The 576,716-nt window shown below is 38.1% G+C and overlaps 1 long non-coding RNA gene and 1 other non-coding gene across 4 annotated transcripts; one reads left to right on the top strand and one right to left on the bottom strand.

Annotated features, from left to right (window-relative positions):
- Positions 1 to 93,588: 93,588 nt before the first annotated feature.
- LOC112861609 (uncharacterized) lies at positions 93,589 to 539,403 on the bottom strand. 3 transcript variants are annotated; one of them, XR_015250510.1, is made up of 8 exons: positions 276,867 to 278,441; positions 275,825 to 275,940; positions 265,613 to 265,769; positions 245,899 to 245,985; positions 244,329 to 244,451; positions 243,799 to 243,887; positions 139,356 to 139,419; positions 93,589 to 93,877 (listed from the first exon to the last, which is right to left on the bottom strand). It is a non-coding gene; the product is annotated as an uncharacterized LOC112861609 (long non-coding RNA). The 3 variants fall into 3 exon arrangements; XR_015250511.1 differs by lacking the exons at positions 275,825 to 275,940; positions 276,867 to 278,441 and adding an exon at positions 534,468 to 539,403; XR_015250512.1 differs by lacking the exon at positions 275,825 to 275,940 and having other exon boundaries at positions 276,867 to 278,440.
- LOC112861907 (U1 spliceosomal RNA) lies at positions 390,476 to 390,634 on the top strand. Its single transcript, XR_015241449.1, has one exon. It is a non-coding gene; the product is annotated as a U1 spliceosomal RNA (small nuclear RNA).
- Positions 539,404 to 576,716: the final 37,313 nt, after the last annotated feature.

Raw genomic sequence — 576,716 nt, 5'->3', positions numbered from 1 at the left:
CCAAAACTTATTTCTTAGAAAATCACTCATAGGATTTGCATAAAATACACTAGGTAAACAATCGTATCAACATTTATCTATTTGCAAAAAAACAAAAGCAAAAAACAAAAACAAACAAACAAAAAAACCAACCTGTTAACAGCAATCAGGGTCAGGAGCATGCTTACAACATGACAACAATTACAGGTAAGTTGGGTTAGACCTGAACTACTTCTCTCCAATATGCTCCTCTCCTGTCCAGAAATGTCAACCTTAACCTTGCACTTCCCTGTCTGCGTTTCCTCCTCTTGCTTTCAATTGGACACCAGCGATTTCTTCTGCCAGTAATGTTTGTACATTGATTGTGAAGCTCTAAATCTTGCAAAAAAAAATTATAATGTTTTTCCTCTGTTTCTTCATTTTTTGACCATTTTTTCTCAGGATTCATGAATAGGAAAAATATATACATTTCCTGATATATGCTGGGAAAGCATATATGCATGGGAAAAGTAAATCCAAATTACTCCTTTGCTTCCTACAGACCTATAATATGGTGGTGGTATAGGTGGTGGTACTGTGTTCATATTTTGTTATAAAAAATATAAAATATATAAAAATCAGGATGTGTAAAGAACTTCTGTGCATACATCACCCAGGCTACCAACATATGGTAACTACCATATATAGTGACTACGATAAAACTACCAACATACGGCCAATGTTATTTAACTTGTGTATCTATATCTACCCATTTCTATCACCCTCAACTCTTGGATTATTTACAAGTTAATCCTACACATTGTATTATTTTATTTATAATACACTCCAGTGTAAAACTGTAAAAGATAAAGACTTAAAAACATAACTAAAAAAGACAGAGTGGAAACTGGCATAAAGACAGACATACAGGTCAATGGACTAGAACTGAAAGTTTAGGGGACAATCCGCTTATACATGTATTGTCAAATGATTTTGAGCCTCTTTCAATAGAAAGAGAGAATAGGCTTTTCAACAAATGGGGCCAAACAATTGAATATCCACATGCAAGAAAATGAGGTCGGATCCCTACCTCATAACATATATGAAAATTTATTCAAAATGGATCAAAGATCTAAGTGTAAGAATTTAAACTAAAACTGCAAAACTTTTAGAAGATAATTTTGTGACCTTAGATTAGGTAATGATTTCTTAATTATGACACCTGAGGCACAAGCAGCCAAAGAAAAAAATAGCCAAACAGGACTTCATCGCAATTAAAACTCCTGTTCTTCAAAAGATCCACATAAGAAACTGACAAGTCAACCCACAGAATGGGGAAATATTTGCAAATCATTTATCTGGTAAGAATCTAGTATCCAGAATATATAAAGAACTTTTCCTATTCAACAATAAAGATGATGTAATTAAAAACACACACAGGAGGGGCGCCTGGGTGGCTCAATTGGTTGAGCGTCTGACTCTTGAGTCCAGCTCAGGTCGTGATCTCAGGGTCGCAGGATGAAGCCCTGCATGGGGCTCCATGCTGAGCATAAAGCCTGCTTAAGATTCTTTCTATCTCTCCTCCTGCCCCTCTCCCCGGCTTGCTCTCTCTGCCTAAAGAAAAAGAAAAGATTGACAAAGGAATGGGGATTTATCCAAAAAATACACAAATGACAAATAAGCCCATGAAAAGATGTTCAAATGACAAATAAGTCCATGAAAACATGCCCAAAATAGTTATTAGGTAACTACAAATCAAAGCCACAGTAAGATACCACTTCACACCCATTAGGACGACTATAATAAAAAACATGGACAATAACAAGTGTTGGTGAGGGTGCAGAGAAACTGACACCCTCATACATCGCTATTGGGAATATAAAATAGAGTAGCTGGCTTTGAAAAATATTTTGGCAGCTCTCCCAAAAATTAAAGTAGGGCTACCATAAGATCCAACAATTCTACTCCTAGATTTCTAGCTGAAAACATATGTTCACCCAAAAACTTGTACATGAATATTCACAGCAGCATTATTCATAAGAGCCAAAAGGTAGAAATAACCCAAATGTCCATGAACTAATGACTGGATAAACAAAATATGGCATAACTACACGATGGAATATTATTCATTTGTGACAATAAATGAAGCATTGACATATACTAGAATATAAACAAGTCTTCCAAACTTTACGCTTTGTGAAGAAAGCCACAATAAAAGGCCACATCCTGTGTGTTTCCATTTTTACGGACTATCCAGAATAAGTAAATCCACAGACAAACAAAAAGTAGGTCAGTGGTCACCGGTGGCTGGAAGGAAGGAGGAATTGGAACTGGAGAGTTATTTGAAAGCAAGAGGAGGACACAATGAGTCCATAACCATTTCTTCTTGGGTCTGTATGCCTCCAAGAGTAGAAGAGACTGGAAGGCTCTTCCAATTTCTCGTCCAATTCTCTTCTCAACCAGCTTCCAATTTCTCTTAGCGCTTGCAGCACGACCTGCCCCGTGCCTTCCAGCGGTCGGAGCACCAGCTGGGTCATGCATTTCAGTGATCGAAATACAAGCTGTGCTTCCTCCTACCCCCTGCCTGCCAAATACCAGCTGTGCCCTCACCTGCTATCTCCACCAGACTTGGCATTCCCGGCAAGGCATCATTTCAGAGGGGCACATCTGAGCTGTTGGGCACTTCCCTCAGCGGTCTGAGCAATAGCCATGGATGCACTCTCAGAGTTTCAAGTATTCGCCCACAAGGGCTTCTGCTTCAGTTTTCTACTTTCTAGTATCATCGCTTCTCCCACTTAGTTCCTCTAGACCGAAAGGTGCTGTCTTTCTACAACGTTGACCCCTTCCTATCCACTATCCCTCTTTGCTGTTTCAGACTTTGAACACCTATCTATCCTCTCTATCAAATGCCCTCTGTTTGTAGTACCTAGTGGGGTGTCTGACTTTCTGCTTGGTCTCTTACCTGTGTACCTATAGTACCTGTTTCAATAAACCTTAGTAGCAAATCTGATATGTTCACCGTGAATTATAAACCTAATTTTCCTTTGTACTTTTCCCTTGGTTCTGTATTTTAGGTAATATTTTGGAAAATGGAACACTTCTAGTTTATTGTTATAAATGTAATGAAAAACTTGGAAAGCATAGAAATCCTTTCTTTCCTTTTCTTCCAAAATTTTACTGATTCTTGATAGGATTATTTTAGCAGTATTATCAGGCCAAAAATTCAAATGGAAAACTTTTCGTTATTCAAAAATATTTTCCTAAATATGGAGTTAATTTTGTATCTTAGGGGTAAGATAACTATTCCTTCCTTAGATCATGGTTGGGTTTTTTTGTTCGTTTGTTTGTTTTGTTTGTTTTGATAGAGAGAGACAGAGCACAAGTGAGGGAGGGGCAGAGAGAGAAGGAGACACAGAATCCGAAGCAGGCTTCAGGCTCTGAGCTGTCAGCACAGAGCCGATGTGGGGCTCGAACTCACAAACTGTGAGATCATGACCTGAGCCGAAGTCAGATGCTCAACTGACTGAGCCACCCAGGCGCCCCACAGATCATGGTTTTAAAAGTTCTCTTTGGTTAGCGCCTACCAAGTAGACCAATTATATTTCTACTTATACATATGTATGAGGAATGCGCTTTGAAAGTAAGACAACAAGATATCTATCTGACTTAAATACTATTATGGGAAATTGCTTTAGGTTTAAATAAGAACAGATGGTAGATTCATGTGGTATTTTTGGACATTATTCTGGCACAAAGCAGGAATAGAGAAAGAGAAAACAGGCCAAAAATTGGACCAAAGCGTTAAAACAAAAAATCATGTGTACTTCACAAATTCTAGTAGTTCCACAGAGTTAAATGACTTGGCATTAAGAGATAGGTATTATAGGGGCGCCTGGGTGGCTCAGTTGGTTGAGCATCCGACTTCGGCTCAGGTCACGATCTCATGGTCCGTGAGTTCCAGCCCCGCGTCGGGCTCTGTGCTGATGGCTCAGAGGCCTGGAGCCTCTTTCAGATTCTGTGTCTCCCTCTCTCTCTGCCCCTCCCCCGTTCATGCTCTGTCTCTCTGTGTCTCAAAAATAAATAAACATTAAAAAAAAGTTTAAAAAAAAAAACAAAACAAAGAGATAGGTATTATCATATACTCTATTTTTATGTATTCCCTCTGTATCTTAACATATAGATATATGTCCAAACATGGGCTCAACAGATGCATTAGCATTTTTTGATGACTTATAGAAAACATTAAGAAGTAATTAGGAAGGCTCATCTGCATACTAATAGACCCAGAAAGTTCATATTGGATTTCCTTATATTTGCTATGTACTCTCATTTTCTGGGAACGGGTCAGCTCTTTCAGTAGTCACAAATCAGCTGAATGTGTAAAATAATCACACAGTGTCATGAATACATGAAAGAAAAAAAACAACAACACTGGCCTCACTCTTTCACTTACTTTTAGACTGTTTTAAGTATAGTCATTCTGTGCCATTTATTCTTCGCAAGTAGACACTTTCATAAATAGGTGATTAGTCCCCCATTAGTTGATTATTTTTTTTAGAGTCCCAGAGTCCAAAATGATGCATTAATGCCCAAATCTTTTCTTTGACAGCGAATGTAATAAAGGCTTGTGGCTTAAACCAACTGAGTTAACATTTTTTTTTCCTACTTTGAATGAAAAACATCATTTTCCCTGGGAAAATGTAGCTATTAATAGAATAACAGTAGACTCTTCATTACACATAATTTGTCCTTTCTCACAGCACAAAACATGATCTCAGATGATTCATGATATCGTCATGAAATAGAAGGTGCAGGACATGGGAGGACTTCTTGAAAATGATTAGTGTTTTGAAACCCTTGAGAGTGAAATGGAGCAACTCTCTGTCACTGCGATTGCTGTAAAGGCAGGACAACATTTTAAAATTGATTTACCATTTGGTTCTTTGAATTCCTGCTTAAAACCTCGACAAGGCAAAGTTCCAAAACAGGTGAAACAGATATGGGCAAAAATCCCCGTGCAAATCTCTGCTTTCTGTTGAGAATGTTAAAGTCAAAACCATATATTGATATTGAAGTCATGTAGAAGTTCATGTTAATTAGCATATTCTTTTTTTGAAAGTGAGTGGGGAGGGGCAGAGGGAGAGGGAGAGAGAATCTTAAGCAGGCTTCATGCTCAGTGTGGAAGCTGACGCAGGGCTCAATCTCAGGACCATGAGATCATGACCTGAGCCAAAGTAAGGAGTTGGATGCTTAACCGACTGAGCCACCCAGGTGCCCTATCATATTTTTATAAGACAAGTCAGAGAGTTCATTAAAATAATAATTATAATTCAGTTAAATTACACATTTTCTTGAGGTTTCCTACAATTGCCTTGCTTCTCAACTGGTACCAACTGTCGAGAAGGGTTATACTTTGAGAAAACTAGGGGTGCCTATCAATTGTTTACAACACTGAAGAGTGAGTGAACCATGGAACACAAGTGGCAGTGAGATTATCTGGCTGATGGTATCATTGTAGTTGCACACAGTATTTCAGAAGAGAAAAAAACCTTTAGGATTTAATATATTGAGTTTGTCTCTCTATTGATCAAATTAATTGGACGATTTCCAAATCTCCACTTTACTGAGTATTTTATTGACATAACCTTTGACCAAGAAGCCTATAGATTTCAAAATGTCTTTTCTTATAGACAGAAAATCAATTTGGTTATTTTAATAAATATAATTGTTTGAGCAAAATAGTTGGCTGAGCAATTAAAGGATATCTACTGTCATTACTTGGTAGTTGTGGGGAAGGGAAGTGGTATTGATTGTGAAGAACAAAAGAGGAAACAAATTTTCAACACTGAGAAATGAAAAAAGCTAAGAAGCAATGGAAAAACACTAGGAAGAAAGCTGTGAACAAATGGTATTAATGCAAAAGAACCAATATGATCATTTTCACCTTATGTGGTAGTGTTGCATTATAAAAACAGAGTAGACTTTGGACATGTCCTGTAAATTTTTTGTGCAGTTCAATAGCAGATAAGACAAACATGAATTTTATAATCTTTTTTTTCTTTTTTTCAAGTTTATTTATTTATTTATTTTGAGAGCAGGGAAAGGGCAGAGAGAGAGAGAGAGAGAGAGAGAGAGAGAGAATCCCAAGAAGGCTCCACACTATTAGTGCAGGCCGACACGGGGCTCAAACCCACAAACCATGAGATCATGACCTGAGCTGAAATCAAGAGTCAGACACTTAACCAACTGATCCACCCAGGCACCCCACATTTTATAATTCTCATCAAGAGAAACATTTTCTTCAAAATAGACTGGAAAAGCTGTCACTAAAAGATTGTTTCAACTTGGTGCTAACTTCTTGAAGATGGGATGTCAGCCCTCCAGAGCCAGAGACTTCCAGGGCTAGATCTCAGCTTTACCTTTTATTAGTCATTTAGCCTCTTGTGCCTCAGTTTCCTCTTCTCTGACATTTGGAAAATAATCTTACTTCTCTATGAAGTTGTTGTGAAGATGTGATGTTAACACAGCGGAGTATAGGAATACACAGAAACAAACACTTGAGAGTGGTAAATCCTCAAGAAATTTCAGTGATTTTTATGTTTTCATCTTGAAATAGCAAATATGTGCTCCATTTGTTTCCTAATGAAATATTATAATATCTTAAGAACAACATTCTAGGAAATTTTTATTTTTATTTTATTTTTTAAGGTTTATTTATTTATTTTGAGAGAGACAGAGATAGTGCAAGTGGGGGAGAGGCAGAGAGAGAGAGAGAGAGAGGAAGACACAGAATCCTAAGCAGGCTCTGCACTGTCAGCTTGGAGCCCGATGTGGGGCTCGAACTCACAAAACCGAGAGATCATCAACTGAGTAGAAACCAAGAGTCAGACGCTTAAATGACTAAGCCACCCAGGCGCCCCTCTAGGAAATAATTTTAAACTAAAAATGTCCATTTCATGGTTTTGATCTCTGTAGTGTTCATTTCTTTTCATTGATTAGAAGACTATAACAATGGCTGTCCCAATTAATGGTGTGATTACATCTGAGAAAAATATGTAGGTACATCTCCACATAAGGGCAGGAAAGTAAGTGAAAGAAAAAAAATTAAAACCACTCAAATTTAATTTACACGATCACAGCCCTTGAATTGACACTTTATACAGATGACAACCATAAACTATGAACTTACCCAAAAGTCCAACTTTAATTCACAGCTTTATTTTTAAAAAAATTTTTTTTCAACGTTTTTATTTATTTTTGGGACAGAGAGAGACAGAGCATGAATGGGGGAGGGGCAGAGAGAGAGGGAGACACAGAATCGGAAACAGGCTCCGGGCTCCGAGCCATCAGCCCAGAGCCTGACGCGGGGCTCGAACTCACGGAGCGCGAGATCGTGACCTGGCTGAAGTCGGACGCTTAACCGACTGCGCCACCCAGGTGCCCCTAATTCACAGCTTTAAAGGAGATCTAAAAAGATTTAATGAATTTTCTGATTACTTCCACTCTTTTGTCAAATGTGATTCAATGATATTCAATTGTAATAAAAAAGGATACTGTAAGAGTAGCAAAATCTGGAAATACTTGCTTCTGAGTGTAATTTGAGTGTTCCTAAAATCTATAATTTAAACATTCATATAAATAGGAACATTTATTTGAAAACTTAGTTGATTACAAGCAATAACACTAGAACTACATGGATATTTTAAAACTCCATGTCTCCTCAAAAATATTAAGCATATTTGTTCCGATGATACTTGTTCTGGGCACTGCTAGTTCGTATCATCATATAATTCTTTAAAAATGACCATATGGGGATATAATATAGACTGCTCGCTATTTAGTAAGGTTATTTTGCATAATTAAGTTTTCCTGACTTTAGCCTTTTAACAGAGTATTGAAAGCATACCTACACTTTAAAATAGATGACCTGGGGCGCCTGGGTGGCGCAGTCGGTTAAGCGTCCGACTTCAGCCAGGTCACGATCTCGCGGTCCGTGAGTTCGAGCCCCGCGTCAGGCTCTGGGCTGATGGCTCAGAGCCTGGAGCCTGTTTCCGATTCTGTGTCTCCCTCTCTCTCTGCCCCTCCCCCGTTCATGCTCTGTCTCTCTCTGTCCCAAAAATAAATAAACGTTGAAAAAAAAAAATTAAAATAGATGACCAAACTGCATCAAATTGTGTCTCCAAATAGAGACAGAAGCACTGGTACGTGTACATTTCTATTAGAGGAGAAGTGAATCCAAAATACAATCTCTTGAGTTCAATTATAAAACCCATATGCTTGAGTGAATGCATGGTAAAAATATGCAACTTCATTACACATTAGAGGCACTACAAATTTCAGCTTTGATTCAAAAAACGCTCAGATTGCTAATGTGGTGTAGACTGCTAAAAGGCTAATACCACTGCTGTGTGCAGTAACGGGCGAGTGAAAACATCTGTATTTTCTCTGCTTTAAGAACATGGCCTTTTAATCCCAGGGCTTATCTGTGTAGAGGATAAAGACTGTAATAACAAGGAATGTTTATATTATGGTACCTAGTTAAGGGTGATAGCAAAGAAAAAGGACACAGGGCCATTGAAATTAAACAAGTTATACTTTGCCATAATGCCAATGTAAACTTACTCTTAAAGTCATGGAGAAGGGTTCTTGCTCCCCTTTTTGGATAATTTAAAGATCGATGGGGAGCCTGGGTGGCTCGGTCAGTTAAGCATCTGACTCTTGGTTTTGGTTCATGAGATAAAGCCCTGCCTCGGGGTCTGTGCTGACAGACTGGAGCCTGCTTGGGACTCTGTCTCTCCCTCTCTCTTTGACCCTCCTCTGTTCTCTCTCTTAAAATAAATAAATAAACATTAAAAAAATGAAAATAGAGGTGAACATCTCCGTGTGAATTTTTATAAAATAAAGTGTGATCGGATAAGAATACCTTTGATTACCCGAAAAAGAAAAATAAAGCAAAGTTCACAAAATCTTTGGGTTTATAAATCTGAAGCCTTGGTGATATACCAAGATATGTCCAGAAGAATATGAATTTCAATGCATGCAAATGGAAACTATGGGCTTAATTAATTCTCAGTAACTTGTTTTTGCTTAAAAGATGTGTGCTGAGTGATTCTGGTACTTAAAAGCAATCTCAAAGAACCAAAATTTTAACTTCACAGTATTTCTAGAGGAAGTTACTATTACTGAAGGATCAGTTACATGTTGAGACTTGAGAGGTCTATGTTCGAGCTCGATTAGGGGGCTCTAAAATATGAAAAAGTTAAAATTCTCATTTGCCTATGTGGAAACCACACGTATTACCTCATAGAGATATTGGGACTTGATGATACATGCAAATTATGTTAAATTCATGAAAGTTTTATTCTATATAGTAAGCATCATTTTATATTTTCTCTTTATTCTTTTTTTAACATATATATTTTTATTTAATATAATATATTAATTTATATTATATACAAATATATTTATATATAATAATTTATATTTCAATATATAATTTATATTTTAATATATAATAATTTATATTTTAATATATAATAATATATACATATATTTACATATTTATATTATATGTTTAATATATACTGTATTCATATATAATTTATATTTTAATATATTATATATATTTAATATAGAATTTATATTATGTATAAATTTAATATAATCTGAGATATATATATATATATATATATATATATATATATATATATATATTTAATTTGAGAGAAACAGAGAGAGAGGAAAGGGCAGAGGGAGAGAGAGAATCCCAAGCAGAAGCCATGCTCAGGGCAGAGCCCTGACACAAGGCTCGATCCCAAGGCCTTGGGATCATGACCTGAGCAGAAATCAAGAATCAGATGCTCAACCAACTAAGCCACCCACACACCCCTCTTTATCTATTCCTTAAGACTGACTGTGGTAAGCAGACTTTAAGACGTGTGAGATAATAAACATGTGTTGTTTTATGCTGCGAAAGTTGTGCTCATTTGTTACACAACAATAGAAAAAACCCATAGAAATCGTATACCTTAATAGATTGGCATATAACACATTTATGTACTTATTTACTTTGAATTTAGTGGAATAAATTTAGATAGTTTCTAAACTCCTTTCTTGTTAAGTTTTGGCCAGTATGGGAATGGCCTCCAGGAATGCTCCAGATGCCCACTATGTGAACTCACTCATATAGTATGACCGAAATGGAAGAATCAGAGGGCTTGTCATGACACCTGGTGCCAGAAGCAGAGGAGAAATGAGGTTTGAAGTATATGGAGTCAAAGTTAATCTGTGGAAAATTCATCTTCATCGAAATCTTGTATCTCCCATTTGCCATAAATCTGACAAAAAATTCCCAAATTTGACAACTCTGACAATCATTGAGGAGTTGTAAAGTTGAAAGCAAATTCTCTAGACTAAAAATAATAAAAAAGAGGGCCACCTGGATGGCTCTAAGCATCTAACTCTTCATCTCAGCTCAGGTCATGATACAACGGGTTGTGGGCTAGAGACCCATGTGGGGCTCTGTGCTGGCAGCATGGAGCCTGCCTGGGATTCTCTCTCTCTCTCCCTCTCTCTCTCTGGCCCTCCCCTGCTTGTGTGCACCCTCTCTCTCCCAAAATAAATAAAAACATTTAAAAAAATCTTTAAAAAAATAATAAAAGATTTCTTGATCAACAAGTCTAAAAGAGAAGCTAAATTATCTTTCTATCGTGACTATAGAAAATAATACATCAAGATCATTACTATATAAAGAGGTAATAAAACAGTACGCAACCAAACCTACAAGGAAAAAAAAAATACATACAGTTGTCCTCCAAAATGACTCCCAGTGGTCCCACCTCTTGGTATTCACACCCTTGTGTAGACCCATCCTATTTGTGTTACATTTGGTCTATGTGACCAAGAGAAAAACAAAACAGAAGTAATGGGGTGGTCCCTTCCAAAATTATTTTATAATGGACTACAGCTTCTACTTGGTCTGTCTCTCTTTGTTTCTTGTATCACTTGCTCTGGGAGGAGCAAGCTGCCATATTGTGTGACGTTATATGGAGAGGCCCTAGTGGTGGGAAACTGAAGCCTCTAGCTAGTAACTGGTGAAAAACTAACCAGTGTCCACGTGAATGAGCTTAGAAGTGGATCCTGCAGCCCTAATTACGCAGTGTAATGACTGTGCTCCCAGAGAGCTTGACAGCAAAATTGTGAGAGACCTTGACCCAGATTTACCCAGCTAAGCTGCTCTTGAATTCTTGACCCTCAGAAACTATGAGCTAATAAACGTTTGCTGTTTTTAGCTGCTTTGTTTCAGAAGAATTTGTTATGCAACAATAGATAATGAAAACACCCCAGTTGCAAAGTCGTTGAAAAGACAAAATGGGAAGTGATAGTCAACATAAGTAGGGGCCTTGGCTATTCAAAGAAACAGGGATATGTCTATCTTTTTAACAGGAGAAAAGATAAAGCATATGGGTACAGATATGCAATGAACTTGTAGAAAGGTTTGGTAGACCACTAGGCAATTTTAATTTATTGGTCTTCTTTTCTCAAGTATTAGGCAAGACTAAATTTTAGGTAATGCAAAGGGAACATGGAAGGGATTAGAGGCTTACAAACTACTGAAAAGATTATGAAATAGTCACCTTGGTCAGTAAGAAAGAAAACTTAATAGCAAAATGAGACAGAATCAGGGTTGGTGTTGAATTCTTTTTGAGGTTCGCGTGTTGTATTTAAAATGACTTCAGCCAGGGGCGCCTGGGTGGCGCAGTCGGTTAAGCGTCCGACTTCAACCAGGTCACGATCTCGCGGTCCGGGAGTTCGAGCCCCGTGTCAGGCTCTGGGCTGATGGCTCAGAGCCTGGAGCCTGTTTCCGATTCTGTGTCTCCCTCTCTCTCTCTGCCCCTCCCCCGTTCATGCTCTGTCTCTCTCTGTCCCAAAAATAAATAAACGTTGAAAAAAAAAATTAAAAAAAAAAAGACTTCAGCCAAATTGTGTAGTTTTTCCTCAGCAATATTTAGTTGCTGGGGTTCAGCCATAGAGAGAACAGATGTCTGGGTTAACCAGAGTCAGTATCTGCTGAGTGAGTGCGATGGAGGGAGAGAGGCCAGGGATTTGAGGGTATTTGCAAAGGAAGTCTTTCAGTGAAGGCATTTGGAATCCTATCCAGGGAAGATGAGGGAAAACAAGAGGTTATCAGCAGTGAAAGACTGATGATGTAGTTAATAAATTAGAGCTCTTGCCTAAGAATGGTTGCATAAGATAGTACCTGAGTAAAAGAGGTACATGAGGTAAGCTAATAAAGAGACAGTTCACGTGAAGACGACATTTAGAATGTGTGTACCCAAGGTGAGACAGGTGGGGAAATGTATTGAGGTTGGCTTGGAAAGGTTGACTAGGGGAGTCAAATAAATAAGTACAAGAAAAGAAATATGTGCAAATTCTGGAACCGAGAATACTTGAAGAACACGTGGGATGATGGACATTATTCAACCCCACGAGTGAGGGAGCCAAGGCTATTTTAGTATTTCTGGGGAAGTAGACCTCAAGGTCTCAGTGGAGGCCAAATCATGTACAAGATGATTCTTGGTATCTTGGCAATGGAAACCAAACCTTATTTTAATGACCTTTTACTGAAGAGACCCATAAGCAAATTAAGCAGGGACTCACTTGAGGCTGGGCCACCCACGGCTTTCCTAGCTGCCCCTTCAGGGGCAGCGAAGAATGATGTCAGGAAGGGACAAACTCTGAATGACATATTCAAGGGTTATCTCAAGCCTGTGTACTTGAGAGTTCCAGGGACTGCAGTCCAAAGCTTTTTCTTTGATTTGGAGTAAGTCAGTGTTGTTCCTTGTCAGCAGCAGCCCTGAGCCCAGGCTAAATTTGGGGGTGGACCAATCCAGCCAGTTACACTGCTCTCCTGGCTTCTATGATTTCCCAGAAAGTTCTGGCTCCCTTAAAGTTCAGGGGGAAGGGACATGGTGGTCAAGTCCATAAAATGGTGCTTGGTTAAGCTCCTAGTTGGCACTTAAAATTATGCTGGACGTTTAACACTGCCAGAGCAATGATTCTCATTCTCACGGGGGACATATCAGTGCCTAGGAAGAAAAATGTGTGTAATTTGAAACCACATACTAAATTTCATGCTATTATTTTATTTTGTCTTTTCTTCCGCAAACTTCTATTTAAATTCTAGTTAGCTAGCATATAGTGTTAATACTGGGCTCAGGAGTAGAATTTAGCGATTCATCACTTACATATAACACCCAGTACTCAACACAGGTGTCCTCCTTAATACCCATCACCCATCAAGTTCAGCCCCCAACTACCTGCCCTCCAGCAACCCTCAGTTTGAGGTCTCCTATGGTTTGCTTTCCTCTCTCCCCCCACTACACTTCCTTATTTAGAAAATAAAATATATTACTTTATTAAAAATATTTAAGTCACACAGAAAGTATAAACATAACCTAACAAGTAACCATGGACACATTACCCTCTGGAGATCTAGGAGCAACAGACCAAATTGAAACTTTCTGCCGCACAAACTCAACTTGTAAATTTGGAATTCTATACCCATAAACCAAATATTCTGTTGTTTCACATGTTTTTAAAGCAGTTAAAGGATTCATTATGGTATGGAGCATTCTGCAACTTGTTCTTTTTGCCCTTATGATTACGTTTTCGGTTTTATGTTGTTACATGCAGAGCTGGTTCATTCATTTTGATCGATGTGTAATATTCCATTCCTCACCTATGTCACCATTTACCTATCTGCTCTTCTGATGATGAACACTTCTGTTATTCAGTTTTTCCATATTACTAGTGATGCTACAGTGAACTCTTTTAGAATGTATCTGGCTGCACATATAAGACAATGAAATTGCCAGGTCTGAGGACATGCATGTCCTACGGTTTCTCATATTTTGATAAATTGCTTTCTCAAGTGGTTGTACAAGCTTACCTTCCCCTCTGCCAAGCAATTCATGATAGTATCTGTTGCCTGAAATCCTCTGCGGTACTTTCAAAAATTTAGTCCGGTGGTTGTGAAATGGAACCTCATTTTTTTAAATTTGAAAATCCCTGACAATGTGATTAAAAAAAAAAAAAAAAAAAAAACCCTCCAAAAAGCGAAGCTCACTCAACAAACTGTTTTGGCTGTGGGCTAACTCACTAGGCTATCTCCGTGGTTCTTACAGGATGGGTGGAGACGTTATGCCCCACCCCCCCAACTGCCCCGGGGAGATGCGTCATATCTCTTGATGTGGGATTTGTGCTCATCTAAAAGTGGCTGGGTTTTAAAATGTGATGTGATAAAAAACTGAGTAGCGAAAGAAAACCAAACGGCATTGTATTGTTCACCACTACAAGATGAAAGAAAGGCGACGTTGGTACATTAAAATAAATAAACAAACAAACAAACAAACAAATAAATAAATAAATAAGATTCAGAATGAAAAAGAAGAAAATGAGAATTTTAAAAACTGCATGAAATGAAGGATATTAATACCCTCTGTTACTTTAGAATCTGCATACTTGGGTCACTCTCTTTTGCCTTTAAGTCACCAGGGTCTCTAAATACATCCTACTTAGAGTGGATGGCTTGTCGATAGGAATCACAGAAACAGAGAATTTGAAAGCGGATAGAAATCTTAGGTACTATTTCATTTTATGCATGGGAAAATGCAAGTTAAAAAAAAGTTAACACACTCGCAAGGAATAGGTATTAATGAAATGACTGAAGAAGGAGACAATTGGGGTCCTCTACTTACTTCTCTGTGTTTACTGGAGTATTAACATGATGACCGATAAAGATAAAACCTATCTCTTGTGCGCTCAATTGTTACATGGTGGTTGGGAGTAGAGGCTTGGGATCAGAGGTCTGGGCGTGACCTGAGCTCACCACATGTTGTATGTTGTCATCTTGATCGAGTGATTTGATTTCTCTAAGCTGTGCTCTTATTTATAAAATAAGGAAAGTTTTAATTCTTTACTTCTTGTTTTTTAAGTGTGTGATGAGATAGTATTTTTCTCTCTGGCTCATATCAAGCAATTCATAAATGGTAGATATTATGTTTCTATTTTACCACCTCAGTGCTGAAGATACAATTTAGTTGTTTAGAGTTCTGACTTGAACTGCCGGTGAAGCGCTGGAGAAGGCTTTGCTAGAGCCAAATAGATGAGCAACATTTAGGCTAGGTCTCTAGAACAGCACAACATGGGATGCCTCTGACTTTGTTTTTACGTAAAGTTAATATATATTTTTTTAACAATGCAATGCTTTAAAAGTTTTTTTGCTCAGTTATGTGTTTTTCTGCCGAGGAATCTATCTACATAATATTTTGGAGTTTGCACATGGAATGGGAATAGCTTATTTCTCTACTTTTCTAGATTATTTCTTTATGGCTTGATTGAAAACACCTAACTTACCTGTTCTCTTTCTATTCAAACCTTTCATTTCCAAATTCTAAAATATGTTCACCTCAAATTCTTCTGTTATTTTTGAAGGAAAAACAGTGACATTTAAAACATCCAATCTCAGGGCACTTGGGTGGCTCAGTTGGTTCAGCCTCTGGCTTCGGCTCAGGTCGTGATCTCGCTGTTTGTGAGTTTGAGCCCTGCGTCGGGCTCTGTGCTGACAGCTCAGAGCCTGGAGCCTGCTTTGGATTCTGTGTCTCCCTTTCTCTGTCCTTCCCCCAGTCATGTTCTGTCTCTCTCCCTCTCTCTCAAAAATAAATCTTAAAAAAAATTTTTTTAACTCCTATCTCATTTATGGATCTTTCCCTCATCCACCACATGCCTTAAATTCAAATAATTTATTTTACCATTACTTTTCTCTTATTTTTATGTCTGTCACCAGCTCCCACTTCATTTTCTCTCTCCTCAAATCCTACTGAGGGGAAAAAAGAAACTAAGACCCCAAAACAAAAAATAAGAAGAAATCTACAGCAATATAGAAAAAAAAATTAAGTTCCTTCAGTGATCAATAATATCGGAAAGCTTGTAAAATCTCTAACGTAATAGATGAGATTTTTTAATTTAACCCAACAAAGCCAAAAATGCTCACACAATATAGACATAATATAGACCTGTTGAAACAATAGGTTTTCCTAGAAGGGCTAAGTCAGAGACACGACTTGGGTGAGGTAAATGAGAAGTGAGGCACTTATCTTGTATAGAAAATTTGAAGAGGTGCTAAAAAATGTTGATAATTAAAGTAGATAATGCCTTAAAAATAAAAATGTATGCAAAACTTCCATGATTTAGAAAATAGCATTATTACTGATTTTGCCTTTTGCCAGTTTGGCTCAGCATGGTGCTGTTAGCAATTCTGTCTTTATTTAAAGTTTTGATATTTTATCCATTCTAGGTTTTCATATTACTTTTAATTCTTTTTATATTGCACTAAAATACCGTGTATCTTGATCATCGCTTAAATTTTGTGCCTGAGGCAAGAACCACACTCACCTTGAATGTTTCACCTTAATCTCATCTGTACCTAGAGTAACCTTCACAACAGGCAGCAGGAGTGGCCTCTGAGACAGTCTTTGGATATTATCTAACATGTTGTGACTTGCTCAGCCAGACCCTATACTTAATAGGCTAGCTCTGGTGTTCATCCTCAGAATGAAGTACAGAGATAAGTTCTTCAAATAATATGGCAACTTTTCCATGGGGAACTAGAGTGAACTTTGAGGTTAGAGACAGAAACAGAGCAAGAGTCTAAATGACTTCCACAATATATAAGAATCATCTGTATGCAGAAGATAAGCTCACAGGTACCTTAAAATAAAACCAATCGAACAAAATGTTTACTGCTCCCACACATCAGGCCCCTCCTAGTTATTTGACAGTGATTATCCATTATAGCCAGATGATCTGCAAACAGAACCCGCATTCCTTGCCTGGAAAACGCTGACATTTACTTGAACTACACACACAAATCAATCACCAGGAACCTGAGAAATGCCAACAAGTGATAAAGATACACCTAAACTCTTACTTGAGAAAGTAAAGTTGGCACCAGAAATAGGAGAAAACTTAAAAATAGGTGTTCCTATCCCCAGGGATTTGACAAGATACCAACTTTATACAGTAAGACTAAGCTGCTTTGCAAAAGGGGTTGTCAGACTTCGGAAAATTTAGCGCAAATCCCATACAATTTTAGTATAAAACCAGAAGAGGAGAAGGGTAGGAAAATCATGACCTGACATAAATTCCATCAAAACAAGGAGAGTTTTGTTTCTTACGGTATTTCTAGCACAGAGATGAGTTGGGTACATTTTGATAGTGTCTTAGAGCCACGGGTTAGAGCTAGTGTGGTAAACGTCACCCTCCCTTCCAGTTATTCACGATCTTTTCTGTTGCTATGTGACTTGTACCACCATATAGGAAGAGCATACATCTCAATCCCCTTGATATCAATGACATGTGATGTGCTTTGGCCAATGAAAAGTGAACAGACCCAAAATACACCGTATCCAAGCAGAAGTTCTGAGAGTTTTCAGGGTCTCAGTTCTTTTAATTTTTTCTGTTTGCCAAGAGGATGGCATATCCTAAAAAGGGACTGCTCCTTCGGCCTAGATTCTGGAATGAAGAAGATATATGTCATAGAGCCACGGGGCAACCTACAACTTCCACAGAAGACAAGAAATGAGCTTTTTGTGGTAAACCACCGAGCTCTGAAAGTTGTTCTCAAAGCAAAACTGACTGAGACAGTTAACTAATTGATTTTGATGTTGTTAGGAAAACTTATCCACAATGTTTTTACTACTAATCTATGATGATTACTGGTCAAATATTAATAAAGTTAGAATTTTCTCACTATTTGAAAAAAAAATTAGGTCAAATAAAATATGATCGACAAAACAATGAACAAGAAAGAAAATAATAAACACGGTAAATAGTAAGCAACAGAAAACAGAATGGAAGAAAAATGTAATAGAAGATGGCTATAAATAAGTACAAATATTTTAGTGATAACAATTATAATATTATACATTAAAATCCCTTATTAAAAAACAAATAATTTCTGGGGCGCCTGGGTGGTGCAGTCGGTTAAGCGTCCGACTTCAGCCATGTCACGATCTCGCGGTCCGTGAGTTCGAGCCCCGCGTCGGGCTCTGGGCTGACGGCTCAGAGCCTGGACCCTGTTTCTGATTCTGTGTCTCCCTCTCTCTCTGCCCCTCCCCCGTTCATGCTCTGTCTCTCTCTGTCCCAAAAAAATAAATAAACGTTAAAAAAAATAATTTAAAAAACAAATAATTTCAGATGGGGGAATTACTATTGAGACATTTAAAAAATCTGATAATGTAAGCACTGGATTATTTTGCATGTGATTGCAATTGTCAGTATTCCAAAGTTAATATTAAGAGCATGTAAAGATATTTATAGAACATTGGAGTATTTAAGAAAGTACTCAACAGAAACCGGAAAGGTGGCAGAGTAGGAAGACCCCAAGTTCACTTCGTCTCATAGATACAACTATCTAACACTTTTAACAGTGTAAATAACCCCAAAACGACCTGAAGACTGGCAGAACAAACGCCACAACGAAAGGTAGAGAAGAGGTCACATCAAAGAGGGTAGGAAGGGTAGACATGTACTGGGGAGCTAAACCCTGTGAGTCTGGCCACTGGAGGCCAGAGGTCTGGGCTTGGAGAGGAGAGAGAAATGGGACTATCACCTCTGGGAGTCTGCACAGGGAAGATGAAAGCCTATAAAATTTACCTTTGAAAAATAGAAGGGCCAAATTTCACGAGTTCTTACAACCAGCAGGACATAAAACTCGGAATGTTAAAAATCAGCAGGCTCCGTTCTGGGAAAGCCTGGAGAGCAATAAGAAACTGAGGCCCTGCCCTTAGAGAGACAGCAGGACAAACAGCCCTTGCAGATACAGCACAGAAGCAGCAGAAAAATACCTGGAGCATACAGGAGGGAGAGTTATTTGCTAATCTCAGAGCAGGTACTGCAGGGATAGAGATCCCTGGGGGATTCTGTCTGGAACAAAGGAGCTGGCAGGCACCATTTCCCTCCCCCACCTCCTAGCATGAACACCAAGCGACCTGTGGGAAACAGTGCACATTGCCAACACTCACTACCTAACTGGCACCCAGCCCCACCCACCCCGCTATTTGGCAGATCTGCCCTTTCCAGTCAGCTTGCCTCAGTCTGGAGCCCCCTCCTCCAGAGGATGAGCACAGACCTTGCCAACACTGGGACTCACACACTTTGAGGGGCCTCAGTTCCAGCAGCAGCAGTGGTGGTGAGGGCGGGCCCCCTCCCCCAAAGGACCGGTGCATACCTTGTTAAAAATGTGTACCCCACCCCTGAGAACCTGGTCTCAGCAGCAGCAAGTCCCCTCTTGCCAGCGTGAAAATTTTGAAAGCACTGCCTGTCCTGCCCCCTTCAATATGCTCTTGGCTGGACCCCATTCAAACCACAGCCACAAGCCCAGTAGTGTGCAAACAGTCAGAATGGGGGCCAGCAGCACTCTCCAGTAAATCCTGCCATGGGGAAGGAGGAAGACAGCTACACAATGCAGTGAGACTGCAGCCCCAGAAGTGGGGTGGGGGCAGACAACTGGTCTGACTGCAGGCCCCACCAACCAATGAAAGCTCAGGGCACAACAGAGGGAAAGTGCACTGTGGTTTGGTGCTACCTCATTTCTTGCAAATACCTACTCTGACAAAACTTAAGCCTAAGGCAGCCCCAGATTGGTCCACTAACACCACAGGGATAAAACACTGTCCACCATGGATCAGAACGCCACTGCCGATGATTGGAATGAAGGAAAAAGCAGCCCGTACATCACAGCAGGGTGCATGCAACACACGTAGGAGACATCCCCGAAGCACAGGTGAACAGGGGACACTATACTGGAGGGCACTACAGGACCTCTTCTTCATAAGGCTGTTACTATCAAGAGCAGGAGACGTAGCTGACTTTCCTGATGCATAGAAACAGACACAGAGAGTTAGACAAATGAAGAGACAGAGGAATAGGTTCCAAATGAAAGAAAAGCAGAAAACCACAGGAAGAGACCTAAGTGAAATAGGGGTTAGTAATATGTCTGATGGAGAATTTAAAGTAATAGTCATAAAGATACTCACCGGACTTGAGAAAAGAGTGGAAAACATCATGAGACCCTTAGCAAAGAGATAGAAAAGAACCAATCAGAGATGAAGAACGCAATAAATGAAATTAAAAATACATTCAAGAGAATAAATAGTAGACTAGAGGAAGCAGAGAAACTAAGTGGCAACCTGAGTAAGTAGCAAACAGAGTAATGGAAAATAATCAAACTGAGCCAGGGAGACAAAAAAAAAAATGCTAAATGAGAATAGACTTAGGGAACTCAGAAACTCGATGAAGCATAATAACATTCACATTATAGGGATCCTAGAAGCAGAAGAGAGAGAAAAGGGGACAGAAAATTTATTTGAAGAAATAACATCCGAAACGTTCCCTAATCTGAGGAAGAAAAAGGATATTCAGATTCAGGAGACACAGAGTGTCCCCAACAAAATCAACCCAAGCAGGTCCACAACAAGACATATTATAATTACAATTGCAAAAAGCAGAGATAAAGAGATAACTTTAAAAGCAGCAAGAGAAAAAGAATACAGTTACATAAAAGGAAAACCCCATAAGGCTATCAGTGGATTTTTCTTAAGTTTATTTATTTATTTTGAGAGAGAGACTGTGTGTGAGCAGGGGCGGGGAAGAGAGAGAGAGAGGGAAAGAGAGAAAATCCCAAGGGGGCTCTGCAATGTCAACACAGAGCCTGATTCGGAGCTTGAACTCACAAACTGTGAGATCATAACCTGAGACAAAATCAAGAGTCAGATACTTAACCAATTGAGCCACCCAACTGCCCCTATTAGTGGATTTTTCAGGAGAAAATCTGCAGGCCAGCAGGGAGTGGCATGATAAACTGAAAGTGTTGAAAGGAAAAAAATCTTCAGCTAAGAATATTCTATCCAGCAAGGCTATCATTCAGAATAGAAGGAGAGATTAAGATTTTCCCAAACAAAATCTAAAGGCGTGCATGACCACTATAAGCCAGCCCTATAAGAAATGTTAAAGGGAATTCTTTGAGTTGAAAGGAAAGACCATAACTAATAGTAAGAAAAGTAGGAAGCACAAAAGCAATAAAAATAATTACGTCTATAAAAATCAGTCAGAGGACTCACAAAATAAAATGATGTAAAGTATGACATCATATATGTAAACGGAGGGTAGGAGGGGAGCAAAGAATAGGTTCAAACTTAAGTGACCATCAACTGAATATAGACTTCCAATTAAAAGATACAGGGTATTGGACTGTATTAGAAAACAAGACTAAGGTAAGGGTCTCGGGGTGGCTCAGTCAGTTGAGCGTCAGACTCTTGAGTTTGGCTCAGGTTATTATCCCAGGGTTGTGCAATGAAGCCTCATGTTGAGGTCTGTGCTAAGCATGGAGCCTGCTTGAGAATCTCTGCCTCTCTCTCTCTCTCTCTTTCTCTTTCTCTCTCTTTCTCTCTCTCCCTCTGCCCCCTTCCCTACTTGTGCCTTGTGACCTCTCTCTCTCACTCTCTCTAAAACAACAACAATAAAATAAGGCTCATCTCTATGCTGCGCACAAGAGACTTATTTCAGACAGAAAGACACATGCAGATTGAAAGTGAAGGGATGGAGAAGTGCTTAGCATGCGGATGGATGTAAAAAGAAAGCTGGGTTAGCAACACTTACATGAGATAAAATAGACTGTAAACAAAGACTGTAACAAGAGACAAAGAAGGACAGTATATAATAATAAAAAGGGCAAGCCAACAAGCATATATAACAATTGTAAATATTTATGCACTCGAGATGGGAGCACCTAATACATAAAAGAGTTACTAACAGACATAAAGGAACTAATCACGACTTATACAATAATAATAGGAGACTTTAATACCAACTTACATCGATGGATAGATTATCCAAACAAAAAAACCAACACAGAAACAGTGGTTTTGAATGATACACTGTGGTTTTAAATGACCAGATGGATTTAACAGATATACGGTAACATTCCATCCTAATACAGCAGCATACACATTCTTTTCAAATGTACATGGAACATTCTCCAGAACAGATTACATATTAAGCCATAAAAAGAATCTCAACAAATTCAAAAAGATTGAAGTCATATTCTGCATCTTTTCTGACCACAATGCTATGAAGCCAGAAGTCAATCACAAGCAAAAGTATGGTACAAAACCTTTGGGGTGCAGCAGAAGCTACTGAAAGAGGCAAGTTTATAGCAATACAGGTCTACCTTATGAAGCAAGAAAAATAGCAAAAACCTAAGGTAACACTGAAAGGAGTTAGAGAAAGAAGAACAAACAAAAGCCAAAAACGGTAGAAGGAAGAAAAATAAAGATTAGAGCAGACATAAATGATATAGAAACAAAACAAAAGAAACAAAAAAAAAAAAAATGAAAAAACCAAAGCATCAACAACACCAAAAACAATAGAACAGATCAAGGAAACCAGGAGCTGGGTCTTTGAAAAGATCAACAAATTGATAAACCTCTAACCAGATTTATCAAAACAAAAACAAAAACAAAAACAAAAGAGAGGACTCAAAAAAAAAAAATCACAAATGAAAGAGAAGAAATAACAGTGGACACCACAGAAATACATTAAGACAATATTATTAAAAACTATGTGGCAATGAATTGGATAACCTGGAAGAAATAGATAAATTCCTAGAAACATACACCCTCCCAAAACTGAAGCAGTAAGAAGTAGAAAATTTTAACAAACAGTTTACCAGCAATAAAATTGAATCAGTAATAAAAACACTCCCAACAAACAAAAGTCCAGGACCAGAGTTTTACAGTCAAATTCTACCAAACATTTAAAGAAGAGTTCATAACTATTCCTCCCGAACTATTCCAAAAAATGGAAGAGAAAGGAAAACTTCCAAATTGATTCTACAAGGCCAACATTAACCTAACACCAAAACCAGATAAAAACACTACAAAAAAGGAGAACTACAGGTCTAGGTAGCTGCAAAAATCCTCAACAAAATATTAGCAAACTGAATCCAGCAATACATTAAAAAAATCATTCACCAACATCAAGTAGGATTTATTTCTGGGATGCAAGGGTAGCTCAATACTTGCAAATCAATCAACATGACATACCACATCAACAAGGGAAAAGATAACACTCATCTGATCATTTCAATAGACACAGAAAAAGCATTTGACAAGCTACAAAATCCATTTGTGATAAAAATCCTTAACAATCTAGACTTAGAGGGAACATACCTCAACATAATTAAAGCCTTAGATGAAAACCCACAACTAACATCATACACGATGGTGAAAAGCTGAGAGCTTTCACCCTGAGGTCAAATATTATTAAAATGCCTACACTACCGAAAGCCATCTATCCATTTAATGCAATCCTTATCAAAACACCAACAGCATCTTTAACAGAACTAGAGCAAAGAATCCTAAAATTTATATGGAACCACAAAAGACCCAGAATGGCAAAAGCAATCTGGAAAAAGAAAAACAAAACTGGAGGTATCATAATCCCTGACTTCAGGTTATATTACAAAGCTGTAGTGATCAAAACAGTATAATACTGGCACAAAAAACATACACACAGATCAATGAAACAGGATAGAAAATTTAGAAATACCCCCCAGTTATAAGGTTAATTAGTGTTCAACAAAGGAGGCAAGATGCAATGGGAAAAGAGTCTTTTCAACAAATGTTGTTAGGAAAATTAGATAGCTACATGCAAAAGAGTGAAACTGGACCACTTTCTTACACCATGCACAAAAATAAACTCAAAATGGATTAAGGACCTAAATGGGAGACCTGAAACCATAAAAATCTAGAAGACAGCACAGGCAGTAATTTCTCTGACATTAGCCTTAATAACATCTTTCTAGATATACCTCCCAAGGCAATTTAAGGGAAACAAAAGCAAAAATGAACTATTGGGACTACATCAAAATAAAGAGCTTCGCAGCAAGGAAGCAATCACCTAAACTAAAAGACAACCTACTGAATCGAGAAGATATTTGTAAACGACATATCCGATAAGGGTGCAGTATCCAAAATATATAAACAATTTATACCATTCAACAACCCCCAAAACAAATAATCCAATTTAAAAATGGGCAGAAGATATGAACAGACATTTCTTCAAAGAATAACTACAGAGGGCCAACATGAGAAGATGCTCAACATCAGTTACTATGAGGGAAATGCAAACCAAAACCACAGTGAGATATCACATCACACCTGTCAGAATGGCTAAAATAAAAAAAATAAATAGCAAGTCTTGGTGAGGATGTGGAGAAAAAGGAACCTTTGTGCTCGCTTGCAGGGAATGCAAATTGGTACAGCCACTGTGGGAGACAGTATGGGGTTCCTCAAATTAAAAACAGAACTACCCTACTATCCAGCAATAGCACTGCTGGGTATTTACTCAAAGAATATAAAAACACTACTTCAAAGGGATATATGCACCCCTATGTTTATTGAAACATTATTTATAAAAGCTAAATTATGGAAGCAGCCCAAATGTCCATCAATAGATGAATGCATAAAGAAGTGCTAAATATATATACAATGGACTATTATTTAGCCATTAAAATGAATGAAATCTTGCCATTTGTAACAACATGAATGGATTTGGAGAGTATAATGTTAAGCAAATTAAGCCAGTCAGAGAAAGGCAAATACCATATGATTTCACTCGCACGTGGGATTTAAGAAACAAATGAACAAAGGGGAAAAAGAGAGAGAGAGAGAGAGAGAGGGAGAGACAAAGTGAAACATGGACTCTTAACTGTAGAGAACAAACCAATGGTTGCCAGAGGGAAGTGGGCAGGAGAATGGGGGAAATAGGTGAAAGGGATTAAGAGTACACTTAACTTGATGAGCACAGAATAATGTATAGAATTGTTTAATCACTATATTGAACACCTGAAACTAAAACAACAGTGTATGTCAGCTACATTGGAGATAAAACTTACAAAATTAAAAATCACAAATTAAAAAAATGTACTATTCAGGGCGCCTGGGTGGCGCAGTCGGTTAAGCGGCCGACTTCAGCCAGGTCACGATCTCGCGGTCCGTGAGTTCGAGCCCCGCGTCGGGCTCTGGGCTGATGGCTTGGAGCCTGGAGCCTGTTTCCGATTCTGTGTCTCCCTCTCTCTCTGCCCCTCCCCCGTTTATGCTCTGTCTCTCTCTGTCCCAAAAATAAATAAAAACGTTGAAAAAAAAATTAAAAAAAAAATGTACTATTCAACATCAGTCATTTCCATTATTTCCACCTATCTCCTCAAGACAAGAAAAAATGTATGTGCAAATACATACATATACACACACATGCATGCACCCATCTTCTGGAAAACCTCTGAAGATAAAAAATTTTCCTTATACTTATTATTTTGTGTCACTGGCCTAAATATGTCTGACCTGCATAATATCCTCAGAGATAGTAAGAAGTAAAGAGGGAAAAAATGTCCCATCTGGGTTATGGGGAGAATTACTCTCCTCAACTATCTCTTACGCTAGCAAAAACAAACAAACAAACAAAAACAACAAACCAAAAACAACACACACACACACACACACACACACAAAGAAAGCAAGGAAACAAAACCACTCATAAGAAAAGGATTCACACGCTGCGGCCAAACAAAATATATAAAACTGAAAAAAGATATATATATAGATATATATATCTATATATATATCTATATATATATCTACATACAAATACTTTTTTGGTCAACAGTTTTCCATTCTGTACAGAAAAAAGATATATATATATATATATATATATATATATATATATATATATATATACACATATATATACATACAAATACTTTTTTGCTCAACAGTTTTCCATTCTGTACAGAAGGTCCCAGCATAATTAGTAGTACCATCCCCTTTCATTCCCAAAATCGCCTTGATTTGGTTGACAGAAATTTATACTACTCATGTCCCAGCCTCACTATGATTGACTACTGGATATAAAATAAACGGAAATATAACTACAAAGATTGCAGCCAGAGAACTGACTCTTCTTCATAATAGTGTGCAAAGGAATCCTGAGGGATTCAGAAAGGAAATAGTAGGTACACAAGATGAGTCATTAACTACCTTGTAATCTAGATTCATTACCATCATTAAGTGTCTATTTTACTTCAGTCACCTGTAAAGTAGAGATAACACATAATTTTAATAACTTCATAATATTCCTCTAAGACTTCGACAACACAGCATGGAACCATTCTGAATATTATATAGTGCTTTCAGCATTTTAAGTACTTTCTTATTGATAATCTAAACATTACCCATTTTGAGTATTTAAGATTGTCTTTTTTTTCCTTTTTTAAATGTTTATTTATTTATTTTGAGAGACATACAGAGTGCATGCATGCACACACGGGGAAAGGGGCAGAAAGAGACAGAAAAGAGAATCCAAAGCAGGCTCTGTCCTGCCAGCCCAGAGCCCGACGCAGGGCTCTATCTCACGAACCACGAGATTATGACCTGAGCCAAAAGAGTCCGACGCTCAACTGACTGAGCCACCAGGCACCCCTGTCTTTTTTCTCTTTAACTACTTACTGTGTATAGATTCATGAAGATCATAGTAACTTGAGGCAATGATGTAATATGCCATTTGAGTAGGTAATATCATATTTAAAACTAATTTTTGAGCTTAATGTTTGTAGTAGGGGGAATCCTGTGGTATTATTTTATTTTTTTTAATTTCCTTCTTCTGATACAACCTGAAGAAAAGTAAAAAAGTCCACTCTACTCCCTTGAAATCCATTTCTACCAACATAGAAACAGTCCCCAAACTGCTCAAAATTTAGTTGCAAAAAAAAAAAAAAAAAGACACCCAGAGAAATATCCCTCATTTTCCTGGAAATATATGGTGTATGTTACTCAGTGACTTCTTATAATGATGAAATATACCTTCTTTATCAATGACTTGATAAGTCTTTATCAATGACTTGATGACTTATCAATAAATAAGAAAGGACAAACCCAGAACATTCACATTTGAGGTGAGAGTTGATTGCACTTGGTTGTTTGGCAAGGCCATCTCTTGTCCTCTTTGAAGAGAACAATTCCTTTAGCTTTGTCTGACCCCAGATAGCACTAGAAGAAAGTGAACAGGCAATAAATATGCGGAGATGAGGCATGTTTATCTTGTTCTTGGTCCTGCATAAACCACAGGTTTTAGGAGTTCCAAAACACTATTTGTATTATATAAAGATGCTACTTTTCCAACATGATTCTGAAGACTCTGATACAATAGTACACTTTAAAAAATGTAGCAATTGCTGCCCTGGTGTGCAACCACAGGCGAGCTACTGGCACTGATAAAACTCTCCAGAAAGACTGAATTAACCTTCTTGATTGTTGAGGAACACAGAGAAAGAGAAAAATCTTTCCATGTGTCCTCAGTTCAAAGGAGCACAGAGCCAGATGGAAACATTGCTATCTTAAGACAGGCACTTACACCATAAGGAAGGTCAGAGAAAAGACAACAAGCCAGCCTCCACCAAGGAGGGATTTTTTCAAAAGGAGTTAGTCTCCAGGAAGAATGGTACTGAGCAAACTGTCGAGAAATCTCAAGTCCTTTCCTGGTAGCTCTCTGCCTGAGAATTGGATGTATGAACTCTGTCTGGTAACACCAGGGTTTCCTTTAAAACATGGCGACCTCCACAATGAAGGGTATGATTTCCTCATTATTGTTGCAGAGCATGTAATGAAAGGAAGGTAAAAGCTATTCCTGAAAGGGTTAATGCTGCACCTCTCCTTGCACCTCATTAATAGCCAGTAAGGCTTTAGGCAAAAGGGAAAATAGGACTCTTGGGATTAGCTAATCTCATCTCTGACTCTAAGCAAACCCAAGGAATACCTGTCAACCAGATAGAAGGCAGCAGCATTTAGGATTTGCAATCTGATTTTTAAGTCCTTCTGTGGCAAAAATAGATGTGAAGGCAAAAAAGGAATTTGCTTCAGTTAAGCTCCAGATTTCTAGAGGGCCATTAAATTAAATTCACAATCTTTGAGAAATCTCACAAGTATTTGCTTTTGCATCTAGTAAAACCTCACTAATTTGGGCGAAGGAAGAGAAAGATACATTTTGATGTGAACAATACCTTTGAAGAAATGGTGATACCTTGAAATTAGGTAAATAGAATGTGGCTTCAGGGGATTCAAATAATAATGACTTATAGTTGGAATATCAATTTATAGTCAATTTATTACCTGTTTATAAGGGCAAGAAATGACAGCTATCTATGTGAAGGGCTGTCACACAGAAAAAGGGGGCCTTACTTGTCTTCTAGCACTCCAGAAGGCAGAGTTAAGACTCGTGGGCCAAGTTTGCAGCAGGCTGAAGGTGGCTTTCTTCTGGATATAACTTTACTGTTTCCCAGAAGCGAGCCTCCCTCTCATCCATGCAACACGATCCATCTACCCATTGACCACCTCTAAGGGATGTGGGGTAAAGAACTGTGGCATTTGGTAAGAGTTTGAAATAGATCAATACTCTGAATTTTTTTTCAATAGAAAAATTTGAAAACTTGAAATTGTCAGAAGTTCAGTATATAAAACAGATGGAAGAGCTGAAATGATTCCTTGGTGAGTCAGAACTTTCACTACTTGGGAAAAACATACCATGGTTCATGCAACTACTCTAGTACTTTCTTGGGGCCCTTAGGCTTCACAGAGAACAGAGGGAAAGCTCACTCCAGGCAGTGGCTCTCAGATGGAGAATAATGGTTTCAAAGTACTAGAGATGATTATTTAATGGAGAACAAAGAAACCAAAAGCTCAGGACTGCCTGAGAATTTGTACCTTAAACTTAACAGATTCTTTAGCTAAAAGAGCTGTTGACGTCAACTTACGGGTGAACTCACGACTATGTCACAAATTAGATTCAGAGATGTGGAAGACTTAGGAAGTGCAGTAGCCAGTTTCCAACATAGGCCCACCGGGTATACCTCCTGGTATTCATTCCCTAGTGTGTGGTTCCTTTTCTCATTTAATTAAGGTTTGTTACTACAATACTGTAGATGCGATCATGTGTGTTATCTGAGGCTAGGTTATAAAAGGAATCAAAGCTTTTATTTTATTTTTATTATTAATTTTTGAGAGAGGAACAGAGTATGAGTGGGGAGGGGCAGAGAGAGAGGGAGACACAGAGTCCCAAGCAGGCTCCAGGCTCTGAGCTGTCAGCACAGAGCATGACGCGGGGCCTGAATGCACGGACCATGAGATGGTGATCTGAGCCCAAGTCCGACACTTAACCAACTAAGCCAACCAGGTGCCCCAGGAGTCAAAGCTTTTAATTTGACTTACTGGATCATTTGCTCTGGTGGAAACCAGTGCCATGCCTGGGGTCAGTCATGCCTCCTTGTGGAAAAGCCCAGTGGTGATGGGCTGAGGCCTCCCACCAACAGCCACATGTCTGAGAGACCCTGGAAGCAGAGCCTGCAGGCCAGCCTGACCTTCAGAAGACAGTGGCCCAGCCAACATCTGACTTCAACTTCTGAGAGACCTGGAGTCAGAACCCAGCAAAGCCGCTCTAACATTCCTGATCCAAAGACACTGTGAGATAGTAAATAAAGATTGTTGTTTTCAGGCACCAAGTTTTGTGATAATTTGTTGTATGGCAAAAAAAGAAAAGGAAAAAAGTAATACATTCGTACCCATCTCTGGGAGATTTACTTCTAGACCCACTCACTGTTGATGATTAAGATCATGGCCTCACACATCTACAAGCAACATGAGAACATGAGGCCCCATTGGTTTTCCACTCCTGCAGCCCCACTAGCTCTCATAGTTCTTAGAGATGGTTCATAGAGATTCCATACAATTTTGCTGAACAGATGAACAAATGACATTAAGTACCGTCAGAGTTAAAAATGAAGGCGACCACATTGAGCGAGCCACTTAATAGCTGTTTTATTATACATCCAAAATTACCATTTAAAAAAAATCAATACTTTTTTTAAGGAGGAGGTAGAGAATGTCCCTAAATTATTTTAAAAATTTTTAAATGTTTATTTATTTTTGAGAGGGGTGAGGGGCAGAGACAGGGACACAGAGGATCTGACACAGGTTCAGTGCTGGCAGTGCAGAGCCCAATGAGGGGCTTGAACTCGCAGATTGTTAATCATGACCTGAGCCGAAGTTGGATGCTCAATGGACTGAGACACCGAGGCACCCCTCCCTAAACTATTCATTAAGCTTTCACAAAATATAAACAACATTGTATTATAGTGAAGAATGGTGTTTCTAATCTAGTATGATTTAAACTAAAAGCTAAAGAATAACATATAGTCTTGCATCTGAAATGAACCTTGCTTTTGGTATCCAGGCTAAACCCCCTTATCCTTGAAGACTCTTGGCACAGCTGTAACATCAATCTGCAGGCAGCCTTTCCTGATGCCTTTTGTCCTGGTTTCCTGTCACACTGCATTTGAGAGAATGGCACATCTAGTTTTCTTTTTCAAAAAAGCTTTACTATTGTTACCAAAAGGAATACACACTTCTTTACACGCAATAATATAATACAGGACAATGACTACTAAATCATTCTCTTCCTGTTACTAAGGTATTTAAATGAGCGACTGTCAAATTATAAGTCCTCATACCAACATGTCTAAAAGCAGAAGAAGGTGCAGCTACATGTTCTCATACAGGTTTATGCAGAATATCATATTCTATGAACGTAATAGAAGCTCTTTTAAATGCCAAGATTCATTTCTTTATTTGTACCTTATAATCTTCCTCCCTCCCTTGGCATATTGCTTTAACTCAAATAGGTGTATTATTTCAATTATATTTTAGGGAAATCATTTTTTCTAGGTCGGAATGACTTCTTAGCCTCTGAACTTGTGTCTAGGCTCAAGCAAAATCACAAACAGAACATTCTGTATGCAGGAAAGAACATTTTCATATACATGTAAATTGTTTACACTGCCCATTATGTGACTTGTGCCTTCCACCTTCGAAGGAAGAACGAATATTCAGGATGCCGTAATTATTTAGGTCAACAAACACTTACTGAACACTTCCTAAATGTGAGCCATTGTGCTAGATCTCAGATTAGGAAGATGAGGCAGGTAAATTCTCTACCTTCTGAGGATTTAGAGTTTAAGTAATTGAAAAGAAACAGATCAATCAAGGCTGTGTGACCTTTATCTTAAACATCTTTTAAATAGCTAGACATCCTCTGAGATCCAGGTCACGTCAAGGGGGTTCCACCTGCTTAAAAAAATGGTACAGAATATTTTCCAACTAGATTAGTTTGGCTAATAGACAATAGAAAGGAAGTCTCAACTGAGGCATAGCTAGACTGCGTGTTAGAATATTTCCATTTCTAACACTCTTTCAGCATAGTGATGGGAAAACTTGCTTGAAATCTTGCAGGTGTTTTGTGACTGTTTATTGCAACAAACATGAAAGCTCGATAGAAACAATGAGACCAAGTCTGTCTTCCTCTAAACCGTCGTAGACGGTACAGACCAGAAACTTTTTTCCCTCCCCAATATGTTAATACGGCCACAGCGAGCTGGTCTACGCACAACTTCATTCAGCTCTGAATGGACTTTATTAATACTCTACATGTCTAGCCTTGAATAAGTGGTTCCTTCTTTGAGGCAGAATATTCCTAAACGCTACGTTATAAGGTGGGGAGGTGAAAAGTAAAATCATGTCAGCACAGCTGTCTGTTTGAACCGGGCCAGGAACGGGCAAAGAAAACAGGAAAGCAGTGAGTAGTCAAATACGTATTTTCTAGGAAGTACTGAATGTGTAGCAGTTGAGAAAGCCAATAAAAGGAGGCACTGTTAATAGCTCAATTGGGTCTAACATCTAAATTTTAAAACGAGCCAACTACTAAGACTCAAGATTAAGACTAAAACCTATACTTAAAACTTTCCTAAGGTTTTTTTTTTTTAACTCAGACATAGATAACTCAAACATATTTCTGTATATTCTCTGTATGTAACTGCACGTAGAACATATATAGTGGGGAGAAGAAATTTTGCGGGAGCTTGTCTGTTTCTTATCCAGAAAACTGTGTTTAGTCCAACAAGAAACCTGAATCAATCCTGTATTTGTCATCATAATAAAGCTGATGGTAATGGTTCTTAAATGGGCTTTTTGTACTCAAGAATTATAGTGCCGATTTTTCATGAGTGGTAACACAAACCAATATCTAGAGAAAAGGAAGTTTCAGATGGGGAAAGCTTTCTATCTTTATTTTCACCGGTATACATTGATGTGCACATTACTTTCTTTTTTTAAATGTTTTATTTATATTTGAGACAGAGAGAGACAGAGCATGAGCAGGGGAGGGGCAGAGAGAGAGGGAGACACAGACTCCGAAGCAGGCTCCAGGCTCTGAGCAGTCAGCACAGAGCCTGACGCGGGGCTCGAACTCACAGACCGCGAGATCGTGACCTGAGCTGAAGTCGGACGCCCAGCCAACTGAGCCACCCAGGCATCCCACACTACTTTCATTATTTCACCTACAATGACTTTAAAATGTAAAAGAGAATATCTGAATAAGTGATTAGGAAGAAAAAGGTAGTTTGAATACTGATCGCTAGAGGATGGAGTATATTTTAAAAAACTGGAAATAATACAATTACAAGCTATTTTAGATGGAAAACGCATGACTTATGTGGTCTACTCACATGACTTATGTGGTCTACTCACTGTTAACATAGTCAGTTGTGGCTGCAAAGAAGTCACTGAAAGAAGAAACAAGGAAAGTACGGATCTTCTTTTCAATACTCAATATGGAAATAAAGAGCCTCCTACGTTTATCTATCAAACATCCTGCATTTATTTACAAATCCCCAAAAGCGGCTAGAAGTATGTCCCACACACATCCTAGAATTTGAGTTTCAGAAGAACAATGGTGGTCCTACGGCCTCACCGTGTCATGTCACAGATAAGGCTCACAGAGATTAAGTGATCGTCTGGAGTCACTGAGTTAGTTAGGAACAAATCCAGAGCTAGAACCTGGGGAATCTTCCATTATCCTAGGCTTGATCTAAGGTCAGTGCTATCTAAGGCAACACACAGTTTCACAGTTTTATCAACAGAGTGAGATAAAGCTACACCATTTCTTCTGGTTCACACAAACAAGACTATCTGAGGTCAGAATATTTCTAGCTCCAAAGCTTTGCAGATCAGCACATGACAGAAGCTCCATTAAATGGCAAGGGGAGGGAAAACTCAAAAAACAACAAACAAACAACCCCCCCCCCCCCCATGACTGTTTAGGAAAAAAAGGAAGAAGACAAAGCTCTGAGTCAGCTGGAACTTTCAGCAGCATGGGGCGGACGCTGTGAAGGCAAGTCACGTGCCCAGTGAGAGCGCTACATCATTTTCTTTCCAAATTGTGCTTCCTTTGAGGGATACAGAATGTAAAACTGCTTTCTCCACACATGGGGCTGTTTGGCACTGGCAGGAGTTTTAAAAAGGGAGTTGGGAATTAGCTTCCTCACCAAGTAATCTGCCCTCCCATAACTGGATGCACGATATTTCCAGCCATTCCTGTGGCTTGAGCAAGGCAGTGGATTTTTGTCAATCCCCTTTAATTAATCTTGCCGTAAGTCCTATGGTGGGGTGGGCGAACTCTCGAACATTAAACAGTGGAATTACTCACCGGGTGGCTTTTCCCAAACACCCCCAACCCCAATTAAAGAGCCGTATTTGGTTTGGGTTTCCTCAAATGGCGCTCTTGTTAACACTCATCAAACACAGGAAAAATAAAACAGCAATTTAACTGCGTGCGCAGTGTGAAAGGCTTGTGCAAATAATCAGCACATTTCTAACTGGTTAGTAATAGGCAGAGTGCAAAAAACAAATGACCAGATTTATACCACTGGGCAGGTCTGAAAGCAACATTACGGCTGAAATATATTCATTTACAATTTAAAGCAAGCCTTTCAGTGAATAATTGTTTACATAATAGTGAAGAGCGCTTGTGTAGCACAACTGGGAACCATTTACAATGTGTTAACCAAATAATGCATGTTTACAAAAGATTCTGAGTTCGTTTTTGGAGAAAAGAATCGTGGTACTCATGCCAACAAAAGCAGAGCAGTATGTACAGTTAGTAAATCTTTTCTTAGCTGCAAAATTAGTGTCAAGATGTTTGAGCCCGTAAACTACGTCAGCATAAGTCACTCTCATTAAAGTGGTGTGTGAAGGTAGTCTTCTCGAACAGCAGGTTGTTCCATTCTCTCGCTCCTTTTTTAATCAGCCAAATAATGAGCTGGGGGTAAAGTTCTTTAACCAGACCAAGGAGAGAAGAAAGCGGAATCATCTTAAAACGGCCATCCTGGATTTAATAGCCTACAACAAAACCCTACGCAGGTCAACTTCATGGTTCAGCAATTCCTAAAAGTCTTGTCTACTTCTCCAAAGCTTATCGGTGACGGCTGGTATATAAGAGCTCCCAATGAGGACTGATTTATAGCACTGGAGGGCTTTGTGGTGACAAAGGAGGGCTAGGGTTCTTGAGAGCTTTCTGCATTTTTTTTTTTTAGATCCCAAAAGATGATGCGGTTCTGTGATAGGAATCTCGTACCCTTTACTGGTGACATAAACAGGTCACAGTGCCTGCAAAAGCTTATGCAGGAATCAGGAGAATCAATCTTTGTCTCTCTCTCTCTCTCTCTTTTTTTCTGGGTCAGAGTTAGATTTTTATCCAGTCAAACTATCTAATTGAACACAAACCATGTGATAGAACCCAAACAGTATGCATTAAAAATAAAGCCGAATGGGGCCGGGTTTGACTCAGGCTAATGCTGTTACAGGGTTCTGTTTCAGGCATCACCTGAATACAAATGAATTTTTTTCCCCTGCGTGGACTGAAGTCTTTCAGGGAGGGAAATAAAAAAGTTGAGAATAAAAAAGAGAACCCAAAACAAAACCACAAATCTAGTTTCATGCTGGATGTATCTGTTGTGAAGCAATATGTTGGCTAAATAGGAAAAGTCAGGTGAGTTAAAGTCTCGTGGCAGCTTGATTTAAACCATGGCTACGCAAACCAGAGCCCTGTCCAGATCTCAGGAAAGTGAATTATATATAATAACACTTACAGTTTCCTAGGACTATTAGATTTGCCTTCTTACATAAATGCTTAAGTTATGATAAAAAACAGGGCCATGTCAGTTTCTGTCAGCCTCAGCACATTTGCTATTAGCATAAGAAATGCTGCTTATGGTAGAGCTAGTCAGGCTTGAAATTTCTGAATTAATGGATTTGATTTCCTCTTGAGACAAACCATCAGCCTTGCAGTAATGGAAATAGATATAGTTGGTAAAACAAATAAAAAGCTGGCATGCAGATAAAATGGGTTTCAGTTTAAAATAGTAATGTTGTAATTGAAGTGAACAATTACAGGGTTGCTCCTAGGCACAAAAGAAATACCATGAAAATGAAGTAATGTTTTTGTTAAGTATAGTCATTTCATGAAAATGTAGAGCTGCAGATGTCATTGTCTGCCAAAGGGAAAACTATACTTATTCTTCTACACAAAGATCATTTAATAACATTTGGCGAATTTTAATAATAATTGCTAATATTAACCCTATATTTCACTGGGAGTTTGGAGACAAACACTCCCTGTCCCCGCCTGCTCTTCCCCTTCAGTTTGGTAGAGAGCCAACAAGAACAAGTCCCTGTAAAAAGCTATTGGCAATGAACTATCAGAAATCCCCACCCCGGCAGCCGCCTTCTCCTTTTTAATGTCTTATTTCTTTGTCAAGCATCTGTTATCAGAAATGAGTCTGTTAGCTGGCAGTTGTAGTTGCAAGAGGGACTAAGAATAAAGGGGGTGGTGGTGGAGACTGGGAACCCCGAGACAGGAAAGTAGGCTCTGGACTGTTCACATCTGATTGGTCCCCCTCCCTTGGCGTGCGCGCGCGCGCGCGCGCGCGCGTGTGTGTGTGTGTGTGTGTGTGTGCGCGCGCGCGCGTTTCAACTTGTCTGTGAACCATATGAAATTCGAAATAGAAAACTTCTATTTTTAGCACTTGAAATCCCTTCATGTTCATACACACACAAACTGAGGCAGCCAAGGCCACAGGATGTCACAAGAAACAGAAGTGTCTCGTTGAGTCTGAAAAGGCAGTGACACAAATTCACGCTAACAAAATGCTCAGCTGGGTCCCAGCCCATCCCTTGGCCCTCCCTCCCACTCCTTGGTTTTATTGCATTGCAGGAAGAGACACGCACTGTGTTTCCTCCTCAGGTTTTAGGAATTAAAACAATATTGTAGCTCTGTGAAATTTTATTTGGAAATACACTGCACTTTATTCCCTGCGACACTGACTGCCGCTGGCTCATTTGGCATCTTTTCATCCAAGGGAAGCACTTTTTCAGGGGTTGGGTTTTTGTTTTGTTTTGTTTTGTTTTAAAGCTACAGAGGAATGAGAAAATGAAAGCCCCCCACCCCCACCCCCCAACAAAGGATTAAGCTGTGACTTCTTAAGAGAAAAGGTTAAATTGTCCGGCTGTGTTTCTTGGAGTGAGACGGGAAGAAGGGCCGCTTCCCTTTTTGCTCAGTTAGAATAATTCATTTCCTGACGCAGCCTACCTGTGACAGTCACAGGTGACCTCCCAGCCTGCTAAGCTCGGATGATTTCCCCTTCCCATTGCCCAAGTACAACTCCTGGCAGAAGACAAATGTACTGCAAGCCGGAGACATATCTGTAGTGCAGAGGAAAAGCAGCCTGTCTACATATGTCATTTTAAAGCCTCGCGTGGAGATTTTACTGCTTTCTTCACACCCTCACACTTACATAAATACACCCACACAGTACAGGCAAGTCCCCGAGACTCCCAAGCGTTCCTCTTCCATTAGAAGACATTTTAAAACAAATTAGCACCCTCCCCAAAAGCCTAGTGGCCTAAATGTGTTTATTACTTTGTTTGCTGCTTGGAAAGCTCTTCCTACAGGCCCCCAGTAAGACTGGGGGGTTCCTGCAGAATGAAGCACGCCCTTCGTCCGCAGAGGAATATACACATCTGACAAAGACTTAAATCTTCTTCTTCTTTTTTTTTTTTTTCCTCTTGACACAGCGGCTGGTGACACATAAATGTACTTTTTTCTTTTGACAGAGTAATAAAAATCTCATTATCTCTGAATAGGCAGCAATTTCGTTATCTAATCTTTTTACCAAAAGGTTAGTTAATTAATCAGAAACAAATCCTGATTATTATTTCAATAGAATTAGAAAGACAAATCACCAGAGTACAGCTAAATAGGGCAGGCCTGCGGTTTCACCTGCCTCATTGCCATGCAGGCCCCGTGATTGTCAGGGCTCCACCAGGCAGACGGCCTTCGGAACAGCAGCCAGCAGATGGCTGTGCAAGCGGCCAGCCTGCCTCTGCTCTAATGCCTGTGATCCCATTACCTCACTGAATCCGTTACCAGGGTAACTGTTAAATTGCTGTGAAAGGCATGGTAATAAAGTAACCTGTCACATTGGCAATAAAAGGAGCAGAATTTTCCTGTTCACTGAACTTTGCAGCTCATCAATACTCACTTGATGGAGAAATTCACCACTACTCCAGGGTCAGCCGCAGGAATCTTTCCATAAGGCTTCTGAAATGCAAACTAAAGTTCATGTAAACACAAGAAAGATATAATTAAAAGCTGGATTCTTAGCTGCACAGAGCTCACGCTTCTCTTTTCCGTGGAAGGTTATGGAAGCCTGAAGAACATCAGATTCCTCTCTTTGTTGTTGTTTTTTTAATTTAAAGCATGCTAGACAAAAATAACCTTTGCTGGTGAAAGACAGCTGTGATTAATTCAAGACAGGGAAAACAAAGCACAAGGAAAAAAAAATCCCTTGTTCCTAAAATCTGTCTTTTTCAGATCCTATCTTATTGGCTGTTCTCATTAAAGGGTCACGGTACTTAAAAAATGATTTGGATTTGAGTGTATTAATAGTAAGAATGGAAAGCCTGGCTTTTAACAAGCATGAGGAGTTGAAAACAACAATCTCCCCACCTCCTCCCCAGCCCAACAGTTAGGGTCCTTGAGCTGTAACTGTGAAGAGATAAATGCAAGCTGGATGGATGCATATGACTGTGTCCCCACCCCCCACAGTCCCAGCCCCTGCCCCAACTGCTTCTGCAAATGCCCTTCAAGGGTTTCTGTGTCAAGGATTCCAGCAGTGACACTATCAGGTGTAAGATTTGCTACAATTAAGTGAGGTTCTTTAAGGGAAGAAAAGAGAAAACAGCAAACACTCAGCATTAAAGGAGAAGAAATAAGTAGAAACCCCCATTTATTTCAATTACATTCTGCAGCCGGCCCTATGAACATACATGGAAAGTGGGATATATCTATCTAGCCCTCATTATTAGCCATTTGCAGACTTCACGCTTTTGGCTCCATTTGGTGCTGTCATTAATTAGGCAGTATTAACCTTAGAATGCGTTAGAGCTTGCCTATTGAAATAACTTTGGGCACGCTTTTTTTTTCCCCCTCCCTCCCTCTGACTTGCAAGTGCTTACAGCTTGCTATTAAAAAGCTGACAGTATTTTTTTGACCAGCCGGCAGCAGACATGCACCGTTCTTCTGGTGGTAGCTGCAACCCACGAAAAGAAATGCCTCCAAGCAGGAGTTGTCCTCATTACAGAGTGCTCAGCATGGGATTAGAGCTGAGCATCTCTGGCTGGCCATGTCAGGGGGGCCTTGGATTGGTATCTTGGAAATGATGATGCTTTTCAGAACGAGGGAGCCATGCGCTGCACATGGAAAAGTGGGTGAGATTCCAGCCGGACTCAGGCAAGTGAAGGCTATGGCTTCATGATATCCTAATGGATGTAAAGAATGAAATGTGTTCTGTCCTGTTGAAAATAATTCTCAAACGTGGAGTCACAGCATACACGTATGCACACACACATACACACTCACACACATACATAACTTGTAAAATGTGTATTTACTGCCGATGCTAAAGAGGAGAGAAAGTGGAATTGCACAGGTAACTACTTGTGAACAGCCTCAAGCCGACAAATGGTGAGCTATCATGTAGGTTTTCCATGGGTGTCAGGACAGGAAAGGGCATATTTACTCCAAGGATTATCTAAGTTTGGGAGAATAAGAATATAAATAATTACCAACTCTGAATGAACGAGGCCTGTAGATCAGATTCCATAAATACCAATGGGGCCAGTGCACTGGAAGTCAGAAAATGAAAAATGGCGCCCTGTGGTCAACTGGATAATCTAGTCCCTCTCTGAAGATAATAGTATCTATTGCTCAGCTGCCTTCCATTGTTTCTATGTAGCTGAGGGGAGTTCACTGTTGTCAAATATTTTGACTTTCAAGAAAATCGCCAATCAGAAGTTTTATTAGAAAATTCTTATTTTTGGGGAGCCCGAGTGGCTCAGTGGATAAGCGGCCGACTCTTGATTTTGTCTCAGGTCATCATCTAATGGTTCCTGAGTTTGAGCCCCATGTCGGGTTCTGTGCTCACAGCCTCCGACCCTCTGTCTCCTCGGATCTCTTCCCCTTCCCCGGTCATGCTCTCTCTCTCTCTCTCTCTCTCAAAACTAATTAAACTTAAAAAAAAAAAAGAAAAAAAAAAAAGAAAATTCATACAGTTGCACAAAGTACCACAGACATTGCTGTTTTAAACAACAGGAATCTATTTTTTCACAGTTCTGAAGGCTACAAGTTCTAGCTCAAGGTGTCAGCAGAGTTGATTTCTTTTGAGGCCTCTCTCCTTGTTTTGCAAATGGCCACCTTCTGTGTTTTCTTCACATAGTTGTTCTGTGTCTGTGTACTAATGTCCTGTTCTTAAAGGATGCCAGTCACATTGGATTAAGGCCCTGATGACTGCATTTTAACTTAATTATCTCTTTAAGGACCCCATCTCCAAATATAGTCACATTTTGAGGTTCTGAGGGCTAGGACTTCTATATACGATTTTTGTGGAGGACACAATTCAGTCCAAAACACCAACGTAGGTCCAAACACAACTTCACTGCAAGATGAATCCCGGCAGTCGTAGTAATTATACAACGCTTACAATGTAAAAGGCACACCTGTGGGCCATTCACACTTAGGAACTTACTGGATTCTTACAGCATCCCTAGGAGGTAGGTAATACTGTGATCTCTTTTTCACAGAGGAGACAGGAAGGGAGAGAGATTAACTCACTAATGCAGGATCTGGTGGAACTAGGATTGAAATCCAAGCAGCCTCTGATGCTTCTAGATTGTAGTTTCTGCTTAGAGATGTCAGAGCTTTCATGGTGAGAAAATACCCTACCTGGACCCTGTACCTGTAGAGCAGAAACACTGTACTGATGAGAGTCAGAATCCTATTACCCCTAAACATGGCAATCATCCTCATAAGATCAGCCTTACAGAAATGTCCCACAGAGGCACACCTGTTCTCAGACCAATGGGTTTTGTTAGGCCTTTCTGCTGAACTTGCTGGAGTTGAAGTAACAAAACCGTCTTTATCATCTAGAGAAGGTCCAGGGACGGAAGGAAAGCAAAGTTTGATTAACTTCACGCTCCAGTGAAAAATATATCAGCGTGAGTCTCCGGGTATCTGAGATAATCACCGAGGCAAAGTTGGAAACTTTCTGGAAACACTGTAATTTGTGTTTGTTTTGGCCATTGTTGCTGCTTACCCCTTCCGCCACCATTAGCGGGAGAACCTGACCTGAAAAAAGAAAAGTCTCAGTCTGTTTGTTTTCCAGACCTCTAAAGAAAGGATAATGTGGAGATCACATCCTATTTGGAAGCTACTCTTAGGACACCAAGACCATAAGATTCGGTGGTAGCCCGAAGGAGTAAAAACGCCCAGGAGCTATCTGTAAAAATCAGAATTCTGTAAGGAAGAAGCTGGGATTTTACTATGGTAGCTGTGGCTCAACTGGGTGAAGAAACCTTTGGGCATCTTCCTACCTATTCTCTGTGTGTGGGTGTGTGTGATAGCTTTGTGGAAGGGTGAAGCAATAGAGCAAAATATAGTTAGTTTGTTTTTTTTTTTTTCCCTCACATTTTTTCTTCCTGTTCCAATGAAATGAAGCAGTTTCTCCACAGGGCCCATTATGCCTAGTTAATTGATTTTCCTAATCAGGCCTTTTGGAAAAACTATTGAGCTCTGTGAACTTTTGGATGTTTTTCTCACTGCAGACTTGAGAGGCACACACCCACTGATCTTTGTATTTTTAGACGATGTTATTTGAACACAGATTAAAGCAATTTTTTTTTCCTGCCTTCTATTTACATATCACTTTCTTCCCTGAGTAATTTTTCTTCCCTTCTCATGTACTTGCATTAAGACCTAGCAGAGGGGGCACCTGGATGGCTCAGTCAGTTAAGCGTCCGACTTTGGCTCAGGTCTTGAGGTTTGTGACTTTGAGCCCCACGTTGGGCTCTGTGCTGACAGCTCAGAGCCCGGATCCTGCTTCGGATTCTGTGTCTCCCTCTCTCTCCATGCCCCTCCCCTGCTTGTGCTCGTCTCTGTCTCTCTCTCTCTCTCAAAAATAAATAATAAACATTAAAAAAAAAAAAAAAAAAGACCTAACAGGAACTGCAATTCTGGGTAAAGCCTCTGAAACTTAACAGTGAGGCTCTCATGTCTGAAACTGTTATCACAGGTCCAAAAGGGAACACCCTAACAGTAATGCCTGTCAACCTAGAACAAGCTCTCTTCTCTGAGAAAAGACATTTCATTTGCCAAGCAGTTATTTGATCATCCAAATCTACATCTTCTTTAACTTGACTGCAATCATGTCAGAGACCGAAGAGGACGAAGATTACAGAAGACAATTTTGATTTGGCATATTAACCTAAGGTATAGGTTAATAGGTTAATGTGTTTTCTAAATGCATTTCTTCCCCTCAAATCCTCTTTGAAACAAGGTGCACTAAAACAAAAACAAAAACCCTTATTTACTAGCACTTAATATATATCGGAATGTGCATGGGTGTTCTCCTAGTCTATTATTTTTCCTTACCTCAATATGGTCACAAGGTAGTAAATTAACTCTAGGGCTTTGGAACAGTGATGATGCTAAAACATCTTAGCTGCCAGCTTACATGTTTTCAAAATGGAATAGTTACCCATGCAACTGAATGGCTGAAAAGCATATTCATGTATGCATACATGTGTAGTGAAAAGACATGTATTATTATATCATTATTTGGTTATTTCAGGATTATAAATAATTTTTCTTTTAATCTACATTTATTTCTTATTTTCAAGCAATAGATACAGATGTGAATGTAGATGACATCCACATCTGTATTTCCAGCCTCAAAATCTTTAAGCTTTCAGTTGTTTCCATCTCTCATCTAGCTATCCTAACCTGGAAAACTCTAAAGATTCCATGCTGAACTCATTACAGTGTCCAACTCATTACAGTGTCCTGTTTCCCCTATTTCTACTCATATAACCATATTCCTTTCAGCAGCCCAAATCTAAAGGATGGCAAATCTGGTCTCTTGCTTCTCCCAGGAGATCAGTCAAGTCTAATGGGTAGTGTCACCTCAGGATCTATATGTTACAGTCTTCCTTGTATTATCTGCAGGACTAATACCCCATTCTGTGTAATTTCTTATCCAAACTTCCACATGAGCCATCAATTAGCCAACTGGCTGTATATTTTTAAAACATATTTTCCCTCTCAAGTTATGATATCTGTAAAAGGTTTTATAAATAGTTCTGTCATAACCTCAATAGGGGTGATTAAACATTATATAAAGTATTTTTCTTAGCTGTGCTAAATAATGATGAATAGTGCCCTCAATCTGTAATTTTTTTTGAGAATTGTAGGCATTTTGAGCAGTAATCTTTATCTAGGATAATTAATTCTTTGTAAAATTTAATTCCATTTAGTGCTAGTTGGCTGTATCTGGTATTCTAAGATTTTTTTTTTTTTCGGATTTCACATTCTTCACTAGAACTTTCTATTAAGATATTTGAACAAAAGATTAAAGGAAGTTCATACATACAGTCAAACTTAGTAACCATAGTAATTGAAATTACTTTAATTTTCAGTGGGTTTGATACAGGAAGATAAATTTACTGAGAATCAACCATGGGCATAAAATGGATTATGACATGGCCAATATGGTCCACATGAATTCTTAGGGATATGTTGGTAGAAAAGTATCTGATAAGTCTAAGTTTTATTTATGAAAACCTAAATGAGTCAAATCTTAGATAGCCTTTTTTTTAACCTTTAAGCATTTAATAACAAGAGATTTAAAAAAAAATACTTTATATTTGCCACACTCATAATCTTTCTAAAAGAAAAATTTTTAATCATTGAATTATTCAGAGATTGAATGGTTATATAACAATCAAGTAACAGATATTCTGGTGACTTCCTGTGTCTCTAGGGGCTATTAGGCAGGCAAGATGAAATATATCCTCCCTGTGGGATGTGCTTCCAACTTTCCCAAGGAAAATATCAAAGGAACATGTATCTATTTTCCTGCCTAAGAATCTGCTGACATCATCTGAATACAATGAAACCACAAAAGGCAGATCTTCTTCCACACTGATTAAAACTTAGCTAAAAGGAGACTCTGTAATTATTGAATTCCATCCTACCTTAAATTTCCCACACTTTTCAAATTTAAACATAAATATTATTTACAAAACCACGGCACTGTTCGGATTCAACTTCTTTCCCCTCCTCTCTCTCTCAAACATCCAAACAAAAATCTTTAGATTCTTCAAAATTCAAGCTGGTAATGATTATTGGGTTAAAATCACATTTAGGACGTTTTTTTCATTACGAAATGCTTCCTATTTCTATTTGACAATCCAGAAATCCAGAACGGGTGAATAAAACAAGTTGGAGGGGGAAAAAAAAAGCGCAACTCCACAAAACATGCTTGAGGCTTTTGAGAAAATTGCCTTGGTGTCCTTATTTATTAAGAATGTTTTCTTGAAAGAAAAAGGTAGGAAGCCTTAAATGATAATTTGCTCTTCAGGCTATCAGTGAATTCTGCCCAGACTATCTTCCATTAACTTACATTTTAAGTTTCACCTCTCAGGGATGCTGATAACAAAGCTTTTTATTTTCAGAAATAATGTTCTCTCACAGCAACCTAACTTTAAAATTTATGGAGATCCTGGCTGTGTCCAAACAGTTATTTTGCTGCTAACGTCACAAGTTATTGCTTGGCAGCTATGTTTTTTACTGATTTTTTTTTAAGTTCATTTATTTATTTTTGAGAGAGGGAAAGAGAGGGAGCGTGAGAGAGCTCGTGTGGCGCACAAGTTGGAGAGGGGCAGAGAGAAGGAGAAACAGAATCCCAAGTCAACTCCACACCATCAGCGCAGAGCCCCATGCGCAGCCTGAACTCACGAACTGTGAGATCATGGCCTGAGCCGAGGTGAAGAGGTGGGACGCTTAACCAACTGCGCCATGCAGGCGCCTACTTTTGTCTTATTTACATGTAATAGAAGAAGTAGAAGTCCATGGACATGTAGGCATAGAGGGATCTCAACATTTTAAAGGCATCTCACATATCCCTCATATCTAAGGGCAACTGGTGTGGATTCTATATGCTAGTCAAGCTGTTGAAACTTTATTTTTCTACTTTTGCGTCTTATTCAAAAAGGTGCTGAAAATAATCAGGAGCAAGATCTTAGAAGGAACAAAAACGGATAAGGCTTCTAATGGTTTCAAACATAAGTGGTACCAATTTTGTGTGTGGAAACAGAAAATTTATATCTTTAAATCCTGTATATGGAAAAGTATCCATATTCTACATTCACTCTACGGTGTTAATTTATATTTGTATTTTGTGTTTTAGAAAGTCAAGTACGTACAGTGCCTCGGGCATGCAAGCATTTTGATTATTAGTGATTCTAAGGGTTGTTCAGCATATTCAACACGGAGCAGGAAGAAAAAAAAATCTCAGGTTTTTATTGGCTCTGCTGTTTTACATTCGTTTTTGAATATGAATTCAAGCTCCCTAAAGAAATGAGATGTGTCAAGTAGGACTTTAAACACAGCCTCTTAAAAACATAGGGAATGATTATTTCAGCAAGTTTTAGTTTTTAGCAGCAACATATGCAGTGGCAGCTGGGTACTGGAGCTTGGAGACCAGGGATCCTTTGGAACCCAAGAAGGAAACTGTGACTTGCATGCAAAGTGCAAAAGAATCGCTTTTCCCTCGTTCTGAATTATGCTGAGACTTCAGGGGGATAAAAAAGACAAAGAAACATATTGCAATTTCAGTCTGATGATCTTCTACCGAAAGCTAAACAAATTAAGATGAAATTAATTCTATGGAAAATATCCCCCACCCCCACTCCTGCAAGTCATAGTGAAAAATCTTTCTTTCCTACAGTAGGCAGTATAGTGTCTAGCGACATTTCTTTGCTCGTTAAATAGTCTCACTTTTATGGTGTCTTCTCAACATTTAAAAAAAAAAAAATTCAAGGCCGTGGTGAAAGATCAAGGAGAAAATTTATTCTTCAGGTGTTGACTCTGTTCCGAAGTCACTCAAGCATTGCTCCACAGCTCTGTGGCAGCCTCAGAACATTTTATTCAATTACAGGCTTCAGCCATGGGGGATCATGTTTTAATCTGTGTATAAACAAAGGGATAAAATAAAAACAGCACATTTACAAATTCTAAAGATGCTGCTTTTATAACCTGGTACCAGGAATTACTGCAATCACAGTACTCACTTCCCATAGTGAGAAGGAATAGGGCACATCTGCACGTGAAGCCAGGCGTCCCCATCACACGTGACACACAATTAATGCGAAAATCACTATCCTCTAGGAGCAAAAGGGAGAAATCTGTGAATAACATACAGTCATGTACTTAATGTTAACTTTCATGGATTAAAAGATGCGCCTTTGCATATTACTGCCTTTCCAAAGAACCCGATTCATTCTGTCGCCTGGAAAAAGAATCAGAAAAGCTGTGTTCCACTTCTTAGTCTAGTCCCATTTTAGGTAGGCTTCTGGAATCTAAATGAGAGGCCATAATTCTGCACGTTTTGTTTTTTTTTTTCAAAAATGAAAATTGCTTTGGGGAAGAGAGGTTGCCACAGTCAGTGTGCTAGTATCTAGATGCAAACTAGAGCCCATAAAATCCCCTCACAATCTAATGACTTGTGGTAACCCACCTGCCAGCTACCTGAGCCATTTAGCACACCTCAATAAAAACTGTATTACTTTAACATCAAACGTGATTAAGGCTTTATGCTGGCATTTAATTAAAGCTCTCTGCATTTTGTTGCCGTTGCCTCTCCTGGAGCATCAGCTTTGCATGTTTTGTTTTGTTTTGTTTTGTTTTTTAAAAAACAACATGCTAACTTAAAACATCCAGGAAAAAGATACTAGAAATGGTATAGCATAGCCTATCAATGATAGTTTTTAAGTGTGTAAGGTAAAGAAAAATCTTCTACTGGTTTCTATATCCCTGCAATAAACCAAATGAAGGAGAATTCTTCCTTCCGAAGACTATCAGTCTGCAGTGCTGGCATACGCGTGTTTGACCATAGAAGATTGAAGAGTCTGGTTTTTACATGACCTTTTTTTTCCCCCTCCACCAGGAGTGCTTTATTAATTTAAATTCTCATGAGAAAAAAAAAAGTCCATATTACAAGATGGATGCATGATTGGATGACCTTCCTCCCACTATTCCCCTGGACAGGTCAAAAGCTGTAGTAATTCCTGTTATTGTGAAATAATCAATCAACCAGTTCCTTTAGAGTAGGACCACTGTTACTGTGAACTCATATCTCTAACAAAGCAGGGAGAATGCCTTCATGTTTGACAGACAGCCCATCAATGCTTAAATCAGCAATTGGCTTATTGGAAGACATCAGCCACGCTGGAGACAATCTTCCTACCTTTAATAGCCATCCTTTTCGACTAGAACATAGGTGTGCTGGGTTTAGGTCTCACCTACGGTCAGTCAGACCAGTTGGGCAATATTTGCTAAAGTGTAACAGGCCAGAGAATGAGACCAATGCGTGTCAACAATCCACATGTGAAATGATCTCAACCGTTACTGAGACTTGCATCTGGTTCCTTCCCAACCGCAGGGAAATGGACTGCCTAGGGAGATTATCCAGAGATACATTTTGATATTTCATGGCCAAGAACTAAGGGGATGCCCTTCAAACAGCTGTGCTTAAGACAGGAGACAATTCAATTCTGTTCACAGTACACAAATGCTAAACATTTCATCTCAGTATCTATTTCTCTTATATATGTATGAGATACTGCTAATATCTATAGTTGATACATAACATGAATGACATAAATTAGTATAGGCATAAATGAATACTAATGTCTGTGCTGGATACAGAAAATGAATGATTTGACTTGCGTTATTGATTGGTTTACAAATTATGTTTACTGTCATATAGAAATTGTGACTGCCTTGAACACGGCTAGTTAATTTGCTACATTAATCTGATAGCAACAGAGCTTAATTTCTCTGAGCCCTATCTAAAGTAAATATGCCTGGATTCTCCACCACTGGGGTAGTCCTGAGATGTTCCCACTTTGGCAAAACTATTAATATCTGCTGGCCTAAAACATAATCATCGCAATAATGCCCAACCCAGATATTTAATTAGTATTTCCAGGTAGAGGAGGGTGTATGACTTGAGCTTTTCAGCATGGCTTCAAAAATCTCAGTAATCACTGGTTAAAGAAAACTTGTAATTCAAAAGCACCTATTCAACATCTTGCTATAAATAAATTTTCCATATCTGTCTTATCAGCAGATGGAGTTAGGGCAGAGGCATGTTGCTGTGGAAGTATGCGGTAAGAAACTGACTCAAGTATATAAAAGACCGCTTTTACGAGAAGTTGGATACGGCCTATGAAAATCTTTACTTATAAGTAATCTGAAACTTCTGCCCTCCGCATTGAAAACCTGTCGTACATGCACCACAAAAGATATATGGTCATCAAAAACCAAAACCCATGAACTTTGCTCAGTAAGTACAGAAAATGCAATCCAACTTCTTTTGGTTGACGTATGGATAAAAATCGGAAAGCAAACCTTCCGTGAACTTGTAATTAGTTTACCATGCAAAGTGTTGACGAAAGCTTTAGTTCAACACCCTGGATTTCCCCCATGCTTGGCTGAATGAGAATAGTTCCTAGTGGCAATCATGCTGGGTCATGAAACTAATTGTGCTTTGTGAGGGTGAAAATTCTCTGTTTCCGAGCAGGGGACACTGCCGCATGACGGATGAATGTTAGAAATGTGGTATGCTGTGCTCTTTCATCTCTGTCACTGGATATTTATTCTGACTCGGCTTCTAAATTATTCATTTTCTTTAAGCAATCAATATTAATAATCTGATTTGCTCCCTGGCATTTTTAGTCACACTACTGTTTAACTGACTGTAAATAAAGGTCACCTGGAGGCTTCCTGCTGCTGTTCGGAAGGTCCTTGCCTAATTAATTCCCAACACTTTTTTCCCTATGACTGTGATTAGCAGTTGCAATCAAGTTCGGCAATTAGCTGCCTCCTTGCGCCATGATTTGCTCAGTGCAGCCCCCAAGACGAGGCTCTATTTGGTCATTCAGTCATTACTCTCAAAAGAAACCTGAGTAGGGAGGATTTATTTTTCACTTCAAGGTTTACAAATTTGCAGATAATTATAGAGGAGATTATCAAGCCCATCTGCCAGCTGCTGTAGTAATCTCCTTGTTTAGGGTCCTTAAATCCTGAGCACCTTGGGAGCAACATAGCCCGCTGATACTCTGCAACCAGAAAGTGTGGGGTTTCAACCTAGGATCCGCCACTTAGGACTTAGGTCTTGAGCAAGTTATTTACTATGTCTGCCAGTGAACTGTCGTATTTCCTCAGGGTTTGTAGTGAAGACTGAAGAACACTAAATTCTAATGAATGGATTCTACGGCTATCTATTAGGAAATGGAAGAGTTCTAGGCGGACAGTCGTGAATAAAATGAGTATGTGGTGGGCAGACAGAATGAGTATATAAACAAACAAGCAAACCCATAAATGTTCATAAGGAAAAGGACGGGATACTATGAGAGAGAGGCTTTCCCTTTAGATTGGGTGGTCCAGGAAAGCCTTCCTGAGAAGGACATGAGATTCCATGTGTTCCAAGAGCAGAAAGTGAGTCTGAATGTCCATAGTACAGCTTGCTAGGTGGAAGGCATGGTAGGAGGTGAAGCTGAGGTGGTACCTTTGGCCAGTTAGCTCATTTGGTGAACAGGATAGCAGAGTGGTTAAGTGACTGGGTTCAAATCCCAAATGGGCCACTTATGAAATACATGACACTGATCAAAACATTTAACCTCTTGATGCCTCTTTTTCTAACTCATTGGACTGTTGAAGGCATTCAATATGCTAATCATACATAAAGCATTCAAACAAGGCTTGAAAACTGTAAGTACCCACTGATGTTGAATATTATCATTAGGTGCTGATAATGAGTCTGGATTTCATTAAGTACAGGAATAAGGCTCAGGGCTATTTTCAAATACTTTTAAAAGTCAGGAAGACTACAGTGTGAACAACAGGATTGTAAGGAAAAGAAGTAAAAACAAGGATTCTGATTGAAAAGCTACTTCAGACATTCAAATTCTTGACCAAAGTCGACAAAAGTAGACATGAAAAGATCTGTCTGTGAAAAGACAGAGGGCAAAGTGTCCCACATATGGTAAGAGCTCCATAAATATTATTTATCATGATTCTGATCATTTACTAGTCCACTGATCGCCCTTTCATGTACCTGCACCAGGTGGTGATGGGTACCTGCTTAACCCATAAGTATAAGCATTCATCTAAGTTATTACTTTCCAGTGATTTTCATGGTGTCAGATAGAGAAGAGCAAATGGGTTATAAGAGTATTCATTTCGGGTAGGTTTCTAAACTATACGGGGAGGCAGCCGAAAAGGAATATTCTGTGTGTTATACCAGGTTGCGGCTGGCAATGTTAGTAGACCAAAACAAGCAGAGTGGAGGTGGGCGAGGGCTTGAGAGGTTCAGGGCTTGACTCGTCAAATGTTAGGTCTAAAGTCATGAGACATGGTGATCCAGGTCAGGAATAAGGCAGTAACACCACGGTTAGGGGCAGAGAAGGCCCGGGAACCAGGGTGGGTAGCAAGATGAGCAGCAAGTCAAAGCACTCAAGCTGTAGAATTCATTAATTAACCTATCCATTCACTTACCAATTTATGTATCAAATGATTACTATATGTCTATTTGTTCTTCTTGGGCCTGGGGCTTTAAAGAAGGGACAAAAATCTGTGGTTGCATGCAGCCTACATTCCAGAATGGGAAAGCAGATAAATATATGGCAAATATGTCAAATAACTATTAAAAGATGATGAGGAAAACACAGAAAAATTAGATAGAAATGGAGTACTAGTAGCTTTTGATAGCTTTCATATCACATGGTGAAATAGAAGCTACTAGAAGGTTCTGGGCAGAGGATTGACATGATTTATCTTTTAAAAGGACCCTCTGGCTCACAATAAAATGTATGGGGCAAAGAAGATCAGTTAGGGGGCTACTGCAAAACTCCGGAGGAGAGAGCATGGGGACTTGAACATGAATGGCTCAGTTCAGGGGCAGAGAACAAGCTGGAGTCTGGGTATGGTTTGCAGGTAGAATCAATTGGATTTACATCAGAGCTAAATGTGAGATGTGAGAGAAAGAGGTTAAGTGCCCAGCTCAGAGCAGCTTAGGAGAGTGGACTGTGCCGTCACTTGTGAACTTGCAACGGTCATATCAAAACCAGCCATGATGAGAACATTTACACCGTGAAAATCGGAAAACTCAACAAATATAGAGAGCTACACACATACCCACATCTACGTTTATATACACACATTTATTTACACGAATACACACACATATATATGCACACACACACACACACACACACATTCTTTTTTTTCCCCTTACGAGTTGATTGTGAAACATTTACCAGCACCTCACTGGGTGATTCAAAATGACTAATGCTTTTGGCCTGAGCAAGGGGAGAGTGGAGTTGCTATCAACCGGGATGGGGCATGCTTTGGGTGGACCCACATTCTTGAGGGGGACATCTGGAGTTAAATTTCAGATATTGTATGGGGATGGAGATTTGAATTTATGAATCCGCAGCATGTACATGGGACTTAAGGTCACGGGCCTGGATGAGATCATCCAAAGGAGGCAATCACCTGGAGAAGTTCAAGGACTGGTCTGTGGAGTACTCAGACATTAGCAGACGGCAGATGAGGAGGGGCTGGTAAAAGAGAATGAGAAGGAGGTAACTATGAGGGACGTGTGATTTCCAAGGTGTCTGAATCTGATTATTCAGAAAAACATCATACGTTCCGCCATCATCTTTTACACCCTGCTGGGTGTGAGAAGGCAAGTGTACTTTGGGATTTGAGGGTGGTTTTGAAGGTAGTGGTCTTGGTCTGCAGAGAGCACGGGAGACAATCACATCCTGACAGAGACACACACATCCACAGGTTGGCCCAAGTAGGAAATGGGGCGTTTCCGGAGAGCACTTAACTTGTTTAGGAGGGTCTGCATATTATCAGAAGCAATTTCAAGACACAGCAAACTCTTTTTGGTGAAATACTCTCTCTGAAGTGTCTAAATGGGCCTGCCAAAGAAAACTGCACTTTTCTAAGAAAATCATATCATTAAGCAGCTGAAGGAGGAGCCCATTTTTACTGCTGGCACCGGAGCTCCCTCCTTCCTGACAGCTGCAAGCCAAAGCAAGTGTGCCCCTGCATGAACAGATTTCCTTTTGCCTTTCTGTTCTGTTGAGCTTGTTCATTTAATCTCACAGGGGATCTGACAGCTTTCTCCAGCTCCTAAAGCATTTCTTTAGCACTCATTGAAAAGCACGCTAAGAGAGTAGAAAGACTCTTCTGGGGGCTCACACGCAGAGACCTGCTATGGGCTACGCGAGCAAAGTCCGCCCGCTTCCCAAGTATCTAATGCTCAGAATTAGGACTAGAAGTAACAATTCCAGCACTCTGTCTTTATGACAGCTCAGCGAATGAATGCAAATGTTCAGTGTAACGCATTTACTGGACAGTGGATGATTCATATCATTGGGATGTGTTATAGAAAATGTCAAGTGCTTTTAATTTATGGACTGCATCTACAGTTCATGTGGCTATATTCGCTGCTTCTTGACATACAGAACAGGTGATAGGTATCTCCCCTAGTATATCCTTTGTGGATGGGAAAGACAACTTGACAATCTACACAATTTTGCCATCAGATAAGCTCATTTTTGTGCTCACCAGATAATCAAAAGATGCTCTTCACCCAAATGGACGTTTTCACGAGTGACAGTGCAAGGCAGAAGACTTGATAGAGAAGTTACTTCCACAGAGGACTCTGCAACTCAGGGAATTCATCACTGCTTCTTCACAAAGGCTGTCCACAGAGCTCATCTCCAGGGGGCTTCCCCTCTCCTGTCCTAATAGTCTCAGTTACTGACCGCTCAAGTCTGGCCCCTTCAGCTTCTCCTGCTGGCAGGGATGCACCAAGGACTCGCTCCTCCCTACCGACTCAGTTGGCCTCCTTCACGAAACCCAAAGCTGTCCCGATGACCATGGGGGAAACAAAAGGCTAACTGAGATTCTGGGTTTTAGGACTAACAGAAGTTCATTGTCCCAGAGAATTTTCTGTGAGGAAGAAAATGCTCTATTTGCACTGCCTAATGAGATAGACACTAGGAACATGCGGCTATTGGGCAAATGAAATGTGCATCGTCTATGTGAGGATCTGAAGTTTTTATTTTACTTTATTACAATTAATTTAAACTTTTAATGACCACATGTGCCTAGTGGTTATGCTACTGGGCAACCAAATAGATGCAAAGTCTCCTAAGCCTCTGTCCTGAGTCTGAAAAGTTGATTTCAATTTTCTTAAAATTGTTTTAATGTTTATTTTTGAGAGAGAGAGAGAGAGAGAGAGAGAGAGAGAGCAGGGGAAGGCAGACAGAGAGGGAGATACAGAATACAAAGCAGGCTCCAGGCTCTGAGCTGTCAGCACAGAGCCCGACGCGGGGCTCAAACCCATGAACCGCGAGATCATGACCCGGGCTGAAGTCAGACGCTAACCGACTGAGCCACCTGGGCACCCTGATTTCAATTTTTAAAAAAAATTTTTTAATGTTTATTTATTTTTGACACAGAGAGAGATAGAGCATGAGACGGGGAAGGGGCCGAGAGAGAGGGAGACACAGAATCCAAAGCAGGCTCCAGGATCTGAGCTGTCAGCACAGAGCCCGATACGGGGCTCGAACTCACAGATCGCGAAATCATGACCTGAGCCGAAGTCAGACACTCAACTGACTGAGCCACCCAGGCACCCCTCAATTTTTTTAAAAAAAATATAACTTATTGTCAAATTGACTTATATACAACGCCCAGTGCTCATCCCAACAAGTAACCTCCTCCTCAATGCCCATCACCCTGACTTCAATTCTTTAAAAAAAAAAAAAAAAATTTAATGTTTATTTACTTTTGAGAGAGAGAGAGAGAGAGAGAGAGAGAGAGAGACAGAGCATGAGTTGGAGAGGGCAGAGAGAAAAGGAGACACAGAATCTGAAGCAGGCTCCAGGCTCTGAGCTGTCAGCACAGAGCCCGATGCAGGGCTCAAACCCATGGACTGCGAGATCATGACCTGAGCTGAAGTCAGACACTTAACCAACTGAGTCACCCAGGCGCCCCTACCCTGATTTCAATTCTTAATGGAAGATCTCAGGATTGAGGTGTCCCCTAAAAATCTCCTTAGACAAGGCCAGGTTTGAAAGAGAAATCTGTGGTCCCATCAGCTGGGCTCTAAGGATTTGGTGTCCACTCCATCTCCAAGCTGCCACACCATTTACACATCATAGTTGTCTTAATATTAGGGCTTTAGGACTTGAGGTTACATGACTGCAGGAATCCTCATTCTTACCTTATTTTGAGTCAGTTTACCTCTTGGGGCACAATTCTATAAAAGGACGCCCTCTGGAATCACGCAACTTTGGTGTTACACAAAACATCTGGCAAAACTTTCCTGACTCAAGAGAAAGAACTCTCCTGCTTTTGGGGATTCTTCTGTTGTCTCATGTGGACATCAGTCAGGGAAGGGGAAATGGTGCTAGAGGCAGAATGAGGGTGTGGGATCCAACCTAGACTAGGTCCCCACTTCATTGGGGATGTCACTTTCTAGCCACCTTCTATGTACACATCCTGTCTCCCAAGAGAAGACCTAGAAGCCAGGTGGATCCTACTGTGTGACTCAGAGATAGCCTTGGTCCATGAGCTCCCAGAAAAGTATATCCCTTGTTCTCCAGTTCAGTCTTTTCCATTTATGACCTAGCTAAGCTTCTCTGGACTTCAAGTTGAGAGAACTAAATAAAATGATGAAATGTAATCATTAAGTACATTATTAGGAGCAGAAAAAATATCTTCTGGGGTCATAGACTGTCCTACTCTGTTGAGGAGCTGCAGTTGGCTTCACTAGGTCCATGACAGGAGAAGGATGCAGAGGGCAGGATGAAAAAACTGGAAGGGAGCCAGGGTGAACTACACAGCCCCTACTCTCTTCACCTGTTTTGGCCTAGAGACCAGCACTGGTTTATCAAGGGGCTTTTGTGTCTCGTTTTCCCTACAGCTTTCATGGGAACCTTTACACCCTTTCACCTCCTTTGCCTCCCTCTGTCAAACTCTTCAAAATCTTTCTCTGCAGCTGTTCCACTTGGTCCTGTTTCAACGCTTTGACCAGATGACATAAAAATGTTCAGGATGAGGACTCGGTTGCTGACATTGAATACTTAGGCTTCAATGGGCTGAGTAGAAGCTGAATCCTTGGTACAAGGTACAGGATTCATCTGTGGAGCATGAGTTGTAGGTGTCCCTGAAAGAGACGTGCTGCCCGGTCAATGAGATCACAAAATCGTACCCCACTCCAATGGCTAAACTATTTGTATTAAGGATAACATCTACACATTATTATCAAGCATGGCTGAATAGAAGTCACAAAAGTATTCTTCTCCAGGAAGGGCAATGCCATGCCTGAGGACATCCATGCAGATATTTTCTTTGTGCTCGAGGAAAAGTCCATGAACACTTTTGTCAAGATTGCATCACCATGCTCTACAGTGCCCTGATCACACACAAGGAGACAGGGTTTGCGTCAGGGTTTGTGTATGTCTACAGAGAAAAGAGGGATGATAATGGATGATGGGGCCATTTCTATTCCTTCCCACAACCCAGTCCATTCTTTTCTCTTCTCATTCTTTTGCTTCCTTTCCCACTTCCTCTACACCTAACCTCTTCATTATCGTTTGCCCTATTTTTCCTCCAGGAACTGTGCATCTTCACCATAAACATGTCCACTTTTGATGGCTGACAGAATCTTGTGCTCTGTAATGATGTCACCAAGGCAGGCCTAATGAAAAGACTCTGTGGAGAGGCTTCCCACTTCAAGGTACCCACCCAGTGGGAAGATATCATTGTCTCATTTAGCTATTTCCCAGAAACATTGATATAATGGATTTCTAAGCAGCACCTACCTTGTTCTTAGTCTCTGCCCTGGCTGGTTCAGTGTCCATCAAAGCAATGTGTTACTGCCCCTACCTCCAACATATATATACCCCAACCAATGTCTACCCTATTCTATGGCCTCTAGCCACTTACCTTATTATAAGTATATTTAAAAAAATACTGTTTTTAGGAGAATATATCTGTCCATAATCCCCTTCAGAGCTGCGATGTCATGGGATGAGAACTGGCCTTGGCCAAGGATGAATTATCATGGCCCTGGCTTTCAATCTAGTTGATGTCCAGGAGTCAGAGAATAACCTCCATACTGCTGGAAGAGGTGGTAAGCCAGTAAATAGCTTGTTCTCCTTCCCCTTCTATCATGCCCAAACCTCTTCTCTTCTCCTTTTTTCTCTTAGATTCTCCCCATGTGGAAAAGGAAAAGCAGAGAGAAGGCCTTCTTTTACCACCACCATCTTGGGTCCATAGTGTCCAACAGTCAGCCAAGGTACCGCATACATAATCGCACACAGGTACCACTCACAGAGCTGTCTGTATCTTTTCTGGGGGTGAGATAGAAGGGGAAAGATAATCTGTGATGAGGGCCATTGAGCATGAGTCACTTTTTTTTTAAATTTTTAAAAAATTTACTTATTATTGAGAGACAGAGAGAAACAGAGCATGAGCAGGGGAGGGGCAGAGAGAGAGGGAGACCCAGAATCCAAAGGAGGCTCCAGGCTCTGAGCTGGCAGCACAGAGCCCGACATGGGACTCCAACTCACGAATGGTGAGATCATGACCTGAGCCGAAGTCAGATGCTTAACTGACTGAGCCACCCAGGCGCCCCAAGCACGAGTCACTTTCCTTTGGTGTTCGGAAGTTGTTAACAGCCCCACAGAAACACAGCTGAGAGCTCTTCACCTATATACACGTACCCCTGGACATTCTGAGCTTTCTACTGCTCTAGCGTATGTATGGGGGTGGAAGACAAGTGGTAAACTATTACGTGTTTTTATTAAATGTAGGCTAAGAGGTGGGGAGCAGGGCCCATCTCTTAGCTTAGTGCGGAAGTGGGGTTCTTGGGAAGAAGAAGCTATTCCCCACCATGAGATCCGGAGTCACGGGGTTCTCTCTATCTTTCTGAATGCACGCCCAAACTTCTAGTTTCCATTTTTGTGATAGGTAAAGCTACTTGGTTTCTTACCCTCGCTAGAGTCTACATGGGGAATGTGTGGCCCCGTTATGTTCATCTAACCCCAGCTACCTTCTACAGCTGAACAAGAAGGAGGAAAAAGACTGTTGAGCCAGGTCTTGGGATTAGGTCTTTTATGATTTTCTCATTTGATAAGCCCCTAAATTCTTTTTATATTGAGCTTCCAAAATAGATTTTTGGGGGAGGGGATGACAGCATTATGAGAAAAAAAAATAAGTATTTAAGACATAGGATGTGATCGAGTGCAAACAATTCCACGAAGCACATGACTGGGAAGGAAAATTTACGAAACTGTATTGGAGAAGGTAAAGTTCCATATTAACGTAGAATTAAATGAATTGTGCATTGTCAGTGTCACTTTAATTTGTGCTGTTTGCATAAAATATTCAAATCGATACATCGTTACATCTGGGCATACAAAAACCATTCGCATTGAATCCACTGACACTGACTAGATCTGACTAGATCCGACTCAACTGGTGATGTATTTGTGTGTAAAAGCAGAAACAAGTCTGACACGCACACTGCGATACAACAAGAGCATCTGAAACGAAGCAAATGTTCAAGTGAAGTGTCTTCGCAATGATAAAGTTTCATGTAATAAAAATATATTTCATCTCTGCTTCATGTGCAAATTTATTAGACAAAATTTATTTCAATTCCTCAGCCATACTAGCCACATTTTAAGTGCTCAGTAGCCACATGTGGCTGGTGGTTAGCACATTGAACAGCATTAGATCTAGAAGAAAACAGGAAGTCTAGATTGCCTCACTGACGTGTCGGTGGTGGATATGGTGGTGAGATGGGACAGGAAAGATCTTGGAGTTATTCCCCATGTTTTCATTCATGATTTCTGATAAAGAGAAGGAAAAAAAAGCATCCTCTCTGGCATATACAGCAATGGATGGGCTAGTGTCTTATTCCTTGGGTTTCTTCCCTTCTAGGCACTTTCTCATGCCTGATGTGTTTCTGGACTATTCTCAAGGAGAGGAGTGCTATTATTATCATCATTTGATAGGACAACAAAACTAGCTTATCAACAGCGAATTGTTGTACAGCCTTAGGAGCTTACTTAAATTCTCTGAGTTTGTTTATATGTAAAAATACTACGTATTTGTCTTACCCACTTCCCAGGGCTGTGTCGTATGAGGGTAATGCTTTTGTGTGTTTGTTTATTTTGAGAGAGAGAACACAAGAGGGGTAGGGGCAGAGAGAGAGAGAGAGAATCCCAAGCAGCAGTGGGGTTCAAGCTCACAAACCGTGAGATCATGACCTGAGCTGAAATCAAGAGTTGAATGTTAACTGACTAAGCCACCCAAGACGCCCCCAGTAATAGTGCTTTTAAACATTCAAGTGTCTCTAATTATTTTGGTAATTATAACAGTATCATTGCACCAAGACGGTTTTTATTTCCTGGATATCTATCTTACCAGAAGAGATAAATTCCATTTATTTTTTTAAAAAATGTCAACTCATTGCATATTTTAAATAAACAGAAAATAGGGAAAATTACTCTGAGACACTCGAGTTAACACAAATTTTAATATCATGTCAAATTTGCTATAGGTATTTCTTCTTCTTTCGTTTTAAGAAATAATATGCTGTTCAAAGAATAAAAGTCCCACCAATAACAGTATGACATTGAACAGGACAGCCTCTGGAGCCAGCTCTGCCACTTGTTAACTGTATGACTTTGAACAAGTTATTAAACTTCTCCGTTTCCTCACTTGAAAAGTGAGCATAATAATAGAGTCTAACTCACATGGTTATTTTGAGAATAAAATGCATTTTAAGTATTTTTAAGGGCCCATGTTAAGTTCTGTATAGATATTAACGATCATTAGTAGCACAAAGGTTTGTAATATGTGTGTGGTCTCGATTTTTTTTTTTTTAACATTTACTTATTTTTGAGACAGAGAGAGACAGAGCATGAACGGGGGAAGGTCAGAGAGAGAGAGGGAGACACAGAATCAGAAACAGGCTCCAGGCTCTGAGCGGTCAGCCCAGAGCCCAACGCGGGGCTTGAACTCACAGACCACGAGATCATGACCTGAGCCGAAGTCGGACGCTTAACTGACTGAGCCACCCAGGCGCCCATGTGTGGTCTTAATTTATATAAAAGGTAACCATGTATTTCCCCCAGTCAGCATGTCTCTGTGATGCACCTATGTGAATACATTCAAACTGAATTAATTGATTTTCACTTATTTGTACCATTCCAACAAATGTTGATATTATAGATTATTCACTTTCTTAAAAATTTTTTTTAACGTTTATTTATTTTTGAGACAGAGAGAGACAGAGCATGAACGGGGGAGGGGCAGAGAGAGAGGGAGACACAGAATGGGAAGCAGGCTCCAGGCTCTGAGCCATCAGCCCAGAGCCCGACGCAGGGCTCAAACTCACGGACCGCGAGATCGTGACCTGAGCTGAAGTCGGACGCTTAACCGACTGAGCCACCCAGGCGCCCCTAGATTATTCACTTTCCACTGACAGTCATTTTTATGGTTTCTTTCTTTCTTTCTTTTTTTTTTTTTTTTTCTTATTACATCCAGGTAATTCTTGTACATCTTTCCTGGCATACATGTCCAAATCCTATTTATTTTTGTATCACAGAAATTAGTGCCATTCCAGACACAGCAGGTCTTAATGAGTCACTGTTAAAGTGAAATGGCTTTTCATGTGCTTAGATCTTGGCTCCATAACTTGATGGTGAGCTTCTTGAGCCAAGAGTGATGGGTACACTGCAGATTGTCAGGAAGTTACCATGGCCATGGTGGAATGAGGTCATGCCTGTGGCTAGTACAGCATATCTCCATTAGAGGTATTGACGATATCTCCATATCTAACACAGGAGGTTAACACAGTGAATGAGGGGCTTAGGCAGCTGTTCCGGGAGCACAGAGTAGACACTGCGAGGGAGTTTTTTTAAAAAGAGCCTGATAGTGAAACTCATGCTCATGTGCTATTTTTTTTTTTTTCAACGTTTATTTATTTTTGGGACAGAGAGAGACAGAGCATGAACGGGGGAAGGTCAGAGAGAGAGAGGGAGACACAGAATCAGAAACAGGCTCCAGGCTCTGAGCGGTCAGCCCAGAGCCCGACGCGGGGCTCGAACTCACAGACCGCGAGATCGTGACCTGGCTGAAGTCGGACGCTTAACCGACTGCGCCACCCAGGCGCCCCTCTCATGTGCTATTTATCTTCGCCTTCTTTAATGTAGACTTTGACTCTCCAACTCAAAGAAAGGGAAATTACTCAAGTTTTCAGGACAGCTTGGAATTGGCAAGCCTCAGTGTTCAGAAGAAAGAGGGAAGCAGGAAAGGAGAAACTCTCTGCTGTTGCCCAGTGACATCTTGTTATGCCACATCCTCACTGCTTTGCCTCATTCCACCTGCCTAAAATGCCCTTTCCCCTCCCTCTCTGGCAAACCTCTGAACATCTACAATGTTATCTCATACAAGAAACCTCCAAGCCTGGGTTCAGTTCTTTTCACGTCACACTGTACTTTTCATATTGAGTTAAATGGGAGAAGGAGTCAGCCTCTGGAATTGATGGAGTAGCTCACAAGGAGCCACTTGTCCTCTCCAGAATAACTAGAAGAGCTAGATTAAAACCAACCAGACGAAAGAAACTTCTGTTTGAAGGCACTGAGGAACTCCTGAGGCAGCAAGAACTTCAAGGGTAAAGGTCCTCAGGAGAAGGAAAACTCATTAAGGGGAACATGACATTTTGCACTGCTTTTTCCCTTTGGAACATTTGGAGCCTTTGCCAATTTACTGCATTGGTAATAAAACCATACAGAAAAGTAAGTAGATTATAAATACAAAACTCAGGCAACTGTTTACCCTAGAGGGGAAGGCAAGATGTGTTGGAATAGGGCACATGGGTTTGGTTTTGTTTGTTTTCTTTCTCTCTTTTCTTTTCTTTTTATTTTTTAAGAAACAAGCAGTATCCTATTTCTTAATAACCACTAGACTGTGGTTACGTAGCTAATAAGTTTGCTATGTTTCGTCAAATTTATATGCACATAAAGATAGGTAGATAGATAGATAGATATATAGATAGATAGATATAGATAGATATACACATATATATCACATTATTTTGCATGTGTATTTTTTTTTTAATTTTTTCAACGTTTTTTATTTATTTTTGGGACAGAGAGAGACAGAGCATGAACGGGGGAGGGGCAGAGAGAGAGGGAGACACAGAATCGGAAACAGGCTCCAGGCTCTGAGCCATCAGCCCAGAGCCCGACGCGGGGCTCGAACTCATGGACCGCGAGATCGTGACCTGGCTGAAGTCGGACGCTTAACCGACTGCGCCACCCAGGCGCCCCTTGCATGTGTATTTAACATGAAGGAAAAAAAAAAAGGAAAGAAACTCCTAACTAAAAGCTCTTATCCACAGAGAACATATTCCAGCCCCCAGCATGATTTTGTACTTCAGCAATTTCCTCAGAGCTGCTAGAAAACCTGCTCTTCTCATCTGTCTCTAGTAACTTCTGTTATTCCCAAGTGGTAATAAAAATCTCCAGGGCTGGAAGCTAAAAAGCTGTTATTCAGAAATAAGAGTGTTAAAGAAAGCTGGGTGTGTGGCCTCATTCTAGGAGAGATTAAAAAAGAATATGAAGGAGGCAATGTTTAGGTTAGGGGGATAGAAGAAAGTGTGAGAAATCAATTTGTCTGCAGACTCACCAGTATATAAAAATTCTTACACCTGTGTATCTTTGTACACATACACATATAAACATACAATAATGTGCACATCCGTACTGGAGCTGGGCTTTGAAGGTTGGAAAGAATGGATAAGAATAGGGCAAAATGAGATTAGGTAAAGGTGTGGAGATGGTGGCTGAGTTCATGAAGAGATAGAGTTTGTGAGTTCCTGACAGCAACAAGGTGGGGACGGGTGGGGAATAAAATGTAAGAGAAGGAAAGAACCAAGGAACCAGTCAAGTTAACATCGCTTTAGGCATAGAAAACCCACAAATAGATTTCTGTTGAAAATGAGAAGAGTGGCTGTGATCCGACACCCCAAGTTTCATGGGGCTTCCAGATTTTCAAATGGAGATTTTCCTTTCATGCCCTGCCTTACAACATTTGTAAAGAAAGGCCTGGAAGAAAAGTGTTACCACAAGGCAATTGCCTTTTAAGTGGGCGCACACCTTTGCAGCCTCCAAGCCTCCTTGAACACAAGATGCTTCACCTAAGACACAAGAAACTGTAAGTGCAAACGCGCAAGGCCGAGTTGTGGAAATCACCTTGAACAACTGTCAAGAAGGAAGATTGCTTGATCTTACACAAAGGCCTGGGAAAAAGCATACTATCTAATATTTCAGATATTTATCAGCAATCTATAGGCGACGCTTTTGACAAAATAGATATTCTTGGGGGAAATATGGTAATGGATCTAAGAAATATAAAAATCACCTGAACTGAATAATTTTCTTTTCCTTGAAAAAAAATGGGTGGAGTTGGGCTCCTTGAAATGAAAATATCCCTGAGGATATTATAAAACACGACACTAAAATTAATTGTATGAGGGGCAGACAGGGAAGCAATGAGACTTTCTGATCAGTAGTAAAAATACAAGTGCCTACAACGTATATGAAGTATCTACACGTAAGTGAATGAATACATGTAAACACATATGTGTGTCCAAAGAAGGAGTGTGACATCTAATTTCTAAATAAAGACAGGTCCACATCAGAAAAGCAGTCTCATTATATCTGCTCCATCACACCTTGATAGTATTTTCTACCTGTAGGATTTATTATTACACATTATCATATACACTTTCTCCTTTTTTTCCTTAGATACTTTTGGCAAGGTCAAAGATCTAGGTATTACCTACTATCGGCAAGGCCTTATTTTGTGAATGATTTCAAGAGGTGTTATAAAATTTCTTTAGCAATCCAAAACAAAATTAATTTACATTTGCTTTAATTTTTTAAAGCATTTAAAATATTTGCCATATTCCGTGGGCAAAAACAACAACAACTCATGGTGTTAAATTATTCCAACAAAGAGAGCCTGCTGCAATTCACTAAACCAGCCTCCCAACCCGCCCAGAAGCAATTCCAACAGCTACTTCCAAAATACATCTTGAATCCATGTGATCCCTTCACTTTTCTTTACAGAGATTGCCACAAGCCTAAGCCACACCACATTTTCTCTAGCCAGGGCTGGTCAAAACCTGCTAAAACCTGTCTTCCTGTTTTTGCCTCCTGTTCCCTCCAAAAATACAAATGTGAACACTTACTAGGTTTCATATAAATTATTTCTATTTCTTTTTTATTTTTTTAATTTTTTTTTCAACGTTTATTTATTTTTGGGACAGAGAGAGACAGAGCATGAACGGGGGAGGGGCAGAGAGAGAGGGAGACACAGAATCGGAAACAGGCTCCAGGCTCCGAGCCATCAGCCCAGAGCCCGACGCGGGGCTCGAACTCACGGACCGCGAGATCGTGACCTGGCTGAAGTCGGACGCTTAACCTACTGCGCCACCCAGGCGCCCCTATATTTCTTATATAAAGTAGTTTTAAAAATTCTTCATGTAGTACTGGATGATTGGCTTAAAGTACAAATCAGATCTTAATACTTGTCAGTTCTGAAACCTGGTAGTTATCGCCTGCATTTAAAGTTTATTGGATTTATTTTGAGAAAGAGAGAGAGAGAGAGAGCTCTCTTTATTTACAATCTATATTTACCTTGTTTTACTTTTAGCCTGTTTACTTGTTACTGCCATGCACACTGAAATGTAAATTCTGTATTGGAGGCTTTTTTTGTACCGTGCTCAGTATTGTATCGCAAGTAGCTAGCTTGATTTCTGGTATAAATATGCATTTAATAATTATTTGCAAAGTGAATGAATAAACAATTAAAACTGGTTTATTTCTCTTTCTCCTCAGTATGTTACTTATGCTTAAAACTCTTCAATGACATTTGTGGCGCCTGGGTGGCTCAGTCACTTGAGCATCCAACCCCTGATTTTGACTCAGGTCATGATTTCATGGTTCATGAGTTTGAGCCCTGCATTGGGCTCTGTGCCAGTGTGGAGCCTGCTTGGGATTTTCTCTCTCTTCTTCTGTCTCAGCCCCTCTCCTGTGCGCTCTCTCTCTCTCTCTCTCTCTCTCTCAAAATAAATAAATAAACTTAAAAACAATAAACTCTTCAATGACATTCAACTGAATTTATAATAAAATTTAAATCTTTACCATCTGCATTTCCTGTATAATCTACCCATAAACTCTTCTTCAAATTCATCTTCTATCACTCTGTTTTACTCACAGTGTTTCAACTATATTGGCCCTGCTTCTCCTTAAACCATATTGGTATATGTATCTGCCTAACGCATAATCCTCCCAAATAGTGGCTTAACAATAACACTTATTATATCACAACCTCTGTTGATCGGAAATTTGAGGTGGTTTATCTGGGTGTTCAGGCTTGAGATCTCTAATGGTGTTGCAATTAGGATGCTCACTGGGATCTCCATCACTCGAAGGCTTGACTGGGGCCGGAAGACCCACTAACACAGCTATTGGAAACAGGCCTCTCGGTCTTCACCGATTGTTGGTAGAAGGCCTATACCCTTACCACATGGCCTTCTTCATAGAGCATCTTGAGTACGCTCATGCTGTGGCAGGTGGCTTCCCTCAGAGCAAGTGAGGAAAAAGAACAAGACAGACGCTACGATGGCTTTTATAATCCAGCCTCAGTAATCAGACTCTGTCATTTCCAAAATATCCTGCTGATAATAAAAGTCAGTCCTTCTCAATGTAGGAAAGGTACTACCAGGAAGCAGAGATAATTGGGGGTCATCCTGGAGGCTGCATTGCAAAGCCTGCCCTTTGTCCTACAGTGATCCACATATTCTCTACCTGCAAAATATACTCACTGTGCCCCACCCCTACCCAATGTCCCACTCCATTACAGTACCAGCTCAAAATCCAGAATGGTGTGGGGCGGCTAGGGTGGCTCAGTCAGTTAAGTGTTGAAGTCTTTATTTCACATTAAGTCATAATCTCACAGTCATGAGATTGAGTCCCACACTGTGCTTTGCTTTGCACTGACAGTGTGGAGCCTGCTTGGGATTCTCTCTCTCTCTCCCTTTCTCTCTCCCCCTCTCCTTCTCTCTCTCGCTCAAAATAAATAAATAAACATTAAAAAAAAAAAAAAAAACACCAGAATTGTGTCATCTAAATAAAGGTTCCAGTGCAGATGAGGCTCCTCAGGTATAATTCCTTAAATGCAGCTCTTCTAGTACAGTTTCTTCTGATCTTAAGATCTATGAACTATAGCAATAAATTATCTGTCCCCTTATATGCCCAACATACAACGATGGGACACTTGGATAACCCTTTAAAAGGAAGGTAAATTGGAGACACATAGAAGTCTCTGAAATCCAGCCAAACCAATACTGGAAGTTCCCTTATTAGGGATCAGTCTTACTCCTGGTCAGGAATAACTTTGTATGGCTCCTACTTCTGACCTCTGATCTCCTGGTTCCTTTCTCTAACTCATATTTCCTTTCCTACAAAGGTAGTCTATGTTTGCAGCTGCAAAATTTTCTGAGCCTGCTTCCATCAATAGCACTTGGGGGGAGGTTTCTTTTCATTTTTATATTGTCTCTATCCTTTTCAGTCCAAGTTGTCAGTGTTTCTACCAATATAATAATTTTTAAAACTCTATGGTTTACTTGTGAATCACACTGGAATTCAAACCTTTAGCTAAAATCCACAACCATAAACTTCTTTAAGATAAACCTTTCTCTACCTTGTCCTTGCCCAGATACTGCTGAGAGACAATACATTAGGTTTCTTAGCAAACCTACTGTTTGACTGAAGGTTCTCTGAGGTGCAGTGTCAGCTCTTTATCTGGTCTTGGCAAATTATCTTTACTGCCACCCCCTTGACTTTATCCTTAGACCATGTTTCCCTAGTAGGACCTTGGGTTTTACCTTTGCCTGGAAACCATTTCTTAATTTTAGCATTGTTTGCCAAATGGAGAAGTTTAGGGTTTAAAAAAAATTTTTTTTTAATGTTTATTTATTTATGACAGAGAGAGACAGAGAGCACAATGTGGGGAGGGGCAGAAAGAGAGGGAGACATGGAATCTGAAGCAGGCTCCAAGCTGTCAACACACAGCTTGATGCGGGGCTCAGACTCATGAACTGTGAGATCATGACCTGAGCTGAAGTTGGACCGTCACCTGACTGAACCACCCAGATGCCCCCAGCGTTTTTAAATACATTTTAAAGTCCTGTCTCTTTTTGTTTAACAATTTTTCCTTTAGATTTTGCTGTAATCAGGAAAATGTCCACAAGTTTCCTTAGCTAGATCACTTGATTCATTAACCACATTTTCTGCTTTCCATGCAACTGCAGGTAACAGTTGCTAAACTCTCTACCAATATCCACCCAGGATCTTTTTTCCTTCATTCTGCTTTAAGCCCTCATGATCAACCTTTCGAAAGCCATCAGGCTACTACCTAAAGTCTGTTCAAGGTACGCGATTGCTTTTTTCTCTTCCCATCTTTTCACTGTCTGGTTCCAAAGCATACTCATGTATTTGTTATAGTACCACTACAACTCCATTACCAAACTCATTAGTTATACTAGTTATTGACGGCCATGTAACAAAGGATCCCAAACTTAGTGGTTTAAAACAACAAACACTTATTATTACCTCATGTGGCTCATGAATTTGGGAGTGACTCAGCTGGTAAGTTCTGGCTTGAGGTCGCTCGTGAAGTTGCTGTCATGATATTGGTCTGGGCTGCCAGTCCATCTGGAAGCTTACCTGGTGGTAGATGATTCACTTCCACTATGGCTAATGCATACGGCTGTTGGCAGACAGCTTCTGTTACTGACTGACTCTTAGCAGGAAACATTAGCTCCTCGCCACACGGACCCACCCACGTTTACATGAGTGTCCTCACAACTTGGCAACTGGCTTCCCCAAGAATGATTGCTCCAAGGGAGCGAGATGGAAGCCTCAGTATCTTTTTTTGACCTGGTTTCATAAGTCACACGCCGTTATTTCTGAATCGTTGTGTTGGTTACACAAGTTAGTGCTAGTCATTTTGCCAGGATGCCATACAAAGGCGTGAGAATCAAGAGAAAGGAATCATTGCAGGCTTGCTAGCACAAAGATACTGCCTTTTTCGCTTTTGATTTTATCGTTTTATCTTCTGCTTCTACCCGGGTCACTTTTGCTGTTTTCAGATCTTTGTATGGGTAACACGTAATCCTTTGAGTATCTGATCAAATGTCACCTCCTTAAACCATACCTCCTTTCCCACCATATCTTGCATGTCCCTATAGTTTCTTTTACATCATGCTATTTTCTTCACATATTTATTATTATTTGAAACAATCATTCAAATGTATTTGATTACTTATTTATCACTACTTTCTGTTTTCGACTACTGGAATGCGAACTTTCTGAGGACGGGAATCCCGTCTATTGTTTTTATTGCTCTATCATCAGTGCTTTGGGTGAGGCTGATACCTAAGATTTATCCAATAAATTTTGTTCAGTGAATAAACAAAGCTATTCCATAAGGGTTATAAATTATTTACTTTCTTTTTAGCATGGTCTATTTCAAGAAAGGATTTCAGTCAGTGTGAAAAAACTATGGAATTATGCAATACAGAAAGACATGTAATTAACCGGAAACAGGTTCTGAGCTGCTTGGGAGTGAAATGTACCATAGTGTTAGACAGATCCTCTGTTTTCAATGGAGATTCTCTGTTTTCAAAATGGAGCCACATAAGAAGGGATTATCTTAGGCAAGCAGGGTTTAAAAGTCCTTACTTTTTTCTAACATGAACACAGGACACATACTAGGGAGCTAAGGCACAGAATTCACAGACTACAAACTCACATAGAACTGCATGTGAAGAAGGACGCAGACATGGCAGAAAGCCAACGGTTTTCAGAAAATGCTAGAAGGCCACCTGAGAGAGTCTTATCGCTTAAGGTGAATGTTTAGCGATTGTAAATGCACAGGAAATCAAAACACTACACACTACCACACAGCTGTGTGATAAGATCGAGGGCCTACTGAAGAGGTACAATAGTAGTGAGCAATACAAGAAATTCAAAATTGTCTACTTATTATCCTCTGACTCTATATCAGGTAATTTCATCAAATAATGATATCAGATAATTTCATCAACCTAGAGGTGGAAGATTCTGTATGTTCTGAATATGAATCACAGAAGTACACTTAAAACTAGATTAAGCACACACAGATTTTTTTTGATTATTATAATCTGGAAAGACACTATGGTAGCTTCTCACTGAAAAACAAAAGGAAAAAGAAAAGAAAGGAGGGGTGCCCAGGTGGCTCAGTCAGCTAAGCTTCAGACTCTTGATCTCGGCTCAGGTCATGATCTCATGGTTTGTGGGACTGAGCCCCACATTGGGGTCTGTGCTGGTGGCGTGGAGCCTGCTTGGGATTTTCTTTCTCCTCTCTCTGCTCCAGCCCCTGCTCATATGCACAAACTCTCTCTCTCTCTCTCTCTCTCTCTCTCTTAAAATAAATAAATAAACTTAGTTTTTGTTTAAAAAAAGAAAAGAAAAAGAAGAAAAGACACCCTGAGAAAATGGGCCTTGGATTGTACAACTTGAGACTTCAGGCCACATATGTGGTACGTCTATTTGCCTTTCTTCTCTGATTCTGCTTCTTTTTATATTTTATTTTTTAAAATTTTTTAATGTCTATTTATTTTATTTTTTTTACTGTTTTTTATTTATTCTTGAGGCAGAGAGAGACAGAGCATGAGCGGGGGAGGGGCAGAGACAGAGGGAGACACAGAATCGGAGGCAGGCTCCAGGCTCTGAGCTGTCAGCACAGAGCCCGACGCGGGGCTCGAACTCATGGAGTGTGAGATCATGACCTGAGCTGAAGTCGGCCGCTCAACCGACTGAGACACCCAGGCACCCCATGATTCTGCTTCTTTTTAAGTAGTATTATACCCTTTTTCTGCTTCCTCAAAACCCACTACCACTTCTTAGGCATTTTTTTTTCAAATTCCCTATAATTTAGATAATAGGCCAAAGACCCCGCCTCCCCCCCCCCCCCCCCCACACACATACCAATGTCAGTGATAACACTCGACCAACTAAATTTCACCTTGGAAATTTGGAATTGACACAACAAGCTTCCTTCAGTTTTGAGTTTTGAACTTGTAAGTCACGAGGCTCCAGAGAAGCCATTATCAGCTGAAGTTGAGAAAAAGAGAAAATATTCACATACAGTGGAAGAGATAATGAAAGACAGGAGTTCTGATTCACCCAGTGATGGTGAATTAATTTGTAGCACGTCCATCTTGAAACAGAAATGACTGCAAAAAAATGGCCAAAATATAACAGTAATCTCTTTGAAATATGATTGAGATATTAAAAGAGCCAGTGCTTAATCGGTCAACATGTCTGGAAGAAGAGAAACTCACTGTAGTAAGCATGACATTCCATAATGCTTTTGCTTCAATCCATTTGCTGATTCATAAGCAGTGTTGCCTGACATACTAATAAATCAAGAGGAAAGTGATGACTGAAAGGTATGGAAGCTGAATGTAGCTGTCTAGTGTCTCATGGACCTGGGGAGTAAATTTTGATGTTTAGGGCTAACAAGGCAGCTCAACGTTGAGGAGGGGCCAATATTTTGAAGAGAAGGGAAGCTCAGAGAGGTAAACGTGACATTCTAAGTCGCTTTCCCCAGAAGCATTTGTCATTTGTAAATGAAACAGACTGAGAGTCTGGGGGACCAAGCAAAAAACAGTTGCTAACAGGCTGAAAACCTTAGTTACCAGTAGTCTCATTGGACTGAGAGATAAAAATTGGAGCTAAGAGTCTACCAAAGTCCAAAGATCCTGGTGAAGAGCTCAGCCTTCAGTTGAGACGTCTGAACAACTAGATAGATCAATCCTTAAAAAGGCTAAAATCCAGTCCCAAACCAATTCTAGGTAAGACTGGATAAAGCTGACCTACTCCATTCTAACATTCTGAAGAAGCTAAAGAAAATCTTCTCTTATTTCCAAAACCTCTCATTTTTTCTTAAAAATTCTAGCCTCCAGTCAAAATTTCCAAGGCATATCAAGAGATAGGACCAAGAGAAAGAGCCCACAATAGAAACATAGATACTCTAGACTTTGGGGTTATCTCATATGGACTTTAAAACAACTTATCATAGTTATTTATATGTTTATATATATTAAATAAATATTTATATATTTATAACTACGACAAGTTATTTTCAAGTCAAAAATAAACATGACTTCAAAAAACAGAGGACAAGATGGAAACTTCCCTCTGAGAAAAGGAATCTCTACCAAAGAAATTAAGTGACAATTTTGGACCTGAAAAATACTATAATTAATATACTCTTAATTTCATCTTGGGTATGTACTACTACAATACAGTGTAATTTTATAGTTTAATAACATATTATTGTGGTTCTAATTTGCATTTTTCTTACTGTGAGAATGTGGAGCAAGTAGAAAAGCCACACCTTGTTTGGATATCTACTTTGGAAATGTATCTAGCACGGCCTACTAGAGCAGAATGTGCATATAACCTATGTCCAAGGATTTCTACTCCAAAGCATACACCCAACAGAAATGCACAAATATGGGCACCAGAGACACGTTAAAGATTGTATACAGGAGCACATTTTTTGTGATAGTGAAAGATGAAAAACAAGCCAAATTTCCAACCACAGTAGAAAAAATAAACTGTGGCGTATCTGCCAACAGAATACCCCAATACTCTCTCTGCCAAGGAGAACCCCCACAAAAATACTATTGGGTGACAGAGGCCAGGAATAAAAGACTACATATAACGCAGTTCCACTTCTAGGACATTCACAATCAGGCAGAACTAATTTATGATAGTTCACCCCTGGGAAGGACAGCACTGATAAGCGGGAGAGGCAAAAGGAAGCTTCCAGCTACGGGTACTAGTCTTCTTATTAGTCTGGACGATGATTTCACTGGTGAGTTTATTTTGTGAAAACATAATGGACTGTACACTTAAGACTTTTATACATCAATAAAATAATTTATACAGAGAAGAAGAAAAGAGTGAAGAGAGAAGTAAAGATATAAGCCTATGCAAGACCAACATGATATCCAGAGGTCATCCCAGGTTCCTACTGACTCTCCTGTTCATGCTTTGGTTGCTCTGAAGCCTAGTGTTTTCTTGACCTTTGGTTTTATGAGATCCTTTCCAACAATTTCCCTCTCCTCCACCCCACATTTTTTTGTAATAAGCTTCCTAAACAAGCCGTGAAAGTATTCCCTTAACATGGGAACTTTTGGAAGGAACTATGGTAAACAAAGATTTGCTAAGAAAGACTGAACCCACACACTACAAAATAGAGCTAAATATATTTTAATTCCATCTACTTAATAACAAGAAGCTATAAACTCTTTGAGCAAGATTTTGACCTACAATCCCAGAATAACACAATTTTCAAGAAACTTTAATGGAAACAAGCATCAAAATGAAATTTGTGTAGAGCAATTTGCTTTTTAAGAGATTAAATAAATTTAGTAAAAAAAAAATTATACATACTCGGAGCCTTTTCCATTCAGAGACTATTTTAATTAATTCAAAATAAGCAACTGGTCTATTGCCCAACCTCTAGAAAGAACCTCTGGAAATTCATTTCGAAAAGAACATGATTGTGATTGGAAAAGAGATCAATTAGGTAGAGATTAAAGTGCATTAATATGAACATAGATTACTATGTTCATGACACAAGGTAATTAGCAATGACCATGAATGGTCCATAGTTCCTAAGAATGTTCAGAATCAAATGATCAACAACATTTGACTCTATTTGGTCCATATGTCTACTTGAAATAGTTTAATTCCAATGAAGTTTACAATTGATCATGTTTGTCTAAGGAGGTCTAACTTATATAGCTTTATATAGGTGACTTTGTTGGAAACCCCAGTTGATCCTTTTGGATGAGATAATTAGAGCAATGAAATAACTCCAGCAAGAAACAAAGGCACGTGGAAAACACTGGGAACTTGAAATTCTTGAACATCAGGTCTTTTACTTTGTAAAGGGATTAGACTGCTGAGTTGTAAGAGGCTTATTGCAGCTTGTTATTAATTTAACATTTCAAATTTAACATTTCAAAGCAACTATTCACAAGATTCTATTTAAATGAATATTAATGTGCAAATGTTTAAGGCACCTCCACATAAAATATCTCTATTAACCCTCAAAAAATTGCTGTAAAAAAGGAAGAATAAATGTCATGCTCATTTTTTTCAGATTACAGTTTGAGAGACTGACTCTTCATGTCAGCTCAGGGCGTGATCACCATCAAGAGATTGAGTCCTGCATCAGGCTCTGTGCTGAGTGTGGAACCGCATGTGATTCTCTCTCCTCCTCACTCTGCTCCTCCCCCACTCATGTGTGCTCCCTTTTTCTCTTTCTCTCTCTCTCAAAACATGTCGAAAAATTTAAAGTTTGGGTACTTTCCTCTAAGGGCAAGGTGTTTGTAATGGGTAGAGCTGGACCCAGACGACAGATTTCTTCCCTTCTAATGAAGTGTTCTTGTCACAACTTTGTGTTGATGGATATCAGCTAGATATTGTACAAATTCATTTAGATCCATTCTCTTTATAAGAATAGACTTTTCCCTGTGTAGCTTACATATATTATCACCATTGACAAAACAAAACAAAGTTTATATTAATACAAAAGCAAGGAAATTGTTTATTTACATTAACTCCTTTATTACTAGAACTTATAACTTCATGTCAGTAAACTTATGTTCTATATCTTTCCATCCAGAAGTAGGACAATTTAATATTTTTCATATCAATACCAAACAGATTTTCTGTTGGATTTATTTTGGTCCCAACTGTGAAACTTCTGTGGATATGCAGAATGACAGGACTCTAGGACACCTGTACACCGAGGATCATGGAGTGAAGGATATTAATTAGAAAGCGAGATGTTGGTCATTTTCTTCTGTTTTGTAAACCACTAGATCTCTACGCTAAGCTTCCATTTTCTTTTTTTTTTTTTTTAATGTTTATTTATTTTGAGAGAGAGAGAGAGTACAAGCAGGGGAGGGGCAGAGAGAGAGACGGGGGGGGGGAGAGAGAGAGAGAGAGAGAGAGAGAGAGAGAGAGAGAGAGAATATCCCAAGCAGGCTCCACACATTCAGCACAGAGCTTGACATGGGGCTCGGATTCGTGAACTGTGAGATGATGACCTGAGCCAAAATCAAGAGTTGGACACTTTTTAAAACAAAAAAATTTTTTAATGATTATTTATGTTTAAGAGACAGAGAGAGCCAAAGTGTGAGCAGGGGAGGGGCAGAGAGAGAGCAAGACAAAGAATCCAAAGTAGGCTCCAGTCTCTAAGCTGCCAACACAGAGCCCGAAGTGGGGCTCGAACTCACCAACCACGAGATCATGACCTGAGCTGAAGTCGGCAGCTTAACTGAAGAGTCAGACACTTAACTGACTGAAACACCCAGATGCCCCTAAGCTTCCATTTTCAACTGTTACTTTGTCATTGACTTTCTGAGTTTCTCTTCTCCCTGCTTCTCACTGAGCACTTCCTTCCCGGTCTGCACTACAGTAGGCACACAAGGACAGGGCACAAGGAACAAGATGTTAAACAACATCAATAATAAATTGAGGGGCGCCTGGGTGGCTCAGTCGGTTAAGTGTCCACCTTTGGCTCAGGTCATGATTTCAGGGTTGGTCAGTTCGAGCCCCGCTTCGGGCTCTGTGCTGACAGCTCAGAGCCTGGAGCCTGCTTGGGATTCTGTGTCTCCCCCTATCTCTACCCTTCCCCCGCTCACACTCTGTCTCTCTCTCTCTCAAAAATAAACATTAAAAAATTTTTTTAAAAATAATAAATTGAAACCTCCTCTTTAATGCAAAGAGACCAATTGTGAAACCAATGTCTTTCTAAAACTTGCTACCCGTTGGACTTCCCCCCCCCCCAAGAAGATTTCCCCAACACGAATAGTTCCATATTCTTTTGGCTAAACTTGGTCTATCGTATATTTCAGTTATTTATATCTGTCCCATCTCATTTACTTGATGGCACAGCCACTAATGGCAGAGTTTTGGTTTTGCTCATTTTTATATCTAGCGGAAGGCCTGAGAGAGGAGCTTTAGCACAAGCCCACCTTTAAGCCTACAGCTCAAGGCCTGATGAGGTAGATTTTGTCCTGTCCAAACATTTATTTGCCATCATTGCTCACTTTTTCTCATCTCTTTTTCAGGCATCTGGCTCAGTATTTCTTACTGGTCAATTAGAGTGGCTTGAACTCTTATTATTTAATCCTTCCCAGGCGAAGAGGCTTCTGGGAATTAGGGGTGGGGTTGGGGGTGGATGCTGGCAAGACATAAATCATGCATCCAGAAAATTTTAAAGGCTTGGCGTGACCAGGAAATTGTAAGTATGCCATATTCAAGTGGATTTTTTAACCTCCTAAATGTGTTTCTCCTGTTCCTAATCACAAAAGCCAGTGTAAACTATTTAATTCTGCAATTACAGGATGAAGGACTGAAAACAGCACAGCCTCAGGCAAGAACTGAGCACCCTCACACCATACCCTCATTAGTGAGGATGAATGTGCTATCTCTGGGCAACCCGTTATGTATCCTGTATTTGCGTATTAATTAAAAAGAAAGCTTGGTGGTACAGCATGAATCTATATGACAGGAAACCATACAATTCTGTAACTCCAAAAATTTTAAGGTCTAATTAAAAAGGCCTATATTTTCGTACCATACTACGCTGCACATATGTTCAAGGCTCTCAGGCTCCCATGCTGCCTCTGAAACATGTTTTGTTTCATTCCAGGAAGATTACTGCTGTTACAACACGGGTTTTGGATGGCGTTTGGAGAGCAGAGAGAGGAAGGGAGGTTTCTCAAGAAGAGAAGGGATTTCCATTGTTTCCAGAAAATTGTTAAAATGTGCGTGCGTACGTGTGTGTTTTCTACACATTTCTCACACATTTTCAAAACTCTGTTTCCCACCTCTGATCCCCCCCCCCTTTCTGCCTAGCCTGCTCACTGCTAACATAAACAGATGGGATCCCCCAAATGCTAGGAATGTGATCAGACAGTGACTCCACAGGAAAAATGGAGGGCTTCTTTGCAAATGGCAGATAAAAGTGTTCCTAAACTCAGTTCAGAAAGCAGAGGCAGAGCTTTTTGTTCTCTCTCTCACTCAATCTGTGTGTGTGTGTGTGTGTCCAAACGACAGAAGCTGACTTAAAATGTAAAACCTGGCAATGTTTGGTTCCTATGATGATGCATAAAAGATTAGGACTTCAAGACTTCTATGCTTGAAGGAGGCTTTGAGACTGTTTTCCACAGGACAATTGGAAAAAGATGGAAAGGTAGTGTGTTTAAAACAGTATATACTGAAGTCGCACTGACACAGAAAGGACCCCCACAATATTGCCTGTTGCCCACTGACTCTCCTTGTACGTTTTCAGCTCCTCATCATTAATTTGGAAAGGTTTTTATTTTCATATGGTGGCTAGGTGGGCTTTGCGACGTGCATGATTTGAGAGATAAAGGAAAAGGGGTCTTCTCTTCTCCAATTTTTATAAAAGAAACATTTCAAAATAAGACAAAGTGTGAAGTATGATCTCCTTATTCTTCCCAGACCCATTACCGCCTTCCGTCAGCACAGGCAATTTTGACTGTGTCAGGATATGAACCATTTTGGCAAAGGAGAGCTAAGTGCTTTTTAGGTTTAAATATTTAAATAAATGAATGGAAATCAGGAAAGCGTATTTTCCAAGTCGGTAAGACCATTTCTCAGAAAAGGTGATCTACTCAGAGCTATAGCCTCATCCATACACCTTAAGCGTTCTAGAGTTTATGGCATCTTGTGAGCAAACACAGGTTGCTTTAACGTGTGACTTGTGTAGGTAATGAGAAACTTACCAGTGAAGAGTGAAGAAATGGTGGTTTGCATCCATGACCTCCTATTTAGGGACGGCACGGTCCACTCTCCCCACACTGATTCCATCTACCTTCGGGGAGAAGCAAAACTGGCATGGCCAGCCATCCTTGAGGTCCACAGTTTCTGAGAACCAGCTTAGCTTTCCAGTTTACACATGCCCCGAGATGTTAGCTCATAAGAAAGGCATGGATAATTATGTGTTGCAATTTTTGAAGGCCATTCTTTTTTTTTTTTTTTATTTTTTTAATTTTTTAATTTTTTTTTAACGTTTTATTTATTTTTGAGACAGAGAGAGACAGAGCATGAACAGGGGAGGGGCAGAGAGAGGGGGAGACACAGAATGGAAGCAGGCTCCAGGCTCTGAGCCATCAGCCCAAAGCCTGACGCGGGGCTCGAACTCACGGACCGCGAGATCGTGACCTGAGCTGACGTTGGACGCTCAACCGACTGAGCCACCCAGGCGCCCCTGAAGGCCATTCTTCATGACATTTAATCTATACCCCTGGTCTCTTCAGTACAATACTGCTTTCAGACCAGTTACATGTGAGATCAGCAAACAGGGATCATTTAGGAGCAGGAATTTTTGGTTCAAAAATAAATATAAGGCTCAAAAGAAAGAGATTCCCCTCCCTCGCCACACACAAAATTATAGCTATTAGTGATCCTTAACCATGCTCAGCTCCAGCTCCTGCACCCCACCTCTGCCTAAGGTGCTTTAATTTGATCTTTGTTGTACACGCTGCTTGAAAGATGAAGCCCTCTGGTGATAGCAATAATCAAGATAAAAGGGAGAGAGAAAACCTGAAACCAGAGTGGGCTCTTATTGTCCCTGCACCTGTGCAAAGAAAAGAACCATGGTTCAAAGTGCACTATTAATCTTTCATATTTCCCTTTCTTTAAAACCCACCCTCCTTCCCTCTCTGGAATTTCTTTGTAAGGAAAACACCCATGTGTTCTCAGGTACTGTTTTTAGGTAAACTATTTTAAATCATAGTCACTAAAAAGAATTTTGCTCCCAGAGAAATGATATGCTGAATGTGAGTAGTCACGTGGGGCCCATTTATACAGAGCCTTCTTAGGATTCAAAACATACACAATTCTTTAAAAAAATATTAAAATTACTTGCTACAGATTCTATGTTATAAAATAAAAGGTAATCAATACCATAACCCCCTTCATTTCCAAGGCATGTGTTGCAATTCTGGAAAAAAAGAACTCTTAGTAAAAAGTAAAACAATGCAGGGGCGCCTGGGTGGCTCAGTCGGTTAAGTGTCCGACTTCAGCTCAGGTCACGATCTCACGGTCTGTGAGTTCGAGCCCCGCGTCGGGCTCTGGGCTGACGGCTCAGAGCCTGGAGCCTGCTTCCGATTCTGTGTCTCCCTCCCCTGTGTCTCTGCCCCTCCCCCATTCATGAACTGTCTCTCTCTGTCTCAAAAATAAATAGACGTTAAAAAAAAAAAAGTAAAACAATGCCACGCTGAAAAGCACGACAACTATTATTGTCTCGTGACAATTTATCTTCGCTCCTGAAGACTCCAAAGCAACAGGCAGGCCTGATTTGCTTCTGTATCTATTACCACATAACTATAGGGAAGGACTCAACTCAGCCACACAGTCTGTTCTTTTCCTTATGTAAGCTGTTTTATTGCCATCATAATCACGGAGAGTGACCCTCTCTTCCATCTGTTGATTTTTTTCCTTTGCTGAAACAGTGCTTAGGTTTCAAAAATACTGATCTCAAAATCATTAACCTAGAAAGAACCTGGCCTTCATCCACTCCATTTATGGGATGTTAAAGCAGTCTCAAGGGTTTGCTAAAATAAACTAACAGGCTGTAGAGGAAAGGAACACACCATCTGGCCAAGCCAGTGAGGCTGAGAATATACAGTCTAGGTAATTACTTCAGGTGAATCTATTACAACACATGGAAATGACAAAAAGTTTGGGTATTTCTTTTTCTTCACTCTAATCTTCGTATAGTCTGAACGATGGACTAGTCAGATGGAAGAAATAGGAATCCAGAGCTAATGTAAAGAAATGATATGTGAGCGGTGGGACCTTGGTGACGTATAATTCCTACAGACCTCTACCGTTCAGTGAAGATCGAAATTCTTGTGGTTTATGGACAGACTTGCCAGAGGGACTGTGCATACATACATTTTCATATACTGAATCAATCAGTATACTAAGAAGTCCATGAGTGTGAAAGGAAACCTGTGTGGAAATCTATTTATGCCCCATTCATTTACATTTCGTAAGCATGGATGGCTTACTCTCTCTCTCTCTCTCAGACTTAAGACAAAAGTTGCCCTGAGACCAAGATTTTATCAGTTAAGAAATACTCCTTGAGGGAAAACAGCTTACAAACAGCCACTTTATTTCCATCTTCCAGAATTAGGACAAATCTCTTCATATTGCCTCCATTTTCTCATCTCCCAGCTACTTATCAAGCCAAACTGCTAGGGTTCTGCACCTGTCATTCAACTGCAACAGTAGCTTCTTTTTGCCAAATATAAATTCACACAATTTCACATTAAATTATTTAACTTCTCAGGATCATCTAACGTCACTGTCTCCTCTTTCTCACAAAATTATCTTATCCTTGATTTCAAGGCACCACAATCCACTTGTTCCTTTCGGCCAGGTTTTTTTTTTTTTTCTTTCTATCCTCTTAATATCTATTTTCACAGGACCCAGGTTATGGATTTTCCAAAAGTTAATCATCTTTTTGATGACATTAGAAATCATCACTATGCAAGACAGAAGAGGTTAAGTAAAAGTCTAGTGATTAATCTATCTACCTTCCTCCTTCCTTTCCTCTCTCCTGCCCTCTCGTCCCATCCTTTCCTCTTTCTTTCTCTCTTTCTTTTCTTTTTCTCTTTCTTTTCCTCCCCTTCCTTCCTTCCTTCCTTCCTTCCTTCCTTCCTTCCTTCCCTTTCTTTCTCTTTCTTTCTTTCTTTCTTTCTTTCTTTCTTTCTTTCTTTCTTTCCTTCCTTCCTTCCTTCCTTCCTTCCTTCCTTCCTTCCTTCCTTCCTTCCTTCCTTCCTTCCTTCTTTCTTTCTGAGTATGCTTGACACACAATGTTACATTCAGGTATACAACATAGTGATTGAACAACTCCATGTTATGCTATATTCACCACAAGAGTAGCCGCCACCTAAAAGTCCAGTAATCCTGAATTTAAAAGGACAATATCAGTATGAATGTGGGATAGCTGTAATCACAGAGACCAACCCAGTAACAATGAGTACCCAACTTGCGTCCTCTAAAAATCAAGATTTTCAACTATAAAGAACTGGGTCTCCTAAGAGAAATGGTTGATTTCACATATAAAGCAGGAAATGTGTCCAAATTGCCCAGAAACCAAACTGAAGAGGCTTTTTGCAACATTAAATAAAATAATGGATCTATGTGGTAATCCCCTGTGATTGCTAATATCAAAAAAACAAGACAAACAGACATTTTGTGCCTCTTCATGGAAATATCTACAACCAAGGGTAAAATATTCTGGTGCCCCCACCCCCAAAATCAAATCTGAGTCTGGAAAAATCCTATAGATCCAACTCCTAACTTACAGGTAACAATGAGGAAAGAGAGAATAATGGGGTAAATGACACCATGGGGATGCAATCAGAAGAATACAGATTGTGAGACTCTCCCTAAGACCATGAATTTAGTTTATCAAGAAATAAATTTCAAGGGGTAAAAAGGAGAGGAGAGAGAAAGAAACACAAGAGAAAAATCAACTAATTATAATGTATGGACATTATTCAGAACTTGATTTGTAAGAAATTTACAGATAGGCAAGGAAATTGAAACACTGGCTCAAATTTTAGAAATTTCAGAGATTTCTACTGTTTGAGTTGTGATAATGGCATTGTGATTATATTTTTATAGAGTCCTGTCAACTTTTAAAAGTCTATACTGAACAATTAATGATGGAAATTATAGGTGATCTAGGATTTGCTCCAAAATAATCCAGTAGTGTTAGTGGTGGTGGCAGGGAGGAGGGAAGCAGGGAATGGAAGCATAGAGTTGAAACAAGACTGTCCAGGAACGAATGGTTGTGGAACCTGGGTTAAGAAATCATGGGACTCACTGTACTCATGTCTACTTCTGTGCACATTTTAACCCATAATAAAAAAAATTTTTTTTTAAACCCATATGCTGATGTTGACAGTATCTGTACTAGTCTTGCCTCTCATCTGCACACAGGAGGTATACATCACTATCCCTTGATACTTAAGGGCTTATAGGAAACTCAGACTTAACGTATATAAAATACAACTCAAATACCACAAGTCCCACTAAAATAATAAAATGACAAGGACAATAAAGGGCTGTTTTCTGTTAGTGTTTCCCGTCACAGTAATTTTTGCAGCATACACCCCAATAACTCAACCTCAGTGGAAGTCCTGATTCTTCCCTCTGCCAAACCTCTTCATCCAGACTATTCCCATGACTCGTTAGTTCTAACTCCAGCGATTATTAGAATGAATTCAAATTGATCTCCTCTGCCCCCTTCACAATCTAAGCTACCATCATCTTTTTAAAAATTTTTATTTATTTTTGAGAGGGGGAGAGAGAGTGGGGAGGGGTAGAGAGAGGGAGACAGCGGATCTGAAGCAGCCTCTGCACTGAGAGCAGAGAGCCCAATGTGGGGCTCAAACTCACATACTGTGAGATCATGACCTGAACTGAAGTCAGAGGTTTAATCGACTGAGCCATCCAGGCACCCGTAGGCTACCATCATCTTTCACAGAGACTAATGCCACCTAGATATTGGTTGTGGTGAAAGAGAAGTAGAGGAATACAAGTAACAAAAAAATGCTCTCATTCTCCATCCCTGGCTCTAAGATAGAACAAGCTCCTTATCTTGGCATTTTTCATGCTGGAGGTGGCAGGTGTTAGAGTCTATGATGTGACCTCCGTTAGCCTCTAATTTGTCCAGTGCTGGACCCATATCACTAATTGCTTGCTTTTCATAAGAGAAGACAAAGACACTGAATCAGACGTCAAATGTAATCCTAGCAAACAAGATGGACACGTTTGTGGTTCTACAATTTGTCTAGGGTCCAAGGTTCTTACACTGTCTCGTCCTTGTTCTCCATCAGAACAGACCCTCACCAGTCCCTTCCCCTAAGGCTTTATATTCTGAGAAGCAAAAATCCTAAGATTATGGTCCCAACTGCTTTATCTCACTTAAAGTTTCATTTAATTGACACTGGGTGTGGAAAATATTTATGGCCTGATTTTGTGAACCAGCAAAAAAGCACATCTAATTTCTTGGTTTAAAAGAGCATATTAACTACCCAAGCCTATGTGACATCACGATATTTACAATTAGTACGAATACGATTTTGCCTTTTTTTTTTCAAGACAATAATCATAACTATTCATTAGGCAATTTCTTGTATAAAGAATTAGGTAAAATTATGAGCCATTAATCCATAAAGGGTCATCGTGGGACAGTGGGAAGTCTTAGGACACAGGATTGAAATCTAACTTGAGCATCACTAGTCCCATGCATTTAGACAAGTTACAGAAATGCTCTGGGTCTCTAGTGCTAATTCGGAAAATGAAAATAATAATAAAACCACTCCACAGGTTTATAGTGAGGGTTAAACTAATTAGTAAAAGTAGAATGGTTACAACGGTGCCTGTCATCTAGTGAGCACTCAATAAGAGCAAGTTATTATTAGTTGCAGTACGACCCTAAAAGTATTTAAGACATTTATTAGAGAACAAACATGACAGTCCATAAACCATCTGTGTTACTGTCAAAGAGAAAATAATTGATTAGACCCGAGGTCTGGGCTGGTACAGTAACTCATGTGTTACTAAGTTTCCAGCCTGAAGGTTTTACATAATTGGAGCGGTCTGTGCTTCTTGTCAAAGCAGAACTTGGTGTCGTCTACCTCTCTCAACAGCAGATACAAAGGACCCCCTACTGGGAAGACACGATTTGGAGATTTCAGAGAGAGATAAAGATATCATAGTTTATATCCCTACAGGGATGTGAATTCCCCTTTTAGGCCACTCTGATCATAATAAAGTGATACTTGCAGAAGCTTCTGATATATAGCAGGTGTAGAATACAATGGGGCATCTTTATTTTCCCATACAGTTACATTTCTCAAAGCACAAATGCATAAGGAGCCTGAATAGCCACCTCCCAACAGTTTTCAAAACATGTTCTGGAGACCACTTCTCTAATGCTTCAACCCCCACTTCAACACTTACCCCTGCCAGCAAAGATTTCCAAGTTTATTTAGCTTGAGAAAAACTGTGTCTTTATGTGTAGGAAAGAGTCTACAGTGCTCAAAAGCATATTAAATGAAGTGGGGAAGAAAGTTGCTTCCATTTTAAGTTATCTGTGTATCTCTTGGCTCCCAGCTTTGTTCTACAGTGCTGGGAACCACATTTACAAGGCTTCCTTGCCTAAGGGCAGAGCTGTTGGAAATTGGAGGATACCAAGAGGGGAGAACCCAGTATGTTCTCACTCCCCTTCAGTCAGGTCTCCTTCCGGGGCTGTACCTCCACAGTGATTCCAGGCCCATTGGGAAAAAACTCTTCCCTTCATGATCCCAGCGCTAAAACACAGCCCCAGAACGGATCCAGCTCCTTCTAAGTGGCCTCGGATCTAGAAGTGCCACTTGGTGGTGATGGCACTTTCTGTTGTGGCTAATCTCTGCGATACTCCACAATCCAGGGATGTTTCCTCAGCTCTTCTACAACTTGTGTTAATAAATTCCTCTATTACGGTCCTGTTTTTTTTCTATTTTCCTATCACAACACTGATGATGCTACGAGTATTTCCCAATGTATATAAGTATGAAAAAGTTTTGTGTTATAAAGCTGTTACCACACTTAATGGGAACAGTCAGAGCTGTTGGGGAGTGTTCAACTCACTCAAAAGGCAAAGCAGATTTGGATAGGTCAGACATTTTGAAAAAAGAGATACATTTCACTTGGGCCCACACATGCGCGCGCACACACACACACACACACACAATCTTTATCTCCCTTGATGAAATTAAGAATTGCTCAGTGGAGTCCACCCCACTTTGTCCTATGTAGTCAGGACCTTTATCTCATTTCAAATAATGGCTTTTCCCAAAGGAAGTGTCTCCTTTCAGGATATCATAATAAGCTAATGGACTGAGTGATCAATGTTGTGTGCGGTGGAACATTAGAAATGTGCCATAAAATATGGAAAACAATTTAGCCACCCTCTAATGCAGGCAATTCTTGTAAAAACTATACACGAAAAACATGTACCCAACCATTTTTTTCATGCCTTATGACAAGATTAGATGCAATAAAAACCTTGTCTTAGCAAATCAGCACGTTAGAGGATGCTGTCAGCAATAACTTTGCAAAGACATGTCCATTACCAAAGAGGGGCATTATCCTAAATTTACTCTCATTGAAGATTGATGTCTGCTATAAGCCACCATCTGTCTCTAGATTCTGTGGTATTACAATGCTGTCACTCCGCACAGTGGGAGCAGTTTGCGGCTTCTTGTTTTCTTTCCACTTTTTTATCGTTTCAAATTGGAAGATAGACAGGCAATTGTCAGAACAAAACAACAAAGTATGACTGACCGTGTGAAGTGTAGGGATCAAGTCCAAAGTACTCTTTCTTCATAAGATGAACAATGAATAAAATGAATTGTTTGAATGTGATTACCTTACAGTGATTTATCCTAGTTATCATCAGCTATTTTATGACAAAAAACTCTATTTCAGCACATTTGGTCAATTTCACAAATTCCCCAAACTAAATACCTCAGTGACATTTTTACCAAGAAAATACGAATTTTCTTCATTCGAGTGTGTTTTGTTTTGTTTTGATTTTAGGGGTAAAAGAATAGATGTTCTTTGTCCCAATGCTGCTTATCTACTGAATAGCACAGGTCTCTCCAGTTTTTTGATTCCTTACCAGGAATAAATGTTTGACTATTCAGTTCCAATAAATATTTATAAAATATAAATTCCATACAACGTATACAATGTAAAATGACATAATATAAATAGAAAATAATGGGATAAAAAGAAATGCACATAGGACTTTGATTATTTTGACCCACATTCCTTGAATCATTTCTCCGGACCACTGGATGGAGAGCTCACAGCAGTCAGCCTATGTTGAGAATTCAGTTTTGATGCAGAAGTTCCGCTTAAATCTTGTCTACTGGAGATAGGCTTGCCAGATAAAATGCTGAACACCTAGTGAAATATTGATGGGATGTACTTATACTAGATAATTAGTCATTATGTATTGCAAGGCAAATTTAATTGGGCATCAGAGTTGTTTGTTTACTAAATCTACAAATTCATCTAATTGTCTAAGGATCTACCTAATACTTTCCCTGCCTCATCTTGTCTACCTCTCTCCCCAGCTTTGTCACCAGGTCTGTGGGTATTGTCTATTAGCAAAGAACTGATAGGTCTAAAGCCATGTACTCTGCTATGACTTCTTTAAATGATATGCAGTGAGTTCTATGTTTTCAGGGTTATCCTACACGGTACCTGTCTAAATAGGACACCACAAAGCCAGTCTTTGTATATCATTTAATTGGTTGTGTGTGTGTACATGTAGGGTTGACTGAGGAGGTTCATTCATTAATCATTTATTCAATGCCGGCATATTTTAGGCAACGGGCCCAGGACTTGTGGTATTAAGGAGCAAAAGACGCGATTCTGTTTCCCTCAGAGTAAATGCCAACACCCTAAAAACGATCCATGTGGCTTTACACTTCTGGCCCTGTGGCAGCCATGAAAATGCACCTCCCAGCTCTCAGGATATAACATTCTTCCCCAAATATCTCCATGGTCCATTCCCTCACTTCTTGTAGATCTTACTCTCAAATGCCTTTTGTGTGTGTGTGGCAGAGCAGAGTGGGAGAGCTTTCAATTGGCCAACTTTTAAAATTACACTTCTTCCTTATTATCTCTATTACTTTATTTTTCTCCTTAGCATTTACCATGAACATACTCTATGGTTCACTCACAGTCTACGCCTTTCTACCCTATAGATATACAAATTCCGCAAGGGTAGGATTTTTGTTTGGTTTGTTCATAGCTAAAGACCAGTGCCTGGAACAGAGTAAATGTCCAATAAAAACCTGTTGAATAAATGAATCTCTGCTCTCAAGAAGTTACAGGTCTCATGGAGGGGACATAAACCAGGGAGATACCTTACAGGGCCCTCTTGGAGATGGGAGGGTAGAGATATAAGGTAAGGCAATGCTTGTGCCGAATCACGATAATTCAGTTTGGCTCAGGTATCCCTATGCAGGCAGAACTGGGTGTCACGCTCAGCAAACAGAACACAAGGTAACCAAAGGCAGACAGGGACTGTCAAAAGCAGGAGAATGAAAAGGGGGAGGGGCAAGACTAGGGGAGAGTTTTTCAAAAGGGGAAACAAGAACAAATTGCCTACTAAATAAATTGATGTAGAACACTAGTGTTGGTGTTCTGAAAGTATTCACAGCTAAAATAATCATGATACACATTATCATTTACTTAATAACTACTATGTTCCAGGTTTACTGCTTATACACGTACCATGTAAGACAGAGAAATCATACAGAGAAATCCAAATTTATAGGTGAGGATATTGCAGCTTGGACAATCTCAAGAGGAAATCAGTGGCAAGGGACAGAAGTAGGAAGCAGATCCTGAAACAGCCTGGGAATTTTCCTTTACACTAAGCCTTTTTCCTAGATTCCTACAGCCACCTTATATGTATGTCCCTTGTTCACAGTACCAAGAACACTGTGTAACCTCTTTTTTGCTTGTCCTCTGGATATAAAATGATGAAGACTTGAATTTAGTTCTGTACAAAGCCAGCTGGTACAATTCACCACAGGTCACCAATCTGGATGAGAATAGCAAAGCATACTTCTGGCTTACCTCTAAAAACAAATTGACCTTCCAGGATCTGTACTGAGCAGTGTTTTGGCCACTTGCCTAAGATCCTTCCCTAAAACCATGAGTTTTAGATTTAAAAAAGAACTGTGGGCCTTAAACGTTTTTCTACATGTTCTTTTCTTAATCCTTTCTTCTTCCACCTCACCCCTTACCTTGAAACTTGGAAGCCATATATGTAGTATATCTTGGCTATGATGGCATTTCAGAAGGTCACAAACCACTCTCATATCTTACGTCTAAGATTTTTTCAATCTCCAGGCTAATCTGGAGGTGATATAGCCCTTGTTGGCAATGCATGGTCTAGGCAAATACATGTTTCTCATAGTTGGCTTTCTATACTTAAAGACATCTCAGGAATATAAAGTTGTCTTAGCAACTAATTGTTGGTATAGTGGACTAGGCTGAAATCAGGAATCCTGAGCTCTTGTCCTGGCTGTGCCTCCAAGAAGCTGTGTAATCTCAAGAAATTTACATTTTCTGGTCTTCAGTCAGCTTCATTCTAAAACAAGAGGCTATACTGAATTAATTCCAAAGTCCCTTCCACAGTCGAGAAACTTCATAAACGTTTGTAATGAATCCTGCTTGTTGGCTATTTTTCCCATTTGCTTTTGGAAACTATACAATTCATGGGGTTAAGACAGTATTTATGGTTTCATTTGCTGGTGAGAGATACAAAGTACTTTTCTCTTCTGTGTGACTGCACTTGCATTGTAGGACAGCAATAGTGGGCTTCCACCGATGGCTTGGTGAATATCCTGAACTTTTATTTCTTTGAGGGCTTCTGCAGTCTCATCAATGGAGGCCTGAATGATAAGGCAACATCAGAGAGACGGAGTTCCTTCACAGTTCTGTGTCAGAGGTACAAATATCCATGGGATCTTAGCTGTGGCACTACATGAATTAAAATGAAGTAATGAATTTGCAGTATGTTCCATGGCTTTAAGTTACACCTGACCTTCAAATCACATTTAACAGAGTGCAATCACAGATCACAAGTCACAGAGGTTTAAGTAATTTTCTCTTCCATCAAGGAAAACTGATTGAATCAAATTTAGCTTTATATGGTGCTCAGAATTTAGAGAACTCTAGAATGTCCCTGTGAGTTACAGAAATCCATTAAAATGTGAGAATGTTAGAGTTTGGAGTATTTCACAAAATTTTAATGTGCACCTATACATACGAGTTTTATTTGTAGATGATATATAACACATAGCTTTATTTACAGATATAGCTCATCTTAGGACATGAAAATCTCAAGAATTAAATGACTGGACAGTGAATCACTATGAAAGCACCAGGGTACCTCTTTGTTCAAGAGAACTGTTAGGACTTCCATTTAATGATGAAGTATTTTCGTATTATGAATAATTCTCTTTACTCCATTTATTGGCTTCAAAAATTAGTGTGCTATGGCATGTTTTTGAAGAGTGGGATTCATCTTCATATTTCTCCAGTGCTTTATAACTCTGTTCTCTTCTTCATTCCTTGCTTCAAGAGGAAAGGCCAGTAGCTTTTCACAGTATTCCTTGGAGTGTGTTAGGTTGCTTAGACTTCCCAGAGCAACATATCCACGCAACAAAGAAACCTTTATTTAAATACTTATTATTTAAAAAATACTATTACATAGTTTCATGGTAACAGCCTCTCTCTTTTTTCGTGTGTCTTACCAATGACCCCATCTCATCAAGAGTTAGAGAGGAGGGAGTAAAAGTGAAAAAGGCATCAGAACCTTCATTCTACAACAGGAATATAGAGTGATGCTCACAGGAAGACTGTAGTACTGGAGATTTAAATATATATATATATATAGTACATTATTAATATGCACTGCTCATCACAGAAAACTTAATAGATGACAACATCTTTTAATAATAGTATATTATTCCACTCCCATTCTGCATAGTTGAATTTGGGAAGGAGGGTTATGAGTTATTTAAATGTGACATAAGGACAAAAATTTTCCTAAAAGATTCTTCCTGAATGCAAAGAGATTAGACCAGATATATGCATTCATCCATTAGACAATATCAACTTTTTGTTCTAATTTCATATATTAGTTTCTATCAAATCTTAACCATTGCTACTTTTGGAAATCTGTTAACTACCAGGCTTATTTCAAATTCAAAAAACACTATGCTAAATAGCACCTTTGTAGCTTATAAAAATTAATGCAAAACATAGACCAATTATACAAATTTGGTAAAATAACTTGACAGAAAAAAGATGGCACCGGATTGTGTGGTTGTTTGGTAAGTAGCAGGGCTAAGAAGAGGCTTTATTTATTTTAATTTATGTGGTATAAGGTGAACCTGAGCAAATTCATAAAGGAATTGGTATAGTAGAGGAAAGGTAATTAGGGATTCAAGCAAGAAAACAAGTAATAGTTGGATCAGGTCTCTTTACTAACTGGGATGGAGATGAAATCACGGGTGAAGGTTGACGGCTGACATTGGAAACAAGATCCAGAGGGGGAAGGCTAGATAGTGAGGATAGGGATTTTCAATAAGTATTCCCAATAATGAGCTGATATTTGGGTTAAAGTCTCAAATTCTCCATAATCACCTAAGTGCTAAAGTAGGACCTACTGGCAGAAGCTACAGGACACAGACTAAAATGCATCCCAAGGAAGCTCTTGCTAGCAATAGGATCTGTACATGAACAGAAAGAGTGATCTCAGGAGGTACTGGATTCCAGTCCTTGCCACATGTCTAGGAAACCTACCTGGCAGATGGCTGCAGAGAAGACACAAGAATGGAATGAGGAAGGGACAAGCCAAGCTGCATGAATAAAAGCTTTCAATTACCAGTAGAGACACTCAGAAGGCCCAGTCAAGGGGAACCCAGTCTTCTTGGGATGACCTTCTTCAGTCACTTGGAAAAAGGAGTCAGAAAGTAAGTAGAATGAGGTATTTTAGCTACAGGAATGACAAAGTGGGTACAGTAGCAATTTGTAGGGAAAACACGGAACCTAGAAAGAAAGTGATGGCCTGGAAGAACTGCGTTGGAAGGGTTAGAAGACCAGACATCTCAAGGATGTCAAGATCAATGAGTATTATCTCTCTGAAGGATCTTTCTCCTCCCTGCAACTTGCAAGTCCTACTCCAACCAGTTACTTCCTAACCTATTTAATCAGGTGTTATTCAAGAACTTTAGGTGGTAAATTCATTGAAAACTAGCCTGAAATGACTCTGGTCATAAGCCAAGTCAGTTACATTTTATTTTTAGGAACAAGGCTTTAGGGACAATGATCTCCATAGTAATATCATTAATACTGTCAATTAGCTAAAAAGATATACTCCCTCCCATCAAAAAAAAAAAAAAGCTTTGCAACATTCATTTCTTGATAGGTTCTTTAATGCATTTTCTCATACTCTGTGAGTCAATAATTTCAAAAAAAGAAAAAAGAAAACTCAACAATCTCAAGTTATTGCTAAAATAAGGGGACAGTTTTTATAACACCTAAATTGTAAATACATTTTGAACCACTTCTGAGTTTAAGTTCCTTCCCAAATGTCCTGATACCTAATTTTTCCCTGTAAGACAAACTTATTAAATTGGAATTAGAAGAAATGGATAGAAATAAGCTTGTATTGATAAATTCTTTCATCACTGATAACCATTAAAAAGTATTTTGCATTTCAACTGAAGGCAAAAAACCATGAAACAATTGTGTTGAGGAGGTGGCTCCAAGAACACTTCACCAAAGCAGAAAGTGAATCAAAGACTTTCACTGGGAGACTATACTCCCCCAAATAGTTGCCTGCTGAGTTTGAGACGGTTTGTGGAAACAAAACTCAAGATAAAATAGACTCTTGTCCTGTTACATCCATCATTAGTGAGTATTTAGTTAGATATCCACCTAAGAGAGCTAGACTTTTACTCCTACGGAGATAAAATTTGATGTTATACAGAATCCAATCAGTCGAATTTTGCAAAATGCCATGGTCCATAAGACCCAATGCTGTAGATAAATCATGGGCCCTATAATAAATGACCCTTGCGTCCATAGGCTTATAGATATCAATTGTCACTTTTAAAACAAATGCTTTAGTGGCTGAATGAGATAAGAGGAAAACCGATTTCTGTAATAACAATGTGCTAGTGTGTCAGCACATACTCAACCCATGATTTATAAAAAGTGAAAGTAGGGAGGGGGAAAAGGTGCTAATATGTCTTGAAGAGCTACAGAGATAAGCATACATTTGAATCACAAGGTGCCAGGATTTTACCAAGACTACAACATCATGGTCTTTCCCTGAGAAAATATATATGTCCGCATAAGAAGATGAACATTTTGCAGAAAAAATGAACAGTTGATTCAGGGGCATTTAGTTGTCACCCTTGTTGAGCATCTTTGTTCCTTCTTTTCAAAGCCATTAATCCGGTAAAAATAAGAGCTGACTACATACCTGATCAACTCAATAACAGGAAACTTTCTCTTTCCCTATAGGTAACGGGGGAGTTGGGTGGAAGATGAAGACATGGAAATGAAACCGGGGAGCAGTGAATCTAGGTAGCTTTTGTCCTGACCACAATTATCAGATATCACAGAGTGTCCATTTTAGTAAATATTGTTTAAATCCAATCACTGCCACAGTTATTTAAAAGAAGGCCCTTCCTACAATAAGGGCCTTTAAAAGAAGGCCCTTCCTACTCTTATTGTAGGACAAATTATCTAATAATTTGTCCAGGGGAAGCACACTTTACTTCTTCAACTAGATTATAAACGCTTCAAGGTTCAACACCTAATTATGCATTTCCCCTCCTGGTCTAATAGTCTTGTTCATAAAAATAAAATTGCTTGAAAAACTCTTGTAAACAAGATTGGGAAGCCTGCCAAGGAAACCTCTTCCTCCAGATCACTGCTATTTCTTAGGTATCATGTTTTAGTGATAGTAAAAGCCAAGACTCAGCCTTTTATTTTGAATAATTCAGATGAATTCTTTAGTTTCTCAGAACAGATGCTTTACTAAACCCAGACGTAAACTATGAACCAAATTTTTAAATTCTAGGTATCTTGCTAGTATAGTCCCTTGCCTACTGGGTAGGGTCACAAGAGAAAAACACCATGAGGATCATTATCTCTGACAGTGTAGAGCTGCACCCTTCCTACTGAGAAGATTCTTTCTAGCTTCTCTTTATGCTATACTTTCAAGGCTGGCTCTTTGCGGTCCATTAGGAAATGTGGCTTCAGAAATTTTGGTGTTTACCCTGCAGGTACAAGACCTTGCAGGTATGTGCAGGGAGTCCACAGCACAGGTAAATCAGATTGATGTTTATTAATGAGAAAGTGTCTCCTCATCTGGATTTAGCACAGAAGCCACAGTTCTTTCTAACATGTGACATACTTTTGTGCACACATAGACTTACTCTTCTCCAGAATAGTCATTTTTAAGTCTCAGAATTTTTTCTGCATGAAGGGCAGGCTACACTGCAATCTTATTCCTGGATTAAGTCAACCACATTATCTGAATTCAGCACCCATGTGAGCACTTCAATGTGCTGTTTTTAAATGTATAATTTTTGTGTACATTCTTCCTATATTATGTACAGAATATCATTCTATGATTAACTTAGTTTAAGGTGATCCACATATAAAACCTTGACCACCTCTCTGAGACCAGGCTATTTTGGAGTAATGATATTGTTCTGAACTTGAAATCTGCTGAAGTCTAAACAATTTTTTAAAACTTTACTATACATCATTATACAATGTATTATATAATTTAAATGGTGAATTTAACGGTATGTAGAGTATATCTCAGTAAAGTTGTGTAAACAAATCACCTGGCATTATTTCCTCTTTGAGTTTGATATGAATGAGGTTTTCCCAGGTTTTACGCTGGGCTAAAATCCCTGTCTGTTGGTAGATATTCAGTAAGCGCCTCCCATAAATGAGTTTGCTTTTACATACTCCATCTCATCCAGTTTGGGGAATTCCACTGAACCACCTCCAGAAAAACCAAATAAATTTATGAGCTATCTGCAGCAACTCAGGTACCATGGAGAATAAATTAAAAGTTTTCAAATGAACCCCATTTGGCTTTAGTGGTGAGCAATCTTGCTCTATTTTAACTGAGAAACCCACAAAAGAAAATAAGGAAAAAAATTAGGGTTTTCAAGGAAAGACTATGGATCATGCTGTGTATTAAGATGTACAATCACCTATACAAGAGTAAACCTAGATTAACAGGGAGACAGCACGGAGTTGGTGGACCCAGCTATGGCCCACAGCGAAACATCTGGACAGTAGGAGGTCCTGGGTAGAGTATGCCAAAGGCATTAAGTGGTGAGTGTCAGGTAGGTCCCGAACTTGGGCTCACAGCAGTACTCTGGGAATTCCGGAAAGAATGGCTACTGACTAACAAGATAGGTTACTGACATAGAGATAAGAGCGCAGGAATAAAAAATGGGAAACCGTGCCAAGTGGATTAAATACCACTAAGAGGCTGACTACAAGGCACATCGACAGACTCCAGCTTCTAATACTGAGACAGAAGGTTCAAGTGAGCTAAGCCACAGGCTGACCTGAAGTTGATTTGCCTTACCTAGACTCCTTCAATTTTCCCTGATTTGTTCCAGAACCCTGGCTGGGGATTCAGGTAGGAGTAAGTGGCCCCAGCTGTAGGGAATAGAGAGACATACCCCCGGGGGCCCAACACATCATTACAGTGTCTGTAGCTGGGATGTGCAACCACTCATTCACAGACTCGGAAAATATTTAGGCTGATTGAGACCTGCTTGCTTCCCCACCCTCCTGGCAACTTGACTCTTATCTCCCCTCCCTTCTCACACATGCATTGTGGAGTCTGGGAGCGGACACTTTCTAAAGCTGATTTGCCTACAGTAAAATTTGGGTTGGGTCACACTTGTTTGTAACACCCAGATGAATGTGCTATGTTTCGATCACTGGAAAGGAACTTTCTATGACATGGTGTTCACACTTATATCTAAAACCCAAACTTTAAAGTTTACAAAGCCATAACATGGAGCAAATAGTTTGTCAATTTATAGACTAAATTTGAAAAGATCACCCGTCTCTCTCACTCGCTCTCCCCACTAATGTAGGCGAAATGCTGATAATGAACTTCAACCCAGTACTACTTTTAAATCAGCCCTCTTAATGCACATAAACCACAAAATCTCATGCTTGCAATCACATTAACAAGATGAATTCAAAAGTTTCCAATCTTACCAAAATAAGAAAAACACAGAGAAAACTAAAATCACCACAGAGTGAAAATGCTACTTATTTATAGCCTGTGAGTCCCCAAAACCAAAATGAAAATATGTAGGATGAGCTTCCAAAAACAATTCTGCAAGTCAATACAATAAATCAGGCCCAGATGTCACAAACACAATAAATCAATTGAAACTGCCAAACCACTTTTCTCAGCCTACTGGATTTAATTAAAAACACCACTCAGTGCATGAGAGGCCTTCTAATACAGACGATACTATCACTCAGGCTCAACCATCTGCCCAAGCCTGATGTAGGAGATGGAGTTTGTTAAATTTTCATCTACAGGCCTGTTGAACATGGCAGGGTTTAGTTCAATCTATGGCAATGCACTGCAGTCCCTTTTAATGTTTTTTAATGTTTTATTTAGTTTTGAGAGAGATACAGAGCGCAAGAGGGGGAAGAGCAGAGAGACAGGGAGACACAGAGTCCAAAGCAGGATCAGGGCTCTGTGCTGACAGCAAAGACATGAGACTTGAACCCACAAACTGTGAGATCATGGCCTGAAGTCGGAAACTTAACCAACCGAGCCACCCAGGCGCCCCTGCAGTCCCTTTTAGATACTTTTTCTCAGCCTCCCAACGTGCTCATTAAGAATGCTATCAATCAGCTTTTGCCATTGGAACACAGTAATGCCAGATAAACGCTGCAGAAATATTGACTCTCTGGTCCTCATTTTTGTGTCAAAAATACAGCACAGTCATTGAAAACAGACAAGCATATTTAATCAAATGTATAAGGTAAGTGGTGACTCGGTGCTTGGTGTTCAAGATTCTTCAGTGACTCTTCTGAAGACAACCCAACTGTAGCTCATTGTCTATAAATGTCTGTTCCCAAACAACCAGTAAATGCCACTCAGGAGAAAGAAAGAATGAGGGTGGGGGGTTGGGGGGAAATGAAGCACTTACAAGTGATTATGAATTCACGAGGCTGACAAAGGGCACCGGTTTCCAGGCATCTTCCAGGACTGGAGGTGAGGAATCTCACTGGCCCTTAAATAAAAAAGATCCCTTGAGTTTAGCACAGAAAAGACAGACACCCAACCAAGAGGCTGTTTTAACTTGAAGGATCACATTATTTATCACGAACAATCTCTAAACTCAGTCAGCAGAAGCCTTCCTGGCACTCTCCTTGTGTATACTTGGCTCTATTTTATAAAGACAGAACAGACTATGTTTGGCATTTTTGCCTTGAGTTATTGACATGTTTTAAATTATGCTGTTTTATGTCCATTCTTAATAGAACAGAAATCTGCTACAAACGATCTTTATTAACAGACCGCCTCAGGTGCTGAGACTCTCGATTTAACAATGTCTCCAAACAGACAGGCAGGGAGCTTGTTAATAGGCTTTTCCAACCCTTTGGCTTCTGTGAGACGTAAGTGGATTATGGAGGTTTGTTTGTCAGGCTATCTTTTTACATCACTGTCTGAATAATTGCCACAAAGGCCTATTGCTTTGGCCTAATTAACAAAATGTACAAAATCCTGAACATAGAACTTTTATTGATTAGCCATCTCCATGGGAAGCTTTTGAACCCCCATGACTTCTGGCCCCAGACAGATGCTACTCATGATGTTACACACTGGACCATAGTCTTTTAATATAACAAGGACTCTTCTTACCACTATGGACTATTCAAAAAGTGCCACAGGAAACCACATGTATTGGTAATAGTTTAAAAATCAGTGTCCTTGGGACGAGATAAATTTTTACGTAAATGTCACCATTTACTATAAAACAATCCTATCTGTTCCAATTTTTTTTTTTTTCATAGAAACTGATCCTTGAAGGGGTGGTTTGAATTATAAAAACTGTATGGTTAAGAAGCAAAGTCAGTTTTATCTGAATGAGGAAAAATATGTGGATAAAACATAACTTGAAGGGAAAGTCAAAAACATGGAGTAGGCATGCATTAATTTATTATTCAGTCAGTTTTCATTAACTGAATAATTATTTCAACAAATACTCCAGGGCTTGTGTTCCAGAGGACAGTTTTAGGCACTGGGACTCACCTCGAGGCAAGAAGACAGTATCCTTGCTCTTGTGGAACTTTTAATACCAAGGCTAACAGATGTTTTAAAAGCCCAGGTATGGAGGCTCAACAACTATTTACACCTTAGACTGCACTTAACTCTTCTTTAAAAAAAAGTAAAAAGCCCATGAGATAAAAAATTCTGTTTGATGACATAGCAAGTGAGATCAGCCATGGGAAATTAAGCCATGTGCATCATTTTATGTAATATTCAGAAGGCACATATGGAAAAAGGAGCTACAAACATTTTTGGGAGTTTGAGAAGACAAAGAACTCAGTCTGTTCGATTTAAATGGAAAGCAGGACCAATGAAAATTTCTTAATGAAGTTACACATACGGATAGGTTAGAAAGTTTTGACTAAATTTATGTTTTTTTGTTTTTTAAATCACCCAAGTAACTAGGTAATGACTGTGAAGCAACAGACATTAAATTCAAACATTTGAATGAGCTTTGGCTGGGAACTCAGCTAGAGAAACATACGTAGGGTTGAATTAATTTAGAAAGCTTCAAGACCCTAGGAGTCAATTACATGACAGCAGTAATCTCTCTCTCTCTTTTTTTTTTAAACTTGTAGATGATATCTTGTCTAATCTTGGGAATGCATGCTGAATTTCGGAGAAAAATTTACTGTGGACAAGTTTACATGTGAAGTTATAAGCATACACATGTGGGCATTTGTCAACATGAAGGTGAATTTAACAGAAATGAGATGTGCATCAGCCTCTCTGCTCAATGCTAAGTATATATATATACTATATATATATATATATATACTATATATATATATATATATATATAGTATATATATATATATATATATATAAAACCCAACATCACAGTAGAGGAGGACCAAAAGGTTAGGGAGGTCAAGATCAATGTGCTAAACAGAATATGACAGCTTCTTGACTATTCTTCAGGTGAGGATAGATAATGCCGGGAAAAGACAACCTCTACTGTATCGGCGGCTCCTTCCACAAGCCACTGGGAAATTGAAATAAAGGCAGAGATGTTCTTTTAGATCGACGGTAGTAATAATAGTGACATCGACAATTAATGGAAACCATACTTTATTAAGAACTTACCTTGTTCCCCATTTACTTTGTTCGTGGTTTACATTCATGAACGTCATTAATCTTAACACTACAAGAGTGGGTATTACTGTCAGCTCTATTTCACACGTGAGGACACAGAGCAGCAAGCTGCTGCAGATCACAGAGGGAAGGAGAGGCAGTGTCAGTATTCAAACCTAGGACCAACTCCGAAGCACCTTCCCTTATCCACCGCGCTCAGTCTGCCAGGGCCTTGCCTGATACACGGGCATTTTTTGGTGATTGTGGAGTGGGGGAGGCCGCGATGAATCACTCTGCCCAGCCAGTCGTTCTCCCTGTGTTTCGCAAGAGATCATGTTTAAGGTAAACTGGTTATCACGTGCCTAGACACCAGTGATTTACAATTACTTCTTTATTAAGAAAACGTTCACTGTGTGAGTGGTCTCTCTCTGAAAAAATGCCAACAAAGAGGCCTTGTCAGTTTTTTGGCAGAGGCACATCTAAACACATAAAAACAAGTTTAAACACTATCATTTATGCATAATTCTTTCTTGGCATCATCTCCCACTTGCCACAATTTGCAGCCAGAAAACACTTATTTCTACTTTTCTTACTCTAGAAATAATCCAGCCTTAAGTGGATCTAATTCCTCCCCAGAAAAGAAACAGCCCTGTCAGGACTTGGTTGTGTGTGCCGTTTGAGACTTCAAGGTTCCCATTTACCGCACAGCTGCACGGATTCTGAAAGCTGGTGCTAAGCCAGAGCTCTGTACCCACTGAGATCTGTAGTCTGGAATGATAAACACACAGCTGCCTGTGGTGAGGGCCACAGGCATAATAGATGGCCACGTCTCAACCAGAGCCAGGCAGCACCAACACAAATCATTAATCCGACTGCTTATACGTTAAATATCACAAAATGTGTACAAAATGGGGAGCTGTCTCCATTGCAGGCAGTGACAGGTGGGGGGAGAGGTGGAAGCAATTTAAGGGAACAGGAGAGAAAAAGTGGCTCTAAGTCTTCTGTAAAATCCCACTACAGAGCTGATTTACTGCCACGCAGCCCTCTTCCGGCAAATAGTTCATAAAGCCTATGACCTGAGTACTTGCCCACGGGACCACAATAACATTTATCTAGCATAAATTAATGTGTTTCAACCACTAATTCAATTTGGCCGTCTCATTCTTTGGGTTTTGGCAAAGCCTAGCCTTGCTATAAAGTCACTTGGTGACTCACACGAATGGCTGTGTTTGCTAAGGACTCACACACCACTAGGAACAAAGCGTGCTATTAGTCGAGCAGTCATAAAAATATACCTCCAGAGCACATTTGGAGCTGTGCTAATTGAAACTTCCTCTTTAGAGGAGCCTGATCAAAACCAGCTGTAGGAGTCAAGCAGCAGCAGATTTCAACATTGCATTCAAAGCCCAGCGGATTCAGAAGGAGCTGCGGGACTCAAAGAAGAGGGCATGACGGCCTGAACACGCGCTCTAATTGGCTCCTGACACGACACGCTGCAGAGCGAGCTTGTGACCGGAACCTGGCGAGCGCTGGAAAGAAACTTCTCCGCGAGCGAAACTTGGAAAGAGAGCCCCGTCGTGCAGTTCTCATAAAATCCCAGATCTGCCAACCTTCTCAAGGAACATGTGGGAAAACCCACAAAAGGCTAGTAAATTTAAGAAAGTGAAGTGGGATATTGTTCCGAAATGGGAAAAACAAGAGCTTAAGTATCTTCATTGGCAATGCAGCCTTTTAAGAACATCCCATTAGTATTAAAAACAAAAACAAAAAAAAGCCCAAACCATCCAACGCACAGAGGAGCAAACGGACAAAATCCAAATAAAAAACAAAAACCTGGATGAAACACAAAAACACAGACCCTACTGAAAGATGAGAATGAGAGCTCTGTCATCCTCTCTGGCTGTACGTGAGTTTCTCATTCCAAGAAATAAGGAGTGCATTCTACCGATGGGTGTAGAAGCAAAATCCCTCCGCAGGTTTGCGGCAGATGTGGAAAAATCACGCACTTTCTGTTAGCTTTACTTGACGGCAGGTGAGCCACTTGTAAAGGAAGCAGTTGCTGATACATAAATATAAATAGCATATTCCACCCATCAACTATGTGAATTTTATTTAATTTAGATGAGTGGAGTGCCCGGAAATATTAAAAGCAAGTTTTGTTTTATAACACCTTTAAGTAGCATATAAATTAGAAAGGACTGCTGGTCTCTTTAATTTATTTACTCATCAATTTAATGGAGTGTCTAGTCTGGGAGCTATGTCACAGTGATTTGCAAAGATAAAGGGTGGGGAGGTTTATTTATGTAGATGTGGGAAGGATCGTTATGTTTTATGCCACAGAAGGATGAGAGTTAACTCTATGTAATATATGAAATATAATGATTTTTCTAGGCAACATAATTACAGCCCCACCAGTAACAACCATGAAAGTTGAAAATTTGCTTATTTTCACCATCTTTTTGGAATAGATTAAGTGGCTAAGCTTTTTTTTTTTCCTTTTATCACATGTAAAACATATTACACTGACTCACTGGGTATAAAACCAAAATAAAAACAACCTCACAAAAGTAGAAATTAGTTATCTAAGTACGTCCCTGTTCCCTTTTCGTGCATAAAAATTTGTATCCAGCATTTAGCACTCACTGATGTAAAATGTGGCCTCTGGTATATGTGATATGGTATTCTGAGTTTGTGTAGATATGAGCAGAAGGTAGGTCTGGTGCTTTTTTATTATTCATATGACTTGTCAGATAGTGAATCATTCGCAATGCATAATGCAATTCACAGTTGGAATGCTGTACCCTTGATTTTATTTATCTTGTTTGTCCAAGTACTATAGACATTAGGGAGGCTTCAATTTAGTGCTCTTAAAGCTGATGAAGGAGGCTGAAGAATTTGGAAAATTTTCTAAAGATAAATCAAGATTAAGTGATGAAATAAAGAAAAAAAAAAACTGTAAATAAGCCAAACACAACAATATTCTGATTTAAAATAGGGTCTGAAAAGAAGTTATTGACCCAGCTTATCCCAATTTTCTCACTAAAATATTTTCTTTAAAAGTCAGAAAGGATAAATCCTCATATGTTATCACCACCCCTGAACTTGGAGTTAACTAATACCAGAATCAAGGAGTTTCCAATTACCTAAGAATTAAGACAACACACACACACACAAATGATTTACAGGTTCCATACAATTAGAAACAGTGGAAATAAGTCCCTCAAAAGTAATTTAAAGCCCCTCGTTTCTTTCCTATTTCTTCAGCCCTGGCTCAGAAAAATTGTCTACAGTAACGTCAAGCCAGGCAGCTGTTCTTGGGACCGAGGGTGCTACATTCTGAGGCAGCACTATGCTGTCCCTTCCCTGCACACAGGTCCCTTCCCTGACCACAAACAGAAAGAGACGGTCCACTGAAACTTGCAGAAATGCAGGCAGAAAGTGGGTGGGTTGTCTGGGAAGTGGTGTTACACATTCAGGAATTAAAATACAAATGCAGGGTCAGGACCAAGCAAAGAATTCATCTCAGATCAGTGGGACTATAGTAGACAAAAAGGTACTGAAGTCTGGGAATTAGGCTAGGAGTTGAACATGCTCTTCTCTCTGAGAGGAGGAACAGACCAGGAGCCATGAGAGTGTGCACGGGGTAAGCCCAGAGAATTCTCTCTTTACTCTAGGATAAATTTTAAAAATTTGTTATGAAGCGTATAAAAAAATATTACATGACAAGAAAAAAATTTAGCTTTCTGAACACTCAGAAGAAGAGCAGATCTCTGAGATGATGAGCTACAAGAATTAAAATGTTAACTTAGAATATTATTTGGTAGCCTCAGGTGGCAAAGGTGGTTGGTCCCTCATTCTTCCTGGGCTGCACAGCTACAACTGTATTTCTCAAACTCCCTTAGAGAGGTGTGGTCAAGACTAAGGTTTCCTCACTGGAAGGTGAGCACACATCCAATTTTTTTTTTTTCCTAGTGATTAGAAAGAGTGATAAATAAGAAGGACGAGAATAGAAGTCCAGGGACCAATGAGGTTTAGGAGACCCATGTATTTGTGCAAGGACCCCGAAAGCTACACTCCAGGAGTAAGACTGATTTGGATATAGACAAGCTGTTGCAGAGATGGACCCCAGCTTCAAGTCACTTTAATGCAATTTCAGTGATTGAAATGATCGCTAGTTCTAGTAATTGTCTATCTACTAAAACCAGATGTAAAAATTACATCATATTCAACCTTAACTGATTTTTCCCAAGTGAAGTTCATTGAGGTGAAATGTACATTCAGTTAAATTCTCTCTTTTTAGTTCTATGTTTTTTGATAAACACACTTGAGTAACTGCCTCCATGAGAAGGATATAAAAGTTCCCTCGTGTTCCTTTGTGATCAGTTCTGTCCACCAACCCCTTGCCCATAGCAACCCATTTGATTTCTGTCTTTGTGGTTTTGTTTTTTCTGCAATGTCATGTAAACGGAATCATGCAGTGTGTTGGCTTTTGAGTCTGGGTATTTTCACTTAGCATAATGCATTTGAAATTTATCTCTGTATTTACATAAGTCATTTTTTTTCAACTTATTGCTAAGTACTATTCCACTGTGTGGATGGAATAATAATTTATCATTCATCAGTTCATGGTCATTTTAATGGTTTCTAATTTCTGGCATTTTAAAATACAGCTAATATATATATCTTACATACCCATTTATACATATAAATATCTCAAATTTTTGTGTGCATATATATTTTTATTTCTCCTGGATAAATTCCCAGAAGTAGAATTCCATATGGTAAGTATACATTTACTTTTTTAAATTTATTTTTTACAGTTTATTTATTTATTTTGAGAGAGAGATAAAATGTGAACGGGGAAGGGGCAGAAAGGAGAGAGCGAGAATTCCAGCAGGCTCCACACTGCCAGCATGGAGCCCAACGAGGCTTGAACCCATAAACCACGAGATCATGACCTGAGCCCAAGTTCTACCCCAACCATCAGAGCCACCCCGGTGCCCTTGTATTTACTTTTCAAAGAAGCTAACTCAGTTTCCCACAGTGGCTGTAACCATTCTTTCCCTCCAACAATGAATGAGAATTCCAGTTACTTCAAGTACTCGCTGCAATTGGTGTGATCAAATTTTTTTGTTTTTGTTTTGTAATTAAAAAAAAATTAACCACTCTAAATGTACATTGGTATCTCTATGTGGTTTTAATTTTTTACTTCCTCATGACTAATGATGTTGACTTTCTTTTCATGAGCTTATTTCCCATTACTTTATCTTCTTTGGTGTTCAAATCTTTTGTCCATCTTTTTAATGGGTATTTTCCTATTGAGTTGCGAGAATTCTTCGTATGTTCTGGATACAAGTCCTTTATCAGATATACATTTTGTAATTATTTTACCTTATTTTACCTTATTCCATGGCTTGCCTTTTCAGCATGTTTCAAAGAGTACAGATGTTTAATTTTGATCAGGTCCAATCTGTCACTGTTCTCTTTCACAGTTTGTGCTTTTTGTGCCGTAAGACATCTTCATCTAACTCAAGGTCACTAAGACTTCCCTTATTTTTTTTTTTTTTAAGTGATATAGTCTTAAGTTTTATATTCAGGTCTATTCAATTGAAGTCAGCTTTTGTTTATGGTGTGAGGTATGGGTTGACATTCATTTATATGCATATGTCTCAGTTGTTCCAACAACAATTATTGAAAATAGTCATTTCTCCATCAGATTGACTTGCAAACTTTGTTAAAAATCAAGAGACCATATGCGTGTGAGCCTACCTGTAGACTGCTTAGTCTGTTTCATTGATCTGTATGTCTGTCCCTTCTTTTTCCCTCACTGTCATGAGTGCTCTAGGTTTTACAGTTAAGTACTCTCTGTCTTCCACCTGATTTTTTTTTCCGCCACTTCGGAGGCAGCTATTCTAGCTTCCTTGCTTTTTCCATGTAAGTCTTATAATCAGCTTTTTGTTTTTTTGACACACACACACAAAGTTTCTTGGTATTATTTTAATTGGATTCCACCGAATCTGAAGAACATTTTGGGGGAGAATTAACTACCGACCAGTTTGACTTTTCTTACCTATGACCACCATTTTGTGCTTCTTAACATACGAATCTTACACAAATTTGTTTGATTGCCACAAAATATTCAAATTTTGGTGTTATTGTAAAAGGCACTATTTTACTTAAGTTCAGTTTCTAACTTTTCATTGCTGGTATACTGATAATTGATATTTGTATACCGGGTTTGTCCCCAACGATCTTGCTAAATTCACCCATTAGTTCTAGTTGCTGTATTACAGAGGCTTTGTGATCATGTTACTTGTGAATAGAGACTCTTCTATTTCTTCCTTTCCAAACTAGATGACTTTTATTTCTTTCTCTTGCTTATTGTGCTAGCTACAATCTCCCGTGGACAGAAATGGTGAGAGTAGACATTCATGCCCTGTTACCAATCTTAAGGGAAAAGAATTCAGTCTTTCACCATTAAGTATGATGTTATCTGCGGGTTCTTTAGTGTTATTTGTTTGTTTTAATCAATGTCCTTTATGTGGTCGAAGAAAGTTCTGTCAATTTCCAGCTTATTGGGAGACTTTTTTAAAACATTAATTAATGAATGTCAAATTTTATTAAATACCTTTTGTGCATCTCATGAGAAGAACATGTAATTTTTTTCTTCTTCAGTCTGTTGATATAGTAAAATTCACTGATTATATTTTAATGTTGATCCAACTTTGCATTTCGGGGATAAATCCCTCTTGGTTATGATGTATTATTTTTTTCCATATTGCCAGGTTTGATTTGCCAATATTTTTTTGAGAAGTAAATGTTTAAAAATAGTTGCTCCTATGCAACATCTGATATTCAGAAAAAGGAACTATGCCCATAAAGAGATAATTCAACTTGGATGAAGACTAAGAAAAACGATAGACAATGGAAACAGACTCAAAAGGACTGGTGTAATTTTTAAAATCTATACATAATGTATTCATTGGAAATGAAAGGATTTGGGATGATGGAGAGAGCTGAAGGTGGTGAATCTGTAGGGTTTCTTTCTATCAGCTCTTTACCCAGTAGGACTTTTGTGCTATCCTGTTACTATCCCTCCAGGCAGACAGGGCTAGCCTGATTTACATGTGGATGCGGTGGCCAAAGACCATGCTAAGGCACCGTGGGAAAGAGGCAAGTGCATCTCTGGCAAATCTTCTACTTGTGGTTGACTTCTACTCTAGGCTGCTCACTTTATCACATCCTGTCCCCATTAACATAACCAACACACACAAACCAGGTGACAAACGGACGTCAGCCTCCCCAAGGGAGGGTCTCAAGGTTCTCAGATTTGGGGTACCATTTAGGTTCTGCTTTCTTTCCATTCAGAATTGGTTTTGGTGGAAGTAGATAGCTATCCCTATTAGTACATACCTTGTTAGAACTTGCGCCTTCTAGACATAGGGACTGGAATACTTTTTGTGTACTTTCTCTGAAAGATGATGGAAGATACTAGATGTTTTATTATTATAATGAATCCTCTTTGCCACCACCCCCAAATCAATATCTTTTATAGTTGCAAGTTATTTGCTGAGAGTTGCTTTTCCATTTAATGAGATTCAAATCGAATATCCTTGATTGTAAGAACTTTAGTTGAATGTTTATTTTTTTATTTCTTTTTACATCCTTGCAAACGAAAAGGAAAGGTCTACTATTTACTGGTGAGAAAAAGAATAGGTGTTGCATTCACAAAATTCCAGGAGATGTATGATAAATAAGGTACATTATTATCTACTCATGGTAGATAAAATAGAAGTAAAAACAGAAGGAAACAATAAGGAGAACGGTGTGCATAATAACCAAATGACACTTCACTAATCAAGTAGTCTGGATAATCAGTAAGCTAACAACCAAATAATCAGTAGTGGTGTTAAGAGCAGTCATAACACCAAGTATAATAGCAGGTATAGCACCTACAGTATCCTATGTGTTTACAGACGTGCCAGTACTAATAGTAGACAAAATGGAATTTAGGGTCTGTGACAGTCAAGGAACTGTGTCTCCCAGATTTCCTTTTAAGAAGACGTGCTGGGGGCGCCTGGGTGGCGCAGTCGGTTAAGCGTCCGACTTCAGCCAGGTCACGATAGGGCGGTCCGTGGGTTCGAGCCCCGCGTCAGGCTCTGGGCTGATGGCTCAGAGCCTGGAGCCTGTTTCCGATTCTGTGTCTCCCTCTCTCTCTGCCCCTCCCCCGTTCATGCTCTGTCTCTCTCTGTCCCAAAAATAAATAAACGTTGAAAAAAAAAAAGAAGAAGACGTGCTGCCAGGGCAAGGGGAGAGATAAATGAATGACACCCTGCAGCCACTGCAACTTGAGATCCCTAAGGGGGTTTGTTCTAAGGTCATGTGTCCTCTGAACGGCTCCCAGCAGCCTGAGTATCATAAAGGCAGTAGAGGAGGACTATTTCTGCCCAGGGTGGGACTTCTGGATCCCATGCAGAATGTCACATTAAGCTATTTCATCAATGACGTCATGCACATCAGGGAGGATGAGCTCAAGGTGGCTGGTCGACTTAAGGCTGACCGCAGACACAGGAGCTAGCTATAGTCCTCCTCCTTGGCTCTGAATTTCTCAGTCTCTTCACGGTTCTATTTTTACTTTGAGGCCCTGTGGCTTTATTACTAATTATCTAGATGATCTTCTAAGTGGATTATTTCTTTGCTTAGTTGGCAGGGCCTCCCTTTTGCATTTTTAATGTCTTGACTCTGTTAGCACAGGCTCTCTGAGAAGTAAGTAGCAAAACAAAATGAAACATGCAAGACAGTTACGGAGGGAAACCTTGTGAAGGAATAAAAGAGGGAAAAGAAGAAGAAGCATGGAATGACTTTCCTATACGATACTGGTCTATCTCCTGGGAAAGGGGATAGAGAAGGAAGGAGGTTTAATTAAGTAGGAAGAGACACTGACAACAGTAAAATTCTGAGCAAGTCTCAATCATGTCAAAAGGGAGTCCTTGACAAAAGGTTGACAGTTAGGATAATTCCATGCTGAGCAGAAATAACTTGTCTCTAGCACTCCCATCGTGCTGCATCACTGGCTAGTAGTAGTTTAGTTTAAGTGTATCCAAATGTAGCATCTGAAGGCTGCCAGTCAACTATGTTTTCCCTGGCAGCTTCTTTTGAAAGAAGATATGAGCCATATACTTCCTTGAGTGCCATAGTCTATCCTACCCCTTAGACCATACGGATCTATTTCATGAATGTTGAAAGAACAGCAACTCCACGGTTACTGGAGCATCCTTTTCTGAGAAGGAAATTCAGAAGGGGGAGTTAGTGAGACAAACGACAAACCTAAGCCCAGAGGATTTACACAATAATGTCAACAAACCATCAAGGGACATGTAATTTTTATCTTACACAAATTATTTCAGTGACCAGAATAAAAGGAATAAAAATGCTACAAGTACTAATAAGCATTAGGTCCAGATGTGTATAACTGAAAAATTTAAAACTATAGAAGCTTACAAAAGATAAAACTTCATCACACACAAACACTTTTTAATGGCTGACATGCCAAGACAACTTTATAGCATCTTCAAGAATCCAGGTTCTAATCTTTCCCCATCACCATCTTTAGTAAGTGAGTTTCCATTTTCAAGGTCATGTTATGTTTCAGTATGGCTGACAGAGCTCTAATGATCATGTCTGGTGTACCAAAAAGAAGAAAAGTAAAACAGTACGAGTGCCTTTTCCTTGAAGAACACTTCCTGCAAATCTTATAGCAACACTTCTGTTTAGATCTCCCTACCTAGAACCAGAGCCATCATATACAACTTCAATATTATGCATACATAATTCCAAGAGGACCGTTTCACAGAGTGATGTGGCAGCCCTACCAGAATTTATTACATGGTCACATCTAGATAAAAGTGAAAAAGAGATACGCCAGAATATCATCGGACATCTCTTACCAACAAGAAAAAAAAGGAAAATAAAATTGGAAGAGAGGTAATTAAGTCTCTGATGCACAAATAAAATCCTTTTCTAAAACTAGCATATCATTGATACAAAACCAAAACTGAACATAGAGGTATAAGAAAAGAAAATTACAGACACATTATCTAATGAAAATGCATACAAGGGTGCCTGGGTAGCTCAGTCAGTTAAGGATCTCACTCTTAATATCGGTTCAGGCTGAGATCTTGTGGTTTTGAGACAGAGTCCTGCATTAGCAACACATGCCCCCCCCCCCCCGAGATTCTCTCTCTCTTTCTCTCTCTCTCTGTGTGTGCCCCTCCCCTACCTACACATTCTCTCACGCTCAAAATAAATAAACATTAAAAAAATAAAATGCATACAAATATTAGAAAAATAATTCTGTCATAACATAAAAAGCAATAAATAATACAGTTTAACCAATCAAGATTTGTCCCAGCAATTCAAGTAAAATTCATGAAATTCATCATATTAAAAGACTAAAAGATGAAGTGATAATTTCAACAGATTTTTTTTGTTAAAAATAAAAATTGATGAATCTTTATAAATATTTACAAATTGTAAGTACAGGATTATCAAAAAGTATCTATTAAAAACCCACAAAACACATCACACTTAATGGTTAAACTTGAAAAACATTCTTATTAAAAGACAGACAAAAAAATATACGTCAACCGACACTATCCAACCAATCCTAGCCAATGCAAAAATATTTTTAAAATATTTTTAAAATATTTTTAAAAAGTATCACATTTTGTAAGAGAAAATGTCTGGTGATTTGTGGTTAATATGATTACTTTATTGGGGCTCCTGGGTGGCTCAGTCAGTTAAGCGTCTGACTTTGGCTCAGGTCATGATCTTGAGTTATGTAAGTTCAAGTCCCACGTCAGGTTCTGTGCTGACAGCTCAGACTCTGAAGCCTGTGTCTCCCTCTCGCTCTCTGCCCCTCCCCCACTCATGCTGTCTCTCTCTCTCAAAAACAAATGAAAACATTAAGAAAAATGATTACATATCAAATCCAAGAAGAAGAAGCTGTAGAGATGAACTGTTAGAACTAAAGATGAGAATTTAGTAATTCTGCTGGAATCTAAGACCAACATTCAAAAATCAAAACCATCCCTTTAGGGGTGCCTGGATGGCTCAGTTGGTTAAGTGTCTTGATTTTGGCTCAGTTCATGATCTCATGGGTTCATGAGTTTGAGCCCTGTTTTGGGCTCTGCACTGACAGCACGGAGCCTGCTTGCGATTTGGTCTCCCTCTCTCTCTGCCCCTCCCCCGCTTGCTCTCTACCTCTCTCTCAATGTAAATAAACTTAAAAAAAATCCCTTTATAACCTATTAATACCCAATCTAATAATGTAACAAAGACATGATGACCTTTATAACAGCAATAAATATATAAAGATAAAAATAAACACATCTAATTACAGATGAAACATTGTAAGGAAAGTTATAATATATTACTAAAAGAAATAATTTTTTGAAAGCCTGAATTAATGAGATATAACATGTTCATGATAGGAGGACAATGTTTAAAGATGAATACTTTTCCCCAAATTCATTTATAAGTTTAAAAAACATTTTCATTTTTAAAAATTTATTTTGAGAGTGAGAGAGAGAGTGTGAGTAGGGGAGGGAGAGGGACAGAGAGAGAGGGAGAGAGAATTCCAAGCAGGGCCCATGCTGTCAGCTCAGAGCCCAACATGGGGCTTAAAGCCACAAACCATGAGATCATGACCTGAGCTGAAATCAAGAGTAGGACGCTTAACCAAATGAGCCACCCAGATGCCCCAAAAGCATTTTCAAAGAAAATCCCATATATTTCTTTTTTAGTAACATGGCAAGCCAATTTCAAAAATTTAGGTGGAAGAGTAAAAAGCCAAGAAAACTGAGGCCATTTCGTAGAACATTAAGAAGTGCTATTTTCCCCAGAAGATATCAAGACTTCTCAAAAAATCATAGCAGTTATAATGTTACAACATAATGACTATTTGATAAGTAAGCTTCCCTGCATTTCCAGTTGCTCCTGGGATGGGCATCACATCCATTTGAGAACCTTGGCTATAAAGGATTCCTATCCCAGCACAGGCACACTAGGAAGCATGCACAAGATTTTTACTGCAGCCATAAAATGAACAAATATATACATCAGAATGGAAAAGTCATCTAAACCTAATGTAGAGTAAAAAAAATTAAGTTGCAACAACATAAGATAATCAGCATATTATCATTTATATGAGACTGAGATATGGAAAAATACTGTATGCGATGTAAATTTACAAATATCTGGCATAAGTATAAAAACCCAGATGAAGCATGCCTATACCAACTCCAGAATTTTGGTTACCTCTGGGGAGAGAGAGAGAGAGAGAGAGAGAGAGGGAGAGAGAGAGAGGTGAATGGGTGAGAGGGTTAGGAGGGCTAGAAAGGTGCCTAATACTGTTTCTTCAAAGTTTTATTGCTTTTAGAGAAAGTTACAGCGACTATGGCAAGGCAGTGATGTTTGTTCAACTGGAGTGGGAGATACTCAAGTATGTTAAATTATTGTATGTTTTAAGTTCTCCCTCCCCACCAAAAAAGAGAGTGGGGAGAGTAAGGTAATCCTATAGTTTATTATTATATGATAGAACAACCCAAATATAGGAGCACAGTTTCCTTCCCACCAAGGAATTCACTTTTTAATTATAGGCAATAGCTGGCAAATTCGGGGAGCTATTTGGAGGATACAATTTGTTGCATCTCCCTCATTTACTCCTTCCCCTTTGTATGGACTCCAGCTAATCCACAATTCATGTGCTTGCATTCTCTGCAGCTGTGTGCTAATTCTAGACTAAACCCCTCAAATTAGCCATGGATAATAATACACTAAATCAAACTGGAACACAAAGCAATTTTTCCAGAAGCAATGTGAAAAACCTCACTGATTATTACCTGTGTATATTATAACAATTTTAGAGGTTCGTTACTGAAGCTTAAAAGAAAATACACTAAGATAAACATACTCAAAGTTGCTTCTGGAGTAGTGTTGATTTTACTTCTCAGCTTTGGAATATGTACAGATATCACTGTTTCTGGATCTTCCTCTTCCTCTTCCCAAAGAAGTTCCATAACAAAGACATCAAAACAACCACCACCACCAAAGCCACATAAAATAACTAATATATTTAGAAAGAACTCTTATATTTGTACTACAAAATTACCTCCTCTGACTACTTTCTCTCTGTAAAGCTACTTGAAAATTGCATGATCCCAGGTAGATGAAAAAATATTGCCTTCTTTTTAAAATTAAGTAATTCTAAGTTGTATTACTCCTAAGTTATTGAACAATAAAGATAATTGAAAAGACACTGTTCTTCTTAGTCTTAACTAGTTGTATAACTCTGAAAGTCCTTCGATATTTAGAACATTTAGGGCTTATAACTTCATTAAACCAAAATAAAATGATACGTAATTTAGCAATATGTTAGAATTAACTAGCTAATCATTTTGACACAACAGGCTTAGAATTAACAGAGTTTATGCTAGAGATTATGTTTCATAGAATGGTTTCGAGATTCACTCAATTGCACATCAAGAAACCTACTGGTGTGTTCCCTAACTGCCCTTAAATAATGAGTACGCGAGACACTTTTTTATTCTCTGAGCTTGCATAATCTGCAAGATAAAAAAATGTTAATATGCCATCTCCACTCTTCTCTTTTCCTGTTTAAAAGCAGTTTAGGAAATTCTGACATTGTTCATTATAAAATGATATTCAGAGACTCTCTATTCTAGAAAGAAAGGAGAGGAGTAGGCAAGGGAGGGAGAAAAGGGTAGGTGGGACCACACAGGAGGCTACTGAAGGAGTCCAGGTTAAAAAAAAGACTATAGTTGGCCCCACAGTGTTAGCAATGAGTGGAGACAAGAGAAGGGAAAAGACTGAGGGATAGGATGCAGATACCCAACAGGTGTGTTTTACAGATGTGGTTGTGTGTGTTGGGAGGGCATAAAGAGAGGAAAAAGACAAGTATACAATTATTCCGGGGTTTGTTTGCCTACAGTGAGTGGGTAGTTATTTACCAAATGGAAATGATGAGAAAGAAAAGTCTGGGTAAACTGTAGAGAGTTCTGTTTTGGCTACATTCATTTGAGATGCCTTTTAAGCAGTCAGGTAGGAATGACAACTGAGCAGTTGGATATTTACATTTGGAGTTACAGGGACAGGTAGGATTTCAGCTCAAGTCATGATCTCATGTTCGTGGGTTCGAGCAGCACAGCCGGCTCTGTGCTGACAGCTCAGAGCCTGGATCCTGCTTCAGATTCTGTGTATCCCTCTCTCTCTGATCCTCCCCTGCTTGTATTCATTCATTCATTCATTCATTCATTCATTCTCTCTTTCTCTCTCAAAAATAAGCCCAAATACCTCTAGATTTGGACATCATGAGTAAAAGGTGGTATTTAAAGACATGACATTCATTAGGTGACCCCGAGAAACCCCATAGAGGGCCAAAAGCTCAATACCTTAGAGAACCATTATGTGACTCATGTATTGTCCACAAAAGAATTGCTAAACTGGAAAGGAATAAGGCACTATGGATACATGGTGTGGCTCATCCATTTAGCAAGAGTCAGTGTCTAAATATGCTAGCTTATTGTGAGTGATTAGAAAAGCATGAATTTTTCATACAATAATATTTATGGCTTCTCAATACAGCCGGATTTTTTTCCCAGTGGATTTTTAATTTTCCTGAATCCCATAAGACCAAAGATCAGTGGTCTCTCTTTTCAAATCAATTTTCAGCAATAATTTAGACAGATCTTGTACTATTCCTTTTTTTTAGCTTGCAGCAGACTCTGTTCCTTTTGAAGCTGGATGGTTATTATTCTTCTCTTGTCAAGTGTGCAATAGGTACCGCCACGCATTAGTGAACCACTAAACCTAACCCATTGTATCTTTTTGTCATATTGGCGTTAATGGCAAATGTGAGCAAGAACCATGAGGAGGACAGGCTGTGGGGACAATTTGGATTAATATGCTGAATTGTCTAAAATAAATAGAGACTCCATGTGTACTTTTCATTTCCTGAGCTATGCAACAATTATAGTTATTCCACTCAAATGTCTGTAGCAATGAGATCAGTGACAAAAATAGTGCTTGAAAAACAAGAGAAGAAATGGCAAACATGTTATTTATTTGCTTAAATCTATTATAATGGAGCTGACAGTGTTAGTCTCATTAACAGAGGGACCTTTCTTTCCACAAGCCAGCTGGAATAATAAAGGCAGCTATGTGACATTTAAAATGCAATTGCTCTGCTATCTGTAGATTCTGTTTCTGATGCTTACTGATCAAAGAGGAAAGTGATCTGAGTAGAATGCAAACCATCTTGTTCATCATCTGCATTCTCAACAAAGATAGCATTAGGGTTAAATGCTATAATATGGCAACAAGGATATGCAGAAAAATTATTCATGTCAAAGTGCTTGAACATTTATTTGAAGCATTTATTCAATTGTTCTTTTGCCATGTGACAGTCCAGGAGTTGGTAGAAATACATCTGTTATGTTTTTCTTAAATAGGCAAAAGGAAATTATAATTAGGGGGATACTGCCTTATGCATATAAATATATGACATCTTTTGAAACAAGTTGTTCCAAACAAGCGAGAAGCATGCAGATTTCTCCCTTTGAATGGTTAGTAAATGCAAGCTTGTTTTGGTGCCTTTGTTTTAATGACAAAATAATAATCTTGACTAGAAACATGCCTTTAGAGTTTAGGCATCATATGACAAAGTGAGTTTGAAGATAAATGCAAGAATCTGAGTAATGCAAAATTCTTTGCATTAAGGATTTGTTTGAAACCTCAGACAGGCAAATATTACTCAGTGATTTTCAATCTCTCCTTAAAAGTTCAAACATGGATTCCAAAATGAAGGGTTTCAGGAGAGAATCCTCAAGCCTTCCGTTTTCATGGTCAGATGAAAAATAGCAAATTCAGAAGCAAATAATGGGCTATATAATACATCACTTGGGTGGCCAAGCTTCTCTATACCTCAAAGGTTCAGGCTGGAATTTTAATGGGTTCCAATTTTACTTGACCCAATTCATCCATTTCCACTAGATATGCTTATACTTTACACACTAAAACCATAGAATGAACTGTAAATCATCAGATTATAAAATTTTATTCTGACATTTTTAGGAACTACATTTATTCCACTTTCTGCCTATGTAATGAGGTCTTGCTACTTCCTTTTTTTATTGTAGAGGTGAAGAGCTATGCAATTTTGGCTCATTTGCATAGCACCTAAGTGAAATACAAGTCTAGTTTTTTATTTGAAAATATTCAAGTCTAATACTGTTAGAGTGGTGAGGACTATATGGTTTTTCAGTCTCCCTCTCCCTCTCTCTCTCTCTCTCTCTCTCTCTCTCTCTCTCTCTCTCACACACACACACACACACACACACACACAAAACAGCAATTATAGTCAGTATGGCTGAAACACAGAGTTATATAAAATATCTCAAAAGTAGGGAAAAAAGAAATGAAAAATATTATGAAATGAGCAGAAAAAGACTACTTAAAAAAATAAAAGGTGGGGTGCTTGGGTAGCTCAGTTAAGTATCTGCCTTCAGGTCTAGTCATGATCTCACGGTTCATGGGTTCGAGCCCCACGTTGGGCTCTATGCTGACAGCTCAGAGCCTGGAACCTGCTTCAGACTCTGTGTCCTCTCTCTCTGCCCCTCCTCCACTTGTATTCTCTCTCTCTCTCTCTCTCTCTCGACTAAATAAACTTTAAAAAAATAAAAGAGAATATCTAAAAACACATGTCTGTCTTATCCTATTTCCATGTCAACAGTAAGTGTGACTATCAGATTATCTTTAGGAAGTGTGCCACATCTCATCACCCCCTATGGACCAATGCCATTAGTCCAGCAAAAGACCCACATTTTACATTCATAATAAAAAGGAGGAAATCCACAGTGCCAGACAGAAGCAGAAAGAGAACACCATTGGTGGATGGCATGATGAAGGAAGTCTATATGATGGAGGTGACATAGAACGGGGCTTGATTTTGGCAGACTAACTTAAGATAGAGTGTCTTCTAGACCTAGGGCTGTAGGAAAGTATGGTGTGTACCAGGGGACAGGGGGCAGTAATACCGCTCAGGGCTCATTTAGAATAATAGTAGATGTGAGAGAAGTCTAGAAAAGCAGTTTGATGGCAGTCAGATTGTGGCGAGGCCATAATGGTCTCAGGAGTATTAGCTAGACAGGGTGGATTTGGTGGAAGATGAGATTTTTGATCTCCACTGAGATCAATTTGAATACTGAATTTAAATACAGAGATTTATGACAACTCTGAAGAGCATTCTGAATATAAAGGAGATGGTTATACTATGTGTTAGCACATAATGCTGGTTCTTGCTGATTTTAAAGAACAAGCTGAGGAAAAGTTAGAATACTATTATTTTTCTATTCAGATTTAAATTGTAAGGCTGTGGATTAAATAACCTCTCGAGAATCTTTCCATCTCAATGATCTATGAATAGTTATCTTTCTGATCTGGTTCTTCTTGAGTATGTGAAATGTTTCTGATATAGCAGAGATTAAATCTCCTGTGAGCATTTCTCTATTAAAAATCTGCAAGTATAAAGAAAGGGATGCAATATAGAATTGCTACTACAACAAATGACCAGCTACGATTCCAGAGCTTTAGTTTTAAGAGCAATGAAGGGTTATATTATATTCTGTCTACTTTGTTTTAACTTTAGGAATGGATTGTTAATGCAGTGAATTCTTCCATTGCCTGAGTATAAAATTCAGTCATATTCAGGTCCTTCTGATTGTAAGGCAAAGATATAGGGGAAATGAAAAACAGAATAAAAACTTGATAAGAAAACAGAAACAAGGCCATTTTCATGAGTGAAGACACAGAGCAGTAGTTGACCAAACATGAAGTATAATAACTAACTTAGCTCAGCGTATCAAAACTGAGAGGTGATTAGACTAAACCATTACAAAACACAACGATACTTTTGCAAACAGGACATGAAAGTTATAAAATCACAGATTCATTTCTCAGATATTAGCACACATAAAGAAAGAAAAAAGCAGTTTGTGTTCCCCCCAAATGAATTTGTAATAATGTTATTAAAATAATACCTATCAATACAGGTCTAACTAAATGGCCAATAGTCTTTAGCTATTATGCAGCTTACTGCTGAGAAGTTGATTAGGTAATTGCTGAGTAGATCTAATTCCATTGTTGATTGAAATAATAAAACTGTTTCCTAAGCCGGTCATTGAGATCATCCCTTACCTAAATTGATTGCAGGATACATTAATTACAGAGTGGTTTGCATTCCAAATCTCCACCCCCACCACATACGCACAATAGAAACAGCTGATCTTATAGATATGTTTCTATGATTCATAGAAAACATGCCTTTACCTTGAAAGAAACTTTGTCATAATATTTGGGAATATGGGTGGGCTTTGGAGTCCTGCAAAACAACCACGGATGTGAAGTCAAGTGAGCTCGTGAACATTACACATTTAGCTCAGCACCCACTACAGATTAAGAGTAGTTGTTATTAGTTATTAGCCCTCATATTTTCCCTAAAGAAAGTTATGTGACAAACAGCTTTGTAAACAGAACTATTGGTTTATAGAAAATCTGATTTTAAGAAACTTTATGGTTAGTGGCCAAACTCTGGGAAACCTGGTTGGCTTTTTTACATTTATTTTCCTTCCAACTCCTTTGTAGGATACAAATAAGCAAAATCAACACAGGTCAAGGTCAAAGAATTTAGCTAACATATCTACCCAGTGCAACTACCTACACCCAGCAAATATTTCTTCTACCTCTTCATGCAATGAGCATTTGGTTAGTTGTTGTTGGCTTATTCGCAGTGAGGCACTAGTGAATAATGGGTTAAGGTGTGGGCGTTGGAATTAGTTTACTTGGACTTGAACCTTGTCTTGAACCAGAAAACCACCTAATGCTTCCGGGCTTTAATTTCTGTTTCTTTAAAATGGAGATAACAAGAAAACCTTAAAGGGTGGTTATGAGGATTAAATGAAATAATACAACTAGAACATTCACAACAGTGCCTTGTCCATAATAATCACTGATAAAATGTTAAGCAATTTTTACTATTACTATAATTTTTCTTCAGAAGGTATGTGTTTGGGGTGCCTGGGTGACTCAGTCAGCTAAGTGTCTGACTTCAGCTCAGGTCATGATCTTACAGTTCTTGAATTTGAGCCCTGCATCAGGCTCTGTGCTGACATCTCAGAGTCTGGACCCTGCTTCAGATTTTGTGTCTCCATCTCTCTCTCTGTGTCCCTCCCCCAGTTGTGTTCTCTCTCTCTCTCAAACGTAAATAAATAAGCATTAAAAAAATTTTAAAAAAGAAAATACATGTTTGTTTGGATATGATGAGATTATGAGTCCATAATATTCATGAACATTCTATTTGACCAAATATGGGCATTTCTTATCCACCAACTAGATTCTTATTAAGGCAAAGGAGAGCTGGGGGACAAGGAAATCTGTACAATTTTCATTCCTGTAACCCTTTAGAAGGGCTAATGTCAAAGAAATGTTTGAAAATTGGAGCATGAATTAAAAGTATTTTGAGAGGTCTTCGTGTGGTAATTTTGGAAGTCTCATGAAGGCTAGAAATAAATGACCAAACAAAAGATGTGAAATATGTGATCAAACATCCATAATTAAAAAATATTTTTCCGTGGCTAAATTAAAAAAACCTGGCCTTTATTCATATTTTAAGTATTAGAATAAATGTGTACTTCAAAACGTATTTTTTTCTAATTTTCCTTTGATTAATGTGAGTTTGTGGGCAGTTGCTTTGCTATATAGATGTCTATGACTATAAGGATGATGAGGAGTCCTCATGTACAGTCAAATGCTCTACCACTGAGCTATATCCCCTCTCTTCTTCACCTGTAATAGGATTTGTTTATTTCAAGTAGAATTTCAACACATTGTTCTTTTCCTCGAAAATATTTTGATGAGGACTTCTGGGGAAGAGAGCAGAGTAGAAGGATCCTTAGCTCTCCTTGTCTCAAGGATACAACCCCATAACAGCCACATGAGTGTAAATAACCCAGAAAATGACCTGAAGATTGGTAGAACAAACTGCATGACAGGGAGGGATGCTGTGGGCACAGAGATAGGAAAGAAACGGACTCTCACATCAGGCACCCCAACATGGGGAGCCTGCACGGAGAAGATGAATATCCCTAATGTTTGGCACTGAAAACCAGAAGGGCCCAATTTTAAGAGTTCTTACAATCGGTAGGGTTTAAATCCTGGAACATCATAAATCAGTAGGCTCGTGGGAGAACCAGGAGGGTGAGAAGAAATAGTCCTCAACCTTAAAAAGACACCATAACAAACAGCCCCGTGGAGATAGAACCATAGAAGCAGAAGTTTGAAAAACATCTGGGTGATATGGAAGGAAGATTTGTTTACCAAATTCAGAGCACGTACTTGAGGTGGCAGGTGCCATTTATCTCCCCTTCACCTGAGAATGAACACAGGGACAACTTCAGGAAAAATCACGGTGCCGACAATAGCTACTTAACTTACTAATAGTGCAAATAGTGCACCTGCCCATGAATTCTCCTGTGGATATGTTTCCTCCAAAAGATTGCCAGAAACCCTGCTAACACCAGAAAACACAACCCTGCATGCTTCTGTCGATCCACCCCCTCTAACCTGCCTGTGGTCCAGTGGCTGCCATTCTCCTCCCACCAGTGCAGACCTTGCTGGCACCGTGAGTCATGTCCTCCCGTTCTCCTGCAGTTCAGTACTTTACTTCTGGAAGATGCCTGGTCTGACTCAACTGAAGCCCAAGGTGGGACTATACTGGCCCACCAACACCACAGGAAGGAAATACTGCCCTCAAGAGTAAGAGACAGCCATTGCAGATGACTAGACTGAAGGCAAAAGCAGCTTGCCACAACAGCAGGTCATATTCAACACACAAGAGACAATATAAGGTGCCAGGTTCTGGTGAACAGGGGACATTGCACTGCAGGGAACTATAGGACCTTTCTTCATAAAGCCACTACTTCTGAGAGCAGGGGACATATCTGATGTTCCTAACACACAGAAACAGACACAGAGAGTTAGACAAAATGAGGTGACAGAGAAATATGTTTCAAATGAAAGAAAAAGACAAAATCACAGCAAGAGATCTAAACGAAATGCAGATAAGTAATATTCCTGATAGAGAATTTAAAGTAACGATCATAAAAATACTCAGTGGATTTGAGAAAAAAGTGGAAGACTTCAGTGAGACCCTTAACAAAGATATAGAAAACATAAAAAAGAACCAGTCAGAAACGAAGTATTCAATAAATGAAATTAAAAATACATTAGATGGAATAATGTAGACTAGACTAGACTAATCAGAGGAATGGATCAGTGACCCAGAGGACAGATTAACAGAAAGCAATCAAGCTGAAGAGGAGAGAGATAAATAACAATAAATGAGAATAGATGAGGGGGACTCAGCGACACCACGAGGTGTAATACTTGCATTATAGGGATCCCAGAAAGAGAAGAGAGAAAAGAGGGCAGAAAATTTACTTTAAAAAATAGCTGAAATTTTCCCTAACCTATAGAAGGAAAGAGAAATGCAGACCCAAGAGGCACAGAGAGACCCCAAGAAAATCAACCCAAGGAAATCCACACCAAAACATGTAGTAATTAAAATGGCAAAAAGAAGTGATAATAAGAGAATTTTTAAAGCAACAAAGGGCAATAGTTACATATAAGGGAAACTCTATAAGGCTATGAGAATATTTTTCAGTAGAAACTTTTCAGAAGGGAGTGGCATGATAGATTCAAAGTGCTGAAAGAAAAAAAAAAAAAAGCTGCAGCCAAAATACTCTATCCAGCAAAGCTATTGTTCTCAATAAAAGGAGAGAAAAAGAGCTTCCCAGAAGAACAAAAATTTAAAAAATTCACCCCTATAAGAAATGTAAAAGGGAACTCTTTGAGTGAAAAGTAAAGACCATAAGTAGGAGAAAGAAAAGTAAGAAACACAGAAGCAGTAAAAATAAGTGTATCTACAAAAATTAGTCAAGGGATTCATAAAATAAAAGGATGTAAAATATGAAACCATATACCTAAAACATGGTGGGGGGAGGCAGGAGTAAAGAATGGAGTCAAACTTAAATGCCTATCAATTTAATATAAACTGCTATATGCAGAAGATGTTATATACAAACCTAATGGTAACCACAAATCAAAAACCAGTAACAGATATGCAAAATAAAAAGGAGAAATGAATCCAAATATATCACTAAAGAAAGCCAAAAAACCATGAGAGAGGAAAACAAGCGAAGAAAGGAACAAAGAACAGCTTCAATAACAACCATAAAACAAGTAACAAAACAGCAATAGGCACATAGCTACCAATAACCATTTTGAACATAAATGGGCTAAATGCTCCAATCAAAAGACATAGGGTGATGGAAGAGATAAAAAAGCAAGACCCATCTATATGCTATCTACAAGAGACTCATTTCAGACCTGAAGACATGCAGATTGAAAGTGAAGAGAAGTAGAAGTATTTATCATGCAAATGGCAGTGAAAAGAAAGCCAAGGTAGCAAAACTTACATCAAACAAAACAGACTTTAAAACAGACTGCAGCAAGGCAGTGACACTATATAATCATAAAGAAAACAATCCAACAAGAAGATATAACAATTGCAAATATTTATGCACCTAAAATGGAGGCACCCAAATACATAAAGTAGGTAATAACAAACATAAAGGAAATAATTGATAGCAATGTAATAATAGTAGGGAACTTGAACCCCCCCACTTGAATCGATGAACAGATAATACAAACAAAAAATCAAAGAGGAAACAGTGGATTTGAATGACACATTGAACCAGATGGATCTAACAGAAAAATTGTAAACAATCCAACCAAAAACAGCATAATACACATTTGTCTTATGTGCACATGGAATAGTAACCAGAATAGATCACATATTATGTCACAAAACAAATCTTAACAAATTAAAAAAGATGTAAGTTATACCTAAAAGAGCTAGATAAAAGAATAACAAACAAAAGTAAAAAACACTAGAAGGAAGGAAATAACAAAGACTAGAGCAGAAATAAATGAAATGGAAACTAAAAAGCCAAGAGAACAAATCAATGAAGTCAGGAGCTGGTTCTTTGAAAAGATCAACAAAATTGATAAGCTTTTAGCCAAGCTCATAAAAAAAAAAAAAATAATTAAAAAAAAAGGAGAGAGAGAGGGAGAGGACTCAAACACAATCACAAATGAAAGGAAAACTAATAACCAACATGAAGAAATACAAAGGATTATAAAAGAATATTATGAAAAACTATATGCCAACAAATTGGAAAACCTAGAAGAAATGGACAAATTCCTAAAACTGAAGCAGGAAGAGATAGAAAATTTGAACACACAGATTACCAGCAATGACATTGAATCTGTAAGAAAAAAACTCCCAAAAAAACAAAAGTTAAAGACCAGACAACTTTACAGGCAAATTCTACCAAACATTTAAAAAAAGAATTAATACCTATTGTTCCCAAACTATTCTAAAAAATAGAAGAAGGAGGAAAGCTTCCCAATTCATTCTGTGAGGCCAGGATTACCCTGATACCAAAACCAGACAAAGACACTACAAACAAGGAGAAGTACAGGCCAGTATCTCTGATAAACACAGATGCAAAAATCCTCAACAAAGTATTACCAAAACCAAATCCAAAATACCTTAATAAATCATTCACCAAGATCAAGTGGGATTTATTCCTGGGATGCAAGTGTAGTTTAACATTTGCAAATCAAGCAACATGATATATCAACAAAAGACAGGATAAAAATCATATGATCATTTCAATAGATGCAGAAAAAGAATTTGACAAAGTACAACATACATTCATGATAAAAACCTTCAATAAAATAGAGCCGGAGGGAACATACCTATATATTCCAAGGCCATATATGAAAACCCACAGCTAAAACCATTCTCAATGGTGAAAAGATGAGAGCTTTTCCCGAAGATCAGGAACAAGATAAGGAAATCCATTCCCACCACTTTTATTCAACATAGTACTGAAAGTCCTAGTCATAGCATCAGACAAGAAAAATAAATAAAAAGCATCCAATTTGGTAAGAAAGAAGTAAAACATTCAGTATTTTCAGATGATACGACACTATATATATAGAAAACCCTAAAGATTCCACCAAAAAACAACTAGAACTGATAAATGAATTCAGTAAGGTCACAGGGTACAAAATCAACATACAGAAATCCATTGCATTTCTACACATTCATAATGATGTAGCAGAAACAGAAAATAGAAAACAATGCCACCCACAACTGCACAAAAAATTGTAGGAGTAAACCAAAGAAGCATAAGACCTATGCTACAAAAACTATAACATATTAATGAAAGATATTTTAGACAACACAAACGGAAAGATATTCCATGGTCATAGATTCTGAGAGTATTGTTAAAATGTCAATACCTCACAAAGCAATCTATAGATTTAATGCAATTTCTATCAAAATACCAACAGTGGTATTCACAAAACAAGAGCAAACAGTCCTAAAATTTGGTTGGAACCACAAAGACCCCAAATAGCTGAAACAATCTTAAAAAAGAACAATACCAGAGGCATCACAACCCTAGATTTCAAGATGTACTACAAAGCTATAGTAATCAAAACAGTAGGACGCTAGCATAAAAAGAGATACATAGATCAACAGAACAGAATAGAGATCACAGAAATAAGCCCATGACTATATCATCAGTCAGTCTTCAACAAAAGAGGCAAGAATATGCAATGGGAAAAATAGAGTCTCTTCAATAAATGGTATTGGGAAAAGTGGACAGCTACATGCAAAAGAATGAAACCGGACCCCTTTCTTACACCATACACAAAAATAAACTCAAAACGGACTCAGGACCTAAATGTGAGACCTCAAACCATAAAAATCCTAGAAGAGAGCACAGGCAGTGATTTCTCTGACACCAACCATTTTTTCTACCTGTCACCTGAGGCAAGGAAACTAAAAACAAAAATAAACTAATGAGACAAGATTAAAAAAAAAAATAAAGAAATAAAGCTTCTGCACAGCCAAGGGAGCAATCAGCAAAACTAAAAGACAACCTACTAAATGGGAGAAGATAATTGCAAATGACATATCCAATAAAAATGATTAATATCCAAAATATATCAAGAACTAGGCAACTCAACACTGAGAAAACAAATAATCCAATTTAAAAATAGGCAGAAACCATGAACAGACGTTCCTCCAAATAAGATATACAGAGGGCCAACAGACATATGAAGAGATGCTCAACAACAGTCATTATCAGGGAAATGCCAATCAAAACCAAAATGAGATACCATCTCACACCTGTCAGAATGGCCAAAGTAAAAAAACTCAAGAAACAACAGGTGTTGGCAAGGATGTGGAGAAAAAGGAATCTTCATACACTGATATTTGGAATGCTCGTTGGCATTACCACTGTGGAAAACAGTACGGAGGTTCCTAAAAAATTACAAATCGAACTATCCCATAGCCCAGTAAGCTCACTACTAGGTATTGACACAAAGAATATGAATATTTGAAGGGATATATGCACTCCTATATTTATTGCAGCATTATTTAAAATAGCCAAATTATGGAAGCCCAAGCATTCACCGGTAGACAAATGGATAAAGAAAAGGTGGCATACGCATACAATGGAATATTACTCAGACATAAAAAGGAATGAAATATTGCCTTTTGCAACATGGATAGATCTAGAGTGTACAATGCTCAGTGAAATAAGTCAGTCAGAAAAAGACAAATGCCATATGATTTCACTCGTGGATTTTAAGAAACAAACAAATGAACAAAGGAAAAAACAGACAAACCAAGAAACACTCTTTACCTCTAGGAAACAAACTGACAGTTACTTAAAGGGAGGTGGGAATGATGGGTAAAACCAGTGGAGGGGATGAAGAGTATGCTAATCACAATGACCAGTGAGTAATGTACAGAACAGTTGACTCACACTTGAAATTAATATAACACTATATGTGAACTGTATTCGAATTAGAATTAAAAAAATATAATACTTTGATGAAAATACAAGAAGTGTACAAGAATAAAATACTCCTCAGTAGCAGGCTTTAAAATTTCTCAAGTTATTTTCTGATTTGACAACTAAATCAAACAACCAATAGTCTCACTTTCCCCCATCTAAACAATTTTACAGAGACTACCTTGCAAATGTCCCAAGAGATAGGCCTACTCACAGTGAAAAATGTACTCAGCAGGAAATTCACTTAATGAAAATGATTATTCTTCTATGTAATGGACATTTCATTGTCAGTAAAGTGTAATATTATTCTGTTGAAAGCTTTACATATGCAGCCAGCTCCAAAGACACACTTAGCTTAACCTGCATATCTCACTTTCCAGTTTTATCATTTGTCTTTTTGCATATCAGTGAAATCATTTCATGCTTGGTATGTGGACTGCTTTATGCTAGTGTCATTTGCTTTTATTGGGGAGGAAAACCTCCATAGTCTGTATGGATACATGGATTCATGAATATATTTTACATAGTATCCTAGGATAGAAGGTGGTAGCTCTTCTTCCTCATGGAGAGTGTATAGCTAGAGATTATTTTTCTACTTTCAGTAAAGCAGAAGACTTGCTATATATCCACTTTTCACAATAGCAACACTTTAACTTGGTCAGGATCTGCAGTCAGCTGGGGTCAAAGACAAGACACCATAGTGTATTTGGATGGCTGACTGAAAGCTTTCCCTTAACACAAACAGAAAATCTCTGTGTAGGTTTCAGATTCTATAATGTCACAATCAGTCGTGGATTTAGCATTAGTGGCCTGTTTTCTCTTTAAAACATAAATACCTTTTGAACCTAAAATTATGTCACCTCCACTTTGAGATGATGTTCTTCCAAAGTAGGAATTTCTCACTTCATCAATGTCAGGGGCACTAAAATGCGGGAGGAGGCCAACAAAGGATGAAGATGTGTCAAAGACCCTGGAACTCTGAAAATAAACCTAGAACTCTTCCAAACTAAAGCATTAAGCAGATGATGTACTCTTAAAATCATATTAATGAATGGATCATTTGTTCCTGTATAAAAATAGACCAAGGAAATACAGGAAATATATTAATATGCAAATGATGCTACACAAATCAGTATTTTTATATCAACCCCATCTAATCTCATGGGAAGGTACTTATATGTTCAAAGCACAAATATGTTGTATGTCCTCAATAAGCACATATTCTGCTATAATCTAGATATACCTACATCTCATATTCATGTAATTACATTTAATATTTAGTGTGCCTATCATAATAGCTAGATACAACATAGATAAACAGATGGATAAATGATAGATAGGCAGATGGATGGATGGATGGATAGATAGACAGATAGACAGATGTAGATGACATATATATGGGCTATATAGGCCCAGATACAAAAAAAACCCAAGTTATTAAAAATGTAATATCTTTTGAAGAAATTGTATTATCAGCTGGACCCCAGGACCTAAGAAGAGGGTAGGTTTCATATGCAATTATTCCCAAGTTCATAGGCTACCATTTGGAACACTGAGTAATCCAGAAGATTTTACAACTTATTGAAGTTGTATATAGGAGACAGGTTCCATTTTCTAAGACAGAGCTACCCAAATGCATTTCACTACAGAATTACTTTAAACACATAATGCATTGCTAGAATGCTAAAGGAGTTGAGATATGATCTCCCTTTGGATTAAAACTGAGAGCAAAATAATGATCTGAGAGATAAATTTATTTCTGTGAGAAATGGCCCAAAGTATTTTTATTTTGATAACATCAAATAATATTACCAATATATGCTGATATAAGAGAGTTTACATAATAGAGGTCAGATCTAACCAACAAGATTAGAAAGTAAATGTTTCCTAAGTCATTAATATGTGATTGACCATCATCTGTCATGGGCTTTCTTGTCCAATTTCCTGGCATTTGGGGGCTCAATACTAACTGTGTAAAGGCATATTTTACTACAATATATAAAAATACAGTTAGTATTGTTCTTAAATTTATTCACAAATAGTAACTATTATTTTTTATGAAATGCTATACTATGGAAAATTCAACCAATACAATTAAAAAATAAATCCTCAGGGGCGCCCGGGTGGCTCAGTAAGTTAAGCACCCAACTTTCGGGCAGGTCATGATCTCACAGTTCATGAGTTCTAGATCTGTGTCAGGCTCTGTGCTGACATCTGAGAGCCTGGGGCCTGTTTCACATTCTGTGTCTCCCCCTCTCTGCCCCTCCTATCCTCATGCTCTGTCCCTCTCTGTCTCTCAATAATAAAAAACGTTAAAAAATTTTTTTAAATAAATGAAATAAATCCTCAAACTATGCCATCCAGTAGTAACTATTAGCCCTGAATAAACTTTATTTAGTTATCTCTACGCATTTAAACATGAAGTGCTGGGAAGATAGGGATAGGAAGACAAAAAGGGTTATATAAAAATGATACCACGCCAAAAATAATGTTACCATGCTTTACTTGGTAATTCTTATTAAGATGTAATTTATGTAAACAAAATGTTTTTTTTTTTAATTTATTTATTGTTTAATTTACATCCAACTTAGCATATGGTGCAATAATGATTTCAGGAGTAGATTCCTCAATGGCTCTTACCCATTTAGCCCATCCCCACTCCCACAACCCATCCAGCAACACTGTTTGTTCTATGAGTCTTTTATGTTTTGTTCCCCTCCCTGTTTTTATATTATTTTTGCTTCCCTTCCCTTCCCTTATGCTCATCTGTTTTGTATCTTAAAGTCCTCTTATGAGTGAAGTCATATGATATTTGTCATTCTCTGACTAATTTCACTTAGCATAATACCCTCTAGTTTCATCCACGTAGTTGCAAATGGCAAGATTTCATTCTTTTTGATTGCGGAGTAATAACTCTTAATTTTTGTCAAGCTTATTTATTTATTTTAAGGGAGTGAAAGCATGAGTGGGGGAGGGACAGAGAGTGCGGGACAGAGGATCTGAAGGACGCTCTGTGCTGACAGAAGCGAGTCCGACGTGGGGCTTGAACTCACGAACTGTGAAATCATGACCTGAGCCGAAGTCAGACGCTTAACCAACTGAGCCACCCAGGCACCCCAAGCCCTTAATTCTTTTTTGGTTTATCTATAAGTTTAACTTTACACCCATGCCATGTCGTCTTGTTTACTGTTGCTTTATAGTAAGTCTTTTTTTTTTTAAATCAAAATATATATTTTTTTCAGGGATTGAATTTAGTGATTTGTCACTCACATATAATATCCAGGGATCATCCCAACAAGTGTCCTTCTTAATATCCCTTATCCCATTAGCTTTTCCTCCTCACCCAACACCCCACCAGCAACACTCAGTTTGTTTTCTGTATTTAAGAGTCTCTTGTGGTTTGTCTCTCTCTCCATTTTTATATTCTTTTTGCTTTCCTTTCTTATGTTAATCTATTTAATCTTAAGTTCCACATAAGAGTGACATCATATAATTGTCTTATTCTAACTTATTTCACGTAGCATAATACACGTTGTTGTAGATGGCAAGATTTCATTCTTTTTGATCCCTGAGTAATATTCCATTGAATATATATACCATCTTTTCTTAATCCACTCATCAGTTGATGGACATTTGGGCTCTTTCCATACTTTGGCTATTGTCAATAGTGCTGCTATAAACATTGGGGTGCATGTGTCCCTTTGAAAAAGCATTTTTTGTATCCTTGGCATAAATACTTACTAGTGCAATTGCTGGGTCATAGGGTAGTTCTATTTTTAATTTTTTGAGGAACATCCATACTGTTTTCCATAGTGGCTGCACAAGTTTCTATTCCCACAAGCAGTGCAAAAGTGTTCCCCTTTCTCTGTGTCCTCACCAACTGTTGCTGCCTGAGGTGTTAATATTAGCTATTCTGACAGGTGTGAGGTGGTATTTCATTGTGGTTTTCATATGTATTTCCCGGAAGGTGAGTGATGTTGAGCATCTTTTCATGGGTCTGTTAGCCATCTTGATGTCTTCTTTCGAAAAGTGTTTATTCATGTCTATTTCCCATTTCTTCACTGTATTATTTGTTTTTTGGGTGTTGAGTTTGATGAGTTCTTTATAGATTTTGGATACTGACCCTTTATCTGATATGTCGTTTGCAAATATCTTGTTTCATTCTGTTGGTTGCCTTTTAGTTTTGATGATAGTTTCCTTCGCTGTGCAAAACCTTTTTTCTTGATGAGATCCCAATAGTTCATTTTTGCTTTTGTTTCCCTTGCTTCTGGAGACATCTCAAGTAAGAAGTTGCTGCGGCTGAGGTCAAAGGGGTTGATGCTCATTTTCTCCTCTAGGATTTTGATGGCTTCCTGCCTTACGTTTAGATCTTTCATCCACTTTGACTTTATTTTTGTGTATGGTGTAAGAAAGCGGTCCAGGTTCATTCTTCTGCATGTCGCTGTCCAGCTTTCCCAACCTCATATGCTGAAGGGAACTGTCTTTTTTCCATTGGATATTCTTTCCAGCTTGGTCAAAGATTAGTTTGCCATACGTTTGTGGGTCCATTTTGGGGTTCTCTGTTCTGTTCCATTGATCTATGTCTCTATTTTTGTGCCAGTACCATACTGTCTTGATGATTACAGTTTTGTAAAACAGCTCTAAGTCTGCAATTGTGATGCCTCCAGCTGTGGTTTTGTTTTTCAGGATTGCTTTGGCTACTTGGGGTCTTTCCAGGTGTCGTACAGATTTTAGGATTGTTTATTCTAGCTCTGTGAAGCATTCTGGTTATTTTGATAAGGATTATATTGAATATGTAGACTGCTTTGGGAAGTACTGACATTTTAACAGTTTTTGTTTTTCCAATCCAGTAGCATGGAATGTTTTACCATTTTTTTTTGTATCTTCTTCAATTTCTTTCATAAGCTTTCTATAGTTTTCAGTGTATAGACTTTTCACCTCTTCAGTTAGGTTTATTCCTAGATATTTTATGGGTTTTGGTGCAATTATGAATGGGATGGATTCCTTAATTAATCTTTCTGCTGCTTCATTATTGGTGTACAGATGCAACTGATTTTTGTACATTGATTTTATATCTTACTGCTTTGCTGAATTCATGTATGAGTTCTAGCAATATTTTGGTGGAGTCTTTTGGGTTTTCGACATAGAGTATCATGTCACCTGTGAAGAGTGAAAGTGTGACTTCCTCCTTGCCAATTTGGATGCCTTTTATTTGTGTTGTCTGCTGAGGCTAGGACTTCCAACACTGGTGAAAGAGAATAACAGTGGTGAGAGTGGACATCCTTGTCATGTTCCTGACCTTAGGGGGAAAGCCCTCAGTTTTTCCCCATTGAGGATGATATTAGCAGTGGGTCTTTTGTATATATATGACCTTTAATCTTGAGGTATGATCCTTCTATCCCTACCTTTTCGAGGGTTTTTATCAAGAAAGGATGCTGTATTTTGTCAAATGCTTTTTCTGCATGTATTAAGAGGATCAAATGGTTCTTATCCTTTCTTTCCTTAATGTGATTTATAACATTGATTGATTTGCAGATATTGAACCAGCCCTGCACTCCAGGAATAAATCCCATTTGATTGTAGTGGATAATTTTTTTAATGTATTGTTGCATCTGGTTGGCTAGTACCTTGTTGAGAATTTTTGCATCTGTGTTGCATTGGTATATAGTTCTACTTTTTAGTGGGGTCTTTCTCTGGTTTTGGAATCAAGGTAATTCTGGACTCACAGAATGAGTTTGTAAGTTTTCCTTCCATTTCTATTGTTTTTGGAACAGCTTCAAAAGAATAGGTGTTAACTCTTCTTTAAATGTTTGGTAGACATTTTCCCCTGGAAAGCCATTTGGCCCTGGACTCTTGTTTGTTGGGAGACTTTTGTTTACTGATTCAATTTATTTACGGCCTATGGGTCTGTTTGAATTTTCTATTTCTTCCTGTTTCAGTTTTGGTAGTTTATACTTTTCTAGGAATTTTTCCATTTCTTAAAGATTGCCCAATTTGTTGCAATGTAATTGCCCATAATATTCTCTTATTATTGTTTGTATTTGTGTAGTGTTGGCTGTGATCTCTTATCTTTCATTCATGATTTCATTTATTTGGGCCCTTTCCTTTTTCTTTTTGATCAATCTGGCTAGGAATTTATCAGTTTTCTTAATTCTTTCAAAGAATCAGCTCCTGGTTTCACTGATCTGTTCTACTGTTTTGTTTGGTTTTGGTTTTGGTTTTGGTTTTGGTTCTGTTTTTTCATTGATTTCTGCTCTAAGTTTTATTATTTCCCTTCTTCTCCTGGCTTAGGGCTTCAGTCTGCTGTTCTTTTTCCAGCTCTTTTAGGTGTAAGGTTAGGTTTTGTATTTGAGACTTCTTCCTTCTTTAGGAAGGACTGGATTGCTATATACTTCCCTCTTATGACTGCCTTTGGCGTGTCTCAGAAGTTTTGGGTTGTTGTGTTTTCATTTTCGTTGGCTTCCACGTACTTTTTAATTTCCTCCTAAATTCTTAATTAACCCATTCATTCTTTAGTAGGATATTCTTTTATCTCCAGGTATTCATGGTCTTTCCAAATTTTTTCTTGTGGTTGATTTCGAGCTTTATAGAGTTATGGTTTGAAAATATGAAAGGTATGATCTCCACCATTTTGTACTTGTTGAGGACTGATTTGTGATCCAGTATGTAATCTATTCTGGAGAATGTTCCATGTGCACTTGAGAAGAATGTGTATTCTGCTGCTTTAGGATGAAATGTTCTGGATATACCTGTTAAGTCCATCTGGTCTAGTGTGTCATTCAGAGCTATTGTTTGTTTGTTGATTTCTGCTTAGATGATCTGTCCATTATTGTAAGTAGGGTGTTGAAGTCCCCTACTATTATGGTATTATTATCAATGAGTTTCTTTATGTTTGTGATTAAGTGATTTATATATTTGGGTTCTATCATGTTGGGGGCATAAATATTTACAATGGTTAGATCTTCTTGGTGAATAGATCCCTTAATTATAAGACCCTTCTTCATCTCTTGTTACAGTCTTTATTTTAAAATCTAGTTTGTCTGATATAAGTATGGTTACACCAGCTTTATTTTGACAACCATTAGCATAATAGATGGTTCTCCATCCCCTTACTTTCAATCTATAAGTGTCTATAAGTCTAAAATGAGTCTATTGTGAGCAGTATATAGATGGGCCTTGTTTTCTAAAAAAACTTTTTTTTAACGTTTATTTTTGAGAGAGAGACAGATAGAGCATGAGTGGGGGAGGGGCAAAGAGAGAGAGGGAGACACAGAATCTGAAGTAGGCTCCAGGCTCTGAGCTGTCAGTACAGAGCCCAATGTGGTGCTTGAACTCCCAAGCTGCAAGATCATGACCTGAGCTGAAGTCCAAGGCTTAACTGACTGAGCCACCCAGGTGCCCTGAGGGGCCTTATTTTTGTATCCATTCTGATACTCTTTTGACTGGAGCATTTAGTCCACTGACATTTAGATTGAGTACTACAAGATATGAATTTACTGCCATTGTGTTGCCTGTTGAGTTGGTGTTTCTGATGATGTTCTCTAGCCCTTTCTAGTCTTTGTTGCTTTTGGTCTTTTTGTTTTCTCTTTTCTCCATTAAAAGGGTCCCCCATAAAATTCCTTGAACTCCTTTAATTTTTGTCTGGGAAACTCTTTATCTCTCCTTCTATTTTGAATGACAGCCTTGCTGGATAAAGAATTCTGAGCTGCATACTTTTCTGATTTAGCATGTTGAATATATATATCCTGCCACTTCTGTGGATAGGTCTGCTGTGAAACTGATCTGTTTTCTCTTACAGGTTAAGGACTTTTTTTCCTTTGCTGCTTTCACAATTCCTTCCTTGGCTGTGTACTTTGTGAATTTGGCTATGATTTGCCTTGGTGATGGTTGGTTTTTGTTGAATCTAAAGGCAGTTTTCTGTGCTTCTTGGATTTTGATGTCAGTATCCTTCCACAGATTAGGAAAGTTTTCTGCTACAATTTGCTCACATAAAACTTCTGACCCTTTTTCTCTCTCTTCATCTTCTTCTGGGACGCCTATGATTTGGATATTAAACCTCTTTAGTAAGTCATTCAGTCCATCTCCACTCATTTAGGTCTTCTCTAATTTCTTTCAGCATTATTTTGTAGCTGTCCATTACAGGTATTACATATATTTTGTTAAATTTGTCCCTTGGTATTTCAGTTTTGATGCTACTATAAACTTTATTGTTCTATAATTTTATTTTCCTTTACTACTGATATTAGTTTTCTATTGCTGATGTAACATATTACCATAACCCTGGTGACATGAGACAACATTTATTGTATCTTAAATCCATAGGTGGGAAGTCCAACACATGTCTCACAAGGTATAAGTTAGACTGCCTTCCTTTTTGGAAATTCTAGGGAAGAGTACATTTTATTGCCTTTTTCGGCTTTTGGAGGTTTCTTGCATTCTTTTCTTGTCTCTCCTCTTCATCATCAAAGACTGTAAGGTTGCATCTCTTTGACTTTTCTTTGATCCTCACATCTCTCTGACCATAATGAGAAAAGACTCCCTACTTTTAAGGATTTATATCTTAATCCAAGTTAGAGAGGGATTAGAGTGGGCTCACCCAGATAATCCAGGATAAACTTCCATCACTTCTGCAACTGTTGCTTTTGTCATATACGGTAACATATTCTCAAGTTCCAAGGATTAGGGTGTAGACATCATGGAGGCGGTATTATTCTGTCTACCACAGGTATAAGATGGAGATGTAATTGATTTTTGAGTTTTGAACTTGCACCCTAAGATGTTGCTAAACCCATCTCTTACTTCCATAGCTTTTTTTCTTTTATGGATTCCTTAGGATTTTCTACATAGACAATCATACTATCCTCAAATAAACAATTTTCCCTCTTACTTTCAAATATGTATAGCTTCTCTCTCGTTTTCTGGTCTTGTAGCACTGGCTAGGATTTCTAGTAATATGGTGAGTAGAAATGGTAAGAATAGACATCCGAGACTCATTTCCATTTTTCAGAATAAAGTGTTAAGTCCTTCAACATCAAGTATGATGGTAGCTCTAGGTCTATAGATTCCCTTAATCAGTTTAGAAAATCCTCTTCTATTTATAGTTTGTTGGTATTTATGCCCTGAATAGATGTTGACTTTTATGTACACTTCCTTTTTTACAAAATAAGGATATTTAAATTCACCTTAGAACAGAGATTATGGTAAGATAAAGTTATGTAAAAGAGTCTAACTTCTTTGTTAGGCAAATAAGGCATAGATGCGTATATTGTTCATGCCACATGATGTAAAGTAAAATCGTATTTGTTATAAAAAATGTAGACAGAGAGACAGCAAAACACACATATTTTCCTAGTTCTTATCCTAAATAAAGGATTGTTGCAGTGGGAAAAATATACTGGCCTTAACATGTGAAAGGCTCTAAGAGAGACACTCAACCTCTATTTATCATCTGCTTACAGAATAATAGAAGGGAAGTACAGTGTAGGGTATACCTAAATAACTGTGCAACAGTGGAGTATCCTGGGTAAGAAAATATCATTGTTCACAGGGAACATGCCCATACTTCAATGTTTGTTATCGTTTTCTTTTGATCTAACCCAGTAACTATGCCAGCCCCTTGCTAAGCTATTGAAAAAGGTGTAAAAAGTAAATATCTCCTCCCAGGACACCCCAATCTGTCTCTGACCTTTATAGTATGCGCTCCATATTAATCCCTTTTTAACCCTACTCCCAGAAGGTCAGAATCTCAAAGTCTACCAATCTCTCTTCATTTTTCCAGTACAATTGCAGGAACACATAGCCAAGAAGCAGTGAATATATGTATAATCACCTTGCTCATATTATTAGTGTAATGTCTACATAAAGCTGAGTAAACAGAGCCAACCTAAAAACCAAAGTTATTTGATTGGCACATTTTGTACAGTAACAAATGAATATGGCAATTCACAGCAATTAATGAAAACGACCTGGTTGCTATCCTTTTTTGGTAATGTTCCACACATGGAGCTCATTATTTCATTTTCCCAGTAAAAAGAATGGAGTAATGAAGGCCAAGATTTCATGGAGTTATTAACTTGAGTTTAAGTTAATTAGGCATTTGGTGTTTATCATTTGACAGATTTCCTTTATCCTTACTCCCTTAATTTGACCTCTTATAATTTCTTTTCACATGAAGCACTTCTTTCAAATGAAAACATCTCAGGCAGAGAAGAGATAAGTAGGGTGGGAAATGGAACACTATTTCAGAGTCTCTAGATGCCAACAGTCTAAGTTTGCAGCCGCTGTGACAGTGAAAGTTCATACAGGCTATGATGGTTAATTTTATGTGTCAACTTGACTGGCCTAAGGGCTACACAGACAACTGGTAAAACATTATTTCGGAGTGTGTCTATAAGGGTGATCCCAGAAGAAATTAGCAATTGAATCAGGGACTGTGTGAAGATTTTCCTCACCAATTTAGATGGGCATCATCCAATCCATTATGGGCCCCAAGACAACAAAAAGGTTGAGGAAGGGAGAATTTGTTCTCTGCATGAGCTGCAACATAGGTCTTCTGCCCTCGGACATTGATGCTTCTGGTTCTCAGCCTTCAGACTATGAGCAGCACTTATACCATTGGTCCTCCCAATCTCAGGCTTTTGGACTCAGGAAGTTACATCATTATTTCCCTGGTTCTCAGGCCTTCAAACTAGCACTGAAATAAATGACCAGCTTGCCTGGTTTATCAGCTTTCCTGCTTCTCCAGCTTGTAGAGGACAGACTGTGGGACTTTTTGGCCTTCCTAATTGTATGAGCCAATTCTTCATAAATATCCTCATATATTTATATATATATATACACACACACACACATATATACATATACATACACACACATATACACACACATTACACACTCACACACAGAAGAAGAGAGCGAGAGCAAGCACGCAAGAGAGATCCTACTGGTTGTGTTTCTCTGGAGAATCCTAATGAATACACAAGCAAAATGAACATTACTGTTTAGGAGATACCAATAAAACAAGAGAATCATCCCAAATTATAATTCTCTAGCTGTGTATCTCCTGAAAGCTTCTGGTGGGTGAAAAAAATTGTTTGTAAACAGATTGAATAACACTTTCTTTATGAATTCTGTTTGATCAAGGATTAGGGAAACATTGCAAAGTTCTTTCCTTCCTTTCTCCCTCCCTCCCTTGTTTCTTTCCTTCCTTCCTTCCTTCCTTCCTTCCTTCCTTCCTTCCTTCCTTCCTTCCTTCTTCCCTTTCCTTTCTTTCTTCCTTCCTTCAGCAGTTTATTATTTTGATATTAAGAAGGGTTTATATCGTTCTAGTAGCTGTCTTTATGCTAATGCCCTAGTATAATACCTCAGTACCCTCTATTAATTCTAACTAAAGCTGACAAATAGAGCATTAATAATTACCAAAGCATCAGTCGCAGAATTTTTAAAATTGTGATAACTGTTAAGTAGTCAAAAGTTTTTCTGAACAGAAGCCAACTTTGGAAATGTTTTTTTTTTTTTTTTACCATTTTCGAAGGTAATCACTGAGGAGCCATAATTACTATCTCTTGCTTTCATGATGGACTTTATGAGATGTTTATACATTGCAACAAACTATGTTAAAAATTATACCATCCTCCCTTTTTTACATGTAACTGCCTAAATGTATTTCTTTGTAAAAGAATAACCTAGGCACGCCCGGGTGGCTTACTCGGTTAAGTGTCTGCCTTCAGCTCAGGTCATCAATTCACAGTTTGTGAGTTCAAGCCCCACATCAGGCTTTCGGCTCTCAGCGTAGACCCTGCTTTGGATTCTCTGCCCCCCTCACTCTCTGCCCCTGCCCTGCTCGCAAGCTCTTTCTCCCTCAAAAATAAAACAAACCTAAAAACAAAAAGAAAGAGAACAACCTAATTTCAGGTATCCCTTCACACATCAAAAGAAATATTCCTACCTGCCAACATGCTTTTGTATGTGTGGCTCATGTGACAGTATTCACTGTGGTAGAGTCACTCCCTCAAACAGTATGTCATATTTGTTTCATACAGTAGTGTAAAATAATTTTCCACATTCAAAACACCACTTTCTATTGACTGTCTTGAGCCATCACTGTAAAACAGCATTTTGTGATCTTAATGAATTAAATCATAATTGAGAGCACAACAATTCTAATTTCACAATCCTTTTACGGTGAATCTAATTAATAGCATTTAAAGGTCCTTAGGCTTGTATTATGCTTTTATTATCGCAATACTCCCAGAGAGCAATAGTAAGCCCCAAAGCTTTCGAAATACGACAGAGGTTTCTACCGACCTCCAAGTGCCTTAACACTTGTAATTTCATATGCAAGGTAATTGCTTTAATGCTCTTTGCTGGTACCTTTGCTATCGTTTACATACTGTGGCCTCTTCTAGATATGTTTGTCCTACGACACCCACGAAATCAGACAGCCACAGTGCCATGTAAGAAAGAAGTCTGAAGGTCAAGTGCATGCCAATGTGAGACTGGTCATAGAGGGTGGAATTTCATGTGCCAGGCACTGAGATCTTAGGCTATAGAACTGTTTGGAGATGACGGGAAAGACAATGAGGAGAAAGGTCTTGCCCAACAAGGGCAGAAAATTCTGAATGTTACGTTTCTTTTCTGCTCTGCCACAGCACTGAACCTCCTCAGAGTGCCCCTGGCAGTGTAGCCACAATTGTGCCTGTTCATTGCAGTCCTGACCAGTCGTCAGAAGGGATTCAGGAGTAACTGGATGTGAAACTAAAAGTAACTAACTGAGGAAGATAACCAGGAAAATCCTCAATGACAGTCTCTCATACTGTGGTTTAAAGTAGCATTTTCCAAAATGGATATCACAGAATTTATTCCTCAGCGAAGTGTCAGGAAGGGAGCTGTTTCTGACCAAATGGTCAAACCTATTTGAGAACCATAACACATTGTGAAATAATAAGAAATGTATATACTGGTCTCTGTTCCTGGTTCCTGACACAGAGATCCCCAAACCCTTGGAAATAGGGACACTGGGAAAATCTTTTGATTTAATATTTAGCCGTTGATCTTGGTTACTGGCGCAGAGATCCTAAGACTTTTATAATTTCCTGAATAATGAGAGCATCTGACACTGAGCTCCTAAGTCCCTTGGAATTTCCTGAGGTGACTCTTCGATGAGGGCTGGTCACCAGCAAGACCAAAGCAGGATAAAAATCTTGGCACTTTTGGGGCGCCTGGGTGGCGCAGTTGGTTAAGCGTCCGACTTCAGCCAGGTCACGATCTCGCGGTCCGTGAGTTCGAGCCCCGCCTCAGGCTCTGGGCTGATGGCTCGGAGCCTGGAGCCTGTTTCCGATTCTGTGTCTCCCTCTCTCTCTGCCCCTCCCCCGTTCATGCTCTGTCTCTCTCTGTCCCAAAAATAAATAAAAACGTTGAAAAAAAAAATTAAAAAAAAAAAAATCTTGGCACTTTCAGACCCACCCCTATTCTTCAGAAGGGGGCTGGAAATGGAGATAATAATTCATCTTGCCCATATGTCGGGGCTTCCATAAAATCGCAATAGTAAGAAGTTAGGGGAGCTTCCAGGTTAGTGAACACACTCATGGGCCAGGAGGGTGGTGTACTCCAGCCTCATGGGAACAGAAGCTCCTGCACTCAGAGCCCTTCTAGACTTCAACCTGTGTATCCCTTCACCTAGCTGTTCATCTATACTCTTGATTCTATTCTTTATTAGGTAATAAAACGGTAAATGTAAGGAAGTGTTTCTCTAGTTGAATAATCTGTCCTGGCAAATATTCGAATCCAAGAAGGGGGGGGGGTGGTCATAGGAACCTCCAATTTGCAGCCAAGTTGGACACAAGTTGTCTGGATCTGTTACTTGTGATTGGCACCTAAAGTGGGGAGCATAATTCTGTGACTGAACCCTTAAGCCGTAGGGTTTGTGATAACTCTGGTTAGTTTCAGAATTAAATATCATTGCAGGACACCCAACTGACGCTGTGGAGAATTGCTTGGTGTAGGGGGATACCTCATACACATGGTGTTAAAACTATGTGTATGTGAGTAAATGAGAAAAGGGGAGTTTTTCCTAGACACATCACTCGCACATCGTGAATTCACAATGTAAATTTCTTCATGAATACTTATGCTGAAGAAATCAATATTGTCAATTAAACCTATTAACTAGTGTTCAATTTATTTAACCACACAAGGTATTTTTTTCCCTTTGTTACATTTTTAACCTCCAACAGGAACTAATATTATGCAGAACATACTCTGTAACAGGCTGGTCTGAACATCTTTCAAATTTATAACTTATTTTCGTTTTGTAGAAGCAACAGGTCCCTTTGGAGGTGTGGTGGGTATAAATTAAATCTATCAACCTTTCAGGCTGGTCATTGGAGTGCCTGAAGGAGTGTTTCTACAAGTACCGACCAAATTAAAAAAAACAGCAACAGAATTTTGATCCCTCTCAAGTCCACCTAGTAGATCTTAGGGGTACATATGGTTAAGCAGCAGTCTCGTACACCTTCCTTGAAAAGCATACTATGTATGTCAAAGTTAGCATCTGAGCTATGCTGGATTTTGACTACTGTGAAGGTTAAGATTTAATGATAACAATTAACAGATAGTGGGAATTATGACAAAAATTGTTTTCCTCAAATTATCTCAGAAAATCCTTTCGACAACTCAGTGAAGGGAACAGGACGGTGATATCATTCCATCTTTTTAAGAAACTGATATTCTATTTTCTGACCCTAAGGGCCCTGTGTCAGTTATATTTGTGCATGTTGAATATATGATGTATATAATAGAATAATCCTGTGTATAGAATAATTCTGTGCCACAAGAACCAAATAGAGGTCTCACTGTCTTTATCAGGCATGACCCTAACATTTCATGATGTAATGGATAATACTACCATTCGATGTCATTTTCTAAGACATAAAGTGGAAATTATATTGGCTTTCATTGTTTGCTCCTTTGGAAATACATATAATCCCATCCAAACATGTTATTGCCTTTCTCTGCCTTTTTTGGCCACTATCGATATTTAAGATAACTCATGTAATCTTGTCCTTTCAAAACAAAGTGTTAAAACTTTTGGGGTAAAATTGGTTTGTTGAGGTTTTTGGAGCTTTGTTTTGGTTTTGGTTTGTTTAGTGTTCTCTCCAGAAATCAGCATAGCACTGCATACAGGGGAGGTAGTCCATGAAAGCTATGATTTCATTAGGGTCCTTGGGCTCACGACTCTCTCTTAGGCATCATGCAGTTTGCAGAATTCTATCAAAAACCGCCAAAAGATTGAACAATTTTCATTTAATTCAGTGGCTCAACCTTTTCAATAAGGTTCTTATTGAAGTAAAACACAGATAAGAATACAAATATAAGCATGAAGCTCCATTCATTTTTATAACGTAGACATACAAGATAATCAACATCTAAAACTACAATATTATCAATATAAATCCCTTTATGCCCCCTACCAGTCACTGTCCCCACCAAGTAAACCACTATCCTGACTTCTAACACCGTAGATTTATATAAGGGAATCATAATTTATATTCTCCTTTATGTCTGGCTTCTTTCACTCAACACTGTTTTGTGTTTTTTTTTTAATTCATCTATGGTATACGTATCAGTAGTTTGTTTATTTTCAGTGCTGCGTCACAATTGTAATTTATGTATCCACTCCACTAGATATGAATATTCAAATTGCTTACACTTTTTGGCTTTTATAAACAGTGGTGCTATAAACAGTTTTGTACATTTCTTTTGGGTATCTACCCTCCAGTGAAATCCCCGGGTCTTAGGGTATACAGAAGGCTGTCTAAAGTAAATACCGTCAAATTCTTTTCCAGAGTGATTTTATCAATTTACTCACCAGCCATACAAGATACTTCAAATTGCTACACATGCTCATCAACACTTGATACTGTTACTTTACAAACTTTGGCCAATACGTTATGTGTCTGCTGGATTACTGTCATTTTACACTGAATTCTCACTTTTGAGATATACTTGAGATGCAATAAAATGTACCTATTTAAAATGATACCAAATTTGCTAAATGTGTCCATCTGTGTAATCTCCGTATCAATAAAAATAGCAACCATTTCCACATCACTCCCAGAACATTCCCTTGTGCCTTTTTTCAGTCAATTCCTTTACCACCAGCCCCCAGCAATTTCTGTCAGTATAGGATTTCTGTCAGGATAGGATAGTGTTGCTTGATGTTGGACATTCTGTAAATGCAACCATATGGTATGTACTATTTTGTGTATACTTCTTTTATTAAAACCAATGTTTTCTAGTTGATCTAGTTTTTTTTTATTTGTATCAGTAATTCATTTCTTTTTATTGCTGAGTTGTATTCCATTATATAGATATGTAATACAATTTGTTTATCCATTAACCTTTTGATGAATAAAGGTGCCTCACAGTGGTTTGTTAAGAATAATGCTGCTGTGAGCACTCACATACAAGCCATTGTGTGGTCATCTTCACTAAGTGTGTCAGAGGACAATTGAAACAACATAAGTGTCCATTAGTAGATGAATGGATAAAGAAGATATGGTATATGTATACAATGGAATATTACTTAGCCATAAAAAGAATGAAGTCTTGACATCTACAACACCATGGGTGGACTTAGAGGGTATGAGACTAAGTAAAGTAAGTCAGACAAAGAAAGACAAATACCGTACGATTTCATTTATATGTACAATCTAAAAAAACAACGCAAGTAACAAACACACAGACAAAAAGCAGAAACAGACCCATCAGTGCAGAGAACAATATGGTTGCCAGAAGACAGATGGATGGACGGATGAGCAAAAAGAATTGAAAGGAATTGGGAGGTATGGACTTCCACTTATGGAATCAATAAGTCATGGTGATAAAAGGTACATGATAGGGAAGATAGCCAATGGTATTGTAATAGTTTGTGTGGTGACAGATGGTAGCTACAACTTGTGATGGGCATAACATATAGAGTTATTGAATCACTATGTTGTATACCGGACACTAATGTAACATTCTGTGTCAACTATACTTCAAAAAATAAAAAATAAAATAAAATAAAATAAAATAAAATAAAATAAAATAAAATAAAATAAAACAAAATAAAACACCTATGAGTGAAAGGAAGTTTGGAAAGAAATATTCAGATATCTTTCTGTTTTCAATTATTCAATTCAATTATTCTCCTTTCAGTTATATATGATTAATTAAAAATACCACTATTCAACACTCCTTCCTACAAAAGGGATATAATAGTTTATTAATAATAAACTTACATATTACCATTTCATGGGTGAAATAGCTTCTTCTCCATTCTCACTTTCGTGTTTTCTGTGCAGATTGATTCCTAAATGGAAAATATTATCTATGAGTATTCATAGTGATAAGTTAGTTACAAAGAAGAAGGCAATATAAGTGAAAACGATAAAACCTCTATGATTGAGAAATGACATAATATTCATGTCATGCTATGTTATCTCTGAACAAATAGGCAATGTGAGATCTTCATTCATGCAATATATCCCAAAATCATAACCACATATTATGAGGTAAATTGTTACTTTTTATTAACTCATTGTATGAAAGTTAACATAAGAGTTCTTGAACGATAAATAAACATTAAAAATCTTAGTTTTAAATGAGGGGACAAAGGTTGTTTAAATATATCAAAGACCTTATTTATTATGGTAAGCAATAATGGAATGTAAGTTATAATTCTATAAATTTCAGATGACAAATGCTGTGGAAAAAACTGGCATTGTAAGAATATTCCAACACTTGTCTATAAATTAGGACCAGTAAAAATGTAGAATTTTTGAACATCTTTGCAGTGTGCATTATTTTTTATTTCATTTTAATTACTTTCCATTACTAGGGCAGGGAAGAAAACAATTACTGTCCACATCCTTACTCATTAAAGTGTTGGGTAGAAAAGAATCCAATAAACATCTGCTTTTTTTCAATTGTCTTAGTCGTGAGAGGTTTTTCCAATTTGTGCTGTGCCATCTTTGAATAATTACAAATTCTATTCAACTGGGGAGATAGGTGAATTAAAAGAGAAGTAAGGAAAAATTTTGACTTATCATAGTTAAAATTTTAATATTTTTTTCTTAGAACGGGATATTTATTAAACATCACTGAACTCCAAACAAAGGTAAAACAATAATAAATATTTCAAATGTGACTCACATCCTTCTATGAATATTTTGATTTTTCCTTGTACTCAGGAGAAAATAAATCTCTAAAGGTTACATTTGTTCAAACTCCCAAATATGTTACTAGATCTTGAGTCTATACTGCTTCATATCTTGCAGTTGTTATTAACTCTCTTTTTATGTTGTCTAAATTGTTCTCATAAAGAAGTGACATTCCTAAGTATTTTATTCCTTTGGTCTAGGCATACTACCCCTCAAATCTTTTGTCAAAAAAATATCATTTTGAAAACAAGAAGAAAGAAAAGAAAACCCAGTCAGAGAAAGACAGATATCATATGCTTTCATGCATATGTGGAATTAGAGAAACTTTACAGAAGACCACAGGGGAAGGGAAGGAAAAATCAGTTACAGACAGAGAGGGAGGCAAACCATAAGAGACTCTTAAATACAAAAAACAAACTGAGGGTAGATGGGGTGGAGGGATGGAGGGGATGGAAAAAATGGGTGATGGGCATTGAGGAGGACACACATTGGGAAGAGCACTGGGTGTTGTATGTAAGTGATGAATCATGGAAATCTACCGTGAAGCCAAGACTACAATGTTTGTTAGCTAACTTGACAATAAATTATAAAATAAAATAAAATAAAATAAAATAAAAATAATAAGTACAAAAATAAAAATAAAAATTGTTTGGGTAAAAAAAAAAAAAAGAAAATCCTGATACCCACATCTAATTAGGAAGTCACAATAAACTTCACTCAGAAATATCTCACATGAAAATCTCACACATGCAATTTCTAAAGAGTATTTTGGGAGACATGCACAATGTCCTGAAACTATTACAATCTGCAAAAAATAGAAAGAATAACTTGTTTTTTTTTTAAATTAAATGAAAGGAAATGTTTTGGCTGATATTAGGGAAATGAAAGAAGTATTTTGTCATTGCGACTCAGGTCTTTTTAGAAGTCAACATTACCTTTTTCTAGTGGAAGAAATAATGGGGGTTACATTTACCAAGAACTTAACTGTCCACTCTTATTACCATAAACCTAGTGTATCCATTTGAAAGGATATTCCTAAGAATGTCAAATTTACAAAGTTTAAACAAGTCTTAGTGATTTTTACTACACAGATGAAAATTTTAGTAGTTTAGTCAGGACAGAAATTAAATTCAGGGGTATAGAGTTAAGATAATTATATGTGATTTTAAAAATTTATAAAGGTATAAAAACAGCCTGTTATTTCTAGTTCTATGGCTGAAGAAAGTTCCCCTTTCCTCCGCTTCTTCAAATCTCACCACCAACAAAAACCAACTAATAGATAAAAGAAAACATTCCATCATAAGGGAAACAAGAAAACTGTCATGGCTCAAAGAAGACATTTGTGACATCACTTAAATACTGTTAAATGATAATCAAAATGAGAGATCAGGGACAATGTACAGATTTTACCATAGTTAAGATGGCATACAAAATTATGATGATTACGAGATCCAGAGTTGTCTAGAAAGTTGGAAAAAAAATCCCTGCAGAGATCCAGTTTGAGATCTCAAAAAGATGGATAAAGACCCAAAAAGAAAAAAAGAAAAAGAAAAAAAAAAAAAGAAGTGTATACGAAAAGGTCAAAAACAAAAGAGAGGCAGTAGATTCCTTTAGATTCCTCTCAATCTTCTAGCCACTACGTGCCAAGTTTGACCCCACATATTTCCATTAACAGCAATTCAATTCAAAGATAAGTAATATCATCCAAGAAGTTCACATACCATAGCATCACACGATCCCAATATAACATAGAATTTATTTAGGAAAATTTTATAAGCAGAGAAATAGTGGGGTGAGTATAGTCCTCCATACTTTCATTTTTCTGTAATATAGGACAAAAATGCTCCATATGCATCAAAGCCAAACTTCTAGGATACAGGTCTGGCTAGGTCAGCCTGTGGGATATGCAACTGAGAACTCCGAAGAGTGAGCCCAATACCATGTTGCCTATTTACAGGTAAGCCTAACCTGAGGAATTGGGAACACCTGGTTTCTCTAAACCAGGGAAACGTTCTCTGAAGGGGACCAGGTAGTATACATTTTATATAGAAATATGGGCCATATATTCTCTGTGTAGCTACTCTACTCTGCTACAGCAATACAAAAGCAGCCATGGATAGTATATTAAAAAAAAAAAAATGAGCACGGCTGTGTTACAATAAACTGTACTTATGGACACTGAAATTTGAATTGCATTTAACTGTCATGTTTCATAAATTATTCTTCTCTGGATTTTTCCATCCATATAAAAATGCAAAACAATTCTTAGCTCACATGCCATTCAAAAACAGGAAGCAGGCTGGATGTGGCCCTCAGGTTGTAGCACTTACTGATCCCTACACAAAGCAACAAGAAATATATCAAATGATGTGTAGGCCCTGGAACAATGCTAGGGAATACGAATACCAAAGTTTAGAATATGCAAACCAAGAGCTCTGGAAACAATCTTACATACCAGGAATACTGACATTAGCTAAATAAATACCTTGGCTCTCAGCAGAACAGTTCAGTCCACTGAACCAGCTCTCAGCTAAGCTACCCAAAGGGGGAAGGCCACGGGGGCCATGTAGTTGTGTCTTTCATTAAGTAACCACAAAAGCTCTAACAGAAAAGCCACACATTAAAGCATGCTTTTTATAGAAGATTGGAAGCATTAGAAAAGGCCAAGTGAAGAAAAGACATTATAAAAAGAATTACCCAAAGAAACACAGGTAATGTCAGAATCAGAAATGATAGGTAGTATAATCACTTTAAATTTTTAAAATGGCACAAGATTTACCAATGTTCAAATAAGGGAATACAAAAGACAGAAAGGGTTGGAAATTCCTAGTTCTTAGGGGAAACAAATGGAAATGAACAATAAAAATATGATGGTTCTGAAAGTCATGTTAAGACCATAATATAAAAATGAACATAACTGAAAACAAAGTCAAAAGTGCAGTGGATAGGCCGAAGTGAATCACATAAATACAACATCAGAAAACACAACATGAATATAACTATGGAGAAACATGGATACAACAGATGATACTAAAGTACAGATGCTCCCTGACTTCACAATGGTTTGACTTATAATTTTTCGAATTTACGATGGTGTGAAAGTGATATGCATTCAGTAGAAACTGTGCTTCAAATTTTGAGTTTTGATTGTTTCCCAGGCTAGCAATAACTGGTATGATATTCTCTTATGATGCGGGGCAGAGGGAGAGAGCCACAGCTTCCGGCCAGCCATGTGATCAAGAAGGTAAACAACAAATACCCTTATAGAGCCAACAAATACCCCATAGAGCCATTCTGTTTTTCTACCTTCAGCACAGTCTTTAACAAATTACGTGTGATATTCGAACTTTAATACAAAATAAGTTTATGTTAAATAATTCTGCTCCACTGTGGTCTATCCTAAGTGTTCTGAGCAAGTTTAAGGTAGAGTAGGCTAAGCTATGATGTTTGGTAGTTGTATTAAATGCATTTCCAATTTAACAGTATGTTCAACTCACAATGCGTTTATCAGTATGTAATCCTATCATAAGTCAAGGAAAATCTGTATATATAATTTGTGTTCCTGAGAACAGCAAACAGCACAAAAGTCAAGTAAGTACACAGTTAAACTGTACTGAAATATGGCAGGCTTAAATCTGAGTCCCACAGTGTTCCCAGGAAAAATGGATACAGAGGGATTGATATAAATGTATGAATTCTGGTAAATTCCTCAGTCTTTAAGGATAAAGAAGACGGGTGCCTAGGTGGCTTAGTCGATTAAATGTCTGACTTTGGCTCAAGGTTCATGAGTTCTAGCCCCACATTGGGCTCTCTGCTGACAGCTCAGAGCCTGGAGCTGGCTTCAGATTCTGTGTCTCCCTCCCTCTCTGCCTTACTCTCTCTCTCTCTCTCTCTCTCTTAAAAATAAATAAACATTAAAAAAAATTTTTAATCCCATAAAAATAAAGGAAGAATCACATAGGTACACATGAATGAATGAAAGAGTAAGTATCATTCAAAGGGGATGTCAGGTAGTCTTTAGAGGTCTCCAAAGAAATATTCAGTTCCAGAAAAAGTATACAAATATCATTTCTAAGAAACATTGTTTTCCCAAATTTATATGCAGGAAGTTATCCTTTATGTTTAAAATTAAAGACAGAGCTTCTCACTCTTGCATAGTAAAATTTAGCCAAACAAGAAATAACACAAAATAAAGAGCTGAGGAGAATAGAAACTAGAGAAAAAGAATGGTTAGTGAGAGTTGAATACATTTATGCCAACACTAAAGATTAAAAAACTAATTTTAATATATATAATCTAATGTGAATGTTATACTTGTTAGAAATGTTAAAATGATAATATAATTAAAAGTGGAAAAAAGAGAAGCTAAAAGGGCAAATGTGGGAGGAAGTATGAGTGATATTTTCCTCATATTTCTTAGCAGGGAGTCAAATATTTTTCAATCTTGAAATATATTGTTAAAAATAACTCTTTTTAGACATGCAAGTATCAAAATATTACTTATCAAGTACAATTTCTCAGTATTACTGAGTGTGTTCCATGAAAGGGAGGAAGTAAATAAGGAAAAAAAGAGATTACAAGACCACGAAACAAGAGATGTGGAATGGATAGCTGTCAGATGGGACCATTCCATCCTTCGAACTCCCATCTTCCTAGAGGCACAGCTGAGAACACTCGCTTCTGTAGCCAGGATCCAGCAGGCAGTAGCTTTCACAGGAAGCTTCACTTCCAAGGCAAGAAATGTAACAAACCCAGCTTTGTTTAATTTTGTTGCTGTCGTTTGTTTGTGGGGTTTGTTTTAGTTTTCTGCTGGAATGGGTGGTCAAATACGTTGAGATTGTCGTAATACTTGTCAAATAACATTTCCAACATCTCAGATAAGACTGACGGAAGTGGTGGCAGTGACATCTTAAGATCTTTGATATGGTTCTGCATATTACACGTTGAATGTGAGTCACAAACGTAGTCCTCCGGCTCTCCCACTTGCTGTGTAAGCTACACAATATTTTTTACTAAACTGGACATTTTCACTAAAAATAAGAGACCCTAGGGGCACCTAGGTGGCTCAGTCAGTTAAGCGACAGACTCTCGATCTCCACTCATGTCATGATCTCGCGGTTCGTGGGTTCAGGCCCCACATCGGGCACTGCATTGACGGTGTGGAGCCTGCTTGGGATTCCCAGGCTCCCTCTCTCTTTGCCCCTCACACGTTTACGCTTTCTCTCTCTCTCTCTCTCTCTCTCAAAAAATAAATTTAAAAAAACTAAAATTTTTTTAAATAAAAGTAATGGACCTAAATTTTGTTATTCTCAACTTAAAAGCTATCTATTTCTTCAGTTAAAGTCAAATAATATTAAGCTTAATTTTAAGTGATGATGCTATGACTCTGTCTTAAACTATTCCTATATTTTATACAGCTTGTGTGTGAACAAAGAGAGATGAAGTTGATGGTCACCAAGACTAATTGTTGAGTGATGGCTGGTGAGATCTGCAGTAATATTTGTTTTCTTGTCTGGACTTTGCATTTTGCTTCACTTTTTTTTCTTTTTCTTTTTCTTTTTTTTTTTTTAAACAGTGATTGGTGAAATTTTTTTAATGTTTACTTATTTTTGAGAGAGAGAGAGAGACAGAGTGTGAGCTGGGGAGGGGCAGAGAGAGAGGGAGACATAGAATCTGAAGCAGGCTCCAGGCTCTGAGCTGTCAGCAGAGAGCCCGACATGGGGCTCGAACCCATGAACCGTGAGATCATGACCTGAGCCGAAGTTGGACGCTTAACCAACTGAGCCACCCGGGCGCCCCCACTTTTTTTTCCTTTTAAATATATGAGTGGGTATTTTTTTTAAAGGCCATAAAATATTATACTAAAAACTGGTATAATAAGTGGCTTCATTCAAAATACTGCATATTTAAGGAAAATTTTCCCTGTGTAGGCAACTGATATGTAAGCGTACATTGGTGTGTTTATGAATGTGTTTGTGTGCATGTATTATTTAAGGATCGTTGGGAACTAGTCCAGAATTTAAATTCTTTTTCTATTCTTTATTAGGTATTCATACCTCATTTGTTACCTGAAAATAATTGAGAAATGTAGAGGCCAGAATTTCATAAAACTATTACTAATTACGACAAAAATTAATACCTCTGTATACATACATATTTGTATAGGACATAGATGGCATTTCAGAAAGAAAATAAGACAATTTAACATTCATTGTTAGAATGTGCCAAAGCCTTCCTCTTCACACGAAAAATGAGAAATAAGAGAAAATACATACACTTATTTTCTTTTCAGATCCACAAAGTCATGAATATCTACAGAAGCTGATCTCCTGTAGTAATATGCAATGCTAAGTGCTCCATAGCCGGGAACAACCTGAAAGAGATTGCACTCTACATAATTATGCAAATAGATTTTTTAAGAAAAAGAAAAAAGCAGAAATGACAATATGCTAATATGGCAGCAGCATTGAATACGATGAGGATTATTAAAATACGAAGTGTTTGTTCATGCCCATAGCCTTTTTTCACTTAATATTTTTTCCTGGCACACATATCTCCAAAGGAAATTTTCAAGAAAGAAAGCCCTCAGATCATAATTACCATAATTATACTTTTTCATCTTAAAATCCTCTCCACACCCCTAGAATAAATATTATATGTGGTATATAGTATCATAATTAAAGTAAATGTTCAAAGAAATGATGCTTTCATTGCTGTTTGCTACATATTCTATCTAATGAGCCAGAACTACATGGTGTATATGTGTGGTATGCGTCTATTTGTTATTATTATTAGCATGGTGGCTTTGACTAATCTTAATTAAAAATCTGCATAAAATGTTTCTATCCCATTGTATGGAATACACCAGAAATATACAACAAAAATTAATATTGGAAGCGGTGAATAATTTAGACTACTTGACAGAGAAATGTTTTAAAAGAAAGCTTTCAAATGGAGATAAGCCTTGTAAAAGAACATCAGAGATTAGCAGTAGCAGGCAAGCTCTTTGCTCAGCCCTGTGAATGTATTGTTTAATTATGGATCAAGTTTAGTCTTTAGCTCCTTGACCACTGTGGATTATTCCTTCCATTTTCTTCTATGGGATCATGCTGAGCCGGGTGATACATAGATAAAAACCTGATGTTATTCACTACACTATATTCTCTAAAGAACATCAGAAACGGGCGAGAGGTAGGGGAAGGGGGTGCAGAGAGGCCTTTTAAAAGGCTTTGATTTTGAGTAAAAAGAGAAATTCAATTCTTATTATTCTAAAACAAAATAAAACTCACTCAGAGCAAAAGGTTTACGAACCAAAGATAACATTCTTTTGTGGGGTTAAGTCTATTAAAAAAAAAAAAGTGATCAAAATACACAAATGAAATTGTTCTTTTGCTGCCAACATTCACGGTTCAAAAAAATAGCTGAATATGGTATCTGTATGATGGTAACTAAGCGGCAAATCACCCCTCCGTCTCTGAAATAGCGAGCGGTAATGAAAAGGGGAAGTGGGAAGTTATTTCTGTATTTTCGTCTTTTCGGAATGGCATGGCCAAAATAATAGCCAGCTTCTTCTTCGACAAAGCAAAAAATATTTTATTTCTGAACTTCAGAATCTGTTTTTAAATAATAATAAGTGAATGATGATGATCTACCCTTTTTCTTCTTCCAGAAGGAGGCAATCTTACATGACTGAAGGATATTTAACACGGGAGCGAGGAAATCTGGGGGTTACCTCCCACTTCGCCACTAACTAGCTATGTCTGGTGGTCAATTTCTTGGGGTTTCCATTCCACACCTATAAAATGAAGTGCTTAACTAAGGTACCGGGGAAACCAAAAATATCACAATTCTAAGATTGCCTGTACTTGTTTGCAATTCATTTCCCATTCTCTTAACCTTTAGGCCTCTCACTTCATTAAAAGTGCTCTTGAGAAAGACACACAATAACGTCCCCATTGCTAGATACAATAATCCATGCTCAGTCCTTGTCACCTGACATGTCTCTATTCTCTTTCCACCTGTAAAGCTGTAAATTCTATTTTCATTATAGCAGCCCGGATGATCTTTCTCCTCCTCCTTCCTCTTTCTTTTCTTCTTCCTGTACCTCTTTCACAATTTCTAACATTTTTTTTCCCCTAAACTTTTTGTATTATTTTCAACCAGCACTCCATAGATAGGGCCTTTCCCACTGAGGGAATCTGAGTCAGGTCAAATGGAGATGAATCCTTTCAAATGAGCATTTGTAGAGGGCTATCAGGTAAGTCAAAGATAACAATTCTGTAGTGATAGGGATTTCAGTGCAGCTCCACAGCAATTCTGTCCCTCCAGGGGCTGCTAGACCCTGGTTTTCACAGCTTTCACGGCTGCAAGGCTAATAATTTTCAAGGCTTCCATGCAGCTGGGAAGAAGGATACAAGGCATATCCATACGCACACCATTATCATCCTGTTCATACCAGGATTCACTCAACCATTTTTCTTGAATAAATGCTCCTTGACCGTTAACAGGATTTTGGTTCATTTGAAGAGCTCAGAAAAATGTTGATCTGGGCCATTTTGGACTATTGTTGGTGCTTTTATGGAGCAAAGGATTTTCAGAGGTTCTTAATTTGCCTTTTGGAAGTGCTTCCCTACAACTAATTTTTAGGGAGTTGGTCCCACCAAACCTGATTTTAGCTCAGGTTTTCCAGATTGCTGAAATGCTGCAGAGAACGCCAAGCAGGAAAAAAATAACAAAAGAAGCACACCTTGGTGCATCCTATTCAAGCAAGTGAAACATCAAAGATAAAGTCCTAAATGAAGCCAGAGAGAAAAAAAGAAACTTTACAAAAAGTAACATTTTTCATCAGAAACTACGGTTGACCCGTAAACAACATGGAGTAGGGGTGCCCACTCCCCCCAACATACAGTCACTGATCCACAGACAACTTCCGACTCCCCAAAAGCTTAACTACCAAAAGCCAAATGACTGAAAGCCTCAGTGATAACATAAACAGTGGATTAACACATATTTTGTATGTTACAGGTGTTATATACTGTATTCTTTTTTTTTATTTTTTTTAATGTTTATTTATTTTTGAAGGAGAGAGAGAGAGACAGAGTGTGAGCAGGGGAGGGGCAGAGAGAGAGAGAGACACAGAATCGGAAGCAGGCCCCAGGCTCACGGCCGTCAGCACAGAGCCCGACGCGGGGCTCGAACTCACAAACCGCGAGATCATGACCTGAGCCGAAGTCGTATGCTTAAATGACTGAGCCACCCAGGAGCCCCTATATACTGTATTCTTATAATAAAATAAGAGGGAAGAAAATGTTATTAAGAAAATCATAAGGGAGAGAAAATACATTTGTAGTACTTTGCATGTAAGTATTCACAGCTCAAACCCACATGGTTTAAGGGGCAGCTATATACTAGCCAGAAGATGACCCTGACCACATCTTTAAGGCAGGAAAAAAATCAAAAAGGTCATCTTTGCATTCTAGTTCCAGTGAAAATACTTGAAACACAAAGGTTAAATAAAAATGCCATCGAATATGCCATCACTTACGAATTTTTTCATAGCCTTTTTTTAACAAAGTAAGTTCTTTATTTTTAGATACATTCACCAAATAGTTGTAAAACAAAATACAGAGAAATCCTATGTACCCTTTAGCAAATTTCTCCGAATGGTAACATTCTGCCAAACTCTACTACCAGTGAGATACAGACATGATATAGTCAACATTTAAAAAGCTACATTTCCAAAAGGATTCCTTATAATTCTATTCATAGCCACAGCCACCTCCTCCCACCATCCCTAACTCCGACAACAATTTATTCTCCATTTCTATCATTTTGTCATTGCAAGAATGTTACATCAATGGAATCAAAACACCTTTCAAGATGGACTCTTTAAACTGAGCACAGGGGTGCCTGGGTGGCGCAGTCGGTTAAGCGTCCGACTTCAGCCAGGTCACGATCTCGCAGTCTGTGAGTTCGAGCCCCGCGTCAGGCTCTGGGCTGATGGCTCAGAGCCTGGAGCCTGTTTCCGTTTCTGTGTCTCCCTCTCTCTCTGCCCCTCCCCCATTCATGCTCTGTCTCTCTCTGTCCCAAAAATAAACAAAACAAAACAAAACAAAAAAAACATTAAACTGAGCACAATTACCTCAAAATTCATCCAAGTTGTTTCATATCAATAGCTTTTTCTTTTTCTTTTTTTTTTTTTAATTACCGGGTAACATTTCATGCTATAGATGCATCATAGTTAATTTAACCAATCATCTGTTGAAAGACATCTGGGCTGTTTTCAGTAGGGGCTATTTTGAATAAAGCTGTTAAGAGTATTTGTCTACAGGTTTTGGTGAGAGCACAGATTTCACTTCTCTGTGACAAATGCCCAAGAGAATGGCTGCTGCTGCATTGTATGGGAGTTCCAAGTATACTATTACAGGGAACATCAAACTGTTTTTCAGATGGATTACAATTTTACATTTCCATTAACATTGTACGACTGACCTAGTTTCTCTAAATTTTACCAACATTTAGGGTTGCCATTATATTTTATTTTTGCCATTGTCCTATTCTGTTTGGTCAAGTGGAGGGATGAGCTGGGTCAGTAGGTTAAGGGTTGGGATCTCCAGGATCTTCTTTTGTTGGGTGGGGAATGGGAGGTCATGAAACACCTTGCCATTATGCGTTTCCTCCAGTTCTGGAGTCTTTAATCAGTTCTCCCTCCTCTTGTCTATATGAGTTTCCTACTGAGGCTGTAACAAACTACTGGAAATATGGTGGACTACAGTAACACAAATCTATTTTCCTGTAGTTCTGCAGGTCAGACACCCAAAACTGTGTTTCATTTGGCTAAAATCCAAGTGCAGGCTGGGCTGGTTCCTTGTGGAAGCTCTCGGGGAGACTGCCTTTTCCAGTTTCCAGGGGCTGCCTGTATTCCTTGGCTTGTGGCCCCTTTCTCCATATTCAAAGCCAGTAGCACAGTATCTTCAAACTCTCTCTGCTTCCATCATGAGATAGCCGTCCTTTCCTAACTCTGACCCTCAGGCCTTACTCTTAGGAGGATCCTTGTAAGGGACCCTTCTAGATAATCCAGGACAATCTCCTCATCTCCGAATCTGTCATTTAATCCCATCTGTAAAATCCCTTTTGCCATGCAAGGTAACATTTGGATCCCAAGCATTAGGATGTAGACATCTTTGGGGGACATAATTCAGCCTACCATACTACTTTTCAGAGTTGTCTGGTTGTCTCTCATGTTCTTTCTAGGGTATGTTATTGATTTAGCGGGAAGGGAGGAGAAAGAGACAAGTGTTATTGGCTCAAGGTTTGTGTCTCTCTTAAATTCATATGCTGACATCCTAACCCCCAATTTGATGATATTAGGAGGTGGAGATTTTGAAGTGATTAATTTAAGTAATGAAGTTATCAGGGCTCTGTCCTCTTGAATGAGATTTACACTCTTATAAAAGAGACCCCAGAGAGCTCCCTCACCCCTTTTTACCATGTGAGGACACAGGAAGAAGATGGCCATCTGCCACCTGGAAGAGTGAGGGTCCTCACCAGAATGTGAATATGCTGGCACCCTGATCTCCAACTTGGAGCCTCCAGAACTGTGAGAAATAAATTTCTGTAGTTTACAAACCACCCAGTCTACTATGCTTCGTTACAGCCGTCTGAATTAAGACAACAAATATAGGTCATCTTGCTCGGACTAGCAGTATACTATTATTTTTGTCTCTAGCTTTGTGTCATATTCAAATTTTATAAGTGCCCTTTTCTGTTTGTTTTTAATTCAAATCATCGATCAAAATACTGAACAAGACAAGGCCAAAGACAAGGCTATAGAGTCCTATAGCACAGTTTAGGAATGTCTCATTTTGGTCCTATCAGAATATGGTTGGGATTATGAATCCATTGTTTGCATCATCACCAAGTTTACCCTCCTCCATCTTTCCTTTAAGTATATAAAAGAAATTTTGTAGGATGCTCTACTGAAATCACAACGATGATAACGTTGCTCTCACAAACAGATTAGGGAATCCTCTAAATAAATTGTGCTCGTTTTTAGTACACTTTCCTTATTTAGTAGACTCTAAACATCATTTTTTAATTGAAATCACTCCAGGTTCTCTACCTCATAAGATGTTATAGAATTATGGCAGAAATACTCGTATCACTGCTCTGATAAACTCCAAATCCATCTCTTTCCTTTTTTCAAACTTTGGATCAGAACACTCTGACTGCATCTTTGAAACCTCTATACTTGGATCCCGACCATTGTTAATGACAGTTCTAACATCAGATTTGCAGAGCCTTGCCTCTTGGGATATCATTCTTCTTGGTCTGTAGAGAGACGTTATTGAGAAATAAGCAAGTCCCTTAATTTGGCATTTCATGTTGGTATTGAAATCTCTCCTATAAAACTCCCATTTATTCTCTGACTTTTCCATGTTCAAAATCACCGTTACCACCAGAGCACTTCAGCCACCCATCTCCTCGCATGGGTGTTATACTCAATAGGTGACCGTCACTGCGCTCGGCGCAGGGCGTGCAAAGGCGAAAACATCAATTATCGAGTAACACTTCAGTCATCGGTTAGGAGTGTACCACTTCCAGCAGTGATCCTATCCCTTCTCTGTTCACAGGGTTCCTGGACATGGCTTCCACAGCCTTTTCTTATCCTTAGCAGTTCCTCAGGCTTCCATAACCCTGGCCTCTAACCTCCTGATCCTGCTCTTGTAAGTCTACGCAGCTCTTTTATTTTCATTCCTTGCTATGTGCGCCTCTTTCTACCTCTTCCACATGTTCTTTTATAGTCCCTGCTCTTGGGAAACCTTCTTGGGCAGCTCAATCAGTTCCCTGAGGAATATTTTCTTCTCCATTTGAATGGAGACTGTACAAACTGAGGTTCATTTTCCTTCCACACTCCTTGGACAACATTCCCTTTTCAGGCTCACACGAAAGACAAATCTGATTTTTTTTTTTTAAGTGCTTTTGAAATCTGTTTTTTAAATACCTTAGTCCCATGTCTGGTTACAGTCAGTGTTTATTTCCACTTAATCACTTCCCACCATGAATACTTTCTTGCTTTTTGATCAGAATTAGCTTCACAGAAGCAGCATCTTAATTTCTTCATTTGTCTTAAGAAATGTAAAAAGAATACTTTAGGTGCTCCTTCTTCAGCACAATTAGATTCCCAGATGGTTGAAACTTACGACTTTACCTTAACAGGTTTTCCCTTTCTTCTGCTGTTTATAGTAAAAATCATGTTTAAGGACAATCTTGATTATTTTCTCAAAATGTCTTTCCTAAACAAAGACATTGAAACCATTCTTCCACCAGTTCCTTCCCTAAATATTATAAAATTTCCACAAATACAAAGAGCCATGTCATTTTTTTTTTTTTTTGGCTCTACTTACAACAAACCAGCTGTCTACAGAGCTATCAGCAGGGTTTATTTTTCTTGGCCTACATGCAAACCTCTAGTTATTAATATGGGTGTGAGTTCTCCTTGCTGACAATTTAAGATAAAGTAAATTGGAAGTGACATAAAGGAGCGTGTGTGTGTTAATGTGCGTCACTGAGGTTCTTTCCTGACATCCTGAAAGGTCTCCTCTGGATGGCCCGCACCAGCAGCCACCGCAAGTAACCTCATGCAATTAAAGGGTGGGCATTCTCATTGATTTGTAAAAGTGACAGATGCAGCCTGTGATTGTAAATTAGCAATGTGAAGTTAGTCCCGAGAGATCCCCAGGCAGGCTCCCCCAACTTCCCACCTCCCAGCAATTATTTGGCTATTACTCAAGCTTTTTAACATTTCCTCCGACCTGCTGCAGTGAGTCCTTTGGGGTTTGGCTTATCTTTTTCTTCCCTTTTTCTCCTTACTTTATAGTCCTTCAAACCAAAATAGTTTAACCATGGAAAATTATCTCAACATTACAATTGTTCATATCTTCACCTTCTGGATCTCTGGATGATAATATTGTTTTTGGACACTGTCCATATCACAGTGCTTCACAAACTTCACTGTGCATAGAAATCACCTAGAGTGCTTATTAAAAATGCAGATTTCTAAGCCCCCTGCCCAGAGATTGTGATTCGGCAGGTCTGGCAGGCAGCCTGTGGTTGTCTATTTACTGTGCTCTCCAGGTGACCTTTATGCAGGTGGTCTGCGGACTGCCTTTGAGAAGCCTAAGATTTAATCCTTAATCTCTTCTCAAGCTGAAATTATGTGTTTCTTTCTATTTTTAACTAGTTTATATTTTCCGTAGGCAATGCTTTTACGAGCGAAGGCTGTGGTTCTGCAGGGTTGAAATGAACTCTTCCGAGACCTGAAGCATTCTACAGCGTCACAGGGAGGAGACAAGGGCGCAGGAGGCATGGGCGCTGGGCACAGGCTCTGCACTAAATGCTCTCTCATGTTATGTCTATGGGGGGCTTGTTTAGAAGGCACCTCAGCCCACCCTTGATAAGAGCAACATTTCACTCTTGAGAGATTCATCGTGGAGACATTTTATATCAAATTAGATACTACCTCTACGGAGCCACATTTTTTAAAAAAGAGCATGTTCGTATAAAATATTGAAACACCATTAAATTTATAAGGCAACTAATGCTATAGCACCTTAATCAAAAGCAAAATACCACATGACGAAATGTCATGACTTCAAAATGCGTAGGAACAAACTTTGGCCCAGACTAAATGTCAGCAGTAAAATACTTGGTAATGAAATGAGCAAGACCAAAGGTCAGGCTTCCATAAAAATCCCATTCTAGCTCCAGCTTCGTTTTAAATCATTGCAGATTATGTACGGTAAGCTGTCTATATTTCCAAGTGAGATGTCCTTCCCATGAACTTCAGGCTGGGTATTGCTCAGGAGAGTGGAAGGTTCCAGCCTAGGAAGCTGTACTTTGCAGTGCTTTTCCTCTTCCTCTGCTTTTCAAGTTGTAGAAGCCTGTCTTGGTGACTTCTTTATATTTATTTATTATATATTATATTATATTATATTATATTATATTATATTATATTATATTATATTATATTATATTAATTATATTTATTATATTATATTTACTTACTTATTTAAATTTATATATTTTATTTATTTTTCAAGATTTATTTATTTATTTTGAGAGAGAGGCCTGAGCAGGGGAAAGGCAGAGAAAGAATCCCAAGCAGGCTTCACGCTGTCAGCACAGAGCCCGACATGGAACTTGATCCCATGAACCGTGAGATCATGACCTCAGCCGAAATCAAGTCATATGCTTAACCGACTGAGCCACCCAGGTGTCCCCAGATCTCGTTTTAGATGAGCCTGTAATATTCTATAGAATAAATGAGTGATTTATGGCCTCCCACATCCTGGTTTGACCCAGAACATCTCACCTTATACTCTGTTGTAGATAAATTATAACTGTTTTTTAGTATTCTTTTTTACCCTCAAGAATGCCCAAATTATGGTCAATCAGTAAAAGTCTTAAGGTAAATGATCAAGTTAGATCATGATGTCGTTTTGCTTGGAATCATCCACTGCTGTGATTCTCCACCTGAACATGGATCGGAATCACTTAGAGTACTTATTAAAACAAAGTGAGGAGCCCCATCTCCAGAAATTTTGATGTGGGTGGGACCCGAGAATTCACATTTCTTATAATTCCCAGATGATGCTTGTGCTGCTGGTCCAGGGACCATACTGTAAGAACCAATGACCTACTGGCCTTTCATTTTACTCACAGTAAAAGCCAAAATCCTTAAAATGGCCTAAAAACTCAGATGATCTGGCTGACAGCTACCTTTTGGACATTCCACTTGCTAATCTGCTTTCTCCCTTCCAGCCACACCGTTATCCGTGCTGCAGCAGGAATAAGCAGGCAGTCCCTCCTGCCTGGAGGGGTCTACCAGCTCCTTCCATGGTCTATTTCCTCAATTCCAGTAAGTATTTATTCATGCTCTCAGTAAAGTTCCCGGGACCACCCTCATCAAAATTACAACCCAACCGCCCAGCTCTTTTAGCTTACTCAAATGTTCCTTTTTTTTTTATTAAAAAAAAATTTTTTTTTTTTAATTTTAAAGAGAGAGACAGAGCGTGCGCACGTGAGAGGCGGAGAAGGGCAAGAGGAGAGAGAGAGAGAGAGAGAGAGAGAGAGAGAGAGAATCTTAAGCAGGCTCTATATAGCACAGAATCCAACACAGGTCTCAATCCCATGACCCCGGGATCATGACCTGAGCCAAAATCAAGAGTAGGACGTTCAGGGGCACCTGGGTGACTCAGTCAGTTAAGTGTCTGACTTTGGCTCAGGTAATGATCTCATGGTTCGTGGGTTTGAGCCCCACGTCAGGCTCTGTGCTGACAGTTCACAGCCTGGAGCCTGCTTCAGATTCTGTGTCTCCCTCTCTCTCTGTCCTTCTCTCACTCGTACTGTCTTTCGCTCTCTCTCAAAAATAAATAAATGTTAAAAATAAATAAACATTTTTTAAAAATCTGAAAAAATAACAGTGGGACGTTCAACCGACTGAGCCACCCAGGCACCCTCAAGTGTTTTTTGTTTTTTGTTTTTTGTTTTTGTTCTTGTTTTTTCACAGAACGTAGAGATTTATAACATTTCACTCCATTAACTGTCTACAATGCCACCTCAATGTAAGCTCTGCGAAGGAACATCCTCTGCTTTGTGTAATGATCTGGAACACCTTGATGAGAGCCTGGCATATGATAGGCATTTTAATACAGGTTCACGAAAGAAGGAATGCATCATCAATTTTGGTTGTTCCTTTTTACATAAATTAGTAAAGCATGTGACGGCTAGCAGACTACCACGGAATCCTAAGGTACTGTAAACACATAGATAAATAGATGCATACAATTTTAGGATCAGAATTTAATGCTCAAACTTTGGACTTGTGACTGTCTCATGTCCAACCTTTTTACTCATCAAATTTGTGAAGCGTTATGAAATCTCTGTGCTGTAAAATCTTTGTGCTGTTCAATTAGCACATAAATGTCACGCATCCTTAACTTTATTTTAACACATCTGTGGGTCAGTCCTTCTCCAACTATCTTCCTGGCTCTTTCACCTCTTACCACCACAGTTTCAAAAGTCCAACATTATCTGTTTCTATGGAAACTATTAGAAATGTAACACGTGTGATACATAAGAAAAAGAGGTAATAGGAAGAATTGATCCAGAAGTGTCACCTGCATTATGCGCTGTTTCAAACCTCTGCAAGAAGTGATTTTGCAAACAATACTCTTTCTGAAGGGCAATGTTAGAAGGCTGGAAAGATCACTGTTTCATCTGAGTTAATGGTTCACAAGTTCATGATGAATTACACTCCATTCTCTTGCAAGACTCTTTGTCATCACTGTATTTTAAAAACCTGTCTTTTGATTGTCTTCTAAATACCGCTTCCTTTTAATCTCAAAGTCTGTGTGGTGGTGGACGCCCTCATTATCCCACCATCACACCCAACGTGCCCTCAGCCGAAAAGTTAACCCTCCATTTCTGTCGCTTTCCTGTTGTATACCTACTTGTACAGCAGAAATTATGGGCTGGATTTTTTGAAACCAGTCAGTTAATTTGGCAACCCCTTTAAAGCATATCATTTTTCTATCCCTTCCATCAAAAACATGTCACTGGAGCTCCTCTTCATGTTTCAGAGGAAAGAAAATATTCTTGCGAGAAACTGTATCCAATCAGAGAAAATAAGCTCAGTAATTACAGGCATATAGGCTTCCTAGAGGAAAGACACATTTTTTCTTTAATAGTTCAGCTGCTGTCATCAATTATTCAAAGCCCAATTTAGATGTTGTTGTTCTTTAAACTCTACTGGTTAACCGATTTGGGATTAATGTGTTAGCACTGGCCATAAGCTACCTCACCCTGCATTCACTTGTAAACTGCTCTCTGCTCTGTGGAACCCAGTTCCCCTGGCTCTTAATTAACTACTCTGACCATCCTGTAAGGCTAAGCAGACTGATTAGCCCCACAAGCAGAGCGGCCAACACATTGATGGCTCATTTTTATTTGACACGGAGTTTAGGGGTCTGGTTCAGGGGTCTCGGTGGTATTTTTTTTTCCTCCCAAACCCAGTTTGTAACAGAATGTTTTCTAAATGACTATTTCTCCTGGAAGAGTAGAAATACAAATATGTCAAAGCTGTCAAAACTGTTGACTCCTAAGATAATCACTCAATGGGAAGAAAGCACATTAAAAATAAAATGGAGAGAACCCAAGAAATTCAAGTGACCCATGGTCACTGCACTATTTTGTCACATTTCATGATTTCAGACCTGTAACGACCTATGCAGGATCTCTGAATTGTCCTGGGTGCCTATCTCTAAAAACTTCCTTATTGTTCCTTTTTTTTTTTTTTTTTGTCCTCAGCTTGGAAGCTGTCTGTTGTCTTACCTTAGCCATTCCCTACAGTCGCTTTGCTACATTCCCAAAGGACAAACAAATTATTTGACTATAGTAATACTTTCTAATTTTTCCATCCACCACTAAAAGGAATTATTTTAACACATTTTAGAGGCCAGAACAGTGCCTAACACTATATACTGCACAGTAAATTTTCAATGAGTGGATAAAGAGTTCTTTACATCTTTGTTCTCTCTTTGAAGTTCCTTGTGACAATGGAGCAAATTGAGTATGACTTTTGGGAATAAACCAGAAAAAATAATTAAGTTACTTCAATATCAATTATCGTGTGATTCTACATAATGCTGACTTGTTGTGGCGGTATAAAATTATTTATTTCAGTGATCCTTCTGATCAAAACAATCTTGTCAAAGAAATCATGAAGAAAACAAATTACAGGGAATTAAACCAAGTCCCTGCTGTCCAGATGTTTTCTGTAACATGTCCAGAGACATCACTCCATATTTTCCAGAGCAATTTGGGACTCACTGGCCTTCACTCTCTGAAAAGGTCAGCACGTCTATGGGTTTTCAGTCCCCTTTCATCCTCTGTCTGGCTTCATTTACCAACATTCTTCTTTGAGTCTTTCATGGTCTCATACGAGTCCTTGACTGTTTTGTTTTGGGGGGTGCTGGTAATAAAGAGGTATTCACTACGTGGGAAGATGTGGGTGATTTGTTAGAAATTAAAACATCTTTGAGAGTTTGAGGAGAAAAAAAATGATATGTCTCTTTCTCTCCCTTTATTTGCTCCCTCCACCAACCAGGGTGATATCCTGTCCTGGGAACAAAGGACTGCTTTGTGCTCATCTGATTATTTTTTGTTTCTTATCTCCATGTTTGAGATTCACCAAGTAATTGTAGGGTAGTTTTGTTCAGATGATTATCATTACTGTATCTTCAATTCAAGACTCCAAAATTTTCTTCAAAACATGACTAAGATCAACTTTAGTCTTACGATCAGTCTTTCTAAAGAACCATTAGAACATTAATGACATGTGGAGAAACACACATTTTCTGTTGATAAGCCTCCCAAAGAAGCACATGAGTATCCAAACTTCTGTGCTTATCACTTCTAAGACTTTTACTCTTTCCCTTGTTAAACCAATAAAAGGCATGAAAGCTAAGGTCTTTGGTTTTTGGATTTTTTTTAAATGACAGTTTGTCTAAGACAATAGATTCTGGTAAATCTATTGTCTTAGAATTAAAGAATTAGAGCCCAACACATGTAAGTATTAACAAACTTTATAGAATTCCTGGATGGGTATCTTACTTCACTTTGTAAGTTAGTGTTCAGGAGCCAAACAACTCCTATATAAGGAACTAAGCAGACATAGAGGGTAATCTTAACACAATGATAGACACAGAATCAAAATTGATAGGAAATTGAGAGATGTACCACATCTACAGATAAACTCTGATCACTAATTATTAGGTGGTTAATAAAATAAGAATTCTGTTCTTCTCGCTATTTTAAAAAATAAAATCCCCTTAATCTATGCACTGCTTAACTCTAGCTATTTTTAACTCAAATGGCTCAATATCGACTACATATGTTGTAGCATTATTCTTAGCTCTCCATATGAACTAATTAATTTGATCCTTAAAATACCGTATGAGATATACATGTAGCCTTTTAAAGATAAGAAAACTTAGTCACAAAGACTATAAATAAGTTGCCCAAGATCACACTGAACTGTGACCCAAACCCAGACAGCCCTGATCTAGAGTATGTGATCCTAACCCCTACACCTCCCTTAACCATCAGTAGTGAATATATTAGTCTCACATTATCATTATAACAAGTTACCCACAAGTTAGGTGGCTTAAACAATATTGATTAATTATCTTACAGTTCTAGAGATCAGAAGTTCAAAATGGCTTTCACTGGCTAAAATCATGATATTGGCAAGTCTGCGTTCCTTTGTGGCTCTAGAGGAGAAGCTGGTTCCTTGCCTTTTCCAGCTTCAAATGGTCATGTGCCTTCTTTGGGTTGTTGGCCCGTTCCTGTATCTTCAAAGTCCGCAGGGTAGCACCTTTAAGAATCTTTCTCTGTTTCAGTCATCATACCAGCTTCTTCTATAACTGATTCTCTTTCCTCCCTTAGAAGAGGGAGGACCCTTTTAACTACATTGGGCCCACTCAGAAAATCCAGAAAAATCTCCCCATTACAAAATATTTCATTTAATCACAACTGAGAAGTCCCTAGTACCCTGCAATGTAACATATTCACAGGTTCTGGGGATTAGGACATGGACATCTTTGAGGGGGTATTATTCACTCTACACTGTGCATCACAATTAATGTTAAAGAGGAGAACTTGAATTGTATGTGGGAATGAGAAGTGATTGTTGTGACTTTTGATCCCATTCTCCAATACTTTTTCACATCTCAGTTATGAATCATTTCTCAAATTAGACAAAATTAGTACTATCCCTTTGTTGTAAACAGGAAAAAAAATTGCTTTGAGACCTTCCTAGCATGTAGATACTTCATGTTTATGACTGTTGTTTTATTATTTTTTAATGTTTATTTATGAGAGACAGAGAGAGACAGAATGTGAGTGGGAGAGGGGCAGAGAGATAGGGAGACAGAATCTGAGGCAGGTTCCAGGCTCTGAGCTGTCAGCACAGAGCCCCACGTGGGTCCTGAACTCATGAGCTATGAGATCATGACCTGAGCTAAAGTCGGCCGCCCAACCAACTGAGCCACCCACACACCCCTATGACTGCTATTTTAAACAGACTATTCTTGTCTGATTGCTGAGGCTAGGACTTCTGACACAATGTTGAACAACAGTGGTGAGAGTGGACATCCCTGTTCTGTTCCTGACCTTATGGGGAAAGCTCTCAGTTTTTCCCCATGAAAGATGATATCAGCTGTGGATCTTTCATATATGGCCTTTATGATCTTGAGGTATGTTCCTTCTATACCTACTTCCTTGAGGGTTTTTATCAAGAAAGGGTGCTACATTTTGTCAAATGCTTTTTTAGCATCTATTGAAAGGATCATATGGTACTTATCCTTTCTTTTATTAATGTGATGTATCATGTTGGTTGAATGGTGGATAATGAACCAGCCAGGAATGCATCCCAGGAATAAATCCCACTTGATTGTGGTGAATAATTTTTTTAATGTATTGTTGGATTTGGTTTGCTAGTATCTTGTTGAGAATTTTTGCATCCACGTTCATCAGGGAGATTGGTCTGTAACTCTCCTTTTGAGTGAGGTCTTTGGTTTTTCAAATCAAGGTAATGCTGGCCTCATAGAATGAATTTGGAAGTTTTCCTTCCATTTCTATTTTTTTGGAACAGCTTCAAAAGAAAATGTATTAACTCTTCTTTAAATGTTTGGTAGAATTCCCCTGGGAAGCCATCTGGCCCTGGACTCTTGTTTGTTGGGAGATTTTTGATTACTGATTGGATTTCTTTATTGTATGAATCTGTTCAAATTTTCTACTTTTTCCTGTTTCAGTTTCAGTAGTTTGTATGTTTCCAGGAGTTTGTCCATGTCCATGGTATATAACTTCTCCTAACATTCTCTTATTGTTTGTATTTCTGTGGTGTTGGTTGTTATCTCTCCTCTTTCATTCATGATTTTATTTATTTGGGTCCCTTCCTTTTTCTTTTTGATAAACCTGGCAAGGGGTTTATCAATTTTGTTAATTCTTTCAAAGAACTAGCTCCTGGATTCATTGATCTGTTCTATTTATTTCGTATTTTTTTTTTTATTTTGATACCATTGATTTCTGCTCTAACCTTTATTATTTCCCTTCTTCTGCTGATTCTGGGCTTTATTTGCTGCTCTTTTTCCAGCTCCTTTAGGTGTAAGGCTAGGTTGTGTATCTGAGACCTTTCTTCCTTCTTTAGGAAGGCCTGGATTGCTATATACTTCCCTCTTATGACCACCTTTGCTGTATCCCAGAGGTTTTGGGTTGTCGTGTTTTCATTTTCATTGGCTTCCATGTACTTTGTAATTTCCTCTTCAATTGATTGGTTAACCCATTCATTCTTTAGTAGGATGTTTTAATTTCCAAGTGTTCTTGGTCTTTACACATTTTTTTCCTTTGGTTGATTTCAAGTATCATAGTGTTGTGGTCTGAAAATACACATAGTACTTGTTGAGGGCTGATTTGCGACCTAGTATGTGATCTGTTCCAGAGAATGTTCCCTGTGCACTCAAGAAGAAAATGTATTCTGCTGCTTTAGCATGAAATGTTCTGAAGGTATCTGTTAGGTCTATCCGGTCCAGTGTGTCATTCAAAGCCATTGTTTGTTGATTTTCTGCTTAGATGATCTGTCCATTGCTATAAACGGGGTGTTGAAGTCCCCTACTATTATGGTATTATTATCAATGAGTGTCTTTATGTTTGTGATTAATTGATTTATATATTTGGGTTCTATCATGTTGGGGGCATAAATATTTACAATGGTTAGATCTTCTTGGTGAATAGACCCCTTAATTATGATATAATACCCTTCTTCATCTCTTGTTACAGTCTTTGTTTTAAAGTCTAGTTTGTCTGATATAAGCATGGCTAATCCAGCTTTCTTTTGACATCCATGAGCATGATAGATGCTAAAAAATGAAAGATATCCAAATCAGCCAGGAAGAAGTCAAACTTTCATCCTTCACAGACAAGATACTCTACATGTAAAACCCAAAAGGTTCCACCAAAAAACTGCTAGAAATGATGCATGAATTCAGCAAAGTCACAAAATATAAAATCAATGTGTAGAAATCAGTTGCATTTCTATACACCAATAATGAAGCAGCAGAAAGAGAAATCAAGGAATAAATCCCATTCACAACTGCACCAAAACCCATAAAATACCTAGGAATAAATCTAACCAAAGGTGTGAAAAATCTATACACTGAAAACTATAGAAAACTTATCAAAGAAATTGAAGACAACACAAAAAATTGAAAAACATTCCATGCTCATGTATTGGAAGAACAAATATTGTTAAAATAATGACACTACCCAAAGCAATCTACATATTCAATGCAATCCCTATCAAAATAACATCAGCATTCTTCACAAACATAGAACAAACAATCCTAAAATTTGTATGGTATCAGAAAAAAAAAAAACCCAAATAGCCAAAGGAATCCTGCAAAAGAACACCAAAGCTGGAGGCATCAGAATTCTGGACCTCAAGCTGTATTACAAAGCTATAATCATCAAGACAGCATGGTAGTGGCACAAAAACAGACACACAGATCAACGGAACAGAATAGAGAATTCAGAAATGGACCCACAAACATATGGCCAACTAATCTTTGACAAAGCAGGAAAGAATATGAAATGGAAACAAGACAGTCTCTTCAGGAAATGGTGCTGGGAAAACTGGACAGCAACACACAGAAGAATGAACCTGGACCACTTTCTTACACCATACACAAAAAGAAACTCAAAATGGATGAAAAACTTAAATGTAAGCAGGAAACCATCAAAATCCTAGAAAACAGTCAACAGTCTCTTTGACCTTGACACAGCAAATTCTTTAAAATTCTTTTTTTAACGTTTATTTATTATTGAGAGACAGAGCATGAGCATGGGAGGGGCAGAGAGAGGAGGAGACACAGAATCTGAAGGAGGCTCCAGGTTCTGAGCTATTAGCACAGAGCCCGACGAGGGGCTCGAACTCACAAACCCAGCGAGATCATCACCTGAGCTGCAGTCGGACGCTTAACCGACTGAGCCACCCAGGGGCCCCTTGGCACAGCAACTTCTTACTAAACCTATCTCCGGAGGTAAGGGAAACAAAAGCAACAATGAACTATTGGGACTTATCGAGATAAGAGCTCTGTATGGCAAAGGAAAGAATCAACAAAACTAAAAGCTAAGGGTCAGAATGGGAGAAGAAATTTGCAAATGACATATCGGATAAAGGGCTAGTATCCAAAATCTATAAAGAACTTATCAAGCTCAACACCCAAAAAAACAAATAATCCAGTGAAAAAAATGGGCAAAAGACCTGAACAGAGACTTTTCCCAAGAAGGTATCTAGAGGGCTAACAGACAAATATCACCCATCATGAGGCAAGTATAAATCAAAATCATAATGAGATACATCCTCACACCTATCAGAATGGGTAAAATTAGTACCTCGGGAAACAACAGATGTTGGCAAGGATGTGGAAAAAGGGGAAACCTTTGGCACTGTTGGTGGTAATGTAAATAAACTGTTGCTGCCACTCTGGAAAACTGTATGGAGGATCCTCAAAAAATTAAAAAAAGAGCTACCCTATGACCCAGCAATTGCAGTACTAGGTATTTATCCAAGGGATACAGGTGTGCTTTTTAGAAGGGGCACATGCACCCCCATGTTTATAGCAGTGCTATCAACAATAGCCAAATCATGGAAAGAGCCCAAATGTCCAATGAGTGACAAATGGATAAAGAAGATGTGGTATATATACATACATATGTGTGTGTGTGTGTGTGTGTGTGTGTGTGTGTGTGTGTATAATGGAGCATTACTTAGTGATCAAAAAGAATGAAATATTGCCATTTGCAACATGGTGGATGGAGTTAGGATGTATTATGCTAAGCAAATAAGTCAGTCAAAGAAAAATACCATATGATTTCACTCATATGTGGAATTTAAGAAACAAAACAGATAACATAAGGGAAGGGAAGGGAAGGGAAGGAAAAATGAGATAAAAACAGAGTCAAACCATAAGAGACTCTTAAATACAAAGAACAGACTGATGGTTGCTGGAGAGGTGTTGAATGGATGGATGGGCTAACTAGGTGATGGGCACTGAGAAGGGCATTTGTTGGGATGGGCACTGTGTGTTATATTTAAGCGAAGAATCACAAAATTCTACTCCTGAAACCATTATTACACTATATGTTAACTAACTTGGACTTAAGTAATTTTTTTTTAAAAAAAGTAAAAATAGACTATGCTTTACTTGCTTCTAGATACACACAGAGCCTAAAAGGCATACAGCCAAAGGCCTGACTGTATGTGGAGTGTCTCCAATGTGAGAATAATCTATTACCAGACAAGACTGCATTGATGTAGACCCAGGTGACGCTGAACTTGTAAACAGCCATGATTACAGATGGCAGGCGGATGGCCTAAAACATAGCTCGAGACAGAAATTCCCTCTTTATCTCCTTACCATTTTCTTGTATTAGAGGTAGAAAATTTGAAAGATAAATTTAAGAGATGGAGTAGTGTGCCAAGTAGTTAGCAAACCCCCACTGGAGAAACAAACTAAATTCAAATCTAAACCCAATAGGTATTATTAGAAGTTTCCTCCCTCATATGTAAATTAAATATGGTAATTTCTTTCCTGCATGTTTCCCTCTGCAAAGGATGGAATTGTAACAATGATCCAAGCACGGGAAGTGGCAGGGGGTGATGGAGAGTCGCATTATGAGATACTGTCAGAAACATTTCATCTCTATGGATTCCTGCAAGCATCCTGGGCAAGAAGAACAAAAGAACCGTGGCCAGCTCAAAATCACCAGGTCCTTCTCTTGACAAACATCTAAAACTGTGTACTGTACTAAGAAAAGACTAACTTTATATATACATACTTACTGTAAGCACCCAGGTCTTTGTTGTGCTTCAAGAACATCTATCTGCTCTGCACACACTTAGCATTTCAAAACACTATTAAAAAAAAACAAACTGGGAGACCAGTCAATCAGATTAAGGAATGGACAATTTGAAGTTTCCCCTGATATTTTAACATTCCTCTTTGGAAAACTGTGCACAGGTGCAATCAGAGCAAACAAAGACAATTCGCTTTTACAATGAAGTAGCTTAATGCTTTCCTTAAAGGTGTAACTTGATTAATTTCTTTTATGAGGCTAAGCAGGATGATCCAAGAAGAAAAATGTCATATAGCTACAGAGTATTATGATTCATTATAATAAAGGCCAGGATAATAACAACCTAATAATAGAATATGAATAGACTTTAAAGCAACAATTCAACGGAATTTATAGAAAGCAGCAAGCAGCTTTAAAGAAAACAGGATGGGCACTTCTCATGGCAAAACACGCATCTTGTTTGTCCCAGGGAAGATGAAATACAAACTGGTGATCTTTAAGTCTCTATTGTAGCTTTCCATTTACGTTGGTAGGAGAAGCTCCGGGGTAGAGAACACCAGTGCTCCTTCCAAATGGATGCAGCAAGAAGTTACTCCTATCAGCTTTTGTTTAATGTTATAAATCTGACCTACTTGTCAGCATCATGATTCATGACAGCAAACAGAGTGTGAAGCCCGCATTTCTGTGGGTAGGGAATAGATTATAGAGTATTTAGACAGCTTTAACGCCCAGTCCCAGCCAGTCTTGCTGGACATAAAAGAAACTCCAGAAAATTCTGCAGTTCTACTACAGACTCTGAGTGAGATTCAGGGAGATGAATCATTTCTTGCTGAAGGTAAGTGTCTTGAATATAGCCTCAAAGCCTACACTGGCAACCTTAGGGAAAAATCTTTTTCTTGTGTATGAATAAAAAACTCCCATTAATCCTAAATAAATTAGAGATATGTGTTGAGGAGCTTCTCAATGTCTTTATCTTCATGGGCTGGTGGAAAACTACCTAAAGGAAGAAGCATTTGTATGTGTGCGTCTTATGCTTGCCGGTTGAGGTTGGTAGCGACTGGTCTGTTCAACAACAAATGGCTCCACTGGTGGTATGAATTCCACTCTTAGTGACCGCACATCATGACTTAGCCCTAAATTTGTTCTCTCTCTCGTTACTCAACACTTACTGGGCAACTACTGTATAGAAGGTACTGTGCTGGGTTTTAGAGATACAAATGTAAAAGACAACCCGAGTTCAAGAAAGCTGGGTCAAAAAAATGTAGATACTCTCCCCCCAAAATGTTATCACATGGTTTTGTAAACATGCTTAGGGAAAAAACACAGCATTTCTGAGGAGGTAAGAGTCAGAGGCTGCTTCCTAAAGAACAAAACATATGGATTTGATTTTGTGGGATAATCAAGTGCTTGACATTTTGTAGCAAAGGGGAAAGAAAAGAAGTATTTTGCTTAGAAAGAATAGCGTGAACAAAAAAAAAATCATGAAGCAAAAAACAAAAATGTTATGCTAGAACACTAGCTAGTAGAGTGTTGGAATAAGGGCTTCTTACTCAAGGAGGGGAAGAAGGGCAGATCAATCTAAAAGGGCTTGTTGGTGAAACTCACTAAAAAATATGCTACACAGACATTTTAAACTTCATTATGTATGTATTGTGTTTTCTGGTGTGTTTAAGTTTAGTTGTGGGTTAGAAACAGAATGTTGATGGAACGTGGCTTGAGGAGGTGATGACAGAGGCAGGAGGAATCCAACGGAATCCGGAAAAAGGGCAGGAAGAGAGTGCGTTGCAGAGGAAGGAATGAAATTGGGGAAAAGATTAGAGATGAAATTCAAAGTCTTTTGTCACACACATGCACACACACACACACACACACACGCACACACACACACACACACACACACACACACACAATGCCTTGTGTTTATCTCGAATCACTGTGTAAACTCAGTTTCTTTTAGGGAGGAACATAGTGGAGTAGCAGAAAGAAGATAAAGAACTTGAACAGGAGCAGACTGAAAGAGTAGGTCCGGGTAGAGATGTCTAGGACCAAGCTGAGCTTGGACTGAATGTAAACTCTGGGCAGAATGTAAGGGTTTTGGAGAGAGCATGGTGGGGCTGGCATTTCATACCACGGCTATAAAATAGACTCCCTAGAAGCACATGTTCACAGAGAGGAAAGTGGAACAGACACCAAGGCAATGCTAATGGGATATGTGTTCATTTTGCTTCACTCAGAAAGTTCACTTCCAGTGACTGTATCTGGAGGGATGGAGTGGATAGATTTGAACCAGAGATGATGCTGAGTCCTCCTAACACTCTTGGGCTCCCCATGTGTCTTCTCCACTTATCCATTATAAAAGTCATACATGTGTACCAGGCTTTCCTGAGGTGTCCAAAAGTGAGATCACAGTCTGTGAAAAAAAGATTTTGCATTTCTCATAACACAAGGGAAAAGCAGTATAGAAGCTAAATCCCTCATGACATGGGTTCCCATGATTGCCTCCAGTTCCTAAGTTGGTTTCTTATCCTTCCCAAAAATCCACCTCTAAATCTGGTGTATTAAATGACAACCATCTTTTAAGGATACAGTCCCCCCTTCCCAAAGGGCCTGATCTTCTAGGTTTCTTCCTTCCCCAGCAAAACAATTCTGTACATCTGGGTTATTTTGTCTACAATAACATGCCTCACAGAGCTTTAGATAAGGTAATTCAAGGTGGCTGTAAGGACTCCAGGTCTAGTCGCCTTAAGGTCTTCCTGTGAGGATATGAAAATACATGTGGGTTGTTTTTTGGTGATTTTTTTGAGTGTCCAGTGGATATGTGTTGGACTACTAGTGTAATTTATTCTCTACTCTTCATACTACACCTATGAGAAATTGGTGTTGGTTAAATAAACCTCATCCACATGGGGTGATTCAGGTTAGGCTACCTGATGCTGGATCTGGGAATTCAGTCAAGCTTCCAATAGCTCTAATATGACCCTCTCTCATCCACAGACATGATCATCAGCAACTGTGTTCTACACAACAGAAAGCCAGAGGATTGCCCTGTGTCTATCCCCACAAATGTTTCTGGTCTTGTCACGTACCCCAGTGGCACAGACTCCCTTCTGTTTCTGTAGAACAGATTTATCCACGTGGAGTCTGTGCCAGGCCTTTTCATCCATCCGAGTTTCTTGTTGACAATTGTTAATCCAGTGAAAGCCATACTATAATGGGGGTGAGGGGTCACTGAAACATGTCAAGGTGGAGATAGAAGTTGGCAGTCACGGGAAGGGAGTGAAGGCTACATTCAGGAAAAGAATTTTTAGGATGAGAAAGATTTGAGGACATCAATAGCCTGAGAGAAAATTCTAAGTGGGGAGGAAGAGAAGCAAGACACAGGAGAGATGCTATAAATGATGGCTCAGGAACCCAGAAAAGGCAGGAGAGTTTGGAATGAAAGACTGAAGTGGAAATATCTAAGATTGCTGGTTCCTCTTCCCCTCAAATGGAAGAAATGGATGAGCACAATGAAAACATTTTTATGTTTGTCTATCAGAGTTGTCAGACTAAAAGTCATTTAAGTACAGAAGCCTGCCTTATCCCTCGTAGGGTTGTCAGTCTGTCCCCTTGTTTACACAACTGCAAACTGAAAAAAGGTGAATTGCATGCCATCAAGAAGCCACGCTTCTGTTGGGAAGAGAGAACAGTAAGCGATTACGATAAATTAATATACACAATGTTATAAGTTATTATAGCAATTCTGTAATAATTTTCTAAATATGGTATCTTGCTCTTGTACTTAAATAGGAAGGGACTGAGAAGTCTCTTACAAACGTGACACCTTTTTACAAGAAAGAAAACGTTTAACATAAAGGGATAAGAACTAACTTAGAATTTGGCAGAGTGGAAAACCTATTTTGTAAGATTATAGAATTAGAAGTGTTTTGTTTCTGCTTTTATTTGGTTCACTGCATATCAACTTCATGAATTTAAGAGCTGTATGAACCAGAAAAAAAACAAAAACAAAAAAACACTGCTAGAATCATTTTGAACCAAACTAATCAGTTTCAGAAATGTAGGGGCACCTGGGTGGCGCAGTCGGTTAAGCGTCCGACTTCAGCCAGGTCACGATCTCGCGGTCCGTGGGTTCGAGCCCCGCGTCAAGCTCTGGGCTGATGGCTCAGAGCCTGGAGCCTGCTTCCGATTCTGTGTCTCCCTCTCTCTCTGCCCCTCCCCCGTTCATGCTCTGTCTCTCTCTGTCCCAAAAATAAATAAACGTTGAAAAAAAAATTAAAAAAAGAAATGTATAGCTGAAATTGATTCTAGCATTTAACACAATGCTAAATATGGCCGTTATACAAAAATCGCAATGTTGAATCCGTGCAATACCAACTGGTATTGGAGGGCACGAAGGAAGGAAAGAACTTTAGCTCTCACATTGAAACACATAGTTGAACCTTATTAATAGACATTATAAACGACCTATTTCTTCTCTCTCTCTCTCTCTCTCTCTCTGTCTCTTCCCCACCTAATGCATTCCACCCTCACACATACACAGAGAGCAAGAGGATTTCATACAATCGCTCCCACAGAAAGAGACTGTGAGATATCTCCCACAGAAGTCTGCATTCAGTTCTAACTGGCTGGAGAAACTGGATTCCATTCCTAGCTCTGACAGGACTTTGACTCCACATTACCACACTGAGGAGTTGCCACAATAAATATTATCTTTAAAACCCCTTAAAGCTCCATAGAGAAATATCTTATAATTACTCAGTGACATGTTACTTAAATTGGCAAACCAGGACAGCAGCAATGCCATAAGGTGTGTAACAAAATAATAAAATAACAAATGATGGCCAAGAATGACCCTGGAACATTTCTGGGCATGAATCCTTGTTGATCACAGAACTTACTTGATAGGCAACCACTTGACAGGTTTTGAGACAAAATAAAGATAACATTTCCTATTTTAACTAGAAAATATATGTTTCTCATCTGTTTCTCAGATAGAAACAACGTCTATTATTTCCCAAGAGAATTATGACTTTGTTCAGAGCAGAAATTGTCTAGCTGGGTGACCTTGTGACCTGCTTATAGCCAATAAGATCTGAACAGAATGTAGCTGAAAACAGTGGCATCACAGTAACCTTTCTTTGTAAAAGAGGCAGACCAGGCAGGTTGTGTTCTGCCCGGTTTCCTTCTGTCTCACTTTGCAGAGGTAATGGCTGGATCTGCGGCAGACATTTTGTGACCACGAGACAAGCATAGATAAGAAAATGAACATTCTGAGATGACAAAGCAGAAAGGAAAAAAGATCCTAATGGCATCCTTGAGCAAGGGAACCAACACTACCATCCAGGAACTCTGGATATCTTGTTGTATAAATAAAATACATCCCAGTGTTTAAGCGTTTTTTTATGAACATATTCTTTTTTGCAGCCAAATATATTCCTGATACACCACGGGTTTTCCCTGATTCGATTTTCCTTACCATCTGACCACACTCTTGCCTTGTTTTTCTCTGGCACTTGGTTTGACAGAGAAGTTCAACCTAACATCCTGAAAACAGCCTGCCCCAAATCTCTATCCGTTTCCTTGCCAATTGTAATTACTACATTCTTTTGCCTACTGCTCGCCTCCTGCTTCTGTCCTAGCAGCCAATCTCATCCCCCTTACCCTCTGCCTACTCCACAAGTTTGGGTATGCTTAAATGATCCCAGCTTCATATTATCTCCAGCTCCCACACAGCTCTCATCACAGAAGAAGGTACTCCTTTCCAATGTCTACCACCATAGCCCCACCTTGGAACCTAATTCAACCCTATACCATGACTTATCTCACTTCATCAATATTTACTGAGCCCATGCTGCACGTACATGTTGAGAACATAAAATGTACTCATTAAATGCGTGGACACTAAAGGTAGAGCAACTGGGTTCCAATCCTATGACACCAGACAGTTATTTAAACTCTCAAAGCATCGATTCCCCATCTGTAAAGTAGGGACAATAATATCAGATACATTCCTTAGGATTTTCTGAGAATTAAGTGAGTCCATCCATGTAAAAGTACTTAGCGCAGTGTGTGACTCATCACAAGAACTCAGCACACAATTTATGGACCATGGCATTTGCAAAGTTGTGTAACCTACACTTCTGCAATAAGGAACTTAATATCCATATGGGGGAAGTGCTGGGAAGCTAGTTAGCAAATCTCAATAATAATTACAATTTAAGATGGACTATTTGTGTTAGTAAAGGAAATAAAAGCAAAAAATATTTTTATTTTGGGTGATAAAGACCCCAGGAAAGGGAGATTATGAATGCAGTCTCGAAAGTAATGTATGTAGGCCTTCACTTTCCCTTCTCTCATGCAGCTTTCTTCAAGTATTCCTTGGCCACAAAACCCCCCTCAGCTGAATCTGACTCCCTTTACTTAGATAATGTGAGTGTCGCTCTAAATAGCATGGGGATGGAGAGACGATATGAGCCAATGGAGCCATCTATGAAGGTCAGACACAGAGCACTGAGGCAGAACTTTGTCTTCTGTTCTGGCTGGTTTCATGGGCCTCTGGATATCGCCAGCTCTCTGCAGCCCTTCAGGATAAGGCTCTTTCCTCTTCCAGTCACTACACGGAGGTCCAGCTGACATACTTGATCGTAGAGATGGGATATTTTGGTGTGAGTCATCAAGGGTATGAGGCACAGAAGAGCTGAGCTGCTCTAAACCTTCCAAGTGCTGCTCAAGTGCTACGTGACCAAGAGCTGGGCGGAAGCTGAGTCCGGGGGGGGATTCATGCTGCAGGGGGGCTCCACGAGGCTCCAGCTGATCCTGGAAGGCTGGAGCCACAGTGTAGTGCTCCCTCAGTCTAACCTGGTGCTCTGACTCAGCATGCATGTGACAGGGAGCCCTTCTCCGGTGTTATTTTGAGAGACGGAAATCCTTCTGTGTTATGTTTTAGTTTCATGCTTCAATGTTGTAGCTCAACCATTTTAATACATGGCCTCCAGCCAGGGAGCACAATAGATTAAGACTTGTTCCAGCACGCATTATAGGCTTCTTTCTTTTCTATCATTAATTCCCCCATTATGGATAAAGCTCTCTCTCTATGTATATACACACATTATATATACACACACAGTGTGTATGCATGCGTGTGTGTGTGTATACACATACACACACGTCATATGTATATACACATTGTTATATATACACACATACATTATATATGCACTCACACATTATATATACACACATTTATATATATACACATATACATACATTATATATATACAAATTATATATACATACATTATATACACATACACACATTATATGTATATATATACATGCATACATTATATAAACACACATATACATGCAATTATATATACAGAGACACATTATATATACACACATTACATATATACACACATGCATTTTATAAACACACATATATACATACATTATACGTATACACATACACTATGTACACACACATATATATACACACTATATATATACACACAGAACATTGTATACACACATACATACATATACATTATATGTATGTGTATAACATACACACACATTATATATATATACACATACATTATATGCACACAAATATATATATACATATTATCTATATACACACACACGCATTATATATATACCTACACATTATATATACACACATTTTATCTACATACACACATATTATCTATATACACATTATATATACACACACATTTTATTTGTATACACACATATTATATATATACACACATATTACGTATATACACACATTACATATGTATACACACATACATTATACATACACATGCATATATACACACATTAATATATATACATTTATATGTATATACACCTACATCATATATATTCACACACACTATAAACATACATACACATTATGTACATATACACACACATATATACACACTTTTTATATTTATACACATATACACACACATATTGTGTGTGTATGTGTGTATATATATATACACACACACTCACACTTTGTATATACATATACACACACACTCACGTTATATATATATATATATATATATATATATATATATATACAAACTTTATACACACATATACATGATATATGAACACACATTGTATAAATACACATGTTACATATATATACACAGACATTATATGTATGGATACACATTTTATCCACATCATATCCATATATACCCACAAACACACACATATTATATATATATACCCAAACAGTATGCGTGTATATACACATACATACACACATTTGATATGTGTATTGGCTAAATATTGGCAATATATACATATACATACTTTAATGTAAATACCCAAAATATACACATATGTTAGGGAATTGGCATAATGACCTTCCACATACTCGTTATCTAGCTTCACAATTATAATCAAATAAAGCAGTTTTTAAAAAGTTACCCAAAATACATGTATCTTATTAGGCTAGTAGCCAGGACAACTTTCTCTATATTTATATAACTATATAAATATCTATGTAAATAGTGCTTATGAATATTACAAATATTTATACAAATATATATTTACATTAATAAGTGCCCTAGTGGCACTTTACAGAAGTGAAACCTTTGTTTTAAGGTCATTTTCTGTCTTCTCCATCATCTAGGATCAGGTAGGAACTCTCTGGTTAGAGGCAACACACACACACACACACACACACACACACATTTCATCCTGGCAAGACAGCAGATTATGATTCCATTCTTTTTTTTTTTTTTTTTTTCAACGTTTTTATTTATTTTTGGGACAGAGAGAGACAGAGCATGAACGGGGGAGGGGCAGAGAGAGAGGGAGACACAGAATCGATAACAGGCTCCAGGCTCCGAGCCACCAGCCCAGAGCCCGACGCGGGGCTCGAACTCCCGGACCGCGAGATCGTGACCTGGCTGAAGTCGGACTCTTAACCGACTGCGCCACCCAGGCGCCCCATGATTCCATTCTTATTCGATTGCTCACATAGCTTAGTATCTGCCTGTATGCACTGGTTTATCCTACTCTTAAATCTCCTGACCTCTTCTATCGTGCTCCTTTCACCTCTTCCACCCACACTGTTGTTGGGACTCAAGAACTGAGAAACCATGTTTTCCCTGCATCAGAGCCTCAGGGCTGCACTGAGTAACTGTGAAGTCCGTTCCCTGCAGCCTTCACGTTCCCTCTGCTCTTTTCCCTGCTCTCTGCCACCTCCTTGGATTAGTTAACTCTGTACTCCCACCCCCACAAGACTGAATGCAGGGGCATGACCTATTCATTGACAAATCACCTAGAACAAAATGCACAGATATAGCAGCTAATCTGTGTGCTAAAACGCCTGGTTCAAAGATTGACGATCCCTGCTGCCCACATTCCTACAGCAAGAGCATCCTCTCTAGACACAAAATCATAATTGCTCCCTGTTACCTGGTGTATCAGATTGACATGCCTCAACTTGGTTATAGAGACCTTTTGTCCAAACTCTGGCCTTTCTCATGTATGGTATTACTTCTCTCACATAGAATCTACGATCAGCTAAAACTAAGCTATGCCCTGTTCCTCACCCAGAACATGCCCCTTCCTCTGGCCTTAGCACATCGTGTTCCTGCCCTCCTTGTCCCTACCAAGAGCCTTTGAGCTCCTTCCAAATACCGCCCCCCTCCCCCCGCAGAAACAAGTAACCGCTCACCCAACCCCCATTCTCTGCTCAGGAGGGGTTCTGGCCTCACACACTTCCTTCAACTCCCACTTCTCTTGCTTCAGCAAAGATTTTGCTCAGGAAGGACTCGCCTTCCTCACGTAGGTTGTTTACTTGCTTTACTGGACCCAGACCCTCGAAGGTTGTTGCTGTTCCATCGTGCCAGCTGAGACTAGTGCAACGTTCTTCGTCAGAAACACACTAGATAAATGTCAGTGATCAAAATGCAGCAATAAAGATTTTGTTTTTATGAGAGCAACTTCTCCCACAAAAGGAGGCTGGACGTCCTGACCTCCAACTTGTTGTTATTGTTGTTTTAAAACATACAGCACGGTAACATATTCCTAAGCTTGTTTTCCTCAGTGGTTCATACCACTTGGACTAATGGAAAAAAATTTCATCATTGAGGTGCTTGTGGCAATTGTGATCTATTAGCAAGTGCTAAAAGAAAACAAAAAAAAACCAATAATCAAAAACTCTATGGCTATAGGATGCTTCTTGAAATAAAAATATCTGCCCTTTCTTTATGATGGAAAAAAAAAAAAAAAAACAGAACAGAAAAATACCTCTGTGCTGGCAAGGGGCAAGTTCAGGCATCTAATGGATCTTTTTGTCAGCTGTCATTTGTTTCTACCGAGTGTTACATACCCTTTAGCGGAGATGAATACTGCTCATGTCTACAGAAAGACCCAGGGTGGCTTGGCGTGGGTTGTAGGCATTTCAAAGTCATTCTTCTTCTATATCTCTGCCTGTGTTGTTCAAGTGCCTATTTTCAATTTGCAGTTGTGCTGGGAAAACGTTTTGATTCTTGATTTAGAATGTGCACTCCCAGAAGGTTCCAAGAAGGTTTCAGGCAGAGAGATAAAGCCTGTCTCTTTATGCTTCTTTGCAGCATGTGCTCTGTGGCAATAATACATACCCCACACTGTGCTTAAATCCCTGGTTTTATGAAAGTCAGTCCAATTCCTATTTGGTGGGTCTTTTGACATGCAAGTACCGTTCCCTGAGGAAGCAAGCCAGTTGCTGTGCTTTCTCTCTTCCTTTCTTTGTTTCCCACACTACACACGATTCCTAGGAAACCTGTAGCGTGAAAGGCACAGGAAAAACTGAAACTGCCATGAAAAAGTCAGCTGTAAACATATATCCGACGCTGTGGTCTACAGTAAAAAGACCCCCCCCCTTTTTTTTATGAAGATAATAAAGCTGGGGTTCTGTGCTTTGAGCAAGGGTGATATCAACATGCAGGCACCAGCCATCTGAGTACCAAATTACCCAAGCCAACAAGGGCCCGCAAACTCCTCTTCCCAGGTAATATAATCTGCAAATAAATCAAGTCCAAGAAAGCTGAGTGAAAGTTCAAATACATTATAAGCTAAGACTGTTAAGCCAAGAACATACAATCAGACTCTGTCTGTAGCCAGAGGGGTTTGATCTCACCTCAGAAACAGCCTTCCATCTAACAAAATACTAAAAAGGCTTCCAAAAATTCTACCGCTCTTGCCAAAATGCGTCTTTCATCGCGTTAGCGAAGTGCTGTAAGCTCCTTGGAGAGGAGATTCTATATTTATGTAGAATGTTGTCATCTAGATGCTGGTATTTACTAGATTTTATTTCATAACATTTTTTTTTCCAATCAGACTAGCTGGATTGAATTTCAAAATTGAGCTTTCCTTTTGGTGGTGGTAGTAGGGAATGGGGAGGTTGAAGAGCATCAAATCAAAATCTAATGAAGTTTCTAATGATCAAATAAATAATCACTTGACATTTATTGCCATGCTTGGCAATCTGCAGAAATGGAATGGAGCAGAGATGCCTAAAGCCCCATTTCCCATAGATTTACATTATGCTACCACACAGAATTAAGCTGACATAAGCTCTTTAAGACCCACTAAAGCAGCAGATTTTACACAACTTGTTTAGATTTTTTTTTTCCTTCTCCACGATCCCATATTCCCTGAATAACTCTTTCTATCCATTTTCTATTCCTTGTTCTTTTGAGAGGCCTGCTGGAGCCTTCCCTTCATGTCATTTCAGGCTATAACCCTGCAGTTTGAGTTTATCTTAGCTGTAAAATGCAACAGTAATTTATATGCTCCCTTACTCCAGCCTCCTCTGAGGCAAGGGCTGCCAGCTGTCTACCCAGCAGTTTAAAGAAAGAGTGGTAATGAGCGAGAGTGCGGCAGGGGAGGGGGCAGCACCACATCAGAGTGCTTTATTTCTGCTTCCTTAGTGAGCACTGGGTCCACAGAAATGGCATTTTCTGGGGCTGACTGACAGCGGTGTAACCTCCTTCCTCCCCTCCAGCCCCACCTCCCCCCGCCTGCCTCACATCAGCCTTATGGGGACAAGTTTTCTTGTTTCTTCCTTTCGTTTCTGAGTCAAGGAGAACAGAGCCAAAAGATGAGACGAAGCCTGATGTGGCATGGGGTGTGAGCTTCGAGTACAAACCTTGCCCCTCTCTACCAAGAATATGCTCTTGGAGCTTTAAGACAAAGCTCCCCAGTAGCTTAATGCACTCCACACCGTTAGGTTTTAGCTGGATGTGGGTATATTTTTTTGATGTGATTCACTTGAGGTTTCTTTTTGAAAATATTCCAGCAGTAGGCTCATTTGCCTTGTATGTTTCACAAAAAATAGAGCAGAGACATTTTTGTCTCAAACTCAAAATCTACTCCCCCTACCCATTCTGTCTCTCCAATTTTCTGAGTGGGGGTGGGATTAAAACATGCCCCCTTTCCTGGATGGTAGCACACAACAGGTTCAGGGAGTGCAACTCAGCACGAAGCAGGCACAAAGGATTTTCCCCTTATACTGCTGAAATCATATGGTTCCCTTTTGCCAGTCCATTGAAAAAAAAAAAAAAATCCCACTCAACAAAAGAGAAAGAAAAGGTTTGAAACTCTCTGGATATATGTGCAGTATTAAAGCTGCCACTGTGCAGAAGACAGAGATATGCCCTGGCATATCTGATTCCTTTTCCATGATATTTCTGAATGTGTTGACTATTAACATCTCCAAGGAAGAGCCGGTCACTTTAGGGTTCACACCCCTCACAACTCGCTTTAACGTTGTGTAATCTCAGTTTTTGTCCAAAACTGATATATCTCAGCAGACACTGGCAAAGCAAAAGCTAGGAGCTGTGTTGAACAAGGCTGAGCTCCGGATCAGTGGAATGCAATATGAAGGAAGTCGTGAGGCAGCACTTAACTCTTGCAGGTGCTGGCCTCTTCTTGATTCAGACACCACAGAAGGTCTTTTTGTATTATTTGTCTTTCTTTAGTTAAGTCCACTGGCCACAATTGTACCTTCTGCTGAGAAATGATTCACCAGTCTGACAAAGGCTACAATATCTTTGTTGTGTGTGTGGCTCTCATTATTTATTCTTCAATAGCTGGAAAGTGTAGGAAAGATTTCCATGTTTAGAAAATAGAAATTTCCCTGAGGTTTCAAAGTGAGAATGGGAATAGCTTCTTTCTGACTGTTTCACATAATAGCTTTGTGATGTTTCATTATAACTACAATTTGGTGGGGGGGGGGGGGCGGAATTTAAAGAGAGAAAACAAGAGAAAGCTAACTGGAGGTTATTCTCTTTCTCTAAGAATCCTTCTATACTTTCAGCGAAAGATAAGTTGGGAGTCGTGCCAACCTTTCTTATTTCTCTTCCAGATGGTACTAGATTTGTGAAGAAGGAAAGTAGATCAGAAAGGCTGATGTATTTCTGGTGTTTTCTAAATACGTAACTCAACACCTATTTTACTATTAAGGAATCACAATTTGCATGTACTTACTTGTTCTCAGGCCTTTGAATTCTCAGAAGCTACCCTTACTAAGAAGTTCTCCAAGAAATAAACACTTTGGAAAGCCCAAAGGGATATGCCCTATCCTACTTGCATATTGGCCTGGAATCAGAGCAGCTTTCTAAATCCAAAGCAATATGAAATACAGCGACTAGAAAAAGTGTAGGGCAAAGAGAATGAAGACAGGCTAGATCCACCAGCTTTGTGAAAATTCTGAGCATAAGCCAGTAATCATAGAGCAATCACACCTCCTACTTCTTTTGATATTGGCAGAGGTTTGGAGGAGTAAAATGATAACAATGGTGGGGAATCCTTTCTCATTTAAACTAAGGAAGCAGATGAATCTTGAAATTTATGTACATGATGATATATTGCAAGGGGCATTTTAAGAATGCAGTGTTTTGAAACCTGGGATTGACTGTTGATCCTTCTAAGTCAGCATTTGCTTTCAGTGATATTCAAATAGGGCTGATTTACTTGAAAGAAATTATCTTTATACAGAATTAACTGTGCTTTCAGTGTGTAAAAAGTTTAATCCACTTTCATATAATACACTCGGATACACTATAGATTAAAGTATCCTAATTAAAGAAAGCCAAAACAAACATAAAATCTTCAACTCCCTATAAAGGTAGAGATAAGCACAATCACTACTTTCTAGCAGAAGGACCTTGTGATAAGAGGAGAAGTAAAAAAAAAAAAAAAAAAAAAAAGGAAAGGATGCAGGATAAAAGAGTAGAAATGATTTAAAAAGACGTCAGGAGCAGACTCTGCTGGAGAGTGACGAGCAGAAGGCATGAATTTATCGTCTCTGAAGCATATTCTCTCCTTTGGTTCTGAGCAGGATCCCTAGAGAAACTGAATAGATGAATCAAAGTAAATGGCATCAATCCTAGAAAATAATACATAAAGAATTATGGTGTAGAGGTTGGGCAATAATCAAGATGACTCATTCATACATCTTTTTTTTTTTTTTTTCAAATTTAACATCCTTTGCACTAACCGTGGTTTGCAATTAATTTTAGGGCTTCAGAAGAAACTCCACAAAAATGTATAACATGGTATGAGCCAAGTCTTTGTGCATTTCCAATAGAAAATACCTCTTTAGATTAACAAGTCACTTTTAGCACATTCTCGCTATATTTAGTAGGGAATTATCCATTGTGATTGCTGGCATAGTAAATGCTAGCATCTAGACCCAAATTTTACATCACTGGAGATGTTATCACCCTTCGTTAAGTCAGTTAAGTACTAATTTGACCTGATGAAGTGGCATTCATCGACAAGGTTCTTTAAAAAATTCTTTAATTTTAGTTTTCTAAACTAAATACATACGATCAGACTATTTACACACATACATACATACACAGACAGCCTCACTTCGACTGTAAGTGGTCTTCTCTAAGATGGAAATTTCATTTTGCACCTGAGCTAACTGAACAGCCACATGGATCAAGTGTTTTTCCTCCACACAGAAATGTAGCAGGTAATAAAGCTGTCTTTGTAGTAAACCCAAAATTCACCATGTAAAAAGCACTAATTTGGTGACTATGTTAAACACACATTTATATAAAATAGTTCCGGGCCTGGAGGAGCTTATAACTAGTGAGGAGGGGAAAAAAGCTTACAGAATTTGGAAAATTGCCAGCTACAGTCAGCAATAAGTGCCAAGTGAGTGGTACAGAGAATAAAGGCTCTCAGGTTTCAGAGAGGGAAGCATTGTTTTCTATTCAGGGTGGCCTGGGAAGCAGTTGTATAGCTGAAAAGTTATGGCTTTAAGCTTGGAGAAGGAAAGAGCTAGGTACACAAGAATAATAGGAAAGATTGCCAAGCAGGATATATGGGGATGAGAATAGAGAATGTTATAGATAAGAGCAGGGGTATGAACACGGGAGAAAACAATCCGTTAAAGCGAATGGATGAACAAATTTTTATTAAGATACTACAGGTACCAAGCACTGTCTTACGTACCGGGGATTTTAATGTGATGAACTTTTTGACACCAGGGATGCTTTATAACAAAGGCCGACCCTCTTGGGCAGCATGATGTAAGAGTCCTGTGTTCCACCCTGGCTGTGTATAAACTATAGCTGGTAATACAACTCATCATATTTCACAAAATAATAAAAACACAGCCACATAAATCATAGGGACCAAATAAATGCAATACAAATTCACTGAGCACCTATGCTGGGTAGCTACAGAACTGAGAACATAACTGGTGACTAGAATGAGAAGGCAGTCGAATAAGCAGGCTCAGAGCATGGGCTTTGAAAACTTTTGACCTGGCTTCTTGCTCTTTGGCTTACTAATTTGTAACCATGGATAATTTAACTTCTTTCAACCTCAATTTTCTCATCTTTAAGAGAGGAATAACAATAACACCTACCTCCTGGAGCTCTTGTGAGAAATTTAAAACAACATTCATGGAAAGAACACATAAGTGCTCAAAAAAATGCTAGCTGTTATTAACAAGGCTCCATGAACCTAAACTCATTCTTGGCAATCCACTCCCTCCTATTCTCTCTGTTTTATGGACTGGGCAGGCTGATTGCCATTTTGCTTTCCTGCTTAGAATGAGCAGGGGCTGGGAAGGTAGAGAAAATCAGGTTAATAGTAGCAAAATACAACAAGAGTGGCTAAAGTTACTTGACAACACAGTGTGACAGTCACTGATCTGAGCACCTTCCATGTATGAAATCATAATAATGAATACATTATTCAAGTAAAATATGTACTTGTACAAACTGTCAGTCTAATATGCTGCTATATGTCATTCTAAAAATTTTTAACCCAATACTGCCGCAGAAAAAGTTGGGCTGTGTGCAGAAAAAAAAGAGGGGGGGGGGCAAGGAAACAAGAGTGGAATATACCTGTTTTATAAAGCTATGTTCTTTCTTTCTGTGTGTGCCAGGTAAAAAAAAAGAAAACAAATTGAAACACACATCCTCATTGTAAGACAAATACTGTGTGCATGACAACCTCAGCCAGTAGTTTACATGCAACAGACACAGAGGACATATAAACCGACAGAGATACCCAGAGCCCTAGTTTAACACTGGGCATTCTCCGCATTGCAATATGTAATTAGCTCTGAATTAAACAAACATGAGCTGTTTCATTTTTGTAAGAAACTGTGTCATTCTTAAACTTTAAATGCTTGATGTATGTAATATTTACCTTCCTCAGCAAGTGATCGGAAATAAAAAAGCCTCATTAAGTGCATGACTGCTGATCAAAACTGCACAATTTTTTTTCCAAATTAAAGTTTTTGGCAAAATGGAAATTAACACATTGGAGAAAATATTTCATCCTATCAGTAAAGGTATGGTTTTTAGCAAGCGTTTTCTGGATTACCATAATAATTTTGCTTAGACATAATGTAGCATTTTAGAGGTTTGAAATTATTCTTTTTTTTTTTTTAACTTCATAAGTTTGGACTCAAAACCCATACTAGTATAACTATTGTGCAAAACTTCAGGACACAATTTCCTATCTCTTGAACTAGGACTAATGAAACCATCTGAAGTACCTCTAGACCTCAAATACTATTTACCAAACAACCATACAACAAGCTGAAAGCAAATGAATAGGAAATATATCATTAGTAATTTTTGTTTTGTTTTGTTTTTAAAGAATATAGAGAGCTTTAAAAACAAGAGCAAAATAACAAGGTTGGGTCAACACCAACACCCTAAATCACAAAAGCCTATTTTAGGGGCGCCTGGGCAGCTCAGTTGGTTAAGTGTCCAACTTTAGCTTAGGTGATGATCTCATGGTTCGTGGGTTCAAGGCCCGTGTTGGGCTCTGTGCTGACAGTTCAGAGTCTGGAGCCTGCTTCGGATTCTGTGTCTCCCTCTCTCTCTGACCCTCCCCTGCTCATGCTCTGTCTCTCCCTCTCTCAAAAATAAATAAATGTTTTAAAAAAATTGTTTTTAAAGCCTGTTTTGTGATAAGCGGAAGTTAGAGAGTAATTCTAATTCAATGGTTAGGTCATGTAAAGCGGCTTTGGAAAGTACACTTGCTGAATGATCTAAGCCTTACAGGCCCCAACACATTCTGTGTTGAACCATTTACTCCTGGCAGCAAAGAAATGCAGTCTCCATTTTCAACAGGGAATGTTCTTTCTTGGCCAGAACTTAAAGTCCAGGGTCCAAAGCAGAGATAAATCAATAAAACTCTCGGCACTAGAATTTTCTTGTTAGAGGAAAAAAAAAAAAAAGTGGAGAAAAATGAGGTTAGGGATTTTATTTCTTTTCTTCTTATAATTCTCTTTTGTCTTTTCTAGGCTATTCTTTGCTTTTCTTCTTGTTTCTGTTTTCTCAAATTTCCATGTTCAACACCATATCCACAGCCCCTCCAATTTCATTAATTTCTGCTTCATCATATTCTTCTTCAAATTCTCCTTTGAGTCCCCTCCCCTTCTAGATTCTCAGATCCATCTGGGGACCTAATGGATGTCTGTATGTGTGTATTCATTTACATACGCATATACAAATTTGCAATTAACAATAACTTTGAATGGCAGGAGTTGGGTCAGGATAACCAAGTGAGAGGGAGGTCATGTTTTTGGTGTCTCAAAGCCATAGTCTATTGATGAGGAACCAGAGATCCAGAGGTTTCCATCAGTTCTAAGTCATCTGGGGGCTAACGGCAAAGCCCTAAACTGATCCCAGGCCTCTTGACCGCAAGGGACCTGTCTGCTATTCGATGCTTCAGAACCTTTTCAAAAACATGAAGACACTTTAGTAGAAAGTACAAAATTAGTTTTCAATGCTGTACTTCTTCCAATACCAATTCACACGTACCATGAATGCCTAAAGATAACTGAATTTACAAAGTTTGATGCTTAGAAGAAAAACAAAGTAAAGGAAATGAATACTTCAGAAGGAGTCAGATTATATTGCCCTTGGATTCTTACTTAGCCTTAGGTTCAAGAAGTGAAGTCAGGCAAAGCAGAGGAACCACTTGGTTTAGAATTCCTCTGAATTCCTTTAGTCCCTCAGGCTAGTTAAAGGGAAATGATCTGACTGTTCTGCATCTGCTAGTGATTGAGGGCAAATGGGAAGCATTGTGCAAGTTCCCGGTCAAGAAATATAGCGCACATGGCTATTGTGAAAGCAAGCACTGCAAATCACAGCGGACCCAGTCTGACTAATGAATGCGAGACACCTCCAGCATATGGGGAACTACTGCCTGAGCAGAAACAGAAGGAATTACCAAAAATGTGCCAGAGAGAAAAAAACAAAAATAATTTATTGCCAAGATATGTGTGCGCTTGTTCCTATGTTATCCTCAATATTTAGTCTGCTCTAAAGTAGAGCAGAGTTGTATTCCCAATGAAATGCTCTTGAGAATTCCTCTCACCTTCCCCCTCCTGCCTCCCACCTCCCACCCCCACCCCCAGGTTTCAGTTCTCTAAACATTCTTCCCAGGCAGCCCATGTGATGACATAATAGAAGTCTGATTATCTAGGGAAACTTTACAGGCATTTAAACCCACATTACTGGCATGTAGTGCTGGAAAGGTTCCCATTTGGATTTGTAATGGGCTGTGATTAAGTAAAAATAAAATTTGTGTGTACCAAGGGGTGCAATGCATTACAAAAGGAGGTAAAGTAAGGCCAAGCTATTTGCACTTACCAGAGTAGATTAAAGTATAAATTACGGCAAAATGGTATTTACCCCTTCCTGGCATGCCCATTTTAATAATGCTTGCTCCTGACCTTTGTGAACTAGAAAGTCAGAGAACATAAGTATGTAGAAGGCAGTGGTATTTGTTTTGGTCCAGCAGGATTTCTTGGATCCAAAGGTTGAATGGGAATCTTCTTTCTTAGCCAAATTTGTCCTAAGCCAGAAATATCTCAGGCTCAACTCAAACTTAACTTCAAACTTAGGTTTGCCAGAAGAGTTAGAAAGAGCTGGAGCGAGCCAGAGAGAGAGACTGAGAGACAGACAAACAGACCTCCTTCAAGAAAAACATGTTTAATCTAAAAAGAATGAAAACAAAGATTGCAGCTTTTGCATTTTTCACATGCTAGATAAAAATAACATATTAACTTAAAATTTATTTTGGTATTCTCTCATTCACATGACTCTTCTCAAACCACCAAGTACCCAACATACCCATACTGCCCTCCTAATGTCCAAAGACAGACCAACTTCAATTTTTACTCTGTCAGTGTATCATTTTGTTCTCTGTGATTAACCCTAAAACAGGTTTTTGTTTGGGAAAAAAAAAAAATTGGCTCATCTTCACCTGTGAACCTAGGAACCTCGGAGACTTGACTTTCTTCGTATAATACTGTTGCCAGATTATATGTTAGATCATTTAATGAATAATGTTAAAATCACTTTTTTTTCTGGAAAAATGCTTACACTCTAATGTAAACCCAAGACAATAATAAATATTTGAATATTGACCATTCCGAAAATACTGTTTACAAAATGAACAAAATGGATTAACCTTAAAGAGGGGGCAGAACTCTAGAGTGTTCTGGAATGCTTTGCATTTTTTCCCTAAACAATTTGAAAAACTGTGTCAATTAAGTGAAGAAAGAGTAATAATACAGGGATTTGTTACATTCATGTTCATGTCACATTCAAGAGCCTGTGAAATTATTTTGCACGGAAATATAAAATGCTAGACTAATTCTTGGCATAACTCAAAAGCGAGCACTTACTTGTTCACACTCTTTGCTCTCTTCCAAATAAAATAAGAACAGCTTTGGAGATGCTTCTTCAAGCAAAATAGCTTTTGGAGAAAAAATATCTTCAATTTAGTTTAGCTGTAGTACTTAGATTAGTTTGTGGATATCTGGGTCTATTAATAAAAGTATATTCGGGGCGCCTGGGTGGCTCAGTTGGTTAAGCATCCGACTCTTGGTTTCAGCTGAGGTCATGATCTCAACGGTTCATGGGTTTGAGCCCTGCATTGGGATTTGCACTGACCAGGCAGAACCTGCTTGGGATTCTCTCTCTTTGCACCTCCCCCATTTGCACTGTCTTTGTCTCTCTCAAAATAAACAAACTTTAAAAAAAAAAAAAAAACAGTACATTCTTATGAAATAGATATTTCATTTTGGAAAAAAAGAAAAATGTGGCATAGATGTTTGTCTTGTTTTTAAGAGAATGTGTAACAGAACGACCCTCTTCCTTACAATTTACGATCTCCAGTATGTGAGTAGTGAAAAGAATCTCTCCGGCCCAGAAGAACCCAATTGTACTGTATCCAATAAGTTTCAAAACTAGTTAACCATTAATACTGAATAAGAGTTAACTTGTAGTTAATAGTAAGACTAATAGGGTTTTTGTCACAATGCCCAAGGAGGCTGGAAAGACAGTTCCCAGGCTTCAGACCTTGCTACTTTTAGGAAAGGAACATCGCCAAACATAGGAACGATAGTCAAATGGTTCACGCCAACCAGCAGACATACCAAATGTCAACTACAGTCTATGCTTTGGCTTCATCAACATTAATATATTCCATCTTAAACATCCCAATAACATGCTAGTGCTTAATACAAATATACTCTCTCTCCAGAGAGGAACAATCAAAATTTTCAGTGGCTAATGTATCCAGCACTCTTCCTCCAGTTCTATCACTATATAATGACAGACTCTCAACTGAGAGCTCAGTTGTGATATTAATCATCTCCAACTATCCTGCATAAAAGGGTAGGGAAATAAGAGAAGAGAAGGTAGGGGGTAAGTGGAGAGCGACAGGAGTAAAGACAAAAATCTATGTTTCTGAAATTTTCGGGGCCCTAATAAGTTCCCTCTTCCACTATTCATTCTGTACTCATTTTCCTTCAGTAGCACCTCAGCTAATTTGGAATTCTTTGCCTGGTGAGGTTGTTTAAAACTTCATTCATTCATAAGAAATCTGCCTGCATTGGATATTATTTAACTTCTATAGAAGAGGCAATCCCTGCCCAAGGGGATATTTCTCTGTTACCATTGCTTAGCTGTTATCCTATTTTTCTTGATAACTAGAAAAAAGAACCCCAAATATAGAACCCCCCCCCTCATTTTTGCTCATTTAGTCAGTGGCATGAGGCACCTATAATGGCCAGAAGCAGCCTCAGTTTCTAATCGGATGGAACCATTATTATGTCCTCTGGTGGAATCATTCAAACATTAAGTCCTAATACCTCCAAATCAGTAGAGTCTAGGGAAAAGATGATGCAGAACAAAAATTTGGGAAGGGTATCAATGACTGCTTCTTCTGTCTCTTTGTGGCCCAGACCCATGTTTTCTGGCTATGGGATAATGGTCACAAAATATCAGACACTGGTTTGCTATATACCAGATCCTATAGAACAGACGCCAATCTTACAAGGTCCTCCAGCAATTGCAAAAATTAAGGTTTCTAAAGATCTATCATCTTTTTATAAGGCCAGATACTTCATGTATTATGATAAAAAAGGTATTAATAAGTCCATAGGTGGGGTCATTGGTAGAAGCATGGTAGACAATGAAAGGGAATCGAAATACAGAGAGTAATCTATTCTAGAAGAAGGGGATATATCTGAACTATTGGCATATGGCTGACTGACTCATGTAAGGTATAGGACCATATCCAGTCGCAGGGTTGGTCACTCTTGCTAGTGAACTGGTTCCCTATGAGTGATGGTAATCAGATTAATCTCCATGGAAATAAATATCTGTTGGTGAGCTTATGTGAAATGTTATTCCTAACACCATGGCCCCATTGTTCACGACCCTTCAAGAAGGCACTGAGGTGACTTCTCTGCCATGGAAGGAAACCGACTGATAGAGTAGTGATGGTGATGTATGGATGTCACTATCTACCTGATTGTTGAAATTCTCTTCCACACCAGAGCTCATCATGATCACTCACATGGAAAATGTATTTTCAAACTCAGAAAATCAGGGTGATAAGTCTTATGCAATCTTCTTTTTCACAAAGCCATACATCTCCCACCCTAAATTCTTCTTCCATAATTACACAATTAGCTGCTACTTATCTCTCAGTGAAGTGATGTCTGTAGCTTCAGACATCTCTTTACCAAAAAAAATAGATAATGAGACTCACTACTTGGAATTATGGCCACGGGGAGAATGACCCTTCCCAGGGTTCTTTAGACTTCCATGGCTACAAAAGTCACAACAACCTGCCTCTGGCTGACAGCATGTAGTGCAACATTTTCTCTTATCCCCTTTAGGTCCTGGAAACTACCTATAAAGCAGAAGGTACTGACTGGAATAGGGATGGCAATCTTAGAGAAGTGTGCCCACTGGGAATGCTCACAAAACTAATCTGTGCTTTTAAGCTGGGTCTCTGTATGTCACTGCAATTTGTAATAAACTGTTGCCAGCCTTCTGACTTTACAGCTTCCTGGAAAGTTCAAAACGGATACCTCAGATTACAGGGGAAGCTGTTATCTGATGACCAGGCATCCAGTCTACACGTGTAACCAGGGCAAAACAAGGAGCAGTTTCTCAAAAGGAGAAGAGGTATAGGTGAAGAGACATGGCTTTGTTCTCAAATACTTGGGTGTCCATGGTAATTCTCCTGCTGTGTCTTTCCACCAGTTCAGACAGCTTCCTAATCTGCTATAAACACTTCTGTACCATCAAGTCACTGGTTTAAAAGAGACAGTGCCCTTGTTACTTGCCTTGTAGCCCAGACCAGCAGGAAGCCTTTCCCTGACTCTGTTCCTCTCTCAAGTATAAAGTGTTCCCAAACATCAAACAGGTCTACCAAACATTCTATTGTTTGCTTGTTTTGTTTGAAAGGCAGGGGGTGTAAGATATACCAACTAACTTTTACTTTAAAAAGGCAATTTTGACATAAACAGAGTCCAGAAACATCAATGAAGTCCCAGAGCTCTGTAGTTATTTTAATGGAATTTATTTTCTACTCTCTGGCAGTCATGTGATCTTTTATGGCCTCTAGAATACTCAGTACTTTCTAAGTCCTGTAGACATATCACTACAGCTGTTGCAGCCTTGATGCAGTTGATGAATCTAAATAGCTGTCTATCAGGTAAAAGCCACGGCTTCTGATGTTCTTTCCTTATTGGCATACATTTTAAAAAAGGAAGAAGGATTTTCCAGCTCAACAGCTGCATAACAGTTACCGGAGCCTGGGCTGATCTGCCCACATATACAATAGCAGCTGCAACAGAATATATCACTTAATTAAGCTCACAATATTCACCGTCATTGTCCCAGACCCATGTGTCTTCTGCACAGGTCCATCATGTGAGTTAAATAGACTTCTGATCAAAATTATCACTCAGGCATCTTTCAAGGAAACCACGCGCAACACTTAGGCCAAGACACAGCCTATTCCATGATGTATTTCACATGTACTTTCCAAATACTTTACCCTGATAGAAATCACAGTCCTCCTTCCCTCAGCCCACCCCTCAGCACCCCTTCTCAAACATATTTTCCAAAATTTTGCTGATATACAGAAGGGCAATCTCACAACTTTTTTACATTTTTTAAAATTTATTTTCTTATTATTTTTTAATGTAATTTATTGCCAAATTGGCTAACATACAGTGTGTAAGGTGTGCTCTTGTTTTGGGGGAGGTCACAGAGGCTAATCTGAACCGTGGGAGTGGTTCATCGCTTACATACAACACCCAGTGCTCATGCCAACAGGTGCCCTCCTCAATGCACATCACCCATCTTCCCCTCTCCCCTGCCCCCCCATCAACCCTCAGTTTGTTGTCTGTATTTAAGAGTCTTACGGTTTGCCTCACAACTGTTTTTTTAAGTGCTTATTTATGTTGAGAAATAGATAGAGAGCATGAGCAGTAGAGTGGCAGAGAGAGAGGGAAAGAAAATCCCAAGCAGGCTCCACGCCGTCAGCACAGAGCCTGACGTGGGGCTCCAACTCATGAGCCATGAGATTATGACCTGAGCCGAAAGCAAAAGTCAGACGTTTAACTAAAAGAGCCACCCGGGTGCCCCCTCACAATTGTTTTCCCGTGCAAGCTTTCTTCTCCCAAATGTGACACTCTAATTGGTGTCACAAATTTCAAACCCTCTAGAGCATTCTGTGTGATATGACTTTTGATATAGGTCTGGAGGCAATGAGGACAGGTGGAGACGGAGCTTGACAAGTCCTGGTTTCCACTTCAAAGGTGAGGACCTAGGTAAGGTCAATTCAAGGGCTTTAGGCACAAAAGGGACAGCTTGAGCAAGGTGAGGGGAGTAGCAGGGGAGAGTTACTGCTTCTTCTGACAAGGGATCATCAGTGGGATATGAGAGCTTGGGGTACCCAATATTCCCCTCATATACTTTTGTTTCATTATTTAGGTTATATCGCATCTCGTCATTCAATCAAAAGTAGCATTTCAGAGAGAAGAGAAGAGTTAGGCAATTTATCATTTATATCACTGAGGTAAAGGGTAAGGAAGAAACAGTACAAGTGATTAGTGTCAGAAAACTCAGTTCTACTGAATGGAAAATTATTCATCTACTCATCAGATAATTCTTCTAAAAACCTTTATGTAGTGGGAGAAAGCCTCCTTTACAGTTGTTTCTATTTATGTAGCAACTGTAGAAATATATAACATATTCACAACATGGAAGCTAAGTGCTGCTGACTTTTCCCCCCTTGTATGGCAAATTAAGTTGAAAAAGGATCCTAACTGTAAGAACTATTTCATGCGGTGGAAGAATGCAGAGTGTAAATTCATTGGAAAATAAGGTTTAAAAATAAAATTCCAAATTAAATAGCCATTTTATAATGACACTAGGTGACTCTAGGGCATGCTTTACTGGGCTATTAATACATGCCTCAAGCAGTTGAAGGCACCCAAGGCGTGCATTAATAGACACTAAAACACGCCCTGTCATGCTTTAATGCTAAATTAATTAAGCACTAACGTGACCTGTATGAAGGTCTTTCTTGGTCCAGCAATTACTGAATGGAAAGAGATAAAGGTATTTTCAGACACTGCTTGGCCAAACAATGGTTAGTTTGCATACATAAATAGAATAATGTTTTTATAAACTACAGTTTGGGTTTTTTTTTGTTCCCCAAATATTTTCAAAGTTATGTTGAGGACAAAAAAGGAAATTTTTAGCTCAGTTAGGCCATACTCCTATCTTTTGTTTAAAGTATTCCCTTTGAGCTTACAGATACAAATGCACATCTGATGACTTTGGTTTCATATATTTTTCATTTGAATCTCATTCGATCAGTGAGTCATAAAAATAAAAAGTCAACAAAAGCATATTCAAAAGACACATGTACTTGCTATAGGAAGCAAGTTTACAGTCAACAAAATTTCTCACTGAGCTTACAAATTCTATTCATTATTGCTTTTATTGAATTCCTTTAATGCTGACTTTTCCAAATTTAACTTCAGAATTACTACTAGTGAGAAAAAGCTCTTAAAACATTTAAATTATAATTGCTTTGTAAATACATATGCCACCCTTCCCGTGAAAAGAAGATAGAAAAATTATATATCAAGAAATACATTTAGCATATGATATGGTATAGTTCAGCTTTCCTCCAGATTTTGAACAAGGACTTTTGTCTATTTTATACACTGATGTATCTCAAGTGCACAGAAAAATATCTGGTACACAGTAGACAGATCTCAGTGGGCATTTGTTGTGTGAATGAATAAATGAAAGAATGCTTGCTCTACACCATAAAGTATATTAAGGAAACCAAAGCAAAACATGTGGTTCTTGCTCTCAAGTTGCTCACAACCTCTCAAGGAAAGAAAAGAATCCTTTTTTTTTTTTTTTTTTTTTTTGAGAGAGAGAGAGAGAGAGAGAGAGAGAGAGAGAGAGAGAGCATGAGCAGGAAAGACAGAGAGAATCTTAAGCAGGCTCCATGCCTAATGCAGAGCTTGATGTGGGGCTCAATCCCACCACCATGAAATCAAGACCTGAGCAGAAATCAGGAGTCGAACATTTAACTGATTGAGCCCCCCAGGCACCCTGAAAAGAACACTTTTGTAACTAGCAATGATGTCATATTGTTTTTTTACTTTTATTTTTAAAAAATCATTTTGAAGGCTATTTGGGAAGGGTTCACAGTGACCATTTTGAAACTACTACATCTGTTCACCAAGCTGGATGAGGAGCTGCTTCACGCACCGAAAAAATCACAAAGGAACAAATGAATGGACGTGCATTGTAACAGCAATGTCAGGACTGGAATGTGGGGGCAGGGGAGACAGGAAATGCAGAGGAAGACAGACTAGAAGCTTGGACGTGGATGGTCGAAGACCCTGAACACTTACAAAGAGTTTTTTTAAAAAGAAGAGAGCAGTCAACTTGTATTCAATGTTGTTTAGGAGTTCAATTAAGAAAATATAAGAAAACATCCATATTACCTATTAGGGGTTTCTTGATGATCATTGCAAACATGTGTTGAATCAAATGATGGCCGAAGAAGCCAGATGAGAGTGAATTAAGAATAAATGTAATGGCAAAGATAATTTTTAAGAAGGCAAAGGATGGAAGTCCATTCCTTCATAATTAAAATCACAAAACTATACCAGCCAACTCAGTGTGGTATGAGAATTAAAATAAAACCGGATTAAGTGCCAAGAAACAGACACACTTATATAACAAAAAATGTGATATGACGGAAATGGCATTCCAAATCACTTGGAAAGAATGGACAATTCAGTAAGTGATGCTGGAATAATATAAAGCCACAACCATAGCTCACTCTACAAACACAAACACATATACACACAGATCATAGAGCAATTAAAAGTCTAAGGCTAACAACTGAAACTTTTAGAGTAAAATATATTTATTATATCAGTAAATAAATGTATTCTCAAATAAGACACATAAAGTATAAGTCCATAGAAAAGACTGCTATTTTACATTACAAATTAAAATTCAAAAATCCCTCATGACAAAAGACACTATCAGCCAAGGTTAAAGAAAAGTCGTAGACTGGAAAAGTTACTTGACCAATAACTAATCATTTGACTAACTCTAACTGACTTAGAGCTAGTACTCAGAATATATAAATAAATTCTATAAATCAATATGAAGAATCCAGCAGAAAAGCAGGATTGACATGAAAAGGTAGTTTATATAAGAAGAACCCTGGATATGACAATGATCATAGTCACTCATCCTTGCTGATCCTCAGGACAAATTAAAACAAAGAAACACCATTTCATATTGATCCAACTGACAAAACTGAATGTGTCCGATTGCTGATGGGAATGTACAGCTACATCTGAGAGAAATCTGACAATACCCATTGAATTAAAGATGCACGAACCATAGTTCTCATCAATTATACTTCCACATATATTCATTGTGGAAAATCCAACACATGTACACAATGAATCATACGTAAGGAGGATAATTTTAGCACATATTTGAAGAAAAAAATTGGGGAGAATCATTTATTTACGGAGAAATGAAGAATAAGTAACTGCTGGTGCTTATGCAAAGGGGAATACTTTAAAGTAATTAAAATATATGAATATGGAGAAACCCAAAATGTAACAATGAATGAACAGAGTAACTCATCAAAGACTACGGACAGGATGAAAGTATTTATGGAAAATTATAAATGCAAACAAAACCCCTATACTTCTATGACTGCACATATGATAAAAGTATAGAATCATACTGGAGTATAAAACATTCTAAATTCCAACACTGTTATTGCAATAACACTGTATAAGCAATAACACTGTTATTGCTACAAGAGGCAAGAGTAACAGGAATGTAGAAATACAGCTGAGACTGCCATTTATGAATTAAACCTCTCAAAATGACAACATCTCTTAAATCTACAGAATGAGTACATGAGAGGTTGTCACAACATTTTTGGGTTAAATAATTCAGAAATATAAATTAAAAATTAAAATACATAATTAGAATTTAAAGTAATAAGTGGTATATTAGATGTCAGCAAAATATTTATAAGTCAACAATTTATGATGTATTTTACATTAGGGCTATTTTTAAGTTCCTTGAGGGAAAAGGCCACTCTCTTAGATTAGAGTAGATTGTACTTTTGGGCAGGTATGTGTGAATTCATGGCAGACCTGGCAAGACAAGTATACATGATCAATAGATAATTAGGGGAAAGATTCAATCACATTATTCACGCATTTAACAATCACTTATTGGGTATGCACCATGTTCTCAGCAATAATCTGGATGCCAAAGGTCTAAAGAGACAAAAATCCTTGTCTTCATGGAACTTACATATTAATAGGTGGAGAGAGAAAGTAAATATAAGAAATAAGTAAAAGAAAAAAGAATATGTACAAGCAGAAGAAAGAAGAGTTGGATAAGTGGTCAGGTCTACCAGTGTTAAGGAGTACTGGTGGAAGAAGGTGTGGTATTAAAGAAAGGGTGGCAAAGTTACACTTGCTAAGAAGCTGACTTTTGAGCAAAAACTTAAAAAGTTGAGTAGGGAAGACACAGGGAGGACAGGGAAGGGAAAACAGTCAGTGCCAAAGCCCTGAGGCACAAATGTATCTGGTAAATTCAAGGAACAGTAAGGAAGCCAATGTGGCCGAAGCAAAGTGGAATAGAGGGCAAAAACTAGGAGATGGTGTGAAAGAAAAACCAGGTCTAGCAAATGTAGGCCTTCACAGGCTGTTGTAGAGATTTAGGTTTAGTTTGGACGATTCTGAACAGAAGAATGATGACTTTCATTTAAAAAGACATACTGGCTGCTGTGTTGAGTAAAAAAAGTACGGAGAGGACAAAATCAGGGAAGTCAGTTAGGAGGCTAGTCTAACAATCCAGGCAAAAGATGATAATGTCTCAGATAAATAGACAAACTGTGAACATATTTTGAAGCTAGAATCAAGAAAATTTGCCGAGGAAATACATGTGGGAAGTAAAGCAAGATAAAAGTCATGAATGACTACAAGTTTTGTGGCCTGTGCAACAGAAAGAAGGGGCAAATTTATTCAGTTGGGGTTGAACAGGTGGAGCATTTTGTGAAAAAAGAAAAGCAGTTCAGAGTGTGGCACAAAAAAGTTTATAATTATACCAAGAAGAAGGAGCTGGTTGGGGGAAAGGGAATCCAAGAGTATGTGTTGCTTGGAAGCCAAAAGAAAGTCCGTCAAGATAGAAAAAATGATTCAGTGATCTCTGTTCCACAGATGTGGGTAAAAGCCTGATTGGACTGGATTTAAGAAGTTAAGGGGTAAAGAAGAATCGGAGAGGCTTCACATAGAGAACTATTTCAAAGAGTTGTCACTTTTTGTTGTTGTTTTAATTTTTAAAAAATGTTTACGAGGAGAAGCTGAGAAATGGAGTGATAGTTGCGGGGGAGGAGGTCTGGGAATCCACCCTCAAGTGGCCTCTACTTGCTGAAGTGGGCTCAGGAAAAGAAGATTTTAAAGATGAGGGACACTGGTTGAGGGAACATATTTGATAGGAAGGATGGGAGGAGAGAGACAGAGAGGAGGAGAAAGGGAAAGAGAAAAAGAGAGAGGAGAATTGGAACCCAAGTGAAGTGTCCAGCATTGGATAAGAGCAGGCTATCTGCTCTACCACAGTAGGAGGAAAGCAAAATGTGTAGGTGCAGATTCTGGTAAGAATCTGGTAGACGGAAGGACGGAACTTCGGCAAGTTCTTTTTCAAGTGCTTTAATTTTCTTAATGCAAAACGGTATGAAATCCTCAACTGTGAATAAGAACAGGAAAAAATGTTAAAGATTTGAAATGAGAGGCAATTATGTGAATTATTTGCTTAGGGGACTGTGTGCGTGAATGAACTATGGAAATGTAAGACTGCTGGGCATTTTTAGAGATCAATTTTTGAGTTCGTAATCATGAACTTAAAGTGAAACTGCCATTACGCCTTATCCTCCAGTCATGTTCAGCTGTACGGGTGATGTTTATTTATTTAGGGTTGGTTTTGATAGGAGGTTAAGATGAAACAAAATACCGGAAATAGAACTGTAGATGTTTTCAAGAAAGTAGTTAAAATGATTGTAGAATTTAAGTTGCCTAAGTAAGAAAGAGAAGATGAGACGAGTGTGGGATATTGAAAAGATAAGAGGATTGTAGGTCATAGGCAGTGGTAGTTGGTATTTCTCAAGTTGGAGGATTAGGCATAGAGAAAGAATGAACTGGAAAGATGGGAGGTGTCAATCAGGGAGTGGATACGTGAAATTATTAGCAATCATTTGAAGAGGAATTAGTTACTAGCAATAACATGGCTAAGATACCAATGTGAGAATCATTACCATGTAGACTGAATATGAAACTACGCCAATAAGGCACCCAAGAACAGCAGAGAGAAAAAAAGAAGTATAAAAAAATTTTGTTTCCTTTCACGTTGCCCTCTGAGGAAGAAAAAGCTCCTCCACCCCTCCAACACTGTTTCTAAGGTCTCTCTGTTCACATTTTCCTCTTGTTGATCAAGGCTGCAAGATAGAAGAAGAGGACGCTTCAATACCCAAGAGAAGGTAGAGGTACAAAGCTAAAAGACGAAAGTCAGAAGACTACTATTACCCTGTTTGTACTTTTTCCTTCCCGTCGCTTCACTTTCGATGCCACAATTATGCTTTCAGAATGCATCTTTAATTTTATAGCTACTGTAAAGGGCTGGCAAAATTGGGCTTGACCCATAAAATGTCCCTTTATAGGTGTCTTTTCAAGCACAAGTATGTTAAGGTGGCCATACAAAGAAAACTTTGGAATTTGTGTACTGGGAAGAGACAACTGCTGTATCCTTTGAAGAAACACGATTTTATTTGGGGGCCTTCAGACAAGCTCTTTTGAAATGACACAACATTTCATGCTAGCTGATGAATCCTCATTCTTTTCTACACAGATATTGGTACCCTGAAGCTTCTGAAAAGAAAGATTATAGTACTGTCTGATATGACCACTACATTGGTGCACAAGCTTTAACCTTCCAATTTAAACTTTAGTTATAACTCCACTTTCTACAAGCATAGAAATGTCGGGTGCTGGGTTTTTGTTCACCTCTCTAGCATGCTCATTGAAGAGGCACTTGGGTACATTTTGTTCAAAGTCAATGGGACTTCCATCAGTGAAAGATTTCAGCAGTGTCGACAAAATGAACATTTGGTCTGATGTAGCGTGCTGTGACCCACAGCTGTAACAACCAGCTGCGTCTGCTCAAACTTCAGCCATCAGCCAGCTCCATCGTGTAATGGAATCTTAGTCACAGAATGGCTACATAACAATGGGTTTCACAAGGTCATTTTAGAAAGGAAAACTATGGTTAGTATGAACTGTTGCTAAAAATACAAGGTGATAAGTATAACAAACACAAGAGATACCACTGATGTTTCACATAGTCTGAATGCATAAAGCATAAAAAAGTAACCTTGCCTTGCAGTTTAGTCAAATACTATTTTTAATACACAATATATAATTTTAATACATAAACTATGTACTAACAAACGGAATCACTAAGGAGCCAAGCAATAAAGATTAGGAATATAAAAAAATAATGATATTCATATAGACTCGGCTGGCTGGCATCTCAAAGTTTCACAAAGTGGATGAGATTTGGTACCTAAGGAAACTTCCAAGGATATCACCAAACAAGGCAAAATTTCGCTATATTCTGGAAGTGAAGATTTAATTCATGTTAGAAAATATGATTATGGAATCAGTGAACAGTAAACATATAGTATTTATATTTCTAACATAATAAATATAATAAAGGATGAAGTAACTAAATTAATAACAAAAAAATGTTCTGATGAATAATGGGTAACCCTGAAAGAGAAATGAATAGTACAAATTATTCAATACACAAAGGAAAGAGTGCTCTGATTCTAAATTACTAGTCTTGGTTTTTATGAAAAATATCTCAGAACCAGGGATACAATTCTCCACTGAAGGACCACACATGATCAACCTGGATAAACACAGCCTATTGAAAACTGACCACAGCCAATTTGTTCATTTTCCTTTTTTTTTCCAAATTTTTAAAAGTCTATTTATTTTTGAGAGAGAGAGAGAGAGAGAGAGAGAGAGAGCGAGCAGGGGAGGGGAAGAGAGAGAGATAGGGAGACACAGAATCTGAAGCAGGCTCCAGGCTCTGAGCTGTCAGCACAGAGCCCGAAGTGGGGCTCAAACTCATGAACTATGACATCAAGACCTGAGCCGAAGTCAGACTCTTAACTGACTAAGCCACCCAGCTGTCCTGTTCATTTTCCATTATTATGTCCTTTTTGGCAGACAGCAGATTCTATATTAGTAAGAGATAGGTAGGTGCTATAGGCCTCCTCCCCCACCACCTGGAGGCCAGGTGGAGGAACACTAGGAAAGCAAGCCTCAGTCCAAATTTGGAATTTATGCGAATACTTATTAGCGTAAACACACACACCAAAACCCAACAAACAGTGATGTGATGGCAAGTTCCAGAGGCTCAATAACATTTTTAGACTCTCGGATAGCAACTCTCAGGAAAGATTCACTGGAGGCAGATTTGTTATGCTTATTGCTGATGGAGTAGATCAATGTGTTCTGCAGGATATCCAGATGGTCCTGATCTCTTTGGATTATGTTATGGCAGAGGGCAGGAGAGTTAACAGCCCTAGAGCAAATCGACAATTGCATACTGTTTGCCTCCTCCATGTAAATACAAAGTGTAACTCTGCTTTGTGATTGGAATAGATAAAAGTATTCACCAAGTTATTATCCTCAGACCATGGACATGAGGTCATGTTGAATTGCTCTAGGAAAACAACACATCTGGAATAGCAGCTGCAACTACAGACACCATTTAAGCTGAGTTCTGTAGCTTACGTTCATCTTTCAGGACCCCGGAGGTTTTTTTAGTGGCCAAACCAGTGAATTAAATGGAAGTGACACCTCCATCCTTGATCCCTTAAATCTGTGCTGTTCCATAAGATGACCAGTAAGTATATGTAGCTATTTATATTTAATTAAATTGAAATTAAATAAAATTACAATTTCACTTCCATAGTCACACTAACCACATTTCAAGTGTTCAGTAACCATTTCCATCATTACAAAAAGTTCTGTTGGACAACACTGCCTTAAATCCTTAAAGATAGCACTACTTTAATTCATTCCTTCATTCTGGGATGTTTATTTTTTATTCACTATTTTGATAGGGGTAGGGGAGTAAAATTTCACAGGTTCCTATTTAGATTTCCCCAATATTAGGGGTCATATTATGTCATATGTCACAGTAGGCCAAGAACTCAATGTGAGTATTAAGCCAACTATATCATATGTCAATCTCAATTGAATATTTGCCACTGGATAGGGCAGCTGACCCAGTAGACCCACTGGAGGCCAGGCACTGGTCAGGAATGCTTTTATTACTTGGCTCCTAAATGCGTCCACTCTTACAAGTGAGCCGAGATACTCCGTTTTTCAGGGTCTTGATGTCAACTTGGACATCAGGCCCAACCCTCCTAGAAATATTTGGGTTTTTCCCTTTCCTCCATGTATCGCCACCAAAGTAAATGAATGAAGATTGCTTTAAGAAAGGATTGAGGGGATCACCACAGTATATATGTGTTACAGTGTTACAGCATCCTTTCATAGGTTCCCTGTCTGCAAACCTGTTTGATTCAGAAACTGAACAAGGGAACACAATTCCTTATTGAGACAAGAGCCCTCAGCCTCTGGGTCATCCATCTTTGCTTTCTTCTGATGGTTCAAGCTGAGTAGTACCCATGTTGGCTATGTATGTATCTTGTTTCTAGGGATGCTCTATGGCATCTCTGTATTCTCTACAAGTCAGGTCCCCTGGCTGTCACTCCCAACTCTGCAACTAATAATGATAATTTGCATCTACTTGGTTTCTGCATGTAAGAATTGTCCCTTGGCCTTTACTGTTTTAGGGTCCTATCTGTTCTGTAATGCCTGTTCCTACTATCAGTCTCAGCTAACAGAAGAGAGCCACTATTACACTTTTTACTGATATGTGTGCTCCTCTCATATGTGCATTCCTTATAGACTTTTCCTGAAACACAATCATCTGATAGATCTTTCAGCTTCGCATACCACATCTACTCTAGTACACCTACCTTCTGGAGTCTTTCATTTCCTTTCTCCACCATCTGTCAAGATAATTCTGGCATTTCAATGGCATTTAATATGGGCCATCACTTTCCCACACTTTTATGAACTATGCTAGTCACTAGTTTACCACCCATCTCCTGGGATCTTCCTCAGGATATTTAAATCCCACGTATCTCAGAAGAGTGGTCTCATGTGAAATCTCTGCTACCCAATCTTATGATCTTGCCTCCTTAACCAAAGACTTAAAAGTTAGTCTTTTCCATTATATGTTGGCTAATTATGAGAGTTCCTTCAGGGTACTGTCCCTTTCTTTCCTTATTAGACTCACATGACCCCAGCTGAAAGTGACTTAACCCAAGTTATAAGCCTATTAACCAAGAGGCAGTCAGGAGACAGATCCTGAGGCTGGTGTTATCCTCAAGGAAGGGGAAGAGTGCTGGGGATTGCTCTCACCCACAGAGAGGTTCCTTGCCCAAAGGACTGCCCTCATCCTGCACCAAAAATTGGTTAGATAAGGAATATCTACAAAAGGATCATCAGAGTTGCAGAGCTCCCTGTAGTTTTCTGAAGTCTCAGGGATAGTTGACTTGCAGTTAAACTTCTCTATACAATCCTCCCTCCCTTATGCTCTCACTGATGCTGTTCCCCAGAGCACTCTCCAATAACCTTCCTGCATGCATGTTTTTGTCTCAGAGTCTGGTTCCCAGGGAAACCTGAGCTAAGAAAGTGTATGATTTTGATTTGTACTCTTATCGTCCATTGGGTGCCCCTTTCATAAAATACCACCCAACTACAGGCAAAAAATGCTGAAACTCATTTGCAAGAAGTAACACTCGGGTGTGTAAAACAGTGAAAGTGAGAAAAAGAGTTATATGATGTTTCAGAGGAGACGGACACCAACAGCGTGTGTTTATTTGCAGAAGATGAAGGAGGGGGGTGTAGGCAGATAGTGCAGAAATTGAAGAGAAGAAGACGGGAAGAGATTGGGCATGAAAAGGTTTGTGTAAAAGAACAATAGTAAATCTGGTGAGAATGCCGTGGGAAGCATGATTAGAGGAGGAGCACCCTATGAGAGGTCACTCAGGTGGCAACACGGTAAGAGACTGACAGTCAGGAAAGCTTCTAGGTGTTGCACCACACCTAGATGAGAGCTGATGGAACACCTGGTGCTTTATACTCTTGGCTCAGTCACATCACACCTCATTAATGGTGTATCTATTCCCTTTCTTCCCTCAGAAAAACATTAAAAACTCGAGATGAAAGCATGTCATTCTAAAACATATTTGGCTCAAAGAAAAAGATGCTTCCCAGGACTACAAAAGATCTTTCTTTAATGAAACTTTAATTAAACTTTGCTTTAATTTGGATCACAATGAAGAAAATAAGGGATTTTTCATCTTGCCCCAAGTGGAAAGTGCCAGTGTCTCCCATGAATAAAACGCTGGCACGTAAATCTACTGCAATCTTTTAGCAATTTTAGCCCCACTGATAACTAACCATAACAACAAAACCAAATGTTTCCAATTTCATCTACAAATACATATATGTTTATGATGGATGCAAGTACCAGAACTGTATTTTTGCATGCCCTCTAACATCACAAGAGCAATGGTAATTAGAGAGACCAAAGGCAGGGAAATAAAATTTGGAGGAAGGTACAGCTCCATCATTTAGGGTTCATGAAATAATTGGCATCATTTAGCCACTCTCAAAAGCAGTAACCAAGTGGCAATATACAATTAGCATGAACTAGTACCATGCAGAACAGTTCTTAGGTGATAAATATTTTAAGTTATCTATGAAGAACATTTATTTTTAAAATGTCAACTTCAGAAATGACTCAAGCCCAGCATTTGAATGTGTCATGTATAGAATCTGGTCTGTTTCATACATAGTGTTCTAGCTGTCACCCCTGGTGTCTGTTACCTCTCCACTGAGAAGAATTCCGTATGTCTCAGATCTGCCCTTGACCACAGACACTTGCCAAGAAGAGGCAGGACATGTGCCCTCACTTGTACAGAGTTGAAGAAAGTTCATCATTTTTTCTGAAAAAGTACTTAAACGCTCAGCATTGTGCCCGGTGGGTGAATTACAAAGTGGAAAAAGAAACGAAGCCTGTCCTGAGAACTGAAAAGTGTTGTTAACGGGTTTTCCCCAAGCACACCATTCTTAATCATTTTGCTACAGCAGGACAAAAACTGGGAAAGGACTGCTTTCACAGCTAGGGCAGACATCTGCAAACCATAGTGACTGAGCCAATGCCAGCCCTCTGTTTTTGTAAATAAAGTTTTATGGGAACATAGTCATACTCATGTGTTGATGCATTACGGCTTCTTTCATGCTACAAAGGCAAAGTTGAGTGGTTGTGACAGAGATAGCCTGGCTTACAAAGCCCAAAATATTTACTGTCTGGGCTTTTACAAAACAAGTTTTCAAATCCTTGATCTAGACGAAGGAACACACATTTGAAAATAGATCCTCCCTCTCTGCCCAGTACCCCGTATAGGTAGCAAAGCCACATAATAGCCAAAGCGGTTACTAAAAGGCCTAGTGCATGTGGCTTATAATTTAGCTTGAATTTATGAATGCTTTTGCTCTAGAGTAATTCCTTTAAATGCATATCCCATTTCTTTGGTTTGGTTGTTACATATATATGCTGAATGTATAATTATAACTTGGAGTGAGATTAGTTCACAATCACCTTACTGTCACCATGCTATTAATTTTCTACACATTCTATTAACTCCCTAATGGTAGTCACATTGGTTCTCTCCTATGCCCTAAGTAATTTGTTGAGCTTCAATATAATGAGAATCTGGCTGAATGGGAGAAAAAGGAGTTTCTAATTTAAGAGCAGACTTAAGGCAAATTTTGAGTGTTTTCACTGAGTATTCAGGAGCCATTCTGTAAAGTGTAGACTAAGTTCCTAGAACATCCTAAGACAACTTCTTCACTTGGAATGTTTTCCACTCTTTCCCTAGTTAAGAGGTAGGATCAATGAATTCCTTGTCCACAGACCCAGAGCCGCTAGGTAAGGGAAAGAGAGGACACTGAAACATCAGATGTGCAGTCAAGACTGAAGGATCACTCCTCAGAAATGATGTATCTCAAGATGCCTACAGCTCATAAAGGAGTGACAGAGGATCTCATAGGACAAAGAGTCAAGTCCCAATGGCAAGTGAGTTTATCCATCAATGCCACTTTTTACCAGGATATTATTTTGAGGGATTAGTCAGGAAAATGTAGAATGTGTGGATGCCATACTTGAGTTGTAGGAATGACAGCAGAGGAATGAGGACCCAAAGAGATGAGTTCTATCTTATGGATGTCCAGGGACTTAGATGGCTACTAGAAGCAGTCCTGCCCTGGAAGCCATTATACACACACACACACACACACACACACACACACACACACACACATCTCTTCCCCTCTTCCCTATGAATTTAGACACCCCCACAGACAGAAGGAAGGGAGGGAGGAAATCATGCTGTTGATGAATACAATCCCTGAAAAGCTTTCTAAAATTCTGAATTGACTGGATTTAGATGTATGTTTAAATGAGTCTGAATGATCGTAAGCTTACCCTGAATTGACAAAATTATATTTTCCACCATCAACTAAAGTGACCTCAAGAGCTAAATTACAGTAGAGAAACTTTGAAAGGTATGCTATTGTACATATGTTTGTGACTGAAAAATTCATTCCAGCCCAGAGATAACATCCTTAAAGTTCTCTACTTTTTTCACTCTTGGCCCATTATGAGTGGCTCTAACACATGCTAAGTCTGACAGCAGATCTTGTAATGCTGCAGTGGGGAAGTGTTGGCTGAATCATGGTCACAGTACCCCTGCCCAACCTGCTAGGGTCCTGGGCTCCTGCAGTTAAGGGGCTCTTCACTGAACATGGGCAAGTAAATACACTCAAATGCGACCCAGCCTAATCCTTTTTTAAGCTACTAAGACCCCAAAGTCCCGGAACATCAAGAAAACTCAAAGTAGCTTGTTAAAGGTATGCAGTGGAATATATATTTTTTGACAAAGCAAATGTCAAGATGTCTTTTCTCCCATCCAACATTTTGTGCTTTCTTCTACAGTAGCCCTCATTGAGCTGCTTTTAAAAACTGTCCGTCTTCTGCCCATCCCACCTTCAGTAAAATACAAACTCCTTGAAGATATAAGGAGAAGCAGTTTCTTTCATTGATGTAGTCTCAGTATCAAGCCAACTCCTAGAATCATGCACAAAAAAACAAATAACTCTTTGTGACCCCCCCCAACCATGAATCTCCCAAAGCACAGTAAATATAGTTTCTTCTTCTCTCTCTCTCTCTCTCTCTCTCTTTCCCTTCCTCTCCCTCTTTTTCCTTCTGTCTCTCTCCCTCTTTGTGATTTTTCCCCCAAAGGACTGCATAGTCCCAACATGGAACCCACTATTTTAATCAGCATAGTGACATAAAAATATTGTCTTCCAGTGGGGAAAATAAGCAAATTCCTATTCCTACTTCCTGGGGTGAGTGACATAAAATGGTTTGACTGATAAAGCATACAATTCTGAGAAAGAAGGAGCAGCTTTTCTTCACAGGGTAAGAGCTATCACACCAAAGCACAGGAGGCAAAGCCTGAGAACAGGCTATAGCTTCCAAAGAAGTTAAGAAGCTAATACTTGGCAGATGGGCAATTCAAGGATTCTCGTGACCCTTGCAAGACTGGGCAAAGCGTGAGGTACCTGTAGCCTTTGGGTTGGTCTCCTCTGGCTAAGAGCAGCCTATGCTGTTCAGTGTGCATCCAGGTAGGTAGTTTATGTGACTTATCACATGAGCAAGGATAGGAAGCAACGAGAGGTGGCATACTTCCTACAACCTGTGAAGCTGTCACTACATGAGTTTTCATTGGCATCGGTGGCATGAGAAACTGAGCTCCCATTTCATTATAATAGTTAGGATAACAGACTCCAGCCTGAGCAGAAGCTGTGGTCCCATGGAACATACTTTCCATCTGTTTCTGTTTTTCTGTACAGGAAGGGATGTCCTTTGCTAATATGTGCTTCCAGCAAAGAGAGTTCTTGTTTGTTAAAGTGTCCTCTGATGCGCTCACAGCATGCTGTCAACTGGCTTATAAAAAGTGTCCTGTCAGTCTTAATACAACCTCATAGGTCCTTATAACCCAATGGCTCTGATATATAACAGCCTGTGCAGGAAAGGGTTAACTCAGCACGCTTTGGTTGCTTTACTCTGTCTATTCCTCCTCATGAAAGAGACCTGTTTTCAGGACTGGCCCTTGGCCAGCTTCTGGGAAATGCAGCGTGAGCCTTGGAACATTCTGCCTTATAACCGTGCTTTTAAGTTGTGTACCTGAGAGCGTGGGCCAGGCTGCACCAATTTGAAATTTGTGCTAACAGTGTGATTGCTGGTGAATACTTTGTCTTTGCTGAAGTTAGTCATGGAGATGTTGCACGCCTACGTGACCGACTTCCCAGGAAAATGCTAAACACCAAGGTGAGCCTTTCAAGTGAGCATCCTTGCTTGGCATCACTTTATTTTGCTACATTTTTACCTAAATTTAACACCCAACTTGACATTACTTGAATATTCTCCATCATCTCCGTTATTTACTTCAGCTTTGGAATTACAAATATAGTTTCCTAGATTTTTATTTTTAGTCCTTAGTTTAGGTTAAAATTTTCCCTCCAAAGCCACTGAATCCGACTGAGAGATCTCCTCTTCCTTTGGCTCTGCTCAGTTCCTCGTCATCAACCTTTTTTTTTTTTTTTTTTCCCCTTGGGACTTTCACCTGCTCTGGCCCTGCCAATGAGCCTGTGAGCCTTTGGAGATTAACTTGCCTGTGACCTGTTAATGTGCTCCTTCATCCCTGCAGCAAGTTTGACTGTCAAACCAGCACTCTAAATGTGTTCTTTTTCTATTTCTACTCACTGTATAGTTCACTTATTGTCAACGGGCTATAGTTTTTGTTTTCAAGACATCTGCTTTTCTACCATATAGAGACAAAGAGACAAACAAAAACTAACCACAACATTCTAAAAACCTAAATATATTTCAGAGTAAGGTTTCTGTATTTTTCCTGAGACTGTAGCTACTTCATACTCAAAATAAAATCCGGTGTATTTCCTTCCAATATCGCAATATTTTTGGGTCTCAAAACAATATTGTTTTCATCAAGGCGCTTTTGCTTGTAACAGTAAAAAAAAATCCTACTTAGTAACTGTGTTAGTTTTCTATTGCTGCTGTTAACACAATTCCACAAACTCAGCAGCTTAAACGAATGTGTTTATCACGCATCTCTGCATGTCAGAAGGTTGGGTTGTCTTGACTGGTTTTTCTGCTCTAGGGTCTCCATATGCCAGACTCAAAGTGTCAGCCACCTGGGCTCTAACTGGATGCCTCTGGAGGAGAATCACTTCAAGGCTGAGTCAGACTGTTGGCAGAATATTCCTTTTGGTTGTAGGACTGAGGTGCTTGGTGTGTGTGTGTGTGTGTGTGTGTGTGTGTGTGTGTGTGTGTGTGTGTCTGCGTGTGTCTGTGTGTGTGTGTGAGACATCTCAGCTGAGGGACATTCTTACCTCCTAGAGGCCTCTCGCTCTGGTTCTTACATCTGGGCATTTCAGCAACTGAATCCTTCTCACTTTTTAATCCTTCCGACTTTCCCCTTCTGCTACATGAATCTTCTAACTGCAGCTAAAGAAGTTTCTCTGCTTTTAGGAGCTCCTGTGATTAAATTAGGTTCACGTATAAAATTCAGGATAAGCTCCGTATTTTAAGGTCTGTACTCTCTCTTTTTTTTAAGTTTACTTTGAGAGATAAAGACGGAGACGGAGCTTGTGAGTACATGTGAGCAGTAGAGGGGCAGAGAGAGGGGGAAAGAGAGAGAATCCCAAGCAGGCTCTGCACTGTCAGTGCAGACCCTGACATGGAGCTTAAACTTACAAACCGTGAAATCATGACTTGAGACAAAATTAAGAGTCAAACACTTAACCTACTGAACCAACCAAGCACCCCTTAAGGTCTGTACTCTAAAAACATCTGCAAAGCCCTTCTGTCACATAATATGTTCATAGCTCAGGGAATCAGGATGTGGGCATCTTGAAGAGTCATTAGTTTACCTATGATGGTGAATATAACTCAACCCATGTAACTGAAAAAGTATACTGAGTAGAGTAACCTTTAGGGACAGCTAAATCTATCACCTCAAAAATATCCACAAGACTCTGTGACTCTCCATTGTGGTAACACTATTCTTTGATTTGGCCTCATTCCTAGGTCTTCCCCACGGAGTGGGGAAGTTGGCCACCATAAAATCTCAGCTTACACAAGTTTAGTTAAGAGGTACATGTGGTGAGTGTTTGTGAGATGAACATGGGCGTCTTGTTTTTAGAGGTACTCCCAGCAGGATGTGATTTCCTATCAAAGGAGTTTGAAACATCTAACTCATCACCATAGGCCTAGCAGCAACAGACCTGGATACCTGATATTAGAGCTATAATTCTCTACAAGGACAGGAGTTGGAAGAATATAGAAAGTGGTACACGTGTAGCTGGAAATAAAACAGAGCACAGGTATGATATTAAACATGATCCATCTTGTCATTTACCCTCCACACAACCTAGGAAGCGAATGCTTTTGACAAGCATGCAGTCTCAGTTCTTGCACTGATACCAAATGATCAAAGTAATAATATATTTCTTTCAAGTTCAAAGTTGGGTAGATTTCATCTTAGTCAGGGCATTCATTGTATTTTAAAATCTCAACTAACTTTAAGGAAAAGGATGTGACTTAGCATATATTTTGGCTCCACATAACAGAAAACATAACAAGCAAAGTCAACAGTAAGTGTAAGTTGTAGTATCTAATACAACAAAATGTATGGAAGCAGAGTAATTCCAGGGCTGGGTAAGTAAACGTATATTCAAAGACACAGGTTCTCCTATGTCTTATTTAATTCTCCAGAGTAGGAACTTGTCTTAGTTTTGTTCTCTTCAAGGTCCTCAGATGGTTACCTCAGTTCCAGGAATCACATGCAGGTAACAATGTCAAGACCAAATAATTTAAAAAAGGATATATCGCTCTCCTGTGGCTCTTTAACAAGTGAGAAAAATCTTTCCAGGATTACCCTAACATTTCATTGGCCGGAATTATGTCATATGACCATACCTCAATCAATCAATTGTCAAGAGAAAGTAGGCCAGTAATTGGCTACGACCAATCAAGATTCTCCCCCAGGCCAAAGCTGCTTTTCCAGAAGTCCACTGACACTCACAGAATGGTGAACAAAGCCTGCCGTTTGTCAACAAGGAAAAGTAAGGAAATGACCACTGGAGAGGTGACACGTGTGCCTCTTCCGAGTGTGAGAAATAGGGATGCTTTCAAATGTTCCAGGGATAATAAAATATTGAAAAGCATTAGATTGGCAACACAGAGCAGCCAGTATTAGCCTATCAACGATCACCCAGCATTTTTAAACGTATTGGAAGAATGAATGCCTTTCTTTGCAATCAGATGACAAAGACTTAGTTTAAACAAACTCAAAGAATGAAGCAGATCAAATGTGGCCTTGGAGGAATAATGGTCATCCTAACAAAACATGGCATGACGAAATGTGTGGCTACACAAGATCCCAACAGCAAAGATAGTATTGCCTCACATGTTCTGCCAAGATCCACAGGGAGAATGAACTGCATATCAGTGTCAGAATGCATGTGCTTGGGTCTTTATAAAAGGGAGAATAGTAAAATCCATGTATTCTTCTCATGGCAGAGTGTGGTTTAGTCTTCTAGGCTGAAATTTGTGTTCCACACATTTTTAGAGTCTGTATAAATTTTTTTGGTTCAAGAGCCCTTCCAAGTAATGCTCTCTACATGTATAAGCACGTTCTCTATTGCTAAATACTTAGGAACTACGAGACCATAAATTCCAGAAGCACAGAGGTGGCATTTGTGTCATTCAGTATCTTAATTCAGAGCCTCGATCAGTGCCTGACCCTTATTGAAGAGAGGGAGGGAGAGGAGGGAGGGAAAAAAGGAAGGAAGGAAGGAAGGAAGGAAGGAAGGAAGGAAGGAAGGAAGGAAGGGAAGAAGGACGGAGGAAAGGAAGGAAGAGAAGAATAAGGGGAGGGGAAAGAAGGGAAGGGGAGAAAAGAGAAGAGAAGAAAAGGGAAGAGGAGAAGGAAAGTAAAAGAAATTCTGTTGCTCAGAGTGGACAGAAAACAAGCATACCGATTTACAGATGATTTAACAAGCATATCTCTGATGGGGAATGTTTTAACTTGTCCTTTTAACAACCAGTGAGGAAGATATTCTCAAGACTAACATTCATTTGACCATAACTGATAAATGAGTTATCTGATTGCAGATAATTTCAGAAAATAGTTGAAGCTCTATTTTCATTACAATGGCACAATTCTTAGATTTGCATCTCTGCATATATCCCTGACTCAAGGTTTTTTAAGGTAAAAGTCATTGGGCATAAAAAAGAAAAATACCCTCAGTGTTATACTTTCTTCACTGTGAACCACCATTATTTTCCATGTGCTCTGCGTGAATTACATTCAATAAAAGTTGTGACTTAAAAAAAAAAAACCCATAAGGCATATGTAAGTTCCAACCAACATAATAAAATCAATGAAATTCCAAGCATGTCTGCGGCTGCATCCTGAATTCATCTCATCTCCCAAGTGATACAATACAAATGAAATGGAACACTTCACCCCATTCTACAAATTCCCTCTGCAGCCTTTAGAGCAGGATGAGTTATGGTGCAGCTGAAAGACTCACCAGCCCAGTGCTTTGTGCAGTGCTTGTTTTGTTACATGTGACACATTGGGTCTGGGAGAGTCTGGACTAAATTATGGTCTGCTCGAGGTTGGAAGCGGCAAGCGTTTTCCATAGATCAGTCCTTCTTTGGGATGGGGTGGGGGTGGGGGTGGGGCAGACTGTGAATCTTTTCAGGAGCAGAAGCATCCTACCAGGACTGAGGCTGAGACCACACTGTGCCTGTTGACACGCTGGGCACGTTGCCCGCATCCATTCCATAAATGTTCTCTTGGCCCCCTTCCTCACAAGCTGAATGCTGGGAAGTGACAGGTGCATGAGTAGACCAGGCTGGCTCAGTGTCTGACTGTTTGAACGGCTGGGACTTTCTGTCTGACAGGATTTACCCAGTCATGATGGATGGTGGCTGGAGCACAGGAAAGAGAAAGCGAAGTGGGAAAGGAAACTAACTGTATTACACCATGGGGGTCTGTAAAATGCCCACCTATGAAACGATCTGAGGAGCTCAATATCTGACAAGACTTGAGGGAATTAAGAGGAATTTGATTACAGGTGCTCAACTGGCATTCATTTTCCTCTTATTATCTGAGAACCCTCCCTCGAGAGAGAACACCAACCTTCAAAAGGAGCAGATGAATGGCTCTATTAAAAGCACTGTAGTTTGTTCACGGCTCTGTAGCATCTGACCATTTTATGAACCCAGTGGAATGGCAAGTAGGAAACAGAAGAGAGGAAATGTCTTCCTCAAACAGTGTACGGATGACTCTATCTGTCTTTAGCGATTTGTAACCCTGAAAGAGAGTTCGTACATGGAGAGAACGATGTAGGATAGTGATATCTGCTCCCACCCCCTCTAGCCCCTATCTTGAATACATCCCTCAAAGGTCAGACATTTCAAATATCATGTTTTGTCACACTGTGATGGTTTCTTATTAAAAATAAACAGATAAATTACCTAAGGTAGATGTGCTTGGTTTTAAATAATTTGTGCTGATATTTTATATATATACTTGGTTCATTTTAATTTCAGTTAAAAATTAACCCTTAGATTTTTTTATCCCTTCTTTCAAGTACAATTTCTGTAACAGTAACATTTATGAATGAAACATATTTTACCCAAATAATTCATAAGTACATAAACCCCACTGGTTTACCTCTTACGAACCCATACGGCAATACCAACTTTCCTTCCACTAGTAAAAAGCAAGATGAATAGAAGTGATCTAAAGCCATGTCTCCGATGTGAGTATTACTCTTGTCTCATTTAATCTTTACTTAGAAAAATAAACTAAATGGTTCACTGGTGTCATGACTTGTTTATTAGCTTACTTCCGGTTGTCACTGAAGAAGATAACACTAATATCTACATCTTGCCAATGGGACTAAGACCTTGGATACTAATCTGTAACATATATAGAAGAATTCTCAAAGATTCAGAAACTCAGGAACAATAATTCATGGGAGATATAAATAACTGTGTGAGCTCATTTATTCTTTTAAAGAAATCTGAGCTGGGGATAAAAATGAATGCATTAAAATCCTGATAATAGGAATCTCAAAGGAAAGTTTCTCTCTTTTGACAAAATATGTTAACTGAACATAAACTATAAAACATCATTTAAATATACAAATTACAAAATCTGCTGTCAAAGTGTATTTTACACACACCAAAAATATTAATACCAAAAGGTAGCAACTGTATCAAAAAAATTTCAGCTTGAGTCTATTTAGTAATTTTACTACTCTAAAAACAACTTTTGAAACTTCCTGGAACTTCTTAAGAGTTTGTAATATTTCCTTCAAAACATTATGGAAATATCCAAAAGCCATTTTTTCATGGGTTTCAGTACTGCCTCGGCCTCTGTGCTCAGAGTCTAGAGTCTAGACTCCAGACTCTGTGCAGCTCAGAGTGTAGAGTCTGCTTTGGATTCTGTGTCTCCCTCTCTCTCTGCCCCTCTCTACCTCGCACTCTGTCTCTCTCTCCTCTCGCTCTCTCTCTCTCAAAAATAAACATGAAAAAATTTTAAAAAATAATCTGTGTTCATAACATGAATTCCAAAAGTATTTTCATCATTTATTAAAATTGAAAACTGTGTAATAACTTTTAAATAATCATTACTTGTCCTATTTGTATGACATGCACATGAGTTTTCATGGTAACAAATATATACAGTTAGGTCTTTATGATTCATGCTAATATGAGATTATAAGTGGATAATTATTTAATTCAATAGGTCACATAATCTTAAAACTATAAATGTTAGATTATTTTTCCAAGCTACTTAAAAATTTACTGCCATAAAGTCTACCATAGCAATTTACTATGAACCACATGGTGGGATTAACAGTATGTTTTCTTTACTATAAATACTTCTAATAAAAGTTGACTAACATTTAGTGATTATGTACTGTTGTGTCCAGCACAAGAGAAAGGTTTTCACCTCATTATCATATTTACTTCTCATACTATACAATCATTGCCTTCATTTTACAGGAGAGAAAAGCAAGGCTTAAAGAGATTAAGAAACTTGCCCAAGGATTTAGGAGACTGTTTAACAACCATAAAGGCCTTTATCCTCACTGTACAACTGACCGTTCTCTGTTTCTCATGGGAAACAAATGAAATCAATGCATTGTGACTGGTCTTCTCTTCTAAAGAAAGTCACACAAAGATCTGCATCTTCCTTAGAAGAGTGAAAATTTTCATTTTCATGATTGTGAGTGGAACTTCTAAACCTTACAATTTTTTACAGAGGAAAAAAAAATCTCTGTTCAAAAAAAGTGAAGGTTTGTAGTTTAAGATTTTTACTAAAAATGAGAGTGACTTATCTACTAGACCTGCCTCAAATGAGGAAAAAGGAGTAATTTGTTGGCATTACTGACATTCAGTTCTGTCCCAGGCAAGGTTACAAAAGGGCCAGCATACCCTCTACCTTGAAAGCAAGTGACCTTCCACAGGCAATATTCTGCATGTCCCAACCCCTAATAGGCTGGCGACACGTATACAATTTAAATGACTTCTCATAAGTACGGAGCTGAACCTAGAGCAGAAATACTAGAATGTTGTGGCACCTGTGAGGCTCAGTAGGTTAAGCATCTGACTTCAGCTCAGGTCATGATCTCGTGGTTCAGGAGTTCGAGTCCTGCAACAGGCTCTGTGCTGACAGCTCAGAACTTGGAGCCTGCTTCAGATTTGTGTCTCCCTTGCTCTCTGTCCCTCCCCCACTCACTTGCACACATGTGCTCTCTCTCTCTCTCTCTCTCTCAAAAATAAATAAACATTAAAAAAATTATATATATATATAAAAGGAAAAACCTGCATCTTGAATCTTGTAGTGTTTTGGTGGGGGGGAGGGGATGGCAAATAAAGTCTTGGTATTCAAAAAATGTCTAACTTTTTTGCTCATTTAAAGGAAAGAAAGTTCAGTCTTGCCTCCCAAATGGAATCATTTCCACCTTTGTCCAGAACCTAAAAATCCAAGCTCATCAACAAGTTGAAGGGCATACCTGGAGGTGAACTTGTAGAATCTGACTCCAGGCTGACATTCTCCATGCCTGTGCTCCCACAACTTTTCTCTGACAGTACAGTCAGATAGCCATTATTGTTTCCATTTCTGAGTAACAGGTGACATTTAGAAACATCAAATAATTTGCTGTTTTTACCCACTTAGTAAATGAGGATACATGGATTCCAGCCCAGCTTTTCAGAGTCCAATCTACCACAGAGTCTCTGGTTAGCCAACTGGTAATAGAGAATTGACACTTCTTTGGTTTTTATTATATACCAAGCTCTGTGCTGTATGTTTTACATAGGTTATTGGTACCTGTTTAAAACGAACAAATAAACCTTGGGAATTATTATAAATCCATTTTACACAAAAGGAAACTGAAAATCAAACAAGACATTTTTCAAGGTCACCCAAATAAAGTCATGAGGCCACAATACAAAAACAATACAGAAGATAACATTGAGCATTGTCTGCTTACCCAAAATCTCAGCTTTGCTCTACAACTCACCACAGCTCCTGGCATATACTTGCAAAATGAAAAAACAAAATGAAACAAAATTTATATAAAAATGAAAGGCTAATATAAGAGTAAAGGCCCACAACAATAAAACGTTCAAGACGAAGGAAGTAAATTTTTTTTTAAATTATAAAGATCTACAGGATTTTCAAGAATAAGAAAATTCAAGGAAATGTAACAGTATCCCAAACAATGGATAAAATTATGACCACTCTGATATGTCCCTCGGAAAATTTCAGTCAGGCAAAACAACTTGAGTTTGGAAATTAATTTTATCTACATTTTAGTGCCTTGCTCTGAAAGGAAAGTCAATTGTTGAATATTATTCTGGGCTATTACACACACAGATACCAAGTAAATGTGCACTCAAATTCATGTATGCATTCCGTTATATTTTGTTTACTATTTACATGAAACATCTAAATTTATATGATCAGTGAATAATCGAAGAGTGCATATTGTGGCAGAGATATTTGCTGCTCACCAAATATCCATGAGCTCTTTAAGATTCCCTAGATCTCAAGCAGTATGTGGACTCATGTGACTAGATTCAGCCAAAGAACTCTGAATAGAATGGATGGGCGCCACTTGTAGGTCAAAGCATGGAAGAGAAGGTATGATTTCTTCATGTACTCTCTTTTCCTGCCACAGCCACTGGTAATGTTCCAGATGACAGACTTCTGGTAAAAGCCTGAAAAATTAGTTTGGACTCAGATTCTTTTTTTTTTTTTAATGTTTATTTGTTTACTTTGAGAGAGAGAGAAAGCACGAGCCAGGGAAGCACAGAGGGAGGGAGAGGGTGAGGGTGCAGGAGAGGGAGAGAGGGAGAGAGGGAGAGGGAGAGAGGGAGAGGGAGGGAGGGAGAGAGAGAGAGGGAGGGAGGGAGAGAGAGAGAGGGAGAGAGGGAGGGAGGGAGGGAGGGAGGGAGACAGAGAGAGAGAGAGAGAGAGAGAGAGAGAGAGAATCCCAAGCAGACTCCATGCTATCAGCACTGAGACTGACATGGGGCTCTGTCTCACAAACCATGAGATCAGGACCTGAGCCAAAATCAAGAGTTGGACACTTAACAGAATGAGGCACCCAGGCATCCCTTGACTTAGATTCTAATAGAAAATGCAAGCTCTGCTGAAAAGCACGAAGTTCTTCATACTATTTTTCCATATCCTTGAAGTGCCTCATTGACTATATAAGGTAATTCCATCCAGGTAGTCATTTTCACCAGTAGTTTTCTGTCAGAATTAACTACTTAAAAAGAGAGATGCTTAGGCTGACTTGAGATTTGGTGAATTGGTAAGGCCATGATTTCGGACTCATGGAGAAGGAAAGATAATCCTAGCATACCACTTGGCCATTCCATGAACAAAATTTACATAGTTATAATAATGTAAAACCTATCTGTTTTTTCCCTTTTTAGAACATATAGCCAAGGCATATGAGACATAATTATGATGACAGATGACCATGTGAATGTTGTCAACTTCGAAAATGTAGAAGATAGATATCTTAAGTAGAGACAGGAGGCAAAAGGGAAGGTAATATATTCATGTTACAGTGTGGAGAGTAAATAAATAAGTAATGCCTGAATTTGTACATCAAGAGGCAGAGTATACTGTACATAAAGATACAAATGGGACCAACAAAACATGTACCCATCACAGTAGGGTAAGTGGAGACATAGAGAACTTTAAGTCAGGTTGAAATTCACCCATTCCATTTTGGAAAGTCATTTTATTTTTTAACTAAGAAATTGCAGTTTGGGGCTCCTGGGTGGCTTAGTTGGTTAAGCGTTTGGCTTCGGCTCAGGTCATGATCTCACGGTTCGTGGGTTGGAGCCGGTTGAGTGTCTGGCTTCAGCTCAGGTCATGATCTCATGGTTCGTGAGTTCAAGCCCCATGTCAGGCTCTGTGCTAACAGCTCAGAGCCTGGAGCCTGCTTTGGATTCTGTGTCTCCTTCCCTCTCTGCCTTCCTCCGCTCATGCTCTCTTTCTCAAAAATAAATGAACATTAAAAAAAAAAAACAAAAAAAAACTTAAGTTGCATCTTGCATTTCATTTGAAATTCTGGAAGTAACCTGAAGCACTAAGTACAGAAGTGGTTTAGATTACTGATGGGAAAGAGACATGAGCTGAGGAATGACAAGACAGGGATTGTTATTTTTGATTCATGGTCCTTTCAAATAATTTGGGATTTTCCACATATAGCAAGTATATTTTGATTAAATGACACACAAAATTACAAATATAAACGCTACCATGTATGCTTCACATCTCAACAGGAGAATGAATCAGATACTGTGCAACAGATATGAGTAAATTAAACGGTTTTTCACGGGCTACCTCTGTGAGCGAGGTCCCCAGAGCTGTGAGAATGTAGCCCAGACAAGGTGACGCCAATAGTTAGAGAAACAGCAAAGACTATATAGTTCCTTAACTTCCCAAATCATCCTCTTGTTACACACAAATACACTTAAATCTCACAAATTCTTGGTTGTACGTATTAAGGAAGAAAACTACATTATTGAAAATTGCATAATTGCCTTGGTTTGGGCTCCCCAGGGTACAGAGCCTGAAACAGTTTATCCAGGAAGCAAGATTGTCAGGGGGTGGATGGGGGCGGGTACAGAAAGGAAGAAAGGCTGCCACTAACATGCACTACTGAGACAGCCCTAGAGGACGACAAGGGCTCAGTTCCAGCAGATCTTCCAAGGAAGTGAACCAAATGCTTTCCAGAATGGTCGGCCTCAAATTCAGGGAGCTGCAGAATTTGTCCTCAGCTGACCTTTCTGTTGATTGAGGGTTGTCGTGAGGCACTAACTTCCTCACACCTCAGGGATGAGCTTGCACACCCAGGGCTGTGCCTGCATGCTCAGGTAACTACAGAGAAAACCCTAGGTCAGAAATCATGAGGACAGATGCTGAATGTTTGGTGGGACTTTGTCAGGACATTGAAGGGTCCACCGTAGCTCTGGCTGAAATGAGAGGTTCAAGAGGGGATGCAATGTGACATAGGGTAACAGAGGCATCTACTAAAGCACCATAGTAAATAAAAGCACTTGCCTTTGGCATGATTTAGAATGATTTATAGCCAATTCTGCCACATCTCTATTCCAGAATACATGTCACAAAATAAATTGTCAGACATTTAAGTTGCTCTCATATTTAAGTAGTCCATTATAAAAAGGGGGTGGCATCACTTTTATGTTTGTCTACTAGTAATTGGAAATCTCTTGAGATATTACTTTTCTATGTATACTGTGAACTGAATTTCCCTTGCATGCCCATTACAGACATATGGCTATCCTGAAGATAAGCGCACAAATTTCACAAGCTCATATTTCTTTTGTGACACTCTACTCTTCCCACAGGCTATGTTAGTCTAGTAATAAAGCAAATAGTGCTTTACTAAATGTTATTCACACTGATTATGTAGTTATCCACTAACTGGCCTCTGACATACATTCTCATACCTTTTATACTCATTGCATAGAATGTCATACACACACACATCACATATTTTATGGGCCAGTTTAATATGCTCACATAAGTAGATGTTCATATGGAAGTTAAACCTATCTACAAACAGACCATAAAGCTATACTGCACTCATACAGGGTGTTGTTTTAAGCTTTTAGGAATTTTGTGTGTGTGTGAAGCCTGGGAGTGAATATGTTCTTCTTGACTAGAAATAAATTCCTATTATAGAAAATACAATTTCAAAGAATATTTCTATATTTAAAAAAAGTACTTTCCATGTACGTAGCAAGGGCAGGAGGGAGGCTATAATTACTGTGCTTTAGAAACGTAATTAACAAATAATGAAAGCCTGCTCTTCTGAATACATGAGACCATCAGTCATCAGAGTCTTTGCCATGATTTCTTTTTTTTCCTTCCTCACTAGGGCTGACAGAAGGGCCAGGTTTGTCCACCTCAGCTTCTTTTCCTATGACCAATAGCAAAGCCAGTGTCAGACGAGCTGGACCCTAAGCTCCTTTCCAGATTTAACATTCTGTCCTTCCATTCTTTATTGATGAGGTGGTTGGCTAGAGTCAGAGTCAAAAATCTATCCCGACCAAATACAGAAAAATCAGTAGCCTATCCAGTAACTGCATTTGCTGCCTCTGGATACAAAATGGAAACATCCAAAACTTACTTTTACTTATTTTTATTTGAAGTATTGTTGACATACAATGTTATAGGAGTTCCACGTGTACAACATAGTGATCTGACGATTCTATGCACACCACAATGTTCCCCAAGGTAAGCATAGTTAACGTCCATCACCCTATGATGTTATTACAATATTACTGACTATATTCCCTTGATAAGTCATTTGTTCTGGCACAGATCCATCAAGACTCTGTATCCAGTATCATTTTGGCAAATACAAGTTTCAAGCAGAGTAGTATCATATACTTATCTATCCTACTGAAATGTGACACTTTTGACTATGAAGTTTGAGCTTTCTTAGTGTTTTAAATTATCACTTATATTTTAAAAATATTTATGGGGCGCCTGGGTGGCTCAGTTGGTTGAGCGACGGACTTTGGCTCAGGTCATGATCTCACGGTGTGTGAGTTGGAGCCCCGCGTCGAGCTCTGTGCTGACAGCTCAGAGCCTGGAGCCTGCTTTGGATTCTGTGTCTCTCTCTCTCTCTGCCCCTCCCCCACTCATCCTCTGTCTCTCTCTGTCTCAGAAATAAATAAACATAAAAAAATAAAAAAATATTTATTAAATACTGTGTAATGTAAATTGCCACAGATTAACTGTGGACTAATGTGAAAATTAGGTAAGTAAATAAGAGAAAGAAATCTAGTGAGAAAGAAAGAAAGAAAGAAAGAAAGAAAGAAAGAAAGAAAGAAAGAAAAAGAAAACAGACTCATCAACCAAAATTTCACTGCAAATTGCCCAAGGGCTTAGGAAATACTACAATGTCCTACTAATGTGAGAAAAGATAAAGAGAGTCAGGAAAACAAGTGGATAAAAACCCAGGAAGGTGAACACTGAAGAGAGATTTCAGAACTACAAAAAGAAATACTTTCTGTTTCTGTAGATTACAACGATGGGTTCATTCTAGATAAAATATGCACACTGAATGAACTACACTTTACCAAACCATCATTTCTCTGTAAAGGCTATTATCATTAGAATTGACATATCTTACCAAAACTGACCTAGAGAAATGGTGCCCACATTTAAATTCAGTTTCTAGAAAGAGGACAAAGAACAGGCTAGGAGAAATGGACCAGGGAAAATTCTGCCATGTCATGGGAAATGGCCCCAAAGGGCACTATGATCTCCCAGAAACGGGCAATGTTTCATGTGGCCTTGGGGTTTCATCTGTCACTTCAGAGAACACACGTCACCAGTCTCTGCTGGGCACTCACCCGGACCCCAGCGGCCAGAACTGCCAGAAGCACAGGGAGGGGGTGTGCTGCCCACCTACTCCTGCTGCATCATGTGCAGGACAACATGGCCGCCGTTCGAGTCATCCACGCAGCCGCATACTCTTTACAAGTACTTTCCTACCTGCTGTCAGTGACTATAAACTTAATGATAGCACCTGCTGCCCTCGCGCTTAGTTAATTCAGAGTGATCTGCCTGAACAACAATAACAACAACAACAACAAAATCAGAAAAGCCTCTGTTCTTCAGTAATAAATTATCAGTCTTTACTTTGGCCTGAAGGGTCTTTGATTCATGTCATATTACACTTACACTAAGCACTGATGACAGTGGACACATTTAGTTTCTCTAAGTAGTGTTGGGGCTGGGGAAAAGGAAATGGCTACTAAGGTTAAATAAAATGAGAAGATCAATTGTCTGCCTGAATATTGACAGCTGGGGAACTAGTCATCCTAAGAGTTACTGGCAGAGTGAAAAAAAGGAAAAAAAAAAACCATCAGTTATTTTTAAAAAATAATTTAAAGAAATACAATAGAGCATAGGTAGTCTTTTCAACAAATTGTGCCGAAACAAGTGGACATCCACAAGCAAAAAAATGAACCTAGATATAGACCTTACATCCTTCACAAAGATGAACTCAAAGTGCATCATAGATTGAAATGTACTATGCAAAACCATAAAATTACCAGATGAAAACACACGAGAAAATCGAGATAACCTTAGGTTTAGCAATGATTTTTTACGTAAAACACTAAAAGCAAATTCCATGAAAAAATAACTGATAAGTGGAACTTAATGAAAATGAAAACTGTGGCTCCAAATTTTCTGACGCTGTCAAGAAAATGAAAAGACAAATGCCAGAGTAGGAGAAAATACTTTCAAGAGACGCTTGTAATAAACGGTAGCTATCCAAAAAAACACAACTCATAAAGCTCAACAATAAGAAAGTAAACAACCCGATTAAAGAATGGGTCAAAGACTTTTAACAGACCTCACCAAAGAAGATATAAAGATGGCAAATAAGCATATGAAAAGATGTTCCATGGGAATGCAACCTGGTGCAGCCACTCTGAAAAACAGTATGGAGGTTCCTCAAAAAACTAAAAATAGAACTACCCTACGACCCAGCAATTGCACTACTAGGCATTTATCCACGGGCTACAGGTGTGCTGTTTGGAAGGGACATATGCACCCCCATGTTTATAGCAGCACTATCAACAATAGTATGGGCAGAGCCCAAATGTCCACAGATGGATGAATAAAGAAGATGTGTATGTATATATAATGGACTATTATTCAGCAATCAAAAAGAATGAAATCTTGCCATATGCAGCTATGTGGATGGAACTGGAGGGTATAATGCTAAGTAAAATTAGTCAGAGAAAGACAAAAATCATATGACTTCACTCATATGAAGACTTTAAGAGACAAAACAGATGAACAGGGGCACCTGGGTGGCTCAGTTGGTTAAGTGTCCAACTTTGGCTCAGGTCATGATCTCATGGTTCACAAGTTCAAGCCCCCATGTCGGGCTTTGTGCTCACAGCTCAGAGCCTGGACCCTGCTTCAGTTTCTGTGTCTCCCTCTCTCCTGCCCCCCCCTACTCACAGTCTGTCTCTCTTTCAAAAGTAAATAAACATTAAAAAAAGATTAAAAAAAAAAAACAAAACAGATGAACATAAGGGAAGGGAAACAAAAATAATGTAAAAACAGGGAGGGGGTCAAAACAGAAGAGACTCATAAATATGGAGAACAAACTGAGGGATGCTGGAGGTGTTGTAGGAGGGGAGATGGGCTAAATGGGTAAGAGGCATTAAGGAATCTACTCCTGAAATCATTGTTTCACTATATGCTAACTAATTTGGATGTAAATTTTTAAAAATTTTTAAAATAAAATAAAAAAAAAAAGATGTTTCATGACATGTGTCATCAGGGAAGTGCAAATTAAAACAATGAGATACTGGGGCACCTGGGTGACTCAGTCGGTTAAGCATCTGACTTTGGCTCAGGTCATGATCTCATCGTCTATGAGTAGAAACCCTGTGTCGGGCTCTGTGCTGAGCCTGCTTCGGATTCTGTGCGTCTCCCTCTCCTTCTGCACCTTCCTCGTTTGTGCTATGTTTTTCTCTCTCTCTGTCTCTCAGTCTCTCTCTTAAAAATTAACATTAGAAAAAAAGTAAAATAAAAACAAAAAAACAATCAGATACCACCATACATCTATTAGAATAGCCCAAATGCAGAATACTGACAACACCAAATGCTGGAGAGAATGTGGAACAAGGAAAACTCTCACTTAGTTGTGTTGGGAATGCAAACTGATACAGCCACTTTGGAAGACAGTTTGGTGGTTTGTCATAAACTAAATTTACTCTTGCCATATAATCCAGCAATCATGCTTCTTGGTATTTATTCAAAGAGACTGAAAACTTAAGTCTACTCAAAAGGCTGTGCACTGATGTTTATAGCAGCTTTGGTCATAACTGTCAAAAGCAACCAAAATGTCCTTTAGTAGATCAATGGATTGATAAACTGTGGTTCATCTGGACAATGGAATATTTTTTAAAAAGAAGAGGAAGAAGAAGAGGAGGAGGAGGAGGAGGAGGAGGAGGAAAAATGAGCTATCAGGCCATGAAAAGACATAGAGGAAAATTAAATGCATATTCTAAATGAAAGACGCCAGTTTGAAAAGGCTACATATTATATGATATGTGATTCCAACTATATGATATTCTGGAAAAGGCAAACCCATGGCAACAGTAAAAATACCAGCAGTAGCAAAGGGTTGGAGGGTAATGTGGGAAAGGAGGAGTGAATAAGCATAGCATAGATTTTTAGAGCCGTGGAACTCTTTTGTATGAGATTATAATAGTGGACATATGTCATTATAAATCTGTCCAAACACAGAGAATATACACCTAGAGAGGACCTTCATGTAACCTATGGATTCTGGCTAATAATGATGTGTCAACGGAAGTTCACTGATATAAAAGTATACCAGTCTGGTGGAGGATTTTTTAAAAAATTATATGTTGTTTCAGATTTCGGCTACTTTCCAAATAACTTTCTATAAGCTAAATATATTTATTTGCAGTTACCATGCTATCTTATCTCAGTATATTTGGAGATAATAGGTACTATAGCAAGAATAATAAAAAATATATAAATAAACATAGGTACTATTTTCATTTCTGCCAAAATAATCACTGAATGGAATCTTCAGCAAAAGTTGCACTAGAACTATCAGATTGAATCCATGTGCTGGTCTCTGGTTTCAAATTTGAGTTGTTCTCATATAAAAAGGCCATTCATAAATTCACACTAGGCACATGATAGCCTTGCACAGGGTCTATAGATAGTGTGTAGTAGGATATTTCCCAGAATCCCTCTGCTCTCTTTTAACAGTGACTCATTACAAACTTTACGAAAACTCATCAGACAATAAGGAAAGGAGGTCCGACCCATTCTTTATTTTATCCTTTCTTACTCAATTTTATAGAGGTACAATTTGCATAAAACATAATTCAACCATTTATAGTGCATAGTTTGATGATCTTTTACCACCACAATCTTGAAAGAGAACATTTTATCCCTCCTGAAAGTTTCCTTTTGCCCTATCCCACCTAATCCGTCCCCACCCTCACCCCCAGCACCAGCTCCCAGGCAACCCACTGATCTCCTTTCTGCCAGTGCATTTTCATTTTGCCTATCCTAGGATTTCATTGAAATGGAATCATATAGCACATGTTCTTCATGCCTGGCTTCTTTTATTCATAATATTTCTGACATTTATCCATCTTGTTCCTTTACCAGTAGTTCATTCTTTTTTATTGCTCAATAGCATTCCACTATATGGATATATTATCTCATATTTATCCATTCACTTGTTGATAAATACTTGGACTCTTGATTGATTTTTGATATTATGAATAAAGTTACTATGAACATTTCCCATGGGTAAATACCTAGGATTGCAAATGTTAGGTCATATAGCTATGTCTTTTTAAAAAATAACTGGCAAATGACACAAAATGTTTATAACACAGGAGTGCATGACAGTTCCATTTGTTATACGATGTCTCAAATATTTAGTATTGTCAATCTTTTTATCGTTAGACATTTTAGTGAATTTATATAGTAATGTTTAACTGATTTTAATTTTGACTTCCTTGATGACTGATACTGTTAAAAATCTTTTTGGGTGCTTATTGGCCATTCTTATGTATTCTTTTGTGAATTATCAGTTCAAATTTTTTGCCTGTTTTTAAATTAGACTATTCTTATGATCTATTGCAATGGCTTTAAAAAATATGCTCTAGGTGCAAGTCTTTGTTAGATATATGTTTTAAGAATATATTCTTCCATTCTATGGCTTTTCTATGTATTTCTTTAATGATATCCTCTGATGAAGAGAAGTTTTTAATTTTGATGAAGTCTAATTTCTCCATTTTTTCTTTTATGATTTTTTTTTTTTGCCTTCTGCAATGACACAAAGATTTTGTTATAGGCTATCGTACAGATTTGGGTTCTGAGGTTATATCTAAAATCTATTTGAGTTTCTTTTTTTTTCCATAAGGAAATCAAACTGATTCAGCACAATTTGCTAAAAATGATCAAACTTTTACATTTGAATTACCTTGCTGGATATATTAAAAATTAGTTGACATACTGTTATAGTGAATTTCTAGACCTTATATAGTTGGGTATTGCTTTTATACCCAGTCTGATTATCAATGACTTTAAATAAGAGATTTTGGACATGTACATTTAATATAATTACTGACATGCTTGTGTTTAAGTCAACCATTTTGCTATTTATTAAAACATATTTTCCTTATTAGTTCTTTGATCCTTTTATTCCTCTTTTCCTGCCTTGTTTTAGAAAACTTGAGTCCTTTTTCCTTTTCTATTTTCTCTATACAATTGGCCTATTCGCTGTATCTCTAGCTTTTATTTAGTAAGTGGTTGTTCAACAGTTTACAGTGCACATCTTTAACTTATCACAGTACACTTTCTAAGAATATTATACTAATTCAGATATTATTTAAGAATCTTACATTATGCTTCCCTTTCCCTTCATCTGTAGTATAAAGTCATGCAATTAGCATATGCCAGTACAAGTCAATAACATCTTTATTTGCAAAAATTTAGAATCACTTTTCAAAATTGTCTTTGTCTCCCTCCATATAAAAAGGCCTCATCTCCAAAAGAAGAGGGAAGAACATATGTTAAAAAGATACATTATTTAAAACTCCATAGTAACTCGTCACATATTTTCTTACATTGGAAAATAATCTTTACTTACATCTCTGGACAAAAACTTATTTATTGATTTATACTAAATTTGTCCAAGATATTATGGAAGATACAAAGATAAATCAGATATAATCCCTGCTTTCAAATAACTTATATCCAATTGTGAATGGGAAAAGGTGTTATTTTTTAAAGGCTACAATATGATTCAGTATAATAAACTCATGAAAGGTACAAAATGCTGTGGTAGTTCAAGTAATGAACTAAAAAAAGGGAGATAAGGCTAGAAAGGACCACTGGGTACCCTCTGGGGAAACTATGAATCATTTTAATCACATACATACTATGATTAGAATTTTCTTTCAAATATAAAACTGATTAACACATTCAATGACTTAGACAAATTATGAGGCTTCGTCAATCTCGAGGAAAGAGTCAATGGAAAGCTGAACAAAGATAGTAAAGAAAAGAAGATAAAAATGTAAAAGATCAAACAACCGATTTGAAGAAAGAAATAACATAGAATGGCTACAAAATGATAGTACCCTAATATAAATGGAAGTAATAGAGAAGAAGGAAATTTTCACAGAAAGGTGATAGTGGGAACCATGGGGATGTAACGAGTTTAAGACGCCATTGAGGCACCTGTGTGAAAACTGGTTAGGCAGCAGTTGAATATCCAGGACTGAATTTGAGGGAAAGTTGGATTTTATATGTAATTTTACCTAGAGGTCTGAAGAGGGATGACAGCTGAAGTTGTCAGATGCGATGAGATATTTAATGGAGAAAATGTAAGAAGAGAGTAGGCCAAGACAAACTTTGATGACAGGAACAATAACTTCAGGATAGAAGAAAAGAAAGAGAAGCTTAAGAAGAAGACATATGAGAAATCATTAAAGAGCTAGGGAGACATCCAGAATAATGATTTTAAAGGAAGTAGCATGGGGGAGAGATCTAAACGAAGGAAAGGGGACCAGCAGTAATATGAAGTCAAAAGAATGAGAATTAAGAAAAACCCTTGATCTGGAGACTGAGAGCCCGCTTGTAAATGAGAGCAATTTGAGTGAAAGTGTTGCACAGTGTTAGAAAAATGAGACTATCTATAACCCCAGAAATAACTTTTTATAAACACAACCACCACCACCAACAAAAAGAAACAAAAAGAACTGTAAGCTTACCTGAATATTCAACCAGTCAAAGAGAAAAGAAATATCGGTTGGTGAAGGGATAGAGAGGGAAGTTGAGAGCCAAGGTTTCCAAAGGAAGAGAAGAGAAGTGGAAGGGAGGGTTTCGAACTGAAAACGCCATCTTTGTGCACTAAGAGGAAAGAATATAAGGAGTAAAGACAAAAGACAATTAAGTGTGACAAGAGAGAAAGCTTATACAGTTCTTGTCTGTTCTCCTTCTATCTTGTAAAACAGGAATGTGAAGAGTGGGGATAACAAAAATGACCTAAGAGGAGTAGAGTGGTTATCACAGCTGTGAGGAAAAGGACCCACAGCAGACTTGACTGTCAGGCAACGGTTAAGAGCATGTAAAGGTCAGAGAGCATAAAAATAATTAGAATTCCATTTGGAGTAAAAATTTTAGAGCTCTATCTTACAAATCTATCTACCTGGCTGAAGCTTTGCTAAAATGACGCTCTCACCCTGTAAATAAAGACACTCGAGGGGCGCCTGGGTGGCGCAGTCGGTTAAGCGTCCGACTTCAGCCAGGTCACGATCTCGCGGTCCGGGAGTTCGAGACCCGCGTCAGGCTCTGGGCGGATGGCTCAGAGCCTGGAGCCTGCTTCCGATTCTGTGTCTCCCTCTCTCTCTGCCCCTCCCCCGTTCATGCTCTGTCTCTCTCTGTCCCAAAAATAAATAAACGTTGAAAAAAAAAAAATTAAAAAAAAAAAAAAAAGACACTCGACCATCCTTTACCGGAGAAAACTAGATACCAAAGTGCTATTTTGCTAAAGTCATTCTAAAATTTCTTGCTTTTTAATCCTTACCTCATTCAAAATCAATATTTTCTTATATTTTAATTATTGTTTTCCCTCATGCAAATGAAATCATCTGGAATATAAAAAAGAAGTCACTATAATAAAAGAGTTAAATTGATACAGATAACATTATTTCTCTGTGTTTAAGAAAACCTCAATTTCGTGGGTTATACAAAGTCTTTGTCCTGTAAAAACGTAGAAGTTACTTCCCAGTAAAATTTATGTTTTACAAGAAATCAAAAAATATGTATTAAGCCTTCTGAATAAATGCTTCCCAGAGATAGTTAACCTACCGAACCTGTGAATAAACATTTCTTTGGTAGCACATGGCGGTATTCACACAACAATTGGGTTCCAAAATATGTTTCTTCAGTGTTATATAAAAACATCCAGTTTGTGTAATGAACAACAATAGTGCCAGTAATCAAAGAAAATCAGGATTGTCAACAATGAGAAATAATGTCTCCTAGCAACCAAGTTTCAATTACTCTTTGTTTGCTAACAAGCACGGAGATATTTTATGCTGGTAGCTTTATTCCAGAGAGTAAAGGATTATCAAAGACCGTAAGAGAGAGTTCCTATTTTAACCAGCTCTGGTTTCCAATCAAACATCTTGCAATTAATTTTATTAGTGTTTTAGACGTAATTTACTTTGAATAAGCCATAACTATGATTTGTTATTGTCATGTTCTAAAAGAAACTGTAATGTGGAATAATTATTTGTTTAAATAATGGAATCATTGGCATACAGATGATACTCCAACAAAGTAAAAATTTATTATCATTAATAATAAGATTAAACAAAATCATATTCCAGAATAGATCCCAGGAGGACCCTTTAGCTATTTTAGTTGAACTAGAAATAATACTACTAATTAAGATATAACACCGACTGTCATAGCAGTAGTCACAAAGACCATTTACTAGTGCCTAATAAAAACCTTCTACTGCAACACAGATACACTGTGAAAGTACACCCTTAAATGAAATCAATCTGCACTGTGAACATTACCTATCAAACTTTGAAAACAATTTTATTCAAGGCATCTGTACTAATCCCTTTATATTATTTAAATTGGGGAAATGACCACTGAAACTGACCTGTTTCAGCTGTACTCCCTCTGCATTTGGTGGGTGGGACTTTTACCTCTTACAGCTTTACATACAAGGCAGACCGAAGAGGGTAGTGTGTGAGAGGGACTACGGCTGCAGTGCTGGTACAACAATTATTTCTCTCACTATTGGATTTCTGCAATCCATTTTATCTGAACCTTTTAGAGGGGAGAGGCTCATGGAAAATACCTCCCCCTCCCCACCACACACACACACACACACACACACACACACACACACACACAAACTAGAGGCCAAGAAGATAAGTAGTCAAAATCCACATCAAAGCAGCCACAGCTATAGTTCTGTAAACTCAAAAAAATGTTTTCAGACTGGTCATTTGGGGATCTATTTCTGTTAAATAATATCTCACTTTTTACTGAGTGATATTGGTATTAGGTAGGAAAGGATACTCTATCTTTTCAATTTGTTTCTAGCGCCATTTAGTGCTTTTCAAATTAGCTTTTGTAAATGTTTTGAAATAATCTATTTGTCTATTATTTGTATTATTGTTTAACTAAAGGTGAAGAATGAGGGATCTGATTTAAACTTATCTTAATAGGGGTGCCAGGGTGGTTTAGTTAGTTGAGCAGGTGACTTCTGATTTCTGCTCAGGTCATGATCCAAGGGTCATGGGATAAGCCCCATATTGAACTTGAGATTCTCTCTCTCTCTCTCCCTTTGCCCTTCTCCCCTACTCATGCTCTGTCTCTCTAAAGTAAAAATAAATTAAACTTACCTCAATAAATAAAAGTATCTATACTTTTATAGATAATAAATAAAATTATCAAACTGAAATGCAATTATTTCTGCTTAAGTGTTTTTTTCAGTTTATCTTAATTATAAGAAATTTGTAAGCCTTTTTTTCTTTCTCTGATTGCTTCCTTTGGCTAAAATATCAAAACCTCTCCAAAATAGGAGACTTTCGAATATAAATACTTTCATTCATGTCTTAATATCTTTGGTTTTTAGCTTCTTATTACTTAGCAAACGAGCAACAAATCAGAGATCATACGACAGTATTTTAGCCTATGTTTAGCACCAAGTTGCACACATGCCAAGACAGAACTATTGCATATAGAGTCACATAAGTACACATATAAGTGAGATGACCTGTAGAAAACGATGAGAGATTATCTATGCACTCAGAAGTCAACTGTTTTTTTGTTAATTATTATTATGGACTATAATGAATAGTATCATGCAGCATAAATGATGTCGAACCAAACACATTTTCCGGCAAGCAAAATTATTTTCTACAGTCAGTAAACAAGATTTAATTAATCAGAAAACAAGGATTTCAGGAAAATGCTCTTTTCAGAAGAAAGTCATCATTTACCGTGTTTGTCCAAATGCTGCTGTTGCAGGGGTTACAGAAACAAGATCAGCTACAGTCTCTGCTTTTGAACAATGGGTTAGAGTGAGATCCTCAGCGTGCAAATGCATCATCTTTCAGAGGCACTTCCATAGCCACCATTTTTACGGTTTTAATATGAAGCTTTGCAAAAATATCTGCCAGCTGACCATGACCAATATAAAATGGTTTGTCTCCCTATCCTTGAAACAGTAAACAAATGTGAAAAGGAACTTTTTTTTTCAATACTTACATGCAACAGGAAAACACTACTCCTAAGAATAAGAATCAAGAGACTTGTATTTCAAACCCAGTGGAATTGAGTCTTAAGTAAATTGTGTAACTTTTTGGGGTCTCGATTTTCATACTGGTAAAGTGTGTGTGTGTGTGTGTGTGTGTGTGTGTGTGTGTACGCACGGGTGTTTATTTAGAACTAAATTTTCAAAGAATGCCTTTTAATTTCTCATGGAGATGGAAACAGTGTCTGAAGACAGGGGGACAGGGAGGGAAGCAACCGTGACAGTGAAGACTGAGTATCCTGCTGGCAGAAGTGGGGAGTTCATAAACATGTCCCTGAGGAAGACACAAGGGCCTTCATTCACAGACTTTTCTTTTCACAGGGGATTGTGGCAAACACGGAAGTCACTGGTGTAGATACTCCACTGGCCTGAAAATTTCTTTACTTTTTACTCTCAGTATACACTGAAAAGCTCCTACAGGCACAGATTTATACATGGATATGTGCATAGGCCAGAGTGTAAAACAAAGTTCTGCTGGGGAACAAGTACATAGTGGAGACTCAGCACATCAGGCTTCTTTCCAGAGCCCCACCGTTGTGCTTTTGAGCCATTACCAATGCCTTTCAGCAATGCTGTCGACAGAGCTCAGATAGGGTCCTGAACTCTAGAGAATGAATGAGATATGCCAAATGAAGCATAATTACTTGATTGACGTCATTCAGCTTTCAACTCACATTTAATGGGGGAGCTTCTACTGCTTGAAACAGTGGGCCGTTTGTAGCACATTATGCAAATGATAAGACTAATCTTTTGCATTATACATAAGAGCTGCTTATTGTGCATTAACTAATTTATCTGACTACGCAGGGGCTATGAATGCTGATTTTTATTGAGCTCTTCATTAAGTGAAAACGTAGGCATGGCAAGTGCATATATTAGCCTGTGCCTGCTTTGCGTGGATGAACAAGTACACACACACACACACACACACACACACACACACACACACATCTAGTTACCAAATGACATTCTTTTGGTGGTAGGAAACATCAAGCATGATATTTCTTTTCAGTCAAATCAGGAAGACGAGAAAGTGAAAATTAAAGAATCAGAAGGAAGACTCTAGTGTTGTTAATATTCATCACACTTACTTTTATCATGGTCAGGAAATTGCTTTTTAAAAAGACAGAATGTGTAGGTTGCAGTCAATAGTTTAAATCTTACCTAAGAACGCTTAGGATGCTAGTGACTATTATTGTGATTATCATAAAAAGCAAAGGAAGAACAAGTGAACCCAACGCGTAATTAGAGCAGTCACTTCAGTTTTAAGGTAAGCATATTCATTTGAGAACAGAAGGAAAAAGAGCAAAATAATATTTTATTAAGTAAACACGAACCCATTTGGTTACGATCTAGGCACAGGCGTGTGTAGACAGACACGTGAATAATGTCTTAGGTAATGCTCCGATAAGAAGCACATTTCATTCAGGCACACGTTTGAAACCAACGCAGACTCTCCACACAGAGCCTGCTCTTCTCAGTGAGAATTTGTAGAGTTTCACAAGAGATCCCCAAAACACCACACATTTGATTTTCTTGACTAAATTTAGAGAGATTTCATTTATTCTAATCGGCAATGTGTACTGGAAAAATTATTTGCAACTTATTACAAGTATTTTGAGTTTATTACTTTAAAAATATTTTAACAGTGCAGTTAACAGCTCACTAATGGGTGAGTTCCTGATTACATCTATAACTAATTTTCAAGGCAAAAAGGCTAGCAGAAATGAAATGAGCCTTAGTTTGAAGACACTAAATACCAACAATGACCAGTTCAACAGATGTAGAAGGGCAGAGAAGCCCAGTACACCCTTCTGACTTCAAAATTGAGTTCCCAGTTTTAGTTCATTAAAATTAATGACCGATCACTGTGTATCATGCATGAGAACAGCTCATTCCTTTATCAGCCAGGTAAACTAAAACACATATTACTAGACACGACACAAAACCAGCCCTGGGATTTGGCCATGAGCCCAACCTAACTGCAGAATGTTTATTAAATTATTAAAATTTATGGGTTGATAGCACTCTCAAGCAATTTATTATAGCTGTAAACCATTTTTAAGTTTTGAAAACACAATAAAGTTGATTTAATAATCCCCCTAATCTTATACACAACTTCCTCCAGAATTTTCTTCAATTACGGCTCATAAATTACAATTTATTGTGTATTAGAGAAACACTAAAAAACAAATACTTCATGAGAATTTCATCAGATTCATTTATTCTGAAACATTTGCCAGGAAGCATAACAAATTCACATGTGACCCCTGCACTCACAGAGCTGAAGTTCAAATCAAAGCCACAATAGAGAGTTCCTTTGCCAAAGATAATAACGAAAATCTTCCCTGAACTTGAGCCAGGAACTTGACTTTAATGAATGCAAGGGTGAAGGGGTCAGGAAAGGGAGAGAGAGGCAGTTCCAGGGAAATTCTCTCTACTCTAAAAACAGCTTGAATTGCAAAGCACAGATGGTCACATCACCTCTTTGTAGGACTTTGTTAGAGAACGAGCAAGTGAAAAGAGGGACCGCAAAGCGACAGTAATTAGGAGCACACATTGTGTTCTTCTCAGGGGCAGCAGGTCATCAGTGTAGGCAAATTCACTTAGATTTAATGACTTTTAAGTGAACATTTCATACTTTTAAAAAACCAGAAATGACAGTAGTTTAGGAAGAACAATCCCTAACAGTGGAATAATTGTGAATGTGTTTCACATTTCACAGTGACTTGAGTAGGGCAGAATTGTCTGCTGGATCCAGTTGGTCCTGTGGCTTCTATAAGTGTGTTTTCAAAACTGAAATGGAATTTTGGGGGAAGTCTTAGGGCCTCCGTTAATGGAACACAAGGAAAATATATGCATAAGAGTTTGCATGTATTGGGAAGGAGAGGCACTACTCTGTCCAGAGGACAAGCAACGTGATGTGAGAAGAACTACTGCATCTACATTCCTTAGAAGTTTCAGGTTTGGGCCCTTTGGCTGACTTTAGGAGGCTGGAGGATGAAACTCTTATTCAAGCAAGCCTATCACTGATATCAATTATAATAAATCTCCAGCGGGTTGTTTCCTTGACTTGTAGAACCAGACACTACACGGAGCTGGCTCTGGGAAAACCTCCAGAGACAGAGGATTTCTTCTAAAACGGTATTTCCTTCTACTTGGGAATTCCACAGAATCTATTTGCTTGAAATGAGCAAGATCCTTCATGGGACTCAAGGACAATGAGGAATGAGAGATGACACAATCAGTGACTTAGTCATACTAAAGAGGCCTTAACATGATGAAGACTGTAGTTGGCTCTCAGGGTCAGTTTAAAGGCAGAACTCCATGGAAGAATACGGTGGGCTTTCATTTCCCTCTTTTCCTCTTATTTATTCTGCCCTCGGGGCCTGGTACTCTAAACACTTGACTATGGTGAATGTCATTAGAAGCGCCTTCTCTGATCTCTCACAGGTGCACCTGGTTGTATTAAATGATTTTCCTCCCCATCTTGGCCACACATGTGCCAATCAAATTTCTGTCCCTGAAATACTGAGCCACTTAAGTCTACGGAACTGAGCTGAAAGATCCTGGAGACCAAAGATCGAAGGTACGATTTGTCTAGGGAACTTGATGTCTATGAGTAAAGGAAGATGATCCACAGGGGGAAAAGCACAGAATGGAGTTATGGAGACAAGCAGGGTAAGAAAATATGAGGCCATAGGGAGAGTTAAAAAGTAGTTGCCTTCATGTTCCCTATGACTTATATCACTTCTTATGAGGCCTACCTATATTTCTAACCCTTGAATCCTTTATATTCTCCTGCTCTATCAACCCCATTTACATTTGAGCTAGTGTACTAGGCTTCTGTTCTTTAAATATCAATGGCACTGGGTACACAAATGGGGAAATAAAGTACTCTGTCCTCACTCTACTTGCAACTTTGCCACAAGCACTGACACCAGAGCAAACTCTGTGCACAACCAACACGGGCAGGAAACACGCCGACCTCTCGCTTCTGTGTTCACTCGCCCAAGAGGTACCAGGTAACAATGCTGCACTCAGTATCAGTGACTTCCTGGACTCTCGATGGCTTATGTCCTGCCCACCTTTACCCCTGAGAGGAGAACACGAAGAACAGCTCCACAGTCCCCATCTCCAAGTTCTTCAGGTCATTTTTGCACGTGGAGCTGAGTCATAAGTTAGAAGTGGTCTACTTGGAAATATTGTGTCGTATGTATTTTATCCAAGAAGATCGTATGTAGGGATTGCCCATAAGTCAGGGCAATACGTTGTGGAGCATGTTCCAGAAGATTCTTAAGTGACCATGAAGTATTTTCAAATAGGTATAACGATATAAATGTGACAGTAATAATCACCAGTTTGAATTTGGGTCACTTCCTCTATGGCCAAAAGATCATACATGTACCAGCTATGATGGAGTAACAAAGGCCAGATATATCTTCTCACAGGAACAACTGAAAAACTAGAGCAAATATACCCATGAGTGGGTTTCAGACAGTGGATCCTAGGAAACAGAGGGCAAAAAAATCATTGAGGAAAGGGAAAGAGCGGATCCTTACAATGCTCCAGCTTGCTGCCTGAAGAAAGTGTCCCAGGTATGCAAAGGGACAGGACACCCAAACAGAGCTCTGTGGTCTCTGTGAATAGAGAAAAAGTTGAAAATATGGGAAGTATCTGTGGGATAGAATTTTCAGAGAAAGTACCAGAGTCAAGAGAACCGCAAAGAAAGTTCCAGACATTTGCACTAGTTTTATCTGCCGTCTTTTACGGAGGCCTAAAAACTGCATTAATATAAGAAAATACCTGAGGTTGGGGAAAGAAACACTAAAAAGGAGCAGGTGGAAAAGTCCCAGACATCACACAAGGCCAGGAGAAGGTCATGCTCCCAGGAGCCACAGAAGAAGTCCTCAGTAATACTTGGCACATCAGGGGGAACACCCAGAAGGTTACAGTCTCACTACTAGGGAAAATTAGCCCTAGCATAAAAGCCACCTAACAAAGCTTAAAAACAACTCCAGAAAGAATAGAACTGTTTCTCAGTAACCTAACTGCATCCCAGAACACAGTTCAAGAATATTTAAAGGAATTACCCAATACAGTAAAACTAAAACACCTGATATCCAATAAAAAAAAAAACTAAACATGTAAAAAAGGAAAGAATAGATAAAAATAAATCAATTCAAGTGATAGAATTATCAGACAAGGACATTAAAATAATTACAAACATATTCTATATGTTCAAAAATATAGAGCAAGAAATCATGTATACATTAAGGAGATCATAAAATATCATGATATAAATAAGAAATTATTTAAACCTCTTTAAAAAAACTTCCATATATAATATACAATATATTGTATATGATTAAGAACAGATTAGACACTGCATAAAAAATAGATCAGTGAATGTAAAACAGCAATAAAAACTTTAAAAATAAAACATAGAAAAAAATTGGAAAAAATGATCATAATGTCAGTGAGCTCTGAGAAAATTCAAGCAGCCTAATACTTGTACAAGTAGAATCCTGAAAAAGAGAGAAAACTGAGATAGAATAAAATATTTGGAATAATGGCTGAAGTTTTCCAAGTTTGTTAAAAATTATAAACCAAAGGTGGCTTGGGTGACTCAGTTGGTTCAGTGTCCAACTCTTTATTTTGGCTCAGGTCATGATCCCAGAGTCATGGGGTAGAGCCCCATGGAGGGCTCTGAGCTGAGCATGAAGCCTGCTTCACATTCTCTCAGGGTGCCTGGGTGGCTCAGTGGGTTAAGCATCTGACTCTTGGTTTCGGCTCAGATCATGATCTCACAGTTCATGAGTTTGAGCCTCATGTCGGGGCCTGAACTGTGAGCCTAGAGCCTGCTTGGGATTCTCTCTCTTTCCCTCTCTCTCTGGCCCTCCTCTGCTTGTACGCATACTCTCTCTCTAAATAAGTAAATAAATAAACTTAAAAAAAAAAAAGATTTGTCTCTCTACCTCTGTCCTTCTTCTACTCATGCTTGTGAATGCATGCACATACTCTGTGTCTTAAAAAAAAAAGTCTCTCTCTCTCTCTCCTCTCCCTCTTCCTTTTCCTCTCTCTCTCTCTCTCTCTCTCTCTCTCTAAACCAACAGATCCAGGAAACACAATAAAGAAGTACAAGATACATAAAGAAAACAGAAAACTACACTGGGGCAGAGCATCATTAATGTGCTTAAAACATACTAGTATAAAGGGAAAATCTTTAAAAGCCGCCTAAGAACCCATCACTTACATAGAAACAAAGATAAGAGTAACAGCCAGCTTCCATCAGAAACAACACAAGTCAGAAGATCATAGAGCAACATCCATAAGAGCAATGAAAGAAAAATTGGCAACATAAACTTCTATATCCAGTGATAATATCTCTCAAAAACAAAAGTGAAATAAGAATTTTTGCAGACATAAAAAAAACCTGATAAAACCAATCACACACAGACTTGTATTACAATAAATATTGAAGAAAATCTATCAGGCAGAAGGAACCATAACACCAAGTTGGAAATGTGGATTGATAGGGAGAGCACCAGACATGGTAAGTAAGTGGTTGTAAAAAAATATTTTTCTTAGTTTTAAAATATCTTTTATTTATTTATTTTTAAAGTTTATTGGGGGGGGGGGTGGACAGTGTGGGCATGCACACACACACATTTGCACACATGTCGAGGTGGGGCAAAGAGAGAGAGAAAGAGAGAGAATCCCAAGCAGGCACCATGCCTAGTGAGGAGCCATTCTCGGGGCTCAATTTCACAAACCATGAGATCATGAACTGAGCTGAAATCAAGGGTTGGACATTTAACCAACTGAGCCACTCAGGCATCCCTAAAATATCTTTTAAAAATAAAATATCTTTGGGGTGCCTGGGTGGCTCAGTCGGTTGAGCATCTGACTTCAGCTCAGGTCATGATCTCGTGGTTCATGAGTTAGAGCCCGGTGTGGGCTCTGGGCTGACAGCTCGGAGTCTGGAGCTGCTTCGAATTCCGTGTCTCCCTCTCTCTCTGCCCCTCGCCCGCTTGTGCTGTCTCTCTCTGCCTCTCAAAAATAAATAAATGCAAAAAAATTTTTTAAGAAATAAAATATCTTTTAAAAATTTCAAGTAAAAATTATAAAAATGTATGGTGGGGTTTAAAGCATATGTAGAAAGAAAATGAATAACAAAAGCATAAAGTCTGAGAGAGTAGAAAGACAATATACTGTTTTAATATTCTTACAGGGCAATTGAAGGGGGGTAATATTACTTGTAGACATGTGATAAATGTGTACACTAGAAAATTTAAAGCAAACATAGACATATACGCACACACAAGAGTTAGAGTTAATAAGTCAATAAGGAAAGAAAATGGAATCAGAAGAAAAATGCAGTCCAAAAGCAGGTGTGAAAAGCAAAAGAGAACAAAGAAGGCCTAGGACAAACAGAACACATATAGCAACATTACAGATTGAAAACCAACCATTTCGATGACCATATTAAATGTAAATAGTGTGAGTTCACCAGTGAAAAGGTAAAAACTGACAGATCAAATAAAAGCAAGATCCAACTAAATATCCTATAGATATTAAAATAATAATAAAGAAACATGCTAACGGTCTTTATGCCACTAAATTTGACAATTTACATAAATTGGGTATACTTTTCAAAAAAACAAGCTACTAAAACTCACTTAAGAAAAAATAGATAAACCTGAAAATCCCATATTTATTAAGGAAATTAAATTTGGAGCTGAAAATATTTCCCCAAAGACACCAGGTGAGTTAGGTGATGAGTTCTAAAAACACTTAAAGAAGGACTACGGACTCTTCACAAATCCTTCAAGACAATAAAAGAAAATGCTTCTCAGCTCACTCGATGAGTGATATTCTCATCTCATGAGTGATATTCTCATGTCATGAGTGATATTCTCATCTCATGAGTGATTATTCTGATACCCAGATCAGAAAGAAAAAAACATAAGAAGACTTTGGATCAACACTCTCATGAACACAGACAGGAGAAATCAAAACACACTTTTAGCACATATATTTCAACAATATATAAATAAGGGAATATATCAAGACCGTGATTTTTATCACAGCATGCAATGTTGGTTTAACATTGGCAAATTAGTCAAGGTAACACGCCATATTAACAGACTAAAAACAAACCCCACAACTAACTTCACATTTAATGTTAAATCAGAAACACGGCAAGGATTATCGGTCTCGTTATTTCTATTCAACACTGAACGGGAAGATTCTTAATCCGTGCATTAGGGCAAGAACAAGGGAAAATATAAGGCACATCCATTGGAAATATAGATGTATGCACACACATGTATACACACATACACATAAAACACATTTCACAAGTCAATAATAGGAACCGATATTTAATGATTACATTTACCTGATTGTTCAAAATAGGTAAAACGATAGACACTAATGATAGACGAGTGGCTGCCAGAGACTGGGAGAGGAAGGAATGTGCAGGAAGGAAAGGAGAGTGACAGTTAACAAGCACAGAATTTCTTTGGAGGTGACGAAATATTTTAAAGTGAGATCGTCACAGTGGTAGCACAACTTTCAAGTATACTGAAAGCACTGAAATGTACACTGAATTTTATGCTGTGTAAATTATATCTTAAGCTGGTATAAAAAAGAAGTTATACAAACTCACGATTAAATAAATTATATTAATAGCAAAGATAAAAATACTCAAAACGCATCACTTCCTTGTTATTTTGCCCGGTTTTTTTGAAATATTATTTATGATCTTGAGGCGATTCATACCTATTTTATCTGTAGGATAGGTAAGCAGTATAACAGTATTCTACTGCACACATTTTCTAAGCTCTGAATTCAGTCACCATGTTGGCAGATTGAAATTGGACACTGTCAAAAACCGACACCACAAAAATGGTCAACCGCTACAAATTTGAGCCTGCATCCTCCAGAGAGCTGGTTGTTAATCATTCACAAGTACCTCACTGCCTGTTTTACTCCATCCTCTCCAGACCAGTGCCACGTGGACCACAGAAGGTAGCCAGGAGTGACAAAATCCCGAGGAGAAATGCATGAGACAATACATTTGTTTGCCCTTGTAATGAGAAAATGATGTTCCTGGAAGGAAAGGAAGGAAGCTTGATAAATACCTGACTTGCACACGATTTGGGAAACATCTTGTCTCAGGCTGGAAGCTATAGTCCAAGCGTACATTGTTGGTAGATCATGTGGTAGATCTCTTAAGTGGTTTGCTCATAAAAAATACCAGGCAAATAAGAACTACAACTTTTCTACTTGTATAGATACGCACCTATGTACCTCACTACTTCCTCCTCTGTAGCAAACACACTAGGTAATTAGGGCTACCATTACCTTTTTTTCTTTACCTCAATGTTGCATTGGGTAAATGGTTGTATTTGTTAAGTTTGAGACTTTAATATAAATAACAACACTTACGAAAAGGTTTTCTGAGTCTGTAGGAAAAAAAAAATTAAGGTACTGACTTCTATTACTGGAAGAGTTTATTATAATAATCATAATATCTATTTGCGTATACTGGAAAGGATGAGGAAATTTAAAAATGAGTATAAAATATCTGGCTCCATCGGTTACTAACAGTGAAAACACTTAGTGTGCTAGCTATTTGTGCCTTCTGATTCTCATCTTCCCCATCGGTAAACTGGGGTGAATAATGGTTCCTGCCTTTTAGAACTGGAGATTAAATGAGATGATCTCTTGTAAAAAAAAAATTTGCAGTATACTTCCTGGCACTTAATAAGCACTTAATAAATGTTTGCTCTTTATATATTTTGCTGTCAGGATTTAAATAGGCAATCATAATATGTACTGTGGAAATTCTTGGTGGATTTCATTCCAGGAGTGCATATCATATTTATTTCCTAAGATTCATTATATTAGTTTTCCCCGTGCAATTTCTTTGCACGTCTTACGCATGTGTAGGCAGTATATTCAGACACAAGACCCTTGCATAACTAGGGGATTATTTGGACTTTAAGGCTGACTGAAAGAGACGGCTGTCCTATGAGGTGTATTTCCTCAAACACTGGAAAATGGCAAAGGAAGCAGCTCTTCCTCTAGCAGGGTTGCCTTTTATCTTCAGCTGCTTACAAGCCCTCAGAACTCTTCGGGGATAATTGCGATGTAATGCGTTACAGATGCTTGCTAGGTAATTTACTCAGCTGCCACCACCTGGGGAGATTAGACGGGATTTCCCCTCCTGACACTGGGCCCCGGGAATTTATAGTCTTTGCTCTTTCTCTTCTCTGGTGGTATCACTCTTCTCCCCCAGGCTTTACTAGGAAGTCAGCCATTTTAAAGTATACAAGTAGTTTGCCTGCATGAGGAAATACCAGCAAACAAACTCTATACAGGCTGGGTAAACTTTAAGGCATGGTCCCTATTTTACCAGCCCGGCTAAACCTGAAATATTATCAGGCTCTTCGGGACCCACCCAACTTTAAAGCAGTGCCCTTATCTTTTCGTGTGCCATAGACACTTTGGAAGTGTTAGGGGCTGAATTATGTCCCTGCAAAGATGTATGGTGAAGTCCTAAGCTCCAGGATATCAGAATGTGACCTTTTTTGGAGATACCATCTTTACAGAGGTGATGAAGACGAGGTCATTACAGCGGGTTCTAATCCAAAATGACTAGAGTATAAAAAGGGGAAATTTGGAGACAGACATGCACACAGGAAAAACACCACATGAGGATGAAGACAGAGATTGGAGAGGTTCATCTAGAAGTCAAAGAAGGCTAAAGATTGCCAGGGAACCAGGAGAAGCTAAGAGACAGGCATGGAACAATCTCCCTTACAGTCTGCAATAGAAATCAGCCTTTCCAACACCTTGATGTTGGACTTCTAGCTTCCAGAACGGAGATAATAAATTTCTGCTGTTTAAGCCACCAAGTTTGTGATACTTGGTTATAGCAGCCCTAGCAAACGACTTTGAAAGCCTATGAAAGGCTGTGGATCCCTTCTCGAAATACCTTTTTAAAATAATGTACATAGGATAACAAAGGAAATCAAACATTACAATATTGGTTTTAACTTTTTTTCAAAAACAACTCTGGGATGTACGCATATATGTATTGATCTATTAATGTGTTAAATACAAGATCTAGTGGTGGGTCAAAAAACAGTGCAATTCTGAAGCATGGTTAAGTGTAAATGGTATATTAAGGTCTGCAACAAACCTTATATGAAAATACCTGTGATTTCTATTGGTTATAGGGTGCTATTATTACTGTTGTTTACTGTCCATAGTCGTAATTGAAAGAAACGGTAAATTCCAATTAGGGATTAGTGAAAGTTAGGTCAAGTCCACTGACCACCTGAATTCCTTCCACAGACATCTCCAGGGTCATGGACTCCAGGGGAACAACTTCAGCTTTAGAGGCTTGGTCTCACTGAATCTTTCCTTATTTATAACATCTAGTCACTTTGTTCACTCTTACTTGTTCATTCATGTCTAGTTCCAGGCTATATCTTTCCTGGGTACTTCAGCGATAAGATTCTATTCTCTCTGAGGCCCTCTTTACTCCTCAATACCGCACAAAGCTCATTCTCTTGGACCTGACATTGATCTTAAAGTTGCTAGCAAAGACTGAGGGTTGCTGGAGCCATGTCGGGTGGGGTGATGGGCTAAACAGGTGATGGGCATTGAGGAGGGCACTTGTTGAGAGGAGCACTGGGTGTTGTATTTAAGTGATGAATCACTAAATTCTACTCCTGAAACCATTATTACACTATATGTTAACTTTGATTTATATTTAAAAAAATAAATAAAAAATATTTTACAACGGACGATTCACATTACAGCCCCACTCAGGGCAATCTCTGAAACAAGAAGAACGGAAATCTTCCCAGTGGACAGAGAATTACTATTATGATAAGTATCATTATTATGGTTATAATTTCCAGTTTGCCTCTGATGGCTAAATACCACCAGTTGGTCTATGCTATTCCAGAATCCTTTAGTATTTTATATGAATATTGGGGAGCCTCATTTCATAGCAACATCTCTTGCTATCATCTATGGCCTATAGAAGACATCTACCACTGAACTTCCCAACCATTCTGGTACCTATTTACTAGTGAATTCTTTAACACTTTACAGGTAACAGTGTCCTTGCAGCCTGCCTGGGGATTATAGGCAGCTGTCAGGTCATTGGACTTATGTAGTAAATCCAGCCGTGTATGTCCTGCTGTCCAAGCATTTTAGGTTCCTCTTTATTACTATGTCAAGACATTCGAGCAGTCCTACCTCTTTTACTCTAGGCCATCAGTGTTTTAAACACCACAGGGTCTTCTAGCAGGATATTATCACTGGCTCCAATGATCCTTCCATAATGTTAAATCCAGACAATGTTGCCACATCAGCAAACTCTACAGTTTGGTCTCATATCCCACCTTCCCTGCCCCAGCACTCTCAAGATTCTCCCCTGGCATTTTTAGCTGCTTCTGCCATTATAAATTATATATCCAGTTCTCTCAGGCTGAATAATCCCTTCCTTTGAGTATTCAGGACAGTTCTCCCGTGCTTGAACACTTTTGAAGCATGATTATTCTTATTGCTTTAAAAGCAAAGAGGAGAGATGGGGACATCTCTTGAGAAGACAAGTGCCATATTACAAAGTATTTGATTCAGGTGAGAGCTTTGCAAAATCACTAGGCAGTGGGGGACAGGTGTCCTCTATCAAGAAAAGGCCACTTTTACCAGCACAGAGGGTTTAGGGGAATCAGAAGATTTCATACTTTTTTAAATGCATCCTCTCTTCATGTCGCCAACTCCAGTCTCAGAATCTCAACACCTTCGTATTTGGTCCCTATCTTTTTTCACAAAAGCTGTAATATCAGCACCCTTTTTAAATCTAGAACTCTCACAATCAAATCTGAGTGCAGATTTTCAGCCTACCCTTTGGCTATAGTCAATAAAGGTCTTTGTAAATACTGCCATAGATCACTTTTAAGTTTTCACGTTGTAATCGGAGCTGATAGTTGGCTGATCTGTATTCTTCCATTAGAACATCTGTGTCCATTAACAAAAGCCATATTGTCAAGAATCAAGCTCTAGAGCTATTGCATACATCAGGGCACCCCCTTCACTTATACCCTATGTCACACCACTACAGAGATTCTCATGCTCCAGGACCACAGGCTCTCTCCTCCTACCACTTAATACTAGCAGTGTCCTGGCTTGCAATTAATTCAGTTCTAGAATCCTATTCTGTAAGACAGCTTTCTAGAATCAACTTTCCAAAGTTGGGACCCATGTCACTGACCCTCAGCCAAGGAGTTTAAAGCAAGTTATTTATCTGGAAGGTGATCTTATAATCCACCAGTAGGGAGATACAAAGTAAGACAAAGAAGCCAATCGGAGAGTCTTATTGAGCATGCTATCATCAGAGCCACTTGAGGCTCAGGTACACTCTAGTTTGTAGAATTCTGTATAGAAAGTGCCTCAAAGTTATCCCAGCGTAGGGGTGAGGAAGATGGGCTCTTTATGCATGCACACATGCGGTCATTGGATGAGAGCTACTGTCAGGAGTGTTAATGGTAACCCCGCAGCATTGTCTATCTACCTACATTTGGGCAAAGTCCCAGGTGTTTTCCATGACACTTTATTACCCATATGGAAGCAGTAGGCATAGGACACTGACAATGTATGCTCCAAGCAAGGGTATTGGTGAAGCAAGAATCACGAAGAGGTGAAAGAGAAAAGTCCTTCAGACCAAGATAAATGTATCCTCTTTACATGGGACAGTTGTTTCTCACATGACTTATCCCAGTAGACAGAGCTTTGAGCCACATACCTATTCAGTGACTTGATGTAGAGGGAGAACTGGTCTGAGGTGAAGATAGGCGTAGACGCAAAGACAGTGGCAAATCGCTCGGTCGGGGCCTGAAAGGAACAAGATTGTAAAGCTAAGGCAAGGAGTACGGGTAAGAAGAATATGAGTGCATCTATGGGAACAGAAGCTAAGTGCAGCCCTGTGTGTCCTGCCAAGTCTCTTCTCACCAGGGGACATCCACCCAAAGAAGGCTCTGTATAACGGAGGACTCCTCCAGTGGATATCAGCCACCCCAGCGTTGGCACAAGAGTTCTTGAAGACAAAAATCATAACGGCAGAGGTGGAGGCTATACACATATCCAGGATAGTGGGCACCACTCATCAATGCTGATGTAGCTGCTGCCACTGTCGAACGTCTTGCATATCAGCAGGAGACCAACACTGAACCTTTGATGTAGTTCCATCCCTTGAGGAGACTAACTAGCCTCTTGGTGGCAAATTGTTTAGAACAAACCTATTCCACCTAGGAGACAACAAGGATTCATATACACCTCTGATATGAGTTTTCCTTCTCTGCCCACAGTAGCCCAGCCGACAGAACTGTCCAAGAGGTCACAGAGTGTCTTGATTTAACAACATAGGATCCCACCTAACATCACTTTAGACATCCTAGACTATAAACACAGGTAAGAAAGGGATCAGTACAGCCAAGGACAATATTCCGCTCCCCACATCTTACAGAGTTTTACACAGTATTTAGGTAGTTGATTGATACTTATTAAAAGGGAAAAAAAAGCATTTTGAAAAAAATCTCTCACCAAGGATACTTAAAAGTATATTTCATGTCCTCTGTATGAAGTAACTATACATTAACGCCAGTGACAAACACACAAAATCTTTAGATAATATTTTCCAAGAATAAAAAGGATTAACGAATTCACTTTAAATTCTCAGATACGTGAATTAGAGCAACTGAGTTTTAACACAAAGGGAGAAGAAAGGAATTTATTTTGAAAATTTATGCCTTAAAGGACATGATGAGGACTTTAATATCACCTTCTTAATTTTGTATTAGCTGGATAATTCGTAAAAGTGTGAGCCAATGCTAAGTTCAAGCAGAGTCAAGTTTAGGTACGCCAAACTGGATTATATTATAAAGTCTTACTAGTTTTCAAATTTTTTTAAGAAAGCAATCAAGAAGACTTTGGAACTCCTAAGAATTGTACCTATTGAAGCAAAGTAATGTATAACTTCAAACCATTTTGCTACACATAGAAATTTAAGGAGTTCATGAAACACTAGATATTATGAGCTACATTTTTTTTAATGTTTATTTCTTTATTCTGAGAGAGAGACAGCATGAGCGGGGAGGGGGAAGAGAGAGAAAGAGAGAGAGACTGACCCCCAAGCAGGCTCCACGCTGTCAGTACAGAGCCCAATGTGAAGCTCTATCTCACAAATCATGAGATCATCATATGAGCCAAAATTGAGTCGGACACTTAACCAAATGAGCCACCCAGGCGTTCCTGAACTACATTTTATCAGAAGAAAGTTCTGTTATGTCAGTTTATAAAGGCAGTGCTTGTTGATGACCCTCAAAGACATTTACAAGAATCTGATCATATAAATTTATTAGAGCAATATAATTTCCATTATTTTAAATTCTATAATAAAACTGATTAGCTTTAGTAGTATGGCTGTAACAAGCATTTTTCTCGTAGGTTGGCCAACCTTCAACTGCTGCGTTGCTTCAGGGACACAAATGAGCATGTCTGCATGTCATGATCGCATGGCTAAAAATGGAAACACACATGGACAAAGGGGCAATGCAAATGCTAACTTTCTAAATGATCCAAAAGTCATTCGGTAAATTGATTATTTGCAGTTTGGTATGGACACATCTTAAAGCATGGCTCTATAAACAGAAGTACATGTGTAAGCAATAATATATAAACAATATACTAAAGATACTGCCAGTGAAAACAGTATAAATGCATACAGTTGGAACACTGCCAGGCAGTTAGTACTCTATGATTTCTAAATCTATATAATCCCTTCTGAGAGTCTTCCCTTATTTTTTTTTATCCAGCCTGGATCCCATGTCAGTTTACCCTTTCTTACCTCTCTGTCTCTTGGCTGGACCCAACTAGCCAAATCTCAGCCCGGGTGAATCCTTCAACTACATTCTCTGCACTGACACCAGGATTGCTGGAAAAAAGTATCACATGATCTGATAGATTACCATGAGTACAATTTGATGGCCTTTGACATCCAATTGGGTCTCACTGCTACCAGATTTCCTTCAGTTTCCACACTCAACTCTTTCTTTCCTCGTACTGGCTTTTTCAAACAGTCTCCATTCTCCTCAAATCCCTATGGCATCTCCTCCATCTCTACTGTAAGCACAAAGCTCTGCCTCTACTTTAGAGAAATTAGAAAGTATAGCAGTAGGGTGAAGGGAGGGTAAGAGGTGGACAGGACGGTCCCTCAGTTTTCTTTGCCCAATTTATAAAATCAGGTCTTCATTTACAGTCTCCTTTCATTCCCACCCACCCATTCCTTTGGAGGAAATCCTCCTGACTCATGTCCTAATGGTGAGAATAGAGATTAGACTTATTTATCAATGTGTTAACGAGAACTAACTTCTTGTTCTTTCACCCAGCTGTTATACTTTTAGAAAGGTATTCCAAGAAAAAAAAGGATCATACTGTAATACAATTATTATGTTTTTTAGTAGCAAATATTAAAACCTTTCTGCATGTCCTTTAATACACAATTAGTTAAATATAAAGTAAAATATAGACTTAAAATAAATAGAGTTAAATAAAATACAAAGTGAGTTAAACATAGAGTAAAATATGCTCGCTTGTTTTGCAAGTGTAATTTGTTCCAGAAGCATGCTTGTAATCCAAAGCACTTGTATACCAAAGTGAACTTCAAGAACCATTGGCTCAGTAGTGATCATGTGACATTTGGCATCACATACGACTCATATTGCAAGACACCGGTCATTGATCAAGTTAAAATTTATTAAAAATGTTTGCTTGTCTTGTGGAACACTCACAGAACAGGTTACTTGTAACCCAAAGTTTTATTGTATCTACTGTAGACTGAACGTTTGTGTCCACCCAAAATTTATTCATTGAGAAACCTCATCCCCATGGGGATGGTAAATGGAGATGAGGCCTTTGGGAGATGATTATGTCAAGAGGGTAGAGTCCTCATGGATGGTGTTGGAACGTTTAGGACAAGAGGCCAGAGAGAGCTCCCTTGTTTCTATTGCTATATAAGGAAACCAAGGAAACAACTGTCTGTGAGCCAGGAAGTGGCCATTCACCAGATGGCCGGCAACTTGTCCTTGGACTTCCAGCCCCCAGAACTGCAAGAAATAAATTTCTATCCTTTAAGCCTGGGTAGTCTACGATATTTTTGTTATAGCAGCCCAAATGAACGAACACAATATCCTACAATGGAGAACAATGAGTATTGTGAAGATTATTAATATTATAAAGACTTTAAAAGTCTGACACTGCTCTTTGGTCTTAACATGAAGAGAAGTCTGTCTGTGATACATCATTCAAAGGTGAAAAATCTTTTCATATACCAGTATTAACATTATAGTTCCATAGTTGTTGAAAATATAAACAACTTTCAAAGGCAGTTTTCCTGGGTTAAGGTTGGAAATTGAAGGGTACTTTATTTATTTATTTATTTATTTATTTATTTATTTATTTATTTATTTATTTATGAGAGAGTGAGAGAGTATGTGAGCAGGGGAGGGGCAGAGGGAGAGGGAGAGAGAGAGTCCCAAGCAGGCTCAGCACTGTCAGCATGGAGCCCAACGTGGGGCTCAATATCACCATCATGAGATCATGACCTCAGCTGAAATCAAGAGTCAGTTGTTCAACCTTCTAGCCACTCAGAGACACCCTGAGGGACACTTTTAGGTTCTAATTTCTACATGTTTGTATTTAAATTTTAAGAAGGCAGACTTACATTTATAACCGGAAAAAAAAATTGTTTTTTTCCCAATCGTAAAAGTCTATGGATAAAATTCTACTCCAGGGCTATGGTGGAATCCTTCAGCAACATTAGTTTATAAATTAGGCCATTTCTTTTCAAATTCACTGTTGGTTGCTTACTCTTTACCATTAACATCTAGACGTGCTCTAGTCTCTTTCATATTATCCTTCTCCCATATGCTACACCTAACAAGAACCCTTCATCTCACATCACCTTCACAGCCTGACATCTTGACTTAATTGTTTCTAGGTCCTCACTCTTTTATTTAACAGTTTACAGTGATGTGCTTCAGCTTCTAGCACACCACAGACTTCACTCCCACCAAAGTCAGCTAAGGCCTATTTGTGGACAAATCCAACAGATAATTTTCTGTTGTCTTATGTGAACTTCCTGTGGTGTTTGCCACTGTTAACTGTTTCCCTGAATTTCTTTTTTCTATTAAAGTCCACAACCCTACATTCTTTTGCTTTTTCTCTACCAGGAGAGCTGCTACTTATCATTAACTTTCAAGGATTACTTTCAGGTGCTTGCTCCTGGAATGAATTTTGTCTTCAACTCAACTACTTTTAGCCTTGAGGAGAGAAAAATGGATGGAGATTATATTCTAGAATTAAAGAAAATCTGTGTTTGCATCGTGGCTCCCTCACATGTTTATTAGGGGACCCACAGAAAGCAGCTCATCCTTTTGGCTCTTGCTTTCTCTGTAAAAAAAAAAAAGGGAAGTAGCTTTCTTGTAAGGTTGTTGTTAGCATTAAACACTCACAACTATGAACACCCCATGATAAATATTTAATAGCTGGTAGCTGCTATTACTCTGATTTTATAATCTCTCCAGGGAAATTTCTACTCTCCAACTATGACACATAAATGAATAACCACCACCTCTTTTCCCTCCATCCCAAACTCTCTCCTAAATTTCTAATCCAAACTGATGACTCAACAGTTCTACTAGATACCTCCTGTCATAAAAATCGACACCCAAATATGATCTCCACTAGCTCTCTGCCACTCCTCTTAAAACTCTGTGTTTCTCTTTTGGAACGCATGGTGTCACCGCCACTCAGTTCAAAACTGAAACCTGACAGCCATTGTTCCTATTCCCCGTTTCGTCTCTTTACATAACTGGTCACTAAATCTCAGTCGTCCTTCCTCCGAAATATTTTCTGAGTTCACCCTCACAGGCCTTTGCACCATCTTAGTTTATGACATCATCAACCCTTACAAATGGTGATAGCAAGAGGCTATTGATCTTTCTACGTCCAGGTTCACATTTTTCTTTCTCCTGGCCCTTTCCATCATCTCCTCACAGACTGTAGCTAGTAACTGTCCTTATGTGCTTAACATCTTCCCACAACCCTCCTACATTTTGACCTCATCTGTTACCACTGCTGTCATTCCAGCCTCCTCACGGCCAACCCCATCCAAGCCTCATCCATACCAAACATGGTTACATTTCTCTAATGAGTTGTATAGCTCCAACCGGTGATGAACTACTTCCTCTCTTCAGTCTTCTCGCTGGACTTTTTCCTTGGCTGAACTGTATCTGCCCTTGAGATCTTACCTCCTGAGGAAAAATCCATTCCCAAATCTTAGCTAGTTTCCCCTCAACATCATTTGCTCCCATAGTAACATATACACCTCTACGAAAGCACTTATTTCAGGAAATAAAATTTTGTTTTCATGCCTACTTTTTTCTCTGAGCCAGTGTTTCCCAATTCACATCTGTTTCTCCTCTGAAGCAATTTTTTTTTAAACAAGTGTGAAATGAGATCAGCTAGGAAGCTTATTAATAATTATCTATATTCCTGAATCCTACTTCTGGCTTAATGTTGCAAAGGAATCACATCCTTTCTTACCCCACAAAACCAAATAAGAGTAGCATAATAACTAAAAAATGGCATAACTACATTATAAGTTAACAAGGACAGAAAAATAATAGAGAGGAAAATGGAAGATGAGTTTATTTGAACCAATTTTTGGAAAATGGGAAGCAAATGGTGGAGTGATAACTATCTTAGCACAGTGGAAGAAATTAAAATTTTAGCGCCAGGAAAAGGAGAACATGGACTATAAATGACCCAATTTTCCCTAAATACTGCTGAAAAGTTTAGCACTTTGAACTCAGTCTAATGACTGAGCTGAAAACAGAATATTTGAAAACCTACATTAAAAGTAGTTGAGGGGCACCTGGGTGGCTTAGTCAGTGAGACATCTGACTTGATTTCAGCTCAGGTCATGATTTCATGGTCCATAGGCTGGAGCCCCATGAGATTATAGAATGTGAAAATGGGAAGCTTGAGATTCAGGCTGAGCATGTACCTTACAAAGAAGTTTTGGCATGTGGCTGAAAAATAAGAATTAAATAAATGTGTACATATTATTTTACAGAGAGAATTCTGAGAAAGTAGTAGGGTAGAAAATACCAGGAACCTGTCTCCCCACCTAGACAACAAGTGCACTGGCAGAATCTACCTAATGCAACTATTTTAGAACTCTGGAATCCATAGGAGCTTTACAACTGTGAAGGCAAAGCTTAAGGGACAAACTGCAGTTAATTTCAGCCTCAGCTCAGCAGTGGTTACCTATCCACCACCAGTCCTGTGGCAGGCAACTTGGCCTGTGTTCACTCCACTCCCCAAACCCTTGGGCTGAAGCAAGTTCTAGGAGATGTAAATTGGTGGCACCTCCCCCCACCCCTTCATTTTTCTTTTCCTCATCTTAGAAGCCAGATATTAATGACTAGGACATTGAAAAGCGATTGCATAAACTGGAAATCAAAAGATCACTGTGCATAGTCTGGGAAAGGCACAGTGTCAGAAAAAAAGAGAAGACCTGAAGTTTGCACCTCAGATGGATTCAAAACAAAGAGAAAAACAATCAACAAACAAAACCTCAAGACCCAGGGAAGGGGAGAATCTGATTATCAGAGATAACCACATGATTAGATGCAAATGTCCAGTTATTGACCAAAAGGCAAAATGAAAACAAACAAACAAAAGATATACAAAGAGATGGGAAAGTATGGCCCATTCAAAGGAAAAAAAATAAACCAAAGGAAATCATCCATACCAGAGAGAGGACCTGCTGTAAGAGGACTTTACAATAACTACTGTAAAGATCTTCAGAGAACTAAAGAAAGATGTGGGGAGAGCAAAGAAAATGATGAAGGAACAAAACTGAAGTATCAATAAAGAGTGAGAAAAAAAGAAACAGGAAATTCTAGAACTACAAAATACAATAACTGAAATAAAAATTTTACTAAAGGGATTCAAAGGCCGATTTAAGCAGGCAGAAGAAAGAATCAGTGAATGTGAAGATAGGAGAATTAAAATTATTGAATCTGAGGAAAAGAAAGGACAAGATTTAAGAAAAGTGAATAGAGCCTAAGGGACGTGTAGGATACTATCAAGGAGACCAACACAAGCACTGTGAGAGTCCCGGAAAGAGATGAGAGAAAGGGTCAGAGAAATTATTTAAAGAAATGATAACAAAAATTTTCCCAGGTTTGACAAAGACACAAATATAAATACCTTCCCCAAATTCAAGAGGTTCAACAAGTTTAATTTTCTTTTAAGCTATAATAAATGTCCTCAGAGAGTCAGAAGAAAATTGCATTAATAAAAAAGTAACAGCAAAAAAATACACAAAGAAAAGGGAGTCACGTTCTCAACAGCAACACCAAAGCTAGATGATAGTAGAGCTGTGCTTTCAAAATTTTGAGAGAAAATTCTTTTTGTGCTACGATTCTATGCCAAACTTTCAATCAAGTGTGAAGGTAGACTAAAGGTGCACTTAAACATACAAGGAATTCTTTGTCAGGACGTTGCTGAAAAATATACTTCAGTAAAATAAGTATACACACCAAGAAAGAGAAAAATCTCCCTCTTCAAAGCAAGAGTTTGGCTCAGCTTGAGTCAGGAACGCTCTACTCCCATCACCCACGAAAAATGGAGGCAGGGTCATGCATGGCACAGAATTTAGCGCAGAATCCATCACATGGATTTTGGGACTGAGCGTATAAAAGAAAAAGCAGTTCTTTATGGTCTCATCAGTCATGGCCACATCATTTTTTTTTTTAATTTTTTTTCAACGTTTTTATTTATTTATGGGACAGACAGAGACAGAGCATGAACGGGGGAGGGGCAGAGAGAGAGGGAGACACAGAATTAGAAACAGGCTCCAGGCTCCGAGCCATCAGCCCAGAGCCTGACGCGGGGCTCGAACTCACGGACCGTGAGATCGTGACCTGGCTGAAGTCGGACGCTTAACCGACTGCGCCACCCAGGCGCCCCATGGCCACATCATTTTTAAGCAAAGAATCTGAATCCCAAAATGGCAATTACCTTGCTCAAGGTGATACAATTTGATAGTGGTGAAACCAGGCCTGGAACTCAGATTCTTTAATTTCTTAATTCGGTCTTCGTTCACATTGCTAGTATTGGAACAAGAAACTCCGCCATGTTGGAATTTGCAGCTACCGGTTAACACTAGCCTCACCTGCTGCTAGGTGAGATATTAAGGAACTAAAAGAGTACAAATTCAGATACAACTAACATTTGCAGGGCTCCGTAGTTTGACTCTTTCACATACATGTCGCCTATAAGCTGATTATACCTTGGGTGACATCCAGGACCATATCAGGTATACACAAGAGATGATGTCATTAAAACTTCATGTTCACAGTGCTTACTTTACCATTAGAAGAATATAAAAGGAAAAACCACCAAGGACCAGAACAGTTTCACTGAGCTCCAGAGAGTAAGTCAAAATCTGATCTAAGTTGTGAAGTGTGGGTAAGTTTAATGTAGCGATAGAGGAGAGTGAGGGCATTTGAGGCAAGGAAATGTTCTTGAGCAACAGGACAAAGATGGGGATGAGTGTATTTTGGGGCTGGGGTGGGCGGAAATTTCGTGAATTATAATTGGATGAAGCAGAGAGATTCTGTTGTCAATTTCTGGCTTAAGAGGAACAATTTAAAGTTATAAAATGGGTTACACGCACACTTTAGAATTCTTGGTGTTTAGCTAAATCATACTGCATTCAAGTCAGGGTGATACATGGTTTTGCCAGCTCCTTGCGGTTTTTCTACAGTTTTGAACAGAAGAAAAGGTCAAAGTTTTCTAAAAGCTCCAAGATGTTATTGGAAACATACGGCAACATAAATGGCTGGAGCTACAAAGCATGTTGCCCTTTTCAACCTATTTATGGGTTAAAAATAGCAGAATCTGATTTTCAGATGAAGCAATAATCTTTACCATGAAAGTAAGGAGGAGTAAGCATATCCTTATATGCCAGCTGTGTAAATTATTTCTGTTAAGATAGACCTTCAGTCTTGGACAAGAGGGGAAAAAATCGATATTAATCCACTCATACTTGTAATGGAAGGATGTGGTCATATAAAGTAATACTGGCTAGTGCAGGACCACAGTCTGAATTTGAAGACAGATGCTATATGTTTGCTATGGAAACAATAGACCGTAACATTGTATTTGATATGGAAAAATCAATCACAGTGTTACCAGCTAGAAACTGCTCCGCTTCGAGGCAAGAATACAAAGGACTCCAAGCCGTTGTTAAACAGAAGAGGTTTCACGATTATTTAATCACCAGAGAGGCCAAACCAATTAAAATATCATCTGTCAATACTTTTTTCCTAGGATTTGATTTCAGGAATAATAAATGTTTTCTCAACATCATTGTCTTGACCTAAATGATGACATGGAGAAATAAAAACCATCAGGATCAGGTTCACATTTTCCAGCAGGAAGTGGTTTCAGATTTTATTTGGAAATAGAAAAGGCCAGTGTTGCTTAAGGCATTTTTTCTGGAATCTATCAGGTAAAACTCAGGCTTTACAAAGGTCTGGCAGTGTGAATCTGAATCATCAAATAACAACCAGAATGCACACAGCCTTCAGGCTTCAGGGATCTGGTATGAATTCATCTCCGGCTGTGACCACACACATGTGGTGAAACGGTACTCTTACTGGCAGGATTCAGACATTTAATTCCCAATTGCTCATGCAGAAGCAATTGCGTAGTTTCAGTGTGACTGGAAAATAGGTGCCTTACGCAGGGAGAGGTGGGAGCTGGGAAGATACATTGAGGCAGGGAATATCTTCCTGAGGAGTCTAACCTTAAAATCTAAGGAGGTTGGGGCGCCTGGGTGGCACAGTCGGTTAAGCGTCCGACTTCAGCCAGGTCACGATCTCGCGGTCCGAGAGTTCGAGCCCCGCGTCAGGCTCTGGGCTGATGGCTCGGAGCCTGGAGCCTGTTTCCGATTCTGTGTCTCCCTCTCTCTCTGCCCCTCCCCCGTTCGTGCTCTGTCTCTCTCTGTCCCAAAAATAAATAAAAACGTTGAAAAAGAAATTACAAAAAAAAAAAAAAAAATCTAAGGAGGCTAAATGGATCCTCCCAAAACTTTCAAGTAAGGAAATTATACAATCAAATCTATGTTTTAGAAAAATAGCCGTGGTGGCAATATGGATGATAAATTATAGTGGGAAGGTTCTGGATACAGGAACCGTGTTGGAGACTATAAAAAGTTCTACAGAATTTGACTTTAAGTAAGAGCAGTAAGTAAGAGAGGAAAAGGCCAAGTTGAGGGTATGGAAAAGAATAGATTAGAATGTCAGAGAGGAAGGAATTGAAAATGATGTTGAAGTTTTTTTTTTTCTGTGGGAGCCTGGTTAGATATTGAGATCTTTAAGAGATTTGGGGGAGACACAATGCATTTCAAGGCTAATACACTTTAGGGCTAATTCATTCTCTCTGTCCCTCTCATTCTCTTGATTCCGATTTTCCTCTTAACTTGAACATGGCTGAGAAGAAGTGTACTGTGCTCCACAAAACACTTCCAGCTCTGCAGAAAATAAGAGAATTGTCCAGGTCTAGAACTACCGCCTGATCCTCTCCTATACCAAAGATATATAAACCTCAAACCTTATATTTGAAATGAGAGTTCGCTCTAAATTCAATACTATTTGTCAGTCTCTTTCACATAATGTCTTCTCTTCAAACTTTTCACAAGACGCATTTCAAACATTTCCTACCATGGAATATAAGAAATTTCTGTGAGCACTTTAATGCTTTATCTTCTAAAACCTAATACACCTTATAAATAGAGTTTGCAAAAATTAATTGGGCCATCTTTAATCTCCCCAAATCCATCTAGAGTTGCACTAATACATATCACAGAGTAATTAATTACAGTGCATTGCCCATGCAGTGTTCCATGTCTTACACACAATAAGATGTAGATAGTCAATAAAAAGTATTGAAGGAAAAGTGAAATATTTTTATACAGTTGCATAATCTTAGGCAACTTACTTCACACCTCTTGCCTAAACTTCCTTGTCTACAGACAGGTAACAATATCGTCTATCTCAGTGGTAATTACAAGGTTACATGAGATAATACACATCAACTGTTTAACATAGCACATGTCATGTAGCAAATTCTTAATAAATAGTGAATTTTACTATCCCCCAAAATAATGCTTCCAATAGAAAGGCAATGTGAGACACACAGGTAATTTTAAATTTTCTAGTAGCTACATTGAAAAAAAATTCAATCATGTAAGACTATTTTAATAATATACTTCAGGGGCGCCTGGGTGTCTGAGTCGGTTAAGCGTCCGACTTCAGCCAGGTCACGATCTCACGGTCCGTGAGTTCGAGCCCCGCGTCGGGCTCTGGGCTGATGGCTCAGAGCCTGGAGCCTGTTTCTGATTCTGTGTCTCCCTCTCTCTCTTCCCCTCCCCCATTCATGCTCTGTCTCTCTCTGTCCCAAAAATAAATAAACGTTGAAAAAAAATTAAAAAAAAAAATATACTTCACCCAATATATCAAATAAATTATAAAAACATATAATCAATATAAAAAGTGATTGAGATATTTTATATTCTATTTTTCATAATACATCTATAAAATCCAGTGTGCATTTCACACTTACAGTGTATCTCAATTCAGACTGAGCACATTTCTTTTTTTTTCTTTTTTTTAAAATTTTTGTTAATGTTTATTTATTTCTGAGAGAGAGAGAAAAAGAGAGAGCATGAGCAGGGGAGGGGAGAGGAGGGGCAGAGAGAGGGAGACAGAGAATCTGAAGCAGTCTCTAGTCTCTGAGCTGTCACACAGAGCCCGACGTGGGGCTCAAACTCACAAACCATGAGATCCTGACCTGAGCTGAAGTCAAGTGTTTAACTGACTGAGCCACCTAGGCACCCCTACATTGAGCACATTTCAAGTCTTCAGTTACTACAGGTGGTTAATGGCCATTGATTTAGATGCTCATTATCTATGGATGCGAGTGATATGTAAGTGGCTGAATAACATCTTTACAAATGGGTTCAAAACCTCAAAAAAATGAGAAAAAGGGGGGAAAAAAACCTCTAGGGAATGGATCAGGATAGAGTACTGAAGATCTTACTATTTTATTATTAATTGGCCTTTAATAAATACTGTATTTCAAGTAAGCTAACAGTGAGATAAAACTATTTGAATTTAGAAAAAATGATCATCACCTCTTTTTAAAAAGTATGGGAAGTCTGCCCTTGCTTTAGATAAAAGCCTATTTTGAAACTGGTAAACTCACAGAGAATTCTACAGTAAGTGTGATTCTCAGAGAGGCAAAAAGACCCACACAGTGTTTAAAATGTTCTTAAAATATTTTAAAGAATGTTTCCATTCTCACTGTGCTAAAAGCACAAAAGCTCTCCTGGGGCCCACCCTAGGCTTGCCAGCTCAATGTACCATATTTGGCAGTTAAAAAAAAATAGAAGAGAAAATCCCTCCACCTTCACCTCTTTCTTACATGAGCTGATTTCACAAGATCTTTACATGCTTTATTTACTATTCATTTTCATCCTTGGGAAAGAAACTTGAAATATTTATTCACAAGGTATTATTCTTTTAAAATGTTTCCTAAGCCAAGGGCTTGGTAAATGGCAGAAAAAAGTGTCTGCAACAGTCAGCGTAAGTATTATCCCTGAAATTGCATTTTAAAATATTTTAATAATTAAAAGAGTTTTCTGCAAAACCAGGCAAAGAACTAAGAGAATAAAAAGGCTCAAAGATCCAGGGTAAGTAAGCCTGTCAGACTGTATGTGTGTGCATGTGCTTAATTCTTACGTAAAGCCCAACAACATTAATCATGTCTGTAAAATGATAACCAAAACGACAGCTCTCGCTCTGCAGTCAGCTGTACAAGGAAGCATTTTCTAGCCATAACCCACCACTCTGAGCAAACAACTGACGGGCAGCAGTCCTTTTGTCAGATTCTGACAAGTGAATCAATAAAAAGACACAGCAAAAGTTCAATCAGAACAGACACCACTAATACGGCCGGCCTTGTGGGACCCACATAAGCGTGGAACTGCTTTTCCATGTTAATTTCTCTTCACTACCCCTTGGGGTTATCACCTTCTCTGGCCCCTGTTAATTAAAAACTGCCTCCTTCTAAAGTTCCTTGGCAGGCATTTCCCTCATGTCAGCCTATTCTGCTGACTGCTAAAAGAAATGGGGGAAGGAGTTTCCAAAGCACAGAACACCAGCGTGCCAAACCTCTGCTCTGGTCCTCCCACAAGAATGTATATAATCAAATCCTTTGACTGAACGGAATTTCTTATAATTGTTAACAAAAAACACATATGAAAATTAACACACCACACACAAATTAAAAATAACACTGTATCAAACAGTGAACTAAGTAGCTGGATAGGCAAATTAATAATACATCAGGAGACAATCAGGTTATCATTGTTTGGATTAGCCTTGTTTTGAACTGGTTGATTTAAACATTTCAATTGTATACACATTTCTATTTGATTCCACTTAGCACTCGGTTCTTGCATTCTTTCTTTTCCTAGAAGAGAGACAAATTTATCTCTACCTGTTTACTAATCTTCAATAATACCAGGATTGACCCTAACAATTTTTGTGTTATTTTGTGTCTGTGCCAAAACCTCTAAGAAAAAAATGTTTAAATTTTAAAAATGGTAGCAAGGTCCTTTCAGCCATGTTAATGACAAACATAAATTACCTATGTGACTAGGCAGTCATATTATTCCAAATTGGTTTGATTAAACATGCTTTCATTGATTTTACACACACACAAAATATGGGCAATACATTCAAACAATACAGAAGCACATATAGTAAAAAGCGAAAATCTTTTGATTCACCAAGACATGCCCAATCACATTCCCATCATTAACTATTAGTATAATTTAGATTTTCCCATGCATTTACAAACACACATACAAATATGTGATATCATCTTGTTACTTATACAATACAGTCATAATGTATACCTTTTCTCTGCTTGCATTTTGACCTAATGATGTGTCCTGGAGCTGTTTGCATGTCAATTGATCTTTCTCTGTTAAGCTGCTAAACAGTATTTCACAATATGTATTCACTAAAATCCAAAACCATTCATGTAATGGATGTACAAGTTTCCTTTTATTTTTCATTTTAGAAAAAACATATGTTAATAAAATATTTATACATGTCTTTTTAGGTAAAATGCCAGGTAATTTTTACAAAAGTAGAAGTGCTGGGCAAAAATGTTCATATTTTAAAATTTGATGAATACTGCAAATTGTTCTCCAGAAAGACTTCAGCCACTCCACTTCCACTAACAGTGTATAAGGTCATCAGTTTCACTATACCTTCACTGGCACTGGATATTACCATTTGTTTTAATATTCTACTGGTTGTGATTTATAGGACTTTACTTAGGATCTATACTCTCACTTTTAAAAAGAATATATATATATATATACACACACACACACACACACATATATATACACACACACATATATATACACATATATACACACACATATATATACACACACATATATATACACACACACATATATATACACATATATATACACACACATATATATACACACACATATATATACACACACACATATATATATATATACACACACACATATATGTATATATATTATTGTTAAATAATCTCTAAACCCAACAAGGGCTCAAACTCACAACCCTGACAGCAAGACTCACATGTGGTACCAACTGAGCCAGGCAGGTGCCCAGGATCTGTGCATTTATTTATTTATTTATTTATTTATTTATTTATTTATTCAGAGCACGAGCAGGGAAAAGGGGCAAGAGAAAGGAAAAACCAGAATCTTTTTTTTAAGCTTATTTATTTATTTTTTGAGAGCAAGCATGAGTGAGAGAGGGGCACAGAGAGAGAGGGAGAGAGAGAGAGAATCCAAGCAGCCCCTGCATGCACTCTAAGCACAGAGCCCAGTGTAGTGCTTGAACCCACAAACCACCAGATTGTGACCGGAACTGAAACTAAGACTCAGATGCCCAACTCACTGAGCCACCCAGGCAACCCAGAAAAAGCAATTAGCCAGGCTCCACACTCAGCACAGAGTCCAGTTCAGGGCTCATCCCACTACCCTGGGATCATGACCTAAGCCAAAATCAAGAGTCAGACTGAGCCACTCAGTCACCCCATGGATCTGTGCTTTTAAACTCAGTTATACCATATCATCTCTGCCAGACACATAAGCTTTTGTTATCAAAACCTATAATAAATTGCATCCACCATCTGAACAGCACAAGAATATAACAAGCCATCACTTTTCTCTCTTGCTTCCGGTCTTCTTTGTAATCAACCACTGTTCTAGAATTTTTATCCTATATTGTTATTGCATTTTTTTATTACTTATCAATATTTTAAAAACAGAATCCTATGTTTTCTGTTTATTAATTTACCATTCTTTGATTTCTACTACCTGAATAATAGTAATAACAATACTAATATTTAAAATTACTATTAAGATTTTGCTGCAGTATTTTTGAATTTTTTATGCAGAAAGACATCATGACTGGTAAGCTCACTGAATCTCTGGATGCCCAAATGAGACTTTATTTTAATCTCACAATTAAATATACATCAGACCACATATAGAGTTAAGATACCTTTCGGGGGGTGGACATAAGGTGGCACACTAGGAAGCTTCAGGCTCTCATCCTCTCCTAGGAACATCAAATAAATAGTTCCAGACTAACTAAAATAGCTTTGTAGGAGGTCCGAAAAAAATAGTTAAAAATCTGCAGCAACCAAGCAAACAACCAATGAAGAAAAAGCCACACTCAAAATGGTAGGAAATTTCATGGTGCTTTTGCTTGCCCTTACTACTCTCCCTCCCTTCGGTGGCATGACAAAGTCAGGGGGAAATTGCCCAATTCCAAGCTCCTTCCCTTGGGATGGAAGGAAAAAAGCAGAACTTGTGTGCAACATTGTGGCCTTTCTGTGAGATCCAAGAAGGACTAGCTTCTAAACTGCGGGACTAAGAGCTCAGAGAGGAATGGCAGCATAGGACGGATGCCAGGTTGAAAGCCATGGGAGGCTGTGGCAGACACCATGGCACACGAAACTGCAGGGAGACTGAAGACCTGCAGATGCCTGGGGCAAGAAATTATGAGCAAAGAAATGCACTAGAACATTTAAGTCCCCAAGAAGATGGAATGAGACTCCTGGGGAACTTAAAACATTGAAAAGCAGACATTTGTATGGAATATTTTGAAGAATATACACACACAGGCCCAAAGAAGATGCAGGCTCAGAAAAGGTCTGAGAAGACCTTAAGTCTTCATGCTGGGCTGATTAGTGAGGCTTTTCCCCTGCACATAGCCAGTTTGCATACGCTCAAAGAGGTAGCTGTGGTTTCCAAGGTTTACTTTTCAACAATAGATTGCAAGGCATACAAACAAGGAAATATGGCCAATCCAAAGGAACAAAATTAATCTCTAAAAACAAAACTAAACAAACATAGACCTCTGACTAGACAAAAATTTAAAACAAATGTCTTAAGTATATTAATTAAACTAAAAGAGAATACAAGCAATAATTTATACAAAATCAGAATGATTTATGAACGAAAGGAAAATAGTAAGAAAAAGTTATGTGTGTATGTGTGTATAAGAATTACAAAATTTCTGGAGCCGAAAAATACAACTGAAGTGAAAAAATTCACTAGAGAGGTTCAGTAGTAGACTTAATCAGACTGAAGAATGAGTGAACATGAAGATGAGTCACTGGAAACGACTGAGTATGAGAAGCAAAAAAACCCCGACAAATTATAAAGAAAAATGGACAGCATGCAAGGGACTTTTGGGACACTAAAAAGTAGGCCAAGATAGCATAATTGGAGTCCCAGAAGGAGAAATGAGGGACAAAAGAGCAGAGAGCTTACTGGAAGAAATAATGGCTGAAAATTTCACAAATTTGGTGGGGGAGAGGGGTGCAGAGAATGGATATACAAACACAAGAAACTCAGTGAATTTCAAGTAGGATAAATTCAAAGTAACCTACACTGAGACACATAATCAAACTGTTGAAAGTCGAGGACAAAGAGAGAATCTTGAAAGCTGCAAGAGAAAGTCAATACAATAGAGTAACTTGAAGCCATATGAAAATATAAATTTCTCTAATAAAAGTAAATACATAAACAAACATAGTATTATCATTTTAGCTCATAACTCTATTTGTAATTTTCTATAGGATTTAAAAGATAAATGTTTAAAGTAACTATAAATCAATGTTAACAGACACACAATATGTAAAGATGTAATTTGTGACATTAATAATATAAAAAGGGGCCGAGGTGTAAAGGAGCTTTGGCATGAGATTGATATTAAATTTGTATCAGTTTAAAACAGATGATTATAACTCTAAGATAAATGTATGTGATACTCACAGTCAACACAAATAAAATATCTACAGAATACACAAAAGGAAATGAGAAGGGACTTAAAGAGTATCATCACAAAAAATCAGCTAAACACAAAGAAAGGCAGTAAGGGAGAAAATGAAGGACAAAAAAGCTGTAAGAAACACAAAAAACAATTTTCCAAACGCCAGTAGTACATCCTTCCCTTTCAGTAATTACATTAAATGTAAATGTAATTTTCGTTTAATCAAAAGACACATATTGGCTGAATAAATTAAAAAAACAACAGAATTCAACTATATACTGTGTATAAGAGACTCACTTTAGATCTAAGGACATGCATAGCTTGACAGTAAAAGGACAGGAACGTTATGCCTTGCAAATAGTAACTAAAACAGAGCCTAGGCTAGTTATCCTAATGACAGACAAAATAGACTTTAAGTCAAAAACTGTTACAAAACACAGAGAAGGACATTCCCTAATGATAAAAGGATCAATTCACCAAGATGTTACAAGTCTAAACACAAATGCTGTAAATGTATAAAGCAAATACTGACAGAACTGAATAAAGAAATAAAAAGATCTAGAGTAATAGTGGAATTTTCACTAGCCCACTTTCAATGATGCATAGAACACCAGACAGAAGATTAATATGGAAATAAAGGACTTAACATTATAAACCAATTAAGCCTAACAGACATATACAGAACATTATACCCATCAGCATCAGAATACACATTTTTTTCTCGAGTGGATATGGAACATTCTCCACGACAGACCATACGTTAGGTCACAAGTCTTAATAAATAGAAAGGGTTCAAATCATAAAATGTATATTTTCATAATAAAATTAAACTAGAAATCAATAGAAGGAAAACTACAAGATCCCCAACTATATGAAAATTATATGACACATTCTTAAACAACCAAAGGGTCAAAGAAGAAATCTCAAGGAAAACTACAAAATATTTTGGGACAAATGAAAATAAAACACAACATACTAAAATCTGTGTGATGCTATGAAAGTGCTAAGAGGGAAATTTACATCTCTAAATATTTATATTAAAAAAGAAGAAAGATGTCCAGTCAACAACCCAATTTTACAACTTAAAAATGTAGAGGAGGAAGAAAATAATCTAAACCCAAACCTCGAAAAGCAAAAACTAAACCCAAAGCTACCAGAAAGAGGCAAACAACACAGATTAGACTAGAAATAAACAATACCTTCTTGAACCTATTCTAGGATATGTGCCATTATTTTCTCTATATGGTATTTTATAAAAAGTATCTGATAACCATGTTGGTTTCTGTTTCTTTGAAAGTAAACTTAATTTCCCTTTCTTGTTTTCTGAAAGCATTTAGGATTTTTTATTTATTGATGGAGTTCTAAAAAGTTCCAGGATATGTTTGATTTTTTTTTTGTTATTGTACAAATTTTGCTAAACCACCCAGGGAGCCCTTTTAAGAGAAAGCTCCTAAGTTTTTTTTTTTTTTTGTTCTGTTTTTTATCTTTGAAAATGTTTCCTTTATTTTTACATTGGATTATGCTTCAAGGTACTGTTTATCCTTTTAAAACTACTGTTACAAGGAACCTGGCACTCACGGTTTCCATCATTTTGTCTTCTGGCTGGGTGTCTGGGGAGAATTCCTGGACTTCATCTTCTGCATTACTAATAGAGTCTTCAATAATATGAATTATTTTATTCAGCCCTTCTGTTGAATTATATTTGCATTCCTATGTTTGTTTTCCAACAAATATACTCATTGATTTTTTTTCTATTTTGCAAATTCCTGCTCTCGTTTTTAAATGGTATATTCTCTTGAATCTTTTTGAGTGTACTAATTAGAATGTTCAGTTTTTCTTTCCTGAATTTTGTCTGTTTGCTCTGCACTAATTTGATCTCCTTGTTTATCTTGGTGTTTTGATTCCATGTTGTTGATTTTCCTTAAATATCTGGGACATATTTTTATATATGGGAAAGATGTTTGAGGCTAATTGGTATAATACCTGGCGTGGATTTTCGCTGCAAATGTTTAAAGTTTTATTTCCCCAGTATGCCTCTGCTATGATCAGGACAGTATTCTGGTCTGGTCTGGTCTGCAAATGCTTTCAATGTGGTTTGACTTACTGATTGCTAACATTCACTGTAAAGTCAAGGGGCCTGTAACAAGCAGACAATTTTTCTCCCCTACATTCCCCACGCCCTGCCCCCGCCCAGCTGCCAAAATAAGGAGAAATTTCCTCTGACATTGAGGAAATTGAGTCTATTTTGCTTTTCAAAGGAAGTGCTTGGTTTTTGCTTGCTTGTTTTTTCCTATTTCAAGTCTTCATTGACAGTCTGGAGTTACCTCAAACTGTAACTACTTCTCTTGTAAAATTGAAGGCCAACACCAAGCATTCTTCCCAGCTAGGAAAGTCACACCCTAAAGTGTGTGGCTCTCAAATTTCATCCTGAAGTCAAATATTCGATGTAGGACTGCAGACATGGGCTGGGCATGGTTTTCCTCAATACCTTAAGACATTTAAATAATTATTCTGACAAGTGTCCTAGAGAAGCTTTTGCTCCCTGCATTTATTCTTTTACCTTGATCTTCCCCCAATCTCTCCTGTAGTTTTCTTTTGAGGATACTTTCAGCTGTAATTTTCTTATCATTCTGATCTCATTTGTTTAATGAGTCTGGTCCACTGACAGCCCTGCCTGGAAAATAAATTCCAGGGCTGAAGAGAATTTATTCCTTTTTTATTTGTCACTTGCAGGAATTTAGAAGTAATAATGGAGATAAATGCATAGGCTAGGTTCAAGATCCTGACAAACTGGCTTTTAAGGAAGATGCTATGAATCGGGAGAGAAAAACTAATGGATGCAAAAATCATGTATAGCTCCAAACATACATGTGTCTGGCCAAATGCCTTACAAACTTTATTGAATAGCAGAGTACTTTACTTGGTGTGGGTGTGTGATCATGATCTGGATAAAATATCTAGAATAACTGCTCTCTTGCCCAATAAAAAATATTTCCAAAAAATTTCTCTAATTAAACTACAGTTCTTTGATGAGATACAGATTGAAAGAGAAGAGCTTAGTTCAAATTAATACCTTATCAGCACTGGCAATAAAAACGTGGAAGACTTAAAATATATTATCGCAATTCAGACAGGAAGGAAAGCAACTTTGATACAATGTAGCTTGCATGTGAACCCCGATTTCTGGTCTGTGGAGGGAAGGCAGTAGTGTGTTTGCATGTCTGAATGTGGACGGACTATGAATCTCACCTGTTAAAAGCAACCCGCTCACTTCAGATTTATTAAGTCATTTCACGCTTGTGGTAAATATCCAGCCTATCAAGATTTCTACTCATTCTGCTCCTTCTCTTCCAGGTCATATCTTTGTGCAAGAATTCATGTATTCATTCATATAGCCACTCAACTAGTATCAATTGAAACCTGTTACATGCTAGGCGCTAGAGCTATAAACATGAAGGAGACCTGGTACATCCTTGCCCTCACAGTCTTACACTCTAGTGGAGACACATACACACACACATAATATGCACATAAGTCTATAACTTTAGATTATAATAAGCAATCTGGAAACAATAAAGCAGGATAAACGGATGGCACGGATGGTAGAGGAGGCTATTTTAGGAAAAATGATGTGGGTAGCATCTTTAAGAAGAGAACCTTGGAGCTCTGAGGAAAAATCTGAACGAAGATTGGAGATGTGAGTGAAAGAACAAAGCTGTGAAGATCTGAACAAAGAGCGTTTTCAGCAGAAAGAACAGCCTGCCAAGGTCTGAGTAGGAATAACCTTCTCCTGTCTGAAGAAGAGTAAGAAAAGCACAGGGCTAGAGTAGACTCAGGAGAGTAGTAGCAAATGGGGCTAGAGAACTTACCAGGAGCTAAATCATACAGAGCTGAAAGTAACATGAGCAGTGAAGGACAGCTTCAGGTTTCAAGCTGTCCCGACTTTTCTGTGTTCCAGGGATGCAGTTTATGCCAAGGCTCTTAGCTCCTCTCCCTCTGGAACAATGTCACACAGATTACACACGGTAACAGGCTCCCAACACCCCTTCTCACCTGCACTGCTCATCATCTGAAACTCAAACACGTCTGCCGTATCTTCACAGACTCCGTTCTGGGAAGACTTTACTCCAGCTCTTGGTGACCAGCTAGGGATTTCTTCCTCTTCCCTGATGACCATAAATAGTTTTTTCTTATCTCCTCTCTACTGGAGCTGGAACAAAGAAGATTTACTGGTCATCTTGGACCCTCTTGTTCTGAAGGCCATTTGCCCTCCTTTGAAGACTCCCTTAGTGTCATTGGGAGCCATACAATTTTGGGTCCTCAGATGGTTACAGTCAGGAAGCAGACCTTGATCCCTTTCTGCCTGAAAAGCTCAAAACCCCTTTTCCTCAAATCATCCCCTGCCCGACTGCCTGTGAGGATATCAACTCCAAGGAAAGGTAGAGTTGAGATCTCTCAAAGATCCTAAGCTCTGTCTGATCCTGATGACTCGCCTAACTTTTCCTCTTAGCATCTCATTCCAGAAAGGAAAAAAACACAAAGTGCTCTCATGTCATGTCCTGCTTCTTTAATACTGTATATTTAATTTTCATAAGCTCTATGTTCTTAGTATAGGAGACTTTGGTTCTTGATATCAAAGATGATTTTGATATTTTATTTTTGGAATGTAGAAAGTTCCAAATTCCTGATTCTTATGGCTGAGAAGTATGAATTTCAAGACTTCTTTTTGTTTGTTTGCATGTTTTACCTCCCATACTAAAAGAGGGAATAAGAAAAGAGTCCCCTGAAATTCAAAGCTGGGATAGAGAAATGACTGGCTTTTGTTTTCAACTGTGCCTGTTATTGTTTTGAGGACACTGTGTAGAGAAAGCTGTCACTGATCCATGAATGATGGGGGAGAAACACGTAATCTAAACATTAGTCAGGCACATGTCTAAACTTCCTAGTGGGTGTTTTTCTCTCAGTGGATAGAAAGATAAGACAGAAAGAGCCAGTCAGATAATAGCAGAAACAGCAAAAGGAAGGAGGGGGATAAAACTCCAATTTTTTAGCATTTTACCAACAAAGATCCTAGTGGATAGTTGTCACTATCTTTGTGTCTTTGTTGAAAACCGAGGCTCAAAGATGTGTAAACAACTTGCTCAAAGTCACACAGGAAATAAATGAGAAGGTTATGATCAAAGCCCTTTGTCTTTCTCTGTGTGCTGTATCACAGTATGCATCAAATTAAACCACTTTTGTTGCATACTTGGGACAGTATTGGAAACAGGTGGTAGCTTACTGTAAATATTTCAGGTTCGAAGGGGATTTCTTAAAATAATATAAGTACTGTTTTTATTTATAAAATTTATCAGTTGGAAGATATCTGTGAAAAATCGTAATATTTGCCTATTGGTAACAGCCAAAATTGGATAGCTCATCTTCACATACACAACCCTTTCTCATTGAATTTCGTATGCTTAAGTATACTGACTTCTCACTCTTACTGAATCAGAGAGCTCTCATGCAGCCTTGTCCTTAGCCCTAGATCTGATATCCAAGTGTTCCTTTACAGGATATCACTGTGGACTTGGCAGGTCTCAGCAGCCAAGCACAACGGTGCTGGGAATCACTGTCTTCCCCAGAACGTGTACAGTGCCTCAAGAAGCAAAGAAATTAGGAAGGGCGGGTCCTTTCAGGCAGAGTTTATGTTGACCAAACACAAAATCCAAATCCAAAGGGCATGAGAAATCTGGAAATAGGAATTAGGGTTAAGCTAGGAAATGGGCAGAAACTTGATTCAAAGCCAGCTTCATTATTCCCAAGGATGGGCTCTGACTAAGCTAACTACAGGTTCTGATTTCATATTTTTTCCTGTTACCCCAGTACGATTATTAAGGGTGCCCCTTTTGCTCTCAGTATGTTCTGGTTTAGGGAAATCTCAGTTGCATCTGGTTTATCAGAAAATTATATGGTCGCCGTACCCCTGTTGAGGGCCAGAAGCCATGCTGAAGCATCTGCAACTATCCTAATTGATCTGGTTACAGGTTAAATACGCAAACTCAATGAGATGATCTAAGGTGCATGACCATGTTGGACTCCCAGATAATATTATAACTGACTAGTTGGACAGAAGTAAAAACAGGCAAACAATAACACAATTATTTGTATCCATTATATAGAAGTTAGGTTATTCCCTACTCAGCCGTCACTCCGTTTCTCTCATTGATTCAATTATTTGTATGCGTAGCTGTCTCTACTACTAAATTAAATGGTTCTTGAGGTCAGTGCTGCTGCCTTACTCATCTTTGTCTCTCTTAATTCCTAGCATGAAAGTTTAAACATTGCAGGTATTCAATAACAATTACAAAAATGTATCATAATTATGATAAAATAGCTAGGGCTGGTCTTATCCCTTTGTATTCATACAGAAAAATAATGAGCAACTATACCTACTGTTTGAGAGATGCTATTATTGACTTTATTTTACAGATTAGGAAATTGAGACTCAAAGACATTATGTGATTTTGCTCACAACAACCCAGATGTTTACTAACAGGTCCATGATCCCCGAATATTCTGTTGGAGACTTAAACTTTTATCTAGTGCACTGCCAATAAACATCGAGATATTCATGATCTGACTTTTTCTTTCTGTTTTGGAAAATATTATGATTAATTTCATACATTCTCAACTTACTAGCTCAACAGTATCTATACCATCTCTATCCATGAAATTTCTGCCAGGCTGTCTTCATTAAAGCACTGTGTCTTCAAAGGCATTGTAGAATAAACACAACAATAAATCATTCATTCATGATTGTGTGCTACTTTACAAGGTAAAAAAGAACATTAGTTGATTTAAATATTTCACAGCAATATATGAGCCATGTAGTACTCTCCCTAGGTATTTCTACGAATATCAGTCTCTTGAAGTTGATACAGATACAACACTCACTTCTTACGGACTCTTTGATATCTGTGGGTTATTAAATCCTTATTACTGGATGATACACTTACTGAATCAATCATTTAACAAGAACAACAAAAACACAGTTTGGCTCATGAATAAAATAACACGGCGAAGGTGTACTTTTATAAAGAATTACACTAGCTATTTGATTCTAAAACATATGTGTATGCAGTGGATTTAAAAGAACAGTTATAACCACCACTGAATGTAGATTTTATTGAATCAGCTTAATCTTATCCTAATTTTTGGTCATGAAATAATAAATTAATGAATAAAAAAATAAAAAAAATAATATATAAATAAATCTTCAGTTGGCTAGGCTGTGGAAGTTTGAAAAATACATTGCTGTAACTACTGTCTCTTTGAAAATTATATCACACAATAAACAACCCTATTTCATAACAAAACCTTAGAGGCCTTGTGTTGTACGTAAACCTATGTAAGTATCTGGATGTCTAGTATGAATCACTCAATGACCCTTGTTGATTAACAGCATCTTTTTTTAAACATATATTCAATTAGATTTAAATAACATTGGATCAGTCAGCCAATTCATTGTATTTTCACAAGTGTACGGTCAATTTAGTAAAATTAAGTAATCAGTCAATGTCAAAAAATTCAGAGACTAGCTTATCTGGTAAATATTTTTCAAACTCTACCCAATTTCTGGGTCCCTCACAGACACAGTCACAACTCAGTCTGATTATTAATTTAGTTGGAAAATTTCTCAGGAAATCTACCTTTCTAGAAAACTCATTTTCAAGTGCATCTTGGATGCAATTTTATTTAACATTTCTAGACCAGCTGGCATTAAAATATAACATCACAATTTTATTAAAGAAATCATACCACAAATTTCTCTTTGTTTTAAATATGGATTTCTACTCCCTTAAATATTTAATGACAATCTAAAAAAATCAAAGATTAAAAGGAAACACTTTCAAAAACAAAATATCACAGAGATCAAGTCAAACCTTTGATGTTCTACTTTACATGTCTCTCCAAGAAGAGTAAATTATGTTTGACATGAAGAAATGTAGAAAAGACTATTTTCACCAAAAAAAAACCAAAAACAAAAAACCCTTTACCTATAGGAAAGTAAAGCATGTTTATTATCCTTTAGGTGTTTAGAATTATTACAATGCCAAATAGGAATGTGTTACCTTTGCTAAAGTTTCTTATTTTTAGGTGGAATGGGAAAACAGAATTCATTTGTCCTTCTGACAACTAGCTTCTTTGTCTCATTTCTGTTTATTTCTTTGGCAGCTAAAACACCTTGAAATTACCTTCTCTAGCATAGAAGAATTATATATATATATATTTTTTTTCTATTTCTAGCTGTCAGAGTGATTAGAATTTTAATTAGCAAAGGAGAGCTCAGAACGGAAAATGAATGAAAAAAAAAGCACACAAAAGATCCCAAATTGGTAGAGAAACAAAGGAGCAACCAAAGCTGCCTCACAGCTTAATTGTTACATCTGTGACTTGCCTCTTCCTGGATTCCCTGTGACTTAGGACAGTGCTGTCCTATAGCCCCACGCCAGCACAAGATGGCCCAGGCACTACTAAACGCTATCCCTAGCTGTCGCTAAAAGTAAAGCAAGGCTCTTAAGGCACAGGAACAGCTCTGTTTCACTGTCAATGTCCGCCTCTTTAATTTATTCTCAGAATCCTACTGAGGATCATAAGTCCAACCACAAAAGATGGAATCCACCAAGTATTCAAGGAATAAACACTCTTGGGTTGGTGAGAACACTCTCAAATTTCAGAGGAATTCATTCCTTCATAGGTAGTGTGATGCACAGCAGGCACCTTTCATCAAGAAGGCACTCAGGAAATATAGAAGATACATTAGTTGTTAAACATGCCATTAATTGGCTACGAGTCAGAATATTTCTGAAAACTCCAAAATAAACCAAAGTCGCCTAAATTTACATTACAGTAGTTATGTCTATCACCTACATTTACTATAGTAGTCCTGTGTGTATGTCTATGTAAGTATACGTATCACCCAATTATGGTATGAAAGTACCTACGGATTGCCATACAATATCAGGGTCCTGTGGCTTCAGAGTAACCTGATATAGCTTTGGTCCTGAATTGTTAGAGCTGGCTATGGGACCTTGGGAAGCTATTTAAATTCTCAGTCTCAGTCTATCACCTATTTAAAGTAGCGAACATTAAATATATGCCATGGAGATAGTGTGAAGAATGTGTGAGACAATGAACATGTAGCGGTGGTGGTGGTAGTAAATGTAAACAAATAACTCGTAGTAGATTATAAGTAATACGATTTAACTGTTAGGCAGGAAAATAGGGCTAAACACTTATACTGAGCTGTGAAATAAAGGAAAGATATCGGCGGGCAAAAAATGGGAGCTGGTGATTTCAGAAACAAGCAAAAACACAAAAGAGTAGCGCATACCTTGAGGGTAATGAATAATCTAAGAAATGCAAGAATCATGAGAATCAGTGGTTGGAAAAGAAATGGGATATACCAGGCTGGAGTGATGCCAGGATACTTGGGAGTGCAGGCTGTGGGAGAAAGAATGTTTTGAGAAAAGGGGATGACATGAATAGTCTTACGTCCCAGCAATAAAATCACATATCAATGTGTCTTATGGACCGAAGGCAGGAAAAACCCGTTAATAGTCAAAATAAGAGAAAATGAAGCTCTGCTGTTGGTGAGTGGCACTAAAAAGGTGACAACAGTGGGGGGAGCTACAACCAGAAAATAAGGACTTGACATCACACTGGGTAATGGACAAGGAGAAGAGGGAAGTTAATAATGGTAACATTTCAACTCCAGGAGAATTGAAAAACTGTGCTGTTGGGGTGCCTGAGTGGCTCAGTTGGAGGAGTGTCCAACTTCAGGTCAGGTCATGATCTCACGGTTTCTGAGTTCCAGCCCCGCTTCAGGCTCTGTGCTGACAGCTCAGAGCCTGAAGCCTGCTTCAGATTCTGTGTCTTCCTCTCTCTCTGCCCTTCCCCCACTTGCACTCTCTCTCTTTCTCTCAAAAATAAACGTTAAAAAAATTAAAAAGAAAACAAAAATGTGCTGTTATTTGTAGACATAGGGGTTATTGTGGTCTTTGAAAGAGAATGAGAAACATTTAAGGGAAGGACCAAAAGTCTTCAAGTTCACATTTGCAGAATGGAGAGACACCAAAATCATGTGATGAATACTGTTCCAAACAAGCTGCTGCCAGATAGGATATAGGTTCCTCTTTGAAACTTAATTAGCTCATTCGTGCCATTTAAAGCTCATCTTATTAGATTCATTTTTAATTGATTATAAGGACCACTGAAGGCACTGAGAGAATCTGCCTTAATTTTCAAGTTGCATCATGTGTAATATTTCGTTATTTTTAAGATAACAATAAGCTATTAGTATTCCTTTTACTAAACTTACAATTTAATATGATAAAATTAGTTTTTACTTTCACAGGATTAACTTGGAATTGATGTATTTGGGATGTTGCAAAATACCATGTATCTATCCCCCATCACAGAATATTGACTTAAAAATAAATGTGTTACACTCAAAAGTCAGTTCACAACTGCCTATTCAAAATTATGTAATCTTTTAACTATTATGGTAACAGTGATTTAAATTCCATTTTACATACAATTTGTGTTTCAGTTGAAACCCAAGCTAAAGAGTTAAAACCAGAAGGCTCTCAACAAACGGATCATTGTCCAGGCTCTAGTAAATGTGCTATTGGTGTAACAAATTGGTTTGCTGACCTTTTGTCTAGTAACATAACGCATGACATATTTGTAATTTATGGAAATCAATCCATAGAGAATTTTTGGTTTCATGTAATTATAGACCAGTGCAAGATCTAAATAAAGGTGAAGAAAAGGTCCATAGGAAAGTAATGGTACACTGTTGATAAAAACTAAAAAGCAAAGTTCAAAGCACTGATCCATGCAATGCATCTTTAAATACTGGTAAGAGGCCAATAATTACAGTTAAAGTCAGTTACCAGCTGTGTTTTACTGCATACACTTTAAGGCACCATTGAAACTGCAACCCTATACTCAAGAACATAGGGAGGAGGGGGGGATCACAAGACCAAATCTATCACCTAGTTACAAACTGTAATGGTGCTGGGCAATTTCCATCTGGTTTCTTAAGTGCTATTTTTAACAGGTAGTCACCAACCCATTTAGACTCTCCCTTTCTAGCAGTAAGCCCAACCTCCACCTGACTGAATAGGGCAAGCTCTGCTTTCAACAGATCTCAGCTCAAAGCCTGGCTCTGTCACATAATAAAAATGCCACATTGGGCAAACTACTCAAATTCTCTGTGTGTACATTAGGATTTTGAGGTGTTCTGAGGATTAAATGTGGTGGTAAGTTTAAAGTGCTTTGAATGGTACCTAATACATACTAGGCTCTCAAGAAACATTAGCATGTTTATCATCATCATCATCATCATCATCATCATCATCATCTGTTTTAGAGGGAGCAATAGAAAGGGAATTGATCTATTCATAACCCTCCTCTTTCCTGTCTCCCATTTGATAAAGTTTTCCTGCAGTGAGTCAACTCCCCTGCACTTCTAGGCCAATTCCCCAATGCCACAGGCACTCGCCTGTAGTATGGCTAAAAGAGCCTTGCTATACTTTTTCTACTTCCTAAGAAATGTCTGCCTCTCTCCACATATAGACCATCAACTTAGGTCTGGAAAACTCTTCCTTCTCTGTGCTTGGCTAACTCTTGTGACTCATTTCTCAGCCTAGACACTCATCCAGGAATCCTTCATTGATTCCACCAATCAAGATTAGACACCCTCTCTATATGCTCCCAGGGCATCTGCTCCTTCCTTTTCCTCCAGCCCTTAACCATTCTTTGGTGTCACTGCTTGCTGCCTTTCCTTCGTGTTCCCAGGTGAGTTCTCTGAGTGCAGGGACCTTGTTTATTTTCCTTACTGCTATCCCCTCAGCATCTAGTAAAAGGCCTAGCACACAGAAGGTGCTCCAGAGATACTTTTCGTGACTGTTCTTACAGGATTTCTGTGTCTCTTAAACATTATTAAAAGGTTTGCCACAGTTCAGCATATATTATGTGCCCAGCTTTTCTGTCCCAATACCAGAATGTAGTGTGGACTTAAGCACAAAGTATCCTCATGTTTTCTAATGCTCAGCATTCTTTCTGTCACCAATTTGGCAGCGATTTCTGCAACATATTCTGCATATAATTCCTCTATCTCAGTGGCCATAACTTTACCCTTTTTTCATTCTATTAAAAAAAGCATATGAAGATACAAATCAATAAAATTAATTCCATTATTAGGGATAATCTAATCTGAATGTGAATAAGGGATATCTTAGTACGTGGTATGGACTGAATGTTTGTATCCTCTCTTCTCAAATTCACATGTTGAAGCCCTAACCCCCAATGTAATGGTATTTGGAGGTGGGGCCTTTGGGAAATAGTTAGGTTTAGATGAAGTCATGAGAGTAGATCCCCATGCTAGAGACCTCTTCTTGTAAGAAGAGGAAGAGAGACGAGACCTCTCTCTCTTCCAACCACTGGGAGGACAGGTGGCCACCTACAAGCCTGGAAGGCAGTTTTCACTAGGAAGTTAAGCTGCCAGCACCTGGATTTCCAGCCTCCAGAACTACAAAAAAGAAAATATCTGTTGTTTAAGCCATCCAGTCTCGAGTATTTTGTTATAGCAGCCTGAGCTGGTTAATACAGCATATACTTAGGAGAGCTTGAAACAAAAAAATTCTCACTGCCACTACACGTAATCAAAGTTGTTCAAAACTCCATTCCGGGTCATCTTTATTCTGGGACTTGAGTTGATGGATCATGCACTACATGCAAATTTCTGATTATTGTTGTAAATGGAAAGAACTCTGAAGGATCCCCCACTGACAGTAAATGAGCCAGCCCCAAAGTGACATCATCAATTCCACTCACAAATTATTGACCATAAATAATTATCAGTCACATTACTTCTTCCAATCACATCAGAGTCAAGAAGTACAATCTTACTATATGCCTGCAAAGCTGATGGATTAATTTTGGTGCCAATCAAAACTAATGACTGCTATCTGATCAGACTTAAATATTTTAACTATTATAGTAAATATTTTATAACCATTCTTTGAAAAAAAAACCCAAAGATTTATCAATATGTTATGACCCTAAAAATGCTATATATTTTCCCTTCCTTAAATTTATAATTCTGGGTTAAAACTAACTGTGGATATCAAATTTTTCTGAGCAAAATAGCAAATTAAAGTAGGTGGCAGAGAAGAAGGATGGAAGGATGGAAGGAAGGAAAGGAAGGAAGGAAGGAGAGACAGGGAAGGAAGAAATACAAAGCCAGACTACTAGCCTCAAGAAGTAACCAACATTTCTACCTAGAGTTTAAGACGAGTGCTTCCCAGGAAAACTGTCAGGCACATCTAAGTTTAATAATGCTATCATACTTCAGATTGCTTCTACAATTGGAGCTCCATGTTCTTCCTACAATTATCTCTTAGAGATGGCACACTCAAACTGACAGTTTTACCAAAAGATGTAGGTAGGTTTGGGAGAAAACAAAGAATAGTGTAGATCCTTGGGGCAAGCAAAAGAGAAGTCATTTAACCCCCTTAGGCATGAATGGACAAGAGGAACGAACAGCTAAATTAGGGAGAACAGCTGCATAAAGAGTTCCACCTTATAAAAACCACAGGCCTTAGTAAAGAAATGCTTACAATTTCCACAGACTCCATAAAGAGGAAATTAGATGAATATCCTTACTTTATTTTCATCCCAAACCAAGCACCAGTCAATAATCCCATTGGCCAACTTACAGCCAGAGTACAAGGAAGCAGGCTTTTATAGTCTGTGTAGTTCAGCCTTCCAGAGCAAAATACAGAGTGGAAAAATAGTAGTAAGTAGATCAGGAGAGGCAACCAGACGTTATACACAGCTTATAAATCTTAGCTGTATCTCAGTTACCAAAGAGGAGGGTACCCCCTTCACCTTCACCAACTCCCAAAGATAATTCATTTGGCGTGAAAATGTGATGTCACATGGATCCCCCAAAATATTTTTCTTGAGAACAACAGGCTTCCTTTCAGGTAAAATCTATCCTGATTTCATAGCATTGCCTCTTGAGAGAGACTTCAGTTTTCTAGATACATGTGACACTTGATGCTGCCATTTTCAGTGATGGGGGTGATGTTTTGCCAGTAAACATTCTTACCAAAAAAGGCAAATGTGCTATTATTCCTCATCTTTGCCAATAACAGAGAAAAGGAAGTTTGCCAACTCCCACCTGAAAAATCTAGATCTGTATAAACTTACCTCACGGAGTTGGGCTTAAAGGCATGAGCCAACCGGGAGAGCCTAGGCAGTCATCAACTAACTCAATTGCAAATAAAGGTAACAATGGCTGGAAGGAATTCAGTACCAGGATGTTGCTGCAGAAACAGGTATCAAATAAGTGGTCATTGCACAGATACAAACCTAAGCCCCACCTCTAATGAAAGTGATTACAGACACTAGGGGCAGTCAGGCAGAGTTCTCTGAATGACAAGTCCTTTAAATTGTTGGGAAGAAGAGAGAAAATATTTTAAGACCAAGTGGTATCAACTTCGATTTTTAAAAATCTCCACTGCCTTCCATGTTGCTAGTTCTACCCCACGTTTCTTAGCTGGGGAAACAGATGCAGACAGATCTAACACACCCTCTAAGCATATCAATTAGGAGAAGTGGTGGGGTGATAAGCCCATGTGGAAGTACACAAAGATACCACCAGTTTGCTTTTCCAAGAAGATAGAAAATCTTTACAATTTTTTACTACAGTTGAGAAAGAAATGTGGAAAACTAGAACTTATGCATTTTATGTCAATACATAGCACAAGTTTTGAAACCTGGCCATATTGTAGAATCACCATGAAAATCTTCAAAAATGCCCATGTCCTGGCTCAGCTTCCAGAGATTCTGATGAAAATGGTGTCACGTACAATCAGCCACTGGTATTTTTTGAAAGCTTTCCAGGTGAAGCTAAGAACATTCAAGCTTGCAAATCACTACATGCAGGAATAGAATTCTATCAAGTTCATGAAACTGTTCTTTAGATATTTGCTAAGAAGGCAAAGAGGAAGACAAATCTGTTCAATAAGCAAGAGCCATGTCAAGGCTTGAAAAGATCTTTTATTTATTTTTTTAATGTTTGTTTATTTTTGAGAGAGAGAAACAGAATGTGAGCAGGGGAGGGGCAGAGAAAGAGGGAGACACAGAATCGGAAGCAGGCTCCAGGCTCTGAGCTGTCAGCACAGAGCCCAACGCGGGGCTCGAACCACGAACCGTAATAACATGACCTGAGCTGAAGTCGGACGCTTACTGACTGAGCCACCCAGGCACCGGAAAAGATCTTTTAAAGAGGTGAATTCTGAGAAAGTTTCACAATGATTTGTAGAAGGCAATAAAGGATAATGTTTTAGAGCATGTACTTTAGAATTAGAACAACTTGACTTTGCCTTTCATCTTTGCTATTCACTAGGTTGGTAATTTCAGAAACTGTCCACATCTGTGAAAATGAATATAATATTATCTACCTTGTGGAGTGTCTATGAGCTTGTGTGTGAGCATTAAACGCAGTCAAGTATGTAAATCGTCATCACACAGCCTCTGCTCAGTAACTGACATTTCCTTTTCACATCCAACCATATTCCAAGCCCAGCTCCTTTACAGAGACACCTGCATAATACTGACAGCCACCTACAATCAAAAACATAAAGTGCTAAAATAACCCAAGGGGCTTTATCACAAGAGCTAAGATATAAAATTTGTGATCTAAACAGAAAATTACAGCTGAAACCAAGCTATCATTTTCAAGATGCACTCATTAATTCAAAAGCAAGCTTAGTCATCAGCTTACATATTCCTAAAATCTATCACTTTGGTCTAGACTGAACTGTATATAAAGAAAAATTAAGAGAATTTACTGCAATCCTATAATGTTAAAATAAGGCCATCCTGAAAGAAACACAGGAGAAATACAAACCTCATATAACATATTGAAAGATTATCCCTGATCTCATTTTCACAACTTGAGTAGTTCAAAAAATTCTCAAGAGCAATCTCTTCCAAAGAAAAACATTCATGTTATAACCCTCCTTCCACACACGAAACCCAAAGAGGTGGGGTCAAACTTTATTAAAACTCTGAGCTGTGTGGAGATGGTTGCATATAACTTGAGCCCTGCATATCCAATGAACCGGTTTTGTTACGTCAATAAAAGATCTCCTTGGCCATCGTCTTTCCAAAGTTACAACCGGAATGGGAGGCATGCTATCCATGACTCCAGCCTCTAAAAATATTTCCTTACAGAACAGTCTCTCTGTAAGACAGATCAGTTTGCTTCAGTCCCCCCCTGCTCTATGCCTCACGTGGGAGTACTTGCAAATAGAGCGCCTGGAGGGATCAACACAGTTTTCTAAAGCAAACATAACACAAGTGCTATTCATGGGTTACACACTCCACAGCTGTAATATGAAATGTGTAGGAGCAGCCCCTAATGGCATTCAAATCATGTACTAACAGTTCTCAAGTGTCAGGTGTTTTTCATTTTCTAGCAAGGGGAAGAGATATTCACGTGCTGATTTCCTACACTGAACAGCTTTGTAACCCCCGCAGAGTGAAGGCGCACTGTGTTTCTGAGACTCTATTATGTCAGATGAATGCCACAGTTAGATCCCGGAAAGGACATGTGATCCGAGTTTAGATTCTTTTTTTTTTTTTTACCCCTGCCATCTCTCAGCACTTCAGTGGCACGGATTTTGTGTATATGCATGGAAGAAAACTTATAGAGCATGTATCAATGTTAAATTTCACATAAAAGAATGAGCACACAGATTTTTCTATCTGGGTATAATTTAATACTTCTGGATACACTTTGATCTTATTGAAGGTTTGCATTTTCAAAATGGCCTCTTGCAGTGCCCCAGATGGCTGCCTGTCAAACCCAAGCATCAAGCTCACTATAAATAGTGTGGGTTCTCATTGCAACAATGAAATTCACATTATACATGCAGAGGGAATTAAGATACATTTTATTTATTTAGCCTTTTTTTCCCCTTTACTTCAAATATGACTTGGTCATAGAAAATAACAAAGAATATTATAACATACTTTAAGAACACAAAAAGGCACATTTATTATACATGTTGGATCAAAAATTTCAACTTAGATGAGAATGTATGAGAGACTGGAGTATTTACCACTAGAATATTATCTAAATATGTGGAATTCACTGAAATGTGAAACATATTTTAGCAAACACTTCTTCCATTACATTTGAAGCTGCATATTTCAAAGTTATTCACTCCATTTGTTCCAAATTCATCTATATTAACCTCATTAGGACTGTGTTTTGTAAACAAAAATCTTGACGTGCAAGAAGACTTACAGTCTCTTTAAAGCCATTTATCTAGATTTCAGAAGGTGACTGGAACTTGAGGTTAAAACAGAGTTCCTTTTCATGCTAAATTGTACACATCTCCTTTAAGAGTAAATGAACACATCATTTCATTGTCTGAACACAACAAATGGATATATACGTACTAAAAACTACATACGAATACCTGGTATTCAATTAAACATATACGAAAGAAAGAATTTAACAGGATTTTTGAAAAATTGCTGAGGCAACCATGTGAAAAGTAGCTATAGAGAGATGCTAGGTCCATAATTTTAGTTAAAAAATATTTATTCAGGGGTGCCTGGGTGGCTCAGTTGGTTAAGCGTCCAGCTCTTGGTTTCGGCTCCGGTCATGATCTCACAGTTCATGAGTTCGAGCCCTGCGTCGGGCTCCGCACTGGTGGTATGGAGCCTGCTTGGGATTCCTTCTCTGTCCCTCTCTCTCTGCCCCTCCCCTGCTTGCGCTCTTTCTCTCAAAATAAATAAAATAAAACTTTTAAAAAAATATTTATTCGGATGGCATTAAGAACACACTTTCCAGGGTAAATGAAGAAAAAATGTGGGTTTTTTTCCCCTCTATAATCAATGTCACTGTCTTGCAGTCCTGTTTTCTAGGCCCAAGCAAGCTGGATTCCTGAGGAGTAGCCTGGGGACACATGTATTAAATAATCAACGACTCTATAAATGATAGCTACATAAATACCTGCATCTTGTAAACAGCTTTGGTCACAGAGGGAGTAAGAATCTAAACAAGAGGGAAAAATAATATCTAAGTGCATTTAGGTATCTTCATATAAGTAAAATCTAGAGTCTGTGAAGACAGAAACAGTGAATTTGGGGAGGACTGGCATAGAATATGCCTGACATTTAAGTAAGAACATGGATGCCAGTATGTGGAGACACAGTGGAGGGTCCTATTCACTGTTCTGTCCCCACTCCAGGAATATTCACCCCTGGCCCTCAGGAATGGAGAGGACACAGGATATGATAGAATCACCAAGCCCTGCCCTTTCGCAACTTTGGAATCTCGAGCAAGTTAACTAACCTCTCCAACTGTTTCTTGCCACGAAAAAGTAATTAAGATACATGCCTACATTTGCCACCTGATTGTGAAGACTGACATGGTGTATCCAATGTGTCTATCATGTAGGAGTTGAAAAAAAATACATAGATATTATTGTAAATTTAATAAATCTGCCTTCTGACAGTTACCTTACACATTAACACAGGATATATCAGAAAGGAGGTCATCGAAGGCACCATTAAGATAAATTTGCATGTAACATTATCAAAAAACAGTGACTTGTTGCACAAAATAACACATTAACACACGGGGGATCGGTCAGAAATGAACACTGTTCAAAGGGGATGAATTTTATTCAGCAGAAATTCCTCATGAGGAAATCTGGATATGGAAGCAGTAAGACCACCACATGCTTCCTTCTCTGAGAGCAACATGGACAGACAAGGGTGATTTAGCAGAGCTCTTAGGTCTGCAGACCATCACCAGGTTCTAGTCACGATCTGATCGCACTACGTACACTAATGTGCACACTGCCATGTATCATATTCTAGGACAATGTGCAATCATTTCCATCTGTACTGTGAGTCACTTCTATCCACCACCATCACCACCAAGATTCTCCAAGTGCTTTTCAAAGGGAACTGCTGAGTCGGCATGGCTTATTAGGACTAATGTCAATACAGAACTAGTTAATGTATTAGGGATAATCTAACTGGTTCCGAGAAAACACATGAAGGATTGCTGTGGGAATAAAAAGAAGTCAAAATCTTTGGGGCTTAAAGTCCTTAATTTCCTTATCCCACCCAACCAGAACCTATACTGGAATTTAAGTAGGAGTGTATTTGATAAATTCATTTTCTGTCAAAAAAAAAAAAAAAAAAAGAGAGAGAGAGTTTAAAAACCATCTGCCTGGTCCCACATTTCATGCTACAGATGCTGAAACTGACTCTGGTGGCTGGGTGGTATCCTCAAACTCGTGGGGACAGTAAGTGGCCAACATGATCCCATCCCGGTTTCACATACTGAATTCAATCATCCTTTATCTATACCACGCTGTGTTTCACCTATTCCCTCCATATCAAAGCAAATATGTACATTTCCCTTAATAGGCATTGACGTTGTCCTGACAGGCACCCAAGCTTAAAGACTGAACTTCAATTCACCAAAGTTTTCTAACATTTCTCAGTAGTTTATTTTTACCCTACATGTCAGACATGGATTAAACAAAAAGTAAATAAAGGCTAAGAATGGCAGCTTTCTAAGGGGCGTTACTGCTCCTTCCTCCTCTTTCCACCCCTCAGACTCAAAGAGATGAAAACAGTAGGAGTATTCAAGAAGCAAAATGGTAGCTGTTGGTTTTCTGCTGGCTTGCTTAATGCGAGTCAAGGAAGAAGGCCCTTTTGGAAGAGGGTTATGTCCAAGAAACTTCGGGCTCACAATTCAAAGATGACTTCACACAAAGAACTGCTTCATTATTTAGGAGGTTCATGGACGTGGTAAGACAGCCAGACGCTTGGACTGCTGGCCCCAGACAGGAGTCCTTCCACCCAGGCTCAGGGTCTTATTCCATAATATGCCTATTGAGTGCTTCCCACCTACTATCTCTTCTCTTTGATTTCCTTCCCTTAACAGATGGTTCTTATGTGCACTCTAAATTTTCTCTGCGTGCCATCTCAGTCTCTGGCTTATGTTTCAAACTTACAACACACGAAACTAAAGACCTAGCTGTCTGGCTTAAATATTTCAGACATAAACATATTTTCCTTTCCTATGCATGTGTGTTCTGAGCACTAGAGACAGCTTTCTACTTTCTCTCTTTTGCCCATTTCATTATCCGTACTACTAACAAATACAGTCACAGGGCCTGTCAAAGGATGATGACGGAGCAGTTCATAATATCACGCGTATTTGAAGCGGGGAGATGAAAGGGAACTCTGAAAGGAAAACACCTCTTCCCAAATGTGTCGCTACCTTTCTCTCCTTACCCGTATGTCTCCAGGCCCCGTGCGTCTCTGTGGCAGAGGCTCTCTCCACACATCCTTTTCTTTCTATGCCTGGACGACCCCTCAACCAAAACTTACCACAGTTTATCAGAACTAGTGCAACAGCTTCCTGCTTCCTCTGCTTTTCTTTTAACAGTCATTTCTAAATGGCTCCATCATCTCTGTGACGCTCAGTCTGACCTACCTTCCAGGCCAAACACAAATGGTGCCTTCTTCCCAATGGCTTCCTTTTACCTAAAAGTACTGCTCATTCTATTGGGTGCCCACAGCAATCTGTCTGTATTTCTACTCTGGCCAATTGTGGGAGGTGGAATGAAAGCCATTTCAGACTAACTGCCTAAAAAAAAAAGCCTCCCTGATAGGCAATGGCCACATCCCGGGTATAGTCTTTGTTATGGATTGAACTGTGCCCGCCCCACCCTCCAATCATGGTTTGAAGTTTTCATCCCCAGTAGCTCAGAATGTGACCTTACTTGGAAACAGGGTTTTTAAAGACATAATTAAGTACAGATGAGGTCATTAGAGTGGGCCCTAATGCAGTATGAGGGATGTACTTATGAGGGTAAATTGGAACACAGAGACAGAAATGCATAAAGGGAAAATAATGTGACAAAAGTTCAAGAAGAAAATTATCTGCATGCCAAGGACAGAAGTCTGGAACAGATGCTGGCCACAAGGCCCTCAGGATGAACCAACTGGCCTACACTCTGATTCCAGACTTCTAGCATCCAGAACTGTGAGACAATAAATTCCTATTTTTAAACCATCCGGTCTGTGATGCTTTGTTACTGCAGCCCTAGCAAACTAATACAGCCCTCACTCTTGCAGCCTCAGAAGCTACATTTTTTCAGGGTCTTTCACATATTCAGACTTAGGGATACCGACTCACATTAAAAACAAAACAAAACCAAGAGACTAATGTCTAAAGCCAAAATGTTAATTCACTCATTACACTAATAACTACAGTTGCTGACAGGATCACACACTTTCATCCTCTGGCCAGCACATACTCTTTGAGCAATCATACCACTTGGAACACCTAACCCTAATCACTGAATTGTACAGTGAACATAAACTGAGAGCGAGTGAAATTAGCAACAGGATTCCAGAGTTCAAGACATTAAGTTACCACGCTCACAGTATCTATTCAAATGACATGCGTGCTGGCAGGACCAATCAAATTAAATCCTTAAACTAGGTTATCTTTAACTTTACCCAGTGTTTCAAAGGGTGCAACAGCTAACAACGTAGGAAATACTACTGGCTTTCTTCCTAGCCCCCACTTCTCCTTTAGCCTTTTCTGATTTTGTTTTGGGGTCTAGGCAATCCCCTGCACCAGGATCATAACCATGCAATCTCACTCTTCAGTGACAGGCTCAATAATACAGACAGGTCAACCCTCACATGGTCCTTCCCAGGCTCCCTGGGAAAGTGAGCACCTACTGAAAGTGAGGTCCTCCAGATAAAGGGAAGGATTGGAAGCAATGTATTCTTTGCTCTCTCTCTCCTGAATGTGAACATGAAGCATGCCATCCTTGTTATTCATGGGAACCTGTTAAAATATACTAATACTGTGGGGCACCTGGGTGGTTCAGTCCCTTAAGTGTCTCTTATTTTTTTTAATGTTTATATTTATTTTTGAGACAGACAGAGACAGAGCATGAGTGCAGGAGGGGCGGCGAGAGAGGGAGACATGGAATCCAAAACAGGCTCCAGGCTCTGAGCTGTCAGCACAGAGCCTGACACGGGGCTCCAACTCCTCAACTGCGAGATCGTGACCTGAGCCGAAGTTGGAAGCTAAACCAGCTGAGCCACCCAGGCGCCCCTGAGTGTCGGTCTCGTGATTTCGGTTTGATCTCATGGTGCATGAGTTCGAGCTCCACGTCAGGCTATACACTAACAGAGTGGAGCCTGCTTGGGATTCTCTCTCTCTCCCCTGCTCACTCTCTGCCACTCCCCGTGCACTCCCTCTCGAAAATAAACTTTAAAAATAAATAAAATATACTGATATTACAATAGGCAAAGATTATAAATAGAAAGGATCTGAGTCCCTGATGTCATCAGGACTTTTTTTTTTTTACACTTTCTGTAACAATTGCAATTTATATTTTCTTTCTTTGGTTTGATAGCATAAGCGGCAGTTTTATAGGTCAGGAAACCATTCTTTTTATGGGTATTTTGCTGAACCTTGATCTCATCTGTTTTGTGGGGATTTGTAGTGGAAATCTCACTAGGGAAACTGCTATGTAGCAGAAAACCTAGTGGAGATTCAACAGAAAAAGGCAAGCAAGTTAAACTCAGGGAGTGTGCATCCTAATTGAGAAGATACATGAAAACACATGAACCTATAAACAAAATACTGGATTGCAATTTATGGTACGGAGAAAATAAACAGGGTGCTGCTATAAAGAATGAGGACAGATCTTCTCTAGGTAGGGTGGTCATGAAAGCCTCTTAGAAGAACTTTAAGCTGAAATCCTACATTTATAGAAACCACTGCATGGTGGCCCCCATGTGCCACTCACAGAGTTTTTGCTTTTTATTATGTATCATTTACAGAATGTAGTGGATATCTGTCATTAATGTAGACGACCTGAATTATGAAGTCATCTATTCATTTTAATGTTTGAGGAGCTCCTCTTTTTATGAAACCTAGTGGTGGCAGCCACGATCACAGAACCCCAAAACTTTACTTATTTACTTACTCATATACATTTATATCCAACTTAGTTACCATAGAGTGCAGTAATGATTTCAGGAGTGAAATCCAGTGATTCGTCCCCTGCAAATAACACCCAGTGCTCATCCCAGCAAGTGCCCTCCTTAATGGCCATCAACCATTTAGCCCATCCGCCCACCCAGAGCCCCTCCAGCAACACTGTTTGTTCTCTGTATTTAAGAGTCTCTTACGGTTTGTCCCCTTCCCTGTTTTTATATATATATTTTTGCTTCCCTTCCCTTATGTTCATCTGTTTTGTATCGTAAATTCCTCATGAGTGACATTATATGATATTTGTCTTTCTCTAACTGACTAATTTGACTTAGCATAATACACTCCAGTTCCATCCACGTTGTTGCAAACAGCAAAATTTCACTCTTTTTGAAGGCTGAGTAATACTCCATTGTGTGTGTGTGTGTGTGTGTGTGTGTGTGTGTGTGTGTGTGTGTACACACCACATCTTATTTATCCATTCATCAGTTGATGGACATTTGGGCTCTTCCCATACTTTGGCTCTTGTTGGTAGTGCTGCTATAAAATATAAACATTGAGGTGCACGTGTCCCTTCGAAACGGCACACCTGTATCCCGTGGATAAATGCCTAGTAGTGCAATTGCTGGGTCGTAGGGTAGTTCTATTTTTAGTTTTTTGAGGAAGGAACCTCCATACTGTTTTCCAGAGTGGCTACACCAGGCTGCATTCCCACCAGCAATGAAAAAGGGTTCCTCTTTCTCCGCATCCTTGCCAACATCTTTTACTGTCTGAGTTGTTAATTTTTGCCATTCTGATAGGTGTGTGGTGGCATCTCAGAGTGAACCCCAAAACTTTAGAAGACCACTTTCCCAAGTAGCCCTGCCAAGTGACTCAGAATCCACAAATCAGAGGCACACACTTTGGCGTAGAAGCTCATACATGAACAAGTTCTCTCTGGTAGTGGGAGCTTCTCCCATGTTGGGACAGAAAGAGGGGTGGTTCCTTGATGACAAGAACAAGGTGTTAAGGGAAATATCCAGTCCTATTTCACACCAGGCCACCTGTGTAGTGTTTGAGGCATTATTTCCAAATATTTCATCTCTATTCTGGTTCTTCAGTTCCACCAAGGTTTCTAAGAGCTCCATAACATCCTTTAAGAAGATTCCTTTCCTCTTTAAAAGCTGGTTTCCTGTGGCATGTGGGTGGCTCAGTCCATTTGGTGTCTGACTCTCGATTTTGGCTCAGGCCATGATCTCATGGTTCATTAGCGAGTACAAGCCCCACGTGGATTCTCCTGGGAGAATCTCCTCTCCTTCTCTATCTGTTCTGCTTGTGAGTTCTTTCTCTCTCTCTCTCAAAGTAAATAAATAAAATTTTTTTAAAAAGTTGGATTTTGCTTCTTGCATTTAAGAGCCCTGTTTGACACATACGTCTCATGTCATATACCCAAGGATATCCAAGGTCAAATTCATGAGGATACTTGATTTTTGTTATTATTTTTTATCAACTAGTCACACTGCCTGACATACTTGGGTTCTTCAGAGCTTATCGGATAAATGATTTCTTGTATTTCAGTTTCCCTTTTAACATGAGGGATAAAATATAAAGAGGGTTGGATACATATTCTTTACCTTCTAAATATGGTTTTAATTGCTTCACATGAACCTCACAGAGTTAAATAGAATTACCCTTCAATAAGCCTTTTTATTGTACCACAAAATCATATTTGGCAAAGTATCTTGGTCTCCTTGGAGAACACTATTGATATGTGTGTGTGTCTAAGAAAGAAATCTCTCCTGCATTCTTTGGTTCCCAGTGTGGAAAATTGTGAGCCACTGCTGTGCATTATCTGATGACCGTTCCTCTTTTCTTTAGCTTAGGCACAGAGAGCTACAAATAGCGCCCAAGGAATAGCAACCTACGGTATAAAAAAACAATAAGATAGCATCCCTGACTTGAGAGTTCAGAAGCTAAGTTTCAAGTGAGAATCATCAATGATATGAAATACATGACACTAACTTGCATCCAGCAATAGAATCTTCAAGTAATAAGTGCCAAGTTGGGGGCGCTCTACCTGTAAGCATTTGACATATATTATCTCAATTCTCACAACAGCCACACATAGGCATTAATATGGACATTTTACTATTGAATAGAGTTTCAGAGAAGCTGAGGATCTTGCCTAAGGTTATATTGTCAGAAGGTTGCTGAACAAGGATTTGAAAAATGGATTTATCGGAATCCGTTCTCCACTACCACACTGCTTCCTTCGAGGACGGTAGGTAAAACTGACACTTCTCTCACTAAAGCTCTCCCTTTCACAGACAGGGAAATAAAGCTGAGTGGGCCAGAGCCATATCCCTGTCTTAGAACAATGCCATATACACGGAAGAGAACATAATGAATGGCTTGCTGGAAGATGATTACTGTTTTTATCATTTTAGTGTTCAAATTAATTACATATGTTTACAGCTGCTATTCCTATTCAGTTGTTTCTCAAGCTCCAAGCACAGCCCTCAATCATAAGATCCTGATAAGAAAATAATTGAGTACCATAACATACCACAGTGCAAATATTACTATTTCGCAGCCATTAGACTAAACAAATTGTAAGGTAATAAATATCAGAATGATGCACAGAGTAAAATTAATTACTGGGCAAATGTGACAGAAGAGGCCATGGTATTCAAAGCCAAGTGAAAAGTAAAAGTAAACAAAAGCAAGTTACGTGTTTCATCCAATGATTTTGGGTTATGTTGACAGAAATGAAAATTTAAGAACTACAAAGTGGCAACTTGCACTCATTTACAGATCATGGCTCAAGATTCATTTATTATATCAGGATTATTTATTATATCAGGATTTAATTTATCTATGTCTGAAAGGATATAGAAAACTCAGAGTCCAGGGAATGAAACCAGAATGACCAAAAACTGAAAATATTCAGAGGAGGTGAAGTTGGCTATTCAGAGGGAAAGTCAGCTATGAAAGTGACTTCAAATACAAAAACCTTTACCAAGCGGCTAGCATTGGTCAATTCAGAGCAGTCAGTTCAGAGCATCCATCAAAGCAAAACCAACCTGAACAAGAGGAAGTGAGAGGCTGGCTGATGACAAAAGGAACCCCTCTTTCCAGATGTTTCCTTTATGCTTTTTACCACCCAGTCCCCCCAAAGGCAATCATTTTCAAATCTACAGATTTGGTTTGTCTGTTCTTAGACTTCACATAAATAATTACACATTATGAATACATAATGTGTTATTTTTATCAGATACAAAACAGACTGTATCCATCAGGCCTATCATGAGATGGATCTCACATTCTACAACTCAGAATTCCCAGAGCTTTTATGGTACTGGGAAAACCTGATTACAGCTTGACTTCCAGCTAATAGCATGACTATCAGGGTGCCACAGAGACCCCAAGAGCATTCTGTGTTGGAACCAGAGTGTCACGTTGTCTGCAGGAGATGGCCCCTCTGGGATTTAAGCAACTGGTGACAAAATCAGAACGTGGCTCCTCAAAACCTAACTGCTGGGTTCAAATTCCATCTTTCTCCTCTTAGCAGACTGACCCTGGGCAGCTGTTTTCACTTTTCTATTTGCCCCTCCAGTTCCAATCTCCATCCACTCTTCTTTACACTGAAAAAATTGATCTTCATGCAAATGTGTGCTCTGGGTTGACACTGGGTTCAGCCAGTAGGGACTGCAGGATTGCAGAAGATAGGAAGTAAGGTCCAGGTATTTATTCTTCTAGCTCCCTACAGTAGGGTTTGCCTTAGCTGACTGGCTCTGCTGAAATCACTCTCAAGACACCTCCTCTCCCTGGGCTTCTCTCCGGTAAGAGCCCCTCTTCAGTTATTCTAGGGCCAGGATACTGCACTATTCTTTGTGATTCCCCTACTCCCCTTTCACATTTTGCAAATACTTTAAAGCAAACAAAATTAAACTAACAGGAAATGAAAAAAAAAAAAAGAGTAAAAAAACCCCAAATGAATAAACTCAAATTATCCCGATTTGAGTGGTGCTCTCTGTGTCCAATTTCTTCATCTGAAACACTTTGGAATTCCTACTTCACTTATGAACGTCAAATGAGTACACATGGTGCTTAGAATAGCATCATCGGGTGGGAAGTACGTGCTCAGTGAGTGTTGAGGGGGAAGAAAACTGGAGAACGTCGCGCTGCTTGCACCTGCCTGACACTATTAAGGCAGACAGTCCTCCTGCTGGCACATTACCTCAGAAGCAGAGCCACACCTTCAGTGAATAGTTCCTCTCGATACGGTAGCAAAGGGAGAATAATCTTCTCCCCAATATGATGCTCAGTTTTGGCTACCTACGGCTAAGGTAGACCCTTACCTTCACTCTCAAGCACAGTGACTCCTTCCAAAGATACTCACTGTGCTGAATGTGACTGAGTCCGAGGACCTCACTAGGGTCAGCTGTACGACATGTCACCAAACAGTGCTATGTCCGGTCTGGCTAGCTGCATTGACTCCAGACCATTATTCAAGCTCTGTATTAGTTTGCTACGGCTGCCATAATGAACTACCCAGACTGGGTGGCTTAAATAGCAGAAATGTATTTTCTCACACCCAAGATCAAGGAGTTGACAGGTTTGGCTTCCCTGGAGGCCTCGCTCCTTGGCTTGCATATGGCTGCCTTCTCCTCATGCCTTCACTTGACCTTTTCTATCTGTATACAAACTTCCTCTTCTTATAAGGACACCAATCGCATTGGATTAGTCCCTAACCTAATGGACCTAGTTCTGACTTAATTACCTTTTTAAACACCCTATCTCCAAATAGGGCCATGCTCTAAGGTACTGAGGGTTTGGACTTCAACGTATGAATTTGAGGGGGGCACACACAACTCAGCCCATAAGCTCTCTCTCTGCCCATGGTAATTTCTACCATGTAGAAATTCTACCATGTAGTGTGGAGGGGCTATTTATTTTTGCCATCTGACCTTACTTGGGGGGATCTCAATCTATCAGGAATGTTCCAGTTATTGCTACTACTACAAAAAATAAAAGTGAAGAGAGGAAGCATGTGGTTCCCTTTTCAGCAAGTGGCTTCTCCATTCCCTACACACAGTTTTTTTGCCACCAAGCAACAAGGGCAATACGTAAAGGTCCAAGGACAACTGGTGCTTTATATTTACACAAGTAAAAGGATCACTCAAATTCTTCTTCTTGAGGGGGCACCTGGGTGGCTCAGTCAATTAAGCATCCACCTCCTGATTTTGGCTCAGATCACGATCTCACGGTTCATGAGATCAAGCCCCCTCTAGGGCTCTGCGCTGGGTGTCAACCTGCTTAAGATTCTCTGTCTCATGCTCCCTCTGCTCACTCTCTCTTACTCTCTCAAAATCTTCTGGATCCTGGGAGATCCTCCAAAACTGTGTGTGGTTGGGTGCCTCTAGGATGGAGGTAGACAGACTAGCAACTCCTGAAAAGCAGCTTTTCTGTCTTCTAACTAAAACAATGATAAATAAAAAAATAAATAAATAGTAACAAGAAAAATACAAACAAAAAAAACCCCACAAGAAACAAAACAAACAAAAAAGGATGTAATTTCCTTTACCAGTCATCCCAGGCCACCACAATTACAAGACTGATTAAACACTGAAGCTGACTACAAATTGTAGAATTACCAACCCACTAGCTATTTTTAAACATAACAGAAAACCATTCACCATCAGTAGTTAACTATTGGTATGCCTGGAAGCAGGAGCCTGAACCAGATGACCTCTTGAGATGACTTTGTTGTCCAATGATGTCATGAAATTAAATGGCTAGCAGCCTGGAGGAATACAAAGTAAGTCCAACTCTAATCCTTAGGATGACATGGCGAGAGCAGGTGCACCTGTATTAATCAGCATGTGGCAAAGATGCTTATGCCTGCTAATGAGATGACAGTGCTGTGTTGTGCAAACTGTCAGGGTGAAGGCATCCCTGCCTGGCACCTATGCCCTTGGGCACTTGTCCAATCACCATGCGAACAGCAGCCGCTGAGCAGGACAGGCTGTAGAGATAGAATTCATGTGCATAACTTCTCTCTCTAAGACCATTACTTCCACTCACTGACACACTAACTCTGCTAAACACACTAACAGGGAAAATTCTAGTTCACACTGAAATAACATTAAAAAATGGGGACTTGCTTCTGTAGCCACAGAAGGGCTTCACTATAATAGCCAAGAGAAAAAGAAATTGATGCTCATGCCATCTCTCCCCTGTGGTGTTCTATGACTTACAAAGCTTGGGCTGAGAGTTTTAAAATATTGCGTATTAAATCTTGCTGAACATTAGGAATAAAGTAATGGGAAGAGAATACTGTATTTTATATCTATGATTTCCTTTCATAGAACACTGTCTTACCATTTTAGGAAGAAAGGGCAGAATAATCCCATAATGAAACTATTTATTACACCATTCTATTTTCATAAGAACCTTGTTCTCATTGCTTCTTATACAACGAGAACTAAATAAAATGCTAGTTAAAATATATATTTTTGCTTCCATATATAAACAGATGAAACCATTCAATTCAATGAAGTAGGATGGAGCATTAACCTTAGGAGAACAAGGGTTCATGACTAAGGATTGATGGAATGATTCTGTGTTTTATCAAATCACTTAAGCCAAAATGGAGTGTAAGTTAATTGGCTATTTCAAAGCAGTGCAAAGACAGTTTCATGGTTTAAAAAGCATCCGTTTCCATTATCATCAATGTGATAAGTATAAAGCCATTTTACATTGTTTCTACATGCTTTTATTGTATAGAAAGGGAAATGCATTATATTATGTCAAGATAGGTGGATTTTTTTCAGCATTGCTTCTTTGTGAAAATACACAACTTAGGATAAATATTCCAAAAAATTAAAAAATTAAGCACTAGAGAATCATACAGATGGAATGATGTTGCTCTACTTTCAGTGTAGAAAAAAATGTCTTCCACAATATTTGTGTTCCATAATTCTTCTCTCTTTTTGCCCCATCCTCTCCAATGCTAGGCAGATATTATGCATTTATTCAAGAACAGATAGTGCCTGTTCTGTGCAAGGTTCCTGTTAGGTCATGGAGCTATTGAAGGGAATGATAGCAACAAAGTCCCTGATATTCTGGAGTTTACACATTCTTCATATTATATGAAAAAACAACTCAACAATTACTTTGATAAAATATTTTCAGGCACTACAAAGTGTAATAAAAATAAAACAGAATAGGAGAGTCAGGGTGAAGATCCTAACACAGTGGTCAAGGGAGGTCTAAGAAGGTGACATTGGAGCTGACGTTGAATGAAATAAGGAAACAAAAAGATTTAGAAACAGCCATAGATGGAGGGAAAGCATGGAGACAGGTCTAGAGATTCCTTGCTGGATATGTCCAAGGCAGAGGAAAAAGATCAGCGAGGTGAGAGCAGAGGGGAGGGCAGCTGCTTTTAAGAATATATACTAGTAGCTGAGACATGACACTTCTGCTTACATCTTATCAGTCAGAACTTGGTCACACAGCCAAATCCAGTTGTAAAAAAAACGATGGACAACAAGGCTTTGTGGGTAGCCATGTGCCCAGCTAAAATTTGGGATTCTATTACTAAAAAAGCAGGAACTCTGATAGTGGGCATAGGAAATACTGGTATCTGTTGTATACTTCTAATTTTGTCAGGATTAGAGGTACTTTTCTTTTCTCATTATTTTTTTTTGTTTAAAGTTATTAATTTTTACAAAGAACTAATTTCAGAGTGTTCATTAATTACAATCTGTTTCTGTTTTCCAAACCTATTCATTGCTGACCTTAGTACTGTTACTTTCTTCCTTTAAGTGTCCTTTGGTTTTGGTTTTATTTCAACCTGATACCTAGTCATTTCTTAATATGTTACACAGACACTTGAGTAACTTCCTATTATTCCTTTGGAGGCAATATTGTAAACAAATCAATGGTAACCAACTTCATTACGTTATTCTGTCCTGTGTATCCCTACTTATTTGATCTGATCAGTTGCTTTCAGTTACTTATATTTTTTGCTGCTTTTTATTTTTCCCAGAATTTAACCAATTTCCTCCTCATCTTCAGTTGTGGCATATCTTCTTTCAACCTATGTATCACTTACTTTATCATTTTTAGTTCGAGAGTTATTTTTTTTCAATTTCTTTCACTTCTTGGAAATTGTTCTGTTCCTATTTACTTGCATTAGGCATAATTGTGTTCTTACTCTGCCTTTTGAATGCCAAATTTTGATCCCCAATTTTTCTTATAACATCTTTGCTGGGTGTCCAATTATTTTTTGAGCTAAGCAAGAAGCCACTTTGAGTAGCAAGCAGTGGGAGTTTCTTGCCTTCAGCAATTTTCTCACCAACAAAGATATAAATTTCTTTCTGACTAAAGACAGATATTTAGCAAGATGCTTTGGGTTTGTGTATATGTGAGTGTCTTGATTTAGCCATTACTCATCCTTCAAGCTGACCAAGATCAGTAGCCTCAGGGATGCTTGTCACCACTTTTTCCTCCTTCTAACACCTGGGTCTCTGCTCAGCCCCAAGTTCCTTAACATTCCATATGGTTCCCCAGGTTTTAGGGAGCCTCGTACTTCTATTCCTCATACCTAAACATTGTTCTAAGCATGGGGTTGTAGGTTTAAGCTTTCAGGGTTTGCCCCCAATTTGAAGAACTCTTCCTTCTGCAGAAAATCTATATAGACAGCTATCCACCCCATGTTATCTATCATACTAGTCCAATTACTAAAGTATTTTCTTCATATATTGCTGTTTGGAGTTATAGGCCATTCTTATTTTCCTGGGAGATTGATTCACCTTTTCTATTTTTCAATCTCTCATAATTGGGTTTGGCTTCAGAAAGAAGGGTAATTGGATCAAAGATAATTGTACACTGACATCCCAGACTGGGAGCCCTAAATATTTTTTTCTTAATGGGGATGTGTTACACTGAGTGTAAAAATGGAGAAGCCATGATTATCTATGGCAGAGGACATCTATCACATCATAAGTAAAAACAGGGGCATGGTGTGCTGGAGTTTGAAGGCAAATCTTGATCTAATTTAACAAAATAATGACAAATAGTTCAACACGAAGAAAAGACAACTCTTTTTTTCATGGGAGGAAATTCTGTACAATTGAAAATAAGGAAATTTATCATTATTATATTCCAATACCCCAAAGATCATTTAGTGACCCAGCTATTAACATACAGTCCTGCGGCAAAAATTTCAGAGCTACTTAGGGCTTCCAATAAATTCAATTAAGGATAAGCAGCTGCCTTAAACTACATTTGCATTTCATTTACATAAATCTAATGCTTTAGACAGGTCATCTGATTTTGTTTTTACTCTGATATCATTGTTATCATTTGTGATAGTAGGTCTTACCAAGGGTGAAAAGGAATACATAATCATTTTTATCTGAGCACAGAGAGATCATTTATAAGCTTTGCCCCCCATTATCATCAATGAGAATTAAAGATTTAAATAGCCATGACTAAAGTACAGATTGTATCCCTCTGTTTCTGAACTCATTATGACCTATAGAAGTGTGTGTACTGACACGACATAATTATGAGGAACAACATCATTATAATACAAGGAACGCTAACTGGGGTGCTGCTTCTTTTATTCTTTAGCAACTCTCTCTCCAATTTCAAATGAAAAAGGTCTTGCTTCAACTAAATTATTAATGTTGTAATAATCTGTCATTAGAATCAATAACTGCTTTATTATTCATAGTGCATATAGTGCTAAAATGGACCCTCTCTGAAATAAATTTAGTGCCTTGTCACAATACAATATGATTTTACAATATTGCTAATGTGCACAAAGCATTCAAATATAGAATATCGACATGTCAGAGATTTATGACAAATGGGAGGAGAAGATGAATCTAGGTTAAGCTTTCATGTCACTTGACTGAGGTCAAAAAAATCAATACTATTCATAATGTATCTTTCAGGCACAGTTAAATGAAAAACCTTCAGAGCACAGACTTTTTCACTCCTTTACCTCAGCAATAGAAATATTCCAGAATTGGAATTAAAAGAGAAAATGAATGAAAACTAATTGGTAGGAAAGTAAGGCAATCACATTTTGGGAAAGTACGGTGACTCAGGAACAGGGAGCTGGATATATACCCAATGTGCTTTGCCCATTCTGTTCTTTACTTTTATCTGCAGGTATGTTTAATACTTATGAAATCTAAGAATGATGCAGGTAATACGCACACCTCTCTTCTCAACTTCAGCTTTTATGGATTTTATAACATGAAAATAGGCAGAAACTGCTTTTTTATTTTTTTAATTTACTGTTTCCTAATTCTGTCCAAGCAACATGACTTTTAGGCACACATTGACCACAGTGCTTGATACCGCTAATCATTTCCATCCCTAATAACTGGAGTAGATCAAATATCTACTTCCCCATGTCACTCAGAGGTTTAGAAACGGGCAAGTCTCCACGGCTTGCTTGATACACAAGGAAAAGTCAGTTGGGAATTTTGGGGAGAAGACTCTTCCTTCTTCGAAAGAAGACCCAGAAGAAACAATGTCATTCTTCCTCCTCTAAATTTTATCTAGTGACTTAGGGAACTGCTCCAAACATCTTGAAACTCTGAGGGAAGTCAGCTGATTTGCAAAGGATGCAGAGCAAGAGATAAAAGAACCTGATTACTTCATAAAGGGTCTTCAAATTAGTCGGATGATCACCTTACCTTTTTTTTTTTAATTTCTTTTTTTTTAATGTTTATTTATTTTGGGGACAGAGAGAGACAGAGCATGAATGGGGGAGGGGCAGAGAGAGAGGGAGACACAGAATCGGAAGCAGGCTCCAGGCTCTGAGCCATCAGCCCAGAGCCCGACGCGGGGCTCGAACTCTCGGACCGGGAGATCGTGACCTGAGCTGAAGTCGGACGCTCAACCGACTGAGCCACCCAGGCGCCCCTGATCACCTTACCTTTAAACTATTGTTATTTAAGATAAATATCCGATTTTAAGCCAGTTCGAAGCACAGTTCTATGTTATAGTCAAAAACTATTCTGATTGATGCTATCACTCATCATTAGACATTAAAGATTATTGTTCATATTTTCATATTTTTCTTTGGTGTGAAGAGACTATAGTCTGTAACTTTCTCACCCATGGAATTAACATGACTAATAAACCTGATCCCAAAAACACTGAATGCATTTTTGCTCAGAGAAATGATAGCAGTCCAGATTTATGGATTCAACATACACTTGGATATTTCTACAAAGCCTGTTTTTTTTTATTTCTGAAAGGTTTTCAAGTGTTGGGATAATTTCAAATAATTCTACTAATCGGTTGGTCCAAAGCAATGGTTCTCCTTATGTACTTTCAATAAACATTCACTCACTGCATAGTAAGAAAGGCAGACACAAAATTTGACAAGTGCAGTGAAAGACATTATCCCCAGGATATTCTGGGAACATGAAAGACAGGTACTACCTAATCTAGCCTGAAAAAAAAAAAAAGGGAAGTATCAGAAAAGGTTTTCTGGAAAACATTAGCCTGAGCTCAATCTGGAACAATGATCAGGGGCTTGCTAGATGAAAGAAAGATATAATGTGAGGGTATAAAGAACAGAAAAGCAAACAGACCAATAAAATGGAAAGGCCTGTGTGTTAGAATTATGAGTCCAGGGACCGAGGCAAGGAGTGACAAAAGATGAGGCTAAAGAAAACAGCATAATATTGTGGTTAAAATCAAGGGTTTAAGAATCACAAGTTTCTGAATGTCAATCACTCAATCAATAACTACCAAGTTCCAATTATATATCCAGCTCTGTGATAGACATTAGTAATACAATAACAACCTTTATTTTCATAGAGGGTACATTCTAGAGAATTAGAGTGACAAAATAAAACAAAGAGATAAAAATCTTTCTAAATAGGATGGTCAGGGTGGATCTCCTGGGGAAGGTGACAGGTTGAACTTACCAGCTCAAAAGAACACAGCTTTGTTAAGAAACGAGAAAGGCCATCTCAGAAGGCCTTGCATGTATACCATCCAGTCACAAACCCTTCTTTCCACCAAAGGAAAACTATCTTCCAACAAGAAGGGAAATCATTTCCTTGCTTTTCTTTATAATTGTATCACCCAAGTATGGAACACAAGTACTATAGTTTAATTTTGCCCGTATTTTCTTTTCAGTTTACATAACTCAAGTTTCTTCTCAGTTATTGGTTCACCCTCCATCCAATACTTTTTCTTGCATGTATCTATCAAATAATCTTGGTCATTTAATCTATGAAGTCACCCACCAGGAGAGAAAACGAAATTTTTATCAATCTCCTTTTGGACAGCTCTTCAGGGCATGTTATCTCCTCTTTTAGAGATTTCAGAAATAATATTCTTAGAGGACCCACTCTTAACTTCCACAAGGAAAGGTTTTCCTTTAGCTTATTACCTTTTTCAGGGTGGAATGCCTTATGTGACTTACAAACTGGGTAAGAAAAATTTGCAAGAGTTGACTCAACTTCTTTCTTCCCTCTTAAGAGCAACTGGTCAGGGAGAGTGTCATTTTCTATTTCTTCTGGGCATCTCTTCCAATAAGCAGGGGGTAGACAGTGGAGTTGGTAGAGATGTCTGCCCTCGTCCAGCCTAACTCTGACTAGAAGTTCCCGTAAATCCACATGGCTAACTTCTAGCCTGGTCCTCCATTGGGCCTCGCCTACTAACAAGAGTGGAATTTGGACTCACTGCAATCATTAGCTTCATTTCTAAAATTGTTCAAAGCTCTGCAAAGCACAACTGGTGGTCATTTTATCCTAAGATTCACTGTGTAAGCATGTGCAAATCATCATGAATAATAACTTATTTAAGTAACAAGCACATTTCTAAAAAAAAGTGAGTTGCGGGATGCCTGTTGGCTCATTAAGTTGAATGTCCAACTCTTGATTTCAGCTCAGGTCATGATCCCAGGGTTGTGGGAATGAGTCCCACATGGGGCTCTGCGCTGAACATGAAGCCTGCTTAGGGTTTTCCCTCTCTCTCTCTGTCTCTCTCTGACCCTCCCCCACTCACAAGCACTCAAACTCTTTCTTAAATAATAAATAAATAAATAAGCTGAAATACAGACTCTGTAATTTGAATCATTTAATCTTTAAATGGTATGAAGACTGAGCATCACTTTTTTAAAGTAATCCTTTGGTGAACTTAATTATTTGTTACATTTAAGTATGTTCCATACCTTCAGTATCATCTTATCAGGTTTGTTTGCTGAAATATTTACAGAGGTTTCATGAACACAAAGTCAGATACTCAGAATGAACTCTTACATGACAACACTGAGTTCAGGCAATGAGTATTGCATACAAGGTTTTGGCAGGAATTCCACAGAATTTTGGAAACTTAAAATGTAGAACATTGTACGGGGCACCTGGGTGGCTCAGTCGGTTAAGTGTCCAACTTTGGCTCAGGTCATGATCTCATGGTTTGTGGGTTCGAGCCCCATGTGGGGCCCTGTGCTGACAGCTCAGAGCCTGGGGCCTGCTTCAGATTTTGTCTCCATCTCTCTCTGCCCCTCCCCCACTCATGCTCTGTCTCTCAAAAATAAATGTTAAAAAAAAAATGTAGAACAGTGTATGGATAAGATACACCATTAAGGTAAGATATCTCCCACATCCACATTTCTACTTGAATGAAGAACTCTCCTGTGAGAAAGATATCTCAATCTAATGTTAATGGGCAGAAAAGGGAAACATTTGGTCATTTTCCATGGTATAGTTATAAGAAGAAGCTTTATCAAAAATTTTTCAGGTATACTAAAATATGCTAAAGTTAAGCCAGAAAAGTCTCTGTAACCCCACAAAATAAATTCAGAATAAGTTTACCTTCACAGAAGTCCTATTATTACCTGCTCTTTTATTTCAGAGTTTTTAGATAGTGACTTCAGAATTTTATTTCCACAAATAGTGATTTGTTTTACTTAATTTATGAGAATAAAAAAACAAAAGTTCTTTTAACTAAAAACCATTATGTAATCTATCAATTCATGACTTATCATATATAACTGTGATGAATATTGTCACTCATAAATTTATAAGTAATAAGAAGTTATTTTACTTTTAAATGAATTTATTGAAAATCTATGTTTCATAGTTGCAACGTAATCCCCCTGCTGGTAATTATAATTTAGAAAGTTCAAATTTAACTCTGTATATCATTACTTCTGCCAAAAATGCTTTGGTAAATCTTTGCTCTTTGACCTGAATATCTATAGTTAATCTTTAGAAATCTTTAGCAGCCTCGTAGGTTAAAAGCCTAATATCTCATCTTCATTTATAGATCTACTTCTCTGTTCTTAAGTGTGACTATTTTACTTAACAAATAAAATCCTATTCCTTTAATGAAAAAAAGGGGATCTTATATTTTTCAGTATCATAGTTCATCTTAATAGTTAGAAAAGTGATAGTATTAATCGTGTATCTTTATCCGAAAGAGACAAAAAGGCCCTATAGATTTCTTCTATATGATTATTACAAAGTAAAAAATGAAATAGGAAGACACAAATGCATTAGTGATTTTTCAGTGAAAAAAGCATTAGAAAGATGAGTAAAAGAGCTTTATTCAGTGCAATGCTATTTTTAGGCAACATGTCAATTGCATAACAGAAATATTATCACCATGTCAACCGGCTTTCAAATTGCCCTTGACCAGATAAAATAAATGGTTTGCATGGCAACCAGGTTGCTAAGCATAATTTATACGGATTCATAGATTCTTGGACATTTTTTAGCCAATTTGAATTAAATGTATTTTTTACTTCAATATGAAAATAAGAACTGACACATTCCTTTGAAACGTCACGAGGAAAACTATAATGATGTCTATAGTGATAGAAAGAAGAAGGGAGACAGGAGAGAGAGGGAGAGAGGGAGGGAGATGAAAGGAGAAAGAGAGAGAGAGTGAGAGAGAGAGAGTGAGAGAGAGAGAGAGAGAGAGAGAGAGAGACATCCTAGAGTGGATTTGAAAAGAAATAATTATGGACATTATTTTGTATACATTACTGGTGCCATGAACATGATCCTGGCATTCAAACTTTTTTTCCCACTAGTAAGAATGAATTTTTGCAACAGAGAAATCAATGATTATAACTGAGAGATTTAAATACTCATCTTTCAAAAACTGATGGAACAAGTAGATAGGAAATAGTAAATACAGAGAAGACACACAATCAATAAACTTGACCTGACTAACATTTACAGAATATTCCCTCCTAAAACAGCCAAATATACATTCTATTCAAATGCATAACATTTGCCAACAGAGACCATATTCTGGAACAGAAACCAAGTTGCAAGAAATTAAAAAGGATTCAAATCATACTATAAAGGAATTCAAAGTCAATAATGCATAGATTTCTGGAAAATTCCCCAGTATTTGAAAATACTCAAACAATAATAAAATAATCTATGGGTCAAATAAGAAATCAAAATGGAAATAAGATTTTCAATTCAATAAATATAAGTAAATAAATACAAAAACATAAAATATCAAAATGGAAATGTGTGGGAATGTGCTACACCAGCACTTAGGGATAAAAGTAAAGCCCTAACTGCCTACATTAGAATAAAAAGAAAGTTTTTATGTCAATGATCTCAGCTTCAAACTTAAGAGACTTAAGAAAAGAAAGCAAACGATTCTCAAAATAAGCAGAAGGAAGCAAATAATAGAGGTCAGATCAATGAACTGGAAAACAAAAGACAACAGAGAAAATCAATGAAACCAAAAGTTGATTCATTGAGAAAACACAACTGATAAGCTTCTTGCCAGAACAGCCTGGAAAAGAGAGACAAGGCAAGACACCACTTACCAATATCAGAAATGAGAGAGGTGACACCAACTGTGACTATTTAAAAACTGTTTCCTCTTTTCACTTAATTTTCCTTACATTTCTCTGCTCTACCCCCAAAGTCTTTTCTTCGAGCCTTTATTCCTCCAACTGTTTTTAAATTAGCCTTCATACTTTCATTTCAGCTTCCATTTTTAAAAATCAGATTTCTATGAACTAAGATTTTTTTTTCCTTTTCCTTCTTGAATATTGTTTTTGTGCTTTGATCTCTTATTTTGTACAGAAAATCACCTTTTCTGTCTCTGCACTCCTTCACTGACAGTTTACATTCTGCAAATATGGCTGCAGGTGTGTTTTTTCCCTTCAGTTGAAAAAAGCTTTCACCATCAGCCCACAAAAACATTCTTACTGGTTTAAATAACTGAAGGTTAATTTTGCACTAAAGTGCCACTTACTCCGTAGTCTTTGTCTAAATTCTACAGCCAAGAGCACTCTGTTTCAGTATGCTTACTAACCTGGATCTGACCTTCAGTGTATTTGGTAATTACTCCTCAGGTTCATGGTCTGGGATTACTTATATCTCCTAACTTCACTGACAGTGGAGTCCAAGTTTCTGATTTGTGTTCACCTTGCTGTTTTTGGATAATGTTTAAGTGAGGAAATCATTCTAAAATCTATTACTTCATATATTTTAAACTATGTTTTAATAAGAAATGTATAAAGCACATTAGTATTATAAAAATAACATAGTTTGTTTATTTTGGAAGTATTAATGTAGACTTATAAAGATTTTAGAGATAAAAAAAGCTAACTGGCATTTCAAAAAAACTTTTGATCATAGTATGATACACTATCACACTAATAAATACAATTAATATAAATAGTCCTGAGAGCTAATTTTATTGTCATATCATTCACTCCAATATGTAGTCTTAAATAGATACATTAATCATCCTATCAGAAAATTAACACAGGAAGGGTATGGTTGTCTTGACCCTCAACACAACCTAAAGAGAAGATAAATAAAAATTATACAGTACTATTTAAAGAATGTATAAAATTTTAGACATAAAGCTTTACTCTAGAAAGCAATTAAGAATTTTATACCTAAAATATTTACATTCTAGAAAACAATTGAGAATTTAACCACGATCTTTACCAAATATGAGTTTGTTTTGCCATTCCTTACTTGGGGAAAGTGGGGTTAAACCCATGGGTTTTCTGGCCTGGTCAGAGAATGCACAACAACGGAAATTAGCTTTTAGAATTACATCTTTTTCTACTTCTACTTCAGCCTCAGCTAAAATATCAAACCAAACACATACTCCTGTGAGCTCCAGGAAATTCGTTATCACACATACTTTAATCATCTCAGTACATAAAAGAATGCTTTTAAAATTTGTATGAAACCACAAAAGACCCTGATAACCAAAGCAATCTTGAGAAAAAAGAAAAAAGCTAGAGGCAACATGCTCCCTGATTTCAAACTATATTACAAAGGTATAGGAATCAAAATAGTATGGTATTGGCATAAAAACAGACACATAGATCAATGGATCAGAACGGAGAGCCCAGAAATAAACCCACATATATAGGGTCAATTACTTTATGACAAAAAAGCTAAGAATATATAATGGAAAAGGATAGTCTCTTCAAAAAGGATGTTAAGAAAACTGGACAACCACTTGCAAAAGAAACGGGACCACTATCCTACACCATATACAAAATTTAACTCAAAATGGATTAAAGATGTAAAGGTAATACCTGAACCCGTAACATTCCTAGAAGAAAACATAGACAGTAATCTCCTTAACATGGGTCTTGGCAATAATTTTTTGGAGCTGACTCCAAAAACAGAGACAAAAAAAATGCAAAAATTAGTAAGTAGGACTCTATCAAACTAAAAAGCTTCTGCACAGCAAAGGAAATCATCAACAAAATGAAAAGGCAATCTACTGAATGGGAGAAAATATTTGCAAAACATACATCTAATTAGGAATTTACATCAAAAATACATAAAGAACTCATACAACTCAATAGCAAACAAGTAATCTGATTTAAAAATGGGCAATCTTACTAGATATTTTTTTCAAAGAAGAATACAGATGGCCAACAGATATATGACAAGATGCTCAACATCGCTAATCATGAGACAAATACAAATCAAAACCACAATGAAATATCATCTTACAATTGTTAGAATGGCTATAATCAAAACTATAAGAAATAACAAATGTTGGTGAGGATGTGAAGAAAATCCTCATGCACTGTTGGTGGGGATGTAAAATGGTACAACCACTATGGAAAAAAGTATGGAGGTTCCTCAAAAAGTTAAAAATAAAACTACCTTATGATCCAGTAACTCCACTTCTGGTTAGAAAATAAAATCTATCTTACTTGAAAATATATATGTACCCCATGTTCACTGCAGCACTATTGATAATAGCCATGACACTGGAACAAACTAATGGTTGGTCCATCAATAGATGAATGGATAAAGAAAGTATAGTGCATGTAAATAATGGGATATTATTCACCCATTAAAATAGAATGCAATCTTGCCATGGGCAACAATGTGAATGGACTTTGAGGACATTATGCTTACTGAAAGTCAGAAAGAGAAGGATAAATACCATGTGATCTCACTTATATGGGGAATCTAAGAGAAAACAAAACAAAACAAACAAAGAAAACAAAAAAACCCAAACTCATAAATACAGAGAACAGATAGTGGTTGCCAGAAGTGGGGATAGCATGGTGGATGAAATGAGTGAAGGGGTCAAAAGGTACAAAATTAGTTATGAGTTATGAAATGAATAAGTTATGGAATGTAATGTGCACCACAGTGACTATAGTCGATAATACTATATTACATAATTAAATGTCACTAAGAGAATAAATCCTAAAAATTCTCATGACAAGAAGAAAAATATTATAATATAAATACGTATGGTGGCAGATGTTAAGTAGACTTACTGTGGTGATCCTATCAATATACATACAAGTATCAAATCATTATGTTGTATACCTGAAACTAATGTAATCTTATAGATCGATTATACCTCAATAAAAAATAATACTTTTAGTATCAAATCGTTTCCAAGATTAGTTTTTAAATAAAGGAGTATTTTTTCATAAAATGTTGAAACTTTTGTAGTGAATACCGTTTTATAAGTATAAATTACTTAGGCACATTTAGAAGGTCATGTCAGTTTACTATTGTAATGGAGTTGCTCTGATACTCAACTAGAGTGCTGGATTATATTTGTTCTTTCTGTATAAATCACTAAGAACACATTCTAAAAAGTATTTTGGTTTTAAATAAATAATGTAGGCACAAGATGCAAAAGAAGGAAAAGAAAATCAGTTCAACTGAACCTCTCAGTCATTTCATCTACCTTCCTAGAGACAACTCACTATTTTCAATGTCTCATAGAGGTTCCAGAGGTTATCCATGCATATAAACTATATACACACTTCCTTTTAAACACAAATGGTAAAAGCTATATACAGTCTTCTGTACATTTCCTATTTAACAATATTTTGACAATTACTCTAGAACAAACAGAAATGCCTTATAGTGCTGAACAGATGCAAAGTATTTTATTGCATGAGTGTCATTACTCATGTAATTAGTCCATTTAGATTGTTCACTGCAATGATTTCTCATCATTTGTTAGTACTAGCATTGTTGACATTAATATTCTTCTACATTTCACACATGTATGAGTATATTTTAAAGGTAAGCTACAAGTAAAAATGGAAAAAAGTTTATAAATTTTGATAGATATTATGAAAAGGCTTTCATAGAAATATAGAGGATATATCAAATTTGACTTGAGACCAGTGCAAGAGTGCTTATTTACCTCAAACTCTCATCAATTTGTTTTCAAATATACTGAACTTACTGGAACTAAAAGTTGAAAACAATGTATCTCTTGTATATTTTTAACTTGATGTCACTTTTCTTTTAAAAATAGAAAAATATAGTTTCCAGTGACTGCTCCTTTACCTTTCGCTTACATGGGCCATATCCACCTCAAACTCAAAGATACCCTACCAACAATATCTATGCTCTTTTTTATTTTTCATCACCTTCACATAATCTTACACAGACATATATACATATATATGTATATATTTCCATACCTAAACATATGCCAGCATGTATACATATATATTTCTGTCACTGTTGTTTTATAAAATTGTGATCATACTATTTATTTGTCTGTTTTGCTTTTCTTACCCAATTATAACTCAAAGACAAAGAGCCTAGATTTAATTTATATTTTTGCTAGCTATATAAAATATAAATTTTTCAATTATTCCCCTAACATTTACTCTGTTTCTACATTTTAGCTTGATAATGAACATACAAGTTCATAAATTTTACGTAGTAAAACAATTTTATTCATTACAATTTTGTAATATATTAATTCACTTATATTGGCATCTGTGCCTTAACTCTCTATTTTGTTTACCTGAATTACATATTCGTTTTTCTATACCACTTTTATGTCAATATCAGAGACCTTAGAAAGTATTCTAAGTTTTGGTAAGGAAAGTCCTTCCTCCTGTTCTTTTCCTATATTACTTGGCTCTTTTGGGGGTATGTATTATTTCATATATATTCTATAATTGTATCTAGTTACCAAAAATCCCTATTAAGATTCTAGTAAGAATTGTTTTAAATATATACGATAATTTTGGAAAAGTTCAATCTTACACTGTGACTTTTAATCAAAAACAGGGTTATGAAGTTCCATTTGTTCAGACCATGTTTTATGTTCAACGCACATCATAATTTTAATCATAAAGGCCCCATGATCCTCTTATCAAATTCATCACAATCAATTCTATATCATGGTATAATTACAGATAAAATATTTTATTTATAGTTTCTATGTTCTAATTGCAAGTAGAAACTAAGTAGTAAGTTCTGTATATTTACCTTGTAGCTAGTCACTTTATTATATTATTTGTTAATACTAAATCAAAACAAAATCAAAAACAACCTCCACAAAAATGCTTCAGTTTTGATGTGTAGCAATGTGTCTAAGGAAGTGACTTTGCCAAAGAACATATGAGCTTAGAAGTCTTTTCTTCTCTGGCTGAATGACTGCAGCATTGCAGAAAACCTCGATAAAACTATGAAGTAAGAAATGTGTGTGCTTCAAGCAAGTAAATTTGTAAGAGTATTTTTATACAGCAACATATAAATAACACAATGATCAATTTACACTTTTAATAATTATAATTAACACTTATAATAATAATTATACTTATAATAATGTTAATTAATTATGATTAACAGACACCCATAGTGTCTACTTATGGAAATTTCCTGGTGTTTCCTTTGTGTCTTGATAAGCACACCAAAAGAGTCATTTTTTAAATATTCTATGAACATTTGAGAAAATATTTTGAAGATACAGACTTCATTGTATGCCAGTTATATGTACTATGTTTATTGTATTATTAAGGTTTTCCCTATGTTTGCATATCTTTTTATCCACTTAGTTTAGTGGACTAAGGGGCTAAGTTAAAATCTGCTACTTAATATAGGTTCCTACCTTTGTTGCATTTGATTTATGATATTTCATAAAGTGCTAGTTGGTGCAAAGACATTTATAACTGAAAAGCTTTACTTTATCTTTCTTCTTATCACTACAAGGTTTCCTTTTTCTATTTTACCATCATTTGTTCCAACTTGCCAAATGTGTTGTCTATTTAAATGTGATTTTTATCTTTTTAAGTATTCCTAGAATGTCTTAATACATAGTCTTGCATTTATATTTCTGAGTTACTTTGAGATCAGTCTCTTATGTGTGTGTAAATGCTCTGACTATATGTTTATGTGTATATACATGTATGTGTGTGTGTATATCTTTTCAACCAATTTTTCTTTTAACGAAAGAATTTAGCTGATTTACACTTAGTTGATATAAAAAGTAGGTTTGATCTTCCAATTATCAACTTATTATCTTATATTCTTCTCTTTTTTATTGTATTCAGAAACAATCTACTGATAAATGACATAATTTCTTACGGATTCTTTGTGTATGCTTGCTCTGTAAAAGATAAACTTGGAATCAATATTTTTTTCATGATTCTGACATCCACTCCTAAACTAATCAAATGTAATTCTTCTGGGGTGCCTGGGTGGCTCAGTCGGTTGAGCAACCGACTTTGGCTCAGGTCATGATCTCATGGTCAGGCTCTGTGCTGACAGCTCAGAGCCTGGAGCCCACTTCTGATTCTGTGTCTCCCTCTCTCTGCCCTCCCCCACTCATGCTCTGTCTCTCTGTGTCGCAGAAATAAATAAACATTAAAAAAAATGTTTTTAATGTAATTCTTCTTTTACCCTGAGAGAAAAGAGGATTACAAAATTCAAGCAGATTCCACAACATTTTCTAAAGGAGAAATTAATGACAATAATATAAACTCAAGAATATATAAATATAAGTACTTTCCTTTTTATAACATGTGGGTAATTCCATTTATGGAACACTAGGTCACTGACATTCCCAAAAAACAAGCCACCCACTCTAAATAACTTCGACTTCACAGAGAAGTAAACATATGTTTTCCTTCTTATCTCTTAGTATTTAATCAGTCTATTTCTATACCTTTTAAAACTTTCTTTGCATACTAACAATGCTCCACATTTTCAAACTCAAGGTCATCTTTCTTTATCTCCAGAAAGTTTTCCATTACTCCCCTATTTAGACGTCAAAAGAATCTTGATTTGTAATCTATATTGATATATTTCATATGCAATTATATTTGTTAATTTCTTCACTGATTTAACAGATACTTTAAAATTTTTACTCCGTGCTCAGAATTGTACTACAACTTGAGGACAGCAAGATAAAGCATAACATAGTTACTGGTCTTGAAGAGCTCATATCAAATAGAACTTGTTAAATAAGTTTAACTCCATCGCAAAAATCCCATTTCAAAGTATACGTCAAACGGAAGTCAGTTAAAACATTTTATAATAAAAGTTTTCTTGGCACTGCTAATAACACTGCTCTGGATACATTTCACATTAGAGAAAGTGGGAAGAAAATATCAGCAAAAAATTCTTAAGTTCTCTAAGATTGAAAAAAAAATGCTGAATTTCCAATTTTTTTTTTAAACAAAATCAATGAGTATTCATCTTCATTCTTCTTTTCATACCAAAAAGAATTTAAACTTTTAATCTTTTCACTGCAGCAAGAGCTCAGCCTTCTCTCAACTTCTCTAAGAGTTGCTTGATGGGCACCTCAGGTCATCAGCCAACAGTTAGTTGGATCAAGCCCCATGTGGGGCTCCACGCTGACACACAAGCCTGCTTGAGATTCTCTCTGCCCCTCTCTCATATGCACTCTGTCTCTCTCAAAATAAACCAATGGACTTAAAAAAAAAAAAAAAAAAGAGTTGCTTGAGTGACTGGAAGTGACAAAGCCAGAAAGGCAGTACCTGTATGCATAAGAGATGACTGACATCAAAAGAACAGTGTCACTGATGTCAATAATTCCTTTCATTTTCACCAGGAAATTGGAAGAAAGCCATGATATACATGATAGTTCAGTCATTCATACACTGGGTAACCATTCATCTAGGTTTGCCCAAATAATCTGTTAATGTCTGTTGTCCCCGCACAATTATTAGTAGTGTTCCATTTTGTTCTCAAAAGTGCCCCCATCTGGGAAACAAATTACATTGTTGCCCCATTACTATAGGGGTATGTTAAATCTAGACTATATAGATGTGACATTCATTCAGTATGCGAACCTAAAGACTGAATAGCTTTTTAAAGAAATAATTTCTCAATCACAAAGAGAAATTCTGAAGCTCAAATCATCCACCAACTCCTAGCATTCATTTAATGAGAAGAAGATAAAAATCATGAAAATTCCAAGCCAATTACACGCTAGTCCAAATCACTCTTATCTCAGTTGGACAATCCTGGATTCCATGCAATCCAGTGATAGCCCAGATGAGAGGTGGTTAATGATGGAGATGTTGAATAGGAAAGTAAAAGTAAAATCACTCTATTAATTAAACCAATAATTCTAGCCATAACAAATGATATTTCAGAAGCACTCACATTTGATCCCCACCAAAGAAAAAATGACTGTTGTTGACAATGCCGTGAAGTGGAACCCAGCCTTTTTTTTTTTAAAATCCTAACAGTTGATACCAAGAGTGACAACCAATTCCAGGTACTAGAGAATAAAGCCCAAATCTTTAACTTGTTTCCACTGTTCTATTTAACTTTAGAATCCAATATAAACCCTCTTTTCCAGTTAGGATTCTTCACAGGCCACCCTCAAATGCCACTGCATTTATCAGCTTTCACTAGGCTATGCCACATAAGGAATGATTTCAAAATCTTAGTAGCTTAAAACAACAAATGTTTATTTCTAGCTTGTTACATGTGAGCTGCAGCTTGACTGTGGCTCTTCTCTGGGCCAGGGGTCAGATAATACGATTTACCTATTTTTTCAGAGAAAAGCCAGAGATCAAACTCAACTCATTACATTTGAAATTTTTGCTCGGGTGAAACATATGTCACATATGTCATAGTCTATGAGGCAAAATAAATCATACAGGTAAGCTTTACATCAGCAGGGCAGAGAGATGTAATCCCACCACAAGATTAAGGTAGAGGCGTATTCCACAAAAATCATAAAATGTATCACAGTAATGCTCAAACATTATTTCAGCAATTTTTTTTGCCATCCTACTTGCTTACAAATAATGGTGTTCCTAATCATTTTATTACCAAATTCTCCCACCTTTCAATTCCCACTTATGATTCTGTAAGTCTATTCCTGATGGTTTCTGTTCACCGTAGTTTACTTCATCTACTCTTCTGTGCACTTATATTTATCACTTATTTTTTCATAAAACTATGGCTTGTATCATAATATATTTCTTTCATATCCTTATACCTTCTGTTAAGAACAAACACCATACCCTCTTTTGATTAATTTATGCACTATGCATTTATAAAATACAACATAAACACTTGTGGAATGGATTATCCACTACATTTCCCCCTTTTAATTTCATTATAGGTTCTGAAGGGTAAAAGGCCAGGTATCGAAACTACATTCACATTCTTTCAATATTGATGTCATTTATTCATTCAACAGACATTTACTTAAACATATACCATAATAGGTACAATCTCACATAAGAAGATACTACTACTGAGTCAACAATAGTGCTCTATCAGTGCTGATATTCAGAGTTTGGTTTAAAATTAAAAAAAAAAAACAAACATAGGATTTGGAGGTTTGCCTACTATACCTCTGAGAAAGTAACTTAACGTCTCTGAGTCTTATGTATGAAATATGAGTAATGCCTACCTGTAAAGGATTATACAGTATATGTAATGTGCCTAGGACAATACTGGGCCCAAAACAGGTGCACAAAAAATAGTAGTATCTTGGGGCGCCTGGGTGGCGCAGTCGGTTAAGCGTCCGACTTCAGCCAGGTCACGATCTCGCGATCCGTGAGTTCGAGCCCCGCGTCGGGCTCTGGGCTGATGGCTCAGAGCCTGGAGCATGTTTCCGATTCTGTGTCTCCCTGTCTCTCTGCCCCTCCCCCGTTCATGCTCTGTCTCTCTGTCCCAAAAATAAATAAACGTTTGAAAAAAAAAATTAAAAAAAAACAAAAAATAGTAGTATCTTTATTTCTAATACTGGTAGTGATTTCTATGAATCTTTACTCGTTCTCCATTTTATCATTTGTATAATGCTAACTGGGGCTTATATCAGCTTGCACCTATGAAACAGTATCCATTAATCCTATACGGCAAAAGTCCAACTTGTGCTGACAGCCTCAAATGACAGAGGTCAAGTCAAGTGAAAAAGGTTTTGTTTACATAAAAGCTAGTAGTGTCATTGTAAAAATAATCTCAGGAGGTAAGAATGAAGGCAAGTAATAATAGCTTAGAGAAGAACAGGAATTCACAGAATTGTATGTATACAAAAACAGGAAAGTTATTATCAAACCTTTTAAAATAACTATTTCATTACTTTACTAAGATGGACCCTTGATCACATGTCTTCTTGAAGAGTTTCATGGCACCAAGAAAATAAATAATGTCTATGCAAAATGAGGGACCAAAAAGCCTAATCTATAAATAATTATGGAAAATATATAGAAACAATGTTCACATTCACAAACTCCTTAAGATGTGTACCTCAGCTAGCTCTGTCCACTGGGATCAATCTCTTCCTCTAAAAAAAAAAAAAATTCAATTCCTTGTAACTAACATTAGAACACTAGAATTATCTACAAATGACAATTTACCATGTCCAACTTACGTATCTCTAAGTCCATAAGAAAGTTTTATCACTTTGTGAGTATGAATAACTGAAATATATGGGGAGAAACAGTACATCAATTGATTAATACTGCTACCACCATAAAAATATTTTTTCCTATCCTTGCCTTATCCCTAGCACCCTGCATTTCCTCTGCCTTGTCTTAACAGGCAATGAAGGAAAAGTCTGAGAGTAGTTCCCTAATACAGAGTGTGTGTGTGTGTGTGTGTGTGTGTGTGTGTGTGTGTGTGTGTGTGGTGTGTTCATATTTGCAGGCTGTTATCAGAGACTCTTGGACAAAAATTATTTGGGGAAAGCCTGAGATTCAGGCATCATGTTAAAATAACATATTGTTCTCATAGAAACAGAAGTTTTTAATAACCTATGACCAATATTCTAAATCAAGTTGTGCCAGGAATTTTGTACTCCTTCAGTAAAGGTTAAGACAGTATTACATCTGCAAAACATTTACTTTAAAACTCTTTTCCTGTAGAAATCACGATACTTGCTTTTTATGTTTTGTAAAAGCCCAGGACTCTCTAAGTTAGTAAAAGAATTGTGATTTAATATCACCATGATCTCACAATTTCTGCCTTGAGCAGAGAAGTCTAAAGGTAGATACCTTTCTTAAAAGGTTTTCAAGATTTAATTATTCCTCATATCTTCATCCACAACAGGTTTTTAGAGCCATGGAAACAATTTTAGAAAAGGACCATAGCCAAGTAATATGATAAAAGTCTATAACAGGTTTATAAAATAAAAGGCATTACACAAAGATTCGGCACCCTTTGGTGAGTCAAACTTCTTCACAGCAGCTTGAGGTTATTTATGTTGGCATATTAGTAAAAATTTCTAGGTTACATGCACAGAAATAAAAATAAGATTTAAACAAAGCGGCAAGTCATTCTAGAGAGACTAGGATTAACCCCATTTCACTAGCATATTTGTGGTGAGTAAGACACTGTGGTGTCGTACTCTAAAGTAAAGTAAAGTAAAGTAAAGTAAAGTAATGTAAAGTATGGCTAAGAAAAACTCTACTTATCTTATGATATTTTTTTTCTGGCATCTTTTTAATTATTCAGTCCATATTAAACACCTTGAAGAAAACTGATAATAGAGTTCCAATAAGAAATTATCATCGTTTCTGACTTTCAAAACAATAAGATAGTCCTAGAGCATCCATTGGTACAATGCTCCAATGTGTCTCTTTAATGATAGTCAATTTGACACAGAGGAGTATCATACTACTAATGCCCAAGCAAGTGCGAAAGCACTGCTAAATATTATTGCTCACCAGCCCCCATTCAGCAGTAAGGATAACAGTCCCCTGTTATCGGTGGTTAAATTATGCCCATTTATCTCATCAGCTGGAAGCCTGTATTCGTATAAAAATTCAAAATTAAACCCTAAAATGCCAAAAAGTTGATTGATAAGGTTAAAACTAAGTATCATAATTAACTGAAGGAAAATGTGGTAATAAGTAACTAATTACCCATATCAGTGCATGAGATTAGTCCTGAAGATGTCAGAAATTTTAGTTAAGTTACTAAAATGATTCTGATCTTCCAATTCCAATATGTGAAAGTGAGAGTTTTGCCCCATACCCCCAACCAATTTTCTTACATCAGCGGGGTGTCCTATAATTCAACTCAATTCTAATACTATCTGTGATGATCCCACAGGTTAAGGGCTCAATTATAAAAGACTGCCCTCCCCACACACGAAATACCAGCCACAAGTTCATACGGTCTGGTCTACCTATGCTTCTGACCAAATGATTATAGGCTGGAGACCCCAAAAACCCCCTTCTTGGGTACAGTTAACTTGCTGGAGTGGCTCCAAGAACTCAGGGCAACATTTTACTTATTATATCACCAGTTTATTATAAAATGACGTAACTCAGAAACAGCCAGACAGAAGAGATGTATAGGTCAAGATATGGGGAAAGAGGATAGAGCCTCCATGCCCTCTCCAGGTGTACCATTTTCCCTGTACCTCCACAGGTTCACCAACCCCAAAACTCTCCACAGCCTGCCCTTTCAGATTTTTATGGAGGCTGCATTACATAGGCATGACTAATTAAATCACTGGCCATTGGTAATGGGTTCAACCTCCAACTCTTCTCCCCGCTCCCATCCACCATCCCAGTTCAGTAAGTTGGAACTTTCAGTTGGTTTCACGTGGTTTGTTTTCCTGGCAATCAGCCAACATCCTGAAGTAGCGTTCAAAAGTCACCTTGTTAAGATAACAAAAGATACCTTTGCTGCTCTCATCACTTAGGAAATTCCAAAGGTATCAGGAACTCTGTGCCAGAAATGAAGACAAACACCAAATACTGATTTCTTATTATAAATCACAAAATCACAGTTTCTAACATCAATCGTTCTGTATTTACATCAGTTTAGGTGTTAATTAAAAGAATTTTCTTTGCCAAAATAGATTTTATTAATATAGTTTTTATTTTATTTTTTAATATAGTTTTTTTTTTAATTTTTTTTTCAATGTTTATTTATTTTTGGGACAGAGAGAGACAGAGCATGAACGGGGCAGGGGCAGAGAGAGAGGGAGACACAGAATGGGAAGCAGGCTCCAGGCTCTGAGCCATCAGCCCAGAGCCCGACGCGGGGCTCGAACTCACGGACCGCGAGATCGTGACCTGGCTGAAGTTGGACGCTTAACCGACTGCGCCACCCAGGCGCCCCTTAATATAGTTTTTAAAAGTTTACTTATTTACTTTTGAGAGACAGAAAGAGAGAGAGTGGGAGAGAGGAAGATAGAGAGGGAGAGAGAGGAAAGGAGAGAGAGGGAGAGAGAGGAAGGGAGAGAGAATCCCAAGCAGGATCCATGCTACCAGTGCAGAGTCCAATGTGGGGCTCAAACTCACAACCATGAGATCATGACCAGAGCTGAAATCAAGAGTCTGAAGCTTAACCGACTGAGCTACACAGGTGCCCCTAGTTTTTTTCTTTCTAATCAAATTGGCATCCCATTTCAAATCCAATGACTCAATAGAACCTATACGGACTTAGTAAAGGCAAAATGTTTCATCATTCATTTGCTCAGCATATACTTAATGAATGCTTATATACATCATTGTATTCATTTCCTGTTGTCACTATAAAACAAATTATGACAAATTTAGCAGCTTAAAACAACAGAAATTTATTCTATTATAGTTCTGCATATCAGAAGTTCTAAATGACTCTTCAGGAATGAAAAGCAAGGTTTTAGTAGGCTGGTTTCTTCTGGAGAATCCAGAGGAGAATATGTTTGCTGTCTCTTCCATTTTTTTTTTAAGTTTATTTTTGAGAGAGAGAGAAAGTGTGTGAACGAGCACACAAGTGGGGGAAGGGCAGAGAGAGAGAGAAGCCCAAGCAGGCTCTGCACTGTCAGCACGGACCCAGATGTGGGGCTCAAACTCACAAACCCTGAGATCATCACCTGAGATGAAATCAAGAGTCACACGTTGAACCAACTGAGTCACCCAAGTGCCATCGTCTCTTCCACTTTTAAAGGCTACTCACATTCTGTGGCTCCTGGTCACATCACTCATATCTCTGCTTCAGTTTTCACATCATCTTCTCTACTGTAGTCAAATCACCCTTTGTCTCCCCCTTATAAGGATAGTTGGATCAACTCATTATAGCATCAACTCAAGAACAAAATCATCTAAAATATGTAACGATGGTCAGCTCAAAAGTCCCAGATCTCACCATCTAAATCAAGTATGGTTAAGACTCAAGCTATGACAAATTCCTGGCAAAATTCCTCCCAATCTGTCGACCTTTGTAAACAGATGACAAATTACCTGGTTCCCAAACACAATGTTGGGTAGGCATAGAATAACAGTTATAGACAATTGCATTCTAAGACAGAGAAAACAGAAGAAATAAAGGAATCAATGTTCCCAACCAATTTCAGACTTCAGATTGGAAGAACAAATATTGCTAAAACGTCTATACTATCTAAAGCAATCTACAGATTTAATGCAATAGCTATCAAGATACAACAGCATTTTTCACAGAACTAGAACAAATAATTCCAAAATGTGTATGGAACTACAGAAGACCTCAAATAGGGGGTCTTGAAAACAATCTTGAAAAAGAAAAACAAAGCTAGAGGTATCACAATTCCAGATTTCAAGTTATACAACAAAGCTATATTAATCAAAACAGTATGGTACAGGCATTAAAAAAAGACAGATCAATGGAAAATATAGAAAACACAAAAACAAACTCACAAGTACCTGGTCAATCTTCAGCAAAAGAGGCAAGAATATGTAATGGGAAAATATACTCTTCAACAAATGGTGTTGGAAAAATCATCTACATGAAAAAGAATGAAACTGGACCACTTTTTCATACCCTACACAAAAATAAACTCAAAATGGATTAAAGACTAAATGTAAGACCTGAAACCAAAGATCCTAGAAGACAGCACAGGCAGTAATTTCTCTGACATCAGCCATAGCAACACATTTCTAGCTATGTCACCTGAGGCAAAGGAAATAAAAGCAAAAATACACTATTGGGACTACATTAAAATAAAAAGCTTTTGCACAGTAAGGGAAACAATCAACAAAACTAAAACACAACCTACTGAATAGAAGATATTTGCAAATTATATATCCAATAAAGGGTTACTATCCAAAATATATAAAGAACTTATACAGCTCAACACCCAAAAAACAAATAATTCAATTAAAAAACAGACAAAAGACATAAGCACACATTTCTGCAAAGAAACACACAGATGACCAACAGACACATGAAAAGATGCTCAACATCAGTCCTTATCAGGGAAATGCAAATCCCAGCCACAATGAGATATCCCCTCACATCTGTCAGATTCGCTAACTCTAAAACAAAAGAAGCAATAAGCATTGGCAATGATGTGGAGAAAAAGGAAACTTTTAGCACTCTTGGTGGGAAAGTAAATTGGTACAGCCATTCTGGGAAACTGTGGAGGTGCCTCAAAAATTAAATATAGAACTATCCTTAAATCAGTAATCACACTACTGTGTATGCACAAAAAATATATATAAAATAAAAACACTAATTTAAAGGGATATATGCCCTCTTAGGTTTACTTCAGCATTATTTAAAATAGCCAAATTATGGAAGCAGCCCAAGTATCCATCAGTAGATAAATGGATAAAAACGAGGTGGTATATGTATACAGTGGAAAATTATTCTGCCATAAAAAAGAGTGAAATCTTGAAAGAGGAGAGAAGATGACGGCGTAGGAGGACGCTGGGCTCACCACGTCCTGCAGATCACTTAGATTCCACCCACACCTGCCTAAATAACCCAGAAAACCACCAGAAGACTAGCAGAACGGAGTCTCCGGAGACGAGATTAGATGAGAGGCCCACGGAAGATGGGCCCCTCCCGAAGCAGATCTCCGAAGGAAAAGCGAGCTGAGCCTGCTCCTCCCACTGCTGTGCACGTTGCCGATCCACCCCAGCTAATGCGCCAGATCCCCAGCACCACAAGCCTGGCAGTGTGCAAGTAGCCCACACAGGCCAGCCACCCCACAGTGAATCCCGCCCCTAGGAGAGGGGAAGAGAAGGTACACACCAGTCTGACTGTGGCCCGAGCGGTGGGCTTGGGGCAGACATCGGGTCTGAATGCAGCCCCTCCTACCAACGCAAGTTATTCAAGACAGCACAGGGGAAGTGCCCCGCAGTTCCGCACCACTCCAGGGACTATCCAAAATGACTAAACGGAAGAATTGCCCTCAGAAAAACCTCCAGGAAATAACGACAGCTAACGAACTGATCAAAAACAATTTAAATATAACAGAAAGTGAATTTAGAATATGGGTCATAAAATTAATCAATGGGCTTGAAAACAGTATAAAGGACAGCAGAGAATCTATTGCTATGGAGATCAAGGGACTAAGGAACAGCCAGGAGGAGCTAAACAATGCTATTAATGAGCTGCAAAATAAAATGGAGATGACCACAGCTCGGATTGAAGAGGCAGGAGAGAGAATAGGTGAACTAGAAGATAAAATTATGGAAAAAAAGAAGCTGAGAAAAAGAGAGATAAAAAAAATCCAGGAGTATGAGGGGAGAATTACAGAACTAAGCAATGCAATAAAACGCAATAATATATGCATAATTCTGATTCCAGAGGAGGAAGAGAGAGAGAAAGGTGCTGAAGGGGTACTTGAAGAAATAATAGCTGAGAACTTCCCTGATCTGGGGAAGGAAAAAGGCATTGAAATCCAAGAGGCACAGAGAACTCCCTTCAAACGTAACTTGAATCGATCTTCTGCATGACATATCATAGTGAAACTGGCAAAATACAAGGATAAAGAGAAAATTCTGAAAGCAGCTATGGATAAACGTGCTGTAACATATAAAGGGAGACCGATAAGACTAGTGATGGATCTCTCTACTGAAACTTGGCAGGCCAGAAAGGAATGGCAGGAAATCTTCAATGTGATGAACAGAAAAAATATGCAGCCGAGAATCCTCTATCCAGCAAATCTGTCATTTAGAATAGAAGGAGAGATAAAGGTCTTCCCAAACAAACAAAAACTAAAGGAATTCATCACTAAACCAGCCCTACAAGAGATCCTAAGGGGGATCCTGTGAGACAAAGTACCAGAGACATCGCTACAAGCATGAAACCTACAGACATCGCAATGACTCTAAACCCATATCTTTCTATAATAACACTGAATGTAAATGGACTAAATGTGCCAACCAAAAGACATAGGGTATCAGAATGGATAAAAAAAGAAGACCCATCTATTTGCTGTCTACAAGAGACTCATTTTAGACCTGAAGACACTTTCAGATTGAAAGTGAGGGGATGGAAGTCAAATGAAAGCTGGAGTAGCCATACTTATATCAGACAAACTGGAGTTTATTTTTTTTTTTAATTTTCTTTTTTTGAACGTTTATTTATTTTTCGGACAGAGAGAGACAGAGTATGAACGGGGGAGGGGCAGAGAGAGAGGGAGAGGGAGACACAGAATCGGAAACAGGCTCCAGGCTCTGAGCCATCAGCCCAGAGCCTGACGCGGGGCTCGAACTCACGGACCGCGAGATCGTGACCTGGCTGAAGTCGGACGCTTAACCGACTGCGCCACCCAGGCGCCCCAGACAAACTGGAGTTTAAATTAAAGGCTGTAACAAGAGATGAAGAAGGGCATTATATAATAATTGCAGGGTCTATCCATCAAGAATAACTAACAATTATAAATGTCTATGCGCTGAATACGGGAGCCCCCAAATATATAAAACAATTACTCACAAACATAAGCAACCTTATTGACAAGAATGTGGTAATTGCAGGGGACTTTAATACCCCACTTACAACAATGGATAGATCATCTAGACACACGGTCAATAAAGAAACAAGGGCCCTGAATGATACATTGGATCAGATGGACTTGACAGATATATTTAGAACTCTGCATCCCAAAGCAACAGAATATACTTTCTTCTCCAGTGCACATGGAACATTCTCCAAGAGAGATCACATACTGGGTCACAAAACAGCCCTTCATAATACACAAGAATTGAGATCATACCATGTATACTTTCGGACCACAATGCTATGAAGCCTGAAATCAACCACAGGAAAAAGTCCGGAAAACCTCCAAAAGCATGGAGGTTAAAGAATACCCTACTAAGAATGAATGGGTCAATGAGGCAATTAGAGAAGAAATTAAAAAATATATGGAAACAAACGAAAATGAAAATACAACAATCCAAACGCTTTGGGATGCAGTGAAGGCAGTCCTGAGAGGAAAATACATTGCAATCCAGGCCTATCTCAAGAAACAAGAAAAATCCCAAATATAAAATCTAACAGCACACCTAAAGGAACTAGAAGCAGAACAGCAAAGACACCCCAAACCCAGCAGAAGAAGAGAAATAATAAAGATCAGAGCAGAAATAAACAATATAGAATCTAAAAAAAACTGGATAGCAGATCAATGAAACCAAGAACTGGTTTTTTGAAAAAATAAACAAAATTGATAGACCTCTAGCCAGGCTTCTCAAAAAGAAAAGGGAGATGACCCAAATAGATAAAATCATGAATGAAAATGGAATTATTACAACAAATCCCTCAGAAATACAAGCAATTATCAGGGAATACTATGAAAAATTATAGTATTTTCAAACTGGACAACCTGAAAGAAATGGACAAATTCCTAAACACCCACACACTCCCAAAACTCAAACGGGAGGAAATAGAAAGCTTGAATAGACCCATAACCAGTGAAGAAATTGAATCAGTTATCAAAAATCTCCCAACAAGTAAGAGTCCAGGACCAGATGGCTTCCCTGGGGAATTCTACCAGATGTTTAAAGCAGAGATAATACCTATCCTTCTCCAGCTGTTCCAAAAAATAGAAAGGGAAGGAAAACTTCCAGACTTACTCTATGAAGCCAGTATTACTTTGATTCCTAAACCAGACAGAGACCCAGTAAAAAAAGAGAACTACAGGCCAATATCCCTGATGAACATGGATGCAAAAATTCTCAATAAGATACTAGCAAATCAAATTCAACAGCTTATAAAAAGAATTATTCACCATGATCAAGTGGAATTCATTCCTGGGATGCAGGGCTGGTTCAACATTCGCAAATCAATCAACGTGATACATCACATTAATAAAAGAAAAGATAAAAACCATATGATCCTGTCAATCGATGCAGAAGAAGCATTTGACAAAATTCAGCATCCTTTCTTAATAAAAAGCCTCGAGAAAGTCAGGATAGAAGGAACATACTTAAACATCATAAAAGTCATTTATGAAAAGCCCACAGCTAATATCATCCTCAATGGGGAAAAACTGAGAGCTTTCCCCCTGAGATCAGGAACACGACAGGGATGCCCACTCTCACCGCTGTTGTTTAACATAGTATTGAAAGTTCTAGCATCAGCAGTCAGACAACAAAAGGAAATCAAAGGCATCAAAATTGGCAAAGATGAAGTCAAGCTTTGACTTTTTGCAGATGACATGATATTATACATGGAAAATCCGATAGACTCCACCAAAAGTCTGCTAGAACTGATACATGAATTCAGCAAAGTTGCAGGATACAAAATCAATGTACAGAAATCAGTTGCATTCTTATACACTAATAATGAAGCAACAGAAAGACAAATAAAGAAACTGATCCCATTCACAATTGCACCAAGAAGCATAAAATACCTAGGAATAAATCTAACCAAAGATGTACAAGATCTGTATGCTGAAAACTATAGAAAGCTTACGAAGGAAATTGAAGAAGATATAAAGAAATGGAAAAACATTCTGTGCTCATGGGTTGGAAGGATAAATATTGTTAAAATGTCAATACTACCCAAAGCTATCTACACATTCAATGCAATCCCAATCAAAATTGCACCAGCATTCTTCTCGAAGCTAGAACAAGCAATCCTAAAATTCATATGGAACCACAAAAGGCCCCAAATAGCCAAAGTAATTTTGAAGAAGGAGACCAAAGCAGGAGGCATCACAATCCCAGACTTTGGCCTCTACTACAAAGCTGTCATCATCAAGACAGCATGGTATTGGCACAAAAACAGACACATAGACCAATGGAATAAAATAGAAACCCCATAACTAGACCCACAAAAGTATGGCCAACTAATCTTTGACAGAGCAGGAAAGAATATCCAACGGAAAAAAGACAGTCTCTTTAACAAATGGTGCTGGGAGAACGGGACAGCAACATGCAGAAGGTTGAAACTAGACCACTTTCTCACACCATTCACAAAAATAAACTCCAAATGGATAAAGGACCTGAATGTGAGACAGGAAACCATCAAAACCTTAGAGAAGAAAGCAGGAAAAGACCTCTCTGACCTCAGCCGCAGCAATTTCTTACTTGACACATCCCCAAAGGCAAGGGAATTAAAAGCAAAAATGAACTATTGGGACATCATGAAGATAAAAAGCTTCTGTACAGCAAAGGAAACAATCAACAAAACTAAAACACAACCGACAGAATGGGAAAAGATATTTGCAAATGACATAATGGACAAAGGGCTTGTATCCAAAATCTATAAAGAGCTCACCAAACTCCACACCCGAAAAACAAATAATCCAGTGAAGAAATGGGCAGAAAACATGAACAGACACTTCTCTAAAGAAGACATCTGGATGGCCAATAGGCACATGAAAAGATGCTCAATGTCACTCCTCATCAGGGAAATACAAATCAAAACCACACTCAGATATCACCTCACACCAGTCAGAGTGGCCAAAATGAACAAATCAGGAGACTATAGACGCTGGAGAGGATGTGGAGAAACGGGAACCCTCTTGCACTGTTGGTGGGAATGCAAACTGGTGCAGCCTCTCTGGAAAACAGTGTGGAGGTTCCTCAAAAAATTAAAAATAGACCTACCCTATGACCCACCAATAGCAATGCTAGGAATTTACCCAAGGGATACAGGAGTACTGATGCATAGGGGCACTTGTACCCCAATGTTTATAGCAGCACTCTCAACAATAGCCAAATTGTGGAAAAAGCCTAAATGTCCATCAACTGATGAATGGATAAAGAAATTGTGGTTTATATACACAATGGAGTACTACGTGGCAGTGAGAAAGAATGAAATGGCCCTTTGTAGCAACGTGGATGGAACTGGAGAGTGTTATGCTAAGTGAAATAAGCCATACAGAGAAAGACAGATACCCTATGTTTTCATTCTTATGTGGATCCTGAGAAACTTAACAGAAACCCATTGGGGAGGCAAAGGAAAAAAAAAAAAGAAAAAAAAAAAGAGGTTAGAGTGGGAGAGAGCCAAAGCATAAGAGACTCTTAAAAAATTGAGAACAGGGGCGCCTGGGTGGCGCAGTCGGTTAAGCGTCCGACTTCAGCCAGGTCACGATCTCGCGGTCCGTGAGTTTGAGCCCCGCATCAGGCTCTGGGCTGATGGCTCAGAGCCTGGAGCCTGTTTCCGATTCTGTGTCTCCCTCTCTCTCTGCTCCTCCCCCGTTCATGCTCTGTCTCTCTCTGTCCCAAAAATAAATAAACGTTGAAAAAAAAATTTAAAAAAAAAAAAAAAAAAAAATTGAGAACAAACTGAGGGTTGATGGGGGGTGGGAGGGAGAGGAGGGTAGGTGAAGGTTATTGAAGAGGGCACCTTTTGGGATGAGCACTGGGTGTTGTATGGAAACTAACTTGACAATAAATTTCATATATTAAAAAAAAAAAAAGAATGAAATCTTGCCATTTGCAAAGACATGGATGGAGCTAGAGAGCATTACGTTAAGCAAAGTAAGTCAGAGGAAGACAATGATTTCACTCATCTGTGGAAGTGAAGAAACAAACAAACAAACAAACAAATTAAAAAAACAAAAAAAGGAAAAGAAAAAGACAAAGAGACAAACCAAGAAACAGACTCTTAGCTATAGACAACAAACAGATGGTTACCAAAAGGGGAGGGCGGGTGGGGGGATGGGTCAAAGAGATGAAGGGGATTAAGAGCATACTTATCTTGATGAACACTGAGTAATATCTGGAACTATTAAATTACTATATTGTATACCTGAAACTAATGCAACACTGTATGTTAACCACACGAATTAAAATTAAAAACTTAATAAAAATGAAAAATAAGTCTATAAATAAAATGAAGTGAACAACACCAACAAAATCCATCTGGGCAAACTCCAATAGGTTTCAAAGCCCAAAAATAATGTATGGCTCAAGGCTTCCTCTGGGCTAAATGTTCTGCCCTTGCAGTCATCCTTCCCTTCTCCTAAATGGTAGTGCATATTCTCAGCTCAATAGTTTTATCAGCTCATTTTATGCCTGTAGAATTTTGGTAGTCTGAGAATTTTTCATTTTGTCCTATCTGTGACCCTTTTAGTCCAGGCTAGCTGTATTTCTGCTGATGAAACAATCTCGACACCTTGGTGGGTCTCCTGTGTATACCTCAAGGATTCACTCTATTAGACAAGAAGCTTCTTCACAGATCTCTCCTGGATAATCTAATCTGTATTCCTGGCTTCTGCTGAGATGCTGAGGGGATCAATGAGTCATGCCCCTAATCCATTTAGCACAAGCAAAACTTTGTCCAAACACACTCTTGGTCTCTCCAGAGCACAAATACCTGACAGTGAATCTTCTATTTTAGCACTTTTTGCAATCAGATAGACCAGGAATTTCCTACATCATCAAATCATAGTTCTCTTTTGCATAACCATTTTTTCCTCAATTTCTCTCTTCCTCTCACATATTTTTGAGAGAGAGAGAGAGAGAGAGCGCAAGTAGGGGGAGAGGGGCAGAGAGAAAGAGAGAATCTTAAGCAGGCTCCACACTCAGCATGAAGTCTGCCTAAGGGCTCAATCCCATGAACCCTGAGATCATGACCTGAGCCAAAATCAAGAGTCGGACGCTCAATCGACTGAGCCACCCAGGAGGCCCATCTTCCTCTCACATGTTACTATGAGCAGCAGTTGGAAACTAAGCTGCACCTTCAACACTTTGTTGGAACTACACTCAGCTAAATATTTAAATTCATTACTTGCAAGTCCCACTTTCTGCATAACCGTAGAACATAAGTCAGCTAAGCTTTCTGTCCTTATATAACAACGTTCCTCTTTCCTCCAGTTCCCAGTAAGATGTTCCTCATTTCTTAAGAGCCCTCACCAGCATATGTTACTAATATTTTAATGCCATATTTCTACTAGCAATCTGCTCAAAAAAAAAAAAAAAATCTAGGCTTTTTCTATTATGTTCCTCATAATTCTTGCCGGTTCTATCCAATGCCAAATTTCCAAGTCACTTCCACATTTTTAGATATTTGTTACAGCAGCCTTCTACTTACAGGTACCAAAATCTCTGTTTGTTTCTTGTTGCTACTGTAACAAATTAACACAAACACAGTGGCTTGAAAGAACAGAAATTTATTCTCTTCCAGTTCTCCAGGCCAGAATTCCAAAATTAATCTTATGGGGCAAAAGGTGAGGTGTCATCAGGAGTGGCTCCATCTGGGGGCTTCAGGGGAGAGTCTGTTCTTTACCTCTTCCTCTTACAGAGCTGAATGCCATTCTTTGGCTCCTGGCCCTAACACTCTAATCTCAGCCGCTTAGTCACACTACCTACTCCTTTACAGTCAAATCTCCTCTGCATCATTCGTAGGAGAATACTTGTGATTGCATTTAGAGTTCACTTGGATAATCCAAGATGTCTCCAAGATAACCCAAGATCATCTTGCCATCTCAAGATACTTAACCATCTATCAAGTTCCTTTGCCTCATAACACATTCATACTTCCATAGGTTCCAAAGATTAAGATGTGAGTATACTCAGTGGTCATCATTCTGCCTACCACACTAAGTATTATTCCAGAAAGGACAAGATGCCCCTGAACCTAATAAATTTTTAGACTACTATGTTTACTTTTAAACTTCTATCTCTTAAGGTTACTCAGACAAAAAAGAATAACAAGACCAGGTTAGGCTGAGGCTGGGAGAAATAATCAGGAGGTAAACCAAACCCAGAAAGCAGACAGAAAGTATATAAATGTTCCCTGGTATAAATAACCACATTGGTAACAAGAACCCTGAAATAGCAGGAAGCCCAAGGCTTAAGCAAGGATAGGAGTGAGAAGTTCAAGAAAAAGGAGCCAGGAACAAGAAGACCCTGAAAGTGAAGAAATTTTATCAAGCAGGCAAACTTCTCATTCTTTTCCTGCTGCGGCACATGTAAATCCTAGGAACAATAAACTCAACCAATGGTTCAACAGCTGAAATGGAGAGTGCGAGCTTAGAAATTAAGAACAAAAACAAACAAAAAAAAAAAACTGAACTGCTTCATTCAGAAACTTCTAGAACATCAGATTTATTAACTTTCTTTTTGAAAATTCTCTCAACTTACTGTATTTCTTCTCGACTCAATAATAAAATTCTAGTTCTTGCAGACTTCTAAAAGTACTACTTCCCTGATTTAATAATCTCTAAACAAGATTCTGTCTATAATTTGATAAAAATGTATAATCCTTTTCCCCATCTGTACAACCTCTATCCCTCTGCTTATGAAGGGTTTTTGAACCTTGTGTTTATATGTGATAGATTTCTATTTGAACATGAATTCTTGGCATTTTATGAGTGCTCCATCTTGGGTTTCCATATATGAATACAGATAGGCCATATTGTTTCTCAGAACAGATACTCACTCTCTTTATGTGAACATTTAGCATCTGCCTAGTGATGAGAGTACAATCTTTATGTGTCGGCCATAAAACCTTCAAATTGATGGAAAGTATCTGTCTATTCAAAATAGATATTTTGCTACTTATTCCCAAATCCCAAAGCACATATTCAAATAGTTTTGTAGAAAGTAACACTGTACCTCCATGGAATTTAAACTTGTAGAATTTGGGCATCATCTTATCATTCGGTATTCTATTACAACATAATTGTGTGACTCCATGAGAATTAGCCAATGTAGGGGCAGTCATTGTCTGAGTTAATAGATTACTCTCATTATTCACCACAGCTATCAATTACCACTGAGTACCATGATAACTGAATTGCTTCTAATATTGTTCTTGGGAGAGTATGAACATTTGGGGTCGTCAGAGAACACGAACAAAAAAAGCTTCGGTGGGGGGTGAGTGTGTGCCCACGTGCATGTGTATAAATATGTTCAGAAAGACAATTCTGCAGGAATTCATTTCTAGCATAAAAATTGATTTCAAGTAATAAAATGTAAAGTATTTCAAAAGGAAAAGCATGGCTAAATAACCTCAGGAGAGACACTAAGGTAACACGTCGTTGCTCCCCCCATCTCACTCTGATGATCACACCCAGTATCAGCACCCTGAAAACACAGGCAAGTTTAAAACTACCTCAGCCCTGGCAAGTTGCAATTTCCCCTGCATACTTTTCTTTTTTCCTTTGAACCACAGTTGACTGAACAATACATATAACCTTTCATTTTTTTATGAAAAGCAACAGCTGGCAAATTGTTAAACTGTTTGGAAAATTCTGGCAAAGTAATGTTAGTTTAAGACAATGCTAGCTGACATAAACTTGTCGCATTAGGACAGATTAAAAAGACTAATGGAAACGTTAAGGAAAGAAATAAAGAAGGTCATTGCACCGCAGTAAGATCTTGCCCTGGGCTTGGACTGTAGACAATAGATCTGAAACTGCCGCAGACTGATGCCATTAAAAAAGGGAAAGAAGAATCCATCCAAATGGGTCCATACTAATGCATCGCCAGACCTATCATTCTGTGGCACACCAGCACATATAGCTGTAAAAGACTGAATGCAATTACTTCCTATTTTCTCCAGTCACAATTGGAAATGTCAATCTGCATAGACTGCAAAGCAAGCATAGCTTACAGCATGTTTTTCAATGCACTTTCATCATTTCCCTTTGAGTTAATCCCATCATTGATATAGCAAATGGCTTTTTCTCATTCTTTTGAGTGTTTATATGTATATACTACCTAACAACCACAAAACATTGAAGAATACCACTGGTATTTTGATACATAAAACCGAAAGGGATTTGTTACATTTGCTTCATGTATATTACAAACAGACTGCTTTTACACTAAAATATAAACATATCACAACTTAACGAACTTAAGATCAATAGTAGCTTTTGGTTAACCGAGACATTTCATATAACATTAATTCCTGTGAAAACACTGTGAATTCTTATTTACTTATTTGCCCAAATAAAACGGTTATACTCTGGAATAAAACCATGTAGAAATGACAAAAATAAAAACAAAAACAAAACTAATATCGAACCATAAATACCAAACTCTTCAATCTGTATGTGCAGTGAATCAATCTAAATCACTATCGCTTACAACTAAATGTCCATGCAAAATTATGTTTTGTCATTGAGAGTAACTCCCTCTCTTCCTTGTTCTCTTTCTTGCTCCATCTGTCATGCTAAAAGTGTGTGTCTGCATGTGCACATGCATGTGTACCTCCTTTCCCCAAACCCTGATTATGTGTGTTTCATTCTGGATTTAAATTGACTCAAGTCCAGATTATCTCCTTCATGACTCTTTTTCCTGTCTTCCTGAAGGTGATCCAAGATTTGGGGAGCTTGCCATTATCATTATTTGGGGAGGAAAGATTGGTTTTACCCAGTTTTCCTCTCCTGTAATGTGTTTCATGCTATCTGGACCTCTTCAGGATAAGCCAGCAATAATGTCAGATGTCCACAGTTCTGCTTTGTCCCACAGTGGCTGGTATCACAGGTCACCTTCGTCTTCCTCCAAGCAACCCATTGTTTCTCCGAGCACTTCCTCATTCCTGCCAAGGGGCTGGGGAACACAGAGTTCTGTCCGACACAGCAATCATGTCCTAACTTGGAATTTGTAAGGCTGTGCTTGAGACCCTTCTGAATCATATTTTGCACATTCAACTGCCTACCATTGAAAGTCATGATATTAAAAACTATTTTAGAGCTACAAATTTATGAACCATGCACTAATTATGGGACAAAACCGTGTATGTTCAAAATTAAATATGTATACCCATGCACATGTGCATGATTCTGTTTACGTGAAATATAGAAATAATCCATTCATACAAACGATCAAAGATTACAGAGGTTTCTAGAACAACAGAAGTAGTCTCTCACACCTCACTGCAAAACTCCTTTCCTTATGTAACCAATTGTGCGTAGTTTTTATATTATTTTGTATGTTTATAATATTTACATACATTATTCTATAACACATATTATTCAATATATCATTATTCTTCAGTAATAAAAGTTGGTTTCTTAAGTTAATAACTTTTATCCTCAAAATCAATATGGATCTGCCTATGATTATTTATTTATTTGTTAAAAGTTTATTTATTTGAGAGAGAGAGAGAGCATGAGCAAGGGAAGGAGAGAGAAAGAGAGAGAGAGAATGAATCCCAAGCAGATTCCATGCTGCCAGCACAGAGCCCACTGTGGGCTCGAACCAACAAATCAAGAGATCATTACTTAAGCCAAAACCAAGAGTTGGACGCTTAACCAAGTGAGCCACTCAGGCAACCCCTACCTATGATTTTTTTAAATAATGGTAACTGTTCTGGCATTTTCCTCTTTCTGCCAATGGCAACTTTTTTCTTCCAGTCATCTTTCGTTCCTCTTTTCCTCTTATGCTCCATATGCAACCCATCACCAAAGCATTTGGGATCAGCCTTCTAAATACAAACAGATTCCTTCTACCTGTCTCACTGTCATCATCGTCCAAGCTACCCACCACTGTAACTGTCTCTGAATGATTCCTCTTGCCTCCTGTCTTTGCACTGCAAATAGTCTATTTTCCACAGAGCAGACACAGTGATGTTTTTAAAATACTGCCAGGTGTACATTTTTTAAAACTTAAATATGTCAAACATTTTTAAATAGGAAACTAAACTGTAGTTTGAGGGGAAACCATGAAAAACACAAGAAAGTAATCACTACAAAACCCATGATAATGGTCACTTTTGCAGAATGGGATGGATGTATGGCAGGGCTTCTATGGTGGCTGACAAAGTTTCACTTGTAGAACTGGGTTCAGGGATGTTTCCATCATAATAATTTAGTAATATATACATTTGTTTTGTTGGGTTTTCTGTTTCTATGTTTAACTGTTTATTATTAGCTGACATTATTTTTTAAGAGCAGTTTGAGATTTACAGAAAATTCAGCAGATAGTACAGAGAATTCCCAGTTCCCCTCTCTCTTTCAGCCCAGTTTCTTCTAGTGTTAACATCTTGAGTTAGTGTGGGACATTGATTAACCAATATTGATGGATTATTATTCATCAAAGTTCATACTGTACATTACGGTTCACTTTGTGTTGTGCATTCTATGGGTTTTGACAAATTCATAATGTCATAGGTCTGCCTTTCAGTATCATACAGAATAGTTTCACTGCCCTAAGAATTTCCTGCACTTTACCTATTTATTCCTTCCTCCCCATTAACTCCTGATGACCACTGACCTTTTTTACTATCTCCATAACTTTGCCCTTTTCCAAAATGTCACAACGTTAAAATCATACACTATGTAGTCTTTTCAGACTGGGTTTATTAATTTAGAAATCTACATTTAAGTATGTTCCGTGCCTTTTTTTAGGCCTAGTACCCAATGGTACTCAATAAATGCTTCTCAGACCTATGAATAAACAAATTACTTAACAAGTGTAGAGTATTCCAGGTCATAAACCATTTTATATTTTATCGTTCTCTTACTAAGGGACACTGAGGTACATCAATTTTGCACCATTACGATTAGTACCGTAATTCAAATGTTTGAATGAATAACCTTATCTGCAATTCCACAATTTCCTTGTGTAACAAAATAAAACACAAAAATATTAACTAATGAAATCATCACTTCTAAAAATCGTCCTCTCTCAGATTTTCCTCCCTGGGCAAAACTGTTATCTTTCCCTGCCCACTACATCTTTATTGTCTGTCTCCTGCTCGTTACTGGATACTGCATTTGAATCTGCTGTTTTGGAAGACTATGCAATATTAATGAAAATTGAGTTTTAACGTGATACCACAAATTTCACACAAGAAAATGTGTCTCAGGCTGTGGTACTGGGGAAATTCTAGTCACCAAAGTGATCACAATGGAGATGTGGCAAAGTTAAACGAGTTCACATGAGGAGAAAATGACAGTGACAACTATTATGGCATGGCAGATGTTTCAAAATAATTATTTTATTTTTAAATTTTTTTCATGTTTATTTTTGGAGGAGACAGAGACAGAGCGTGAGAGGGTAGGGGCAGACAGGGAGGGAGACAGAATGTGAAGCAGCTCCAGGCTCTGAGCTGTGACCACAGAGCCTGACACGGGGCTCGAACTCACGAGCCTATGAGATCAGGTCATGATCTCAGAGTTCGTGAGTTCAAGTTCGCATCAGGTGAGCATAAGCCCCACATCAGCTGAGCTTGAGCCCCATTTCAGGTGAGTCTCGCTTCTCTCTCTCTCTCTCTCCCTCTCCTTTGCCCTGGCTCACTTGTATCCTCTCTCTCTCAAAATGAATGAAGGAATGAATGAAAGAGATTAACTTAAAGTTACTAGTAACTGACCAGATAGCTATTCTCAGATAACGAGGTTCCTCTCATATTAATCTAAGGCTGAGCTGCCTGGTTCCTGAGTTCTTATGTAGGAAATAGTACCCAGCCTCCCTCCCAGTACCTTAACAGGAAAACTGAAGACTGATAGCTGACTGCATTGATCAGTTTAAAAAAACAGCGGCAATGTTTACAGTGGAAACTAATAAAAGTAGAATTACTAACTCTAACAGTAAGAACATTTTAAGTTTTGACAGATATTAACAAGTATCCCAACAAAAAGTCTTTACCAAAATACACTCTCGTTGGTAGTTTATAAGAACATATTTTTTTTCCCTTGCCAAAATCTTAGATCACAAATTTTTAAATTTTTTGTTAAGGTGTCGGCAAAAAGAAAAAATCATTTTGATTTGTATTTCCTTAACAACTAGTGATGTTGAATGTATTTTCACATTTTCTTATTCTTGTGAATCATTTCTTCATCTTGTTTTTTTGCTTCTGCTTTTTTTTTCCCAAATGGCTGGACATTTTAAAAACTGAGTTGAATACATAAATTTTTTAAATTTAATCCCTACCTCATACTGAGGATGCAAATATATTATTTGTCAGTCCTTAGTCTTTCAATTTTGCTAATGGCGCTTTTATTTCTTATCCTGTGAAAAATTTTAATTTCTCCATAGTAGGGGGGCCTGGGTGGCTCAGTCAGTTAAGCATCCAACTTTGGCTCAGGTTGTGATCTTGAGGTTCTTGAGTTTGAGTCCTGCATCGGGCTCTGTGCTAACAGCTCAGAGCCTGGAGCCTGCTTCGGATTCTGTGTCTCCCTCTCTCTCTGCCCCTCCCTGGCTTGTGCTGTGTCTCTCTGTGTCTCAAAAGTCAGTCAACGTTAACAAAATAAATTTCTCCATAGTCAAATCTGTTAGTCTTGCATTGTAACTGTTGGGCTTAGATAAAGATCCCATCCTATGTGTACACATTTTAGAACAAGATGACAAAACATTAATATCATTAGATCATTCCTCAATATTTCCCTCTACAGACTTCATAAATTTCTTTAACTCTTAAAACAATCTGAAATTTGTGTGAGTATGCGTTTCTGTGTGAGTGTGGGTGTGTACGTGGATGAAATCAATACCTAACCTATTTTCCTCCTACTTCATTTTCAATTGTCCCAGTACGGGTACACCATTTTTCATTAATTGGAGATGCCACCTTTATTGAAAATGAAATTGTTATACATATGGCCCTATTTTCTTGGATCTTCTACTTCAATGATCTGCTTCTGTGCCAATACCACACTCTTTTAACATAAAATAAGTTTTGTAGTTTATTTTAGATACAGAATGGAAATCCCTGTCAAGTATTTTTGTTCATTTTTCTATTTTCAAAATTAAATGGTTACTCTTCACGTCTTCCTTTTCAGATGCCAACTGCCATAAAGTCCCAATGGGATTTTCATTGAGTGTCATTAAAGTGATGGATTAAATTTTAGATGACTGGCATCTCTGCAATGTATTTTTCTAATCAAAAATACAATATGCATTTTATTTATTCAGGTCTTCTTTTAAATTAGTCTTTTTCTAATATTCAATGGCAGTGCTTTCAATATTGTGCCATCATGATATTTTCTGTAGACTTCTAGGGAGTCTTCTTCAATAACTTAATGGAAATTCTTTCTCTTTTTAGTTACTAGGAGTCAGGGAAATAACCAAGATATCACTGAGTGAATTTTGTGTTTTGTTTTCAACTTTAAAAAGGAGCTGAAACTATCTCATTTATTTAACTTTTCTTCCATTAAACTACAATCTCCATGAGAAGAGAGGCCTTGTTATTATTAACTTTCACAATCCAGCACCAAGGACAGAGGATCTCACTAAATGGTGAATGAATGAAACCACATTTGGGGATTTATCCAATGATTCATAAGCTACTATAAGCGTATGGTTCTCTGTTTTGGTGGGAAAACTTTGAGTTTTAGAGGCAGATCCATTTAATTTGAACCCTGGCTCTGCCTCTTAGTATCAGTGTGATTGTGGATAATTTATTATACTAAGTTTCTTCAACTGAAATTGGAGGGGATGGGACATTGAACCATTATGAGAATTAAATAAGATGATGATAAAGTTCCTAATACAGTATCAGATACATAATATACAAGAGAAAATACTATTATCATTTTTCTTTCTTAATAAAGTAAAAACACCCTTATTTTTTTAAAAAAATTAATGTTTATTTAATTTGCAGGGGGGAGGGGCAGAGAGAGGGGGAGACACAGAATCCAAAGCAGGCTCCAGGCTCTGAGCTGTCAGCACACAGCCCGATGGGGGACTCAAACTCAAGAACCTTGAGATCATGACCTGAGCTGAAGTCAGACACTTAACCAACTGAGCCACCCAGGGGCCCCAAGATTACCTTTTAAAATAACTGTTCAGGGGCGCCTGGGTGGCGCAGTCGGTTAAGCGTCCGACTTCAGCCAGGTCATGATCTCGCGGTCCGTGAGTTCGAGCCCCGCGTCGGGCTCTGGGCTGATGGCTCAGAGTCTGGAGCCTGTTTCCGATTCTGTGTCTCCCTCTCTCTCTGCCCCTCCCCCGTTCATGCTCTGTCTCTCTCTGTCCCAAAAATAAAAATAAACGTTGAAAAAAAAAAATTAAAATAACTGTTCAGCAATTATATATGCTATTGTTTATATACGTTATTGAAATATGTGGATGAATGTTTCATGTTTCATGACTTCTTTAATGAGCATAGCTTGTGATTTTTTTATGACTGAGTTCACGTATGTGCAGGACCACAGAAATCTCACCTTGAGTAAGTATTTTCACAAGCAACCAATACTACATGAAACTTCTCATAATCCTTCTAAGTGATACAGAATATTCAGTCCAATTCCCCAAATATTTAACATCTCTATAAAAGGGTTTTCCCAGGCAACCATGATATGAAACTCTTCCCAAGACCTCTATTGATGCAAAATATGCAATCCAATTCCACAATGTTAGTTTAACATCCACTCTCTGTATTGTAGGAAATAAAACATGAGTAAAATAAGACCAATGTCTTCAAAGGAATTCCATATTATGACCAGTTGATGAGAAATGGATTTCAAGTAAACATATGAGTAGGTGTATGTAATTTGCAGACATCATAATATTGCTTTCATACCTATTTGATGCTGAATATACGTGCAACAAACTTACAAAAATGGAACTAGTTATTTTTAGTGCAAAACCTCCTGGAAATAAACTGAATAAAATCAAAGATTGAAAAATTTTGAGGGACTCATATATATCAAGTCAGAAATTTCAAATGAGGGATTAAAGGAAGCCCAATGTTATCAAGCCAGGTACAAGTTAAAGCCAGATTTCCCAAATGCCAACTAATTATCTCTTTCAAATAGAACATGTGATATATGTTGAGAAGTTGCATTAATTCACTTACACACTTCTGTTTTTATTTAACTTTCTGGCATGGCAATTTATTTGGAAATCCCTGTATTAATACCGAAACTATGTGCTAAATATAAAGCTTTTCTTTCAATTTTGCACAATCAATCCATTCACCCACTCATCTGAAGATCTGATAAAATAACTTTTAAATTGCGTGTCTCATGGGGTGCATGGGTAGCTCCGCTAAGCATCTTACTTCACCTCAGGGCATGGTCTCGTGTTCTATGGGTTCAAGCCCTGTATCGGGCTCTGTGCTGACAGCTCAAAGCCTGGCACCTGTTTCAGATTCTGTGATTCTCTCTCCCTCCCTCTCTCTCTCTCTGCCCATCCCCTACTCATGCTCTGTCTCTGTCTCTCAAAAATAAATAAACATTAAAAAAATATTTTTTTAAAAATTGCCTGCTTCATTCCCAGAAGCTAGTTATACCCTAAGAACATATTCACTTTGAGTAATTCAGTTTTGTTAAGCTACACTGTAAAATGCTCCTATTTTCTCATTTTAAGACTTGGTGACCTGCTCTTTTTGTTAACTTTTTAAAAACTTGTCTCTAAGTAATACAAAGGTTTCCACTTATTAATCATTTGAAAAAAATCAGTGGTTCTTCAGAACTGTGACTACAAATTTGGTTTTAAAAAGGATTTCTTGAACGGAACAAAAACAATTTTACAATATACAAGTCAGCTATTTTTTCCAAATGGTCATGATTTATGAGATGAAATCGATGACCCAATTAAGCTAAATATAGCAAAGTCAAGACCATGTATGACCCAATCCAGTCTTGTCTAGGTTCTTTGACATGGATATTACTCCAATTAGAAAATAATGAAGTCCTAAAATCTTGGGGGGAGTGAAGAACAAATTAATTTCAAATCAATTTTGAGGATCTGGTTCTTTCTTCTGTGGGGCAGGGGTTATCAGAGCTTCCCTGGTCATCTATAGATTGATACGTGTGTCAGTTTAGGTCCTAAGAAGCAGCTACCAAGGGATGTATTAGTATAACTGCCCATGAAAGAGAAATAATCAGCCACAGTGGGCTCAATACATATGAAAGGAATAAGGATGGAGAGAGAGTGTGGTGCAAGACTGTGAGACAGTAGTGCTGTTGGGAGAAAACCTCCAGCAGGTGAATGAATGAGCTCTGAACAAAAGTTGCAAGGTAGAGAGTGCTGAGCAGGGACGTGTAGAGCGGTACCCACACTGTACTCTGTCACCGCTGGGAATGGCGCAGGGAAGACTGGTCTCAATGCGGTGGTGGATTCAGTAGCGACGGCTGAGACTATCAGTCTACTGCTTGAGGCAGTTTTTCTTGCGAGAGATCTGAGTGGCACGCTCCAGGGCTGCCACACTATGTGGACATGGTGGCATATGATAAAACTCAGGGAAAAGGAATCTCAAACACGTTTTCTTTCTACTATTTTATCATGCTGGGTTATATTCGGAAGAAAAACAGTATCCATAAGAATATGTCTTATATACAAGAAAAAAGTAGAGGGAAGAAGTATCTGTTTTTAAACGTTGACTTCTAGTTTGTAGCCCTCCTTCCAGGGGCAAGGAGAAATGTTGCTGATCCCCTCCAATCTCTCATACGAATCTTTGGCCACCTTCTTCAAATCTTCTCTCTGCTCTGCTAATGTGTGTACTTCCCAAGGTCAGATTTAAGTCTTCTGCTTATCTGTCTTCTTCTCTCCTCAGTTAACTCTCATTACATCCGCATCTGTGCCCAAGTAGCTACTTCTCCAATATATTTTCTGCAGCTCCGACCTCAAGCAACAATCTCAACTACCACCTAGGAATAGTGACTTTGATATTTTAACATGACTTTGGCCGTGTTAAAAAAAGAAAAAACAAACAAGTAAAAAATTCATTCCTTCCCTTTTCCAGATGGCTCCCCCTTTGGCTTCCTTAATGTCATCAGCTATTTTTCCCCGAGGAAACCATGCTTGAAAGATTTGAGTCATCCTCTCCCTACAACCAGAATTATCAGGGCTTGTCAACTCCTTTTTACGGAAAAACCTTTTAAATCCTTCATTTCTACTTACAGTACCACAGTCAACATCCTCATCACGCTAACACTGGCCTCACTCTAATAGTGTCCTGCCTTTTACCTCCCTCCCCAAAATAAGAAGTGTCAGAGCATCAGCTGGGGTCAGTGTCTCAAAGAAGGGGGAAAAATGGAAAAGAAATGTGAGGCTCAGAGTCTAGGCAGCATTCAGGGGGCCAGGAGTTACCCACCTATCAGGGAAAAGGGACTTGAACATTCAAGTGTGTAAAAACATCCTCTTAACAGTGCTAGGAGTGGTAAGCAGCAGGGAGAAGCAGTTTAAACCTTCTGTGAGAAAGCTGTTGCATGTTTTATTTTAATCCATGGCAACTTTGATACAAAAACCTGCTTTTGTTCTTGTTATTCTGCTTCCATGGCTTTGAAATACAGCATGGGTTTTCGGATCACTTTGTGTGTAACCACTTCCGCCTACAAGGGGGTGCAGCTAGAAATTAAGTCTAAATTTGCAGGTACAAAACGGGCTCTAATCCTTGCTTCCAGTTAAGAGAAACAAAAGAAAATTTAAAATAGGAATCCCAACATCCCCCAAGGAACTGTTAAAGATACTACAACACACTCTCGAGGTCACACACAGGTGACAACACTGGAACCACAGATACTCTTTTTGGATTAGGTAAAGCAGTATTTTTCATTGACAGAAACCCAACAGGGTTGAGACAGGGTTAGAATCATAGACATAAGACTGCAGCCTAAAAGTTAACAGGTTCCAGAGTCAAGTCAAAGAAAAAATAGGCCCTTTCCTGGTCACATTCTTTTTCCTCTCCTCTCAGAATTCCCTTGCTTCTCCCTTAGAAGTAAATATAAGCAGGGCACAGCACACACACCTGTCCACACAACACAAGAAACGAGCTGAGAATGTCTCCAAGGGATAAGTTCTTAACCTGAGAGAGCAGAGTGTAAACCTTCCCTTTGCAATCTGCCTGTTCCCCATATCATACATCCTCCTCCCTCCCTGAGAAAGATGCTAGCCTTCTCCGTTCTTTGTTGTATAAAACATACCTTCAACTCAAACACTAGCGCCTTTGCGTTCACCTGGCCCTTATGCTAGAAAAAGAAGCTTGGCAAATCCGTGCCTCCAGAGACACGGCATGCCTCTCCACTCAGCCAGGTACGAACAATTATCTCTTTCTTCTTCCTTCCAAAATTAGTGCACATCAATTTGTATTAAACATTCAGTTATTTGGCGCTAGAGAAATGATAATAGTTTAGTGTAGACAGAAGACTGTCCCCCATACTTCCATGTCTAATTGTATCAAGCTGCTAGAGTCCATATCTCGAAAAGAAATGCAACGTATGTGCTTAATTTTTCATTGCTGTAATTTAGAAACATGTTGACAATTAGACACAGGAGTGATTTGCTCTAAGCTTTTTGTCCTGCTGTGACCTTTGGTCTACTGATGTGACTAGGATCAGAACACCTGCTCATCATTGCAATATACGTCTTTTCCTAGAACTCCTGATCATCTTTACCCATCACTCCTATAACTCCTTGAAGTGATAGTATAATGCATTCTATTTTGTCCATCGTCTTAGCCATATGTTTTCAACTATCTATCAGACTGCTATAAAACAGCTATCTCAGAGACTTTTTTTTAAATATTTATTTATTTTTGAGAGAGAATGAGAGAGAATGACGGCGTGCAAGCAGGGGAGGGACAGAGAGAGGGAGACACAGAATCCAAAGCAGGCCTCAGGCCCTGAGCTGTCAGCACAGAGCACAAGGTGGGGTTCAAACCCACGAACCGTGAGACCATGACCTGGGCCAGAGTTGGACGCTTAACCAACTGAGCCACCCAGGTGCCCCTAAAAAGTTATTTTTAAAAAATTTTTGTAATGTTCACCCATTTTTAAGAGGGGGGAGGGAGGGGCATAGACAGGGAGACACAGAATCTGAAGGAGGCTCCAGGCTCCCAGCTGTCAGCACAGAGCCTGATGCAGGGCTCAAACCCATGTGAGATCATGACCTGAGCCAAAGTCTGACACTTAACCAACTGAGCCACCCAGGCACCCCTGAAAAGTTTTTAGAAAAATGTTTTCTTTCAAATGACTCCTAATGTTTATTAACAGGCTCCACTTAAAGTAAATATAATCTTCTCTCCACAAGTACATGAAGGAAAAGGTAAGCAAAATATATTTTTCTGATATAAAGCAAGTAGAAATGCTCAATGATAAATGCAGGGGTTGGTGCGCCTGGGTGCTCAGCTGGTCTAGGGACCAACTCTTGACTTTGCTTCAGGTCATGATCTCACTGTTCAAGAGATCAAGTCCTGAGTAGGGCTCTGCTTTGATAGCATGGAGCCTGCTTGGGATTCTCTCGCTCGCTCTCTCTCTCTGCCTCTCCCCAACTCATGTGCAAGCTCTCTCTCTCTCAAAATAAATAAACACTTTAAAAAGAAAATAAATAGCATTTTCTTCAAGACTTGTCTCTCTTTTCTTTTATTATATAAGACAAATACTTTTACTAAGAGTTATTTTTTTACTATTTTACAATGTTTTGTTTTGCATCTCTAAGACTGACAGAAATTCATAAAAAAATTAAAACTATACACAAAATTATGTGTTCTAAAATTAAACATAATAAATTTTCTCACTTTATTATCACTGAAACCAAATGCATTACTTGAAAGTGATTGAAAAATATTCAACCAAATTAAATAGGCTGCTATACTATGAGCTGGTGTTAATTTCACCTCATTTATATTAATGTAAAGCAAATCATCAGAGCAGAAGTGAAAACTTAACAGCATTTGTTAGTAAATTCCACTTAATGCTCTGGCAGTGTTATAGACATATCATTAATTACACTGTGCTAGGACACAGTGCTAAATCACTTATTGGAAATCGTCTTCTTAATGTAGCCCTTAATTTTGGCCACTATCAAAAGAATGCTTCATCTTGAAGACCTATCAAAATATTGATCTGAAACTCCAAGTCTAATTGGATATTTCACAATTATATTGTCTCAGAAAAAAATAGTTGGCAACGTTTGTCATTTCTGGACAATTAGTCTTATAAGAATAAAGAAGATAAATCTGCAGATCAATTACCTGTTGGATATCCTGAGTACTGAGTGATTACCTGTTTTTTCAACAATTTATTTTCTCCTCAGTAAGAGCGTAAAGTTAATTCTTATGCCATACACATGTGATCACAATTGATAAGGAATTTATGACGGTAATCATAAATCAATTTTTGTATTCACTCTTCTCCTAAGATATATAATGAAAGAGGATAAATACATCATTTGTAACACATCTGCAGGACCGAAAGTATAACTATATTGCTGTTTTATTATGAATGTGGTATGTTAAAATATGCCAGGATTTGGGGGAAAGACTACACTTTTGTTTTTTTCCTCTCATTCTACATGGAACAGAAGTATTGTTTAAATAAATTCATAGCATATTTGAAAATTCAAAACAACCTGATTAAAATGAACACTTACTAACTTTTTGAAGTGAATACTAAGGCTTTTCCTTATATAGAACTTTCTTCTTATGAAGAAATAGAAATATTATCTGAACACAGTAGTACTAAGATGACAAAATATAGCCCAAAATACTTATGTGGCAAATTTATCCTATATAGATGAGCTGATAAGGGACAGGTAGGACAGGGTATACAGAGCAATTATTGTGTTATTGGGGCTAGCTGTTCTGGCTTTGGACTAATACAGCTGTATCTTCAGCTGATGGGAAATACCTGTGAAGAAGCTTCCAGTTTTCTTTTGTTATGTGTATACTAGGATTGAGTGTCCTTGGGGAACATCACTGCTACTATTTCCTCAGAGAATAAACATATGAATGTATTATCTCACAAGTAGCTTGCTTCTCTGAGTATACTGGGAGACAAAATCATGCAACCTTTCCCCATAGCCTGTGAATTTTCTGACTGGAAAGTGATTTCCTGTTCCTGACTCTCCACTTCCATAACAAAAATACAAGCATTTTTCCAGTGTTTACCCTGGGCTTGTCCTTTTAATAAGTGCAGGGACAATCCCTTAGCTGAGGTTTAGTTCACTCTAAATGAATTCCTAAACAATCAGAAATTCTTTCATTTGCTGTTTGTAAAAGTATAAGTCAGAAGTAGGTTTGACTCCTTACAATTTTATACACACACACACACACACACACACACACACACACACACACAGTCACACACCCTACAGGCTTTAATATATAGAAATTAAACCAAAGTGGGGCGCCTGGGTGGCGCAGTCGGTTAAGCGTCCGACTTCAGCCAGGTCACGATCTCGCGGTCCGTGGGTTCGAGCCCCGCGTCGGGCTCTGGGCTGATGGCTCAGAGCCTGGAGCCTGTTTCCGATTCTGTGTCTCCCTCTCTCTCGGCCCCTCCCCCGTTCATGCTCTGTCTCTCTCTGTCCCAAAAATAAATAAACGTTGAAAAAAAAAATTAAAAAAAAAAAAAAAGAAATTAAACCAAAGAGAAATTTATTTCTTTCTCACACAATAGAAGTCCAATGTTTCTGAGCCCAGAGTTCCATGGAATCTCCAAGGCATGCATAAGGCACCGAGTTGCCCTCCAGCTCCCTGTTGTGCCACCACTCAAGCATTATCCTATTTACATAATCCAAAATGGTTGCGTGAGCTCCAGCTGCTACATCTGTACTCCAGGTCCCAGGACAGGAGAAGAGGTAGAGACATGTATACACCTCTTTTTCAGGAGACATCTTAGGGATAGCTCTCTTGTTTCTCACTGTGCAGAACTTACCACATGGTCATATTTAGATACAAGATTAGCTACAAAATGCAGTTTTAAAATGATATGTCAATTTGCCTGGTTAAAGGTAGCAATTATACTGGGGGGAAACTAACATTGAAAGTCAATAAGCTCACACTGCCACAATACCAATTTGTCAAAGTTTTTCTTTTTAAAAAAATAATTTCTAGGGCACCTGGGTGGCTCAGTCAGTGAAGTGTTTGACTTCAGCTCAGGTCATGGTCTCATGGTTCGTGCATTCAAGCCCCACGTCAGGCTCTGTGCTGATAGCTCACAGCTTGGAGCCTGCTTCAGATTCTGTGTCTCCCTCTCTCTCTGCCCCTTCCCCAATCTCTCATACATGCTCTCTGTCTCTCAAAAATAAATACACATTTTAAAAAAAGAACTTAACATTTGCCACTAAGTAAGTATGCAGTTATAAGTCAAGCCTCAACCAATGTGTTTCTTCCTAAACACTACTCACTGCAAATCAGGAATCAGGACTGCAAGGGACTTAAGCAAATGGACTGCAGGTTGTTGCATGTATGCAATGAATACATACTAACATTTGAGTGAAGAATTAAACAGTTCAGATAATGTATGATCCAAACAACAAAGGGTAAAAATGTCAAACCCAGAAAACATCTGGACATGAGACTGAGATTTCACATGCCACTTACTAACAAGCGATGCCATGCAAATCACCCAAACTCTGGAAGGCTCAGCTTCCTTCTTTTGCAATGGAGTCAACAAGCCAATCGACGATAACACAGAATTGTACAATTTATCTGATGGTAATCAAGGGGTCCAAACTTTTTGAATACACCACCGTGCTTCTAGAGGCTCAGTTATGAGTCCAGGTGCCATGATTGACTGATATTTCCTTGTTCAGCTGTCCAGGATATAATTAACTACCAAATCCTCTGGAGCTTTACCTTCGGTATCAATTTGTCCACGTTGTTCCATCCATTTTGCTACACGGCCAGTCTAAGACCATCATACGACCACATCTTATGTGGATTACCACAGAAGATTGGTCGCTCCTCTCATTTCCACAGCCTTGCTTTTCTTGGGCACATTTTCCACGTACAAACCTAGTAAACACAACACCTGACTACAATCATTCAGTGGCTTTCCATTTCCCTTAGGATCAAGTTCAAATACCTTAAGTTGGCTATCAAGTCCTTCATTACCTGGCCTCGAGCAGCTTCCATTTTTGCTTCTTCTCTTCCCTAACTCACACCCTTTCATCTAGCCATAGTTAACCACTTTCAGCCTTTTCCAAAGTGTAATGCTCTCATCTACAGGCTTTGCACATGCTTTTTTCCTTACTTGAAACATCATTCCTTCTCTTTCTACCTCTCTCAACTTTTCTATCTAGCTCTTTTTTTTTAAATTCATTTATCTACTAATCATTTCCTCTGCAATCTCACCCCACTCCCAGACTCAGTGAGGTGCCCCTGCATTTATCAGTCTATTTTTTAACTGGCTGTTTAATAACCTAACCTCTACAGACTGCAAATTCCACCAATGAATTAACCGAGTATATTCTTCATATTTATCACAGTACTTACTTGGGATGTAGTAAGAATTTATTAAATATGAACAGTATATATTTCAATTAATCTCAGTCAATAGACATATTTTTCAGCCCTAAAATACAGAAGAACAAAATACATGTAAAGCTGCATATAATTATAATAATAATTTTTGCATTAAACTTTAGTCTATTTATATTTTTCTATAATATAAAAATATCTTTAGATTTCTGTCATTTAAACTTCAGACGCCAGATGTCACAGATCTGAACCTGTTCCTGCTTTTCTTAAAACATAAAATATGCGGCATGTTCTGGCCTTGTTGAGCCTGCAGATCAGAAGCAAAGTCTCAATTTTCCCTCTCCTGTCTATAAAAGAAGGGTTTAGCTCTGGAGAACTCTGCTGATGTAACTCAACAATTTTTGCTGAACCTTCTAATCATTTATCTCCAGTCAACGGGATTTCTTGAAATGTGGATCTCTAAGAATTGTGTGACTTACTTCTGAAAGGCTCTTTAGTTTTTCTCGTTAACTCTTCCTTTCATGGGAAATAAAGGAGAAAAGTGCCAGAGGGTGATCAATGAAGTTTTTATCAAGTCTGATGATAATATCTATCCAATAAAAAAAATGATTCTTGTGGCAACCGTACTTAATATCATTTCACTCCATCTTTTATTTTCCTCTTCAATCACTGTATTATTTAGATAGGAAAATGCCACTAGAATGAGCCTTCCAACAGTTTTTGTTTACAACTTGGCTTTTATTAAAAAAAAACTCTTAAAAATTATTTTCCCCTTCAATATTTTAAAGATATTTTAAACGTTTCAGTGTTAGTTTCTAAAATATCATAATGCTATTAATTATCCAAGAACTAAGCAATTCATTGGACAGGTTCATTTCTCTATGGAAAGAGCTCCAGAAAATTGAAGTGAAGGTAATTCTGAAAGCACAGGTTCTTTCAATTTACAGTTCAGTTGAAAAAATAAATAGTACAGGGCAACTGGGTGGATCAGGTGGTTAAGCATCTGACTTCAGCTCAGGTCATAATCTTATGGTTCATGGGTTCAAGCCCCACATGAGGCTCTCTACAGTCAGCTCAGGGGATTCTGTGTCTCCCTTTCACTCTGACTTCCCCCCTTGTGCTCTCTCTCTGTCTCTCTAAAAAATAAATGAATAAACTTTAAAAAAAAAAAAGAAAGAAAAAAGAAACGGTACAAACTTACAGACGTATAGTCACACAGACATAGCAAGAGAATCATCTACACCCATTGAAAACATGAAAACACTGCCATATCCAAACAGACATCCATATTTAACCTGAATAGTATCTGAAACGGATGGAGGCGAGGAATATGTACCTCTGTATGTTTTATTCTCTTTATAAATAAATATCTTAAATACAATAGTTACAGCCGGGAACGATAGCTTAACTGTGACAGTCAGGGTACATAATCTAACCCCTTCTCTTTCCCTCCATCCCCACCCCGCAAACACACTCACACACAGCATAGCACAGAAATATGCATTTAAGCACACACAGATAATATTCATTCCTATAAGAGGACACATGGATTTATATATACAGAAAACACAAACTTCACATAAGTCCACAGATGGATGCATAATAGTTTTCTATTAGAAAAGCAAATTGTAATATTTTTAAAATTGTTTGTGAGGCATATTTGTACCAAAATGGTGAAATGAAAAGACTTATGTCTTGTTGATAGAATGCCCCAACTAAAATCTAATAAAAAGTCTTTTAAGAGAATTAGAACATAATAGAGCTGGCAAAAGAAAAATAGGCTCAAATGGGCCAGAAATTAAAAGAAATTCCTGAAGATTAGAGGTAGATACAATCGAATTGAAATAGGAGTACAACAGACTACTAGTAGCAGTGGAAGCAATCCGAGATTGTACGTAACCAATAAAATGAACAGAAATGGCATCTGAGGAAAATACTGAACAACTAACTGATAGACAACTCACAGTCACAGCCATCTGGTTGTTCTCCCTATTCTCTGTTCCCTATTCTGCTTGGCTTTGGAGGAGGCCATAGCATTCATTACCAAAAACCCAGATAGGAAAGTGACAAAATTTTGACATGCTGAGCATTTCCCAAAGGAGTTCGTGAACCCCCAGAATATACTAGAAGACCAAAACCAAGAAGGAAACAATTTCAGATACAACCAATATATTTGTCTTTCAAAATTAAGACAGGGGAGATCCTGTCCTTAGAAGCTGTATTCACAAAGAAGCTGTGTCCACAGAGCTGTATCCGCAAAGAATAGTGTAGGAGTTCTGAAAACATGTTTATATCATCCCCAAAAAGTCACCAAACTTTCAGAAAAATTTTTTTAAAAAAACCATGAAACAAAAGCACTTAGTTAAACTTACAGAGAAATCCCCAATTGGGAAGACAAGAAAGGGTATGAAATCTATATGTGCAAAGCTAGAGAGCCCATCATAAATCTTGGAAACTAAACATCTCACAGTATTATTTTTTAAAGTAGTATGGCATGTAAGAGCACAAGAGAAATAAGCCAGGGGTAAATGAAAAACCTGGGACATTAGAAGGAGATAGTCTCTTGTAACACAAAAAAAGCAAAGGGATAGAGAGTATGAACAGAGAAAATTGTACACAGACATAAAAGATAAATCCATTTGTCCTAATGAATTGAGACTTCAGAAGCCACTTAATAGGGATTCCAAAAAGAAAAAGAGAGTAAATGTAAAGAAATAATAGTAAAAAAAAAAATCCCTGGTTAAATAAAATAAATTTATAGACTGATCCAAAAATTCATTTGAAATTGTAAGGGATTTAGAACCTTGGAAAAGGAGACACAAGTTTGAATGATCACGCTTCCTGATTTCAAAACTTACTGCAAAGTTACACTTATCAAGACAGTGTGACACTCGCATATGAATAGGCATACAGATCAACGGAATAGAATTAAAATTCCAGAAATAAACCTTGACATTTATGATCATTGGTTTTCACCTAGATGTCAAGACAGTTCAATGTAGAATAGTCTTTTCAGCAAATGGTGCTAGGCAGCTACATGCAAAATAATGACTACCCATTCCCATGTTACATAATGTATAAAAATTAATTCAGTGTAGATTCAAAACCTAAAAAGAAGAGTTAAAACTATAGACCTAGCTCAACAACACTAACAACAAAAAACACAACCAACCCAATTTAAAAATGGGCAAATGAATTGAATAGACATTACTCCAATAAGACAAATGGCCAATAAACACATGAAAATCAAATCCACAATAAGACATCACTTCACATCCACTAAGGTGGTCATAATAAAACAAAAACAAAAACTAGAAAATAATCAGTAATGTCAAGGATGTGGAGACTGGAACCCTCATGCATAGCTAGTGAGAATATAAAATGATAACCATTGAGGAAATCATCTTAACGTGTTCTCAAAACACTAAACACAGAATTATCACATGACCCAGCAATCACACTTCTAGATATATAACCCCATCCCCCAAAAGGAAAAAGGATGTTCAAAAACCTTTTACACATATGTTCACAGCATCACTATTCACAATAGCCGAAGATAGGTACAACTGAAATGTGGACCAATGGTCGAACTGATAAAATGTGGTAATATGCATATGCAGAGGTTCAACAGATTTGGAGGCTGATCTAGAAACATGACCACAAGTTGGCAGTAGCACACACAAGTATTATTAGGTGATGCATTACTGTATTTTCATGGAAGAAAAGTCCCTCACAACAATAATCTGTCCAGAGGCTAGAGCATAGGGGTGGCTGTTGATAAGGGGAGGAGGGCAAGGGAACTTCCAGGGGAGAGAGGGTTTGGGAAGGGAGCTCACAAATCCGTATGGTATCGGTAAACAGCAGAGCAAGGAGTCTCTGGATCAGAGAAACATGATGCGGGTAGCAGCGTGGGGCCCTATAATGACAAGGCCTCAGCTTATCAATGAATGTCAGCTTTCTGTGAGGTTTTGTGGAATATGCAAAGCAGGTAGGCTCTCTGTGACTAAAAATCTGCTGGTTTAGGCTACTTTAAAGATAATTAGATGTGAAAATTTGAGTATGGCTCTGGCAGATTTTGTGGCTAATAGATTTCAGCTGCTATAAAAAGGAATAAAATTAAATAAATAAATAAAATAAATAAAATAAAATAAAATAAAATAAAATAAAATAAAATAAAATAAAATAAAATAAAATAAGATATATGAGATAAAATTAAAAGGGGTGCCTAGGTAGCTGAGTTGGTTAAGTGTCTGATTCTTGATACAGGCTCAGGTCATGATTTCAGGGCTTGTGAGTTGGGGATCCACATCTGGCGCTGTGCTAACAGTGTGGAGTCTGCTTAGGATTCTCTCTCTCTCCCTCTCTCTCTGCCCCTTCCCCACTTGCTCTCTTTCTTTCAAAAACAAATAAATAAACATTAAAAATATAAAAGCAAACAACCTAGGAGCCAATACAAAGAGGATATGTTTGGCTCATTTAAAAAAAAAAAAAAACAGCACAAAACTGGAGGGGCCAAGATGGTGGAATAGCATGGAAGTATTTTTTGTGTCTCTCATCCCTCTTGCACACCTAGAAAAGTGACTTGAGGGTTAACACAACAATCTGCACAACCTGAACCACAGAACTCAGCAGGTACGCATCACGGAGAGGTAAACTGGGGGAGAGAAAAGCCACAGAGGGCAGGGAGCTAATTTTGCTTGCAGAGAGAGAATGGAGACAGCGGCGGGGGGGGGGGGGGGGGGGAGGGGGGGAGTATGGGAAAGCACTTCCCCCAAAGCAGCTGGAGAGAAAAGAGTACACAAGGGAATGAACAAAAAATAGAAAAAGAAGAAAGGAGGGGGTTTAAATTCCATTAAGACTCTATAAACAGGGGGAGTGCAGAGTCTGAGACTCTGCAGCTTGATGCCTGGAGGTGCTCTAGTGGGAAGGGCAAATCCCCAGGAGCAGAGAGTAAGGTCCGATGAGTCCTCTGGCCATACAGGGAGAGGGGGTTCCCCTGATGGCAGGACATTTGGTACAGGCTGTATGGCCTGTCCACAGACAAAGGTTCCAGAGGACCCCAGAGAAAAACCACATTCGCTGGTGCTAGAACAAGGACATTAAGTGGGAAGCCTAGTGCCGATGTGTGTTGTGGTTTACCACAATCCCTGAAATGCTGTTATTACATGATCACATGAACATTTTCTGGAGCAGGCTAGCACCCAGCTGCAATGTCTGGGCATGGACAGCAGCACAGTGTCGCAAATGTTCCTGGGGGAGGGTGAGCACCCGGCCATTGCTCGGTGAGACCCTCCCCCAGAGGGCTAGAGTCACAGTCCCTCAGAAGTGAGGAGTTGGGAAACACAGATACATGTGAGATAAAACTCAGGAGGAAAGTGCCTCCTGGCAGCCTAACAGCTTGATTACAGACAGTGTAAAAGCGGGGAGTGGACACAAAGTGGAGACAAAGAAGGGGTGTTTGACTGCCACTTGGGGAAAGCAGAGTTCTGATACTACAGACTGGGTAGCCAGGTGATGCCATTCACCCCTGCTGTGTATCCACACACACGCATACACATGCCACAACAATCACTCCAGTAAGCTACACAGAGCCATCCAGTGGAGAGCGGAGCCATTAGACTAAGGCCCACCCAACCAGGCCAACTGCACTCTTCAGGAACACCACAAGTCTCTTCACCTGCTTAGTATACGGACTATAAAGTGCTTCATAGTTTGACTTGGGGAAACCAATGTAATTTCAATTGTATTTCAGTCTGTTTGCTGGCCCATTTATTCATTTTTTTTCTTTTTCTTTTCTTATTCTTAAATACAGAAAGAGAAAAAATTTTATTTTCATTTTCCATTTTTTTATTTTTTAAATATCGCTATTTATCTTTTAGAGAGAGAGAGAGAGAGAGAGAGAGAGAGAGATGGACAGAGCATGAGCAGGGGAGGGGCAAAGAGGGAGACACAGAATCCAAAGCAGCCCCCAGGCTCTGAGCTGTGAGCACAGAGCCCAATGTGGGGCTTGAACCCATAAACTGAATAATCATGACCTGAGCTGAAGTCAGACACTCAACTGACTGAGGCACCCAGGTGCCGCTATTTTCCATTTTTATTAAAAAGATTTTCTTTGTTTTCTACTGTATTTTTTAATTTTTTAAATTTTATTTTACTTTCATGAATTCATTTTATTCTATTTTATTGTATTTATTTTTTCAAATTTTGAAATGTTTTCCTTTTTTTCTTTTGTCCTTTTTTTCTTATCATCCCTTTTTTCCTCTATCAAGTTCCTTTCAACAACCAGACCAAAACATACCTAGGTTCTAGTATATTTATTTGATTATTTTGTGTTGTTTTTAATTGTTTAATTTTTTTTTACTTTATTAATTCCTTTTCTTCCTTCAAAATGACAAAATGAAGGAATTCACCACAAAAGAAAGAACAGGAAGAAATGACAGCCAGGGACTTAACAAAGATACAAGCAAGGAGTCTGAACCAGAATTTAGAATCACGATAATAAGAATACTAGCTGGGGTTGAAAATAGATTAGAATCCCTTTCTGTGGAGATAAAAGAAGTAAAAGCTAGGCAGGATGAAATAAAAAAATGCTATAACTGAGCTGTAATCTCCAATGGATGTCACAGCGGCAAGGAGGGATGAAGCAGAGCAGCAAATCAGGGATACAGAGGACAAATTGAGGGAGAACAATGAAGCAGAAAAAAAAAGAGGGAGACTGAGGCAAAAGAGCATGATTTAAGAATTAAAGAGCTCAGTGACTCATTAAAAAAAAGAATTGTAAGGGTCCCAGAAGATGAAGAGAAAGAAAAGGGGTCGGAAGGTTTATGTGAGCAAATCATAGCAGAAAACTTTCCAAACCTGAGGAAAGACACAGACATCAAAACCCAGGAAGCATAGAGAACTCCCAGTATATTCAACAAAAAATGACCATCAACAAGGCATATTATAGTCAAATTCACAAAATACTCAAGCAAAGAAAGAATCATGAAAGCAGCAAGGGGAAAAAAAGTCCTTAACCTACAAGGGAAAACAGATCAGGTGCACAGCATATCTATCCACAGAAACTTGGCAGGCCAGACAAGAGTAGCAGGATATATTCAGTGTGCTGAATCAGAAAAATATGTAGTCAAGAATTCTTTATCCAGCAAAGATGTCTTTTAAAATAGATAAAAAGTTTCCCAGACAAAAATCAAAGGAGTTCGTAACCACTAAACCAGCCCTGAAGAAATTTTAAGGTGGAGTCTGATATCTGAGAGGAGAAAAGATGGGGAGAAAACAAACCCAAAAATACCAAAAGCAACAAAGATAAGAAAGGACCAGAGAGCAGCACCAGAAACTCCAACTCTACAGGCAACATAATGGCAATAAACTCGTATCTTTCACTACTCATTCTAAACATCAGTGGACTAAATGCTCCAATCAAAAGACATAGGGTAACAGAATAGATAAGAAAAAAGGATACATCTACATGGTGTTTACAAGAGACCCACTTTAGACCTAAAGACACCTTCAGATTGAAATTAAGGGGATGGAGAACCATCTATCATGCTAATGGTCAACAAAAGAAAGCCAGAGTAACCATACTTGTAGCAGACAATCTAGACTTTAAAATAAAGACTGTATCAAGAGATGAAGAAGGGCATTATATCATAATTAAGGGGTCATCCACCAAGAATATCTAACTATTGTAAACATTTAGGCTCCAAACGTGAGAGCTCCTAAATATATAAATCAATCCATCACAAACACAAAGAAATTCATTGAAAATAATACCAAAATAGTAGGGGATTTCAACACCCCACTTACAGCAATGGATGGGTTATCTAAATAGAAAGTCAACAAGGAAACAATGGCTTTGAATAACACACTGGACTGGATGGACTTAACATATATATTCAGAACATTTCATCCCAAAGCAGCAGAATACACATTCTTTTCCAGTACAAATGGAACATTCTCCAGAATAGATCACATACTGGGACATAAATCAGTCCTCAACAAGGACAGAAGGATCAAGATCATACCCTATATAGTTTCAGACCCCAACACTATGAAACTTGACATCAACCACAAGAGAAAATGTGGAAAGATAACAAATACTTGGAGACCAAAGACCATCCAACTAAAGAATAAAAGGGCTAACTAAGAAGTTAAAGAGGAAATGAAAAAGTACATGGAAGCCAAAGAAAATGATAACACCACAGCCCAAAACCTCTGGGACACAGCAAAGACAGTCCTAAGAGGGAAGTATACAGGAATCCAGGCCTTCCTAAAGAAGGAAAAAAGGTCTCAGATACACAACCTAACCTTACGCCTTAAAGAGCTGGAAAAAGAACAGCAAATAAAACCCAAAACCAGCAGAAGACAGGAAATAATGAAGATTACAGCAGACATAAAAGCTATCAAAACCAAAATACAAACCAAAACAAAATAGTAGAACTGATCATTGAAAACAGGAGCTGGTTCTTTGAAAGAATTAACAAAATTGATAAACCCCTAGCCAGTTTGATCAAAAAGAAAAAGGAAACGACCCAAACAAATAAAATCAAGAATGAAAGAGGAGAGATCACAACCAACACAGCAGAAATAAAAACAATAATAAGAAACTATTAGGATCAATTATATACCAATAAAATGGGCAATCTGGAAAAAATGGACAAATTCCTAGAAACACATACTCTACCAAAACTGAAACAGGAAGAAATAGAAAACTTGAACAGACCCATAACCAGTAAAGAAATCAAATTAGTAATCAAAAATCTGCCAAAAAACAGGACTCCAGGGCCAGATGGCTTTCCAGGGGAATTCTACCAAACATTTAAGGAAGAGTTAACACCTATTCTCTTTTGAAGCTATTCCAAAAAATAGAAATATAAGGAAAACTTCCAAACTCTTCCTATGAAGCAAGCATTACCTTGATTCCAAAACCAGAGACCTCACTAGAAAGGAAAACTACAGACCAATTTCCCTGATGAACATGGATGCAAAAATCCTCAACAAGATACTAGTCAACCAGATCCAACAATACATTAAAAAAAATTATTCACCATGACCAAGTGGGATTTTATACCTGGGATGCAGGACTGTTTCAATATCTGCAAAACAATTAACATGATTCATCACATCAATAAAAGAAAGGACAAGAACCATATGATCTTCTCAATAGATGCAGAGAAAGCATTTGACAAAATACAGCATCCTTTCTTGATAAAAAACCCTCAAGAAAGTAGGGATAGAAGGATCATACCTCAAGATCATAAAAGCCATATATGAATGACCCAATGCTAATATCATCCTCAATGGGGAAAAACTGAGAGCTTTCCCTCTAAGGTCAGGAACGAGACAGGGATGTCCACTCTTGCCACTGTTATTCAACATAGTATTGGAAGTCTTAGCCTCTGCAGTCAGACAACACAAAGAAATAAAAGGCATCCAAATCAGCCAGGAGGAGGTCAAACTTTCACTCTTCACAGATGACATGATACTTTATATGGAAAACCCAAAAGATTCCACCGAAAAACTGCTAGAACTGATGTATAAATTCAGCAAAGTCGCAGGATATAAAATCAGTGTACAGAAATCGGTTGCATTCCTATACAGTAATAATGAAGCAACAGAAAGAGATACCAAGGAATCAATCCCATTTACATTTGCACCAAATTGTAGGAGGGGGAATGGGCTAAATGGGTAAGGGGCATTAAGGAATCTACTCCTGAAATCATTGTTGCACTATATACTACCTAACTTGGATTTAAATTTTAAAATAAATTTAAAAAACACCATACAATGGAATATTATTCACACATAAAAAGCAATGAAATACTGACGTATGCTACAATATGGATGAAATTTGAAACATTATTCTGTATGAAAGAATTTAGACACAAAGGTGTCATCTTGTATGATTCCATTTACACCAAATATCCAGAATAGGCAGATCTACAGAGACAGAAAGTATATATGTGGTTGGAGTAGGAGAAGGGCATAGAGGAGTGACTAGCTAATGAATATGGGGTTCCCATTTGGGGTGATAAAAATGTTCTGGAACTAGATAGTGATGATAGTTGCACAACCTTTTGAATGTAACTAATGTCAATGTCTTACTTTAAAATGGTTGCTGTTATATTTTGTGTATATTACCACACACACACTCAAACTATACAGCATTCAGAAAAAAAAAAAAATAGAATCACCTACATGATCTTGAGTTACACATCAATTTCTTAGATACAACACCAAAAGTAACAATAAAGTAGATTGCAACAGTACACTTCATGAAAATTAAAATTTTGTCAAAGGACACCATCAAGGAAGTAGAGAGCTCACAGAATGGGAGAAAGTAAGTACAAACCATATATTTGGTAAGGGACTGGTTTCCAGAATAAATAATTTGAAATTCAACAAGAAAAACACAAATGACCCAATAAAAAAATGGGCAAAAGATCTCAACAGATATCTCTCCAAGAAAACATATGAATGGCTAATTAACACATAAAAAGATGTTCCATATCATTAGTCCTTAAAAAAAAATTTTTAACATTTATTCACTTTTGAGAGACACAGAGCATGAGTGGGGGAGGAAAAGAGAGAGAGAGAGAGAGGGAGAGGGAGAGGGAGACACAGAATCCAAAGCAGGCTTCAGGCTCTGAGCTGTCAGCACAGAGCCCTACACGGGATGGAACTCACGGACCAGACTGCAAGATCATGACCTGAGCCGAATTTGGACGCTTAACCAACTAAGCCACCTAGGCCCCCAATATCATTAGTCCTTATAAAAACAAAGGTCAAAATCACATAAGTGACCACTTCACACCAACTATGATGGCTATAATCAAAACGAGTAATATGGATGTGGGGAAATTTGAACCCTTCTACACTGCTAGGTATATGTAAAACTGTGCATTCGTTTTGGAAAATAGTTTGAACTTCTTCAAAAAGTTAAATATAAATTTACCATGCATGTGACACAGCAATGTAATCCCAGGTAAATACCCAAGAGACCTGAAAACATATCCATGCAAACCTTACACACAAATGTTCACAGCAGCACTATTCATAAAAGCCAAAAGGTGGAAAAAAACCAAAATGCTCATCAATGGATAGATGGATAGATGAAATGTGGTATTATCCCTACAATGGAATATTCTTCAGCAGTAAAAATAAATGAAGTACCAATACATGCTACAGCATGGATGAATCTCAAAAACATTACAATATGTAAAAGGAGGCAGTTACAAAAGATCACATATTACATGACCTTTTTCTTTATAGAAAATATGCAGAAAAGGGAATCTATAGATATAGAATGTGGATTACCAGTTGCCTACGGCTAGGGCCAGGGCATGGGTATAGACAAAGAATGACTACTAATAGGTACAAGGGAGGACGAAAATATTCTAAAATTAGATCATGATGATTATTGCACAACTCTGTAAATTTATTTAAAATGACTGAATTGGACACTTTACATAGGTGAACTTTATGTATATATACATTATATCTCTATAAAGGTTAAAAATGAGAGCATTCATATTAAAAAGACCAGTTAATGACAAGCTCTATCAGTGAAAAAAGATCCAAAAGTAGTCACAGTATGTGGACACTTAAAATGCTAGGAGGATTAAAAACTATCCATTTTAGGTGAAAAAATAAATAGCTGCAATCACCACAGGTCTGCCACCACACAATGACGATCAGATCAGAAGCAGACTTCTAGTAATAAGTTGCGTGAATATAATTAAGCAGTATAGACTAAGCGCTGAGGGAAGTTATTTGGAATGTGGATACCCACATCCATAAAAAGGCAAGTTCAAGACAAAAAGCAAAACTCAGAAGTCTTCAAACATGTGAAAACTGGGACAGTTTATCATCCACTTACTCTATGGGGAAAAAAATGTTACTAGAGGGAGATAAGGAGGTCATCATATGTATTTTGCCTTTACTAAAAGCTGTGAAAACTTGATTGATTTTTTAGCTTCCCTTGTAGCTAGAATTTACCGTGTTACACAGTTTTGACCAATGAAATTCAGGTGGGAATCTCTTGCTCTCCCCCTTCCTGGAGTGCAGACACAAAGCCTGCTGGCATAAGCAAAAAAGCTACGTAGCAAAGATGACAGAAGGAGAAGATAAGAGGGATGTAGATCCTTGAGGCATTGGCTAGTTCTTGCAGGTGTAACTTTTTAATGTATTAGATAAGTGTATCCTTATATGTCATTTAGCTACATTTAGCTACAATTAGATATTTGTTTTCTTATTTGCTGTCACCTGCATTCCTGAATGAGATATTCCTGCATATGAAGACAAATACAAACAAGGAGATAATATGGAATACAAATTATGACTGCAATGGAAAATTCAGATGGTGTTAAGAAAGCTAGAATTAACTAAAGGAATGTCTAACGGATGGAAAGCTTGGTAGACTACCTTTGGCAAAACCCACAAAGCACAGAATATGTGCTCTACATGTTCCAACCACAATATTGATAAACCAAGCATTAGCGCATGAATTAATGTAACATGAACCGCCAGAAGAAAGTAAGTTATAATCATAAATAAGTCAGAAATGGGACAGTACATAAATCCAGAAAAAGGGAAAATATGTAAATAACATAAATAGAGCAAATTATGGTATAGTCATAATATATGAAATTATGTAACATATATAATACACAGTAAATACATAAATTATATAAAGCACAAAATGTCAAGTATAGGCAACTATAAAGAGAAGGTGTTGCGCTATTTACCCAAAGGGAAATGCTTTAAGCAACAGAGAAATTACTATATTTTTCATTATGTTTTCTTTTCTTAAAAAATATATATTTTTTTACCACATATATCATTTTATAGAATAAGAAACAAGTCAATGAAGTACATATTTTGGAAAAAGAAAAACTCCAGCTCTGTTTTGCATTAACAGTAAAGGACCAGATTGCAGTCGTCACCATCAATTTAGCCACCAATAGGCAGTTACACAACAGCAAATATAAGTGCATGCAAAATACCCTAAAGGGTCAACTTTTTTAGTAATTGCCCAAACCTCATTCCTCAGTAACACTGTTTCTGAAGCTGCTAAATGTTATGCAATAGGCTTAACTTATCACCGTGTCACTCTTTTCTTGAATTTGTGGTCCAAGAGTGAAAGTGAGCTCCATGATAATTAATTACCTGACAGTTTTATACTGAAAGAGAAAGATCATAATGATGAAGACTAATATAAATGTTGACATTTAACAAAATGCTGTAAAAGAAAATTTTATTATACTACAGTGGCTACTTAACAATTGATTTCTTAATAATCCAAAAGATTAAATGGACCTAACAGAAGTCCCTAAATTACTCTTAGAAAATAGCTTCCACTGCTATACCTCGCTTTTAAAGATGAAGAAACTGCTCAACTACTATCCTTGGCTTCCCATGGATCATGAAAAATCATGTATTCAAGTTTCTCAACCCCTTTATCCTTGGGTCAAAGGAAATTGAACAGGCTTTTGAGATCATGATCACTTGCTCATTGTTAACGTTAAGATATATTCAGAATATGAACAGAGTTGAACTCAGATAAAGGGACATAAATGTATCTACAGAGCTTATACTTTTAAATGCTTTAAAATCATTTAAAGATGCAACATTTGATTTAAATGTGTTATTTTTCACGCCTACAATGAAAAGCTACCTGTACAGCATTTTATTTTTCTAAGTGTAATCATATCAAAATGATTGCTTAGATGTGCTGACCTATGAAATTCTCTTGGCATGTGGTGGTATTCATTAACTGTAATCATTAAGTCTATAGTAAACAATCCATTTCTGCAGTTATTTTTAAAAGACATCCTGATAAAGCCTAAAAAAGAATTATTCTGCCTGTACCTTGCACTACAATAAGATACGCAATTAAAATTACCATTCAACAGGAATGACATCTTTATGAAAATGGTTTGATAAGAAATTCAGGTCAAGAAGGCTAGCTAGAAGAGCATTCCATTTGCTTTAGCTAGCTAGCATCCTTTTCAGACATTCCTTTCTACAAAAAGACAATAGATGAAAGAAGAAAAGGGGAAACAAAGATTCTTTGTAAATACTGGTGCTTAACTCTGGGTGGGAGAGGACTACTGACCCTGAATACTCTGTAATTTCCTTGTTCAACATTCTGCCCCTTATAGCCTTGACAGGTTGTAAAATCAAAAGGTTCTCCAGGGTTGCTCTGAACATAAGTTTCCATGCTTGTTTGAACATGAATACTGTGCCAGTATTTCTCTGTAATCTATTCAGTTTTAGTTTGTCTGTTTGTTTGCTTACTTAACATCCTGCAATATTAGACATTAAGGAAAAAATATCTGTGTTATCATTTTCATACTTTCCAAAATATTAAGAGCGACACACTAACAAAATTTTTAATATACCATATCCAAGACAGCTTTACTTTAAAGTATATCTTCAAGGAAATCGACATGATTAACATACAGTTATGTTTTGAGATGTTGAATATTGTGGATTATCCAAGCTCATTTTTAAAATTATTTATCTACATTTCACATAGTTTTATTTCTGCAGAGTGACCTAAGAATTAGACAAATTTATTTCTCCCATCTCGTGCTTGGTACTGATGTTTGGTTTCAAACGTCATAAAAAAAAATCAGTGCTGAATATGAGCAAGTTATTCATACTACAGCTTCTAATGAAGTATGGCCGTGACTTGAATAATAAATGTCCTAGCCCTTTAATAAGGTTCATCTCAGGCTCATAATACAACCGTACATTGTATCTATAATCCAGGGGAATTTTACCAAAGTCAAATTAAGACACATAAGAGCACATTCTTAAAGTGTGAGTCATAATCCTTAGGAAATGACTATAATTGATTTACAACAAGCCAGCTGTACTGAGAACTCAGCAACCCCAGGTGATTATAACAGTTGTGCTCGGGTAAACCTGTGTGCACAACATGGTATCCTGGAATTTTTTATTTGTCAGATTGTAAAATCCAAAGATAAAACACGTGGCTAATGGTGAACTTTCAGCAAAAACTACTGGAGAATGACCTTGCTTAAGTAAACATTTACTTAAACACATTAATAAAAATGTCAGACACATTTAAAAATCACAAAGATGTATAAAGCTACCGTGTGTTGCTAAAAAGTAAAACTTTGTTTGCCTTCATCTTACAGATTCTGCTCGTTCAAGCTTTCTCCTTAGAAAACTCCAGATATGCACTGTACTGTATCTGAAAATGATAAAGTGTGCCTCCCTGGTACAGTCTTGTCAATTACATGTGCCTTGTTTCATTAGCTGCAGCTAATTATCAGCCACAGTGTTCTAGGCTATGAATTTAAATTGAGTAAAATGAGTGGTCATTTTTTATGATTTCCCTCTCGTCATTTCAAATACATCAGACTATTTTTATTACATGTAAAAATACAAAGAGGATAATAATCCAAATCTTTCACCGCCTTATTCAGTAAGTGAGTAAGTGTGTGTATTAAAGGTGACAAAGATAGATGGGATTAACTCCTTTTTTTTTGCTTGACGTCTTTTGCCCACAACATATGTTCAGGGCTATCAGGGTTATTACAGGGAACACGAACTAATCAGGTGGACAGTTTCACAAATAGTGCCTAGAACACATGGTGTCCTCCCAGTGTTAACAAGCAATGTCCCAATCACTTACGAACATGGTCAAATAATGTGAAGATTTGTCATTTTTATTGTGGTTCTTAAAACTGTCGTTAAAATAATCATGCTGTCTATGAGCTTCTGGATTGGAAGGTGAGATGCTGGGCCTTGACCTCGTTTGCTATTGAGTCATGAAAGGGAAGAAAATACAGGCTCTGTAATATTTCTCATGTTTATTCAAGCATCTACATGTTTTAGCTTTAAAAATAAGTTGTGGTTGAGGTTTATTCTTGAGGCTCAACTTAAGGTGAATTAATATCAGACATCCTTTCTGCTGAGAAGTTAAAAACTTAAGTCTCTTAATAGCTATCCATTTACCAATATCTGTCTCCATTAAGAAAAAATGTTAACTAAATCTGACTGCAAAGATCATTCAGGAAATCTAATTCTAAGGTAATTTGGTGATTTTGTCCATTTACTTATATAAGCATTTAAATTTACTTGAGCACTGCTTCTAGTCTCCCATGCAAGAGCACATCTACAAAAGCGTGGATGTGTGGATTTTTATTTTTTAATTTTTAATTTTCACATATTTTCTGCAAATATGTCACTGCAGTGGTCTCCTGGACAACTAACTAGAGAATATCATTCTTTGCTTGCAAAGAAAACCAGCACAGAAAAAAATTATAGCTAAATGAACTAAATGAAGTATTCTGGGAAATTACATACAGAATATTGCTGGAAAACAACTCAGAATTGTGAGATCTCCAAGTAAAGAGTCCCATTAAAAAATTGGAGCAGTATCTAAGGGCAACAGCCAAACAGAAAGCCCCCTGGGCCCAGCATTTATTCCACTGGCTTCCCTCAGGTTTTAAAAAAGAAGATATTTCTCTATTAAATTTGTATCCTCAAGGTTTATAGCTTTCTTTCACATTATTTTTTTCTCCATTTAGCCTTCTTCTTTCAAGTTGTTTATCATACTCAGGGTCACAGATAATCATTACTGAAGTATGAAAAAAAATCTTAAAAATTAGAATTACATGAATTTGAAGTTAAAATAGATACTATCATATTACCCAATTAGCTTTTATGAAGTTTCTAGTACCTGGCCTTCCCACATAAAATAGAAAACTACTCAAAAATATAGGCTTTGGAGACAAAGAGGCTGTTTTGGAAGGTTGTCTATGATACTTCATAGCTGTGTGAATTTGGGTGATGTATTTAACTACAGTGAGTCTCAACATTCTCATCAGGAAAACGTAGTTAATAAGTCTTATTAAGTAGATGTTTTTTTAATAGGGCTTTTTTTTTAAGTTTATTTATTTATTGTGAGAGAGAGAGAGAGAGACAGAATCCCAAGCAGGCTTCACACTCGCATCACGGAGCCCAATGTAGGGTTAGAACTTATGAACCATGAGATTGTGACCTGAGCAGAAACCAAGAGTCAGATGCTTCAACAGCTGAGCCACCTAAGCACCTCTTAAGAGGTCTAAAACAAAACCCATCTTGGCAAAGCATTTAGTAGAGTGAATGACACACAGGAAGTGCTTAGTAAGTGGCCTCGATTATATATGTGAGACAATAGTCTTGGTTATTTTTGTGTTGAACTTTCAGGCCAAGCTCTGGACTCTAACGTTGTGGGAAACTATACCCATTAGTTCTATTTCTATCAACTGGGTTAAACTTCTCTCTTTTTCAACTCCTCATCAAGAAACAGTGACCTTCTCTTTCTGGGACATCGCTTCTCTCTGGCCAGTATCAATCACCACTACTTCAACCCTCGACCATTTTCCCCAGTCCCGTTCCAAATTTTTAACATAACTACATCCAAGTTCATGATTCACCATCTCAGAGAAGACACATCCCTTCCCTTGGTCCATAGTAACTTTCTCAAACTCTCGTATGGACCCCACTTCTAAAGTTATCTCACCCCTTCAATTATCTTATCCCCTTCGTCTAGACTTTTAGCCCCATCAGTCTATATGCATGTCTCAATGTATATCATCTTAAAAAAAAAATCTTCCTTCAACCCAAACCTTCCTTTATTTCTTCCATTCATATCTAAGTGTCTTGAAAGGAAACACTCTGCTGTTCCTATTTAATCATTTTATTTACTCATTAAATATTAAAAATCTTATTTTGACCCTATCACTCCACTGAAAATATTATACCCTTGATCACCAATGATCTTTTATTTATAAAGCCCAGGGGACACTTGTAGTCTATATTTGTAACATTTGAAAATGCTGATCATCCTCTCCTGGAAGTTCTCCTCTCTGAGTTTCTAACAGCTTCACTATCACAGGTTCTCCTCCTAGCTCTCTGGCCACATATTGAAATCCATGATATCTTTTTCTTCTGTTTCTGCATTGTAATTATTCTATCTGTAGTTCTCTTTCATTCAATAAAAGAACACTGGTTGGTCTGATATACACCATGATCAAGCAGGATTTATCCTTGTGATGCAAGACTACTTCAACATGGGGCACCTGGGTGGCTCAGTTGGTTAAGTGTCTGACTTTGGCTCATCTCACGATCTCACGGTTGGTGGGTTTGAGCCCCGTGTAGGGCTCTTTGCTGATAGCTCAGAGCCTGCAGCCTGCTTCAGATTCTGTCTCTGTCTTTCTCTGCCCCTCCCCGGCTTGTGCTCTGTTTCTCTCTCTCTAAAATAAATAAACGTTAAAAAAAATTTTAAAAAAAGAATACTTCAACATATACAATCAATAAATGTGATATACCACATCAATAGAATGAAAGATAAAAATTATATGATCATCTCAATAGGTGCAGAAAAAAACAAACTTCTTTCATGATAAATACTCTCAATAAACTGAGTAAAGAAGAAACACACATCAACATAATAAAAGAATAACAGGACAAATTCACACTCCCTCATATTCAACATTGTAAGCCAGAAAGTTTTTCTTCTAAAATCAGAAACAAGAAAAGGATTCCTACTCTTACCACTGCTATTCAACATAGTACCAGAAGTCCTAGTCAAAGCAATCAGGCAAAAAACAAAAATGAACAAAAGACATTCAAACCCAAAAGGAAGTTTTGTTTCCAGGTCATATAATCTTGTATACAGGAGATTCTCAACACTCCACCCAAAACTATTAGAACTAATCAACAACTTCAGTAAAATTGCAGGACATAAAACCAACAAACATAAATCGATTGCATTTCCATAATCTAACAACAAAATAGGTGAAAAAAATAAAGAAAACAATCCCAAATAGCACAAAAAACAGTGAAGTACTCAGGAATAAATTTAACAGAGGTATGAAAGATCTATACACTGAAAACTGTATATTTGGATGAAAGAAACTGAAGAAGACAAAAATGAATAAAAAGATATTCTGTGTTCATGGATCCAAGGAATTAATATTGTTAGAACGTCCTTTCTACACTAAGCAATCTACAGATTCAATATCATTTATAACAACATGGACAGACCTAGAGGGCATTATTCTAAGTGTAATTAATCAGTCTGAGAAAGACAAATACTGTATGATAGCACTTATATGTGGAATCGTAAAAAAAAAAAAAATGAATTCTTGGAAACAAGAGAGTAGAATGGCGCTTGCAGGGGCTGGGAGTTGGGGAAAATGGGAGATGCTGGTTAAAGGGTACAAATTTCCAACTGCAAAATGAAAACTTCTGGGGATCTAATGTACTGCGTGGTAACTATGGTTAACCATACTGTATTATAGACTTGAAAGCTGCTAAGAGAGTTGATCTTGAATGTTCTGAATGAAATGGTAATTATGTCAGGTGTTAACTAACCTTCTTGCAGTAATGATTTCACAGTATATAAGTATATCAAATCATCATATTGTACATATCATACACCTTAACCTTATATAATATTATGTATCAATTACATCTCAAGCTGGGAAGAAAACGAGGAAATTTTCCCTTGAGATAAGGAAATAACATGCATTTTGCTTGGATCAACGTGTTCTAAAAGCCAAGTATACTTTTTTTTCTTTGTGTTAGGCCATGCTTTATGGAGACTTCAGATCTATAGTTAATCAGTACAAATTGTCATCATTTCCAAAATTAGAGCTAGCTGCCTACATTCTTTTATACATTTACAGTGACTTTAAAATGGCATGTTTGATCTTAGAGCTCTATCCTTTTTACAGAATCACAGCAAAAAGGTCTTTCATTTGGCCACATAAAGAGAAGTTATTCCTGGTACTATATAATTAATTACAGCTGGTGTGTGTGTGTGTGCATGTGCAGTAAATATACACACATACACAACATGGAGGAATGCAAAAAAATGACAGTGCAATTGAGAGAAAGGACAAAAATTGTGTAAATGTCATATATGTTGCCTACTCAATGTTCCCCCAAAAGTTGGATGTTTGCTTTATCCTTCATCCATTCCAAACTGCCCAATTTCACTATATCATTTAGACTTTTTTCTTGTAACTAAGAGAAATATACTACATGGAAATCACACCTTAAAATTTATCGTATCGTCCAAACATTAAACCTCTTTCAGAGGTGTTATCTCTACTATTGCTCCAATTGGCCCTTCTACGTACATTACGGAGGGTATTACCTGTGTTTTATAATCAGAGCAAACTGTAAGTTACAGCAGACACATGTTTTGGTCAAGGTCATGTGACTAGAGAGTGTTTCATGGGTAAGCTTTGAAAGATACAACTTAGTTTTGCAATTTCTAATAAAATATTAGAAGATCAGAATTTCACAAATTCAAAACCTAAGTTACTTAGCCATAAGAAACTTAATACATACTATAGCTTCAAACTCAACTTTTTTCCTCGAAGTGTTTGCCATAGCAGCACAAGAGATGAATAATTATTTTCAAAATAGATCTTAACTTCTAAACTAAAAAATGAGTAAAGAATATATATAGCAATAAAGGACTAGAAACAGCTTATTAGCAACAGAAAAATAATCAACTTGAAAAAATAATCAAAGAAATGCAACCTTAAATAAAATAGCCAACATGTTGCAAAGATTTGGGGGAAAAACACAATCTTATACAAGATTGATGGAAATTAAATTGGTAAAAACTTCCATGAGGAGTAATGTGACAATAATTCAAAGAAAATCATAAAAACATGCATTCCTTTCGATTCTGAAATTCAGCATATTAGAACTGATCCTAAGAAAACAATCATACGTATGCAAAACTTTATTTTCAAATACATGTTTCACTTTGTTGTTAATGACACAAAAACCCAATAATAGAAGATTGGCCTATTAATTATTTAATAATATAGCATTACAGGCATTTAAAACATGTTGTAGGAAAATAAATAATCCCTTTGAAAATATTTATGTATTTTAGGTAAAAAAAAAAAAAAAGAATATTTAAATTGTATGTATAATAGGATCCAAGTATGGAGGCAATATGCTTTTGTAGGTAAAACCCCAGTTTAGAATCGGGCAAACGAATTCCAACTTGGGCTACAGCATTTACTAGTTGTACCTTTGGGATATTATTTTCACCTTTCCAAAATTCAGTTTGTTCACCTATAAAGTGGAGTTAAGAAAATCCAAATTTGCAGGGATTTTGAAAGAGTTCAATGAGATAATCCATATTAGGCTTTTAGCACAATTCATGAGTACAATAAGTATTCAGTAAATGTTACTTATAATTTTTACATAATATGTATATTCTATGTCATATTTTACATTATATGCATACAACATTCACATAGTATATTAAATCTGTTTATGACCAAACATTCATCAAAACTTTCAAGTGACACTTTCTTAGTAATGGGGTTGTGAATAGCTACTTTGTATGTCCCTGGATTTTTCTTCAGTGATTTACCATAACTTATAATAAGGACAAAATAAAACTGCACAGGTCAGGTTAGGCTAGGCACTGCAGTAGTAATACCCAAATTCTAAAAGCTCAGTGGCTTCTTTGTCACTTCTAGAGAGCATGCATGCATGAGGTGGCCCTCCAGGGAAGCATGGACAAGCAGGGATGACAGTCCCCTTACATCATGATGGTGCATGTGTCTTCTAGCACATCAGAGAGGAGAAGTGAGCTAGAGAGCTCCCTGGGGATTTTTACTGCCTTTGCCTACAGATGATACATGTCTCTTCCACTTCCAGTCCACTGGCCAAACCAATTACTTGGTCCTTGCCATCTCTGACAGGGCTGGAAAGCGTGGGAAAGCACACGGTTATGTGTCAAGAATTAAATGGCCCTCCCATAAAAAGTAATAACTAAATGAAAACTAAATAAACTGATTTTACTAAATTCCAAAGTACATTTGATGAGGTGACTTGGAAATTTTGACTTCTTTAATCTTTCAAAGAGAATACAAGTTACAACATCATAACTTTTTCCCTAGATGCGCCTTTCTTAACAGCTCCAACTAAAGTTAACGGAGCAAGTAAAACTTGCACCCAAAAGAGAACTTCCTAGGACTAGCTTCCCATGAACTTGTGGTATGATGCCAAAATACAAGCCAATAAACAAAATATAAGTCAATGAACATCTCCAGCCTGAGTTGCCTTATTTGTAAAGTAAGTGAGTGAATACTATTTCTAATATCCTATCCAGCTAAAAATACGCTTCCGTCTTAAATCAACATTCCTACCAGATGACAGCTTTGTTTTTACTCTGAGATCAAATTAGTTCAGCAATCACATCTTTTCATTGGTAATATTAGTGTCATAAACCCAAATTAACTGTCCTGTGGTATTTATTTCTGTGGCTTTCTCATGGAATTCTTGGTACAATAAAGACAAATAAATACATCCACAGGATGAATTACAATTCCACATCAACTTAGTTCTTCTCAGCAAATCATGTCTCTTACAGTGTGTGTTTGGTGGAGTGGGTTTTAGCAGGTGATGCTTACAATACCTCCCAAGATAAGTATGGTTGTAGTTGTTATAAAGATAAAGAGATGAGACTTACCCAAGTTCAAAGCTAGTAAGTGATCATACTAGGTTTTGAACTAACTCAGGTATTCAATCCAGGCTGATGACATTTTTATACACAACCTTCTTACAACAAATTTGGGGCCACACTTTTCCCTTTACCTCTTAGGTTTCTTTTTAGTTGGACCTGAGAATTAAATTGACATAAGGCAGGTCTTAGGATCTATCAACAGGAAAAAAGCATACAAATGTATTTAACACAAGTTTTACTTGACATCAGAGCCTTCATAAGGAATCGAGGACCCAAAGAAATGGCAAAACCTACCTACTTTTATATTATGTTGAACAAGGAGACACAATTGTGGAAACATGACTAAGCTAAGTGCAAAAGCTACAGAAAGATAATTATTTTAACAAGGTCTGTTTGTAGAAGATTCTCTTGGTCTCAACTTTTCACCCTTGATAATTAGAATGTTATTTGCCTTCTGGTATATGGAAAACATCGTTCATATAGGAACTTTATCTCCTTCTTTTAATAAGAAAGACCAAGGTATTTTTCCTTTATTTGAGGTTTTCACAGTGCCTTTAACTCAAAATAATCGATAGGTCAGATTGGCATGCTTAGCAGTGGCATGTTCCAAACTCCTTGTAGACCGTCACAACAGCAGTAATGATGGTGAATTTTAATTAGAACGGAGATTTGGGGGCCCTGGGTTAAGGAGCTGACTCGGATTTAGCTTCAGGTCATGATCTCATGGTTCACAGGATCGAGTGCCACGTTGGGCTCCAGGCTAACAGCACAGAGCCTGCTTGGGATTCTCTCTCTTTCTTTCTCCTTCCCTCTCTCTCTCTCTCTCTCCCCCCCCCCAACACCCTTCCCTGCTCACTCACTTTCTCTCTCTCACTCTCTCTCAAAATAAATAAACAAACATTAAAAAAATAGATTAGGAAGCTCTCTTCAACTATTTGGGGAAAAACAGCCATGTTATTGCAGACAGTCTCATTCAGAAGAACTTAAACTGCTAGTTGGGAGTAACTTCAAAGAGAAATAGTAACAATGTCTGCTCCTTCAGTTTTTTTTACCTTTCGGCAAACAGGTTTATTACAAAAAGTGCAATATTCTATTTATCTTCTCCAAGGACAGGGACCATAACTATAGTGCCCAGTGTTCTCACAAGCAATTAGTGCTTAGCATCTTAAGGCCCATTTGAAGGAATGAAATCATACAGGATTTTCTCCAAATTTTCCCAGCATAACATGGCACATCTCCTAGTAAACAACTGAATTTTTACATAATAAATCCTAAGTACAGCTTTCTAATGTGAAATTTATGTTTTTTTGTCACTAAAGGCAGAGAAAAAAAAACTAAAACTATAGAGGCATCATGCAAAGTTGTACTGCTCTTAAGCATATAAAAAAGCAAAGCCATCCACTAATTAAATGAAAAATATCCTCCTCTGAGAGAAAGCAGATTGGAATATTGGCAAGACTCCTATGTTAAATGACTATGGGATGTCACATAACATCACTGCTTTGAATGTTGAAAATCATACTACTAGATTTCCCACTTTACATTTGGATAGAACTAATGTTCCTATTATAAGTAGCTCTTAGTTTAAGTGTGGTAGATATGGGTAGGAAGTACTTGGTAAACATCATTTTAAATACCTCCAAAAGTCCATACCATAGAAGAAGACGTTTAAGTTTATTTTTTGACAGACAGATAGAGACAGCACAAGAGGGGGAGGGGCAGAGAGAGAGAGAGAGAGAGAGAGAGAGAGACAGGATCCCAAGCAGGCTTTGCACTGTCAGTGCAGAGCCTGATGTAGGGCTCAAACTCATGAAACATGGTATCATGACCTGAACTTAAATCAAAAGTCGGATGCTTAAATGACGGAGCCACCAGGGTTCCCCAGGAAGAAGTCTTTTTTTTTTTTTTTTTAAGCTCACTGTGTCATGAATCATGATACAGATTAGGAAGCATGCACTGAAATCAGTACCAATGAAGCACAGTTATGTGCTAACAAAGCTAGGTGTTATCCAGTGAATAATAAAAGATTATATCTGAAAGTCAATCCTTACACTATTTTATTGTTTTAGACAACAATATATACCTTCATGGCTTAGTACTGAACAAATGATAAAATTAAGAAGATAATAAAACCAAAGCCATTTAATTTACAATTTTTAGGGACTATGCCAAACGACAATCGACAACAGCAAAGATGGTGACACTCAAGAGTGTTTCATATGATCAATAAATGATGAAAGCAGTTCTTCATGAGCATGATCATTCCAGTCAGTGCCATTTCCATAATTTCAGTTGGTTCGCTGAAGTGATATGCATCAGCAGTATAGCGATACCTTATATGATTTCAACTTGTAAGTTAAGGGCTAGAATAGCAAAACTGTTTTTTTTAATGTTTTGTTTATTTTTGAGACAGAGAGAGACAAAGCATGAGCAGGGGAGAGGCAGAGAGAGAGAGGGAGACACAGAACCTGAAACAGACTCCAGGCTCTGAGCTGTCAGAACAGAGCCCAACATGGGGCTCAAACTCACAGACCGTGAGATCAAGACCTGAGCCGAAGTCAGATGCTTAACCGACTGAGCCACCCGGACGCCCCATAGAATAGCAAAACTTTTAATTTAATATGTAAGACAATAAGGTTTCTTAAGAAGATTGATCTGTGATGTAATGTTTCAGTCACCTGAAGTTTGAATCTCAATATGAGCAATTTTCTCCACTTACCAGTGAAAGAAACCAATAATAGTTTTGGGCAATATACAAAATACATTCAGCACATGAAGGAATATATTTCTAAGTGGTCTATAACCAAGAAGTAAATTGATAATCCATTTGCTGCTATTTCTCAAGTTAATAATATTCAACCTTCCATGTTTTTAATGTAGTATGAATGTTGAACTTAATATCTTTTGTGAGAAATCCCTTCATAATTTCAGATTAATGTTTAATCTAAAACTATGCATAACTGCCTTACAAAGCCATGATGCATTTTCTGACAGCCTCAATGGTCTATGAATAATAATTTTCGAACTCAAAAGAAATAACTTCAGATAAACCAACATCTGGATGTGGGACTGAATCAAGCTGTACATCATCAAGCAGAAACAGATACATCAGAAAGAACTTGAGTTCAACTTCATCCCTCCTAATGATTTATTAGTTTTCAAGATTACACCTTATTTTCTTAAATTGTGATAAACTTTGGCTTTTCCCTGAACTTTATCTAAAACTGGTATCCCCCAAAATATATTAAAAACCCAAATTTTAAGGGAAAAGAGAAATGCAAGTAGTTTGGCTAAAGCACTATCATGTTTCTTTGAGCTCCTTTAAAAAAAGTGTTATTTGGGGCGCCTGGGTGGCTCAGTCGGTTAAGCGTCCGACATCAGCTCAGGTCAAGATCTCACGGGCCGTGAGTTCGAGCCCCGCGTCGGGCTCTGGGCTGATGGCCCAGAGCCTGGAGCCTGCTTCTGATTCTGTGTTTCCCTCTCTCTCTGCCCCTCCCCCGTTCATGCTCTGTCTCTCTCTGTCTCAAAAATAAATAAACGTTAAAAATTTTTTTAAATAAAATAAAAAAAAAATTTAAAAAGTGTTATTTTTAGCAAAATATAAAAACCCATTTCTAACCCATCGCCCTGGTGACTAACTTCCGCCACTTAATATGTTCACTCAATTCCCAGAGCTAGAGTTTACAAATTCTCTTAAATTCTTCTTGAAACTTCCATCTACCTCCTGACAAGCATAAGACAGTAATCAGAAACTGATTAATGTTTCCTTGTGGGGAAAAAACAAGGAGAGCATGCTGCTCAAGGTGGCAGAATCATTCCTTGTAAGAAGACAATCAGGTTTGAAAAGAGAAAAATAGCAGAATGTCTGTTTCTAGTCTATCAAGTAATTCCTCCCTGTTAATTACCTCAAGGTATATTCGCTTTAATCTTTTCAAGGTGTGTTGACAGTGTGAATTATTTTAATGATGAGGAAGAATACCTCCACAAAGCACACCATTTCTAATTCAATCAATAACATTCACAGAAAACAAGTTTTATCAATTCAAATAATCCTCACATTCTCTACTAACCCCAAAAAGCGACACAGGACATGTTATTATTAATGATGTTAATATATCAAAAGACCCTCAGTCTGCAGCTAGGATGACATTTTGGGACCACAGCTTCCATTTTTCTCATCCTAGGAGAGCTAATTGAACCGTTTAGGGAAGTCAAGGCCAAGGAAGCGCCTATCTTACCATATTACCTTTTATTCTCGGAGGTCTCACCAAACTGTTCCAGGGAGTTTTTATAACAGAAAGGGATTCTCAACGGAAGCCTCCCATGAGGATTCTGAGCAGGGAGACAAAGGCACACATCCACACAAACAACACAGAATCAGGTCTATTGGATCACTATAACTTCCATGTTTTGAAAGACTGTTCCCATTACAAGTGAACAATAAGGTGGATTTCTGGTGGTCGAATGTATTCAACTTCCTTCTCACCAAAAAACACAACAAAACAAAAAAACACTTGGTTCTATCACTTGAAAAAGAAAAGATAGGGAAGGGGAAAAAAATAGAGAAAACTGAACTAAAATTCATTCTCCTTATTTAGCTTTCTTCTAACAGGCAAAACAAGTTGAAAGCTTTTCTGTTCAAAATTAGATTGCTCTTAATACTGAGAGGGATTTTCTTGCCCTTTTTTTCCCTCCTCTCTTTACAGGACACTGACTCTGGGCCACCTCTCTGCTTCTGCTTGCTAAGCTCAGGCAATGACCTACACAAATCCAAGGTTAAGCTACCAGGCTGGACAACGGCTAAACTCCTACCCAGCCGTATAATGGAATTCCCCCATGGCATCATGCAACCCCAGACCATCATACCTAGCCCCTCTCAGAGCTACATTCTCTCAGATCAACAACATTGGTTTCCAGGACTTCCATTTTTTTTTATATTTTGACTGCCTCTCCTCTAGACTTTGACACATAGTAACAACCTTCACTCACTGCCTATTCTTTTCCCATCCTGGCAAGACAGTGACAGCAGAGTCCCCCCAGATTCCATGGGTGAAAGACGGACAGAAGACAAGGGAGCAGGCAGGATCCAGCTTAGCCCTAAAGCCCACAATGTTCACGAGACAAAGACAATGCCAATCTCTTGCTACTAGCCCTCGTAACTTCCCTCGGGCACTTTGGCCAAGAAAAAAAAAAAAAAAAAGGAAGAAGAAGAGTACGAAAGAGACTATGAAAAATCTTTGTGGAGGGAAGGAAGTGAGGAAAATCTTTTGCATTTGTGTTAGCCACATATTTCATGGCAATTGATTTGGCTTTGCCCCTGAAAAAGCTTTCCACACAGCAGACATGAAGCTTTTGGTGATTTCTTTGTTCAAGGTTAACTTTCTACAAGTCTGATTTTCTCCTACTCACCTAGCTCCGCCACAGGCTTTGGCATATAGAACATTCCAGAGCAAAATAAAATGATATGAAATAAAGCTTCTACTGTCTGCTCCCAAGCCTGCCTTATTGGCATTTTAAAGCAGTATTCAACTCTTCTATACATGTAATTTTCCATCAGTTATTCTGCCCCAGGGTAGAACACCAAGAGCAGAGGAAAGGAAGGAGAGACAAGCCTGCCTGGAATCACCTCTCTACTACTAATATCTGTCAAGGTGCACTGATGAGCATCCCTTCTTCCTTATACTGTGAGAACTTTTTTTTTTCCTCCTGCAAACCTGACATGAAGCCAAAAACTCCCAGGAAGGAATTATTTTCGTTTAACTGTGCAAAGGTCAGACAAAAATGTGCTGAGGGCATCTGATTTTTCAACGCATATTAATCTCCGTTTTGCTCCCCCACAGAGATCCTTGAAAAGCAGTGGGAGTCAGGGAAGTGCCTTAATGCAGATTTCTGGCAGGCAGAGTTCAAGGTTCTGTGGGGTGACAATGACACGGGTGGTCAAGGGCGGAATTACACAGCTCAGAGACATTAGCTAGCTCCCTTGCTGCTATTTTCCTTTTAATGTAGATTCTCAGTCTTTGGAAGGAATCTGTTAAATGGTTAAGTTTAAGTTAGAAGCTACCTCTAACCTTAGCCCAATTCAATTACTTCCAAAACAATCCTACAATTCGTATCCATGAAACCTGATGAAAATTAACGAATGATGGATGAAATGTACCAAGAAGGAAATGTTTACAGGCTTTGCAAGTTTTTTTTTTTTTAATTCTTTTTAAAGTTCTTTTCTATTTCTTTTCTGGGTTAAGAACAAGAATGTGCCATCATCTTTTGATGAGACTAAGCACAGCATCTTCTTGCCTCAGATGTATCTTACTAAATAGCTTCTAAAGATATTCTTCCCTTCCCAATCATAGCAAAAAACTACTTAGTGTTTTCCAAATCAGACCTCTTACTGTGTCTTAAGTTTTACCTTTATTATCAGAAAGGTTCTTTCATTTAAAACCAGTTACTTCCTTTATTATGGTCAACAGGGAATTTGGTGATACACTCCAGTGATTAAAGTGCCAAACCCAAAGAACAGTCTCCACTCACTACAATGAGCAGAAATCCAACAAGAAAGGACGTTACCGAATTAAAAGGTTGTGCGGGTATTCGGTAACAGAAGATTCACTTCAGTGCTGCCACAAACACCATGGTTTGTTTCCAATGTATTTTTAGCCAAACACCCTCCAGCTACTTCAAGCAAATCCACCCACCGGGTGCTGGGGAGTGGGTAGGAACAGAGGCTAGTATTAAGATGCACCCACTTACAGTTACGTGGCCACTAAGGACTCAAGGTACATTTGTACAAGAATTCTGCTTCTGTGAGTTACATTCTCATTAGAGAAAATGGAAAACACTTTTAGTGCTTTGAGGTTATGCTATTTTCACATCACATGCAAAGCTGCTTTTCAAAATCTTAGATAAAACTTTTAGATTAACAGCTACTGTGTACAATCTAGCCCTAAGGCAAAGAAGGATGGAAAGATTAGGATTTCTTTTTTATTTAAATCTTGCTGTTAAATCATGGGAGCCAGCTGAGCTCTAGGGGGAAAAGTCAGGGAACAGTAGAGCAAGAAAAGTAAGCACTTTAAATTGATACCCTTTCAAAAATTTCCCTAAACCTGCTTTTATCAGACATCAAAAGTAGTTGAAGTACATTTACTAAGTTGTTTTTATTCTAGTATTTGGAGTATATTGAAATCTTTCAAATGGCAGTTAAATCAAACATACCTAAAGTAAGTTGCCAGGGTGTGTATTTAAAAAAGAAAGAAGGCTTGTGAAATAGGGTAAGTAACGTTGAACTATTTTACATGACTTCTATTTTATCTTAAGAAACACTTTAAATTCACAACTGATTTTGTCCCTAGGACAAAAACATGAAACAGCACTTATTATCTGTGGATTTTAAGTTTTGATTCTGCCTCTTATAAAAGACATTTTGTGTTTCATTATCATTATTATCAGCTAGAGCAATACGTATATATTGAGTAATTACAGGTTTCTAAATTCTTTCCTTGTCTTGTAAGTTCTAATATAAAAAAGGAAAAAAAATACGTAAGTGAGACTAATCTTCCCTAGTTAAAATAAAATGTTCAGGGGCGCCTGGGTGGTGCAGTCGGTTAAGCGTCTGACTTCAGCCAGGTCACGATCTCGCGGTCCGTGAGTTTGAGCCCCGCGTCGGGCTCTGGGCTGATGGCTCAGAGCCTGGAGCCTGTTTCCGATTCTGTGTCTCCCTCTCTCTGCCCCTCCCCCGTTCATGCTCTGTCTCTCTCTGTCCCAAAAATAAATAAAAACGTTGAAAAAAAAATTTAAAAAAATAAAATAAAATAAAATGTTCAAGTGTGACATATTCCATGGAAGGGCTTCTTTCCCTGTTTCCCAGTCTTGAGAATTAGAAATGACTTCGTACAGGAGCTAGATTTGAAGAATACCATGATTTCTTTTTTAAATGAGTCCTTTTCTTGTTATTACATTTAATATATAAAGAAAGATGATGCTTGCTATCTTAAACTGTATCTTTAAATATATATTTATATACATTTATTTATTTATTTATTTATGCCTTTCAAAATTGAATTGTGAGGGTTGATTCATGATCTTCAGAAGTCAGGGATTTGTAAGAAACATAAAAATATTTTAAGAAAATCTCATGTATTGCAACAATTACCTCATTTAATAACCTTGAATTATTGCCATTGTTATAAATGTAATACCTCAGGTTATTTGTCCTTAATTTTTATTGTTGAATGGATGTGTCCAATGACTAGAATAATGGGGGTGTTGTGAACTGTAGATCTGGACACTTGTTATATCTGTTCTCTGTCAACAAAAACCAGACATGATTTTAGCATGTATAGTTTTTTATGCCGTACAAGGATATCCTCAATATTTTGCACAGACTGCTAAGTTGCTTGACCTGCCTGAATGTGTCTCACTTGGCTAGAGATGGCCTGTCAAATCCATCACATACTGATTGGAATAGATTACTGAGTTGATGGAGCCCTGGGATTAGACCCATCTTTCTGCAAGAGACTCTGTAATCATGATGAGAGGTTATTGTTGCCTGTGAACTCAAAAGAGACAAACCACACTGCACGCAGGGATCAACTCCAGCTTTTTGTTATGCAACAGACATTGAAAAACAATACTAGTCAGGACATGTGCCACAAAGCCCAGTGAACATCAGAAAGGTCTGTTCAGCACTCATAAAAAGTAAAGCTAGAGCATTTTAACAAAAAATAATACATTCATTTGGATGGCTTCCAAGTAAATTATATATCTTCTGGAACCAATATGTCTGCTTAATTGAAATTCAATGTTTTATTTTTGGCTTTATACAGAGAACATGGTATCTTTTAAGGCAATATTCTAATTGATTTCAAATATAAATTATATTATTTTACTCATAAAATTAATATATAGATACCGGAAAGTATATTTTGTAACTATATAATGATGTGAACTTGGACTGAGAGAAGCTGATATTGTTGGGATTTCACCGTGTTACAAAACAAATACAGAGCTTTGCATAAAACCAGGTTTTTTAAATGTTTTAACCTAGGATATATGATAAGCTCCCGTTAAGGATATATTTTGTTCATATAAATTGTACCAAGAGTAAAATGCATGACATGGAGGATGTGAAATACACTCTCATTGAGCTGTCACTAATGTGTCATTTTTCTTTTCTTTGACCACTAGAAAATTTATGTATCTGTTTTCTTTCAGTTCTTAAATGAAGCAGGATCACAGTTTAAAACCAAGCCAGTTATCCAGCAAGGCCTGTGCCCCCAAATAAATAGGTGAAATAAGAGAAGTTCATATACACATCTGATCTCTGATAGGTATAGAACATTCCTAGTAACATCTCCTTGCATAACGTACTCTGATGACAGAAAAGCAAAAATGTTTATTTTCCATATTATCAGAAACATGGCATACACTCAGAAAGGGGTTCTCTTAAGTACAGGACCACATAAGTGCATTTACTTTTAACATGAGAACACTAATTTTCCTACTCACTCAAAGAACAGCTATTTCCCTTGTGGAGTAGCAATCAGAGAGATTCGGGCATGATAAAGATGAAATACATTTTTCACAACCACCCGTGGTCTGCAATTTCTAAATTTTGACATTTGCTATCAAAGATAATGTGAGGTATAATAAACAGTACCTACTTTGGAGTCTGTTAGATATATTCTAGTATCTTTACATATATGTTTTCAAAATTATTCTTCCTAAGCGTTTTTTTTTTTTTTTTTTTGAGGTAGGCATCATTATCTTTATTTAATAAATTGACAAAGCAAGTCTTAGGATACTTGTCCATAATCACAGAACTGGTACAAAGGAGCTAAAAGTCAACCCCGAATCAGTTTAAATTGAATTTAATAGGGGGAAAAAGGACCACATTAGAAAAGTTACAATGCTTTCCTCTCGTGCACTCAGAGCCACTGATTTTGTATGTGGCTAGACAGGACTGTTCAATAGGCATTATTTAAAAAAAAAGTAAAGTTATACTTACCTACAGCTCCCATCTTGCCTCACTTTGTATATATCATACTATATTGTGATTGACTTCATGTTAATTGCCCCCTTAAAATCTAAGACTAAACTATGCTTTTCAAGGGACTGGGGCTATGTCTTGTTCATTTTTATATCCCCAGCAGCTAACAGAATGCCTGGTTGTGACAAAAAGAAAAAAAAAAGATTATACGAATAAAAAAAAAAGACTCACTGCATAAAAAATAGCTGTTTAATCTTAGAAGACTATGAAGGAGGTCTTAACCAAAAAATCCAATCCAAAATTATTTATATTCTATTTATTTTTATAATAAAAAGCCAGTATTATATATATACCTGTTAATAAGGAATCAGCCACAGACTAGTGACCACAGTGCCAGATGTAGCCAGCACTACTCTGCGTATATGTCATCTCTGCTCTGGTATATATACCAGCTAGTTTTCTATTACTGAATTTTGTTTCCTGAAATAATTTCTGAAAAATAGAACAGGAATAACAATCACTTTGAAGTCCTTCATGGATTCCAGAATTCACTTTTTCGCTCACTCCATACACACATACTTACTGGACACTCTCTGGGTAACAGGTGCTGAAGATACAAATATGAATGAACTAGGGTTCTTACTAATTATAAGCTCACATTTGAACCACTGGCAAAGTCTACATAAGAACACAATGCAATGGTGAAAGTGCTAAAGCAGGGAGTTCAAGGTGCTAAGGAGGAAAGACGGAGGGAATAATCAGAGATGTGTGAACTGGGTCTTGTGGGAAGAACACGCTTTTGTCACAAGAAAAGGGACGATCAGGGGTGCCTGCCTGGCTCAGTCAGTTAAGCATGTGACTCTTGATTTCTGCTTAGGTCATGATCTCACGATTCCTAGGATGGAGCCCTACTTCCATTTCTGCACTGACAGCACGGAGCGTGCGTGGGGTTCTCTCTCTCCCTGTCTTTCTGCCCCTCCTCTATTCTCTCACTCTTGGCTCCACCCCCCTCAAAAGAAATAACATTTAAAAAAAAAAAAAAAGAAAAGGGAAGATTAGAAGATTCTAGGAAAAAAGTTAATGACATTTAGTGGTATCCTCCCACAGGGGCCATAGGAGCCTGAATGATGTGTGTGGACACATCCCAACACAGGTGGTACAACACTGTCTGTAATTTGTATGAATTCGTCCAGGAGATACTCCAGTGTTTGATGCCTGTCTGCTCCGTCTGCTTCTTGCCTTGATTTTCCCTAATGTCTCTTAGACCAGCTTATGATTCTGTCAACTCCCATTTCGGATGTCTCTGAAATTCTACTGTGTCAAAATCTCCTTCATTGTGGATAAAAACTGACTGATTACCATGCAAGACAAAAATATATACAACACACTACCGGACAGTCTTTGTTCAACTCCAAGGAGCCGGCAGCAGATATCAGCCAGTCTTACATAAGTCATGTCCCTTTCTGGACCTTCATTTCATTATCTTAAAAGTCATTTGTTCCAATTCTTTGCTCAAATGTCACCTTTTCAGTTAGCCTTGCCCTGAACACTCTATTCAGAAAGGCAAACTTCCCTTTTCCTCCACCTTTGACACACACATTCCCAATTCCTCTTACCTCACTCCATTTTTAAAAAAAGTTTTCCCTCTGGGGCGCCTGGGTGGCTCAGTCGGGTCATGATCTCACAGTTGGTGAGTTTGAGCCCCACATCGGGCTTTATGCGGACAGCTCAGAGCCTGGAGCCTGCTTCGGATTCTGTGTCTTCCTCTCTCTCTGCCCCTGCCTGGCTCTCATTCTCTCTCTTAAAAATAATAAACATTAAAAAAAAAAAAGTTTTCCCTCACACTTATCTTTTAACACTCAATATTCAATACAATTCACTTATATATTATTATGTACTCAAGAATTTATCCTTGCCCAAAGAAAAATCTAGGCTTTGCCCTCAATTTCTGGGATATAATCTCTAAACCCGTGCAATATCCTGCCTAATAAAAGTGTCTTTCTTTACCTGGGATCTCCACACCATGCCAGAAAGTCAAACAGTGTGATTTACAATGGGGACTTTGAGTCACACGGTACCAGTTCAGTCTCTACAGGGGCTGGATGGAGATTGAGGTGAGCCATGTGGGCAGTTGACCATGTCTATGTAATGGGATTCCCTTAAAGGTTCTGGACACCAAGTCTCAAATGAGCTTCCCTGGTTGTCAATACTCTGTGCTTATTACTAGAGGTCACTGCCGTGAGGACTTAACCCTGTCCACGACTCCACTAGGAGAGTCTATAATGGACGGTCCACATTTAGAACCCTCTTGCACTTGGCTTTCCCTTAGCTGATCTTAAGCTGTAACAAACCGTAACCATAGGTATAACAGCTTTCAGTGAGTTGTGTGAGTTCTTCTAGTGACATGATATCTGAGGGTATCTTGGCTCCCCCAAACTTGCAATTGGTGTCAGCGGTGAGGATGGTCTTGTGAACTGTTCTCTAACTTTACAGTTAGGCTCATCTGTTATTATCAGTGCCTCTCACTGGAACAAAAACTACATGAAGACAGGATTCTTCATATGTTTTGTTCCCCAATTAGCAAAGGGCTTGCAGAGAATCGTTACTCTACAAATATTTGTTGAATGATTGAATTGAATGTATTATACTAGCTGAATTCTGCTCTTTTACTCTATTATTAAAGGGCACAGATTAGGGCTCCTGGGTGGTTTAGTCAGGTAAGCAACTGACTCTTGATTTCAATTCAGATCATGATCTCACAGTTTTGAGACTGAGCCCTGGACCAGCTCTGCATTGAGGCAGTGAGCATGGAACCTGCTTGGGATTCTCTCTGTCTCTCTGTCTCCGTCTCTCTTTCTCTGCCTCTCTCCCACTTGCACACACATGCTCTCTCTCTCAAAATAAATAAACTTTTTTATTTTTTATTTATTTTTTTTTTAATTTTTTTTCAACGTTTTTTATTTATTTTTGGGACAGAGAGAGACAGAGCATGAACGGGGGAGGGGCAGAGAGAGAGGGAGACACAGAATCGGAAACAGGCTCCAGGCTCTGAGCCATCAGCCCAGAGCCTGACGCGGGGCTCGAACTCACGGACCGCAAGATCGTGACCTGGCTGAAGTCGGACGCTTAACTGACTGCGCCACCCAGGCGCCCCTAAATAAACTTTTTTAAAAAAATGACAGAATTTAGGGGCACCTGGGTAGCTCAGTCAGTTGAGCAAATGACTTTGGCTCAGGTCATGATCTCACAGCTAATGGGTTCAAACTCTGCATCAGGCTCTGTGCTGAAAGCTTGGAGCCTGGAGCCTGCTTTGGATTCTGTGTCTCCCTCTTTCTCTGCCCCTCCCCCACTCACACTCTGTCTCTTTGTCTTTCTCAGAAACAAACATTAAAAAACTAAAAAATAAAAAGGACAGAATTTGATGATACTGCCACATCACATCATCCAGTTTCCCATGTGAATTTATTTTAAAATAGAAAAATGCAAAATGGAAGGAGCGTTCTTCTAACATTTTTAGAGAATGTAGGTAGTTTTAAAGGAGGCTTCTAATTTCTGTGATATTTACAGAAGTTGGACAAAAACAGTGGGCTTAAGAGAAGGCTCAATGCTCATCAAGTCGCCTTTGCCCAAGTTGCTGATATGCGCATCTTTTTCCACATCTGAATCATAATGAGTGAACATAAATATATAATTGTCAATAGGCAGAAATATCTGCAAAGAGAGACTCAGAGAAAAGCAAGCAGGCTGAGGCATGACCCTGTCACTCCAGCACCTAAACAAATGTTACTACGCAGATAGGCCATCGAGAGTTTTTCCCAGGGAAGGCAGATGCTTTGGACCTTTTGATAGTTTTAAATTGCCTTTCTTTGTGCAGGGATTAAGCTAAGCAGCTCTATAGAATTTCAAAAGAGGAAATGTGAATTTAAAGCCCAAATCAAAGATGATTCACTTGTCTTGGTCTATTGATTTCATATGTTCATAGAAAGGAGATTTTTTTTAAGCTGTTAATCTTGTTCATATTACATCAATAGTGTAAAGGCTGAGAGAGCACCAGGGATGTTTAGAAGCCAGTTTTATGACATCTAAATTATTCTGCTTAATAAAATAACACAACATGGGTGCTTATATGTGACCCCTGGCTTATATGTGACACTGTCGAGTCCATCTGTTTTCAGGTACACTTAAAACAATTTACAAACACCTATGCTCTCAATAATAATTGTAATCAGTTATAGAGATAGAAGCGTTCTAATTTGGTTATCACCACTGTCTACACACGATTATGGTCGACAACTAACAACAGTTCATCTTTCTCTCATGTGACACATACCTATCCAACCCTTGTGTTCCACTTCCTTGGTAATAAATAATACTAACTTACAGTGAAGCTAAAATAATAAATATATAAACTTTTTAAAGAACTCAACCTTATTTGATGCCTGGGTGGCTCAGTCAGTTAAGCATCTGATTCTTGATTTCAGTTCAGGTCATGATCTCATGGTTCATGAGATCAAGCCCCACATAGGGCTCTGTCTGCTTGGGATTCTTTCTTTCCCTCTCTCTCTCTGCCTCTCCTCCAGGTGTGAACACATACACGCTCTCACTCCCCCTTTCTCTTTCTCAAAATAAACAAATGAAAGTCACCCTTGTATCTCACTATTCCTATCCAGTAAAAATGCTTCTGATTTTATTTTCTAATGTTCTTTCTATTTGTGAATAGAAATTTACTCAATTTACACTGCCATTGTTTTTTGGAAATTTCCGTTTCACATCTACCTGGATTACTGTCACAGAATCACACTACTGTGACACAGATGTTTTGAGCCTGGTTCTTTTAATGCAGCTATTGTGGCAGCTGTGAAGTTTTAATGTTACCTACCCCTCAGATATGGAGGTCTAGATATAAAGTATTTTTAGGTCTTCTCAGTAAACACAATCAGCCAACAAGTGGAAATTGACTCCCAACCAGAGGTGCAATGGCTAGAAACACAGCCAGCATGCAGTATTCTGGCAGAAATGTGGCATATCCAATCATAAGAGACCACTGAAATAACTGGTTATCTTGATACTCCTGAGCCCAATTGTAAGGCAACAAGGCAGGCAGCAGGCAACGAACCAGAAAATGAAGAAAGGACATGTGAACACAGTTGACAGGGAAATCAGCCATTCTTTCCACATCCTAAGATCTGCAAACCATTTCACCTGCCAATAAACCCAATGAGGCTTTGGAGATGGGCTGGAGGCATGGATTGCTAGATAATTCTCTGTTGAGGGAAGGTTTTAATAATGCAGGGGGAAAGAAAAGGTTTTCACTCCAAAAGAGTACCGGTTGGAGTAAAGAAATTTCCAGAAGAGCAAATGCAAAAAATCTCACTGGTTTGCACTGCTTCTGGTATGTCAGAAGATGAGCCTTACACAAAATCATGCGCCTAGAATAATTGGAGTAAAAATCCCAACTATATTTGAAAGTTCTCTACTTTTCTTATCAAGAAAGAACTATTCACAAGAGAGTGAAAAGTAAATACTACATAGACTTGCAGGAGAGATTTTCATAAAATGGAAGTGCCTTCTAGAAGTAAGACTTGATGTCAACAAAGGGGATTTGTACATTAAAGGACATGAGGGCCATTTTCCTCTCACAGAGAAGTGAGGAAGCATCTTTGGGCAGTCCTGAGTGAGGAGCCCACAAAACAGCAGCAGCCCATGAAAACTTGGTCATGCTAACAAAGAGTGATGGACATCCTGAAAGCAGGAAATGAAAGGGTATGGGATGCAGAGGTGAGTTTGCCAAGATCACAGTAATGTCATGAGGGGGTCAGGGTGTCTCAGGTCCATCTTCCCAGGTCAACCACATGGCCATTTTCACTCTAGAGCCCTTCTTCTCTCTTGATTACTAGGCAGAAAATGAAGCATGGGTCCTCTCTGTACTTGCATTTTCAAATCTATCTGGAATTGCTATGCCAACAGAGAGCCAAGGTAAACATCTCCCTTTCTCTCTTGCCACCTATTCCCTGTTGATTCTGCCCCTGACTCTCCAATTCCCCATCATCCAGGGAATCTATGCTACTTACAAGGGAAGGAAATCTTGCTCTGAGTTGCTACATGTTTTCATAGCTTTGAGTTCCCTTGGGTCCTATGATTTTGAAACCTAAACTGTTACTCCTCTTTTCAGCTGTAACAAACTTTTCCTAAGGAACGGATGTGGCAAGTTCTGGCTCCTGACCAAGTGGGAAATAGGTCAGGTTTATAGGAAATACAAAGAGAAAGGCCACCAGTTCCTATTTCAAAATATCCCATCACAGTGTAATGAACCCTTTCTGTCAAATAGAAATTAAAGTGCTTTTCCTATTGTCATAATAAATTCTCAATAATTGTCATAGTACAAGAAAACTTGGGATAATTCAGCTGCCAATGAGAAAAAAAGAACATGCACAGATTAGAAAGATAGAGGGCTACATCATTTCCTTGCAGAACAAATTTTGTTATATATTCATTCATACACAAATACTGAGCACTTGAGTGCCTGCTCTGTACTAGGTTATAGACTCTGAGGATACCATGATGTATAAAATAGACAAAATACTCCTTGACCTGAAAGAGTTTATATTATTGCGGTAGAAGACAAAAATTAAGAAATAAAAACAAATTAAATGTTGTATAACAATGTTAAATATTACCAAAAAAAGCCAGAAGGGATATACAAAATACTAAGAAATATTAGAGGTTTAAACAGCCAGAAAAAAGCCATACTTGAAATTAAGATGTTTAAACAAAGATATGATAAAAGTGAGGAAGAGATCAGGGGTGCCTGAAAAGGGAAGATCAGGGGTGCCTGGGTGGCTCAGTCAGTTAAGCATCTGACTCTTGGTTTTGGCTCAGGTCATGATCTCACAGTTGCTAAGATCAAGCCTTGCATCGAGCTCTGTGCTGACAGCATTTTCTCTCTCCCTCTCTTTCTGCCTCTCGTCCGCCTGCACTCAGGCTCTCTCTCTCTCTCTCTCTCTCTCTCTCTCTCTCACTCTCTCTCTAAGTAAATAAATAAATTTAAAAACTTAAAAAAATGTGCAAACAGTCACTTGGAATATAACTGCTGATAACTATGGGTCACGATTACTGATCATTTACTCAATTATGCATCATGCTATAATTTTTACCTATTTTACATCGTTTACTCTTGACAACATCTTTATGACCCAAATGGTATATTAAGTCCACTTACAGATGAGAAAACAATTGAGAACAAATTTCTAATTTCACATAACTAGTTCATGGCAGACCTTAACTGTGAACACAGTACAAACTCCTATGAAATCTCTGATCCTGTGAAGCTCTACATGCAAAGAGAAGTGATGCCCCACAGATTCTAGAGAAACGTTCAGTCAGTTCCTATATAAAAGTCCTTATATTACTCACTAACTTGCTTGAATTCAGATGGCTCTGTGGATTCACCTTTCAGTTTAAACAAAATTTACCTAAGATCAGTATCCCCAAAATCTTTTCATTTTGGCCTCCTTCTATTCTTGCTATTTTTAAATACCGTGTGACCAAGGCCTTGATTTAACCTGCTGCCATCTACTATCGTGAGGGACAGATAGCTCCTCAATCTCCTTGAAATGAAGACAAGAAAACTGTGTGCCCTATATTCTGACATTTTTAGAGTGTAGCATTGCTCTTTTGCTCATACTGATCCCCGTTACAGCATAACTTCAGTTTATGATTAGAAATGAAGACTCCCTTTATGAATAAATAGTAAATATAGAAAGACAAAAGGGAAGAAAGGGATCAAAGTACTAGATTTTTCCTTATAGAGTAGGCAGCTAGAAACGTGACCAAAAAAAATGGAGAAAGGCAACACAATCTATAAAAATCAATTATTAAATTATAATTATAATATAATCATATTTTAATCATATATTATTAAATTATAATTGTAATATAACTATATTTTAATCATATATTATAACCATAATTTATAATTATATTATAACCAATTATAATTATATACAATTGTATATAATTACAATTATTAAATATTAATTGAATTGATTAACTGTTGAAATATTAAATTATTTAAATATTGATTATATTTATTATATTTATATACTTATTAATATTTGTTTATTACTATTAAATATTAATTAAATGTTAAAATAATTAAGTATTGATTTATTAATATGGTTATTAATGGTTTAAAATATGGTTATAATTATTAAATTATTAAACAGTAAGTACTTAAACTACATTACAAATGCCTAACATATATTGTTGAGTTGAATTTTATTATTTGCTTCACATGGATTTGGCTTGGGTACCATCAATCTAAAACTTTTCTCTCTAGGCTGGGTTTCCCAAACTTGACACTGTGGTTATTTTAGGTCAGATATTTCTTTATTATGAGACTGCTCTACACATTGTAGAATTTTCAGCAGTATCCCTGATACCTACCCAGTAGATGCTGATAACTCACATTCCCCAACTGTGACAAATAAAAAAGTCCATGATATTGCCAGGTGCCACCTAAGGGAAAAAAAATCTCCTGGTTGAAGATCACTTCTCTATACTATAAGCAAAACAATTAGATTTGTAAACACAACAGCTGTGTGTATGTTTGTGTCTGTAAGTGTGACAAAAAGGCCTTAAAGATGGAAAAGTTTTTTCAAATAAGTTCATCCGAAAGTTATGTGACAAAATGCTTAGAGAAAACTCCTGTCATCACCTCACAGCAGTGTTTTCATGTGTTGTGGTCACTGGTATCAAACTAACCAGTCTAAAAGTGTGGATGAGTCATCCAAATTGCCCCTTCACCCTTCAAGTGTTTATCCAGAATTCTTCGGAACAGTAGTGTTGCTTGAAACCAGCATTTGTCTATAAAAACTCAGCTGGTGGGAGTGAGAGATTCATAAAAAGAGAGGGACCTCAGAGATCAAGTCCACTTCTCATGGTTTATAGGACAAGACACTGAGGTCCAGAAAATAAGAGTCTGTACACAATTTATCATGATAAACCTCAGCGATTCAGACACTAGCCTGAAATTTTCAACAATACAGGTATCGAACAACAGAGGCACAGACTTGATATTAAGATGTTAAAAGTATACTCTTCAGTCAATTTTCAAGGTTTTAAAAGTTAAGTAAGATAAACCAGAAACAAAATTAAAAATGCTTTTCACACTGAATGCACAAAAATTAAAGATACCAACAATGTAACCTTTGCCTCAGAATCCAACAATTTGCATTTGTTTTCTCTTTATAACACACGATTACTTAATATCAATGAATTGGAAATGGTAGATTTCAACTTCTGCCTTATACTTGTAAATTATGCCTACCATATAAATTATTTGGCAATGGAAAAAAAATCAATTGTTAAAGAGTAAGTACTTCGACTATATTACACACACCTAAAATATATTGTTGAATTGAATGGGTTCACAGTAGGAATAACCAGATTACAGTACCCACTCCACAACTCTGTTTTGACAAAGCTCACTCCTGAGACCAGGTCCATGTTTCATTTCTCACATGTATCATCTTAGATCCTCATGATAAAATCAGTGTCATGTACCTAGCACATTAAACAGTTTGAATAAGCAAGGAAGAAATTTGGATTTTATATTTTAATTCAATCACTGCTTTCTCAGTCCTATTCCTTTTCATGTATCAACAGCCCAGAGATACATCAGCAATTGTTATCTCCTAAGGAAATATCCAAGCAAATAATTATTTACCAATTTTTCCTGTGTGTAGCCATTCCCAATCTCTGAGTGGTTCTCTTGAAATTTTACTTATTGATTGAGGAGTTATGCTATCCATATTAGGTTTGGTGAACATCTGAAGATTATTTAGCATATACTGTCCTCAAGTTGGAGACTTTCACCACAATCCCGAGATTTAAAATTCCATTCAGAAGTCCGTAACAAAAATATTAAATTTGTTCTGGTTTCAGGCAATGACAAGGTAGCTTGTATTAGAAAACTCTCCTACCAAGAGCAATTTTATATGGTATACAAAATATTACAAAACTATTGTTCAAAAACACTGGAGACCAGGTAGTAACTATAGGTGTTAGGAAATCTGAAAAAAAAGGGAACTAAGATGAGACCCAAATTTATGTATTCCCCACCTTCAGCGAAGTCTCCAGGTCTGTTGAAGTAGATGATACAGCTTCATCAGAACATACTAGTTTTACTGGGATGACTAGTCAGGTATTAGAGTTCAAGGCTTCCAAAACAGAAGAAAGTTAAAGGGAAAATCCGATAAAGATGGGATGCACAGGAGAGATCCTAAAATCTAAGTACGAACTCTGCTAAAATTCTTAGATGACTCTTGAACTTAGAGAAAGTCTAAGAGGTCCAGGAAAAACAAGAGCTGACAGTTTAAAGAAATTAACTAGTGATTTCAGAAGCTGCCCACCACCTGGGACACAGACTTAGGAATTCAATCAGTCAGGGTGATAGAGGCTTGATAAATACTTTCAGTTATACACTGAAATTCTATTAAGACTACAACTTATCAGTGAAGATCATGTTCCACAACTAAGAAATCTATCCCAATAGTAAAGGCAAAACTGAAATGAACCATTCCAACAGCCTGAAACCAAGCCCCGCCGTGCCCAAGTGATCTACCAATAATTTAATTGCCTTTCAAAACAAAATGCAGCATTTTTCAAAGAAAGACAAAGGAAAAATGGGTCTCTACAATGTGTTATCCACAATGTCTATTAATCAACTATAATAAGACAAACCAGAAAATATTACAATGATTAAAAGAAGAAATATGAAATAGAAATAGATCTAGAGGTGACCCATATTTTGAAATTAAATCTGCTAAAGAAAGCATAGAAAATGAACTATGCGAAGTGAAGAGATGAAAATATAGGAAATTAAAAATTAAAAAAAAAATGAAAATCCTTGAACTGAAAAATATAGTATTTGAAATAAAAAACTCATTAGATATGATCAATAGATTGGACACAAGAAAAAGAATCAATGAACATAAAGATAGAATAATAGTAGTTATACAAATTGAAGCACAGTGAAAAAAAAGCATTGAAAAGAAATAGTTCTCAAAGACTTATGGATAGTGTCAAGTGATCTATGTTTAAGTGAAGCCTCACAAAAGGTAAAGAGAGAATGAAACAGAAAACATATTTGAACAATCACTGGCCATGATATTTCTAGGTATGACCGGAAGAGCAGCCCACATATTTGGAGGAGCTTATCAAAACCCAAAAATACAAACACAAAGAAATGCAAAACTAAGTTCCTCATAGTCAAATTGTGGAAACCTTAAAAAAAGAAAAACAATAAAATAAAAGCCCTGGAAAAGAGAAACAATATTCAAGAAAAACACAATAATAATGGAATCCAGTGAACAATAAAATGACACCTTTTAACTCCTGGATATAAAATAACACTGTCAACAAGAATTCTGTATCTGGTAAAAATATCCTTGACAAAATGAAAGCAAAGTCCTTTTTCAGATAAAAGAAGGCTAAGAATTCATCTGCAGACTCCTAAGAGATGCCAATAAAATGTGTCATGCATGGTGAAGGGAATAATACCTAATGAGAATTCATTTGAACAAAAATAAATGAAGAAAACAAAGAGAAGTAAATATATGGGTAAATTTAAAAGACTACTTTTCCTTCTTATTTTTTAAAGAAAACTCACTAAACAAAAGTAACAATATAGAGTTCATGACATATGTATAAGTAAAATATATGACAGCAGTGGATTAGAGAATGGGTAATAGTAAGTGGAAATATTTTATTATAATATTCTTACATTATATGTGAAGTGGTAAAATACTCAACTAAGTTGAAAAATCAAAGATAAATTGTAATACACCAGCATCACAAAAGAGAATATGATTTGAACTACACAGGTCCACTTATACACAGATTTTTTGCAATAAACACTAAATACAGTAAATACACTTTCCTTATGATTTTGTTATAACATTTTCTTTTCTCTAGCCTACTTTATTGTAAGAATACAGTATATAATGTATATAACACAAAATATGTGTTAATCCACTGTTTATGTTACCAGTAAGGAGTCTGGTCAATAGCAGGCTATTAGTAGTTAAGGTTTTGGGAAGTCAAAATTACACGTGGATTTTCAGCTATCGAGGGAATCATCACCCCTATCCCTCACATTTTCAAAGGTCAACTGTACAAGGTACTAGGACTTAAAAAGCCATTAGAGAAGAAAGAATGAAATACTAAAATGTGTGTATAGGTGTATGTACTTAAATGTGTGTGTGCGTGTGTGTGTGTGTGTGTGTGTGTGTGTGTGTGTGTGTACTGATGGCAGGGAAAAAGAAACAAAAGAGCAGGAACAAAAGCACAAATAGGAAACAAACATTAACATTACAGATAAGCCCAATTAGGTACATTGTGAGTTTATTTACTTATATGAATGGATTAAACACTCCAACTAAGAGGAAAAATTGATTAAAAAAATCAATATCCAACTAAATCTTTTTTTCCTAAATATGCACTTTGAATATAAGCACAAGTATAGATTTAAAGTAAATTATGGGGAAAACATACCATGGAAGCAATAAGCAAAAGTAAACTCGTGTGGCTATATTAATCTCACAAAAGTATACTTTAAGACAAAACATTACCACAAATAGAAAGGTTTACTTTATAATAACAACTCATCAATTCATCAAGAAGATAGTAGCAAACTAAATGCTATTTGCCTAAAAAAAGAACTTCAAGACACATAAAGCAAACCTTACAGAACCAAAGGGGGGAAGAGATAAACCGACAATCATTATAGGAGATTTTAACACCCTTCTATCCATGATATCTTGATCAAGTTAGAACAAGTGGGAAAAAATTCAGCTGTAATATCAAAGATTTGAGTAAGACTATCAATCAACTTCAACTAAGTGACATTTATATAGCACATGAAACTTACACAATTCACACTTTTTTCAAGAACACATGTAACATCCACCAGGAGAGACTATGCCCTGAGCCACACATTTCAAAGGATGCAAACATACAGAAGAGACTCTCCAACTATCATGAGACTGAATTATAAACCAACAAGACAGCTAAAACATCCCCAAATACTGAGAAACCTATGGGTAAAGGAACAAATTGCAAAGAAAACCATACATATTTCTAAGTGAATATTAATAAAACATAATTTTTCAAAATTTTGGGAATGTTGTGAAAGCAGTCCTAAGAAGGAAATTTATACCCTTAAAACGCTTATGTTAACAAAGAATAAAGCTACCTTCACAAGAAACTAGCAAGAGTAAACGAAAAAAATAAATAAGCAATATAATAAAAACAAAAGATTAATCAAAAATGCCCAAATCAGTAAAATAGAAAACATACTAAAAGTAAAAGAAAACCATAACGCCAAAATTTGGTTATTTCAAAAATATAACAAAATTGATAAATGCCTAGGTGGACATACGTATGACATATATATGGCATATATACATATACATGTATTTGTGTGTTTGTGTATACATATTATATGTATATAATATCAACTATTACATATGCATATACTACATATTATTATATATACATGTAACATATATTATTATATATATTATATATTGTGGGGAAATAGGTTCTACTTACATAAATGGGTTAAAAAAAAGCTTAGGGCAGAAAACCACCACCACGGGGCAAAAGCACCTGAGGTCAGCTAGTGAGATATTGTAATGGGATCACCACTAACTTGTTATACCACCTGCAGGAAATTACTTTCCATCTAAGTCCAGTATACTATTGTACTTTACTCACAAACTCCACTTACTCCCCAGACCCTTTGCTTCTTACACACACAAGTTAATGAATACTGTCTGGTTGTTTTCTCCACATTCACGTGTGTAAGATGTTGTTTTCTTCACATTCACCACGTGGGTAATATCTTGTGAGCTCAATAAATATGGAGACAAAAACCCCTGTTCAGAGCTCTCATAGCCTCTCGGACATTAGCCTCTCTAGTTTTCAATTTTGTGTCCACTCTCTTGCTGGACAAGAGAGAAGTCCAGACTCATAGTCTGCAACAATATATTACATATTATATACATACATATACATATGTGTGTGTGCATGTGTGTGTGTGTGTGTGTGTGTGTGTGTATATATGTGTGTGTAATCTGTAAAATGCGAAGAAATCTACAATGACCAAAAACAAAACAAACAAAAGAAACTGGTGTTTCTTAGAGTCACTCAGCATGCTAATTTCGAGATTCATCTATGTTATTAGGTTTATCAGTAATTCATTTGTTTTCATTACCGAATAGTATGCCAGTGCATGGATATGCCATGTTTTGGTTAACCAATTACTTGTTAATGGATATTTGTGGTGTTTCAAGTTTAAGGAGTTATAAACAAAGGTATTATAAACATTTGTATAAGAAAAAATTTTTAAATAAACATCTGGGTACAAGTATTTGTGAGGACTTTATTTATTTATTTATTTTTTTAATACTGATCATTTGCCATTTATTATTTAACCCTGTTTATTTTTTTATTTTTTTTTTATTTATATATGAAATTTATTGTCAAATTGGTTTCCATACAACACCCAGTGCTCATCCCAAAAGGTGCCCTCCTCAGTACCCATCACCCACCCTCTCCTCCCTCCCACCCCCCATCAACCCTTAGTTTGTTCTCAGTTCTCAACAGTCTCTTATGCTTTGGCTCTCTCCCACTCTAACCTCTTTTTTTTTTTTTTTGTTCCCCTCCCCCATGGGTTTCTCTTAAGTTTCTCAGGATCCACATAAGAGTGAAACCATATGGTATCTGTCTTTCTCTGTATGGCTTATTTCACTTAGCATCACACTCTCCAGTTCCATCCACGTTGCTACAAAAGGCCATATTTCATTTTTTCTCATTGCCACGTAGTACTCCATTGTGTATATAAACCACAATTTCTTTATCCATTCATCAGTTGATGGACATTTAGGCTCTTTCCATAATTTGGCTATTGTTGAGAGTGCTGCTATGAACATTGGGGTACAAGTGCCCCTATGCATCAGTACTCCTGTGTCCCTTGGATAAATTCCTAGCAGTGCTATTGCTGGGTCATAGGGTAGGTCTATTTTTAATTTTCTGAGGAACCTCCACACTGCTTTCCAGAGTGGCTGCACCAATTTGCATTCCCACCAACAGTGCAAGAGGGTTCCCGTTTCTCCACATCCTCTCCAGCATCTATAGTCTCCTGATTTGTTCATTTTGGCCACTCTGACTGGCGTGAGGTGATATCTGAGTGTGGTTTTGATTTGTATTTCCCTGATAAGGAGCGACGCTGAACATCTTTTCATGTGCCTGTTGGCCATCCGGATGTCTTCTTTAGAGAAGTGTCTATTCATGTTTTCTGCCCATTTCTTCACTGGGTTATTTGCTTTTCGGGTGTGGAGTTTGGTGAGCTCTTTATAGATTTTGGATACTAGCCCTTTGTCTGATATGTCATTTGCAAATATCTTTTCCCATTCCGTTGGTTGCCTTTTAGTTTTGTTGGTTGTTTCCTTTGCTGTGCAGAAGCTTTTTATCTTCATAAGGTCCCAGTAATTCACTTTTGCTTTTAATTCCCTTGCCTTTGGGGATGTGTCGAGTAAGAGATTGCTACGGCTGAGGTCAGAGAGGTCTTTTCCTGCTTTCTCCTCTAAGGTTTTGATGGTTTCCTGTCTCACATTCAGGTCCTTTATCCACTTTGAGTTTATTTTTGTGAATGGTGTGAGAAAGTGGTCTAGTTTCAACCTTCTGCATGTTGCTGTCCAGTTCTCCCAGCACCATTTGTTAAAGAGACTGTCTTTTTTCCATTGGATGTTCTTTCCTGCTTTGTCAAAGATGAGTTGGCCATACGTTTGTGGGTCTAGTTCTGGGGTTTCTATTCTATTCCATTGGTCTATGTGTCTGTTTTTGTGCCAAGTGAGGACTTTAATAAATACCTAGAAGCTGAATGTCCAACTCCCAAACTACATCCACATTTAACTTACTAAGAAATTTCAAAATAATTTTATAGAGTAATTGTAGATGTTTATCCCCATGTTAGTGTTTAAGAGTTCAAGGGGCTCCTGGGTGGCTCATTCAGTTGAGCATCCAACCTCAGCTCAGGTCATGATCTCACGGTTCTTGAGTTCAAGCCCCATGTCAGGCTCTGTGATGATAGCTGGGAGCCTGGAGCCTACTTCAGATTTTGTGTCTCCCTCTTTCTCTGCCCCTCCCCTGCTCATGCTCTGTCTCTCTCTCTCTCTTTCTCAAAAATAAACATTTAAAAAAAATTAAGAGTCCCAATTGTGCCATATCTTCATCAACACTTGCTTGAAAAGGTCAGTTTTAAAATTTTAATCAATCCACACTTATCTAGCAGGGGAGACACCATGATCACTAAGGTGGTTTTCCCAGGGCGAGGCATATCCATTGCACTCCAGATGTGCTGACTGCTGCAATTTTCTCAAATGAGGCATACTTGACTGCATAATCTGTGGTAGTGGGGGACTGCATTCGTGAAAGAAAGAAAGAAAGAAAGAAAGAAAGAAAGAAAGAAAGAAAGAAAGAAAGAAAGAAAGAAAGAAAGAAAGAAAGAAGGAAGGAAGGAAGGAAGGAAGGAAGGAAGGAAGGAAGGAAGGAAGGAAGGAAGGGGAAAGGAAGGAAGGAAGAAAAGGAAGAAAAAATTAAATTATAATCAATCTAGTGACTATAGAGTGATATCTAATTGTGATTTTCATTTTTTTCTGTTGAGTGATTTAAGCAACTACTTTGAGTAAATTTGGCATTTGTATATTTGCTTTTGTGAAGGGTCTGTTCAATTTTTTTGCCCATTTTTGTTTTTTCTTTTTTGGTTTTATTACTGAGTCACACAAGTTCTTTTTATGTTCTGGATATGATTTCTTTGTAAAATATATGTATAGCTAATATTTTTCCCTTTACATAGCTTTCCTTTCATTTTTTAACGGTTTTCTTCAAAGAAAAGGTTTTTTTTTTTTCAACATTTTTTATTTATTTTTGGGACAGAGAGAGACAGAGCATGAACGGGGGAGGGGCAGAGAGAGAGGGAGACACAGAATCGGAAACAGGCTCCAGGCTCCAAGCCATCAGCCCAGAGCCTGACGCGGGGCTCGAACTCACAGACCGCGAGATCGTGACCTGGCTGAAGTCGGACGCTTAACCGACTGCGCCACCCAGGCGCCCCCAAAGAAAAGGTTTAATGATAAAGGCAAATTTTTTTTGTAGCTAAATGCTTGTTAGTTTATATGTAAGAAATATTTGCCTATTTCAAGGCAGCAAAGATTTTCTCCTATATTTTCTTCATTTGTTACATTTATTTATTAATGTTTTTATTTATTTTGAGAGAGAGAGAGAGAGAGAGAGAGAGAGAGAGGGAAAGCACAAGCAGGGGAGGGGCAGAGAGAGAGGGGGACAGAAGATCTGAAGCAGGCTCTGAGCTTACAGCAGTGAGCCCAATGCAGGACTTGAACTCACAAACTATGAGATCATGACCTAACCGAAGTCAATGCTTAACTGACTGAGCCACCTAGGCACCCCCAATTTTTTTTAAGTTTATTTAAGAGAGACAGAGCTGGTGGGGGAGGGACAGAGAGAGAGAAAGAGAGAGGGAGGGAGAGAGAGAGAGAGAGAGAGAGAGAGAATCCCAAGCAGGATCTGTGCTGCCACACAGAGCCCAACAGGGGGTCCAAACCCAGCAAACTGAAATCATGATTCGAGCCAAAACCAAGAGTCAGATGCTTAAGCACCTGAGCCACTCAGGCTCCCTTCATTTGTTATGTTTAAACATTGATCCATTTCAAGGTCATGTTTGTTCTTGGTAAATGTTGATGTTATTTACTTTTATTTTGTCAGAATAAAAATATACAGCTGCTTCAGCACTATTTGTGGTGAAGAATCTTCTTCCGATAGAACTGCTTTGGTATTTGTGTCAAAAATTAACTGATTTTATCTGTGTCATTCCATTTCTGGATTGTCTATTTTGTTCTACTGACACGTTTATGCTTTTACCAATACTGTACTGTCCTAACTATTATAACTTTATTGTTATCTTTAAATCAGGCAGTGCAAATCTTCCTATTTTGTTCTTTTAAAAAGTTATTTGACTATTCTAGGTCATGCACATTCCCATGTACATTTTTGAACTATGAAATTCTACCAAAAAACTCTACATGAATTTTTATTGGGATTGCATTTAATCTATAGACCAATTTGGGAAACTTGCCATGCAATTCTTTTTATTTTCTGTAGTCTTCAATGAAAAGCTCTTATGCATGTTCTATTAAACTGTCTCCTTTAATATTACTAATTTCATATATTACTTCATGTAATTGCTTTTTGGGTTTTTTTGTTTTGTTTTGTTTTTAGTTTATTTATTTACTTCGATAGAGGGAGTGTAAGCAAAGGAGGGGTAGAGGGGGAGAGAAAGAGAGAGAAAATTCCCAAGCAGGCTCTGTGCTCAAACTCATGAACCATGGGATCATGAACTGAGCTGAAACCAAGAGCTGGATGCTTAACTGAGAACCACCCAGGTGCTCCAGTGTAGTTAGATTTTTTCACTTAACCATGAATTCACCCTCAAATAAAACTTTTTCTCCTTCCTTCTTGACCTTAAGGGATTTTATTACTGACTGTATTTCGATAGTTAGGACCAATAGTACAATGTTGAATAGTAGTGTGAGAGTGGACATCATTGCCTGGTTCCCCATCTATGGAGGAAAGCATTCAACATTTCTTCATTGAATATAATGCTAACTACAGGTTTTGGAAATGCCTTTCATCTATTTGCAGTTTGCAGTTTTTGTTGTTATTTACCATAAAAGAATGCTGAATTCTACCAAATGCTTTTTCCTGCATATTCTCCACAGAGTATATAAAATGTTTATGAAATATTTTAACAGCTTGCCAATGTCTAGGAAAAAATTCTGTTGAAATTCTTATTGTGATTGCATTGGATGAAGATCAATTTCTGGAGAACAAACAAACAATATTGAGTATCCCATTCAATGAATATATACTTCCACTGAGTGGCAAGGTCTTCCTTAATTCTTTTCTTCAGTGTTACATATATACATATATTTGTTAAAACTTGTCAAATAATTTAATTGTAAATAATAATTTTATTGTGTGTAAATTCTACCTAAATTTAAATAATAACAAAGTATCCCTTTTACTTTCATTTAGGAAATGCAGGCTCACAGGGAATGACTGGCCAAACACCTAACTCAAGATTTTGGGTTGTTTGTTGGGTTTTTTATAACAGTACCTAAGATGGGGCACCCAGGTGGTGGTTAAGCATCCAACTCTTGATTTCAGCTCAAGACATAATCTCACAGTTCGTGAGACTGAGCCTCAAGTGAGGCTCTGTACTGACAGCATGTCTGCTGTGGATTCTCTCTCTCCCCCTCTCTCTGCCCCTCCCTTGCTTAGGATGTCTCTCTCTCTCTCAAAATAAATCAACATAAAAAAAATTGTAAAGACTTTAAAAAAATTATTTCTAAGACAAACTAAAATACCAAGTTCTTTAGTTCCAATTAATAAGAGCATCCTTTCCACCATTATTTCTTATTTCTGAATCCTATATAAAATAGTAAAGTAAGCATGGTGTAAAGCGATCATCAATATTCTGAAAGTAAGCACAAATGTGGGGTGACACAGGAATTTTTACAAGTTGAAAAAATAACTTTCTAAATCTTATTTCCTTTACTGAAATTTTTGAAGTGTTGCAAAGCTACATTAATCACTTAATGCAGATCCTAATCCCATTACCAATCTCTTCATACAATATTTTCAAAATAGCATGTTAATTTTATAATATTAAGACTGTGTCATAGTAACACTACTAAAACATAAACAATTTGAAAAGTAAACTCTGATCTATGTGTACTGGCAATATATTGCTGAATACTATCCCCTGGAGTAGTCCGTAAATATTTGTTGAATAAAATAAATCTACGAGAAGATTTAAAATGCTTTCTTTTTATCATAAATTTTATGAAGCATGTGGGGTTATGAAGTAGGAAGCAGCAATCAGAATACTGCATCTAAAACATAAAAATCTCACTATGCTTCCTCTAGTGCACACAAACCACATCCATTAGGGAAGCAAAGTTGATGCAGCATTCCACATCCTGTAGGAGACAGAAATGCAATGTATTCGAAGAACAAGGATATGTTCAAAGACATTTTAGAAACTATGAACAGCAATAAGACCCTTTCTACCTCATTTTCAATATGAACCAGTAAATTAATACCAGGCTTATTTCTAAGGATAGAAAGAAGGACTTTGCCCTGAGTCTAATGAATTTCAAGAACCAGGGGGTAAATGAAGAAGTCTTACCTATTACCTATGATACTGCCATGCAATATCTTAGTCACCTTCTCAACAGCAAAAAAAAAAAAAAAAAAATCATCTTGAATTGCAGACAGACGAAATACATCCATTCCAGGGGAAGGGACAGACAAGAAACAAGTATGTAAAATGTATAGATGATAATAAATACTATGTAGAAAAAGAAAGCACAGAAGGATAGGAAGCTGTTTGTGTTAGTATTTTTTAATGCTCCATAAATCTCAGTTTTTATATGAAATCTCTTGATTTTGAGTGTTGACAAGTGATTTTTTTAAAAAGTAAGCAAAATGATAAGGGCCAGTATCGCACCAGCCAAACAAACCAAGGCATCTCTGGGCCAGATCTTAGCAAACGCATCGGGGTGAAAACTCTATGCTTGTTGACATGGTATCTGTGGCTTCACATTCTAAAGATTTAGAGTACTATAAATTGGCCAAAACAAGGAAATTCAACTCAGAATATAAAAGAAGCATCAGTGGAGTTTGGAATTAGAGCAATCCTAGTTTACTGTAGCATAAAGAATCACAGATTCATTTAGAGCTCACAGAGGTGACTTGGGGTATGGGTGCCCCACATGCAAAAATATATGGAATTTAAAGGGTACAGGCATTAACAATTTTACAAAAGGTTGAAGGATAGAATATGCCACCCCAAAATATACCACTTTGGCATACTGATTATTTTGAGATGTAGGCATTTGAAAAACAGCAAATGCAGGGAGACAACTTTCTTTGAACTTCCTTTATCCTCTTATGTTTGGAAGATAAATCATTCAAAAGGAAGGTAACCATCATACAGGTCCTCCCTGCTAGGTTCCTCAATCAGGGAAGTTTGACTCTTCTCACAAAAAAGAGACTAGAAACCCACACCACACCCCAACATTGTTGCAAATGATCATGCCTCCATTTTATTCTCCCAAGGACCCACACACCTTTCCTAAAAATTATTTACCCTACTCTGACAGGCTCTGAGGGCCCCTACACTTTCCCTTACTAACATGGTATTTAATGCTAATTTCTAAAGCCAACTCTGTGAGTTACTCATGTCCCCTGGGTATCTTCCCTGTGTATATGAGGTATACACGCTGCTAACCTTCCATTTGTTTTTCTCTTGTTAATCTGTTTATTAAGGATTCTTAGCCAAGAACTCAGAAGAGTAGAAGGAAAATTATTTTTCTTCCCCTGAAAGCCCAAAGGAAGGATAAATTATATTGGGTCCACTTAAAGAAAAGGAAAGTCTTCACCTGTACCCAAACTATATCCTTGTTCACAGGGAAAATTAAAAAAAAAAAAATGGACTAAGAAAAAGGTAGGATGGTACTGAGGTAATCAGTCCAACTACAATTTTTAATGGGTGCACTTTAATGGAAATTTGCCATCCATAGACTCTCCCTGTAGCTTCTTAATCATATAAGACCCAGCACGCTGATATTATCATTTTTGTTGATAAGGTTTTCTCATCATTTCAACGTTCTAACTTTTACATACATTCTGGGATTCATATCCATCAGAATCAACCTAATTATCTGTCTTATCCACAAAGGTTAACTGAAACTACTACCTTCACCATAAAGACCCTCAAGGTTTACCATTTCACAGTTTATTTTTCTAACCAATGGGTCAGGAAGGGGATAGATCGCCAGCCCATGGCACGTCATCCCCAAAGCCATCTGGAATCATCTTACTTCTTAGAGTCATTTGCTGCTTTCTCAGGTCATGATTTCCTTACATTTCCTTCATTTTTCTTTTTCTGGATTTGCCAGACCTCTTTGAGCTCAGCACAAGCTTGACAGGGTTGTTTGAGTTTTGATTAAAAACTTACAGAGGATTCCTTTTTCTCTACATCCTCACCAACAATGTTATTTCTTGGGGGGGGGGGGGGGTGGAGGTGGATTTAGCCATTCTGACAGGTGTAAGGTGGAAATTCCTCAAAATCAAAAACAGATTGACCAGATGATCCAGCAAAACTGGGTATTTAATCAAAGAAAACAACAACACTAAATTGAAAGGATACAAGCATCCCTAGGTTTATTGCAGTATGATCTACAATAGCCAAATTATGGAAGCAACCCAAGTTCCCATCAATAGATGAATGAATAAAGAAGATGTGGTATATACATACAATGGAATATCACTCAGCCATAAAAAAGAATGAAATCTTGCCATTGGTGACAACAAAGATGAAGGCAGATGGTATTAGGAGAGCAAAATAGGTAAAAAAAAAAAAAAACAAAAAAACAAAAATAGAATATGATTTCACTCGTACACAGAATTTTAGAAACAAAACAAATGAAGAAAGAAAGAATGAGACAGACTCTTAAATACAGAGAACAGGTATTTACTAAGGGAATAAGGGATTAGCAATATAGATAACAGGGATTAAGGGGCACCTGGGTGGCTCAGTGGGCTAAGCGTCCGACTTCAGCTCAGGTCATGATCTTGCGGTTTGTGAGTTCAAGTCCCGCATCAGATTCTGTGCTGACAGCTCAGAGCCTGGAGCCTGCTTCGGATTCTGTTTCTCCCCCTCTCTAGCCCTCCCCCGCTCACACTCTGTCTCTCAAAAATAAACATTTAAAAAAAAATTTTTAAGGGATTAAGAGCACACTTAACACTGAGTAATGTAGGGGCGCCTGGGTAGCACAGTAGGTTAAGCGTCTGACTTCAGCCAGGTCACGATCTCGCGGTCCGTGAGTTCGAGCCCCGCGTCGGGCTCTGGGCTGACGGCTCAGAGCCTGGAGCCTGTTTCCGATTCTGTGTCTCCCTCTCTCTCTGCCCCTCCCCCGTTCATGCTCTGTCTCTCTCTGTCCCAAAAATAAATAAGTGTTGAAAAAAAAAATTAAAAAAAAAAAACACTGAGTAATGTACAGAATTGTTGAATCACTGCAATGTACACCCGAAACTAATATAACATTGTACATTAATTATACTTAAATTAAAACACACACACACCAAACCAAGTAAGCATCGGTAGTTTTGACAACAGAAACTTCAAATATGGCCTTGAATTATTTTTCCATGTGGAATACTTTCTGTCAATAACAAAATTCATTTCACAGCAGTTACACCAGTTTTTTTTTTACCAAGAACATTTTTAGCAATTATTTTCCATTTTCTAAATGCAATTTCACTGTTCTAGAGATCAGCAAGGCTTACTTCAGAAACAATCTTGCAGTCATCAGATATAATTTTGCTTCTTGAGTTCTTGTGACTAGTGTCTTCCCAATATATTTTTACATTGGACATAGTGAGTACTTGCCATCATGGTAATCTTTCTGAGAAAATAAATTTACATCTTTGGTTTTGGCTTCCTTTCTGTGATCTATTCATAAGTTGCTTTTCTCTCCCAACTGCCACGGTACTTCTCAGAGACCCGAAGGGCTGCTAATATATTTTAAAATAATTCTAGATATCCCAGCCTCCAGAAAAACCATACCCCCAAAATAAAATGTGCTTGAAGAAAATAACATTTAAAATCCTCTCCTGAAGTTGTGGCACTTATGTTAAAGCAGGATTTTTCCCCCTTTCCTAATCTCACTTTAAAATGTTATCCATTTCAAATTTGATTTATGTAGCTGCTGGATGAAGGAGCTCTTTTAAATAATTGCCAAGAGAACAAAATAGGAATCAAAGTGTCAAATTCCCTTACATTATTTTGTAGGTAGCCTTAAATACTTCTTTAGTGCCTGTGAGAAATCAAATATTGGTAATCTGTCTCTGTCCATTTCTCTCTTCCCAGATAGCTAATGACATGCATTATACTTCCCTGACTGTGTGTACCTTTCATTTCATGCAAAGCCTTTAATCCTTCTCTTTTTAGATAAAATGCCATAACCATAGTGTAGTAGGTTAAGATTGATTGACAAGTGCATATAATTATGGCTTCAATAGTGGAGTATGTTTTACAGTTGAAAAAAAAAATGCACAACCTTGAAAATAAAGAAGTTGTGCCCTTTCTCTGGGATAAAAGGATCATATCAAATTGGTTCATTTCTTTGCTGGAATGAAATAAAAGATTTCCTATAGCAAAGAACACCACCCAAAAGGCTGCTGGAGGATGTCTTTCTTGACTAGATAATGCTTTGCCAATAAGAAAATCAAAAGAGATAAAAGTAGAATTTTAGGAGTTTGTCCCTTTTACTTCATTTTCCATTCATAGTTCATACATAATTGGAAACAAAAAGAGAGAGACAAGAGCAGAAAAAATGTAACATTCGAAAATATAAATTTATAAAATGTCTAAAAGGAAAAAGTTTGTGAATTAAAACCAGAGGGGTACAGTAAAGAAGCTTCCCTTACCTTGCTACTGACCTTAGGTTGTACCAAAACCCACAATAAATTCATGCTATATTCCTTTAGTTTGGCTATTCTGTTTCAGTCAATTAAAAACAAAATTATTTTCAGATTTTTGATTTTGTATTAAAATAAGAATGAATATACCAATTGGGAACCTGAGATCTGAGCTCTTGGTGAGAAGAGATAAATGTCACCCATCCAACAGTGGGCATGACAACTGTGTGTAGATGGGCAGGCATGTCTGGGATTTGCTTACCGACCTTACTAAATAAAGCATTACTCGAGCACCTACTATACGCCATGCATCACAAGATGGCCTTCAACTCACTGTGCTCGGCTAACAGAACCTCATTGTTTCTCCTTTTTTGCTGGGCTAAGCACCAGAGTTTTCACTAATAATATAATTTTGGATGATTCATCATTTTGAACCTCTCAATGTTGTCTGTCAAGCAAAGAATATATTAGGCCCAGGAGCACTTTTATCCTGGAGACCATTCTTTTATCCATAATGTCTCAAAATCCATGAAATGTAATTTAGCCACTTCTTGCCCTAAGAATTTTTTCAGGAAACAGGGAGCCTTTCGTATAATAAGAGAAAGGGGCATGGGGAGTGTAGCCAGAGAGAGAGAATCAGTAAAAATATTTTGCAACCTCTAGTCTTATCAAAATACTTAGCTGTCATTTTTGAAATCAAAAAACAGCATCCAGAAGCAAGGGGACGCTGCTCAGGTTAATTTGAAAGGGGCAAGAGAGTGGCCCAGAATCGCAGACGTAATCCCAGACAGTGAGGTCAAGACTTGGTAAAAATCTATCGAGAAGACGTAGGGGACAACTTGAGGTAAGCGGGAGGCCAGAGTGGAGGGAGTTACAGCATGAAATGTTTGCATGGGGAGACAGCCTGAGCAGTGGGAAAGGGAGAAAGGAAGTATTTAAAGACAAGAGAAAAAAATGTTACATCTGGCTATAAGAAATGTATCAGCCACAACAGCAGTGAAGGGAAAGATGACTTTTTTCCTCGTTTTGGGTTTTTTTTGGGGGGGGATTTTTTTTGTTGTTGTTTTGGGGGGGGTTGGGTTTTTTTTTTGTTGTTGTTGTTGTTTTTGGGGGGGGGGGTTGGTTTGTTTTTTTTTTTTTTTGCATTAGCTGCCAGTGTATGATGGTGGAAAATACCATGACTACCAGTAAGTCTGGCACTGCTGCCTTGATTCAGGCTCATGAGGGAGCAATCTCATGGCCACGGCTTTTGTAACATGAGTGCCAATCTCAACAAAGGGAAAAAGACGAACGATGCCCTGCTATTTTTGTTTTAAAAAGCTGTGATATTTAAGATCCCCTGGGAGGGTCTCTCAGGCACTCCCAGGAGTCTGAAGACCTCACTTTGAGAAGTAGGGCCTATATTTCACTTTATGTTCCACAGGATAAGACCTTTTCAGTCTTCATTCAAAGATGGGATTTCTCATCCTCCCCCAATTATGGCCTGCCACTGGGGCGAAAATGCAAGGCACAGGGCCATGGTGTCTTCCACTTTCTACCTCACTACTTATCCCACTGGATAACAAATGTATCTGAGACCTCCAGGGTTGGAAAGCTGGTTTAAATGCTTTCTGGACCTGTTACAGGTTTAAGATTGTCCCAGATGATTTCAAGATTCCTCGGAGACCCAAGCCCCATAGCTAGGAATTGTTCCTCTCAAGTTCCTTTGATGAACTTGATATGTCTCCATTCTTGCCTATCACATCTTTCTTCTACAGTTGGTAGGATTCCAGTTAGCATCAGCTTGTCTCTGGCCAGGCTGTTTACCCCAGACAGTGGCATTCCAGTCTGTTCCCTATCCTCAAAAATGTATCCTCATTTCTGAAAATGTCCTCAAATATTTCTATCCCACAGAAAGACTTCTGAGTTACACAGTATAATTATTTAGCAAGCCACAAGTTCACAATACCAATTAATTATAAACTATGTAAGAACAATATTACCATGCTGAGCAAGACATAGTTGATTTCATCCATATAAGCGCTCTTGGAGTAACCATGTTTATATATGCAACCTCTGACCTGGCCTACAACATTATCAATTATTTTGACCAACTTTATAATCAATACAATTCATTATGACCAAATTAACCACAGGGTAATCAACACTTTTTGTTAAAGTGACCAAAATATTTAATAACTATGTTTCACTATATTATAACAACATATTTACATTTACATGTGTGTATCTGTGTATGTATACATACACACACACACACACACACACACACACACACACGTACCTGCATATACTTACATTGTATCATGAAGTTATATTTATATATACATCTATACATATATATTATTTCATGCTTCAGAATTTATGTTTGAAAGCCAAAAGATATAGCCTATTTCACAAAGTTTTCTCAAAAAAAGGACCTATGTATTCAACTTGTACCAGAATGGCCAATAGTGATTACATATATATTTAACATGGATTAACCAACAATGTATATTCCTTGAAGTTCTAGTAACAATGTACTATCTTTTATAATATTTCTAAATTTCAATGAAGAGTTTTAAATAATTAATTTTCCTTGAATTTATATAAGTAACTGTCTTAATAAATTAATTTAAATGCCTGCTTAAGATGTAATTTAAAGTACTGCCCTCTAAACTGTGTAGCCTGACCATACAAATGTTCTTTATGCCAGAAATGATTTGTACTTTAAAATCCTCAGGGAAAAAACAGATAAAAAGAAAAATGGATCAGCACATCCTTAGTAGCTAAACCATTATTTACTTACTAGGTTTAGTACAGGAGAGGGATATTGTCAGAGCGCTCACTGCTGCGATAAAATTAAATCACGTCAGCATTTTTCACACCCAACAAAAGAAATATGTAATATATAGAGAATTGTACTTCCTTTTAAAGAAAAAAATCACCTTCTCAGCTCAATAGCCTACCTTAATCTGGTGATTAAATTCCAAGGATGAGTGATCTTGAGCTGCCATAAAAATACAGTGTATCCATATATTGGATTTTATTAATCTCCTGATTTTGACTGCCTGGGTTTCTTTCTCAGAACAAACTAGAAAAGTCCGTTTATGCTTATATTCTAAAGCATAATTACTATGATTAAAAAGTTGCAGTAACTTATGAGCTGTAAAACTAGTAAATTATATCTAGCCTGTAAGTAGAACTAATTATAAAGCTGTTGCTTGATTAAGGTGTTTATACTAAAGAGTATTAAAGGGATTAGTCCAAAGCTTTACATCCTGCAGCACAGAATTAATATGCAGGATTTAAACACTCAAATTAATTCAGGTGCAGCAAACAATTATATGAAATAGGAACACTCGACCCAGCTAATGACCACACTAGTCCACCAAGCTAATTTATAATCATGTACTTATTGACCTCTCTGCATGTTCACAAAAGGACTGTTCTCATGCTAATTCCTGCCTGCAAGCCATTGTCACAGCCCAGTGTCATCCTAGTGATTAGCGCCAGACAGGAAGCAGATCTAGCCCCTAAGATCACTACAACTTTTGTCGTAAGGAAATATCTCCTAGTGCAAGAAGTTACATGTAAATGATAAACTCTGTATCATCACCACCATCAGGAAGAGGCATTTAGTAAGAACTCACTGTGAGCATTTCTAGTCTCTTCACCGAACAGTGAAGCTGTGCTCCAAACTTGAACTCTGTGAGTTTATCGGCTAATTGGAACAAATATGTTGAGGGAGGGAGAGACTATGTCAAAAAATTAAGAAGTCTGGTTTAAGGTTTAAGATTTCTGTATTAGACAATTAAGCTAGTCAAACCACATCAAAATCCACTGCTAAGCTTTCTCCAGGATTTGTTCTGAGATAAATAAATGCAGTTCAGGCCCCCTGGGGTTCATTCACTCAAATTTTTCAACAAACAATTATTAAGTTCTACCTTACAAAGTATGGAAGACATTTTCAAAAGAAGAAATTGATAAAATGCAGCCTTTGCTCTGAGAAATTAAGGCGCACACACTTCAGTAGGAAAAAAGATAAACATACTACTAACTATATACCAATTAGAAAGAGTATCAGAAGAAGAGGCACAAAGGGTGGCTCAGTCAATTAAGCATCTGACTTCGACTCAGGTCATGATCTCATGGCTCCTGAGTTTGAGTCCCCTGCGTCGGGCTCTGTGCTGATAGCTCAGAGCCAGGAGCCCTCTTCGGATTCTGTCTCGCTCTCTCTTCCCCTCCCCCACTCAGGCTCTATCTCTCCTTCAAAATAAATAAACATTCAAAAAAAATTGAAAATAGGGGGCGCCTGGGTGGCGCAGTCGGTTAAGCGTCCGACTTCAGCCAGGTCACGATCTCACCGTCCGTGAGTTCGAGCCCCGCATCAGGCTCTGGGCTGATGGCTCGGAGCCTGGAGCCTGTTTCCGATTCTGTGTCTCCCTCTCTCTCTGCCCCTCCCCTGTTCATGCTCTATCTCTCTCTGTCCCAAAAATAAATAAAAAACGTTGAAAAAAAAATTAAAAAAAAAATTTGAAAATAACCGTCACAAAGAATTATGTGAGCTCACATGCAGGAAAACTGATACCACAGGTAGTGCTAGTGTCCTATTAAAAGCACTAGATCAAGAGCCCACAGACGTGGGTTAGACAGAGAGTGTAATTTCGTTTACTAGTTGTGGACTATCACTGAATAGCCCACCGAAGACGTAACTGACAAGGTGAGCCACCAAGAAAGAATACAACTTGTCTCATTTCTTCTTGTATCTTCCTTAATGTTTTGTCTATGGATTTATCTGTGTGTTCATTCGTTCATTCATTCATTCATTCATGGCTCCTTTGGTAAGAAACTCTTTGGAGGGCAGGTACCCCAGCAAGCAAAAATGAAACTTTAGGGGCACCTGTGGCTCAGTCGGTTAGGCATCCGATTCTTGGTTTCACCTCAGGCCATGATCTGATGGTTCACGAAATCAAGCACATCAGGCGGCATGAGACGGCTTGAATTCTCTCTTTCCTTCTCTCTGCCCCTCCTCTGCTTGTGCTCTCGCTCTCTCTCTCTTGCTCTCTCTCTCTCCCTCTCTCAAAATAAATAAACTTTTTTAAAAAGTGAAACATTTATGTTCTCTCAGTGTAATTTTTTAAATCATTTGGCCTTCTTTAGGAAGGGTAAAAAAGTGTTGCAAAGCCTCAAAGGCTGTTTCTGATGAGTCCTAAAAGTTCTGTATGATGGGCCATACGAATAACAAAATAAGGATATCGAGTATGCAGCTCTAAAGGGAGGTTGCAGGGGCACATGGGTGGCTCAGTCGGTTAATCATCTGACTTTGGCTCAGGTCATGATCTCACGGTTCTCGAGTTTGAGCCCCACATTGGGCTCGGTGCTGACAGCCCAGAGCCTAGAGCCTGCTTCAGATTCTGGGTCTCCATCTCTCTCTTTCTCTCTCTCTCAAAAACAAACAAACATTAAAAAAAATAAAACAAAATAAATGGAGGCTGCAGAAGATGTGGAAATGTATCAAGGGGAAGCAATAGAAACTAATTTTGCCTGGCAATGTTCAACAGATTGGAGGCAAAGCACATTTAGAAAAGATTCAGTAGACCTTTGTGTTTGAATAGCCTACCTTGAAAATTATTTCAGAAGACCTTAAGAAATCATACATATCTGATAAGGAAGATATGATTTTGTGGGAGGGAATAGAGAATTTTTTATTTTAACTTTTCAGAAGCCACTAACTTTAAAAGTAATTTGGCAGCTATCTTAATGAATAAAGATTCTCTGAGAAAACCCTACAAAAAGGAAGTTGTGCCAGAGTCATTCAGGAACTGAGCTGTGTGAGGAAAAACCTTGCCCTATGTATATTACCTAATTTTAGAGCAATATGGAAAGAAGAATTTACTTTTTTTTTCTTTACATACCAGAAGTTTTTAATGAAAAAGAGAGAAGCACAGAATTGTATTGACAGCCAAATGGGGAAGGAGATTCTCATGATCTTAAAACCACAAGCTTCTCAGTGCAGAAATGGAATTTTCAGATTTTCAGGGATCCTAAAACCTAGCATGAAGTCTTGGGTATAGTATGCTACTAAATAATTACTTGTCTCTAACAAAATGGGATGATGCTAATCAGTTGGAGAAGAGAAGACACAATTTCAGCATCTCTTTTTTTTTTTAATTTTTTTTAAACATAGTTCATTTTTGAGAGTTAGAGGAAGACGGAGCATGAGCAGGGGAGGGGCAGACACAAAATCTGAAGCAGGCTCCAGTCTCTGAGCTGTTAGTGCAGAGCCTGACATGGGGCTTGAACCCATGAACTATGAGATCATGACCTGAGCCCAAGACACACACATAACCAACTGAACTACCCAGGTGCCCTAGGATCTCTTTGAGCGAAGGCAGAGCCTTATATGAGAGGCATGTTCTCAGGAGAATCCTACAGAGGAGGAAGAAAAGCAGGAGAGAAGGTAGGCAAAGTTGCGGCTACAAGAGAAGTCTATCCTGAGCTAATTCCAAGGGGGAACTCTGGAGTGTAAATTTTAGCACTGAGATTGCCCCACCAGAGTAGAGGGGATTAACTCTTATCTCCCACATGATTCAAGGGTTATCCATTACCTGCTTTGGTGGGCAGGAGGCATGAATTACCTCTCAGGCATGTCAAAATGGCTCTGTCAGCCAAAAGCAAATGTAAGAATAATAAAAAAAAAAAAAAAATGGTATGGGTGTGATCCATTAGCAGCCAACACCCACTGTAGCTGGCACATGAGCGCACCAGCCTAATATAGGGTTCTATTATAAATGTTGCCTTTGCATCACTTAAGATGTTCTGTGTCCTAGCTTGGATGGCATCTAAGAAAAAGAAATAAAATTGCTGGACCAAGGGAAAGAAAAAAATTTTACTGCAAATGGACAATAGAAAACATACTCATAAAAAAGACAAATTTTTTTCAACCACATTTGCTAACTCTGTGGCAGGCACTAGACTATACAGTTTATATATATTGTTTCTTTTAATGTTTAGGGGAAAAAAAGCAATGAAGGAGATATCACTATCCCCATTTTGCATATAAAAAACGAGGACTTATAAAAATCACATATCTATTAAGGACTGGATGTGAGAGTTAGATTCAGGTCTGTGTGACTCCAAAATCCATTCCCTAAACATTAAGCCATTCTAAAAGAGTGTTTTTTTATCAACTTTACATACTATCACATCAATAAAATTCTGGTAAGTTTCCTCACGTAATATGAAATAATTCCCTTCTAAATATATTTATTTTTTGTCTTTAAGGAAGATAGAAAAGATGGGGCACCTGGGTGGCTCAGTCAGTTAGTTAGGCATCCAACTTCGGCTCAGGTCATGATCTCACAGTCCATGAGGTCGAGCCCTGCGTCAGGCTCTGTTCTGTGTGTATGTATACATACACAGATACACACATGTAAATGTAAATATGTTGTTATAATATAGTGAAACATAGTTATTAAATATTTTGGTCACTTTAACAAAAAGTGTTGATTACCCTGTGGTTAATTTGGTCATAATGAATTGTATTGATTATAAAGTTGGTCAAAATAATTGATAATGTTGTAGGCCAGGTCAGAGGTTGCATATATAAACATGGTTACTCCAAGAGCGCTTATATGGATGAAATCAACTATGTCTTGCTCAGCATAGTAATATTGTTCTTACATAGTTTATAATTAATTAATTGGTGAACTTGTGGCTTGCTAAATAATTATACTGTGTAACTCAGATTACCAGTTTAAATAAGATGAGGAAAATTTTATAGGAAAGCAACCTAATCAAACATTCTTTCTGTTCTGTGCCAGGCTGTTTACCCCAGACAGTGGCATTCCAGTCTGTTCCCTATCCTCAAAAATGTATCCTCATTTCTGAAAATGTCCTCAAATATTTCTATCCCACAGACACACACACACACACACACACACGTACATGCATATACTTACATTGTATCATGAAGTTATATTTATATATACATGCTCTGTCCCTCTCTCTCAAAAATAAATAAGTGCTTTAAAAAATTTTTTTTAAAGAATATAGAAAATAAATCCACAAAGGGCCCTGAGATTGAGTTTTGATTAAACTTTTGGTTAATATAATGTCCACTGAAATCATAAAGTGTTTTCAAGATATAATATTGTAAAACAACAGTGGTTCCCCGGAGAAGTGAGAACTGTCAAGCTAACATGTGGAACAGACACTATTAGGAGATCCCCTCAAAATATGCACTGTATAAATCTGGGATCCTTAAATATTCCTCAAAAAGAGTTTTTAAATCAAATAATTTTGGGAAAAACAAATAGGACCTGCCTCTTAAGGCAGAGCACATTAATACATTACATGTTCCAAAGTAATCCTGGATCAAGAATTCTGTTGAACTTTTTTTTTTAATGTTTATTCATTTTTGAGAGAAAGAGAACAGAACGTGAGCTGGGGCGGGGCAGAGAGAGAAGGAGACAGAATCCAAAGCAGGCTCCAGTCTCTGAGCTGTCAGCACAGAGCCTGACACGGGGCTCAAACTCATGGACCGCAAGATCATGACCTGAGCTGAAGTTGGATGCTTAACCGCCTGAGCCACCCAGGTGGCCCAAGAATTCTGTTTAACTTTATTAATGTAAGTTTTCCAAGCTGATCTCTACACAAAATTCCATTTTAAACAATTATGAAACACTTATTAACATTTCAGAGAATAACTAGTAGTTCATGACTATGTGTTAGGGAATGTCAGCATATTGCATATAAGTGGATCTAAGAATACTGCAAAGAGGAAAGCATAATAAAATGTGTAAGGAGATGACTATTAGGAAATGTTAGCAGAGAGAGCAAAGGGATTGGACAGTATCCATTGCCATTCTGAGGTGGTGCTAGACAGACAGAAAGATACTATAAACAGGTGGACAGGTGTTCCTTATGCACACCACTATGTGTATGCATAACGCCCATAATTTAGGGAAAAGGTATGCCTTACACATACTAGGTATATATCAAATGCTTTCTTAACAAATGGTCCAAAAGAGAAAATCAGAATTACGCAGACATAGGCTCATAGTAAACAAACGTAAGTATCATTACATGAAAAAATTAAACCCATGGTACAGAGTCAAAAGTCTTTGAATAAATCCTAACTCCACCCCTCATAGAAATATGATATCATCTCCACTGTGTTTCTTTACATGCAGATGAAAAGACCCTGTCCTTATTCTACTCTTAATAGATGTTTGGCAAATCACCTACATTATAGTGATTTGAAAAGAAATAAATGGTTTTATAAGTATTAAGTATCTTTATGTAAAGAAACGTTGTGAACACTTTTTTTGATAACTACAGAATGGCACTTTGTCTCTTCAAGGCATTTCTTCTTTATACTAATGAGCACAGATGGGCAATCTTCAACGGACTAGGAGATTCAGCTTAGCGAAGTATTATGCCAGTTCAAATTATACAATATTTTAAAGACGATATATCACCAACTTATGTATTGACTTAACTTCTTTTTCACCTTGTAGAATGGATTCTCTGAGCACTTGTGTCTCAGTGAGTTGGTGTGTTTAAGGATGAATGCTCCGAGATGGCCAGGATGCTACCTATAAGTATCTCTTTGAGTTAGGCATACTTTAGCAAAAGATCAAACCCTTAGGTTAGATAAGCAGGGTCAGTCATATATCAAGTAGATACACATCTGTGTGGAAGTTAATCAACTTGAAGGTGGAAATGCAGGATACAGCATTTGGATGAATTTAAAATAAAGGGTGAACTTCAGCAACATTCTCGTGAAACTATCAAATGTGTACCTGTATTTTAGAAATATAAAGTGACTCCATGTTATCCAGACAAATGTGAGAAAAATACATACATTCCAAAATAGTCCCAGAAGCACAATTTAGTAATTACAAGACCCTTCTCTTTTTTTCATAGCTAAATAAAAGCAAGGACCCTGTGTACAGAAACAACATTTTTTTTTTTTTTTTTTTTAGGTTAGGCACCTTATCTTCTTTTTGTTTGCTTCTGCCAGACACTTCCCCAGCCATGGAATGAAATTCCCACATCATCTTGGCTGCAGTGTGAAGGTATATATTTGAGCATGTTGAGTGAGGTGTTAGGCAATAAAAAGTTTTGGATTTGAACTTTCATGATCTGTGCCCAAGAAATTTAGAAATCACTATGAAGACTTCATGGATTTATAGGAATTTGGTCACTAAAAGAGTTCAAAGTTTATAACAAGGCACTTGGAGACCAAGATTCATCAGATGTTACCTCCTAAGCAAAGGAATTAATTCAGACCCTATATATTTTCTCCCTTTTGTATGTTTTCTTACCAATTTCTTAGATTACATTGACTATTATACTTGGCTATTAATAACTTTAATTTATACTTGTAATATATTGTATTACTGGAATGTCTATTATGTCCATACAATAAGATGGGCATAAAACTTTTGTCTTATGTTAAGTGTACTATCTTTAAAAAAAATGTTTATTTTTTATTTTGAGAGAGAGGGAGCGTGTGAGAGCAGAGGATAGGGAGAGAGAGAGCTGGAGAGAGAGAATCCCAAGCAGGCTCCTCAGTCAGTGCAGAGCCCGATGCGGGGCTCTATCCCACAAATCATGAGATCATGACCTAAGATGAAATCATGAGTCAGATGTTCAACCGACTCGGCCACCCAGGTACCCCAAATGTACTCTCTTTTAAAGCTGTGTATATACACACAATAAATAGGTTGTATGGAACATAAACCAATGAGTCATAGTCAAAATACTCAAAATGAGATATACAGACAGGATTAATATTTAAATGTTACATTTAAATTTTAAATTCTTAACATGTTAACATTTAAATAAATATTTAAATGAATAAAAAAAATTAAGAAGTATAGGGGACACTTCCAGGCAAAGAAAATGTCACGTGAAAAGATTTCAGGAGAAAAAAAAAGGCAGAAAACTTATCTGTCCTGTTGGGACTTTTGCTTCTATACATTTCAACCAGCCTTCAGGCAACGGCTACGGCTCCTGTGTCAACAGCCTCTCAGAGCACTGATCTCAGTATTTTTCAGACACACACAACTTGCAGTTACATAAAATGTATTTCTACATGGCTTAACAGGCTGTTAGGCAAAATCATGGCCGCACGTGACAGATCATGCATGACAAAATGAACACTGTGTTTTATGTCAGTCATCTGTTAGCATTTTCCTATAAATGACAGTGTTTTTTTTTTCAGTATTTAAACTAAAAAATGAAGCCTTCTTAAGGTAGCTTGGATTTCAAAGAACTTTACTTAGCCAGTAACTACATGGGACAGATGCATTTATAAACCTAAGTAGAAATGACATTACTGTGTACGTTAATGGCCACATATATTCTCCTGGCTCTCTGTACTTTCCAGGGCTTCTAACTTTACTACTATTCCTTCCAGAAAGGGGGAGTGCAAACAGACAAGACAGAGCAAAAAGTTCTGTGGGTCACCAGATCGCCCCCGAATTATCACTCTTGTAAATCTCTCTCTTAAACTCATTATTTATTAAAAGGTCTCCTTTTGGCAATTTCTATATGTAAAGACTCAAGGATCTTTTAGGATGTGTCAGTGAAAGAGAGATGAACAAATCAGGGTCTCCTGCTCTAAGGACCATACAATCTATTGGGTTTGACCATCATACATATAATTATCTAAAAACAAATCGTACCATCGGAAAAAATATACAAAAACATGCGAGTAGAGATAAAGGTGAGATTAAATTTCAACAAGAGAAGCTGGGATTGCTTTCATGGAGATGATTGCCAGCTGAGTTTTGAGTAAGGGGAGGATTTTATTAAGTAGCAAGACTGGAAAAAATATTAGACAAAACTATGTAAGTAAATCTGTACTTGTATCCTCAGGTAGGACTATTTTAATGAAATTAGGGGTAATTTAGTGCAGTGGGCTGTGGGAGGCAATGGAAGCATGGGGGAACAGGAAGTTTAAGACCACTGAAATGGTTGAGACAAATCAAGAAGTTCCTTGACTATGTAACAGTTTCAACTTTACTGTGCAGGCCACTGAGAGTGTTGCAGGGGTGTGAGCAGGAGAATGTCTTGATCTCAAAGGGAAGACAAGAATATAGGTCAATGCAACTTTTTTCAATTAAGAAAAAAAATATACGGTTAAGACTTAAGAAAATATGTTCTCTTTCTGCTTACAAGTAGATTACAATTAAAGTTTACATTCTTTTTCATGTAGTTGGAAGCAGTTTCTCTAAAGAATAAGTAAAGCTTTCTCAGAGGATATCAATGATGCTTTTTATAGAATAGTCTTTGTTTTGTTGTTTTTTCATTTTAAATTCCAGTATAGTTAACATACAATGTTATATTAGTGTCAAGAGTATAATATAGTGATTCCACAATTCTTACAGAGCAGTGTTTGAGATGAGGAGCCTTGGTTGCTAATCTATTCCTGAAATGTTACCTAGCAAAAAACTATATACACACAAAAGTGCATGGCAAAAGACTTTCCTGTGCTCAAAACTTGTTTGTCACTTTAGTAGAAGGCATAGGGATCTAGCTCATCAAGTGTACCTTCCATGAACTTACCCTTCTTATAAAAATTTATTGGCAGAAGATGGGAGATGGGATTGGCAGGGGAGCGGAAACTGACAGTTTAAAAAATTGAGACACTTGGCCAAACACTTGGCCCAGGACACCCTATTTTATTAAAATAAAATGATTCCACTGTTACCTCTTCTACTGGCAAGAGCCAAGGCATTATACTTTTCTATGTATAAAAAAGTGAACAGGCACACCTAGAGCAAAAAGGTTAGTGGTGGGGGCGGCTTGAGATGGGATCTGGAGATATCACAGCTAAGGACTTTGAGGAGTGCAGTCCCCCACTTGAAAGGTCTTTAGGAATGGTACATCTATGTGCTGAATTTCTTACGCAAGAGAGGGATTTCGCTAAGTCTGTGTGGATTCCTGAGATTCCTTTTTCCTGAGAGTGGCTAATTTACTTCTTATTTGAGACACAGTTCTTTTTAAAACCTATACTGATTGCTAATAATGTTATCAGAAAGAGATTTTTAAAAATGAGACATGTATAGATGGCAAATACTACCTTGAAAAAGATTCGTCACTGATTGCTATAAAACCTTCTTGAGCTCACCTCTTTGGGTAGTGAGATTATATTTCTGCAGACGTTTTAACTTCATCATGGGTTTTTATCCTCAATACTTTATCTTCCTAGAAATAAGGTGAATTCAGAAACAAAGGTGCTATCGCCCCCAATTTACTCTGCTTGGTAAACTGGAGCCTAGATGTTAAGTAACTCCAAAAGTCACACAATAATAGAGCCATACAAAGAACTTAAATCTTTTAACGGTAATCCTGTGCTTTCTCATTATATGATGTGTAAGTAGCTGCATTTGATTCCTTCAGATAATATCATGTGAACAGTCTTCAGAGAATAGACCTTCTCTGTCTGTCTGGTCCTTCATCTCCCTCCCTGTATGTCAGCCTGAGATGGAAAATCAGCCTTTCTGTGTAAGACAAAAATTAGTGTTATTCCTTTAGTCTCTGACTTGGAGCATCAAGTTAAGGTGTCCTACTCCTCTATTCATCATATTTGTAAGATGCAGAAGCCATGAGAATGATGGCCTTGCTGGGGAATTATTTCCTTGCAATGATTTTCAACAATGTCAGAGTTTCCCTAAGGGACCGATAAAGATCATTGAATAAATGTGATGGTGCTCTCGGTTAAGCATTAGTTACTGTGTTTAGGTGTTTTCCCTGGCTCCTCCTGAGGCCACTGAATACCTCTCAAAGGAAAAAATATGCTCCTGATTTGTCTGTCAGGGCCACTATGAAAAAGGCTCACCCACATGTGGTGATTTTTCCTCAAATGATTCCATTCTTCCAAAATGTCTATTTTTGTCTATTATTACACTATCTATTGAGTAAATGTCTATTTTTGTCTATTATAACACTATTATTGAGGTAGTTAATATGCTCTATAGTAAGTGTGGTACAATTCACTACTTCCAGGATTAAGTTGAACGTAATATTTACTTTGGGTTGGACCTAGGCCTGAACCTTGGAAGTTTTACATTTAATTCACACAAATTAACTTTGACTAGGTAACTGGGATGAAAGCTATTTCTAACAACCTTTCAAAGACCATCATTTTGTGCAGTTTGGTTAGAAATGCAGCTAATAAATATTTTTAAAAAATAAAAGGTGTGTTGGGGGGGGTGGTATCTGGTTGGCTAAGTCCATAGAGCATGCAACTCTCAATCTAGAGATTACGAGTTCGAGCGCCATGGTGGGCATGGCATATATATATACATATATATACATACATGTGTGTGTGGCTGTCATATATATATACGTATATATACACAAATGTATACACAAATACATTAATACTAAAAAATAAAAGGTGGGATTCTTTTCCTAAAATAAACTTTGTGGCTTACAAGGGCAAAAACAGTCACTGTTTATGTTGGAATGTGTGGCTTACAAAATAGGGAGAGTAAAAAATAAGAAACCAGTTATTCATTTATATGATACAGCATAATTAACTTGGATATATAATAGTCATCCTTGAAATCTATGGCCTCAGATTACCAGTTTAAATAAGATGAGGAAAATTTTATAGAAAAGCAACCTAATCAAACATTCTTTCTGTTCTGTGCCCATGCCTCTTTGGGTTTTCTTACCTCAATTTATGCTCCATCTGCATTGGGTATTAAGGAAATCTTATTGATAAAGTGTTAAATAGCTGTTAAATCCTATATTTTTGTATTTTTTTTTAATTTTTTAATCTTTATTTATTTTTAAGAGACAGAGCATGAGGGGGAGGGGCAGAGAGAGGGGGAGACACAAAATTCGAAGCAGGCTCCAGGCTGTGAGCTGTCAGCACAGAGCCCGACGTGGGGCTCAAACTCATGAAACATGAGATGGTGACCTGAGCCAAAGTCAGATGTTTAACCGACTGAGCCACCCAGGCCCCCCATATATTTTTGTATCTCTTATGCTGGTTTTGATATCTGTAATTCTAGTTAATGCTTTCAAAAGTAGAAACACTTACTGGTGCAATGACATTTTAAATACCGTAACAATTCACTCTCTAGCCAGCACAGGCCTTGGACTGCACTCACTGTCTGGGGCTATTTAGAATTTTCTGAATAACCTTAGACAAATCCTGACTCATTGACCCAGATAAGCTTCTGAGAATGCTTTATAGTCAGAAGTTGTACTAAGCTTGGAGACGGAAGTGCTCTTTCTTTAATGTCACTTATTACACAATGAAATTATCTTATTTTTTGACTAATATGTGTCTCTTCCAACTACTGTGTAAACTCCACAGGGGCATCCTAAAAAGTGCCTGCCACAGTAGATCCTTATGAGTATCTGCTGAGTGCCAGAAGGGATGAATGAACAAATAGAAAAAAATCTTACAGTATTTCTGAGCTTTCTAAATCAACAAAGAAGAATGAATGGAAAAGGGAAACACAGCTGTTTTAAGTGATTTACTCACTACTGATCAATTCCCTTTGAAAATATCTTATTCTCTACTTCAATTATTATAATTTTTCCTTAACACTTTGCACCATTTTTAAGAATGTTTATGTTTTTGTTTTTTTAGTAGTGCCATTACTTCATTTTTACCTTTGATTATTCCAGATAAAAATATTTTAAATCTTAGTATGACACTTCTTTATCCATAATTTATCTCAAGTGAACTTAGGTACCAATTGTTATTTCTTTTTTCTCAGCATTACATGATTTAAAGGATTTTGGAATTGTGATTTACAGACTCATTTTGAAGAGGGAAATTTTATCTGGCTGTTGTGTTTTTGCTTTTTATTGCATCTTTGGTGATGATTTTTTCCCTCTTTTAAAATTTTTAAGGCTTGTTTTATGGCATAGCATATGGTCTAGAGAATGTTTCATGTGTACTTGAGAAGATATGTATCCCACTGTGGTTGGAATGGATCACTCTGTAGATGTCAAATAGGTCAAGTTGGTTGATAGTGTTTCTCAAGCCTTCTATCTCCTTGCTGATTTTCTGTCCAGTTGTTCTTTCCATTACTAGGAATGGGTATCAAAACTTCTACTATTGTTTGGGGCGCCTGGGTGGCGCAGTCGGTTAAGCGGCCGACTTCAGCCAGGTCACGATCTCGCGGTCCGTGAGTTCGAGCCCCGCGTCGGGCTCTGGGCTGATGGCTCAGAGCCTGGAGCCTGTTTCCGATTCTGTGTCTCCCTCTCTCTCTGACCCTCCCCTGTTCATGCTCTGTCTCTCTCTGTCCCAAAAAAATAAAATAAACGTTGAAAAAAAAAATTAAAAAAAAAAAAACAACTTCTACTATTGTTCAATCATCTCTATCTCCTTTCCGCTCTTCCACTTTTTGCTTCATGTATTATTGGCTCTGGTGTTAGGTGTGTGCACATCTATTATTGTTATATCTTGCTGATATGTTGACCCTGTCATTATGAAATTACTTTCCTTATCTCAAGTAATATTTCTTGTCTCAAAACCATTTTTGTCTGATACCAATATAGCAAGTGTTAGCCATTCCCATATCACACAGAAAAAAATTTTAAGCAAAATATTTTAACAGTTTACCCAAAACATTTTTTCTACTTTGTTGTGGTGTTTTTTTACATGAAGTTGTCACCAAACACCTAGTCAGTATATTGATTTAGGAATCTAAAGAAAAGAATTGTATGGTCCAGACTTTGATACATGGTTGCCATAGTAACATATGTAAATAATTAATCTTACCATGTGAAATATCTGTGAAGATCATGTTTAATATTTCCCTGTGATGAAGCATTACTGTCTGAAATCAACTATAGTGTTCATGAATATAAAGTCTAATATAAACTCCTATTAGGTCAGTCACTTTAACAGTCAAATCTGTAACAATGTTTTCTATTATGTAAGAGCATTACATGGTAAAATATTTAATTTCATTATTCTTTGGAAAAGTTCATCAAGCTCAGAAAAATGACTATTTTGGTGAAAGCTTTACATACATAGAGCAAAGACCATTCAGCAGATTTTGTTCCCATATAATCAACTAAATGGTCAGATCCTTGAAAAGAAATAATGATAAGCCCTAGAGCAAACACAGAATAAAATATTTAATGTATCTTCCCTTACTACTTTCAAGATACGTATTTGCTAAACTACAATCAACATTAACATAGAATGTGTTTCCTTTTTAACAGTATTAGGACTGGGGATGTTTTTGCCCAAATAACATTTCATTAGCTTTGGATACAATGACATAAAAACTGAAAATACCATCCTTCTTTAAGAAGATAACAAGGGGCGCCTGGGTGGCTCAGTCGGTTGGGCGACTGACTTCGGCTCAGGTCATGATCTCACAGTCCGTGAGTTCGAGCCCCGCGTCGGGCTCTGTGCTGACAGCTCAGAGCCTGGAGCCTGTTTCAGATTCTATGTCTCCCTCTCTCTCTGCCCCTCCTCTGTTCATGCTCTGTCTCAAAAATAACTAAACGTTAAAAATTTAAAAAAAAAATTAAAAAAATAAAAATAAAAATAAATAAATAAATAAAAAGATAACAACGGGGCGCCTCGGTGGCGCAGTCGGTTGAGCGTCCGACTTCAGCCAGGTCACGATCTCGCGGTCCGTGAGTTCGAGCCCCGCGTCAGGCTCTGGGCTGATGGCTCGGAGCCTGGAGCCTGTTTCCGATTCTGTGTCTCCCTCTCTCTCTGCCCCTCCCCCGTTCATGCTCTGTCTCTCTCTGTCCCAAAAATAAATAAGAAACGTTGAAAAAAAAAATTAAAAAAAAAATAAAAAGATAACAAATATTTACTAAGTGTCTACTGTGTGCAAAACCCTGTACATAACGCCGGATATACATGGATGCACTCAAAGAGCTTTCTGGCTGGTGAGGCCATCTGCAGGTAAAACATGGCATAGTAAGTGTTGTGACGGGAACATGCACAAGGAAGAATAATCAGCTGTGGGGCACCTGAGAGGGCCTCCAGGAGGACCAATGATAGAAGTATGGAATGATAAATGGCAGTTCTTCAGGTGAAGAAGAAGGAACACAAAAGACGTCCCAGGCTGAGATAGGAGCATGCATTTTAAGCAGAAGATATCCACTAAAAAGAATAGTTTATTGCAAAGGGGCAAAACTGGTCTAGAGTGAGGTAATAAAAATCTTACTATAAACCAAGGTGAGAAAGAAGATGGCTTGTTTTTAAGTAGTATGAATGGATATAATGAAATATGCATCAATTACAGAGCTTTAGGGGGGAAACTGACATGGCATGTTCAATTTCTTGAGTGTGCAGGCAGAGAGGGAGGGAGGTGAGGAGAATTGTCAGAGAAGTGGTTTGAGTAAGATTAATAGAGTGCCATTTACTGAAATTAAAAATCAAGAATAGTGTGTAGTTATTGGAGAAGGAGTAAACAGCAGGGGTTTTCAGGATGAGTCCATACAACAAGGTAATAAATTTGCTTTTTAACATGTTTTAGTGGAGATACCTGATATCTAAATTGTTAGATAAATTCATTCTGAATCTTAGGAGAGAGAGTCCTGGTAATTTTTAAATCATCATATGATAGCCTGAAGCTATCAAATTATCTATAGACACACCATGTAAGAGAGTCAAGGATAGACCTTGAAAAATTTATCAGCAAATCTTAAGAAGAGGAGCCAGTCATGACATTCTGAGTGTAGAAAACCAAGCAGGGCTAACGTCCCAGAAGCCAAAGAAGAGTTAGCTACCAGCTCTGCAAATACAAGGTGGGTGCTTTGTCTTTTGGTATACTTAGTGACGTGAACAAAATCAGAACGCTTGGAAGGGTTCTGACTACTATCATATCACACATAGGGAATTGAGAATTCAGTATGCCATACACAGCCAGCATAGGAACCTCTCCTTCCCATTTGAAACAACACAGACTAAAATAACTGAATATGGAAGAGTAGCATAACATGCCACCACAACATATGCCACTCTGGCATATTGATTATTTTCAGCTGTAGACATTGGAAAAAAGAGCAAACACAGGGGCAGGCTTTCTCTGAACTCCCCTCATCTACCCAAACACCGAGATCTTCCAGAAGGAACTCAACTGTCTTAATCCTTCCCCAGGACAGTCTTCAAGCAAGATTGATTCTTAATCATAAGAGCAAAGACTAGAAGTCAACATACTTTATCACAGACTTTCATATATCCATCTACTCTCTAAGGACCAGATACTTTATCACAAACTTTCATATATATGGGGTGTGTGTGTGTGTGTGTGTGTATATATATACACACACCATATATATATATACACATATACACCTACACATATACACATATATATACACACATATATACATATATATACACACATACATATATACACATATACACATATACACACACATATATATACACATATATGTATATACACACACACACACACATACACACACACACACACACACACACACACCATATATCCAGATACTTTATCACAAACTTTCATATATCCGTCTATTATTCTCTAAGGACCCATTCACCTTTCCTAAAAATCATTTACTCTTCCCTGACAGGCCCACGTCCTCCCTCCCCTTTTCCTGTTAAGATGGTATATAAACCTAAATTCTATTTTTTTTTTATTTTTCAGTATATGAAATTTATTGTCAAATTGGTTTCCATACAACACCCAGTGCTCATCCCAAAAGGTGCCCTCCTCAATACCCATCACCCACCCTCCCCTCCCTCCCACCCCCCATCAACCCTCAGTTTGTTCTCAGTTTTTAAGAGTCTCTTATGCTTTGGCTCTCTCCCACTCTAACCTCTTTTTTTTTTCCTTCCCCTCCTCCATGGGTTTCTGTTAAGTTTCTCAGGATCCACATAAGAGGGAAACCATATGGTATCTGTCTTTCTCTGTATGGCTTATTTCACTTAGCATCACACTCTCCAGTTCCATCCACGTTGCTCCAAAAGGCCATAGTTCACTCTTTCTCATTGCCATGTAGTACTCCATTGTGTATATAAACCACAATTTCTTTATCCATTCATCAGTTGATGGACATTTAGGCTCTTTCCATAATTTGGTAAAAAACCTGAATTCTAAAGCCATTTCTCTGAGTTACTCATTTTCCCCTTGGTATCTCTGGTGCGTCCAGGAAGTACATATGCTACTAAAGTTCTATTTGTGTTTCTCTTGTGAATCTGTGTTTTACCATGGGAGGTCTCAGCTAAGAATTCATAAGGGTAGAGAAAATAATTACTTTTCCACCCCTGCAACAACAAATTGAAATGTATTGCGAAACTTTCAAAAAATAAAAAATCTTCATGTGCCAAAACTGAAGGGCCAACTCAAAGCCAGAGAGAAGAATGCTCCCACTCTAAAGGCAAGTAAGTAGTCCAAAGAGATACTGGAAACCAAGGTGCAAACTAAAGGCTGTGCAGCTTTAATACCTGGTGGAGAATGTGAGACAAGGCATTAGTTCCATATACAATGCAGTTATTTATTATGAATAGAACTTTCTGCATAAATCCATTACCACCCATCACCAGAGCCAGAAGTAACACTTTACTGGACACTGAATCTCTTAAAAGTGACTTATAAATAATGTCAATACCACATCTGCAATATATGCAAGTGAGAACTGCACATACAAGCTATCAGATAATTCCTGAAAACCCAAAGTAGGGCTTGCTTCTCAGAAGCTCACAGGTTCCCAAAACAGAAGAAGGTAAACCCACCATCTGAAGATGCACTCATAACTGTGTGCTTAAAATGAAAACGTCCTTCCCTGAAGAAGACTATCCACTAAAAATTATGAACCACATGAGGACACGAGCCATTGTAGTGGGGTTCAGGAGACAATAAATAATCACACTATTTTTAAGAGGGTGAAGCAAATTCCACATCTGCTTTCTGGAGCTGAGCTGTGAGGTAGAGAGAAAAAAAGAAGAGCATCCTGTATAGATTTAAGAGAGAGAATTGATTATGTTTATGTGCTGATAAAAAGAAACAGCTTTTAGGAAGGTGAAACTGAAATCATTTGAAAATTGGCGAATAGTCAATGCTAATATGTTTCTGAAGAAATACTGAAGCATAAGCGGAGAAATTAGACTTAAACAATAGGAGAACAACTATTTTGCAAAAAAGGAAATATGATGTGAGAATAAATCTGTGGGAAAGAGGAAAAAAAGTAGAGAAGTTTTCAATTTCATAACATCATCTCACTTAATTCTTGCAACAATAGTGGGATTCTGATATTGTTACTAATCTCAGAAAATGTGTTGTTGAGTTATGTGCCCAATTTTTCTTCTATTAAGGGCAAATCTGTGACTCTAATCTGGGTATTTTCTCCTCATAATACTATGCAAACCTCATCCAATAAAAATTTTAGCGAAGCTCAAACCCTATAGAGATGACTTTAACGTATCAGTAGGGAAAAAGATCAGTTATTTTTGACCCCTCGTATATATATATATATATATATATATATATATATATATATATTTAACATTTACTTATTTTTGAGAGACAGAGACAGACCATGAGTGGGGGAGGGACAGAGAGAGAGGAAGACACAGGATCTGAAGCGGGCTCCAGGCTCCAGGCTCCGAGCTGTCAGCACAAAGCCAGACATGGGACTCGAACCCACAAACCGTGAGATCAGTCCAAGTGGGATGCTTAACCGACTGAGCACCCAGGTGCCCCGAGCCCCTTATTTAACAGATGAGGGCATTATCCTGCCGTTTTCCCAGGACAAGCCAATGTGCTGCACAAGTCATAAAACAAGAGCCATACACTAAAAATAAACACAGAGATTGTGCTGACAGTACAACTAGATAAACTAACATCACTAATGTACACATCAATGATGCTTAAGAACAAATGAGTCATGGGTCACAGAAGTGACCATTTGTGCTGCATCATGTGCACACATACAATTGTACATGCACAGAGTTTCGTTTATAACTATTACATGGGTCCCTGTCTCTTCCTTTAGCTTTCAGTTTAAGTTCTATCTTAGATCTACTTTAAACGTCCAATTGAAAATAGGTTTATGCCCTTAAATTCTATCATTATACATCTCTCCATAATATATCCTGGATTAAAACCCATTATTTTTGGGGTGTGCCTGGGTGGCTCAGTCAGTCGGTAAGCATCCGACTTCAGCTCAGGTCGTGATCTCGCGGCTCGTGAGGTTGAGCCCCACATCGGGCTCTGTGCTGACAGCTCAGAGCCTGGAGCCTGCTTCAGATTCTGTGTCTCCCTCTCTCTCTGCTCCTCCCCCACTCAACTCTCTCTCTCTCTCTCAAAAACAAATAAATATTTAAAAAAACTAAAATAAATAAAATAAACAAAAAACCCATTGTTTTGTAAAACAACTTCTAACCCACTGATATTTGAAACGCACAAACTCAACATATCAAAAGTTAGTTTACAACACATTACTTATCTGAGTGCCTACTATCAACTGAATATTGTTATAGGCATGAGAAAACAGCAATGAATAAGGACACTAAGTCTCTGTCTACATAGAGCTTCATTCTAGACGGAAATGGGAATAAGATGACAATACAAATTAAATTAGTATAAAACAATATTAGTATGCTATAATATTGTGTAATAATATAAAATCAGTATAATGTAATGCTGAACATAATATATATTACACTAGATACATACTATAATGATAAAAGAACTAGAAATGAAGAAGCAGAATAATTTTTGAAAATTGTTCATGTTTCAAGCAACCAGAGTTGAGAAATCTTGTAGTATATATATAGTTGGGTACTCAGAGTGTATTTCTTCAGTACTGGACCCAAAATATCCCGAAAATACATGTTGCTCTGGTCCCACCTAACCAAGATTAAAGGTAACATTTTAAAGAATCAAAATGTTCCCAAGTAATTAAACTGCATCTCTAAACAAAGCACAAAAGTGTACAAAGAAGGACAAAAAAATACCTAGCACCAACTTCATAAAACTAACAATGCTTGTATCAGATAAAAAGTTACCAAACATGTAAAGAAGCATAAAGATGCAGCCCATAATGAGAAAATCAATCAATACAGACTGAAAAATAACAGAGATAATAGAATTAGAAAAAAAAAGATTATAAACAATTACAAATATATTTCCTCTGTTTAAAAAAAGAGAAAAGCATGAGTGTAATTAGAAGACATATTAAAAAATACCTGAGATATACACTGGAAGGGATTTGTAGCAGATAAGCATCCCAGAAGAAAAGATTAGTCATCCTGAAGATATAAAATAGAAAATAGGGGCACCTGGGTGGCTCAGCCAATTAAGCATCTGAGTCTTGGTTTCTGCTTAGGTCATGATCTCACAGTTCATGAGCTCAAGTCCCACCTTGGGCTCTCTGATGTCAGACTGGAGCCAGCTTTGGATCCTGTCTCCCTCTCTCTGGCCCTTGCATGCTCCCTCGCTCCCTCAAAAATAAATAAACATATAGGGGCGCCTGGGTGGCTCAGTCAGTTGAGCATCCGACTTCAGCTCAGGTCATGATCTCATACTCCATGAGTTCGAGCTCCACGTTGGGATCTGCACTGACAGCTCAGAGCCTAGAACCCACTTCAGATTCTGTGTCTCCCCCTGTCTCTGCCCCTCCCCTGCTCATACTCTGTTTCTTTCTCTGTCTCAAAAATAAATAAAAACATTTAAAAAAATTTTTTTAATAAACATTAAAAAAAAAAAAAAAACAGGGGCACCAGAGTGGCTCAGTTGGTTGAGCATCTGACTCTTGCTTTTGGCTCAGGTAATGATCCCAGGGTCATGGGATCAAGCCCTGCATCTGGCTCCATGCTGAATGTAGAGCCTGCTTAAGATATTCATATTCTCATTCATTCTCTCTCTCTCTCTCTCTCTCTCTCTCTCTCTCTCCCCCTCTGCCTCTCTTCCCTACTCACTTTTCCTCTCTCTCTAAAATAAAACGAAATAAAAATTTAAAAATAAAATTAAAATAGAAAACATCCAAAATAAAACACAGAGAAAGAGAATGAAAAAAATAAACACAGAACTGTGAAATAATAATGAGGGTTCTTATATATGTGTAACTCAAAAAATAATGGCTGAATTTTTTTCCAAATTCAGTGAATAATAAACCCACAGGTCCTAGAAGCTGAACAAACACCAAGCATGATAATATATCTTAAAAAATTACCAAAGCATATTATAATCAAATTGTTTAAAACTAGCCATAAAAAGAAAACCCTGAAAGCAGTTACAGGGGTGGGAGTCAGGAGAAAGGCAAACTGCATAAGAATAACAAATAATTATATCACACATCTTGGTAGAAACAAGACAGAAAACACTGCATTTTCCGAAATTACTTACAGGAAATTATTATCAACGTGGAATCCTATACACAAATTGATTTTTTTTTTCAAAATCAGGGCAAGTAAAAGATTATTTCAGGCTTTCCAAAAATTAAAGATTTCATTAACAGCATACCTGCAACTATAAGGAATGTTAATTGAACTGCTTTAGGCAAAAGGCAAATGATATCAGATGGAAATGTGGATCTACACAAAAGGATGAGGAATACCAGAGATGTAACTATGTGGGTAATTACAAAATACCTTTTCTCATATGTGTAAAACTCTTTAAAATGATTTACGTAAAGCAAAAATAGCAAAATATTGTACAGTTGAGTTAATAGCATGTGCAGAGTTAAAATGCATGGCAACACTAGCAAACACAGCAGAAGAAGTGAAATGAAGCACAATATTGTTAGCTTTCTATTTGTGAAATGGTATAATAGTGTAAGATTCCTTTAAGTGACACTGTGATTAGAGATGCATTATATAAACCTTAAAGCAATCACACACAAAAGAAACAGAGCTGATAAGCCAATGTAAGAGATTAAAAAGTTCATAAGAAATACCTAATTAGCTCAAAAGAGAGTAAAATAGAACAAAAAAATGAACAAAGAACAGATGCACCAAATAGAAAATAGCAAGATGAAAGATTTACACGCAACTGTATCAATAATTGAGTGTAAATGGTCTAAACCCTTCAATTAAAAATCAGAGACTATTAGGTCATATAAAACAGCCAGAGACAGCTAAATGCTGCCTATAAGAAACCCACTTTAAATATAAAGATAGAGATAGATGGATAAATAGATACAAGTAAGAAAAAGTTAGAGAATGCAAATATATAACATTCAAAATGGATCGACCCAGAATTTGGTGAACCTCAAAACTGCAAATACCAAGCTAGAGACCCAAAGAGCTAAGAGCATCCAAGATCAGACTTCTAAAACAGGTCTATAAAGCAATTATTTTAAATTTATAAGAGAAAATCAGAGAGTTCTGAAAAGACTTCCCATTTTAAAGAATGAAATAGTCTCAAAAGAACATACAGAACCAGAAAATATGCTGGAAGCTATAGTATTAGGTATTGGATGATGAAAACAAATGTAATTTCTTGTTTTAGTAAGGGAAAACAAAATGCATTAATAAAATTCAAAACCTGTTCAAGAAAGCATTATTTAAATAGAAAAAAAATTAAAGTACAACATGAATTTAAATAATAGCGTATAGGAAAATACAACACAATTAAGAACTGCTTTTACCACTGGCCTATGGGCTGCAACACTGTAACTGTAGATAAGGTAATATAACACTAGCATATTTCCAGCTTCATCTATGGTGAATGTGTCTGCAAGGTGAAAATTTAAATTTCAAAGATTGGTTTTGAAATTTTAGATTATATATGATATTCAACAGAAGAAAGATCCAAATTTGGTTAAAGAGCAGAATACAGTGTTTTCAATCTTGATAATGTTTGAAGGAATAAAATGGATAGAAAAAGTAAAGAGAAAAAAAAATAACGATGGTAATGGTAAGAAATCAAGAAATAGAATTCTAGACATATTTATAATAATAGAAGTAAATAATAAAAAATCAAATTAAAAATATACATATAATTAATTGGAGAGTAATCACATAAGTAAAAATAAACATTTTTGTAATAGTACACAGTCAATAGACATTATCATTGGTAAATCAATCAGTAAATCTATAAACACTGATACTCTGTCAACATAAGCTCTTCTGTATTATTTGATTTTTCAAAAATGCCTCAATATTACTTTTACTTTGGCTAATAAAGTTAGCTAAACATCTTCCAACATGTTCATTCCACATTCTGGCCACAATGTCTTTTTTGGTTTCTATATCTCCAAGTAAAGAGTCTATACCTTTCAAGACAACTAAATATATTAATCTTACAAATCTCACAAATAATTGGTTATAAAATAATGTAGGCTCAGGGTGCCTGGGTGGCTCAGTCGGTTAAACGTCTGACTCTTGATTTCAGGTCAGGTCAACATATCACGATTCGTGGGTTCGAGCCCCACATCAGGTTCTGTGCTGACAGTGAGGAGCCTCCTTGGGACTCTCTCTCTCCCTGTCTGTCCACCTCTCCCCTGCTCGTGCTCTCTCTCTCTCAAAATAAATAAATTTTAAAAAAATTAATAATGTAGGCTCTTTCCTGATGACAATTTTTATTATGGATGCTGCATTTTAAATAAATGCCTAGGGGCGCCTGGGTGGCGCAGTCGGTTAAGCGTCCGACTTCAGCCAGGTCACGATCTCGCGGTCCGTGAGTTCGAGCCCCGCGTCGGGCTCTGGGCTGATGGCTCAGAGCCTGGAGCCTGTTTCCGATTCTGTGTCTCCCTCTCTCTCTGCCCCTCCCCCGTTCATGCTCTGTCTCTCTCTGTCCCAAAAATAAATAAACGTTGAAAAAAAAAAATTTAAAAAAAAAAAAATAAAAAATAAATAAATAAATAAATAAATAAATAAATAAATAAATGCCTAGAATATGGAGGAAGGAAGAAGTTATCTTCAGAATTCAAGGCCCTCTCCATTGTGACCCCACTCATTTTTAAACTTTATCTTCCTCTGAACGCCTACACGAACCATTTCTCACTGCCATATTGAAGCCACATGCATCTGTCCATCCTCCACACACACATTCAAAGCAAAATTGAGTACCTTCAATGTGCCAGTCACTGCAGACCACTGGTTATAAGAATATGTAAAATAGAGTCAATCATGAGGCACATAACAGAGAATATTTAATATTCAAGAAGAATAACCCACTCAAGGTCCTCTTGATTTCCAAACTGACAAATGCCACCATAGAGAATGGGAAAGCTAACATGAAATGAAGACGGATGTTAGGGGCATTTCAGCTGTTCTCCCTCCCTACATCAACCTTGTAAGCTACACAACAGAACTCTTCCTCAGCAAAGGTACAAATCCACATAAAGGGGTCTTTGGGGAGTCGTGTAAAATGAGTGGAAACTGAAAATGTTAAAACAATGAATTTCAAGGGTATACTTTATAGCAGAGCTCTCGTCTGAAATTTCTCTCTCCTGATAACCCACCTGATAGTAATCTCCTTTCAGTTCATGAATATTTACTCATATTGTTCATTTAGTCATACAGTTCATTTAGTCATACTCTATCGTAGAAGTACCTGGTAATCTCTTGTTATTTAGCCTCTCACGTGTGTGTGTGTGTGTGTGTGTGTGTGTGTGTGTGTGTGTGTGTGAGTGATCTGTATTTTCAATATGCAGACAGCACTGTGTGTTCTTTGTACCCTACAAAGTGTCCAGAGAAACTTTTATACAGAATCAAAGATGAAAAGCTAGGTATAAAAGGTTCAATTCATATCAATGATGACAAATTGCGGAAAATTAATCTCTTAATTACTTATTTGAAACCATAATGCAAGTTACTAACTGAAGCTTTCAAAATGATTGGCCAGTTACTTCATGCCATAAAGACAGTCACCAAAACACTTACAGAAAGCTTACTCTTTCGTAAAATTAATTTTAACAAGTAATGAAACAACTTAAAAACAGAACCTAGTAGATATTTCTGCCAATCATATGGGATCTTTTTAACACCTGACAAGTTATTGTATCCATGCTAAGGATTTAGACATCATAAGCCTAAAAATAGTTATTCTCATGAGGTATAATTGGTGTTATCAGAAATATGACCCTCTTCAGCTTATGAACCTAATATATGAAAGATGGTAATATTTTATTTCATAAGGCAAATGTTAAGATCATCTTTCATTCCTAGTCAATCTTTTTTTTAATTTTTTTAAATTTTTTTTAACATTTATTTATTTTTGAGACAGAGAGAGACAGAGCATGAACAGGGGAGGGACAGAGAGAGAGGGAGACACAGAATCTGAAATGGGCTCCAGGCTCCGAGCTGTCAGCATAAAGCCCGACGCAGGGCTCGAACTCACGGATCGTGAGATTGTGACCTGAGCCGAAGTCGGACACTTCACCAACTGAGCCACCCAGGCGCCCCCCTAGTCAATTTTTTTAAGAAAGTCAATGCCAGGGGCGCCTGGGTGGCGCAGTCGGTTAAGCGTCCGACTTCAGCCAGGTCACGATCTCGCGGTCCGTGAGTTCGAGCCCCGCGTCAGGCTCTGGGCTGATGGCTCGGAGCCTGGAGCCTGTTTCCGATTCTGTGTCTCCCTCTCTCTCTGCGCCTCCCCCGTTCATGCTCTGTCTCTCTCTGTCCCAAAAAAATAAATAAAAAACGTTGAAAAAAAATTAAAAAAAAAAAAAAAAAAAGAAAGTGCCAAAGTCCTCAAGGCATCATGTTGCATCTAATTACAATATAGGAACCCGTGCATCAGAGATTTAAACATTAAATACCCACACTTATTACATGTGTCGTTAGCATTGCTAAAATGGAAAAATTTATCACTAAATAATATCTACCTCTGAGAAGCTGTGAATTTAAACCAGGCAGTATGTGGGTTGCCAAATACAAGAGAACACACAATAATACAAAAAGCACAAGATACTGTGAGAATGCACATTTCCTTAAACACAGAACTGGAGGTGCATCTCAGAGAGATGATTATGGTTTGTTAAGGAAGCAAGGATGTTCAAATGCAGCACCACTCTGATTCCCAAATCACTCTAGAAGAATAATAGTGTTTCGAGCAGTTTTAATGCTAATTCAATCAGTTGATAACAAATGAAAGATTTATTATATTAACACACCACACAGCTGTAGCACAAGGGGAAAAGATATTCTAGTGGAAATATGTCCAGAACAGCTAAGCCTTTAAGAAGAGGGCTTACAACCTGCTGAAAAATTAACTTAAACTCATTTATCAGTTACTATACACCTAGAACTTCATGGGATCTTTAAGAAATATGAAAAAGGTAAAAAGCTATTATCAACCAGAATGTACGTTCAGTTGAGGAAATACAAATAATCCTCAAGGAATCACCAGAATCTAGGTAAAGGAACTTAAATGTGATATATAGTATTGTTGTAAGTCTACAGGAAATTCAAAATAATAGAAAGGCAATATAGAGCGGAATTAGCCATGGCAAGGCTTAGGTATAAGGTGACTTTGCAAGTGGGTCTTGAGCCATGTGTTAATCATATGCACTCTTCTGGCATTGAGAGTGATTGCACGTGGGTTTGGTGGGTATTGAGTTAAGGAGAAGAGCAAGGATAAAAACAAGAAATGAGTAAGGAGAGAACAGAAAGAGAACAAAAATTTAAATAAATAAATAAATAAACAAACAAACAAACCAATAAATAAATAAATAAGGCTCGTTGTGAGAAGGCTCAGATGGACAGGGGATAAGGGAGGCAATTAGGGTCCTGGCACATGAACAGAAGAAAAACCATCATGTTGTGCAGAATTGTCCTGCACAACAATCTCCCCACCTTGCCGATCATACAATTTCTACCTATATCGGGGAACAGTGTCTTGAAGGTCTTGTAACCGATCTCAAAGACAACATGGCATTTGGAAGAATTCTCCATGCACAGACTACATTAGACAACTAAGCTTTCTGTGCCTCCAACCATCTTGGTGCACTCTCTTTCCCACAGTAGAAAGAGAGTAAGGTCACTCATTGTGCCAGTTCTCACAGCAGAGTTTAACAGCATCACCCAACAGGGTGGGGAACTTGGGTGGTTCAGTTGGTTGAACCTCTCTGACTCTTGATTTCAGGTCAGGTCATAATCTCAAGGTTCACGAGCCACATCCGGCTCTGTGCTCACAGCAAGGAGCCTGCTTGAGATTCTCTCCCTCTGTCTCTGCCCCTCCCCAGCTTGGGCGCTCTTTCTCTTTCTTTCTCTCTCTCACTCTCTGTCCCTCCCCAACCCCGAAAAAAAAAAAAAAAGGAACTGGGCAAGATAGAATATAAATAATTTGTTCCCAGAGTAAAGAGCTGTGAGTTGAAAAGGAAGGCAGTGGACCTGCTGTGTTTTGTCACCCGGAGAAGACTTGCATAGAACACTTATTTACATTTCTTTCCATTGTTAACCCAGGTTAACCAAACTGACGGGCTTTTAAAAAATTTAGACTACTATTACTTTGACCATAGTTTTTCCTTTGTTATTATTAGTTCAGTTAGTTTTATTATTCGAATTGGATGAGAATAACAAAAATAACCTGACGGTTAAAGTCCCCAAGCCATATTTGACTACAGTTATAAAGTTGGTTCCTACTCAGTAACTTAGGAAATTAAAAACACTAAATCTAGGATTTTCTCCACTGGGACCTAATCCAGTCCAATTTAGAAGTTGAGGATTTATAAAGGCTTTTCTGAAAGAAATGGGAAAATGTCAGCTACAATTTCTTGCTAGACTTGAACTGAATCTATTAACCTTGCCCAGAGAATATAATGTTACAGTTATATCATTTACAATGTTATTGTATATGATTTATGGCCACAGTATCAAGCCTCAAACTAGGTTTCGTAGTTTTAAGTTAAATTTACATGTCTGTAATACAAATGATTTTTTTCTTGTTCAGATAAAAAGATATTAAAAAGTGATTTATAATATTTCAGTTGGATGTAAAATATACAGTATGCCTTAGTCTACTGAAGGGAAAAAAAACATTAGTTAGACAGCTATTATGAATATGCACGTTCACACTGCTTAATGCTTCCCATCTTTTAATGTATGCCTGGTTACCAACGACTAGACATATTCTGAATTACATTATATTTAGAATACAATGAGACACAAATCTATATGAAAATAAGATTAAAAAAAAAAAAAGAACCAAAAGGACAAAGAAAAAAATGTATCATCTATGCAGTTCACCTAAGATCATGAATGCTAAAACTAACTTAGGTACTGCTAGTTTTGCAAATGCCCTTTACCTAACACTATATAATATAATGGTCTTTGAATATGTCATACAATAGCTTCTCTAACATTATCACCATTATTGAAACCCAAGAAAATCTGCTTTACTGTAAACTGTAAGAGTTCGAGATTTGATAGTGGGGGTATTACATTTTATTGGAAACGGCTGATGTAATACTACTTGAAAGGTATCATGACCTACAATTATAAAGTCAGTACCAGTTACAGACTAAAGATTTAGTAACACCGGTACTAGCAAACAATGCCCAGTGTCTTATAAACTTAAAATAAAAAAATCTCTTATGTGTTCTCTGTATGTAGGTCATAGATCATATGCAAATATTCCAAACTTTATATAATGCCACATAAATTTCATAATTTAAGAGAACAATTAAAAATAAAAGCCCTGCTGCTCAAGCTCTATTCACGGACAATATATTGAAGCATTTAATGCTGCAGAATGAAATGTATATATATCAAATCAATTTTATTCAGAATCTCCATAGAATTACTTAATTTTCTGTTGTTTGAACCAAATCTGTGTATGAGAGGGCTTTTAAAATCTCCAACTATAGTGTATTTTTATCAAGTTCTCTTTGTGTATCAGTTAAAACTATATTAAACTTGTTTTAATTTTTTTAATGTTTATTTATTTTTGAGAGAGAGAGTGTGTGAGCGGGCAAGGGACAGAGAAAGAGAGGGGGGACACAGAATCTGAAGCAGGCTCCAGGCTCTGAGCTGTCAGCACAGAGCCCGACATGGGGCTTGAACCCATGAACCGGAGATCATGACTTGAGCTGAAGTCAGAAGGCCAACCGAGGCACCCAGATGCCCCTATTTTAAGCTTCTAATAGCAAAGAGCTAAAACACAAGTTTCCAAAAAGGCAGGGATTTATTTTCTCTCACAAATTTGCTAAGATAGGTAAAGTAGTTCCATATATCACTGGGAAACCTAGTACCTTCTATCCTTCTATTCTGCAACCTTTAGCAGATGGCTTTCATTCCCTGAGTCACCAAATACTCACAGCCATCTTGTCATTCTCAGGGTCACCTCAGAGTCACCTCATTTTCACAAGATATCTGCTAGAATCCTAGCCATCACATCAACATTCTAGTCAGAAAGAAGGATTAGGGAAATGGCTTCAGAAGGTACATGTCATCTGAACAAGCTCATTAAACAATTTTCTATGAAACTCCACCTGAATATGTCTGTTTACATCTTACCAATGACTTCAAGGAAAGCTGAAAAATATAGTTTGTTCAACAGAAGCAATGCTACTGGCAGAAGTCCAGGGTGGTTAAAATTTTATGTGTTCAACTGCTTTGTTAATGGTTCCATACAGATTTATGAATGCTATATCCTTTTCACAGAATATCTTACTTAATGCTTTTAAAGGAACTTGCCTGATATTAATATTAATCGTTCTGCCTTTTTGGTATTAGTTTCCTGTTTCTCTTGACCCAATCCTACATTTTTAACCTCTCAAACAAGTGGTGGAAGAAGATACGTAATTTTATTTTTGGACCCCAAAACGTCAACACAAGGAGTTGGTTTTTCGCTGGGTTTTTATTTTCTTTGGAGGAAAACTTATAATATCGTGCTCAGTAGATGGAAGTCAAAGTGCTATTCCTTCATAGGGCACAGATGGAGTGGGGTGGCTGGGATCTGATTGTTGTGCATATAAACTTGCAGTTACTTCCCGCTTTTATTCCTGTGCCTGACCCACACTTCCTGCATAACTCTGAGCCTCAATCCTATTCTTTTCAAATTCTCCACAGAGGAGAATTGGGTCTCACCCACAAATCTTCATTTTCCTTATTTGAATTAAGGCAACAAGTAGCTAGGAATGAACTTCTCTAGGACCAGGGAACACGTGAATTCACCTCAAATTCAAATCATTAAAAATTATTTATAATTACTTTGCTGTCGTTCAGCAGAAATCTGTCACTTAGGAACACTGTGTTACTTTATTCAAACTATGCATATTTAGGACTATCATTAACTTTATGGAAATGGCTTAATTGGGCTAAGTATCACAAAAACAGGTCAAGATTTGACTATTTGGGTATTTTCTTTCCAAAGATAATTTTCATCATAAGTGAAAATTTTGATAAATCAAGTTTGAAAACTAAGTTTTCCTGGATTAACTTGAACTGTATTCAAGTATTTCTTTTCTAGCTACTACTAATACCATAAGGGAAGCAGTTATTTGACTTGAACTGGATATATAAAATTTAAAGGGATCTTTAGTTGTTAAAAAAAAAAAAAAAAAAGCACGTCTGTATGCCAATGTTCATAATTGGAAAAGTCAACCACTTCCAATTTCATGGTCAAATAGACAAAAGGGTGAGCAGTGATGAAAGTCATTTGAACTCTGAGTTTGCTGGCTGCCTCTGATTCACCACAATCAATTTTAGTGACTAGGATTTCTCCCACCTTGACTAGGCAAGTATCCATTTAATCAAAAGTATGTCAGCCCCCAACAGGAAAGAAAGAAAAAAGAAAAAACAATGAATAAAGTTCTATGTTAATATTTTAATTATTTTATAAAGCATAGTTACCTATGACCTACAAAAACAGGATATTTTCCTTCTTTTTCAATGATTCAAGATGGAGCAACATGCTACAACGTAATTTTTTTTAGTTTTTTTTTTAATGTTTATTTTTGAGAGAGGCAGACAGATACAACATGAACAGGGGAGGGTCAGAGAGAGAGGGAGACACAGAATCCGAAGCAGGCTCTGGGCTCCAAGCTGTCAGCACAGAGCCTGACATGGCGCCCAAACTCACAAACTATGAGATCATGACCTGAGCCAAGTTCGTTTGCATAACCAACTGAGCCACACAGGTGCCCATACAATGTAATGTTTTTAATTATTAATATATTTGGGTACCAATTATTTTACTATATTTAAATGATGAGCAATTACATGGTTAGCCCTAAAAGATAAATTTCTGCATTCGATCTATAAGTCCTCTATTCTTGGGACGCCTGGGTGACTCAGTCGGTTAAACATCCACTTCCTGGTTTCAGCTCAAGTCATGATCTCACGGTTTTGTAGGTTCAAACCCCATGTCAGTCTCTTCCATGCTGACGGTGCAGAGCCTGCTTGGGATTATCTGTTTCCTTCTCTCTCTGCCTCTCCCCACTCGTATTACCTCTGTCCCTCCCAAAATAAATACATAAACTTTAAAAAAGTTTTTTTTTTAGATGAAAGCCCTCTATTCTTTATGTGTCTCCAAACTGGGCAAGCCATTTTATTTTTTTTAATTTTTTTAAAAATATTTATTTATTTTTGAGACAGAGAGAGAGCGAGAGCATGAGCAGGGGAGGGGCAGAGAGAGAGGGAGACACAGAATCTGAAACAGGCTCCAGGCTCCGAGCTGTCAGCACAGAGCCCGATGCGGGGCTCGAACTCACAAACCGTGAGATCATGACCTGAGATGAAGTCGGACACTTAACCGACTGAGCCACCCGGGTGCCCCAAGCCATTTTAGAGCCTCTTAACAGAACTTAGTGTAAATACTCTTCTTTAGTCTGCCTAAACCAAATCTGAGATCAAAGCACTCGACATGTTGTCATGTTTACTCTAAGGAAATTTACAAGAAAAATGAAACTGGATCAAAAGAACAAAGTATGATTTAAAACTCTTTTGGCTGCTTCCTAAGCTATCATTCTCCCAAAAGCAGTATCTACACCAAATTTATGCTTAGATTTTTCTGGAAAAAAAAATCAAATGTGATAATTGCACCGGGAACTTTGCGGTAGATTGTGGTCAACTACTACAAACTTAAGAGTAGTATTTGCATTCCTAGTTACACTATCATTTCCTTACATAATTTCAAACCACACTTTTTCCCATTTTTTAACATAAACAGATTTTTTTAAGTGAAACTTAAGGGACATCTGGGTGGCTCAGTCAGTTGACCATCTGATTCTAGATCTCAGTTCAGGTCATGAACTCACGGTTCCTGGGTGAGAGCCCTGCGTTGGACTCTGTGCTGACAGTGTGGAGCCTGCTTGGGATTCTCTTTCTCTCCTTCTCTCTCTGCCCTTCCCCCAGTCACAGACACTCTCCTCTCTCAAAATAAATAAAACTTTCAAAATAAATAAATAGAACCTAAGCGCTCATATGTAAAAGACCAATGACAAGCCTTTATACCTCAAGTCTCACTTTCTAAAAATCAGTACTTTTAACTTTTTCAGATTTTTAGCTGCTGTCAGGTACATTTATGACTTATTAGTCATATGTTATGACTTATTATCATATGTTATGATGCTATTACCTGATATGCAAACTTGAAAAATTATATACTGAATCTCTGCTTTGAAATATAAGTCTAAAGGGGGCCTGGGTGGCTCAGTCCATTAAGCATCCAACCTCGGCTCAGGTCATGATTTCATGGTTCGTGGGCTCGAGCCCTGCATCACTGCTTCAGATTCTGTGTCTCCTCCCTCTTTGTGCCCTCTCCCACTCTCTCCCCCCTCCTCTCAAAAATAAACAAACATTTTTAAAAAATTGAAAGATAAGTATAAGATTACCAACATACGTTTCTTAATAACAATTTTGGTGAGTTATTATTTTGTTTGTCTAATGATTATTTAATATATATACATTAACCTCAGTTTATCACTGCATTAACTTTTGAATGTTGTCTTAAGTATCCCTTAATCCTCATGATACTATATAAAGATACAAACATTCTGATCTTGCCTTCCACTCTCCCTTCCACCTTTTCTTTGCATCTTCTTTCAGCTAGACTTTCGTTAGCATTTTGCAAAAGTTAGGAACATCTTATTTATAAACATAAAAAAGCTATAGTTTGATTCTAAAAGTTGAAAACACCCAGTGCTTATGTTAGTAGGACTACATAAATATCATACACACAAAAAAAATCAGATAATAAGCTAGGAACTAATTTGTCTATAGTTTGAATATCACAACCGCTCTATTCAAATAAAAATATTACTAATACACAGATAAAAGTATTCAACATTTCTCAAAATGAAACCATATTTTGAGGAGCTTCATATAAGATTGTATGTTTTTTCCCATGAATTTTATGATTGTCTTTCTTTTTTCTTATTAAGAAATAAATCCGATCCTCTTTTTCTTAATCATTAACATCATCCAGCATCCTAATTTTATGGAAAACTTTCCATTCACATAGAAGGCAATCTATGTGAAGCCAACTGATTTCTTCTTCGGATTGCTTGAATGTCTCTTTGTGGTATTTATTTTTGTAATATCAAGTAAGTATGTTTCTACACAACCTCCATACCTGCACTCATATCGCCTAATTTATGCTGATTGTGTCATTAGTTTTATTTATCCAAGGTTGAATACACTTGCCTTCATTCAGTGATACTGAAAGAATGACATATTTATAACATTTATAGCATTATGCTTCAGAATCTATAACAAAAATATTTCCGTTCTTAGTAGGCATTTTCCTTTGGGCTGGGAAAAAAATATCCCCAAGAACAAGGTATATAATCTCAAGTATTACTTCCAGTATGGTTCTGTTTCTACCAAACTTACTCTCAAAGATAGAACCATTCTAAATTCTAGAAAACATCAATAAACAGCCACCTGAACTCATTAGAGAGTGAAAAATAATCAGACAAATTCTAGAGGGAAGTCAAAACTTAGAAAAAGGTATAGTATGGTATGAATTTTAAGACCATATGGTATGGTATGTTTTTAAGACTTTTACACTAACGGCAGAATATAGCTGACACTATGCATGGTGCATAAAATGCCAATAAAAAACATTCAGTCTTTCAGAGAACACAGTGTGAGCTAACGCCAGCCTCTGGAATGAGAGGGACAGGCATTCCCAGAGAAAAACAGAGTCAAAGAGGGAGAGCCCTGAACTGTTTTGTATAAACTCTGCCCAAATCTCTAACTGATCCTTGATCTACACAGCATGTGGTGGACACAAAATGATGCAGCTAAAGCTAAAAGGAACAAACTGATATTTCAGCTGCAGCCCAAGAGGAATAATTTACAGTTTTTGTCTGACCAAGATAATTGCCTCCTAAAACAAACTACCAAACTAAAAACCAACACTGTTCAGGGGGATATAAAAGAATGCAGAATTTCTGCAACATAGCACTTTAAATGTCCAGGAAAAATAATCCAAAAGACACAAAGGAACAGCAACACTGGACCAATTCATAATAAAAGGACAATCATTTAAAACCCCTCCAAAGATGACCAAGATATTAGAAGGAGGAGAAAAGGGGCACTTGAGTGTCTCAGTCGGTTGAGCATCTGACTCTCGGTTTCAGCTCAGGTCATGATCTCATGTTTCATAAGTTCAAGCCCCACATCGGGCTCTAAGCTGACAGCACAGAGCCTGCTGGGGTTTCTCTCTTCCTCTCTCCCTGCCCCTCCCCAACTTGGACTGTCTCTGTCTCTCTCAAAATAGGTAAATAAACTTTAAAAATTTACAAAAATAGAAGGAGGAGAAAAGTATTTAAATTAGCTATTTATAACTTTGGTCACTGAGGTAAAAGAAAATATTTTTGCAATTAATAAAAGATAGGAGGGGCATCTGGGTGGCCCAGTCGGTTAAGCCTCCAACTTCGGCTCAGGTCATGACCTCCTGGTTCACAATCATGTGGTTCACGTCAATCACATGCCCACATTGGGCACTGTGCTGACAGCTTGGAGACAGGAGCCTGCTTCGGATTCTGTGTGTGTGTCTCTCTCTCTCTGCCTCTGCCCCACTCATACTGTCTCTCTCTCTCTCTCTCTCTGCCTCTGCCCCACTCATACTGTGTCTCTCTCTCTCTCTCTGCCTCTGCCCCACTCATACTCTGTCTCTCTCTCTCTCTCTCTCAAAAATAAATAAAACATCAAAAAAATTTAAAAATAACATTAAAAATTTAAAAATAAAAGATAGGAAATCACAGCAGAGAAATAAAAACTATATAATAACATCTAAATGAAAATTCTGTAACCGAAAAATACAGTAATTTTTTTTCAAAAATTATTGGGTAAAAATCTTCCCCTCAATTTGGAGAAAGACGTGCATATACAAACGCAAGATGCTCATCAAACTCCATGCAGAATAAATAAAAGAAACCATTCTAGGTGCATTGCAGTGAACTGCTGAAACCAAAGATAAAGGTGGAATCTTGTAAAAAGTCAAAGAAAAACAACACATTACATACTGAAACCACTGACCTCATTAGAAGCAAATAAGGCCAGATGATAGTGGAAAGTCATCTACAAATGGCTAAAAGACAGAACTATCAGCCCAGAATTCTATTTCAAGGGCAGCAATTTTTCAGGAGTAAAGGACAAGTGAAGATATTTCAGAATAAAGAAAACTAAGTGAATGTGTTTGCCCGAAGACTTGGACTATATAAAATACTGAAGGAAGTTATTGAGGTGAAAGTGAAATTTTACACCAAAGGAAAACTCAGGTGATAATGAAAGGATGCACAGCATCAGAAATTATAAATATTCAAATAAATGCAAAGAATTCTTATTCCTTGCAATTTCCTTTAAATGCATGAGTGACGAAAGCAAAAATTGTAACTTAATCTTATGGGTTATACAGGTACATGGAACATCTTGCAGAGTAAGGCTAGGGAGTACCAAGCAAAGGCTAAATGGGTGCTGAGTGTCTACATTTTATGTGGAGCAGTGGAACAGCAACGTTATGTGGACCACAAAGTTAAGGATTTATATTGTAATTTCTAGAGCAACCATGAAAAGTAAGGTATGTATCCTACAAATATTCAAATAATCCAAATAAAGGCAGGAAAGAAAGAAAAGAGGAAAGACCACAAAAACAAAAACCAGAGGTGACAGATGAAAAACAAATAATACAATAGAGACCTATATCCAACCGTATCAGTACTTGTACTAAATGTTAATGGAATAAATGTATTAAAGAATCCCAGATTCCAATTAAGGGAAAAGTTGGTTGAAATGAATAAAAGAGCAAAACCCAACTATATTCCTTCAAAAAAAAATTGGTCTTTTAATATGAAGACATAGATAGGTTCAAAGTAAATGGATGAAAAAAAAATTCACGAGAAGAAGCCTGGAGTGCCTATTTTAGTATCAGCTAAAATAGACCTCAAGGAAAAAAAAAAAGGTATTACCAGAGATAATAATGGACAATTTAAATAATAAAATGATTAATACAGCAGGAATACAGAACAATCATAAAAGTAACTACACCTTAAAACAGAGCTTTAGAATTGAAGAGACAGAATTAAAGGACAAATAGATAAAATCACAATTACATTTAAATAGCTCTTTCATAAGATCAAAAGATCAGTAAAGACATAGATTATCTAAAAAAAAAATACTATTAACTACCTTGACCTGACATTTAGAGAACACTACACCCAATGATTTCAGAATACACATTCATTTTTAAGATACGTAATACATTGACAAGAAAATAACATATTCTGGGTTCTAACGGAAGGATCAATTGTCATATAATTTAACATATTATAAATAATAAATCATCATTGAATACACAGGAAAGGAAAGAGGCAAGGTGGGTGTGAGAAAGGAAGGAGATGATTATACATAGATCATTTCTGAATAGTTCCCCCTCCTTTTTTTTTCATCCTAGCCTTTTCCAACCTCTGCACCCTTGTTTTTATTCTAAAATAATTGCTGAAAACAGCAAACTGCACAGAATTGTTAAATCACTACATTGTACACCTGAAACTAACAAAACACTGTATGTTAGCTAAATGGAATTAAAATAAAAACTTAAAAAAAAAAAACCAGACAGCTTTGTCTTTCCCATGCTCATTGTTTTTTCTAGAAATTAAGACCCACTGTTTCTAAATCTTGCAAATATAACACCAGACTCTAGTTGGGCTATAATGTGTGTTTGCCATATCATTTAAAAACGTTCGTCTTCTTTGGAGAAGACTTATGGAGAACAAGATAAGCCAATAACGTGGATGAAATGTAGGTGTGTTAAGAATAGTTATAAGATTGCTAACGTATAAAGACATGCTAGACATAGAATAGATACAGTTCATGCATGCAGCACACAAAAGTTATGAAACAATTCAGAGTTAATATGTACATGTAGAGAGATGACAAGACTGATTAAATCTTAAATATTCATAAATCATGGATCATATTGCTCCCAGGGGCCGGTAATGTGATCCCTATTGTGACACTGTCACCCACTGGTGACACCCATCTTGGTCCCACGTGACCTCTGCCAGAGACACACAGATAAAATCCTTGGCTGCTCAGTAAGTCATCGATGATCTACAGCTATTGGCCAGGCATACTTGCCCCTGTGTCCCTCTAATCGAAGAAGCAAGTGATAGGTCAGAAGACCTTCTATGTGCTGAGTGCCCCTTCTAAACCTCAACTCTGGTTCTTGTAACGACACTGTCAGCAGAGCAAGCTGATGAGGCAGAAGGAAAGAGAGAGAGATGAACATGTGAACACTGTATGACACAGGATCGGGCAGTGTGTTCTTTCCAGTCCAAATGCATCCCACTATTTTAAGTGTAATAAACCAACACCAATACTTTGCTTCTTGCTGCATTTTGGAAACTTATTAAATAAACCATTTGATTGTAGCCTTTCATTTGGTCTAGGGATCTCTCTGTTCTGCAACCTGTAAGACAGCTATAAATGCTACTGTTGCCTCAGATGATTTTCCACTGTGACAGTATGCTTCGGTGACCAAATGTCTATGGAAGTTAACAAACACAAAGACTGTGGTTAAGTATGTGACGGGCAGCCACTAATTAGATTTAGACTGAAAGGTTGAATTTGCTTTTAGCCCTGAGTCCTTGAGAATAAAATATATTTTCATGGTGAAGCCTGGGGGGAGGGGGAGAATCAAAGTTCAATGACTTAAGCACATTGTGTCAATTTTAAGAGACATTTCAGAATTTCTTAAAGGTTGAATGATTTCAAGTCATCCCAAATAAACTAACAGTAAAGAAACACACGTACGTACATACACACACACACACACACCAGCAACAACATTAAAAAATGTTTTCTTTATGCAAAAACAAGTATTGGACAAAACACTAAATTTGGAAGTGAAAAACTCTCAAGCCTGTGGTTCACAGATTTGAATTAGCTTGACCTGTCTGTTCTTCTGATTATCTTTCTTCTGCATAGGACTGTAGTCAAGATTAAATAAACACTTTAAGCTTCTCAGAGAGAATGATTTAAAGAACCAAAAATATCAGGACATGTTACATTTTTAAAATGAACACACTTTTCCTCTAATGCAAACTATTAGTCTAAAATACTGTGTAGTCTGTCAGGAGGTTGGTTGTTTTTGGTTAGAAGGTCTCTAATTTGTCCCATATACTTTTGTAAGCCAATCATTCTTCCTCCTGATTGTGCATCAGAACCATATGGAAAGATTTCCCCTAAAAGATGCATGAATTTCATATTAGAGTTTGTGGATCTTTAAAAAAAAAAAAAAGTAAAATGGCCAGGGGTGGGATTCCATATACACAGCATAAAGTTTTGGTATCTTGATTCTCCACACTGGTACAGAATTTAATAGAATTCATCATTTGGCATTATTAGAATGATACAATAAATGTAAATGGAGACAACCAGTTTGAGAAATTACAAATAGTATTCTGAAATATCAGGTACAGGAGGAAACCTAATAAATCTGACTGAAGAAAAACCAGGCTAAATATTACATGATATTTACCACCACTAGGTACACAGAATAACAAAAACCCAGCCTAACCAAATGTTGCCAGGTAAAATTCCTTGACAGAAACTGATGAAATGAATAGATAAGTATGATTAATATATTTAAGTTGGCAATGTAAGGATACCCTACAAAACTCCCAAGTTTCTAGGAGTCAGAAACTTGAGTATGCCACTAAGTAGGACTAATTTCAAGTATGTCTCTTAATATGTCACTGGAGTGCTAATTTATGAACACTTTTCTGGCTAGTAGAGTCTTCTGCTACAATCACTCATTAATAATCATAAACCACCCTGCTGCTCACCCCTTTCCCCTTTTCCTCTTTCTCCCACAACTCCCCTGAATCCAAAGCTGGCAACCCTACAGGAGTCTTTATTGAGACAGTTTGGAACTTTCAGAAAAAAATCTGTGTTGAATGGAAGAAGAAATCGTAAAGCCTAAGGTAAAATGATTTATCAGTGGACTCACGGGGAAGACTGGCTAATACCCCGTCCTAAAATCTCTTCTTGCATCTGTCTGAAATGGTCTCTTCATTCTGCTTCCTGAAATCTCATCTTTTGAAGATTCTCCATCTCACTGTGGGCCAGTGTTAACTGCCTTCTTAGTCGCTAACTTGGAATCCTAAAGTAGCCTAGATAGGCATTGTCACTACAATTCCAGACTCAGCAGTGAAAGGTTTGGTAAATGCGGGACAGGTCATGTCTGCTTGTCCCACACCATTTTTTTTTTTTTTTTTGCTTCTCCCCAATACCACAATACACATGTAAATGGTGGTAAATGATAATTTGCTGAAGAGAGAAGGTAAAATACAAATGTAGCCAACTGAAACATAATCTCCATTAGTGAAGGAAAAAAAAAGCATAAAAATGTTAAATCTCTCACAGCAGGTCCCCTTGAGGGTGCACACATCATGGACTTGTTTCCTCAACTTCGTCTTTTTCTCATCTCAGCAGCTAGCTCCTCCTTCAAATATCTCTCGCACAAACCACAACTCCACTTAGGGAACACTACCCACTCAACAATAAGCCCCTACTCATGGAAGTCCCCCCCCTGCACCTTGCAACAACACACAGTCCCCGTAATCCACAACACCGGGTCACCCCAAATAACTCCTATCCAATCAGGATATCAGTCTACAATAAAATCACTAAGCGAAGGAGGGAGCCAGGTGGGAGTAGGACTATGCCCCAATGAGAAACATGTGACTCGATAAACCAATCACTCCTTCTCTCCTGAGTTCTCAGTCTTTCCCTACAGCCTCAAGCAAGTGTATTTTTCCCCCTTAGAAACAGTTTAAAAAGAGCAGTCATTTAATGCCTAGGTCCAGCAAAATCCACATACCAGATGCCATTATGGAGAACAGCAGAAGTTTCATTTTGTTCAATTTCAACAACTCCAGGTGAACGGCTGGAAGTAGGGATTCTCTTCACTGTTTCCAGTTACACATACTGTATTTGTATGACTTGGAGATAACAGCATTTTCCAGGATAAACAAAAACACTACCACATTAAATACACACATTGATAAGATACATTAAAATGTGAAACAAATGTGCATCTTAGGACATAGTTTTTCAAGTTGCATGTGTAGATCTATGTAAACTAAAAATTCTCAGGCAATCAAATTTTATCCACCTTGCCCCAGCATTTGTCTTTTTCATCCTCCAAAGACATTCGTGGGAAACCTGAAGTGCATGGAACATAATTATCTAAGCCTCACAGCTTTCCAAGCAGACGGAGAATGCCAGTGAAAGCAGAGACTTTGGCTTTATCAAAATCGCAGGCCAACCCACCCAAAATGGGAAATTTACTTTCAGTTTTCATAGAACCACTCCTTAAAGACTGATCACTGGAGTGCTATTTCAAACCTCAGAGCAAGGAAGAAAGCTACCCCCAAACCACGTCAACATAACTTCAGTTTCTATCCACTTCAAGAAATCCTGGGACCACAAGCATTGCTGGTGGCCTGTGAATGGAAGCATATCGATTTCATCATTAGAAATGGGAGCTTGATTTGTTTGAATGCTGGTCTCTATGCTGCCTTCTGTTTATTCTTCCTTCACAAGGCTTTTCCTCTCCCTCTCTTCCCCAGGTTTTGTTTGTTTACTTTGGGGCACCCTTGAATTACTCCAGCCACCCACCTTGAGGGCCCTCACCTCGTATCCATGTCTTTACGCAATCACTGCAGAATCTTAGCGACCGCCTCGTCAACAACAGTGGCTCATAAAGCATCCAAGAACTCTCAAGTGCTGCTCAGTTATCTACTTTCATTTCATATCAGACTTGCATTTCTTCTTTCATTCTGTCTGTCTCTATCTGTGTGTGTGTGTGTGTGTGTGTGTGTGTGTGTGTGTGTGTGTGTGTGTGTGTGTGTTTAAAATAATCTTACTGCCACTCTTGAGCAGAAGTCCTTGCAATGCTTGTACTTTTCAAACTCCCTGAGAGCAAATTAAGACAAACAAACTAGGGGCGCCTGGGTGGCGCAGTCGGTTAAGCGTCCGACTTCAGCCAGGTCACGATCTCGAGGTCCCGGAGTTCGAGCCCCGCGTCAGGCTCTGGGCTGATGGCTCGGAGCCTGGAGCCTGTTTCCGATTCTGTGTCTCCCTCTCTCTCTGCCCCTCCCCCGTTCATGCTCTGTCTCTCTCTGTCCCCAAAATAAATAAACGTTGAAAAAAAAAAAAACTCTTAAAAAAAAAAAAAAGAAAGAAAAACAAACTAATCGAGACCAAGAGAGGAAACGCTAGTGTTTGGTGACCCAGAATCTAGAGGAAGATAAAAGTCAAGAGTTTATAATTAACAGTGAAACTGGCTCTCATACATGTCAGGTAAAACCAGAAATAATAAAGGAAGTCTAGATTTTATCAGTCACCTCAGTAATCTCTGGGGTGCAACAACTCTCCCACCAAAAATCTGGTTTTTCCTCTGAATTGAAAAAGATATAGATGAACTTCCTATGATACTGACTGAGGCTACAACTCAAGGAAGGGCAGATCACCTGTTCACCATTTAGCACTGTTATACTGTCATGACGGTCACATCATGATGTCTTTCACATCCTTTTTAAGCATATTTCCTAATTCTTTCTGGGGCCCACCTTTATGGATACAACCATACGAGCAACGAGTAAGCTTTTAGTGTTATGCTTTTACTTGCTGCCATATCCAAATGTGTGGCATCTCCATTGTAAGAGTGAATTTACAGTCATTTGAATTTCCTGTTGTTAACCAGATATTTGGACACTGTGTAGATATAATTTTTACTCCTTAAAGAAGCCGCGAGGGGCGCCTGGGTGGCGCAGTCGGTTAAGCGTCCGACTTCAGCCAGGTCACGATCTCGCGGTCCGTGAGTTCGAGCCCCACGTCAGGCTCTGGGCTGATGGCTCGGAGCCTGGAGCCTGTTTCCGATGCTGTGTCTCCCTCTCTCTCTGCCCCTCCCCCGTTCATGCTCTGTTTCTCTCTGTCCCAAAAATAAATAAAAAACGTTGAAAAAAAAAATTAAAAAAAAAAAAACAACAAAATATTAAAAAAAAAAAAAAAAAAAAGAAGCCGCGAAAGAATAATGTTTACGTGTTTATGAAATTTAAGGTAAGTATCATTTGGAGGGAGATGTGTTTCATTATAGCATGATTTATAAACTGGATGGCAGAAGATACATTGATTATCTTTGCATAAAAATTGTTCATCAGTAAACATACAAAATTTATACTGTATCTGTGACACACATAGCATACCCTTTATTCACAAAGGGAAACTGAATTTCAGATGGTAAATGAGTTTTGTCCAAATAATTATAACCCTTAAAACCCACAGAAAACTAAGTTTGCTATTAACTTCGAAAATGTCACACAATTCCAAAATTGTATCTCACTTCAGCAAACATATTAAAAAGAATAATTATCTCAAATATGATCATAAATTTCAGTTTTTATCATCTATGTTTTTTCTTTTTTTTTTTTTTTTAATTTTTTTTTTCAACGTTTTTTATTTATTTTTGGGACAGAGAGAGACAGAGCATGAACGGGGGAGGGGCAGAGAGAGAGGGAGACACAGAATCAGAAACAGGCTCCAGGTTCCGAGCCATCAGCCCAGAGCCTGACGCGGGGCTCGAACCCACGGACCGCGAGATCGTGACCTGGCTGAAGTCGGACGCTTAACCGACTGCGCCACCCAGGCGCCCCTATCATCTATGTTTTAAGACAAAGCAAGGCAGCTAATTACTAACAAGTTTGCTATTTCTATGTAACTGTGAACAGAGAGAACCTCAAGCTGAGTTTTTGCATTTCTGCATACTCTATGATGGGGACTAAGCCAAAACCCAGGAATTACACCGAATAAGCCTACCATTCAGCTTTTGACCTCTTTTTCTTTTCTAAGATGAATATAAAGATACAATCTAAATTGGTAATTGCACTGGATATGCAATGAAAGCACAAAAACAACAAAAGAACATACTTAACTTTTTTCTCTCTGAAAAAACTGAGGCTGCTTAATTTTGCACAGTGGAAAAGGGGTATTGATGTAACCAGAAATATTTTCAGAAAAAAAATCATCAATACTAAATTAATTCTATCTTAATAAAATCATTAGGTGACTAGAAGAATTCTTTTTTTTTTTTTTTAACGTTTATTTATTTTTGAGACAGAGAGAGACAGAGCATGAACGGGGGAGGGTCAGAGAGAGAGGGAGACACAGAATCTGAAACAGGCTCCAGGCTCTGAGCCATCAGCCCAGAGCCCGACGCGGGGCTCGAACTCACGGACCGCGAGATCATGACCTGAGCCGAAGTCGGCCGCTTAACCGACTGAGCCACCCAGGCGCCCCACTAGAAGAATTCTTTAATCTGATTAATTGATGTGTAACCTCTTAAATAAGACAAATTCCATATGAAAAACTACTTCTCCATGTTAAATGACACAGTTGGTAATCCAAGATGATTTTTGCCATCAAGGTATTTCGGGAGTTTTGACCAAGAAATTTAATTTCATGTTTTGATTTCTATTAACATATCTGTATATCCAAACTCTTAGAAAAATTTATTAACTTACTTTAAAAAATGTTTTATCTTAGCAAAAACATATTCCTTAGAAGTTTTATGTTTAATCTCATACTCTCTTTCAGTATCTGACGGTATATTTACAAGTAAACATCAACTTAAATGTGGCCTCACTTTGGGGTGCCTGGATGGCTCAGTTGGTTGAGCAACTGACTTCAGCTTAGGTCATGATCTCATAGTTTGTGAGTTCAAGCCCTGTGTCGGGCTCTGTGCCCCCTCTCTCTGCCCCTCCCCTGCTCATGCTCTGTGTGTGTGTGTGTCTCTCTCTCAATAATAAATAAATGTTAAAAAAAAAAAAGTTTTAATGTGGCCTCACTTTATACTTGTGGTTCTAAAGAAATTATTGAGAAAATTAAGTGCTCTCTATAAAAAACTGATACTTGCTCTTACAGAGAATACTAATACGCTTTGGAAAATAGAAAAAATATATATAAAAAATGCCATTGTTAAGCATATAAAATAAGAAAAACAGGAGCGCCTGGGTGGCTCAGTCGGTTAAATGTCTGACTTCAGCTCAGGTCATGATCTCGCGGTCCATGAGTTTGAGCCCCACGTCGGGCTCTAGGCTGACAGCTCAAAGCCTGGAGCCTGTTTCAGATTCTGTGTCTCCCTCTCTCTCTGCCCCTCCCCTATTCACGCTCTGTCTCTCTCTGTCTCAAAAATAAATGTTAAAAAAAAAAGAAAAAGCATAAATTATATTTGGGAACTAATTTATACCCAAAAGACAGATTATGATGCAAGTAATTATATAATTTCCAAATAAAATCTGATGAGGTAAGAAAAGGATAGAACGCTTAGTGGTTTGAAGAGTATTATGTTTGCTATGGTTTTTATGTTTTTTTCTTTGCATTTTTCTATCTGGTTTTTATGTACTTAATTTCTGTAATTGAGGGCAATGTAGTGTAGGATAGTACCAGATAATTTTGCTACAATAAACTGCTATTATTATTCCTTCATTTTACACTTTTGGTACTACATTATTTGGTTTATTTGTTTACTTGTGTTATTTTCCTGTTCATGTGTATGTTTTTATGTGCTTTAACTGATACTCACAGATCAGAGAAATTTCATAGGAAAAGAATTTGTACTGAACCTTCAAAGATGAATACAGCTGTGATATCTTAAATATAATTTTACTTATAATCAACGCAGAATCTTGAATAGAGTATTTATGCTCTGCTATCACAATTCTAAAGAGAACAGGCAAAATTTTTTACAAACATAATATTGATGGAAAAATGTCTTATTTATTCACCTCTTTGTACACACCTTAAGTAAAACAGAGATATCTAACCTATAAAACCACAACATAAATTAATCCTAATATACAGAAAAAATTATTAAAATCCAGAACATTAAAAATTTATACTTTCAGGTCACCTGGGTGGCTCAGTCAGTTGAGCGTCCAACTTCAGCTCGGGTCATGATCTCGCAGTTCACGAGTACAAGCCCCACGTCAGGCTTGTGCTCACAGCTGAGAGCCTGGAGCCTGCTCCGGATTCTGCGTCTCCCTCTCTCTGCCCCTCCCCCACTCGCACCCTCTCTCTCTCTCTCTCAAAAATAAACATTTAAAAAAATAATAATAATAATTTGTATTTTCCATTTAATAATTAGTGAATAAAACAAAATTTATTAATTTTGGACATTTGTACAGTGTCATTACAATTTCTTGGTAAGTTAAATTTCAGGGTAAAAAACTAGTATATAGCATAAAGAAAATAAAAACAAAAGCTACTAGTCAGATTTAAGTTTATTTTATGTTGGCTTTTCCAAGTTCAGGCAAATTAAAGATATAGGCAAATAACCACAAACAATTAATTTTTAAAGAATATAAATTGCAACTACACAACAATATTTAAATATATCTTATTGTGTAAAGATAAGAGCAAGTAGAGGTTTTTGACATTTTTCTTGCGAACTGGTAAGGTATTCAAAATTGTGTTCGGTTATTTGCAACTATTATTTGCAATTGTGATTTCTTCTGCTTACTTTTATTTTAATTTGCTCTTCCTTTTCCAGTTACCTAAGATGGAAATTTGATATCTCTCTTCTAATATACGCATTCAGTGCCATAAATGTCCCCCACAAACTGCTTTCATTGTATCCCACAATTTGAAAGAGATGTATTTTCATTTTCATTCAATTGAAAGTATTTTTAAATTTCTCTTCAGATTTTTTCTTTGACCCATCTGTTATGTAGAAGCATGTTGTTTCATCTCCGTGTTTTTGGAGATTTTCCAGTTATCTGTTATTGATTTCTAGTTTAATCCCATGATGGTAGGAGACCAGACATCTATGACTTCTTTCTTTTAAATTTATTAAGGTGTGTTTTATGGCCAAGGATGTGGTCCATCTTGGTGAGGGTTCCACATGAGCTTCAGAAGAATGTGTATTCTGCCATTGTGAGATGAAGTAGTTCTAGAGTTGTCAATTATAACCCTATGACTGATCACCATCATGATTAATTACCACCATTGAGCAACGACGTTCTTATTGATATTCTGGGGTGTTGAAGCCTCCAACTCTAACAGTGGATACATCTATTTCTCCTTGACTTTGTACCACTTTTTACCTCACCTAGTTTGATAGTATGTTGTCAAGCATATTCCTATTAAAGACTATTCTCAGAGGTTTACCTTACAATACTGAGAGTACCTCCCATCACTTCATCCCCTTTGAGTTTTTAACTCTCAGCGTTACCCACACTGAGCCTCTAGCCATTCATCAACTACAGCTCAGCTGTATCCTGGCACTGGTTCCCACACATGCATCTCTGCTCTGGTAAGCCATGACTCCCTGTATGCACCTGTCTGTCTCTCATCTTGGAGGCAGTTGTTTGCCCTTTGTCTTCCCTCTCTGTTGGAGCCAAGAAGAGTTGTTGACTTTTCATTCTGTTGAGCTTTCTACATGTTATTAGGATGGAGTGGTGCCTCCTAAGTTCCTTATATTCTTTTTTTTTTTTTTTTTGATGCAAAAAAAGTCATCTCTTCTAATAGACTTGCAAGGCAAGCTACTCAGTCCTGAGTTCATGACATTCTCACGGACGATCTAGTTGGCCAAGAATCATTTTTTTAAACTATAATTATCTTCTCCAGGTGGCAAAGTTAGTTACGGCTGTTTCTTTGTAACTCTTAGAAGATATTATGTGAATCTTAATTATAACACAATAAGAAGAGATTAGGCTTTGCTCAGATTTGGATTGTTGCACAAATTATAATTTGGTTATTTCTTTTTTTTTTTTTTTTTTTTAATTTTTTTTTTCAACGTTTATTTATTTTTGGGACAGAGAGAGACAGAACATGAACGGGGGAGGAACAGAGAGAGAGGGAGACACAGAATCGGAAACAGGCTCCAGGCTCTGAACCATCAGCCCAGAGCCTGATGCGGGGCTCGAACTCCCGGACCGCGAGATCGTGACCTGGCTGAAGTCGGACGCTTAACCGACTGCGCCACCCAGGCGCCCCTAATTTGGTTATTTCTATAACTGAATTTCCAAAAACTGTAAGCTTTTCATCTCCAGTAAATCTTATATGTGATATATTACACTCCAATAAAATATAAGTCCTTATTATCCTCTTTTTCAAATAGTGTTGTCCATGTAATACAAATCCTATTTCTTAATAAAGAATGTTAGTGAGAGTTTCAAAACACATGAAGCAAAATCTGATGGAACTGAAAGGAGAAATAGCTAAATCCACAAACATATTCAGAGACCCCCAACTCCTCTCTTACTACTAAACATAAATAGTAAACAGAATATCAACACACATATAGAAGAACTGAGAAAATACCATCCACCAACAGCATCTAATTGACATTTGTAAAAGACCACACCCAACCAGAGCAGAACATACAGTCTTTTCAAGTGCACACTGAACATTCATCAAGATAAATCATGAAACAAACCTTTGGCTTGTTGCCCTAAGTTATAAAACAAATCTCACCAACTTAAAAGAATTGAAATCATGCAAAGTATGCTCTCTTACTCTAAGGAAATTAAACTAGAAATCAGTAACAGAAAAACAAAATGCTCAAACACTTAAAAAACATATTTTTAAACAATCTATGGTCAAAGAAGTCTCAAGATAAATTACAAAGTATTTTGAACTGAAGGAAAATGAAATTAAAACACAGCAAAGTTTGTGAGATACAGTGAAACAGTACTTGTGGGAAATTTATAATACTGAACACTCATATTAGAAGAAAGGTCTCAACTCAAAATTCAAGATACTACTTTTAAAAACCAGAAAAACAAATCAAAATAAACCCAAATCAAGTAGAAGGCAAGAAATAATAAAAAGCACCAATCAATAAATTTGAAAACAAAAATAGTGAAAATGAAACCAAAACTCTGGTGCTTTGAAAAGATCAGTAAAATTGGTAAATCTCCAGGCATCTGGGTTGCTCAGTTGGTTGACCATCTGACTCTTGATTTCTTTGCTCAGGTCATGATCTCATAGTCATGGGATCAAGCCCCATGACGGGCTCCTCACTGGGCATGGAGCCTGCTTGAGATTGTTTCTCTCCCTCTCCCTCTACTTCTCCTCTGCCTCTCCCTCTCTCTCTTTAAAAAAAAAAAAGAAAGAAAAGAAAAGAAAAAGAAAAAAAGAAAAAGAAAAAGAAAAAACTGGTAAATCTCTAGCAAGACTGATACAAAATAGAGGGGACAAAAATTAATATCAGGAATGAAAGTTTTAAAAATCTGTAGAATTCACAGACATTAAAAGGATAATAAGAGAATAGTGTGAACACCAAACCCAGGCACATAAATCTGACAACTAAGATAAAGGTCCAGTTCTCAAAAAGCACAAACTATTATTAATATTCACCCAAGATGAACTAGATAACCTATGTAGTCCTATAACTGTTAAAGAAATCTAATTCATAGCTTAAAACCTTCCAAAGAAGGCATTTTAAGACCCAGATTGTTTTACTGGCAAATTCTACAAAATATGTAAGAAGAAATAACATTAATTATATAGAAAAAAATCTCCAGAAAAATAAAATCTATGTTTTTTCCAAGATTCTTTTGGAAGTGATTTCTGTATGATCACATAAAATACTGAGTGTGTCAATACCCCAAAATTACATGAAAAGCATACATTCTCATGTATAAATGTTGAAACTCAGAGATGACAGAGTTACTGTATAGCTAAGATTTATTTACTGTACCCATATGAGCATGAATTTAAAATTTCTATAATCTCAAAGCTGAAATCCTGCTATCTGTGTTGGAATTAACCCAATGCATAAAAAACTCATAAATGTATTTCAGTAAATCACCCTACATTGCATTGTACGTCCATTTTTTATGCATCCAGGAGAAGGAGAAGACAAAAACACAACCAATGAGACACAAAGAGAAAAAACAGTGTATTTGTTTCCCAACCATTCTACTCATTGACACAGGCCCAGGAGTGAATATTAGACAGGAAACATGACTGCTGTTTCTTCAGTTAGCCTCAGTTCTTGAGAGAGAGGAGACAGAGTGTGAGCAGGGGAGGGGCAGAGAAAGAGGGACACACAGAATCCAAAGCAGGCTCAAGATTCTGAGCTGTCAGCACAGAGCCCAATTCAGGGCTTGAACTCACAAACCACAGAGCATGACCTGAGCCAAAGTTGGACACTTAACGAACTGTGCCACCGAGGTGACCCATGTTTGACACAATTCTGAGAGGGTACATTTTCCCAGAAACACTACAGATTTATTTGGGCATTTATTTCCATGATCCGACACAGACACGTTTTTAAGAAGAAAGAAAAAAATGGCACCATAAGATAGAAGAACTCTGAGAAACAGGAGAAATACTAATATGAAATTAAAGAATTATCAAGTACACTATGTTACATAACAGTGAAAATGGGCTGGGAACACTGAAGAATGAGAAAGGCTTGGGGAAAGAAAGAGCCAAATAGAGTAGGACAAACAAATGTAAGCTGTGGTAGAGGTAGGAGAATACAAGTGCACTCAGGGCAAGCCACGGGTGATGAGACCCCATGCTGAATGCAAACACTAAGTATTCTCACGACGAAAATTTCAATCTCCCCACTATCTGAGATTGCTTGTCTATTACACAAACTACCTCATCTAAATATGAGAGTGTGTTATATTTCCAACAATGTAGGCTCTGATAAAATCACTGTTTGAAGTTTGCATTATGGGATGTTTCTAAGAGTTTAAAAGTTATACTGATTACTGATTAATCATATAAAAATTTTAATCAAGATTTTGTTTATTAACAGGTGCCCACGTGACACATAGTTGAAGCTACTGTTTTAGGGATTTCAGAGAACTGAAGGTCACATAGAGGACCTGAGAATTCTCTTGCTTATTCATATTCTGTTCATTTATTTCCCTTAAAAAACCAGTCTAAGGGATGCCTGGATGGCTCAGTCAAGCATCTGACTTCAGCTCAGGTCATGATCTCACAGTTCATGAGTTCAAGCCCCACGTCGGGCTCTGTGCCAACAGCTCAGAGCCTGGAGCCTGCTTTGGATTCTGTGTCTCCCTCTCTCTCTGCCCTCCTCCGCTCACACTCTCTCTCTCTCTCTCTCTCAAAAATAAACGTTAAAGTTTTTTTTAACTTAAAAAACCAATTTGACATAGTGCATTAATTCTCCTTTAAAAACACTGTTTTTCATTTATTTATATAAGACCTTAAATTAAATAAGATATTGAATTAAAAAGTATATTCTTCTCCTTGGGGTACTCACAAGCCATAAGTACACAGAGTTCAATCAAAAGTATCCTCCAGTTAGGGGTGCCTGAGTGGCTCAGTCAGTTGGGCGGCTGACTTCAGCTCAGGTCATGATATCACAGCTTAGGAGTTCGAGCCCCATATAGGGCTCTGTGCTGACAGGTCAGAGCCTGGAGCCTACTTCAGATTCTGTGTCTCCCTCTCTCTCTGCTCCTCCCCGGCTCACACTCTGTCTCTCTCTCTCTCTCTCTCTCTCTCTCTCTCTCTCTCTCTCTCTCAAAAAATAAACAAACATTAACAGAAAAAAAAAGTAAAAAAAAATGTATCCTCCAGTTAATGGCATAATATTATTAGCAGAGTAGATATTATCCCAACTTTTTTGGTGTTTCTTTTATCTATTATCCCTAGTCTCATCCCTACACCCACTAAAAATATTTAAGGCCATAAATTAAAGTTTGCCCTTCTAAATTTCCTTTCACTGTTAAATTCTTATACCTACCAACATGTGTAAAATTATATTTAGGGAAAGAATTTGTACCCAATTGAAAAAACAAGTTATTATGCAAGCTATTATTTCCAAATAAGATATGAGTTAACAAAGAGGTAGAAAACTTGGTAGGTTGAGTAGTATTATGTATGTTGTTACCTTATGGGCTTTTGTATTAGTCTGTCTCTTTGTCAAGCATGGTTTTACTTGCTGTAATTAGGAGGAGCAATGATTTAATGCAGGATTTTACCTACATTACCCAATGATTTTACTCTTTTCGTAATCATTTATGCATGCATAAAAATTTATATAATTATTTGTGCATGCCTGAAAACATATAAATCTACACATTTCAGTGGACTTGCTCATTTTATTCAATGTCGTATTGTGGAAATCCCACCTATGCAGGTAAACGTACATCTGTTTAATTCTACATATACTCTCTGCATATTCTATCACATGAATATCTATTTTGTCTGTCCAGTCAATCACTGATCATCCTTTAGGATGTGTTAGTCTCTTGCTATTTCAAGTAATGCTTCAAGGACATCCAAAATATGGGATGCCTTTAAAATTCTCAATTTGTCCCATAAGTCAAATACTGGGCTCATCTCTCTTGGTTTCTTTCTTTTCCAATATCTTATTCCTTTAATTTTTCACTAACTTATAGCTCTTTGCTGCCTTGAAGTTAATACTGTTTAACATTTTGTCCAAAATTTTCAGTTATTCTCAACGAAATCAGAGGTGGTTACCTTGCCCACAGTTACCTAAAACCCCTTTACTCTTCATATTACCAATTCTTCCCTTACCTCATGTTTTATTTTTTGATTAACTGTCCTACTCCCTCTAAATTTTCCAAGTACAAACTGAAACAATTACATAATATAGGTGAGGTAACATGATTCACAAAGTTCTCACTTATTTGCCCTGACCAAGTCACGAAAAATTCAATATCCAAGAAGTTCTGAAGTGATAAGGCTTGCTACAGACCCTTTTACCTATAATCCAGACTACAACCCACGATTATTTCTTCTTTCTTTCCCAAATCCAGCTTTAGTCTTCTTCCAGAGTCAAACCACCTAGACCACAGTTGCCCACCTTATGATAAAATCACTCTTTACTTCATTTGCTCACGTCACTGTTTCTCCACAATATCTTGTCAACTTGCACACATTTTCCTGAATTTACTGTATTTTTACTTATCTCTTAACTTAAAGTGATACATTTCCCCTTTTAATACCTTTCTCTTCTGATCCCTACTCCCCAATACTGCACTATTTTCCCATAATTCCTGTTTGTCTCTACCTAGAGTTATCACAACTTACAATGGTATTTTGTTCTATTATTTGTGTATCTTTCCCACTAGAAGGTAAACTCCAAGAAGGCATGAATTCTGTCTAGAAATACTTTTATATATTTACCATTTAAAAAAAATATTGGGGGCATCTAGGTTGTTCAGTTGGTTAAGCATCAGACTCTTGATTTTGGCTCAGGTCATGATCCCAAGTTTGTGGGCTTGAGCCCCATGTCAGGCTCCACGCTAAGCATGGATTCTCTCTCTCCCTCTGCTCCTCTCCCCTGGTCATGCTCTCTCAATCTCTCTCTCTAAAAACAAAAAGTAAAATTAAAATAAATATTTAAAAATAAAAATTAGCTGATGTAAAAATTATCTTATGACTCTCAGTAAGTATTTCTTGAATTATTAAATACCTGGGCTGCTTTCGTGCATCAGTGCTATGGATTACAAAGTAAATTTTAAGGTCAATGAAAAAATAAAACTGTATTTACAATAGCCAAGATATGGAAGCAGCCCAAGTGTCCACTGATTGATGAATGAATAAAAAAGATGTGGTTTATATATAATGGAATATTATTCAGCCATAAAAAAAGAATGAAATTGTGCCATTTGCAATGAAATGGATGGAGCCAGAGAGTATAATGCTAAGCAAAGTAAGTCAGAGAAAAACAAATATCACATGATTCCACTCATATGTAGAATTTTAAAAACAAATGAGCAAAGGGAAAACAAAAAGAGAGAGAGAGAAACAAATCAAGAAACAGATTCTTGGGGCACCTGGGTGGCTCAGTCAGTTAGGTGACCCACTCTTGATTTCAGCTCAGGTCATGATCTCACAGTTTATAGGACTGAGCCCCACACTGGGCTCTGCATTGACAGGGTAGAGCCTACTTGGGACTCTCTCTCTTCTGTCTCTCTGTCCCTCTCACACACGCATGCACTCTCACTCTCTCTGTCTCTCTCTCAAAATAAATAAATAAAACATTAAAAAAAAAAAAAAAAGAAACACACTCTTAACTATACAGAACAAACTGATGGTTACCAGAGGGGAGGATGGGGTAAACGGAAGACAGGAATTAAGGAGTGCACCTGTTGTGATGAGCACAAGGTGATGTATGGAAGTGCTTAATTACTATATTGTCCACCTGAAACTAATACTACACTATATGCTAACTAAACGCAATTAAAATAAAAACTGAAAAAAATATTAAAAAAATAAAACTAAAGCTGAATGGCCTTTTAAAAGTATCTACTATGTACCAAATACTTAAGGTGTTTTATTATCACAAAATCATACCATTTTTATGGAATTATAATTCCCATTTTATAAAGAAATTAAGATGGAAGGAAATTAGGTAAATTTCTTAAAATTCAGTTGGTAATCGCAGAACTGAATTTTAATCCCATTCCCCTTCTGAAGTCAGACATATCTACTGTACCGCACAGCCCAACGGTAAGCACTTCTGATGGATAGATAGCTTCAGATAATCTTCATAAACCCTGCAGTTAAAATTCTTTGGACTCTAGTATGTTTCTCTGCCTCTTCTATGTGCTGCAACACACATTCAGGAAACAAGCGATTCCTGTCGGATGTACTGCATTCATATTATTTGTTTCAATTTCCTTGTCACAAAACTGTCTGGAATTACAATTATATATCATTATCCTTAAAGACATCTCATCTCCATAAATCTTGGGCCTGAATTATTGGGGTACAACCAATCTGCAGATGTCACCCTCCATACATATAAAATTAATGTTTTCCTCAATTACTTAGTCATTGAAACTGAGCAGAATACCATTGTCTAGTAGCTGGGGCAAGAACACATGACGAAGAGAAAAGCATAAGCAAGGCATATAATAACAGATCGGACCTAAGCTGTTGGAGGGCCAACATGTTTAATGCTCAGAGGCAGAACCCAAGGTCCAAAGAGGTTAAATAACTGGAACAATACTAAGCAGCTTGCTATGGCATAGCCAGTGGCATGATAATCACTTTATAACATACACACCACTTATGAGTTACTGTTTCCCTGATGATTGGCTCATAAATAATAAACTGTAATGTTTCATCCTAAGAGTTTTATGATTTCTTCGTTCCTGACTTTGCCTAATTCTTTTTCATTACTTCCAATGCCCATATTCCCATTAAGTGCTGAGTTCTGTAATCCTCTTCCTTTCACTACAATTTTCATTAGTTACACTAATTGGACAATAAACTACTACCCCCACAAGGGGCAAATTCTTTCTCATTTCAGTAGCTATGGAAATGAAAACCCCAGGTAAATTTAATTGGGTTTTTAGAACAGTTGGGAAGTCGGATTTTCATAGTCCAGAAATCTTAAGAACACTCATATTTGGTGGTCTCAGATTTACCCTAGCATTTGTGCATGAATTCAACAAAAGGTTTACTGAGCAACCACCGCCCTGCAAGAATTTACTCATATGAAGATGATTAATTTATATTCCTTGCCCACAATGAGGTCACTCACAGGTGAGTGAAGTAAACATACACAAAGAAGTAAACGGACACAAGAATGGCTATTAAAATATTACATAATAATATATGTGGTAAGAACTTCTGGAAAAATATAGCTCAAATGAGGTGCAGAATTCTTTTTTTTTTTTTTTTTTTTTTTTTTTTGATGTTTGGACATAGGTATACACCAGGAAACGACCACCGTTACCAAGCTAATTTTGAAGAGACCGTCCTTTCCCCATTGTATGTTCTTGGCACTGGTGTCCAAGATCAAGTGACCATGAATATGTAGATTTATTTCTGGGCCCTCTATTCTTTTCCACTGGTTTATGTGTCTGTTCTTATGCCAGGGCCATTCCGTTTTGATTACTAAAGCTGTGCAGTCCTGTTTGAAACCAGAAAGCATGACACCCCAGCTTTGTTCTTCTTGATCAAGATTACTTTGACCATTTGGAGTCTTTTGTGGTTCCACTTGAATTTTAAGATTATTTTCTTCCACTTCTATAAAGAATGCCTTTGGAATTTTGATAGAGGGTGCAATGAATCTGCAGATCACTTTGGGTAGCATGGACACTTTAAGAATATTAATCCCGGGGCGCCTGGGTGGCTCGGTCGGTTAAGCGTCCGACTTCGGCTCAGGTCATGATCTCACGGTCCGTGAGTTCGAGCCCCGCGTCGGCTCTGTGCTGACGGCTCAGAGCCTGGAGCCTGTTTCAGATTCTGTGTCTCCCTCTCTCTCTGCCCCTCCCCTGTTCATGCTCTGTCTCTCTCTGTCTCAAAAATAAATAAACGTTAAAAATTAAAAAAAAGAAATTAAAAAAAAGAATATTAATCCCTCTAATCCATGAACTCAGGATATCTTTCCATTTATCCCTGTCTTCTCTAATCTCCTTCATTAATGCTCTATAATTTTCAGTGCAAAAGTTCTTCACCAGCTTGGTTAAATTTATTCCTTGTTTCAGATGTTTGCATCTACCTTCATCATTGAATTTGGCTTTTACTTTCCGTTCTCATATAGGCATTTTTTCATTTGATCACAGTGTATCGTGACCCCACAACATGAGTTAAAGTTTATTTTTTCTATGTCTATACTCTTCAAGATTTTCAGTAATATTGCTAATCACATTTCTTGAATGGTTGGCAGAAGGCATCTGAAAAGCTTTCTTTTATATGTGTTTTAAGACTTTGCCCTTCAGGTTAAATTTCCCTAATAGTTATATGTTTATTCTTGCTGACTATTTCTCCTTGACTCAATCCTGATGGAGCATTTTTGTAGAGTTTCATTTATTGTTTCAAATTTATTGGAATAGAGTTGCTTGTGAAATTATCTACATCTTTACTACACATTCAAATCTGTACCTCCCTTTTTCTTTACCTTTTTTTTAATTTTTTTTTTTAACGTTTATTTATTTTTGAGACAGAGAGAGACAGAGCATGAACGGGGGAGGGGCAGAGAGAGGGAGACACAGAATGTGAAACAGGCTCCAGGCTCCGAGCTGTCAGCACAGAGCCCGACGCGGGGCTCAAACTCACGGACCGTGAGATCGTGACCTGAGCCGAAGTCGGCCGCCCAACCGACTGAGCCACCCAGGCGCCCCTTATTTACTTTTTTTAAGAGAGCGAGAGACACACAGAGCATGCAGCCAGAGAGGGGCAGACAGAAAGCATAGAGAGAGAATCCCAACCAGGCTTCACACTGTCAGCACCCGAGGCAGGGCTGGAACTCACAAACCATGATATCATGACCCAAGCTGAAACCCAGAGTCAGATACTTAACCAACTGAGCCACCAGGCACCCCTGTAGTTCGCTTTTTCATTCTTAGTTTATTTGTGCCATTGTTCTTGGGGCTTTTTTTTTTTTCCTTTAAGTTCAGCAATATTATCAGAAGCTTATCAATTAAATAAGCTTCCCAAGAAGTCACTTACAGCCTTTTTGATCCTCTTCATTAGAGCTCCGTTTCCTATTCTATTGATATTTGAGATTTCTTCATTACCTTTTCTATTTTCTCTGAATTCATTCACTTTAAGTGCTTACCTCATTAATTATTAGGCTTTCTTCTTCTCCACTTAAGGTTATAAATTATTCTCGAATACCATTTTAGTTGTATCCTGTGAGTTTTATATGTAGTATTTATTTGTCATTCAGGTTTATTATTTTCGATTTCCATTATAATTTCTCATTTGACCAGTGGATTATATTTTTTTTTTTTTTCAAAATGGCTGGCTTTTTTTTCTCTTTAGTGATAACCGTACTGTCAATTCTTGCATGCTTTCTAATTATTTTTGCATTGTTCCAATACTTCCTGACATCGAGTCCTTTTTCACTAGTCTCTCTTTTTATCTTTTGGTTAGAGTTCCAAGAACTCAGAGCAAACACAAAACAAAACAAAACCTTCCTTAAAAGATTTCCAAAGGATTGACAACTGAAGAGTAGAAAACATCCTGAGGAAAGACCCAAAAACTGAACTGTACAAATAGAGAAATATGGTTTCACTGCTACTTTCTGACAAGAGAGGAGACAGGAGATAGTTTTTATGGATAACTCCCCTCTCCCCCACCCAGGAAAAATAAAAGTATTCTCTCTATAAATACCCAGTAAGAGAGTCCCTCCATTTCATGTATCACAATATTCTTTAGATTCAAGCATTACCTATGATTGGCAATTACAGTGAAGGTCTATAAAACACAATGAGTTGGAATACCATTTTTTATTTGGTGTAATTACTATGATAGCTGAGAAGTGGTATGATGTAAATTTTATGACTGTGAGGCTACTGGTATTATGTATCTCCCTAGATTTGGGAATTTTAGAAACAGTGGACTAATTGATGGGTGAGTACAATTTTGGAGATCATGAATGATCTACACTAGATCCAGTGGACAGAGAACAGCTCAAGCTATAGCTGCTGAAGAAGGAATTCGGTCATGAATTAGGTGTATGAGTGAGTGTTCTCTGTTTTAGAATTAGGTGATGAGTGAGTGTTCTGTTTAGGACTACACAGAAGAGAAAAATTGGATAAGGATTATTTTCAGACTTGAACTTTACTAAACATTTAATTTCTATAAGATGAGTGATTCCATCTGTGGGCTTTCTTTATGGAAAATTAATAATAGAAAATACTGTATTCACCCTGTTTGAATTTGGGCCTTTTTGAATTGACGATAATGAGTGAGGAATGTAACATTGTCAACTGTCCACTGTATAACCTCTTCAAACGTGCTGGGTTAGACAACACAATTAAGCATAAAAGAGAATGGAAAAGAAAAAGAACATTCAGTGGAAATATGGTGGAACTTTGTAGTTAACATAATGGATATCTTAATATGACCCATTTTAGAGATTTTATTGTAAGACAGCAGACAAGCAACCCTGGCAAGCCAGAAGTGCTCAGCTCCTCACTGATCCCAGACAGCTGTGTAAGAGCTGTGTACCCTAGGAAGCAATTACATATAGGAAGGTGAAGGACTTTGCTGATGCCCTACCATTCCCTGCAAAGAAGAGGGATTAGCCATATCTCTGGTTTCCAACAGGTTTGGCTTTTAGCTTAATTGCTTAAAAAAAAAAAAAAAAAAAGAATTATACACACACACACACACACACACACACACATACACACACACACACTTACATATCTGTCTACCTATCTATTGACACTTTGAGAGACAAGTGGGAAAATTTTTCTAACCAAATGTGATGATGCTGTATTTTATAATAAGGAATATATATATCTTTGACCTTCATCCCTGTCTACTCCTAGCACAGAGCTTCTAAAATGCTTGGAATTTCCTAAGTGAGGAGAGAGATTAAAATACCTTTTGTGATGTTAATGAAATGGCTTTTGGAATGTGCCAGTGGAGCCAACCACCAGCCGTGCCACTGGAGGATTGGGACTTTCATTTGCACCCCAGACCTCTGGGACAGGAGTGGCTGGAAGTTGAATCAACTGCCAATGGCCAATGAGTTATATCAATCACACCTATGTAGGGGCGCCTGGGTGGCGCAGTCGGTTAAGCGTCCGACTTCAGCCAGGTCACGATCTCGCGGTCCATGAGTTCGAGCCCCGCGTCGGGCTCTGGGCTGATGGCTCAGAGCCTGGAGCCTATTTCTGATTCTGTGTCTCCCTCTCTCTCTGCCCCTCCCCCGTTCATGCTCTGTCTCTCTCTGTCCCAAAAAAAAAAATAAATAAACGTTAAAAAAAAAAAAATTTTAAAAAAAAAATAAATAAAAAAATAAAAATAAAAAAAAATCACACCTATGTAACAAAGCCTCCATAAAAACCCAAAAGGACAGGATGTGTAGAACTTCCTGGTTAATGAACATATGGCGATGTGTGGAGAGTGGAACTCCCAGAGAAGGGAAGCTCCATGACACTTCTCTCATGCCTTGCCCTCAGCACCTCTTCCATTTGGCTATTCCCGAGTTATACCCTTTTATAATAAATCAGTAATCTATCAAGTAAAATGTTTCCCTGAGTTCTGTGAGTCATTCCAACAAATTAATTGAACCCAAAGCAGGTGTCCTTGGACTCTCCGATCTAAAGCCAGTCGGCAGAAGCAAGGGTGACAACCCTGGACCTGTGGCTAGAGCCTGAAGTGGGGGTAGGAGAGGGCATTCTGGTAGGACTGAACCCTTACCTTGTGGAATCTGATGCTATCTCCAATGTTTGAGAATTACTTGGTGTTGAGGGGTAAAACACACCAAAACTGGTGTTTGTACCACTCCAACTTGGTTTTTCCAGGATTGTACCACCCCTACTCACTTCTTCCAAAGCAGGTGATACAAATCTCACTGTATCAATTCCATATCACCAAAGGAACTCTACTTACAAATGGTTAGGCTTAGAGTCAGGTAAAAGTCAAGTGTTAAGCATGTGGCTTTCACTAGCACTTTCTTCTCAGAAAATAAGAAAAAAATAAGAGCCAGGTCTTGCCTTATCCGCATGAGCCCCAGATAATCTCTCTTTCTTCATCAGTCCTCCATGGTAATTATGTGTCAACTTGGCTAGGCTATAGCCCCCTTTTATTGAATCAAACACTACACTACATGTTGCTATGAAGGTATTTTGATTAAAGTGTGTAATCAGTTGACTTTAAGTAAGGGAAATGACCCCAGAGAATCTGAGTAGGCCTCATTCAATCAGCTGAAAGGCCTTAACAAAGAAGTCAAGGCTTCTGTAAAATAGAAGTAGTCCTGCTGTGGACAGTAGCTGCCACCCACAAAGGTTTCCAGCCTGCCCTTCCTGACAGCCCTGAGGGACCTCAGACTTGCCTTGCCAGTCCTCACTATCATGTCAACCCACTCCTTGAAATGAATCTCTTTTTATATATAGGGACTATTTATATGGACTATAATCATCCTCAGTCACCCATAATCATCCTTTCAAGCCCCATGACTAAAAAGTAGTAGGACTTTTGTTTAAGTTTAGAAAAAGGCCCTGCCTAGGATTTAGCTAAAGTCATGAGCTCCAGCCCAATTTTCCAGAAAGCTCTGTACTGGAGTAAGAGGTTTCCATCTAACAAAGCAATACTATATTCCTTCTTTATAACCCTCCTTTTTGTTTGTATCTCTTTGAGGAAGCTCTGTGGTGAGGGTAAATTAGCCAAGGCAGAATCCTGGCATTTCTGGATATGGTCCCTATTCCATAAAGTTATCTTAATATAAGAGGTCATCAAAACCTCACTGAAATCTGAAAACACATACACATACACAGTCATATCCAGACATGCACTATTACACATTCCTTCAGCCTACCTCTGAGTTCACCTGTAGCAACATGGGACAGTTCCTAGCGCGCGCGCGCACACACACACACACACACACACACACACACACACACACACAGTCTCCACCACTGAAAAACTGTGTCTCTGAGATTCTCTGCCTGAAAGCTTCATTCACTGCCATGGGAGCTTGCTCAACCCTGTGCCAAAAAGCCTGCAATGCATGGAGTTTTAAGGCCCTTAGCATCTTTCAAACAATGAGGGATAGAAGTCAGAGCATAAGTATCTCAGATTTCCCATTACAATGTGAAAAAATTCCCAGGAGTTTTCCACATGGTTCTTCAGAGGGGTACAGTCGGGAACAGTTCTTTGACTTGAATTTATTCGATGGGTAGATAAAGGTCCCAAGCCCTTCAACAGACCATTTGGAATTGCTCTGTTTTGCTATTATGAATACTCCCCCCCCCAAAAAAAAATGTGTTTAAGAAGTATCTGTTAGAGGTTAGAGTAAATCTTTTCATTCGATGGCAATAGAGCATAGTATGATTCAGGACGGAGAAGGACCAGGCCTCTGTTTTGACAAGCAGGAAAAGGCCCATTTTGAAAAAAAGAGACAGGGAGAGAAAAGAACACTCAACATTTCAGGATTCTTTGGGCACTTGGGAAAGAAATATTAGAAAACCAAAGGACTCCATGGAAGAAAACACAAGAAGACAGGCTTGCTACAGCATGGTTAGGAGCAAATCTGCTCTATAAATCCCATTGTCTGGTTATAAGTTGGCCTATTCAATTTGGCATTGCACTTTTATAATCATACAATACATATCAAAGGCCTGTGTTAGCTAAGAGGTCACAGAGCACACATTCAACAGAAAGACAAAAGTACAGAATGAACTGAGCATGAAAAAGAAAATAATTTTTTGACCAGAGAAACAATAATATTTTCCCTTTATCTGGAAATGATTTCATGTCCAGAGGGTCTTTTTCCATAAATAAAGTGCAGGTGGATTTCATGTTTCCTTTTATGGTCATTATATACCAGTAAACAAATAAGCCAAATAAGTAATGGGAGATTGGAGGTTGGGAGGGCGGGCGCCTAAAACAAAAACAAAACAAGAGCAAAACAACTGTGATTTTCCCTTTTAAGGGGCCAAAAAAACATTCATTGTTTGCCCAGAGAGAATCCTCCTCACTTCCAGATCAAAGGCATTCAGAATACTTCAGCTAGCAATCTTGTCCAATTTTAAAACTATCTTATCAAATGGTATCTGCTATTAACTACCAATATAAACACAGCATGAAAATGAAGGTCAAATGCTGTAGTTTGAATGTTAAATAAGGCTCAGAATATAAGTAGCTTTTAACAGGGCAAATTTTGCTTATTTTAAAGAAATTTACTCTAAAAATGTACTCCTAAACCACACGGCAGGCTACATATTCTTTCCCAGGGTCCAGTAAGAATGATTTTCCGGTCTTCATTGGATTTCTTTTCTTCTCGTTGACAATGTCATGGGGTTCAGGACACTGCACTCTGTCTTTATAAAGTCAATCCTGCAATGAATACCCTATAAGCTTTATCCTCAAAACTCCAGCAATGAATTTTCCAAAAGAGGGTGAACCTTTTACTAATGATAAAATTTTCTAGTGGTGGTATTACAGACGCACAATCAAAGAAGGAACCTAGAGTTTTCCTGTTAAAATTACCCATTCCAGAAAACTGCACCTGTGAGGCCTAAGAACGTCATTTGTGAATGTCATTAACACTAGGGTGTTCCGGGCTCTACTATAGTTTTATCTCCTTTGTTAGCTTTATTATGATTACTAGAAAGACTGCTGACCCCAGTCCCCAAATACTTTTCCTCATCAACCATTTGGTATTTATAATTCTATCATTAACGATAATAATGTCTCTGTGTATTGTGGTTGTTTCTGATTAGAAGACAACTGGGAAAGAATGGCAAGTCAGTCACTGTCTGCTGTTAACAGCTATTTGTTAACTCATGTATCACATTAGGGAGTAACACCTCACACAGCTTAAGACATCTCAGTTTTTTTTTGGTTTTTTTGTTTTTTTTTTTTTAATTTTTTTTCAACATTTTTTATTTATTTTTGGGACAGAGAGAGATAGAGCATGAACGGGGGAGGGGCAGAGAGAGAGGGAGACACAGAATCAGAAACAGGCTCCAGGCTCCGAGCCATCAGCCCAGAGCCCGACGCAGGGCTCGAACTCACGGACCGCGAGATCGTGACCTGGCTGAAGTCGGACGCTCAACCGACTGCGCCACCCAGGCGCCCCAAGACATCTCAGTTTTGATGGAAGAAGCAGATAGGCTGGGATCTGGAGGAGACTGGTTCAAGAGGACATAGTTGTGAGGTCTGAGTGATGAAACAACTTTCGACAATTAGATATAAGTGCTCTACTGGACAAGAAGATACAAACTGCAAAAGGAAGCCACGAAAAATACTAGCTCATTGCTGCTATCCAGACTATCCCTAAATCTAAGTGTCCCCACCACCTGTGTCTGATAGAAGCCAATTCCTCAAAGTTCAAGTATCCACGTATACTGACTCTGAAAGAGGTCTTAGCAACTGTGACCAAACACTTCCCCCTCCGGGAAGTTGTAAAAACACTGTCTTCGAGAATGTTGAGAAGGAGCAGTTCCATAGATGAGCCAAGTTCATACAAAGGATAAACAGCAAGCCCAGGACCCAGGCTTCCAAAGTCTGAGGTCAGTGTCCTTCTCAGAAACCACACTGCCCTTCTGGGTTTGAAGACTCATCCCAACCTCGTTTCCCCACAAATCCTGCCTTACATGGAAAAGGGAAAAAGAGAAATCTGCTAAATGACTCCTAACACGCAGGACGATATCTATGTGAAGTCTGACTTAACAGAAATTACAGTCTCTCCACCTATTTCTAAATATCAGGGTGTGCTTTAGATTTACAATACTGAAAGGAAAATCGTTGTAATAAGCTTGGTGATTCCTAATGCCACCTGCCTCATAAATCAGTATAATAAGGGGAACCTGGGTTAAACCATCATTGTAAGGAGGCAACATGTTCTAACAGCTTCATTCCTTTGCAGTGTATTTACTACTCTTTTTAAAAAAAGTCACAGCCTTGGTGAAAAATAGAATTATACAGCCAGAAGAAACCACAATAAGGCCCTTAATTTACCCCCCACACTCCAATGGACTTCATCTTAGATGGATTATCTACTGCCTATCATCTATGTCCTTTCTTAAAAAGAAAAAAAAATAACCTCATAAAATGGGCTCAAAAAAAGTTCTTTTATATGACAGCACTTTAAAAAGCACTAAGGCATTGTACAGATGTAAGGGATTATCCTTCTTTATGTTAAGGATAAAGAGAGTTCAAAATCTCTATCAGGAAAAAGACTACAATGTTTCTTTCACATTTTTTTTCAAGCAGTTCTTTCTCATGTCCACCCTAAATCTCTCCTTATTCTAGTTACTCCCTTCTTCCCTCCTCTGCTTATATAAATAGAAACAGAAAATAGAAACACAGGAGCTTAGGTTTGAAAAATACATCTCCTGGCTTATCCTTCGGATTTCACTAATGAAGAGGCTATGAACAGTTGGGGCCATGAACATAAATCTTGCCTATAAGGGCTGGACAGTAACGTAAATAAGGAAGTCAGGTGAGTAAGAAAACTTTCTTGGATCTCAAAAAACAAACAAACAATTGGCTGCATGATAAACAGCAGCTAATGCTCGGGCTGAGTGGAAGAGGCGGCGGAGAGCGTGGAGGCCAAGATAGCGCCAGCCCAACAAGGGTAGCAGGTGCCCAAATGAAACCACGTAGAAACGCAAGCGCACTGCCAGCTGATTTCTCAAACTGGCATGCAAATCTTTACAGGAAACTCTCCTGGGTTTAAAACTGTATTGATTTTTTTTTTTAAAACGGAAAAATACATAACACATATAAATACATAAATAAAACACCTACAAGCCTGTTCCAGGCTTCACCCCGCTGGTTCACGACCTCTCGTCTCAGTGACATGATCTGGAATCCTCGCTCTGGTGCGAGTTCTGTCTGGTTAAGAGCCTATGGGAGAACAGCCTCAGGGGTCATTCCTATTACCTATTCAGTGGCCTGAGCAGTGGGCGCTCCAGTCCGGTCCTCAGTGGCGGCCGAGGGCTCCAGTCTTCTGCAGGGAACTGCTGAGTAGGTGCAGGGGGTGGGCACCCCATGCCTTTAGACCAGCCTGCCACTTCGGGTTGAGGAGCAGTAAATTTACGAGCTGAAGCAGTCTATCCACCCCGAAGCTCCCCCGCGTCACAGCCTTTGCAGGTGACCTGCTCTGCCTTCTCCAACTCTTCAGCATCTCCAGACAGAGACAGAGAGAGAGATCAGGTGTGACGTCTCTGCGTGCTTCCGGAACAGCGCCGCGCATGCGCGGAACTCCCCCCCGCCCCCCCCCCCCCCCCCCCCCCCACCTTGCTGCGGACCTGCTGAATGAACTCCCTTGTTGCTGCAGGGTATGGCGGCGTCCATACGGCAAAGAGGGGAGTTTGTGCTCCACAGAACAATGGTAGGCGGATTAATGGAAGGCACCTTTTTGTGGTTAGCCCTGGGATCAGTAACCATAGAAAGTCGTGGCTCCTGAAGGTTCTGGAGTGAAGCGGCCAGCAGTAGAAATGGCTCTCGTGGCAGCAGCAAACTTCAGCAGAGCCCGATGACCAGTGTTTCTAGAGGGTGTGATACCGACTTCAGCCGGATTTTCAATGGAAACAATGCTACAAGTCACCAAAATGAGCTCCTCCCAGGTCTTCTGAAGACAGGATATAGATGCCTTCACTTTTCCTTATATATATCAACTGTCCGTTTGGAAGTCAACATTGGTGCCACCGAAGTGGGTTTCTGCTGCTCAGTGTTGAAGCACATCTTCCTCCTTCATCTGCAGGCCATCAAGGGCTCTGGGCATCAAAAGTTTCCCTTTAAGTCACAATGGGAATCGAGGACAGTACTATTTGGACCCCTCTCTGGGTAGCGCAGAAAGGCGGCCACCTTGGGAAATACACTCTGTCCTCAGTCTTCACAACATGACCAATCTGCACATACATTTGGACATTTGTATTTGTATTAGAGAAATGTGACTGTGATGTTTCCATTCACCCTCGTGCTCCTCTAAACTTTCAGGAGAGGTAAGGTGGGAGGTTTCTCTTTGGAGGTCTGGGATTGAGGATACAGATTGAGACAACACAACAGCAGGAAACACACTCAAGAGGAAATGGTGTCTGTGATGCTGATTTCTTTAAGACTACAAACATCAGAAACATCTAAGATTTTTCACATACGTGGGTCAGCTTTCAAATCACCTGTCAGATCTCTCTTTGCTAGGCAGAATACACCAATTAGGCTCCCTTTCCTTATTTGTTTCTGTTCTTCCACCTTTATGTGGTTTGGCTTATTCTCTTGTGAGTCCTTTCAAGCTTGTTAAATTTGTCAAAACCCATACTTGACAAAATACTGGACTACTGCTAACTCCACAGAACGACTACCAAGCATCTCTTCCTCCTGGAAGGAAATGATATGCTTCCTTAAATAAAATATTGATTAAAAAAAAAAAAAGCAAACATTAACAGTACACTGTTAGACCTGGCACCAGATTAGGATAGAATTTGGTCTATTAGATGGGCTTTGATGCTTTGTTCCCTACTGCAAATATGCTTCCACTCCCACAAAACAGAAACTGGGGTAAACGCACTATCTGCATAGAAATAAAAACAATGCTCTAATATTAAAGGGAAAACACAATGATAGAAAGAGTCAGGAAGCAGCTCAGCAAAGCCATTACCATGCTTATTGCCATTTGAAGGCACAATGATTGAAGTTATTGTCTTAATGTAAGATTACTAAATAATGCATCCCATAAAGGAAAGACATTGTATTGGCCATAAAACGTGTGTAACTGCAACAGAATTCATACTTATTTAATGACACTTTAGAATCGGATGGTAATTAAAATGAAGTAGGAATTTTTAAAAGGCAAGAAAATTCAAACACACCAGTATATAAATTGAAACATTCCCTTTGTTTTGCAAGCACATAAAGAAGTAAGTTTCACATGGATTTTTTTTTTCCTTTTTGGCCCACTGGGAACAACACAATTTTGACTCTTCAGTATTTCCACTTCTAATTGCTAGGAGGGTTCATTATCAGCTGTCTAAAGTGCAATACATCAACCTTGCAAAGCTGAGTTACAAAAGACGTTCACACATCTGATGGGCTGCTGTGCTAAATACATCTTAATTTGTGCTGCATCTGCTGTTTTCTAATTTGTTTGTCACGCTGTGAATGCTGCAGACTTTGTTAGAGCAGCTCCCTGATTTTTTTTTCTTTAAAAATGCATCAACTCTTCATAAAAAAAAAAAAAAAATGGCCATCTTCCACCATTGTTCATCTGTGTCTTGGAATGCCATAAACTCAATTCCGTTATATATGTATGAAAAAAATTCTGTGCATTTGAATATGTATATGTATTATATTAGAATAAATGCATATATTTTTGCATGTGGATCAAGCAAAACATTCAGTTTAATCGCATGAAGCAAAACAAACTTTCTGCAGCCAGCACTGAATGCACAAGGTGACACACACTCCATTCTCCCAATGCTGGCAATGGGTAAAGGTTTCCCTGCTATGCAGACGATGTGCATTAGGGGGGCGCTCTCACTTCCTACCCGCTAAGCAGCAGGTCAAGTGGTAAACAAGCATGTGCAGTTCGACATGATCCAGAATGAATTAGTCGCGCATTAGGGAAGTTTAATTTCCAGCTGGGGAGGAAAACAAATACCACCACCTCAGTCTTTTCACAAAACACGGTGTCCAAGTTAAAGACAGGGCCTACTTCCTGGCACGTGACTCTGACGTCGCCCAAAGCCTCATGCTTACAAGAGCTGGGATCGGTTTCATGCTCTGCTGTCACCACTTAGAAATTTTTCATACTTGATAAACAAGGGGCCCTGCATCTTCGTTGTGTACCGGACCCCACAAATCATGTAACTGGTCTTGGGTGCACAAGGCGTTTAGAGAGCGCTGGTGGAACAGCTAATGGATGAACTCCAGCATTTCAAGCTGTGAGATCACAAAAATGTACCCCTTGAAATGAAGAATAAAAGAAGGATAGAAGGAAGAAAGCAGAGAGAGAGGGAAGCGCGAAGGGAGGGAAAACCAAACAGCATTTACTTTGTATTCATATAGTTTGATAGGCTGTGAGGGATGGAAAGCAGCCATTTCTACCTGATAGTTATTCTGAACACAGAGTTTGACTGCAACTCGTTAAAGGAATATGCCTCTTGTCACAGGTTTTGGGATTACTAGCCAAAGTAGGGACTCAAAGTCAGTCTATAACTTTTTTTAGAAAAACAAGCGAAATACAATTCAATTTTTTTTGACAATTTCCCGCCACCACTTTCCTTACATATCCACACACAAAATCCAAATTATTTTGGAAAAGTGAAATAAAAACCAGAAATACGGGGGAGCTGGAAACCTCAGAGGAACATGTGCAGTTCTTTCCGTCCTGCAGGCTGTTTATTTGGAGCAAGGCAGTGGACTGACGGGCAATGAGAGGCTGGCATCCTTTGTGTCTGTGCTTGGAGATGGCGATGCAGGGAAGCAGATCTGTGCCCTCGCTTCTCCCGCTGTACACCGCTCCCTCTCCGAGAGGGTGACAAGGACCCCATTTACATAATGCCAATCAGTCTACCGTGTCAAGTTTTCCCAAGAACACGCAGAAGCGATTACCAAGGCAGGCGTTATGACTGGTGGAGTCACAGACAAATCAGGGCTTCCATAAAGGAGTATGTTGAATCAATAAGGCATACTGTTCAACCAGGGCTGAGAAAAACACCTCATAAAGTAACAGCATTTGTAAAGGTTAATCAATTCAGCTAATTGTAAATGCTCTCAATTGTCAGTCCCTAAGCAGTCCCTTCTCTTTGTAGCTAGTAATTCACTGTGGGATGCAGCAGCTCTAAAGCAGGAAGCAGAGAAAGAGGGAAAAGCAGTCAAATTTCTCATTACTCTCTCCATGTTGTGCTCTGTCGGTGTCTGTAAATGTCAATACATTTACCACTGGGAGATCGCCTTTTTTCCCCTACTAGCACTACGTTGCCTCCTTCATTATATACAAAACAAAGTAAAGAGCCTAATTATCTTGGTCTGGGCAGATGGAAAGGAAATCAGGGTATTGATCTTTGGGGGCAATATCTTAAGGCAATGCATACGACTAATAAGCTAGGCAGTTAAAGGGATGGTCTTTTATTGACATCGGTAAGAAAAACACATCTTATTCACTGCCCAGAATTGACTCAGAAAAAGAAAGAAACTCCTTCTGTTTTTTCCTCCCCACTGCCTCCGTTTCCCCAGTAAGAACAAAACTAGAGGGGGGGAGGGGGCTTTTTAAATAAGCATCTCTGGAGATCTGAGATACAGAAATGAATCATGTCAGATAGAAAACGATGAGATAATTCTACCCTAAAATTATAACCAGTCTCTGGCAGTGAAGGCAAACCACTGACTTTCATGGAACAAGGCAATTCTTGCCTGTCTACAAGACTTCATGATCAGAGTAGCCCATATTTCCAGGGCACGAATAGATGTTCTACTGGGGACACAGAATGCAATTTGTTTTATTAATGCTGGATTTGTCTTAGAAAATGGTGATATGGGTCGAGTGATAAATTAGCTTAAGGAAAATCACTCTTTTTTTTAAGCTTTCACATATATCCTTTCTGCCCATTACCATGTAGATGTGTATGTTATTACCTTTCAGAAAGTCTTGTTTCCCTGCAGTTAGAGAAATTGATCTTCTATATTTAGAAAATACAGGAAGATAGTGAATTTCAAGGAATATTTATATAAGCCAAAAATAGAGATGAGAACTATTTCAAATGTTTGGTGTGTGGTTATATTTGTAGCAATGTGTGTAATAACAACTAACATTCACTCATTTATTACACCCTAGAATCCAATGATGTATGTAATTTCCCTTATTGAAACATGAATTGCTGAAGCACACAGTCAATTCCCCCTTTATTTCATCTGCAACTTAGTAAAATGTAAATGTCTTTTCCTGAAAAGTAAGCCTGTGGAGTTTCACAAAATTTGGAAACATACAAAGAATCACAGTAGACTATAAATCCTAAGCCTTCAACAATTTGACAAAAAGAACATACTTTATCTTTTACATATTTCACTTTTTTTAAGTTTATTTATTTATTTTGAGAGAGAGAGAGAGAGCACAAGCCGGGGAAGAACAGAGAGAAAGGGAGAGAGAATCTCAAGCAGGCTCCCCATCTTCAGCGCAGAGCCTGATGCGAACTGTGAGATCGTTACTTGAGCCGACAGCAAGAGTCAGATGCTTAACCCACTGAGCCACCCAGGCACCCCTACATATTTCACTGCAATGTAGTTAAGCAAAGACATCATAAAACTATAGTTAAATAAGTGAGACGCCTCGGGTTCCCATCAAATAGTTTGATATTTCAGATTGTGTAATGTAGTCAGACGAACCAAGTGTTGACCTGAACGGCTTTGAAAATAAACTGGGGAAGACACAGAAGGCAGCTTGTTGGCAGCTGGCACATTGCAAGATATTTCATCCCCCAAAACATGTGGGATAATGCTAGATCGGTGTAGGAAGGTAGCATGTTTAAAGTCAAATTAACTGGTGCATTATAATAATAATGGCGGGTAGTCAGAAAACAAAATCTAAATGTTCCTCTGCAGTGAACAGAACCATTGGTTTACAAAAGGGATTCTGTCCTTAATAAAAACAATTTCACTCATGCATGAGTACAATTTAAAACATGCTATGTTTATCTTTGAAAAATGGGAAATTAACTAGTCCCTAATGTCCTGAAGCTATCTCACTGACAAGTGAGAGAAGACCTCTTCAACAATAAACACTCTCCCACTCTCCCACCTTGCTCCCCTCCCCCCTTCTCTTCCCCTCCTTCCCTCTTCCTTCCCCTCCCTCTTTTTCTAAGATATACTCCTGGGGCGCCTGGGTGGTGCAGTCGGTTAAGCGTCCGACTTCAGCCAGGTCACGATCTCGCGGTCCGGGAGTTCGAGCCCCGCGTCGGGCTCTGGGCTGATGGCTCGGAGCCTGGAGCCTGTTTCCGATTCTGTGTCTCGCTCTCTCTCTGCCCCTCCCCCGTTCATGCTCTGTCTCTCTCTGTCCCAAAAATAAATAAAAACGTTAAAAAAAAAAAAAAAAGATATACTCCTTTCATCTAACAATGCCATGTTCCCATAATTTCGGGAGAAATTTCCTGGCATCTTTGAAAATGCTGAGAATGGAAAGATAAGTCCTCTAAATGCAATTCTTCACCTTAAAGGAACTGAAATACCTGTTGGAGTTTAGAGAACTATAGGCCCCAGCAAGCCGTGAAGAAAATTAACAAAACAACCCCCTCCCCACCTCAGGACCCTATTATCTCATTTCATTGACTGATTGTTCCTGAGCATTTGGTACCTTTATCCTTATATATATTCATTTGAAGCCTCACCCTTTTATACATAATGTAATTTTCTTTCCAGAGGATAAATTTTTATATCAGTTTCATAATTTCTTGAAGTTATACTGGAGTATCGCTCAACTCAATGCTAAATTAAAGCACTTATTAAAAAACTTTAAAGTACTCTCACAATTTTAAATCACTGTGCACATAGCAATTTAAAATTATGGGAGCAGTTTTATAAGCACTTGAATTTGGAGGTGATCAGAGACCTGAAAATGTGCAGTATAGAGTAATTTAAAATTATTAGAGTACTTCACATTTTTTATAAGCTCTTCAGCTGGGAAGCGATCAGGTTCCAACATCTCAGCCTGTGCGGTACAGAGTGAAGTACTCCTCAGCCCGAGAAGATTCACTCTATTAAATCAAACTACTTTAATAATTCTAAAGTAATGTACAGTGAGCATGCTCAGATCTCTAAATTCACTTTGAAATTAAAAATATTTTTCACTTCCAACCTACAAAAGACACTCATGTGATAAAGCAACAATTTACCCTTTCAATTTTAGATATCAGACTGCCCTCTCGCTTTTAGAGTGGTCTTCCCTCGGCGAAAAACAAACACCAAAATATTAAAAATATTTGTTCCTTTTCGTTAAAGAAAAGAAAGAATTGCAAAGCATCATGCTATGAACAATTACACAAGCTAATTGTATTTGAAAATGTTTCCATTTCAAAGTAAACTTTAGTGGATTGTGTTTGGGGATATAACACTTTTACAGCCAAAACAAATGACAAACTAGTATCTCCATGGGGCTTTTAAACTTAAACAAACAGCTAATTGTCTTATGGAAGTATGACATCTATCCCACTGAGACAAATGGATGGTTCTTCACAATAGGGCAGCTGTCTTGCAACCTGAGAAAATCCATAGGGACCCTACTATGTCTTCTGAAGAATGCTGCTGACCTAAATGAAAGCATGGGGTTCCCATAACAGTCCCCCATCTACCCTTGGGTTCAAAGAAGGGACAACATAACAGAAGCAGGAGACCTACTACACTAAATGTACATTTGGCAAACATGCTTTTCAGGTTATTCAAATCAGTCTATGTGATTGTTTTGTTCTTGCGGAATCTTATACTTTGTATAGCAAAGTTAGAAGGTAGAATTCTAGACCAGTTATTTCTGTTAAGAAACAAGATTATTAACCTACTAAAGGGGATTCTAATCTCACAGCAAAAAATGATTTAATTTCTGTTATTTTGTTGAAGTATAATTAACCTACAGTGTTATATTATGTTAGTTTCAGGCATACAATAAAACGATTCAAAATTCTATACATTGCTCAGTGCTCGTTAAGGTAAGTATACTCTTAATCTCCTTTATCTATTTCACCCACACCCCCTAACTCCCTTCTGGCCACCATCAGTTTATTCTCTGTATTTAAGAGTCTTCTTTTTTAAGAGTCTTTTTTGTTGTTGTTTCTATTTTTTTTCTTTGTTCACTTGCTTCTTAAATTCCACATATGAGTGAGCGAATATGGTCTGTGTCTTTCTCTAATTAATTTCACTTAGCATTATACCCTCTAGGTCCATCCACGTTGTTGCAAAAAGCAAGATTTCATTCTTTTTTATGGCTGAGTAATACTACATTACACACACACACACACACACACACACACAGCTACATATATATATTTACTGACATAATATATATGTGATATAATATGTTTATATAATGTGATATAATATATATCACATATTCTTTATCCATTCTCTGTGGAGAGACACTCGGGTTGTTTCCATATCTTGGCTATTATAAATAATGCCACAATAAACACAGGGTTTCATATATCTTTCTGAGTGTTTTCACTTTGTTTGAGTAAATACCCAATAGTGGAATTACTGGATCATATGGTATTTCCATTTTTAATTTTTTGAGGAATTTCCATACTGTTTTCCACAGTGGTTGCACCAGTCTGCAGTCTTTCCCACAGCGGTGTACAAGGGTTCCTTTTGCTCCATATGCTCACCAACACTTGTTAGTGCCACTCTGGCAGGTGCGAGCCGCTATCTCATTGTGGGTTTGATTAACAATGTTGAGCATCTTTTCATGGGTCTGTTGGCCATCTGTGTGTCTTTTCAAAGGTACACTATACTTCCTGGTATTTTAAATTCAGTTACTCAGGAATGAGTGGGTGAAAAACTAATTTGGGTAGCTTACTCACTCCCTTTATTAATTTTTCTAATATAATTTATTGTCAAATTAGCTAACATACAGTTTACTCACTCCATTTAAACATAATGACAATTCAAATAAATAATAAGACATCTATAAAACCATTTTGAAAGACAATTTTTTTTTCCTCATTACTATCAAATAAGCTGGAAGGTTACTTTTCTCCCCCTTCCTTTCCCTTCCCTCCCCCTCTCTCTCCTTCCATCTCTCTCCCTCCTTCGTTTTCTTATTCTCCCTCTCCTCTCAAATGTCCTATTCATCTGAATTCCAAGTGTACTCACACTGCATCTACTGAAAGGTAATCACTTTAGTACCCACTTGTTCTTTGGTAATACTTTGAATTTTAACCTATAGAAGAATTGATCCTAACTAATGTGCTTATAGCCCACAAGTGAACTGGAGGGGTTCCTAATAGCAATTTTCCACTGGTAGAAAGTATGCTTTAACTGTTTGTTACAGCTCATGAGGGAAAAAGGCTACAATATATACAAGTAGTGCTCTATTTAAATGTCCTTCTGGCTTGTCTCAAAAACTTCCAGAGCCATTTCATCTCACACTGCTGATGCTGCCTGAAAATTAAAGTCTCCTGGGTGGTGGTGGGGGTGGGGGAGGGAGAGCACGGTTAGTAATGTCTTTAAAAGTGCTCTTTCTTGGAACAGGCTCTTTCATTGAGAGATATGCCAAGCACACCCTTAAGTCAAACAAGTAGACTTATTTTGAAGGGTGTTGCAATGACTTTTAAACTTCATTTCAAAGGCCAGGCACTGAACACTACAGATGAAATTGGGAAATATGGCTCTATTGCCCTTTTTAGGTAGAAAATGAGATTCTGGATTTCGGGTTATAATCCAATTATAAAACTCACTGAAGACAGGGTACATATATTGCCCAAATTCTCTGAATCTTCCCACAGAGAAATACATGGATCCAACAACTATCCAATGTTTTAGTGATGATGACAATAATGGACTCTGTGGGTTTTCATTTTTAAATATCCATGTGATTTCTCTGAAATCAGAAATATTATCTCTATAAAAATGTTTCTGAATTTAATCTATGAAATATTTCCAACTAGTATATTGAAAACTCTCAGAAGTTATATTATATCTGCTTCTACACAAAAGCAGTTTGAATTCTACAAGATTTGCATTTGTTTTTATATTATGCTCAATTTGTCTTGGTTTTCATGCTACATCCATCACAAATTCTTCTGGAAGAAGACCAAAAGAAAGCTGTTCAGGCATAGAAATTTATGGTATTTAGACGGTTTGTAGGTACTCAGTGGGATCAGCTCTTTGTCTATACTGTCATAAGAGCATGTAAGTATCCAAGAAATTCAGTGGTAATAATACAAAATCCTCTATCTATTCTTGTCTGCAAACTAAAATCATTTCAAGAAGCTAAAAAATCTGGGGTGCCTGGGTGGCTCAGTCGGTTGAGCGTTCAACTTCAGCTCAGGGCATGATCTCACGGCTTGTGAGTTCGAGCCCCGCATTGGGCTGTGCTGACAGCTCAGGGCCTGGAGCCTGCTTTGGATTCTGTGTCTCTGTCTCTCTCTGCCCTTCCCCCACTCATGCTCTGTCTCTCTTTCTGTCTCAAAAGTAAATAAACATTTTTTTAAAAAAACTAAAAAAGGGGCGCATTGGTGGCTGTCGGTTAAGCAGCCGACTTCGGCTCAGGTCATGATCTTGCGATCTGTGAGTTGGGGCCCCGCGTCAGGCTCGTGCTGACAGCTCAGAGCCTGGAGCCTGTTTCAGATTCTGTGTCTCCCTCCCTCTCTCTCTCTCTCTCTCTGACCCTCCCCCGTTCATGCTCTGTCTCTCTCTGTCTGAAAAATAAATAAACGTTAAAAAAAAATTTTTTTTAAGCTAAAAAAAATCTAGGTAATCATTAGCGGGAAGTTAGAAAGAAATAATGAATTAGTGTGTGCCTAAAGTGAGGGAGAAATTTGGGTATAAATGATAGAAAAAAAAATCACAAGAGCACATCTATGGATTCTTGTGTGTTAGAAACAGAGACAATAGTTAAAAGAAGCTCTAAGATGGTTTTCTCTCTAATATGTGGGTTAACAGGAAGCCTCTAAACAAAACTTTTGCTACAATGAATGGGTAAAAACTAAGTCCTCCAATTAGGACACAAGTGAATTTGAAAATCAATGTGGACATTTCAGAAGAAGTAGCTATTAGAAAGCAAAAATGTATTTGTAAGACTAACATAAAGGAATTCAGATGAAAATATAACTCTCATACATGCTATGACTATGTGAACATAATGAAACATGCCACACCTGGAACATTTCTGAATGGTTGGGCTCAGGATCTGTCATTGCATTTCACCAGAGAAATCACTGCTTTTAGGACCCTTATATAAAAGGTGAGAGAAGCAATATTGGATGATGCCAATCTATGAGTCTCTCCTGTGTGCAACATTGACTTTAGGACTGAAACCAGGGAAATAATACTCAAAACCTTTGTACACACATTGTAAAGATGGATGTGTACTTTTAAGATAAAACTTTTTAATTCCTTTGCATTTTCCTACCCCATTGACATGAGCGTATTTAATGTTCTTTTATCTGAAAGCATTGCTAAATAAATAAAAATTTCATTAACACTATGGCAATTTTAAGTAAATCTTTGCCTAATGATATGCCCTTTAATTCCTAGTGCCTACTGCATGAGTTAATCCATTTAAGTGAGAAAACATGTTTTGTCAGATTGTGTGAGTCTGACAATTTTTTGAACCAAACTGAAGCCTTTTGAGAATTGAATTCCATTTGCTTCAGGGAAAAAAAAAAAAAGTGACTTTCTGGTTCAAAGGAAAAATGCTTAGAAGCCATATTTGAAAGGCTCATAAGGGGTCTTACACATCAAATAGCTCTTAGAAAACAACATTCTGATGAGTTAAGTGTAAATTAATTAGAAACATACAGATTGCTTTTCCCTGGCTGTACACATGGGTTTCAAAGTTGAAGAAAGAGTGTTTGACAAAATATGTTTGGAGTTTTCATGACCCAAAAGCATACTAAAGTAGTTCAAGATGTTTCTGTGAAACAAAGATACTTGTTTTCTTGCAGTGATCTTTCCAAACAAATATTTAATGAGCTCTTATTTAAAAACATTGAGACTCAGGCAGGTACTTCATTTTGTGTCCACCAAGTATATCTAAAAGAGGATTTTTCCCTGCAAAGAAACTGATTAAGTCATTATAAATGAATGCTAGCCTTGCAGTGCTTCTGAAAGAGGAAACACAAGTGAAATAAATATTAAGACACGCTCTTTGCAAATCTGTCCTGCACTAAGAGTTGCTGAATGGAATCTCTGAGGTGCTGAGACTACAGACCCGGGAATAGCGTTTCCAAGAAGCTTCTGGGAAAATATCAGACTATAAGAATTTGATCCAGGTAGTCTGGTTATATGCCCATCAAGTGCTTAGATCCAATTAACAGGGAACTACAACTTGTCAAAGATATTACAGCAAATGAACAATTGTGGAAATGTATGGAGACAAGTATTTCCCTAGTACCATCACTTGAGAAAGTACTTTAAAATGTTATCATCAGCAAATATTTATTTTACATCAGTTATAGTGCTGAAAACTAGTACCATTAGTATCCCCGAATCCCTATCTTCAAACTCACCACTAAGGAAAAAAAAAAAAGAATGAATGAAAAGAATGAAAAAAGAAAAAGGCTTAAAGAGTATAAAACACTACCCTTATATTTTTTACTAAGTGATTTAATTTTTCTTAATTCTGTTTCCAATTAGCTAAAATAAAATTAGGAGGTCCCTTTTAAAGATGAGAACCCATAAAAAAAATTTTTTTAAAAAAGGGGCGCCTGGGTGGCTCCGTGGGTTAAGCGGCTGACTTCAGTTCAGGTCACGATCTCACAGTCCGTGAGTTCGAGCCCCGCATCAGGCTCTGTGCTGACCGCTCAGAGCCTGGAGCCTGTTTCAGATTCTGTGTCTCCCTCTCTCTCTGACCCTCCCGTGTTCATGCTCTGTCTCTCTCTGTCTCAAACATAAATAAACGTTAAAAAAAAAAAAATTAAAAAAAAAAAAAAAAAGATGAGAACCCATAAAGCACCAAGCCCATCCAGGAAGAACTAATCAAGCTCAACTACTCCAAACCACTTAATTCTCACCCTAATATAGGGATTAGGGGGTTCATATTTTTAATTTACTATAGTAAGTGGTTCTTTAAAAAAAAATTCCCCCAGGGTCATTAGAAACTCAGAAATTTCCCTCAATTATAACAAAGTTTTGAAGAATTCTGAAGATGGATTTTATATAAAAATTACACTATCACAATTTCAAATAATTGATAGGTTGCTCAAAAAGAGTCATCACAAAGACAGCTGAACTATTTGGTATAAGCTAGTTCCCTGGAAACCCTGGGATAGAAAAGCCACCAAAAGATTTTTTTGTAGGTCTACATGGTAAAGTTGATTTTGGAGTACCATGTCATCAGTTAACATGTTTGGCAGGCTGCATTCCAGGGGAAATGTGGCAGCTCAGATATATTTAAGATGTAATATCAGTTTTCTATGATCAGGTGGCATTTTCACACATCTATTTTCTTTGCATTTAATTGCTTGAAAGTTCTACTTTTCGTTGTGGGAGATTTGGAAGAGAGAACTAACAATGGATGACTGTTTGCTTTCCTGGGCCCGAGAGGCTACGTATGTTCAAGTGGATATAACCCATCATACAGCCTGGCCTCAGAAAAATGAATTCAGTGTTTCAGAATTTCACTGAAAATATCACACCCAGATATTTTTAGAAAAATATTTGTTGATCATAACTGCCCCTCTGCGCAACATACATAAGAAAGTTTCCCATTTGTGATCCAAATTCAGTAATGCATTGAATTAGAAAAGTTCCCATGCTTTCATTCTTCTTTTCATCTTCAATGGTCGCTTCCTTTTGCTAAACTATTTCTTTGATCTTAAATACACTTCAAACTTACTGACTCTCCAAACCTTAAGGTAAACAATTAGTGCTATCAGTTCCTAATTTGCTGGCTGGTTATCTTTTAAGTAGATAGATTTGCAATTCAGAACAAGCCTTCCTATAGACTTCCACAAAATGCATCTTACATTTATGGGACAGTACTAATAATTCTGATTCAAAGTTGTGCATAGCCATGTGGATAACATAGTTTCTGTCACAAAAGAAGCTACTCTGTCCTCCAGGTAAGGACACAAGATCAACCTCTGCTTGGTGGTACCTGGAATAGGTAAGGGAAGAAGAAAACAAGATGGGGACTCATGGGCATCTGAAGTGTAGTAATCCATCCTCTGTAACTACTTAAGATATGGATTTTCTCTTAGTCCATAATTCCCAAATGTTGTCCTGCCCTAACAGAAGTGTCCTACAAATTATTCAAATATGTTCGGTCATAAAAGTTTTCTATGGATAATGGACTTGAAGAAATGTTGGACTAGACATAGTTAAACAGGTTTCTATCCTCTGGGATTTTCAGAATTTTTAATATCCTCTGGGAATCTCCAAGTTGGGGCCAAAGTGTGCAGGATGCCCTTGATTTATGAGATTCAGGAACCTCTGAACAAGGACGTAGATCTCCCTGAAACAGTACCTAGGAAATGCTTTGGTTATTCCTTATTTAAGTGTCCTCAATAGGGACTGGGGAGTGGGGAGCTGTTAAGAGGAGCTCCTCCCATTGAGTCCTCTGCTACCTCTTTATATACCTAAATCATTCATAATTTGGGGACTGACAAGATCCTCTTTTATTCAGCAAAATAATTTATAAAAATATGTCAGCACCTCCTAATGTGAAGACCTATGAGATAATGCCAAAAAAAAAAATTATGAGGGAAAATAACTGTTACACAATCTAGCGAATACAGTTCTGTTGGGTTAAAAGTAGAATTAAATCCATTGCAGAGAATGCCGTCAGTGGTAGTGATATCATTAATACATTAATATTATTCTAAATATACATACCTAGAGAGTTGACTAACACGTACCAAAGCAATCTACCTTTCAAGACTAATACTGTTGAGAGAAAAGAAAAATACTTGAATGGAAAGGGAAAATAAGAGAAACCTGGTTTAGAATATATCTTTGTGTTTATAAGGTACTTTACACATTCTGTACTAGACTTTATAGACTAGACCGTGCAGTGTGGTCACCGAGTGCAATGCCAAGGCTCTGCTTTGCAGCAACCAGGTATGTGTTAGAAACTTCCATATAAGAAGCCTATAGAGTCAATTATTTCCACAGCACGGTGCCATTACTGCAGTTCATACATCCCTGGAAGTGATTTCCTTTCTGCCAAAAAGTCAGTGATGATAAAATCCATCCATTGCTTCCATGCAACTCTTAAGGAGGCAGCATGAAACGAGAGAGTTGCATCACCGTGAGCAAGGAGAGGAGGCGATTTTGGGCATTTCGCAGATTATACGGACAAGAGGAATGGGTGCACAATCGAGATGATCTACAAAGAACCTCAAGGGGAGGTAGAAGGAGGACTCTGATAGTGAAGTTCTAGAGCCGGAAAAGAAACACTTCCTATAGAAAAACCAATTCTGCCAGTTGTTTAATGAAGACAGAATGTGAGTATAATCTAAATCAGAGGTTCTCAAACTTTATTTATTTATTTATTTATTTATTTATTTATTTATTTATTATTTTTATATTTGTTTTTAAATCATCTCTATGCCTAATGTGGGGCTTAAATTCACAACCTCAAGATCAAGAGTCACAGTCTACTGACTGGTCAGCCAGCGGCACTGGTTCTCAAACTTTTTAGTCTTGGGAATAGTTCACCTCGTAAAAAGGCTTGAACACCTCAAAAAACTATGTGGCTTGTATGTACTGGTGTTTACTGTATTTGAAATTAAAAGTAAGACATTTTGGGGGCACCTGGGTGGCTCAGTAAGTTGAGCTTCTGACTCTTGGTTTGGACTCAGGTCATGATCTCACAGGTTCCTGAGATTGGGCCCCATGTTGGGCTCTGCACTGACAGCATGGAGCCTGCTTGGGATTCTTTCTCTCCCTGTCTCTCTGCCCCTCCCCATGTGCATGTGCACCCATTCTCTCTCTCTCTCTCTCTCTCTCTCTCTCTCTCAAAATAAATAAGCTTTTTTAAAAAGTCATGTTTTAAAAAAATAAAATAAAAATAAGATTTTTTGGACGTATGTATAAATTTAGTGACAAGAGTGAGATTCTTTTACATTTTGCAATTCATGATGCTTAACAGAAGATAGCTAGATTCAGGGTGCCTGGGTGGCTCAGTTGGTTAAGCATCTGACTCTTGGTTTCAGCTCAGGTCATGATATCACAGTTTGTGAGTTTGAGCCCTGCACTGGGCTCTGTGCTGACAGCATGGAGCCTGCTTGGGATTCTGTGTCGCCCTCTCTCTCTGCCCCTTCCCCACTCATGATGTCCCTGTCTCTCTCAAAAATAAATAACTTAAAAAAACACACACACACACAAAAAAACCCAGAAGATAGCTAGATCCTCTTATCTGTCTCTGCATCCGATCCCCAGCAACATCATCTGGTCCCTGGAAAATGCCTCTGCACATGCAGAGAGAAAGCAAAGGACAAAGTAAATAAGGTTTTAGTACTATTATAAGAAAAGTTTGATCTTGCAGGCAACCTGAAAGACAGAGACCCAGAGGAGAACCCAAACTATACTCTGAGAACCAATGAGTCAAAAACATTGTGTGTCCAGTGTATTTACAGATATTTACACATATCAATATACTGCATATAGAATTCTCAGTTTAACTTCTTACTAACTTGCAGGTAGATTATTTCATAGTATAAATTCAAACATCCTTAACTGTTCACTTCTTCCAACGGTATAAAGCCTGCCATACACATTACAAACCAAAATGGCAATAAAGATAAAATTTTTTTAAAAAGATTTTTAAAAATGATTTAAAACACTCTCATACTAAACATAGGCCTAACAAGATGCATTCTTCACTGTCAGTGCTAAGTATCATATTTTCACATGCAGTACCATTGTATCCTAATAACGAGGTAGACGGAGTGAGCACTATTCTATTTTGCAGATGAGAAAAGTGCACACAGAGGGGGGGCAGGTGACTTATCCAAGCACCATAACTAATCCGTGACAGAGCTGGGAATGGATCCAGCCCAAGGCTGCTTTGGGCTTATCGCTAGGCCAACACACAATGCCAAAACACATGTTTGGAAAGGGAAAATTATTGCTGGGGTGTTGTGTTGCCTGACTTGTTTCTTTATAATTCTTCACTCACTTGGCCAAATGGTTGTTCTGGCAGATACGTAGCTGGTGCTTTGATATTATTTTGCTAAATTTTCCATTTTAATATTTTGAAATGAGTAATTACTCCCACTGGCCTTAATTTTCCTTATATTTAAAATTTGGATCAAGATACTGTAAAGACTCCAGCAACAACATCTTAATAATTAATAAAACAAGACATATCACAACCTACAATTTAACTTAAAAAAAAAACCAGTCCCCTCAAGTTGGAAAAATATGCAAGGGCACTTGTAGTTTGCTCCAGGATAGTGAATGATACCAGAATCTTGGAAGCCAGGCACCAGGGATGCTTGACATCCTGCAACATTACAGACAATATACTACACGACACTTACCGTCTCATGTCCCCACATGACCTTAAAATGTCTTGTGGACAGCCACAGGGGGAAAATGTTGTTTGTAATTTTCTGAATCTGGGTACTGGTGGGTAAATGCAAACCATTTCTGCAAAGTTTTAATATGCATTGACTTTTCCAAAAATGAAACTATCACCTAAAGGAAAGGAAGACTGTACTTTGCTTTGCCTGGAAATTTACCAAAAATGGCCCACTGATTCAGAAAAGTGCTTTGTGGTTTTGGTGTCATCACAGCTACCCACATTCAGAGCTGCGATACTCAACTGTGATTCTACACACTAGTGTGACCGTCTGACTACAACAGATCTACTATAGAGAAACATAACTGTCTACACAAATATTGAAATATTTAAGTATAAATCACTTTCCAATATTGCTCCTTTATATTGTAATTAACATGTTTTATCATTATTTTCACTGGGTATATACAGATATATTATTTGTGCTTTTCATTATAGATAGTAAAGGGGCACTTCCTAATATCTTTTTTTTTTACTTTTTAATGTTTATTTTGGATAGAGATGGAGACAGCAAACAGAGCATGAGCAGAGGAGGGGCAGAGAGAGAGGGGGGACACAGAATATGTGTCAGGCTCCAGGCTCTCAGCTGTCAGCACAGAGCCCAATGGGGCTCGAACCCAAGAACCTCAAGATCATGACCTGAGCCGAAGTTGGACACTTAACTGACTAAGCCACCCAGGAGCCCCCCTAATATTTTTTAAATAGAGTGCTGTGTCTGATCAGATCAAGAACCACTGGGTTAATTTCCCCCAGAAATTAACAATTAAAATGAAAAATTCCCATTCTTCCTGCTCCAAATTTTTGTTTAGATTCGGTATTAATAGCTACTTCTCAAATTTCAATCCTTTTTTTCAAAAACACTTATGGTTACTTTGCTTGTGTTAATAAAACAGTGTGAAAATACCTTCCAGTGCACCTGACTAAAAGGTTTGACATGTTGGGGTTCGGAGAAGAGGATGATGTATTATTAGACCAACTTCAAAAGAAGTGAGTAAAGGTAGAGTTGGTGACCTGCTTTGTGCAGCCTCAAGCTCTTATTCATTCAAAACCCATGACAGCCTCCACCAGTACTGCCCAGCACAACACCAAGTGTATAACACACTTGAGAGAACACAACGTTCTCTAGGCTTTACCCACCAACAGAGAGAGAAGGTGTAGTTCAAAACACTGTTGATTGTATGAGAGAAGTGACAGCCGCTACTTGTCCTCAAACATCCTCCTGAAAATTATTCCTTGCGATGCGAACCGTAGATTCAAAAGGGAGGGTTCTTTTCAAACACGAATGATCTTCATTTATAATTAAATATCGAAAACAATTTCAGTGATAAATGAGTGCCATTTACCAAAATTAGATACAAGTCACTGCAAGTTTTAAAATCCCGACAAAGTTGTGATCAATGTATTCTATACAACAAATAATTGTGATATTTATTTTGCTACCTGTTCATCAAGGGTTTCCTCGGCTGCTTTCCTGAACCACGCAATTATGTTAAGATATATTTTTCATGCCTCCTGCAATCTGAGATATATTTTTTGAACATCGAAAATGAAATGACTTCTTTTTTTTTTTTTTTTTAATTTTTTTTTCAACGTTTATTTATTTTTGGGACAGAGAGAGACAGAGCATGAACGGGGGAGGGGCAGAGAGAGAGGGAGACACAGAATCGGAAACAGGCTCCAGGCTCTGAGCCATCAGCCCAGAGCCTGACGCGGGGCTCGAACTCCCGGACCTCGAGATCGTGACCTGGCTAAAGTCGGACGCTTAACCGACTGCGCCACCCAGGCGCCCCAAAAAATGAAATGACTTCTTAATCGCATCGTTTTTTTCCCCTCTGGAAGACAATGCCTTTTTTTGCTCACTGTTTTGAAAACTACCCAAATCAATACAACTTTCATGGTTGGGTACTAGCCTACTTGATTGTGTTAGGAAAATATGTACAGGGCTGGGAATCGTGTTTACTTCCTCTGGCTCTATTAGTTTTGCAGCAACGGTTCATAAACAGCATATGCCATTAATTTAGCATAAGCTCTGCACTAATAATGACAATTGATTTCTTTGTTTAATTTCTTTACAACCAAATGACACACTTTACAACAAACCCCATTTTAAAGTCCCTCTGGGCATGTGGATTACATTACACCTTTTAAAAAGTTTATGTTTGATGCCTAACCCACCTGATATTTTTCTCTTATGAACATTTAAAATATAAAACTAAATCTAACTGAACTATTATAATTTTAGTTATTAAGTTTGAGGAAAAGATTAATAAGCATTTCAAAAAATAAAAACTTCCACATAGAAATTTCCCTTTCAACTTGGGCTAACATCCATTATATAATGAACTATAACGCATAACTCCATAATTCTCTGTGGCCTAAAAGTCAACATTTTCAGGTGCCAACAACTACTCTCTCTGAATATACCGACCTCGAGCCAGTGAGACATTCTTTTCTGCTTTAACTTTCTAAGCTATAAAACAGAACGATGATATCTCTAAATACATGTTTTATGTACATACTAATGGAAGCCTCAGTTGTCAACCGTTCCAACTGACTACATCTCTCCGTATGCTCTGAAAAATAAACTCTTGTTGGCATAAGTATAAATCCTGAGTGACTAATCCCTGAATTCAAGTCCTAACTTGCCACTTATAAACCAGATCATGTTGCCCATGTCATTTCACATTTTGGAGTGTCTATTTCTGCATACATCAAAAGTGATTAATGATATATATTCCGCTTCACTCACAGGGCATTTGTGAACACAAAATAAGAAAACTCATGTGATTTTCAAATCACAATACTAAGATGATGAATAGAAGGAGCAAATATAGTTCAAAGAGCATGACGTGTTTTCTGCTCTCTGGAATTTTGAATCCCCAGGCACGTATTTCTAAATAGACAAAATAGTGTGATCTGAATGGAACACTGTAAAATAAACAAAGTCACATCTATAGGGCTGCTATGACTTGACACAACAGTGAGCTGCATCGTCTATCTAATCAGTTAAGCTCCAAATTCAAGCTCATTCCATCAGCCATGTTCAAAGCAAGGCCCACAATACAAGATATATCACATCAAATCTATTATTTTGTTAGAAGTTCCTTTCTTACTTATTTTGATTTTGATTTTGATTGATTGATTGATTGATTGAGAAAGAGGGCATGAGTGGGGGAGGGGCAGAGAGACAGGGAGAGACAGAGAGAGAATCCCAAGCAGGCCCCATGCCTAGCGTGGAGCCAGACACGGGGCTCAATTCCATGACCCTGGGATCACCACCTGAGCCAAAATCAAGAGTCGGATGCTCAACTGACTGAGTCACCCAGGAGCCCTACTTCCTTTCTTATTTTTAAGGCCTAGACTAATCTGTTGGGGATTTGAGGCAAAGGTACGCCCTGTACCTATGAACATAATATAAACATTAGTCAAAATCATGATTTTGACTTTTATGCTATAGGCCAGTCTCCAACATGGGTTTTTAGTTTCAACTTTTATCCAGAGTTACAAACTAATATTTTTTCCTATATGCTATCCACCTCCAACTGTACAGCCCAAATCAAATGCTTCCATTTTATACTTAAATGCATTAGTTAGAGGCTTTTTTGCTTACTTTTTCTGTGTACTTCTTAGTTGGTGCAAATTTTCTATAGAAACATATATAATGGTAAAAGTGAAATAAAATAATAAATTTGTATATGCCACCAATTCTTAGTAAATGGATGCAGGCATAAAGATGAACGTATCTCCTAAAGTCAAGCCTTGACAAGGAAAATAGAGCTGTAAGGGAATATTCTAATACCAGAGTCTCACAAATTATATACCCTATGCAACCTTCATATTTGAAACGGAAGAAATAAAATGAAATCTACTTTCTAATGACTCCATTCAAGTCAACTTCACCCTCCACTGAGAGGAAGCCCACTGAGAAATAGTTATGCAGCATATCTGCAAAGTCCAAAAAACACTGCAAGGAGACACTGGTTACGAAATGTTTTGATAAGTGTGATGTGAATAATTAACAGATGAGAACATTTTTTTCCCTTCTAAGGGCAGCAGGAGATTAAGTTAACAGTCTATAATGGCATGACTGATTCGTTCATTTTCAGTATAAAAATCAGCTGCTTGAAGCTAATCCTCACGCTAAAATGTAAATGTATAGCTCCTCAAGAAAAGAAACAACATGTTCATGACAAGTGGCAAAAACAATTAGACTGGCAGCAGTCTTTGAAGCCAGCTGTGAACACTGTCAAGAAAGAGAACAGACAGAATCAATCTCTCACAGTGGTCCAGGTCCTGAACTACAGTAAAGTTTCACATTATTTTTCTGACTTATATATTCTCTAACTTTAGAAATATCTAGATGAGATGCTTATATTAGAACAGAAATGAAAATGGAGAAGAAAATGAACAAATTTATATTGACTTTGCATACCTTTGAAGACAAAAGTGAAATGAAAACTTTTCAATTTTACTTAAGAAAGAACAGGGGCACTTGGGTGGCTCAGTCTGTTAAACGTCTGACTCTTAATCTCAGCTCAGGTCATGATCTCATGGTTCGTGAGACAGAGTCCCACAGCAGGCTCTGCATTGATAGTGCAGAGCCTGCTGTGGGACTCTCTCTCTCTCCTCTCTCTCTCTCCCACAATAAATAAATAATCTTTAAAAATAAGAAAGAAAGAAAGAAAGAAAGAAAGAAAGAAAGAAAGAAAGAAAGAAAGAAAGAAAAGAAAGAAAGAAACAGACATAATACTGCTCTAGAACTAGTAAAGCCTTTATAATTTATTCTCAAAAAGGCACACATCAGTGTTAGACCATAACACAGGATGGCTAAAAACAGATGGGAATCTATGAAAAATATATAATGTATTATAAAAAATACATAGCATATTATAATGTATATAATGTATTATAAATATTTATAATGTATAAAGGACATAAAGCACATTTTATTTCTTGGATTAGGTAGTGGCTATAAGTGTGTGCATTTTATAATTATTTGCCTTGTTGTGTGTTTATAAACTTTTATAGAAAAGTGGCTATGTCTGCCCTATCTCAAAATTCACTTCAGCCAGAACATCAAGCTGCTGGAAGGATTTGTCAAGCAAGCCTTTTGGCATCATGCAGATAAGATAATCATGCAGAGCAAATAATGAATTTATATATTTCACTAATTCTTAGTAAATGGCCTGAAGGCAGGTATGACAATGAACTCATGCTGAAATGTATCTATTTCAAAAAAAACCAAAACCAAAACCAAAAACAAAAAACCTTGACAAAGAAAAAAGAATTCTAAATGAATTACTAAAACAGAGAAAATAAAATGAAATCTAACTTACTAGCGATTAGTATGACTTACTTAACTCACCCTACACTAAGGGGAAACTAACTATTGTGGGACAGGTACATAGCAACTCATGTCCCTGTTCTTCAAATTCACATCTGGAGATGTTACTTCAGACATGTTCCTGGTAGATAAATCTGGTCCTGATTTATATTCATAGGTCACAGAGCATGAAATTTTAGTGCCCTACAATCTATGTATAAATCTGAAAAGGTAAACAAATGCATTCACCTGTACAGGGACAAAAGAGAGTACTTACTGCATTAAAGAGGATGCATATTACAAAATTCTGTGAAACCAATGAGTGTCCAAAGTTTATTGATCTATTATATAGGTGTGAGTGCAGCAATGAAGATATGGCATCTAATACTGTGTTTAATAATGAAGTAGTGGGTTACACGTAAGAGTTGGTAATACAGGTTTTAAAATTTCAGTCTATAAATAATCTTTTCTAACGTACACTGAAAAATGTCTGAAGGAAACAAGAATGTTACACACACACACACACACACACACACACACACACAATCATTTGAATTGGAAAACTGTGGCAGCAGTTAAAATTTAAGGAGTAACCTATTTCTTTTTAGTCCACAATCCTATGTTAATTTGATTGTCTGGCATTCATAGCCACCAGATGGAAAAAAAACAATGTTGTGCAAAGAGCTACAGACCTTGGCTGTTTGTGGATCATGCAACGTTATTCATTTTGAATATTTTAGGATATGATTGCCTCATGGACTCTCATCATCTTTTTTATTCCTCTGCCTTGTATCTTTAATTACAGAATCACAAATTATGGGATGTTACAAGGTACTGGATGAGTCAGGAAAATATACATGTGCTTATTTTGAACTTTTCCTGGTTTTGGTAAAACTCCTCCTAAGAAAAAAGTATGAAAACTGCACATCAAATAAAAAGAATTTGGACCTTCAAAACATATTTTAGAAAACTGGAAATATATTTAAGAGAAAAATAAGAGTAGGTCAGTGTTTTTCTTTGTGAAAGGGCTCATTAGCCAGGGGCAGTCAGGAACTGTCCAGTTAGACCTTTCAACTAAGAATATCATTCTGATTAGATAAATTTCTATATTCCAGTCAAGCTCAATTACTTTTATTGTGACAATAAATAATAATTATTATTATTTTAAGTGACAAGAGCTAGTATAACAGATAAGCCCTAAAATCTCAGTAGCTTAAACACAAATCTCAGTGGCTTAACACAAGTTTATTTTTCACTCCTGTAGATTCCAAACACTTTTCCTGTTCAAGGGTGCCTCTCTGCCAGAGGTAGTTCAACAATTCTCACCATGGAAGGAGGGCATGAATCTCTGGCAGACAGCTAGCTGTCTCCTCCATGGAAATCGTGTTTTTAGGAAATTTCAACTTACCAGGAAAACTCACGTCATGAATGCGTCTTCTCCTGACTTGGGAAGGCTCCTTCTTAGTTGTGAGACAGCCACAACGTGGAATCATGAGAAAAGTGCAGTATGGGGACCTCCACGCACAATAAGTTATAGAAGAGTTAGGAAAGATTGCCATCCTGTAGTCAATGGAACAATCCAGAAGAGAATTACATATGGTACACATAAGAGGGATAAACGTTAGACCAGACCAATTTTCCCAGACCAAAAGGAATTCTGATGGGTTTTTTTTTTAATGTTTTACTTGTTTTTGAGAGACAAAGAGAGAGCATGAGTCGGGGAGGGGCAGAGAGAGAGAGGGAGACACAGAATCTGAAGCAGGCTCCAGGCTCCGAGCTGTCAGTACAGAGCCCGATGCCAGGCTCGAACCCACAAACTGTGGGATCATGACCTGAGCTGAAGTCGGATGCTTAACTGACTGAGCCATCCAGGCGCCCCAGGAATTCTGATAGTTTTAATAATAGATGTTAGGTAATTTATGCTATAAATGTGTTAATACATGAAACTTACTCTATGACATCCCTAAGGGATCATCTACATCATTTGCTGATGTTTGCATTTTAACCCATGAGAATAAAAAGTTCAACCATGCAGAGTAGAGGATGGCTTCAAGAGAAACATGTTTTTTCTGGATTCTATACGAAAGTGGCAGCAAATTTCTGAAGATGAAGCTGCTGTCATCAGTATCTGTCCCCACTTGCAAAGATGTGCTATCTAGTTTATATTTGTTATCCTATATCCCTTAGATACATACTGGGCTATTGGCCATTGCATGTCCTTTTTGTCATAAAACAGTTTACTACATGACCCTAACTGTTGCATCAAATCTAAGTAATTCAGATATATGACTGACATAATGATTCTAGCCCATGTGGTACTTTCACTGCTAAGGATGCGGCATAAAACCATAAGATTTTAATGTCAATGCAGCACAGGATTTTTTGCACAACCGACTGGAGTCCTCTGACGATGAACATCTCTATATGAGGAGCAAAGATCACACTGGTAGGATGACTCTTCCCCCAGTAGTGTCATGGCTATGGATGCTGCTATTCAGACATAACGGTGACAGAGCATTCAAAAGGTACTCCTCTGAGGAAAGGAGATTCATCTGTAACAGAACTCCCATGATGAGGCAAATATCAAAAATCTTTACATTCTACGATCAGATCAATCTCTGTCTTCATTACATCTTTCCAAGATGCCAAGTTATCACAAATTTTACAAAAGGAACGCTAGCACGTGTTAGAGCCAACAATACCTTTCTGGTCACTGCTGGGAAAACAAAAGGGGTTGGCTCTCATCCTGATTCTTCTATTTAGTTAAACTCAGGGCAATTGTTCTCCATTTCATTTAATCAGAAACTATTTATTCAGGATCAACTATGAGCTGGATAGTACTTGGTACTACAGAGATGATATTTAAAAACAAACAAAAACTCTAAAGTAACCCCTCTTCCTTTATGGAACTGATAATCTAGGGGAGGAGACAGATGAACAAATATTCCCATACTTAACAGAGGCTATTTGTCTTTAACAAGTTTTCCCAGTTTTCAAACCAGCTCAATTTAATCATTCAGGGGAAAACAACTTATTTATAAAAAAGAATTGAATTTCACAAGCCACAAATTTTTCTGATGTTACTGGACAGCATTAACATTACAGACATGGCTTGTAGTTTTTTAAAAAATGTTGACATTTTTCTATACACTAAACACCACATATACACCAGAATATGCCTACAATCTCTTGCTGGCTATGCTTCAGGTTAAAGAAAATGAGACCTCCATTCCACTATTTCCCTGTCCTTTCTGCTTATTCCCAAGATCGAACTTTAATTAAAAAATTGTGTACCTGGGATTGCAAGCTGGTGAAGCCACTCTTGAAAACAGTATGGAGGTTCCTCAAAAAACTAAAAATAGATCTACCCTACAACCCAGCAATTGCACTACTAGGCATTTATCCACGGGCTACAGGGGTGCTGTTTCGAAGGGACACATGCACCCCCAGGTTTATAGCAGCACTATCAGCAATAGCCAAAGTATGGAAAAAGCCCAATGTCCATCAATGGATGAATGGATAAAGAAGATGTGGTATATATACACAATGGAGTATGACTCGGCAATCAAAAAGAATGAAATCTTGCCATTTGCAACTACGTGGATGGAACTGGAGGGTTTTATGCTAAGTAAAATTAGTCAGAGAAAGACAAAAATCATATGACTTCACTCATATGAGGACTTTAAGATACAAAACAGATGAACCTAAGGGAAGGGAAGCAAAAATAATATAAAAACAGGGAGTGGGACAGGGGCGCCTAGGTGGCTCAGTCTGTTAAGCGTCCAACTTCAGCTCAGGTAATGATCTCGTGGTTTGTGAGTTTGAGCCCTGAGTCGGGCTCTGTGCTGACAGCTCAGAGCCTGGAGCCTGCTTCCGATTCTGTGTCTCCCTCTCTCTCTGCCCCTCCCCACTCACATTCTATCTCTCTCTCCTTCAAAAATAAATAAACATTAAAAAATTTTAAAAAAAACAGGGAGGGGGACAAAACAGAAGAGACTCATAAATATGGAGAACAAACAGAGGGTTACTGGAGGGGTTGTGGGAGGGGGGATGGGCAAAATGGGTAAGGGGCATTAAGGAATCTACTCCTGAAATCACTGTTGCACTATAAGCTAACTAATTTGGGTGTAATTTTTTAAAATATAAAATTAAAATTAAAAATTTGTATACCACTAGTTTACATCTTTTCTTCCCTTAATTTTGAAATCTGAAAGTAAGCACTTGAAATTTGTCATGACAAAGTACATTATGTCACAGATGCGAGTGGGAACCCTCAATAATCTCTGAACCAGGAATTTTATCTCTATTGGCAAATTCCCTCTTTCATGAACGCTTTACCTATTTCATACATAAAGTATTGTAGGGAATATTGACCAGCATGTAGCCTGTCCACATTTCTGCAGATTACTTACATTTCAGAATTTAAAAGAATTCTAGAGGGGCGCCTGGGTGGTGCAGTCGGTTAAGCGGCCGACTTCAGCCAGGTCACGATCTCGCGGTCTGTGAGCTCGAGTCCCGCGTCGGGCTCTGGGCTGATGGCTCAGAGCCTGGAGCCTGTTTCCGATTCTGTGCCTCCCTCTCTCTCTGCCCCTCCCCCGTTCATGCTCTGTCTCTCTCTGTCCCAAAAATAAATAAAACGTTGAAAAAAAAATTAAAAAAAAAAAAAAGAATTCTAGAATTGTGAGTTCTGATGGAATCAGCAATATTACAATGCCAGATCTTTGGTTAAACATTTTTGTGAAAATTAAACATGATTTAAATTCTAGTTTCTATAATTTATTTCTCCCTGCTACCATTATACAAAACCTCTATTAATATGCTGTGAAATGAGACATCTACAGCATCGCTAGGAAAAGCCTTTAAGTGGTAATCCTTCTGAATCCTTTCTTGTAATAGTGGAACATTTGCTGTACAAAACCAATGAAATTCACACAGGCTGCTATGGAGTAGTGGAGCGATTATTACAGCATTTTTTTTTCCCAAAGTACCTTAGGCTTTAGATGATTAGAGAATAGTCTTATGTTTTAAACTTCCTGCCAACAATGTGGCTTTTAGTTGCATTGGATTGAGGACAAATTGTAATATAATGTATGTTGACAGTTTAATAACATGGGTTACTATCCTTGGTGTACTTTATGATGTAATACATCCTTATAGGTGTCTCCAGAGAATTGTGCTATGATTTTCAAGGCACAGAACATTCAATGAACTAAAACAGTCTGAGTAAGATTTCTGCCTTCTGTATACTTTGGACATTTTCCTAAAAAATAAATAAGTGCTACCCTTCTAAAATATTTTTTTGACATGCCTTTTCTGTTTTTCTTCTCAAGCTGTAGATTTTAAGATTGGAATGGTACAATTCTTATTAAATTATACATTAAAAATATAAAAGTCTCTTTCTTTATATAATAAACAGTCTTTTTCAGGTCTCAGAGGTAAAGTTCCCTTTCTATAAAAAGCTATAATTGTGGTTTTCAAAAATCTCATTAAATATTTAGATCTTTTAGAGCACAAGTGTTTTCTGTTGAAGTTTAAACACATTTAGGCTAATTATTTCTAATGTTTTGACCATTGTACAAATACTTATAGTATTAAACAGCTAATAGCATAAAACAAAACATCAAGTCTTGTGTGCAGAATTCACATAATTACTCCTGGATTTTCTTTTCATCAAGATATTTTTGGGTAAGACAAAAATGGCAATATAATGTATTTTTAAAGTGATATGAAATATTATTAAATGAACGCAAGACTCAATACAGATGTTACTTCATATAGCCTTATCTCCTCTTTGTTTGCATTTACATGACTATAAACACAAAACAATATTTAAATTCTTTAGCACACTAAACCCACTGTGATTCTGTGATGGACAATTGTTTGGTATTTTAGTGATTTATAGAAAAGAAAACATACTACAATATTAGAAAAGAAATATTCTCCCAATGCTACTTTGTTTTAAAAATAAGAAAAAAGAGGGGTGCCTGAGTGGCTCAGTTGGTTAAGCATCCAACTCTTGGATTCAGCTCAGGTCATGACCTCACGGTTCTGTGAATTCGATCCCTGTATCAGGCTCGTCGTGGACAGTGCAGAGCCTGGTTGGGATTCTCTCTCTCTCCCCTCTGTTTCTGCCCCTATCCTGTTTGCACTCTCTCTCAAAATAAATGAACTTAAAAAAAAAAATTTTTTTAGGGGCGCCTGGGCGGCTTGGTCAGTTAAGCGTCCGACTTCAGCTCAGGTCATGGTCTCACGGTGCATGAGTTCGAGCCCCACATCGGGCTCTGGGCTGACAGCTCAGAGCCTGGAGCCCGTTTCAGATTCTGTGTCTCCCTCTCTCTCTGCCCCTCCCCTGTTCATGCTCTGTCTTTCTCTGTCTCAAAAATAAACGTTAAAAATTTTTTTTAAATAAATAGATACGTGATTTTTAAAAATTAAAAAAAGACTCAGTAATTTTATTATCTACCTATAAGGTGAAAGTACAGAAAATGACTATAAATCACTATTTTCCACAGCTACCATCCTTTATACAACCCTCTCTCTTTTCTTAAAAAGTTTTATGTATTTATTTTGTGAGAGAGAACACGAGTGAATAGGGGAGGGGCAGAGAGAGTGGTGAAAAGAGGGAGAATCCCAAGTAGTCTCCATGCTGTCAGCACAGAGCTCAACGTGGGGCTTGACCCAACGAACCATGATATCATGACCTCGCCAAAACCAAGAGTCAGACACTCAACAGACTTAGCCACCCAGGCACCACAATCCTCTCTTTAAAAAAAAAAACTAGACGATATGGGAATAGAGAAGAGCATAAAAACAAGTTTCCTGTCCTAAAAGTAATACAGTCATTTTTTATGAATTTTATAGTCATTTGTTGCAGATACTATGCAAAATATTTGACATACATTATTTCCTCTAGTGCTCCAAGGAACCCCAGAGGATAGGCTCCTTATTATTATCTTCATTTTACAGGTGAGGAAAGAGGAGCGAGAAAGGTCAGTGGTTCGCCTAAGATTTCAAAGTCCATAGCGGTGGCATTAGGATTCTAAGTGAAGTATTCAGAATTCAGAACCTGGAACATACTGCTCCTCACTGGCCAAGTAATTGATTTATATTTTTTAAATGTGTGTGTGGAGAGTGCCTGGTGGCTCAGTCAGTTAAGTGTCCAACTCTTGGTTTCGGCTCAGGTCATGATTTCATGACTTTGTGGGTTCAAGCCCCACATTGGGCTCCGCACTGACAGCATGGAGTCTGCTTGGATTCTCTCTCTCTCTCTCTCTCTCTCTCTCTCTCTCTCTCTCTGCACCTCCCTCATTTGTGTTGTCTCTGTCTCTCTCAAAATAAATAAATAAACTTGAAAAAAAATTTTAAATGCATAAGTGGGTATTGTGATGAAAAATGACACAAGCCATTGCAAGGAATACTAAATGGATGTGGATTTTATTTATTGTGTGTTTGAGAACTAAGAAAGTCAATCATTTGGGAAATCTGTTCTGAAATCCCTTCCTTTCATAATGTTCACCCAACAACTCAACATTCTCGCTCTTGAAACTCATGCTAAATTATCTCATTGTTACCATTGTCACTGCATTTTCTAGAGGCAACTCAGAACCAGACTGTCTATGTGTTCAAAGCAAACATATATAAAATAATCAAGGTTTTTGTGAAGCCCTTGAGAGCTGACAGAAGGTGATGTGAAAAATAAATTGCAGTAGAGTGTGAGGCTCAAACGAGAAAAAAAAATCGTGCACTTGAATTCTAGCCTACAATGAACTTTTTCGGTTCCAACGTCTTTGTTTCTTTTTCTAATTTTTTTGGCCCAAAGTTTGTGTGCTTTCCTCCTCCTGGGGCAGGCCTGGTTGGAAGAAGTCCCAGCAGAGAGCAGAGGTCTGAGGATTATTGAAGTGGTTTTCTTTTTAATCACTTATAAAAACAGAGACAAAGCCAATCACCATCCATGTGATTTGTTCCAAGTCACCAGCCCTCTAAATTCCCCAAAGAAAGCTAGCATCAGCACTTTTCCAACAGCGTGGTATTTTGAGCTTCACTCAAGTTTGAGGACTGTACTGCTCTGAGAAGGGGAGGGAGGCCGAGAAAAAAATATTACTTGGACACATTAATAAAATGGAGAACGTAGTTAAACTATCATGCTCGAGCACAGGGTATATGCCTATGTGTCTCTTTCCTAACACTTAGAAAATTTATTCTCGCTTTATTTCCTGGTTGATGAAGCTTAACACAATTTCTATTCCTTCCTCTCATAGCCTCTGATTTTTCTTCCGTGGGGTTTGCAATCAGAAAGTACTCCTTAAAAGCTAAATTAGGAACAGAAGATGAAGAGACTGAGATAAATCTGATTGCACTGGTCCTCACTAAAATGTAATTAACTAGCATTTAAATAAACACTCCCTAAGCAATTGCAGAGAAAGGGGCAAAGCTTTGAAAGAGGAATCACAAATTTAACACCCTAGTGGCCAAGCCTTTGGAATGGTCATTGATTTCACTCTAAGTGAAGCCCCCTCCACCCCCCCAGAACACAACAAAAATCCTAACGCTGAGCACAAAGGATTCATTTCATTTTACCGTGTATTTGCTATTTTCAAGACTTTAGCCCAGGTGACAAGCTTTCATTCCCACCCACCTCAACCAACCCACCCCCACGTTAGCAAAGCAATCTGTAAACTCAAACCACATGTTTTCCATTTCTTTTCCTCTCTCAGAAACATCAGCCAGCTTCGTCAAGCACAGGCAAAGTGCCAGCCGCAGCAAGATTACGCTAACCCCGAGATGTGGGAGTTGGCTGTGTTCCTCTGAGGCTTGCACAGAATGGTATTAAAAGTAATGAACACACAGAGAGACCCTGCAGCGCGGGACGTGGTTTGTGTTTATGCCTCATTGGAACACTGTGGGTATTAGCAACTCTTCCAAATCTGCATGTGCAAGGTGTCCTCTCGTTTTGCACATGTACGGACTCACTTCTCAATATATTTAGGCTTCTTTCCCTTTCAAATGTCCACTCCTCCCCCTCCAACCCTGCATCTGTCCTTCCCCCTTCCCGCTCCCCACTAACTAGACTCTAGCCAATTTGGTGGAAGCTTTTAAGCCCCTTTCTGAACAAAGTCCCCACTTCCTTGGTGCAGATAATGCCCAGGGTTACATCCTGAGGTGATACGGACGGCATGAAAAATTTTAAATTTGACTGCATACTTTCACTATAGGTAGAATACCTAGGACCTAAACTAAAGGTTTATTGATGCATAAAATGCAGCTTAAGATCACAAATAATAACTACCTAATTGTTTGGAATATTCACGCCCCTTAAGAACACTGAAGAGACCCTGCCCACATAGTTTTATGTTCAAAAATGTACACAAAGGCTAGGTATACTAAGAGATTTTTAAACTAGAATCAGTAGTCCAACATTTACTATTTATTGAGACTTATGATTGTTGTCCAATAAGGAAACTGACATAATTGTTAACTTTATGAAGAAGACAAACAAAATTAAAATGGCACTGTAGTAATTTTCTTGGTCTCTTTCATCTAGTGATGCTTTACTTGCACTTCCAGTCTGTAGGAGACCCAGGAAACACAATATTTTTTTTTAATATATATAGCTGATTGTCAAGTTAGCTAACATACAGTGTATACGGTATGCTCTTGGTTTGGGGGATAGATTCCCGTGATTCATTGCTTACATACAACACCCAGTGCTCATCCAAACAAGTGCCCTCCTCGATGCCCATCCCCCATTTTCCCCCCTCTCTCCTCCGTCACCCCTCAGTTTGTTGTCCGCATTCAAGAGTCTCTTATGATTTGCCTCCCTCTCTGTTTGAAACTATTTTTCCCCTTCCCTTCCCCCATGGTCCTCCATTAAGTTTCTCAAGTTCCACATATGAGTGAAAACATATGATCTCTGTCTTGCTCTGACTGACTTATTTCACTCAGCATCATACCCTCCAGTTCCACCCACATTGTTGCAAATGGCAAGATTTCATTCTTTCTCACTGCCAAGTAGTATCCATTGTATATATAAACCACATCTTCTTTATCCATTCATCAGTTGATGGACATTTGGGCTCTTTCCATCATTTGGCCACTTTTGAAAGCGCTGCTAATAAACACAGGGGTAGATGTGCCCCTATGAATCAGCACTCATGTATCCTTTGGATAAATTCCTAGTAGTGCTATTGCTGCTAGGGTAGTTCTATTTTTGATTTTTTTGAGGGACCTCCACACTGTTTTCCAGAGCGGCTGCACCAGTGTGCATTCCCACCAACAGTGCAAGAGGGTTTCTATTTCTTCACATCCTCACCAGCTTCTGTTGTTTCCTGAGTTGTTCATTTTAGTCACTCTGGTGTGAGGTGGTATCTCAGTGTGGTTTTGATTTGTATTTCCCTGATGATGAATGATGTTGAGCATCTTTTCATAGGAAATACACTATTTTAAATAGCTTGTGAAATAACAAGGCAACAACAATACAATCTGGAAATCAAGAGCACCATGACACAACTCTCCCTAGCAGGTGACTCCAATCCATTGAGGGGACCCTCTGAATGAAACTAGAATATATGTGCATCTACCAAAGCTTTGGCACAGGGCTGAATGAATTCGTTGTGAAATTAAACCTGTTCTTGGAAGAAAAGAAGTCACTACAAAATCCATGGTCATTACATGGTTAATATTAGTCACCTAATAGTAAGGTTACTTCCTATGACTGTGAAGCTACGATGATTTCTTTACACATAATAGCAATGTACTCAGTAAGGAACGGATTACATTACAGTTATAGGAGCTATTGCAAAGCCCTAAATATATCACTGGCAGGGCTCCTCCAAGTTGAAAGTGCTGATATGCAATACACATCAGCTCTGGCTTGCCTTGTCTTGTTAGGTAAACAAAATGTGTCTTGCCTGTCATTGTCATAAAATATTAATGCACTGGAAGTCTCTAAACCTTGCTAAGCATAAGGCCTATTATCACACTTAAGAGCAAAGCAATCTAATAAATCGCTGGCTGTATAAAAACTAAGTCAGCTGGCAGAGACGGTAATCTCCCTAAGGGATAGTAAGAGCCTCATCTTCAACTACAGCAGCTGCAGTTCCAGAGAAATTATGTTTCTTCTGCTTAGTAAAAATACATTTGTGCTGAATTCTGTTATTTAAACTCTAATGGAATCATTAGGAATATCCATACATTATGAGTAATAGAAAATTAACTAAGAAAATCATCTACGGTGCTGTCATGTAATAGGCACAGTATTTTTATTAGGCTTGAATTTTGGACGGCTAAATCTGATGAGAAAATCAAGCTGCTTATTTCTAACACCCATCTTGAAAGAGTATGAACCCCCAACTCATACATAAATAATCATGTGTAAACACTGAGCACTGAACTACTATCCCTAATTGAAGGCAACTCACTCATTTCCCCCTGGTATGAGGTCCTTGAGGCAGTATGTAAATATAAGTGCAATACTGTTGCTATATACCTGAAAAACAGTTACAAAATTGCTTTTATGTTGCTATTTTATGCTACACCTAACCAACCTCCAAAAACCATAGGAAAGAAATATTTCAAAAGGGACCATACCTTTACTTACCCCACCCATACACACACATTGAATTAGTTAAATCAACATGTTTCAGTAAGAGAGAAAAGATGAGCCGATAGATTTTTAAAATAGTTTTTAAAATAACAGGGACACCTGGGTGGCTTAATCAGTTAAGCATCTGAGGCTTGATTTCAGCTCAGGTCATGATCTCTTGGTTGATGGGATTGAGCCCCACGACAGGCTCTGTGATGATGGTGCTTAGCCTGCTTGGGATTCTCTCTTTCCCTCTCTCAACTCCTCCCCGGCTAGCTCTCCACCCCCTGCCCCCCGCCACTTTATTTTTTTTTTTTAATTTTTTTAACGTTTATTTATTTTTGAGACAGAGAGAGACAGAGCATGAATGGGGGAGGGGCAGAGAGAGAGGGAGACACAGAATCAGAAGCAGGCTCCAGGCTCTGAGCCATCATCCCAGAGCCCGACGCGGGGCTCGAACTCAGACCTTGAGATCGTGACCTGAGCCGAAGTTGGATGCTTAACCGACTGAGCCACCCAGGGGCCCCTACATAAATAAATAACACAAGGGCACCTGAATGGCTCAGATGGTTAAGCGTCCAACTTCGGCTCAGGTCATGATCTCACGGTTCTGGGGTTTGAGCCCAAAGGACTATAGTGGTGTGAAAAGTGGGTCTGAAAGTTACCCATTAGCTGAATAAATGCTGATCAGATCACCAGTTGACAGCACAACCTACCTCTTGAGTTCCTAGCACTGATGTTATTTGTTCAGTCAGCACACAACCTGTTCCATGGGCTGCATAAGGTGAGCTGCTGACATTACAGAGGCAATTAACATGCAATGGCTAGCCTCGAGGTTTCCATACCTTTGTTAAGAAAAATTCAACTAGAGGCACCTGGGTGGCTCAGTGTGTTGAGCATTAGACTTCAGGTCAGGTCACGATCCCATGGTTTCTGGTTTCAAGCCCCATGTTGGGCTCTGTGCTGACAGCTCAGAGCCTGGAGCCTCCTTCCCATCCTGTGTCTCCCTCTCTCTCTGCCCCTCCCCCGCTCATGCTCTGTCTCTTAAAAATAAATGAATAAATGTCAAAGAAAATTAAGTTAAACCATGCACTCAGCTATGTTAATAATAAGGACAAAGTGCTCAGTGACACATAAGATGCAAAAAAAAAAAAAGTGTATATATCTATATCTATATATATTTCTTAATTTTCTGAAATCAAATCTAATCCGGATTCCAAGACTTCATTTGCCACTGACAGCAGGAAGGGCAATAGCAGCCACATTGGTGCCTTTCTTCTTTTCCTTTTTGGCAGATCACCTTGAGCCTTAGCATAAGGGGGCCATTCTTCCTGTCATAGTTCATTCCAGGCCAGGAGGCTGATCAAGCACTGCCCCTCAGAGCTGAGTCGCCTCCCCTCGTCAGATCTTTGTCAAAACTTCCAGGGAACAACCACCACTCACGGGCCAGTTTTGACTACTCTCCACAATGTCTCACTTTAAAGCATGACGTCCAAATGAGTTTCCATTTTCGACCTCCCCAAAACCTGCAACATTATTTGTCTGCCTCTTTCCTTTCTTCTTTATTGGTAATTATCCTCTCATTAACACTACCTGTTCATTCTTACTATGTAAAAGAGCTGATAGTTCTCCCTTGATCGCTTCCTGTAACAGTTGAGTAGAAGAGTGCAGAGAAGTGCCGAATGACTCATCAAGTCAGGCTCCATACCCTTAAGTTAGAAAATACCTGTTTACCAAGGGGCGCCTGGTAGGCTCAGGCAATTAAGCATCCGATTAAGCCTCCAACTTCGGCTTAGGTCGTGATTTCATGGTTCATGAGTTTGGGCCCTACATTGGGCTCTGTGCTAACAGCTCAAAGCCTACTTCGGATTCTGTGTCTCCGTCTCTCTGCCCCTCCCCGTCCTCTAAAAAAATAAACATTAAAAAATTAAAAAAAAAAAATACCTGTTTACCTATTCTGAGGCAAAAAGGAAAAATAAAAGTCACTTCAAAAAAAAATGCAGTACTACTCTCCTGTTCCCCAAGGATGAAGCCCCTTCCTTTACAGGCAGCAGAAAATAAATAACATGGCTGATGTACATATGCATCCTGCAGTTTTAAATTCTCAATATCTCACCCTGTTACTCCTATACCACCAGCACTCAGAAAGCACATAGATGAATTTCTATCTAAGTTCTTCAACTACACCATGCTCTTTCACGATCCCATTTCCATAGCTGTACATGACATTTTCTCTCCTGGAATGAAAATGCTGAAGTTTCAAGGCTCAGTTCATATGTCAACATTTCTGTTAATTAATTACTAACTTCTCCACGCAAAAAGACACTCTCTTCACTTCTATAGCATATTAATATTACTGCTATCATATACTCGAGATTATGTTATAATTATGTTTACTTGACTATCTGTACCCCAGATTAATATCTCTTAGAGAACACGCAATATTTCTATTTTACAAGTACGTTTCCAGGAGCACACAGTCTCAACTTTGAAATAACTAGGGTGACAATAACAGGATGGCAAAGAGTGGATGCAAAGGCAAAAAATAGCCAAGATCAAGACTATAGCTGGGGTCAATTCTCCAAAATACTGACTGGCTGTTCTCGACAGGAATCACTGGGCAGTGGTGAAATTTGGCATCAGGCTAATGACAGTATTTAGATCTAAAGAGTTCTCATGGGTTGACTCTAGACACCAGCTGGTGGCTTGTAGTTCAGGGATTGATGTGTAGTGAGAGCAGTTAGTGTTCCTGCCAGGTGAAACACTAAAACAAAAGCCAGAGAACAGAGCAGAAGAAGAGCAAAAAAAAAAAAAAAAAAAAAAAAAGGCTCATCCTTAGGGCCAAAAGAATTTTTTGTTTGCATCCCTTAATAATATTAATCATCAGTGATAGTGGCATTGGTCATAACTGTTAACATCAATAGTAGTAAAGAAAAATATCTTCCAAAGTCCCCAGCATACTCCCCTCATATCCTATTAGCCAGAACTAGGTAAATGAAATAATGCACCCAAATATGTTAATACTGGCAATGAAATGCTCTGTGACTCACAAAATGCAAAAATATTGTCTTTCTTAATTTTTCTAAAAACATCTGATCTGAACTCCAAAATTCCATTTACCAGTGGTGGCACAAGGGCACTACCAGCTATGTTGGCTCTTTCTCCCTTGCTTTCTTTGGTCCTAGGAAAATGGTAGCCTTAATAATTAAACCTAAGCCTTAATGCATGGATCTCATTCTTAGAATCATCTGATCACTCCTAGATGCTCATTGTCAACTGGGCTTTCTGAATTACCTTACATCAATAATGATTGATATATTCCCTGGGTCTGGGTACATAACCATACAAACAAAGTCAGCAAGAAGGAAGTGGAAATGGCTGATGGTAGGCCACAAACAGTATCTACCATAATCAGACTGAAAACAGATCCCCAAAATTACTTCTTGGACATTTGGCTAAAATCAAGGGAAAACAGATGCCCAAAAGCATCAAGAACAGGTAGAGAGATGGGAAGAATGAAAGACAAGTTGTAAACATGCCGAGAACAGATATAGAAATGTCAACATAAGTTAATGTATGGATTTTATAGTGAATGAATGAATAAATAGAGGGCAAGGCATTTTAGAAAAGATAAGGACTTAAAATTCTCAGAATTAAAGAAAAATATAAGACCTCGGATTGAAAGAATGTAATATGGCAAACTGGATAAATTAGGACAATGCCAAATTGAGACACATTTTAGTGAACATTAAGAATGTCAAGGAAAAAAAAAAGGTTCTTTAAAGTTCCAGAGAGGAAAATCCAATCACTCATAAAGGAGTTAGAATCAAACGGACATTGAAATTCTCAAGGACAACATTATAGTCAAGAAGGCAACAGTTTTATTTTCAGAGTATTGAAAGAAAAGCACATTATACCAGAATTCTATACCCTATTAAACATTTCCTTTAAATGTAAGTGTGAAATAGAAATATTATCAGGCACAAAAGGCTTCAAAAAGTTAATCACACAGAAATCCATTTGGCATGTTCTCCAGCAAATAAAGTAATAGATCCAGGAGGATACTGCAAATACATGAGAAGTAAGGATAAATAAATAACTTAAGGAAATATTTCATTATCTTAAAAAAGCAATGACCGTAAGAAAAAGAAATCTAAAAAGTAAGAAAATGTCCATAACAGTCAAGAATGAAAACCCTAGATGTTGTACAAATGGAGTATTTGCTAAAGTGTTTAACTTACTGAAATATATTTGTAGATGCTTATAAGCTAAAAAAAACTGATTTGACAAAAATAAAATTTAGCTTAACGTATTGAAATAATTTGTAGATACCTCTAAGCTAAAAAAACTGATTTGACAAAAAATAAAATTTAGCAGAAGTCTTGGTAAAAGAGAGCAGAGGTAAATTCACTCTATTCAATAGATACTAGGAAAATAGTGGAAGTAAAGAGGGAGAATAAACAAAAAACTTTTAATAAATGAATATATATATATATATATCAAAAGTAAATCCCAATAGTAACAAGAAGAAAAGGAAATGGCTGTCACCACTAATCAAAAATCTCTGATGGATTTTTGAAAAGATTAAGAAATACTAAAATGAAACAATATGGGAAGTTTGCAAATAAAGGGATAGGGGAAAAAATGGCTGTACACAAACAGGGATGAAAAGAAATCCAGAATCAGACAAAACAATTTAAAATAAAAAGGATCATGAGGAAAAAACAGAAAATATTATATCCGGGCTATGTATAATCAATCTGAATCTATTTTCATGTAACAGTAATATGCTGAGCATGGAGCCTGCTTGAGATTCTCTCCCTCTCTCTCTCTCTCTCTGCCTCTCTCCCACTGTCTCTCTCCTAAAATAAATAAACAAAATAAAATAAAAATAAAATAATAAATTCATGGTCGTTAAAAAAATTAATCTCTAGAAGAAAATACTTCTCAACAACCCTCAGATTCAAGAAGGGAAATTATGGAAGTCTTAGAGCAGAAAAATATTAGTAGAACTGTATTTCAAAATCCGATCATCCATATAACACAGATTTAAAGCTATGTTGGGGTTTTGGGGCGCCTGGGTGGCTCAGTCGGTTAAGTGTCCGACTTCAGCCAGGTCACGATCTCGCGGTCCGTGAGTTCGAGCCCCGCGTCGGGCTCTGGGCTGATGGCTCAGAGCCTGGAGCCTGCTTCCGATTCTGTGTCTCCCTCTCTCTCTGCCCCTCCCCCGTTCATGCTCTGTCTCTCTCTGTCTCAAAAATAAATAAAACGTTAAAAAAAAATTTTTTTTTAAAAAAAGCTATGTTGGGGTTTTGGTTGACCATAAACTCACCATGGACCAACAACTGGAAAAAAAAAATTGGACAAACTGCAAATGAGATCTAACATCTTTTTTAGTGCAAGTACAGTATCCAAACACATAAAGTCAGAATTCATCCTGAATGTTGTATTCTGCACAAGATGCCACAATATAAGGGGAATTGTGAGGGAAAAACAGGGGAAAAAAGGCAGGGGGGGGGGCACCAAGATAGAAAGATACCTGGGCTCAAGACCTTATTCAGATGGTTGGGACGTCAGGACAGTGAAGCATGCACAAGCACATTACTCTTCAGTACATCAGGAGTTGCCATCTGCATGGCGGTGGAACAGGTGGATAGACGGTCCATGTTATTCACGAGGGCAAAAGTGAGACCAACATCTGGGAATTCTCGTAGGCAGAAATTGAAAGAAGGTAAAAAAGAAATTTCTAACAGTAAGAGTTAATTAAAAACAAGTATTCAAAACAGCAACTTATGACAAAAGAATATTCACACAGAGGTGATCTCCTGATGCAGTAGAAGGAACTCCTACAAAGAACAGGTTATTGTAGAGCAGTACATTTGTGCTTCAAGTTGTAGAACAGGATAGAGATATCTATGCCCCTTGGAACTCAAAAATGTCTGAAGTTTGCTATTTTCACAATAAAAATATCAACTCTTTGAAAAGGAATAAATTCTCTTAATAGTATGTTCAGGTTGTGTATGCAGAAAAGTGGTGATTTCTACCGAATTTAACATTTTCATGTTTCTGGTCAAATTTCTGTTAATACACAGCCTTAATGATGTAAAGCAATTTTACCTAGAATTTTGTTTACTTTTTAGCCCTGATTTGTCCCCACTGTATTACAAAAAAGACTGCTAAGAACCCTCAGGTGTTTAAAGTTTTATAGAATTTCCCTTACCTTTTCTTTTGACTAATAAAAACATTAGAAAAAAAAATTCTTTCACATGAGTTAAAAACTGTGAATTTTTGTTTCTACTATAAGCATGGACTACTTATTATAAAATGTTCAGGAGAGGAGTTTCTTTTAGTTTGCAAAGGTGAGTTCAGGTCACCTTTAGTAGGTCACCAATAGTATGAGTTTGAAAAGCAAGGGATGAGGCATCTCTCACCGAAAATGGAAGAGAAACTTCCAGTGTAATTCCTGTAGAGTGATCAAACAGAGGACAATATTTTCATTCATCTGTTAACTAGTTCATTCATTCACATATTATGTGAGTGACACTCTGTGTCACAGTGAACAGCATGGGCAGCCTGTACCGATTCAACACCTATCTCTGTCAAATGAGAGGCAGGACACTCAAAGCAAGCAGACTGATACTCTTGTACTTCAGTCCCTTCATTTGTAAAGGATGATAATGACACCTACTTCCTAGATTGTTATGAGGATTAAATGATAACAGAGATAATAGATAGATAGATAGATAGATAGATAGATAGATAGATAGATAGATACATAGATACATAGATACATAGATACATAGATAGATACATAGATACATAGATACATAGATACATAGATATGGATGGATGGATGGATGGATGGATGGATGGATGGATGGATGGAAAAATGGATAGATGATAGATAGATAGATAGATAGATAGATAGATAGATAATAAAGATGGATGGATTATAGATAGATAGATAGATAGATAGATAGATAGATAGATAGACAGATAATACAGATATATAATTACAGATGACAGCATACTTACAGATATACAGTACCTAGAACAAAGACTGGCCTTCTTGGTGCCATCTAAGTGTTAGCTGTTAACTACCACATTCCAGGTTCTAGGCTGGATGCTGGGGCTACAATATTGGATAAATGAAAGGTACTTAAAGATCAAGTCATACAAGGTATGATAGGTCAAATTACGGAATAATACTTAATCCTAAAAATACAGGGAAGTTGTTAAAAGATTTCAGATGGGCAGGCTGCATGGTCAGTTTTGCTTGTTTTAAAGATTATTCTGGATGCACTGAGACAGAAGAATTGATCAAGGAGAAGGGGGAGTTTCCCAAAGAATGGACATCGAGAGACAAGGGCAATGTTATTAAATGCCAAAAGCAAGTGCAAAAGAAGGCTGAAATTTTCTCATTTTGTTTTCTGAAAATGTGATGTGCTTGTGTTCACGCGTACATGGGTATGTCTGTTGGCAGAGGTGAGGCTGTGGTGTTTATTGTGTGTGTGCACTGTGATGAAATCATTGATGGAGGCCACTCTGCACTGGGAGGTGCAGTAGGTAACTCTCTGACGTGTACAAAATCTCTAAAGTTCTCTAAGCCTTAATTGCCTCTTTTTGTAAAACATGGATGTACAGCATTTTGTAGAAACCTAAATAAGAAACTGTATGTGGAAGGAATTCTTAACCATAAGGCACAATATTAATGTTGTATTTGTCATAGTTACGTGGGGAATGTGGAGAGGGGAACAAAATCTCAAGGTCTCTTCTAGGATGTTTATTTTACCAAAGGAGAAGCATAAAAGATGGAAATGGGATATCGGAAGGCAAGAAAAAGCGTTGTGATTTTTTTAATGTTTATTTATTTATTTTTGAGAGAGACAGAGCAGGGAGGGGCGGGGGGGGGAAGCGCTGTGATTAATATCTGTGATCACAAATCAAGCTTTTCATTTAACATCGTCCTTCAACTAGAATGATGTTTCAAGGGGCCACATTTCTGCCCGAGTGTTCCTGTACCCAACAGGCTCCCTCAGGATTTTGATTTGTACATTTTTTTTCCCCCACTGGGATAGTGATCAGAACAATTTCTTAGCTTTCCCTCACTCCCCTCATGTCCTCACATCCCTCTTTAACCCAGCTTAAAAGCTGTGTTCAATCAATATAATCATTCCTGCGCATATACTTAACCACCACACGCGCAGCACCCCCCTTCATCATACTTCCCTGGAAAAATCCCAAACCCAGTGAAATTCACCTATCTGCATGGGCTACTCTTACCCCCTGAGAGCTGAATACCTGGAGGAAAACAAAACCACACCGACAGGACTCATTTTTATAATCATGACCACTAACTATAGTTCTACCACATTTCTCCTCTTGTTCTTCTAAACTACTGACCAATGCTCTCCATTTTCCTAAATCCAATAGCTACTTGGCCTATTACTTAATTATAAAAGCAACATTTTACATTTTTATATTTAGTCACCTACTCAACCTGGAAAATTTGGGCTCAGTCCTTGTTTGGGATTTCTCCTCATATGGTCACTTTGTCATACTGACCATCTGTGTGAAATATGGTCACTTTGTCATACTGACCACCTGTGTGAAGCAATAGCCTCCTTCCAACATAAACATGTACACACACAGGCACAGGAATCTGCACAAGTGCGCACACAGAGACTCATAAGGGAGGTCTGATCTCCCTTATCCTACTTGATTTTTTTTCCCCCGGAGCCTATACCACCATTTGTCATACTATACATTTACTTGTTTGTCAATATGCATCCCTCACCATTCAAATATAAGTTTCCCAAGGACAGGGACTTCATTTCATTCATCATTAAATTTGAATACAAGGGTTTTCAAAATTTAGTAGGTATTCAACAAGTTTTATTTGAATGAATGAATAAATGAGTGAAATCAATATTTAAATTTAGGAAATTTCCCAGAAGATAAAAATAGCAGTCTAATTAGCAATGACAAATCAAACATGCTAACGAGCTATGATATAAATATTCTATACATGTATTTATTCATTATTCAGTGGTTTTTATGACTCTCCTGTTCCCAAAAATGATCTGAGGCAACTGTTATGTATACAGTATTGCTATTTATAAACTTAGTGTAGAATATTCTCTCTGCATCTTATGAAGGGAAAAAATGTGGTCTAATGGCTTTAATAAAATGTAAATCTTCATTAAAAGGGGAAAGGGGAAGAGTAATAAGGCTTTCTTCAAATAATAACTGATGAGTTATTTGTTTGACTTTTAATATAATTTAAGAAAAATACAGGTAGACAGTGCCAAAGTTGGGGGATACTTGAGTTAACAGAAACCGAGAAGTTGTTTATTATTATTATTATTATTATTATTATTATTATTATTATCTCAAGAGTGAAGATGCCAACTTAGCTTCTATTCCCTTCTTGGGTATACCTATACTCCTTTCTAGTCTTATTAGCTCAAAAGGCAATTCCACATATGCCAAATACAGTATTGAAATTTGCACCTTGTAAAAAAGAAAGGTCATTTTCAAATATTTACTTTTATTATTTTGGCATAAAACCAGGTTTTCTCCAATTCTGAAATGTTTGAATTGGTCAAGACACGTTAAATCTCTCCACCTACATTTATATGTCTAACACAAGCTCCTGCCCAAAAGGAAAAAAAATAGAGATAGCTTTTCATTTCTGTTAAGAAAGTAATTTTCGTGATGGGATTGGCTAGAGTTTGGAACAAGTTTTCCATAGAAGTGGAGAAGGCTTTGAGGCCATTAAAATAAAACCATACAAAACAGTAGGAAATGTACTATACTATGAGGAAAAACTCTGTCCAGATCCCTGGAGACTGCAGCTGAGAGCTGAATAGGCCTTTTCAATCTCCAGCCTTTATGATTCTAGGTAACTATTCTGAGAATAGATGAAAAGAGTGGTGTTTTTTCTATCCGTGTTGAACTCCTATTAGCCTCTTGAGGAAACAGGGGTTTTGCAGAAAGTGTGAGTTTTCTAAGTGTTACCGAAATGTCCTTGTGTCATTTCCTTATGAAAAGGCAATCTAATAATAGCTACATCTTCTAATATTAACAAAGCTGCAAAGTTACGCAAGTCAGAATAATTTTCCTCTGCTTGGATGGCAAAATCCTTCAATGTCCTTGTCTCTTTTTTTCCAATGTGCCACCCCCTTTATAGTCCATGTTTGCTCTTTAATATTTGATTTCACATTTGCTTCCAGTCATCCTGATACAAAGCTGTGGTGTGAAGGGGAAACATTCAAAAGGGAGAGAAGATATGGTGGCCACCCTACCATAAGCAAGTCCACTCAACTGTAAATCTACCCTGCATTTAATTACTCACCTAGATGGGGCATGGATAAGGTTTCCTGAGTGTGGGCTATACTGAGTGACGGAGTCAGCTGGCAGTAGCAAGCTTCTCTACAGCTAAACCGAAAGGTTAACAGTATACATAGAACTTCAAGACAAGCATTGTCCTTAAATAGCTGCAAAACTAAAAGAATAACAGAAACTTCTTTTGTAGGAATTCGTTAGTTTCAAAACCCTAACTTGAAATAGGGGAGTTCTGCGGAAAGGACTGTGGCCCCTCAAGTAAATTTACAAGTATTCGGTCAGTAACGGCGAGGGAAAGCCCACCCTCCTCATGCCAAGTTCTACCACATCCACGGCATCATTAGCTCGTGTTTGTATAATGAATAGCGAAGATGATTGCCCTTGTGAGATGAATCAGCAAGTCCCCATTAGAGCAGCACAATAGCACTGTTTTCTTTCTGAATCACTGTGGAAGGCAAATGGAAAAGTGACATAGAGACTTGGTTCTCCATCAGCGATGGGAGGGGAATTCGTGTTGGGAGCCAAATTTCCAAAGTAAGGCATACACAGCTTGCCAGCAAAACTGTTCACACCCCCGCAGAGACCACAAATCCTGCAGCTGTAATTTCAGAAACACACGTGTGTATAAATCAAGTAATTGCACACCTAACTATCCACTTGAGCCTGTGTGCCTGCGTATTTTGCAGGTGCCCCGGGCACTTATGCTATTTGGCTTTGAAGACAAGGTTTAGTTTAATTGACAGGATATTATCAAATTCAAGCTGACTTGTATGGACATATCTCAAAATATGAGGGTGGCGTGCAGAATCCGGCAGCACCTATGAACATTCTATATGTATGTTCTGCGAGGTCCTTGCAGCTGACTGAATTCTAAACAACAGAAAGAGACAAAATTAAAATGCCAGCTTACTTCTAATTCACGCAAGTATGTTTCTAGAGCATTCAACGAAGCAACACTATTTTGAAATATTCTTGCCATTTACAAGAAAGAGAGAGGGAGAATCTAGCAAGCATTGTTTTGTTTTACATAATGATGTTTTAGGAGGGGATGAGGGGATACTTTGGGTCTATTGGCCAGAAGAACAAGCAGATCCATGTCTCCATCTTCCAGCTGGCAAAAGGCCAGTGGACAACCATGGAGCAGGCTGCTGGCTGCCCAGGAAAGTGAAACTCACCACAACATGGACTCTACCTGCAGGCTAAGTTTGTGCTCTGATTTTTCCAGGAAAAATTCAGGTCTTTGGGACTTCAGCTCAGGTGTAGTTACTACCAGTCCCCTGCAGCTGCTTTACACGTCCAATAAAGTAAGATTAACGTGAGCCAGTTCATCCAAAAATTCAGCTGCAATTCAACAAAAGGCATTTCTACAATTTTTACCTTGAGAGAAAGAAAACCATGGTACCTATTTCACAAAAATATTTAAACCACTAACTTCTCATTTACCGCCCCCCCACCAGAAGTTTACAGATACGGCTTAATGAAGCACACACATATACTCGTGAGTACGCAACACATGCACACACACACACACACACACACACGCACACACACACACACACCGTACAACCAGCAAATTCCTAATGGAATGATGTCAAAACTCACTAGCAAATAATAAGATGCTGTGAACAGTGTCTCCCATGTCTTAAGCTATTTCTAAAGCAACTAGTGTTACTATTGCTACCCAACAGTGAATTGCCGGAGGTTCTAAATGGACCATAGAAATTCCACCTTAGATTTCTTCACATCGGTTCATATTTTACTATTTAAAATAAAGAAATTGGATCAGAGGTAATATGGTAGCTATAAGTAAAATCCGTTTGACAATAGAATGTCCCATAAGGAGGATCTTTCTTGAGACAAAGTCAGGAGTCGGCCAGAGCAAAGAAAAGAGAACTGTATGCAAGAGTTTTTCCCAAAAATGTGTGCAAAGTCCCACTGGTCCATTTGAACAAAATTTCCAGTAAGTCTTGTTTTCATAAAGTAATTATTAAAGAAACCCATTATATTTGCATGTAACATTAGCCAAAAATAACACTTCAATGTGATGGCAACAAAATTTAACCCTTCTTTCTTTTTTTTTTTTTAATGACTTACATATTTTTTTATTAACACTTTATCAAAGGCCTGGTTTTGAGACTTGTAGAACTGGCATGCTCCTTTTGCTTGTTATCATGGAACTTGAAAATGTATAAGGTGTTTATGGCCCATTAAAGGCCCATTAGGCCATAAAAATAATCTGCCTGTAAAAACAGTGAGGGAAGGTGAAATGTACAATGTATAAACTAAAATCTGATCACTGTATAAAGGCCTAGTAGGAAAAGCTATTGATTTCTTTCTCATTGAACAAACATAATAAATTTCAGGTGTATTAATAGGCTAAAAATAAACTTCAATCTTATACAAAGGAAAGAGGGAAAGCCATATAAGAAAAAGAATGTCAACAACCTACTCTAGATTTGAAATGATGTGCATGTGCATTGTGTGGGGAGGCATATGGGATTATGATCAACAAACTCTTTGTTGACTTAGACTCAGCTACTTGCATAAACACATCTTTTGGACAGCATAAGGATTCCTAAGTCTGATTTTTCAAATTCCAACAAGGTACTTAGCATTTGTACACCACACAGTATAGTTTCTGAAATTGTCATGTAGTTTTTGAGCATTCCATAGGAGACAGTCTGGGGACAACAGGGTAAGGAGAGGGCATGGGATGGGGGCACTCAGCCTTGGACCGAGACTCACCGCCAGTCCTAACCACCTGTGTGGTATTAGAAAAGATTCTCATCTGCTCTGCTTCTATGTATCCACATCTTCAGAGGGGAGGATTAAATTATCAAAATGTAAGCAACAAATAAAATAATACATCTAAAGGACTCTTCCTGACACAAAGAAAACACTTGATATATTTCATCAGTTTTTATTATACCATTGCCTGGGTCCTTAAACAATTATGATCTTGGGCATTTCCCTTAACCTCTCTGTCCTGTTGCTTCTGTAATGACGGGATTTGCACTATGGTCCTTCCCAGTCCTAACCACACATGACTGAATAAAATCCTGTGCCGTAAATTGGATCAGACCTTAAAGTTTTTGAGGACCAAATGCCAGACCAATCTCCAACATCCAATGAGAGCTGACACCTTCTTGTATGGTGATGACATATCCAGTCCCTGGGAAGGCCTGGAGGTTGAGTTATTCACTGTTCAAATGTAAAACATCTCCCAAAGTAATAATTCCCACCTTTGGGGTACAAATGTTGGTGTATTGTCGAGATATGAGGAATATAACAACTTTTTTGGCACTAGCAGGTAAATGAAAGTAATAATTGCAGTTAAATAACTGTCAATAGTTATAGCATATAACAATATAGCTATATTTTTATATATTATTATAAACTACCTTAGTAATAATTATATATTATAGATTTAGAATTTGAAATTGACTTACTTCAAAATATATATATGGGAGTTGAATCAAGTTTACTCCTATAAGAATGTCATTTCACTGAATTTGTATTCCCCTCGCTTTCTCATGAGAATCTTGGAAAAACCTTAAACACTTCCCTAATGTTAATGTATGTATTAAATGTTTTGTGGCAAGGAAACAGGTAGTTCCCAAGAGGAAACTTATGACATTATTTTAATAATTGTAAAGGGCAAATGAATCAATGAGTAGACGTAATAAAACATTGATACAATCCCTACAATATGACTGAAAGTTAAGTGAAAATGTTTATCTGCCAAGTTGGAGTCGCAGAGACAAAGTAGAGACATGTTCTATATCCTTCCAATGCCTCAGCATTCCACATCCCTAAAACATTCTATTAGTATGCTTCATCAGTTTTATATTTCAAGATACTTCTTTAAAAGCCATGGCCTCTTTTTACTTTTCTTTCTTTCTTTCTTTCTTTCTTTCTTTCTTTCTTTCTTTCTTTCTTTCTCTTTCTTTCTTTCTTTCTTTCTCTTTCTTTCCTTATTTCTTTCTTTCTTCTTTCTTTCTTTCTTTCTTTCTTTCTATTAGGATTCTAACCTTATTACTCTGGAGCTATTTTTCCTACAAATAATTCACAGGGCTTTCCTAAGTGCCCTTAGAGAACATGTAAAAATCATTACCTACCAGAAAATCATACATAGGGAAATAGAAAAGAACTCATAAATGCCCTACACAGTGAGATAAATGCAGAGATAAGCATCCTAATCTCATTATTACTAATTTGTGCTACCCATATTATTCTTTCTGTGGCCTAAGCCAGTTCTCCAAGGAAGTTCTAGGAATAACCACCAGCAGTACATTGGGACTTGTTAGAAACGCAGATTCTGGGGAGGTCCAGAAATCTGCCTTTTGACAAGCCCTCAAAGTGCTCTGGATAAATGTTAGTTTGAAAACCACTGGTAAAGACCACAAATTAAATCGTAGTATTTTTAAATATTGAACAAAGTAACTTACTAGAATTTAAATAAAAATTTGGAGTAAAATGTTTTTAGAAAATATATATTGAGCAAAGAAGGCAAAAAATAATTTTGCATCCTAATAATTTTATCTATATAGTAATAAGTTTTTACTATTAATTGTTGTATATTATATTAGCAAAAACGGTGAAAAGGAATATCATCCAGTGTTGTTAAGAATAAAGGAAAACAGGCACTCATATATTTCTGAAGTATGTGTGAAAAGCTTAAAATAATTTTGTTAAAGAGTCTGGAAATCCCTACTTAAATAAACACACATAAATCTTTTGACCTGTGCATCTCATTTTGGGAAAATTACACTACAAAAATAAAAATGTCAATATGTAAAGCTGTCTGTGCAAAGGTATTTATGGCAACATGGTTTTTAGAGGCAAAACCATACTAAAGCAAAATCATAAGCAATCTGAAATCCCAGCAGTAAGGAAATGGTGAAATAAGTCATGATATGGTGATACTATAGAATGTGATTCAGCTTTCAGAAAAGATGGATAAGTCCTGGCAATACTGTTAAGTAAAAAAAGAAAAGAAATTTCCAGAATAATAGTTGTGTACCCATAATACATCACAAAGTACTTCTGCAGAAAACCCTGAAAGTTCTATAGACTGAGACAGTAAAGGCTTATATCTTTCTCACCCAAAACCTATGCCAACCAGGAGGTTTTCTCCATCTCAAAGTTATGCCACCCAGAACCTGGAGCTTCTAAGGTTGCCACAGCAGGGTCTCAGTCCCAAAGTGACACATCACTTCCATTCAGATTTAATTGGCTAGCACTTATCACATGAACCTTACTAATATCAAGAGAGAGGCCAGGAAATGCAGAGGATTTTCAGTGAGCACTGATTGTCTCTCCAAAAGTATGTATTTGTATAGTTTAGCATGAACACATCAAATTGCTAATATAGTTGCTATCGAAGAGAGGTAATAGGGAGGTAGGATGATAAAGATTATGAACATTTCTATCTATAAAATTTAACTTGTAACCAAAAGTATGTACCACTTTTATATTTGAAAGAAAACTGTATTAAAATCAGGGATGTTTGTACACACAATCACCTCAACATCATACGCACGTAAATCTACAGATAAAGTAGATTACTGATCTGCAATGGAATCAGCTAAGCGGGAGAGTTTGAATGTAAGAGAAAGCAAAGGAAGTCAGCCATCGTGTTGCAGGTTCCTGAGATGGTAAGAGGGGATGGGACACCGTACACAGGCTAAAGAACTGATCTTAACAAAAGAAAAGGAAACTCTTCTATAGTAATAGGAGGTAACAAGTATAGAAGGGCTACAGTCAGAGGTAAGCTTGCATCTTTGATGTCTACCACATGAGAAGTATCTCTCACATTGCTCTTGTATTCTCTGTAAAAAGAAGTCAAGCTTTTCTGATGAGTGGGAAGAAGTCAATGGTTTGTAGGTGGACTAGATGAGTCTGAAATAAAGGTTGTAGAGGAAGGATGGAAAATGAGTTGGCCAGAGAAGCCTATTAGTGATACCAGTCACAATGTAAACAGACACAAATGTACCTCCCCAAATTTCATCAACAGCTTCCCTCTTTCAGCACTTACCACTTGCCTCCAAGACCACTACTCTACTGCCACTGTAGAGCCTCTGTGCTGGCTACAGTTCCCACTGAAACCCAAGGTCAACTCTACAGTTGGTACACCTCACGCATTAGGCAGTCCATGCTGTTACCCCTCATTTTCTAGGTGTGGGTAAAATAATATACTGCAAGGGTAGAGTCTGGCTTCAAGAGCATCCACCAAGGAGCCAGGTGGATAAGCCAAAGTTCAGGTTAATTATCTCTGGTAATGTGAAACATGACCAATGGGAAACAAGAGACAGGATGGGGCCAGGCAGATGAATCCCACTTCTTTTTTTTTTCTTCCATTTACCACCAAATGTGCGGTTCCTATTTGAAGCACATATCAAGCAGACATGCCTGCTGTGTCTCTTCAAAACTCATCATGAAGTGGGAGCCAGTGCGATGGTATATCACATTTTATTGCTCTGTAGGTATTTCGTTTGTTGCCTTTTCATTAACCCGTTTTTACCTCAGCTTGACTAGCACAAAAAAAAAAAAAAAAACCTGTGCCTTTACCTTTACTTAGACTCAGCCTTTTATAAGATCTGAACTAAAAAAAAACTGGTGCAGGAAATGGCTCCAGAAAGGATGTTCAGGATGGGAAGTTGGTACAAAACCAACAGAGACCATATCGGTGGGAATTGGGGTGGTACTTAAGCATCCACCTGTGATTAATAGGAAGGAAGTGTACATAAAAAGCAAGCATTGGGAAATCATTGGCTGTGGCACTTAATCAGTATGCAAAATATGCTAATATAAAAATGTGCATTAGAATAACAACGCTAGAGACCATGCAAGAAGAAATGGTGGGTGTCGTGCTATCCCACCCACCTCCAAAAAGGAGCATGTTTTAAAAGCCAAATTACCTGGGGTACCTGGGTGGCTCCATCGGTTAAGCATCCGACTTTGGCTCAGGTCATGATCTCATGGTTCAGGTCATGATCTCATGGTTCGTGGGTTCAAACCCCATGTCAGGCTCTGTGCTGATAGCTCAGAGGTTCTTTCAGGTTCTGTGTCTCCCTGTATCTCTGCCCCTCCACTGTTCATGCTCTGTCTCTCTCTGTCTCAAAAATAAATAGACATTTAAAAAAAATTAAAACAAAAAAGCCAAATTACCTGAGTGGTAGCTTTAAAGGACACCCTTATCTTTGTATCTGCAGCAGACTGTACTAAAAAGCAATCCCAGGATCTGGTTAATGGGTGACAGAACTATAATGGACACTAAATGTGCAGCTTTCAGAGGTCTTACTTTATAGTCAACACAGCGGGAAAGAAACAGAGGGACAATGAGATCTTCGATAGGAAAATTTTGGTGAATGATCCCAAAATCTCGAAAGCCCAAATCATACTGAACCATCTTTGCTAGGAAAAGTAGCCCCTTCCCTAGAAACTGAATCATGAACTGACTTCAAGCAGATGCCTTACAGAATGAGGAATGTTATCTCAAAGCATGGACCCACCATTCCTTTTTGCCAACTGTGGGGACCAGAGCTTTATTTCACTGACTCTCTTTGCTCAGTCATCCAGGAGATGAAGACTAAACACTGCCTTGAAAGGGTCTCTGTGACTGATGGGACTCTTCGGGAGAGGAGCAAGGCCATCTCCAGTCTCACACAAAATATAAGAGACCTGGATTCAATAAAGGATCTAAGAAGTTCATGGAGGTGCAAGTGGTAGACTGTAGTGTACAAAAACCTCGTTCCCCTCTGCATCAGTCAGGGTTTCGTAAAGAAATAACTGCGAAGTTGTATTTGACTTTATGCAGTAATGGACACTGGTAAAACACCCTGTGAAACTGCTATCTTGATGTCTGATGTTGGATGTTGAGGTCAGGCAATGGAGAAGGAAGATGGATGCAAAATGGAGACAGCAGGAGAAACTGAAACCCATCGGGACAATCTAAAACCTAACCTTGATGGAGTCAGTGTTCTTCAGGAGAAGCCCATGCCTTTCATCATGGAACTAAACACACCCACTTGGCCAAGAAGTGAAAGCGAAGGAAAATTCATAGGATGCTAGGATAGTTGCATGCAGTGAGTTGAGCCAGCAGCTAAGCAACAACATATGTGAGCTGTAACAAAAAAGGTCCTGCCCCAACCTTCTGAGGGTAAAATATAAAATGGCTGGTGCTTTACTTCTTTTATATCTCATGTGAAAATGTCCTTTGTGGCCCACCTAAAAGGATATCTAAAGGAAGAGGAATTCTGGGAAACACACTCAAACTAGCCAGCTTGACACATTACAGTGCCACCATAACCCCCTTAAATTCCTTTGATTATTACTTTTTCTAGGAAGGACTACTTCCCTCCTGTACTATGCCATACCCACCGCTGTTGCCTGTGACAACTTTCCCACAGTAGATTCTGTGTACTGTGCCTATGTGGTTCCCCATCCCACACACTGAGCTATCCATTTCAAGCCACCTTTCCACTTCTAGCCTTGAGTAAAATGCCACACCCTAGGGCTTCTCGAATATCCACCAATGGGCAAGCACATGCACCCCAGAAGGGCATGGGAAATGGGAGACAAGAAGGAACTCGATGTTACACTTCGCCTCGTTTCTCCCTTCCACAGACTACTTGAGATGCAGATCTTCTTTAGAACCCAACCACAGAAATTCCCTGCCTCCTGAGAGAACATGCCTACTGAGTGACATACTTCACAGCCGACGTGAAGCAGGCAGGCAACATATTACTTGTCCCATTGTGTTGTTTTACGTTTCTTGAGGCCTTGCTCCCCATCTTTTAAATCCTCACCATCATCCCCATTAAGAACAGCATATTAATCCTTGCCTCAAGCTCTGCGCTCTAGAAAATCTGGGGGGAAAAATACTGGGAAATTTGAAGACCGAACTGAGGCTGGGGGTAATGAATATAGAGCAAAAATTATCTGCTTTACTTTCGTGATTCCTAAGTTCCACCTCCTTGATCAAGTATAAACACAGAAAAAGACTGGTTCATCCAGAGCTGAGCTTTATGAAAAGACTTAATGAAAGAAAAGACAAATAGACCACATCTCGTACTTGTCATTTTAGGCAGAATTTTTTTTATTACACCCTTTCCAAATGTTCTGTTAATAAAAACAAGTTTTGGGGTGCCTGGGTGGCGCAGTCGGTTAAGTGTCCAACTTCAGCCAGGTCACGATCTCGCGGTCCGTGAGTTCGAGCCCCGCGTCAGGCTCTGGGCTGATGGCTCGGAGCCTGGAGCCTGTTTCCGATTCTGTGTCTCCCTCTCTCTCAGCCCCTCCCCCGTTCATGCTCTGTCTCTCTCTGTCCCAAAAATAAAAAAAAATAAAAAAACGTTGAAAAAAAATTTTTTTAATAAAAAAAATAAAAACAAGTTTTTATGGAGGAAGAAGCGTAGGACATTCTGGCCTTCATAAGAATCTAGGGAGCAACATGGGGCGCCTGGGTGGCGCAGTCGGTTAAGCGTCCGACTTCAGCCAGGTCACGATCTCGCGGTCCGTGAGTTGGAGCCCCGCGTCGGGCTCTGGGCTGATGGCTCAGAGCCTGGAGCCTGTTTCCGATTCTGTGTCTCCCTCTCTCTCTGCCCCTACCCCGTTCATGTTCTGTCTCTCTCTGTCCCAAAAATAAAAAAAATAAAAAAAATAAAAAAGTATCTAGGGAGCAACATGGATATGATGGACCCTTAATAAAGAGAAGGAAGCACTGTTGGGGAGGGTTCTAAGGATGAATCAAGGGTTTTTAAAACTTTCTGCTTCCCCATTGTTTTGCCCAGGATAAATCTGAATGTTAGCACAAGCATACTATGGATTTTTATTGTTTTAACACTTAACCTGCCTTCTGATTATAAGCAGAACACTTCTGGAAGATTCACTAGGATTTTCACCTCCAAAACTGCCATTGTGATATGTAACTGCCTATATGAGGCAAAGAGGGCTTATTTACAGACAATAGGAGAAATAGTGAAAGCACTCTTCTCTATATTTCAATGAAATCAACATTTATCGAGCATTCCTTATAGGCACATATAACAGATAGCACTGAGTACATAAAACTGAATCAGGACTGTAAGTTCAATAAAATGTGGTGATGAGTGCCGTAAAAGAAGAAAACATGAAGGGCTATGACATGAAAAGCATCTAATCCTGGGACTATCAGATGACTTCTGGAAGAAATGACAACTACCTGAGGTTTGAAGGGTAATTAGGGGTTATCCAGGCAAAGGAGGGAAGAGGAATGTTTCAAAATGACCTTTGATGTGTATTTATCACACCACTTATTATGTAGTTAAATACGCTCCAAGAAAAAAAGTCTTACACATCACCTCTCAAACCTCATTTCTTTACCAGCTTTACTCCTCAAAACAAAGGGACCAAAGGGAACAATTCCTTCATTTGACTTGGACATAAAGATGCTGTCACAGAGCAAAAAGTAACCAAACTTGAAGCTTTTCAAAACCTGGAATGGATTTTAAATTTACATAAATGTATTAATATTCTAGTCGGAGCTGCTTTTCACAGATGTAGAGGTATCTTCTTTTTTTTTTTCCACGTACACTTATTTGTAGCTCAAGTAATTTCAGTAGCTAAATGTACGTCTGGAACCTCATGAGGTGATATGAAAGGCAGAGAGAAACACTGACAAAGAGCGAATGATTTTCACTTATTTACATATTGAAAAGAGTTTGCTTCAGGATTCCTGGTATATTATCAGCACTAAGTTCTTTTTTCTCTCTCTCTCTCAAAAGAATGAGGTCTCCTTCTGAGTCAAACAATAACATCAGCCCAAGCCGCTGCTCAAGACAACAAGGCACTTCCCACAATGCAACTGGAATTTTACCTGCCCCAGTACCTGAGCACAGTTAATGACAGAAGAGACAAAGGAAGCCAGCATTGTGCTATCTTCTGTTCCTGAAAGCTGATTATTACAAGTTATATAAAACCAACTTGGTGAGATATGCCTTTTGTCTATTATTTTTGCCCATATTCATTTTCTTTTCGTGTCTTCATTTGAGTCTTGAAGATGAACTATTAACAAGCCACATTTCTCCCTTCACTTTTACAATATTTTTTTTCTAATTCCTGCCAGAACATCCACACAGGCAATTAAATGAATACCTCTTAACCTTTTTTGAAATACATCTGAACTACGCAGAAATTTTAAAAACCTGTAAACCATAGCAGGTTAAAACCTCAGGCAAGTCCTTGACCTAAGAAAGATTATTCGGCTTTCTACACATTAGATCATTCCTTTTCCTGCCTCTTTCTCCTTCTGTTTGATATATTTTTCCAGTGAGTCTTTGAAGCATCTAGTCTAGGAAAAGATGATATGGTTAGTGGATGCCCGCTACTCTTGGCAAGGCAAGAGGGTAAGAGAGTGTTCACTGCATCTTCTCAGATCCCACACCTTCGTGATCAAAAGTTAAATGGGAGTTCCAGGCTTTCCAGACATTCTTACCAAACTCCTTTCACACCCAAATACCAAATCCTTTCCATCATTATACTCATCAGACACTTTATTACTGTTCACACCAATAACAAGCAACACTAGCTTAAAACCCATCCCATCAGACTCTCCACTACCCTTCATTCTTCTGAGAGCCCCAAGGTCACTCTTCCTAGTACCTGAAGATTTTATCTACTGCTCACTGGCACCCTCTCTGTTACTACGTTTTAAGGAACTATGGCCCCAATTTCACTTGTTGTTCTGTGGTAATTTTGAATAGACCCACATTTTACTCTCGAAAGTGTTCCCATTTGGCCAATCAATTGTAGAGTTGCCTTGGTCATATTTACTGGTGTTTGTGCCAGGCAAATAGATGATTCCTTCAATTTCCAAACTCTTTTGATTTCTTATTTCCTCTCCTTTGATGATATTGTCCTACAACCTGCCTTGATTAGTCATTCCCACAACCCAACCCTAAATCTTGTCATTATCAAACACTAAACCCCCTCCTCCCAAATTTTAATCTCAGTCTTGCTATTTTCTAACCATTCCTATCTTTTCAAGTCACGTACATTATTACACCAATCACAACAATTCTTTCTCCCCATCACTGCTCACAATTCTTTGCTTCTATGGTCTTTTCCTTTTACCTTACTCCCTCACTTCTCCACATATACAGCCAACTCTAGCAAGTCATTAAAATCCCTCCACCGCATGTGTCCCCAGTTCTTGAGTTTTGCTCAAGCTTTTTCTTATTCCCTTGGCTAGACCAAAACCTTTGTTTAATCTCAGTTAAACCTAACCTTACTTAAGTTCAATTTTCTGCCTACTTTATGCTTGTACCTAAGTAGGTGAGTGAGGTGAGAAGCTGAGGACAGACGCACACGCACACACACACACACACCCCACACACATTAACATACACATACTCACACACCTTCACACATCATTACTGTTACCATGCTAACTGTAGTTACTTTAATTTGTCATCACTTTAAATGGACCCCAATACTGACTGAAAATTTTACTCTATCTCCTCAGACCATTCACTCGCCCACTCACCTAGATGATTCCATACAGTCTCCCCTGTACTCAAATTTTGAAATTCTCCTCCTTCATCCTCTCCCTCTCAGCTGATGAACTTGCTTCCCATTTCAATGAGAGAAAAGAAATAATCAAAAGTGAACTTCCATGGGGTGTCTGCGCGGCTCAGTCAGTTAAGCATATGACTTGACTTAGTTCAGGTCACAATCTCATGGTTCATAGGATTGAGCCCCACATTGGATTCTGCACTGACAGCACAGAGCCTGTTTGGGATTCTCTCTCCCCCTCAATCTCTGTCTCTCCCCTCACTCTCTCTCTCCCTCTCTCAAAATGAATAAATAAATATTTTTAAAAGTGAACTTCTGCAAGTTCTACCGGCTCCCTGCATTTGTGCCCAAATACACTGCCTTCTCTCTCTCTCTCTCTTTCTCTCTCCCTCTCTCTTTTTTTTAATTTTACAAGCTCTAGAAAAGGCCAACATTTTAATTATCTGTTAATCTCACCCAGTGGCCAATAATACCAGGTCTCACCTTTTCTCCTAAGTAGGGAGGAGACACAGGGAAAAAAATAACATTTTAAGAAATACAGGATAAACTGAATGTGAATGTGACAGGAGTCACAAAAAGCATCTGTCTGCTACAGTAGTGATTCCAACTCTGTACTCAGAAACTAGAGAATGACTCACGAGATGACTTTGGAATCCAAGTGGACCTCCTAGAGATAGAATCAAGCCAAAATAGGAGACTAGGTTGGTTACTTTATTGTTAGTTTCTATTCATCTAGCTTTCCCACGCTCAATTAAATAGCGCTAAAGATTCATGTGGTTTAGATTATTTAGTTTACCAGACTAGTTTTGCTGTCGATTATGGTAACTAGCTCTCTTTGCTTTTAACAGTTGAGCTATTAACTATTAACTAAATTGCTTCTTGGCCTTTGCCATCCTCTGGGTTTTTCCTTTCCATCAAAATCATAGAGCCCATTTAAATTGCAGTGTTCCAACCAGTACTCTCATAGTAGAGAGAAAAGCCAACACAGCTCTTTCTAAAGATGTTGGTGCTGTTATGATCGACATACTTATCAAGGCTCTCGAGCAGGAAATGCTGCAAGGCCCACTCAGCAATGAGCAGGTGCTACATGATAAATCCACACCAGGAATTCTTGCTTCCAGAATATGTTACAGTAGAAAACCAAAATTTCATACGGTGTTAAAAGACTAAACTATTTGTCGTGTGTCAGTTGTATTTTCAAAAATAAATGAGTGCATTATTAGCGCATACTAGTTCAAATAATTATCATAAATCAGGGAGGCCATATTCAGTGAGTTAATTTTCACAAAGTTAATGAGCAAATTTAAGCTACTCAAATAGAGGAATGAAAAAAACATAATTCTTTACAACACACATTTTTAACCAATGTAGTGTTCTATAACAAATATAAATTAGTTGAAAACTAATAAGTTAGCAGTCCTTGGAAAGTAACCATTAAACTAGTTTCCAAATATTACAAAGAAATCCTCTTGCTTTTTTTAGTAAACAAGCATAAACATTCAATTTGATCACGACTAGAAAGAGAGTGAATACAAATTTAACTCAAGTTTTATAAGGCACAGTTAATACCTAATCTCCAAATTTCTCCCTTACCAAAAGTAATGACTTCTCTGTCCTCAAAGGCACTTGTGTCAATCATTTAGCTAATGTTTTTCATTAAGTATCTTTGAAATGTGTGGTCCAAGTTTTCAACTAGAATTTTAAATAAGATGATGTACGGTTTTTAGTAATTTTACAAAAAATGAATTTCTGGCAATTTCCTTTAGTGAGGGGTACCAGCATTCCATCCACCAGCACAGCAAATGGCTCCCTGAGCTACCCTACTGAGTCACAATTCTAGTCTGTGTATGTATACACTGCTCAATTCAGCCTGATCTAAAATGTTTCTTTCTTCTTGGATGTGAACCTTCAGAATTCATCCCCCATATATTCCGTAGATTTTTGTTGCTACATTACCAGAGTCAATTCTTTTTGTTGTTGTTGTTGTTAGTTTCTCACTTCTCCCAGATTTGATTTTACAACTGGCGCCCTAGGTCCTGTTGGGATCTGACTCTACCTATATGTCTGATTGTTTGGAGGGAAGTAGGCCTGAGGAGAAGTGGACTCCTTTTGCAAGTGAACTCCCATAGATGAAGGAGGTATAATATCTTTAAGCAAGAGAGGATATCCTTCATCAAACAAGGGGAGAGATGTGGTGAAGTGACCCACAAAGCTCAGGGGGGGGGATGAGAGCCCTTCAGTTATTCTAATTGATCCTCAGCTAAATTGTGGAGGACTACTCTTACCTAATGAAAACTCTAACATTCACAAGAGTGACCTGGTGAAGCTGTGATTCAAATAACAGTGTATTTCAGCAACACATTTTTAGCTTGAATTGGGTCACCTTAGCTCTGTAACTAACAGATAAGTTCTCGTCAACAGAGTCATGGTAAATCTCTTGTTTTCAGTGCATCCCTGTGACAAGAATTTGTGGATGTGAGTTTGGTAACTCTTACTTGATAAGCTGTGCAGCATTATTAGAAGTATCTATTGCTGTTTATTGCATGATGTGGCCACAGTACCCTGATCCCTCCAAACTTTGACCTCAGTAAGCACTTCATTCAAGGTGACTGCTGATGATAATTTAATTAACTTCTTGGCCACTGCTGGGAGCGAGCCTCCAGTATATCACTACGGGATGTTAATGGGATGTTCGTGACCTTTTACCAAACCCGGAAGAGATGACCTAGCCCAGATTCTCTGCAATCTCATTTTCCTGAGGGAATTTAACCTGAAACCCAATCTTTTGTGCCGAAATCTATCCACCCCGTGCGCTTGATTGCAAGAAAGACAACAAACTCTGGTGAAAATAAATAGAAATGGAATTTGTTATAAGGGGAACAGGTAGGTCACGGGATCAGTGAAGATGCCTGGAACACACAGGCTTAGATGGCAGGCAGTGCGGTGTCTATGGAGGGCTAGAGGGTGGAACACAGCCAAGGACACGTACAGAATAAACACAGCTATGCTTCTGGCGGTGCCACCACTTGAGACACGCACCACCACTGTTGCTTGAACTTGGCGCCTCCTTTACGAACTCCTCAAATTTCCTTCAATATTTGAATGATTCCCTTAGGAGTCAAAGTCCTGGGTGGGAGCATGCAACTAGACAAGCTCATCACAAGTCTCCTTCTGAGGCTGAAATGATCATCTCTTAAACACAAAGGTATATGGACATCGTCCTACCACAAAAAGTCAAATTTGTATTTACGCTAGCAAGAAGCAGAAACAAAATATATTCGATACTACCTTGTTCCGTATAGAGTGAAAAACTAAAATGTGCTTGAGTACATGTGCAACAAAACGTACAGATCATTTGTGAGGAAAACAACAACATTTTACTGAATGACATAAAATAAGATCCGAACAAATAGCGAGCTAGACCATGTCCTGAGAAGGGAAAATCGCCAGTAGAAAAAAAACCCTAAACTTTTATTTATCATTAAATTCATATAAATCACAACAAATTTTTTCATTTCTCTCCATTGACCTTAGTGAGCCGATTCTGTAATTACACAAGGAAAAGTGGGAGGACAGCCAGGACAATTTTGAAAAATAAAATAGTGGCAAACACTAAAAACACTAAAAGTAGTTACAAAGGTATAAAAAATAAAACGGTATCACATTAGCCCAAAATATCAAGTTAATAGCAAGCAAATCAGTAGGACAGAAAACAGGTCCGAGATTCTTATGTACATATGGAAATATAAGGTCTAATAAGAGTATTGTTTCAAATTAGTGGAAAAGAATAAATACTTGATAAATTTGCTGACAATTTGGAAAAAAAGTTGTTAGATCCTTATCGCGCACCATTTGTAAAAATAAATTCTACTTAAATTAAACCTTTAAAAATAATATAGAAAAAGAAATATATTTTTACTTGTCTTAAAAAAATTCTCGGGGTGCTGGGTTGGTTCAGTCAGTTGAGGGTCCAACTCTTGATTTCGTCTCAGGGCATGATCCCAGGGTTGTGGGACTGAGCTCCAGTTTGGGCTCCGCACTGAACATGGAAACTGCTTAAAATTCTCCTCTCTCCCCTTTGCTCCCCTCCTTTGATCACACTCTCTCTTTCTCTCTCTCTGTCTCTCATAAATAAATAAATAAATAAATAAGTAAATAAATAAGTAAATAAAATTTTAAAAGACAGACAGACAGACAGAACACAAGCAGGGGAGGGGCAGAGGAAGAGAGGGAGACACAGAATCTGAAGTAGGCTCCAGGCTCTGAGCCATCAGCCCAAAGCCTGACGCGGGGCTCGAACTCACGAGCTGCGAGATCGTGACCTGAGCTGAAGTCCGACGCTTAACCGACTGAGCCACCCAGGCACCCAGAAAAATATATAAAGTGCATACATAAAGAGCAATGAACCCAACAAATGGGAAAAATATATGAGGAGGAAATTCAGAAAACAGAAAAATTTCAAATGTTTAATAGAGCATATAAAAGATGCTTAATAAAATATAAACAAACAAATAAATATGCCTAACTCCTTAAAAACAAAATAAGAAAACAACATGATACCATTTCTTTTTTTTTTAGTTTTTTTAATGTTTGTTTATTTTGAGATTGTAAGTGGGGGAAGGGCAGAGAAAGAGGGAGACACAGAATCCGAAGCAGGTTCCAGGCTCCGAGCTGTCAGCACAGTTCCTGATGCAGGGATAGAACCCACAAACCACAAAATCATGACCTGAGCCGAAGTGGGAGTCTAGCTGACTCAGCCACCCAGGCATCCCAACAGGATACCATTTCTTACCTGCTACTTTGCAAAAATTAAAATGTTGTTAAGGATGTGGGGAATGAAGACCCTCACATCATCCTCATAATAATATAAATATATGCAACATTATGAAGGCATATTTGATAATATCTTTTTTTAAAATTTTTAAGTGTAGGGGCGCCTGGGTGGCGCAGTCGGTTAAGCATCCGACTTCAGCCAGGTCACGATCTCGCGGTCCGTGAGTTCGAGCCCCGCATCAGGCTCTGGGCTGATGGCTCAGAGCCTGGAGCCTGTTTCCGATTCTGTGTCTCCCTCTCTCTCTGCTCCTCCCCCGTTCATGCTCTGTCTCTCTCTGTCCCAAAAATAAATAAACGTTGAAAAAAAAAATTTATAAAATTTTTAAGTGTAAATCTCTAGAAAATCGGCGTTTTGTATCAGCTCTAGTGAAACACTGATTTATATGCACAAAAGAATATAAGCAAAGATATTTATTAAATCAATGTTTATAACAGCAAAAAATGAAAGCAATCTCAATGCTTTTTTTCAGCAGAATTATTAAATATATCAGAGGACATGTTTGGTAGCATTAAACGGTAGCAGATAAGCTACTGAGTGAAAAAAAAAACCAAACTGCGAAAGAATACATATAGTATTGATATATTTATACTAAAATAAAACCATATAGAACATAAAATCATATTTCTATGTATTAAATCATGTAAGTTGAGAAACTATTCATTGAGCTGATACAATACAATGATTGCTTCTAGAGAGGACAGTGGAACTGTACATGATTGTTAAGGGGTGCTTTCAATTTATTTCTGATATTTTAATATACCTAAAATGATAACATTCATTTATTACCTTAGAATCTAAAACTAATATTAAATTTTGAAAGTTGTCCTGTTGATTTAATTGCTGAAGAAAATAACAAAATTTATTAATACAATTACACTACAGTCACCAAGTACATCTGCTTTTACGTATGTAAAGATATGAGCTGGGGCACCTGGGTGGCTCAGTCAGTTGAGCGTCTGACTTCAGCTCAGGTCATGACCTCACAGTTCGTGGGTTCGAGCCCCATGTCGGGCTCTAAGCTGACAGCACAGAGCCTGGAGCCTATTTCAGATTCTGTGTCTCCCTTTCTCTGTCCCTTCCCTGCTCATGCTCTGTCTCTGTCTGTCTCAAAAATAAATAAAACATTTAAAATTTTTTTAGAAAAAGAAAAAAGAAATGAGCCATGTATCCAAGACTGATTTTCCCAGTGAAACTGAATAAACGTTTCTCTAATAAGAGAGGGAAAGATTCTCATGTGCATCTTGGAAATATGGGATGTGACATTTCTTTGTTTAATGGGTGTCAATTAAACACCATTTCTATCATGTTAAGCAGTTAACTCAAGAAGTAGATCTCAACAGTCTAGCAACTGTTTTTCAGGACAAAAAAATGTATAATTTTTAATATCCATGATAAGATGTCAGGATTTTTTAACCGAAACCAAGCAAGGCTGCCAATGGCTTCATCCCCAAGACACTAGCCTTTCCCATTTGGTTAATTTTTTTAAATTTATTGGAGAAATAAGTTTATGATAAATTTTGGATCAAATTTTAGAAACCATATCCAAATAATAACACAGGATGTAATGAAATACATTGCAGAGTTGAATATAACCAAAGCTGAAATAGGTCCACCCACTGGATTTCCACAGAGAAAGATTCAACCTTCCGACTTTTGCCCGAGCTCACCGTGAGAGCATCTGAGGGAATTCTGAAGATACTTTCCAGTAAGAACCAGCACTGTCATTCCGGAGTCCACGTTGGATCCAAATATTCATAACCATCCGCTCCAACTACCAAAAACTTGCTACCATTTCAATGACCTTCTACAAATCAACCTTTCTTGATTTAGCAGAAATAAAAAAAAATTAATAAAGAGACTATCCTCTTGTGGAGTGTGACCTAAAGTTTAAGCTCACCATCATTAGGCCCAATAGACAAACTGTGATAAAAGCCTTGGAATATATTCTCTCTCTAAATCTGGGGTTGGGAAGTCTTTTCTATGAAGAGCCAGATAGTTGACTGAGGTTTTCTGGATCATTTAGTTTCTGTCACATCTACTAAATTCTGCCATTGTAACACAAAAACAGCCATAAGATACCTAAATAAACGTGTGTGGCTGTGTCTCAATAAAACTTTATCTGTGCACACGAAAATTTGAATTTCCAATAATTTTCATGGATCATAAAGTAGTACTTTTGCTTTTTTTGCTGCCATTTAAAAATGTAAAAGCCATTCTGACCTTGCCGGTCATGTAAAAAAGCAGGAGGCAGGTAGTATTCGGTCTTGAACCAGAGTTTGCTGACCCTTGCTCTAAACTGCAGAAAATGATCACTAAAGTTTAGACCATGATTTACATTCACTTATTACACTGCGATAATAATTTTTCAGTTTGTCTAAAATTAGTCACTCCCGTGTGGGTCAATTAACACGCCATCAGTAAAAGACAAAAACAAATGCTGCACGAATTGTGTGACCTTCAGTAAGTTTATACAGTATTTCTCTTCACAGTCCTTTCTGATGAATAAATAAGAGCACGAAAATCATCTAGGACACGGGCCTGGTGCCTCATAAGAGTTCAATAAATGATAGATTATTAATAGGCTGCATGCAAGTCTCTGGTCCCATGAGCAAGCACATCCTTAATGTGAAAACAGATGCTGGGAGCTACAACAGCAGATTTCTAAAATTCCCATCCCGTTGGCAAGACCATCCCAACAGTAAGGAGGATGCAATTAAACATTCAGTTCCTCCAACTGCCCTACTTCTGGTTCTCTCCTCATCAGAAAACATCCTCTCACAATGACGTGGCTGTTCGTGTAGTCAATTTTCAGATAATCTCAGGCTCTGCAGTACTATTGAGGTACTGCAAATATTCATTTTTGCAGGTAATTGCTAGCCTAGTTCGTGAGAGAGCATCCCAAAAGTTGAACCTACCTGTGGTATTCTAAAAAATGAGGTTGCTGAGAGTGCAGGTTGAGGGGCAGACCCTGAAACTTGGTAAATTCACCCACGTAATGAGAGAGGGTCATGAAGACCTCTTCCCATGTGCTAATCATCATCGTGATACCATTGTCCACCCACCTCCACCATGGGTGCTGAATAGGCTGTTTTAGCTATGTGATCTCTGTGTGGGTCTGGGATCTTTCTGCAGTCTAGGTCCTCTGCCTGGGTACTAGAAGTTCCCATGTGTCTGTAAAGTGTTAGGTGGTGAGTCATGGAGAGATTTTTAGTAATCATATCATTACAAGGCAGCTAAAATAATATTTTAACTGGAAAGAATGACTTTATTTTTTTTTTAAGTTTATTCATTTTTTTGTGTGTGAGAGAGAGAGAGAGAGACAGCATGAGCAGGGGAGGGGCAGTGAAAGAGGGAGACATAGAATCTGAAGCAGGCTCCAGTCTCTGAGCTGGCAGCACACAGACTGACTCAGGACTCGAACTCACAAACAGTGAGATTATGACCGGAGCCGGAGTCAGATGAGTAACCCGGCTGAGCCACCCGGGCACCCCAAGAATGAATTTTTAAAGGGGCGATAAAAGAAAATAAGTAGGGGAGAGAAAGAGGACATGATCCTCACGCCAACATTATTAATTCTGCTTTGGTCAGAAATATTTCTTAAAACACTGGTAAACTGCTATTTCAGATTTTTAAAAATACACACTGTACCCACGTAGATACAGGCAAACTGTTCCAGTGTGTTATTGGCTGATTGTCATCAACACGACCCTCAGCTGTCGTCGGGGATCATTCTAGACTGTGGGAAATTGCATTGCACTGGCTAATGATCGATTTGTGGTAGACCGTGGAAAGGTTGTGCCTGACTCACAGAAATTCTCATTAATGCCTTAATCTTTCTCCTGCAACCTGATTGCATCTGTTAGCCTCCTTACCTAATGTACTTCTAACCTAATGAGTGGGCGGTGATGCCTTTTGGTAAGGTTTTCATTATAAGTGTGTTTCTGGCTTTTTCCTTTTAACATATATATATATATATATATATATATATGTATGTATATGTATATGTATATATATAGTCTGTATGTATGTGTGTATACACACACACACACATATATATATTCCTTTTATGTGCAAGACAAATGCATTTAGCTTGCAAGTAGAGCTAAACACTCTCAGAGTAACTGACTCATTTAGCGGTGCTTGGCTTCCTGTGCTTGTCAGCGGCAGGTGACATTTAGCACAGGCTTTATCTCAGTTGTGGTAATTACTGGGCTGCCATGAGCCCTCATACACAGCACAGATTGTTTTCAGCAGATGTAACCAAGCAACTCTGCTTTCTCTGGAGCAGTTATCCGGCTTTTAAATTGTGGCATCCCACACAGACACACACACACACACACACACACACACACACACACACACACACACACACACAAATATTTTAATGTCATTTTTATGGAAATACTCTTTGTTCCTCTGAGTATACTGATTTATGCCCCGAGGTGGTGGAATGGGATATCCTCATTGTATGCAGCTTCATCATGACTGGCTGGTAGTGAATCCCATTAACAGAAAGGTTATTGTTATTGTAATGTATCTCAGCAGTGTACCAAATGCTACTTTAATGATGTAATTAATATGCTTGAATTTACCATTTGATGTTCTTAGGCACCAATGGTGTTACTGTTGGGAGAGCAATGATTATGTTTTTTAAAAATTGGTGAAGGGTGTCTGGGTAGCTCAGTCGGCTGAGCATCTTGATTTCAGCTCAGCTCATGATCTCATGGTTTGTGACTTCAAGCCCAGGCTCCACACTGACAGTGTGGAGTCGGCTTGGGATTCTCTCTCTCCCTCTCTCCCTGCTCCTCCCCTACTCATACACACATGCACACTCTCTCTCAATTACACTTAAAAAAATAAAAATGAAAAATAAAAAAATTGCTGAGAACAGCATTTGTTTCTTAGAAAAGCTGGAATGGAAAAAAAATGTTTTAATAAAGGAGTCACATTCCCTAACATGCCTTAATTATTTGCGTCAGACATAGCTTAGTGAGGCACCAATTTTCAAGATAATTCTTAAATTCAAACAACTTCACATTATTTCTATTTAATCAGATTACTTATCCTGAGTACCCAGATATGAGAAAAATAACAGCCAGGCTCTTTAATATTTTTGGTTGAAATTGATATTTTCATATTTCCAGACTCTAAGATTACTCTGGTCAGTTAGCAATTATATTACAAAAAATGCATAATTATCCAGAACCATAACTCAAAACATGTCAGTTACATTAGCTTTGCTATAAACTCTATATAAATGTTCAAACTTTCATTTAACCGAATTGCGTGACCAGACATCATGCTGTTTGATGGATCGAGACAAGAAGTAGAATTACTAATAATAAATTACTACATCGCAGATTGTGAAATATATGCAGGCTTCAGCCCAAGAATTCTGAGTGAAGTGATACACAGATGGCAATAAGTTTGAAAGAGGCTCAGGTCAGACCAGGGCTTAAGAGAAATGATAAATGAAAACCTAGCTAATCGGAGAGAGTCGCCCAGTGCTGCTGTGACCAAGAAAGAGAGAGAACTTGGGTATTTAACTTATGAAAATTGTTCCATTTGTTAAAAAAAGAAAAAAGAGGCAAAAACATCTCAGAGGTATTTCTGAGACCTTTAAATGTTATAATACATGTCGGATGATTTGAGGTTGAGCCAGATTGCAATTATGCAAAATAAAGCTTTTTGTTAAATAGAATTTCCATAAGAAATTTTAACCTCTGGCATTTGAGTAGGAAGGCAAGGGACGAGGCGCCATGATGAATAAATGTGAAACCTGAGCAAGGTATGGGCTTATCAAAAAAACTGAAAAGAACTTTCTAGCCTGCCCTCCGTTTCCACTGAGGGATTAAGTGTATTGTAAGAAAGTATCTGCCACTTAGTAGGCTGAGCAGAGACGTGAAGTCAAAACACCAACATAACCTCACATAGTAAGTACTTCTGGTTCGTTACGAGGGAATCTATCTTTTGATGGAATGTACCTATGTTACGTGAGTCATTTTAAACGGCAGCTATCTGTTAAGTATGCGTTTGCTCATAGTATCATTTATCAAACACCTGAATGTTTATTGGAATTAAAATTCCACTCACCTGACACAGCCTCTGTTTCTATGCCTCCAGCGTCAGGTTGTTTCAAATTCTTGTGTCAAATGTTAACTGACCTCATGATTATAAGCGATGCTCTGGTCTCTGGTTTCCACCCCAGAGCACATATTTACATCACACAGACAGTACTTTTGTACTTTTTCTCTCAGCGTCTTCTCTGCCCATCAAGGAAGGAAACCGGATGGGCCAGACTATGGAGAGAGAAATTCTGACTCATAAGCAAACCTAAATTCAAACGCTGGCTGGCATTCTACTACTTCCCAGTCTTGGGCTCCTTTATTATAGAAAGTCACTGATATTTACCACTGCCCTCCCCTGCAGAGTGGTTAGCAAATAATTATGCTGATGTGTCTGAAATCTTTACAGGGAAGCCTTGGTATCACTGAAGTTGAATCTCAGAAAATCTCCTAACAACCATTCCCCTTATAAAACATCTACCCTCTTTGAAAAGTGAATTTCAAGCCTAGCAAAAACCACCATAATAACAGGGCTGAAAACTGAATCCTTCCACTTCCTTATAGACCGCAAGAGAGAAGCAAACCATGTTCTAAGTATCCGCCCAGTGAGATGAAAGAGAACAGACCCGCTCCACAGCCTACACCAGGCCACCGACACGTGCGATCAATGCACAGCTGTGGGCTGGCTTTGGAGAGAGACCCTGTCTCACAGCCCGTCACTTAGAGGTCATAATATTTTAGTGGCTCTTCTCTCTGAACAGAATAAAACCTGCAGATAGTTAAAGAGAATGAAAGTTCAGTTTAAAGCAATGGAGTGTAAGGAAGGGTAAAAGGGAGTTGATGAGAACCAAATGTCTCCCATATGGTTCCACACAGAGCTGCTGGAGGGCCATATAAAAAATTAATCCAACTCATATAATTCTGCTCAAAGCCAAGTATGTGCACATAATGAAAATGCAACTCAAACATGACACATCTGGGTTTTTTGACAACATTGTGGGATGCAGCGTTAATCTGCCTTAATAATAGATTCTTAGGCTTGCAATTTATTGTGGGTTTTTTCCCCCCTTATGTTTTAGGACCTGACATAGTTGGGAATAGATGTCTCTTCCTTCTTAGAGGATAAAAGGTGTATGAAAATTTAACATCCCCCCAAGTGATATCACTTTCTTACATATGTATACTTAGTGACTACTATTTTTGTATGTTAAGAGATAAGATAAATTCTTCTAAGAGGTAACAAAGCTTTGTAATCCATTAATAGAACATTCTGGGAAGTTCAAGCTGTTTTCTGCCCTTCACTTTCACCTAAACAGTTGGGACAGCAGGGGAGCCCGGGTGACTCAGTTAAGCATCCGACTTCGGCTCAGGTCATGGTATCATGGTTTGTGGGTTCAAGCCCCGTGTTGGGCTCTTGGCTGACACTGTGAAACCTGCTTGGGATTCTCTCTCTCTCTCCCTTCTTTCTGCCCCTCTTCTCTCTCTCTCCCCTTCTCTCTCTCAAAAATAAATAAACATTAAAAAAACAGTTGGAACGGCAAGATTTTAGAGAGATGCTCTTACAGATAATTTTAGTAAAAACAAATGATACAGAGAATGGGCTTGAACGATATCAGATGTGGAAACAGGGCCATTCTTAACTGCACACTGATCTCAACTTCATTTGTCTTTCTCTGGAAAACATATGCAGAATGAAATAAATCAAGTTGCAGCATGAACTATGTGAATAATTCAAGGCCTATATGCCAAACTAGAAACTACATAGAAGCACACTCAGACATTGATTTAACAGTAAGGTTTATGCCAATCAGTTCTACAGATCTGTTTAATTCATCTTTACTTCTGCAAAAGGCAGGACAGTATTTAAGACACTGTAGTACTTGATGAGTTAATCCTGTATCTACTGTGCCCATCATTTCAAACTTAGCTCTGGGTACTAGGGATGTGGGATGGAGAAGATCCAAACCTGCCTTCAGAGAGCTCACAGTTCAGAGGGGACATGTTTGTGTTAATGCGCAATTGCAAAGCTCTGGGTCAGTCCCCTCCTAAGGTTCCCAAAGGGAACAGGTATACAGGCAACAGGAGGCATTTGGGACATCTCCTATTCCTAACTCCCAATAAGCTCATTATAAGTGGATGCCGTGACAGAGGGGGGCCAAAAAGACGCTTTTATTTGGCTCTGTGCTTTGATGAATCTAGTCCCCTCAAAAGCACCCAGCAGGAGCATAAGAACTAAGGGAACACTTGAGCAGCTCTACTTCCAAAACAAATTAATTATAAATGAACAACAAATAAAAAGTGTGAGAGCCTGGACATGAGAAACATTAGGAAGCAGCATCGCCTAGAGATTAGGCTGAGAACACAGTTTCTAAAGGACCGATGAGAGATGACCCGGAAGATACAGACTTCATGAGGTAGGGCTATTACAGATAGGAAAACTAAAACAGATGCTTCCTGTGGTCTGCAAGCATGGTTACTAGAAAGATAGAAGGTCAAAAAAGAAATCTACAAATAGCTCTGGTAGCTTACAGGCTAAGTGTAAAGGTGAGGAGCAAGCAACTTCATCCAGTAGCTTTTGGGGTCCCTCAGAGAGCCCCTCGGTCCCATCTCCGTACAGGTGCGGCCAGCCTGAGCCCATACCTGTAGGCAGACTCCACCTGATTATATAAGCTGCAGTCGGTGATCCTCGGGGGTATTTATTTACATGTATTGCCATCTATGGAGACTTTTGAAACAATTCTTTTACACTTATTTTGTTCTGTTCTTGAGGCGGGAGACCCAACATGGGGACAATGAAGAGGACGCGCAAAGAAGGTAGACACGGGAGGCTTCTGCCCGTGTTGCAGTTGGCAGGGCTGGAGAGAGTTCATAGAGAGAAGGCAGCGGCAAGGCTGAAGGAGTTTTTGTCGTAAGAGTATTTGTGAGAACTGAGTGGTGACTGGCCAGCCCCTGAATTGGTGAGTTCCTATGAAGCAACTGTGAGTCCACAGAAATACTTCAGGGTATTCTCAAGGAAAGTGAAGTTTGCATTAACGATAAGCACCGAGAGGGGCACTGGGGTGGCTCAGTCAGATGAGCATCAGACTCCTGATCTCAGCTCAGGTCATGATCTCACAGTTTGTGAGCGGGCAGCGGGGAGCCTGCTAGGGACTCCCTCTCTCTCTGCCCCTCCTCTGCTTGCACACCATCTCCCTCTCAAAAATAAATACACAAACATTAAAAAAAAAAAAAAAACAATAAACAACAAGAATAAGAGTTACTCATGCCACTGTGGCTTCAGTTTTACAGAAGGCTGGTAAGAAATAGGGACATTTGGGTACATTGTGATATCACCAAGAAAACTGAACTATATTTTGCATATTGTCATGCTTCTCCATTCCTCTAGAATCTGCAAAGTCTGAAGATTTTCCCCTTGGGCAGGTGGGAATTTTTCACTGTGGTGGATCTATACATTTCTTACATGCATTTTATTTAAGTCAGATCTCAACTCATTTTTTTCTTTATAAAACATTTCCATTCTCTTTCGGTTTTTGAAATTATCAAATTAATATTTGCTTGTTATAGCAAGTCCAATAATATAATAAAAAAGGTAAAAAGGTAATGCTGATCATCTTCTTCCTGCACAGGCTCCAAACCTCTAATCTCACTCCATTAACGTGTCCACACCTTGCAACCTGCTTCCTTCACCTAATGATGTAATTTGTATGTCCTGACAAATCAGCAGTTATAAACCTAAATGTATTTCTTTCATCTAAGCATGCATCATGGAATACATTTTCTATACATAGGCTCATACCATTCATGGCAGATTTAGAACTATTTTATTGAGTACATATTCAGATGAGGACTCACCTTATAAATGTATGTAGTTTAATGTGTTTTCCCATAGTGGACACATCTATTTAACCTTCACCCACATGAAAAATAGAATACAAACAGCACCTAGAAACTTCCTGTCCCCTTCACACCCACTACCCTCCTGCCCAATGTTGACTATTCTGACTTTTAAAATCATAGTTTTCCCTTTTTAAAAATTTATGTAAAGGAAATCATCAGTATGTATGCTACCATGTCTGAATTCTTCCATGCAACGATTATGAGTTTCATCCACATTTTTGCATATAATGTGTTCATTTTCTTTACTGTACAGGAGTCCAGTAAAAAAATATAACATAACTTGGGTTGTGTTCAGTTTGGGAGTTAATATTAATAAGGCTGCTATAGACCTCAAAATAGGGAAGTCTCCCCGAACTAGTCTCTAATGTATCAAAAGGAAGAGCCTTCTCTTTCAAAGTTCTTGTTTCTGCCACTGGCATCAAGAGTCTGATTTGACTCTTCAAAGTGAAGTTCGATTAACTTATTTTCCTCAGCATTTCTGAAATACCAAGGAGAGTGTGGGCGGAATATTCTAGCTGTCTGGACTGAAAGCTAGAGGCTCATGTTTCAAGGAAGCACAAGTGTAGGCAACTGAAAGGAACTGGAAGACACTGGCAAAACCCACAACAGCATTTTACGGCAATAATGTCTCAGCAATGAAGAATGGCAGGAGTTACTCTTTTCTGCATATCGGGATCCAATGTAAAGGCCAGGAATCCAGTAGAGGTGATAGCCAGAAAGACCCAGAAAGAACTAATGAAGAATTTCAATTTGTTCCATGCAAGTTTAGAAAAAACAAAACAAGAAAATAGGGAGGTGGTAGTAGAGAAAGACAAAGTGTAGGAAGATAGGATGAAGTAGGAAACTTAGAAAGGGGAAGAAAGATGATTCAGTAAGGAATGAAACAGTTAGTAGATTTTTCAAAAATAGGAATGGATAGGAGCACCTGGGTGGCTCAGTCGGTTAAGCATCTGACTCTCGATGTTGGCTCAGGTCATGATCTCACAGTCGTGAGATTGAGCCCCACATGCAGCTCCACCCTGGCTGTGAAACCTACTTAAGATTCTCTCTCCCTCTCCTTCTGCCCTCCCTCACTTGCTCTCTCTCTCTGTCTCTCTCAAAAAAAATTTTTTTTTAATTTTTAAAAATTAAAGGAATAGGAATGGATATAGCTGAAGGTGGTCAAAAAGTACAAACTTCAAGGTATAAGATAAATAAGTCCTGGGGGTGTAATGTACAGCATGGTGAGTAGAGTTAACAATAAGTGTGTTGTATATTTGAAAGTTACTAAGAGTAGGTCTTACAAGTTTTCATCATAAGAAAAAAAAAGCTTATGCAAGGGGATAGATATTAACTAAACTTCTGGTGATCACTTCACAACATATACATATATTAAATGATGATGTATGTTTAAAATTAATGCGGGGCGCCTGGGTGGCTCAGTCGGTTAAGCATCCGACTTCGGCTCAGGTCACGATCTCACTGTCCGTGAGTTCGAGCCCCGCGTCGGGCTCTGTGCTGACAGCTCGGAGCCTGGAGCCTGTTTTGGATTCTGTGTCTCCCTCTCTCTCTGCCCCTCCCCCGTTCATGCTCTGTCTCTCCCTGTCTCAAAAATAAGTTAAAAAAAGTTAAAAAAAATTTTTTTTAAATAAATAAATAAATAAATAAAATTAATACAATGTTATACGTAAAAAAAATAGGAATGCAGAAATATAACTTTAAACAGTTCCCATTGCTTTGATTATGCTATTTTTCATAAATATTTTCATAAATAGCAAAAATTTTTCATAAATAGCAACTGAATACGGTTGGTCTTTGTTATTCAGAGATTCCATATTTGCCAGTCACCTGCTTGCTAAAATATATTTCTAACCCCAAAGCCAGCAATAGCGGAATATTCGCAGTCCCTGGTAAACACACGTAGGGTAATGAAAACCCTCCGTAACATGAAGCACCCATCCCCGGCTGAGGTTGAACAAGGCAATAGCATTCTTATTTCAGCTCCCATCAACAGATGTCCCTTTCACCATCTATTTAGTGCCACATTTTCTCATTTGTGCTTTTTGCTGAGTCCACTGTTTAAAATGGCTCCCGAACATGGTGCTGAAGTGCTGTCTAATGCCCCTAAGCACAAGAAGGCTGTGATGTGCCTTGCAGAGGAAAACACCGTGTTAGAGCAGCTTTGTTTGGGCATGAGTTATAGTGTTCTTGGCCACGAGTTCAATGTTAATGTGTCAAAATATATATATATAGAGAGAGAGAGGCGCCTGGGTGGCTCAGTCGGTTGAGCTTCCAACTTCAGCTCAGGTCACGATCTTGCAGTTCATGGGTTCGAGGCCCGCGTCCGGCTCTGTGCTGACAGCTCAGAGTCTGAAGCCTGCTTCAGATTTTGTGTCTACCCCCCTTCTCTGCCCCTCCCTGCTCACGCTCTCTCTCTCCCTCTCCAAAATAAACAAACATTAAAAAAACTAAATATATATAAAATAATATATTTGTATGTTTTATAAATACATATTATATATGTATATTATAATATCAGTATATATTAAATAACACACATGTATTGATCAGTTGGTGAAAATATTGTGACCAAGGCTTGCAGGAACCTAATCCTATATATCTCTTAGAAGCGATAATTCGGTTTTGGCTCATTCAGGATTCACAGCGAATGTATACAACTACTAAAAAGCAAAAAAAAAAAAAAGGAAGAAGAAGAAGAATTGACTGAATTTAATATCATGTGCTGCAGTCAAGAGTCTTAGCAGAGAAGTGTTGTGCATCCCTGAATAGACACAGGAGTCTAAATTAGGAAGAGGTGAAGGTGCACATGTAAATCACACACGTGCAGCCCAGGATTGCACTCTTTGGCAGTGCGATGCTCGAACAACATCGGTTCCATATGAGCAGGAAAGCAGCTAGGCCAGAACTTGATAGTGACAAGCAGTTAAAACATGCTTTTGTGTGCTCAAATAACCTCTTCAGCATGATAATATCTTTATCTGGAAGATGAATTGTGTGCCACCCATCAATCTTGAGGGAATGTTATCAGCATAAAAGTGACAGTATCTAGGGAGTGTTAAGAATCTTTTCAAAGGAGTCGTATTTTCAACGACTTGTTCATTACTGGCAAACAGAATACAATCAAATAATATTCAATTGAAATTAGAACATAACATGGTACATACATCCCATCTTTGAAACCAGTCATGTGATTTTTATATCCATCCCTGAGAAATATATAATTAAGGAAAAAATGCTTCTAGTCTTTACGTTTAAAATGCATAGCGGGAATACACAAATAGCCACGCACGCAGAGTCGCATTATTTATATCAAGTTCTGCAGAAGCAGAATGTAGTGATTGTGCCACTAGTTTTACGGCCTCATCAAATATAAAATGAAGGTCAAAAATGAAATGAAAAGAATGTAATGTATAAATGAAACTTCGGTTGTGCCTCTGAAGAATTCATTATAACAGTATGCTGATTTTTTTTTTGCTTATTTTGCATTAAAATCAGACTCTAAAAGAAACCAACACAATAATAGGCTATGATACTATTAAAGGGATGACATTGCCCATTGAATACCATTTAGCGCGAATCACTGGTAGTACTATTAATTTCTCCTTTTTTAATGCACACTTTAGCTAGCACATGACCCATACCATGAACATCAGTTACACCCCGGGGACCAGACATTAACAGCATGTGCTACGAGTGGTTTATTTTACAATTGCTGGGAAATAAAAGCTGATGGAAATGAGCCACTGGTGAATTACTTGCTAGCAAAAACAACAATATTTGTATCACTACTGAAAAACTCCCTCCCAAAAGGGGTGAGGGGAGGAGCCAGTGATTTTACTGTATTGTTCACACGGAAACATAGAGATAGAGGAGGTTGGGGGAAGTAAACAGTTAAGAGTCTGAAGTTATTTATCTGCCTTTAAACAGAATACATTCTAGTAGCTGGGATCCTGTACCTTAGCTAATTAAAGCACAATTTGGATACACAGACACACAGACAGACACACACAGACACACAACATAATCACACAAATAAAATAATAAAATAAAAATTATTTCCAAATAAACTACAATCAGGTCTTTCCTCTCATAAAAGAAACAGTAATATGACTTCAATCTTTTGATGTAGGTGATCTTTCCAGAGCTATATGAGGAAAGAAAATTAAAATCTCACAGCAGGTTTTTCATAGAACTAATTTATCCTGTTTTTTTTTTTAATTTAAGAACATTGCTTCTTTTTGTATATCACTTTTCTAGAAAACTCAGTCAATTTCAGAAATATTTATGCTCTCATAGAAGTTAGGCAAATGGATGAAGATATTTTACACTACTTATAAAAAATATATCATTCTAACTCAGTGCAATCCCTACACAAAGAACTCGTCTGCATTGAAAAGATGCACTTGATTTATTTAAATACAATGGTCAAATATAATATCAATTACTCCCAGCTTCTTGTTCTAAATTGGATTTAATCTGTTAACCTCTCACCTTCCTTTAAAGAGAGTCAGAATGAAAGATAGACATGAAAGAAAATGGAGTTTGCAAGAATAAATGGCACAATGGAATACACTAAAAGCGAGTCGCCCTGTTAATTATTCTGCTTACAGGTTTACACACACACACTTTTGTCTATGATTAACTGGATTGTACAGCTGTTGTTCCTTTTGCTGAAAGGTTTGACCTTTCGCTTAAGTCCAATCTAACACAAGGAAATCATTATTCATTTCTCTCCCACTCAAAGTCTAGATGCAGATTTGAAAATGTTATTTATTGTCTGGCTGTTAGTCTTTAACGTGAAGCAGTTATTACGAAATGAGACAGCTGGCTGCATCGACCTATCCTTTACTGCCCCCAAGGCCACGCATACCTAATTCAAGGATATCAGATAATGGTATGTGGCATGATTTACATGTAGAGAATTCCGAATTCATTGTGAGCCTATTTATAACTACAGCACCTTCGATAGAGAAGATGATTTAATAGAGGTTGTAAGGGTTTTCTGACAAGAGGCATTAATATTAGAACCTTTTCCCAAGGGCTGCAAACAGTGGTGCGGGGAAGGAGCTTGCCTGAGTTATTTTTCATGGGTGACCCTTTTCTGTTCATTAGCACTTACATTCCTGGGGTTGGGAAGCCACTGTTTTAACTCTAATTTGTATGTAATGAGCATATTCAATGCAAGGAGACTCTCCTTCATTAACAAAGCTGAAAAAAAAAACGCTGGTAACTCTGATGAAAAAGGACATCTAATCTCATGGAAATTTAACAAGTCCAGTCTTGCAGATGGTGTTTGGAAAACCAAGGGTCTGCTCTCTAGAGATGGTCAAGGTGGATGATAAAGATTCTGTAATGTCTTTTCAAAAGAGTTAGAAACAGGCTGATGTCTTAGCCAATACGTCTCCCTTCAATAAAACTAACTCTAATGGATGAGGCTGCCTCTGGGTATTGCTAAGAACATACAGGCAAGTCTATTTGCTTATACAGATGCTGAACTGCCAATTACTTCGGAAGGCATTTTGTGATGGTTCAAGTATGAAAAACAAAGACAAAAACAAAAACAAACATGATACCATTTACCTAACAGTCATGAGAATTAACCACACATTTGAAAATGCAGTTTAATGAAGCATGTTATCAAAGAAGCCTTCTTTATTAATAAAGACTTCCAGTTCACGATAGATGAAACAAATCAGCACCTTTGGTGGTGCAGTATATTTTTAATTTGAAATGTAAAACCAGTGTTCTATTTGAAATGACAATTCTCACATAAAAGGTGTCTCTAAAGACTGGAACTAGTTGGCATTTATTTTGAAAAGCACGTATGCTATAGCTTGAAGGGGCAAGTTTCATTTGGGGATGAAATATTTCCTCTAGATGACTGTCAATTCAAATTCAATCCTTAGAAACCTCTAGATGACATAATGAACGGCTTTTAGATACCAGGTTGGATTTTATTGTTTGTTTATCACTTTAAAAAAAAAGATTCTTACTTATGACAAAAAATAACATCTTCCAAAAAGTCCTCTAATAGACATAAAAGTAATCAGTGGAAAATAATATCCCCGGTAGACCCGTTATCCAAAATCCAAGAACATTCAGCCCTATCTCTGCTCACTGTGCTATTTCCTCTTGTTACTTCACTTCATATATATTTAAGAATCTTCCTTTGGTTGCCTGGAATTACAGAAGTCCCAATAAAGCACCGAACTCAGATTATGCAAGCCCTTTTCTGTACGAATCAAAGCGCACTAAGATACTCCCATTTCACTTAGCTCATAACAATTGGTGTCAATATGCTCTTCCTGAAAAACCAGGCTTGGATCTATTTCACATTGTTTGTAAACTATCCTTTCAGTTATATATATATTTTTTGAAGAGGCTAACACACAAATACAACAAAGACTGTCAAAACTAAAGCAGATTGTATAATCCTATATTCTTGGACTTTCATTAAACCAAACGAAATCAGAATTAAGTTAGTTTAAAGGATACAAATCCTTTGGGGCAGATGAGTGAATGGTTTCCTGTTTCCTCTTATTAGCTTACCATTAATCAAGTTACACTCAATACGTAAGACAGTGCATCATCCTCTCTTCAGGTTATGTCTATGGGGAGGGAAGGTCAGCAATTGACTGTCAGCATTTCTTTTTTTATTAATTTTTTTATGTTTATTTATGTTTAGGAGAGAGAGAGAGAGAGAGACAGAACATGTGGGGGAGGAGGGGCAGAGAGAAAGGGAGACACAGAATCCAAAGCAAGCTCCAGGCTCTGAGTTGTCAGCACAGAGCCCAACGCGGGGCTGGAACTCATGAACTGCGAGATCATGACCTGAGCTGAAGTCGGGCGCTTAACCGACTGAGCCACCCAGGTGCCTCTGTAAGCATTTTCAATGAAATTAAGAGGGAATTGTCAAAGTGTGTGCTTAAATTAGGGATGAACATGTCATGAATTGAAAATAACTACTGGGGGCAGCTGGGTGGCACAGTGGGTTCAGCATCTGACTCTTGATCTCGGCTCAGGTCACAATCCCATGGTTCCTGGGTTTGAGCCCCACAATGGGCTCTGCAATGACAGAGCAGAGCCTGCTTGGGATTATGTCTCTCCCTCTCTCTCTGCCCCTCCCCTGCTTGTGCTGTCTCTCAAAAATAAATAAACTTTAAAATTTTTTTAAATAAAAAATAAAATAACAACTACTGACAGAAATATAAAGATATAAATAAGATTATAACTGAGGGTTTATTCTCATTAGAGTGGAGAAATTTGGGGTGTTTTCCTTGATGGTTTAAATAAGGTAACCTGGTAATTAATAGTTACTGAGCAAACTGCCATGTTCCACCTACTCCCTAAGTTCAAATGATATACATGAAGTAATTTAGAAAACCACATAGCGCTTTGGAAATATAAAATACTATTACACTACATCCTTTTACACAGTTATATCAATAAACCATAAACAAGGAAATACTGATTACATTTCTTCCAAACTTACCAAAGAAATGCACCATTCCAAATCAATAACTAAACCTGGGGATCTGAAATATATACATTCTGAGACTTAATATAGGGTCCAAGGAACAACCCTCTCAGTGTCTCAGAAGGTACATGTTTCCAAAGTAAAATAAGAGGGCATGTTGTGTACTTTCATAAAGACTTGAAAATAAATTATTTTCACGATGTCTAGAAAAATGTTTTATGCTTCACCTTATAAGAGCCATATTTTCAATTCTCCAAAAAGACAAGTGGTTTTATTCTTCCCAAAGTTTGGCACACTCCTTTGATATATGCTGTCAAGTGAAATAATTATTTTCAACAATTTGCCCTTAGAAAATTATACTACTTTGTGTTTAAAAGATCAAATAGCTATTCATTTGAGGACCAAATATCTCAAAGAGTGGCTACTTCTATTAAAGAATAAAATTGCAACCAGAGCGAAGCCACTACATTGTTTCTTCAGGCATTAAGACGTACTGTGTGCAGAGGAAAAAAAGCAAAAAAGCGAGACTTGACATCCATGGTCTCAGTACTCAATAAACGATTATTAGGCACCTGGGTGGCTCAGTCCGGTAAGCATCCGACTTCAGGGCATGATCTGGCGACCGGCAGGTTCAGGCCCCACATTGAGCTCTGTGCTGACAGCTTAGATCCTGGAGCCTGCTTCAGATTCTGTGTCTCCTTCTCTCTTGGCCTCTCCCCTGCTCGTGCTCGTGCGCTCTCTCTCTCAAAAATAAATAAACACTAAAAAATTAAAAATAAAATAAAATAAATGATTATTGACTCTAATTCACAGTAGTTCTTTCCTGGGGGAAGAAGGAGAGGTGCAGGGCAGGGATTTTGCCCCCAAGGACATGCGCCAACATCTGGAGACTTCGGGGAGAAGTGTTCTATCGCTTGTCACAACCAGAGGTGGTAAGTTTCTACTAGTGGCTAGAAGGTAGAATCTAGTGGGTAGTGGGTAGGAATTATGATAAACCTCCTACACAGCACCAGGACGGCCTTCACAACAAAGCCCTAAATAACAAGATTGAGAAACTCTCCTCTAATTGCTTGCAAGACATAAAAAATTAAACTTTTAACCTTAAATTTTAATTAATTCTTATAAAATTTGAGAGTATACCCCTTAGCATTATGTCCCATCTGGGGAAAAACAAAAAGAAGCAAAAGAAAAACAAGCAAAATGAAAATATTTACACTTACATCTTGAGCAGATGCTCCTTCAGAAAATTCTAATGGAAGAAAGGGACACTGGCCAATACTCCCTAGTGCCAAGGAAAATGCTATTGTTGTTGGAGGGAGATACTGGGTAGGCTGGATGCTTAAATGGCAAAGATCTTAAGCCATCGTTAGTGTGATTTTGTTTTGATTTTTTTTAATGTTTATCTTATTTCTGAGAGAGAGAAAGACAGAGTGTCAGTGGGGGAGGGGCAGAGAGAGAGGAAGACACAGAATCTGAGGCAGGCTCCAGGATCTGAGCTGTCAGCACAGAACCCAACTCGGGGCTCGCATACCCACGAGATCATGACCCAACCTTAAGTCAGACACTTAACCGACTGAACCACTCAGGCACCCCCATTAGGGTATCTAAGTTTGACGTTATAATCATGTTTAGAATAGTTAATGCTTGCATAAGTAAAAACTGCAACAAGTACAAGAGGGTATTCAGTAAAAATGAATTCTCTCTCCCTCCCCTGTTCCACAGCCATCGATTGTATCTTCTTAGAAACGAATTTCTTAGGTTCCTTTACCAATATATTCTTTGATTTTTTTTTGGCGGGGGGCTGCTTCCAGAGTTATTCTTTGCATCTAGGTAGTGAATACACATAGATATCTATATATATAGGTAGATATCTATATATATAGATATACATAGATAGATAGATAGATAGATAGATAGATAGATAGATAGATAGATAGATATAGATATATGTCTATATCTATAGATATATATATATAGATATCTATCTATAGATATCTATATCGATATATATACACAGATATCTATATATATCTATAGATATATCGATATAGATATCTATAGATAGATATCTATCTGTGTATATATATCGATATAGATATATATCAATATATATTGATATATAGATTGATATATAGATATAGATTGATATCTATAGATATATATATACATATCTATAGATATAGATATATATGACAATAGACCATGCACAATGTTCTGAATCATATTTTGCCTTCTAATAATGTATCTTGGAGATATCTTACACTTGAATCACTTTTTCGTTCGACTCCTGATTTCAGTTCAGGTCATGATCTCATGGTTCATGGGATCCAGCCCCATGTCAGGCTCTGTGCTGACGGTGTGGAGCCTATTTGGGATTCTCTCTTTGCCTCTCTCTCTGCCCCTCCCCTGCTTGTGCTCACTCTCACTTTCTCTCCCTCTCTCAAAATAAATAAATGTTTAAAAAAGAAAAAGAAAATAACCATTTTAACCGGTTTCATGTTAAATGCATTCAAGTTGTTTTCAACCTTTTGCTATTATCAATATTGCTACAATGACTGGCACTTTACATGGGTCATCTCTTGCTTTTGTGATTATAACCATATTTCTTTTAAAAAAAATTTTTTAATGTTTATTTATTTTTGAGCGAGAGACAGAGTGTGAGCAGGGAAGAGCAGAGAGAGAGGGAGACACAGAATCTGAAGCAGGCTCCAGGCTCTGAGCTTTCAGCACAGAGCCCGATGTGGGGCTTGAACTCATGAACTGCGAGATCATGACCTGAGCTGAAGTCGGACGCTTACCGACTGAGCCACCCGGGTACCCCAACCATATTTCTATATAGAAGTGACATTGCTTATTAAAAGAATATATGCATCTTATATTTTAATAGGTACTATCAAGTTGCTGATCATATATATGTATAACAGCCCATTTCATTTGCTGACCAGTTCTTTGCAAACCTACTATATAAAAAAAAAATTGTAATTTTATTCAAAGATGTGGAGAAAAGGGAACACTTGTACACTGTTCATAGGAATGTAAATTGGTCCAGCCACTGTGGAAAACAGTATGGAGTTTCCTCAAAATATTAAAAATAGAATCACTCTATGATCTAATAACTCCATGACTTGATATCTATCCAAAGAAAAGAAAAACACTAATTCAAAAAGCTATATGCACTCTTAGGTTTATTGCAACAATATTTACAATAGCCAAGATATGGAAGCAGCCCAAGTGTCTACTGATAGATGAATGGATAAAGAAGATGTGTGTGTGTGTGTGTGTGTGTGTGTATACACAAACACATATATATTTATATATATGGTGGAATATCATGCAGTCATAAAAAATAATGAGATTTTTGTCATTGGCAACAACACAAATGGACCTAGAGAATATTATGCTACATAAAGTAAGTCAAACTGAGGAAGACAAATACCATGATTCACTTATATGTGCAATCTAAAAAGACAAATGAATAAACAAATGAACAAAAAGCAGAGAACAAACACAGAGAACACAGAGAACAGACACAGAGAACAAACTGACAGTTGCAGAGGGGAGAGGGATAGAGGGGTTGGACAAAACGGATAAAGGGAAGTGGGAGGTACTGGCTTTCAATTATGAAATGAGTAAGTCGCGGGAAGAAAAGACACAGCATAGGGAATAATTGCATTGGAGGGTGACAGATGGTAGCCAGACTTGTGGTGAGCAGAGCATAATGTATAGAGTTGTTGAATCACTATGTTGTGTGTCCCAAACTAATGTAATATTGTGTGCCAACTACACTAAAAAAAAATTGTAGTTTTCATTTTCTCTTATTTTGAGGGCAGTTTTCTACATCTGCATGCTTTAGATACATTTATATTTCCATACCTGATTACAATCTTGGTCTGTTTTTGTTAAGTTACTGGTGTTTTTTTCTTTTAGATTTTGATAAGTATTAACAAAACTGTCCCAGTGTCTGCAGTATGAATTGAAAATATTTCCCCCTTTTTTTCCATGTTTTTTTGTAGGTGATGGAGAGTATTCACTCAGAATTTTTTTGCATTTACTTCAATCTTTCTTTTAAATGTTTATTTTATTCATTTTGAGACAGAGAGTGTGCACACAAGCACAAGCAGGGGAGGGGCAGAGAGAAAGAGGGAGAGAGAGAACACCAAGCGGGCTGCACACTGTCAGTGCAGAGCCCATGGTGGAGCTTGACCTCTCAAACCATGAGATCATGACCTGAGCCGAAATCAACAATCAGAAGTTTAACCCACTGGAGCCACCCAGGTGCCCCACATCAATCTTTTATTTTACGGTTTCAGAATTTTTATCAAATTGAGAATTACATTTAAAAAACACCTCATATTTTCTTCTATTACTTCTGTGGGTTTGTTTTTGTTTTGAACCTTTGATCTACTAGAATCTATTCTAGCTTAAAGAGTAGTTTTATTTGTTTTAAGAGAGCTACCTTGTTGTGCTAACAACATTCACATTTTTCCCCATGAATTTAAAATTTTATTTAATTCTTGGGGTGTCTGGATGGCTCAGTCAGTTAAGCGTCTGACTTCGGTTCAGCTCAAGACCTCATGGTTTGTGAGCTTCAGCCATGCATTGGGCTCACTGCTGCTGGCACAGAGCCTGTTTCAGATTCTCTATCCATCTCTCTCTCTGCCTCTCTCTCTCTCTCTGTCTCACAAATAAATAAACATGAAAAAATTTTTTTTTTCATTTGATTCTTCTATTACGTGGCTCTAATGCTATGTTTTCTATTCTGGTCCACAGAACTCTTTGTCTAGTCATAGGCCAGCATTCTACTGTTTAAACTATTGTAGTATATAATGTTTTAATATCTAGCAGGAAGCAAACACATTCTTTCAGAACATTTTTGCCTTTAGATAATTAATATAGAAAAGTTAAGCTGATACATGTGTGTGAGTGATGAATATGACTGCAAACAGTCTTTATCCCTTAGGTTTAGAGATTGTATTCCCTCTGGAATTTCTCACTGAAAACGGAGCAACCAGCATATCTAACCTATAAATTTTCGCTCCAAAGGAATGCTCTCTCTTTCTCTTCTTGTCCTTCTAAGCCAACTTAAAGAATGAATGTGAAGATATAAGCTAGATAAGGAAATACTTAGAAAAGAATGGAAACCTATTTTCCTCTGCCTTCATGTGAATGGGTTGACTTTTCAAAGTCATTCACAGGACTTACTCGCTTATCAGGATGGAGGATGTTGTTGGAGGCAGAAATAGAGGAAAATCAAATGTGCTCTTGACGTACTCACATCAGACCCGTTCATTGAGCCAAGTCTCCTTTCTCCTCTATGAAGGCAGACACTTGACCCGATCACTGCGTTCTTCCTATTGTGTGTGCAAAGAATAGTCTGTTCGAATCTGTGGCTTGCGAACTTTGCTGATTCCTTTTTTATGTAAATGGGATGAAAGCATTTGAAGATCAAGACAAGAATGTATACAGGAATAATTGCTTAAGTGGCCAAATTTGATTAGACTCAACCTTGTGCTTTGTATTATATTATCTGAAACATTTACCACATATTGCCCCAAGGCGAAAAAATAATGTAATTCCTGCCAAAAGTATTATTTTTCTGTGGTTACCATCCTACTATTTTTTCAAATATAACTTATAACATGTGTAAATATCCCTAACGACCAGACTAAACTTAATTAAATATAAGCATTAGCCTAACAAGACACCCATGTTATTGTGGCTTAGGACCCTTTTCTTCAGGTATGCCTGGGACTTCCACAGAGGGACTTCACACGTGCTCAAGAACAATCTCTCAACCCCGTGCAGCCAAGCTACCTTACCAGGCACAGCGGTCCCTTGCTGGTGGCCACAGTTAGCCCATTGGGCCTAGAAGGCAGTTGCCCATCTTTATTGTTATTTTCCCCATCCCTGGCTTTATTCTGTGTTACTCCAGTGGGCCGCACAGTCCCCCTGCCCCTTCTCAGCATCTGCTGCTTCTTCCACGGTTCCTCTGGTTACATATTCCTCTCTGGGGTCTGGCCTGACAAGACCTACGACAAGACCTATGGGAAAAGCTGAGATGAAATAAGAAAGAGTATCTCTTGGTTTTCATACTATACCCTATTAGGGGGCACCCAGAAAAGAGCTCTGTCTTCCATATATTTCACAGTTCATTAGTGGGGCACTTGGGTGGCTCAGTCAGTTTAAGTGTCTGACTCTTGATTTCAGCTCAGGTCATCATTCGTGGGTTTGAGCCCCACATTGGGCTCTGTGCTGGCGGTGCACAGCCTGCTTCAGATTCTCTGTCTCCCTCTCTCTCCGCTCCTCCTCCTCCGCAGAGGAGCTCGCTCTCTATCTCTCTCTCTCAAAATAAATAGACATTAAAAACATTTAAAAAAAAAACAACACTCTTTTTTCTGGGGCACCTGCGTGGCTCCGGTCATGATCTCCGGCTCTGAGCTGACAGTTCAGAAGAGAGCTGCTTTGGACTCTCTGTTACCCCCTCTCCCTCCACCCCTCCCCTGCTTGTGCTCTCTCCCTCTCTCAAAAATAAATAAATAAACATTTTTTTAAAAAACACTCTTTTTCTTTTTTACTTTGCTTTTACAGCCTTTATTTTTTCACTTTAATCTCTTTCTCTCCCCAAAACCTGAACACACTGCTATGGAGTTGGCCGGGAGATAGATTAAGGTAATAATAGAACAAGGCCGTAATCGTGGTCTATACTTGCCCCAGGAGAGAAAGGATGACTTAGTGGATGAAGTTCATGTGGCTAGATCCTTCTTCCCTTGGGGTATGTCCTCGTGTGGGAGTCTCTTCAACAACCCCTTCAAACAGACTTTTGTCATGCCACCCAAGAACTCACCGGTTTTGCCCAGAGAATTCGGAACTCCAGCATCAGAGAGAGGATATTGTCTTTTTAAGGAAGCCTTGCAGCGGACAGGAAAAAGAACCTGCCAAGATGGTCTTAATGGTTTCCAAACACGGTCAGATGTGCTTGGACCCCAGGTAGAAACAAAAGGTGGCTAGGGTTCTGGATATGCAGGCTGGTACAATCAAATAGAAAGAAAGCAGGAAAGACAGGGAAAACAGTTTCAAAGCACGCTGTGAGGTTTTCACCTATGCGTAGTGGGATTTTGATGTGTACACATAGTGGCCTTAATGTGAGTCAGCCGGATGTGACAAAGGAAGAAGTTTCAAAGAAGAAGCCTGGGAAAGAATACACCAAAGGCAGTTTGTGGTTTTAAGAAAGACAGTCTTCCTAGTGGCAGCCTGATGAGAAGTAGTAGCTACCAGCACCAAACAGGTGTAAAAACAAATACTTCCTTCAAATCAAATAGATTAGCAAAACAGCAAAAGAAAATCATGAGTGATGATCACACTGGAAAGGTCAGACTATTCATGCAAAGCCACCTATGGCCACAGAAATACTGTTCAGCTGTGGCTACTGATGAGTACAATCAAAGCAGCCAGGAGTGTTCAGCAGGATCAACATATGAAATGTGACCCTTACCACAGACCCCACCAACGGCAATGTGTTTATAGAAGTTGATAAGTGAATATATTGACACTCTAGCTATGTGGTCAGGATGGAAGTGCTTCTTTAAAGAAACAGGAGAAATGCGCATTGGTTAACAAAACAGTGTTCAGTGTTCGGCTAAAGCAAACGCAATGTGCTACAGAAAGAAATGCTCACAACAAAGAGAACAAGTACAACACAACGCACGGCACTTTGTGAGCCCCTTTGCCGTTGTTATTGCCACCCAGTGCTAGTAGCAAAGATGGGACCCGTGCATGATGAGGCATACTGGCCCACGCTATGACACCATTCTTACTTATCCAGATTTCGACTTACACAGTCGTGGGGCTCCTTGCCTACAGGCTCTCCTTCATAGCTATTCCTACTTACAGGTTCACCTATGATTCCTACTGTGCAGAGCCTCAGTCTCAGGGAACTCCCAGGCCCCAACTACATGTCATGATGAAACCAGCCTCCCTCTCTTGATAATCTAGACCCTGACGTTAATCCTAAAGCACCAGTCCAGAAACACTTGCCTTCATGGCGAGACCCAAAACAGTAATTCTTGAAGGAGGCATAAGAGTTGAGAAAGTGAAAATGAGGAAAGAGAATTAGAGACACCAAAACATGGAGACTAAAGGCCCTGGTGTAAGAAATTCTATGATACGTACAGGAATACAGAGGAGGCCAACACAGAGGAGCCTGGACAAGGAGGCCTCTGGAAGATGAGGCAGCATTCTTGAGAGAAATGATGAGAACCAAGAAATGCATAAAAACAGATAGAGAAGGGACAGGATATGCCTACAAGATGCTTCCATAGCATTCCATAGTCATTGTTGACTAATGAGATATGGTGTGAAAGAGAAGGGTTCATTGAGGAGAAATCTTATCTTTCAGCTTAGGCTCTCAGATGGGTGGTAAGGCCATAAGTGTGATAGGAAATTCAGGAAGAGATACAAGTTTAAGGGTGGAAACACAAAAGGTATCTGTATGATATACACGTAAAAAGATTTTCTTTGTTCTGAGGCATAATGGTAGGATTGCTAGATAAAATGCAAGATGCACAGCTAAAATTGAATTTCAGATCAACAACAAATAGCTGTTTAGTATAAGAATGCCCCCTGCAATATACAGGGCATACATAAACTAAAAAAAAAAAAACAAAAAAAACTCCTTGCTGTTATCCTGAAATTGAGACTTAACTGGGTATTCGTATTTCTACTTGCTAAATCTGCCAACTCCACTCAAGACAAGGGTTAAGATTAAAGATGTATTATTCAAGTACATATTAAAATTCAGCTACACTACTGAAAAAAGAATATAGTAGAAAGAATCTCTCCTCAATTTTAAGACTTACTATGTAGGGGCGCCTGGGTGACTGAATCAGTTTAGCATCTGACTTCGGCTCAGGTCATGATCTCATGATTTGTGAGTTCAAGCCCCGCGTCGGGCTCTGTGCTGACAGCCTGCTTCGGATTCCATGTCTCCCTCTCTTTCTGCCCCTCCCCCACTCGGACTCTTTTTCTCTCTCTCTCAAAAATAAATAAACATTTAAAGAAATTCATAAGACTTACTACCATGCGGTATCAGCAGAGAAACAGACACAGGTAGATCAATGGAGCAAAATAAAGAACCCAGAATACACCCACGCAAATGCATCCAATTGATGTTTGACAAGAATAAAAAAGCAATTCAGTGGATGAAGGATTGTCCCTTCAACACAGGGTGCCTGCACTATTGAACATCAATAGCTTTAAAACAAAAAAAAAAAAAAACTATCCTTGACTGAAACCTATACCTCATATAAAAATTAACTCAAAATTGGTCACAAACATAAATGCAGAAAGTAAAACTATAAAACTTTTAGGAGAGAACACAGGATGAAATCTTCATAACAGGCAAAGAGCTCTTAGATATGACTCTATCCATAAAAAGAAATATTGATAAATTGGACCTGGCCAAAATTTGAAAAAAAAAAAAAAGCATTTACCCTTAAAAGACAATGTCAACAAGTTGAAAAGATAAGTCACCAAATGGGAGAAAATATTTGCAAAATATTTGCAAACCACATACTGGTTTGCAATCCATCAGAGGATTCCTGCCCAGAATATGGAAAGAACTGCCTAAACCCAACAGTAAAAAAACAAGCATTCAATTATAAAAGGGGCAAATACATTGAGCAGGTCATCAAAGAAAATATACGGATGGCAAATAAACACATGTAAAGGTGTTCAATATTGCTAGTCATTAGGGAAAAGATAGTTTAAAATACAGGATACCACAACACATCTATAAAAATGGTAATTAGAAAACTGATAACACCAAATGCTAGTGAAGATGTATAGAAACTGAATCACTCACACATTGCTGGTGGGGCACAGCAAAGGCACTTCTGGGCATTTATCCTAGAAAAGTCAAAACTCACACTCACACAAAACCCATGGATGAATGATCATAGCAGCTTTATTTGTAAGAGCTAAAATCTACCAAATGTCCTACAACAGGTTAAATGATTAAGCAATGTGTGTTACATTGACATAGTGGACTACTTACTACTCAACAATTAAAAAAAAAATACTAACACACACACACACACACACACATACACACACAGCAACTCGGGTGCCTCGTAAGAACATTATGCTGAGTCAAATGCCAATCTAAAAAAGTTGCACACCGTATAGTTCCACTTATATGGAATTTGTGCAATGGCAAAATTATATCAAGGGAAAGCAGACATGTAGTTGCCAAAGATTAGGGAAGAAGTAGGAGAGTGTGGTTATACAGAGGCAGCACAAGTGAGTTGTTTGTGATGAAGGAATAGTTCTGTATCTTGATTATAATGGTAATCATATGAATCCATATATGTGATACAATATGATAAAATTGGACACAAGGACATGCAAAAAAAAAACCCTAAGTGCATGAAAAAAAGTGGTGAAGTGCCAGTAAGATCTATGGTCTAATTCATCATGTTGTGTCATTCAATTTCCTGGTTAGGCTAATGCACTAAAATTATATAAGCTGCTGCCATTGGAGAAGCTGGGCAATGGGTATGGGGAGTTTGTCTACTTTTGCAATTTCTTGTGACTCCGTAATTTTTTTTTTAGTTTTTTTTTAGGGGCGCCAGGGTGGCTCAGTAGGTTAAGCGTGGCTCAGGTCATGATCTCACTGTTTGTGGGTTTGAGCCCCAAGTCCAGCTCTGGGCTGACAGCTCAGAACTTGGAGCCTGCTTTAGATTCTGTGTCTCCCACTATCTCTGCACCTCCCCCGCTCGCACTCTGTGTGTGTGTGTGTGTGTGTGTGTGTGTGTGTCTCAAAAATAATAAACATTAAAAAAAATAAATAATTAAATTAAATTAAATTTTAAAAAGTTTTTTTTTTAAATTGTGCTTGTCAGGGGCGCCTGGGTGGCTGAGTCGGTTGAGCTCTGACTTTGCCTCAGGTCATGATCTCACAGCTTGTGAGTTCAAGCCCCACATCGGGTTCTGCGCTGACAGCTCGGAGCCCGGAGCTTGCTTCGGATTCTGTGTCTCCCTCTCTCTCTGCCCCTAACCCACTCACATTCTGTCTCTGTCTCTCTCAAAAATAAATAAACATTAAAAAATTTTTTAAAAAATTGTGCTTGTTGGATAGAAGTGAGAGCACTAAGAGCGGATAAATTTACTCCCAGAGAGAAGTGTTTACAATGACAAGTTCTGAGAATAGACTCCTGGCAGACAATATGCAAAGATATCACAGAGGAAGAAGTCCCAATAGAGGAGAGTGGCAGTCATGGCATGAAAGCCAAAGGAAAATAGCTTTCCACACGCACACATGCCACTGTGCTCACCCGCACACAAGGGCAATCAACAGCGTCAAGTGCTGTAGGTGGAGCTACAGCCGCCTGGGGGTGAAAGTGACCAGGTAACTAAAAGCAAAGGGGCAAAAGGAAACAAACAGCGAGTGAACTCTTCCGAGAAATTTAACGAGGGAAGAGGAAAAAACAGGAGATTAAGTGGAGATGAAGAAAGATTAAACTTGATTTAGGTATACTTAAAAATGAGGAGTCGCGTAGAGAGGGAGAGAGTTTGCATATTCAAGAAAGGGAGAAAATAAGTGACAGGAAGCACACCCAGAAAGGGCAGAGGAGGTGGGACCAAGTGTTTGGATTGAAGGTTCAGCCTCCTAGAAACAAAGTCTGGTTCTGTTTCACACAGACGTGATTCACTATGACCAAATCAGAGACACAAATATTTGAATTGTGAAAAACATCCTTGCATGAATGGTTGCTATTGGGTTTTGTAATTAATAACATACTTTAGAAAACAATCACAGCCTAGATTTCATGAATCAAAACTAAAATTGGCCATTATAATTATGTTTTGCCTGAAGGCATATAATTCTTATTTAGGAATCTGGTGAAGGCAATTCCCTCCAGGCCATAATGACACAGGCTTGTTGAACATGTGCTGACTTCTAACCCTAAAACAAAAATGATGCTATGAATAATTTTGCTTTCCTCTACATGCTTCGTTAGTGTCTCCGAAATTCTGGAATACCTATATACATAAGAATGCTAAGGTAAAACTTGTTTTATATGTAAATCACATTAAAAATAAATAGATTATGTATTAAAGTCTTACAAAGCTCAGAATCAGTTCTTTCTAAGGGGGATATTTAACACTAAGACTTGTTCAGTCATTAAATGATGATAAATTGCACTTATGTGTGAAGCCAAGCTTGTTGACATTAACCTTGTTCGAAATACTACATTGGTCGCCTACATTTGTGACAGGCATTAGAGACCAATGCCTGGTGATGGAACAAAATAGTCTGTAGGGAACAGAAGCTGGGTTTTTAGAGAAAGCATCTGAAAGTTATCAAAGTACTGTGAAATGGCTAACAATATTTTATAGATGAAAGGAAGACAAGAAGCTTGAATAATTGGGGGGAGGGGAGGCTTTCTTATTTCCATTTGTTTGGGTCATAGCTTTGAACCATATTTTCTGCATAAGCGCATCTGGCACCAAATGTATCAGGGTCAAGTGTGATATGGTAGCAAATACACAGACATGAAAGTTCTAGAAGGATACCCACTAGACTACTGAGCAACGTTGTCTCTGATAAAAAGATACAAATTCTATACATTTCTACATATGTTTAGCCTTTTCTCTAATAAGCATGTGTTCATGTTTACTTGTATCATTGAATAGAGTTGACCCCTGAGCAACACCGGTTTGAACTACACAGGTCCACTTACACGTGCATACCTTTCAATAAATACAGCACAGTATTATAAATGTATTTTCTCTTCAGTATGATTTTCTTAATAACATTTTCTTTTCCCTAGGTTACTTTATTGTAAGAATACATATAAAACATATATCAATATATGTTAATCAACTATTTATGCTATCAGTAAGGCTTCTAGTCAACAGTAGGCTATTTGTAGTTAAGTTTTGGGGGAGTCAAAAGTTATATGTGAATTTTTGACCATGTGAAGGTCAGAACCCCTAACCTCTGCATTGTTCAAGGGTCAACTATAAATAATGTATATGGGTGCCTGGGTGGCTCAGTCAGTTAAGCGTCCAACTTCAGATCAGGTCATGATCTCACGGTTTGTGGGTTTGAGACCTGCATCAGGCTCTGTGCTGACAGCTTGGATCCTGGAGCCTGCTTTGGATTCTATGTCTCCCTCTCTCTCTGACCCTCCTCCACTCAGACTCTGTCTTTCAAAAAATGAATAAACGTTAAAAAAAATTTTTTAATAATGTATAAGATAAAATAAAATGTTAACAAAAACATTTTATACATTAATAATTAATTAATAATTTTTGTACATTAATTAATTATACATTAATTAATATTAAAAACATTAATGCATTAATTAATACATTAATACCCATATCTCAGCATAATAATAATGACTAACTGAAGTAACACACGATGTAATCAGTCAATGCAAGTTAGTCATTATTATTATTCTATTTTGCCAAGATACAACATATGATCCTCTAAATGGACCATAGCAGATAAAAGATGGCTGCAAATTGACACTCTTCCCATCAAGAAGTGGGGCCTATCTCTACTCTTGTTGAATCTGAACAGGCCCATTACTACTCTGACCAATAAAGTATGATGGAAGCAATGCCAACCTGGTTCTCAGGCCAGGCTTTAAGAGGATTGGCAGCCTTTTTTACAGTCTCATGATCCCTAGGTCACTAGGTAAGAAAGCCACCTACCCGTAGGCCACCATACTCTGAGAAACCCTGAAGGATAAGACACTATGTGGTGAGAAAAAGAGAGCAAGTCTCACCAAGCACCAGGTACATGAATAAGGACGCCATATTGAAAACAATACCTGGTAAATGGATACAAAGTATTCAACTAAACATTATCAGACCTACAAGATTGTGAGAAAAACCCAAATGGTTTTGTTTTGTTTTGTTTTGTTTTATTTTTGGGACAGAGAGAGACAGAGCATGAACAGGGGAGGGGCAGAGAGAGAGGGAGACACAGAATCGGAAACAGGCTCCAGGTTCTGAGCCATCAGCCCAGAGCCTAATGCGGGGCTCGAACTCACGGACCGCGAGATGGTGACCTGGCTGAAGTCGGACGCTTAACCGACTGCGCCACCCAGGCGCCCCAAAACCCAAATGGTTTTTAACCTCTGAGATTTGAGGTAGTTTGTTATAAAAGTTTAGATAACCAAAACAGCATCTTTAATGGGAACTTCACCTGTCTTCTTTTCCTATCTGCATTTTCCAATTTTCTACAGGAATCGCATAATTCCTTGGCACACAACAAATTATAAACTGGGGAAATTCTTTTAATTTAAGTGAAAAGTCTGAAAGAAGATGGAATAGTTTCCAAAGTTCTCCACAAAAACAACGAATAACATTGGATATTTCTAAAGATGTTAAATGACCCTTTAAGTAGCTGCGGAAGCAATGAGAATTACAGGGCTGAAATTTTGTACAAGGGGGAAACTCTAGGTGTTGAGCTAATGAGCTGCAGTTGTCTGTTCCCTGAGGAAATTGTTGACATTCAGCATATGCTAGAGCCTGACAATCTAGGCTTTGCCCAGATAGAGGCTCACTGCTTGGGGACAGTGAAAGGAGCAGAGCTTTTGGTGGTACTACGGGAAAACAGTAATAAATCCGGAGGCTTTGAAGGACCTCAACACATAGCTCGTTTTCCCCTCAAGCCATTTGCCAAATGTTGAAAGTAGAGTAGGGTTTGTTGCTTTCTAACTATACTGACGTTTTCTAAAAAAAAAAAAACTGAAGATAATGTTATGCAGTCTCCTAGCCTACGGAAGGAAAAAAGCTGACCAAGGTGACAAAGTTCATATACACACCAGCTGAAAACCCTGGGGGAGACAGTGAACAGACTATCTGTAGCTGCATTTTCCCTGGGGGTCTTCATCAGTTCTGAACCTAGGACAGAATCTGAGAATTGAAGACAGAGAAACCAAAGAAATGTTGGTGGTCTCAACAGAGCTAGGGTAAGCAACTAGATAACTCCAAATAAAAGGCTAAATTTATCGGGGTGGATAAAAATAAAAAGCAAGCCACATGCTGCTTATAAGAAATATGCCTTGAATATGAGGACAACAAAATGGCAAACTTAAAATGGAAAAACATACCATGCATATGCTAACCAAAAGAAAGCCGGAGCAACCATACAAATGCAAAGAGAGTTGACTTTAGGCAGGAAGAAAAACTAGAGAAACAGAATATTTCGTCATGATAATGTGGCCAGCACAACAGTAAAACAACAATTCGAAATCTGTATGTTCACTATAAAATATCTTCAAAATATATAAAGTGAAAACGGACAGAACTTTAAAAAGAGACATGGGCACATTCACAGCATGGAGACATTAACACAAGTCTTGCAAAAGTTGATAGAATAGGCAAACAAAAACAAGTCAGGAGGACACATGAATTAACATCAAGTATGATTAACAAAACTGACTTATGTACATACTATAGACATATATAGCAGTGAAGTAAAACAAAAGCCAATGGGGGGCGCCTGGGTGGCTCAGTCGGTTAAGTGTCGGACTTCGGCTCAGGTCACGATCTCGCGGTCCGTGAGTTCGAGCCCCGCGTCAGGCTCTGGGCTGACGGCTCAGAGCCTGGAGCCTGTTTCCGATTCTGTGTCTCCCTCTCTCTCTGCCCCTCCCCCGTTCATGCTCTGTCTCTCTCTGTCTCAAAAATAAATAAACGTTAAAAAAAATTTTTTTTAAAAAAACAAAAAACAAAAGCCAATGGTTCAGAAGAGAAGAGGAAAAAAATGTCTACTCTAGGTTGTTGAAGATCCAGTGCCCACGATGGAAATTTTAGAATTCACTGTTCCAGTCCTCGTTCTTATCATTGTAGTTATAAGAGATAATCCCATGAGAAGGAAAGGAGTATTTCTTAGTAAATGAAATGTCATTCTATTGGTCTAAAAATTCAGTGCTTTCTCCAAAGATATGACTCTTGTACTCCATTCTTCCAGATAAAACCTCTTAAATTCTGTTCAGATTCCCCTCTCAGAACCATACAAAGTCAGCAGGAACAACAAGAAGTCACGTCTTCCCTTTCTCCCAAATACAGGCCCAATAAAAACTGAAGAAACTATAAATTACACACCAACTTCCACCCAGGTTTCATCTCTGCAGTAAGCCCCGACTTCCTCCCTTGGATTTATGTGCATACTGCTTTCTCTCAGGAATTTTTAAGGGACGGTTAGTTGGCCCAAATTCAAGTCAGTCACACTGCTTGCCAGATAAAAACAGTCTCCAGTGTGTCTTTTCCTGTTTTGATGCATATTTTCTTTTGAATACCTTATAAAGTTTATGGTTCTTCAAGTCCCAGAAAAATGCCCACCCTTTGCTGCACTTCTAGTTACCCTTCACCTCTAAAAGATCCTTGGTTTGCCAATTAAATGTGAATTTCTAGGCCAACTGAATTATATTAATCTGTAAGTTTTCTTAAGTTAATAACATTGGTTGTTAATAATCATGTAGGACCAACATAGAATAGGATAAATCCAAAATTTTATGACCATTAGTAGGCAGTAGCTGAAGAAATCAATCATCAGAATGTATCTTCTTATAAAACAATAAAATGCTATGAATGAAGGACCAAGTCACAGACAACTGATGCTTTTTCCTCAATTTCTGGTGCCTCTCCCCTCCCTAAATATTTGGATTATATCAAAAACTCAGGTATCAACAGCAATTCCTCAGGGAACTCTTAAATCACAGGAGACCTTTTATAAGGTCTCCACTTAAAGTCCTAAACAATGTTACTACCTATAAAATGAACTGAGGAACTTATCTATCACAAAGCCACAGTCATTCATCAATATTTTGTAAGGATTTATAGAAGTGGATGGTCCCTACACTTAGAAGGCTCTCATGCGTGCTATGAGAAAACTTTAGAATTCTCTTTGCATTACGTTTTAATAATATGGTTCCCTAGGCTGTAGAGGGTAATTGTACTACCTGAAGCCAAATGAAACATTAACAATTTTCTTTCACTTAAAATGTGTTTCTATTCCAAATAATTAATCCATTTGTGCAAAAAAAGAGAAGGGAGTAAACAATAGGCGGTGTCTTTGAGTAAGGTCCCTATTAATATTTCAACCATAACTTCATTTTAAGTCGGAGCCTTTTTTTCCATTTGTTCACTTCGTGGTCAAATCAAATAACCATACGAGTTTTATTTACTCCTCATTGTAGAATGTAACTAATTATTAGACTCGAGAATAAAAAGGAACACGCTTTTGAAACAAAAACCATCACACTGAGGCATTGTTTAATCAGATCCTTGACAGACTCCTCCTCTCCCCACCCAAACCTTTCTACATACCATGCTGGCTCAAGAAAACAAGTGGATAAAAAAGCCCTTTCTGTCAGGATTTAAGATAACTTACCACTCACAATGATTGGCGATAATATATTGCCTGGAATGTTAAGGGAGGCACATGACAGGGATGAAGCAAACAATATATTTCATAAAGCCGCAAAGGCGTAAATTAAGACTTCAGGTAATAGGGACGACAAAAAGGCATCGCGTAGGTCTGAAAGGTAAGTGTGATGGTTCTGACAAAATGTGCTGTAACATCCAGCAGGGTAGTGACGGGTGATACAGCACACAGCGCCTGGCATGGCACTAACAGGACACCACAGTCCTTGCTACAGTCAGGTAAAAGGCAGGTGCTACAGTCAGGTAAAAGGCAGGTTCAGAACACATCCATTAAATTAGTTTAATAGAGTATGGGCTGCAGTGTCCTTGCTGGAGTGTCTAGGAAGCATGGTGTAGTGCCCCTCGCAGGTTTGCTGAACTGTTATTGATCTAGGGTAAATCTTCACTCGCTCATGCGTGAAGTGCTAACCTTTGTTCAACCCTGAGCATATTTCTCTCAGATATTTCCACTCATTACTCCAAACCTTCCCAGCTGCAAAAAGCAGGGGAGGCTGCATTTTGGCTATTTCAATGCAACACTAGGATTTGCAGGGTGGTCTTCCCATGCTGCATAAGGAAGAGGCGTGTGGGTCACTCTCCTCTGACAGCCCTAGGGTCTGTGCTGTTTCGTTCTCAGAGAGAGAGTCATAGAAAATGAGAACCTGGAACGTGAGTTTCTGCCTTCTACTCGTTTGCTGCTTATGGTATCGGCAAGTACTCAGACATCACACATGCTCTTCAGAGATGCTTTTCAGAGAAGACAAAACAAAGTACACACAGACATGAGAGAGAGAGAATCTTACATAGACAGATTATAGAGATAGAGATATATCTACAGCTATAGATTACTATATAGCTATAAAATTACTCCCTCGGGGCGCCTGGGTGGCTCAGTTGGTTCAGTGTCTGACTTCAGCTCAGGTCATGATCTTGCAGTTTGTGGGTTTGAGCCCCCCATCAGGCTCTGTGCTGACAGCTCCAAGCCTGGAGCCTGCTTCGGATTCTGTGTCTTCCTCTCTCTCTGCCCCACCCATGCTCATGCTCTGGGTCTCTCTGTCTCTCAATAATAAATAAATGTTAAAAAAAATTTTTTTAAAATAAAATTACTCCCTCTATTGCTTTATAATCAGAACCCTGAGCTTCATCCACCAAGCTGCCATCCACATTTTTTTATTATTATTCACAACAGTACTCAGTTTCCTCTGATCTAACCTGAAGAATAGAAGGATCCTAATAATGATATTGTTTCAGGGATATGGAGGAAACACTCACTTCACTCTCTCCAAAATACCTCCAGCCAAATGACTGATTCCTGAAATGCCACAATTGGTAATAACTGCATCATGTAGTGTTTACTTCCCCATAGTATGTACATTCCAAAATAAATAACAATTAAGTCTTACCAGTCATTTTAAACTTCATAGCAACAGATTGATAAAATCCATTCTGGAGAGCAGGTAAAAAAGAGGGCAAAGAAAGACGGTATGTAAACACACTGCATGGAGGACACTAGCTTTCGGGAGGAGCGGAAACACCTAAGGAGAGAGGATCTATGTAGATGGAAGAAAGAATGGTAGAGGAACGTGGACTTCATGGATTCTGAACACATTTTGTCTACGATCCCGAGTTCCCTTTTGCAGACCCAGTCATTCGTCCCTTGGTTGGGATGCTATGCATTAAGAGCCTCTCAAAAGAGGGGTGCCTGAGTGGCTCAGTCAGTTAGGCTTCCTGACTTCAGCTCAAGTCATGATCTCACAACTTGTGAGTTCGAGCCCTGCATCGGGCTCTGTGCTGCCAGCTCAGAGTCTGGAGCCTGCTTCCGATTCTGTGTCTTCCTCTCTCTGCTCCTCCCCTATTCACACTCTGTCTCTGTCTCTTTCTCAAAAGTAAATGTTAAAAAAAATTTTTTTTTTTTAAAAAGATGCTCTTGAAAGAGTCCAGCAGGTTTCACAAGGGGCTAAAAGAACTAAGTTGAAGAAGGAGTTTGCTGGATTTCCTCCTCTTTCAGCCAGACCATACCCAAAGCTAGAGCTCAACAGAAGGAAATTTTGTATATATGTATGCATATATGTATGTGTATATGTGTGTACATGTATGTATATATGTATACATACATGTATGTGTACACACATATACACATACATATATGCATATATACATATGCATACACATACATATATACAATTTTGTATATATATTTACACATATATAAATATACAACATAATGTATTAAAATACCTAACATTATGTATAATACTCTATATAATGGCAGATGATATTTCTATTTCTACATGATAACACTAATAGGTGAAACCTACAAGGTACACATCCATATTTTCCCCTCTCAAATCTTCAAAGATGGCAGCGGTTCAGCCTTCTGAATTATGTGGGGATTTTTCAACACACAATGTGGCATAAACACTGGATATGTGTAACACCATCAATAGGGTGGCTATTCGTCATCAAATAGTATAATTTCTACCATGGAACATAAAAATGTTCACAAAAATTTGGTTTACAAATGAAAAATATATATATAAATATCCTTGTAAGAATTCAGGTCTGATTTTTTTACCAAGTAAGTTTGCTACAATTCTATGAAAAAAAATTACTGTTTATTAGGCCCTTTTTGGTTTAACAATCAAGGAAAATTGATAAGTGCTTCATCAATTAGGTGATAATGCATCTGTCCAAAGTATCCATCAAGGGAAGCGGGGGTATGAACGGACGATGTTCATGTAACTACTGCAAGCCTCATTCAAAGTCTTGGAGCCAAGTGCTCACAAAGCCCGAGTGAAGAAGGCTGGGAAACAGCTTTTCTTCTACTGCTCTTTTCTGATCACTCTCTCCGCCAGAGCAGCACTGCCCCCTAAGTTAAGATACCATCATCACTCAAGTGTGGTCGAGTGAGGAGGCTTGAAAAGGAATGATGGACAGCGCCAGCTTGCCACCTTCTGTCTCCAAGCTAATTGCCTTCAGGATCCTGCCTCTTTTACGTCTAGATATAATTTTCTTCTTCCCTGCTGCGCACAGACATCATCATCTTTTAAGTCCTTGGGTGCGGGAGCTTATGAAGAGAGGAAGAGAGCTTGCCCACATTCCTTCTATCCCAGCCTTTTGTGCAGAATATCTGTTCCCATTTCATCTGACTGGTGGTGGAGTTACTATTTTCACACATCCTACACATCTCCAGCCACACATCCTTAATTTCCTGTTAGAGGTTTCTCCTTGGATAGTGCACCCTCACTTCAAACTAACGGTGAGCTGACAATATTCTGGCTTAAATGTGCTGCCCTCCAGACTTCTGTCTCCCACAGCCAACTGGGCTTAAAATCCTAGAGACATCAGTGACTTCTGTTTTCCTCCCAAATAGGAGGCAATGAGTGAGGCCTGCCAGTTCTTCATTTGGAAAATACCTCTTTGTTGTACCAGGCTGTTTCTGAAATTCATATCCTTCTCCATTCATGCCTGGTCTACTGTGGCATGCTTGTAGGACAGAGCACCCCATTCCAACACATCAGAGTCAAATGAATCTTACTGAAGTAATTTTCCATTTACCTTTGCTCCATTTAGAACACTACAGAATTTCCAAGAATAAGAACATACATAGGAGTGCCTGGGTGGCTCAGTCAGTTAAGTGCCCGACCCTTGATTCAGTCTCAGGTCATGAGCTCACAGTTTGTAGGTTCAAGTCCCATGTCAGCCCATGAGCCAACAGCGTGAAGCCTGCTTGGGATTCTCTATCTCCATCTCTCTGTCTCTGCCCCTCCCCTGCTTGTATGTGCTCTCTCTCTCTCTCTCTCTCTCTCTCTCTCTCTCTCAAAAAAAAAATAAATACATTTAAAAAAAAAGACTATAGGGGCACCTGAGTGGTTCAGTTGGTTAAGCATCTAACTTCGGCCCAGGTCATGATCTCACAGTTCATGAGCTCAAGTCCTGTATCAGGCTCTGCACTGAATGTGCAGAGCCTGCTTGGGATTCTCTCTGCCCCTCCTCCACTCAAGCTTTTTCTCTCTCTCAAAATAAACAAACTTTAAAAAAAGAATGTGTGTTTAAACAAATTTTAAAGTAAATAAACTTTAAAAAAAAAGAATACACACACACATATATACATAATAATGTATATATCTCTATATATCTCTATAGAGAGAGATATACCTTTAATCCGCTTTCAGAGCCTTCTATAATACAAACAAAATTTTCTTTTCCATTTTCATCTTCCAACCCTCTGCTACAGCTTTCCTACAGATCCACTGGCCCTGGATATCATATACACTTGTCAGCTTCCTTCCCACCCCTTCTACACTTCATGCTGTTCACCTGGTTCAAACCTGACTCCGTTCATTCATCAAAGCTCAAGCTTTATGTGTCCAAGAAGGGTTCTTTTACCACATGAGGCCATGATAATTGTGGAACAGACTACTGGTCCTCCTCCAATATCCATTCTCCCCTTCTTTCCCGTGACAACAGAACTCTCAGTTTCTAGCTGAGCACATGAACACCCAGGTGCAAGACTACACTTCCCAACCTCCCTCGCAAATAGGTGTGGTGTGTGGCTAGGATGTGACCAGTGGAATGTGAATCGAACTGATGTATTTAACTTCTGGGTCACACACTATAGAGAAGGGGCATACCCTTTGGACCATACAGATGAAAGCAAAACCATCAGAATGGCAGAGGATGACAAGAGATGGCCAGACACCTGATGACTCTGCAGAGCAGCGGTGCCATAGAAGCTGATGCAAGAGATTTAAATTCTACCTTGCTTAAGCCATTATTGTCTTCGACCTCTATTATAGCAGCCAAATCTATCTCCCAATCCATTTTACATCATTTATTATTTGTATGACTCAATGGCTTATTCCTATCGCAATCCCAAAATTGTTAGTTGTCTTTGTACTTATATATGTATCTCCTTCACCCGGTGTGAAGAGGGATCGTGACTTTTCTGCATACAGCTACCTCCAATACAGCAGTTTTCCTTCACACCTAGGTCAAGTACAGCACACTAACAAGTTAATGAATACAATCATACTCTATTTATCCATGATCAACAGAGTGGAGAATGAACTCTTTCGTGTAAGACTTGACAAAAAAAAAAAAGAAAAAGAAAAAGAAAAAGAAAAATACACCTCAAAAATATTTATAAGAACTTTTCTTGCATAAAACATCTGCAAATCTATTTCATTCTTCACTGACATATTACACACAAGGTAATAAACGTAATTCAGTTGATGCTTTTGTCTCAAGATCATAATTACCAATGTTCATTTTATATTATTCTCTATACATCTCAATAACAAGTAAAGGATATATTCCTAAATATAAAGCACCCAGAAAACCTTTTGGGGGAGCCTTTTATGGTATCTTTTTTATATACATAAAAGTAATACCGAATTCTTGTGGAATATTTAAAACACGTCGAAAGCCTATAGAAAACAGCCTGAATTCTTATGTTGTATTAACAATATTTTTCTTATCTATTGCCAGCAAAGTATGTGTCATTCTCCCCCATTTCCTTCACGCCATTAGTGTGTTGCTGATACTAATATTCTATGAACTAGAATAGCAGATGTTCAAGTGTCCTAGAATTATATAAAGATCTGTGGGAGAACTAAAATGCTCCACTCTCTTGCGAAAAGAGTAAGTTTCAGGTATGAACCCAGGGCTTCGCCCCTGACTTTGGGGTAGCACATATTAAGCCACTCTTACAATTTTTCCAGGAGATGAAGCTGTGAGTGGGGGAAGAGTTGGGGGCATTAAGATTGCTGAACTCTGGGTTCCTTCCTATTCCTTGAGTATTCAGAATTCTAAAGCAATCAAGCTACTAGTTATAGGGACAGAGGTAAAAATTTTATGAATCACCAAATGTAATAGTGAGATGTTCTGCTTACACTCACACCACTTGGGTCATGCTTCTGTGTATTCCAAATATAATGATAGAAAGCACACCTTGGCCATTGGTGCAGTGTAGTTGACTGGTCACCCTACTCACCTGCCAGCCTCCTGAGTCCGGGTTAGCATTTCCTGTTGCCATAGGGGCACAAACGCAGGGAAACCCAAATGTTAAACCCATGCATATCCACTGTGAGAAAATCACTGCGATCACAAATCAAAAATGTAAACTTTATCTGCTAAAAATCAAGATGCAGCCTGCCTACTGGATCAAACGAGCACATGCCCTGGAACATGGGAGACATTTATTGATCTAGAGGGGATAAAATTAAGGGGACAATGGTACATGATTGCGGTCTAGTGTCGAGACTGATCAATTCTGTCTTTATGTCATAATTCAGTGCACGAAAACTTCAATCACCTCATTTCTCATTCTAGAATATTATATCACTCCACTAGATGGATAACATCACATCAATAGGACTTGGAGAGCATGAGACAACAGACACTCTAGATATCTTGGATTGACACTTATGTTCTGGAATCTCAAAGAGAGTTTTAAAGAAAAGTCAAGGCCTGCCATCATTGAAGCTCTATGTATCCAGAAGTAACACATTTTACCTTCTACTTCTAAGTGGCACAGAAATGTAAAGCCATCTTTGGGTTTTAGAAACCCGTCTTTGGGTTTTGAATATGCCAGATTCAACTACACTGTTTGGCAGTGTTTTCTGAGCAACCCAAAGAGCTATTAACACGGAGAATATCCTAGACCAAGAGAAATCGATCTCTTGCACGTACTGCCAGTTGCTACTTATGGCCACGGAGCTCCATTGTGCTTACAGTCTCTGGGGCAGCCTGGAATACTATTTGGAGCCTGTTGCAAAACTGGATAGAGGAATCACAGCAGTGACACCTGGATTTTGAAACAACTATACTCTGTTGAGCAAATCATTTTTTTTTTTAATGTCTGGCTGCTAATAGTTCTACTGCACAGTGAACACATGCCCACAGGACATGAGCAAGGGGTGGCTTATGATCTGCGCTACTTATAATCAACTTGGTATTGCCTGATGCTTCCACCCACAAAGCTTTGAATACCCAGCAGTTTCTCATTACCACGTAGAAGTAATGGACACAATATGGGGCTTGAGAAGGTCAGGAAGGCACAACTATTTTGCATAACAGATGGATCTATTTCCCATTGTGCCTGTCACACAGCCATCTTTCCCCAAATCCACATACAGGGCCTTGGGGGAAACTCTCTATGACTAAGAAGAAAATCACTCAAGCCTTATTTGCAGATGGCACTTTATTAAATGTTGGCATCAGCTGGAAGTACATTCTTGTAGTAATTATAGCCCCACTCATGGGTAGCCTTGAATGATAGCAAAAAAGAGAGAAACCCCAGGGGGCAAAATTCATTTTTAAATCAACCTGATTAAGGTATAATTCGCAAGCAATAAATTCCACAGATTTTAAGTATACAGGTTGATGAGTTGTGACAAATGTCCAGGCAACCAACATCTCAATCAAGATACATAACACGTCTATATTCCAAAGAAGTTCTTTGTACTTCTTCGTAGCCCATTTCCCCATACTCACCAATCCTCACCACAGAGAACCACTACTGTGACCTCTGTTACTTCAGATTAGTTTTGCTGGTTCTAACACTTCATATAAAAGGATATACTCTTTTCTGTCTGGTTTTATGCCAACATAATGTCTCCATGGTTCATTTATGTTGCTGTATGAATCAGCAGTTCCATTCATTTGCGTTATTCAGTAGTATTTCATAACATAGGTCATAATTAGTTTAGTATTCCCTATCAGTAAAAATTGGATTGCTTCCAATTTTAGGCTATTATACACAAAGTTACCTAAAATACTTATGCACAAATCACTGTATTGGCATAGGCTTCCATAAGTCTTGGGTAGATACTTAGGAGTGGAATTATTGGGCCATGCTGTAAGTGTATATTTAACATAGTGAGAAATGAGGAGACTGATGTTTGAGCAGTAGGGTTTTGGGTCCACCTTGCCTGAAAGGAGATGTGGCCTCAGGCAGAGATATAGTGGCTAATAGGTTCCTCATCAGTAGCCAAAGACTTGTCAAAAACAAGATAGAAAATGGATTAAAGAAGATTTGGAGAAGTATATGGATGAGCCTATGGTGTGAGAATACTGATTTTTACCGGTCTATCCCTTTTCACTCCCCTCACTAAACACAATGCTTCCAAGTATCTTAAATAGGTAGATGGGAGCTGACCTTTGTATGGCTATCTCAGTGCTTACTAAATGTGCTACAAAGTAGCCATGATGGCAAGTCAGAGTGAATGCATAGGATTAGCACTGGGACTTGGCCCTCATGAAACAAGACCTGGCTAATATACATCTCATATGCCAGTCATAGAGAACAACACTGAGCCACAGGTGGCTGTCAGTTGACCTACATGGCCAGATTACACTGGACCCTTTACATTATGGAAAGGTAGCTATTGAGAATGATTCCTCTTCTGAATTGTGTACGTGAACAGCATTCGTGAACTTACTAACTGGTATTTCAAAAACCATTTTCTTTTGAACCACTTAGCCCATTTTACGTTCGAAGGAATAAGGTGATGTTCAACATCACCCAGAAGCAGGAAGACAGTATCTTCTAAATTTGGGATATACTCTTACATGGTGCTAAAATTATTGTCAAATTAAAAATAGACCTACCCTATGACCCAGCAATAGCACTGCTAGGAATTTACCCAAGGGATACAGAAGTACTGATGCATAGGGGCACTTGTACCCCAATGTTTATAGCAGCACTCTCAACAATAGCCAAATTATGGAAAGAGCCGAAATGTCCATCAACTGACAAATGGATAAAGAAATTGTGGTTTATATACACAATGGAGTACTACGTGGCAATGAGAAAGAATGAAATATGGCCCTTTGTAGCAACGGGGATGAAACTGGAGAGTGTGATGCTAAGTGAAATAAGCCATACAGAGAAAGACAGATACGTATGGTTTCACTCTTATGTGGATCCTGAGAAACTTAACAGAAACCCATGGGGGAGGGGAAGGGGAAAAAAAAAAAAGAGGTTAGAGTGGGAGAGAGCCAAAGCATAAGAGAATCTTGAAAACTGAGAACAAACTGAGGGTTGATGGGGGGTGGGAGGGAGGGAAGGGTGGGTGATGGGTATTGAGGAGGGCACCTTTTGGGATGAGCACTGGGTGTTATATGGAAACGAATTTGACAATAAATTTCATATATTGAAAAGAATAAAATAAAATAAAATAAAATAAAATAAAATAAAATAAAATAAAATAAAATTATTGTCAAATGTATGTTCTGCCTCTCTTATTCATAAAACACAGGGCCATGACTTCTATGGGCTGAATTTTGTCCACCAATATTCATATATTGAAATTATAACCTCCTGTACCTCAGAGTGTGACTGTATTTGGAGATAGGGTCTTAAAGAAGTAATTAAGGTAAGATGCAGTCATATGGACGGGCTATATATAATCTCATATGGCCAGTATCCTTATTAAGACGAGGACACAGTTACACACAGAGGGAAGGCCATGGGAAAACACAGGAAAATGGCCATCTACCAGTCATGGAGAGAGGCCTCAGAAGAAACCAAGCCTGCTGGCACCTTGATCTTCGACTTCCAGCCTCCAGAACTGTGAGAAAATAAATTTCTGTTGTTTAAGCCACCAAGTCTGTGGTACTTTGCTGTGACAGGCTCGATAGACTAAAACAATGACTCATATGATACTTCACATATCTCTAATGCATTCAATCATGCACAAAAATTTTGTTTCTGTCTCCATGACTGTTGGCTTTGCTGTTGGTCTTTTGAGCCAGAGTACCAAAAGGAGGTAAGTAACCAGGAGTATGGCAATCTCAGGCTCCTGTCCTTCCATAAATTCTGCCTCTCCCATGTGGTCATCTTGCAGAAGTGTCAGGGAAGGACAAAAGACAGAGAAATCCGAGATAATGATCGAAATTAACAAAGAAATTGATTAAATTATTAGATTCAAGCTTAATAATAAATTCAAAATTGTTACATTTATTTTCCTGCTCACCAGCAGGTGGCAGCTGATGGGAAAGATTGTTCATCAATACATAAAATTATCTCTGTATATATAACTTATAGTCTGGGTCATATTTTGCAACACTCACTATAATACTATTCACAGGGCACACTTAGGAGGTGGTGACTTCTGTCTGGGGAGAGTCCACGGTTAACAGGGCAGGTAGAGTAATCTCTAAAAAGATACATGGATTTCTTTTTTAAGTAATCTCTATGCCCATGATGGGGCCTGAACTCACAACCCCAAGACCAAGAGTGTCACGCTCCCCTGAGTGAGCCAGCCAGGCCATCCCAAAGATACATAGATTTTTAACTCAAAATTAACCAATGATCAAACACAATAACAAATCATAGGTTCAAGGACCATTTACCCAACCTTAAATACCAATCAGAGCACTAGAAAAAATTACAAAGTAATAAAAACCACTCATTCTTTGATCTACTCTGCCATACTATACCATATATAATATTACTGCTTTTGTGGATGTTCCGTAACTTACTTAACAGGTTCTCTATTATTCAAACTTTAGATCACTTCCAATTTTTTGTAATTATAAACAATATTACCTTATGTTCTTATGCATGATTATTTTTAATATTTCTGGTTGTTTCCTTAGGCTGAATCCTAGAAGTTTAATATTTTTTAGGCTTTTGGTATTTCTGGACTGTCTTCAAAACTACTGTACTAAAAATGTGTACCTTCCACCTGGAATATATAACAGTGTCTATTTATTTAAACCCTAACATATGTTGGATTTTATATTCTTCATCTTAATAATATGATATGAGGAAAGCTATGTTGATATTTCAATTTACATTATTTTTGTGATTATATAGGTAAAATGTTTTGCATGTGAAGGTTGAGCCTTCTCTATTTGGTGATTTCAGGCACTAGACTTGGACTGAACTGAGCCAAGTCTAGTTTCAATGACAAAGTCAACATAGAAATGCATAATAATGATTAATATCATCCCTCTTAAATATTTGAGATTGTAATGTGAGTGAAATTTGCCAATAATTAATTAATACATAATTAATGTACTGATAAGTGTGAACTCAAGGCAGGTTATCAGCATGATGACCACACACACACACACACACACACACACACACACACACACACACACTAACATCTATAGCAATAAAGTGCCAGTCTGACACTTAAAAATACTTAAGTTTTGGTTTGTTGTTGTTGTTGTTGTTTTAAACAGCTAAGCCTGACATTCTCTTTGAAATGGAAAGTCACATATGGTATTATTCTTTGTTGGGATATTTTTAATATTGGTTAAGCATAATCTTCAAAATAATACCATTTTTTTTTCATATGAAAAGCAAATGAGTGGCTTGGGAAGAGAGTTACAATTTAGTTTTTCAAGAAAAAAAGTTAAAATGTTTCTCAATGGTTAACCATCTGAGAGAGAGATGAAATTTGCCTCCCACGTCAAAAGCAATTGAAATGGAAGACAAATATCCTTTCCATTTCTCTAATTTGCACCCTCACTTCAACAGTTTAACTACTTTCCTGACTCTGATTCAGCTTTTGGGCCCATGCAAACCTACAGAATCATTACTTAGCATGAATTGTATTCAGACATCAAAGAGCTAATTGCCAAGCTTTTTATTCTAAAGCAGAAATCCTCACATATATTCATAGTCTTTGACAAAGCTGTGTTTGTTTTACAGCCCAGTTTTTGTTTTAACCAAATACAGTATTATTTAGGGCAAATAGGCTCTAAACTACCAAAGTAACGTGTAAACAGACTCACGTATGGAATTCATCATAGTCTGCAGACAAATTCACCGTATTGTAACTCTACAGGAATTCTGAAACATTCTATCACTATTAGAAACTTTTTTCATTGATAGAGGATCTAAAGAGTGTTACTAGGTTTAGCTACGCAAACAATTATAAGATTTATCTGCACAGTAGACAGCTATCAATTTGAAACGTAGACAGGATGGAGTTTAGAGGCCAATGTTAGTATTAAATATCCCAGGAAACTGTCATCAAAAAAAACAAACAAACAAACAAACAAAAAACCCAGTGTAAATAGCACAAATAGCAATACTAAGTGCCCAAGGAATTGAATCCTGCTAATTCAACTGAGGGGAAAAAAGAATTCCAATGTGTTCACTCTGAGAAGCATAATCAACAGGAAGCCTTGGAGTCCTTAAAGGCTCTTACTCAAACAAGAAGTTAAAAGAAACAGAAGTAGGGCTGGGAATGAGAAAATAATTGGTTTAGGCTAATCAGAATAGATTCCTGAGTTATTGTGAGGCGAGGTGGACACCTGAAATAGTGAACTAACACGGGTGGGTTAGTATGTACAAAAAAAGTACATCAATTTGGCCTTCTGGTTGTTTAGCTGGAGACAAAGAACTCTGATTTCTGTCATGGATAGTCATTTGTGGGGTTTTTTGGGGTTTTTTTGTTGTTGTCGTTATTATTGTTCAATTTTTAAATTGAAATTGAAATTGAAATTTTTTTTTAATTTTTTTTAAATTTTTATTTATTTTTTTAACTTGTTTCATTTTTTATTTTTTTCAGTTTAGATCCAAATTAGTTAGCATATAGTGCAACAATGATTTCAGGAGTAGATTCCTTAGTGCCCCTTACCCATTTAGCCCATCCCCCCTCCCACAACCCCTCCCGTAACCCTCAGTTTGTTCTCCATATTTATGAGTCTCTTCTGTTTTGTCCCCCTCCCTGCTTTTATACTATTTTTGTTTCCCTTCCCTTATGTTCATCTGTTTTGTCTCTTAAAGTCCTCGTATGAGTGAAGTCATATGATTTTTGTCTTTCTCTAATTTCACTTAGCATAATACCCTCCAGTTCCATCCACGTAGTTGCAAATGGCAAGATTTCATTCTCTTTGATTGCCGAGTAATACTCAGCATTGTATAGATATACCACATCTTCTTTACGTGGATAGTCATTTGTTGATGTGTCATTCAACAAAATAAGGTGTTACGGGAAGAAATGATCATTTCATAATGTGGGTGGATGGAGATGGAGTGGAGAAGTGAGAATATGTTTCCATCAACTGAGGAGACACCTATGTTGTGAAGCCCGATCATAGGGAAGAAACGGGGATCTTAAATCCTGAAGTTAATCTCTGGTTAACAGCAGCCTTTGGGTGCTATCAGAAATCATGCGTCTGCTGAAGCTATGGGAAAAGGCAAATTCCATCAGGAACAGTTTGAAAAACAAAAACACAAGGGGGTAATAAAGACACTTGACAAATAACAGTATTACAGGGATGGGCCAAGAAAGCATTGTCAATAAAAGGGTTTTTTTTTAATTTATTTATTTATTCTTGAAAGAGAGAAAGAGTGTGGGGGAGGGGGGAGGGAGAGAGAGAGAGAGAGAGAGAGAGAGAGAATCTCAAGCAGGCTCTGCACTCTCAGCAGGTTGCCCAATGTAAGGCTCGAACCCACGAACCATGAGATCACAACCTGAGCCAAAATCAAGA

Source organism: Puma concolor, chromosome A1 (genome assembly GCF_028749965.1).
Source record: "Puma concolor isolate L17-30 chromosome A1, mPumCon1.1.hap2, whole genome shotgun sequence".
NCBI classification, from domain to species: Eukaryota; Metazoa; Chordata; class Mammalia; order Carnivora; family Felidae; genus Puma; species Puma concolor.
The sequence above is the reverse complement of the archived record's forward strand: the minus strand, read 5'-3'. Positions and strand labels throughout refer to the sequence as shown.